The 480,821-nt window shown below is 42.0% G+C and overlaps 12 protein-coding genes and 2 long non-coding RNA genes across 78 annotated transcripts in view; 5 read left to right on the top strand and 9 right to left on the bottom strand.

Moving 5' to 3' along the window:
* The window catches only part of A4GALT (alpha 1,4-galactosyltransferase (P1PK blood group)), a 16,812-nt gene extending 8,294 nt beyond the window's left edge, over positions 1-8,518 (top strand). For 4 of the 7 annotated variants that reach the window (XM_068950635.1, XM_068950626.1, XM_068950642.1 and 1 more), the window contains exon 2: positions 4,409-8,518. In XM_068950635.1, the coding sequence (XP_068806736.1) occupies positions 4,454-5,533 (1,080 nt within the window). In that variant the 5' untranslated portion in view covers positions 4,409-4,453 and the 3' untranslated portion in view covers positions 5,534-8,518. The remainder of the gene's footprint in view (positions 1-4,408) is intronic. The other 3 variants (XR_011142233.1, XR_011142232.1, XM_068950671.1) reach the window with 2 other exon arrangements.
* An 8,239-nt stretch (positions 8,519-16,757) lies between these two features.
* Positions 16,758-40,193, top strand: LOC138067831 (uncharacterized). Its single transcript, XR_011142241.1, has 5 exons — positions 16,758-17,016; positions 17,310-20,418; positions 21,378-21,546; positions 31,219-31,317; positions 40,061-40,193. It is a non-coding gene; the product is annotated as an uncharacterized lncRNA (long non-coding RNA).
* LOC104146680 (poly(U)-specific endoribonuclease-B) lies at positions 32,371-44,306 on the bottom strand. Of its 2 annotated transcripts, none has more exons than XM_068950678.1 (7): positions 39,998-40,133; positions 39,232-39,331; positions 37,237-37,333; positions 36,487-36,608; positions 36,286-36,398; positions 34,450-34,603; positions 32,371-32,895 (listed from the first exon to the last, which is right to left on the bottom strand). In XM_068950678.1, the coding sequence occupies exons 1-7, from the start codon at positions 40,039-40,041 to the stop codon at positions 32,626-32,628; spliced, it is 900 nt and encodes a 299-aa protein (XP_068806779.1). In that variant the 5' UTR covers positions 40,042-40,133; the 3' UTR covers positions 32,371-32,625. The 2 variants fall into 2 exon arrangements, with proteins under 2 accessions (XP_068806779.1, XP_068806788.1); XM_068950687.1 differs by lacking the exon at positions 39,998-40,133 and adding an exon at positions 44,032-44,306 and having other exon boundaries at positions 32,372-32,895.
* Positions 44,307-47,935: 3,629 nt separating this feature from the next.
* CYB5R3 (cytochrome b5 reductase 3) lies at positions 47,936-68,083 on the top strand. Its single transcript, XM_068950607.1, has 9 exons — positions 47,936-48,145; positions 53,298-53,429; positions 56,117-56,189; positions 58,597-58,703; positions 60,128-60,257; positions 61,929-62,012; positions 62,142-62,227; positions 64,501-64,600; positions 66,248-68,083. Exons 1-9 carry the CDS (start codon positions 48,125-48,127, stop codon positions 66,418-66,420), a joined length of 906 nt encoding a protein of 301 aa, XP_068806708.1. The 5' UTR covers positions 47,936-48,124; the 3' UTR covers positions 66,421-68,083.
* REP15 (RAB15 effector protein) lies at positions 66,549-77,213 on the bottom strand. Its single transcript, XM_068950618.1, is given in 9 exon segments — positions 66,549-74,108; positions 74,111-74,170; positions 74,173-74,287; positions 74,290-74,351; positions 74,354-74,414; positions 74,416-74,502; positions 74,505-74,536; positions 74,539-74,605; positions 74,607-77,213. Coding segments are annotated over 9 exon segments (735 nt in total). The 5' UTR covers positions 74,670-77,213; the 3' UTR covers positions 66,549-73,920.
* Positions 77,214-77,366: 153 nt separating this feature from the next.
* On the bottom strand, positions 77,367-203,337 carry PPFIBP1 (PPFIA binding protein 1). 50 transcript variants are annotated; one of them, XM_068950188.1, is made up of 33 exons: positions 202,261-202,300; positions 201,114-201,253; positions 166,455-166,529; positions 135,617-135,778; positions 133,317-133,522; positions 121,303-121,389; positions 119,883-119,996; positions 119,147-119,278; positions 114,959-115,042; positions 110,799-110,891; positions 110,191-110,283; positions 108,281-108,395; positions 106,746-106,778; positions 105,304-105,365; positions 104,504-104,588; positions 100,966-101,123; positions 99,868-99,998; positions 98,417-98,470; positions 97,176-97,236; positions 95,946-95,975; positions 94,560-94,734; positions 92,976-93,008; positions 90,457-90,598; positions 89,779-89,907; positions 88,964-89,114; positions 87,634-87,745; positions 87,377-87,465; positions 84,509-84,631; positions 83,114-83,239; positions 82,072-82,260; positions 81,331-81,510; positions 80,944-81,009; positions 77,367-80,049 (listed from the first exon to the last, which is right to left on the bottom strand). In XM_068950188.1, the coding sequence occupies exons 4-33, from the start codon at positions 135,678-135,680 to the stop codon at positions 79,963-79,965; spliced, it is 3,204 nt and encodes a 1,067-aa protein (XP_068806289.1). In that variant the 5' UTR covers positions 135,681-135,778; positions 166,455-166,529; positions 201,114-201,253; positions 202,261-202,300; the 3' UTR covers positions 77,367-79,962. The 50 variants fall into 50 exon arrangements, with proteins under 50 accessions (XP_068806289.1, XP_068806281.1, XP_068806318.1 ...); XM_068950180.1 differs by lacking the exons at positions 201,114-201,253; positions 202,261-202,300 and adding an exon at positions 203,208-203,337; XM_068950217.1 differs by lacking the exons at positions 201,114-201,253; positions 202,261-202,300 and adding an exon at positions 203,208-203,337 and having other exon boundaries at positions 94,560-94,731.
* A 23,862-nt stretch (positions 203,338-227,199) lies between these two features.
* BMAL2 (basic helix-loop-helix ARNT like 2) lies at positions 227,200-262,206 on the bottom strand. 3 transcript variants are annotated; one of them, XM_068950142.1, is made up of 17 exons: positions 261,946-262,206; positions 253,027-253,174; positions 251,671-251,706; positions 249,229-249,267; positions 246,433-246,590; positions 244,170-244,249; positions 243,306-243,398; positions 241,217-241,334; positions 240,293-240,436; positions 238,376-238,616; positions 237,263-237,369; positions 236,520-236,670; positions 235,256-235,311; positions 234,333-234,441; positions 229,406-229,493; positions 228,639-228,747; positions 227,200-227,802 (listed from the first exon to the last, which is right to left on the bottom strand). In XM_068950142.1, the coding sequence occupies exons 1-17, from the start codon at positions 262,004-262,006 to the stop codon at positions 227,666-227,668; spliced, it is 1,875 nt and encodes a 624-aa protein (XP_068806243.1). In that variant the 5' UTR covers positions 262,007-262,206; the 3' UTR covers positions 227,200-227,665. The 3 variants fall into 3 exon arrangements, with proteins under 3 accessions (XP_068806243.1, XP_068806252.1, XP_068806263.1); XM_068950151.1 differs by having other exon boundaries at positions 251,671-251,740; positions 261,946-262,200; XM_068950162.1 differs by lacking the exon at positions 240,293-240,436 and having other exon boundaries at positions 261,946-262,194.
* LOC138067809 (uncharacterized) lies at positions 255,622-257,594 on the bottom strand. The gene is made up of 3 exons (XR_011142196.1): positions 257,461-257,594; positions 256,429-256,526; positions 255,622-255,858 (listed from the first exon to the last, which is right to left on the bottom strand). It is a non-coding gene; the product is annotated as an uncharacterized lncRNA (long non-coding RNA).
* A 9,713-nt stretch (positions 262,207-271,919) lies between the features above and the next one.
* STK38L (serine/threonine kinase 38 like) lies at positions 271,920-323,691 on the bottom strand. Of its 2 annotated transcripts, none has more exons than XM_068950128.1 (14): positions 323,527-323,691; positions 293,656-293,800; positions 292,033-292,084; positions 290,767-290,889; positions 290,064-290,147; positions 287,007-287,130; positions 286,262-286,416; positions 285,227-285,329; positions 284,405-284,466; positions 282,479-282,596; positions 281,922-282,045; positions 279,109-279,204; positions 277,397-277,488; positions 271,920-276,023 (listed from the first exon to the last, which is right to left on the bottom strand). In XM_068950128.1, the coding sequence occupies exons 2-14, from the start codon at positions 293,787-293,789 to the stop codon at positions 275,896-275,898; spliced, it is 1,395 nt and encodes a 464-aa protein (XP_068806229.1). In that variant the 5' UTR covers positions 293,790-293,800; positions 323,527-323,691; the 3' UTR covers positions 271,920-275,895. The 2 variants fall into 2 exon arrangements, with proteins under 2 accessions (XP_068806229.1, XP_068806237.1); XM_068950136.1 differs by lacking the exon at positions 323,527-323,691 and adding an exon at positions 299,503-299,833.
* A 66,070-nt stretch (positions 323,692-389,761) lies between these two features.
* Positions 389,762-396,707, bottom strand: MED21 (mediator complex subunit 21). The gene is made up of 4 exons (XM_068950114.1): positions 396,627-396,707; positions 396,192-396,306; positions 394,169-394,269; positions 389,762-391,521 (listed from the first exon to the last, which is right to left on the bottom strand). Exons 1-4 carry the CDS (start codon positions 396,666-396,668, stop codon positions 391,345-391,347), a joined length of 435 nt encoding a protein of 144 aa, XP_068806215.1. The 5' UTR covers positions 396,669-396,707; the 3' UTR covers positions 389,762-391,344.
* Positions 396,708-399,919: 3,212 nt separating this feature from the next.
* Positions 399,920-419,988, top strand: TM7SF3 (transmembrane 7 superfamily member 3). 4 transcript variants are annotated; one of them, XR_011142189.1, is made up of 13 exons: positions 399,949-400,248; positions 406,796-406,950; positions 408,691-408,841; positions 409,278-409,398; positions 410,229-410,400; positions 411,500-411,677; positions 412,993-413,079; positions 413,520-413,600; positions 414,402-414,554; positions 415,969-416,066; positions 416,505-416,667; positions 417,657-418,321; positions 418,853-419,988. XR_011142189.1 is itself a non-coding variant. In XM_068950072.1 (12 exons), the coding sequence occupies exons 1-12, from the start codon at positions 400,164-400,166 to the stop codon at positions 417,917-417,919; spliced, it is 1,707 nt and encodes a 568-aa protein (XP_068806173.1). In that variant the 5' UTR covers positions 399,920-400,163; the 3' UTR covers positions 417,920-419,988. The 4 variants fall into 4 exon arrangements, 3 of the variants coding, with proteins under 3 accessions (XP_068806173.1, XP_068806183.1, XP_068806191.1); XM_068950072.1 differs by having other exon boundaries at positions 399,920-400,248; positions 417,657-419,988; XM_068950090.1 differs by lacking the exon at positions 417,657-418,321.
* A 4,707-nt stretch (positions 419,989-424,695) lies between these two features.
* Positions 424,696-438,923, bottom strand: FGFR1OP2 (FGFR1 oncogene partner 2). 2 transcript variants are annotated; one of them, XM_068950105.1, is made up of 6 exons: positions 438,676-438,923; positions 434,868-435,004; positions 433,590-433,707; positions 432,437-432,579; positions 428,494-428,607; positions 424,696-427,489 (listed from the first exon to the last, which is right to left on the bottom strand). In XM_068950105.1, exons 1-6 carry the CDS (start codon positions 438,677-438,679, stop codon positions 427,352-427,354), a joined length of 654 nt encoding a protein of 217 aa, XP_068806206.1. In that variant the 5' UTR covers positions 438,680-438,923; the 3' UTR covers positions 424,696-427,351. The 2 variants fall into 2 exon arrangements, with proteins under 2 accessions (XP_068806206.1, XP_009677085.2); XM_009678790.2 differs by lacking the exon at positions 438,676-438,923 and adding an exon at positions 438,165-438,577.
* A 440-nt stretch (positions 438,924-439,363) lies between these two features.
* On the top strand, positions 439,364-462,937 carry INTS13 (integrator complex subunit 13). Its single transcript, XM_068950071.1, has 17 exons — positions 439,364-439,519; positions 440,857-441,088; positions 443,865-443,939; positions 444,571-444,773; positions 445,434-445,514; positions 446,705-446,795; positions 448,459-448,587; positions 450,299-450,383; positions 453,627-453,716; positions 454,678-454,767; positions 456,268-456,446; positions 457,223-457,393; positions 457,792-457,946; positions 458,938-459,168; positions 460,380-460,519; positions 461,155-461,290; positions 462,195-462,937. The coding sequence occupies exons 2-17, from the start codon at positions 440,864-440,866 to the stop codon at positions 462,232-462,234; spliced, it is 2,121 nt and encodes a 706-aa protein (XP_068806172.1). The 5' UTR covers positions 439,364-439,519; positions 440,857-440,863; the 3' UTR covers positions 462,235-462,937.
* Positions 462,384-478,005, bottom strand: DAG1 (dystroglycan 1). Of its 2 annotated transcripts, XR_011142154.1 has the most exons (7): positions 477,737-478,005; positions 477,206-477,545; positions 476,477-476,718; positions 473,534-475,338; positions 471,570-471,710; positions 467,042-468,719; positions 462,384-466,629 (listed from the first exon to the last, which is right to left on the bottom strand). XR_011142154.1 is itself a non-coding variant. In XM_068950055.1 (6 exons), the coding sequence occupies exons 2-6, from the start codon at positions 477,482-477,484 to the stop codon at positions 467,545-467,547; spliced, it is 3,642 nt and encodes a 1,213-aa protein (XP_068806156.1). In that variant the 5' UTR covers positions 477,485-477,545; positions 477,737-477,982; the 3' UTR covers positions 464,267-467,544. The 2 variants fall into 2 exon arrangements, 1 of the variants encoding a protein (XP_068806156.1); XM_068950055.1 differs by having other exon boundaries at positions 464,267-468,719; positions 477,737-477,982.
* Positions 478,006-480,821: the final 2,816 nt, after the last annotated feature.

Genomic DNA, 480,821 nt, shown 5'->3' with positions numbered 1-480,821 from the left:
TGCAGGGCTCTGGGAGGAGCCTGTGATTTCCCTGGTGCTTCGCTATTGCTGCTGGAACAGCTGTTGTAAGCTGCTGCATCTATTTACTGCCTGTGATATTACTCTTCTGTTCAGCTGCTGAGTATCGTTAATGGAAAACAAAATGGGGGAGCAACAGTGTTCTTTCCTAAATACCCTCTTTCAGTTGTCCAAAGATTTATGCTGCAGTTGAGCTGTTCTCTGGAAGCTAAACCAGCACAAAACTTCCTTTTTACTTCGTAGGGTGAATTTTCTGCCTTAGATTCCTGAATTCATTCCCGTTTTGCTGGAGATTTCTCCTTACTTTGGTTGCAACACAAAACCTTGCTCTCCAGCAAAGGGTGTACAAATGGGATGGCAGTGCTAGAAGGTCTCCTTACTCTCCTGCTTGCCTGCCAGAGGGTCAGATATTGATCTGGCATGTGCTAAGGATATATTTAGTGTATTCTGATGACAGGCTTGAGCAATTATTGAGTGAGTTCTCTGTAAAATGAAGCCCTCACTAAAGTGATAGAAAGCCTTTTGCGTTGCAAGCGTGTAAATGACAATGTATCACTTACGGTCTCTCATTTTCTCTGTTTGAAGACTTTCCATTGTACGGGGAGCATCTGGAAGCAGATGTTCCCACAAAGAGAAACAAATACACTTGGGAAGGAGCCTCTCAGGGGGTCAGTGACCTTGACCACCTAACATGTTTTCAAATATGGCTGTTTTTGTTTGCACTAGGTAGTGAAGGACTGTTCAACAGCTAAAAAGCTGAAATGCCTTAGTAGCGTATTTCTGCTGTGTAGAAAGAAAAACAATAAAGCTAGGGACTGGCCTGTATTTGAACATTACAAAGTGTGCTGCATTGGGCATAAAAGATAGGGTTTCAGTAGCAGGGTGCTGCAGAAGTGCCCTGCGTAGGAGGAGGCCATGAACTGCCAGTTCCAGCCAGCTCTGAAACAGATGGCAGCAACCCATTGTGTGCCAAAATTTCAGCCACTCGGAGAAGCGTATGGTACCTCTGCTCAAACATACTTAAGAAAGAGTGGTTGCCACTAGGGAGACAGGGGACACAAAAAGGAGACATATGAGAAGAGACACGAAAGGACATACATGAGGCTACATGGGAGGATGCACGTGAAGGCATTAAAAAAGGAGACACAAAAAGGTGACATGGGGCAGGCGGGACGTGAGAGGAGATGTGCGTGAGGAGGATGTGAGGAGATAATGCAAGGACATACAAAAGGAGACACGTGAGGAGATATGTGAAGAGAAGCGTCTGGAGAAAAGGAGGGAAGTGGAGGAGGCACGTGGCAGGGATGTTGTTGGAGACGCAGCTGGAGACACGCTCTTGCCGGGAGGCGCTCCATGCCAGGAGGTATACCTCTGAGGGACACCCTCACCAGGGTGGGGACATTCCCAAAGGACTACGACCGATGCTGGGACAAGGACACCCTTGAGGGGCTGTGTGGGCGACCCATGCTGGAGCAGGGACCCCTCCTGGGGGACTGCAGCCCATGGAGAGCCCACGCTGGAGCAGGTACAGCCCTGAAGAGCTGCAGCCCGTGGAGGAGCCCATGCTGGAGCAAAGGAGCAGTAAGAAGCAAGGAGCAGTGGAAGAAAAGTAAGAAGCAAGTGGCAGCAGAAAGAAACCATTACGCACCGATCCCAACCTCCTATGCCACCTGTCACCTCACCGAAGAAACTGGGAGGGACTGTGTGTAACACATGGCAAACATAGGGGTAGCTGAGCCTGGGAAGGGGGATGAGAGGCGTTGGACTGAGGTTGTACCTGGGGAAGGAGGAGGATGGGTGTTTTCCTGAGAGTTTGTTTAATTCTTTGTCTTCTTGTTTTCTCAATACCTATGTCAGTAATTAAAGGTTAATGGTAACTGGTAATAAATTAAGTGGGATTCCCTGAGCCGAGACTGTTCTGCCCCTTCCAGCGCACTCATTACGCTTTGATGTGAGTTTAGTTTTAGCTAGGACATGGCCAAACAGTACCAACCCCATGTGGGTATAGTCTTCTGGGTAGAATTTCGCTTCTCCGCATGTGCGGGCAGTAGCTGGCACACCCCCGAGGCGCTGTGCCTGCACTGTGGCGTTTCACAAAGCACAGCTTTCTGGAGGAGGGCCAGGCGCAGCTGGCTGCACGTACGAGGAGCTGGGATCTTTGAACAACCAGGTTGTGTGAGCAAAAGCTGCAGTATAGGTGCAGTCTTATTTGCGGACCCTCGTATTTGGGCTATTAACATTTCCTTGTGGGGCAGGACTGAAGTTAACTATTGCTGTTGAAGTGCTGGTTTTGGAAGATGGAGTTGTAGGTATAGCTGCCTCTTCCCCCAGTCCCAAGCTGTTTGCTGGTGCGGTGCTACCAGCCTAGCAGTAGCTATCCCGAGTGCCCCAGGTGTAATATGGTGAAAAATCTCCCTCCCTCTCTCGCTTGCTCCTCTTCCTTACAAGCATAAGTAGACTCATAGAAAAGAGCCAGAACCGGAGAGGAGAGGGAAGAGTCTTGCCGTTTCTTTCCACAACAGGGAAAGAAAGCCTGTTTTCCTTTGACAGTCTCACGGGAAGCAAAGGATACAGAGAGGAAGGGGAGCCAAGCTGGTCCCAAGCGCTCTGGTGCCTGGTGCTGTCAGGTGGATGGTGTGTCATTTCCTACAGGTAGCGGTCAAAAGATGTGTCGAAAGGTCACAGGATTACGGACATGGCTTTTGTTCAGATGGAGGAAGAACTGAGAGATGGACCACAAAAGTTTTTTTTTTTCCCCCCTCACTGAAATATGGTTAATCTAAAATGGAAAATTCTGTTCTGTTATTAAGCGGACCTGTAGCTCTCTGTAGCAGGCGTAATGTAGCTCTCTATTACGTTCTGTACATTTTTAGTTTGTCTCATAAAACTCTTCTAATTTTACTGTTGGATTATATTGATTTTATTTCTTTTAAAATCTCCAAATTGTACCACAAGGGAAACAGGGGTTAAGGCAAGGAAGACGTTAAAATGTTTTGCATCTCTCAGGCAATTTCATATCAATATTTTTTTTTCTTTAGAGAGCGTATTCTTTGTGAAACTTTACTGTTTTTCATTATTAAAAGCCTAGCGCCACTTAGACTGTGCAGGCTCTGAGGAAGGCATTGGTGCGTCAGGCACAGCTCCCTTCGATTAGACCGTGCGTTGCAGGAGCCTGACGCACCTTATTTCAGGCTGTTACAGAGCAGTTGGACTTTCTGGGAGCTAAATTCAGCTCTGCTCTTCCATCTGCTGCAACATATCTCTTTATGGTAAATCTACACTTTGGACTTGAGGGAACTAAACTTGGTGGCTGGCCAGAGCATTCACGCAAGGCTGGTAAGAGCAGAAATAGCACTGTGAATCCCAGGCTGACTGCCTGACAGGAGGGTATATAGGCGTCCTCCTACGCTTGAGCACGCTGCTGGAGAAGGCTGGCTCTGGGGGTGGGATGGGTGGGCAAGTGGGTGAAGGTGTCTCTTAAAGACCAAAGCACTGCTGTACTGAAGGATTAACAATGATAATGTCTGTTTCTCTTTCATAGAGTGTGGTTTCAAATGGTGAAAGAAGGAAAAATGGGCTTTTTCAGTGCAGGAAAGTGTTAAGTATTTTAAGCGTAGAGGCCTAAATATAAAATGAAGAGCACTGGCAAGAACTGAGGTGCAGTGTGAAGCAACATAGTAAACACTATCATGTTGTGGAGCTTTGTAGCAAGACATGGGACACAGATTAGTTATCGAGGAATAAATGGAAGGGAAAGAAGTACCAGTCCGTGTTTCTAGGAGCTGAGGCCTCTTGACAGGAAGAGATGGCAGCGCTGGGATTTTAGATGAGTGTTCAGTTTTGGGGAAGGATGGGTGGTTCTCCTTTTGGGACACAAACATCTCAAAAGCAGCTGTTCCGTGCATTGTCCGGTGCCAAAGATCTAAGACTGTTAGTGTGGCAGCAAACTGGAGGACAAAGAAGAATCCAAATTCATTGTCTCCAGGATTATTCTTGTATCTGTCTAATTTGAAAATAGTGGCCTGATGAAGGTAAAATGGGACAACCGCTGTATTTGCTTACCAGTGACAAGTAGAGTATACGTCCAGGGAAGCGAGGGTCAGTCTTGGTTTGTGCTAAACAGGAGAGGCTTGTCCTTGTTTTGCGTTGGAGGGAGAGCAATCTGAGCATGGGCTGTGGTTTCCGATGAGGGCCTGCCGGCCCTGTGACAAGACGGAGAAGCCAGGAGGCTGCTGTTGAAATGACCAAAGGGGACGACTGAAGCATGCTGGGATGGGGGGGAGTAAGGCGAGTTCAGCACGCGGGTACTGCCGTAGTCGGGTACTGTGGCTAGTGGTGCGTTGCCTTGCGTGTCAATGTCACTGTCTTTTTCTTCTCTCCTGCCCTTCAGATCACGACATTTGTCTTGGGAGAGCAGGCTCCGACGGGAGCGAGGATGCTCAGGATGCCCAGCTGCCTGCTAAAACTCACCAGAGTGATGCTGAACCACAGGCTGGGGGCCCTGTTTATCATCGCCTTTAAGTTCTTGTCCTTTGCCTCCATCCTGTTGTACTGGAGAATCACGGAGGACCCAAAGGGCAGGGGCCAGGTCTACAGCTTGCCTATTGAGATCCGCTGTGCTCGCTCTGTGCCGTCTCCTCCCCGTGCCACTGCTGGCCCCCCTCCTCCCCCAGGGGACGTGTTTTTTGTGGAAACCTCGGAGCGAACCAACCCAAATTACCTGTTCATGTGCTCCGTGGAATCGGCAGCCCGGACACACCCTGGGACGAGGGTTGTGGTGCTCATGAAAGGCTTGGCAAACAGAAACGCCTCTCTACCCAACCACTGGGGCTTCTCATTACTGAGCTGCTTCCCCAATGTGGAAATCCGTCCCCTGGACTTGCAGGAGCTTTTCTCTGGGACTCCCCTTGCAGAGTGGTATTTGCAGGCTCAGCAGCGCTGGGAGCCTTATTTCTTACCCATCCTGTCTGACGCCTGCAGAATTGCCATCATGTGGAAATTTGGTGGCATCTACCTGGACACGGACTTCATTGTGCTTAAGAACTTAAAGAACCTCACCAATGTGCTTGGCACCCAGTCCAAGTATGTGCTGAATGGGGCCTTCTTGTCCTTCAAGCCCAAGCACAAGTTCATGGAGCTTTGCATGCAGGACTTTGTGGAGAACTACAACAGCTGGATCTGGGGGCATCAGGGCCCACAGCTCCTAACACGTGTCTTCAAGAAGTGGTGCTCCATCAGGAGTCTTAGGAGCAGTAGGAGCTGCAAAGGGGTGAGTGCTCTGCCACGGGAGGCTTTTTATCCCATCCGGTGGCAGGACTGGAAAAAGTACTTTGAAGTGGTCAGCTCCTCAGAGCTTCAGCACCTCTTCAAGAACACCTATGCGGTTCATGTATGGAACAAGAAGAGCCAAGGGACGAGGCTAGAGATCACATCCAAGGCTTTGCTGGCTCAGCTACATTCTCACTTCTGCCCTGCCACGTATGACATCATGAAGAAGGATGCTGGACGGCAGTGACTCAGGGGTTCAGCTAAGGATCATCACCTTGGAGCCTCAACCTTCCAGCTGTTCCAGCACAAATGAACCTTCTTGTGAACTGAGGCGGTGTGAGTTGAGAATAAAAGCCATTTGCATGGGGCAGAGGTGGAGCCCATAGTTGCAACCGACATACGTGCCGCGCTCTGTCTCGACTTTAACTGCCTGGCGGCAGCATTTTATTTCTGTGCAGGACCTTTCTGCTGCTCTGCTTTGTCGGATAGAGGCGTCTCAAGAGGGTAGTGAGGCCTGGGCCACTTGTGGCAGCCTCTCTCAGCCTTTGGGCAGGATTAAAGCCCCTTTCTGTGGCTGTAAACCCGGAAGGAGCCTTTGCAGAAATGCTCATCTCAGCCTCTGTCACTGATCAACTCTCAGGACTTCTCAAGGGCAGGCTCAAAGCAATGAAGGGGTGGGAGAGCAGAGAACAGGCGCTACGGAGGGAGTTAAAGATGTGCTAGAGAAGGTGGACTGAGAAAAATGAGGGGGAAGATGAAGAAGAACAAAAGGGGATGTGGCTAAAGCAACTCTTTTTTTTGTTTCTCTTCAGTTCCCTTCCCTTCTGAAGACCGTTTGGCGGAGGGGAGTTCCTCGTGCCCAGTTTGAAGAGGGTGCAGGATGCCAGAGTCTCTGCCTAGCATTGCAGATCTAAAGACCTGCTTGAAAATTTGGAGTATGTCAGAACTTGAGGATTTGGCTCATCAATTTGCAGGAACTTATGGCAGCAGCGTTTTATTTTGTAGTGGTGGTGAATTAACACCCTGTAAGGAGCAGGAGAGTTCATCCGAATCACACCTTAAATTGCACCCAACTCAGGAAGAGTTGAACTGTCTTTTACACTGGGTTTGTCTGCGTGACCAAATGCCCGTAACTGTGTCTAAGCTGCACCAGAGCTTTCAGCACTTGGACTGACCCCAGAGGGATGAGATGATATTTCCAGGTATTTGCAAGGATAGAGAGAGCTTGGTAGGGACCCTGTGCTAGCTACATTCAAGTTCGGGCACTGAGTTATTTATGGAGGACCTCTTCAAGTAGCCTGGAGCACTCCTGCAATTCCTGCACTCTCCAGGAGTACAGATCTCTCCTGGGAGTTCTCAAGAAGGGCAATGGAAAGCTTTATTCTTTTTCCCCAAGTATATTCCTGAACCGTGATGGAGAAAGTTAACTTATCTCTCTTACAGTCCTCTTGTGCCTTTGGGGGTTCCCACCACAAAGGCAAGTCTGTTGTACAAACTGTGGGAGAAACTCTGTCCCTTCCTTTAGTGCCCAAAGGGACGTACTGGTGTTCTTACAGTTCTTTGTTTGAAAATGATGAAGAAAGAGAAGTGATAAGCGAGAGTAAGGCAGAGGCTAGCAGCCTTGGCCCATCTGTACCCCACCACAGTCTAAGGGGGGATTGCTGAGGAATGTGAGCTTGGCACTGCCATGAGGTTGACGTGGATGAGCAGAGCATCAGCCATCCCCTCTCCTACACTGCTCAGAGATGATAATCTCACTGCAAAATCTTTTCTGCCTTCAGAGTGTGAGTCTTCGTACCCCTAGGAACAGCTGTGGGATGGTCCAGTGGCCCCTTTGATGACCAGGCATTGGTCAGCTCTCCAGTGTCACCTGTTCCTGAAGCAAGAGCTCTTTCAGTGGTGCTTCCTGCAAGTCCTCCAAGTGTGACTCAGATGATTTCTAGGACTGCAGTTTTCTCAGGCTTGTTTCCCTCTCTGTTCTGTTTCCTATCACATAGAAGCAATGTGAGGTTTGCTCAGCTTAGCCAAGCCAACAGGCAAAAAAGTAGATGTCTGTGCATGCAAGGACAAAATCTCTCTGTGTGTCTCAGGTTTATTTCCCTCTTCTTAGATGACAAAAATAATAAAGCCAAATTGCCTGTCACTTTTAGAAAACAATTCCCTGTCCCGCAGGGGACAGGGCTGTGGGTGCTTAGGAGAGCTTGCACCACTTTTTTTTTTTTTTTTTGGTAAGTTGAGCTAGCTGGTATTGACCAAAGGCCAGTGCTGCTTGACTGGAAGTTATCCACCTGTGAGTTGTGCAGGGCGGACACTCGGTGCACAAGCAGCTACCCTGGAATAGGGAAGGTGCTGGGAACCACTGCCCCCACAACTCCTTTGCACCACATCTGTGCACGTGTGTAGTGCTTGTCCTTAGTTTTGCCCTGCTTTATGCTGTATCCTGGAGATAATTGGGATCTTGAACATCTGCAGCTCTCCCAACACTGAGCATTGTTAAGAACCAAGACTTTGTGGGGAAACAGCAAATCTTCCTGACCATCTAAGTGTGCTTCACCACACTATATGGTAAAAATGGATACTGTTTTCACTGTGTAGTCTTACTGTTGCTACTCTCTGTCTTTTTCACTGCTTTCTTTAGAAGCAGCTGCAAAACTGTCAGCCCTGACCTGGTGTGTAGTCAATGGGGCATGGTTTCTCTTTCTGCTGCTTCCTTCTGTTTTGGGACTTGTGCTGGCTAAACGACAGAAATCTCGGCAAGCTAGGAATCCCTGCCGGGGATGGTGAAGTGACGGTCGGTGATTGTAAAGGCATAATAACAGGAAATTTTATTGTGGCAATACCATGAACTGATTACAGAAGTGTTTGGGACCCACTTCAATGAATATCTGGCTTGATATACCACTGCTTATTCTAAGAAAGTGCCTTTTTGCATGTTTGTACTGTTTTTCTGTTGTTGTTGTTGTTGTTGTTTTTTTTCCCGGAGAGTCAGTATTCAGAGGTTTGATAAGGGGAGGATCAAACCAAAGCAGCCTGTGGCCTTTTTCCCTTTGCCTTGTGTGAGAAAAATAAATGCTGTTTTTTCCTATTTCTTCTTTCTACTAAGATATTCCATTTTGTTCTGCGAGGCGTTGGTGGCAGCTCTGAACAATCTGCTAGTTATTATGCAGAAAACTGTTGTGAAGTTGTGTCCTCAAGTGACTCAGTAAAATTAGGAGTGTGCAAAGAACTTGGGGTGAGTTTGACATAAGCACAGGTGGCTTTGGGGGCCCTGGGTACCCGGGACTTGGGGGGATGGTGCAAGGAAAAGCACAGTTCTGGTTCCTAGTCCAACCAGGTGTCACCCCATCCGTCGCAAGCAGCTGTCTATCTAAAGTGAGCCATTTTGGTCTCACTCGGAAGATTTGGATGTTGTGGAATAGGAAACTCCATGAGTGATTGTGTTGCTTTTTACTCTGGGCGATGGACTAGACCTCCCCCTGGGTAGTGACAGTGCCTGTGCTCCTGTAGACCTAAAAGTGGAAAACTTGTACTGCTGCTATCTTTTCTTCCGCCTCCTCTTCAGAGCTTGGTCTAAAAGCCCTGGAGCCCAGGGGAGCATTTTGAGAGGCCGTGAAAGAACCAGTAGGCTCTGGTGTACAGAGGAGTTTTCTTGTGACACCCCCCCCCCCCCCCCCCTTAGGACAAGAGGCAGGGAAGCAGCTTTCCCTTGAGGTATACAAATATTAAACCATTTGTACAACCACTAACTGCCTGTGCTTTCTTCATTGCCGACATGCACACAAGGATGATGGGAAGCAGTGAGAAGGTGCTAGCTGTTTCTTGCTCTGTCTCCTGTCCCCTTGAGCTCATGAAGGTGAGCTGGGGCCCAGGTGTGCAGTAGAGCAAGAAGAGAAGTTGGGGGTGGGGTTGGAGACACAGAGTAGGACAGTGCACAACAGAAGAGGAGTAAGGAAGGTTCAGTAATGTCATCCTGGACCTGGTCTCCTGGGAAGAGACTGAATGACAATCATGTTCCCCGTGCTGGCTGAGAGCGCTCCTGTGCCTTCATCACGTGAATGATGGGAGCTGAGGTTGGGCTGGGTCTGGTTTGTCCTCAGGAGAGAAAAGGAAAGACAAAGCTCTCCACATGCTCTGTTTGGAAATGCCATTTGTGAACAGCTGTACTCTGTTCTTTCATTTGTCCTTCAGGTCAATCTCTTTCTTAAGCATTTTTCGACTGTTCCTAACCTGCCCTGGGCTGTTGGTCTCTCTAGTGTCTTCTTTGCAGATGTACCTGAAACTCCAGATGAATAGACTTGGTCCCAAAGAGAAAACTACAGGATGAAGCTGCACCCGGCCATTACAGCTCAGGCTGAGAAGTCAACCTTTAACTTTCTGTATAATGTTGGAGCCAAACAGCAGCTGCCATGGCTAAGCACTCTGTTGGTAGATGTACGAGAAGCAAGAAAATACCTTTCATAAAGTGGAAACTTTTCCAGGGGGAAATTAGGCAGGCTCGTAAAATCTGGCAAGTTAAATATAAAAGTACCATAAGGCTGTTGAAAAAGTAGTTTGAAAAACAGTTTCCAAAAGCTACTAACAAATTTTCAAAAGGTGAAGCTGCTAACATTTTTCTTCTTTTTCCCAAACACAGAAAGAAATGGGACACCGGCCAGAGTGGTGGCAGTTCAGTAGGAGATGACGGATTGAGAAGGGAGTTCAGAGATCAAGCTGAAGCAGAACCAAAATAGATTTCTGTATCTGGTTATAAATGGGAGGAATTTGGGGTTTCTGTACATTGTAACCCCTCTTTGTTATGGATGTGTGCCGTAATCCCTTGCACATTACAGCGTTCATGGAACAGCTGTCAGGACTGCATGAATAGACAAATGATGGGACCTGATGGGAGGCGTGAGTGCTGAGGGAGCTGGCTGATGTCACTGGGAGGCCACTCTTTTTTATCTTTAAAGGTCATGGAGATCAGGGGAGGTGAAAGGAAGCAAGCGTCACCCCATCTTGCTGATCTTCAAGATGGGCAAGAAGGAAGATCCAGGGAATTACAGTGTCACTTTGATCCCTGGGAGGGTAATGTAGCAAATCCTCCTAGAAGCCATTTCCAAACATATTAAGGACAAGAAGGTGATTGGGAATAGTCAGCATGGATTTATGAAGGGGAAGTCATACTTGACCAACCTGATAGCCTTCAATGAGGAAATGACCAGCTTGGTGGATGAGGCGACAGCAGCGAATGTCATTTATCTCAACTTTAGCAAGACTTTTAACACTGTCTTCCATAAGATCCTCATAGACAAGCTGATGAAATGTGGTCTGGATACATGCACAGTGAGGTAGATCGAAAACTAACTGAACTTTTGGGCTCAAAGGATTGTGATCTGCAGCAAAAAGTCCAGTGGAGGCCAGTGGCGTCTCCCAGGGGTTGATAATGGGACCGATATTGTTTACCATCTTCATTAATGACCTGGATGATGGGACAGTGTGCACCCTCAGCAAGCTGGCAAATGATGCAAAACCGAGAAGAGTGGTAGATACACAGGATGATTGTGCCACCACTCAAAGGTCCCTCGACAAGGTGGAGAAATGGGCTGACAGGAATCTGATGAAGTTCAGTAAAGGGAAATGCAAAGTCCTGCATGTGGGGAGGAATAACCCCATGCGCCATTACATGCTGGGGGCCAACAGACTGGAAAGCAGCTTTGCAGGGAAGGACCTGGGCGTCCTGGAGGACAACAAATTGGACATGAGCCAGCAATGCACCCTCACAGCAAAGGCGGCCAACAGCCTCCTAGGCTGCATTAGGAAGAGTGTAGCCAGCAGGTCGAGGGAGGTGATCCTTCCCCTCTACTCAGCATGGCACTAGGTGGCATGGCCACCTCTGGAGTACTGGGCCCATGTCTAGGCTCCCCAGAACAAGAGAGACATGGACTTGCTGGAGTGAGCGCCATGAAAGGCCACAAAGATGGTTAAGGGACTGGAGGATCTGATATGTGAGGAGAGGCTGAGAGAGCTGGGACTGTTCAGCCTGGAGAAGGGCAGGCTCAGTGGGGATCTTATCAATGTGTATAATAAATGATGGGGTGAAGTGAAGAAGACAAACCAGACTCTTCTTAGTGGTGCCCAGTGACAGGATGAGCAGCAATGGGCACAAATTGAAACACATGAAATTTTACTTAAGCCTAAGAAAAAACATTTTTGGTGTTGAGGTGGTGAAACACTGGAACAGGTTGACCAAAGAGGCTGTGGAGACTCCCTCCTTGGAAACACTCAAAACCTGACAGCACAAAGCCCTGAGCAACCTGCTGTAGTTTAGTTTGTTTTGAGCAGGGCATTCAGACTAGATGATCTCCAGAGGTCCCTTCCAACCTCAACTCTTCTGTGATTCTCTGACTAGATGGTACTTGTCTCAAGGTCTGGAGAGCTCCAACGATGAAATAGCTGGGAACAGCTATAGGTCCTTTCATAAGAACTTCCCCATTGTTGGCATCTTATTAGTCAGTCTGTGGGGTTGCAGCGTTTAGAAGGATTTGCGGCAGGGGAGAATGAGTCTAGGAAGCTTCAGACCAGTAGGCCTGACATTTTTTGCAATTAGCTGAATGGAAACTGTAGTAAACCCTAAACTTCGCGGATGTATGCATAAAGGTGGTATTTTGTGAACGAGTCAACATGGCTTTTCTAAGAGAACATCAAGCATCCAGCACGCACAGGGACAAGAGGGTACTCTATAATTAAATAAAGGCCACCTGAATTTGGAGAAGTCATTCAATGAAGTATCTGGCATAAGAGGGAGGATTCCCAAATGGATGTATGATCGGTCAGAAGAAGCATGTGTTCAAAGGTGTATCCAGGACTGGGGTCTTGGCGTGAGAGTAAGGAGTTTCTCAGCTCAGTTCTTGTGAGAGCCTCCCAGACAGTGTGAACACTGGGAATTCTTAGCAAAGGAGTAGAAAACAAGACAGCCGCTGGTTTCCTGCCACAATATAAAACTTATCAATAGTGGACTGCCTGTCGCCTCTTCTTCTCCTCTCTTCTCAGCTCTGCTCTGCCCTGCTCTATTTGTAATTAGATGAGTTCTTCAGTTTGGTTCACACCACAGCTGCATAACCCATATATCAGCCACCATATTAGATGAACAGATGATATCAGATCCTCTTTGATTAGCTTATTTTCTCCATGATTTCAGACTGCCACCTTTCACCATTTCTTTTGACAAAAAGGAAGTGCAAGAGTACAGATATATAGGCACTCTCAGAGAGAGAGAGACCTCTTCAAAATCCTGTTCAGCCAAGCAGTGACCACTGTACCATCTCAGAAGCAGAAAAAGGTAAGTAGTATTTGCAGTTTCTGTGCAGCCGGACTTGTGTTTTCAGAGAAATGTAGAGCTAAACTTCTTGTGTATGTTATGTGACAGAAATGCACTGGCTCTAACATGTTCTTTTATCTCCTACAACTGTAGAAATTTATTTCTAGATATGTAGAAGTGTGACTATATCAGAAGTTCCTCCTCTTACTAAAAATCTGTGTGTAACCTTGAGGTTTGCTCACTCTTAGATCAGAGCTGTGCTTTTCTGCCTTCTCTACAGCAGAGGTTATCTCCCCTCAGGCCTGCTTTCTCTTCTATAGCTTACTAAGCTAAAAATGCTTTACAGGCTCCATCAGGATATAATGTGGAGAGAGAGAGAAATGGGTGTGTAAAAGGCAGAGTGCTTTTTCTGTCTGTAACACCCACAGTATGTGTTGGCGTTTTTCTGCAGGAGAAGCAAATGTTCTGGGAACCCAGGGATGATGCTTTGTGTATCAGCTGCCTCTCTGTCCCCAAAGTCCCGGTGCACATGGAGAGCGGTGGCTCCATGCTGTTGCATTTAGAAACCTGCCAACGGAGGCTACAGCTCATTTGCTGGCTGTGTGGAGGGTGTCCTAGTGAGCCAGTCCTAGTAACCAGAGGTGGATGACTGATGGGACAGTACGGGTTGGGTTTTCAATCTACTCCCCCTTCTCTTTGGTTACATAGTAAAGGTTTTTGTGTTTCCTGAAGCTCTCTCTTCTGGGACATGGATATGGTCCATCCCCCTTTGGATTCAGAGAAGGAGCAGAGGGAGGTGGGAAAAATGCCGCAGTCCTCCCTGCTGCTTCTGCCTCGTTTTCTGCATGTGCTTTGGGGCCCCAGTGGTGGGCCAGGATGTGCTGATACTGCTTTCCTTCAATTCGAGGGGATGCTAGGGTTGGCTAGCTAATGCTAATGCTGGGAGCATGGCTGAAATAATTACTTTTTTTTGTTGCTGCCTTGTTAACAAACTCCCTATCGCCCTTCAGGAGGAGAAAGAGAGGAGGTAAGGGTGGGGCGGAGGGGTAAATGCTTATCATCCTTGTCTTTCCCATCACTAGAAAATCCCACTGGCAGAACTGAGCAAGCCACAGACAGCATGGCCTTTGCACTTTTGGCTGGTGATGCTTGGATTAGCCAGCACCATCTACCAGACGAAGTAGAAGCGAGGACTTTTGGCAAGGGAACAGGTAGGAGAAGCAGCCTCGAACCTCTCCTTACCTAGTCAGTTCTTGCTGTCGGCACCTGCCTCCACAGCTGCCTTGTGTCATTCCCCTGTCATTAACCATCCATGCAGCTACACCACCACCCTGTGAAAAGTGGAACGGGCTCTCTATAAGGGTGTGCTTCACTTCTACAGGCAGAAAGTGCTGCTTTAACACCCTAGCAGCTAAGACCCCTTGATAGGACCAGATGAGAGCACTGGGGATTTAGATGAGTATTTGGTTTGGGGGAAGTATGGGTTGTGTATCAGGAGAAAAAAACTCAATGAGGCAGCTGTTTGACACAATGTCTGCTGCCAAAGCTCCAGGAGTATTAATAAACAGCGTTCCCATTTCATCATTCTTAGGGTTTTCCCCATATTTATCTCATGTCCGGAAAGACCTGAAATTACAGAAGATGTTAGATAAGATCTCTAATGCTATTTTCTGTGATTCTGTGATTTCCACTAATTGCTGTGCACCAACATCAGGGCCTGCCGTTTGTCTGGCAAATGCTGTATTTGCTTACCAGTGACAAGTAGAGTATACGTCCAGGGAAGCGAGGGTCAGTCTTGGTTTGTGCTAAACAGGAGAGGCTTGTCCTTGTTTTGCGTTGGAGGGAGAGCAATCTGAGCATGGGCTGTGGTTTCCGATGAGGGCCTGCCGGCCCTGTGACAAGACGGAGAAGCCAGGAGGCTGCTGTTGAAATGACCAAAGGGGACGACTGAAGCATGCTGGGATGGGGGGGAGTAAGGCGAGTTCAGCACGCGGGTACTGCCGTAGTCGGGTACTGTGGCTAGTGGTGCGTTGCCTTGCGTGTCAATGTCACTGTCTTTTTCTTCTCTCCTGCCCTTCAGATCACGACATTTGTCTTGGGAGAGCAGGCTCCGACGGGAGCGAGGATGCTCAGGATGCCCAGCTGCCTGCTAAAACTCACCAGAGTGATGCTGGACCACAGGCTGGGGGGGCTCTGGACAGTAATTTCGTATATTAGAAGTAAAGGCCAGCCAGTGCTGTAGGACACAGTTTAGGGAAGCCCAGGGCCAAATATCTGAGTAGTAAAAATACTTACAGCTCCTCAGGTTTTGGGAGAGATTGGGAGTATGTGAGCATTTCTTTAAGAAACCTAAAATATTTTAAATCTCTGCTCAGCTCACTGTAAAGTGTTTCTTGTTTTCCAAAGAATACTTTATTTCAAATAATTTTTTCTACTGTTTTACATTCCATAGCATCAACCTGAGTTTTCTGATCCTCTTTGGGAAAATAAATAGCCAAAAGCAGTTCTCCTATCAGTATGGGGAAAGGAGAACAATACTCTCCAGCTGAGTCAGTGCTCGGAAGTAGAAGTGTCATTATCTAAATTGCACATCTGATAACACCTGAATGGCAAGTGTTGCTGTGACATCTGAGATTGCATTTTGGCTGCAGAATACCATTTGTCCAGACTGCAGCTGATGTAGAACAGTTGGCAGACTGTCAGTGGTTCCCTGTGGTTTATTTGACTCTTATTATTAGATAATAAAATAATAAAAGAACAGGCACCCTAGAGTCATAGGGCCTGAATTTAATTTACAGCAAACCTTTTTCTCCCAGCTAGAATTGTAAATTTTATGGCTAATTCACTTACTCCTGTAAGTATTTGTATTTGAATTCTGAGACCTTGTGTTGCCATCTCTATCGAGGGCGGGGTTTGACACTGTACAGTTTTTCTTAATTTTATGTATTTGCTTGATTTTAGAGGCGTTCTTCAGTAGAAACCTTTCCATCAAATGCTAGGATTAGGCTTTGAAAGACCAGGTTAAGTGAAGATAGAGGGTGCTCAAATGTACAGCTTGTCACTCATTTCTTTAACTCTCATTTCAGCCTCGATTCCAGTTGCGTGCTGAAGTATTGACACCTCTATACAGTAACTTGCCATGATTGGGGTATGGAAAAATGGTCAGTCAGCAATAGTATGATTCTTTGTTGTATGTCTGAATTGCTTTTTCTCTGTCATGGCTCTGAAATCCCACTGCATTTGTGGTACTATTCATGTGGGCAACTCTTCAGCATAGCGGCAACCCTTTTAGGCGTTACATCAGTGCATACGCGTATGTGTCCCAGGGGTGAACGTGGCAGAACAGCTCCGTGATTTCTAGACTTGGATCTTTCTTCTTTTAACCTCCAGTGTTTTTTCTACAAAAAAACCTTTCCAAAAATCTGTTTGTACAATTGACAGAATCCTGGAGAGCACGATCAGTGGGTATATTCCTTGATTAAAAGCTTCACGTCAGAAGCACGTGAACATAACGAACGCGTTTTGGCAAGGCTAACCGATTTTGGCCAAGTGAGTTTCTTACTCATGTTCGCAGGAGAGCTGCATCACCCTGGTCCTCTCAGTGGACGTGGAGCCCCGACGCTAGGTGTTGCTTCCATCTGCTCACTTCTATCCTGCATTCATCAGCTCGCTGCCCATGCTGCTCCTTCAAAATAAGCTGGTGATACCAGCCTGCAACAGGATAAAACCTCTACTGGCTCCTGTCAAGCTGAACGCAGCACTGGGCATAGGAGAACCAAGAGGGTGGCGGGTCCTATTTGCGTTTGCTGTACATCAGAATTTGCATCCGAATACTGGTCTCAGACCCAGAAACTCACTTGCTTGTCATCTAACAAACAGAGCTATGGCAGCAGAAAGACCAGAAGCCTTTAAATTACTTTTGTATTAGTTTTTCATCTACAGAAAAACACTTGCTCCACCTTGGCTATATTAGGATGGCTGGATAGCGGGGGCGGGAGGTGGAGGTGCAGAAGACATGGGGCAGTAGAAGGCGTGGTGGCCGCACCTGAAGAGGAAAGCAGAGAAAAGGCAGCCTTACCCCCGAGCGAGCGGGCTCCAGGGGCTGCTCGGTCGCGCCTCCAGCACTGTGCTCCGGCGTCTAGAGCAGCACCAGCTACAGGTGCGCTAGAAAGAGCCATCCATGTGCATGACGTTAGCACTGCCGAAGCGTCTCCTTTGCAACTGTAGGGCATGCTGAAACTCGGGCAGGCTCCTGGGTATCGCTGAGGACTGAACATGGCGTGGCTGTTTTTCTGTTTCTGCAGGGGTTGTCCCCATGTTACGAGACTGAATAGCACCTGGGAAAAGAGTCTGGGATTTCTGACCTCTACATGCGTTACAGGGAAATGCTGTATATTTTAAAGGCAACCTTAAACTCCTGCGGTTCAGCTGTGGTAAATGATGGTTGAGTTATTGCTTCGTATTTGATTTTTTTTGTTTGTTTTTGTTGTCTTGTGTTTTAGTTGCATTTGATCTTTTTTTTCCAGACTGCTATTTTTTCTTGGAAGAGCATCAGTCTGAGGCAAAGATGGGATGCCTGTGTCTGTGTGATAAGTTAGATGCAGTCTCTCTGCCTTGCGTTAATCCTCATCTTCATAATGTCATGCAGGAGACCAAGGGAAGAACTGGTACTTTGGTTTGTCTTTGAATGTAAGCAAATTTTGCCCCTTTTTTTTTTTTCTTCCAGATGTTTTTGGCAGACTCCCACGGTCTTACCTCTTTCTAGGGGATGCTTTCTTCGTGGAGACTTCGCAGTGAAGCAACCCAAATTTCTTCTTCATGTGTCCCCTCAGAGTGGAGGCCTGCATTCGCCTTCACTCCAGAATAGTCAGCCCCGTGAAGTGACTGGCAATGGGGATCGTTTTCCATGCCAAAATGTTGTTGTTCCCCTCCCCTGAGCTGCTTCCCCAGAGATGAAATCTGGCTGACAGACCTGGATGACCTCCTCTTTGTCTGACTGGCATCCACGTCTGCAGCACAAGGCAAGAGCCGCATTTTGTAGCCACGCTGTCCAACATCCAGTGCAGTGCAATCAATTTGTGCAAGCCTGCAGGCTTTTAAGCGGACACCGGTGGCATCTTCCTGTGAATTTTAAAGAATGCCACCGCTGTGCTTGGTGTCCAGCTTGGAGATTACTGACTGGCCTCTTTCTTTTATTAAACCCGGCTTCACGTGCACGGAATTTTACGTGCTGGTTTTTGTATGGATTTATCAGGGCCTACATCATTCAACTTGCGTTTCAAGAAGATGCATCATCATGGGTCTCCAAATCCAGAAAAGCTACAAAGGACTCAGTGCTGTTCCCTAAGCAGCGTTTTATTCCACTTTTGCAGAACTGGAAGAAAATGCTTGAAGCAATTGACTCTTCTCAGTTCAGTGCACTCTTAAGAAAAGTATCTGCAACTTTCGACTGGCTAAGTTAGATCAAGGAGAGAGTGCTGTAGATCACTTGTAAAATTTTGTTGCATAGTCTCTGTTCCCAATATTGCCTTTGTATGTAATAATAAGAAAGAGTTCAACAGTTATGTAGGTAGATAAACTGGAGAACCTAAATCTTCAGTGAAAACGCCCACTAGAAAGTTCATTTAACTAAGGAAAATGCCTTTCCCAGGCAGCATGAAACAGTAGTAGGTAAGGTAAATGCCAGGTTGCCTGAATGAGCTTGCAGTAGTAACTGAGCAATAGCGAATCTACCATCCTGACTTTGTTTGCTTGTTCATATGGAATTGCCTTTGTGCTGCTGTGCTTTTGTAACAGGACTTGCAGAATAGAATAACTGTTACCCTACTCTGCTCGATATAGCCCAACAGTGAGAAGAGAAAAGCTCAGTTACATGTCATTACAATGATATAGAGATCTTAGGCTACGTTTTTACAGTAGCTTAAAGCCAGCTTAGGAACTCCCAGGGCCGAGAAAGTTTTGCCATGTTAAGTTTGTATGCGCAACAGGGATTTGGGGTAACAAAGTGTTATCCACACCAGAATATGTTTTGGATTCTTGTAGCTACGAGACATCTTTTCCTGCAGACCTTTTCATTGGTGCTTTCCTACCAAGTAAGTCACGTGCACATCATTTTTCACCGTTCAGTACTATGTAGTGTGATCTGAACTGGAGCTCGGGTAGTACCTTTGAGGTGGAGGAAACTGTGCAGCAGTCCCTTTCTTGGCAAGGTGCTCAGCGAAGCCATCCATTGGCATGTTGCTTCACGATCACTTCACCGTGGGATCCTAAGGATCTTGTAACAGTGCCAGACCAAGCAATGCTCCCTACTTCATCCGTCCGCCTTTCTCCATGATCTTTCTATCCATCCCTTCCTACATGATTTCTGAGTTAGCTCAGCAACATCCCACTTAGTCTGCTAACGGTCTCTGGCTGTTTCTGGCCCTGGGAATCGCTAGTTCCAGCCATTCCCCATAGGAACGGGATGGTGCAAAAAGCACCTGCTGTCACCAGAGGTGATCCAACCAGAGAACAGAAACAAGAGAGGGTAGATCTTACATACGCTATGGAAAGAGGACCTCTTCTGGCCAGCTGGAGAGAGAACAATGCCCGTAAGAGATTTGGCACCTGGAATAAAGACAGATCTCTGAGGACATGTCCATGAGCTGCAGTTGGGAGCATAATTAATCTACAGCAATGAAAACCTAGCAGCTGGGCAGAGACAATATCTGCGATGAGAGAGAAGTCTGTAAAGCAAGCTTAACTTGTGCTAGTGAATGCCTGAGCCTCCCTGTCTGCAACTACTAACGTATCTGTTGATCTTCAGACAGCAAGGTCCCCTCCTATTGTGCGTCCAAAAAGTCGTCATCATTGGCAAGTTGATAACAAGGTGACCAGCTAAGCCTGCATAAACTACATGGCCTCTTTCTACTGGGGAAGTGGGCAGCAGAGCTAGCTATGTACCAGGTTTGGCATCTAACAGGTTACATGTAAAGCTAGCAGCATGCTGGATACGGGGCATTCTGGGTTAGCTCTTGTGTCCTTTCAGGGCTGAGGCTGTTATAACTTCAGCCGGGCCATTACCCAAATGAGGGCTGGGAATGGTTCCAAAGAAATGTTTAAACCCAGGTGAAAGCTAATGCTTAGAACTAGAGATAAGACTTGAAGTCCATTGTTCTGGTACATTTCCAGTAACCCCAACCAGTCCTGCAAGTCCAGAAGGATACAAAAATAGCATGGGGCAGAAAGCTCAAGGGTGAACCTAAAACTGAGCTTTGACTTACTTGCTTATCCTCTTGCCTTGTGAGGCTGCTGCTTATAGCTAGTTCACCAGCTGCTGCCGACCTGTTTCTTGGACTCCTGCTGCAGGCTTACGTGCAGAGGTTTGTCTGAGCTGCAGGTGTTGGTGCGCCTGGCTCACCCCAACTCTCCCCTCGTGGCAGGGACTTGTTTACTCCATACCATGCAGCGCTTTGTCTCACTATATACTCATTAAGCTAAAGGTGCATTTGCTCTTACTGCAAAAGGAGCCAGCCAGATCTCTTCCCCTGTGGTACTTAGCCTTGTGATGACCACTGTCTTTTCTTTTCTAGAGCCCACCAATCTATATTATCTGTACCTGTTCAAAATAGAAGTCCATCTGGCATTTTTCCAGAGCAGCCAAACAATACAATATATGAGGTCCTAATAGTGTGTTTTCCAGGAAACAACTCTGTCATGTCTAAGAGCAGTGAAGGAGAGACTTCTAGCAAAGATGCTGAGAAAGTTCCAGTTCTTCGTAATTTCACGTGAGGGTGAACAAGTAATGAGCTACTTCCTCGTCCTGCACTTCAGTGGTGATATGATATGTACAGACTGTAAGTCTAATATTTGTTATTAGTCCTGGTAGGAGTCTGAATTCTTGAGTGAAGGAAGAGGTTCTTCCACTGTGATGCTGTAGTTTAAATGGGATCTCTAAAAGCATGAAAAAATATATCAAGTTGGTGTTTCCTCTGTGAACAGTTTTAGTGAGATCATCACTGTTTAGTTATCATATTCTCAATGGGTTTTTCATATACTAAAAGATTTTAGTTTAAAGTGTAAGAAGGAGCAACGAAGACGATAGCAGCCCTAGGAAAGCAGCTGTACTGCATTACTTACATGCTCATGTTTTACTGAAATGTTTAAAGATGGAAGACAGCAAAGATCAAACCAGGCTCCAACTAAGACTGCATAAGCTGATTTACAGCAATCAGGTCAGGTTCTCGTAGCTTTAAATGATATAGAGAATCATGAACATAAATTCAGCTATGAGGCTGCCACTGGAGCATGACCCTTCATTATCCTATGTGGAGAGAATTTTAGGAGGACTTTTTTTCACTGTGCCCTAGCCCTTCACTGCCCTTTGTCAAGTGGGACATCGTCTGACTAGTATAGGCCACAGATTCTGTAGGCTAGAAGGTTTTCATAAGTTTCTGGCTTTAGGCCTGGGTTAGAAGAGACGTGGCTTAGAGCGTAAAAAGTCCACGGGTTTCCTGTAAGGAAGCTCAAAGCGCGCGCTGCTTTGTTTTGCCGTTTCCTCCTTTACCGTTTTCTACTGGGATGAAATGCCCTCGAGTATATTTTGGTACTTTTGTTTGTTTGTTTCCTCATTTACAGTAAGGTTGTCCTGTCTAATGACAACTTCACCAGGAAGTTGTTGGGGTTTTTTTAGGAAACGCTTAAAGGTCACGCTCTCCCGCCATGATTTTGGAACGACGCGTGCTGATGAAAGGAAAAGAAGGTGCTTCTTTATCAAAACATAAGGAAATAGCCTGTGTTCTGCTTCATTTCTCAGGTTCTTTAACCTGCATTGTTGTTGTTACACGTTGTCAGAAACAAGGCAGCGGAGCTGCAGCTCTAGCTCAAATTACGTGTGTGGACCCTTGCCAGACTTGCTGCTCGAAAGAGTTGGGCTTCTTCCTCTGGAAGGCTCATCAGGAAGAAGCAAGCAGCGCGCTGCTGAGGTAAGAGGGTGAAAAAAACACTTTTCTTCAACGAGGTCTCTGCTTAAAGAGGGATTTGAACACGGCAGCTAAGTCTAAAATGTAATGCAAGCCTCCTTAGGTCCTGGCAGAACGTTCTGTCATTGACTGACTTGATTTTACCAGACCTGCTTTTGGCTGGCTGCAGAGCAGATTGCCTTCCAGGGAAGAGGGGAAAAAAAAAATCTCTCCATACCTACATTCCCCTCAGGTCAATTCTTCATAACAGTGTTCTCAGCGTTTGTTTAAATATTCAGGAGGCTTAATTGGCAGAGAATAGTGAAGTTACAACAGCTCTTGAGCTGCCTTGAACTAACAGCTTGCAGGCCTGAAAAACTGAAGCTACTTCTAGAGTCTGTCAAGGTGAAGGCTAATCATGAGCAATAACAACTCTTCTAGATTTAACTTAGGTTTGAGACTTAGGTTTGAGCATTGTTCCTCACACCCTGAAGCTGTGTGCTTTCTATAGAGAGGAATTCAAGGCACTGAGTGTTTTTTTTTTTTAAAGCAGGAGATCTCATGTCCTTGTCAGTGCCCTCAAGTGGCTGATAAAAGGCAGTTGGTCTGATAGCTTCTGCTGCTGCCCTCCTGTTGGAGCACATTTCCGTTGTGATGCACATCCTGGCTCCCTATTCCCCTGTCTGCGCCTCAGACGGGCCAGTGCTGAAATGCAGGGATGGATAATCAGGTCTTGTGAAATGATGTGATTTGTCAAGCGCTTTCTCCAGCTCTGCTGTTGTCTCTGTCTTTCATTTCTTTTGAGTCCAGGGGTTATGGTTTTTGGTTCTGTGATGCTGAAGTGGGAATGACTTAGTGAAGTTTGCCATCCACACGTAGCATCATCCAGACTGGTGGAGAGGGTTAGACTACTGTTTTCCCCAGCTGCTTCTTCTGTGGTTTTTACTTCTCTGCTGTCACAGGAGAGATGGCTCAGAGGGTGAACTGTACTGTACAGGATCTCTCTCACTCCAGCTCTGAGCATAGAAAAACACTCTTCTGTGACTTGTCCTTCGGTAGAATAGGGGTAGGGTTAGGGATAGCACAAGCTCGTGAGAATTGCATAGGAATTACATGTTAATTCCCATGGAAATTACATGACAATTACATTAATTCCTGTGGGAATTAATTCTCATGGGAATTACATCTTACGCTGCTGGGAACGTGTCACCTCCTCTGTGCTCGTTCTTTTCTGAGGCGCTTATCTAAAGGGAGGGAGCATAAAGTAAAGGAGACTGAGGTATTTAACAGGTTTTAATGCTCTGCCTTGGGATTGCCTGAATGACCCTACCTAGAACTTCTTTGCCCAAGAGATATTTGGAAGCTAAGGTATGTATGTTGACCATACCCTGTTTATGAGGAGAAGCTGAGGGAACTGGGCTTGTTCAGCCTGGAGAAGAGAAGGCTTTGGGGGACCTAATAGCAGCCTTCCCGTACCTGTGAGGAAGCTACCAAGAAGATGGAGCCAGCCTCCACTTCTCAGACTCCACCTCTCCAGGGTGCATGGTAGGAGGATGAGAGACAACAGACAGAAGAGATTCCGACTGGATATAAGGAAAACCTTTTTCACCATGAGGACAGTCAAGCAGTGCAACGGGTTGCACAGAGAAGTTGTGCAGACTGCATCTTTGGAAGTTTTCAGGATCGAGCTGGACAAAATCCTGAGCAGCCTGGTCTGATTTTACAGCTGACCTTGCTTCGAGCAGGGGGTTGGACTAGAGACCTCCTGAAGTCCTTTCCAGCCAGAATTAGCCTATGATCCTGTGTTGTCTTTTATTTAGCAGTCTGGGCTGGAATTCCAGGTAGGGGAAGCAACTTCTTCCTTTGGATGAGGAAAAGCTAGTTCTGAGTTTCCTCAGAGAAAAAACGGACCAAAGCCGTTGAAGTGTGGAATGGGGTAATTGCTTGATCACGTAACTGCTCCCGGAGCCTGCAAGCAGTGTAGGATGGTGCTAATGGAAGGGCTGCAGCTCTAAGAGCCAGCTAGTTCATCTGCTTCTACACCGGTTGTATTTTAGGACTCTGTCACCCACATTTTGGCATCCGCTGCTTGTTAGCTGCTCAGTTCTGTTTTAGATATTTTTCTAACGCTCTCTTGACTCTGTCACCCAGGGACTATAGCGTGAAAGGAGCAGCTTCTCAGTATAGCACTGTAATCCTCTGCTCTTCGGGTCACTTTTTTTGGACAGCTTTTGTTGTGCACTGAGGCTTGTAACCAGAATTATACACAGCACACAATTATTGGCTAATACATATAGTAAATACGCTACCAGGTCACCACGCTGGTGCAACAGCTGCTGAGTCTCCGCTGGCCAGACAGTTGCCAGCCAGATTGCAAAGTGTTGGCCTCCATTACTCCTTGGAATGGACCAATCCTCAGTCTTGCTGAGTTTCCATCTTCTGACTCTCTTTTTTCTCTCCTTTTTTTTTTTTTTTGGCTAGTTACTGATTCAGCAATTTCACCTCTGTCTTTGTTCCTGCTTCCCTTATCTTGCAGGCTGTAGTTTACATGTTCTCTCCCTGAAAGCTTAACAGTGATTTTTCTCATTAAAGCTGAGCGAAGATCACACATCCATGCATCACAAAACTGGCCTTTGGCTCACAGACAGCTGAGCCGCACAGCACTGGGCTCTGGTTTACAGTCTTCTCCTTGATGGCTGGATATCTTTTGTTACTGAGCCATTGTTATACTCAGTATAGGGTCCTAGCAGCCACCAGCAGGATTCAGTGTCTTAGTGGCAACACTTATATTTAAATTCTGTCTTGTCCTGCTACTAGGGTTTGTTCAGGGGGGGTAGTGCTTGCAGCAGCGCGCTCTTGGCTTTGCCCAGCAAGCAGCTTATATTGTGACTGCAGCTAATAGCTCATGTAACATGAGAAGAACTATGATGTGGTGAAACACAGTATTGAAAAAAACCGTGTTAACCTTTGTGGACTATCTAGAGTACCACTTGCCCCCCCAAACCCATCTCACCAGTGATGTGGGGTTGTAGGTTGAACTTCATTTTATGACTTTGACTATCTCATGGTCGGCATGTTGTGTGATGAGCAAAATTTCTCTTTTTGTCCTGCAGCTCCAGCTGCTTGAGATAGATATAAATATAGGTGCTGAAGTGCTACACAAAGGTGGCCAGGATCTATTGTTAGCTTAAGCTTATTAAACTTGACATTCTGTTGGAAAGTATTGCATTGCTAGCACTGTATTATAGTAACAACTTCACACATACGACAGGTTTTGTTAATGTGGAATATTTGTTCTTCGCTGACGGTAACATTTTTATACATATCTTCATCTCACATCAATAATTAGATTTGTTATACCATCTGGGTGAAATACCTATTGGCATGCATCACTATCACATGCTATGCAAACATCAGTGGTTTGTAGTAATAATCGTCATTACTGTAGTTGTAGTATAATTGTAGCTTAGGGACAGACCAGATATTTCCAGGGTTCACCATCTGGCAATATCCTGCTACAACTAGGGTCAGACTAATATACATACAAGTGTGATGTGACACTAATATAGATTCATTAATTGTAGTGCCAAGGACCATCAATGGGATAAGTGTATGACTTGCACAACTCTGTAAACAGTTGTAATTTTCATTTGGATTTGATTTTCTAGGACTGTAATGCTCAAAACTATGCAGCTGTTTGTCAGCTTTCAAAATCACTATCCTTAGCTAATTTTCCTCTGAGAGTGAAATTCTGTTATAAATTCACGTGCCACCATCCTTAAATACCATTTGCACTGGGAGCAGGCTAATACTATCAAAGTATGAGAAAATAACAGCAGTTTCTAGTATTTTTTGTATTTCGTGAAGCCATTAAGCAAGCGCACTTAATTGAAGTTGTGCATGCCTGGTTTTTTTGTAAGCTGTTATAGCTTACATCTCAATTAATTCAACAAATTTCCTACTCTGTCTAACTGTAATAGCATTACTGTTTTCACTAATCTTAAACTACTGCTTATTGTGTTTAAGGAGACTGAAGCTAAAATGATGATACCATGACTGATTTTGTGATTTTCTGAACCTGAGAAAAAACTTCTTCACTGTGAGGGTGACAGAGCATTGGAACAGGTTGCCCAGAGAGGTGGTGGAGTCTCCTTCGCTGGAGATATTCAAAAGCCGTCTGGATGTGATCCTGGGCAATATGCTCTAGGTGACCCTGCTTGAACAGGGAGGTTGGACGAGATGATCTCCAGAGGTCCCTTCCAACCTAAACGATTCTGTGACCGTTACTTGTGCACCTTCTCTCTTTTCCATGTAAGAGACAATCTTTACATTTTTTTCCTGTATAACTTAAGTGAGAGATGATCAAATCTGTGGTAACATTCCCTACAACGGTTTTGGGAACAACAGCTGTAAAAATTGTCATAAAATTTCTTCCCACAATCTCTTTGTGAGTTCCAGAAACTTGCTAACACCAGTCACAGAATCACAGAGTAGCTGAAGTTGGAAGATGGCACTCCTTGCTCAAGCAGGTTGCCCAGGACTGTGTCCAGTTGGGCTTTGAATATCTCCAAGGATAGAGACTCCACAGCCTCAGCCACTCCTCCCAGTTTTGCATAATTTGCAAACTTGCTGAGGATGCAGTCGGTCCCATCATGCGGGTCATTAATGAAGATGTTAAACAGTATTGACCGCTGTATTGATCCCTGAGGGACACCACTAGCAACTGGTCTGCAGCTGGGCTTCGTGCTGCTAATCACAACACTCAGTGTGCTAATCACACACCAGCAGTTCAGCCGGTTTTCCGTCCACCTCAATGACCATTTATCTAGCCCGTCCTTCCTCAGATTGTCTATGAGGATGTTATGAGAGACAGTGTCAGAAGTCTTGCTAAAGTCAAGATAAATGGCATCCACTGCCCTCCCCTCATCCTCCAAGTCAGTCATCTCATCATAGAAGGCTATGAGGTTGGCTAAGCACAATATCCCCTTTGTAAATCCATGCTGACTACTCCCAGTCATCATCTTGTCCTTCATGTATCTGTACTACAGGATTAGTTGCTCCATCACCTTCCCAGGGATCAAGGTGAGGCTGACCCAGCCTGTAATTCCCTAGATCGTCATTCTTGCCCTTCTTGAAGATAGGAGTGACATTTGCTTTTTTTCTAGACCTCAGGAATCTCTCCTGATCACTATGATCTTTCCAAGATAATCAAGAGTGGCCTTGCAATGACATCCACCAGGTCCCTCAGCACTCACAGGTGCATCCTGTTAGGTCCCATGGGCTTGTATATGTCCAATTTGTTTAAATGTTCCCTAACCTGATCCTCCTCCACCATGGGTGAGTTTTTCTTGCTCCAGACTTCCCCTCTGGTTTCAGGGGGCTGGAATTACTGAAGTCTGGTGTTAAGCATCAAGACTGACATGAAGAAAACGTTCAGTACCTTTGCCTTTTTGGTGCCATTTGTCACCAGGTCCCCTGCCCCATTCAGCAGTGGGCCCAGATTTTTCCTAGCCTTTCTTTGTCTGCTTATGTACTTGCAGAAGCCTTTCTTTTGGCTCTTCACATCTCTCACCAGATTCAGCTCCAGATTGGCTTTAGCTTTCGCAAACCCATCCCTGCACGTTTGAACAGCGTCTCTATATTCTTCCTGGGTCATCTGTCCTTACTTCTGCCTCTTGTACACTTTCTTTTTACGTTTGAGTTTAGTCAGGGACTCCTTGTTCCTCCAGGAAGGCCTCCTGCTGCCTTTGCTTGATTTCCTGCTTGTTGGGATGAACCATTCTTGAGCTTGGAAGAGGTGATCCTTGAGTATCAACCAGCTCTCTGGATGCCTCTTCTCTCCAGGGCTGTATCCCTTGGGATTTTCCCAAGCAGATCCCTGAACAGGATGAAGTCTGATCTCCTGAAGACCACGGCTGTGATTCTGCTTTTTGCCCTGCTTCCTGCTCACAGGAACCCGAGCACCACTGTTTCATGGTCATGCAGCCAAGGCTGCCTCTGGCCTTCACATCCCCAACCAGTCCTTCCTTGTCTGTAAGTATGAGGTCCAGCAGAGCACCTCTCCTCATTGGCTGCTGGATCACCTATGTTAGAAAAGCTACCTCCACTGAAGTCTTAAGCCGCACATATTAATGTATGTGTTCAGTCGGAGGTGTGCTATGTCACATGCATACTTCTGGGCTCCCTCCTGGTTTAATGAATCGTATGCTTATGCAGCTCTGAATGCTTCCAGAAGCATCATTCTTCACACAGCGATGCACATCAACCCGAGATGTAATCAGGCAGTGTTTCCAAAGCTATGAAACTCAGCTCAGGTGAACGGTAGGGTAATGTTCCTTCCATGACTACACCTGAATATTTACCATTATTTACTCTGATTCAAGGTGACCTTCCTTTCTCCTTCCCCACAGATATAAATCTAAGATCACAGGATCGCAGGGTTGCATTCCTTGACGATTTGCTGCGGTTTGCTTGAAATTTTTCTTACCGCATGGAGTGCCTATCCAATACTGTATTATGCTGTTGGACAAACTGTTTCTAACTATACTAGTGGGTATTTCTACTACTCTTACTTTTATTCTAGGAGAAAACTTATTTCTAAAAAGCACATAAAAAGTAAAATTGAATGTTACAGGGTTAATTCTGGAAACATAAAGGTGTAGCTAATTAAGAAAGATTTACTTATAGACAGGTGCCATAGCTGTCCTCTGTACATATTTGCAACATCTTATTTCCCTAACAGCTGCCTGAGTATGTAGCAGCACTTTGCTGGACCTTTTTCCTTCTGTTTTTATTACTGCATTTGTATGACTTTTACGCAGGCCTCTTGGATGCTCTTATACTCATATGTTCACATACTTACTTGACAGGACATCACTAAGGTCAACGGTACTTGGCTTATTCTCCTAAAGCTTTTACAGAGTCTGGTGAAATCACTCCTTCCAAGGCTGATCCGATCTATGTTGGTGTGTTTCTACTTGATCCACCATGAACCATATGTTTAGTGGCTCCACCATAAAGTTTAATAAACTAAGATATTTAAAATTAGACAAAGGAAACATGCAGTGATAAGAGAAAGAAAACAAGGGACTAATTAAAGAATCTCACTATAGTTTTACTTGGCCTGTAAAGCTAGATTTGGATTTGGGACATATTCTGGAGGATCTCTGTTGTAACAGATATCCCCAGCCCAGCCCCAGTCTCAATGCCTCTAGCTCTGGATCCCATGCTAAAGGCTGCAACCACCCTTTGCTTCCCCAGCAGTACCTCCCTTGATGGGCTCAAGGGATCACACTTGCTTTTGTATTTCAACTGCCCTTTTGGCTGCTTGGCCAAAACTGCTGCTCTCGCTCCTTCTGAGGCACTGGGTTTGTGCTCCACACAGGGCTTTCTGCCTGGATTTTTGGTATCACAGATGCTGCACACAGGCCATCTCAGCACACTGCTGGCTGGTCTTTCATCCATTTGTTCTCAGGTCTCAGTTCCTCACTTTGCTTTCGCAGAGTTCCAGTTTTCTTCCCGCATGTTTTATTTACTGTCCTGAATAGCCATGTCAAATTACTCAAGACCTTCCACAGAGAGGCTAGCAACAACTTCAACACTTGTCTGATATATGCCTTTGATTTAGTGCGCTGCAGGTGGGTTATAAATACCTTTCATTCTTCTGTCAGTTGCTTTTATCCACAAAAGTTCCCCATTTCCCCAAACAAAGTCTTACTTGGATAATCTATTCTCCTAAACTATCCCCTGTATGGAAAAAAAAGCCCTCATTTTTTTCTGGCTGGCAAAGGCCATTTCCATACCTAGCTCACAAGCCTTAATACGGAAAGAGCTAATGTAGTGTCTCTTGAACTCCCACTGTATGAACACATTTAGCTACTAGCATTGCCTTAAATGCCTATCAAGCTGCTTTTTTACAGGATTTCAGTCCAAAGCTGGAGACCTTTATTCTCCACATAAATGGGTATGCAGCTGGGACACAGAGAGCTGAAGCTCACAAAACTGTGCCCTGGGTTACAGCATTGCTTTGCTTTTCAGGAATACGGTATAGAGGAGACTTTTTTTAAGGCAGAGAACTGCAGGAATGGTGGTCGAATTGGCCACAAGAGGGCACGGCTGTTGCTTTAAAATGCTGGCTATTAGGGGCACCTTCCAGAGCATCTTGCCCAATTGAACAACCTCTCTAAGCCAGTCTCTCTTGTAACACCGCATTTAAGCATATTCTGAGGGATATCAAAGATTTACATTCTCAGTCCAATGCAGTTAGTAACAGAGGGGAGATATGCGTTACGTTTCTTTTAGAGGTTCCCCTCTTCAGGGACCAGTGTGAGAGCCACCCTCAGTTTTCTGCCACTGCTGGGTGCGGTTGAGCTGATGTAGGGGCCAAGAAGCTAACCCAAGGCACACACACACAAAGGAGGGGAGTGGAAAGGTTTCGAGGGCAGAGGATGTACACGGTCTTCTCCGAACACAGAGCTATGAGGCTTGAGTCTTCTTCCCAACCACCCCAGGGATATGCACTATGTGGAACACAGGATGGGCACTGGATATGTTTCTTTTAAGACTGGTTTGGACAGCTCACAAGACTAGAAGGGGGATTTTCCTTCCTCTGCCTGGGAATACGCCTGCTGCAATGCTGTTGGTGGCTGCAGTTCCTCTTTCCGTGCTGTGGGAGCACATGATCACATCTCTAGTTTTCCCAGCGGTCCTCCTATTCATAACTGTTGTAAACTGATAGAATATTTAAGTCCTAAATTGACTCTCATTTCTGCTTTCTATAGACTTAGCAGCTTCCTGCTCAGCGGTTCAGCTTCTCTCCCCCTCACGGTCTAGGAGCTGGGTTTGTTGCTTCCCTGTGCTCAGCTGGGAGCCTAGGTACAGCCTAGTCAGCTTAGGAGAGAGCAGCCTGCTTGTCAAGTCAAACAGTGCATTTAACAGCAAGCATGAGCTCTGGACAGCCAAAGTCACAGACACTCGGGTAACCACCCTTCCTGGTCATTTTGTGCAGGAAACCAGTGAGTGCCTGGGTAGTCTCTTTTGCGGTTTTCTGCTTGTAACATTTGATGCAAATCTGAATACTTAGTCTGTGCCTCTCTTTTTATTACTTGCCGCCCTCCCTCATCTCCCCTTTTGCTTAGCAAGTGCATTTGCTAATGGTTAGATAATCTACTTGCACCTTCTTTCCTGTAATTTTCTGCTTATATGCAGTTCTATCTAGCTTTATTTGTTAAATCTGCTAATAGCCTAAGCATAAGCTGTAACAATTAAATCACAGAAGGAAAAAAAAAAAAGGAAGCTCCTTATTCACATCCTTAATTTATGTTCTAGTTTGCAAACAACATTCACACTTCTCCAGTATACACAGTCACAATTTCCCTGTAAACATCTGATCCCCTCTGGCTAAGTCAGCTGCTTGTACTGATTATGTTAATGTTTAGGCCTGGAGGTTTAAGCCCTTCCATAGAAGACATAATGGCAGAATTATACAGTTCTAATGTAATTATGTAAAAACAACTCTAATTGCTTTCAGTATAAACTGAAAATGTAACCTTTCATTCTCTGACATCACCAAATGTGTGCCCTTGAAGAATTTGTACAGTTTATTTCTTGCCATTTCTTATTGCTACTTGAACTGTCACTAAGATCTGATAATGTCTCGTAACAGTATCACTCAACAGTGTATATTTTTTCTATTAGGATGGATTTGCCAGGTTTCAGGGACTTCTTATGAGTGTCTGCGGTTGCAGTTTGAAAAATAGAGGAGTCTAGAAACTGTCAATGCATGTTTGGCTTCATGTAAGTTTGTTTTACCTGAATTTCAGTGACATCATCCAGTTTTGGTTATTTCCTTTTTTTGCTGCTCATGGTTTTGCTTCTAAAGGAGTATCAGTGAAGCACATCCCTTAGTCTAGGAACCTCTTTGCTCACTCACTGCAGGGCACTCCAGTACCCTTTTAGGGACACCCTGGGTAGATATGAGTATGTGGTGATCTGACAGCAGCAGAATGGTTGAAGTCCTTGGATGAGGGGGTTGGTTACAAGATATTCCTTGGTAACAGGCCTTAGGTCCTTTTCCTTTATACCATGTTTTAGCCTTTCTGTGCTTGGAGCAAGGGAAACTTGCCGTCACTTATATGTCAGCCTTTACCTTATGCAATAATGTATGTCGATAGGCTTTGTAATTTTTGTTTTGTGCTTTTTCCTTTGTGTATTACCATCACTGATTACATTAGTAAGGCTCTTTAGTGTGCAAGTTGATGAAAATTATATGCAGTATTTTGCGAAGGATATGCTGTCAGCAAATCTTCACCAGCAGGTTCCTTGCTTTGTTGAAGAAACTATTGTAGCATGTGAGTCACTAATCCTTGTCACACTCGCTGAGGGTCACAGCATTTGCCTGTTTCTGAGTGGGCATGAGAAGGAAAAGAATTACATTCCTTTCATTGGGGTATTGAATACATTTTGGAAGAGCAGGGGCAGACATGTTGACATCAAAGGAAAGACACTGACTCTGATGAGAACATAGGTGCCTATACTACAGACTTCTAAAGTTAGGCGAGAAAAAAGCCTACTGTGGCTTCCACAAGTAGGCAAAAACCTGGCAGAGCCAATAGAGTGATAAACTTGCGGTTAATCTTAATGATAATAATCACATCTGGATGTTTTTCCTGCATGTCCAGGGCATTGCAGTAGTGAAAACATGAGAAGGAAAAAAACCTAAAGTGATTCCCCTTGTGCCAAATCAAAGTTCCTGTCCTGAAGGAAAGGTATACCAAATGTATAATTAATGCTCTCTCAGACATGCAGTAGTTAACAAAAAAATAAAAGTGTGTCTATTCATTTTAATATGGCCTTTTAAAAATTTCCATTATCTGCTGAAGAAGTATAGAATTATAATGCATGAAGGAAAGCTGATACAAATGTAATTGAGCCTTTAATATGAGGAGAAGCATATTTCAAGGTGGGTCACACAGAACCATGGCACGCTATTCATTGAACACTTTATTGAAGACCAAAAATGTGTGATTTATAAAGTGTTACTAGAAATAAATTGCATGAAACAACATACTAACTTACTCCTTCAAAAAAAAAAATGTTTCCTGATCACTGTCGGTGCAAGTCTTCACGATCGGTGCCAAGGAGTACTGGATAGGCTGTTCCAATGTGCTGCCCATGGTGACAAACAACTATCTGTAGCTCATATTCCTCTATCTTCACTGTTTCACGTGTGACGTTTTCTTCAGACAGCAGAAAAACGATGGTGTAAAGGGCGAATTCAAACTCAGGGCTGACACCAATAAAGGTGCTTCCAATTGGCTTTACCGAGCCCTTCCAAGTGAACTGGAGGCTCAGAACTTGGTCATCTTTGTCAGGCTGAAAGCAGAAACAAAACAATGGAATAATCTCCAACAGAGTTGTGACTAGACAGATAAAATTTTAGATTCCGGATTTTAGAAGGCATTGCAGGATTCAGTCACTCTACCATCAGGGGTTTGTGTCAAGAGTGAGCACTGGGAATGAGGGATGTAAAAGAACTGTTCCAGATGTGACCTCACAGTTCAGACTCCTTTTAAATTTTAGTGGATGTAAGTGGTTCCTGTTATGGTTCCAGACCTTGAGAATTGTTTTATCTTTCCCATCAAAAGTATTCTTACACCTCTGATGACAATAGATAAAAAGCAGTTTAGGCCACTGCCCTTGTTTTTTCATCTATTCCTGTTCCCCAAAAGATACCAAAATAGAATAAACTCCTTTATATTGAATGCCATTTGAAATGAGTTATATTTGGTGTTTTTATAGAAGGCCAAGAAATAACAGTCATCCAGCTCATAGCAATACTCATTGAGAAATAAGTGTTATCAATGAGTGTCCAACTCCATTGAGCAACTTTGCTTGTCCCAGTCTGGATCTCTCTCTAGCTCATTGCCAGCTGCCTCAATGGCAGCTGATCTGTAATTAGAAAGTCTGAAACCTATGCTCTGGAGAGACGAAGATATAGAACAGGCTTCTTTGAGCTTCTGTGATAGATTCAAGGACAATATTCCAGGTTCCTATAGCTGGAGCAGAGCCTTTTCCCTGTCCTCTGGAGCATAGAGGTTCATTGGTATCCTTTTAAGCTTCAGCAGTGTTACAATTCTCTAAACACCAGCACTGCTGTTCGAAATAGTTTCTGCACAAAAGGATCTGGGCTTTCTGTTTTTCCTCACAAGTTTGAATGCAAACAGCTAAACAGCTGTTAAAACAGCTTTTAAGAATCACTTTTTGGTACTCTAGTTGCAAGTTGTCAGTGCCTCATAATTTTCAGAGCTGAGATTTACAGGCCTTAGGCTGGAAGAAGGAAGCAACAGCACAGAATAAGTCTAATTCCAAAATCACTGAAGCTGAAGAAGTCTTTTCAACAGCTTCAGCTTCCAAAGGCTGAGCTCCTAGATCTCCCAGCAATAAGAATCTAACACTGCATATTATTTGAACACCAGAATAGCTTGCCTCTTCAGGAAAGCACCTTTTCTAGCCTGGGTTTAGTCATTCCCAGCTTGGGACCTTTTGCCACTTACTACACTGGGGCTTAAAAGGCATGTAGACTAACAGGTTTCTGTCTAGTTTCACTTAAAGGTAGGGGAACTGCAAAGGAATTTTGTTTGAAGGACTAGTTTTGCTCTGAGCTTTTTAGCATTAGGATGTCTTGAAGGAGTCCAAAACTGTAGACACCAGCTGCACGTGCAATAGCCACAAATGACAGTGGGAAGAGGAGGAGTGGGAGAAGTCAGTGACTGAGGAAATTTAGGAATCCTATAGGGAGTTAAAAATGAGGTGAGTACAAGGAAAAACTCAACCCTGGCTCTGTGTCATGGTGCCTTGATTCATTATTACAGCTATTCTCTGTGAATCTATTTGTTTCCCCTGTAAAAGCACCCGACTCATTCTTACCCTGTTTTTATTCTTACGGGCAACATAGCCCTTGTAGTCAATTTGATTACGCTTTTCCTGAAGGTAAAATTGCACCCAATTGTGCAAACCTAAGATCTGTTTACCACGCCTTGTTTCTCCAACAAAAACATGTTCAAAACCACAGGAATCAGGTCTGCAATAAATCAAAAGAATAATAATTAGGTTTTTCATTGTTTAAATAGTTCAGATTGGCTGAGGTAAAAGGCCACAATGTACACAATTTTGCTTAGGTTAATCTACAAACAATTTTTTTTTTATTTGTCAGGTTTTGTTTGGGATTTCTTCAGTTTTCTTTCTTACTTTGCACAAAATTTGCAATGAAATCTAGCCATGAAGTCTAAATTTCTATTTGATGATTAAGGTTCTTAGTTAAAACCACATGCATATTGTTATTTATCTTGATTTTAGCAAGGCTTTCAACACTGTCTCCCATAACATTCCTATAGACAAGCTGATGAAATATGGACTAGATAAATGCACAGTGAGGTGGACTGAAAACTGGTTCAACTTTTGGACTCAACGGATTGTGATGAGTGATACAAAGTCCAGCTGGAAGCCAGTCACTAGGGATGTATTCCAGGGGCAGCTAATGGGGCCAATATTGTTTTAATATCTTCATTACTGACTTGGATCATGGGACAGAGCACACCCTCAGCCTGCTGCAGAGCATAGACTGTTGCACTGCCATTCAGAGGGGCACCCTGCCCCTCAACAGGGTGGAGAAGTGGGCTGACAGGAATCTGATGAAGTTCAGTAAAGGGAAATGCAAAGTCCTGCATGTGGGGAGGAATAACCCCATGCGCCATTACATGCTGGGGGCCAACAGACTGGAAAGCAGCTTTGCAGGGAAGGACCTGGGCGTCCTGGAGGACAACAAATTGGACATGAGCCAGCAATGCACCCTCACAGCAAAGGCGGCCAACAGCCTCCTAGGCTGCATTAGGAAGAGTGTAGCCAGCAGGTCGAGGGAGGTGATCCTTCCCCTCTACTCAGCATGGCACTAGGTGGCATGGCCACCTCTGGAGTACTGGGCCCATGTCTAGGCTCCCCAGAACAAGAGAGACATGGACTTGCTGGAGTGAGCGCCATGAAAGGCCACAAAGATGGTTAAGGGACTGGAGGATCTGATATGTGAGGAGAGGCTGAGAGAGCTGGGACTGTTCAGCCTGGAGAAGGGCAGGCTCAGTGGGGATCTTATCAATGTGTAAAAATATCTAATAGAGGAGAGTAAAGAAGACAAACCAGACTCTTCTTAGTGGTGCCCAGTGACAGGATGAGCAGCAGTGGGCAAAAATTGAAATATAGGAAGTTCCACTGAAATATAAGAAAAAACTTTTTTACTAGAATAGATTGTCCAGAGAAGTTGTGGAGTCTCCATCCTTGGACATACTCAGAACCTGACTGGACAAGGCCCTGACCTGCTCTATCTCATCCTGCTTTGAGCAGGAGGTTTGGACTAGAGACATCCAGAAGTCCCTTCCAACTCTTCTGTGATTCTCTGACTGCTTATAAACAATTACTAGCAATTTTTTTTAATTCCTACCATCTTTTTGCACAGAAAGAATTATACACCTAATGGGCATAGTGCTATAAGGAAACCAGAGGAGGTCTTTGACACAAAAGTACTGCATATCAGTACTAGCTGAATCATCAGTAAGTCTTTAAACATGGTCTGTGCAGGACCAACGAACACCTAATTTTGGCCATATTCTGAGACTGCCTTCCATTTCTGTATGTAACACACAGAACTCAATCCTATATTTACATAAATCAGAAGAGTGGGAGGATTACCGGGGACTTATTAAGCAAACATACCTGTTTCCTTCTTTTCTGGCATAGAGCTGAAACCAGATGTCATAGAGCTGAGATTTGAAATCAGTAAGGTTTGGCTCTGCCAGGTTTTTTTTAACCAGATACTGATGAGCTCGCTGGAGGTTGGAAAACAAAAACATATACACAGTTTGCTTTTCAATTCAGCGTTTTCAGTGACTAAAAAATAAGATCTGCGTTACTCACTTTCATTACTTCAGTTTCTAAGATAGCATCAAGAAACCGATTGTTTTCAGCTATTTCTTCTGGAGTCACTACTTCTGCTACACCAGTTGATGACTCATAGTTGTCCAGTAAGGAAATAAAGGCTACAGAAAAAGAGAAACTTTCAGCATGTTCATCCTGTTGAATAGGACTTATGTATAATGACACCATTATGTCCAGCCATTAGAGAGTACTATCATATAAAAAGAGGCCATGTAATATGGCAATTCCTTGACTGACCCTAGAGAATGTAGCTTGGGAAAATAAAAAACAGGGAAGGAAACATACATTCATAGACATGCTGGAAGTACAGCGCTGACAGAAATGCAATCAGTAGCTGTGGACTCAGGGCTCTCTGAAAGGGGCTAGGAGCTGTGAGCAAATGAGGAAGGTGGAATTTGGCTTCTTTTTCAAAACACAGAATTACATTGAAGCAATAACAGAGTCTCTCATCCATTTCATTTTGTATTGGAAGAACCTCAGAGGAATCCAGATTTTGGCTAAGGCACAAATGGATATTCTTCCTGAGGCTGAGGCTACAGGTAATCTCCATGACTCATTGCAAATGCTGGGGAAATTACCTTCAAATGACAGGCATCCTCAAGATCCTCACCTCGTTCTCATCTCACCATCCAAATGATACACAATGTTATATTTTAAGAATGCGCATAAAAAAAAAAAGAGACAGATTCTCCATGTCATTTCCACCCTTAACGAAACAACAGATCTCACTTGCAAAAGTTTTTATGCTCTTCATGCGTTCTTCATTTACAGAGTGAAACAGATGTCTGGCGGCACTGTCTTGGGTAGCGCTGTCACCTGCTTTTCCCTAGGAGAAACACCAGAATAAAACAATGACAGAGCAAAATGTACTTAAGGGATAGAATGGTTGTCTTCATAATAATCAAAAGAAGAAGCATAATACTATCAAAATTCTTTGCTATGAATGATCATCTCAGGAACAAGAAAAGATATTATAGAACAGCCACCATCAAGAAAAAAGATAATCTCTGGCATTACAAGAGTTTGAAATTCCGTTTTTTGACTCTTTTTTCAGAGATGACTGTGATTACCCATGTGATGGCACACATTTTAAAAAGGAGATCTGGGCACCTAGCTGCTCTGTTCCCTTGTAATCCACAGACCCACTGCATAAAGTTTATGGGGCCGTAGAGGGGGCAGTAGAGGTATTGTTTCTCTCCTGAGTGCCAAGCCTGCTCCCCAAGCTAACCAGTCTAATCCTCCTCTCCTCCCTGATATTGCTTAACCCATCCAACTCCTGAGTAGGTTCCCTCAGGCTCAGCCCTTGTTTTCTCTTTTTGGCTTCATGACCACAGCCCCAGCCATCGCCTCAGTGCCAGGGAGGAGCCGAGACAGCTCTGGGCAGCTCCAGCATCTTTGGACAGGCAGACGTTCATTTGGCTGAGGTTTTCAAAGACTTATAGTTGGCTCATGATTAAGGGCATTTTAATCAAGGTTACAAATAAGCATATCCCAAACAGAAAGGAGACTTTTTCTGACAGTTTTCAAGTTCTGGCTCCAAAGAGGGCATTCTCAAGGAGAGGAAAAAAAAAGTGAGTAGCAGTTTGTTAACATGGGCAAGGGGTAACTAGAGCCTTGTTTTGAGAAACAGAGAAGCCATACGGAAGAAGTTTTGCAGCACACGCGTTCTGGTCTGCGGTGGGTACCCCTCTCTCAAGTTTATCAGCAATAGAAAATTATAATACATTGTAGTAAAGTGTGTGAGCACCTGTCTGAGTACACAATTGGATATTGACTATTCAGTGACCTGCTGCAATTTGTGGCCACAGCGCATGATCATGTTTGCACTACGCTGAGCCAGCAGGGAGTGAAATGGACGCTTGTCAAATCTGATACCTGCTCCTCCCTCACAGGTCCCTGGGAGTGACGGCAGCTACCCCAAAACCCTCCTCACCCACATCTCTGTGCTACTCCACAGTCTCCAGGAGAGACCCAGGGATCCTCTTCCCTCTGGGTCCTCCCCCAGCCCCCCAAGAATGACTTGGGACCTGTCTCATCTTTTCTCTCAGTGCAAGTTCCTCAGACCATACATGCAGTCATACACACATGCAAACACACAGTCATACAGTCACAGAAACATCTAGAGTGGAGGGGACCTCAGGATGTCTCTAGTCCAGCCTTCTGCTCCAAGCATGGTCAATGCTGAATTCAGACCATGTTGCTCAGGATGTTGTCCTGTTGGGGCTTGAAAACTTGCGGGGATGGAGATTTCACAACTTCTTTGGCACCCTGTCTCATTTGCATTTGTTCTTGTTAAATTTCATGAGGTTCCTTCAGCCCATTCCTCCAGCCTGTTTCGGTCTATCTGAATAGCAGCCCTGCCCTTGAGCATATTGACTGCTTCCCCCCAGTTTGCTGGCAGCTACAAACTTGGAAAGGTTGCACTCCGTCTCCTACTTCAGGTCACTGATAAAGATATTAAACATTACAGGATGAAGAACAGACCCCTGAGGGACTCCACTTGTAACCAGCTTCCAGGCAGAGTGTGAACCGTTAACACGTTGGGCCTCCTGCCTTCTCTGTACTGTTCCCTCCCCTAAGCGACTCTTCCCCATTAGAAAGTCCTGGCTGTGCCATTAATGAAAATTATGAAGCACAGGCAGCTCTTATCAAAAGGCAGTTTCACCCATGCCTTTTCCTACAACACTGTCCTGCCCTTAATCCTCATGCTACTTAGTTCCTTACCTGCAGTTCAATTGTGTAGTCTTTCCCAGGCATAAAGCGGTTAACATCCATATCCCACATCTCATTGAAAAGTTTAGAAAGTTCATGGTTTAAGGCCTTCCTGCCATGAAATACAGTGAAACACACGTGTTGAAAAAGACACATACTGTTAGGTCTTTATGAAAGTCACTTCTAGAGTCTTTTACTGTCACTCTAAATATGTTCTGGATACTAATTTGTCATCAGGAGAGCTTTCTCTTCTCCCAACACCTTGCTGTCTGTGTTGCTGTGAAAACCATATAGCATACAGTTGACGTTAATACCTAAAGAATGCAAGTAATCTGTAAGGGAATTTGAGCCTCTTCCCTGAAGTTGTTTTAGAATATATTTTAACAAAGTTCCTGTGAGGGAGCTTCCCTACTGTCTTCCATGCGCTGAAATAAAAATGAAGATGATGGTGTTTCATTCAGAAGGATTCTATATACAAATCACAGGCAAGCAGGAGATTGTTATCAGCAGGCAGCACACAGCAACGCTACTCAACAAAGCCTAAAGCGAAAAATTCTCTCTATGATTGCTTTTCTAGCAGCAATCTTATACACACTCTTTCTACTGATTTCCTGCATCTCAGCACTGCAGGACCCCACGTCAGAGATGCTCTCCTTTGCCCATGTGCACGGTTACACTAGCACAAAGCTAAAGTAATGAAGGGTCACTAAGACTCTAAGCACAGAGGCTCCATACAATAAAATTCTCTTGTGCACTGATCCCAAATGCTCATACAAACCTAGGCTGGTCTTTTCCTCCTTTTAATGGACTTTTATCCCACATAATTGTGTATCGTTTTCAGAAATCTATCCATCCATTCATCAGCAAGATCTAGGAAGACTTGTTATTGCGATGAACTGCCCAAGAGTAGCTCCAGTTCCAGGACACCATGTCCACACTGACACACAAGGTCAAGACGGATTACAGTGGAGAAGAAAGAGGAGTGGATTAGTCTTAAAATAACTGACAGTTGAATTAATCAGTTACAAACCAGCACATGCATAGAAGCCCCGTAGAGAACCCCTGAACTTCTGCTCCATGCAAGAAGAAAAGTGCAGAAATTTGTCAATTTGGGCATTTTTTCCCCCCAAATAGCCATGTGAGCAGCTTGCCATGATTTTAACAACTGGTTCTCCCAAACTGGACCAAGGTACTTTCAGCCCAGCTCTGAACCTCCTGACTGATAATTGTTATGTCCTCTCTTTCTATTCTGGCGAGGCTGGAGATACTCTCTGCATCCCCCAGCCAGTGACAGATTCCAGACTGTCCAGGAGAAAGAGCAAACAAATATTACGGTAAGTTCACCAAGAGTCTCCTGATGTGGCAGCCTAGATGTGACGGCACAGAGAAAGCTGTATAACAGGCAGCCAGAGAGCAAGGAAGAGTGAAAAGGGGGCCAGACAGGCGCAGCCTGTTGTTAGCAGGCAGAGCACAGAAGTCATAGCAGAAAAGAGGGCATTAGTCAAGTGGTGGTAGATTGCTTCGGAAGCGCTACAGCAAGATTTTACATGCCTTCTCCTGTACTGGACTGTGCTTTGTGGCTGGCTCAGAAACTGCTGTTCTACGTGCTATGTTAATGGAAAAAAAAAAGTAGCAAACTGTGCCTGGAGAACTGGAACGTGTTTTTGCCTTATTGAGCAATACTTTTTCTCTAGAATTGCCTGATCGACTGTGGGGTGTAGCCCTTACAACGTACGATTGAAGTCCCGAAAAAGTCCTTGAGGACTTACTGCATAAAGAAATTCACACTCCTGAGTTAAGAGCCAAAACCAGCTTCTTTACCTTAATGCACCAGAGGATAAATTGCAGCAGCTCACGAGGGTGAAGAACATCTGATATTCAGTGTGGGGAAAGCAACCTCCTACAGAAGGGCAGGGCAGGCAACTGTAACCACTTCAGCTGCCACACCTAAGTCTCCTGCAACTGGGAATCTGAGCCATCATGTACCTGAACTATGCTGGAGGCACTGATGGTCCATTTTCACACTGCCTCTGCGATACTTTGAGATTATTGTTGATGGGAAAATCTACAAAATCACTTGAGTTTTGAACTAGGCTTGAATAGGTATGAAATAACTGAAAGAAGGAGCAGGACTAAAAGTTCAGTATATAGGAGCCAAAGGATACGTTTATTGCCTAGGTTAAACGTGACTATGAAGGAAGGTTTTTGCATGGAACAAGTACTTGCACAGGTTTTACACTGGAGTAGAAGGAGGCTGTCACAGAGCAGATATATTTAGCCTCTGCCCAACCCCACGCTCTGCATCTAAAGTAGAAGTGTGGCTTGTGGCATCACATCAGCAATATCGACTGCACAGCCGATACAAGATACATGCTCAACTTCAGAGGGAATTAGCTGCCCAACATACCACAGAAGCAAGCAAGAGCAGAATTTTTATTTATTTTCAATCCTACCTCCACAATCTTTCCTGAGTCTTGAGGATAGCAATTCCTCCTCTGAAGAGCTTACAGACCAGCACTAAACAGAAAATTGCTCATCTCATTGGCTCAGCTGAAGTACCAAGAACCAGATCTGCAAGTTCACAGAAGACTACCAGAGTTGTTCTTCAAACTGCAAATGCTGTCTACATTCATATTGCTGTGGACTGACGCAATTTTACTGGGTCACTTTTCTCCTGGTTTCTGGATGCTCCTGCCGTCTACTCCACTGCATCGACTGATGTTACCTACTTGAATACGTCCATGCTAGTTTAATGGAGCTTTTACCTTGTTACCTTTGCCTAAGTTACTACTTGTGGTGGAGAGGTGCTATCTATTGAACATTCAAGGTATGTGAAATATTAGGGGGGAGAGTTAGCTTTTTTTTGGCATTTTGTACTATATGTATAATATTTTGTATAGATTACTTTAGTAGATATGTATTTCGGTAAAAATTGTCTTTTCCATATGGGAAATCTGTCATTCCTGCAATACCTCCAGCTTGTTCTTGGCAGATTTGTGCTGTTTATGAAGGGCAGCTGGAGTCTTTCCTCTTCCGGAAATTTTACGGAATATTCCATGCACTCATAGAGACAAACTCTAAGTGTCTTTACTCGGAAGAGGGTTACAGCAAGAGCATACCTACAGATGTCAGTCCTCATATTTATTTAATAAACATACTCCTGCTAAGCATATTCCTGTATTCGGAAAATGTGCCCCAAGACTTTAAAATCACTTAATTTTATAAAATAAATTCCTTTTCTCTCCTTTTTCTCGGTGCTACCACAGTATCATCAGGGACTCTTCATCTCCTTTTTGGTGTCCCTTTCATTTTCAAAAACTGTACACATTATACCTGAAGGTTAGAATAAAGAGAAATATATTGCTGCCAAAGCAAAGAACTTGTTTAACAACTTACATAGTCACCTTGTAAAAACTGTTTCGACAGTATTTCTTACAAAAGGCCTATAATTTAACTTACACATATGAGGTGAGACAACTTCAAAGCGAAGAAGCCCAACACCTTTATGTAAATCCATGACACATAGCATTTAGGTAAAGTTTTCCTGAAAAAAAGAGTATTGTGTATTTACCTTCTGATTTTCAATATGATTGCATGTATGACTCAGCTCAGGGATCTTTATCATTAGTTTTTAATCCCCTCTCTATAGTGAAATCCCTCAGCTGTTAGATTTGTGCTTTGGAATAAATCATTTCTACACATGAAGTCTGGCCAGTTGGATTTTGTGCAGTTGCAGTCTTGCTCAAACCTGCTTAAGTGCACAAGACACCAGCCCAATAACAAAAAAGCACTTACTCAGAGCTGAGAAGACTTTGGGGAGGGTCTTTGCAACAGTAACTCTAAGGTAATAGCAGTACAGCTAGAGCAAAAGGATCTCCATTGCTGTCATTGCTTTCAAATGAAACATTCACACGATATGCCAGTTTTTCCCAGTGATTTTCTTGTATGAAACTGTCACTCTGTTGGGGAAACAATTCCCCAACAAGAAATCTTTTATTGTGATAAATCAGAAATGACTCAAGAGATGAAGAGAATTAATGGGTCAGCAGCGAATCAGGTCAGCAAGTCAAATCAAGAAAAACATAGATTGCAAATGGGTCACACAGAGCCCTGCGGAGAAGGTTTGATTTAACACCTTTTCTAAAGGAAATTTATCTTCACAGGTCCTTTGAACAACGTCCACTTTCTTAAAATCCTTTAATCTTAGCCGAGGGTGCAGAAGCATTTGGAAAGTTTGATGAGCAACCTTTTACAAGTCTTCAGTCATTTAAAAAAATTGGGTTCTAATGTTGTGGAATACATTCACCATCTCATAGGGTCAATTCAAGATATAAGCAATTATCTTGATTTTCCTCTTTCTTATACCAGTATATATATTTTTTACTTGACTCCAATAGTGGTTTTTTTTAGTTTAAACTAGATATTTGAAAGACAAAAGAATTAATAAGACAGGTTTTGTAGGTGGAAATGAAAACTGATTGTCAAGCGATAAAAGTACAAAGTTATGCAGTAACACTGACAAAGTCCTGGGCAAGGCAAATGATGATTGGAGAAACAATTATACATTATCAGCTATGTGCAAGTAAAATACAATTTTAGCTTCACTCTACTTTAGCTATGGTTCAGTTGTCTTTTTAGTCCTCACCAACTTTTTACATTGAAGTGGGTTACTAAAGCAGAACAGAAATGAGAAGCAGGATTATTGCAATGCTGCATTTCACCCAAGTCCGTTTTACACATATTTCCCAAACAAATATACCCCGTTCCCACTGTCCTTGGTGTTAAAAAAGAATTAACATGATTTCCTCTTACCCGTTAGCCATGCCAGGAAGAAATTTTTCTCTTAGCAAATACACTAAGCAGGGAAAACCCAACCTGAAGCTCAGAAATCCTTCCGGTAGTCCAACAAATGGAGTTGTCTCTGCCTCACACTCCACTTGGCTGCTGAGGACTGTCACTCTGTTGACAGGCAGGGCAGAAAGGCAAGGAAGAAGCAGGAGGTGCTAAACTCCACAATAAAACGTGGCAGGTAACGACAGTACCAGGTCTCGTGCCTCTGTCAGCAGAGACAGGCTCAGACCAGGAAGTCAGAGCTTCCTCCGCCAGTCTCTGCATCTTATCTCTGAGGCTGAATATAGAAGGATATGGTAGGGAGAAACACTACAACTGCCTGCGTTTCCCACCTGGGTTTTATATGTGAATTTGAGATCCTTGTGCCAACTTTAGACTCATGTCGTTACTCATGTCGTTACTTCTGGATTTATGTTGGATTATTTATTAATAGAGTTTAGATGCCTACGTGAATGTTAGGCCCCGAAGCGAAGCACTTCACATCTGAAAGCCTTGCTTGAAACGGACAGGTTCTTCCAGTGTTACTGTTTTATGTACCGTTTTATACGGCAATAGAAGGGAAGCTGATAATAAATCAGGGATCTAGGAAATTATAGGCAGGGAAGAAAAAACAAAAACCTTGTGCTTCTCTACTTACAGCTGAAATTGCTAGTTGGGATCTTGAAAATATTAGGGGGCATTGCAACCTGGCAGTGTTGTGCAAACGCAGCACTGTAGGCCTCACTAGAAGCAAGTGGTGGCAGCTGCTCGTAAGTACAGGTACTCCCTCCAGTACCTTTCCTGGGAAGCATGCGTTCATTTTTTGGCTAAATTAAAGCTTCAGGTTTAAAAGCTGATTTTTGTTTGATGGATTGATTTTTTTGTTTGGAATTTCCTTCAGCATATTAATTAATTCCTGAAGACACAGCTGTAGGTTTTAGGCTCTATATGCACAGAAGCCAAAGCGTTTTGACGTTAGGCTTCCATTTATACAAATGGTTTCCCTTCAAAGTGTAGACATGTACCCCTTCAAAGAAACGTATTAGAGATAAAAGCAAAGCTCCAGGTAATGAAGATGTCTGCCACGTGGAATTGCATGTGGGACTGGACATGTAGTTAGCTTACTTAACACACTGAAAAATGAAGCTTTATTTTAACACTGGCAAGGGAAATTAATGTGTCTCAAAATTCAATATCTTTAATTTGAACAGAAGTTTTTCTTCACAGTTTTTTATTGCCCTTTATTGCAGTTCTGGGCAAGCAAGATAAACCAAAAAAATACAGTGCCTGTGTTTATCATCTGAATGTAAGAAGTGTTTTCCTAGGCTTTAATTTAAAATACATAAGCCAGCGGGCATATTCCTCGTATAACAAAGTTGTAACTCCTTTAATCTCATGAGTGGAAAGAGAGCCTAGGGAATTTTCTTTTACAAGCAGCACCTCCACTGGAGTTAGCAGATTTAAATTATTCTTTGATAAAATTACACCCCAGTAAATCGAGTAATGCCAGGGATCAATCTGATCCTATAGGTCAGATCAGTAGCATCGCTAGTGATTTCATAACCAACCTTGCACTCAGATCTGTCACAGAACTTCTGCCCTATGATTTAACTGTTGAGCTAAGAAAATCTTAAGGAGCCCAAAGAATGCAAAAAAGGTCCTTTTGCCAGCAGAAACAAAGAGCTGATCAAAGGCTAATGAAAACAACGCAGAATCCGTGTCATTCCCAGGGCTAGCAGAGACAGGGCCACGTGAGGAAAACGTGAGTGTTCAGAGAACGATTTTGCTAGCAGCATTTGTTGAGTTCTGGGCAGAAACATCGAGGGGGATCGGGAGACTGGTTTTATGTTTGTTGTGCACAAACTGAGGTTTGCCCCCCCCTGCTTCTCGTTCTGCTTTGCTGGGACAGGGGAAGGGGGAGAAGATTTGCACGCATCTCACTCGCCTTTGAATGGCACTGCCAAAAGGCATGGGGCGATAGACTTTCAGGAGGGGCTCCACCTAACAAAATTGCCTCCTCAACCACCAGGCGCTAAGCTTTGTTTGCCGTGGTCGAGGATCAGGGGAAACTCGTGAATAAAACCTGTTTTTAAAGAATGTAAGCAGGTCTGTGCGGCTTCTGAGGGTGAGTTTCTGACCCTAAGTATTTTGCTTTTCTAACCAAGGTGATCAATAGCTGAATGCTGGTTTGTTTTAGAGAAACTCTCTTCTTTTGTCAGTCGCCTAAGCTTCCCTGGAAAAGGAAGGTGCTCATTCAGGTGGTGGATCCACAGAGGGTGAGCAAGGACGCTGCGATTTACTGGCTCCTTGAACCAAAGCAGCCAGGGCTCACACGGGCCCAGAGGGCCCCAACGGGCTGGCTGGACAGGGCTAACTGGGGAGACCGAGACTGGCATCGAGCACAAACACCATGCACGTCCGCAGCAGGCTCAGTCCTTTCCCCGGAGAAGCTCAAGCAGGCCCTTGGTTCACCTTCAGTGTGCACATATAGGGAAGAGGAAAGTTTCTGAGAAATGGAGCAGGCTGGAAATTTCCCCCAGGGGCTTTGGCTTTGGCCTGCCAGTCTCTCCAAGCTGTTCTCCTGAGCGTGCCCAAAAATCAGCAACTTCATCCCTGCAGCTAAATGTCCTTACCTAGGGCCTTCCCGTGTCCCTGCAGGGACGTGACCTGTTTACCTTCGGTTTGGTCTGTTGACGTGCTTTCATTTACCAGTGCTAACTCCCAGACTGGATGGGGAAGTCGGGGTCGGACGTATGACTGTTCTCACGGCCGGATTAGCCGCCCGCGCAGATGGCAAACCCGGAGAGAAACCAAACCCTGGGAGAAGGCAGGTGCTTGGGCACGCAGGTGGCTCAGTACCCCGGCATGAGGCCGGGGGGCGAAGGTGCCTCTTTTTATTGTTTGTTAATCTTAGTATTAGGACTATCAAGTATGGGCTTTTTTGGTTAGGAGAAACTGCGTCTAAGGACCATCGACGCGTGTTTTCTGTACGTTTTGACACATTAATTAAAGAGCTTGGGGTGTTTTACCTTTAGCACGGATAGAAAGATGCGTTTGCTTACTAGTCATTAATTTGTATACGTCAGTGTAAACCAAAGTTTTCGTAAGCCCGGTTGAAACATCCTCTTATTGCAAAGCTCAGTTTTTGTTCTCTTCAGATATACATCATCAGTAATGACTTGCTCTGAATTACACGCAGGTGCTGATTTTGCAGGTGTATAAGCAGGGGGAGCTAAGGCCTAAGAAGTCTGCGTGATATATATGGTTTCGTTGCAATGTTGACAGACGGTAGCTATCCTCTGCTATATCCTGACAGGATATGGGGACTTTGTTTGTTAAAAAATAAAGATATTATGGTTTTATCAAGCAGAACGCTTGTTTCCGCCATTACTTTTTTGTTATTATTAGAGGGCAAGAGAGTTGTATTAATACACGATGATAGTAGGATAAGGACAAAGCTGCTCGGTTTAACCCGTGAGAACCGCACCTTTAATTTGTTCATTTTTTGGTAAAGGCAGGCGTAGCAGGCACACATGCCAAGCAGACAGATGAAGCCATGCCTAGAGAGCGGGGGCTTATTTCGCGGGGTGTTTGTCCTGTTGTTATTTCCACATAGCCCCGCACGACCGCTCAGACACCACGACCCGCTGCTTCCCCCAACCCGCGTTAAAGTCACTAGATGAAGCGGTCGCCAAACGCGGCCCGGGCCGCGCGGGGCTCGGGCGCCCTCTGGCGGGCACCCCCGGCCCCAAAGGCAGGGGGAAGGGAGCCCTCCGGACGGGGCGGGGGGGGGAGGGGGGGGCACGACGCGGACAAGAAAGGCGGCCCCGCTGCGGCCGGTAACGCCTCTAACGGCCGGGCCCGCCCCGCACAGGCAGGCGGCCGCCCCTCCCCCCCGGCCAGGCCGCACCCAACCGCGCCTCAGGGCGCCGCCGCGCGGCAACGGCCGCCACCCGCCGCTGGGGGGCGGGGGGGAAAGGAGGGCACCGCCCGGCGCTGATTGGCGCGGCGCGCACCGTCACGTGACGTGGCCTGCGGGTGGGCGGGGCCCTTCTGCTTCTCGCTTGGGACCGATATGGGGGCGCAGCTCAGCACGGTGAGGGCACCGGGGCTGGGACCGGGCTGGGGATGTGGGCCGGGATCGGGACCGCGTCGGGCTATCCGACCGGCCGACTTCTCTGGTCTTCGCCTTGCCCGGGCAGCCGGCAGGAGGAAAGGGCGGGGTTGTTGGGCGGCGGGATACGCGGCTCGGCGGCCGCCGCGGGCCAGGCCGCGGGCAACGCTTGGCGTCGTCTAACGGTCGGCGCGGTAACGGTCGGCCGCGGTACGTGGTGCCAGTGGGATCAGCACTCGGGAAGGGCAGCTGCTGTAACCCTGCCCGCCGAGGGTGTGGGAGCCGCGACCTGTGGGGTTTTGCGTTTAAAGGCGGCAGGCATCGCGGTGGGCGCGGCTGCAGCCGTGCTGTCATGGACTCCTTGGGAGCATTGATCGCCGACCCCTTCTGCTTTTAGGTTCCCGGTCGTGGTCAATTTAAGCAACGTATTGTGTCAGAAGCTGGGTCCGGAGGCTGCCTGCAGTGAAGCTAACGCTTGATGCAGCCTTTTGGCAGCAGGTGTTTAAGATCCCATCTGCCATGAATTTGTTCTCTTGCTGCTGTTCATGTTGCCCAGACTCACTCCAGCAAGAAATTTGGGCTTTAAGTCTTGATATTAAGAAGTCATGTTCCAGCTTCTCCCATAAAGGCTGCTTTGAGCATAGCTAAGGCCCTTAGCTCATTCAGTGGGGCCTAAATGTGGATGGGAAGAGAACCATGGTGTTTTGCAGTGACTTATGTATATGTATGTATCTATAACTGCTGTGAATCCCAAAAGTAGACACGAGTGCCTGTGGATTTTCTTTTACTAGCATCTCTGAATTACTGTGCTCTTACAGCTGGTAAGGTTTTTCTGTAAAGTAAAGGTCTTTCAAATGTGTTGCAGAGATCACTAAGATTTCTGGTATATTTGATGCTTATATACTGATAATCTATGAAGAAAAAAGATATTTGTTTTAATAGCTCCTTAAATACTGTAATGACAGGGTGGTTCTGGGACATTCTCGTTGTTGCCAACTCCCATAGACCTTGATATCTGTGCTAATATGAACACTGAATGCTCCGATGTGTAGAATAACCATGTTTGTATTGGTCACTGTGAAGTGTATGTTTGGAGATTTTTTTTTTTCCTTTTTAGTCTCTCAATTCTCTTAACACTTTTTTCAGTGTCCAGAATGAAGGCTTTAAAAATACTAGCTTTGCAGCTGCTGTTGCGGTGGAGGTCTCTGTCAGAATCATGTTTGCTGAGAGATGGCTTTGTGATTCTGTTATCTTTAGCATGCATCATTACCCTTTTCTGGCAGCTGCCTCACGTATCATTTATTTCCTCTGATGCACCTGCTTAAACATTTCTGGCTGTAGGTTCATGAGAGGAACAGGATGGAGGTGGGTGTAAGATGTATTAGTGTGGGTACAGCTGCTTATTAAATCACTTCTGTAGCCTCCTCCTTTTCTAAGTAAAGAAAAGCCTGGCCCTTAATTCTTTCATAGTCCTCAAAAACAAATGAGAAGAATATTTAATCAGTTACTTAAAAATTGGATCTGGGTGAAGAAGTAGGAGAGGGGGGGATTGGAGCTGAGGGTACAAGCTTTTCTTTCCAAAGAAGCATACGTTTTGTCCGTTTACAGAGCAGTTCCATGGTGGAATGTCCTGCCATAAGCTTACACAATTTACAGTGGTTTCTGATCGATATGTTGCCCTTTCTTCAGATATCCTTGGATCTCAGTTAATACTGGCTGTAAAATGCACTTCCCAAGGGATATAATTCCAAACATTTAACTATGTTTTACTCACCACGCCTTAGTGGAAAAGACTGGCAATCTCAATGCAGTGGTTTCTCTTCTTGTGGCCTTTTTGTTTTCCCACAGCGGTCAGTTTCCATTAATAAGAATTCCAGTTCTGTTGTTAACTTTGTTAGCAAAGCTTTGTGCCGCTGGAAACTATGAATCACCAGATTTTCTTTTAGTGACTGCTAGCCTTATCAGGAGCCAGTCGCTCACTCTGCTGCTGTAAATTGATGCAGCTTCCATGACTGCAGTGCAATTATTTTCATGGTTATTTTGATATACCCTGTGGTAAGAGTATACAGAACATTCTTAACCCTGAGAGCATATTTCTTAGCAAAGACAAATTTTTTTTTTTTAATCTTTCAACCTGAAATTCTTCTTTTTCCATCTACTAGCTGACAAACAGCTCTTCTAGTTTCTTATTCAGAATGTATCTGTATTAGTGGGTGGGTAGTTCCTTTCCAGGCTAAATCCCATGGGGCTCTTGCATTAACTGATTGTGAATAACAAATTGCCTTCCTCTAGGCTGATGCTGTGTTAAAAGAATATATGAAAGTTCCAACAGAATGAAGTTTGACAGATTTTGTGGTTGGTGAAGTGCTTTGAAAAGTGATGGTTATGCACCCACCTTTGGGGAAGAAGGAGAGAGTTGTTTACTAAATGAGACATAATAATGGTAGTTGTCACCTGACCTCTGGTGACCCAAAAGTTATTTGCAAAGGTGGGAGAAAAGATTTCTCTCTACTTACAGGTGGAGAAGCTGATTTACAGAGATGGTATTTCCAGCTCCACTTTCCTGCCTTCCTTGGGCTCTATACCAACTCCAGGATGAATGTGCTTGCTGACACAGAGGACAAGTTTCCTAAGTCCCTATATCAGCTGCTAGATCACAGCTGCTTTTTTGCTCATTTAGGATGGCCACATCTTTAAATAAAACTATTTTAACATATTAATATCATATTTGAAACATCTGTTGCAGATTCAGTGTACAGTCTCCACCAGGTCTTAGTCACCTCTTGCAATTCTCATTAAGTAACTTATTTGCTGTTCTGTCACTTTCTTTTACTTGTTTTTCTTAACCATACTGTGAGGTACCTCTCACTTGCACTCTTTTTCCCCTTCAGAAGTTCTTCCCACAGCTGCTTTAATCTGATGGTTTTGCAGGAATTACAGAATAACATTCATGTAAACTTAAGCTTTTTCAGAAACAAGTTGTGTGTTGCTGTGGCAGTACCTGCAAATAAAGGAAAAAAGTGCTGTATGTGCGTATGACACAGTGTGCTTTCAAGCTATGCTTAGCGTTTATATCTTTCGTATCTGTAGAACTGCTTTTTGAGAAGAAAGAATTTTTCCTCTCCCATTTTTTTCTATTTAAAAAAAAAAAATACTTGCCAGAATTCTGATGATGATAATGCAGGATATTTTTTCATAGCTTCCTGACAGGCTGATGCATTGTTTAACAGCTGTATCACACTTACAGAAATATGATTCTAAAATACTGGTCAGGTCACTTTAAAATAAAATGAAAGTGAAAGCAGACTCTTTCCAAAAATCAGTAAATGCATTGTATGCAATTTAAGTAGTTTGCTAATTTTGAATTTTCTATTCAGTCTCCTCTTTCTCTCCATCTATATTGTGGAAAAATGATACAGTAATGCTACTTTTCCACTCTCCTATGTGAGAGTAAAGGATTGATTACAGAGTTGGAGAGGATTTTTTTTCGAGAAGTGGTAGTTCAGTTTATTCTCCTGTCCTAAAATAGGATCAAGTCTACCTAAACCATTTTTGACAAGCGCTCTTCCAGCTTGTTATTCAGAACCGCTAACAAAGGTGATTTTTTTTTATGGGCTGTTATAGTGCTTAGCTAACTTTGCAAGAAAAGCATCCCTGGGAGCAGGCACTAGAGACCAAGGTGCCAACCTTTAGCAAAGCACTGGTCTGCTAGCGTCTGCACTTGTAGCCTGCAGGTGAGGGATCTTCAGCTCACTGGACCCACTGAAGGCCTGAGCTAAGTGCATATGGGCCATGTTTAGAAGGCCAGGTGGGTGATGTATGCCCTGCACCTGGGTAGGAATAACGCCATGCACCATTACACGCTGGGCGTGTCCAACTGGAAAACAGCTTTGCATGGAAGGACCTGGAGGTCTGGGTGGACAAGCTGACCATGAGTCAGCAATGCACTCTTGTGGCAAAAGCGGCCAGTGCTATGCTGGGCTGCATTAGGAAAAGTGTCGCCGACAGGTCGAGGGAGGTGATCCTTTGCCTCTACGCAGCACTGGTGAGGCCACTTCTGGAGTACTGGCTCCATGTCAAGGCTCCCCAGAAGAAGAAAGACATGGACTTAGTTGAGTAAGTCCCACAGAAGGTCTCAAAGATGATTAAGGGACTGGAGGATCTGATATGTGAGGAGAGGCTGAGAGAGCTGAGGCTGTTCAGCCTGGAGAAGGGCAGGCTTGGGGGGAATCTTATCAACGCATATAAATACCTGAAAGGCCAGGTGTAGAGGGGATGGGGCCAGACTCTCTTCACTCGTGCCTAGTGACAGGTCAAGAGGCAACGGGCACAAACTGAAACACAGGAAGTTCTGTCTGATTCTACAGAAGAAAACATTTTTACTGTGAGATTGACTGAGCACTGGAGCAAGTTGCTCAGAGAGGTTGTGGAGTCTCCATCCTTGGAGATATTCAGAATCCGACTGGACGTGCTCCTGCGCAACATGCTGCGGTTGACTTTGGTTTGAGCAGAGGGGTTGGACTAGATGATCTCCAGAGGCCCCTTCTAACCTCAACTATTTTGTGATTCTGTCTTTTTTTTCCTTCCATCTCTCCCCTCAGCTGTCATGAAGCAGCATGATATCTTCTGTGCTTTCTGGAGTGGATGAATCTTTCAGAACTAGGTAGCCCGTGTGTTAGGCCTTACTGCTGAATGGTAGTGTAGAGTTGGGGAGACTTTGGATGGCAAGAAAGGTACAGTATGTGGGTGGAACCTGCTCCTGTGCTGTGGGACTTGAACCTGGGCCTTCTAGATGCAAGGGATGAAGCCTACCCTGAAATGGCTATACAGAAGAAACAGGCTACCACGATGGCTCCATTCAGCAAGTGCTGTGATAGGACAGGTCACAAGCAATATGTGCTAAAAGTTACAATTCAGGAGTAACTCTGCCTGCCTATAAGACAAATTTAACGTATGTTACACTAGCTGGCATTTTTTTAGTACTTCTTCTCCTTGCTCATGTTGTTAGCACACAGAAACACAGTTATCTTTTGGGCTGTTAGACTTGCCATGTCATACTAGTTCTTTCCTCCTCATGAAAATAACTTTTCCTTTTTGTATGAACAGTGGTGATAACGTTCTTGTATTGCTGCAGTTGGGTCGGATTGTGACATACCCGTTATGGCTGATCTACAGCGCCTTCCTAAGGGTTTTTGGGAATCCCCGTCCTGCAATTACTCTGAAGGATCCTGAAGTGAAGTATGCATTGAGGCTGATTGATAAAGAGGTAAGTCCATGTACAGCACTGAGGGTGTAGACACCACTCCATGAATATTGTAAGATGTTTATAGCTTCCTAAATCTTGGATAATGTTGCAGCAGGTCTGTAACTTGTTGGGAATTGTAGATGTTTTGAAGGCTCTACTGAGTTTTCTTTCTAGCTAAATCATGCAGGTGTTAAATATTTTAAGTAAGTAAATTATTTATAAATGCTCCTTGCCTAATATAACTGAGGTCTGCAGTGCAGATTCCTGCAAGCCGGTTTGTTTCCAAATAAGTGAGAGTGGAGAACAGTGCTTTAGAAACGATCAAACTAGTTTCTGTCATATCCCGCTCATGCAGTAGAGTACCTCAGCAGGAACTGCTAAAATCTGTACTACTAGATTTGTTACAAGACAGAAATCACACTGTCAAGCAGAACAGGCAATTCTCATAATAAGTAGCATTCAGCATAGTAGCAGCCAGAAATATATTGATATTGATTCCTGTTATCAGATGTATGTACTCTGATGCATTGTAGGAAAAAAGATCTTTAAACAATGTAGTCCCAGCAGCAGCTGAGCTATTTTCCTCTAAGTGGAAGGTGTTTTGTATCGCCGGGGGATGCTCAACCCTGGATTCAGTTTTCAGAGCAAAGCCTCAGCCCTTTCATTGGTGAATCTCGCTATCAAAAGTTGAGGACTCAAGTGTGTGAAGGAGGCCAAGCCCCCAGGGACTGAAGACTTCAGATTTCCCTTCGATAAAGTGAAAATCAAAAGTATGAGATAGGAATCCTGGCTTCTGGGTTTGAAGTCATACCTGAGGATATCTGTAGTGTTGACTCTTTAGCCACATGGATTTTAAATGTTTGCCACAGGTAGGGCTAGCCAAAAAACTAGCAGAATGGTGTTGATAAAAAGGACTTCGGACTGGAAAAGAGCTTTCTTCAAAGTATACAGAAAGCATTGACAGTTTGGCTTTTCCTTTGTTCTGTCTGTCAAAGAAAACAATTATCTTGATTGTCAACTCTGGTTTCTTGGGAACTGAAAGCCTCCTTATGGCTTGGGCTGGGCTCTGTTACTGGTTTTAGTTCCCACACGTGCTGCAACAACCCTCTTACTATGTACTGCCCATGTCCTCCTGAAGCCTGTAGCGCACAGTGGTAGCAGATGCAATCTGCCTGACCTGCAGAAGGAAATGAAGCCTGAGGGTACTGCACATGCCTCTGAGAATCAAACTGCTTGAAGTTTTCTGATGTATCAATTTATAACAGAAAATAAATCACATTGAATTTGTTTTATAAATATTGGTTTTTCTCACTGTCCTCTGTTGTTATTTAATGAACACTTTTTATCTTGGGACAGAGGAATAGCTCTTCTGTAACCAGCTCAGATGCCGCTGCGCTTGATACCTTGATCAGCTGAGGATATTTGAATGATGAATGTATACCATTTTTTTGCATAAATGGGAAATGTATCCTGGAAACAGAAGTAGCTTTGGAAAAATGATAACTTGGTACAATAAGCGTTGTTTTTTCTGAGCCATAATTCAGTGTTTTCAGTAGTAGTTTCTAACATAGTGCCAGGAATCTGGTGCATACCCTCTGACCTCTGGTAATATACCTCTCAGCATTGCCATATCCACAGGTATGTGAAGGAGGTAATAAACCAGATAATTTTTGGATTGCTACAGTTTCTATTTTACAAGCTATTAAAAATTGATGTAGGTGAGAACTTTAAAAATACCTATAATTTATACAAAAACATTTTCAAGTCATTTGGGAAAAGAATCAGGCTTTCAGTGTGGAGGAGGAGCCTACTCAAGACATCTATGTGGTTGGCTAGGATTTACCTTCAAAGGCAAGAGGATTTCTGTTAAGCTGCCTCCACCTTGTACTGTTGCTGTCTGTTCTTGCTCAGCCTGACTGAAGACCCTGATGTTTTAAAAGTTCCTATTATTCTTGTTACTGTGCTGGTGTTCATCACTCTCTGCTGTTTGTGACTATGAAGCTGTTTGTAATGTCACACAATCAGCCAGATCACCAAAATTAATTGTGTTTAAAACAAAAAATGAAAAGTGTTTTTGGGAGTAGCTGAGCAAGGTAATTTTTAACTTGAAGCATTTTGATGATATCCTAATCTTCTTGCCATCCACTAGTGTTTTCTCAAGTCATGTTCTACACTGAAGTGATTAATTTGTCTGATTTTGAGACATCTGTGATAGTATTTTTGTCATTGAACTCCCTCATATTTAGACTTTACATGAGAAATGAAGAACTGATTAGTTTCTTGTCTTGTGGCAGCCTCGTAGAAGGCAACGTAAGTGTTCACACCATTTAGAAACTTACTGTAAATTTAGGCTTATCTGCAGGTGTCTTACCAAGTTTTGCTGTTAACATTTAAATATGCATCAAGAAATTCTTTCCATTTGTCTTGTACGTATTTTTTTATTTCTGTCGTTTCTAAATATTCTGAGGAAAAGTTAAGTTTTTAGGGAATTTAAATTAAAAGTTCACTCCTGATACAGGATTGCCACATTCAATGGAGTTCTTTACTTATTACCTACTTAAATTATACACAAGTTTCAGGTAGGATCCTCCTGTCCCCCAAATGTTTAACTCTACAGCAAGCCTGACTAGCCTATCAGTTTTAAAAATGAAATCACAAACATCAAATCCCAAGAACATAGCTGATTATTTTTTCTTTTCCTCTTCCAGGAGGTTAGTCACGACACAAGAAGATTTCGCTTTGCTCTTCCTTCTGTAGATCATGTTCTGGGTCTCCCTATAGGTATGTCCTGTTTTTCCTTGCCAAGAATCGCAGCATTGTTTATTACACTTGTTGCAGAAATCTGAAACATGATTTACAAGAGTGACTTGAATGTCTTAAAATTTATTACTGTTATAGTAATTTTCGTCATGATACCAAGGGTTTTTTTCTTCTAGTCTGTACTCTTGAATTTTAAATATTGTCCATGCGGCTTGAGCCATCTGCTAGTACTTAGGGCCTTGCAAAACTGTCCTCATGCTGTGAGTCGTCTGCAATGTCTGAAATCCTGTGTGCTTACAGAGAATGTACATTCAACTTGTTTCTTTCAACACAGTAGAAACAAACGTTTGTCTTTGGTTTATGTTTTCCGATCTTAACTTTCTACTGAATATTATTCCCAAGGTGCTTGGTCTTTCTGACCTGTTTCCGTCCCTTGAGGCAATACTCATAGCTGCTTCTCTCTCTCCTCTGATTTATGCGTTTTTACCAAGTGATCTGCTAACCTCTAAATTTGCAGCCAGTCTTATGGAACTTTTTAATTGCCATGGAGGAGATGTTTCCTTAGCACTTGCCATGTGCCCTGTTATCTTCTGTAATAGCGTAGTGCAACTGTTACATGCTCTTTGCATAAACGGTAAGTAATTGAGACTTGTGTTTAATAGGGACTTCTGCTTTAACCATCTCTTGGAATGGTCTGTGGAGCAGAGGTGGCTGATCGTAGTCCTTAGCACCTTTTCAGCATTACCCTGTATCCTGTTCAGGTTCCCTTTTATTTAGGGATCTTGTTAAGTAGTCATGAAGGGCAAAGCTAGTTTCCTTCGCTGCAGGGGGGACTTTGGAAGGAAGGGAAGTTGTGAACTGGAGAGGGTGGTAAAACCAGCTGGGAGTAGCAGACTTTGCAGCGTTGGGCCAAATAGTGGAGTGCACTCTGCATGTCTGATCCAGCACCAGCATTTCACTTTTACTAGCCAGCTAGAGCGCTGCAGAAAAAGTGTGATTAGCTCTAACAGCGAGCGGGATCCTATATGGCTTGCTTCATCCTTCTAGTTAACCTAGAGTAGAGTCAAGGAGATCCCTGTGCTCCCCAGCATCTGCTGTCCTGTTACTGACAGGGTGAAGCTCTAATGAGAAGGAGCATAAGGTATGTTTTCCCTTTGGGTGGAACACCTCTTTCCTGGGTTTGAACTAATTCTTGTATGGCTTACCCTGACAGTGGTCTTATTTGTCCAGATTCACATCCTGAAATATTAGCAATAGGTGTATTCCAGAAGGGGGGAAAAAGGCCGTGGCTTGCCTGGGAAGAAGGAACCAGAAGCTGCTGCTGCAGCTCCCTTCAGTTCTTACCCGACAGGAAGCGCGAATGCTATTGAACGTGCATACCACTACATAGGCCTCACTGATAGGATTGTTTGAGTAACCCTTGCATTATGCCTGTGTATAGCTTCAGGTCATTTATGGTTGCACAGTTTCATAGCCACTAGGTATTTCAGGAAGATATTAGTGTCAGTCTGCACACCATCATCCAGACTCTTCTGCCTCACAGACCTCCAGCTCGACAAACTAGCTCCCAGTAAAATCACCTCTTTGTATACCCATAAAAGGCAGAGGAGCAGTACAGTCTTTGAAGAGCTACACTGGTGTTAAGGCTGGTAGGTTGTTCTGGCTTAGTGGTGTTAAAATAAGGAAAAACATTTTTTCCCCCTAAATGTTCCTTAATTATAATGTCTCTTAAGGGCATTGGAATTTCATAGGAAAACCTTTTAAAGAAGTTAAATTCTAGGGTGTTTTCGTCAAAAACATATATGTTGACAAAAAACTACGGAGAGTTTTCGTGGAGAGTTCAACTAATATGCAACGGGTTGAAATGCGACTCATGCGTTCAGCTGTTAAGCTGGAAGAATAACAGGGTTAGAAAGCTGCTTTATGTCTAGGCAGCCTTAGCAATAGCAGCTAGAAGGTCTCTAGTCCTCCTGGTAGACATGAGCCATCCCTTGTGAAAGTAAGAACAGTTACTTGTAGCTAATATGTTAATAGAGTGTGAACCACACTTTCAAGTGGCAGTTGTCCTTGTACATGTTTTTTACATGTCTGTATATGAGAGGAGAGATCACGCTTTCTGGAACATTTCACTTGCAGTTAGGGCTTCGTTAAATATAAATACCCAAAAATCTCTAAACAGGCGTGATAGACATGTAAGGTTAGCAACCGAATCATTTGTCCTTCCAGGTAGAATCTGTGCAGAGCTGAGAACAACTCGGCAAGGTATTGTAATGTCAGGAAAATGACAGAGCTAAAAATGGTGCCCCAAAACAAGGTAGTTAAGACAGCTTTGAGATGCCATTTGTGGTTTATGCCAACTTGATATATCCAGTGAAAGAAAAATCTCTTTAAAGTAAACTCTTTTTTTTTTTTCCTCCCTCACGTGTAGGACAGCATATCTACTTGTCAGCACGGATAGATGGGGCTCTGGTTGTTAGACCATACACTCCTGTATCCAGTGATGATGACAAGGGCTTTGTGGATCTTGTTGTCAAGGTGAGAATATCACTGTGTTTTACTAGACTGGGCAGCTTCTGAGCCCAGTTTTATGCTTGCAGTGCCACGTGAAGTCTAATTCTACTGTGATGTGCCAAGCTCGGTTCAGTGATGTGCCATTATGGGTTTTCATTATTGTAATAAGTAACGTGTGTTTACCTGCAATCCACGTGGCATTTTGCAGGCGCTTCTTTAGTCAGTGTGTCTCGTGAGCAACTATGTAATTCTCTGGGTTTGCAGACTGCCATTTTCCAAAGTCTCTGTACACTTGCAGATGTTCCCACGCTTGCTTTTTTTTTTCCTTAATACTTCTGAAATAAGGAATTAACCTTGTCTGAACCATCCGCTCATTCTGTAGCTAATGCAATATGGTCATCATGATGATCACAGATTATTAAAAAGAGATAGAAACATTGCTGACCTAGATAGTGTGGATGTCTGATGCGTTTGGCCAGAGTGTGAGTTTAGGTCTCTTAGGTCTTGTGGTGATATGTGTTTTGTCTCTTGGTAGTTAGAGTAAGCGAATGTATATTTAAAGCTGATAGGAATTTAAAACCTGAATTCCTGCCCGAATATCTTGTCAGAATTTTATTCTTGAGTATCTTTCTTGTTTACAACTAATAACATTTTGTTTATTTACTGTTAAACTAAAAGTGAATTTGTCTTTTTTTCTACCGACTTACGTTCATGTAAACACCAGTGTGTTTTTGAACACTGAAGACATGGCAAAGAAAACTGTAAGTCTTTGACTTAAGGAACATTTCACAGACCTGTTACTCCCGGGATGGCTGTTCTTGTAAAAATGGAGTTTGTTTCGGCTTAAAGCTTTCACAGCTGTTTGAGATGAACCAAAAAAGCACACTTTCAGCAATGTAGCTACCCCCGCTGATACCTTTTGGTGAACAGCTGAATCTTCAGGTAGTTGGTGTCCATTCTTTGGTTACCCTAACTTTGAGATGCAAATTGTTGGCATCCCAAGAAATTGAGATGCAAATTGTTGGCATCGCAAGAACAAGTTTAGGGAATATTCTTTTGCACCTGAGCTGTCATATACTTTCACTCTTTTTTTCTGTTTGGATTCACAGTGACTGGTTTTTTTTGAACTTGGGTGTCAGTTGTGTTGCTCGCTTAGAGAGCTTTTCTGTGTTACCGTAATACAATGGAGAGTTTGCTAGTCTGTGCCCAATCTGATCAAAATCAGACCAAAAAATTAGACCAAGGTTGACACTTTAATTTTTATCAGAAATCTCACCTAAGTGGTTCTTTTTTTCATCAGTTGAATCTGCCTTGATAGTATTTATTCTTGTAGTAATTTTATCCTTTGAATGAGGAATATAAATACATAAATATTTGCCTGGCTGAGTTAAGGGCAAACGCTCATATTTAAGCTGTGAGATTAATTGTTTCATTGTTATTTTTACCAGATTTACTTCAAAGGTGTCCATCCAAAGTTCCCTGAAGGAGGGAAGATGTCTCAGTACTTAGACAGCCTGAAAATAGGGGATACTATTGACTTCAGAGGACCAAGTGGCCTGCTTGTCTACAAGGGAAAAGGCAAGGCTGACTCGGAAAATATTATTTATCCACAGTATTTATCCACCCAGGAAAGCATTATAAGATTTTGATGGGTGAATAGCAGTAGTACTGCTCGTGTTTTTTCCGTCAGGGTTCGAGTCTTTCTCTGCACGAAAGAAATTGTGAGTCTCTTGATTAAGTCAACAGCCATCCTTGGTGGGGCAAGGGTTACATGACTGTAAAAGTGCTTATTTAAAAGTGCTTATGCCCTTCGCAAAGAAGGGAATTTGCTCCCTACATATATGGACATAGTTTATAAGCTGGTTAAAACCCTTGGTATTTGTGCAGTCCAATGCTAATTTCCCAAGTGAAAATAATCTTTAGCAGGATTTTAGGAAGTATTTTTATGCCAGTATAAAGTGTGTCACATAGGTATAGTGCTGCCACAAATGAGTTGCAAAAACCTTCTAGCAGTCCTGTGAGCAGCAGAACTTAGAAACCTGTCTTTCCAGAGCTTTGTATTTTGTGTTCATGTTATCCTGTATGAAGGGATGCACAAAGACAGTGTTTCTGGGAGTTTCAGACCCACTGCCAGGTTTGGCTGAAACTGGCAAATCAGCCTAAAAAGGAAGGAGTAAATATACAAGCAGTATAACTACTTACAGCTCTTTTTTTGTGGAAAATTAGGCCAAAAAATCAGTGCTTTCCAAACAGTACAATTTTGTATCGACTGTCTGGCCTAAGATACAGTGCTATGAAGTATGCTTTACACTGGTTTAACAGATCACGGGCTGAGCTGTTTGCCAGAAGGGGCAAGGGGTGTTAGTCAGTAATACTGGCAGAGCTGGCGCAATAGATTTCTCCTCTTTTTCTGGGAAAAAGCTCTGTGCAATCTGCATTGCAAAATAATAAGGCTGAAGAACCTGGAGGAAGCTGTGTTTTAGTCAGGCCTTTTTGCCCATGTTGTATGATCCTGCTTTCTTCAAGGAAATGATCTTTATCCTAAACTGGAGTTAACAGCAGGGGTGAAGAACAAGGGCAGCTGAAGTCAGTTACGTGCAGTATGCACACAGGAACCGTTACAACATATTCCATACTTGAGGAAAGCAGTTAAGCGGTAGTGAACACGCTGCGTTAAAACAACAAAACCACAAAGACGAACTCATAGGCCGACTGCTTTCTCTCAAACTTGGCTGTGATGGTATGCAATCTTCCCTCCCCTGCAGCGCTCTGAGGGTGACGGACTGTCCATGTTGTGCTTTTACTAGATGGAGACTGGTTTGGTTGATAACTGGTTAGACACTCTTTGTGCTGCAAATTTTCCCTGCAAATTTGGGGTTTTCCCTTAAAATAATCTGCATAGGGAAAATCAGCTCTCTGAGCAGATTAGTTCCTTTATGTAGAACTGTGTCCAGAGGCCTGAGCTTCTGAACATCATTGAGGGTATGGGATTTGGGTGAACAGAAATACAAGTAGTGACAAATTGATGCTACATCCCAGAGTAATAACCCATGTCAGTGTCTGGTGTTATCACCACGTGCCTTAAAATCTCTGATAACCTTTCAGGGTCTATTTTTCTTCCCTTATTTTACGAAGGGGAAGGGTGACAGGGCTGAAACCAAGTCAGTGAGTTGTACGAAGTGAGAAGGTATCATAGGCCCAGTGTTTGCTGCTTTCTTCAATATTTACCACCTCTCTCTGTTTCTTCAGGCCAGTTTGCTATTCGACCTGAAAAGAAAGCTGAACCAGTTCTAAAAAAAGTGAAATATGTGGGGATGATCGCAGGTGGGACTGGTACGTATGTATAAAGAATCATACCTGGTTTCTGACATCTGATAGATGTATTCATTCATATTTTTGCTTGCTCATGCTTTCTCTTGTTCCTTCGCACTGTTGTATTGTTTAATTGTACTTCTCTTTCAGGGATAACACCTATGCTGCAGATCATTCGAGCGATCATGAAAGACAAAGATGACCACACCGTTTGTCAGCTGCTGTTTGCTAATCAGGTAATTCTGTCCTTATTATTGTTTATAAACTTTAACAAGCAGAACTCCACTCAGCAAATGCAACTCTTGCTGAGAAAGCACAGTGCAGAAATACCAACCCTGAGGGAAAAGTGAACTGATGTCAAAAACGTACCATATGTAAAAACACTGTTGTGAGTTCTCATGTTAGCATTACTGTCCAAATGCTGATGTTCTCCCAGCTAATGCTCACTTTCTTGTGTCTATCTGCCCTGTTTCTAATCCAGTTTATCAACATTTTAAGACTCAGACTTCCTTTATGCAAGTTGTTAATGTGTTTGAGCAGACTTTCAGAGCTGTCTTTCTTACGTGAAAGACGTAGACATCTGCCTCCTTCAGTAATTTTAACTCCTCAACTTCAGAGCAGGGTTTTCATGTGGAATCTTTGAGAGTACATTCGGTGAGATAAAATTAAAATTGGTCTCCAGAAGCTACCTTGAACTACAGCTGTGATTCTGTACAGCTATCTCCTTTCATTTCCATTCCCTCCTTTAGTCCTTCATGCGTTTCTTTTGCTCCCCAAGGTTTACCATGCCAGTGTGGGACAACGGGAAGATTCCCTCATCCAAGAGAGGGATGGAGGGGAATCTTGGCAAAAACTAGGCCATCCACATGGTGGTCTAGTGCTGAAGTGCACACCTCTCCGTTTTCTAACATTCTTCTAGTATCCACCTTTTTGCTTTTAAACTTCTCCCTCCTGATACCTGTTTCTGGATTTCGAGACATTCATGCCTGTGTTTTTAGCTTCTTTAGGCTCTCTATCGTTGCTCTATCCTCTGATACTCAGTGAATTCTCACTTCCTTTATACCATATGTGAATTAAAAGACAAAACCTTTTTTCTCCCCAGAAGTTACGATCCAAGTGACAGTGTAAGCATCCCTCTAGTGCTTTGCCACTGTAAGACCCCGTTAAGAGACCTAGCGGTGCCCTCTGGTGCTGGTTAGTGCAGCTGCAGCAGTTGATCTCTGCTGAGCAGTTGCAGTTGGCTGCCCTACCAGGACAGGAAGATTTGCTGTGAGCAGTTCAGATTGACTAATGTAGGGCTAGAGCGGCTTAATTAACCTGGAAAACCTTCTGCTTCTTGGGGAAAAGACTCAGGGAACAGTTGTCTATATATTAGCAAATATAAGCAAACATCAAGCCTTGGCTTTAAAGAGTTCCCGTGCCCAGTAACAGCAGAAATATAAAGCAACCTACTGACGAATGGACGGTCAGTGAAGCTGGCAGAATGGAGTTTTAATTTTTTTTATTATTATTATGTGTTTTGCTGATGTTTTATTTTGACCCTCCTGAAACAGCTGTGTTGGATTAATAGATGACCACGTATGCGGGCCAGTATTGTGCTTCTAACTAACCTGTGGCTTGCCTGCTTCTGGATCATCTTACATGTAGTCTTTTGGGGTCCTGCTTTGACTTGATCAAACCTAGTAATAGTCTTTTTGGAACACGTGCAATTGCAGATCCAGAAATAGGCACATTCTTGGCAATAGTTGCTGGTGCATTCCTCCTCACCCCTGCAGTTCCAGACGTTCTGGTGTCCATAGCGCAAAATTAGTAAGGCTGTGGAGGATGATGCCGCTTTTAGTCTCTACCCTTTCCCTCCCCTCCTGAACTTCAGCTGCTCTTACGGGAATAAGGCTTTCTTTTGGCCTTCAATGATATTGCATCAGGGAGGAGCAGAACTTGATACCTTGCAAAACATATGTTGTTCCAATCAGAACTTGATACCCTTTTGGGTATTTGTTGTTCCACATCCTGTTTAGAAGCTAAGCAATCTCCATATGGTGACACTAATGACATTTGAAGTGGTAAAGGTGAGAAACTTGACCTTTTCCTGATTGAATGGTACAGTATGGAGGAACAGTGAGATACTTGTGCAGTGATGATTAGTTTTTGATGAAGATTGCTTTTGTAATGGGGATGTTTAACGAGGGCTTCACTGTTACAGTGCCAAAGCTAAAACCCCTTCTGAGTGATGGTTCTGTGTTTCGATATAGGTATTGCTTTGTTTTGTTTTATTCTTTAGATGGAAGGCATTGCATGTTGGTCAGGGTTCGTGGAAGTTTTGAGCCTCTTAATTAACTCTGCCACTGGATAGTCATGGAAATAACTTGCATTTTCTCTCTTTAGCTTCAAAAATGGAGTGGAATAATCTGTTCAATCTCACAGGAATGCAGAGTAGCTAATGCTCAGTGGTCATTTGAGGGCTGCACTGAAATGCAGAATGTAATCATTGTTTTTCCTTATCCTGCAGACTGAGAAGGATATCCTGTTACGTTCCGAACTCGAGGAGATCCAGGTTCAGAATCCCAGTCGATTTAAGCTGTGGTATACGCTGGACAGGGCACCTGAAAGTAAGATATAACATGCTATCTCCACTGAAACCTTAAGTTATGAGTATTAATGCATGCGTTTGGTGGGAGGTGTGTTATGCCACGTGCATGCTTCTGGGCTCCTTTCTGGCTTAATGAATTGTGTGTTTATGCCTCTCTGAATGCATTCAGTAGCATCCTTCTTCACGTAGTGATGCACATCAACTCTAGACGTAATCGGGCAGTGTTTCCAAAGCTATGAAACTCAGCTCAGGTGAACAGTAGAGTAATGTTCCTCCCATGACTACAACTGAATATTTACCATTATTTACTCCGATCCAAGGTGACCTTCCTTTCTCCTTTCCCACGGATATAAATCTAAGATGTTACCTTATTGTCTCATGTTTAGAGCATGCATTAAGGCAGCTGCTGTGGGGTGTCTGAGGCACTGAATCTCACTGAGGTGCGGCCAAATGCAGGCTCTTACCTAGCTCTCATTGCAGGGAAGTTCACGATAGCTGATCTTTCAAGGGAGGAAAGGAAAGGAGTCAGGGTAGCACTTGTGCAGTTACTGTGCAGTGGTAGCTGCTTCCTAGGCAGTGGAATTGCTTTTGCATTAACAGTGTTTCTCAATGAATATATTGTTCTAACTCAGTGCAGTCCAGTTTTAAAGATTACATGGCATGTAGCTGGCTGACCTGTGTGCATACCACCCTCAGCCATGCAACTCTGATAAAGAGAAGGCTAAAAAGTACTGCCTAGGGCCCCCCTCTCTTCTCTAAGCTTGTCATGCCCGACCACATCAGTAGATTGACAGTCGTATTTACAGTGGTAATTTGGGGCAGAGAAGGAAGAGGTGTATCCCTTCACCTACCTTGTGGCCAAGAACACACCTCCCATAGGGTGGTGGGGAGGGGCCGCAGACCCCAAAGTCTATTGTTATCATGTCATCTTCTGCAGTTAGTTTTCTCCCTGACTCAGCCCCTGAATTTATGGGGCAGCTTGGATTCAAGTAACAGCAATGTTCTTTCTCTTTGATATTTGTGAATTGTGAATGGAACAGGATAGAGCTGATAAAAATTCCTCCTTAGTCTCTCTCAACACGGTTGTGCAGAGTTTCACTGCCTTACCTGAAAACAGATCGAAGCTGGAAATTTTGGATAGACTGGGGCAAGAAAAATCTGTCAGTCTCATTGTGCCAAAAGCTTTGGGCCAGCAGTTTTTTGCATCCAGGGCTGGGAATATGATAAGTAAACCTGTATTAACTGACTAGTTAACCTACTGTTAACTGGCTAGCCCAATGGGGGTGCCTGTGGGGAAGAACTTCATTGGCTAGAGTTCTTGTAATGAACATGTGAACAGTGGATTAAGGAGGATGGATGTTGTTATTTCATAAAACCAGAGCTGCAAAGATTCTTACTCTGTTCACAGCTGTGTCTGAGATTTCCTTGGGGCTTTTAGGAAGCTTGTTTAAAAGCCCTTGTTTTCTCCATACATCAGTTTTCCACCTTAAAAAACAGGATGGCAGTGCTTCCATGACATGTAGTTGTGCTGAAGATGCAGGAGTGGAGTGTGCAAGTACTACAGGCTAGAATGTCCCTTAAAAATCAGCTCAAACTGCATTGCTAAGTGACTTGCATCTTTCTTGTCCTGCCTTTGTCCTCTTTCCCCACTTTCATTTTTTAACAGATTGGGAATACAGCCAAGGATTTGTGAACCAAGAGATGATCAGAGATCACCTGCCCCCGCCTCAAGATGATGTTCTGATCCTTATGTGTGGCCCTCCTCCAATGATCCAGTATGCTTGCATTCCCAACTTGGACAAACTGGGGTACACCAAGGAGATGAGGTTCTCCTTCTAAAGAAGACTGATAATTCAGTGATCTTGTGCGTAAGGGAAGAAAAAACATTTTATGGGGAACAAGACAAAGTTATACAAGTGGTTGATGCGCAGTGCTGAGAAGCTACATTTAGGTTAAAATTGCTTCAGTTTTTCTAAATCTCTGGCAAGTAAGACACTCAAGCCTAACTGTTCTCAAATTGTACTCTGTTTTGCACAGAAACAACTGTATTGCAGAAAGGCAGTGATGCCTATTGCTCAGTTACATTGTACTTGCCATGGCTGTCCTATGGAAAGATTATATTCCATCTCAAGGAAGGGAGGTATGGCTTCTTAGGACGCTGAACACTGGTTTATACTTTATTAGCACTGTAGTCAAATGGCAGTGATATCCTGCTTCCCAACGCTGTGCATACCCAGTATTTTCCTTGGAATGAAGTATAAAATTATATGGAATGTGCTGGATTATTTATCTTGCTTATGCCAAACTTTAATCATTACAGAGCTTTTACACCATGAAGGCCAGGAGTGTTTGCCTTCTATGCATAATCTTTGCAACATCAGAAGCTTCAAAGATGACTATTCAGTTGGCAGATGGCGATTAACTGTTTATGACCGAAGTCATGCAATTTACCATGTTAATCAAAATAGAGAGGTAGACATCAATACAAAATTTGTTTCCTGTGTATTTTAGAATGGCCTCTCTTTGGTGCACTGTTCCAGCTGTCCACTTTGAGAAGCCATTCCCTTTCCCAGGCAATGAAAGGAACTATGGAAAGCAGAAGGCTTTATTCGCTGTTCCCCAAGTAGCTGGGAATCTTTGCTTGTACGTGTTTTGAATACTGCAAAAAATACTAACAACTTCGGTATTTACTTTTAAATAGCAGAAGGTGCTGTAGGAGTACAAAAGCAGTTCTACGTGTCCCGTGCAGGAAAAATGTCTGGGTGACAACGGGGTCTGTCCATTTGGTTTCCTGTTACCCATAGATTAGTTTGGAACAAGAGGAGCTCAGCACTCGTCGCTAGAGTGGGTTTCAGTAGGTAGTCCAACTTTGGATGTGGTGAGCAGGAGCCTGCATCTCACCTGCATCTGCATAACTTGCTCAGGCAAAACTCCAAATCATTTGCTTGAAAAGGATGCATGGGAAAAGCCTTAAGTCACCTAACTGACAGCAAACTCAAATGACTCATTGAATCTAAAACTGTTTCTTAGATGCTGTTTATTATAGCTCTCATTTATTTTTTTAATTTACTTTTTTTTTTTACAGCAGCTTTTTACCTAATCTGCAGTAAACTTAAAGCATCTTGACTGCAGAATTTTCTGCTTCCAAACAACAGAGATGCAACTGAGATTAAAGCTGTCCTGCAAGGAATCTGTGAAACTAAAAATCTTGTTCTGGTGATGGAAAACAGAGCGATTTGAAAGGATGTTTAGTGAAATGCAAAGTAATGTGGATGCTAGTTAGCTACAAGTATCAGTGTATAATATCATTTTTTTTGAAGATTCGGGTAGGTATTTTGAAGCTGTAACTTGCCATGTTTCCTTTTGGGCTTGTACAACAGATGGGTATTATGGATTAAACGGTTAATTTTCAGTGTGAATTAAATGGAGAAAGAGATATTATGGTTTATTTAAGGAACTTGGAATGGATAACGCTATTATTAAACTTATTTTATTAATTAGACTGCTGCCTCTGAGATCTTGAATTTTTGGTGTGTGCTTCTGAAACTTCTTTTTTAATACCATGCTCCAAAGTTTCAGTAAGACTCAAGTTTCAGTCTGTCTTGTTATAAGGCAAAACGTGGAAATTTGAGCATAGTTATCTTACTGTTGGTTTATATCAGTGTGGGATAAACATAGATTTTTTTTTTTTTTATGACTGCATTTAATGAAGTGTACTTGTCAAAAATAGCTAGCTGGTTAAGCATAAACTGTTTTTGTATTACTTATTCTACATATTCAATTACTGGCTTTTTTCACATCTGTTTAAGAAATAAAATATCTTGCAGGTGAATCACCTGTGTGTTATTTAGCACATCATCTTCATAGATGGCTCTTCAGCCTCTTAAGAGACACACTCCAATTGTAAAACACTCTCTAGAAAGTGAAAATTCAAAAAAAGTCTTTTTGCTTTCATTACCTAAGTGCTTATCTATCTGTTTTTTTTGCCTGAGTTTGGTGAAGACTGCTCTATTTGGATGCCCTCTTAGGGAGTAAACGTGCTTCTTCTGCTCCCCCCAGCCACTCCAGTCTATTCTTATTAATTAGCTTGATTTTGTACATCTTCCTTGTGAACATGTAGCTCTTTCTTTTATGAAAAAAAGGAGATTTTCATATAATCTACTGAAATAAAACTGAGTCCTAGTCCCTTTTGTTTTATGGTGAACAACAGCATTTACAACAGCATTTAAACAGATAAGTCATAAATGTCTTTTTTTTTTTTTGCTACTTTTATGATTCTTTGAGCCAATTCATCATCTATCTTACAGAAAATGTGAGCATTCCTCTAGTTTTCTGACAAGACGGGCCGAGTGCTTCCAACCTCTTTTACAATTTTACACAGCACCCGAAGAAACTTGAACTTCCTGCGTTTTGTGGAAAGTTGACCAAGAGAAATAGGATCAAAAGGCCTGCTGCTGTTGCTTTGCCTCCACCAGAGGTGGGTCCCCTTCGCTTACTGCTGTATAGAAGGAGATAGATAGGCCTCACTAACAGTGAAGGCACATACATTAGGATTTTTTCCCTGAGGTACTGTGTCCTATTTGCAGCAGAGGATCTGAGAGGAAGGAGGTAAGAAATGAGCAGTCCTTAATCTCACTCCTTCAGTTGAGTCATGGGCCTGTGCTGTTCCCTGTGGCACAGCAGACCCAGCTGTTTTTGCCTCCCAGCGCCAGCTCTGCAGCTGGCTTGGGTGGGGAGCGGGGGTCAGCCTGGGCCTGTGCCACTGCTGCAAGCAGCTCTCAGGTTTGGGGCCTGGCATAGGTGTGGGGCAGTAGCCATTTGTCCTCATTTGCCCTAGTTGCCCTGGCAGTAACCAGTTGCTCCTCATCTATCCTGGATTCCTGCTCCCCACCCCCCCACTCCCCCTGGCCTTGTTACTGCGGGGGGCTCTGTATGCTTTAATCTTTTAACGCAGAGTGTGACAGTTAAGTACCGGTGGTTTAATAGTGTGCTTATCCATGTTTTCTGGTAAAAATAACTGGGTTTATGGAGAGGAGCCTCATAGTGTTGCTGAACCTTTCTCCTCTCAAACCTGCCTTGGAGAGCAGGGAGGGAGGAATAGGAGGAGCGTGGCTTGGGCAGTTGGAAGAGCAGCCAGGCTTTCCCTTCGCAGGGAAGAAGTTTGTAACTTCTTACACGTGTGTGAGGTGGGAAGGGGAATGGAGTAGCAGGGATATGCAATTTTCCTTGCTCAAACAGCCTAATGGGGTAGGGGTAGTACTGCTCAGTACTGCAGTGCTTCTGGCGATCTTGCCCAGCTTGCCAACCCACCGTTTGAACTAACAGAATAGGGCACTGTTTTCAAACAAACATCTGCCTTGATCAGCATGTAGCACTCTTAATATTTTACTCACAAGTCAGTCTGCATCAGTCTTTTCCTCAGTCTGGCCTGCACTTGCCTCCCTGCCATGTGCTGTAAGAGCTTACATGTGCAGCTAGTTAAAGCGCTTCTAATGAAATCTGTTGCAAGTGTTCACATGTGGTAGACTTTATCCACCAGCTACTGCCCCAGCCCCTTGAGCAGGCCATTCCCAGAGCACTTCATCCAGTTCCCAAGAGGACTTGGGCAGCTCTTCCCCTCCCTTCCCAGCCCCATGTTTCCCATTCTCCAGGTCCGCTCTTGCCAGCAGGAACTGTAGGGACTGGAAAGAGGGAAAGAGCTGCCAGAACTATGCCCTCGAGAGGGGAGGGAAGAGGCAGAGTGGAAGCAGCAGCCGAAAGGCTCAGGGTGCTGAAACCGAGGGCTGGCTGCAGGCAGGCCCTGGGAGGAGAGGCTGAGGGACACCAGCGCTGGAGCTTAAGGACCCTGCTGCAGCATACAGCTGGGGTGTGTGGAGGGGAGGGCAGGGCTGTGGCAGAAGCCTTCCCTGGGTAACAAAGCATACACAACAAAGGGCCAGATCATCTCTGCTGAGTCAGAAACTCCTGGTTAATCCAGCCTGCTGCTGCATTGGTTAGATCTCTCTAGTTTGTACCTCCTGAAATATTCTATGCAGCAGCTGTGTTAACCCATCTGGTGGGTTTATTCCCTCCCTCTCCCACCTCTGTTGTATTGCCAGACTCACTACTCAGACATGAGATTGTGCCCCATCCCAAAAGAGACGAGCCCCTGCTTGCCCAGTTGTGATGGGCATTTACAAGAATGTGTTTTCATGTTACCTGGAAAACTCTGAAACGAGCTCCTGGAAACTTGTATGTAGGTTCCTGCTCCCCAGGCAGCAACTGCAGTGGTGTTGTATATACTATAGTTGCATGTACTAATGGTATTAGTACACCTATCGGTACAATACCATTATGTATATGGTGGCACAATTAAGTTGACTGATAGTCTCTGAGGGCAGGCAGCCAAACAACAGACGTTCTGTATGACATGAGGCATTTCGCTAACAATATGGTGTATTTGGTTGAACCAGTATTCTGTTTCAAAACCATGCTGGCCTTCTAACTCTGTGATTTGGGGCCTCGACCACTATGCAAACGTGTATTTCATGGTGTATTTTTCTTATCTTGCAAGCTGAAAACTCAATAAAGCCAAAACAACTCTAGCTGGTTTGTTTGGGAAGTCTGGTTTGGAGATAAAAATCAGAACTGCTCCAGCACAACAGAAGTAGTGTGAGTACTCAGTTCAGCTGGGGGAAAAAAAAACACATTTGTGTGTATAAATAGCTCAGTTATTGTTTCTTGGAGGAGAAATACTAAGCATGTATCTTAAGCATATTTCTTATATTAAAAAAGAGTGAGGTAGGGGAGTTTTGCTGCTATTATTTTCTTGATCTGAAGAATTACCCAGCTAAGCTAACTAGCCAATTGCAGCAGCTGCTGCAAGCTTCCTGTTTGGACAGAAACCTTTCTTCTCTGCTCTACCCTACATGAGCCTTCTCGCTCATCCTCAGCAGTTTCATGCATTAACCAAACCATTCATTAACAAATGCTGTCAAAGAAAGCAAAAAACAAAATTATCTTTGCTTTTACTAACACTATTTCATGAATTACCATTGGATTAAACAGCCTGCGGTCAGCCATTTACCTGGTAAAATGTATGTTCAGTTGCAAAAGGTATGGCTGTGAGTCACCTGACCTGAGAGTACAGTTCATCTTGGCTGAATAAATGAACAAAGTCAAATTTACATTGTAAATACTTTGTTGTGCATCTTCACCATTCTTATTAGTAGGACAGATTCTTGGCAAATTCCTACCGTCTCTGAGGGCCTGGGCTCCTGAGCTGAAACCTGCAAGGCAACCAGATGAAGACTGTGATGCACCCTGGGAAATGTAGACTGCTTCTCAAAATAAGGGCCAAACCAACACGGCTTATCTGAGGTATCAGAGTAACTTTGGGGATATGAACTGAATGGCCAGCTGCCCTCATGTGCAACTTTTAATCACTTTAGTAATTCAAATTCTATTTATTCACATCATTTTGATTTTCCCCTTTGCTTCCCAAACTCCAAAAAGTATGAACAAGTTTTCCAGAGACAGCATTCTTACAGAATTGAATAGATTAAGAGGCAATTCCTAACAAGCACCAGCTATAAATAGGATATCAATCTAATAGAAAATCACAGTTTTTCTGCTGGTCACTTATAAAACAATCAATGCCACCAGAATTCTGACAATGCTGTTTATTTGAACAGGCCAAAAAAAAAAACAAAAAACCTTCCTGAGTGGTCATATCCTCACTGTCTCATGTATCTCTATACCTCTATGTATGTGCTTTCTTTGTAAAATACCAGAATTATCCACTCTGTCCTACCAAACCCGTGCTACACGCACAAAAACACAGTGAAGCCAGAGCTGTAAAAGCAACTCTAGGTCAATGAACTATTTCAAGAATAGAAGGCCTCCCCTCACCCCACCACGTCACATTTGTGACTGGCCAAAAATTTCAGTTCCTTTCCTATTTGCTTCTATTCTCAGTTCACCTATTAGCTTCAGTTCAGACTTCATGGAAATACAAGACTGCTGGCATTGCTGCTGAGGCTTCCTTATGCCTTTTTTTCTTTATAAGCGTGTATGTAACACCCTTTATTTCTCAGTTGTCATAGGCTGACCATTTCATAAATAACTCAAATAGTAAAATACAAATGACATTTTGAAACTATTGTTGCTCTGTTAAATAAAAACAAATGAAATTATAAGAAAACTACATGCAATGGAATTTTGTGGCCACAGAAACTATTGCCACATACCAAACAAAGTTACTTCAGAATAAGCAGCTATGGTACCACAGTGGCCCATTAAAAAAAAAAAAAGTCTGAATTTACCAATTTGAAAATTGATTAGTTTTTTCCTTTTTCCGGTTAACAGCTTCTGAAACTCTTGTCAACTGAAACCAAAGGGAAATGGAATAACTTGCTACATAAAAACAATTAGCTGCTAAAATAAATACTGAAGCAAAGTCAAAGTGAAATAATTATGCCTCCGACAAACTTATGTTCAGCTACTGTAACTGGCCAGGTGCCTGCTTACGTTGATGTGAAAGGCAAAACTCCCACTGACTTCACCAGGGCCAGGTTTTTGTTCCAGTTTGTTAATTTCCCCAACTTTAATTTAACAACAACTAGCACTGCTTTTTGCTACATGTTGACCTGACACAGCCACTTAGAAAGAACAGGATTTGCAGCTGGGGCCAATGCTGCCCATGTGTTTCTGCAACACAGTCACAGCACTGAGAGTCTTCTGCAACAATCAGCCTAGCACTGATTTATTTTTACTAGGTAGGTACTAGTCTTGTCATACAGCCTATTTCTAGCTCAAGGAAGGGTTTTTTTTCCTCCTAATTATGAAACAGCTCACTCCTCCAGAACAGCATTATTAAGTCAAGGCCTGTATTGGCCTTTGCACTCATGCTGCATTTTATGATTAGTAGCGCTACATTTTCATTATTACGGACTCAACCTCCTATGGAAAAAAAAGCTGCCTTTTAATGCATACAGTAAATAAAGGCTGAGTCAAGCCTGGCAAGAACTCCCAAAGGCGTGGGGGGGTGCTAAAGCTTTCATTGAGTTCAGGAAAGACTTAATGTATGTCTGGCATACAAAACATTCTGGAAAAATTATGTGCCTTCTATAAACACATTTTCTGGCAGGTACATCCTGTTGTTTTAAAACCTGGAGCAACTGAATCATCTTGGCTTCTGCTGATCCCGAGGCATGATCTAAGGGAATGTGATCGGCGGAGGGGGAAGGTGGGAAACGAGGGTGGAGGGGATGGAGATAAGCCATCATAGGCGAGGAAGATATCAGCCCCAAGCGTCCTTTGGTAAGCAAGGACACAAAACCATTGCTGTTAACAAGCAGGTTAGAGAAAGTTTATATACACATCATTGTCTGCCTCATGCAGTCCATTTTTTTTTTTTTTTTTGCAGAGGCCATTTTCTAGCATGTCTCTTGTGGGCAGGAAGCTGTGAGTACTCGTGAAAAATTGCCTTAGAGCATTCTTGCCTGACAGGCACCACTTTTGCTTCTTGGCAGTGCTGTCTAGCATATGCTGTGGATGTCCTTAGGGTTTCCTGGCACACCAAACACGATGAACAAGCCCAGGCAGAACATCCCAACAGGTGGCAGAACTCAGCCAGCCTCTCAAATCTGCTTTTGTTTTGGAAAAGTTCATCTGCCAGCATGGCTTCCCTGCCGCCCTCATGAAACACGGCAACCAGTCCACTTTCATACGGAAAAGCTCAGCCGTCTGTAAGGGCAGCACAGCAAGCTGAAGTTTGATTTGCTTGTCAGAGTCCAGATCCAAACCACCCCAAACAGCGAGGCTTGCTGCTTGGTCATTTTGCTGGTTGTGACTGATATGCTCCTCCACTCCCTTTTCAACACAGAGGCTGATGAAGTTGATCAAAAAGATCTTGTTCTGTGTGTGTGTGTGTGTGTGTGTGTGGCAGATTGGACATTGCTCTGAGGATCTACAATCCAATACAGTTTTTCAGCCTTTGAGATGCATGGACCACACCTTGGCTGAACACTTCACAGATGATTGATTACTAGAATTTCAGACTTGTTCTCCTGCTTGTCTTCATGAGATACTTCCTGGCCTATTTTCATTTCAAATGAAGATCTTTCTGCGCCTCAGGGAAGTCCCTTCCTTTTCCAGGGAAGGCTCTGTAGTCACTGGGCACATGCATACCCAGTAAATATGCTCAGTGGTTATTACCTGTCACCTTCTAGATAAAAGTCATGCCAGTGGCAGAGCTGAGCAGTGTTGACAAGCTGCTGTTCTGGAGGGCAGACGCAGTTTCTTCTGGGTGTGCTCCTTTGCAGCTCACTGAACGAGGACCAGCCCAACAGGTGGAGGGGCTCTACCACCTACTGAACTCTTCTGTGTTTGTTTTCCTTAGTTGATTCCAGCACCATTTGTTTAACTGCTCTTATCTCATGCTACTTCTAGGACTGTTATAAAGAAACCATTTTATTGGCACTGGGTGGTTCCTAGGCATGAATCAATTAATTATTGTTATTTTAAGTCACTAGGAGACGTGTTGAGCATCGAAACCTGAAGCCATCTACAGAGTGCATGAAATAGTGTGGTTGGCTGTTTTGGCAGGCTGTTTGCATGTATTAACTAACTGACATGAATGTCAGTGGCATTAACTGCGCCGTGACAATGCACATGGACGCAGTTGGACTTTCTGGCTCCCTTAAGAAGCTTGTACTATTGCCACATTTAATTAGATGATCCCAGGGAACAATGGCTAGTCAATGCACCACCACACAAGACTATCAAATACATCTAAAAATAAACAAGCTTCCTAACCTTAAAAAAAAAAAAAATGCAGTCGTCCTCACTGCAAAAGCTGGCACATGGGTTACTGCTGCAGCACGCTGCAGGCAAGAGCCTTGTTCAGTTCTGGGTGCTGCTGGCGCCAAATTCTCCATTGCAGTGTCTTCATCTGCCCAAGATCTCACCAGCGTTCTTGAAGAACAGACTCTGTCCTGCTGCAGCTGAGCTCTTCCTCCTCCTCTTCATTTTGAATGAATGAATGAAAAAAAGCTATGAGGATCTCTCTCTTCTGCTCCCTTTCCCCCAATTGCTCAAAAACCTCCCATTTGATTTCTTCCCTTTTGCTTGCAGATGCCCTTGCGTTCCTACCACCACCAGAGAAACTCCTCAGGCGCACAGGCTTGTCGGTCACTCCTCTGCCGTAGCATCTGCCCGCTCCAGGAGACAGATTACATCCTACACTCTCGTGTTTTTTCTTCCAGAGTGAGTTCTTCAAATGTGTCACAGGGCCAGTCTCCACTCCAGAGCTCCTTTGTGATCTCCTCCCAGCTACAATTAAGGGACACACCACTTTTTCCCTATTCTGTTATCTTTGATCTTAACTCCAGTTTCTATTCCTTTCTTCTTATGGGTCCTCAGCACCTAATACTCTCTCCTTCCTGGTATATTGGCTCCAAATATATTAGCAACTCCAAAGGTTTTGCTTCTTTTCACAGCTGCCTCAAAGAGCACTATCTTCGGTTGGGAGGAAGAAGGTGAAGCAACTCAATAGGAAAAGCTCTTGCTGCAAATGAAAAATGCTAAAAATACTAAGGTGAAGCATGAAGTATGCACTAAACATTCACAATGACAAAGCAGGGCAAGGTATAGAAACATGCAGGAAACTTAAGTGCAACTTTTGTCCTAGAGGGAATACCAGGATGCAACAATACCTAACGGATGGAAATCAGAAGAGTTATTCCAGAGGTTATTCCAGATTTTCTTCTCCATTTCTAAATATGTATGTATTTTAAGGGAACAGAAAAATGCTGGGTTTTAGCTCCACAAGTTTTCTGTGGGTATGTATCTTCTCTCTGCTTTTACTCATCACTGTAAAAAGACAACGAATTATTTATTACATTCTAGCTTTCAAAGTGCTTATTTTGTGTGTACAGAGAAATGTTGATCTTGTGCCCAGGAACAAAGAACAGAAGGAAAGAAAGGAGTTCTGTATTTTCTGGTCTGTTATTTGGCCTACACTGGACAAAACATTTATCATCATTTGTGCTCGCGTCCTAGCAACAAAACAGAGTTTGGGGAAGCTTAATTCCTGTTGGGCTCCTCTGTAGAAAGACTAAATATAAAAACAGTTTTGGCAGCCGATGTCCGCTGCAGTACCGTGTTCAACAGACCGGGTGCCCACCTAAACGCAAAGAACGAGGGGCTGCCAGATGAGCTCCAATGAGCCCCTGACAGCGGGGTCGTCTGCGCAAGCACGCCCCGCAGCTGTGAGCGCCAGACGGGGTGCGCACTCCTCCATCCGTGCAAGGGAACCTGACGCAAGGCCGCTGCCGTCACGTGCCCACACACAGAGGCTGCAGCACAGCAGCCTTTCCGCTGACCGCTGCACGGGGCTGGGGGACGGACACTGGGGAGCGGAGACAGCCTCCCCTTTACGGCTGTGATGACCTGGGCTGGTCTCTTGGTTCCCGTGAGGACTCGCTGGGGAGCGGACAACGGGCAGCTGAGAAGCACTTTCTCATCACATGCTTTGTAACAGCCTAAGCTAATTCATATCTGGATCTCAGAAACAAGTAAAAAAGACTTGGGGGAGTCACCTCCTTAGCTGACAGCTGACTTTTTCTGCAGGCATCACACACAAACAAACAAAGGAATGCACAAAGCCTCTGCAATTTTGTCTGCCCTTCTCCCCTCTTTGTCTTTCAAAGAGAAAAAACAAACCAAAAAAACCCCAAAAGAGCTTCCTAGGAAATTAAGAAGAAAAAAAGGGATACAATTAAAAAATACTAGCTTCAGAAACATTTGGCACTTTCCAAAGATTTTATTGGATTTTACATGGCAATACACAGTAGTTATGCTGCCCTCTTCAAATACACACAAATTAAAATACCACAGCGGCACCAACTGTGTGCACACGTGCATGTTAACTTCCTGACTTTATCTCTTGCTTTCATATTACAACCCCATAAAAAAATATCCAAGTTCAGATGATAGGTAGCTTTGAAGGGATGACCTGTTTTCTAACCAGCAAATGCCGAGAAGGATTGTTCTGAATAGAGTTCTGTTCACATTGGACTTAAAAACAAATGTTCATATGCAATTGTTGATGTGCTTGTTAACAGCACTGGATTTAAATGACATCTTTCTGAGAATATTTCTCTGTGGCTATTTCAGAATGTAACACTGTGTCACTAACCTCTTTTTTTCCTGTGAATATCCAGTCGCCATGTTCACTAGCCAGAGAGTCTGCTAGAAGAGTGAATATACGGGAACGCTTTTGCTCAGAAGCCCACACCATGACTTCTGGTGCTTCTGCAGCATTTGGCAGAGCAGAGCCCTGAGCCCCAACCTACATGTAAATAACAACCATATTGCAGAGTATCCACAGAAAGCAAGCCGTGAATTTGTATCACAAGTATTTGCACCTGAAAGCTGTCACTAAGCATAGAATGGGAGATGTCTACCTAAAATAGCTCAAAGAGCACCTGCAAAACAGCAGAGGAATAAACAAATTACTTGCAGGTATTGTTTAGTCAGGAATTTTGAATAATGCCTCAGTTGCAGTCTTCTTGTAGACAACTCATAAGTGGCATAAACTATTTTCTGAACACATTATGGATTGTTTGCCTGGCTCCAGTTATGAAAGAGAAAATGGCAGCACTTGTTATTATATATAACACAACGGGTCCTCATCAAATTTTTCGTCTTTGTACATAAATAATAGCCTACACTGCACATCCTTCAAAGAACCAGACTGGTAATAGCTTATTAGCTCATAATGATATAATGGTAGTGTATGTCTCCAGTCCACCTCAACATCTAATGGGAGCGCTTCTGAAACGCCTGAAAGAATCTTTCCTCCTTTCCTAACTTTGGTAACAGTATTTCAGGAATACCAAAATCAGCAGAAATCTAACATCCTTTAAGCTATGTGTCAAACGCACTCTCCCTTCCAACAATAACAGCGATGAAACAAGTGACAAACTCTTGTTAAAGCAAAACAACACTGCAAGGAACAATTCTAGCTGTGCTTTCTTCCTGTACAAAGCAAAGCAGCTTCATGCCGTTGTGCTAAAATACATGCAACATTCAGCACCATACAAATGACCAGTTCAACAGAGTGACTTTTTTGTTTGCTTTTGGCTAGGACACCTTGTAATACGGAAAGCCTGACAAAAGATATCCACTGGCTAGTTAAGATTTTTGAAATCTGATCGTCAAAGCAGAAAAGACTTGTGCTTTAAGAAGGTAAAATGATGAGCAACATGTTTGATATTTGACTTTTTGAGGAAAAGCCCCACCTTAGGTTTAATATTATGAAATAATATATTTCCTATACATTTCTCTATATAACTTTATTTTTTTGCAACTATACCATCTTTACGTTAGTCACAGCACAGAAATATCCCTTCCATATGCAGGGAGTACTCTCAACTTCAAGAGGAAAATTCTCCAAAATATTTTTAAGTCATAGAAGTGTTAATAATCTTGTCTGAATGGTAGAACTGCTGCTGGGAACAAGAAATAAGATGCTTTTAAATCTGCAGTTACTGAAAGAGTCACTGCAAGAAGAAATGTACTTTTATAATTGCTTCACCCCAAATGGAAGATCATTTAACTGTGCACTTTGCAAAAAGGAAAGAGAGCAAACAGTTCCAAAGGTCAGCCTGCCTTTTCCAGTAACCAGCTGGTATGCAAACTGGCATATTCTTTTTACAACGTTTTCCCCTTCCCCCACACCTCAAACTTTCCATCACTCTACATCACAAAATTTAAATTTCTGCTTTTATATGTACTTCATATACTTTTTTTTTTTTTATAAAACAGTATAAAAATAAGAGCAACACTTAAGAGTTACCTGGGAGATTATGCACGAATAACTAAAATCCTATGTTGGATAGTGTGGGAAAGGCAGAACTGGTATTTGTGCTGGACAAATCCATTTGAAAAGGAGAGCAGTGACATCTTTTTCAGCTGAGACCCTAAAGAAAGCTGATGCATGACATCTACAGATGCAGTATTTCTACCTAACATCTTGTTTTATCTTGGAACAGGATGAAGGAATACCTCAGGAAATGAATAAGCAAAAGGAGCATTATGATACCATGTAAATTTAAATGCAACACTCTGAAACATATCACCAAGTTTGTACATTAAATATAGTAAAAACAAGTAGCATTCACCAGTGTCTGGGTGTTTCTCATGGCAACTTTAAAGTAGGCACCTTTTTTTTTTTCTTTTTTTTCTTTTTTTTCCTAAATTCTCCACCCCCAATATCACTTCTAACAAACAGAAGCAAGAGCAATGTAATGTACATGATCTGTTGCCCATCACATATAATGATGATGTTTCTTGCACATAGGAAAGTGAGCATTTATCAGTGCCCGGAGGTTACTGTCACACGTTGGAGTCCTCATCTGTTATACTGGTGCTAGGAGAGCGAGTCATAAAGTCTTTAAACATTTCATCTTCTTTTAACATGTGCTAGAAAGGAAATGAGGGAAGAATCAAGGTTCAGGCCCTCATAACTAAAATCAACCCAACTAGAAATTGCCTGGGCTTGTGCCTGGCAGCAAACGCTGCCGTGAGCCCTGCTGGCCATCACTTTGTTCTCTCCCTCCGGACTCGCCCTCTCTGCTTTTTATGGCTGCACTGTAACCTCCCTCAGTCAGGGGATCAAGCCAGCCACAAAATAATCCACCAACAAAACAAACAGTGGGAAGGAGGAGGAGATCTTTAACCCACATTGGTTCCCTGATCAATTTATGGCTCAATCCCAGGCCTGCTGGCACAAAGAGCTCGCAGAGCGCAGGCTGGGGAGTCCCTTCTGCTGAGAAAACGCGCAGGAGCCCTTAGTTGGCAACTCACCACCCACAGTGCACTATAGCCGTGTGCCGGCCCTCTGCTCTGCCAGGAACTCCTCGCCCCAGGAGCTGCAGGGTTAGGCACTACGAAGGGTTCGCTAGCACAGGGCAGTGGTCTCCAGCCCCCCAGGAGGATGTGCAGCCCCCCAGGAGGACCCTTTAATGTTTCTGTCCCTGTGAGAAAAAGGATCTCATCCGACCCCTTGTTTGATGAGGCTTCACTATACCCCTAATTTGCACAGTATTTTACATCCTGCAGTCCTCAAAGACCAGTGGTGTTTCACCTCGTCTAAACACTCAGCGAGTCCCACTGTGCACTGGAATCCATCAGAGCAATCACCCTCAGAACTACAAAATTCAGCTGCTTAACAGAGCCAACCCACCACTAACAGTGAAGAAAAGTGGCACTTAAATAGCAGTCCTGAGAAACACAATACCAGAGACTGCCAAGATTTTTGGACTAATCTTAGAAAAACAGATATCTTATTCCACAGACCCCACTTCTAAGGCTTACTGTCAAGTTGTTGATGCCTTCAGAAAATGCTCCTATTTGCCTCACTGTCCCTTCTGAATCTTCCATCTACAAGAAACAGAAAATGGGAGACATCAATTTTGTGCTACTACACAAAATGGTGTGCTTGATTACACCATGCATGGCCAGAGCAAAGGAGGAGCGTGTCCTGTCAGGAGGGAAGATGACTTTTATAGCAGAGTAGATCCTAAAGACGCTGCACTCACAGCTTGAACTTTCTTGTGTCAAGAGACACATTTGTTAGTGGTGCTGTGCAACTGCGAGAAGTCAGGGCTTTCATGGGCCAAATCAAAGGGCACTGAAAAAGGAAGGTTTTCTATCAAACCTGACAAAACAGACACGGACTCCAAACTGTTAGAAGTGGTTTACCTGTTCCAGCCTGTCCAAATCGTCGTCGTCATATACTCGGATATCCAAGCCAGACTTAAAACCCTTCTTCGACACACTTCCAGACGCCTGCCCCAGTTCCATAGGACACACATACTCTTCCACATCATCCTGCTTCTTCTTCCTCAGACTCCCAAAATTGCTGAAGGCAAGTTTCTTTGGCTTATAAATGAAGGAAAAGTTGACAGGAAGTTACACAGCTGGCAAAGAATTATCAGATCTCTTACTCTTGCATGTGGTGTTTCAATGCAAGCAGAAGAGGAGGGGTCAAAACCCACTGCTCTCCTAACAAAAGTCTTCTGTATAAGTCATATTTCACAACAGTTATATCTGAAAGAGCAAGATATGTAACCTCACTCTACCGTGTTAGAGAACAGCATTTAAAGGACCCCAAACGAGGTCAGAATGCTATTGCACTAAGCTACAAGCATATACATAGTAAGAGACAGTCTTTGTCCCAAACACCTTATAGTACGGAGAGAAGGACTACACACAAGAGCGCTACCTCTTGTTTGCACACGAGGAGCTGGGATGCAGCGTGTTCACGGCAGACACAGGAGTCAACCCCCGATCGACTGACTCCAGCTCTAATGCTTTCATTAGTAAACCAGCCCCTTTCTTAGATCTGACTGAATTGCACCCTAATTATGGATAAAACCAGCACACTGAAGAGCTTAATGTCTGCCTAGAAGCTCACGCACAGACCCAAAACAAGTGACCTACCTTTATTTTGGCAGTTGCTGTTAAGAGGACGTAGTCTGGGGACTCCATGGCTTCACGTTTCTGCTGCTGAGCCTCCTGACCAATAAGTAGGTTGAAATGAGTTGCCAAGTGCCGTCTCAGCAGCGTCTTGTTTGGTGGGATGTTCAGCAACTGTGCCATGGTTTCTACATTGAAGCGAGGCTCTAAAACCTATTAACCAGACCACAGAGAACCCAGCTGAAGTCTTTACTGTCTGATGAGGTCTCAAGTACATCAACAGGTATGCCTCTCTTCATTTGGTCACTTTAAGGTAGTTTTGGGGGTTGGTTTGTATTTTAGAGGAAATACACAACAAACGGACAAAAGAGCATTAACTAGTTACAGGATTCATAAAATGCTGCCTCCCGGATTTCTTTCTCGAGTTCTAAATAGGAACAAACTAGCAGGTAAGAAGAAAGGAACAGATAAAGCAATTAGCTCATGTGATATGTGAAGCTGTCACAGAATATTTACCCATCATCCTCTTTTAATTCTGGAAAACGTAGCTAGAGGAATGAGGGAAAACAAGCAGTCTTAAACATTTGGAGAAGGGATATAGTTCTCAAACACCACAATAAGCTTCTGTAAATATAAGTCTCTTGCCTGGAGCATCTGAGGCTAGAGCGATTAAAGACAATACTGGTCCGGCACTGAAATTACAAATTTTACAGAAGAATCGACTTCCTCACACATGAAAAGCACATCCAGGTCTAGGAAGGAAGATGGTGGCTATTTAACAGCTTGATAGCAGTGCACAGCATCATAGGGCAAGAGGTGGAAAATGCTGTACCTAAATTAAACTGTGAGGGGAATGCAGGTAGTCAAACCCACTGCTGCCCAAACTAATATTGGCCAAGACGTAATGTCTTTTAAACAACAGGGAAACACATTTTGACAGTGACTTATTAAGCAAAATGAGAAGATAAAACAAAGGTATGTGCAGCAAAGATGTCAGAACTTCGTTCTACTGATTCTCAGCCATAATTTTTTTCAATTAAATGGAAAACCCTGTCCGAAACCTTACCATCAGTCCCCCATGCACACCGCTCCCCCGCAGGTTAGGCGCATATTCTGCTAGATCAACAGAACGTAACCACTCCATCACGCGATGATTGGTCCACTGCGTAACCTCTGAAGGGGTGATGTTGTTCTGTGAACAGGAGGAATGTGCAGTCAAAGGGACCTCCTCCTAATTCAGCTGCCTCAGCCCCAATCTTTACTGAAACAAATCTTTCCTGTCCTTGATGAACATAGGCCCACTCTGCACTTGAGAAAAACTTCCACTTTCTGTATTGCTATCTTGTAGCAATTCCAAACTGGACAACGTGTCTTCACCAAACCCCAACCCTTCCCCAAACGCCAGATTTCAGAGCAGACCTAAACTGCACCTTCATTAGAAATATTGCATCTTTGCATTGCACAGGGTTCACAATAAGCTGAGCTCTCCTGAGTTTTCTAAGCTTCCTCTTCATCTCAGAGTGGTTCTCTTAAATCTTTACAATAGTGACACTAGTGAGACTCTGATAGGGAGCCACCTTTCTGGTGCTTTTGTGATCATTACAGGAAGAATCTCAACACTTTCAACTAGGTAGAGTATGGTTTGAATTGGCCAGTTTTAAGTGGCAATCAATTCACAACATGAAATACTTTATCTTTCTAATAATTCTGAGTCTAGAGCTGAGATGTGCGTAAGGCAGCTTGTGCTTATCCTACTGGGAAGTGATCTTCCTTCCTATCACGTTTACAGGAGCTTGAGACAAATAATACGAGCTGTGCCTGTGAACACAGTAGGCGGCAGGTCTGTACTATTCTTACTGCACGGTTTGCTTATCCTACTACGCACTGGGATTAGTTGTAATTTCCACCAGGACAACTGAAAATTAGCTAGCTAAATAAGCTGTTGTGAGTCTCTTGCAGATACACATCATGAATCTAAATCCAAGGCTCTGGTTTGCCTCATCATCCACTCATTGCTCTATCTAGCGTACACTGCTTCCAGTACAAACTGATGGCAGTTTCCCATCTGATAACAGGGCCAAACTCATCTTAGGCAGAAACTTTGGAGACAGCCACAGATTTTACAGAGTTACACAAGGACTCATGGTGACTGTGCACCAAGTCAAAGATGATTTACGTTACAGACAGCACATCAGAGGACTAGACCGAAACAGTTGACTGTTAACTAGAAAGGGGAAGGGGAGATTTGGCAAGAGGACATAACGGAGGAAAGAAAGTGGAGTTCCAGATAGAGAAGGCAGGACAGAAAAGTTGGAAAAACAGAATGAGGAAAAGGAAAACAAAAATGAAACAGGAAAACAGCCAATAAAGGAGGAAAGGGCAAAGCAGGAACAATCAGAAACACTAGGGAAAAAAAAAAAACTGGAAGATTCCTCTTCATAATTTAGTCTTAAAACAGTACCTCATCAGATGGCCTCCGGCGCAGACAGTTGGGCTCAAAGTTATTTATTCGCAGAACTTGAATGGCTCTTTTGATGCTAAGATGGTGGAGGACGCTAACAACTTTCAAGGACAGCAAGTCATCCTGTGTAAGAGTGAGGGGGAGTTAATAAACATACACACTTTTTAGTGGAACCAACACCTGCCTGGAGGAAACAGCTTGTGTTTCTAGCTTAAAATGACACATCTGACACATACTGGGATAAGTTTTTAATATTTAAGATATGTGGCTAATATTAAACTATCCCCTCCCAAAATACAAGCTTGTGTACTAGCTCCCAGGTAATGTTCTTCACATACGGTACAGAGCTTAGTGCAAAACTTTCGGGGCAACGACGAGGAAAGAGGGTGAGGATGCGTCCTCAGCAATCCGATTAGAGACAGAACAGCTTTCCAAACACGGCACGTCTAACTCAACTGACATTTTAATTTAATCCAGTCAAAAGTCTTAATATCACAAGCATTCAGGTAAAAGTTTAACTGAAAGCAATAAATTGACCATAAAAACCAAAGCATCCTGTGCGGTTTGAAAAAAAAAAGAGGAAGAAGGAAAAGAACAAGGTATGTCAGGTTGGTGCGCACGTGCCAGGGGACATCAGACACACAGACGATCTGGAGTTTGACTCCATGACAAGGCAACACAAAACAAACTGGCTGCAGATTTACACCACATCATTCTCAGCGAGGGGTGATATGCTTCTCATATATCACAGGGCAAGAGCACATGTGCCCCAGTTCCCAGAGGGAAGCCGCTGCCTCGTAAATCTACCCATCTCACACTGACGGGCTAACATGCCCAAGTCCGCTGTTGTGCGGCAACGTCCGCTTGGCCCTTGCACATGAGCAGCAAATTCACACTCTGTAAAATGCCTGTGATGGGAGCGCTGAGTAGGAAAAACATCACAGGCTTCTCATCTTTTTTTTACAAAATACAAAGACACGGCCATGCTCTTCCCTGCAAGGCATCAGCAATACTAACGAAAGCAGTTGGTTCCTTCTCCAAGAGCTTGATCCTCACAACGTTTTCTACTCAAACATCAATCTCGCCGAGGGACTCAGTTTATAGCTCACACAGATCAGCCAACTAGGCTCCCACCAGCGTCAATGGAAAGAGCCGCGCATCTCCTGAGGACAGTTCATCCCATGCCAAGAAATGAGCCACTGCCTCACAGTCCCCCCTCACTGCACTGACAAAAGGGCACAGACAACTGCCTTAGGCCAAGTAGTCCAATTTTAGATGTCAGGGGCTGGGGGAGATTAATTCCCTCTTTGTGACTACAGTAGCAAGCAGGAGTTTTGCTTTGGCTCCATGAAACCTCCCTGTTCTCCTCCTTGTCCTCAAGGTTCCCTCAAAGCTAGTTACCACCAAGGAAGGAAAAGACAGAGCTTTTTTTCTACTCGTGTGGGCTTAACACACAGAACACGTCTGGTGGACAAAGGCAAAAGGAGACAAGGTTTAGCTCAGGCTTACAGGTTAAAAAAGGCTGTTGGTGCCATTTGACATCCTGATCTACTGGACAGGTTTGGCGTTTATGCAGAGCGAAAGATGACACGTTTTGCCTACGGCTGGTTTCATTCCAACATCCAACCCCAAAAATTTAGCAACTCAAAACTGAAATAATTACACCCCTTCTCCTTCATACAGCCCAGACATTAAAAGCTTGTTGTAAGGAAGTGTCCATGATAGGCCTGGCTAGCTGTTACAGCTCATGCACAGCTGCTGCAGTTCTAAAGAAAATGAAAAAACTATCCTGCACTGCGATAGTGGTTACATATGGTGAGACTTGTACTCTTGCAAAGTTAGGCTCTTAAGCTGTAATTTGATCCAAACTATGCCATTAAGTGTCTCAAAGTCCAATCCTTTGCTGGAGCAAGTTGACTGACTTAGATGGACATATGCATACTTATGTCAGTGTTAATCTGGCTTAATATGTTCTAGTATTACTTATCTATAACACAAATATTTGTAACACGTGTATACACTTTTAAGCTCCTTTTTAAACTTTCCAAACAGGCCCAAAGAAATGCACAGATGTTCTGCTAGGCTCCAGACAGGTATGAACTTTCTTCTTTATGAAGCTACAAGGCAGACTGCTGTGATCCAACTAATAGGCTCCTCACTGAAAGTGGACCCTGTAAGACCCCAACCTGGTCCTGCTTTCCCCAGAGGAATCTGAGAATGGTTGTTTGAGAAGCGAGAGACACCCAAACAGCCAGACATCCCCTCCTACGCTTGCTTATAGCCTCACCCACACAGGATGCTCATGGGGCCATCCAGGATTTGGTCGGTGGCCACTTCCATTGGAGAGATAAGGGGAAGATGCTCAGTGGTGGCACCTGGGAGCCGTCCCTTCATCCCCAGCCAGCTGTCTCCTTGGGTCAGCTTCTGGCTGGCCCTCTCACTGATGCAGCTGCTGCCTGCCCTTACAGCAGGGGCAGGAGGACGAGTTTGGGGCTCCAGCTGCTGCTGGGGGAGGCTAATGCATGGAGGGAACGGCCGAGAGGAGGTGAACGCAGGAAGGAGAAAAGGCTGTTTGCGGAGGTGCGTGGTAGGGCAAGGCTGCTTGTGGTGTGGGTGAAAAAAAGGCTGCTGCCATGGAGGAATTGACTCAAGGGGAGCAGGAGGAAGATGGAGGTTGGGGTGGGGAGGGAGTGGAGTGTTAAACAAATTTAATTATCTGTGCAGTCACACTGATACACACTGAAAGCAGGTCTCTCTAGTCTCACCTGGTCTTCAGTGAGCTGTCTGGAAGTCTGCCAGCACGCAATAAAATGCAGCTGGAAGTAAGACAGGAAAAAGACGTCAGGAAAAGAAAAGCCATTTACTCACCACGCTCATGTAATGGAGCATTCGGCCGTCCACCTTTCCTTCATCAAACTGAGTCTTATACTGGGGGAGTCCAATGTCATCCAGCCATCCTAAGAGACAGACAGCCACCAGTGTCAGTGTGCCACAGCACTTCTGGGTTAAGGACAGCCATGCAGCTACCCACCACCAGTTAATATTATTCTCACTCTCTGAGCCCAAAAGCACCCATGAGTAACCCTTATCAAAAGCTGCTGCTTCACTATGTAATAAAGTCTTACTGGTAACCCAGTGGTAATCCAGTTTTCCATGATTGTTTTCCTCTTCAGACCCTAGTGCTTGAAGAGCAAGCTGAAGTTTCTTCCGATGCAACGGGTGCTTTATCCCAAGCTCCTGTGAAAGTAAGGAAAGCAGAAAAGCTAGAGACAGCACCATATTTTACTTCTCCCTTTGTTATGTATGAACTACATATGGGTTTCAGAGAGTCAAACAGCATACAGCACTCGCCGGTGACTTGGCAGCTGTATTTCCTATTTGCTGAGTACCAATATCATCTTAGCACATGTTCAGCACTGCTGAAAGGCCCATTCACTGTGATGGACTAATGGGTTTAGGTTTTTTAAAAGAGTTTGAAAATGCTGGCCATGGTATTCTCACACCAGGTTAAAAAATAAAATAAGTCAGTACTCAGAAAAATACTTTTCCCCATTTCCCTGGCACTCACGCCGATAAGGTGAATTACTTAGTTTAGAGCATACAGAAGTGCTATGAATTACTGAAATTTATGAAATGCTTCCAAACACGTAAGAGTTTTCTCAGTTTAGTTGCAAGTGCAGCTGTCCTAGGTTCTCTTCAATCACATATATATTTTTAACCAGCACTTGCTATTTAATATTATCTCTGAGTATTACAAGCCACTATGTCCATACTACACTTCCCTTATTTTGGTTATAGTATAACTACAACTTTGAATTCGCTCACTACCTAATTGAGAAAACAGGCTTACTTTTTGGTGAGAATAGTAATTTCTTAAAAGCTGAAAATTCAAACACTAGTGAATATTGTGCATTCAAAGTAAAAATGGAATCAACTTTTTGCTGTTTCTTATTTTAGAAAACAATATGTAAACAATTCTGTAATGATTTGAGACAGAGACCTCTGTGTCACAACTCAAACCCTCGTGCTTCTGCGTGTAAAACAGGCAGGAAACAGAACCAGACCACAACAGCAACTCTTATACCCACTCACATAGGTATACAATAACTGTATAGAGCACAAGCGCTAATGAATCAGGACTACAAACCCACGTGATAATGAGGTGTTCTCTTATTTGCATGTTTTCAAAAAGCGGCATGAATGACTCATGTGTCAACGTGTAGTGAAGTTAAAACACATATCTGTGATTATTACTTTCACTAAAATATATTGCATTTCTGTAAAATTTCAACTACAAAACTGATTTTGTATCACTACAGATGATCATATTTTAAAGACTCATCTTCAGGTACTTTTTTATACTTATTGACTGCACTTTACAGACATGATTTACATGCGTAGAAGCATCATTTTTTATACGTTTAATTGAAAACAGTGTTTCCACTTCCCTCTTACCTTTTCCAGATCCTGCTGAGAAGCCTGCAGAAGTGTTTGCCCAGATAGTATCCAGTGTTTGCCATTACTCATGTAAGAGCCCAACCCTTGGTCCTGGAGCCAGTTACAAACCTGCTCCTTTGTCCACTTTGCGAATGGCATGTCCAGCTCACTAGAGGGGATTTAATTTTAAAAAGACTGATAAACCCTGTGCCCCTAATCTTCTATTCTCATCCAGGATAATGCAAATAAAACATAAGCTATTAATTTCTGAGTATTTTTGTGGAAGCTTGGACCATCTGCAGGGGAGAACGTGAATCGCTGTTAGGGTGTCTCTGCTCCCGAATCCTTGGCACCATGGGAGCACTGTTCACCCCATACCACTATTAAAATAAACCTGGTTTATTAATACTACTGCAGCAACCACCTTTGTCTAGGGTGGCTAAAACTCTGAAATAAGAATGCAGTATTTTTACTGTAGCCTTTAAATCCCCCAAAGTGCACCAGGACTATCATGGAGGAACAGTGCTATCGCTACGAGAGGGCTCATTCCTGGTTACCCACAGCCGGACAGCTGCACTCCTGCAAAGCCATACATAAGAACAGCTTCACTCAGCAACAGGATCCCCTCCATGGACTCTCCAAACCAGCCTCACCCTGGGAAGACCACCCTCTTAAAGGAGGAAACAGCCTGGAGCTGCCTGTTTTATTTGCCAACAGTGGGGACACTTCATTCTGGCACCGTGCATTTCCACTTGACACAGCACATGACCCAGGGTGCTGGGGAAGGCAAGCAGACACACGGACTACAGGGCACCTTGCGCCGCTCGTCTTACTTGTGAGACTGCCCCAGGTCTCGCGACCAGCCCAGCCGTGGCCCCGCAGTTGCTCTTGTCCCTCCTCTTTTGAACTCCGTCTCGGACATGTCATCTGGGTTGAAGGTGGTAGACTGACTCCTTTTAAGTCTAAATTAAAGGAACAAAGCATACGCACATTTGGCTAAGGAACAGGCATACTTTTATTACTGCAACCAATATGGGCAAAATTTCCTGTAGTGTTTGTTTGTAGCCCTTCCTTCACCCCCTGCCGACCTGCCGTTAGCTCCCTCAAATGCTGTGCAGGCTCTTGCAACAGTTGCTCCAGTCCCCAAATATGCCTGCCACCAGCCCTGGAGTAAACCATGGAGCCACAAAACTCTTTGCACCCTCTATCAGCAATGACATTTATCCAGGATACAGAAATCACAGTAAGTGTCACAGCACGTTGGAGGCAGGAAAAGAGAGATGAGAAATGGGGACAGCCTTGAGAGAAAATACGCACAACAAAATGATGCAAGATACAGCAGTGCCTCTACTTACTAAGTCCATGAACTCCTTCCTTAGAGGCCACCCAGGAGCTTCCAAACGGGACCAGCTTAGACAGCCCCAGTTCTCAGTTGGATTTCTGGCAAACCAGACTGAAGAGCTCTGTAAATCCTAGCCCGGGAGAACGGTCGTTTCTCATCCTTTACTTACTTTCCAAATAACTTCTTGATTCCTCTTGCCTTTTTCTTGGAATCTGGAGAAGGTGGAGTCATCTGCAAACTCTCAGTTTCTTTTGGTCGCGGGGGCAAACCAGCCAGATCCAAGTGATCTGCAGATCCCTTCTCTGTTTCAGCTATTAGAAAACAAAGCCCAGTCAGGACCTCACTTCTGCAGGCCTTTGCAGACACCACTCCTGAATTCTGGAACAACTTTTGCCAGAATTATTGAGAACCACCGTGTTTTAACAAAACGGGGCAAGGAAGGATGGGAAAAATGCAGGAGGAACAAGACATGTTCCTCTTCCATGGGCCTAACTGGCAATACTCCAAAGTAATGCTCTGTATCGATTAAGCGCCTTGCACCAAAGGGAGGCAGAAAAACTGCTTAATCAATCAACTAACAAATTAAATCCCTAGTTCACTTTGTCTTCAGGGAGTGCTCCTACAATCATTTCCCAAATAGAGCCGAGGCACACAGAAGCCCAGGAACAAATCAGTGCTGGGGCAAGGGACAGAACCAAGAGACCCCAGAGCACAGAAAAATTATTCCCCTGAGGCATCTTTCCTAATAACCTGCAATATCTCTTAAGATCCCTACAGGAAGTTGCAGCAACAAACAATTCCTCCCACCGCAAATCCAGGAGGGCCCTTCCCCCTCGAGGGCCATCTATTGCAAATAGTGAAATATTTTGTTCCTGTGCAGAGAAATACCATGAAGTTTAGGCTCCGTCTGAACTAGAATACCACTAGTTTTCTCTTAAAAGTAGAGGGAGGCACAGAGCACCTCTGCTTAGAGATGCTACACGTTACCACCTTGTTTCCTGTGGCAATCAACCTGAGGGCCCCGTCCTCACGAGTGAAGTTGTCACAAGATTGTTTAGTAAAAGTTATACTAACAAAGAAGAAAACTATTTAAAGACTATTTAAAAAGAGAATATTTAAGAAGAAGACTAAACAAACTGCAACATCTATTAGTCTACGTAAGCAGAGATGCGCCAGCAAGTGCCAGACAGCTGAATAAAATCACCCCGGGGAGTTTCCACCACTTACTCGCTAAGCAATAGCGACCGCCCATCGACAGAAGCAGCAGCCGCGGCTGTAAGGCAGCCTGCAGCAGCCTGACAGTGAGGCCTGTGGCCACTTTTATGGCCTTGTAACACAGCTGTGCGATCAGATGACCATCATTTGTTTTTGAAACGGACTCTTAAGACTTCCAGGAGAAAACCAGGCAAGTTACATGAGTCAAAATAGAGCATATATCACTGGGACACGTGGTCTCGGGCCACAGAGCTAAGGCTGAGGCAGCCACGGTATGCCATTAATGCCGACAAACTGCAAACTTTATCAGCCTGTCATCCAGCTGGGCAAAGTTTCGATGCTCTAGCCAGAATACATCTGAACACGTCCCATTTCCCTCCATGCTTTAGATGTTAAACCTTGAGGTGAAGCAACAAGGTCACATAACAAGACGATTTCTGGGTGCTCTGGTTTGACTGCTGTTGAACAAGGGAATCCTGTCGGTGAGAGAGAGCACTAGCGTCGAACCTGGCTTTTGCCTTTGTGGTTTTTGCTTTATCTATTTAGAGAAAGAGTGCTAGCTTGAAAACAAAACAAAAAACAAAACACATGTAAACAGCATTCTAGAGAGAGAATACCAGAACAAGGCTGAATGAATTAGTAGCAGAGATGTGCGGGTATTGCAACGTTTGTTCCTCGTCCCTTGCTCCCCTTCGCGCACCGACAACATCCCATGGAACGGCCAACGTGTAAAAGGTGACTCGGGAAACCGAGGGCCGAGAGCGCTTGTGTCTCAGCAGCAAGGGCTGCATCTCACTGGCTTTACAGCTGCCCCGGCTGACACAAATACTCTTGCTTGCTAACGCAGGACACCGTCGGTCTTACCCACCCTTATCAGAACTGCCCAGGGAAAGCTCAAGTCATGTGACTAGTCTTTATTAGGTGAATGGCTCCATTCCAGTCTGTCCCAAATCTTGCTCATTCATTTATTAAACAATAACTATAACTACTTCTATAAGAGGAATTACATATCCTTTCCCTCAGAAACTCTTCTAAATGAGAATCTCACAAATATATCTAATGCCCTACTTAGCCACTCTTCCAGGGGCTCTGAGACAGACGACAGCACAAAGTCGTATGGACCTGAACTATCAGCACGCTATAGCGAGGAGAATGCAGCTGAGGCTTTACATATTTCTATACACCCCCAACACTCAGTTGCTAACTTGGTCTGTGGGTGACTTTGTGCTCAAAGGCACATGAGTCTCTGCAAATTAACCCGCACTCTCTTGCATTAGTAGCAGTTATCGAGAAATGGCGCAGCCGACTTTTAGTAGGGCAGGTGTTACATGAAAATTCCTTGTAGCGATGGATAAAAGCTTCAATGCAGAGTACTGGTGTCTAGCTCTGTTTTAAAAGTGTATGGCCATAACCAGCTGTTAGCAGCAATCACAACACAGCGCTGGTACAGGCAGACATGCAGGATTACTATACCTAAAGTAGGTGCACTCGCACTTCGACTGCGATCTTCAGATATCCAAACAACGCACATAACCATACGCAGCACAACGGGAGAGAACACGCAGAGGGACAAGGTAAAACATTTCAAAACTTATGTCAGCAAAATACAAGACAAAAGGAGGGAGGCACAAGAGACACATGCGCCACATACAACATTGAATTCACACAGAGATTAGGATTATCAATTTACTATTAATCCCTCTCTCATAAAAAAAAAGAAACGCCGCAGAGCTCTGTTGTGGAGGGGGTGAAACAACACCTCGGTCATTTCAGTGCAGGGAGGTAACTTGCTCCATGACGCATTGGGCACGGGACTCGCATGGGCTCCTGAGAGGTTGCAAGTATCGTGATACCGGCTTTACAGATGGAAGCACTGAAATCTGAGTAACACAAATCACTTTTTCGAATTCACACAGCACAGGACCACGATCTAGATGGCCCATCTTCCAGTCCCTTGCGACAGCCACTGCAACTTCATTTTCAGTTGGTCAAATGAACTTCAGGAAGAAACAAGTGATTACACAAAAGTACACATGAAATAAACCCAAAAGTCGACTCCTCAGAACAGACTAAACATCTGTTCCAAGTAAGCTAGCAAGTTTTTGTGTTATACGACACAGGAAGATATGGGCAGTGTATAACAAATCTGTGGGTATGGTATTTCTTTTGAACAAAGACCTGGAATTATCTTTGAGTAAGTAAGAGCAGGAGACTCTTCTGCTCAAGAGAGCAAAAGCTAATACCCTTTAGGCTTCTGAAAGATCTAATTTCCTAAATCTTGTGCAAGGGAAAGCTAAAAATTTAAGATGAATGGCTGCACATGTTCAGACTCGCTTCATGCTTGAATTGGAAGGGTGGAAAGACTACTTATTAGAGGAGAGCAGCTAATGCAGGAAGGATTTCATTTGGTGGTAACAGCTACCTCTGCATTACGCAGAACATATTGTTTATTTCTTTGTCATGTGCAAATGCCATCAAACAACAAGACCAAAATGAAAACACCTCCATCAGAAGTCTAGAAGTCAACATAAGCTTGAATAACTTGTCAATCCCGTTCCTGTTGTCACAATCTCTTTTGCAAGGCTGCTTAAAAACACACAAAAAATGAAGAGGAATAGAGAGTGCAGCTCCCTCATTTCTGTATATCTGAAAATCTTATGAAAGATAAACTCACAGTGGAGCCAGAAGAATCAAAAAAAAAAAAAAAAGCCAAACAAACAAACAAAAAATCCATGTGTGAACCACAGCCAGATAAACTAGCATTTGAAAACTGCAGCAATCCTATACAAGGTCCCCAGGAGAGATCGTAGCAGAAGTTGAACCAGATCCGATAAATACTTTAGTACATCAGCGGGTTTTTTTTCCCCTGTTTCTTTGTTAGATATTTTTTTCAACTGTTCTATTGAGAAAAGTGCCACCAAGTCACAGCGAGACCAAGGCTGGCCTTTCGGCGTCTTAGTACAGTTACAGCACTCGGAAAAATAAATCCACATTTCTCTGCTGTTAAGACTCTTGTTCAAAATACATGGAAGCTGCATTCAGGAGCACGATACCTACCCAGATTGGGAGCACTCGCAGTCCTCTTGTTATTTTTGATCTTGAAAAAGCCTCGTCCAAACGAAGATCTGGCTTTACGGGTACCAAAGCTATCCTCATCTCCTGTGCCACCATGAGAAGGAGATTTTGGAGGCAGGGTCCCAAATTTATTACTTTCCACAGGAGGTTTAACCTGCTGAGTTAGGGAAATGAAGCTTACATGAGGGTATGACAAAAAACCTTTCGAGAGAGACTGCAAAGTGACTGCTGACAGATAATCTGGAGAGTCACCCCACTTGTTAGTACAAGAAAACACAACACAAAAGCCATAAAGGATAAAATCAACAAGATCTTTGTTTAACCGCATGAAGGACCCAGAATTGCTATCACCACCTGCTAAGAGCGACGTGTCTTCCTTAAGGTGTTTCCTAGTTTCTGGAAGTTTGGCATAGAGGTATGGAAAAGGAAAAACAGAAGTATGATCCTGGGAGACTTTGAACTTTTTCAGCTTCCCAGGGTTTGTCTCCCCCACTGATACCTGCAGAGGCAGCGGGAAGCAAAGAGGGCAACGAGACCCCCACAGTAAATCAGTCCTCTGCCAAGTGCCAGACAGCCCCTTCAGTCTACCAGTGCTCTGCAGGGAGTAATTTCAGGACAAATGGATTACTTGACTGGGTCCATGGCCAAAGCTCACAGGAATGTAAGTAGCAAGCAAGGGGTATGTAGGACAGGACAGGAATCAAAACCATCAGTTAGCCAATTCAAAGTAGCAGTTTTAACCTTGCTGTTTGTTTCACTGTCTCTTTAAAGGAAGCAGGAAACAAACCCATTCGCAATCCAAATAGAATCCCTTAGCTTTTGCTGAATTGATACAGTACTAACCATAAAAGTGGTATCTTGAGGTATGTGTTCTCTACTAAATTCTTCACACAGGCAATAATTATTGCATGTGAACTATAGCAATAGGGGACCTGTGCGTAACTATTGTGTAATGACAGCCCTTTTAAGAACACAGTTGTTAGTCACAGAAAACAATTTGAAATCCAAAGGCTTTTAAAGAGATACTAATCAAAGGTAATTACAGAGTCAATAAAATAGTTAAGGGTTAGCTTTGCTAATTATATAGTGGCAGAACATGTGGGGGAAACAGTAGCTTAGAGGGCAATTTCATCCTCAACCTGACTGCAAGATAAGCCGTGTGTGAGAAGGCAAGAACGCGTGAGACACTATAAACCTGAGACAGAAACGATGGTGACAATCTTAATATATTCCTCCCTATCTTGTTTGCAGGTCTGCTATTCCCCATTTGCAACAGAATGCTGCAAGTTCACAGAAGCGAGGCTTTCAAAGCCCCCTCGCTGCCTGCGCTCCTCCGCACGCACACGCCTGCACCCACATACGCGTTACCTCTGCTGGCTTCTGCGCAGGCTCCTTGTCCTGTTTGGGAAGGATTAAGAAAAGCATTTTAAAAATTTATAGCTTAACAGCTTATAGTTCAATCATTTATAGCCAGTATTCAATACACCATGGCCACCCTGAGTTGAATTCTGAATGAAATACCCTTCTCTGCCTGTTTTCTCCACCCAAAAGAAATCTCTTCAGAGCTATATTTCACACAGATTAATTCTTGCTTTCTTTGAGGTCAGTGAGCTGACATGAAAATACGGTTGCTTTGGCTTACTTCGTAAAGGATTAGCCATGTACATAATTAGCTGCATGCAGTCTGATAAAAAGGAAATAATGGGTACAGTTGGCTAAGGGGACCCAAAGCAGGAACTAGGCAGGGTAGAAGCCCTGCAGATAAAACAGTCGCAACCTCCACGCCATGGCTGTGCAAATAAACAGAGAAATGAAAAAACCCTCAATCCACGAATTCTAGCTTTCGTCATCAAGTTGTGGTTATATTTGCACTCTTATCAGCGACCCTCCTGAGCAGTTAAGCACAGCTCAGCAGCTTGGGTATCAGGCAGGGAATTTAGGAGCTTTCAGGATTTCAGCTGGACAAAAAGGAGCGCAGGAATTACTCTGACTTGATGACACTGTTACAGGCAAACTGCTTTTGGTCACTTCCAAAGATATTTAGGCTGAAGCTATCACCAGAAATACAAAGGCTCACTATTTTGTTCCAAACACCTAAGGCACAGAGTCAACTCAGCCTATATTTTACAATGAACTGATTGCGCGGCCTTCCAACATTGTTAGTCTTAAACATAGACAGGAAGTGCTAGCAGTACTTATTTTCTTCTTGTCTTAAATCAGCAAATCATATCTACTCAAGTTAAAAAAATATGCCTCATTATCTGAGAAAAATGCAGTATGAGAGTTTCGGGGGAACACTTCATGCACAAAAAGTCTAATGAGGGACAGATATTCTCCTTTAATAATATCTGGACGATCTCACATGTCTGGGACCGTTGCTAACATGTGACATGAGGAGCCAAGCCCTGACTCAAAATTACTCAGAAGAAGGTGACAGGACAACTCTGGGAAAGCAGAGTCACGCTGTCACGCTACCTGAGGGACGGCTGGGGAGATGCCCATGCACTGCCCGTTCAGGAGCCCAACAGCTCAGTGCCACAGCAGAGAAAGTCACCCATGTTTTTAAGGGAAAGGAAAGAAGTAAGAGCCCAAACTAACCACTTCCGATGCCTCCTTCTTCAGACTGCTCAGACTGCTGGACTTGTGCAGGGAGGAACTTCTGAAATAACAACATAAAGAACAAACGGAGTGGACTGGAATTAGACTTGCTAAGACAAACACACTCTTAAGAATGAGCTTTACAAAAAGCATTACAATGCACGATGAGATGCACTCAAAAGCAAAGACATTTTGAGGTAAGGCAATCAGCGTGCTAATAAGAGCCCATACAATTTTATGAGATATTGTAAGAGGAACTTCCACATCATAATTACTGATGTTAATATTGCAGTGACATAATGTCTACCCTGGATATTTTTGGCTTCTTTCTTAAAGTTATATTTTTAGAAGGATAAGCAGAAATTATACATGCAAAAGGAAGTGGTTCCAAAAAAAAAAGTTATGAAAACCAGTATTTTTAGCAACAAGCTTCTGACTAATTTAATTCTTAAAGGAGCCAGGCTTAAGTCAAGCAGGCATATTTTAGTATTTTATCTTCAGTTCCATTTTCAGCAGCAAAGCAAACCCTTTGAAATCCCACTGACTTCTGGTGGGACTTAACAGTCTAAGCGCTTAAGTCTGTTGGAAAGGAAAGTGACCATTAGAGCCTTCCCTCCACCCAGGTATAAATTAAGAGTAACTTCACTGAATTTCACAAAGTTATATATCTTTATACCAGCACAAGGGGGAGCAGCATTTGGCTTCTGGCATATTCTCAGGGCACTAAGTCACTCAAAATAAAAGCAGCCGCTGGGTCTCACGCTGTGCATCAAACAAGCCCTGTTGACTTAGGTCCCTCATTAACATATCACTTTGACTCAACCTGAAGTTCATAAATAGCCCCACTGATTTCCCTGGGCAATAAGGCTATGTGGCACAGCTTAAAATTATTTTCTCCCTGTAGCCAGCTAATTACCCTTCCCCTAATATCAAAAGGACCGAAATAACTCACGTGCACGTACCACAGAAAACTGTAAATTTAAAAGTCTATTGACATTCCACACCTCAATTAGAGCTGCTCCATAACGTAAAAGAAATTAAGTGCTAATATACGTGCACAGATGAAGCACTGGAAAATAACAGCGATGAAACTATAGGACATTAGCAGAAAACTACCACCCCTAAGTACTGTCTTGGCTAAAATTACTTCACACGTTTACATGTGCCTGTAAAAGAAGGGAGGGGGGTTTCAACAGTCATGGAAGAATGTTTCCTGGACCTTACTTGATTATGATACTTACACTGGGCTGTCACTCAGCTGAGTTTCTGGGGAGGAGCCTGTTGACCTTCCTTCACTGCAAAAACAAATAAGGTGTCAAAAAAACAAGGCTCTTAGGGATCCCTTCCTTATATCTTGGTGATACGGCAATCCTATCATCTCGGCCTGCTTTAAATCTCATTTTCACTTCAGCTGCTACTGCACTAACACACATCAAATCTTCCTTTCCACACTGGCAAGTCTTGTAAAAGATAAAAGACAGAGGCGAGCCCAAGAGGCCCTGGAAAGACAACTCGCAGTATAAATTAATCACTAGTACTTCACTAGCGAGCTAAAATAAGCGAGGAGGTTACGGCGTAGGTAGGGTCTGAAGCAGCACCGCAGTAAGGGAGATCACCCCCCCGCTACGACTCAGCTGCAGTGCTGGGTGTTTTGTTGGGGTTTTTTTTTGTCGATGTCACACCAACACCGATGACAGTTTTAAACGAACGAGATTTCCTCGCGTTTGGATTCTTCATATTCGATACCCAAACGATTAAGGCCCTGGAAGCTGGGTTTCCTCACTGCTGAAAGGAAGGTGCTGCTGGGAACGACGATGGGTTGAGACACGCGGGAGGTGATTCGCTCTACCCGCAGCGCGGGCGCCGCGGCCAGGCTGTGTGCCTGCACCTGAGCGCTGGGCAGCCCTCGAGCACCCAGCTTGGCTCCTGCTGCCCTGGCCGGGAACCCTGCGGCCACGCGGTTCAACCGCCTTGGGAGGTCTCAGGCAGGCTCTTGCTAAGAGCCACCAAGCAACAACTTCGCATTTTGTTGCGTCAAAGGACAGCACCGAGGATACCTGTTTCTCCTACTTTAAGAAACATTCATTCAGCTTCCTTCTGGGGCTCCGTTAACAGCTCAAGGTTAGTGCTGGCCAGTCCTTTTTCTTTTCCCAGATTTGGTGGTACCTTACACCAGATTTCCACAATTCTTTAGTAACTGTGGAAAACCTCTGAATGCAAATTGTTAGAAACGTAGTTGCATTAGCACAGCCAGCACTATCCCAGCCAGACTATCCCTAGACGATGTTTGCCTAGGTACAAACAATAACTGTGTCTCCTTCATTATATTAGATCGGTTTTTCACTCCCTCTGTTCGTTTCTTGAGAAGCAGCTGGTGTAGAACATGAGCGCTGTACAAGCAACTACAATCAAACTAACACATACTTATTGAAAAATATATAGTTTAATATAAAAATAATATATAATACATATTTTAATCAATTGCATATTAAATAATGTATATATTAATATATACATATTTAATCCGTGCCTTTAATAAATACAGTTTAGTTCAATAAAACCACTCAAATTATGTTAGCCTTCATTAACTGACTTAATGACTGGACACTAGGTTAATTAACAGATCACTGCTTTCATTAAACTTCATAAATCTTTGGTTTTACAACTGAAAAATTCATGGAAACAATAATACCTCATTTCACTTGTAGCTTCTGGCCTAGGCTGTGCTTTTACTTTCTCTGCAAAAGTTTCTGAGCTCTTAGATGTTGGTGAAAAAGAAGGGATTGAAACCTGTAAAATACTGGTGTGGATCTGTAATGAATTCTAAAAAAAAGAAAAACAAAGAATATGTATTACACAGAAATGAGCTGAAATTAAGGAGTCATAAATGAAAGTAAGAATAGCAGATGCACTATGAAAAGAAGGGTCTGAATTAGGAAAAAAAAAGGATTTTTTTCTTTCTTTTGTGATGTAAAGCTGGTTTACTACTTGAAAGACGGCCAGACAGCACTGGAGATAAACCATGAATCGCTATACAAGTAAACTATAGCATAGACAAAAATCTCACAAACCTTCTGAGGCTGCCTACTAAATATATCTGCTAAATCCACCACAGACTCCACGAAGAGCAGTTAACTTTTCTGGTTTACTCCTATCCTTGGCCACTTAGAGAATTCAAAAAAATTTGCTAAATAATTATTTAATTTAATTTACTGTGTGCGCATGCTGTTTAGTTAAGTCAGTCAAGTCTCCACTTTGACTGAGAGCTCTAACAGAAGAGATCTATATTTTAATTATTGGAAAATGTTATTGTAAATCAGAGATTGGACCATAACACACTTATTACACTGAATGGATATAAAGATGATTGTGTCCTTTTAAATATTTTACAGGCTATATTAAACCAGTCCCAAGATGTTTACTTGAAATTCCTAAGAAATTTGGGAAAATATGCTAAATATGCAATCCAACATCCTAATATCCAATATTCATATCCTAAAGCAACTAAGATATGAAATAAAGTTTAGACCCCTTCTCACGACAAACACAGCTACTTATTGTCTCTTGATCCCATTTGATAATTAAGAAAAATACGTTCATCTGAATTCCAAAGAAACTCCTCAGCAGCTTTCACAAGAAATCTACATTCCTCCAAAGGATGTGGGAGTTTACTAAAACTGTGCAACCCAGAAGAAACCCTTTCAGAAACAGAGTTCTGGCTTCTGTAATGCAACTCTAGCATGAGTAACGCTTTCAAGGACTAACGGCATTAAGAGTTAAAAGAAGATACCTCTTCGTGAACATTCATGTTGAACTCTTCGTGGCTTGGAGACACTGTTTCTGGGGTTGGGGATGCACTTTTCTCTGGGTCAGTGAGACTTGGTGCGTCCAATAAAGCCGTGGAAATGGATCCTGAACTCAGGAACTCTTCACCATCACCTTCCTTGCCTAACAGGAGAGAAACCTGGCTTCATTTCTGCACGCACGGGGATCACCACTCCCATGGCAGGCACAGCCAGCATAGAGGAGGTAGGGGCTAAGCTGGGGAGAGGCTGAGATTACTTTCTTAAGGGAGAGCACAGTACGAGAAGGGGAGCCACCACGAAATGTCACTTCCCAATTCAACACAACAGGGCGGCAGCAGAAGGGACACATGCATCCAAGAGCAGAAACCCTGCCCCTCCTCAAGGGTGGTTAGTGGGATTGGTTTCAAAAAGCTGAATACACTGAAGTACTTATTTCCTATCCTCTGTTCTGGAATTCCATACTAAATATTTTTTTTACCCATATTCAAGAGGAAAAGTCCAGAGGTGCAAATCTGTCTGGAATTTAACATTAGGAAACAAAACTCCTTTTTGTGGTATCTTCCGAGTTAGCCATAGGGAAAATGCAGCTCACAGCACAGAGTATAACAATAGCTTTTAAGTGACTACATCAGGTTTGCACATTGTCACAAATTAAGTCTATCTCTTTCTGCGAATTCAGCAGCACACATCAGCATCTGGCATCGTCTCTCCAAGGAGAGAAAGGCCTGAATTTCCATGCGTGTGGTCAATACCAGGGTACTGACACTGACCAGAAACATTTCAAGGCAATCAGTACTTTCTTTAAAAAAAAAAAAAAAAAAAAACAGCACAAAGCGATCATTCATTGCCAAAGATCTGATGTGAAGAGAAGCCAAAATCTATTTATGCTGAAAATCTTCCTTGCCCATCTTTCACTAGCTGAAATCTCTGTCCACGTTCTATGATTTGGCCATAGAGCACAGTTCCTGGAGACCCGAGGTCTGTTTCAATACCTTCCTGTCTTTGAATGCATAGCATTGAAAACGTGAAAAAACAATCCTTATTTCAAAAATGCTACTCTCTTTCTCTAGTACTAAGGCACGCTGCTTTGCCCATAACCACCTTCCCTCTTCTCACATTGACTCAGTGCTTTCCCAGCCTTGGCAAATCGAAGATGGGCAAGCTGTGTCCTTAGTGCCACTGAGCACTGGTTTCCAGGATGGAAATGCTCCTGCATCTTGGGAGCCAAAGCCCACAGATGGGAAGGACTTCCTGATCTCAAACACTTTATAAAAAGGGGAGAGGGAGCAACTGGTGTCATTCTGCCACTTACCTAACAAGCAGGCAGCAAGAAGGCTTACCTGTACAGCTGGTGGTCAAGCTCAGCCAGACTGCAGCCCGGCACACTACCATGCACATAAACTCCAGTTTGGGTTTATGTTCATCAACCCAGACTGACAGCTCTGGTAGCTCCAAAGGTGGTTTCTGAGCAGATGGGCAGTGCCCACCTCGGAGGTGCAGGGCTCATTGGGGGATTGGGGTGGACAGCTGGAGATCGCAGCCGTGGGCTTCCCCACGGCCCTGCAAATCAGCCAGCACCTTCAGCCACACTAGTCAGTGCCTTCCCACCCTGATTGCTGCCTTTCCACCAGGGCCGACCTCCCAAAAGCCTGTGTCTAGGACTCTGTAGCCCCCCAGGAACTTGGCTTCTTCTGCTGAGGAAGTCCACGTGATTGTCTACGCAAGTTCACCTACTCGTTTCCTAACGGCTGGGGCTTTCCTCCGACAATGTGGGAGTGCACAGGCTCACAGCAGGCTCTGGAGCAAACAAAACTGAGCGGGGGGAGGAAAAGAAGGATGCAAAGACTCTCTCTTCTCTCCTGTGTCTCATTCCCAATCCTAGCAGCATGATCGGACGCGACTCTCCCCTCCGCTTTTGCTACCTTGGCCTAGTACAGCAGGACTCAAGAGCTCAAACATTTGAATCCCTCCCCACCAGAATAAATTAGTTATTTTGCCTCCTCACCAATTTCTGGCTATTGACAATCTTCACTCTTTGAAGGGATCCCTGGGGGCTCCCACATCCCCCTCCTAGCACTCTTGGGAAGGTCATCCCCTCTAACATTTGCACCACTAATAAAACCCACTAGCCCTTGTTGCCTACCCTAAGGAAGCTCATGCAATGAACTTAGGTTAATTCAAGGCCTGCGGAAGGCTGGGTTGGCCTTCTGAGGGTTCAGTGACAAAGGAGGTTTCCAAAACAAGCTAATACAACACTGTTCTGCACAGACCTCTACGTTGTGCATATTTTGTATCAGAAAAAGTGAGCTAGGCCCTCTCGCTAGCAGAACGCTAACGTCTGAAATTTCTTGAACACAGGTCTTTTAGAGGACAATGACCAAAAAAATGCAATTCAAGCATTTTGAGTTTTGCATCCTGCAAAAAGAGCAGGATGATGTGTGTGTGGGGGGGGGAAACAGCTTAGTAATGCATACAGGGCAGGAGGATGGATTATAGCTGTAAAGGTTGATGCTCATTTTCTAACGTGTGAATGTGTTTGTTTGGAAACCCAGAATCATTTTAGTGTGGTGCTCTACAAGTCTTTCTTTTGCTTTTCTTTTAAGGGAAAAAAGAGCAAGAGAAGGAAGGAACTCAATAAAATTACATCAAACTGATGACCGCCATCATCATCATCTATCATTTTCAGGGATCAAAAGTTCCTGGAACTGGAATGCTCCAATAGTCATCGAACACATGAAACATACCGTAATATGTTATGGTACGTATAATACGTACCATTTGAGCCACATGATTGAGTTCATTATCTAGTGGCAGAGAAGGCTTTTTTTGTATGAAGAGAGGCTGGCAGGTATGATCAGGAAAAGCTAGCTTGGCCTCCTGGTGCAGTAAGGAAAGAGAGCTTTGCCATAATTGCTGCGCATGGTGGTTTTTGATGGTTACGTTATGTGCCAGCGACAGACCAGACAGCACAGACACTTTGCTACAGACATTTCCGCAGCTTTCGGGCATTGCTCTTGCATGGTGCACAATTACTGGGGCAGTGCTGGTTCCGCTCATGGGAACGTGCACGCTCAGCAACTGTGTTGCCCAGTTACCGAACACTCCCGAGGAACACAAGTAAAAAAGGGAAATGGTGATTTTTAACATGTAAGGGAGCATTTAACCCAGAAAGGCATTTCAGATGACAGCGGAAAGGTGTTAAGACCTTATCATATGCAAAGTCATTTTACAAGAGGGATAAAAAAGCAATGTAACAACAGCAGTTACTACTTCCAGGTACTAAATGAGACAACGTCCAACTGAGATAAATCAACGCAACCGCCCTGGAGATTACAATTTACTAAGGAAAGGAAGTGTACCAGTTCATACCAGCTGAAGAACTGGCCTTAACTGTGCCTAAGAGATACCTCCAAAGGTACTAACTCTGAGAGTCAATAAGCTCTACCACCTGCACCGATAGAGTTACATGCACCTACAGTTTAAATGGGAGTAGAGTTTAAAATCTTTAAAATTCCACAATACCTTTTTTGCCTTGAGCCAATATCACCATGTCTTGAACTTTTTTGTACCGATTCAGAGATTGCCGAAGTTCTTCTATCTTCCGATCCTAAAATAAAGGGAAGCTGTGATTGTGTTTTTCCTGTGGTAAACCAAAAATAAGAAATACAAATACCAGATGTTCTTCAGTTTAACTGGCTGTTAAACTAAAAATAACAGAAATGGGGATAGGACAAGATCCAGAACTTTGAGAAGCTTTGAAATACTGAGAACTTGTATTTAGCAAAAACTATGACCAGTTTAATCATCAGAATTGTCCCAGAATTGAAAGTGGATTTCAACTGTCTAAAGTCCAAGCTACAGTGTAATAAATATTGCCACCTACAAAGAGAGAAGTAATCAAAGGATTAGGGATTTCGGTGATCAAAAGAAAACATCCTGCAAAATGCTCATGCATATGAATGCAGAAAACCACATGGGAAAACAACGCCTACTTTACAGAAAGCTCTGCTGGAAATGTGGCCTGTGGTATCTCGTGGGACTTGTGGGGAGCTCTTTACATTTTGAGAGTATACCGTAAGTCGCAGTTCCACTGAATTTAATGACACCGTTGTGTAAGGACTCTGCGTACACAAGACAGAGCTCATAAATGCCTAATTATATCCCTTTTAAAGGCACTGCAGTGCCTCTTTTGACTACAGTGCATCCTCGACTCTTACAAATTTGCTTTTGTAGTGAATTGTGACAAGTCCACCTTTGCAGATATTCTAAGAGATTAAACTCAATCTGATGAATGATTACTGAAAAAATACTGATTTTGCTACCTTCTCTTCATTTGCTGCCATTAGAGACTCGACCGCCTTCTTCATTTTCTGCACCTCTATATCTAAAAACACACAATACAGTTACTGCAGTCAATTTAAATGAGACGGTATAAGGAAGGAAGAAAAACAAAACCAAAAGTCAATAATTTCTGAAGGTAAATTTACAATTAAAAGACAAACCACAAACCACTTAATTTCTATTTTAGACTGAAATACAAAGAAGAAATGCCTTTTTCTGCAAAACCCTTTTTCTGGCGTTTTTATCAAGGAAATGACCACGTTTAGGAAATACCTCTCCCCAAACCACAGGAAAACTGAAAAGTCAAGAGTAAAACTCCTGCTTGACCTGCATTATCTCCATCTTTTAAATATCCACATAATTATAAAACAAGACCTCCAAAATATCAAATACTGTAACTGGAGTGCAATAAAACCTATTTTCAGTGCAACAGTCGCCAAGCACTCCGAACAGCATCTCAAAAACCCGCCATACAAAGCAACAGGATTAATGGACATGATGAAAAAGCGTTGTGTGGTGGTGCTTAGTCATAACTCAGAATGGATGCAGGAATGAGGACAGCACGATGGAATGATACAGGTATTTGCCGGGATGAGCAGTCATGCTAGAATACATGTCGTAATTCAGGTTTGAAAAAGGTCCCTAACACAGAGATGAGTGTTCTGTGCTTCATCTATAACCCTTACTCACGAAATAGTACAATACTTTGAACGCTTATATTCTAACTGTCTAAGAGGTTTGATTTTGGAGGTGGACTAGATAATTTTAAAGAGAATTGAAGTAAATCTTCATTTTTGCAAGAAGTCTACCTTGCATAAATGAACTAAACTTTAAATTCCATTGCAAACGTGGGGAGGTGGCCAAACCCTCAGGCAAGCAAGCACTTTACTTTGTTTTAATCTCCTAAAATTCCTCTGAAAAATCCCACAGTGGGGAGAACATTTTCCTCCTTAATGAAATGCAAGAACAAAACAAGCTGCCTGGCTGACTTTCTAGATAAATCACAGTTAGACATACTTGGCTAAAATCCCAACTGATACAGCTCCAATGATTTTGACTGAGTTATGCTAATGGAAAATCTGGCTTACTGGATTGTGACTACACTTCAGTGAAAGGCAACTGTTTTATTTGCATGCGCGTCTTAAGGAGAAAAATCTACGTACTCAGCTTTGAACAGAAACTTTGATAGTCTTCCTCAGACCAGATCTTTCTTCGTCTACTAGCTTTTTTCCAGAAACTTCTGTATTGCGAGTGTGGCATATCCACCCTTATTCTCAAATTTTACTGTGAGTGTAATTGAAGGTTATAGATGATGCAACCTAACAAGTGTTTGTTAAAGCAGTTTTATAAACACATGCAGAAAGCTGTACTGGAAAGCATTCCTGAAATACAAATGCTTGTGGAAAGACACCAGAAACCTTACTTTTATCTTTGAGCTTCTTTTTACAATTTTCATCTGTGCAGGAAAATCCATTGAATTTGACATTAGCATAAAGGTTATGGCATTAAACAACTTTTAACGTAATATTGCTACTTAAGGAGCAAACTATTTCTCACATATTATTGCAGAAGCAAGCAGTTCACAGTTTTAACCTGCACTCCCCTGTTGCTAAAGTTCCTAAGGAAACAAATAATGTCACTGTTCTCCTACACAATTACCTGTTTGGAGGATATTTTTTTGCCCATATGTTTTCACTTATAAGGTCTCAAAGATGCCTTATGCCAATAAATTAATCTAAAGCTAATAGTGGGCAAAAAACGGCTAGTTTATTATGTAAAAATATTTGTTCAGAAATCACAATTCAGCTAACGGGGCAGAGAATCTGTGCTATCTGCGCATAGCATTACTTAATATTGCTCCAAGGCAGCAAAATCATGGTTCACCATGGCAGAAGATCCTCTCCGAAGCTATACTGAAAACTAAACCAAAGCTGAGTACCAAGAGGCAGTAGCTCAGCATACTCTGCAGCCCCCAGGAAAGAAAGCCCAGAATAAGTAGCAACAAACACACCAAACCCAGACCTTGCTCACATTTACACATTCTAAAAAAGGAACCACAGTTCATTGTGATCACTTCTAGCGGTCTTACCTAGTGCTATTTAAAACAGGTACTTTTATTAAATAAAATCTGACAAACTACACACTGTGGTTTCTGCCCCAGGTCTGGGAAACAGACTAGTTAACCTCTTGGGGCTTTACATATCTAAAAAGCCAACTTCAAAAGCACCATCTAAAATCAGTGATAACTTCCAGTAGGACAGGTTCAGAAATGAAATTTCAGGTCAAAAAAAGTCTGTGACAAATTTCTGTGAGTCTTTAAAAAAAAATTATTTTCTTAAAAAAAGGTCCAAATCTAAGTTTCCTGTTTTGTCTCTTCTTTGCCAGCAAATAAAAAAACAGCTGACAAAATTTCTGTGCTCATTCAAAAGTTTAGTTAGGATTCAGACTCCTCTGGTGCGCAAATAAGAACCAATCCTCAATTTCACCTACTTAGGGTTGGTCCACGCTGAAGACTTGCTGGTATAGATCACACTAGTACACAACACGGTTTTCTCCTTCCATAACAGTGAGAAGTGTATAAGCAAAGCCCAGCACACATATCTACACAGCAAGTTTCTCTGTCAATATAATTTTTGGGGGGCACTGGTTTAAATTAGTTCAAAGACATCTTTGCCAGTATAAACTGCATCTTTTGAGGCATAAAAACCACAGAGGCTAACTAGGGATTACCAGCTAGCTTCCAGTGGATAAAAACCTACTCTAAGGGTAGGTTCAGCAGTTGCATTATGAATACTCACAAAATATTTTAGAAGTAAACATGAAGACAAAAAGTATATGGAAACTGAGATTTTAAATTTCCCATACAACAATTCATAGAAACATCAGATTCAGATTAGGTGACAGAGAACTACATGATGCCTCTAGGCAGCCCTAAAGGAGAGCCTCCCTTGTTCTTACCTCTGTCCAGTATCTCAATTCCTTCTCCTTTCATTTTGCAAACCAACTTTTCCTGTAACCTTTTCACCTCAGCTTCCTTCTGCTCCAGTTTCTCTTTCAAAGCTGCTAGTTCATCCTGTAACAGATACAGGATCAATTATGGACAGTCTCCACACGTGTATTTGAGATGTTTTCAAAATTCATTTCTCAGCGAGTCAGAAAGATCAAGGACCCTGACAACAGGGAACGATTTACGCTGGCTGAGGGTGCCCCCACCGGACTCGGCATCTCAACTGCACAACAGGCCACTGAGTCCGGAAGGGCCAAAACAGAGGGCCTACGGTCCCAAAGTTTCAGTCTCATGTATAATTGCAACAGAGATTTTATATCTAAATTAGAAAGAGTAAAGTCAAAAATCCAGTTTTCTTATTTCACCTTGCACAGACAGAAAAACTATGGGTGATGAGGCTGAATGCTAGAACTTATGAACACTGACATCTGTATGATGGTTTTACGAACTTTGACACCTGCAGAGCATTTTGCATGTTCACAGTTGGACAGTTATTGAACTGCACTTACAACAGGCTGAGGACAATTTCCAAAATAACCACTGCTTACTAGGAAAGAAAAATCAATTACGACACCGTCAAGCACAAAAACACACTCTGAAAAGCAATTCAGGTGAAAATGGGGCACCTCCGCGACAATTTGGGTTTACTGACCACACGTTAGGGAAGGAAGCTTAGCGCTGAGATTTGTGGGAGGAACACAGAAGGTGTTTGGGGGAGTTGGGGTATATCAGATAAATGCTGTCAGATTTTGACTTAGCTCTAACCATCTGCACCAGCAAGTTACTGGCACCGATTCATGCATTTAGCTTTTTAAAATTTCAGTCAAATCCTGTCCAGTTTAGTAACATGTTTTTTTGATGTCTGGGGAGATCTTGTGCAACAGCATCAGCAAGACGTGACCCTCAGTGCAAACGTACCCTATATCGAAATTTTAATGTGTTCAGTTTGTAAATGAAGTAAAGTAAAACTCCTAATTTTGGCATTTATAGCTTCTAACTGAAGTATTAAATCCTAAAAGAAATAAATCAAACTATAATACTGTGGCTTAAGTGTGTTCCTGAGCTTCCTTCAAAAGATGCATCACAAATATTCATGGAAGCGATATCTGTGATCCAAACTATGGCTCAAGCTACAGGATTTTCCTCTTTGCTCTACGGCATCTTAAAAAAAAGAAAATTTTTTTTAAATCTTGTAATTCTCAAGAAATCAAAACTTCTTCCAGGACAGAGGCTTTATAGTACAATCCTGCAGTGCTCCAAACTGGTACTGACTTTGATGGGATTTCTGACAGTGTAAGACCTCTTTTTCTCCAAAAAGAGACCCTCTCTCGGTCACTTGAAAAGCTATCAGTAAGTATACCCACGGACAACTGCAATTCCACGTGGTTGCTGACGTTGTGTATTTTCTGTCCTGAATTAAAAACATGTTATGTAAATGTATGCTTGGGGGGAGAGCGCTCTGCAAAGGAACCACTGTTTCCTAGTTACTTTTCAGGAATAAATTTTCTCTAGGACGGTTAGAAAAATTTAGTTTTGAAAAACAGACGTAAGCTAAAGAAGAGGCAGTGGAAGAGGAAAAATTTTAACCTAAGTCTAATTCAATTATGAGTAACCAACACAAAGTTCACAACACTAAAATCCTCTTCCATCCAGTGTGAAAGCTGTTTAGAAGGAATAACATGAAGAGTCTTCTACATCTAACGAGAAAGGGAGCACTGCATATCACCACAGATTAATACAGAGCACAGAATGACAATAATTATTAATACAGAGCACAGAATGACAGCAAGATGCAAGACACACTGGAAAATGGTGTGATGAACATGAAGGATTCAAAACAGGCCAAATTAAACTACTACACCTTTAGCATCTGGCATTTTTGCTCCATCCGCTGCTTTTCATACTGCATCTGACCCACTTTGATTTTCATGCTAGAAAGTTTGGCCATTAAAGACTGGGAACAGAGACAGAGGAGTGAGAGAAAACTAGAGATAGAAAAGAGTCAGGCTAAATGGCAAAGAGAAGTTAGACACTTACAGAAACAGAACACTATAATTTCTTAGGTGAATGCTTTTTCTTCAGAAAAGAGTGGCCGATTTTCAGCACATTTAGGAGAAAATAAATGTTCAGCTTTGGTCTCACCCATGGCACACACCTTACATACTGCAACTGGTGTTCACTGAAACGTAGGTGAGACAAAGACCTAAACAGGTGATATATTTACTGTTAATGGCTACTACCTGGTAGGTTGATCCCTCATAAAAACCAGTGTCTAGATCTGAAAACCATGACACAAAATCCGAAAACCACCCCTTTTTGGGATTTGTTGTTAAGTGAGCGCCATGAAATCCCTGGGCCTGAGGTTGCTCAGGGCTTTGCAGGGTATAGTAAGGACTGGGGAAAAGAGAATGAAATCCAAAAACCTACAACTCATACCTATCTCTGCTTCTTCCCCTCAGCCTCACTTACTTTGGTAGTTTTAAGTTTTTTCTCGTACTGGAGTCTTTCATTGTCCATTTCTCCCACTCTTAATCGCAATTCATTTATTTCCTGGATCAAATCCTGAGTGAAGGGAAGAACAAGACCAGAAACAGAGAAAATCAATAAACAAGGCAGAATGGTGGCTGACCAGGCATGCCTCAGTGGGAGAATAAAACCACAGCAATGAAAAGGGCTCTGTGCACCCAAACACACCACCCAAATTCAGAGTTAAGTCCAACAGCAACAAGCATCGGCATATGCGTTTAAGCATCAAAGGCCACAGTGAGTGTGACTACAACTGTGCTTTGGCAATTCACTCTGCTTTGGAAGAAACTCGGAGCCACCACCAGTGTGGACCTGACTTCTTCAGGAAAACAGCTCAACCCCTCAGATATCCTCCTACAGAGAGCTGCCATGTCATGAAGGTAGCTCTGCGCGCTGCCAGCCATACAGCCCCCTTTCTGCAGGGGTCAAGTGAACCCTGAGTTTGACTGTGCCTCACCAAGGCATTCTTCTTCCAAACATCCCCACTCACCAGATGGGGAAATGGGACGTTAAGTGGCAGCTCCAGACCTGTGGAAAGCCTGTGGGACAGAAACCATGCTCTGTGGTCCCATTCCAGACTTGCCCATAAAACTATCCATCCTTCCAGACAGGCATCCTAACTGAGCTGCCAAGCCTTGGTCCAGAACGCAGTATTAAAGTAGTAAAAGGGCACTTAATTCTCCTAGCATCATGGAAAAAGCAAGTTCCAAAACAGATACTAAATAAAACTATAAATATAGGGAAATAACAAAAGAAATAGATTGGTCTGGGAAAGAAGGGAAAACTGTATGTATTTGGAGTCTCTCACTATTCTATACCGCTGCAAAGCATATCCCTCCATACAAAAGATAATGAACCACACAGCTTTGGGAAACGATCTTCCTGCTTAGCAGCGGAATACACCAGCAGAAAGCAGTAGCCTTCTCACATGTCTGAAAGATGCTCCAGCAAGCTTCTCTGTCACATGTAGCTTGCTTATGTATGGACACCAGCTCAGCGTTACATTTGGGTGAAAAAATCCCATTCCTAAACATGTATTGTAATGCCGTGTCACTGGAAAACTCTTCAAAAGAGCAGATGAGCTCTTTGTGCACCCTGGAAAATAGAAGAGGATTCAAACTGCAGCATAACAGCTTTTACACTACTCACAGGGTACTACGGCACTTGGGTTTGCTGGCCTGCCTCTACGGTAGGGCAAACTGCACCCATGTCGGCCAACGCTGTCCATCAAGCTAACAGCAACGAGCGCTGGAACAAGCCATGAACTGGCATTTAAAGTGTGCTCGTGGATCCCTGGAAACACTGGCCTTCCAGCCCCACTCCATGTTTTCACACCTTGGAAACCTCTGATTATTGTTTTATGTGAGTAATAAATCTGATGACAACACAGCAATATCTGTATTTCTTTAGCGATAGATCCAAAGTGCTCAGACACCGGGTGGAAAGCTATCATGCCCTTTATGGGCACTGCAGCACAGTGCAAATCTTACCAAGAAGAAAGACGTGAGCATGACTGCTGGGTGGACAAGGACATAAGTGAAGGCTGCATAAGGTTTGCTATCTTTTATTATTCCATAACAGAATTGGTCCTAATTTAAGGACAGAATATTTCTGATACCAGCAATTAAATAAGGTCCATGATTGGGTTTAGTCTCAGGAGATACAGTCTTCTCTGCCTTGCTTCACCTGAACAAAGCTACCTTTCTGCTCAGTAGGAACTGAGCTCCTGATATCCAGAAGTTTTGCGGCTTCACAACTAGAGCACGAAACAGCACATCACTGCTAGGATCAGGGTCTTGGCAGGGAAGGGCTGGACTGAGCTTCCCTAAACAGAGCTGCAACAACAACAGGACCAACCTGTAGTTGTCAACCAAAACCAAGTAGCCTGCAGCCCTAGCAAGTCTCTGTCCTGCTGTCTCCATAACTTACTGCCTTCTACCTGAGACAAGCAGCCTGTAGCCCTCACTTCTGTTCTGCAGTGCAACAGATGAGTAGTATGCCGCTGAGAGAGCAGACCCCTTCAAAACACCAACTTAAAGCAAATGGTTTCTGTGAGTACAGACATAATGCAAGCAGGCAAAGGAGCTTCTGTGACGGCAATAACCAGTCGTTTAAGAAAGCTGCAGATCATTTTAAAAAGTGAATTTCAATAATGAATCACAAACAGTTCTGCAGTGGTTGCAGTCTAGGATTCCGACCCAAAGGAAGGCAGTAGGAAATGGCAGTTTTTGTTTTTAAATTGATTAAAGCAGCAAATGTGTGTCTGAGTGGCTGAAAAAAACTACCTGTGTATACTTCATCCAAGCTCAGTTACCACAAAGAGGATAACGAAAAGGTACAACATTTTAAGGCTAACTTAAAATGGCTAACTAGCTACTGCTAACGTACAACTTTCTGATTTGGATATACCTGCAATTGCTCACCGATTCTTCAAATATTTGATCCTTACAAAGCTCATCACTCTAAATACACAGATGACAGTCTGTATCATTATAGTAATTGAGCTTTCCTTTCCAACAAGGACTGTTACAGAATCACAGAATCACAGAATCGTTTAGGTTGGAAGGGACCTCTGGAGATCATCTAGTCCAACCTCCCTGCTCAAGCAGGGTCACCTAGAGCATATTGCCCAGGATCACATCCAGACGGCTTTTGAATATCTCCAGCGAAGGAGACTCCACCACCTCTCTGGGCAACCTGTTCCAATGCTCTGTCACCCTCACAGTGAAGAAGTTTTTTCTCAGGTTCAGATGGAACTTCCTGTGGTTTAGTTTCTGCCCATTGCCTCTTGTCCTGTTGCTGGGCACCACGGAGAAGAGGCTGGCCTCATCCTCTCGACACTCCCCCTTCAGATACTTATACAGGTTGATGAGATCCCCTCTCAATCTTCTCTTCTCCAGGCTGAACAGGCCCAGCTCTTGCAGTCTTTCTTCCTAGGAGAGATGCTCCAGCCCTCTAATCATCTTGGTAGCCCTCCGCTGGACTCTCTCCAGTAGTGCCATGTCTCTCTTGTCCTGGGGAGCCCAGAACTGGACACAGTACTCCAGGTGAGGCCTCCCCAGGGCTGAGTAGAGGGGCAGGATCACCTTCCTCGTCCTGCTGGCAACACTCTGCCTAATGCACCCCAGGAGACCATTGGCCTTCTTGGCCACAAGGGCACACTGCTGGCTCATGTTTAACTTGTTGTCCACCAGCACTCCCAGGTCCTTCTCGGCAGAGCTACTTTCCAGCAGGTCAACCCCCAGCCTGTACTGGTGCATGGGATTATTCCTCTCTAGGTGCAGGACCTTGCACTTGCCTTTGTTGAACTTCATGAGGTTCCTCTCCGCCCACCTCTCCAGCCTGTCCAGGTCCCTCGGAATGGCAGCACAGTCTTCTGGCATGTTAGCCTCTCCTCCCAGTTTAGTATCATCAGCAAACTTGCTGAGGGTGCACTCTGTCCCTTCCTCCAGGTCATTGATGAATATATTGAACAAGACTGGGCCCAGGACTGACCCCTGGGGGACACCACTAGCCACAGGCCTCCAACTTGACTCTGCGCCATTCACCACAACCCTCTGAGCTCGGCCATCCAGCCAGTTCTCAAGCCACCTCACTGTCCTCTCGTCTAGCCCACACTTCCTGAGCTTACCTAGGAGGATGTGATGGGAGACAGTGTCAAAAGCCTTGCAGAAGTCCAGAAAGACAACATCCACTGCTCTGCCCTCATCTACCCAGCCAGTCATTCCGTCATAGAAGGCTATCAGATTGGTCAAGCATGATTTCCCTTTGGTGAATCCATGCTGACTACTCCTGATCACCTTCTTGTCCTCCACATGCTTAGTGAGGACCTTCAGGAGGAGCTGTTCCATCACCTTTCCAGGGATGGAGGTGAGGCTGACAGGCCTGTAGTTTCCTGGCTCCTCCTTCTTGCCCTTTTTGAAGACTGGCGTGACATTGGCTTTCTTCCAGTCCTCAGGCACCTCTCCTGATCTCCAGGACCTTTCAAAGATGATGGAGAGTGGCCTAGCGATAACATCCGCCAGCTCCCTCAGCACTCGTGGATGCATCCCATCGGGGCCCATGGATTTGTGGATGTCAAGTTCGGACAAAAGATCTCTAACCTGATCCTCCTCAACCAAGGGAGAGTCTTCCTTTCTCCAGCCTTCCTCTCTTTTCTCCAAGGTCTGGAATTCCTCAGGACTGGCCTTAGCAGTGAAGACAGAAGCAAAGAAGGCATTCAATAACTCTGCCTTCTCTGTATCCTTTGTCACCAAAGGATATGTTAAAGATCTCTAACAAATCTATGTTTCCAGGGCTGATGGTTAGCTTTGACATTATGACGACTGATCTGTTTTGGGCTTTTCTCTCCTACCACCACCATCTTTGCTTTGGCATGATCCAATGTCAAAATAGTCTATGTAGCTATAACTGCTGAAGCTGTTGTCTATGATCTTAGAGCAGAAACTAAATTCTGTCTATTAAGAGCCTCATGCATAACTGGGTCATTTATCATTGCTAATTGGTCATCCAAAATACTGTACAGCCTGCTCAAGAGCTAAATAGAACTAAAGCAGAGTCCTTAGAGCATGCTTTAACATAAAAACATTTTCAATTACTCTCCTGCAAGTGCAACATTAGCTAGTGTCTTCAGTTATGTATAATACAATTACCGTAAATTACATTCTCACTTGTTCAAGGCAGAGGAGTACATTCATCAAGTTTCATATAGAGATCCTCATTAGTACAAAAGGGATGGTCAGACCTTGCATAAAGGAGCAGAGGAAAAAAAAAAAAAACCCAAAGCCTCGTCTTCCCTGCCACTGACTTGCTATTTAACTTTGGGCAAGCCGCCCGAGGCCGAGATTGTCAGAGGCACTGAGGTTCCCTAGGAAATCCTAGTCCTCCAAGTGCATTTCACTTCACTGCTTGTTGCTCTGAAGCATTTACCCCTTTCTCCCACTACTTCTCCAAGGGCTGTGCTTGCCTCTTCCTGCAGTAGCCAGAGCAAGGAGGCCACAACTTTTTTTGAAACGTGAAGGGGCCAATAATTATAACTGCTTATGATCTGAAATCTTTCGGGGACCAATATTATGTTTGAGGCACTTACGTCCCTGTGGCACTCAGGGCGTCATATGGTTAATCAGGATTTCTGGTCAGACCAAAAAGCCAATGACTACACTGGCTTTGAAAACAGCCACCCACATGGTGGTCCACTGCACGGCATCTGCTCTGCTTGCATTTAATACTTCCTCTTTAGACACCCCTAAATGGGTTAAAATACCTGCTGTGGGCGGCTTAGTGCATATTCCCTGTCCTAAAAACCTGCACAACAGGAAAGGACCATTAAATTGAACTCCTCTGAGCCTGTCTCAGGTCTCTCCATACAAATACCCAACAGCTCCTCTTTGCACTGGCCCTGACGGGGCTAAGTCACACAGATTCCTACTTCCCCAAAACCTTTTACTTCCCAGCTTGTTTTATGTGCACTATTCACTGCAGGGCCAGAGAGGCACAAAACAGCAATGATAACTTTAAGCTGGGGAGGGGGGAAACACAAATTACGTTCATGGTTTTGCTCCACTCAGAACTCCATCTGCCTAAAGGAGACTGGTGGTGTTTAAATTACAAAGAATTCCCCTTGAGCGAGCCAGTTTAACCTCTGGCTGCTATTTTAAAGACCATGTCTGGTTATGGACTCCTCCCTAAATAAACTGCCTAGTACGATATTTTCTTACATAAACACAGCCCAACTCAGACCACCCATGCTCCTTAAGGAAAATAATGGTGTTGTCTGCTGAGAAAGTGGCAAGACCGGAATGATTTAAAGAGCAGATCAACTATAAATCTCAATTAATTACGCAATTAATTTTGAAAAAGCTGTGTATTTGTGAATATCTAGACAAGAAAGTCCTGGAGCACAAAAGAAAAAAAGCTTACCGCTGAGGCATCCGTTCAGAGAAAGTGTGGTGAATGACAAACTTACCCAGCTGGAAGAGGGAGTGGTAGCAACATATCCTATCCTGGATAGTACAAAGGATTGAATCTGAATGATAATTCTGTAGGAGACAGTAGCCCCTGAATAAACGCTACCTCCAAAATACTGGACAGCGGTTTCACATGTAATCTCACACGGCCAAGAGCCTTACAGCTGATTAGCCATCCATTTGTCATTGGACAAAATAGAAATTAAGATCTATTATTCCTTTGAGTGTCTATGCCTACGCCTTTTACAACTATAAACTGTTTAAAGACAGAAGTAACAACATAATCATTTCTGTGACACTAAACTACACCATTTTGTTTTTTAAAGGAAGAGGAGGAACACATTTTAGCAACAGTTTGCTAGTTCTGGCATAATTTTCCAGCAAATAAATCTACGTGACCCCTAATTAAAATAATTACATTTAAACATAATTTAGATGATCTTATCTTTATCAAAGGCATTAGGCACCTTTCAAGGTCTTTCAAAGAGAATTCATAGCTACCATGCAGGAAAGCCTCTTGCACAGAGCCTACAGAGTTGCAGTGCATGTTGTGATTCCCATACCGTAACCTCTTTTCCTGAAACAGGGCCAGTTCCACATCCACTTTCTCTGTCTCCTGAGTTGTGCTATTACGTTATGGAGAGACTGCAGCACAGGGGGAAATGAAAGATGGGGGACTACAGAAAAGATAAGGAAAGAATCACATGGGAAAAAAAGGATAAAAGGAGATGAAGCAAATCACCTAAGGTTCAAATACTTTTGTTACCTGTTTTAGTGAGCAAAAAAACACCACAGGGTGTTTATAAATGAACATGCAGTAGAATTCATTTCTAAAAATACCAGTTCACTGCAGTCATTCAGACCAAATCTTGCTCCCTTCCCAGTGTCATTTACTGCAGGTGTCAATTCATTTATTTATCATTCAGACTGCTTACAGTGGGTGTCAGTACATAAGTGAAGAGATTTATCTGTTCTACATTAGAATTTATGAAAAACTAAGTTCTCTGTGGCAGTCAGACCTCATGGGAGTTCAGAAAGCAGCCAATTCTTAACCGACTTCCTATGGAACCAAAAAAATTTCAAGAATTCCCTCCCCGCCTTTCCCTCTGCCAATTTGTCCAGCATTGCTACGGAGAGCACTTGCCTGGACTGCAGTCAGATGCTGTTAGGGTAATTCTGTGATCTTTCATATGAAAACTGGTACCAAACTAGAAGAAAAGGTAATGGAACTCAACACAAATTCTACTTTCGGCTTCACAGTAGCCAGATGTCCTACATTATTAAAAAAAAAAAAAAAAAAAAGACACCCGAATCACTATGCAGATGATCGTCACCTTTCAAACCAGAACATGATTCAAGTCACTAGTTTTCAACCTGTGGACCTCCTTGGGTCTGTGGACTACGTGAAACAGGCCCCAGAAAAGCAATTCAGAAGCAAGCCTAATTTTTTCCACTTACACTTAACAATACAAGTGAAGGAACTTCACTTCATTGGAAAATATGTAGAAAAAAGTAAGGAATTTGAAAAGCCACTGATTAAAGTGAATGAGGTAAGAGTTGTTTTCTGTGATGACATTATGGTTTCTTCCCTTTCAGAAATGAAGGAACTCTGGAACATCCGCAATCTGAACATCAGACATTTCGGCTCACTGATGAAGTTGGAATTGGAAATTTTCCTCTGCTCCCTAGGCTGATGCCAAGACATTTCTGATATGAGGGTATGCCAACCCTTGCAACAAAGCATAATCTGGTTCTTGGGGTTTCCTGGCAAAACTAGGTTTGCCCACCTGCACTGCTGTGAGGCATTCTGGCTTCAAACATTTAAAAAAGGTTCTGCTGCAAAGAAAAATCCAACAAATTCGAGATGCAGAGAGCTCAAATGCTGTATGAGAGAGCTCAAATGTGTTGTATGGGATGGAGTTTGGAGTACGGCTTCAAAATGCCACCACACTGAATCACCTCATTCTCTCTCTTACTGAATCCAAAAGCCCTGTCTTTCGGTGCACCTGCAACGGGCTTCAAATTTACTTCAAACAGATGACCTTGCTCAGGAGTAGGTAGGTTTCAGGTTGGGACAGGAAAGTGCAACATATTCATGATTTTATTTAAGTGCTCCTGAAATCCGATGACAAGAATTAAAATTTCTTGTTGGAAACTTTTCTTCGTAAAACTAGCGTTTACCAAGGAAAAGACAACATTGTTTTCACTTCAAAAAATAAATGTCTCAACGTTAAAGATGAAAGAAATAAATTTCCGGGAAATTTTCATGTAATGTGAAGCTATTTATTTCTTCATATACAGCTATTCAGCTGTTTTTTCACTCACCTCTGTGTCCCTGAATCTATCCTCATAGTCCAGTCTGTCCTTCTCTACAGACGTAAGCTTTAACTTCAGATTGGAAATCTCTGCCATTAGATCCAGTTTCTGAGTTTCAAGGGACGTTCTGCTCAGAAGCTCCTGGTTTAAGATAAAGAGGAACAGAACAGAATTATTCATCCAAGGGAAAAGAATTCTACACTTAGCACTAAGATACATGCCCAGAAATAGGTAATGTATTTCTACAGCTAGAGGCCTCTTTGATGGAGCAAACCATTATACTCCTTCCGTGCTATGAAGCCCTGGGACACAGCAATTAGCCTATCTGACAGACTTGAGGCACCTAGGATGCATCTGAGATCGGAGGCCACGATCAGGGGTTTGCTGCCAAGGCTAGAATAAAACTCGTCTGTCATCACAGTTGCTCTGAGCAGCAAGGAGTTTTGAGAGGAATCCACCCATCCTGCCAGAGGCTTTAATCCAAATCTCTTTGAAGTTCAGTGGGGAAAGGCTCAAAGGACAGTAGGACTGGATTCCTGTAGCGTAAAGCAATGTTGAAATGACTACGTACAAAGACTTTCAAACAAATATAGCAGGAACAGAAGTAAGAGAATTACCACTTAGTTAAGTGACATCAAGGGATAAAACATCTTGAACTGAGGCACACTGCTCTCCCTGAAGCAAAATGCAATTCATTACGACAGAACAAGAGACACAGAGGGAGAGAAATGCTTCTTTGCAATACCTGCTGCAGCATCTCCTCCGTGGCATTCAGCTTCTCCCTGTGCTCCTCTAGGCAGAACTCCAAATCCCGAATCTTTTCTCCCTGGGCCTCTACCTGGTCAGTCAACACACTCACCTGTAAAGTGGAGATAAAGGAATGCCTATACTGTTTGTATCCTCTGAAGAATCATATATGAATAATAGCACCGGTTGGCCCCAGATGAAATACAACAACATAAGGATGGCGCACAGCAGGGTGCTGCAGCGGACACAGAGAAGTCAACTGTGAGGACAGAAAGCTTTCCCCTCACGCTTACTGGAATTTTGGCTGAACTTCTGGCAGACGCATTGCAATTTTGCATTCCTGACCTGTCCGGGGAGTTTTCACAAGGGAGTTGCTGTGGCATCTTACAGCCAACCTGTAAGCAGCAGACCTGCTACTGCCTCCTCACCAAAAGCAGGCCATGTCAGTATTTTGTAACACATTAAAACTAAAGATGTGACAGTGCCTTGACTAAAGACTATTAGCTTCTACTTTAAAATTGAATACTTAAACCTCACCAAATGCCAGTTATTCTTTCTGAGTGATTACATACAGTGTATCACACTGTACAGCTTCTCCTTTTCCAAGGATAAAAACAGAGGAGGTTAATGCACATCAACTGAGGCAAGGCGAGAACGACCAAGACAACACCTTTGAGACTGCAGACTGATTCCCATTTAGCCTTTTCTGAATAAAATTGTGTTTGTTTTAAATAGGCTCTTTGGAGGGAGTCTGCACTGCTGCTGGGAGTGAGGGTAAGTCAGCTGGAACAGAGCTCTGCACTGTCACGGGCAGCCCGTGGGCCAGGTCCACGTGAGGTGACATGCAGCTGCCGGCGCAGAGCTCATGGAGGGCTGCCAGGTGATCCAGACGCCTGACGGCAGGAGAAGCCAGCCAGCGAGGGCAGCTGGGGTGAGCTCCAGCACAGTCCAGTCTCAGAGCGGGAAACAGTCCCCTCCTGCCCATCAGCGGTCCCGCAGCTTTCATTGCCCTTGTTTCCCTCCAGAGTGTGGCGCTTGCCTGGTGGCTAGTGGCCACAGGGATATTCTGGTAGGCCTAAGGACAGGACGTGTGCCACCTCATGTGGACAGCAGGTGAACAATCAAGGAAGAAGATGGTTTTAAGGATATATAGGAATGCAGGAAGACGATGGCGTTGCAGACCAACTCGGCTAGCAAGATTCAAAAAGTTCAGACACAGAGAAGGCGGCGTTTTGATTATTACTGCAATCTAAATTCGCACTTATCCATAATCTGGGTTAACCCCCAGGCATCAGCAACACTTCAATCACTGCCTAAGATGGCACAGCTGCAAATAAATCCTCACAGGTTTAATCACATAATACAAAAAAGTCTTATTAATACAAGAATAGAAGAAAATAATTTAGGTGATGACTCACTTGCAGAACAAGAGATTCCTTATCATTTTCCAAACGTGCCAGCCTTTCTTGATACACATCGCCATTACCAGATATGTGTCCATTAGTCTGAAAGACATATCAAACATTGCATCTGTCAGTTACCATATGATAAGCATCATTCTTCAGTATAAATTTAAAATCATTCTACACCAGAAACTAGTCAAACGCAGTAAGATGAATCATTGCGATAAGGACATTTAAAATACAGTATTATGAGCCAGACATACCCTGATGGCAAGGTCAATCTAAGTCAAAAGGACTAGGCTGACTAACACCATCTAAGGATCTGAGATGCAAAGCTTTCCGTGTTGTAAAGTTCATCAGCTTCAAGTAACAGTCACAGGTAATTAGCTATGGCACGAATACTTACATTAACATTAATACAGCTGAGAATAATAATATTAAATAATTCTGTTGTAATAACCTCTTTTGATTTGTAGACCCATAACATTTTTAAGTGGAACACTACTGTATGGAGACTTTAAGCCTCCTGACAACAGGCTTGCTTTTCTTAGTCTGTGGACTGTCAAAGGTCTGCGAAACCACAGGCTGAAAACCACTGAGCAACACAAAAACGTCTCAGAAGCCCTAATGCTGATGTTTCTCATTTAACTTATTAATAAGACATTGTCATTTATCTACTTAAAACAGAATGGCAGTTTCCGTCAGTAAACTAGTATATAGAAACTAAATTAAAATTTTCTTCAAGACAGAATATAATTGGGAAAAACATACTCTGAAAACCTATCACAACATGTAAAAGAACATAAATGTACACAGATCTGACTTTCAACTCATAATGCTGCCACTAAGAACAATTTTTACATGTCTGTCAATGTTATGAACTCACAAGAGTATTACTAATCTGCACAGTTTAAGAATAGATTTATATTATTTTCCAGGCCCCTCCTCCTCCCCCCGCCAAGGGTTACAAACGAAAGAAACTGTCAATAAAGGATACAGGATCACAGTTCAGGACATGAATTGTTCAGGGGCTTAAAGATGAGAAGGGAAGAACCTTTTGGTGACCCAATTCTGCAAATTCTCTTACTGCGCATTCAGCATTTTGTTAACAAAATTTGTGCTCCATGCTGTACTATGCTAAGCCATACTTGCAAAGAGACAAATATCCTGAGACATTCAGCAACTGGAAAAAATCAACTTACAAGCTACATAACGTGCATTAGGCTTCTTGCAAGTCAATTTTTTTTTTTAATCGCACAGTAAGAGACATCCTTTTACATCGGGCACTTTTTACTACGTATGCATGAAAGTCTGCATTCTGAAGACATCTCTTTATTAAGCCGCTTTAGGCTAAAGAGAAACAAAAATACACGTTAATGCTATCCAAGAGTCCAGAGGAACTGGCAATTTTCCTTCTTCATACTAATTTCAATGCTCTGAAGCAGGGAGAAGAATTTTTACTCTATCCATACACGAAGCTGTCTCCAAGCGCTTTGTAAGGTAGAGTCACAGTCAAATCTCAGTTCAGAAAAAAAATCCTTGTTGCCATGATGGTAGAAATCAGAGAAGTTTGAGAATTCGGACTAAAATCCAGTGTACTGAGCACTGAGACGTCTCCTGACTTCGAGAGGCCTCGATTTCCCTCTGAGCACTTAATGGCAAGAAATTGGGCCACTGACTCTCATGCCCATGTGAGGCGGCAGAGTAACCTAGCCGTGAGAGGCCACCCTCACTCATGAGCTGGAAACCTCAGGTTTCTGCTTTAAATCTCCCTTTGAAGCAGGCTGTCTCCCCCGATTACCGAGGAGGCTTCAGACGAGCCTGCAAAAATACCTTTTTTACATTGCATGCCTGAGTTCAGGTGGCGTGAGAAACTCCTTTGTTTGAATTTGGGGGAGCGACAACCACAAACCACCCAGCGTTAGTTGAAGATTAGAGGCAAAGCAAACAGGAGAGGGTACAAAGCGTCTGACCTCACCTTAGCGCTCTCCTCAAGAAATGAGGCTGTACCCTGGTGGCTTTTAAGTCAGTGTGCAGTAGCAGAAGTATCTCCCAAGCATCTACATGCATAACTTCTCCATCTTTCCTCAAATCACCAGGAGCTACAGCAGGGCTAGGAAAGCATGCACCTAAGTAATTTGTATCAATATCTCATACCATAATAACACCCTGAATTCCAAATTTCAAAAGATACTCTGTATCCAAATTATTTAGCAGTAAATTACCAGGCCCTCTGACCATCTAGCATCTCAGCACCAAAGCAGAAGCACTCTCAACTTCTGAGTTTGCACTGTTTTTCCCAGCCTCTACCAGAACTTAGGCTCATGCCACTCGATTTTCATTCAAGGTCAATGACATCTTTAGTTTTATAACAGTTTTAATTTAGGTGAAAGAAGTCCAAGCGTTTCTGAAATAAACTCGTTAGCTGCTAAGCTTAACAGCTTATCCTTTAAATTATGTGACTTGATTTGCACAGATAATGCAAACTGCAGGTTTTTGCATACTTCCTGTTATTCTGTAGCTCCTTCCTCATTTACAGTCCTGTACATCTTAGGCACTTATTCGGTCCCCATTATTATAGCATCTGTATTTTGTAATATATAGCACATTTAGCACTACAGTGTGTGTCCCTGATGTAGGAAAGAGATATTTAGCCTCCACTACAAATAGGCAACTGAGGTGCAAAGACGCCCTCTCTCCTGCGGGCGCTCACACGGAAGTCCTTGCCAAAGCATAAACTCTATTCCCAGCCTCCTAAACAACACATCCGTGCCCTAACCACTGAACCTCTTGCTATCTCTAGTCAGTGTAACCAGGCACAAAACCGAAGACCGCACGAAAAAAATATGGGGCTGTAAGTATTTATTTTACACTACAACGAAAATGCCTTTCCAATGCTGTGAAAATTAACGAGGTGTTAAAGCAGAGTGTTAGTCATTGTGCATAACGTCTTGCTAAGGCACCTTAGTTGTTAAACTCTGTTCACATTCCTCAAAAAAAAATCCTGTTTTGCTCAGCAACTCATACTGGGTTTTAAACTAGAAGCATTTAGAGAGTGAGAGTTCATATCATACCTGCATATTACCATGAGAAACAGAGAGGAAATTATGAGAATCATAAGCAGAACTGGAGTAAAGACTATTCTCCCACAAAACCAAACAAAATCCAAACGTCTTTACTTTTACCAGCAGCAGCCAGAAACATTTTGTAAATCTGCATAAAAACAGACCTCCTGTAGTAGACTGAAAACAGCAGAACTTGGTGTACAGCTCAATAGCAGTTCACTTTCTGTCTGAAACGTTGCATCTTCTGCATAACACCTGGGATTAACTCTGCAATGTCAGAGCACATTTTAGGTATGAAAAGGCAGAAAGTCCTTGACTTTGGTTACAGAGGCCACGGCATCTACTACACAGAGCTGCAGCGCCAGCGTGTCCCACGGCAGTCCAGAGATGGGGACTGGTGGGTAGCAGCCATGCAACACCTTCCAGCAGGTCTCCTCTGCTCTGTCCTCTCCCCAAAAGAAAAAAAAAAGCTGATACCAGGCACATTTTTCCTTCCAAGAAAAAGGGAAAGGTATACCTGCATTGGGCAATGGGCAGCGGGAGCCCGAAACAGCACAGGAAAGGGCAGCAGGGAGGTTTGACAGACAGAGGAGCTGCGGTGCGTGCGAGGCCTGGGAGAGCAACGCCCAGCATGTCCTCTGGGAAGGCTTTCTCTGCGCTTGGAGGCTTGCAGCCTCCTCTGGGGCAGAGCCTGGCAGCTATTGCTCAGCGCAGAGCAAAGGCGTCGTTTAAAAAAAACAAACAAACAAAAAGTGAAAAATAAATATTTGATTCCACAGCAACCACAAGAGTATTTGGGGTATTTGGTAGATCTGGACCACATTTGCATCATACAAGTCTATACAGGATTAACGCAGTTTACTAGCTGTGAAATGCATGCTTTCCCATCTTCCAAAGAAGGCTCTTTTTCATCAGTAACTTAAAATTAATCTGGAACTAAGCTGTTAGACTTTGCATATGTTTTTAATTTAGGGATTAACTGCAGAACACTGGATGGGAAGAGAGAACGCAGATTTACCAAGGCTGATCTGAATCCTATAAACAAAAGAACAGTTGTCACGATGCCACTGAAGCGTCTCAGAAGTTTCAAGTTAAGCATTTGCTTAAAATGCCTTATAAGATCAGATCCAGTGCACTTAAAACTCTGCAAGATCAATCCATTACTAATCTGTTAAATATGTGTGTACGCTTTGTCTGCAGTCATGTAAATAAAAATCCATACTGCTCTAGTGGGAATTATTCCTGTAATAAGCAGATGCATCACAAAACCTTCACAGTTTGCCTGCCTTTTGCCTTTTAATCCATTTTCTCTAGAACTTATTTAACCTTCTAAACCACAGAAAAGTTTCTAATAGCTTCTGCTTTTTAACCTACCCAAAAAATATTTTATTGTTCCCCCTCAAGCACTGAAATTTCCTTTCAAAAATAAACCTCCTCTTTAACCTACTGCAGCCGATACCTTCATTATCCTTTGTTTTCTCTTCTGCTTTTGAGACAAAATCGGCAGAACAAACCACACTGTTCTTGCTGAAGACGTGAGCCGATTTATATAAAAGGTACTACCACTCCACAGCGTTATTTTTGGTCCATTCTTTCTGCGAGAGTTTGCACCGACTGTTAGGACCACTACAGCACCGTCAACAGTTAGGCAAGTGGGCTGTCCCGGACTACTTCTTCCTGACCATCTGGAGTGAAATGAGACCTCATTAACATGCTTAAGTCATTCAAATCATTCTAATACACATTACCTACACTTAGCTAAGCACAGCTATTGCTCACTCTGTTTTAAGGAGTCCCTTGCAAGGGGGCTTCTCGAGCCTCAGCTACCTCAAAATCACTTGGTGGGTCACAGGCACATCCGCGAGGTCCTCCAAACAAACTGCTCATCACCACTTTCCCTGTCACACAGAATGGTGATGGCTTTGCCCTTTGTGAGCATAATTACATCCCAAATTAATGCTGGCAGAATGACCCGGAGCAGGGTGTAGGCAGTTTGCGGGGAAGCCCATCGCTGCCCCCACGGCCCCGCATCTCCTGCCTTTCATGCTTCCCTACTCATCGCTCTGATGTTTCAGCCTGTTTCACAAGCTGTAACAGCAGGCACGCAGATCCACTGCCGAGCCTTTCTTTAAAGTTTACAAATTGTTCTTAAGGAATGAGCAGCAAAAAAAAAAAAAAAAGCACCCCATGTTACATCTTAAAGGCTTCACTAAAATACAAGTGAATTCCCGAAAGAAAATCGGCTCAAGACAGACCTTCACTCTGAGTTTACCCGAAACATTTTCTAAACATAAGTAACACAGCTCTTGAATAGGGAAGGTGAAACCATTTCAGAATACTCAGTTTCTTCCACTGCAGCCCAGCTGGTATCTGATACAATGGGAAGATGAAATGCTTATTCCTGAGCAGTGCTACCCAGCCACGGCTTGTCACACAGATGAATGCAAGAGCCAGACCGAGCACAGATATTCTTACCTTATTTAGCCAAACACAGTGGCCGTGAATGTCCCAGCTATACTCCATATCGGTCATATTTATCTTCACGCATTTAAGGACGCGAGCGACTATGGCACGTAGCTGAGGCTGAGCACGGCAGCCCCAGCAGCTCGGCGCCGTGCCGTCAGGGCTCCTCCGCACCAGCCGCAGCGCAGAGAAGTTAAGAGGAGGCAGATCTCCTCGTCCAACCAAAGACAGAGGAGAACGTGGCACCGGGCTGGGAGACGTGGGAAGCGAAGCTGTGAAGAGGCGCTCCTCACAGGCGGAAAGCAGCTCCTCCGGGGAATTAACACATCAAAGCCCGTGAGGAGCAACCTTTCCTCTAACCTGAGCCTGCAGAGCTCCACCACAAGGACAGCGATACGCCCAGCACAGAAATCTCGGACAACAAGATCCTTTCCCATACGCCCAGGTTCCTGTCTGCGATGCTCATTTATTCCCTTCGTTAGTTAATTTTCTCTCCAGGGGCTAATCTGTCAGACAAGGCAGACAGACCTGTTGACTTTGCATGTTTGCTGCTCACCACCCTCCACCTGAAGAGCAATGGCCACCAAAGTACAGCAGTGGACAGGAGTCCTCGCCCCAGTCCACCAGGGTCAAACATGCCCAAATGCACGCATCCAGGGGTGGCCCACGACCCAGACTCCTCCATCCAGCCCCCTGGGAATGCTCAATAATTCACAGGACAAAAATGAGTTGAAAATGCCGTTTTTGGCAAGGAAAGCGTGCAGGGAGGTGCAGAGCTGGGCTGGCTCAGGCAGGAACGAGTAGGTGAGTTGCGGTACCATGCAAACCTGACCCTGGCAAAAGCTGCCCCACGCGCACCGGAGCTGCCCATCTCCACAAATGCTTGTCTCATCCCTCTCTAAATAACGTCCCCGGTGAGAACAATTCCACGCCTCCCTCGTCCGTACAAATAATTCAGGAACACAAAAAGAGAGATTCTGACTCTACTGCCCGATTGCAAGACAAACAGGAGGCAATTTTCTTCTCTTGATAGGCTATTAATTTTAAAAGCTGGAGGAATACATTTAATTCTCCTGTAGGTGTCAAGAATAAGAGGGGGAAAAAAAGTTAACTGAACAACCTTAAATCTCATGTGTGGCTTGTCTCAGTTTATGTTATACTTGAGAATCATTTAATGCAACCATAACAACCAACTGCTTCGTCCTCATATTTAAGTTGCAATTTCTCCACTAACAGCAGCATTGTTACTAATTACTAATATTTTTTACCTCAATGCCTCATTCCTGGAGTCCTATGATTACCTGAAAAAGTACAGCTCTTATTAACAAAAACAAGATGTTTATAACTCATATTGATGGATAAAAAGTTTAAAATTTGAGCATTAAACCCAAAACAAAAAAAGTAGTGAAAGGGGAACAGAAGCAGTGTTCTTTAAGCCAGACTCGTATATTTCAGATTGCAAATCGTGATTTTTCAAATGCTCTGCCACCCTGCCTTTGGGGCTGCTCTATAACAAGAACATACGCTGCACGTTCCAGAACTGGAGTGCACAGATTTTTCTTACTACTGATGAACTCATCCAAGATGCATGAAGATGCCAAGCCAAGCAGCCAGCGTTAGAAACGAATCCCAATTATCTCCCAGTGTTAAAAACACCCCAATTCGGACAATCATCTTTAGTAAGAAACAGGGTCCTGAACAGGGTCAAGAAAACTTAGAGTTACATCTCTCATGAACAGAAAGTAGAGCTGGGAGACAGTTTATGATGACAGACTTAAACGGCATCCCAAGGCTCCTTTCAAATTACGACTTGAGGAGGGATCTGAAACAGGTGTTTGGTGGTAAACATCTACGTGCCACACATTTCCATAAAGACGTTTCACTGGCTAAGCTCAACATAAGTGCAAGCTGAGCCGAATAAAAGCACTGTACACCCACGCTACGACAATCAAACAACAAACTTTGGTTTGGAGACAAGATTTTTCCATGAATAAAAAATATGAAATGATTTCTGGCTAACCAAGCCGTTTCCACCACATGGGAATCGTTTTGTCTTCAAATTAGGCTAATATATCTCTAAGATTACAAGTTATGTTTACCCAGCCAGGAAAACTCTCTGAAAGCTAACAACTCCTCTTATTAACTCTCATTAGTCCCAGCCGCTCTCTGGAAGAATTAACGCACTGAAGAAACGTCAAAATCTGCAGTTGATTTGTGAGAGGACAGACCCATTATTCACAATAGCTATACTCTGGATTCGACCAGCCATTGCAGGTATCACAACTCAAATCAACTAGCAGCTTTAGACGAGCTGAAAACGTACTCCAAGTAACCTTTGGAGACCATTAGGTTTGCTGTGTTTTAAAGCTCTCACATTCAACATATAATGCTACACACAGGCACTTCTTAAGTGAAAACCACAGTTTCATTCATTGATCATGAACATTTTAAAGGAAAAGAATTATCCTGGCTATTTTGTTCATGAAACCACAACAATAACTCGACAAGGACCCACAGCTGAAAGTTCAGATCAGGAGCTTGGGGAAGCTGGCTGTGGATGGGAAAGGGGTTCGCAACCCGCTGTACCCTCCACCCTCCTCTTTAACAAGACACAGTTGGTTTCATCCTTCTGGGAAGGCTGCTGCAAAAGCTATATTAAAAAAAAAAAAAAACACTGTCAAGAAAACTAATAACTAGAAAGAAAACTGTGCCTTGTTTATCTCAACTGAAGAAAAACTGAAGCAACGTCCACAGTTAGGAGCAAGTTTTTCGAGAATTATTCTTCCACAGATGAATCTATCAGCTTCCAGCTGAACACAATGGGACTGTGTTGGTCTTGCAAAAGGCAGAAATTGATTAAAACGGTCTTGTTACTGGTGGTGACGTTACAGATCTCTCGCAAATTGTCTACATTCAAACCAGAAGCTTTACAGAGTACAGCACATACTTTACAAAAGAACACATGAGAAGACATTAAACATTTCTGTTGATCAGAAGGAAAACAGAAAAATGCGAATACTTTGGAATAGTTATGATCTGGCTATGGATTTCAGGGCTGATTCCCATTTCTGCTTCCTCACTGAAAGCACACAGTCCCAACACTTCTCAACTTAGCGAAGGCCTCAGTCCTCTTCCAGACTTTGATCACATGGCTTCATTTCTAATTTTAATCACAGCGTTCATCTGCCATCAGCTTGCACACGGAGGCATGTGCAGGGTTTTAGCTACACTGAGATCATTTTTCAGCTGTATGAAAATTAGGAAAAACATCAGAAAAAAGGTCAGAAATGATGTATTTTAGTTAAATTGACTTATTTGTGCAACAGAAAGCTCCATTTACAACTTCTCTGAGTTCCCCAGTGGGGACCACCTGGTCACTCCACTTGGAAGGGCTCTGCCAGATGTTCGGGCGCCCTGCATGCACGTTGGTGTCACGTGGCCATCTGGCATCCACCAGCTGAAACACCAGCATGAGATGCTTTAACTCTTTGGCCCTTTGTGAGCGCTTGTATATTCGTTTTAAACATCTGCCACCAAACGGAGAAGAGCAGAAAGGAAGTGGTCGCTAAGAACCAATGCAGTGACACACGACAGTCAATTCTGACATGGTAAAATTGAATACTCTGCCCCATTTTACAGAAGCGAGCAAGTTTGGGAGACTGCTGTCAAAACCTCTCCCTGATGAGGGCATCAGTGGTTTCCCTTCAGGGGCCAGGATGGATTTTTTTCATGTGACGCATTGTTTGGCAGCTGTGAACACTATTTTTGTTTTCCTCTGAGACGTCAGAGACTTGGTTAGAGCTTCAGATGAGATGTCATGAACCGGTTCTAGTGGTTTTGAATAGCCTGTTTTATGTAACTTGTTCACGAGTGGAAGATTAAACCTATTTCACAGGATAGGTGTTGTTACAGAAAGCCTTTCTTAGACTCACCTGGGCACTCCATCTAACACCGCCCCTGCTCAGATAGGGACCTGCAGTATTGGTAATTCCTTTAAATCTCATGATATTTGCTTGTAGCACACTATGAACTGTAACATTCGGTCTTTCATACTATGGGTTTTAAAGACACCACACATCACTGGGGAATAATTTGAGGCACAGGGAGGAGAAGTATAGATGGAATAGATATGCAGTCTTTTGTATTCAAAGCCTACATATTCTTTTCAGTGATCAGGAGTCACCAAAGTCAATGATACAGAGCAGTTCCTTTTCCAAATTCAGCCCCCAGCTGTAAGAAAAACCGTTACTGACTCACTGCCATTTGGTGATCTACGTCAAGTGACTCTGAAGGACTCTCTTCCATTTCCTAGCAGGCAGGTATCCCCAAATCACACATTCATCGCTACCAGGGGCAACAGTTGGCCATACACTGCAGCCTAAAGCAACAACCAAGCCACACCGCCAAGCCTCATCACTCCAGAGTAACACATACAGTAGATTGGCCTCACTAAGTGTGGACTACTGATGTCCATGCAACCCATGGGGATTATTTTATTTTCCAAGGCTATCTGGCATATGAACATTTATTTATTTTTAAAGCCCACACTTGCACAAAATCTGTTATGCCTCTTTGATTTCTGTTCCACACAGACCAGAGACTACTTACAGCGATGTTCAGTGCTGTATGTTACAGAGCAAGGAAATGCTGATGGCAGCAGGAACTCTGTGCTCTAAAGATCTGACCGTAACTTCACTCCCACCTCCTTCTCATGATCTTAACATTTTCTGCCATGCTTTGACTCCAAAACCCACTGGAGTGAATGGAAAAGCTCCCATTTGCTTCATTAAATATCAGGCATTTTCAGTTGAGTAGAATAAAGCAGCATTCTCCCCTCAAAACCTTTCTGCAAGAGGTATGCAAGCTAGGGCATCCCCTGCTAATTCAGGTCCCTGTCTCTTCTCACGGAGGTTGCACACAACCTGTGTGCCACTAGAGGGCACATCAGGTCAAAGAGAATCAGTGTTGGTTTGACATGAAGGGTGACATTCTTCAGCTGCAGGTTTTTCAAACATTGCCACTACTTCTGCCCCCATCCGACACCGCAGAGTGTCCGTGACAGAAGTGCGCTGTGGTGGGGTGTCATATGCTGCAAATGAGGATTGCCATCAGCAGGGGAGGCACTGCTTCTCCCCACCATCACCTCAACCTCCATGCATGTGATCTCGCGGTTGCTCTTGTGCTAGGTCTGGCAGACAAGGCAGCCACAAAGCCAGTCCAGATCAACCTGCTGATCTGGTAGAGAATCAACCTATACATCAGAAATAAAAAAGTTTTCTGCCAGATCAGCTACAGTCGCAAGATCCCTGAACCCTTTCTGAGGTCGGGTGCAACAGAAGACAACCGGTGACCTCCCCTTCTGACAGCAGCCTGCAGTAACAACGTATTCATTACATGTTACACAGACCCACCACAGTTGGACCTTTCCTGGATCAGACCCATGCTTCATCAGATCTGGTATCCCTACTTCACCAGCACGCTATTACCTTGGCCAATGCCAAGTGTGTCAGAGGAAGGCATGGGGACACACTGCTGTCGACAGACTTGGCAAGGTCTGAAGACATGCACACCCGCAGCTGTCACTCTGATTCTTGATAGTTACAAATTGACTTAAACCCTGAAGCATGATATCCCAAAATAAGTCTTAACTTCCACTGCTAGAGCTTCCCTGAAATTAGTGCACACCTATACCACCACAGGTACGCAAAGTCGGCCACAAATTACAAGCACAAGGACTCCCCTTTGGATCTGCTGGGAAGTTGCCAGTCATAGAGCACCTGGAGGCAAAAACAGAGGGTCTTTCAAAAATGAAGCTGTAACTTACCTTCTACGAAGCACAAAATTTTCTTTCTCAGTGTTCTTTTCAGAGAGACCCCACCCTTGAATAATAATTCATTTAGGGGAAAACCAAGGCTCAGAAAAAGAAGAGCCTTATCGGGTCTATTCTGGTGTATTTTTAAAGCAAGAATGACAAAAACTGAGACACTCACAAGCACAGAAAATAAAAATTTGCTTTGGTTTCCAGGTTAAAGGGATGCTGAGCTTATACCACTCATTTCTATTATAAGAAAGATAGGACGGCCAGAAACAACACTGGCACTTGTAGAAAATGTTCTGTCAAAAATCCTTTTCAAAGGAAAGTTCACATTAAAACAACTTTTTTCTATTCAAGTGTCAGATTCCTATAAAAATGTCCTCCTCCCACCCTCAGAGATGAAACTCCCAATACTGCACACTTTCTCCTCACCAAAATCAGGCACAGTGGCACATCAAAGAAAGCGTAGGCCAACGTCCTGCATGAGATATTTGAACTACACCTTTTCTGAGGCCCCACTGCAGCATCTCCACATCAAAATCTCTTCCCTTTGGTTCTTTGATACCTACTCTAAAATTCCAAATCGCCTGCATAAAATACGCCCCTCCTTGTCTGAGCCAACCTAGTTAACAGACAGATAAAACAGGAAGCCAGTGTTTTACGGATGAAACAAGGTGACACTGTACCATTTGACTCTGGAGCCACTCAATCAGAGCCTCTGCCGTCGAATCCGGGACCTGGCATCGCAGCCCTTCTCTTTCATCTGCCTCCATCATCTCCAGCAGGCCTCGCAGATCCTCTACCAGATGCAGCGCTCGCAGGCCCCCCATGAAGGGCGAGGTGGGGGACTGGCAGTCAAATATGCCATTGGAATACTCTAGTGCCTTCGAACCTGCATCGAACAAAGCCACATGGAATAAATCACAGAGTAAACGGATAAATGCACAGTAATATGAGCAAGTTTTAGACATCCTACGCATCTTTCCTACCAATACAGATTTATCCTAATCGAACTCAGAGCTAGTCCTGGATGTTGCCTCTTCTCCACCCCGGGTGGTTGTTATAAACCACACTGCAATTAAGGAAAAAGCAATCTTTTGCCAACACACATTTGGAGTTCCACTTCTGATAGCTTTAATGCACAGCAACTCCGGCAAGAAGAAGATGGGCTGATGTGACAGAGGAGTCACACGCCACAGCAGCGCACATGAGTTCAAGGCAAAGGCTGGCCTCCTGCTCCCAAGGATATCAGAGGCTGAAAATAATGTGGAGGAAACATGCTCTGCTGCTAATGCTTTGGGTCACCCCACAGCAATTTCATGACCTGAGTTAGATACTAACGGTTTCCAGAGGAAATTTTGCTCAGCATTTTTTTTGCAGAAATATATGACACTGCTCTAAGGCCTTGGAAAATTTTTGAAAGAATAAAGACATGTAAGATGATAAACAGACTGAATCACTTCTACAAGCACAAAATTAAAAAAGAAAAATGAGAGTTTGATACGGAAGTGCTGACGTTTGCATGCTAATATAGGAAAAAATTCTTATTTGCATAAACTTACAGTATATATGTTTGACCTACATTAAAACTTGCTTTATGTTAAGTAGGGAAGGAAACTGCAAATTCAGGATTAAGATTGATTTAAAGTAACCTAGGTAATTCCAGCTAGAATTTCAGTATGTTGATTTTGTGACCTTAATACTGTAATGCCTAGGCACAACGAAATGTGTTAATGACAGAGCATCAGCTTTTGTACTGTCAACTTTTGACAACTACATAGATATGCCATATATGCACTTCCATGAACCTTCATTCATCTCATCTGGCAAGCCAAAGAAAATGCAAGCATTCTACTACTTCCCTTTGGGGGAAAAAAAAAAAAAAAGGAGAAAAATCCCCAAAGAAGCAAAGGAGTTGATATCTCTCTGTTATATTACTTTATAGGTCTGTAAAGACACAGAAGAAATTAAGTCTGTGGTGACTTAAATATCGCAACATCACATTTTATTTTTATATTAAACCCCATACTGTCATAACCAAATTAGGCTCTCGAAAATATAGATACATGATCTGATCCAAATACTAATATCTACTTATGGAAATTTCTAAAGTCACAGCTTATATGTATTTTTAGAGATCATTATGATCCAACTGAATCTACTTTACATCTGTGCCTGCTGTGTGTCCTTAATATCTTTAGGAAAACTGCAGAGAAAAGTTATTGTCCAAGCAAAGCATGTACTGTTACGGGTTTTTTTATTTTTTTAAAGGAAATTATTTTAAGTGGAACTATTAAAGATTTTATAACCATGCTGCAACCCTTGCAACAGTTTGGATAGCTTTCTGCATAGCTCTGCTGAAATTAGATTAAACTATTAAGTTCTTGCTGCTTTGCTCCTCTGTGTACTTATGTTATTTTCCAGCTCACTAGACTCGATTTAAAAAGCAGAAGTTGTATACTTTGTGATCCTTCTCCTTAGTCCACTTAAAATTTGCAGGTCCTTATCAAGATACTAATATTAAAGGCAGGTTCAAACCAAATGTTTGGACCCAGAGCATTCCAGTTTTGAAAACAAGGAAAATTCAGTTCATGTTTTAACTTAAGAGTTGAGAAAAGTACAGAGTAGCCAGGATTAGACAACCTTTCTCTTCTGGCCCTGCTGCAGCTCTTTAAATGCACCCATCCCAGCTTGAAACCTGCCTAGTCCTCAGCTTTCATGATGCTGCATGCACCAGCTGAACTGCATCGTTCAGCCTTTTTGAGCAGCATTTTGATAGGAAGTGGGAGAAAAACTACAACCCATTTAGCCCTGCCTGTGGGTGAGAGCTTGTGCAATTCCTCCACTCCATTTGCTTGCAACCCCCAAGCTGTAAGGGGAGACACCAAACACAACCACACTCCCTCCTCAGGCTGTACTTCTGCCCTCCAGCCATGAAAAAGAAGGACTGAAGCTGTTAAACAAACAAACCGCCCCAAGCGTTTACCTGCTATAATGCCATCCATCTGCTCCAGAGCGGCAGCCAGCATGTCACTTGCATCACTCATCATCTTCTCTCTTCTCCAGGACGATCACCAGCTACACCATAAGGAGTAATAAAACACCAACAGTGGGAGGTGGATCCAGAGCCTCAGGTCTGCAAATCAGTCTGCAAGAGAGAATTTTATTTCACTGCGTGGTCTCTGAATTCAGGCACCGCTGTGGCTGGACCGGTAACAGACTGGGGCTGTTTGCTGACCACAAGCACGACTTGGAGATGTTCATCACCAGGCACAAACTGGCATTTTGAAGCACTATCTTAGGAAGCCAGTTCCTACTTTCGGTCAGCCTGTGGCCTGCTCTGCCTGCAAGTCCACGCACTGAAGGGGCATCCCATAGAGTGCTTCAGAGGTCCCAAACGGCACGCCTGAGAAGCTCACATAGAAGACACAAGGCCTCCTGTCACTAAAGGTAGCTGTAACTCCACAATAACCCAAGTGTCTTTCCTTTATATTTGTTCTCCCCAACAATCTCTTTGTACAGAAGGAGTCTGAATGTTTGTTCAAGATTCCTGGATGCCTGACAATCCAGAAGTCTGGCTATAAGGCCATTTGCCTACAGGCTGGGTATCTAAAAAGTCCTGGACTCACTGGACGCAGCATGCATGAACAGATTATCTCTCCCTCCTGAAGACTTTGCTCCCGGCTTACCAGAGTTACGCGCCATGATGATGGCACCTGATCTTACCCTCAAACTTTTGAAAACCACAACTGGTCCCCAGGGGAGTATTTCCTGTAGAGTCTGGAAAAGTTAACCTGCCTGACATGCTGTCTGAGCTGGTGAACTAGCAGTTTTTAAATCCCAACGGTCTATATAAAGAAAGCACGGTTACAAGTTAAGCACATGCTTAAGCACTTTGCTGAACTGGAGCCGCAGAGGTCAGAGGCGTACCCTCTCCTTCCACTCTGGCACAATGGACACACAAGTCACTGAAATAGTCCAGATTGTCATGGCTTTAATCTAGGACACACGAGACTGCTGTAAATATAGACACGGAACAAAGCGAAACAAAAAACAGGAAGGAAAACTGGCTTTAACCTTTCGCATACCCTGCCATTTGGTTGTGTATCAGCCCGCATGGCTGCTGACGTTTGCTCCAACAGAAGCAATTAAGAAAGTTGTTCACAGCATCTCTGGCGTAAGTCCTGGAATGGGGTCTACTAAAACCAAATCAAAACAACAAAAAACCCCCCAAATGTTATAAACTGAATTTTCCCTCCCACAGGTCACCTTTCTGGTCTGACCCAGCTGGCAGTAAGAGCTGATAGCTCTTACTGGAGGCTGCCAGCTAGCTGTGCTGAAATGCTATCCTTAAAAGGCCAGTGAGCATTTCATCTTCTGTATCTTACTACATGAAGTGGGTCCAAACCCTAAGGTAACTTTTGAATGATAGCACAAAGACTCCTGAACTTAATAGCACATGCCTTGTTTTATTTAGTTGCCAGAGTTAGACAAATCAAAAGAATTTTGAAAGACAAAAACATCTATATGTGAATGTGTCACAAATCCATAAAAAAGAAGTAGCACCACAATTAAAGACTTCCAACCTTCAAGGAGGCATCCTCAGATCTTAAACACAATCTAAACAATAAACTTCCATCAGCATAATACCTGCCATAATATGCAGGTGCCACGAGATATTTGGTCTGGTGCCTACGTGTCTGATAAAAATGAGCAGAAAACTCAGTTTTTGCAAACCCATTCACCTACTCAATTCTGAGGATAGTCTTGTCCTTTCCCTTCCAGATTTCCTGGCTCTGACAACCAGGTCCTGCTGAAGTCTAGTAAATACGGAAGCCTACGACCGCAGAGTGTAATGATCTACACCACATTTATCTCGGAAGGCAAAGAGCACAAACAGAAACCCCAGGACTGCTGCCGCCCCAGACAGAAGGCTGATTCCACACAGCTTTAAGTGGAAAAGGGCTAATAAAGCAAAGCACACCACCACCCAAATGTGCAACATCCAGTTAGCGAATGGGAACTGGCAGTGCCCATGATCTTACCAATGTGCATCAACACCTGACAGGAGGCAATAAAGAAAATGGAGCTAGGCTCTTCCCAGTGGCACCTAGTGACAAGGCAAGAGGCAAACTGAAACACAGCAAATTCCACTTAAACGTGAAAAAAGCTTTTTTACTGTGAGGGTGCTCAAGCACTGGAATGGGTTGCCGTTGCAGAGCCTTCACCCTTGGAGCTATTCAAAACCGAACTGACCATGATTCTGAGCCGCTTGTTGTAGGTGACCCTGTTTTGAGCAGGGGGCTGGATTGGAGACCTCCAGAGCTCCCATCCCACCTCAGCAATCCTGTGAGCTCAGCCCAGCTCATGACGAAGCCTTAACTAAGACACCATAGAGGCTGCCTAAGAACAGCCAACACGCAAGCTAAAAATATGATAAGGCACAGAGAGCTCTCTAACCACACCTGGTGCACCCCTTGTCTCTCACCTTGGGTTTAGGAAACATGTTATTTGGGGGTGAGGAAGCTCCAGCTTACGCTTGCACAATAAAACCATGGCTCGTTGGCACAGATAACTCACCATCACTATACTTTGTCCAGGCACAACAACCCCTCAATCTTCCATGAAAACTACTCCTCAACAAAGTTTTGTCCACGGTTATCAAAAATCCCTAGGGTGGCTGTACTGACCAGAGCAGCACGTCAGTGGTACTGACAGGATGCAAGAGATCTCTAGCATTTATCCCACCATTCCCAAGTCCTACCTCCAAGGAAAACTAGAGGGCAGCTCACATAGTATTTCCTCCACTGCTACTGCAAAAGGAGCCGCACTGCTGGGAGTAGCAGTGAGAAGTTTTAAGATCAAATTTAGTTAAGCAAGACCATGAAATCTGACTGATTCTTCAGAAACCCTTCCACAGCTCATGAAACTTCTGTCACCAGACTGACCAAGCCTACAGCTGAGAAACTTTGAGAGGTCAAAGAAAAATGAACAAAAAGCCCCTAACCAAATAGCTGGAGATGATGCAACAAGATCCTGTTTTTCCCCAGTAACTTGGCCCTAAAAAGTAGTCACCGAAAACTAGCCTGGAACAGCACATCCTTCTCTGGCCACCTTCCCAGCACACTGCTTCACGTCTAGCAGTCAGGAAGCAAAACTGCTGTGACAGAAAAATAATACTGGAGGCAATCTTCTCCGATAAAGGCTCAGAATCGCTTTATTCTTTACACACCATCACCAGCATGTATGGCACAGAGAGGCAGGGAGAAAATCAAAGCCCTCATACACCAATGAACCAAAGAACTAAACTGCGTAAAACAAGAAAAGACAACAAGCCCCAGGAGAAGGGATGTAGAACAGAGTAGGAAGGGGAGGTGCAGAGGAAGGCAAAGAAATACAGTTATTAGATAGAAGTCACAAATCGGCAGCCCTCTGTGTATTAAATTACTCACCTGAAGTTCGAGGTACTTCTAGGGCAAATAAAATGGCAAAGAGACCACTGAGACCACCTCTGATTTACGAGGTTTGAGAGGATCCTGGACTGATCACCAACACAACAGACCTCACCTGAGAAGCGCGTTCCTTCCCTTGCTTTGCTTGCCATGGCTTTGCTCGAACAGAAATAAAACCTAACAAAAAACTCGAGCCTGCGCTTTGTTTGCTGACAGTGACTAAGGATAACCACATAGTCAAAGAACACAAATGGAAAATCCATCCTGAAGCAGCACAATGGAGTTCCTTAACAAAATAAGGAATAACTAATATTGAAGACGATGTCAGATGGAATAAACTCCTCTCTATTCCAAAATAAAAAGAAAGGAAAAGGAAAACCATCACGTAAGCACAGACTGATCTGTGACACAGCAGATGAGCAAGAAACCAAGGTACACACAGAGACGAAAAGGTAGACACATGAAATCCATCCCTGACATAACACCACCAAGGAAACACCTGGACACCTGGGAGAAAGCCGTAACAATGAGCGAAGCGGTCCATCAGGCAGAGCACTGACAGCATTTAAAATACGTTTTCCCTTGCTTTCCAAGAAAATGACTTACCTTCCTTACTCCTTCAATGCACATACAACAAGCGTAGGATATTGTTAGGTTTTTTTTTTTTCAAATGAAGCAGATCTCTCTTCTAGAGCTCTCAGCTGAATACCTTGCTCATGCTGACAAGAACAAGCATTACTTCATCAAGGATATATTTACAAGCCACAATCCACAATTACAAAAAAAAAAAAAATACAAACACAACTATCTCCATTATCAGCTACAATTACTCTTATCACTAGCTGCCATTTCTACCATATCTCTCCCATTATAAAGAAGACATTATTTAGTCTTACTTGTTTAATGTCCTTTCCTCTGGTTCCGACGCACCAGTCTGGTTGCTAGGGCTATGCTGTTCACTTTTCAGTAGGTGGAGATTTTTTATTTTTGTTTTTGAATGACATACAAACCCTCTGGCTACAGTGCTAGTGAAGATATATTCCCATCGACTCCCAGAGAAAAACAAAACACTGCCCTGCAAATAAATCTAAGGAAAGCTATAAAAGCAGGGGGCTTTTGAGCTTGGTGAATGAGAACTGCAGTCTGCTGGATTCAAATAGGAAAGCTGCCTGAATATGGGTTTTAAAATTAGGTATTTAATGAAGATGGCAGATTAAAAAAGAAAAAAAAAAAAGGAAAAGCACTTGAACATGTTACATATGTTGGAAATTACAGTTTCCCCACCCAGAGGCTCTCTCTTTTCTGCATCAAATTACAAACCCAGAGGCAACATTTTCAAGCCTATTTTTTGTTTTGGGATGCTTTCATGCTGGATGTCCACTTAGAAAACACATCACCCTTTAAAACCCAGGCGTCTAAAGAAGGTAAGGAGAAGGGGCTGCCTCTCAACAGGTCCTGAGGCCATGAGGAAGCACAGTGTGCCCCAGCACAACCCCTCTGGGCAAGGACAGGGACCGGCCTTTTTGTCCAATTCACCTTACTCTTTGCGCATGTGCTCTGCAAATGTTCAAATTTGGAAAAAGGGGTCAGCTACAGATTATTTTTGTGGTATCATGCAGTAAGATGGATGACTTGAGTTTTCCATCTCTCCCATTCTCACATAATGCTCTTTAAAATAGGAAATTTTGATACATAGAAATGAAAAATTTGATTGAGAACTGTTTCTCAGAGCTGGAGAGAATAAAAAAGGAACCCTGCAGAGGAGGCTATTACCCTGGCAATCTACCTCAAAAATACCACCAAAAAAGCTAACAAATTACAGTCATATTTGAAGAGAGATGCAGGGTGAGGAAAAGCTATTCCACATCAAAAAATAAGATCCCAAATTTCACGCTGCTGTAAAAATTAATTTCACCGCGTTCCCAATCCTACTGCGTGAGAGGTCTGAAGCACCCTCTGGGTTTGTCTCATTCACTTCACACCTCTAAACTAAAACACCCTCGGCAATTAATCGTTACAAGGTGAAGCTGTAGTCTGTTCAGATAAAAGCCACTTCAGACACATAATTGCACCTATTTGTGCTCTTACCGGCTAGCCAGAAGAGAAAGGTGCACACACAGACTTATTTGTAAAACACATTTCCATTACAACTAAAAGCTGCTTCAAACAAAAGAAATCTAAATCACCAGAATAATTTCTCAGGTTTTGAAGACCCTGAACTACAGTGCTACCAGCCAGCAGCTTTTTAACGCTTAATCATGAATACATGCAACGAATTTACACTAGGGGTCATTAGCATTTCTTGTAACAAAAAGAAAAAAAAATTCACTTCATGGGTTTCAGGCCTAAAAAAGAAAAGGGATCCTTGCTGAATGTATTGCTCTGATGTTTTACAGGAGAAGAACAAATGAAATTTAAAAATTAACTTAGCTCCCAAATTCATCCCACAGCATGTTTGGAGCTGTGTTACAATCTGTGCCTCAAGCAAGAAACCAAGTAGGTGACAAAAATTATGATGGAAAACATTACTCTACAATATAGTTTAGACCAAACCGCTATTTTTAACACTCCCTCCCCTCAGCTTGCAAAGGAGAAAAAAATCCCATCTACCAGCCCCTGAGCAGGGTAACGAAAGACGAACACATCTACTTTTTCTGTAAGAGTGGGCGGGGGGGGGTACAGTATAGCTGGTAATTCAGAAATTGCCCCTGCTGAGGGGAGGCTCAGCTCATTGCAGGTAGGTAGGCAAACCTGCTGCGGCCGGTCTCCCGCCTGCATTTTCCCAAGGCAGCTCCACCACCTAGTTCCCTTTTTTTTTTAACTGACATCGGCCACTCGGCCGCCTTCCTCCTTGCGCCACGTTTCGGGAGTGTGTGCTCAGCCCCTACCATCTCGCCCTACAGGAGCTCGTCCTGTCATACCTGGATAGTCATCACACACGCGCCTAAGCAAAAGGGCCCAGTGAGAATATGCACGTCCTGTGACCAGACCTCCCATGCGTTAGGACACGGCACTGATTTGGGAGGAGGCTATAAGGAGTCCCCGATGCGGCAGCCCTGTGGGACCAGCCTCACGTCCCCTGCCAGCCCACGGGTGCAGCAAGGCCCAAGGGCTGAACTCTTAACTCCTCCAGACAGCAGGTAGTGACGGTGTCTTAACGAAGCACGATTTTAATCTTCTTTTAATGGCTCATCGCAGGAAAGCAGGAACTGCCATGCTGGATCCGACGCAAGATCCACCAGCACCCGGCGTCCTACCTCCACCAGCGCCCGGCACCAGCTGCTTCCAAACAAGACGAAGGACCTCCGAAGCAGACAGATGTCCGCCACATTTAATCTTCTCCTTTTGCTAAAGTTTAGAGCCCGGGATACAGATTTGTGTGCAAGCTGAACATCTGACCTCAAGCGAGAATAAAAGGTGTCTTTGAAATGGTCACAAGTAATTAATATTTTTTGCACAGCTGCGCAAAATGGATATACTGTAAACATTCTTAGGAACAAAAAAACAACCCAAACGTTGGCATAGACTATCAGACAATGTCTGTTTATTTTATACATACATAAATAAATTTCTTCTTGAATTTGCTAAACTATAGCCAACGACATTAAAGCAATACTGTCCTTTTATTAAGCAGGACTGCAAAAAAGTAACGAACGTCCCCTTGTTTCCCGGTTGTAGATCCTTTCTTTGTTCCCTGACTTTTCTTTATTACACAACAAATATTACTTATTTCCTTCAGCTGATATAAATGAACAGAAGCACTCTAAAGCGGAAAGCCTGTCCCACGGTGCATAAGATGTGTCTCAAGATAAAAGGTGTCAAGTCATAGAACAGATTTAAAGTGCACTTTAATAGCATAAAGCACAAAAGTCTTTCCAAGATACAGCTGCTTGTATTTGGGAAAAACAGCTTTCTACCTTACCTCAAATCTGCAGTAACTTTAATACCAGCCAGCTTAGCCCCATTATATATTTTTCTATGCTTTGCATTAAAATTTGTTAAACACATTGAAACTGATGCAAAAACTAAGCCTCAATATGATAAGCGTGCTTCAGATCCTTTGACAGAGAGACATACAGCAAACAGCCCTATACAAACACCTAAAGTGGCAGAGTCAAGGTTTATGGCTTAGGTTCATATCCTGTTACAAAACAAACTATTTAATTCGGTCTACAGTATGGAAATGCTCATCTCCGCTACCCTATCCTCCAGCAGCTCTTTTTTACTGCAGTTGGAAGGAATTTCAAAAATACAGCACATGACGGGTTATTTTGTTTTGTGATGGACAAGGCAGCTCTGCGCTCTCCGGGTTACACACAAGCCAGTCAGAACAGCAGCGTTTCAGCTGCAAAGCAGATGCGTGACGTAATGCAAATACTTGTCGGCAAACATTGTTTAGGCTCGGTTTCGCTATTTATACACAAGTAACCCAAGGTCCAAATAGAGCCTTACAAAAAGAGTACTAAGGTACTTCATTTTAAGCCGTTCATAGTTTACCAGCTGCTTCATAAATATTTTCAGCTAGTCGTATTACAGAGCCTGAAAAATCAATGCATTATTTTCTCACGTTTTGCTTGGGCCCACTGATTAGAAAAACAATCGCGATATTCATTTCGTGCTCGGTCACTGCTCCCGCCGGCACGGAAACGCCTCGCGTTCCCCATCAACATGTTAGTGACGTGCTGTGGCCACACAGGCTACGCAACAAAAGGGACGTTGTTCTTGAGAGCCCAAAAGCAGTTCTTCAAAATACCTTCAGAACCACCACATCCCAAGCATAAACCCAGGTTTCAGATGAGATTTCACAGCACGTGCCTCTTTTATTTTTTTTTTTCCCCTCTCCTTTTGGCTGAATCCAAATTCACAAACTCCCATATCCGAAAGAGTTCAGCTTTAGATATTAGACCTCCAAGTCCAGGAGTATCTATATTCACAGCTTCAGAGTTGGCACTGCGCAAAGCATTAGTTGAGCGCACTGAGGATCAAAAGCCCAGAAAGTAAATAAAACATATCTAGCTTGAACCAAGTTATCACATGCGTAACTACCACTTTTCTGTAAAAAAACAGTCCAAAAGACCCAGTCCTTTGCAATTCCACAGCACTGACATTTACATAGGGAAAGTCTTCCCATAAATCCTACCCTTACACCCCTCCCCCTTGGAACTGCCTCTGATTTTGTTATCTGAAGATTTGTTTTTCAGAAATAACATGCAAAACAAATGTGGCTCATCTGAAGTATATGTTTTATGCATGAAGACACTGCAATAACTCTTCAAAAGTCTCACAACTTCTGAGTACTGGAGGTTGGCAGTATGACCGCTATGCTACTGATGTGCCAAAACTCTCACCATACAGCATGCTTTGCAATGTCTCCTGCCTTGGTGATCTAAAAATTAAGCAGGGTAAAACCTGACATGGTTGAGGATTTTTTTTCTTCACTTGAAATGGGAATGGGAGAGAATTTTAAAGAGAAAAATAAGGAAAAAAAATACAATGGGCCAATTTTCAGTCTGATTTTGTCTTGCTCACCTCAAAAAGACAAGAACTCTTTTATTTTCGTTTTTCCTAGCTCATAGCTCATGATAGAGTTATGCCGGCAGATTATTTTTAGATGGTACTTTTAGGAATCCAAAAGACTCTAAATCAAGACAATCTGCTTTAGATAGCATACGACTGTAATTCCTATTTAAAAATGATATTTTACTTCTAAGATCATTAAAATGTCAGCTGTAGGTACCGTGCATTGCAAAACACGAGTCTTCAAATTTTGAATTAATTCCTAGCCTCAGAAAAGCCTGAGGAATTTACATGCTAAATGCATGTCCTAAGACTGGCATGTTTGCTTGCATCAGTTGGAAAGCAAAGTCGTCAGAATCACTTTCACGTTCTGATAACTGCTGCTCGCGTACTAGGACGTTGCCTACCAGCGCAGCCACAGCCCGGGACCCCATGGAGGAACGCCCTCCCCATTGCAGAACAAGGGGAAGTTTCTTGCTGGGGGAGCACAGACCTCCCGGGGTGCAAGCAACAACTCTCATAACTGGTGTGACTCATAACTTGGGACTCTGGTCCTCCTCTCTCCTGCGTCCTCCAGGACACAGCCTGCACACCCTGCCCCAGGTCCCGAGCTGCTCGTTCAAGCCTCACACGCATCCCAAGGAAGACCAGATAGAGGGGGAGGAGGCGGCCCCCGCAGCTGCTGCTTTTTCCCCAGGGCAGCCCCAAGTTGCTGCCGCTGGGGCTGGAGCTCAGCCAGCGCTGCTCCTACCCGCACCACCTCTCTGCAGGCTCCTGGCTCCCCACTTTCCTTCCAAGGACACAACCTCTGCTCCCCCAGGACAGCACTGCCTTGTGTCTGATAACCAGCGATTTTAGTGACAGCAAAGGGGTTTTATTTTTGTTTTTTTCCTCTCTCGCCTGGCAGAGGGACTGGGTGGTGCCGTTGGTGCTTTTGCCTTACTTTTTTTAGCACAAAAATTTAAAGTGTTATCTCAGTGCCAGGAATTAACAGGCAAAAAAGCTGATCTCTCTCCCCAAGGCAAGGGTCCCGAGGTCCTTGCAGGGAGTAATGCCAGCTGCCTTCAGCTCCTCACACGCCGGTCCAGCCATCAGGCTCCTGGAGGATTTTGCAGAGTCAAGGGGGATAAGGCGCCGAATACAGGGGAAGGCATCGCAGGTATCTGCTAAAGGAGCACAGCTGGAGATCAAGGTCAACAAGGCTGCAGGCTAGGCAGGCTGCTTCCTAAAGGACACTGCTCACTGAACTCGAGGCTGTTCGCAGTTTTGTAAAAGCTGAAAAATTCTAGTGCAGAACTAGCAGCAGTAAGTGACAACGCTGACCTTCATGTCGACGTTATTCCTGGTGAAATAGCTTTAGAGGTGAGGTTACAAAAAGGAAAGACACATTAGAAACCATTACTGCATATTTGATGCTGGATTCAATGAGCTGCTTTAGAAATGACGTTTGGAAGGAAGGCTCCGCTTCACCACAGTGTCCTGAGGCGAGAGGATGGGTACCCTGAAATGACTGGGCTGACCAGTAAGGGCTTTGCAGTATGATGGATGATAAAAACTTAAAGGACTTTGAAGTTTCTCATCTGAAGATCTTTAAGAATTACTCTATCTTCTTCATGTGAGTAAAAAAAAAAAAAAAAAAAAAAGTATAAGAGGCCAAAGTGAGTTTACTTGCTACACATGATTTGCTCTGTTTTATTAGATATAGCAGTAAACGGAAATGCTTGCTTCCTGCATTTTATTACAGACCCAACAGCAGGTTGCCTTTAGTAGACAGGGCTGTAAAACACTGCACATTAAAGTGGAGAATAAGGTAAGAGCGGTACAGGCAACTTCACATTCCAATTCCATCAGCGCAGAGCAAATATACCCACCAACTACTTGGTTCAGGTACCCAGAGCAGCCTAGCTTTTGCAGCGATAGGCTACAAAGCTGTCTCAAGAGCCAGGGCAAGAACTGGGTGAGTTAGTAGCCACTGCACCCTGTACCACCCTGGCTAGCGGTGCCATGGACCCACATTAGCAAATCTGAAACATATCATGCTCCGATACAGCAGGGTAGAAATACCTTCGCATGCAAAAGCCAAATTGCTCTTCTCCGTAACTATGCATCTGTGATGCACTTATTAAGCCTGTCTACAACTTTGACACGCCAGCCTGGTTTACAGATTCGGCTGCAAAGCCAGTTTTATCAGAAACCTTGCAATATCTGGTCTCTCCCAATACCTGACATCTTGCAGAGAAGTAATTCCACTCAGTTTTTATTATGGAAAAAAAAAAGTGTGTGTGTATATGTATGTATGTGTGTAAAAAATTTTTTTTGAGCCTCATGGTTGCTGAAGGAAGTTTAAAGTGATCTGAGAATTTCCTAAAATTTTGAACACAGGAAGCCCCTCATTTGAAGTGTAAGAGCTTAATGCATAGAAGGGATGGGGGAAAAACAGGATTACCTAAGGAAAAAAGTGTGCAATACAGAAAAAGAAAAAAGCAGCCTAGGATGCTTAGCTGTTTCTGTTCTTTCTCCCTTCCCCTAACATGCATATATAATTAAAATAAAACTTCAGAAATAGTACAAGAAACTATTTTAATTAAAATAGTCTTTCTATGTTATAAAAACAAGTAAAAGTCATCTCACTGCTATTTCACAGTTGTATTGGGAAAAAAGGGGTTTGTGTACAACTTCATATTTTTCCAATGTTTTGTACATGCATGTAAGCCATAACAGTAGATAAGTCACATAGCAAGGATGGGACAATATATCTAGCATTTGAAGTCCTACCTAGCCCATCGTTTGTATACATCTAATTAGCTCTTCACACACATGCATACATTTCCCCCCGCCCCAGCACACACACCCCTTGAGCTCCGGGAACTGCTAGTATAATCCATGCAATTAAAAAAGTTGATGCCAGAATCCCCGTTTGCCAAAAAGGAAAAATAACAACCCTCTGCTTCAGCAGAGTTGGGCGTGTTTTTACAAGTGTGAATGCCCAACTGTAGAAAGCTCACATCCAAGATCTGAACTCTCTCAAAGTTCAAGATATTTATTAGACGTTTCTGCTCCGCTATCTAACAGGAGTGCCACAAGCTCCATGTACATCTCAAGGACATATCTCCCAAGGACCATGATGCCTATGCTCCAGAAAAGCAACTAATGCAAATCAGAAGTTCTGAGAGCTTAAGGCACTGAAGTTTTATTTGGCTGATCTCTGTTGGCCATGAGGTAACAATGTTGAGTGAGTTTCACGCTGCAGCAATATCATGCTTTGGTTTCCCTGTCAGACTCTATGTTAACTTCTCAGTGTTGTCACAGACACTGCCAACACGGCCAGATGAACGAAGGACCACTCACCTACCGTGATGCAAAATCAAAACTAGCACAGAATAAGTCAATGCACACTGACTGGCAACTCTCATTATATTTCTGGGTGAATTAATCAGCCCTGGTATTTCCATACAAATTTTCTTCTGAATACACATTTTCAAGATAGAACTTCAAAAAAGTGTATCCGATCCCTGAAGGTTTAGTGTTGTATTTCTTTGAAGTACTCTTCCTTTGCATTTCAACAACACTTCAAAGTTGTCCTGCTTGCATACACATCAAATTAGATGCTAAAAGAAGCAGACATTAAAAGCATTTCGCTTTCCCAACCTTTTGGCAGGGGGTGGCCTCAGTCTTGTAGAAAGATTGCAGGTTTTCACTACACCACCTGGCCAAGATTTTCTTCACATATCAAAGGTCAAATGTAAACAGTTCCACTTGGGGCTGCAGATCCTGATCCCAATGAGCAGCAGAGATTTAACCTGCAGGATGCAAACAGTCTTGCAGATGTCAAGCGGGAGTTTTTAATTAATGAAAGTGCCTGGTTCATGAAGGCCATGGGAGGGAGGAGGCTATGCTGGGAACTAAGGTCCTCCCATGTCATCAAAGCCCTTGTGAAGTCTCACAGGGGCGAGCTGATCATCTTCAGTCGTTTCTTCAGAGGCAAGAGGGAGAATTCAGCAGGACTCTCAGAACACTGCCAAAGCTGCCAGGGAAAGGGGATGGGGGTGGCTGGCAATACGTACCAAAATAAAACCTGAACTTTGTGCCTTGGCCAAGGACCTCACTGGACCAGCTGAAAAAAGAGACAGTCCTCAAAGTTGTCCTCACTATCTATTACTAGGTCAAAAAGCCCCAGAAGTAAACAAATCCTGACTCTCTTGTTATCACCGTAAACACTAGTAGCTTCCTGAGCAACCACACGAACATCTGGGGTCAACCCCCCTGGTGATGTCTATGGAGGCCTGGGAGCTGCACACATACAAGTCTGGCCTGTTCTCCAGCACTAAAGCAGTTTTAAAAGCTTGATTCTTGCATCACGTATAATAGATCTATAAAAAGAACCATTTATTTTAGAACTTTTACCTCTGTGATTCCCTCTGTTGGGGCTCACTGCTTTCCATGTCCCTACCAAGCCATCACTAGAGGGACTGTTTCCAGGGCGGTTTCTATTTAGGTCTGAAGCACTGAAGATTCTGCTTCCACGGCTAAAGTTAGGACAAGATCGTCCCTTAGAGGTCTTGCCCGGTTGAATGGAAAGGAAGCGTTAATATATAGTCTAGTCTGGGCTTCCAGGAAACATGGATGAGGCCATGGCCCCAACTTTCATGATCCTGCTGTATTAAACAGGAAAAGTAAATCCAAAACTGATAAAAAATGTTTACTCTGTGTATACAATAAAACTACAATTTCAGCCTAGTTCAGAAAAAGAAATTTTGCTTATTTCAGAATATAAGTCATCATACATCTGCACGCAGAGGTCTCATCATAGTATGGAGCTCATCATTTACTTTTTGCTGTGTGGTTAAGAGCTATAGCAGAGACATTTAAACAGATATGTGAAGTCGCCTCTTCAAGTCACTGGATAGAAACAGGACCGCTCTAAATCACAGGTGGGCTGAATCACTTACAGGAGAGGTCTGTACCTCTTTACCCACCCTCCTCCAGCACTACCGAATCCCTATGACAAGTACTCTCCTTACAGCACTAAACTCCGCTGCTTAAAGTAGATGGAGTCATCCACTTCAGTTTTACTAATAAGATATAACTACCATGATATTTTACTTGGTACAAATTCAGGCTTTGTTGGTAACTGCTAACACTTTCGCAAGCAAATTATTATGCATCAGTATGAGCATACTTACTGTTGCTATGCCTTCATCTAGTCTACAGTTTTGCAAGTACTGAAATGCCCTGGAAATATTAGTATTACTAAAATAACACTGTTATTGGCAAGTTTCTAACATGAAGTCCAAAAAGTAAGACCACAGAAAAGCTCTAATGGTTTAAATGCAGTAACAGATGGAATTTGCTAGGACAAACTTACAAGACCATGCACTGCAGCTGTGCACGTAAGTTTGCATAAGCTTTGTGCTCCTGAAATTTACTATACACTTTATGCTTTTTACTATACACTTTATGCTTTTTTTTTTTACACTATACACTTTAATGCTTTATGCAGGTGTACAGTTTTACTTGATTACTGAAGATCAATACCATGTGCATGTAAACTAAGTCCAACAGGAAGCTCTGCTGAAGTTTATGGAAAGCCAGCACATAAGTACAAGCTCCTCGCATGCAACAAAGAGCAAAGTCACTGCTGTTAGAACTTTAAGAATACATTTCCATTACATTATATGCCATTAAGACTATATCCCCCCCCCCAACATGCCTTACCTGAAAACATTTATACTGAAGATTAAAAATTTAAAGGAAGGGCTTCTTTCTCACTTTGTAAGCATGAGATTTACTGCAATACAATCTGAGTGGAAAAAATAAATGGAAAATATAAAATTTGTTGACTTGAATGCAAGTTGATTAGCATCTCCAAAGCAGTGCTTTTTGAAATGGAACTGTAAAATGCTCTACACAAAGTATTTCTGCTTTTGTAGACCTTACCCAGCAAATTATCTTTTGAGCTCCCAACTGTGCAGATTCAGTTTTTCAAGTCATATTAAGGAGTCTTTGACAGAAGCCCAACTCCTCAGTGTTGGGAGGTGAGAGGGGGGAAACCATTCTGAAGAGGTCCCAACTCATCAAAAAAAAAAAAAAAAAAAGAAAGGCATTGTCTACATCACAGATCCTTGAAAAAGATGTGGTTTCCTCATTTTTAAACAATTCTTTATAAACTCTTATCTAAGAGTTCATTTGGCCATACATTTAACAATGAATAAGAAGGGCAACTGGTTGCTGGTTCAACACCTAACATTAAGCGTTCACATGTACATTCTGAAAAAGAAAAAAAGAAAAAAAAAAAGGAGGACAGGAACAGGTATCTCAGTAAGGTAACAACCAAAATTCTGGAGCTGCAGGTCACTGAATCATATAGTTGGCATCTGGGGGTCCCCCTCGCCCCCCCTCCCCCCCCCCTTTTTTTTTTTTTTTTTAAAAGAGCCTTTGACATTTCCAAAGAGCAAGCTTTTGTTTCCTGCAGAGGTCTCATGAATCATAAATGCATTCAGTCCTCAAATAGTATTTTAATGAAATACCAGTTATTGCTCCTCTATTCGACTTGCAGGCAAAATGTGCCACTTTAAGGAGATAATCTTAACTACTCTCTGAAAAAAAAAAAGAATAAAGAGCCTTTTCTGTGCTCTGGTTTGTTGGGTTTTTTCCTCCAGTATCCACTTTTTTAAAGACTATTTAAATTAAGTGTGGTGCTATTGAAGATGCCCGAAGTAGTGGGAAAAGGTGTGCAGTATTTTACAGATTGTAAAATCTGAATCAGTAATGTCAACTAAATAAAAATCTTCAAAAAGCAGAATTTTAATTGCCTGCATTGAATTATTTCACCCAAAAAGTTAGAAAAATAACAAATAAGACAACTACTTAAATGGCATTCCATTTTTTAAACCAAGGAATCAGTTAACCTTGGTTTACCAAGTTAATCAAGGATGGAGACCACAACCCCTCTGAGCAACCTGTTCCAGTGTTTCCCCACCCCCACAGTAGAGAAGTGTTTTCTTATGCTCAAAGTGGAGTTCCCTGGGTTCCAGTTTGTGCCTGTTGTCTCTTGTCCTGTCACTAGGCACCAGGAAAGATAGTCTGGTCCCATCCTCTTGACACCCTCCCATCATGTATTGATAAGATCCCCCCGAGCCTGCTCTTCTCCAGGCTGAACAGGCCCAGCTCTCACAGCCTTTCCTCTTAGGAGAGATGCTCCCACCCCTTCATCATCTTTGTGCTCCCTTGCTGGACTCACTCCCATAGCTCCATGTCTCTCTTGTACTGGGGAGCCTAGCACTAGACACAACACTCCAGGTATGGCCTCACCAGGGCTGAGGAGAGGGGAAGGATTACATCCCCTGATCTGCTGGGAAAACTCTTCCTAATGCCGCCCAGGAGGCCTTGGCCTTCTGTGTCACAAGGGCACCTTGCTGGCTCACGGTCAACTTGTTGTCCATCAGGACTCCAGGTCCTTCTCTGCAAAGCTACTCTTCAGCTGTTCAGCCCCCAGCCTGTACTGGTGCATGGGGTTACTCCTCCCCAGGTGCAGAACTCTTCACTTGCCTTTGTTGAGCTTCATGAGGTTCCTCTCTGCCCATTTCTCCAGCCTGTCCAGGTCCCTCTGAATGGCAGGACAACACTGGTGTATCAGCCACTTCTAGTTTTGTATTGTCTGCAAACTTGCTGAGGGTGCACTCAGTCCCATCATGCGGGTCATTGTTAAACATCTTCATTGGTATTGGACCCTGTACCAGTCCCTGGGGAACACCACTAGCAACTGGTCTCCAGCTGGACTTCATGTTGCCGATCATAACCCTCTGAGCCTGGCAGCTCAGCCAGTTTTCAGTCCACCTCACTGACCATTTATCTAGCCCATATTTCCTCAGATTGTCTATGAGGTTGTTGTGGGAGACAGCGTCAAAAGCCTTAAGAAAGTCAAGGTAGACAATATCCACTGTCCTCCCCTCATCCATCAAGTCAGTCACCTCATCATAGAAGGCTATAAGGTTGATTAAGCATGATTGCCTCTTCATAAATCCATGCTGACTACTCCCAATCATCTTATCCTTCATGTATCTGGAAACGATATCCAGGATCAGTTGCTGCATCACTTTCCTGGGGATCAAGGTGAGGCTGACTGGCCTGTAGTTCTTTGGGTCTTCTTTCCTGCCCTTCTTAAAGGCAGGAGTGACATTTGCTCTCTTCCATTCCTCAGAAACCTCTCCCGATCACCATGACCTTTCCAAGATAATCAACAGTGGCTTCCCAATGAGATCAGCCAGGTCTCTTTGCACTTGCAGGCGCACCCCCTCAGGGCCCAAGGACTTGTATATTCAATCTGATCCGAAAAAGTGCAAGATTGCTTGTAACAAATAGCTGGCTTGTTCATAACTAGGAGCAGCAGCAGTGCCTTCTCTTCTCCTACCTGAGGACACAGCAACCTTTCCTGTCCAGGCAACTTGGGAGGAAACACTTAACATTGACGTTACAGTGAGTGGCCAGAGACAGGACCTGTACTCAGAGCGCAGGACTCCAGCACCACAGGTCCTGCCCTGGGAGCCTGCAAAGGGGAAAGGAGAGGAGAACAACAGATCCTGGAATAGAAGACTTCAGGTCTGTAACCAATACTGAGAGACCGTGGCCAGACACCTGTGATATTCCTTCTAGCTACAGGAAAAAATTTCACACAGTTACAAGCAAGTTGCCATGCCACAGATACTCCTCGGGCTATATTCAGTGTTTCTGGGAGCATGCTGGAAGCTGCTCAGGGCCAAGACTGTCTGCTCTGTACACACACGAAACCTAGCACAATGGGACCCTGGCCCAAAACCAAGTTTCCTGATAATACAGTAGTAGCAGACTAAGGCAGGAAACTTCCAGCTTAGGTGAGAATAGTAATTTTGAACATTTACGCAGCAGTCCGCCAACACAAAGACAGGTCTACACTGTGACAAGTAAAATATTTTCCCAACTCTCACTGGCCAATTCAGGAGAGAGAACCTGACCGAAGTCAGGCATAAAGATGAAGTAAACTGGGTATTAAATCAAAAGAAACAGCTTAACTCAACCACAGTTGCCCCAAAGGGCTTAAATTAAAAGTTGCTTACCTGAGACTCCTGTTACCTTGTCTTCACTGCTATTTTAATGGGTTAGACTACTCGAGTAAAGCACACGTTCTTCTACCTGTGTAAATGCATCCCCAAAGTTTTTTTTTGTTGTTTTTTTGTTGTTTTTTTTTTAATGAGGGAACTGGCCCACGGAAGGGAACTTTTTGCAAATAGGGAGACAGTTGGTGCTTCGTAGTACCATGAAATAGCATCTGCGAATTTCGAGCACAGCTCTACACTGAACTGCTGCTTGAAATATTTGAGATTTGTGGGGGGTGCATGTGCGTGCATGTACACGTGTGCCAGTAAAGATCACTGTTACTAAGGCCATACTTAGCATGGATGGATATTCAGCTTGTGCCTAGCAACCGTTATCTGGTAAATAATCAATGCTGTACCTCTCTGCACATCTCAAGGAAATTCATCCTCACATCTTTTAGAACTGAGGACAGTGCTGGGAAAAAGAATGTCAGGTGCCATTTCACACCAACACCAGAAACTAATACAATGTTTTTCTGAAGCATGAAAATATCAATTAAAAATAAAAATAGAGAAACACACCCAGCAAACATACATACTGAAATATACATGCATGAATATACAATATATGTTGTCTCTGCACAACAGCCTGTACCTTGGAGGTTTCTCATCCAAGGACCGTGACCCAGCTTGATGCTACTTTGCTTGCAAGATCCAACAGGATCCCAGAAAGCTGATGTGGCTGCAGGCCAGCGACCATGTATTGTGCAGAGCTCTAAAGAGCCATAAGCAAATGCCTAATGGCAGTAACATGACTATACACGTTTCTCCTCCTATGGTAATGCAAGCAAGGCTCCAAACTTGTTCTAGATAATAAAAGGAGATAATAAGTCAGCCATATCTCAGTACTCCATGGTGTAGAACATTGCATTCACTACAGCTGTCATAATATATTGTAAGTTACATACAATGTGTACTTTTAATAATGCAAACTTCAGAACTGTCTACTTATTTTGTGGTAGCAGAAATTAACAGATGTTGACAACTAATCAGATACCAAGAACATTAAAAGAGACACCCGACTCCATTACTACTGCTTGTTGCATACATATATAGTTTCTTGCCATCATAACCATCCACACTAATGGTTTCTTCTGATGTAGCAGTGATGGTGGGCTTCTCTTTCCCACTCTCCCAACACGCAGCCAGCAAAAAGTTCAGCAGTGCAAATCTACTCCAAACAGTGATGGCCCTCCTTTTATTAAGGGGGGAAAATTACTGTCTGACAACACCCTCCTGAACACGGAGCCATAACCTTAATGCTGGACCGGGGCACCAAGGAACATCTTGGCATCAGACTTATCCTCCAGATGAGGACTGAACACTTGTGGGGACAGAACACCTGATACCATATTCATGCTGGTCTGTACCCAAGCACATCAGTTGTTCTACTTCTATGCCCAGGGCACTGCAGCACAGGTTGGAGCCCAGCAGTGCTCTTGCAAACAGGAGGAGAACTGCATACAGGATCCCTAAATGAAGACCCCTTTCTTTGTGCAACGTGCATCAGATAGACAAGACAGGCTGTACTGGCAGGAGATACAAACCATGCAAGTGTGGGCATGGCTAGCCACTCTAGATAATCACAGGATGCAAAGGTATTATTTGCTTTGAGTTGCCCAAATCCGCCAGCAAAGCAACAAACAGTAGCAAACTGTGGTACTAAGGATCAGAAGCAGAGAGAGGATAACAAAAGCAGCAATAATGGAAATCTGTGCCAAGTCCTTTGACAGAAAGGCACCTAAGCCACAAAGAGGCTCCTGAGACCATTTAGAAGTTGGCGATCCCACATAGCCTTTGCTAAGTTGCTAGATTATTTTGGGGCTGAAATGCTGATAGCTGACAAGGCTCCCCAGAGAGCAGCATCTCCTATTTGGGAGATTTTCATCCAGTGCTGCGAGCTGGGAGAAGACAGAAGGGCCCCAGAGCGGCCCTGAGTTCTCTCTGGTTTTTCCAGCAGTGCCGTGGCAGCTGATAGGATGCACAATCCTTTTTTCTGCTCTCACATCAACAGAAAATGGTTGTTTGGTGCACAGAGTGGTGGCCGTGGCAGAAGCATCATGGCTGCTTTACCACTGCCATCATCTGGTGGACCTCAGGAAGCACCACACCAAGGGCAAATCAAGGCCTGACCGCTCAGCGGCAAGCGAAGCGGGCAAACCAGCCAAAACACCCCTGGCACTGAGCCTTCTCAGCACAGTCAGGAGTGCTCACCCAACCCCAGAACAGCATTCAACTTTCAAAATATTATGAATAGCTCCTTATCAGCAGAGTGGCTTTACACCAGCTCAGCATTCCACAGCATTTCTAATCCAGCTGTCTTAAATTGGATTGACTGCCTGACAGAACCACAGCCTCAACTAGAGGCGATCTCTCTGTTGGCACACAGTGTTTTCAGTGAAACCCACCCAGACTGAGATCAGCGACTTGACAATAAGCATGCACCTAATCCTACTGAAGTCAATGGTATTTGTTACATGCTTAATGTTAGGTGCCTGTTTGACTGAAGGACCAAAGCAGGACCCCAAAATCCAGATCTTCCCAGCTTTGCACAATCTCGTGGGAGCTTTCAGTAGCATCACTATTCCCTGCTAAGGACCATAGTAAAATACTTGCTTTTCTCAGCTGAACTTTAGTGTTTTAGGTACCATATAAGCCCTCTGCCATGAACTGAACACGAGCAAGTCCCCATAAGCATACTGATAGTTACGGCTAAAAACCTTCCTTTCTATTCCACTCAGAAGCATTACCAGAGCACAGCTAAGGGGGTGTATGGGTTCAGACTCAAGGGAAGTGCTGCAGTTGCAAAACTCAACAACGACACATTGCGTTTCAATACCGATCCTGCTGCAGAGTGCTCTGGTTCAGTGTGACGCCATGGCTGCATACAAAAGCAGCTGGGCTTGGTTGGTTGGTTTTGTTACCTTTCAACTAAAAAGTTCTGCTGCCCCTACTTTATCGCAATGGCTTGGGTACCTCCTCCAGTTGGTAGGACTGTTGATTCACTTAAAGTGAGAAAGGTGTTTCAGACATCCAAGCTCTTGGATGATGTCCATCTGTCACAGCTCCCAAACGGCAGCTCACTGTAGGTCTCTCAGGAACAACTTCATCTCCCTCAAACCAGTGATTTTTTCTCCAGGGATAAGCCTCAATTCCTACCGCTTTATATTCCTCAAATCATTGTGCACTGATCCACTGGGCCGGGGGTGGGGGGGAACACGTTTCCCAACCCTCCCCCTCTTTACACACCTTAGTACAGGTTAACCCATAGATAAGACAGAGGAGAATCAGGCCTTCAGAAGACAACAAAAAGGAAAGGAAATATGGCGATTGCTGTGCTATTCTCATGAAACAGACTGAACTCTTTGGCCTTATCATTACATTAAACACTAAATGAGTCAATAGCATTTGATTTCCTCTCATGAGGCAGGGCTATTTTGCTTTCCTATTTTCTTACAGTAACTCAGATTTGTCTGTGTCCTATTTTTGGTATCTTAATTAGGAGTATTGCTTTAAGAATATTGCTCATAACCAGATTATATGGCATTTATTCTGAAGAGTAAGACATACCGATACAGCCAAAAATTCAATATAAACACCCTGTGGATGTAAGCCTTGACATTTATATACTGGATTAGAAAGTACTAAGAAGAATTTCTGATATAGGGCACACGATCCTCCCTTCAGTTCAAAGGCAATTATTTCAATATCAGTGTGACGTGTTCTTGAAAATGCTTGCAGATGGGCAGCTTTATTCAAAAAGCTTCCAAGTCTTGAAAGAGCAATTTCAGGTGAATCTTCAGTTTTGAGATAGCAGAGGATCTGGGAGTTTCTCTGTATCAAATCAGCACACGTGTACGGACTTACTAGGAGGTAAGTAGGCTTGAGACAAATGTCAATTTTATGCAACATGCATCTAAAGCCTCCCTTCAAAAAAATGGGAAAAATCACCACAGAGTTCCTGCTTAGGCCAATCTTTATTTTTAACCAGCATGATTTATGTTGCCACTGCTGCCAATGTCAGTAATGAGTTACACAGTCAGAGGAACACTACTCCTTAGCAAGTTCCTGTTCTGAACTGCAAATCCTCTTCCAACAGATTGCTGGAGTGGTCTTGCTGTTTAAAGCAGTTGTCGTCTTTCACCCCTTTTCACTTACACCTTGCATGTTCCAGCTATCTAAACCTGGAAGCTACTACCTTGTTGAATTCAAAGGGATGGCTTATAGTTCTAATAAAAAAAAACTGAAAACAATCAGGCTCCCTAGATATCCCTTGTCAGACCTGGTCAGCGTAAACTCAGCCTTTCAACAACAGCAGAAAGGGAGAACCAGCGAGTTTATTGTAAGGAGAGCTTAGAAGATGACAACAGCTGCTTTTACCATCAAGATCTTTAAAAGTTCAAAGTGCTGTCAAAAAGGCCCTGGGATGTCCCAGACAAAAAAGTCTCCAAGCCCACTCTTAGGCAACAGCAGCCTGCACGGCTGGGCCCGTGCCTCCCACCTGGGGAGGCACCAACCACTCCTATGGGAAGGGGAGCGCGTACTGGGAGCCTGCGCACCCCAGTGACGCAACGTGCCTCCCTCCAACGGCAGCTGATGTGATTTCTCATAAACGTCAATTCTTACTGCTGAATTTTGCAATCAAAGATCACATCTGTCACAGCAATTGTAGCCGTTTCCCAAACCTACCCTGAATCCTGCAGTTATGTTACGTTAGACAGCCTTTTCCAAGCAACACTGTAAAAAAGACGGTAACAAGAAGCAAAGCTATATTATAAGGCTTGCACATGAGGGTGTGGAGATACAGGCTGTTATACAAGCAGATTGAACAAGGAAGTGGCAAATTTAAGCTCTTCAAAGTTTAGAAATACTCCAAGTTCTCTTGTATTATTTTAGAATAGAATTTCTTAAGTTATGCAAATAAAACTGGGCAAAGGGCAATAATTCATATGGAGCTGTTCTGGCTCAAGTACCCACCCCCAGTACCTACCTACTTCCTATTTCCCTCAGGCCTTGTTTATCTCCTTCCTCCGTCAAGCAGCTTTCTGGCTGTTTTCTCCCACTTCTTCTTTCCTTCTGTTCAAACTGATGTCTCTTCTCCCACCCCCCTTTTCCCTCTCCTGTTTCTACTCCCTTGAGTGTCTGTGTTATTTCTGATCTGTGATCAGCCTGGGATAGCTGACAGCTTCTTCCTTCTCTTTGCTACTTGGGAACAGCTTGGAGGAAGCATGAAGAGTTCCTGCCCTCAATTCTCACGCCTGGCAAAACTGCAGTCAGAAACAGAAGACGGCACAAAAAGTCCTGTTCAGCCCTGTACCTTCTGCAACAGGGGCTGCCTGTTTGGTCTTGGAGCGATGGGACACCCAGGAGCTGATGCCATGCAGGACCATGCTCATGGGTGCAACACAGTCCCAGAAAACAAACTCTCAAGGCTCTACCTAATAACAGAAGGAAATGCAGTTCTCAAAGTTGAGCAGTTATCCAAGTTTTGGTGAATCTGTCTCTAGGGGAAAAGGAGAAGGAAGAAGTATCTGGGTAGCGAGGTAGCTCCCTCTTTTAATGTCAAAAGCCTAATTAACCCACAGAGATACTAGTGCATCCAAAAAAATTTCTTCTGTGTATATATCAGCATGATCCAAACAACTTGCCCTAAACACATTCCTGTAAGCATCTACCATCTTTGGCTGCAATACCTCAAAAAAAAAAAATCCCAAGACAAAGAAATCCAGCCTAAGGCAAACATACGAATCACCACACACACTGGGCTGCTGAAGTTTGCTTTAAGCAACAGAAATCAAAGTCTAGTGAGAGTCTGCAAAGTTCAGATTCCAACCCAACTCTGGGGACTCTCCAAGCACAGTGAGGGAAAACCACTCAGACTGCAGATAAAAGACATATTCAGTTCCAAGAAGAAAAAGAAAAAAACCACACTTGACAAGTAATCAGCAATTCAGGTATCATGACAACCACCAGATGAAAAGGCAAGCCTTTGAACATGCCATAGCATTGGAGAGCTGAACAGGACAGCTCCATTCAGCACTGGAAGGGAAGAAGGTAGGGCATACCAAAGAGGTATACCTACAGAAGGCTAAGGGCTAGATCCAGAGCTGTGATATGCCTATGTGACTAGTCAAGAACGTCTTTAGGAGAGATGCTGCAAGCACGCTTTATCACATACATGATTTTAGAAGCCTGAAACGTGGTGAAAAGAAATTCAAGTAGCTCTCCCTGCAAAGGAGAAGAAAAAAATAAATACTGGGAATTGCTATTATACCAGTGCTGCTGTCCGTCATTGAGGCTCTGATCTAAGGTATCAGGCTAAGGCTCACTGATGAGAAACAGAAAACTGAATATACTGTTAGAGTTAAGTCTTGAGCCCCAAAAAGGCTGGGCAAAATTTTGCATCCCCAGACAGGGTGTGTGGTTGAAGACAGCTGCCTTCTCCGCTACCTTCATTACCAGGGCATGCCTGGATAAAGTTGTTCTTGCAAGTCATGTAGGACTCCGGTTAGAAAGAGCTTATTGGCATCTGGAGCTGGACAGAAGGCAGACCGGGAACTTCTGCAAATTTGTGGAGAAGCAGCCAAGGAATTTTCAAAAGAAAGATAAAGAGATTCTTCCTGTAATTTCCACTCCTCTGCACCAAGCCACTTTTTGCAGGGCAGATTAGATATCCTCCCCAAGAGGACTAAACTGTTCTAGTGTAGCCCAGTTCTCCAAAACACAGCAAACTTTGTAAAAAGCCAAAATTCCCGAAGAAAGAAGACGTTTCAACTACATTCAAATCAATAGTCAGCAATATTGTTATCATGATTTGCACATCTGCTCTGTAACAGAGTTCATAATTCCACAAGGGACTACTGAACTGCAGTCACCTTTACTATGAGGGCACGCAACACATTCTGGGGGCCCATCAATTAATTAAGCAGCAGTAAGTCCACAGCATGCCCTATAGCCTAGTGCAGTTGTATACAATTATTCCTGCAAGTGAAGTTATCTCAGATAGCACTGAGAGGAAAAAAACCCACACACTGTAGAGTGCAGTGGGTGAAACAAGGAGAATTATTCTCTAAACATGCCACGTGTTAACACAGTGCCCATTTAGCATGCCTAACTTTTCCCATTTCAGTCTCAGCTGGAACACAAGATGAAAAAATATTTCCAAACACAACAGAAAAGGTTTCCACTGCTGCTGGTCAAAGAGGGAATTAGGAGGGAAGAACAGACCAAGTCACCAGCCAGCAATGAATGAGCCCTCCCCTCCTCAGTCACCCTAGTAATTCATATGCTGCTTTAGTTTTATAAGCTCCAGACAATTCCTCGTACACCTTCTCCAACCATACACTGAGATGCAATAGCCACGTCAGTACGTTAGACTACATATATATATATATATAGTCTATACACACACACACACATATAGTCTATATATTTTTTATATATAGTCTCTCTCTCATATATATATATATACACACACACACACACATATATATATAGAAAAAGCAAGCACATGCAGTCAGGGAGGTGCCAGGACACTGCTCCACCACCTGGCCAGGTCTCCCTCCCTGGAAGTGCCAGCCCTCACCCGGAGGCTCTCACTGTACACCCAGATTCCTGAGATCACATCAAAACAAGAAGGCCCTGCTGTAAACAGATAGGGCTGCAGGATGGGTGAGCCGAGCCACAGCTCCTTGGGCTGCAGAACCATCCTTGCCTAACTTACAGCAACAATAGTAAAAAAGTAACAAGGTTGGGCAAGATCATTACAGATAAACATCTTTCCTCAACATCTCTCTTTCCTTTTGTTGCTGATGAGAATCAAACTTTCTTTTTGTTTTTTTTTTTCTTCCCCTCTCCTTAGTTTAAACAAGAAAGAGGTGTGGTGCTGTGCTAGTACAAGGCAGCGAAGCCGGGATTTCCAGTTCTGATTTTGTTTCTCAAGTGGCCTAAGGTCACTTGACTTCTCTTGCTCATTTTCTCCATCTGTAAAATGGGGGAAATAACTAGAAACTACTTACCCACTGCTAAAGAAATTACTTAATTCATAGATGTACGGCTCTTTGAAGATACAAACAAAGTGCCAGCTATTATTACTAGATGATGATATGATATATTTTTCCCCCAAGCTTCTTAAGGGAAGAAAAAAAGCATGTAATCAGACAACCATATTTCTAATGAGATGCAATATTCAGGAAAGTAGGACATTTTAAAAACAGATTGGACAATCTTTTTCCAGCACAGAAAGATTATTCCCAATACATAAACCTCACAGGATTATAGATTCATGAAAAGAAAAATACCATTTGACTAGGTTTCTGCTGACAAAATAAGCTTGTCTAAATAAACAGGGAAAATATATACCCCCAGTCTTTAAGAAAGCAAAAAGAATTTCTCAAAGAAGCAAGGGCAAAAATAAAATTAGATTTGAAAGCTTTGTGGAGATGAATTTATATTCTCTGAATATGAAGCAACTGCCAGGACTGGAAAAGTCAATTAAATAAAAAAGACCAGATAAGGTGGAGGGGAGGGAATGCACTGTGCAAGAGAGGTCATATGCTAGATATATAGGGCAGTACACTAAACATTTATGGATAAATACAATTCCCTTTCTTTCCTTAGCCATAGATACATTAGAGAGCCACCATCAGTATTCTGCATGAACAAGCTGTTAAGTTACATTAACGTTACCCAAACTACATCGCTAAGCGTCTGAGCCAAAGTAGAAAAAACATACTGTTCTCTGCAAGCAGCAATATTCCCTCCTCAAAAGGGAGGAGGAAAAACATAAATAAATAAAATCCGAAAACTTAAATATCCTGCCTCCTTCCCCACCACCACAGACACCACTTGCCAGTTGTGTTGCGCTCCTTCCTCTTCCCTGCAAGACTGTGGTTACGTTCATTCCCAACTTGAAACCAATAGACCTGTGGTCTTACCCCTTGCTGAACCTAGCAGTGAGCCAAGTCAAAACTGACCTTCTCTGACCAGTCCGATCTCCCCTCACCTGCAGGGCAAGGGAGCCTCGGCACCACGGGTGCTCCCCAGGAGCATGGCCTTCACTGCAGGTGGTCCTTCCTCCACCAGGGACTCTGCTCCAGCCACGGGACCAGACCCTACGGGAGCAGGGAGCGAGGGGAAGAGACCACCCTGCCTCCCTCCTCCCCAACACTGGTCCAAAAGGCAGAACAGGATTTCCACGTTCAACAGCTTAATGCCATTGCAATCGCTAGTGAAAATGAAGCTCCCATATCAGGGGTTTGGACGCACTGCAGGCCTAGGGATGTGCGTGCATGCTACAAACATGCTATTTTTCTTTTAATATCACATCCAATCAGACAACATATCTGCAGTACAGGATTTTGAATGCTGGAATACAATATTCATATTTTAACAGTTCACAGAATTACTATTTTGAGCATATCTGACTTTAGCACAACTATTAAAAGCCCAAGAAAAGCTCAGTCTGGCTGGACCCTGGCAGACAAGTGTGAATAAATGCAATTACGAGAAGTATGCACAAGTGGCCTTGTATTTCTTTTCCTCCCATATTAAATGCAACACTATGAAAAAAAGACTAATTTTTGCCTTTTGCATATGGGTAACATAATAGTGCGGACTAAACACGGGGTGTTTTGCTAATGCATGTGCATGCTCTGTCTCCGTTTCAGGCATGAAGACAATCTGCTGAGTGCAGTGTTAAACTCAGAACAGTCCCAAGAACTGTCAGAGCAAGGAGAAAAGGTACTTAAGTAGCTGGAATTTGTGCTCAGTACAGCACTTCTATCTGCTATGGCTTATTTTAGAAGTGTTATTTAGCTTTTCCAGATTATTCATACGCACTTCCTTAACGTGGGCCACAATGCGGACTGCCAGCATTGTGTTTAACAAGATGCTTGCTAGGGAACAGGATGGAAATCCATGGTTTTAAGCTTAGACAGAGGCAACAGGCAGCAACACTGAAACTTCAGTCAAGACGCATCTGCATGTTTTATGTGGCGAGAACAGAGCATACATATCACAGCTGAACTTGGGGCAATACAGTAAGAAATTCCACTTTCTATCTTGTTGGGGAAAGTAGATAGTAGCTGGCAATGTAGTCCGCTGCTTCTGTCAACACTGAGTCAGAAACAGAGATTTCCTGCCATCTTGTCGGAAGAGGCTTTTATTTTTTTATTTAATGGGGAAAGCAAGTAGCAGCAGGAGAAATCAGTTCCAGCTTTCTGGACAGACTGCTGAGAGAAACAGATCTAACTAAAACAGAATGCCTCCCAACACCAGAAGTACTCTGGTATTCGAGCTACAGGCATGGAGAGAGCAGGACTGAGCACCAGCTATTACCGTCTGGGCTAGACACAGACGCACAACCCTCCCCAGAAGGGGCAGCACAAGTAACACGGGAAATAAAACAGATTTAGGCCCCTGTAATTCTGCTACCTGAGGGGAAGAAAAGGAGGTGGGGGGAGAGCACTGCAGCTGGAAACTGAGGATGCAGAGACTTCCAGCGAAGGTGAGACACGTGCATGGTGATGCCTGCAGACTGAAAATCTCCCAATACTTATCCAGCAGAAAGCGGCTGCCAGCCAACATCGGACTTCTAGCCATGTTTTTACAGCCCTGACCCATCCAAACGCAGCAGGAGGGCCGGGCCAGCTGCAGTATAATCCCACCAATGCTGATAAGCAGCAGTAAAACTGAAGAAACATGACCAGGATGGGAGACAATAGGTGATAAGCACTCCTGGAGCCAGCTGGCCTCTGATTAAACACCCAGGGAATAAAAGCTGTTAGCACTGGAGTTTAGGGTTCCTGACAAATGGAGAGCAACACCCACATCCTGCATGAGACCCAGGGCAGCCTGCAAATCCCAGAGAGAGCCAACACACGGTGATTTAGCACAGGAAGGGTCAAGATCCAAGAACAGGCACTTCAAAGGTTGCGGGGAGCAGGGGAGAAGGTGGGGAAAGGAGGGAAATAACATTTCAAATGAGAAAGCAGCCCTCATGCCCTGCACTCCTACAGTGCAGCCAGGGATGCAGTACAGTACAGAAGAGCAGCAATGACCAAAGCCAGAAAAGCCCAGAGCCCCTGGAAGAAAGACTCAGGTGAAAAAAGGAGGAGATGCTTGCTGCACTCTCCAAGGCAGAACGACTCTCCTAGCAAACTTTCAGGCACAAGGCAAGCATGCCCTTGGATCACAGGCTGTTAAAACGTTATGAGGAGCAGCGGCCACCACTGCTGGTTTCAGCTGGCTCCAAGGATGGTTAAGAGCAGATCAGGGCAGGCAGACAGCCAGCTAGCTATACACGGCGCGCAGGTGAGCAGGGACAGGATCCAGCCCATTGGCCGCACAGAGCAACGACACAAAGGCAGCAAGTCCCAGCTGAGCGGGGAGAGAGCCTTACAAAGAAGCCGTTCTAGCACCAAGATAGCTGTCAAGAGAAAGCCCAATACAATACGGGACAGAAGGTGGCAGAAGCCATAGGAAGACTTTTAGGGGCCCAGGGCAGGCTGAGGACCAGACGAACAAAGAAACGACCAGACCTATTACTTAGCCTTATGTAGAAGCGTCACAAGAAACAAAGTATGCTTACTTCTCTGGTTGGATAACACACATCTCGGAAAGAAAAACAAGCACACAAGCATACACTCTTTATCTGGTGATAAGGCAAGGAAGAGAGGTTCAGAGACGAGGGTATCTGAAGGGCTGTGAGCTAATGGTGAACGTTACAGCATAATAATAGATGTTGGTCTTGGAAAACATTTGTACAAAATATGAAACAAAGCAAAAGCCTGAGTTAAAAGGGGAGACCTAGCAACCAGCCAGGAAGTCAGCTGTGTTGTCACAGGGGTGAAAATACCAAGGAAGCTCCAGGCACATTCCAGTTGCGGGGCACATGGCTGAAACGCAAACACAGCAACTAGCTCCCTAAATAAAGGGCCAGCTGGAATTTAGGAACCTCAAGCCTTTCGCATGATAGATTATACTGTAACATACAAAACAAAACAGGCAAGGGATAACCATTCCCAAAACAAAACTGCTAGCTCTGACACGCACTAGGCTACTTGGATCACATCAGTCTAGACCAAACACAAAATGCTACACCTTGAAGTCACCTGAATGGGCCATTTCCAAGGGCTAACACAACAAATAGTCTATTTTGTCAAATGTTCTTCCACATAAACTTGCCACAGTAATTCCAAAGTTCTGGGCAGTTTCTCTGCATATTGCTATTGAACCGATGAGTCCAATTTACTGCACATGCACAGTGCAGCTGCATCATGCAGGCACAGTAATTCCCATGGGCTTCGTACTGAAGCATTTGCACTGGTGGTTGTACCCATGCCATGCAACAGAACTGTTGCAGTGGTTAATTCAGCTTATTTCTTGAATAACCAAAATATCTGCTACTGTGCCACAGTCCATATGTTAAGTTCAAAGCAACTGGCTTTAAAACGTGGAAAGCTTTTCTGAATCTAAATAGTGTTTTGACCTGCATAAGCAATGGCTGTTGTTTAAAAGATACCAAACAAATGGATATTTATGCAAACAAAAGCAGTATGATACTCATCTACAAATCCTGCTGGAAGTTGTAAGCAGCCTAATTCTGACAAATCTGGAAATAAAAGCCTAAAGGAGCTGTTGTGTAAAGTATCAAGCAGAAAGAGAACAGGTACATAGATATTAGAGACATCAACGGTGAGGAACAATTCAGTGGATTACTCACCCGGGGAGCAGACTTAATGCTGATCTCTACTGTCACTCTTGAGCCAGTACCACTAATCCACATAAACTACTGACACTAGAAAGGGAGAAAGAGAAATAATTTAATGAATCACCACAAAGTTAGAGGTGACTTAACAGTGAGATCTTATAAAAGTTGATTATAAAGTGACACGGGATAAGGAAGCACAATGCATGATGTACATAGCAGCATTAATAAAAAAAATCCAGTGCGAAGAGATTAAAGGATGAGAACAATGTACAAATGGGAAATGAGTTTGGTTATTCCTAATAATTCTCAGTAACATTAGCTCTCAGTATTTCTATATTACATGTTTGGTCTGTGCTTGCCGTCCACCCTCCCAAGTGAGCAGGAATAAATAAAAAACATGAATTCCATACCTAAGCAATTACACGAGCTCCCACTAAAAGAGACATAAGAATCAGTAATTTAAATACAAGTTCTCAGTGAAATATGGCTGCTAGGATTGAAACAATTTGGAACACTGCTGAAAAGCCACTGTATTAAGCTATTCTTCTAGTCATGACTCCAGTGTACCCACACCTAAGATACTGTGCTGGGATACTGAGATACTGCTCTTGGATCAAAAATGATGCCATCAGCAAGAAGGAATATTGCCAAATTGACAGAAGTTCAGGACAAGCAAGTAACATGATCAGAATGCAAAGAATCAACTTAAAAAAAATTAAGGACCCACACAAACTAACTAGTTGTCGACTTGGGGCAAAAAAGACAAACTGCAAATATTCAGCAGGTAGAAACACAGCGAAAGCAGAGGGAATTCAACTCACATAAGCGTACTGAGGAGACAGGTCCAAAAAAGATGCAATTTCAAGCCTGGATACTAATGCAGTATACTAAAGTCTCAAGGGACACAAATGATTCGGTGATCATTGCTTCTCAGAACAGTTTTTTAAATTAGATTGGACAAAAATACCAGCAAAAAAACCCAACCCCACACAGAGCACAAAGGACAGGGGCATACGAGTCTGTACAAGCAGACTCCTTCACAAGACTGGGGCTTCAGGCTATTGCAACAGAATAATTACGCACTGAACCCAGCGCAAGACAGGAAAAAACCATCTGTCAGATGGAAAAGAGGCAAAATCTCGTAGGCGAGGGGAAAAAAAGCAAAACAAAACAAAACAAAGTATTTGAGGTTTCTATAAAGGACACTGCAGAATGTCATGTACAGAACTAGGGGGAAAAAATGTTACTTAGCAGTGTTATTTTAAGAGTGCTTAAAATACTACCAAGGGCTCAAATGGAAAACCTATAATTAGACGGAGTTTCTCCTCTTCGTCCCAAACGCTAAACTCCAGCTGAGGCACGCGAGGCTCACAAATTGGGCAGATCTTTGGGATTCCCGCTGCCTGGGCTGGGCTGGGATTCCCACTGGCACCTGCAGGCAGCAGTCGTCAGGCAGAGGGGATGGAGACGTGAAGCGCAGCACCCAACCGCGGTATTTCGCTGCTGCACCCCACTGAGCGGGGCTGGCCAGATGGCCAGCTGCCCCCTGGCACAGCTGATCTGCTGCTCTCAACCCCAGCTTCAGAGGCAGCCCGGTCCCAAGTTCTTCGTCATCTTCTCCACCACAGAAAGGATCTCTAGCACAGGAAAGTCTCAGCAACTTTTCAGAAGGAAGCTCTGTCCCAGTTCTGCCCAGTCCATCTCCCTTCATTAACTCATTCTTTAAAGGAGGTAAAGTTAAACTCCCTGTGAGTTCAGGACTTGGATTAATTTGTTCTTCCCACAGGGGAGTGTCTGCAGTATTCATTTATAGGCACCAACAGCTACTCCTGAGTTTCTTTACCATGACTGTTTTGGTAAATCAAAGATGTTCTTTGTTACTGTGGTTTGACAGAAAGTTTTAGTCATTTCCTCTTCAGCAGACTCAGAGTTACACATCCAAAGCCCACACCTCTAGCAAACAGTATGGTCACTCACTACCCAATGAAAAAGGGAAAAATTGCATGCATTTCTCAAAAGTGAACTAAGTGAACTAACTAAAAATGAACTAACTTCTTATACTACCTTGTGAGCTGTTACCAGAAGATTCAAGGAGACATTTCACACAGCTTGTTTCGAAGGCTGCTAGGGGAGTCGCCCACATAATCTTTTTCTTCCTTTCTCAAACTCGGTTTAAATTTTTACTAATGAACCTGCCTAGAAATCTCAGATTCCCTCTAATCCTACAGCTAAGGAAACCTTTCTTACACCCTTTCTACTTTTGCAAGACTGTTTTCAAAATTAAGCATCCAAATTCAACACTTTGAACGCTATTCCTATAGGGCTGGCTACGATGTTCCCCTCTGCATTTCTCCTGACTGAACAGGGCACAGACACAGCGAGCCAGGAGGTTTTACCTTCTGACTTGCATTACCGCCCCGGGAAGGCTGACAGGCTCCCAAGCGAGTCTGTAGCTCAGGGACACCGGATGAAGATGAGGACTTGTTGCACTTCTGCGAAAGAGTGGAGTTTTTCTAGTTTAGCTAGAAGGCTAAATTATCATCCAAGAACGGCAAACAAGGGAAGAGCTGCTCTTGTGTCACACGCAATGAGCATGCCATCCCTGCACGAAAGACCGATCAGAGGGCACGCAGGTGAACATCAGGGCGATAGGAGACCTCTCGCCTCAATCATAAGTGCAACGCTCCCCACACATGCTGAATTCAATGCAAGTTCAGTTTCAGTATCAGAAAACAACCTCCCAGAAAAGCCACGCTCATAACCAAATGCCAATTTTTAGGACTGATCATTTAAGAAATGCAGGACTATGCAAGACAACAAGATAAAAGTTAAACGAGTTTTTTCTTTCCTGTAGGGAATAACGCAAAATATAGTTGTGCTGGAAGAACCCTTCCAATATCCCCAGGAAGAAACAGTACTGCAAGGCAAACAAAAATACAGAGAAAACAGGAGAGAGGTGCAAGACATGACATCACCTGTCCTTTTCAGATGTAATCTCCTAACCAGGAAGAAAACACAAGTCCTAATTCTGCAGTCTCGTATGCCTTAGCTCAGCAATACTACTTTACCTCGCCAAAAGTTGTGGACAATAGTCACCCATTTCTTTTTCAAATTAAGGAAGCACAACTGCATACAATTACACGCTGTACGAATTTAAAAAGGACACAATCCCATGCCTAAAGATCTGAGAGTCACATGTTGCCTGTATTTAGGGCTGCAGCTTAACAGTAAAGCAGCAGCTCCATTTCTTTTCTTTGTACCTGCTAAAAACTTTGTTTCAGAAACATCTTTTGGAAGAAGACAAATGAAAAGTGCTGCAACCAAATAATGTGGTTTACGTCTGTTCTTTACTAGATAAAAGCAAAGATCAGCTTTGCCTAATCCCTTCTGGTCAAGAAAAGGACTGAGTTACAAGATCTGAAAGATTTCCCCTCCTTTCTACTAAAAACATCTGTATAACATGTGACTCGAGGTCACAGCACAATTCAAATGACTGCTCCTTCCCACACACTTGCTTGATGTCTGCATGTCTGTGTTTAAATTAAAAAGCTACTACGATTCTCTTCCTACGTTCCTGGAGAAAACAGGGCAACACAATCCACAGGCAATAGAACTTATTTTTAAAAAAAACAAACTTGTATTCCAGCAGCTCCCACTGCCCAAAGCACTTCATTAGCTCAGGGTCCTACACACAGAGTAGGAAAGTAGCTGAATTAACTGCAAGGGCCAATTCTGCTCAAGATTACAAGACCTTGTGTTTGCTGGCCACTTGGGTGACTTGCACCTCGGTCAGACTGATGGCCTGGGTACGTTATCCAGCCACTTCAGCACCCAGACCTTGCACAAAAACGAGGACATGAGCAGAGCGGACATTCCTCTTGCACCTTGCACCTCTTCTGGGAAGCCTGCGTGCTCGACTGGCTCTCTGAAATGCCTGTATACCAATGCACGCAGCATGGGGAATAAGCAGGAAGAGTTAGAGATCTGTGTGCGGTCGCAGGGCCATGATCTCATTGCAGTGACAGAGACATGGTGGGATAGTTCACATGACTGGGATGCTGTCATGGATGGCTATGTGCTTTTTAGGAAAGACAGGCCAGGAAGGAAAGACAGGCCAGGAAGGCGAGGTGGTGGAGTTGCCCTTTATGTGAGGGAGCAACTAGAATGTATGGAGCTCTGCCTCGGGGTGGATGAAGAGCAAGTTGAGAGCCTATGGGTAAGGATTAAAGGGCAGGGTAACATGGGTGACACTGCTGTGGGGGTCTACTACAGGCCACCTGACCAGGAGGAAGTCATCGATGAGGCCTTCTACAGGCAGCTGGAAGTAGCCTCACGATCACAGGCCCTGGTTCTCATGGGAGACTTCAACCACCCTGACATCTGTTGGGAAGACAGCACAGCCCCTGTTGGCAAGACAGCACAGCTAGGCACAAACAGTCAAAGAGGTTCCTGCAAAGCATTGATGATAATTTCTTGACTCAGGTGGTGGAGACGCCAACGAGGAGAGGTGCAATGCTAGACCTTGTACTAACCAGTTGGTACAAGGCCCAGCTGGAATTAAATCTGGCAAGGGATGTCAAGGACAACAAGAAGGCCTTCTTCAAATACATCAATAGCAAAAGGAAGACTAGGGAAAACATGGGCCCGCTGCTGAATGGGGTGGGTGCCCTGGTGACAAAGGATACAGAGAAGGCAGAGTTCCTGAATGCCGCCTTTGCTTCATTCTTTCCTGCTAAGGCCAGTCCTCAGGAATTCCAGACCCTGGGGACAAGAGAGGAAGGCTGGAGAAAGGAAGACTCTCCCTTGGTTGAGGAGGATCAGGTTAGAGATCTTTTGTCCAGACTTGACATCCATAAATCCATGGGCCCCGATGGGATGCACCCACGAGTGCTGAGGGAGCTGGCGGATGTTATCGCTAGGCCACTCTCCATCATCTTTGAAAGGTCCTGGAGATCAGGAGAGGTGCCTGAGGACTGGAAGAAAGCCAATGTCACGCCAGTCTTCAAAAAGGGCAAGAAGGAGGAGCCAGGAAACTACAGGCCTGTCAGCCTCACCTCCATCCCTGGAAAGGTGATGGAACAGCTCCTCCTGAAGGTCCTCACTAAGCATCTGGAGGACAAGAAGGTGATCAGGAGTAGTCAGCATGGATTCACCAAAGGGAAATCATGCTTGACCAATCTGATAGCCTTCTATGACGGAATGAGTGGCTGGGTAGATGAGGGCAGAGCAGTGGATGTTGTCTTTCTGGACTTCAGCAAGGCTTTTGACGCTGTCTCCCATCACATCCTCCTAGGTAAGCTCAGGAAGTGAGGGTTAGACGAGAGGACAGTGAGGTGGCTTGAGAACTGGCTGGATGGCCGAGCTCAGAGGGTTGTGGTGAATGGCGCAGAGTCAAGTTGGAGGCCTGTGGCTAGTGGTGTCCCCCAGGGGTCAGTCCTGGGGCCAGTCTTGTTCAATATATTCATCAATGACCTGGAGGAAGGGACAGAGTGCACCCTCAGCAAGTTGGCTGATGATACTAAACTGGGGGGGAGAGGCTAACACACCAGAAGACTGTGCTGCCATTCAGAGGGACCTGGCCAGGCTGGAGAGGTGGGCGGAGAGGAACCTCATGAAGTTCAACAAAGGCAAGTGCAAGGTCCTGCACCTAGAGAGGAATAATCCCATGCACCAGTACAGGCTGGGGGCTGACCTGTTGGAAAGTAGCTCTGCCGAGAAGGACCTGGGAGTGCTGGTGGACAACAAGTTAAACATGAGGCAGCAGTGTGCCCTTGTGGCCAAGAAGGCCAATGGTCTCCTGGGGTGCATTAGGCAGAGTGTTGCCAGCAGGTCAAGGGAGGTGATCCTGCCCCTCTACTCAGCCCTGGTGAGGCCTCACCTGGAGTACTGTGTCCAGTTCTGGGCTCCCCAGTACAAGAGAGACATGGCACTCCTGGAGGGAGTCCAGCGGAGGGCTACCAAGATGATGAGGGGACTGGAGCATCTCTCCTATGAAGAAAGGCTGCAAGAGCTGGGCCTGTTCAGCCTGGAGAAGAGAAGATTGAGAGGGGATCTCATCAATGTGTACAAGTATCTGAAGGGGGAGTGTCAAGAGGATGAGGCCAGCCTCTTCTCCGTGGTGCCCAGCAACAGGACAAGAGGCAATGGGCACAAACTGAACCACAGGAAGTTCCATCTGAACCTGAGAAAAAACTTCTTCACTGTGAGGGTGACAGAGCATTGGAACAGGTTGCCCAGAGAGGTGGTGGAGTCTCCTTCGCTGGAGATATTCAAAAGCCGTCTGGATGTGATCCTGGGCAATATGCTCTAGGTGACCCTGCTTGAACAGGGAGGTTGGACTAGATGATCTCCAGAGGTCCCATCCAACCTAAACGATTCTGTGATTCTGTGATTTAGGACAGGATCAACCAGGCAGCAAAGCTGGGCAGGTTAGCTCAGCCTGTGGCAAAAGACAGTGCAAAATGAGGTGGCCAAAGTTTCGCAAAGTTAATCGGGAATATTCAGAGAAGCAACCCTGCCAACTGCGCTATGGGAGCATACAATGGATGGCAAACCGTATTAACAATTTGAAGCCGGCAGAGTTGCTTCTTCAGGAAGCATCAGCCAAGAAGCGCCACTTCCCAGCTCCAGGCAGCCATGCAGCTCCTGACCTCTTCTTCAAGAGCCACCTTGCGAAAGCTTCTGCTTCCTCAAAGCAATGGCATTGTTGGGTGCTCTCCTGAAAGCCAGCTCTTTCTGCAGCTTGCTTGCCAGGAGAAGAGGCGGCAGGATGCTCCTCTGGCAGGGCACCCCTGCCTCTCCCTTGACACCCTGGGGGTGACATGACTCGCTCCAGTGCTCGGCTTTTCCCAGGCACCGGGAAAAACCTGACCTTCCCCTGCGGCCCAAGTGCCTCCTCCCTGAAAGTCCAGCCACGCTCGTGGCAGCCTGGCCGTTCAAAGGGAAAGCTCCCTCTTGTCATGACCTGCACAAGCATTTCGGCAATCGGATTTCTCAGCTCCTGTCAGAGGTATATATTAGAAGTTGCTTTTCCAGAACTTTGCCGTACAATTTTAGCTTCTGCTATGATAATGCACCTAGCACGTACTGGGTATTACGCAGAGAGGACACAAAGAAGCATCAGTTCAAAGCTCAGACTGAAGAAATTTTTGCTTAAAAAGCATATTTGATGCTCGTGACCTCTAATTTGTGTTAATCAACAGTTTATCCTTTCCATTTGTTTTTACTTGAAAGAGTGAGTCAACAGCTACTAAATAAAACTTGATTCTAAATTTATGAAGGAAAATTCATAATATATATACACATTTATAAGAAAGTCACCAGTGCAAACTGCTTGGGTCCAGTTATCTCGCCTCAGAAAGGTGGGAGAGGAATTTCAAGCCGAGAAGCAAAGCACTGAAGAAACAGTGGTTTTAACATTTTGGGGATCTAAAAATTTTCCACGGAAAAAGTTTTTGATCCATATCTTTTATATTTGTACACTAATGGTACAATTTCTTGTAAAAGTCCTTTAGGCAAAGGCCAGTTTGAGCCTCAGTTGAAGTTACCAGGGTTATAGCTTGAATAACGATTTCACCATGTTTGTACGCATCACCTATCCACACCAAATATCACCCATAAACACCCAACGTCTCTCGCATTGAAATCACCCTGTCCCAGCATACAATTTTTCAGCTGCTGCAGATCATGTGAACAATCTCATGTTGCCACTGAAACAGCATAACCGTATTTAAGCAAACACGTAGAATGAGTGTTTTAGCCCTTACCTTTAGTTCTGGTTTCTAGAGCATTGCACATCTTTTGACACACGCAAAAGCTCACAGCATCCACATTAACAAACCAATATGGTTTCAAATATTACTGTACTCACACTGGAAACCTGGAACAGCACTTGACCGTTCTGCAAGCACCATCTTTGTGTTAAAAAAACAAAAACAAACAAAAAATATCAATTTTCCATCCAATATTTCGGGTTTCAGCGCTCACAGAAGCCTAGAATGGAAACTGAGGAGACCTGAACAAAACTAATCACATCACTGACCCCAGCAACCCAAGCAGCTGGTATTGCATACAGCAACAACTTCTACTACAAAAGGGTGAGTTTGAACAACACACAAACACGTATGTCACTGAATCAACGTGCCAGCATTGGAGGATATAGAATACCATAGCCAATTGCCACAGCAAACAAACACTTTCCAATGGCATATTAGGTAATATTTATTATTCTCCTCTGACTCAGAAGACTATATCAGACAGACCATTTAATAAACTACTTTGTAAAAACAGTAGCAAGAATGAAATTACCACTGCAGAAGGTTTAAATAAACTCTTTCAAATTGCTAGCTGATCAGAGCTTAAGTGAAACAAGACATGATCTGCGCAAGGAAAAATTTTAAGACTATGACTAATTTTATATTAATCACTGACTGAGCCAATCTTGGAATTGGAGATTGAGTTATTTCTTTCAGCTAACTCATTGTTTTAATTCTACAAACCAAAGTAGCAAGTTATGCAGTATATCTCCTGTAAAAATACATGACTCAACTGATGGAAGATGTAGAAGTAACCGGAAGACATGGAAGATTATTTTACAAAGTTAATTAAAAATCTCATGCCTGCAGTCCCTCTATGCTGTAGAAGTAGCATGGCAAGAAGTAGCATGGGGAGCAATCAGATAGGAGAGAATCCATCCCTTCTGTATGCAGAAAGATGTTCTCCACTAACACAAAGATACCAAAAAATATTGGTCTTGTCAGTATTCTGCCTCTTTTTTAGTTCTTCATGTCTGCTGACAGAAAGACAACTAAATCCGTTGATCTTGTTAAACACGTGGCAAGTGAGAGCACGCAGAGCGAATGGTGATCTTCAGAAGTCAGTTCTGTCCTTGCAGGAACACCAGTGACCTGTTGGGATCTCAAGCAGCCCTGATACTGGAAGCCAAGAGATAACATGAGTTTTCTTAGAGAAGATTGTTTTTTTAGGGTCAGGTGATCGCAGTGGGATGCAACACTGCGATCACTAAACCAATAGGAAGAGATTATCAAAGTTTTTTCTCTCTTACACATGGCACCAGTTCGGGCTTATTCCTCCATGCACGCTAAAGAGCCAAGAAAGCCTCCACGTGTCACTTTGTTGAAGGTTTACAGGACTGCTTAAATCTTGGTATGCTCCATCAAATGGCAAAAGGCTCTGCTGTATTAGTGTTATAATCTTCTTAATTTGACTGCTCTTGCCACATAGGCTTCCGGTTTTCCCACTCAGTATTAGAAATATATATAAAATGTTCCTGAATAAAAAGAGATGGGGGATACGGAAAATTGCTGTAACACTTTCCAGGAAAATGCCCAACCTTCAATTATCCTAAACTGTTACGGACATCCTTCACTTTGAAGTCCAGTCACAGCAATACTTTGCCATTTCTAGTAGGAACTTAAATAGTTCCAACACCATCAACTTACAAAATCCTGTTAATGATGCACATGCACCTAAACTCTGCGTTTCCATAGTGGAGAAGCGAACTGAAATCCTAGCTGTACAAATACCAAAAACTAAAAGCACTTATCAGGAAAAAGAACAAAATACATATTTTCTTCTGTTATCAGGAAAAGGAGGCCAAAGGATTTGAGGAACAAACCCTAGAAATTAAGATCAACATAACCCGATGCTTTCCCAGCTTCACAAATAAAAGTTTCATACATTTATTTTGATATTTCTCCACACAGACACTCAATTGTTTCAGCCCTTTTAAGCTTGTCACGTGCTAATATACATGCACAATAGGATTCAGATATTATGTTTTCATATGTGCTGCAAATAATCCTGAAAATACCTTCACTGCTAATCACATTGTTTCACATAGTTTTAAAGCACATGATTACAGACTGAACTCCTCACCACATGTTTTTGGCTTGGATTCTTAGGAAAATTAAGCTTAGGAAAGCTTATATGGTAGTGTCGTCTGTCAGTCCTCAACTTACTAAATTTTCGATCCACTAGTCAATTTTGACCACATTTGGCAGAAGAGAAAGAGATGATATAGGTGATAGAGTCTTACATCTTTGGGAGAAATTAATGTCTAGGTAGAGGACAGACATCCAACTTAGCCTCACACAAAGCTAAAAACCTGCAGCAAGAACTCAAGTAACTCCTGGCTTCGTTTGGGAATCCAGCGCAGGGGCTGTCTCCTGTCCAGGCAACGTTAGGAAGGCTGGAAAGAAACGCTGGATCAAGCCATAAGGGAGGGAGAGAGAGAGAGAGTTGAGAGAGACTTCATAAGGGGCAGGAGGAATAGCAAGAACAACAGGGTCCAAAGAGAAGAATTTCGGGTCACAGTGGTGTGACAGGCCACATGCAACACAGAGGAAACAAAGTCCTTAAGAACTAGCTTCATCAGCTCTGCTACTTGAGGAATAGCTGGTGGCAGTTGTCTGTCGTCTCCTTACCTAGAAGCAAGAGGATGTCCTCTCCCCACTCCGGCCTCCCAACATATCATGGGCTAGTTATTTATGAGCCAGGTTTCATCTCCAGATTCCCACAATGATTCTAGATGCTGTGGGGTCACCAAACTAACCATGCTTGCAGGTGGCAGATGGGACAGGAGCAGAACAGCAGCGATGAAGCTCGCGTTTGGGAAAGAGCCAGGGTAGACTGGAACAACACCAGGAGGTGCAGGACAAAGCAAGATCCCTCTCCAGAATTGTGACCTACAAATTATAAACCCCTTTTGTTCCGTCCAAGAAGAGAGAGAGACACACACACCACCCCATGCCACGTTTATAAGAGCTTTTGTTAGGGAATGGCAGCAACCCAGTGATACCATTGAAACAAGACAGAACAACACCATTTGTAAGCAGTTCGAAGGGAGCAAAAACTTCAACTGAGCTGAACTGAGATCACTTGTAACCTGTCATTTTTTTTGTCCGAGGAGCTCGGAGTATCACAAACCAGCCATTAGTGCCCTGGACAGCTACAGGGAACAGAAAAGTACTACCAAATTATCCCTATTTTTAGAACAAGGGGAAGGCTGAGGGCCAGAAACAGACGAGGACTAACCAGAGAGGTGCTGAGCACCTGGGATGGGCGAGGGGAGCACCCTGCAGAGCCAGGGTGGGCACCCGTCCGCAGCCAGAGGGGCGCCGACCCAGGCCCTGGGCGTTTCCCACGCCCACCCAGGGCAAAGCAGGCTGGCCCCACTCCCTCTCTACGCTTGGCCTCTAACGGGTAGACTGCGGGAGGTTTATTTGCATTAGATCTTAGAAACAAACATTTCCACACCATGAAAGCAGAATGCAAACGCCTCCGCCCCCGCGCCCCCCAAGCCTTTTTGGTCTGGTTCGAATACGTTCAAGAATCTTCCTCATAACCAACCTATTACAGCACTTTATTTAGGCAGTAAGGACACTGCCACCAGCATTAAAAACCCTACTTTTGCTGACAACTACAGTGCATTATCCTCGGAGAAAAAACTTCACTAGCTTTCAGTTTCTTTCCCTCTAAAGAGGCCAGTGTCTCATAACAGCAGAACAACAGTTTTTCTCTCAGGGAAAATACTAAGGAAGCAGTGTCTGTACCAACCGAGGGGGGGAAAAAAAAGGGAAAAAAAAAGTTACACCATTTAATTTTCATGTCTGAAGGAGACGTTGCCTATGATTAGATCACAAAGAACACGAATGTACTTTCAGGAGGAGATTTTCAAATCCCATAGTAGCAATCTCAAGACACAGTGCACATTTTCAACAGGCAGAAAAGATGCAAGCAGCGCAAAAGACTCAAGGGACAAGCAGTGGGATACAAAAAACATTTTTCCCCTCTAGGCCATCGCTTTCAGTCCAGTCTGATTACGTGGCAATTTTAAAAGTTACCAGCACTGGCTCCCCGTAACCCGCTCCACGGTCTTAATATGCAAACCATGTTTGTGGTGGTAGTCCATGGCATTTCACCCAGCACGCACACAGAAACCTCGCGACCACAGCTGGCAGCTCGGCGGGGGCCGAATGGACACAAGAGCCCAAACAGCTCCACCGCTACAGCAAACACACACCCCAGGTCAAGAGCAACGCACGTCCTTACAACAGCAGGGAGAAGATGCTCGGCCTGTCAGCAGCACCGTATCCATCCTGTGATTAGACGATCTTTCTCCAACAGCGCTAGTCTGGCTCCTTTCACTATCAGCAGGACACTGGCATCTAAAGGCCATGGCTCTGTGCCAAGCACTGCTGCGTGTAAACAGAAAGACTGCCAGGTTTTTGGAATAAAGCTATGAAGCTAGCAGGTGGGAACAAGGCAGAGCTTAAGCATAAAAGTAAAGATACTTAACAAATACAACGAGCCCCAACCCAACAAGCACAATGAACCACCACTGGTGAATGCATTGTAGCAGAGCTTGAAATGCAGCAGGTTGGGGTGACCTAGCCCCAGAAAGCAGCATGTCCCTCTGCCAGCTTTCCACTAAACCTGGTCCACTTAATACTCCCACCTTACCTACCCTGTTTTCACACCAATGGAAGTATAAGCAGCCCTAACCAAGATAGCAGCCAGTGAGAAACTTGTTTACTACAACAACATATACATTATATTTAGTGTGGGAGACAGCGTTTGGCTTTTTTTATTATTATCATTAAAGGAAAAAGGCAAACTTTACTTAGAATCCAAAATGAAAGCTTGGCATGAAAGAACCACTGACAAGATGCTAGGGCCAAACAAGTTCAGCGTTAAGTACATGTTGCATTGCCTCTTCATTTAGAAATCACCTTAACCACCACCTTTCCCCTTGGGGACAGTTAGTATTAGAAGCCACATATATCCTACTCAAGGATGTCTTTATTGAACTCACATATAAGGCTTTGGTCATACCAAAAACTTCAATGTCACTTTCCATCGTTTAAACTGGGGATTGTATGGGCAAGAACCGTCTTGCATAGGAGAGGCAGCAGAGCACGGGGAGTCCCCATTCCCGGTGCAAAGGGGCTACTGCTAATCATTTCACTCCAACAGTGCAGAGGCCATTTCCTCGAGTCGTACCTAAAAACATGCATCACTCCTATATGTCCCATGGAGCAGGCGGTGGAAGCAACGGAGACGGGAGAAGCAGACGGGGTTATCTTAGAGAAAGCAACCATGACATCCCTCACCATCTACAGCCCAACCACCCCCATTACAGTACAGAGCAATTCATTTGGCAGAGCACCCTCCATAGACATCAAGAGATTGCTTCAGTGATAGTGCCAGTCCTTATTTTTCAAAATACAGGAGGGCTTGCAGGCAAGAGCACGTTTCTACCTCAGTTCCTTTTGGTTTTTTCCCCACAGATTTGTAGGACAAACAAAAAAGTCCCTCCCACTTCACCAGATAATAAAAATATAGCCGCTGCTTTAACCCTAGGGCAAAATTTTACTGGCCAAAACACTGGCTTTAACAGGGTACAGTATAAATGAAGATATAAGAATACACAAGTTGTTCTGAATTTGTAGCCCAGTACCTTCCAGTGGCTATGTTAAGTGCTTTTGTGATCGTAAGCAGTCAGTTGTTAAGATCTTCATTAGCAACAGGGACAAAGCCTCAAAAAGAGGTGAAGGCCATTTTACTATCATCCTCCCCCCCTAAAAAGTTAGCTACTGAGCTCCAACACAACTTTCCTTCATTCTTCCTTGTTTACTACCTCGAGCACACTAAATAGAGTTAACCAGTCCATCACTGATTCATCAGCATCCTGGGGACCTGGCACAGGGAAAACATTTTACTCTAACAGCCATCAGCACAAGGGAATTGCCTCATTGCAAAGTCCAGAAGACAAGCAATAGTTTTACTTTTGTGTAACTAGTCAAGGTAGCCGCTTAGGTATAGCGCATCTTTAACCCCAGTTAAGATGAGCCCCAGCAGATGTCAAACTTGCAGAGCACTGTTTTCAAAAGAGGAAGCAAGTCGAGATGAGCATCAGCTAGGACACTCTAAAGGCAATGCTCTACAGTGGGTTATCTGGATGAACCAAATGAGCATGAGCATTGCAGTACACACGCAGAGAGACCAGAAAGAATTCCTATGAGTTGAGTGTGCCGCGCTGAAAAGCCAGCTAGTAATCTGCAGCACAAAACACGTCTCAAGCACATAGCTGCCAACATGTAAGACCACATCCTTTCTCCATCCAGGGTATTTCCCCCCACACACACTTCTTTATACAAGCAGGGAACCTGCTGGCAGAGAGATCACCTGCTGCAAGATGAAATTAGCTAGGTGTAACTTACCACAGATCCTACCAGGCCCATTAAACCACAATAATTCTCACATACACAACAGCAATGGAGCTTGCCATAATGCATTTCCCATTCCTGCTTGCATCACTGATTCTTAGTCACTAGGATATTTATTATAAACTTTATAGAGAATTCCTTTATTTAGTCTAATTTGCCAAAGAGTAATCACTCTCCTCTACCCTTGGTAACGCGAATGAGACAAAGTTGTAAGAAGTTATTTCATTTGCAGTTTATTCTATGGCTCTACTCTGTAACAGTTTATTTTAGACGTTTTTAGAAAGCCAGATATGTTGGGTCATTACAAAAGAACGCCTCATAAAAATACAACATTTTAAGAAGTTTTGTGTGGAAAAGATGAGTAGTTTAGGAAGCTTTAAATCCCTAAACTAACTTGGCACTTCTTGCCAAAAGAACCCATGAACTTCATCAAAACTTGAAAAACAGTGACGAATCCAACTCTGCACTCAGAGCAGGGTAAATTGAGTTTAACTAACACTCAAAAAGTCACGTCCGTGTGAAACGAGCACAAGGACGGACAGCATGACGGAGACACTCCTACAGATGGACACCAGGCACAGGAGAACAGCTATGCCGAGCTCGGTCTCCTCCAGCTCGCTCCATCTCAGGCAACGCTATCTGGTAATTACCCTGCAGTGTGATCTGGCAAACCGCAGACCTCTGGCTTCAAGGGTTGGGGCTCTGCTGCCAATTCATTCAGGGGCCGGGCAGGGGGAGGAAGCTGTGCACATCTCTTTACCACATTGTTTCAGATTTTCCTCAGTGAAAGCAAGAAATGACAACCTAACCTCAGAAATGTTTCTCTGTGCTAAGAATAGTCCTGTGTGTACAACACAAACTTCACCACTCTTCAAAAGCCAATGTCACTATAGCTTCTGAGATTTGTCAGTGAACACGCATGTACGTTGATCTCTCTAACTCTGGATGCTGAGAAGATCGCTATTGAGACAATCACTATCATACAGCGACTACCATTTCGTACAAGCGAGCTTAAAATAGGGAACACAGATCTGTACCCAGCCCTCCCTGTAGCTCAAAAGTGCTCACAACAGATTATTTTGATTCTAGTTGAGCCCTAGTCCTTGTACAGAGCCCTTAAAATTTCTGTAGACACTCACCAAGGCAGAGAAATTCAATCGTTTGCTTTCAGCACCTCACGATGTGCAAACCTCATAACTTCAGTTGTTCTACTACAGGTAGCAGTTACAGACTCTGAGCAGCACAGAATAATACTATTTAAATAAAAGGCGGAAGAGATTTGGTTTTCAAAGAGTAGAACTCAATTCAGAAAGTCCATACTTGCAAAGAAGTTCTTCTGCATACCTCTGTGGTTCTGTGTTTCCAGTCTTTCCATACTGCAGTGAATTTTGTATTATTACCAGCCAGGTACAGAGAAATATAATTGTTCTACGTTAAATATTAAGGATTTGACTTCCTATCCAAGGGCTTTACTACTTTTAATTAAAATTACATGTTACAACATTGTTAAGACTGAAAATCTGACACTGTGAAGTCAGCTCTAATAAACACATAATCTTAGAGCTTCCATACAAGGATGCTGAGACAGAATTAAAAATAAGTTTTGTTATTACAGGGAAGGAAAAAAAAAAGAAAAAAGAAAAACAATGAACTAAGTGAGGTACAGGAAATGTTTCAGAAGGCTGAATTTAGCAAAATCCAGCCTCAGTGTCTTTTCAAAGCCACTACAAGTCTCTTCAGTTCTTTACTTAAGTAAAGAGTTTTAGAGCAATGTATTCTACCAGACTGGCAGCAGTTGGAAGACTGGAGCCAGGATTTCCAATTCGGCAACCATGCAAATCAAGGAGCGGCAAAGTAAGGCAAGACCCCACGATGCTGCAAAGTCAAGAAAGTGAGAGGGTGTCAAACAAGATCAACAGGAGAGTCTGCTAACCCAGGCCAATACCAAGAATTTTCTCCATCTAAACACAAAGGATCCAGTTTTGATTCAAAGGGCCGTTTTCACATAGTTATAGCATTGACTTAATGGAACAATGTCTGAATATCCATTAGCTTGAGCCAACGCTGAATTAGTCCCGGAGATCCAAGTTCTGATGTTAATACTTGCACATCATGAAAGCAGAAAGAGAAAGTGCCTGGGCAGGGCTAACCAATTCCCAATCTTTTCTAAATCCTTTCATGTCAGTCACAGATCCTTTATGGTGAGAGTTGTGAAGACGTAGTCTAGTCATGAACCCCAAGGGAGAAGGAGCCAGACACACATATACCTGCTGAATCAGTAGCTGGAGCCACCAACACCCCCAGGCAGTGGTAATTAGCCTTGAGAAGGCAAGAAGGGGCAGGGTGGGGTGGGAAAGTCTTTCCAGGGCTGGTGGAAATGCTGGAAGAGCACAGAGGTGCTCAGTGACCATCTGAGAACCTCTGACGTAGATCAGAAGTCAAGGCTCTCTCTCCCTCCACCCTGCAGCTTTCATTGCGCTCCTGCACCACAGCCCCTCAGCTCCTCATGTACAAACCTGCCCGGAGAGGGGAGGAAGAAAAGCTGGAGCGCGTTGGGCTGGCAAACAGTCCCTGGGGGCTGCTGCCAGCTCACACAGGTTAAAATTCCTCAGAGATGGACTCAGAAACAGGGAGCTGTACTACACCCCCCTTGTCAGCTTCACTAGACGCAAACTTGATGGAGCCGATCATCTGGAGGAGTATCTAGATAAAAACAAACTTAAAGCTCCATCCAGTATTACAGCTACAACAGCCAAGAACCGTAATTTGGCAAAGTATAGGACATTTCGGGAAAGCAGAGCCAGGAAAAGACCAAATAAAAGGCCTCAAGTCAGAACAATTTGTCTCGCTAGTCGTCCCAGTAGCCTTTTCATTACATCACTATTTTCCTATCTAATAAAGGTCAAACCATAATTTTCTTTATTTCAGATTTATGGTTTCCCCTCAAATGAAAGGTATTTTTATGCCAGGAAAAAGCAAAAGGAGATTTATTTGTGCTACAAGATACTGCAGCAAACTCAATTCACAAAAAGAAACCATTGTTTTCCTAGTCTTTATAACAAGGAGAAAAAAGCGAACAAGAGGCCAAGATTTTTCGTAGACAGGACAGAAAACAAAGAAAAAGAGCATTGAGAGCCTGCATTCCCAAGAGCTCCTTTCAAATACTTTAGGAAGCACCAAGCAATGCAGTTGTACTTCCTCTGACCTGTAACATTAAGTTTGAAAAAAAAAAAATCCAAGAAGGTCATCAAGTTGGAATACTTTATTACACCCACACTGTGTGAGCAGAGCACTAAACTCTGAAACGTACTACACTGGGGCATACAGATCCACTGAAAGATACTGCAAGAAAGTCCTTTCTCATGGCACAGGACTGAAAAGATGCTGGTCTACAGCATAGTCTGCCTCTAAAAGGGCATATGCTCAAACCTTTCTATGGTAGCACAGATGCACGATTGCTTCATAGCCAAGAGTCTGGGACAGCAATAAGAGGGAGCGAAAAGCGCTATCACAACATACAGCTAACACTAAACCGGTAACATACACATGCCCATCTTCGCTCACAGCTTTAAACAGTAATGCTGGATATCTCCGACAGTGATATTACTATGTAGTAAATTCAATTCACAATAAACTACAGTGCATTAGCATGTTCTTCTATAGAAACATTTGGCCAAGATGCGGGAAGCTACGCACACAATGCATTTTACCATTCACACACAGCCTGAGGAACATCGCTTGGTGTATTATTAATAGGCAGCCACTTCTGAAACAAGCCAGACTGTTTGAACAGCATGCAGCAGAAGGGGAGAATTTAGGACAGAATAAAATGGTAAACTGCTGCAGGATTTAGATAAATAGACTAATTAGCAGAGAGCTTGTCTACATTGAAAAATTAACTCAACTGCTGCCCCTAACTTGACCTGCATGCAATAGATCTTTAATTCAAGCACGGTGCTTTTAACTTGAGCTGGCAGAGGACAGGGACTAAAGTCTGATCATGCACATTTCAGCAACACCTAAGCACTAGTGTCAGCAGGTAACGCTCAGGTATCGCCAGGTCCTCCAGTTTTTCCCCCCGCCATGTGCACAGACAGCACAGGAACAGCACTCTCATGCCCCATGGACAGATTCAGAAAGCAACCAAACTGTTGTTGTTTTGGTTTGTTTTTTTTTAATAGCATTCAAACCCCTAGGTATGTTGCAAGTGCAGATACAGCTATCCAGAGCGCTCTTTCAAAGCATGCCCAAGCTCGCTTGGGCTAGACTAATTTGAGAGGCGTCAACTCTACCAAGATATAAAGCTGGAGACCACCTCTCACCCCAAACTCTTCTCGTAGGCCCATCAACAGAGGGAAGGGTGGCAAGAGCACTCTTCAGTATTCCAGGCACATTAGCCCTTCATCACGTCTATATTAGCAGGAGCCAGTATCAAGCTTAATGTAAGCTGGCAAGATGGCTAAGAGTTTAACTGAGTCCTGAAGGGTGTTAGCAAGAGGAAAGAGGATGAAGTTGCTCCTCTCTAGGGAATAGGAGCAGGAGGCAATAGTTATACTTGTCAAGAGCAATCAGGCGTTTTGCCTGAATTTTGCCAAATAATCACCCTTATGATCATAAAGATACCACTGAATCTTTTCTGCTCACAAGTCTCCTGGAACAGTTTTAAACGCATTTAAAAGACTTAAAGAACCTCCCCTCCCCCTGTCACCCCGGTGAGATACTAAGTTGACACGTTCGCCATTCTTTGACTATTTTCCATTATTCAGTTCCCCATCGTCTAAATGCTTTCTAAAAAAATAGACCTTTTTTAAAAAATATATTTTTATACTTCCTCCCTGCACATGATGCCAGTGGAAACTTTTAAGTACATTTAAAGTATTGCATATGAATATATAAGGAAATTTTGTTCCTACCTGGATTAAGTGTCTGCATTGCTTCTTTGAGTCATCTAGCTTGTGCCTTTTAAAGAAAATTAAACTAACACAAAGCATCTTTTAATAATCATAAGAGCTCCCCAACAATTCAATTTGCAAAAGGATAGGCTAGCATTCTGCATCGTAATAGGTGGTTTATCAATGTGTTTTGAGGAAAGATCTTGTTCAAAGCCTTGTCCAGAAATATAACACCACCATTTACTATTCCAGCTACGCAGTCAATGAACAGCAAACAATTACACGAGCACAGCCAGGCAACTGCTCATTCTGTTCACAGGCTAAGTTGCTTCACAATCTTAAAATCTAGAAGTCTCGGTACCAGCTAACGTAATCCAGCTGAGCTGCAGCCAGGATCAACTCTGTGGAGGCAAGTTAATACTGATCTGCTTTGTTCTGTTTTTTCTAAAATGAAGCCAGCTCTGAACTGCCAGAGGCCCCAGTCTTGCAAAGGGGAGAACCTCCCGGTTCCCACTCCCGAAAAGTGGCATGGGGTCCTGGAAGAAACTCTACCATACAATTTCCCTCAAGAGGACTCGCTCAAGAGGGTAAAGGCGCAGAGAAACTAAGACTACGTCAGAGTACTGAGACAACTCAGTACAACAAAGAGGCCAAAGAAGAAAGGCTGCTACGTGCACTCAAGCAGATGCCCATACAGAAAACAAAAACAAAAACCAGCCAGGGGCTGCAGTCCAAGCCACAGGAAAGCACTGCATCTGGGAGCAACGCAGTCGGAGCCCTGACCTACCAACCTTGCTGTGACAATTTCTGCTGTGACGGCCCCAGCTCTCCGTTCTCTGCACGCCGCTCGGCTCCCCAGTGCTCCCCAGTGCCTCCCTGCAGAACATCACTCCCGCTCTCTGCACAGTTTGCCCTGGTGCACTGCGAGGTCTCTGGACGCTGCACAGTCAGATGCACAGTGCTTGAGGAGCATGGGAGCCAAAAGAGGAAAGACGGACAAAAGACCAGACAACAGGAAAGCAGAGAAAGTGAGTGAGGCAACATATCCAGGCCTTGGAGGAAAAGAGTGGTGGAATTACGAACAGACCTCAGGCTCTGGCATCGTCCAGCCACCCACAGTAGCATCTGAGTCATGAGTACGACCAGCTTTTCTGTAAAAACTCAAACAAAGAGTATATTCTGAACAAATATTCCTTAAGGGAAAAAAAGAAAAAGATGCATCAAATAAGATTTTTGGGACAACTACTTTTGCTCCCAAGTTCATGGATTATTTCTGTACGTTGCCGGATGCCAAAATAACAGCTCTCCTCCTCCGTACATACTCAGCTGGACAACATGAATCATCGCATATAGTACAGCCTGACAGGCAGTATTTGCATTCAGTATCACAGATGTGAATCGCAATAGGAAGTCTTGAGAGGAAGCCTCTTCTCTGGAAATCTAAACATAGGTAGTTAATATGCTCATATGCTAAACATATAGCAAAGGGGAGGAGAGACCCACAAGTACACAGGGTGGAGAACTAGGAAGTTCCTTCCTCCCCATCAGAAGCATTTCCTTGGTCCTTTATTCCTAAGTTGTCTGCTTGGAGAGAGGAAAAAAAAAAAAAAACCATGCATGATTCAAGCAATACAATACAAAAATTGTTCTTTCCCTCAAATACAAGCATCATTATCACACACGATCACAGCTAAGAATCAGCGTTTCACTCAGAAACTGCTTTTCCTCAGCCATCACCAATCTGCAGAGAGGCTGCAAATTTGTTTACATCCACCCAATCAAAACAATTTCCTTACATGAGGACGTGACTGTAAAGCACTGCTTTTATGCAGAAAACTTCTGTGTTCCCATGCTGACCTGCAGTTTGAGAGTCTTGCATGGCAGCCATCCCTTTTGCCTCCCGGGCCTCAGGGCTGCTCCTGCTAGTAGCAGATGGTGCTGTAAATCCTCCAGAACAACACGCTATCTGACTGTTTAAGCCCAGAGTAAACCAGGCTATAAAACTGCACTGGTCCATCTCTTGCTCCTACTGCTCTTTGCTCCCAACATACCTTTGAGAGTATACACGTCTTGTTTATATGCTTTCAGTTCTTCACGGGACCTAAAAACTTCCAGAGAAATTTGCCCACTCCAAAAGCGACAAGCAAAGGCCTGCACACCCAATGGGCTGGCTTGGCCTCGACGCAGGGAAAATAATAATGGTCTCTGAGGCTGTCTGAACCCCATCGTTTCTGGGGAGTCCAGCACACCCTCACCCGCTCCCCAGCGCTGGGGAAAAGGGATCTGCCCTACAACCAGCTTTCCCCAAGGCAAGTTTTCCTGCCTTTGTTGATATGGTCAAGTTCTCCGTTGGCTGTTCGGCCACCAACCAACCTTCAGTTTTCCCTGATCATCACAGGAGGTTCTGTAACCAGAACCTGGCTGTCTCCCGCCTGCTCCAAGTCTGACCCAATCACACTTTTTCCCCCTGGTTTCCGTATTCCTACCACATACTCTTATTGTCGAGCACGAGGAGAAAGTATACATACCAGAAGGACATGCAAAATCCTGTCACGTAGGCTGATCAGCTGCAATTTGGCCCATATTAGCCGGGAACAAAAACTGACCTCTCCCTCATTTGCAGGGAAGAGCGTGCAAGTCCATAACCACAAATGCATGCTGAGCAGGCCCACGTTTTGTTTAGCTACTCTGCTTAATCTTCAGCACTGCTCTGCCTCCCTATATCCATAGTCCTCTCCCATAAATCAGTTCAAAGAACCTCCTCTCTTACAAACGCCTACACAGAGAACTCTGAGTACTGGCTTGTCTCAAAACTTTGTCAAGACCAATATAGACACCGCCAAATTTTAGAGAAGGATTTGTGTTTCATTTTTCATAGCCTTTAAGCTATGCAACATGTTGAATCTGTGCTACAATCTCCTATTCATCATGGCACTTGTAACCCGGTTTGGATTCATTTCATGTATGGCTTCTATCAGAATTTGGAGAACCTCTGGCTGCCTGAGTGTTTCTGTATAAACATCAGTGCGATCCAAGCACCGGGCTTCAGATATGGAAGACAAAGTCTCTGCCTCAAAGTTTTACAGTGCAAGTTAGACAAGAAGGATTAAAGAAAGGACACTGTTTCAATTACAGTTCTCTTGTTTTCCTTGTGCCCCCACAGGAGACTGCATGCCGTGGTACACAAGGCAGAGGTGTACGCTCTCAGGATGGATCACTCAGCAGGCAACAGGTCACCTAACGAGGCACAACTGCAGTTATGGAGCATGACTTCCAGCAGACCTCATGTCTGTGTGGACACACATGAGCTTCCATCTCAGTCCCCTTATGATGTCAAGTTTTATAAAGGTATAGTAGTTCTCACATCCTTTCAGAAAACTATAAGGCATGGCAGGACTCTTCTTCCCACAAGTCACACATACAAAATACTACAAGACAGTATGTTGGATTGTGCTGTTATATCATCGACCTTCTGACTTCTAACTCCCTGAACCCTTGGGGCGGCCTGTTCTGCCACCTCTGGCTCTGAAGGAGCTCTCATAAGCCAGTTAGCCAGCCCCTACCCGACCTGCTCTGCCAAGTCCCCACTCCTACCCTCTGAGACCCTACCATGTCTTATCACTCTCAGGAGATCAGCTAATCCCTACAAAGAAGACAACAGCGAAGGTGTCATCACGGGGGCCATCACTTGGTCTCCACCTCTGTTTTCTTACAGCAATTCTGTGTTAATTCTCTCTTTCAAGAAAGAACGGCAACTTAGACAAAGTGATGTTCAGGTCCACTAGAACCAAAAGCAGGACTTTCATGGTCTTTATAGGTATTTTATCCACTGCGCCGTTATATCTCACCCTGCTGTTAAAAACTGGAGAACTAGGTTATATGCTTTACATTTATGGCGAGTAACATCTTGTCCAAAAACGGTCCCAATGTCTTTGGGCAAAAGGGACAGCAAACGCAACAAGGCTCAGAGGAAAGGTGGCAGGGCATCAGGACATGCTGGATACCTTTCTTCTTTTTAACACAAAAACTAACTCCTACAGTCACTCCATTTTGGTCCTAAACACACATTCTGTGAGGGATCATTAACAGAGCCAAATCTAAGAAACGGAAATGTTGTTCCTCAGCACATGCAACAGTAAAGCCAGGCCAGGCAGTCACAGAAAGATGATAAAGCACATTTTGTAAGAACAGGAATTAACTGCAATATCACAGCCAAATTCCAGTTCAGCATCAGCAGTCCAGCTGCATACACTATCCTAACTGACTGGATAGCTGATACTAAACTATTGTCCCATGTGTTGTAGTTTCCCTACCCATCCAGTCCCTCCCCTCCAAAGGGGGTAGCTGCAGTAAATCGGTATATCAACGCAAGTCCCTACAGAAACATTATCGTTTCAACGGTTTTTGCATTTACAGATGTCTGACAGTAAGACAGTCTTGCATAAATGTAGCAGGCTTAACTCTGCAGCCTGTTATTTTTATGCCATGCCCTGAAGCAAATGGAACAGCATAAGGTACAAATACACGCAAAGTACGTCCCCACATATGTTTTGACAACTGCGTTTTCATACCAGTACTGTATTTCACTTAGAGCAAAGTGACTTTTCAGGACAGTGCAGGACAGCACGTCCAACAGCTTTTCCTTCCAGAAACAAAACAGGTCCAAACATTTACTGTAAGAAGTTCAAGGATACCCTCATCCCAATTTTTGCTCATATCTCCAAGATATTTTCACTAATTAATGAATAAACTATCTCATCATTTATACTAAAGGCAAGATTTCCAGTTGGAAATTATTTAATCACCTCCCTCACAGCAGCTCTGACAGTCTAACTCAAGCTACAGATTATGTACAAATCAACCAGCAATGGCTCACACGCTGGGAACTGTTCAAACAGGAACAATTCAATCAGTTTGTAGTTTCACCCCAGCTAATTTGCACAAGCTCTCTCTTTGCAAATGTAACATAAAATATGAGATAAAATAAGCTAGATTAAGCTGGTAAATTTAGAATCAGTTCATCCACCACGAGTTCAGGTCAGTTAGTTCCCCATTTAAAACAATAGCTTTTTTCAGCTTCACAGGGTTACAGAAACAAAAATTTATTGCACCAACCAAACATTTCTCACTAGACAAGTTTGCAACAATTACTGAACTAATGCAAACAAATTCCAGTCCTCATGCAAGGAATGTATGGTATAATTGTAGGGCACTCTCTCTTCCACTGGCATTTTGCAAGTACTTTTTATGTAGCTATGGAGACATTAAAGCTTTTTTTTTTTCCTGCTGTCATAACTAGACAGCTAATGACTTATTGTAAAATTCCTTAAAGCAGCAGAAAAGGAAGGGGGAGTTTTAAGAATCACAAGGTCTGAGAGCAACAAGTTGAAGAACACTGCAATGGATTTCAGCTGGAAACAGCAGCACAAAGGTACTTCTACCAAATAAGAAATAAGAAGGTAAATAAACACCACTATATAACAAGGAGACAACAGACAGATAGCCTACCTACCATATCAAAAAGGAAAAATGTCTCTAGCTGCCACTACCATCACCCTGTACCCTGTGATCTCTAAGGGCCTCTCTTGAGCCATTGCGGGAGTCCACCCTTGCAACATTGCTATGAGCAGGGCAAAACAGGGGTCCAGCTTCCAACCTCACTTGGAATGTATTTTGTAAAGCCTGAAGACAGGCAGTACATGGAGGGAAAGAGGGTGGGGCTATTAAGTTTGGGAATATGCAGAATTTCTTTTATTATGGAAAGTCTTTGATCACTGAATCAATATGGGCAATCATCACTCAGGGCTCAACGACATCCCCTGCTCCCTCCAAACAGTTCATTTGGAGCAGTGGATGTTGTCAACCTGGACTTCAGCAAGGCTTCTGACACTGCCTCCCATCACATCCTCACAGGCAAGCTCAGGAAGTGTGGGCTGGATGAGTGGACGGTGAGGTGGATTGAGAACCGGCTGGATGGCAGAGCTCAGAGGGTTGTGGTCAGTGGCACAGTCTACTTGGAAGCCTGTAGCTAGCGGTGTCCCCCAGGGGTCAGTTCTGCATCCAGTCTTGTTCAATGTATTCATCGATGACCTGGATAAAGGGACAGAGTGCACTCTCAGCAAGTTTGCTGATGATACAAAACTGGGAGAAGTGGCTGATGCACCAGAAGGCTGTGCTGCCATTCAGAAGAACCTCAACAGGCTGGAGAGTTGGGCAGAGAGGAACCTCATGAAGTTCAACAAAGGCAAGTGCAGCGTCCTCATGGGGAGGAATAACCCCGTGCACCAGTACGGGCTGGGGGGCTGACCTGCTGGAAAGCAGCTCTGCAGAAAAGGACCTGGGGGTCCTGGTGGACAGCAAGTTAAGCATGAGCCAGCAATGTGCCCTTGTAGCCAAGAAGGCCAATGGTCTCCTGGGGTGCATTAGGAGGAGCACAGCCAGCAGGTGGAGGGAGGTGATCCTCCCCCTCTCCTCAGCCCTGGGGAGGCTGTGTCCAGTCCTGGGCTCCCCACGACAAGAGGGACGTGGCACTACTGGAGAGAGACCAGCGGAGGGCTACAAAGATGATGAGGGGACTGGAGCATCTCGCCTATGAGGAAAGGCTGAGAGAGCTGGGCCTGTTTAGCCTGCAGAAGAGAAGACTGAGAGGCGATCTCATCAATGTGTACAAGTACCTGAAGGGAGGGTGTCAAGGGGATGGGGCCAGACTCTTCTCACTAGTGCCCAGCGACAGGACAAGAGGCAATGGACACAAACTGAAACACAGGAAGTTCCGTCTGAACAGGAGGAAAAGCCTCTTTCCTGTGCAGGTGACTGAGCACTGGACCAGGTTGCCCAGAGAGGCTGTGGAGTCTCCTTCCCTGGAGATATTCACGTGATCCTGTGCAGTGTGCTCTAGAGGACCTTATTGGAGAAGCAGGGTTGGACTAGATGATCTTCAGAGGTCCCTTCCAACCTCAACCGTTCTGTGATTCTGTGAAATCTCATCCCCGGTGGGTATGGCAGGTCATCAGGTTCCTCCTCAGGTCTCTATCTAACCTGTGCATTACAACCCCCTGACAGATGACTAATTGAACAATTCGGCACTTAACCCTTCTTTCTAACAGCAGCTCAATAGTTAGTTTTATAAGACAAGCAAAATGCTGGCCTTCAGTGACCAATTCCATCATGACGTCCCAAATAACCCTGAGAAAAATCCCTTTCATCATATTGACATCTTTATAATCAAAAGCTTCTGTGTATGTGGATTTAAGATTGGACATTGTGACAAGCAATTCTGAAACCAAAGATACCGACCTGGAAAATATTGTGTCACATAGATAAGGACACACAAATAACTGCAGATCGAGATCCCATTCAGAAACTCTCTCAGTAATGAGAACAACATATCAGGCTGGTAGCAGATTTTTTCCTTTGGATAAAGCAGAGAGGAAAGCCTGTTCTACCAAAATATTTTTTTTTAATTCACCTTAGTCCCAGTCACAACAATGGAGCCAGAACCTGCAGAATTATCTCTGTGACCAAGCTACGGGAAGTTTACTAGCACCACCCTGAAAACAAATTACAGCACTCTTATCTCCAGGTTGCATTTTGTGTCTCACGGCTGTTCACTGAAAGGACCCTCTCTAGCAAAGCCAGCTAGACTACAGAGGGACATCAAGTAAGACGTTGCTGCAGAAGCGTTTGCACTGACAACTTGTTTATCACCGTTCTTTTTAGTAATATCCATCCATCTACAGAACTGTGCCATCTGTGCTATTTCATTAATTTGCATGAAGGCTGGGAAAGGAGAAAGGATTAATCCCTCCTGAGGACCTGGAAGCTGGAGGAGGAGTGTCACCAAAGCCTGCAGAGCATAGGGTGCCACCACCTGCTGGGGTGGCAGCCTTGGCCCTAGACAGCAGACAGACGCTTTCACTGCTGTCAGGAACAGCAGCATGGGCCCACATCACAACTGTCCTGGACGCAGTGCTACCCACTGCTGTGCAGACACGTCCTTCTGCAGCTGGTGTTACCAGCCTCCACTGAAACGGGCTCCAGCCCTCCCAAGCACAAGACGGTGGGAAGAGACATGTGCTCCATTACAACATCCAAATCCATGAGGGTATTGCACGACTTGAGGATACCCTGAAAAATGCATTTCTGTACCAGCACTGTCAGAGATGCCCATGGCTCTGCCCAGCGCTAGGCAGGATGAGTTATGAAATCTTCTAGAGGATACTTTCAGTTAAGATCTGTTAATTACAGGTTTCACCTCTAAGGAAGGTGCAGACCAAAGTAAGAAATTATATGCTCTTTTTGAAGGAAAGAAACCAAACATAGAAAAAAACGCCAGCCTAAGACATGAGACTCTCCTGTACTGAAATAAGGAAAGTAGGGTCTCAGAGCCAATCTAAGCTTAGCCAAGAAACACAAACATGCTTTTCTGAACTTTCCCTGATGTTTGCTTTGAAAATACAACAAACTAAAAGTGCATTGACAGGTTGAACGAACCTCAGTTAAGTGAAAAAGAAATACTGGAGGGCTCCAAAATTCAACTGACAAGCCTTTTCAGGTCTCTGCTCAGAACCAAAACTAATTTCCCACAGAGATTTAAATTAAGAGTATAATAAATTGTCCCTTTGTTTAACCCTGTTTTGACAGCAGGAAAGAGTATACTATAAAAAAACCTAGAATTCAAACGCATCAGGAGGCATCTAGCTCTCCTATGCCTTTCCTGAGATTAGCTGCTCAATACACCTCTTTGAAGTAGACCTTCTCCCCCACTGCTTGTACAGCAGTAGAGAGGAACCTCACACATTAGGTGCACTTCGGATGCTCCACCATATTCTTCTACCCCTCCTTTTGTATGCAAGCCAGTAACTTGCTGAAATTGTCTGTAACGCACAGTCCTCCCAAAAGATTTCTAGATTTTCAATCTACATATCTATCCCTTAACAGCCCAGTGGTCTGCCCCTTGAGTAAGAGGGGAACCTCACGACCCTGGAGAACAGCAGTTTGAACTTGCATCTTGAGAGAAGTCACCAAGGATGGCTATTTTGGCCTTCCAGCTGTGCCAGGAAGGCACGCCTCCCTTGCAGCACACAGAGGTCCCCAGAAGGTACATGACACAAAGCACTCGTCAACTCCAGTACAGAGTGCGTTGTATTTTCTGTGCGGCAGCATTTTGAGGAGGATGAATTTTTTGTCTTGTTCCTAAAAAAGGAACTCAATGTACCTTGCCCCTAGTTCCACATAACAAAAGCCTGTCAGAGATGCTTTTAGTACAGGGGGGAAAGTAAACAGCTCCGGCTAAGCACCAAAGGGAGCAGAGATACCAGACCACCACCCTCTCACTGTAATAGCATTTTTTCAGCCCAGACATTTGGATGAGGGAAATCAGTGAGGGTCCCAGAGGACATGAACACTGCCTGCTCCTGCACGGCATGCCAAACAACCACAGCCTGCTCCGTCCATGCCTCAGCCCCTTGCTTCCCTCCAAAGCCCTGTTCAGAGCAGCTCTCTGGGGCAACACGCTTCCTTCCAGCCTCACTCCCAACAAGCCTCTGGGATGGGTAAGGAGAAACCCACCCTACATCTTAGCACAGGTTTATAAACCTAAAGCTAGGGTTCAAATCTACAAGTTTCTAAAATTATGTAAATCAACATAACCTTGTACAAATGGCTGACATCTATGAGTATTCATCCACACTCAAACTGAGGAGATCGCAGTCGGCTATGTGCTTCCTTTCTCGGCAATACTTTTTCATGTGACTAGAATATCTGACTTGAGCCTAGAGGAAAGCAGAATTCTAGCAGTCCTGATATGGCAAAAACCATTTTCCCAAATCCACATCTCCTTTGCCCATATTTTAAACTCTACAGAACCTTAGACTACAAGTGCAAGTGCTACAACCACGCTGGATGTTAACTACTTTCAGAAATACAGCAGCAGTTCAGTGCTTTTTAACAGTCAAGATACTCCTTCCTCACTTGCTCTTCGAGGCAGATGTTAATTATTAGCATCACATCCCATAGAACCTTACATTGATCCTACAGATGTTTTCACGTGCCAATTCCATGACTTCTGAAAACACAGAGAGCAGCCCCCAAAGAGCCCGGATGATTTTCCGCTATCCCTTATATTCCCTATGATCTGGCCACTTTAAATACCTAAGCTCCTTCAGCAGTGCTTACAGGTTTTACAGGTCTTTCAAAGATTATATTTCTCCCTGGACCTCATATCTGGCTATAGCTAATGCGTATCTACGTATTAGAGAAAAGACATCAAGCTCAGAGTTCAGTAAAGCACCTATCTAGATTTTGTGGATTAGTCTGGATCCTTTGAATGGACTTGAAGTTCCCTGAACTTTAGAGGTAAAGTAATCAAATGAGATTCTGCTCCAGTCAAGACCCATGCTGCAGAAAGCCAATCAACTGCACATATCACATGGGCTAAGCATGTTTGGTAAATCCAGCACATCCTCAAAGTGACTGATTTACTCCACAAAGCTCAAATCAGCTTCTCCTACCCTCTATCTGAGGGGTCTCCAGGAAAGCAGGTAGCCAGCAGGAGGCCACAAGCCACAAAAACACTTCCAGGCTGAACAGAACAGAGCCTGCGAGGCATGGCTCCGTCACTCCTTTGAGCACAAACGTGTCCACAAATCTTAAACGTGCCTTACTGCTACAAAAACAGACAACAGCTGAATTCTGTTTTGAGACAGGCAAAAGCCAACAAAACACCTCCTGATTCACTCACCAAATGACTCCTCTTTACATCAAGAAAAGATATACTGGAAATAATTAAGGACCTCCTTTCTGAACTTTGGAACTTGGCCTGAAACGCCCTACTACTAGTACTGTGCTAGATTAAATCCCTCAGCCCAAGAACAGTCAAACCGTGTAACCAGGGGACATTGAGATTCCCATGACTACGGCCACCACATAGAGCAGACAGATAGCTGTGCACAAAGGTGTCAGGATCGACACAAGGTACCACCCATTCTCATACTCACTAACAGATCCTGCTGCTAACTTGGTTAGCACTGGTTGCATGTGTTTTCTTGATTCTGTTGTTCATAAGAGACTGCTGCAGGGGAAAGACTTGTGAACGAGGAGGCTGGGGGCTTGTTTGGGGGAGGTTGTTGTTTTTACTTGTTGGTTTTTTTTTTACAGTATTAAAGCTATCTTTCTGTTAATAATTTAAAAGCTGCATACCTTATAGCTCCCTTCAGAGTCACTGCAATATATATGAACTTTTGGGGTCCTAGTCTGCCTTCATATTTTAAAAAGAACCTGCGCTGTTTCTCTAGGTTTTTACTGCAGAATTGACTAGTCCAAGAAAACACATTTAAGACCAAACCATTAAATAGAGCCAAGCAAAATAAGCCTCCTAAAACCTCATCATCCATTTAATTGTTCCCAACTTGTTTCTCTCATAATTTCTCTTATTCTGCCACATCTGTTGCAGAGCAAGAAAATAAAGTTGTTCTGACAAATCAGCCACACTTGGTGCCATAAGAACTCTTTGAAAATATGATAACTACTACTCATAACTCAGCACATTTGAAAGCAAACTGAGACATAATTAGATTGCTGCCTTTGACAGTGCAAAGGTTCTCCAATTTAGAGTTCAGATGCGGCAATAGCTGGCTGAAGTCTCAGCCTCAAGCTCTCCACTAAGATTTAGCAAAAAGCCTTTAAAGATGAACGTCTAAATCTACTTTTGCATCTATGTACTTGCTCTTGAAGCCTCTGTTCACAGGTGGCATTCAGTGAAATCAATGGAATTTTATTCATGCAAGAGTTACAAGACTGTGCCTACTGGAAGCGTGATTACCGTCAGGTTGTGTGCAAAGGGCTGCTCAAAGTCACACTTTTTGTTATTTTTACCTTGCCTTGAACACCACGAGACAGAAGCTCCTTAAACGACTTCTGGCCCTGGCTCTTTGACTCAGCCAGTACTGCTCACATGATACACAATGACGGATGGTGAAGCAAGCATCCTTACTTTAACACAGCCTGGGACACCAATCTCCTGTCCAATGCCGGACAAATTATCAGCTAAATATTCTCACGTGATACAGGGAAGATCCATTTTTTGTACCTCCCAGTGATTTTAGCAAGGATTCCCACTTGCACTATGCTTTTGAAGAAGCAGAACATTTCTGGTCTTCAACAGGGACCATTCCCAGCGCTCCCGAGATGATTTGCAGGAAAAGATGGAGCAGGTAAGGAAGAAGGGGGAAGAAGATGAACAGCAGAAGGCCCCCCGCTACTTCTAATGAAGAGGGCCCTGATGAAGCACTAGGTCTCTCAGCCTAGAGGGGTCCAGCACTCTCTGACAAGACAGCAAAAGAGTCCCACCCCAGCAAACACCTGCTGGGGCTCTACAAAGGTTTGAGAGGTCACACTGCGCAGCCTAACCCTTCCCAAGTCCTCCTCCTTCTTCTCCCCCCTCCCCCATTACAGAAGAGGGCCAAGGGGGAGGCAGGGAGAAGAAAGGCTATAGCTACAACTGGTTTCAAGACCTGTATCTAAATATATTTCCACTGAGGAAAGAAATCAGCTTTTTTACAGAATTGGTTTATCTTGGCCTTTTGACAGAAACAGAAGCACAGCCACTGGAAAAAAACATAAAGCTTCTAACCCACCGCACTTTCCTCATGTACAACACAAGTCACAGAGGAACAAAACGCTCTAGAAGTTAAAGGTTTCAGGAAATCATATACGCCCATATCAAGGGCAATACACATCATGGGCAAGCAACCACAAATCCAGCGTGATGACTGAATTATTAATGGAAAAATCCAACCTTTATCAAAAATAAAGTACTATCCTGGCAGTGCACACTACAAGATAAATAACAGACAGCCACTCTCCTTGGCCTGAGCTGAGCCAAAACACAAGTTAATCTGTGTGAGAGGTGGAAACAAAAGAGGAAAAAACAGATGCATCATTCACTGCACCTAGAGGTGTGTTCACAGCTGGACACCCTTGCAAGGCATTTTTTTTTTCAGAACAAGGAGAGACCCAAAGGAAATATCCCACTGAGATAATTGTTATGATTTAGCATAATCCTCTTTGGAGCTCTCAGTTGTCTAAACTTAAGAGACAGGCAACAACTGCAGATAACCCAATGGCAAGAGAAACACTGTCCTCTGAAAGAAATAACAAGCTCTAACTCTGAATTGAATACTGACTTTTCCAAATGTTGGGCAGCAGATGTAATCGCTCAGAAATAACACGCAGCCTCTCCTATATTAGGTTGCAAAGATTAACGATGATAAATCTGTCATCTTCAAAGACCTATGCAAGCAGTAGACTTCATTGATTTCTGAAGTTGTCTTTAGGTGGCAATCTCCCTGTTTGCAGATCATCTGTTTAGCAGTGACTATTTCAGCAGCAATACCCATTTTCCTACCAAGACACAGGGAAGGCCAATCCCCTACTCCCACTGAAGCCAGAACATTTAACACGACTATAGAGACTGACTGAGGAGAACCAGACACAGTATTTGTATTATCGAGACGTTGCAACAGTCCAGTTAGGGCCTGGGCACACAAGCCAATTATAGCAGGGCAGAGAGGCTGAATTTATAGCAGATCAGCCATACTGTGCTAAATAGCCGAGTAACATGTCCTTACCACTAATAAACATGAGGCAACGCAGTGTAGTTTACTTCTCTCAGACTAGATCCACAAGCAAAGTCACTAATGAGATGGCTAATGGGATCTCGCAGTTACAAAAGGGGCAGCAGGGTCACCATTCAGTCTAAATATAGGAAGATACTCAGTGTTTTTATTTATGCTTAGTACACAATCAAGTCTGTGCACAAAAGCTCTGCACAGAAAGAGTGATCACAGCAAAATCAGTCTGAACCTTCTAATAAACTTATTCTCTGCATTTATAAAATTATAGATTTGGCTAGGTCAGATAGGAAGAGGTCAGACTGTAATTGCATAGCCTTAAAGAAGCAACATAGCTCAAGTTTTACTTCAAAGCCTGAAAATAACCAGGGAAGTACGAGAAGAAGCTGTCTCAGGTATACCAACTTGCTAACTTGCATACTACCATTTATGAGCTGAGGCACAGGTTGCAGGGACCTTCTTCACAAAAAGCAAGGAGATTCAACAGCACAACAGGGGCTTTGCCAACCAGGTCTGATGCCACAAGAATTTCTGGAATGCTCAGTTATCTCCCTATATCCTACCCAAAGTGTGGGCTATGACTATTTCTTCTGAAAACTACTCTACTAACAAAACTGTGGAATCCCTAGTCATAGGCAGTTATTTTCTTGCACTCCTCTTATCGCATCTCAAGAATGAGGGATTCATTTTTGGACCATCTCTACCAGATTTAGGGTCAAGCCACCTCTCACCGCTCCCCCATCTTCACAGATGACATATAGCACATAGCATGATGAAGGAAACCAGTCAGTTATTCAGATGGGTTTGCAGCAACGCTCTCTTGTCCTCAGTAAGCCAAAGGTATATTTTGATGCAATCACACAACTGTTAAGAAAGTGACTAAACCTTCTTTGGCCCAAATCTCTTACTTCAAGGAACTCAGGCGGTTTCCATGAATATTAAATCTTTCCCTTGAAGCTATGAACGACAGAAACCTTACAGAAGCCCTAGCTGGATGGATTCGAGAGACACAAGACCTCCTGAAGAATGCTGTATTACACATCTCATAGCACACTGTGTTTCATGTTCTCAGACCTGCCCCATCCAACCATTCAGACTTGACTTCAGACAATAGACTTCATAGTCTGTATCACAAGCGAGTGATGGGACCAGAAAGGCTTTCAGCACCACATGGGAACCTCAGTCTCCTGGGAATGGCCACAAGTTCAGGAACGTTAACACCTATCGTTACTTAGACGTGGGCTAAGTAATACTCCCCATTCCTCTCCACAGACCTTTTCATCAGGACCCACTGTTGCTTCCTGCCACGTGTCTTACACTGCCTTAGCAGTGCAACCCAGAGCAGAAACGGTCCGACACCTTGGCTCACTCGGCCCTAGCAGCAGCTGGAAACAGCAGACGCAAGGCCACGCACAGAGTGCGTCAGTTTTGCATCGAGTTAGGTGTCTCTTCTCAGAAGCTACTACTGTACAGCAGGGGCAAGCTGCCCAACGAGGCAACGAGCTGTCTCCACAGAAGAGCCTCTAGCACAGCACTGCACAGGAGTTAAAAGCCCCAGAAACAGCAGCTGCAGAAGCTCCCAGGAGAAGTAAAACAAGCACTTAAAAGCAAGAGTGTAAGAAACGTCCTACAGGCTCAGACCGAGGGTCCATCGAGCCCACTGTTCTCTAACAGTAGCAATAGACAATGCCATCCAAGGACAACCTGACTCTAAGCAGCCACAAAAAAGAAGGCATTTCCCACTGTATCTCTTCTTCTCATCACCTGCAGAACTGGATTTTTATTGTAAGAGAAAGCAAGAAAACAGAACAGTTTGGACCTAGGGTCTTCTACCAGAGAGCCACTCAGAAACTTGATGGTTCAGTAATAAAATAGAGGATTCTTGTCAGACCCTCTTACCTTTACCTACTCCAGCACAGAGCAGACCAGCTACTTGGCCATGCTCTTCTGCCCACAATCTGGATCCAAGTGGAAAAAAAGATCACATTCAACACAGTCTTCTGCCTCATGTGACATCCCTGACTTCAAGGTGCTCCACCCTGCATTTCAGGGACAAGCAGAAATGTTACTCATCCATATTTCAGGAGCACAGAGCTGCTGTAAACATACACAGAAAAGACAGACCAGCTTAAATATTTTTCACTAGAACTACTAAACCCAGATCTGAGGCAGCAAACAGCACAAAACCCAGGTCAAAACTCACCAAAGCTGAGGAAATGCTTGAATCCAGACCCATGCTTTTTGACTCAGGCTCTCGCCAGCATTGCATTTAAGAGGGTCAGCAGCTGTTGAACACTTAACAGCACCTCGTTCAAAGAGAGTATGCCTCAAAACTGGAGCAATGCTGCTTAAGATAGAGAATCAGCTGCTAAGGACCAAGCTCTACCGCTGGGCAAACATATGGAGCTTCTGCTGCCATCAGAGAGGACAGAAACATCAACTTCATACTCCAGGCACAGGGACACCAATCTTAAATTATGAGCAACGCAGCACCCGCTGACAGTCAGTCTCACTGGCAAACAGAAGAACTCCTTCTGCCTCTAGGAACCAATCTATGTGATACAGCTTTCTAGGAAATTATACTAAATCCTATTGTCAAATTCTCCTGGAATGGGATTGAAGCTAAACCACAGGACGCTACTTCTTGCAAGTAGGAAATTAAGAGCTGAAGAGACAAAAACGTTGGTTGCATTTAGAATCAAGAGTTTATACAGATTTCAGTTTTCCTGGTTTCTGGGATGCCTCTCTAACCTATCCGCCATACTGCCTCACTGAGCAGATGGGGTTTACTGATATCCGTATGCATGTTTTTTATTATAACCATAAGCCATTTTTGTCCTTCACAAACATAAATCCTTAAGCTACGACTGTTACCTTTAATAGAAGCAATACATCTGGATTTGAGCACACCAGAACATCTTACTGTCAGATGTTTGATCATGCAAGCAGGAAGAACATTCTCACTTTGAGTGACCCATTTTTGTTGTTTAGTTTTTGGAATTCAGACACTTGTATTGCTCAACCGTGCAGCCATTTCAATACGTACCAATGCTTACATGTTTTGCTGTTGATAGTGTGTTTCCTTGGGCTGAAATAAAAAGAACCAGCAAAGTCTCTCTCTGAATGCTTCAGACACAGCTGAGCTCGAGCCCTAAACACTTCATCTGTGCTTTTTGCACAGCATCAGCAGTGCTTCACTTCCACAGGAGAGCACATGCATGCTGTTACACTACTGTAAAGCATTCAAAAACACAGCTTGTTTCTTTTCCCACACGGAAATAACTACATAGGTATAAAGCACCTTTTTACTGCTACAGCTGCACCTCAGCCAGGGTGTGAGTTCACACAGCTATTTCAGTTTTTAGAAACATTACAGACCTAAAAGAAATAATTACAGGATGTGCAAAACCCAGGCCTTAAAGCAAAACACATCTGCTAGTTCCAAGGAACAACTCGCAACTTCAGTTTTACAGCGCTTGTAGCTGAAACGTCCTACTGAAGCTTGAAGACACTCAGCTGGAGCTTGCTCGCCTCTCCCCAAAATTCTGCAAAACGCTACGCCAGCTCCAGGCGCGCAAATAAGTTTCCCGAAAGTCACACGCTAACTACAGAGCCTCCCTGCGACCCGGCCCTGCTTTCTCCTTCCAGGGAGGATGCAGCGAAAGCAGCTCGGGAAAACTCAGCCTTTCTTCTCCAGCTCTCAACTTCAAGCCCACTACACGGCCAGGCGGCGATTCTGCCCTCACCTTCCCGGAAAAGGAACCACGGCTGAAGCTTCCCCGCGCGCCCCCGGGCACCCAAGCGCGGGCGCCCCCGCCATCCCGGCCACCCCCTCCCCACCGCCGGGCCCGCCCCGCAGCAGCGCCCGCGGGGGCGGCGCGGCGGGAGCCGTCGGGGCACGGCTCGGCCCGGCCCGCCGCCACCCAAAGTTACCGCAGTTTGGTTTTGTTCGCCGGGGCCCGACCCCCCTGCCCTCCCCGCAGCGCCCCTTACCTGCGCCTAACGCCCCGCGGGCTCCGCCGCGGCGCCTCCGCCTCCTCTATGGGCTCCGGGCGGCCGCCACCGCCCGCCCCGGCCCGGCCCGGCCCCGCCCGCGCCCTCGCACACGGCGGCCGGGACCCAGCGGGGCCGCGCCGCGCCGGGCGCCCGCTGGCGTCACTGCCCGCCCCGGGGCCGCGCCTCCCCGACGGGGCGGGGGGAGGCAGCGCCGGGCGGCAGCTCTGATTGGAGCCGGCGGCTGTCACTCCGCGGGGCCGCGGCCCTGCCCTCCCGCACCGGCTCCTCGCCCCCACCCCCCCCCCACCCCGGGGAGGGAGGGAGGCGCCTCCCGCGGCGGGCTTCGGCCGTCGCGGGTCCTCGTGGTGCCGCAGGGTTTGCGCCTGCGCGGCTCTTCCCGCCGCCCGCGCCGGCATGGGGGAGGCCCGGCCGGGTGGCGTCGGCGTTAGGTGACGCGGGGAAGGGGCAGCGTCGGAGCCTCGAGAAGATCCCCACCTTCTTTACGCACGTTGCCGACCGCTTAAATGAACGGGCGGCGGCCGGCGACGTCCCGCGTTCATCAGTTGCCTCACCTCTGACCCCTAAAATGAGCCTTTTCCTTCACGTTTCCCTCTGGCGTGGTGACGTGGTCAGCGAAGGCCGGCCAACGGTCGCTGCCAACGGTCGCCACCAAGCTCCTGTTCAGGAGGGGAGCCGCGTTAACTGACAGGCGCCGGGGGGTCCGGCCGGGCGGCTGCGCCTAGCCAGCTAACTGCTTTTAATTTTGTGTCGGGTTTTATTCTCACAGGGCAGCCTTCTTCCACCTGTCGGCTCCTCCAAAGGTTGGGTTGGACAAAACGCTTCATTTCATGGTTTTTTTTTAAGTGTGGGGAAAGAAGTTTTACTGGTACTTAGTTTTGAATCTTGATTTCTAAAGGAGTGAAAGGTTCCATTCAAGAACATGCTAAAAGGAAACGTGTCAAATTTTCGACAGAAATTGGAACGTACCACTTGCTGTTTAAGCGCTTTTCAGGCAAGTCTGCAGTGTTAGCCATACAGTTGTAGTATATCTCAGATTAAAGTGGAGTATAACGTTCTAGACTACAAGAAATGGAAAAAATGCAACCATAATGCAATCGTTCTTGGGTTTCTTTGATCCCTCTAATGTCTAGTTCTTCCATTTCAAAATTTAGGTGTCTAACTACAGTCTTGGAGGGGAGGAGACACTCTAGGGGCGGTTTCTACAGTTGGCCTTTCTGCCTGTTTTCTCAAATCTTCATTAAATCTCCAGCCAATTTTAACCCTTTGCTGTGCAGCTGTGCAAGTTCTCCGCTAATGAAAAAGCGTTAGTGCTGGCTGAAGCACAAGCCTCCCAGATCCAAGCTCCTCACTCCTCATCCTGCTTGGAAATGACTGAAGTTGGATTCGTACAGTAACAAGTGCTTAGGACAAATACTGATCCCTGTTGAGCCCCAATATTGATCAGTCTTTGCTTTCTGAATCAGCTATTCATTTCTGTTGATTTATCTTTTTTTCCCTTTCTTTCTTTTTTCTTTTCTTTTTTTCCCCACATTTTAATTACTTTTTTATCCAGAAAGTCAAAGAGTCTTATTAAAGAATCTAGTCCAAAAGGGCTTAGTCAGGACAGTGTATGAGCAAGTTTTGTCTGGAAACAAATCTGAGCTGACAGAACATTTCAAACAACTATTTGAATTCTTTCTTCAAAGAAAATACCTTTGCAAGTTAAAACAAATCTCTGATAAGGCTTTCTGGCTTGCTTATCTCTCATCTCCCAAAATAGCTTGGCCTTTTTTGCTCCAGGCTGGTTTGTAAGAAAAGGTTGATGTTCTCTACCTTTCTGAAAATGCAGTATCCGAGAATGCAAACATCTCACTAGTCCCTCCTGTGAAGGCTGCAAGAGATTATGACAAATAAGAGTGTTTTCCAACCTTTTTCACTGCTTGACGTGAAAAGAAAGACATCTTCCCTCACTTTGCAATAGTGACACTTATTGTCTCTGTAGTTACAAATCAATACATTGGCGTTAAACCTAAAAGTTCAAGAGCTGTCAGAGGCATTTTGAAGGTATAGCATACATGATCTTCCATTATCTTCTTCAGGCAATTTTTGAATCTTTTACACATTGAAGGCATTGCACAACCAGGGGCACGGTTTTGCCATCCTAGACTAACTTTGCCTACCACCCAGTTGGGTGCTCCTGTCTTTCCTCCATCTCCTGCTTTATGTTGCCAGCCCCTCCTTAGCATCAGTCTTTAGTGGTCTGTAGGTTCCTGACAGTGTCAGGTTGTTTTGAATAAGTGAAAAAATGACTGTTTTCTTTTGTGGAGTTCAGGGGGATGAGCAAGACACCCAAGATCACTGGCACAAAGAAGGTGCTTGGAGCGTGCAGCTGGGGCAGGGGCCCAAGCAAGACCATGCCTTCCAGTGGCAGCAGGCTCTGAGACCAGATTAAGCCTGTTGCAAAACAACAATTAATAACACTTATTAAATCTGCAGGGCATCTGTTTGGTGTTTTTGCCTGAGCATCATTCCTGAAGGATAAACGTACTTCATAGTTTTTAATGCAGTTATCCTTACAACACTCATATGGGCATTACTGTCTCACTTTACACAATTTAAGTGACTCACTTGGATTAACTGGGGGTGTTAATGACTTCTAGTGATCAAGACTTCCATTTTGCTCTCATCTGGAATTCATCTGGCTTTAGCAGCACAGTGGCCGTGAGCCCCACACCTCAGTATCGGTGCTTGCTCACAGGCAGGGCCTTTCAAATATGGTAACGAGCCAAGTACAATGCAGCCAGTTTCCTTCTTTTGATTTCAGCACCTCATCAAGCCCCAGAAGTTTTCATTCAGACCAAAACCACTCCCCAAAACACAACACCTGAAGGAGCTGAGAGATCTTGTTCCAAATGGGAAATGATTTCACACCCAGGCTGTGCACATGCTTTCCTTTCAGGTTAGATGAACGGTGGATTCTGCAAGTTGCCCTCTTTATTCCCAGTGGGGTGTGAACCCTGGAGCTGGGCCAGAGCATGTTCAGGTCAGTCTCCTGGCTACCAAGTCTCCTGGCACAGTTGTGTCAGCCAGAGCTGTAATGAGATAAGATCCTTTGATGGCAGAGCTGTGCCAGCAAAAGCACCTTGTGCAGCTGTAGGTATAAGCAGAGAAAACTGTGCTTTTGTCAGGATAGCTTATTTCGCTTGAGGAAGCTGGAATTAGCTCTCTCAGCAAAAGCTCCATTTTACTGGTATAAACAAAAACCTCCTACCTTGGAAATGTTTGCTAGTTACAATGTCAGCTATTGTAACTATGCTGTCAAAGCTGTCCCGGCTTTCAGCTACCTAAGTATCCTGACTATTAAATACTTAACTATTACAGAGCTAGTTGTTTTAGCCAAAACCACAAGCTTATCTATGCCATAGTGTTCAGTCCTGGGAGAAAGCACCACACAAACAGTTTCTAGCTGTCAAAGAAAGAATTTAGCCTTCCTCCTCATATTCAAATTCCCTTCCGATCCCTTCCGAAAAAGGAGAGGAGGAGAGGAGATTCAATTCAGTGCCAAAAGCATCAACTCACTCCATAGCAGCCTAAGCACAAAATGCCCCCAAAGTATACCCCCAGAACTGTCATACTTCTGCCCATAGCTATTCTATCCCTGCTTCTCCCAGCTAAGCTTTTACAAACATGGTAAGAAAAGCCTAGCACACTCAATCGACTCTTGGACTCTCCAAAGGGATGTTGTGTTGATTCTGCTGTGCTGGCCAGAAAGATCAGTCCAGTGCAGCAATGCTTCAGGCAGGGAGATGCGCCCTGGAGTTTCTTGTTTAAGTCTCTCAGAAGGAAGAATGCTATTTAACAAGTGACCCATCTACTTCTGTGTCCGGCATTGTTTTAAGCGCCCCTTATCCTCTGAGGCTAGATTACCCAGCAGGCCCAAAAGTCTTCAGCTGTAGTATTTGGCGAGATTGCAGCATGAGGAGGCAGAGCACATCACTTTTACACTTGAGAATCTGAGGTGGAGGGGTTAATAGTGAAATCGGTCTGTGAAGAGTCTTCCTGAGGGCTGGATAAAACTCAGCCTCCAGAGAGTGCTGGAGAAAAGATGCCATCTCACACTTGCATCATCTCTGCTGTCTTGGGCATGTTGCTCAGTGTGGCCAACTGCAGCCTACTGAGATGGCTAGTCTGGAGTATTTTGTCTTATCTGGGAACCTTGTGCAGCTAGTCCCTGAACTGAAGTGTCGCCAGGAAAAAGTAAGCTCAAGTTCTTTTCAAGTGGGCAAGAAAGCTTTCCATAAAACTTTGCAGTTGAAAAAGTAATTAGCTGCAGGAACTTCTCCAGCCTGAACACGGAGATGAACCTCAGAGAAGTTTCAGTGTGCAGCTGTGTGACTCACACAAAATACTACTACTAAGGAGAAGCAGCAGCAGCACTATTTACATAAAATGTGTAATAGGCAACCTCCTGGCATGAATAGGAAGTACAGCATAAATAGAGGAATACATACGCGTTTGGTAATAATGGTGTAACTGTTGGAAAGATTTGGTATTTCAGATGGGCTTTGTCTTCCCTTTACTATGGATGATTGCTATCATTAAAAAGAGGAAAGGGGAGATTGCAGTTTAAAAGTAAGTTCTGCATTCTTCAATTTCTGCAGAGCTACAAAACATTATTTTTCTTTCCCTTGAGGTCTCCCACTCACACATTTAGCTATAAGTGTACCTTAACAGGGATGCAATATTCATTAGGTTCATGCAAATGCAGTTTTCAGAGCATTCAGTCTGTATCAGAAGATAATTCTACTTATGTTCAGTAGTTGCTTTCTGGAATACTTGGTAAAGACTACTAGATTAAGAGCTAGTCAGAAACCCTTTAAGTATTCGGAGTGTTTAGATTTAGACCCAGAAAAAATATTCAGCAGCTTAGTAGTGTAACAGTAATCAGAAAAAGGTGTATAGGTAGTAGCTCTAACTTTTACTGATAGACCTCTCTGTGGAATGTACCAAATAAGCACAGCTCCACTTAAATACACACACACACACACACCACACACACACACACACACACACAGAGCTTGCACAATGATCAGCAAGGCAAATACCTGAGTCTATGAAGTACTGCAAAACATTATCAGAGAAAAGGAGGCCCAGTGGATACAGCGGGTTGCAACAAAATGTGCACGTTTCTCCTGGCGGCTACTAAAAACCGTTCTAAGAAATTCAGTTTGTAACATTGCTCCATTTTGCCTAGAACTGTTAACGTATAGACATGGCGTTAACATCCTCCAGTTCTCATCATCATCACCTTCGCATTTCCATGTGGGAAGGTGATTCCCACCGGGGAACTGTGTGAAGACTGCCACCTTAATTTTTTCCTCAGTTTCCCATACACTCACCCAGCACATCTTTTGGTCCAATTTGCTCTAACCGTCAGCTGCCAGATCGCACCAGAATAAAAAATTGCAGGTGCTACTGAATGTAGTCTTTTTATAGATCTGCTAAAAATTCCAAACCTTTCCAGGAGGGCTCTTCAGCTGGAAAAGCACTTGTACAGTGACAGAGTGTTTTTCTTAAGAGAATCTCAAAACATTGCATGCCTTTATGTCACACAAGGTTGAAACTAAAACATTCTCTCCATAGTGACAATGAAGAAAGCAAGGGGTAAAGAAGTAAATAATATATCTAAGGTGGAGTGTCACACCGTACAGAGACCCCTTTGAGCCAGGTGGTGCGTTCACACAACACAGAGTAGCCCAATAGTTGCATTCAAGCCGTCCTGTCCCTGGGCTAACTCACTCTGCCTCCTCGCTGGAAAAAGCCGCCAAGGTGCAGCGCCTGACCCAGTTCCCCAGTAGCAGATATCTCCGTCTGGCACACTGTAGACACAACTGTAGTGCCTTACTCAAGATCACGCATGACTCAGTGTCAAAGCTCAGGAACAATTAGCTCAATCAGCTGGCCCCTAGGCTCATGCTTTCACCGCAGAACTGGCCTTCAAAAGAGGAAAACAATGCAGGTTCAGACATTCCTTAAATGCTAGGGCCGTAAGGGCCTCCGGGGAAGGCAACAGTATCCTGCTCAGACGAGAACAGGAACTGCATTTGCTTCCCATTTCCAAGAGTTTGAGATACTTGCATTTCGTTTGTTCCTGGACTGACTTCTCTGGAATGTATTCTGCCTGTGACTCATTGACACGGGAAATAACGACACCCCTCCGAGGCTGATTCACCCTGACACATGCAGGGTAGGAAGGCATGCTTTAAGGTGTCAAGGATCAAGCAAGTTAATCTCTCAAAACTACTAAGATCTTCTGGTCCGGAGAAACAAGCGGTGGTAACCAAAATCTTAGGGGGCTGATTAGGATAGTGACCAAGTTATCTTACTGTATCAACCAATGTGACACCTGCCATGCCCCAGGCAAAGTGTCAGACAAGCATAACGTAGAGATTATCTTATTCTGAAAGAAAAAAAAGGGAGGAACATGGAAAATACAGGCCTGAAAGAACACAGGGAGTTTACACCTTAGGAACGAGGAGAATAAAGCTTTTATTTGTGGAAGATTACTGGGTTTTTCGGTTAGAAAAAGCATCAGAATGATCTTTATTCTCCACAGCACTTTTAAGCTCTGCCTTTGTTTATTAAGGATAAGTAAAGGAATAGGCAAAGGGATTTTGTTTAAGTGGGGAGTAAGTCATACCTGATTTAGTATGGCTGATAGGAATAGTTTATAAATAGGAATTCACTAACCTTATAGAATTAAAAATATTTACATTATTTGCTTAGAGGAAACTATTTAAGGACCATTCACAAGACAAACACGGACAACATTTTAATTAAAACCACTCTTCTGCATTATTGTCAAAAGGTACCTAGGATGAACGGAATCTCAGCTACCTACTGGTTAACAGCTCCCTCCCATTACAACGCCATCTGAATATCTTACTGAAGTTATTACAAAGATAATTTAAATCTAAAATGTCAGAATGCTTTTTCAGATTTCATTTACTCAGCAATGTATCCACTGAAGCTGGTTACATGTTTTAACTTCCATCTCAAACAAACTGCTGATTTTAACATTTTGAGATAAAAACAGCAATGAATTTGGGATGAAGAGATGAATGTTTAGAATTTTCATGAAAAAAAAGTATTCCAAGAACAGGAGCTCAGTAAATTAATATTGAAAAAGGGAATTTGAGTATTGAGCTATTTCACGAGAATACATTGATGCCTGTCCACCTTTAAATCTGGTCAAAGCAGTACTGAATAACAGAGGAAGTGAAGGCTGTGCTAGGGTGAATGCACATTGGCAAACAAATAGCACAGAAGTACTGCCAGGCTAGAGGGCCACTCTTTCTTGTTGAGCTGTACCTTCTTAATTCTTTTTAGATAGCCTGCTGCCGCTGCCTCCGTTTGTAAAGATGAGACGGACAGGCTGCATGGGGGTTGCAGAAGTAAGTGAATTTGAGAACAATGAAAGGTTAAACTCAGGTATAAAAGAAAATGTAAGGAATAGAAAACAGGCGAGCATAACAAAGCAAAATAGGGGTGGATAAACCAAGGTGCATCTCAGACGAAATTAAATATACTCTCACTCTAATTTTGCAGAAGGTGGAAGGCACACCTCCTCTGGCAGCTTGGCTTCACAGAAATACCTGCAGCTGTCACTTCTCGTTGGCTAAACACCATCATACAAAATGGTTTTACTAGCCCTGTCAGCTCATTAATGCACAATTTGCTAATGCACAGGCATCAGGGTTGCAATTCTGCATCAGCTGACCTGTTGTGTTCTTTTGTCTTTGTGCCGAAAACTTCTGAGAACATCTTTAAAGAAGCAGCTCTCCTTTATTTCAGGTAACAGACTGAGATGCACCATCCTTTTCACCAAATCTTTTCAACTCTTTTCAAAGAGTGGAAAGTACCTTTCAGTGAGGACAGCTGTGTTCATTTTCTATAGTACTGTCTTCCATTTGTAAAATAAATATTTATCTTAAAACCATTCTTAAAGAAACTTCAAAATGTAAGTGATGAGTTATTTCCTTTTCTTCTTAACGTCTGTGGATAATCCAAAGTAGTAGGAATAGTAAAGAACTACTTACGTATTTCCAAATAACTTATTCTCCAGTTCTCCATACTCAGATGGTTTCTTGTATAACATCATACAGCATTGCCATAAACCATCTTAAAATTCAACCAAAATGTCAGGAAGTTCAGATACGAGGTCTTAATTCATATACAAGACACATGCAAGGAACATTCAAAAGAAGTTCTAATCCGTCTTAGGCTGCTGAGGAGCAACATTTCCACATTTAAGCTAAAACATGAATCAGAAGTAACCAGTGTCTTTTGCCATGTGTTTTGCAAACATAAATCTCTGCTGTAATCTTAGGAAAATAAAGACTTTGGGTGTGATATTTAAAATTCTTGTTTTCTTTTAAAGTATCTATCTATCTATGTAAACACTTAAACTGGATTCATTAATAATTCAACACTCTGCATTAGACGTAAGCCTATTTAAAATAAAGCAGGAAATCCTTATACTGGGTATTAAAACTTAAGTTTAATATGTTTTTAAAAATGAATTAAATAAAATCCAGGGTGAAAACCATAAACGTTAGCTGTTAAAGGTTCAAAGAACATAAAATCGCTGAGCTCCTGGAGCTACCATCTGAGCAGCTGGAATAAGAATTGGCTGAACTGAGACAGCCTTTGATAACAGTGCATTTGTCTACATGTGCAGAAAGAATATTGGAGCTGAACATGCTGAATAATCTGAAAAAAAAATAGCCATAAGTTCCAAGCTGAGACACTAACAGGGAATTAAGAGCAAAAACCTCGTGTTTCTCTCTAAGCTGTGAATAAAAAAGAGGAATGAATGCATCACCTCTATTAGCGCTTAAGTTTTGGGGGACACGGTGACCAATTCACTAACTAGGAGTGATTCTCAGTTAGCTCATTTTGATGAAAAACATACCAGGATAAGTTTCCCCTTGTTTCTTCTGCATTCAGCACATTTGTAACTGCATGAGTGGTTAGTTGAAGGAGAAAATGTTTTCAAATGAAGCACGCGTACTGAGACCTGGGTCACGAATTGCAGCAAAAGAGTACATGGACACCCGCCAGGACTACCTGGGTGCGCTGGTCTTCCGCCCTTACCCAAGCCCTGCAAAGTCGACCAACGTCCAGCTCCACCCCACCAAACAAATTCTCAGTTTTCGCATTCTCGCATGAGAGGGGGAAACGCGTTTCTTTGCCCAGCTGGCCCTGCTTCAACACAAGCTCAGCCCGGGTCGCCTCTCGCAGGCTTAGGCAAGCCGGCTTGTGTTTCGCTCACCTCCTCACGCCCGCGTTTATTTTCAGTCGAAAGGATTCATGCGTGTGTAAGTAATGGCACCCTCGCTGGCGGAGAATGAGATACGTGAAATGAAAACAAGAGTACAGAAGCTCTGGCGCCTGAGGGACGCGCCGAACTCAGAGCCATGTGTTTTCTGCGGTGGCGCGTGACCCCTCCTGGAGACAGGGAAGGGGGCAGGTGGGAAGCTGGTCGTACGCCCTGCAGCCAGCACAACAGAGAACTTCAGTAAATTATTAAGTGCGTTATTATTATTATTATCAAGTAAATTAATACAACATACCGTCAGTGGCGTGTAGGGGCACCTCGCGGCTCAGCCTGCGGCACCCCGGGCAGCTGCGGGGTGCCAGCATGGCGCTGCCAGGGCCGGAGCCCCTCGCAGGGAGGGAGGGGGCTGATGGCGGCCGGGGGCCACCCGGGCGACGAGCCACGTGGCGGGCGCTGGCGGCCCGCGACAGGGAGCTGCCGCCGGGTTATGAGCCAGGGGACGAGGGAGCCCGCCGGGGTGCAGGGCCGGGGCGCTGATGGGGGGAGGTGAGGCGATGAGACGCCGTCGAGGGAGCCCAGTCGCAAAATGGTGGCCCCGGGCGGCGGGGGGGGGTGGGGGGGGGAGGCCTGCTGGTGGCCCCCTCTCCTGCTGGTGTGGGGGTGAGCCAGGTCCGTGTTAAAAATATCACCCCCTCCACCCCAAAACGTTCAAGCCTCCCCCCAGACCCGTTCCCCACCCTGGCTGCCACCGCCAGGAGTGGCACGGACTCAGCGGAGAGGTGTCGGGAAAAGCCAGGGCGGGCGCAAAGCCCTTCGCGCCGCCAAAGGCGCCCGTGAAATGGCGGCGGCCGGCTGCTGTGGGTCTGACCGCGCTCCCGGCCCCGCTTCCCTTCCGGCCCTTCACGTCTTGGCTGCTCCTCGGTGGGTGGCCGGGCTGGCTGGGGACGTGGCACAGCACCCGCGCACCTACCCCACCGGGTTAATACCAAGCAGCCACGGGTGTGGTGGAGGGACGTTTTGGCTGGTGGCCGTTTTGGGGGCCTATGTTCGACCTCAGTTCTGCCTAAGTGGCGCCTCACCCCGGTCACAGGGGACCACAGAGGACATTTTAGCCTCAGAGCAGGGTATGTGCTATATTTCTTAGGATAAAGTACATTTATGGTGAAAAAAGGACTTAAAAACGTATGCCTTTCATCGTTCAGCCCACCGAGTCCCTATAGGCAAGAGTGATCAGTTTGGGCTGTCAGCTACCAAAACTGCATTATGCATGTGGTGGTATTTTTGAATTAAACATGTCTTGTTTTACATATAGAAGAGCATTAAGGCAAGCCGTACTCCTGCTTTTCGTAAAAATTATGCAGCTGATTGCTCCTGCCTTGAGTGGGAGGCACACATCAAAGGAAGGCTGGGAGGCAGGCCCCCACCGGCATCCACCAAAACGAGTTTCAGGCAGTTTTGAAAAATGCATCTCATCCAGCCCTGAACCTAGCAATGGCATTTCCAAAAAAAAGGGGCAGTGGAAGTGAAGCCTCCTTCTGCTCAGTGTTGAGTTTCCACGTTTATTTACACTGGAATTTGCTTTTGGCGGGGAAGCAGCTAGCCTGATCACTGCGCAGGTCTGCCGAGAGCTTTTGGAATCTCACAGGCGGAAATAACCTCTGTTAATAATGATCTGAACTTCCAGCATCAATAAAATATTATTGCGAGAACAACTCAGTGGGATTGCACAACCTGTTGCTATGCGGATGCATGAGAGTGCGAGGAGTTAGCCTGGGAGGCGAAGAAGGGAGAACAAGGCTTAGTGCACTCTCAAAATGGGAGACGTCATGCTGACGTGCATCTCGGATGGACGTGCACCATTTCTAGTGACTCTCACAAACGCTATGGAAAACGTCTTCTTCTGGGCCCCAGAGAAAGCCATTGCCCCTCAACACCTGGGGCCAGAATGCAGCACCTATTCTGAATCCTCAGCCAGAAGCATTTCAAGACAAATGCAATAGCTATACTACTTTGAAAGATGGATTGGTGGGACATGAAAAGACCTAGGACAATCTTTAACAATTAAAGAGAAATCTGAACAAAACCACAAATGATGCCAATGACGGAAACAGTTTCAACAGATGTGGTGCAGAGGTGGCAGTGCACCTAGCCGGTGCTATTCCAACTGTGGTGCACGAGAGGAGCAGAGGTGGGTGGCAGGGCAAGCCTGCCGTGGCTCTCTGGGCTGCCAGGCAGGAGACCCAGGCTGAAGTCCCTGATGCTGCGTTCTCTCGCCAAAAGCTAGCGGAAACTGGGGAAACGGCAGAGGCCACTCAGCTAATGGCATCTTGAGCAGCAATCTCTACTGCCAGATGAAGACTCACACAAGAGACTTGCCAACTTCTTACTGGTTAATCTGAGGATGTGCAGCACTGGGGAAAGAGGGCATTCATTTTAGGACACTCACCTCTTACTGTGAGACTCTTAACATGTAAGAGGGCAATCTTTTGATAATGTGAGCAACAGCAGGTCCACTGTTTCATAATACGTTAATTTTTGACCAGAGAGAGGACTGGAGCTGGGGTTGCTCTGTGCCATATCCAACCATTGTGAAAGTCAGAAGAAGCCAGTACACGGAGCGTGAACAAGAAATATATTTAATCTAAAGAGGAAAAAAGGTGGGAAATGGGGGAAGAGGCTATGAGAAAGTGTGTTTCGTTTCAGGTTGCCTACTGCTGCACATCCTTTTCTGGTCCTGGAGCTGCTCTTGAACCTAGTGGGGTTCGTTCCTTCTACATTTCCTCCCTCTGTTACTCACACAAGTTGGTGAATGAAAACAGGGGATTTTGCATTAGCTCTGCCATTCCCATGTGCTTTCTACTAACTGGGACCAACATTTTGCAGAATTTCAGATAAACCTGAGCGCTTTTTGTGGCCAAGTCGGAGCGCTGTCTTTGTGCCATGACTAGTGTGGGTGACTGTTTCAGCTCCCAGCAATCCCACATGTAAACCTGGAATTCCCCAGAGGTGTGTTTTGGCCATGCAATTCTTGTCAGTAGGACACTAGTCTTACACTGATTTGAGAGAAACCTCTGTAGTCAATTAACGTGTGAGGATAGTGAATCTACAGCTGCCGTTGGCAGTGTGTTGCATTGCAGAATTATGTCTTCTGTGCATCATTATTTGGGATTTAATATTCAGCTATACAGAGTACAGCTGGGTGGACTATTGCGAAACAGGAAATACTATAGATAGCAGCACAGCACTGACTTTATTTTTAGCACAAAACTCATCTTCACATGCAATTTCCTCCAAAAGTTTAAAAAAGTCAAGTCACAGTTAGAACTCAGACTTACTGTCAATCTGGTGAAATTTCAATATAAACAGTGTTTGCAGTAACAGAAGCGTACGACTAATGCACTCACAAGTTCTCGTTTTCTTTAGGAAATCACAGATCAACTCCATCTGCTGGTTTCGTACTCAGCAGCTGTGTCCCAGCTATTGATTGGACTTTAATGAGTCAGGCTGAAAAACAGTGTTGCTACTTGCAAGTGCAGTTTCTCATAAGCATCTCAGGCTTGGCTAATCATGCTTATTTTCTGCTTTTCAAATAGACAGGTACCAAAAAAATCATTACTTTAAGGCTCCAACTCTCCCCATCAGGCAATGAGCCAAAAGCAGCAAACAACAGCACACAATATAATTTTTGAGTTCCTCACATCCTACCACTCCGGCATTCCCCAACGCTCTTCTGCAGAGACACCCTAGACTATGCACCCTAGACTCTTTCGCATTGTGCCTTCTGCAATAGTTTGGTTTTAATCCAACTGTATACTAATCCGTTAACATATTAGCAAGAACTTTCCAGCCCATCCCTGGGCTAGAGTACAAGCTACCACAATATTGATTTCCTTATACCGGTATGACGTTATCTATCTACTCTGTGCGTAGTTCGTAAATGTAGCCTCTAGCTTGGAAATAATTGCATTTGGCAATTATTAACTCTCCATATGTGCTGCTTTCCTGAGAAAACTAGCAGAGTATCACTAATGTCTGGTGTTCCTCCGTGGTGTGCACTTTATAATCCCCTTTCCCACAATGGTTGAGCATTCATTCTCACAAAAGGCCTTTGAAGTGTGGAAGTACTTTGAGCCCTGTTTCCACAGGTGAGAAACAGAGATAGCCGTATTAACCAAATTCCCCAAGGTCACACAGGTAGTTTGTAGCAAGGCAGTAAAATCGGACTGCGCCAGGCTAGTTGATGATTGTTCAACTTCGTATCCTTGTATGTACAATGTAACTTAAAATATAAATAGAGATGTAAGGGCTCCCTGTTAATTTCTTTCTCTTCCATGGGTTTCAAAAATTTCTACATCAATACATATGTTTCCGAATGCATCTTTAATGTAATTAAAGAGGCCTGCTCTAGCTCCTTGTGAGATCAAGAAGAATCTCCCACCAGCCACGGCAAGAGCAGATGAAGGTCTAGGCACTGGGGTTAAAGCACTGGAGTCCGTCCATCTGCCAAACCACTGCCAAGAAGCAGATCTACTGCAGTGAAGATGGTTCACTTGTGCCCACTTTCCAAAGGCACGAGATTTTATGGGAAATTTAGTTTCTTGGGGCCAATGTGCTCAGCCTTGTCACGCCACTGAAAGTATCAGGCAAGTATTTGAGTTTGGCCTTACCTCTGACTGATTTTGAACTAAAAATCTGAAGAAGAATCTTGATTCCAAAAGTTGTCCTAGTTTGTTTGTTCTCAGCTCAGCATTTTCTGTTTCCTGCCTGCTGGTAAAAGCTCCCCTGGTGGGGACCACTCATTACCTTGAGGTTCTCACAGACCTGAGCATTACAAACACCTCCTCCCATCTGCACAGTACCTTCAACTGCATGCTGCAAACATATAAATCTTACTGGGAGGGTCACCTCACAATCTATCTGAGCTGCAAGTACTTACATACTACAAAACAAACATGATCACAGCTGGTCCCATGTTATAGCCTGCGTTTGCAAACTTGGCAAAGAGTGGAGAAGAGAGCACAGCATGAAACAATCCATGGACTAGCAACTAAGACCTTTTAGCATGACCTTGGAACAGGGTCATTCAATGCCCACATCCAAGTTTCTGCTTCTGTAAGAAGACAAACATGTAGGTTCAGGAGGTAATGTTTGCAGATGTACAGAGTCTACAGGTACACATATACCTCTACCTAAAATTACCTAAACTAAGTCTTATTTTTATTGTGTGCTGTGGTAGACTTTCGAGCATAGAAATTCCATTGGCAATATTATTAATCCAGATTAGTTTAACATTAGTAAAAGATAAAAAAAAAAAAAAATTCCCTCCCACAGCTGCAGTTAACAAAAAAGACCCCACAGCAATACAAGTTGGTTAGCTCCAACAGCAGTAACACCCGTGCTATCCTAGCAGATTTTCAGATTGGATGATCTAATTACTCTTCCTAGTCTTAAATTCAATTAACTGGTATCTCAGATGTACTTGTACAGAGTAGTCCCATGAATATCCTCAAATTAAAAGCCAGATAATGAGATTTTGTAGGTCAAGTCAGTCTCACTCCCGTTTTCTTATTACGGAGACTGGGTAAAAACCCATTTGAATCCTCCTTATTCAGAAGAAGATGAGGTGAGACACAGCTCCGAATCACCTGTTATGACTTTGGGGGCTGTCTCATAAATCTGGAACATGAAAAATGTCGGTTTTGTTGAGTCCAACTGTGCTTTAATCTTCACTTGTCTTGACACTGAGACTTGTTATATGTAGGTTATGCGCGAGTGACTGAAGAGCTGATATTTTCAAAGCAGCAGAAAAGGGCAAGGCCTTCACTTCTCATGGAAATGCAATAAGAGATGGCACCTAACTCCCTTTCACACTTTGGAAATACAAGCCAAACAAGGGTGCTAAACTCATTCTTTTTTCACGTAAAGGCTTAAGGAGAGAAGCGTACATACTGAAATAAACTGGGGGACTCAAATCCCAACCAATAATTACTCTTCTGTTTCATCACAATTTAGTGCGTGGAATGATCACAGCTATTTGAAAAGGGCAGCTTCAGGATTGAATGATCAATATTCATTTTGAGCTAGATCACAAGTAACACGGTCATTTCCAGAGACCCTCGTTCGTGCTAGTCAACCAAACTGGGCTCCCTTGCTCGTTCTCCTTCTGACCCCGTGAATCTTTCCATTTTTTCCTGTACAGTGGTGCAAGTTTCAACGGCAGATTGGAAATAGTTTCCATTTCAGTTTATGGGCCTGTAGAAAGTAAGTTAATTGCTAAAGATACACAGTGACAATAAGGAGAGAACGCTGAGAACTGATAGGCAGAGCTTAAAAAGCTGGAAGCGGTATCCTGAGTTTTCAAAAGTCACATCTGTTTAGTAAAGTTTGCAGCTGTTTGCGTATGGCTTTGCTTAAGCTAAGTGATTGCTGAATTCATATGTTTATCCTGGCTTTGCTCTTCAGCCAAGTTTCCTATTGCCATGGCAGGAGCTCTGCTCAGCCAGTCATTACTGTTTGTATTTGTTACGAAATTTCAGCATATGCCCTTTGCACTGCAGTGTCGTCTGCGAGGTAAAAAGAAGTTGGTGCTTCTTTAGTGTTTATTGAAATATGTACACAAGAAAATGCTATTAATACCTTTTCTACCGTTAATAATCTCATGCATTTCTTTAAGAAATATTTTGACTAAGATTGTTGCACTAAATATGTGATGGATTTAAAATTGAGGTGCAGATCCCTTCTATGTGATTTTTTAACTACAAATCTGCAAAATATCTCAGTACAATTTTGATGCTGGAAACTTTTGCTAAAAACTGAAATCTTTGCCTGTGGCTCCATCTGTTTGTCTGTTGTCTCTCAAATGTTCTGCTTCCAGTGCAGAACTCTTGTGCTGACACAAGCTGTTAAAACTTTCATTTAACCATTAATCAAAGAAGCACTTTAATCTGCGGAGCATAGTCCTACCTTGTAGACTCTGAGTGCAAATACTCACTTAGACACAAGACTAATTCTAAATAGAGCTAGTTGAGTGAATAAAGCTCCTTAGGCTAAAAGTTGTTGAGAGTAAGCTTTTAGGCTTTGTTTACCCCATGCTGAGCAGTGCTGAGTGGAGATGCCAGAGCTGGACCTGGAGCTAGAAGCTGGAAGAAAAGCCAATTAGGTCAGTCCTGCCAGCTTTGCTATCTTATTTAGATGATTTCTAGGATTCCCTTTGCCTGGTGCTGGACTGTGCCACACACAAAACAGCCTGCTCAGAAGTAGCTCTGGGATCTCTCAACACAGCACTGCCCAGTGTTATCGCAGAATTAGTGATGTCTGTAAAGCCTGGATCCTTCCTCAGGCAAGATGCTACATAGTTAAAAAAATTATAACAGCACCTATTCATACACTGCAGGAATTTTTAAAACATTTGGTTAAAAGCAATATTTGGTTATACTTTTTCCAATTGAAAAATCAAACATATATAATCAAATTTAGACCACTATTTCAAAATCTAAGTTCATAAAATGAACCCCTTTGATTATGCAAAATTCCTTTTGAACAGCTACCAAGAACTGCAGTTTTTTAACTGATGGTTAAATTTAACCACCATGAAAGAGAGTAATGATAAGAAACGTCATTAGGAATCTACAACACTCTATGCCTGAGATTTTCAAAATCATTAATATTATTCTTAAAATATAAAGTGACTATCCATATCTCTTAGCTAAAATAGGTAAATAGGTCTTGTATTTCCATCAAGATGCTGAAAAGCAATTTAAAAACTATTCGATCAAAAAAAAAATTGTTTTAACATAAGCATCTTGCCAAAATGCTGTTTTTAGATATAACTTGTTCTCCATGTGATTAACTACGGCACAATCCTTGAATGCAAGACATCAGCAATGCTGTATTTTTTATTTTTCTTCCCTCTTAGCTATGAACAGCTGTACATGCCTTAAATTTTTAATTCCAAAAAAGCAGCAACCTTTAGAAAGTTTGCTCTTATTAAAAGAGCGATTACTATATCCACAAGTGGCAAAAAATGTTACGGTACGATTATCTCATCTGCAGTCTATAGCTCTAGTGGATGAAGTATACATGCACACACCCGTATACATACATCTCCATATATCTATGCAATGTTAACTGAAGAGAAAGACACAAAATAAAACAAAAAAAAGCCTAGCTGGAGAGAGAGAGGATGTCTGTGTATGCCTGGCCCATTTTTATACTTTGAATTTCAATTTTAAGAGTCACGTGCCTATTATTCTTAATATTGATCTTGGCCACACTGAGGCCGGAGGCAAAGAATCTTACTGATTCCTCTGGCGTCAGGTCGGCACTCAATAATATAGTATAGCATAGTATATTATAATTAATGACAGTGTTAATGTCCACTTGGGACATACCAAAAGTCCTACAAATTCTGGTCTTGCTGCTCAGTGAAACTCGACTTTCAGAAGAAATAAAATTGCAAAGAGCTAAAAAGTCATTCTCCATTATAACTGTTTTAAGGATTGGGAAAAGTTTAGCATGTTGCTTAACAGCAAGGAATGGCTTAATGATCCAGTGACATACACAAGATTACTGTGGGCAGTTCAGTGAATTACAAATGGAAGTTGCCCATATATTTCCCCGCACATCAGTGACCAAATTAAAAATACCTACTAAAGTGTGATCACTTGGGCAGAGAAAAACAGTCCAGGCATCCCATGCAGCGTGTGCCTAACTCCCATATCAGCAACTGGAATTATTTCTTGACACGCAAAGATGCTCCATTAGGACTCCTGGAACTGGTTAGAAGTTCTGTCCTATAAAAAGCTTCCTGCTATAAAAATGTAAAGCTGATTGCTAGACTTTTTTAGATTAAATTACATCTTCCAAATGTCTTGCTCCAAAAATACTTGAACTCAAGTTTGCCTCTGTATTTGTTTGGGTGGGACAGTCAGCAGGACTGCAAATGTCTTCAACAAATTCAATTTTTGAAAGCCTTACTCACTATTACCCTGTCCTAAGCCCTTAGCTCGATTACAGCAAGATATTAAAAGCAGACTAGAAACAGCAAGATGAGGAGTCAAAAATGATCACTTTCCAGTCCCTCTAAAAAGGCATATGCTTACTAATAGAAATGAACTCTTGCCGCAGTACAAGTTCCACCTAGTGTGCCCATCTCCTTTCAGATTAAGGTGAAATTTCAAATTCTGTTTCTAGGTAACCTGTGGAAACCTAAAACCAATACTTACAGAAGTGCAAGAGAGGGTGGATTAGCCCAACAGGTTTGATTATTCAGTGGAAATGACTGCATGAATAGGTAGCAGTTGTATTCTAGCCTAAGTAGGAAAATAATGCAGCCTAGTATGTTTAACATATTTTCCCCTCAGACTGCTATCGGTAGTCCTCTTCACCATTTTTAAAGTTACTAGCCCTCATGCTTATCACCAAAAGCTGAAACACCATTAAAGTGATTGTGACACGAAAGCTTACTGGAATCTGCAAATATTTGCAGGTGTAAATATGATAAATACGGAGATGGAAAACAAACAGCAATCCACTCTCCTTTGCTTTAGCATAAAGCAATTGAGCTGAATACCATTCCACAATCCCAGCCATACAAGTATTTTGCTTGCAGCATGGTATAGAATTGCACTTTAGATCACTTACGTAAGTAGTTTTCTTGACTGTCCTCTTTTGTGGAAAACTTTAATTTTTTCTGCAACTGTATCTAGTGTTTCATTTCATTTGATCTTTTTGTTTATCTGCAAACTCCCACAACTTTGGACTGTTTCCCATGGCTTTCTACCAAAGCAACTGTAAGAACTTCAAAATAGTGACCTCTCATTTCTGAGATACACAACACATGTTTTTATACTGGAAACTTAAATGTTCCTTACAGAACTTGGACACAAAAATGCCCCAAGAGTTAAAACATATCACAACAAGCTAAATAAATGTTTTCTTTTGAAAAGACGATCTAGGAGCATGCTGCAAATTACTGTAATAAACCGCAAGCAACACAGTTCTGAAGAGCTGTTATGATTTACAAAGTTTTGAAGCTGTGGGTCCATAAAGGGGGACTGTCATAAAAATCTGAAAAGTCACAAGTAGCACAGAGACAGAAGATAAAATACAACCGTTCACTGTCTTTGCCAGTACAGGAAGCAGCAATTGCCAAATGAAGCCGGTAGGATCCAGGTTCAAAGCAGACCAAAGCGGCTCTTCATGCAGCAGAGGTGAGAACTGTGGCACTCCAGATTAAAGGTAGTTTACATGGGCTCAAGGAAGGTGCTTGGCTAGACACACTTGGAATACACCTCCTTTATGGTTTACTGAATAGACAGACCCAATCAAGCTCAGGAAATTCCCCAAGCTGAACACAGTTGCTATGATTATCCTGTTCTTTTTTCTCCTTATGTCCATTGTTGGCCACAGAACAAGGGGCAGTCTGAAACACCACACCTGCTCTTCCAGTTCACGCAGCCTGAACTGGCCACCAGCCCTGCAGCACTCTGAGCTCACTTCAGAGCAAGTGTTTAGCAGCTGGTTATATCTTGCCAAAGTCCCCTAAATGCTGTAGGACAGATTGTTGATGTCAGGGCACGTACGCTCTGGATCTGCAAACGCTGGGGAAGAAAACATTAACCTCCAGATGGGGCCAGCACTGTGAAAGCAAAGAACAACAAAGGAGACTCTTCCCACACAGCTTTTCATGTTTTCCAAAGATCTTATGTTTATTTCTAGAGTTTGACATGTAAACAACTTACTCTAGGATAAAAAGTTATATGCACTTTAACCCTCTTGTAATTGCCCATACACATGCATTTATCCTTCAGTAGATCAGACAGATTTACAGTGCTTTATTCCCCTTTCTTTCCCATTTACCATAATGGGAAAGCACTTCACAGAAGCTGCCATGTCATAATATATGCACCTCTCAGAGTCCTTAAATATGCTTTACTTAATGCAACAGGCTGGCATAGCTCGGCAGTAGTATCCCCAGTAGTTCCCCACTCTTCTCTGAATAAGAGTGAAACTGCTCTTGGCTACTTCCAAGGGACATCAGAAGTTATAACATGTCTCAGGAAGTCTGCCACTTTCACACAAGTATGATATGAAGTGTCTGAAAGCAACTAAGCCAAGAACAACCCAGCATATTTAGCCATGACAGCATCCTGACAAAGCAGAGAGGGCCTATCTAGAGGCATCTTCTGGAAACGAGGTACATGCAGAAAGTGCTACAACAGCAGCAGAAGCATGCTTTCATGCTTGTATTGCAGCAGCTCATCTACCACTTCACTTACCTTTATCCGGATTCTCTGAATCGGCTATTCTGAAACCCAGTTCTAGATCTTGTAACCTGCAGGAACCTATAGCCCCAGTTATCTTTTTGACTTGCATATTTGTGTAGAATAAAACAATTCTCATCAGGGATAGGGAATAAAATTGTCTTCAGAGAAGTCCTAGTCCTATGTAGCACACAGCTTTCTAGCTGAGGATTACTTCCTGGAATTCCAGAACATTTTATGAACTCATATGATGTATGTAAACATGCAAAAAGGCAGCAAAAGACTAAGTGAAAGAAGCCAGGTTTGGGCAGAAGTAGCATTGCTTATGCAGGAAGAAATCCCTCACTTCAGTTCAAGACCATGCATAGGAACACAGACCTGCCAGGGACCACCAAATGACTCAACTCAGTCTTCTGCACTTAGGATTAAATAAAATCTAACATGCGTTAAGATCCACAGAAAAACTCCAAACTACAACGTGCCACAGAAAAGGAGGGACAGGAAACGAAGCCCTATTTTAGATCCATGCAATCGCAGTGTGCTTGCCTAAGAACTCCAAGGGGGTCCAAGAAACAATTACCTCCCGCAGTGCAGAGAAAGGATTTTTCCCCTCTCCTCAGCAACTATTGTCAATTACTGTTACAGGAAATGCAAAAATTAAGGTTTAATATTGAGCTCTTTTCATGATTTCGCACGGTAAGCCACGGTGGTATTCCAAAACACTGTTAATCCTCTGTACCAAATGCCGCTCTAGGCCTGGCTGCAGTCTACTTCTTCTCTTGACTCAGCCTGTTGGTGGCCAACAGCTTATTACTTTTCACCCAGTCAGAATATTTTCTCATTCAAACCATACCCCAGATTGTTGATCTGTTCCACATCTTCATTCCCTTCTCCTGATTCTGAAAGAGCTCTCATGTTTTCCCTGTTTCCCAGATGATCTGTTTCTTATATCGGAACTTCTCTCCCATCAAGCTATTCTGATCACTAACTGCGTATGGTCTCTCAGTAACAAATTCCTTGACCCATCTCTAGTTATAGCCATGATAACTAACTAAGCTTTTAAGAGCTTGTTAACACTTGCTTTATCACTCACCATGCCTACTTGTGCAAAGACTTTCTTTGTAAGAACTGTATTCACATGCTGTTTGCCTCTCTTGCTGATTTAGCAGTCTCCTTCAGGTACAGGCTATGGGCCTCTCCTTTCCAGCCTCATTAGGCTGCAACATTGTCTTTTACTAGGCCCTAGAAAATACATTTTAGTCTTGATTACAAAGTTATCCTGGCTAGCGAATATTGCCCTGAGCTACCAAAACCCACAGTAGTTCAACCTCCCTGTTTATGTTTGTAGGGAATGAGCCCGGGATCTGAAAGCTTGAGTACTTAATGTTTAAATTCAACAACTAGGTAGACTTATTGGTAGACTCTCAAAACAGTGCATCAAAGGTAATATTGCACCACTGATTACTGGTAATATTGGAATTTTGATTACAATAAAATAATATTAATTTAACCACATCCTCTGATAAAAAACATCCATATCTTGAGTTAACAGAATTGTGTTGTTATAATATATGAACATGTTGGCTTCAAATTAGCACGAGTACCTTAACTGTATTCAGAATTGATATTAATTTCATCTCTTCCTTCATCACAAATATTTACAAAGGACGCTTTTTGTGTAGGACAATTTTCAATCAGAAAATTTTGCAAATGGCAAAGAGAGGATAAATGAATTGAGAGCCACAACACTGATCACTGATTGCAGAAGACTCAAGGTTACTTTCTTCTTTTCATTTTGTATGGAAATCCAAGATGAATCCAAAAAATAGTGGTTTGATTCTGAATGGTTATATAAGTCTTGTGAAAGAATTAATATACTCCTTCAGTAACAAAATCTGAACCATTTCCAAACTAATTCAGTTAAAGAAATTTTGTGTCTGGAAAGTCTGTACAGTATAAAGTTATTTCTCTGTGTTAACTACAGTATTTCTTGTTTTATTTAGAATTTATGTTTAGCTTCATGCTCAATCAAAAGCAGAGAAAAGAAATTGCATTTCACAATGGCAAAATTGATAAAATTCTATTTGTGTAATTGAAAACTGAAAATTTCATTTCTTAAGAAAGCATCTGTTTATTTTTCTCAATTTGCTCCACAATATTGCTTAACATTTTCATTTTGTGTGGAAAAACCAGAACAATTTACTCCAGTAAAGCTAGACAACAGATCATTTTGGCCCCAGGCTTAAAAAAAAAAAAAATCTAGAAAACTTGGATCAGATGTCACCAAAAATTAATAAATTCCAAAATGTTTCATATCTATAAGATATATAGCTGCTCCATTAGAGCATAGCAGTCAAAGTGTGACAAAATCGTGTATCCATTCATGAAAGGGTAGATATCCAACAGTAGAAGTAAGACATCTAGTGGCTTCCTACAGAAGTTACCTATTTGTTCTTTGAATGTTATAACACGCTTCAGTCTGTAAAAAAAAGAGATCTGAAAGAGGCTGCCTATCACTCATGATGAGTGACTTGTTAAACAAACGCGATAGTGCTTATGATTGTACCTGTGTTTAAGCTTTAATGCTCGTAGTAAAGAAAAATATCCACCCATCTGAAATCTTCCAATATTCTCCTTCCATTATCTGAATAATAAAAAAGGTACGTTTTTATGGTATAGTCCATTGATGAAAAAATTTTATCTACATCTACAATACCAGAGAGAAAAGATTCACTCTGGATACTAATGCTTTACTGTTTTAATATGACCTATTAAGTGTCATGTTCTAGGGTGGTCTGCTCTAACTGGGATATAGGCCTTGCAAACTCTGTCCCCCAAAAATTTCACCATACACAGCTTTTACTTACAGAGCACTATATTACAGAAAAATATTTTTTAAAAAGTCACAAACTCAAGAAATAGAAAACCACCTTAATCCTTCCAAAACACAGATACTGTAAAAGATACTATATAATTGAAACATTTTTCACTAACAGACACTGGTATCCTCACTTGGGGACCAAGACAATCTATCCACGTTTCTCCAATTAGCAAATAACCTGTAGTGAGACCAAAGTGCTTTATTACGGTTACAGTATTACTTTTCTTTGGTTATATGCTCTGTCCCTCTAATAATACACTATAAACAGTAGTGTAATACTTAAGATTTTCCCCTCACTTTTCTTATACGCTTGTTATGTTTGTCCACTGGGGAAATTTTTATTTTTCCAAAATCTTTTCTTCTGATTTTTATGATGATCTAATTCAAATACTTGCTCCCAGAATTGTATGCTCTATTTTTACTTCTGACTATAAAAGTTGCCCTTCCAAAAAGGGCAAGGAATCACTGCAATGTTTAGGAATTAAATACCGTATCTTACAACTGTAGAGTGCGCAAACCATCATCTCAGTGAAATTTAATAGTTACAAATATTCTTAAATTATGTAAGTACAGTACATTCTACAGAAGTAACACGGATAATCAATACTTCCATTTGAAACAAAAAATAATTACAAGCTTTTTTAAAGTACTATAATTGAGAAAAAAATCTGTACAATGTACAGTATCTTTTGGTTAAAGTTTCTTAGCAAAAATATAATAATGTGTTTTAAGCATTCCAGTTACAGACAGTTCAATATTAAAATTTCAAGGTTCCCCATCAGGAAAAAAATATTGTATTTTTCCATAGGTGCAGCAGAAATTGTCTCTTTGTGAACAAGCATTTAAAAATATATAGAGAGTAGTAAGTATGAATTCAGATGAAACGTTAAAAATTATAGTACAGTACTGAGGATGTATGGTTGTTGTGCATTAAGAACTTTACGTTCCTTCTTTTCATGAGAAAGCAACACTACAGAGCCCACTGTATATCACTTAGTTCAGCTGGATCCCCAAGTCCTCCGTCAGCTTCCAAGTAACTCATGAGAGCAGTCATTGCAGAGTCATCATTTTCACATATTGCATCAAAGTCCAGTTGAGAATTACCACCTATAAAATTATTAAAACATTTATTGTTGCAGTACAAAGTATGAAGAATATGCTAACTTTCAAAATGTATTTGTTTTTAAACAGCACCTTCCTTTGAAGTCAAGAGAAAATGTTTACATCCAAGTGTTGATAAAGATCAAATAATGGCTGTCAGACTGTCATAAACATAACTTGCTTTTAAGACTCAGCCCTTGCCAATTCATTGGACTACCTCAGCCTGCTAGCTAATAAAACTCGTATCCATTCAGTGAAGCTCATGTCACTGAAGTAGAAAACTGCTTTCCAGTTCATGCCACTTTAGTGGGAAACATAAGCACGTGCCTGAATGCTTGTCTGATGTACTATGCCAGATGAATTCCTGAAACCTTACAAGCTACTATGCGCTGGCTCCAGAAATCAACTCCGTACTCTTAGCCTTTAACAAGGGTAAGGTAAGATGCTTTAGCTTAAACGTCAGTGAAAAATGTTTCCTTGCTTATCTTGGATAAACGATTTATCAAACCCTTACTTGAGGATCAGCATTAGTATAAAGGGCTTACAGCTCAACTGGAAGAGAGCTACAGGTTTAAATAAATAAATAAACAAACCTCTAGTAACCAATCAATAAAAGAGGGAGACGGGAAAGCTTCTAAAAACGGAAATAGAGGCATAAAAAATGCTTCATTAGCACTTTGTTTGTCATATTAAAAATAACACAATGGTATTTTCAAATCTCTTAAAACTTTACAATCTTGAGTGCACCACTTTGCAACCATGTATAAAATCGCACCGTTTGTGAGAACCATCTTGCCCTGCACCCTCCAAAATACCCACAAGAGAAATAAGATAAATCTTACTGAGGAGAGGTTCATTACTGGGAAATGAAATAGCACCCTGGTTTTGTTCTGAAGTCTCCAGAACTTCTGTTTCTGAAGGACATAACCGAATCAACTCTTTATCTGGCACCTGGAAGAAGAAAAATAGTAAAAGGGACAGAGTTAATACCTAAATTTTATTACAATTATTACATTATAGAAACATTATAAGTGGCTGTCAAAGCGTTAAGAACAGAGTAAATAAAAAGATGCACTGAAAGGCAAATCTACTGCATTTACAAATCCATTTTTTGAAAGTTCACATAGCACTGGATTTGGTTTAAATACAGGTGATACTTGCACATCTGTCAAAGCTACTTCACAGTGACGACATCTGGTTTCTCAAGGGTCTAATTCACTATCCAGCAAATAAATCCAGTGCAACAAAGTGTCCTGGCACATGCTTTCCATGTCCACTAGCATAATCTACAAATTCCCAGTCACATCACCTATGCCAATGTCAATACATTCTAGCTTAAAGATAAAGCAAAAAAACCTCATACCTCCCATTCTGTTGTTGCTAAACTAGTGCTTCCAAAGTGCAAAAGTTCATTTAAAATTACTTAAACTCATACTGTGCTGATAACAAGATGCACAATAATATAAATTATACATTCATAGTTCGTGCATTTTGATGCACATAGAACCTGGAAGCATGAGGTATATCATACTGGACATTGAAAATGTGTAGCTTTGAGCTGACAGTAACCTTTTACTTTTAGATTTTTATATGCAGTGATAATACTCACATTGCTGCAGTTTACAGCTAAAACAGGAGAAGGTGACTTCCTCAAGAGATGTGATGGACTTAATTCCCCAGACGGTGAAGAATGCAATCTACAATTATAAACATATAGCAGATTTACCAAATCACATTGATCATAAAATGAAAAATAGTCTGTGTGCTGCAGAACCCACCAACACCCTCCTCCCCCAGTGAGGAAGTATGAGTAGGCTAATGCCAGGCAACGTTGCCTTAAATTCTCCTGAAGACTCTAAATTCTCCTGCTCCGGGTTTTGATAAAACAAAAAGCAGAGGTGATCAATAAAGACTGTGGGTCATATTTTCCTGAGCATGCTTTTATTTTTCTTTTGAACGATCAGCACAGATCAAAGAGTAGCAGGTTTCACAACCAAGCACACTGGGACACAAAGATGCATTTCAAAAAACAGAAAACAGACAACAAAAGGAAGTTTTGCTAAATGGTGGAGGGAAAACTAAGAATATCTCCTCATAGTCCCTCTATTACTACTGTTACACCTGTCTTTCCATGTTTTTATTAAATTCCAACTATTCTGTTACCAGACTTCTCAGAGCTCCTGCCTGATCTGTCTCACTGAACATAGCAGATATGGAACTCGCAATGAAAGCGTCATACCTGTGCCCTTTGGACAGCTCATTCATTTCCCCTCGCTCCTTCTGACTCTCCAAGAGCAAGACTATAAAAGAAGCAGGGCATTCTGGATGCTTTGGTAACTATCACTTGCTCAGATCCAAAACAGGGTAAGGAATTGGAGGAAATATTAAAAGAAAAAAAGGTGGGGGAAGTAAGCAGTATATCTTAAATAAGTCTAGTTAGTTGTGTGGAACATTTATTAGTTCTCTGCCTTCCAATATCCAATGCACAATTTCGTAAGCAGCCTGCCACCTCTAAAAACTGGGACAAGGACTCTAGCTTGAACAAGGATTTTCGGACTGCCTTACTTAAACAATCATTTATCAGATGCTAAACCAACTCAGATGTGTTCATAAGCAGAGTTGCAGGCATAGTCCTGAAATCTTTTAAAACTTGATGAGGCTTGAAGCTCAGCTTGAACACCATCTCTGTCTTAGCAACACTAAAAAGTGCAGAAAGCAGATTCAAGTAGTGAGTGCACTCATTCTTTATTGGGTTAAATTTGTGGTCACAAAGGAAAAAAAGAATAGTATTTGATGAAAAAGAGCTAGCATTATCTTGTTTTGACCATTCCTTTGTCTAATTTTGATTCCCCCAGTGTGCACAAGATAGTAACTTGATTCCATACAAGATACGGAGAAAAAGCATGAAGTCGTACGCTGCAGCTGAAAAGAAATACAGCACTGTTCCCTGCAATGGTTTCTGAAAAGTGATATATATCCGGGTGCAGGCAACTATGTTCAGACATCTCCAGAAAAATTAATTACTGATGAGGCCTTCACTGGCCATTCGTACTTGTGAACGTCTCTGCCTCTTACGGAGATAAAAACATTTATTTTCCCCTGAGAAATAGGGCTATAGGATAAATAGGATGCCAGAGATTCCACTTTTAAAATGCTACTGCTCCTTTCCATAACTGGATGGAGCGCCTCCCTTGGGGTCACACAGTTTACTTATCCTGGATGATTTTCTTCTTAACCCTTTTCTTTCATCTGCATAGCGACTTCTTGGGCTAGTTTCTTTCTCAAAATTTTCACTGCCCATAGACACTGAAGATCACTGAAACAAACGTGTCTGCTCAAGACTGAAATGGCTCAGATCGCTGTGGCTGATGGAGCTGGCAAGTCAACGTTTCTCCTTTCAAACTATTGTGACGTTAAACCCGTTAGTTGTGAAATAAGATGACTGTTGCCAAAGAAAGTAATACATTGTTGTTTCATTTGCTAGTCAGTATTCAAGGTGTGAACACACATGAGAAAAATACTTCAACTACTTGAAGAATGAGACTAACCTGATGCAGCTTCTTGAGGCAAGTGTTCATCACTGCCAGCATTTTCACAAATATTTGTCCTGAAAAGTGGGATTACTCAATTCTTTGAATCCTAAACTTGCCCAGAAATGGGAACTTCTGTGATTTTTATTTCTTCTAGCATCCCACTTTTTCAATGAGAAGCAAGTATGAACTGTCACTGTGATCAGATCTTCCTGAACAGATGCTTTTTAAGTCGAACTGGCGTAAGCGTCCTGTTGCCTTTAACTGCTGCTCCATAAACCAGCAAAGTCATGCTTTACTTATACAAGGAAATCAAGACATCTGCAACATGAATCTCAGACAGAGATATGGAGGTATGCATCATCAAGAGCTTCCAGCTTATGACAGGCAGAAAAAAAGATAGTGTTAACAGCTTCAAAGTTGAATTTCCTGATTAAATTTCTATAAGGTCTGTAGTGCACTAGAAACTTCTGATCTTTTCCTGGGACCTGGAAGAATCTGAAATAACAAAGATTCCCCTGAAGAGGCCTAGCAATCCTGCCTCCACACTATAAAGAGAAAGATTATTACTTAAAAACGCGAACAACAGAACTTCATGGGGTAGCTTCTAAGAACTTTCCCACGCACGCATCCGTTCCTCCATCATCCAGTAAATTTATTATGCATGTAAATAATAGACTGGCTCCTTTTAGTTGATGACATGGACTGCCACATGGATGAGCATTTTCAGTGAAGACCAGGTGATCTTAACCATGAACATCACCTTGCTGAGCTGAATGAAGCCTCTAGAACGAGAGTCAAAATTAAGCTGTTGGGGCATGCCTGGATATTAGTCAGAGATGAGAACTTCTGCCAACTTAGTCTGGTCTTCAGAAAGATTTGTTAAAAGCAACCATCCTTCCTGTAAGGCAGTACTGATGAAAAGACGTTAAGGATAGTATTACCAAAAATGTAACATCCCATCCTTCTTGCTGAGGGCATCTGTCTTTTTTTCCCCCCCCTCTGTTGTTGCTGGTGCTTTTCCTCCTTCCAACTTCATTGTTGGAATGTGATTCCAAAATACTGAAAACTGGGTAAGAAGCATCATACTGTTAGGCTTATGCTATTCTTTCTACTGGTTCAGAACATTAAATAGCATTTTCTGATGAAGAGACAGCTGAGAAGACAACTGTGTTATCAGGAGATGATCCATAATCCTGGATTTCATAGAGATCTTCTAATATAATTTCTAATAACTTGTTAGATACTAGTAAGGGAAGCCTTTCTGAACGGAAATACAGCCTAATCTGGACTAATCGAATCCACCCTCAAGTTTTATCCTGTCCTCTTTCAAAAGGTGGGATCATGCAAGAACATGATTGGTCAGTATCCTGGTGTATTGGTATGAATTACATTTGATCATATTCATCATTTCATACTTGCATTATTCCGTAGGACAAGTCTTGCGTTTCTTCTGTAACTATGGCTACAGTATGTTTGCACAGTGTTTTTTTACTTACTTAGAAAGGGTCCTCCTTGGCATATGTGGGAAATGAATAGACTAGAGTTATCAACCTACTAAGGTCTCAAAGTTTGGAACAGGTTATACTGACCTTGGTAAATATGGAATACAAAACTCCTATTGGTGCACATGGGGAACTTATGTGCCCCAAAGGAAACAGGAAGAAAAAAAAAAAAAAAGGCTTTGCTCTTCTGTCTCAAAGAGAAAGAGGTTCACCCAACCTGGTTCTGACTATGTATTTCCTTTGTGAATCTCTCAAAAGCACTTTAGCGACTACTGAAATAGCAGAGGCTGAATATGCCATGCCATGACTATTCCTGACACCTCTACAAGTGTTTCCAAAACTAGTGCATTCCTTACTGGAAGATTTAATATTACTATGGTCTTTCAGGTGCAGTTGAAAAGTGGCACTGGAAAGATTTCCATGGGACCTTGGAACATATTGCTAGGCAGACGTAAAGAACTTCTTGGCACTTCTTCACCTGAAATTGGAAGTACAAGAGCTAAGGCTTCTCTAGCCAAAGCTGACACTCAAATATCTGCCTTGTCCTGATGAGATGATAGTACCGTTATATTTGACCTTAACAAAAGAGGCTGGAACTTTTGACGAAGCCTTCATACCTGAAAGAGTTGTGACAGAAAACAGACTTTTTCTGTACATGGGAATCCCAAAGTCTTGGAATCAGCAGGCTCAGAGCCTTTTAAAAAATGTTCTTAAACAATTAAATGTTGATATGGTGCAAAGTGCTGAAGAGCAATCTCTCCCTCCGTAAGTAAGCCAGGCACCGCTATGGGGGCACAAAACAAGAAATGCAGAAGGAAAAGCCACGGATATCAAAATTACCTTTCTTCCTTTGGATTTACATGGCTATGCTGACATACATATTATGCTGGAAACCTGCTAACACTAATTTACAAAAGGGTTAATCTTTGACTAACAGTTTAAAGCTTGAATCGGTTTAATTGATTTGGAATAATGAAGTGAGGTTTCCTAATCTACAGCTGGGTATTAGGAAGGAATTGTGTTATCACTTTATTCCATTTCAGGACAGTCTGGGAACGGACAAGAGAGGTTATGAAAGTGTTCCACTGGGCACTGTTTCAAGCAAAGTTCTGCTAGCAGAGCAGCGCTGTCAGAAAAATACAAACTCTGTTCACAGACAACTAATTCTCCAGTCCCTAAGGGTTTTATCTAACCATTTCAACCTCAAGGGAAGAAGCTGCATCAGAATAAGAATTTTGAAATCATGCTTAAATAGTTCTTTCATTAAGAAGGGAAATTACCAGAATGAAACCATTTATCAAGGCCAGTGATTCGTATGGCCCTGTAGAAGACTTATGTTAGGTTGTTATAACTGGTATCTCATAAATGCCAGTGTAGAACCAAAAAATATTTTCAGATGTAAAATAATGAAAATGGAACTTGGACAACCCCCATATAATCACTTATATTTCTTTTCCATGTTTACTTAAAAGCCTAACGTAAGATGTTAAAATTTCATTACCTTTGTAATTTTAATACTTCATTTGCAATTTCAGTTCCTATACTTCCAGCACCAAGAACTGTTCCAGAGGACATTCCAGGTACACTTACTAATGACTGTTTTGTGGTATCTACAGTTAAAAAACAAAATACAACCTTAAGTTTACAGAAGTTTTATTATACAACAAGAAACAATCACCTCAAGGAGTCACTTTAAAGCAGTTTTTGTTCTACATCTCTTATTCTTAGAAATTAAATTACTTAAGATGCTAATCTTACAGATGGTGGACCTCTTACAGAGATGTTATAACTCTCACTTGAAATAAAGATAAGTGAATAATGTAATTGTGAAAACTGCTGATCTTCAATGAAATTACTAGTTTTAAGCACTACCACCTCTAATCTCTCTCACAGACAATGCAAAAAGCATGAGAAGAATACTTGGATTTCCACAAACAGAAAACAGTTACTAAAAAGAACAACTTCAAAAGTGAAAATAAACAACTTTCCAGTGAGATGAAAAAGGAAATAGCACGTACAGACCAGACTCTATGCACAGCAAATAAATGTTAAAAAATATGCATCAATATCACCCTACATTCTGTGGTTAAACTCAGAAAGTACAATCGCATAAACCTCGTTTCCTTGGAAAAACAGGCAAAACACGAACAGACTCCGTGACAGAAGCGTAATATCCTATCAACCAAAAAACCTAGCTACAGTAGAACCTGCTAGAGGGAAAAGAGACAGAAGCCTTTTTGATGACAATTATGTGAATTACGATGCTGTGAGTAACCATAAATTGTCACTAGAATTGGCTTTGAAAGAGAGAAATCCTCTCTCACAAAACAACCTAGAATAAAAATTTCCTGGATTGGGTAAATCTAAAATTGTAACGATCAATCAGGAAATGCACCTATGATAATTGTGAGAAGCGACACTTGCCTTCTGCGGGCTGGGAACCACTGGGGACCAGTTCTTCAGCTGACTCATTGTGACCTCTGAGATTTAAATAAAACAAACAAACAGCAAATTTTTCAAGGGCAAAACCCAGCATAGTTGTGTTTGGTTTGAATCATTACCTCAAACAGAGTTAAACCCAACTCCCTCACCCTAGTAATAAAATAAGATGTTCCTCGCATATTTTAATGTTTAATCCTTTGCACTATTGTTTCTGAAGCACTGGGTGAACTGTTTATTTCCACTTACTCTCCAAATAAAACAGGCCAATATAGTTGTCTGTGTTCCCTGACAAGAGAATGAGGCTGCCACTTTGCCTCTGAGGAGGGAGAGCGGTTAACCAGAAACAACCACACCTAGAACAACTGCTCCTTCTGCCCATCTTCCCCTCAAGACAGCTGCAGATGCCTAGATCTCCAGAGCAGGCAAAGGTGGCATTTGGCTGTTGGGGCAGAACTGACTGCTTTAACTGCTCTGTTCCATCTTCTCAGGAAGAAAGGTCACGGGCAAAACAGGTGGGCCACGCTGACGTCAACTACGTACAGAAGGGGTGAAAGACCTCCTTGACAACTTGATTTAATGGAAACAAAATATATCCGTCCTCCTCGCCAAAAAAGCCCCAGTCATTGGCCAAGATCCACAGTATCTTTGGGATAATTTAAATTTTATCTCCATTGCAGGGCACAGACAATGAAAAGATAACAGAAGAATAAAATATACGCTCCAACAGTTCGTTTACTGTCTTACGGACTCCTCCCTTGCAACCAGTTTGGAGAATCTCTCCTTTTTGTTCTGCCTTGCATTCCTATGAGCTATCAATTATGCTTCCTCATATTCTGACACACGGTAGGTAGGGCAGCACTTAAAATGAGGTCAAAGAAACACGTAGTCTTTTAAAGCTTAGACGGGAAAATATTACAGTAACTCACTTCCTATTTGCATTTATTCCTGTCTACGTTCTCAAAAGATACTTCTTTTCTTTCTCTAATAAGAGCTCTTCTTAACTCTTCCTTAACTCTTTCCTGTCATTTCTCTACTGGGAAATAGGACAGTTTTCGGAGTTAAATTTATGACCTAAGCCTAAAATCAGAATCAACCGGTAAACAGAAAACATTCTTCCAGCTTAGTCAACCACTTTGCGCACTTTCCTAGTCTTGTTCTGCTTTTTAAAACAGGCTGCTTTCTCTTAACGCTCATTGGAATTAAGATAAAAAAATTAACATGGAGATTCGTATCACAAATTACTTACAATACCACAGTGTTGTTGGATACAATATACTCCAGTTCTTTGGTCCACGGATTCATGAAACTAAACCACTGACTCTTTAAAGTAAGAAAAGTTCCATCTTTTGCTCTAAATTTGTAGGAATTTGTAAATACTTTTTCTTTATTCTGTAACACTAGATAAGAAAGAAAAGTTATAACCACAGCATTTATTCTTAGGAGGATAGAGTTAAGTCTTAAAAACTGTTTTATAACATCAAAAAATAAAATGTTTCTGGTGGCTAGAAATATAAGTCAAACAACAAAAGAACAAAGATAGGACCCCTACTGAAATCAAACTACAGTTTCAACAATATCATTAATCTTAAACTAGAGCCTGTGTACTGAGTTTCTGCAAACTACCAGTAGGCAGACTCCCGATTTGGTGAACCTTTATAATCGGTGTCTTTAATTACACGATTAGGCACATTTGCTCTTCAGGACTCCATCCTCATTCTTATAAAGCAGAATTGAAGCAGAGGGTTGAAAGAAGCATTAATGATATTCCTTTGTGACTAAAGCACTGCACCAAGATCCAAGACAACAGAAGCTTCTCACTGGTTCAATTAGAGGCTTTAGTGGGCACGTCTTAATGTAGAAGCAGAAAGGGGCAATATTAAGATTGTTTACTTCTATTAATTCCCAGCTTCTGAGTTTTTGATTTGTACTGTTTTCACACAGTAGTTACATGTAGTTGTATCTAGTCTGTGAGGACCAATCATTTTGTACCTTCTTTATGTTTTTCAGCTAGATGATTGTGATCATCTTGATGGCAGTACTCGTAACAAGAAGTTCCTAGAAGCTCTTGTGGCAGATACCCTAAAATTGCTGTTGCACTGTTAGAAATAAAAACATGAACTACAGCGGATTCAAACAACTGCAAAGCTCGTTTTCTTCAGTAACAGATAAAGCAGAAAATGAGTATTTAAAAGAAACAGATGTTGTGTTCATGTTTGGGAAAAGATACAGCATTAGCACAGCTCTAAAACAAGATACATTTACTGCAGTTTACCCTGGATCCATTTGCAATGGATAGTACAGGATATCAGAAATTTTAAATAAATGGCAATTCAAAGACAGAGTAACACTGTTTAATCATGCACACCACTCGTATACCCAATTTAAACGCCTACAAAGTCCACAGGGTTACTAGCTCTTTCAGCTAACTAATAAGGGAACTGACCACAAGTAATGACACAGCAAAAAAAAAAAAAGTTGAATTTTGCTCTGCTACTTTAAGGAATAGATTTAAACTGATACTTTTAAATGAAAGAAAAATTATTAGAAGTAATGAAAACCTTCCAGTGACAACAATCAAATTCAGAGGAAGAAGTGGCAATACAATCCATACCACAGATAAGAGTCTGTTTTAGAGAAGTTCAGAAAATATTAACTGTGCTTTCACTTCTAATGAAATAATTTGGTACCTCATTTAGACGTAATGCATTTGTTCCAAATAGTAAGATTTTAAGAAGCAATAATTTTTGATTAAGCGTTAATTACTTGCATGCAGATACAAATCATACATATAGCTATGAAACTCTAACATGAGATGTTTCTTCAATGAATAAATATCACAGAATGCACAGAATATGAGTGCATTTTATGACTTATTTTTTAATCTTGGTAGCCTGTCCTTTCCTATAGGACAATACATCTATTCTACACCATGTTTTATGCATGACAAGAAAAAAACAAGTTTCAGGAGACACCTCTGGATGCACAGAGCACCTAGAAATGCTATTCTGTTTGAAAAAAATCACAGTTCTTTGCGACAGAAAATACTAGCAAACCAGCTAATGATGTCATTTTCACTTCTCTATTAAGGAATAAAATGCTTACCGCTGATCTACATAAACAAATTTTCCATCCATGGCAAACCGTGTAACAAATTCTGTTGCTTTGACTTTTATCTCTCCACTCTTTTGTGGAACAACATAAGGGTGTAACCTCCCAATTGCAACAAGACAGTTAAAGTTACTACTGTCTTTTTCTACATCATTTTCTTCTTCCACTCCCACCTCACTAGGAGACCAGTTCTTCATATATCCAGTACAGTGAATGGTACAGTACTTTCTGTGATCTAATAAAAGATGAAATAAGCAATTATGGCTCAAGATGAAAATTATATTTTTGGACTACTTTCGTCATAAGACCAGCAATTAGATTTTACGTTTACCTACAACAACGTGCAACTGTACAAGCCTATAAATAACTGTAATTTATACAGTATTTAATTAATTAATTTTGTACTACTTAATTTCGGCTTACCTGGAGAGAGTACTTCTGTATAGGTAAAGACGCTGGCAGTTCAAACACATTCTCACAGAAGAAAAAACCAACAGTCTAGTAACACACAGATCACTTTCTCTTTATATGGTTTCCTAAGTACTACGAACTAAAACTAACCAGAGAGGCCCTCCTCATAGCCTCCAATTCAACTTTTTATCCTGCGAACACTACGCCCATAACGCATTCTTACCGCAGCCGCTAAAAGAAACTTCTGGGGAGAATGGGGGAAGGGCAACCCAAAACCAACCAAGCTTACTTTCTGTTTATCTCAGGCTTCTGGATTTCTCAATTTTCTGGGAATACAAATATGAAAAAAGACTCTGAACTGTAACACACGCTGTCACTCATTCCTGCAGCTGGCAGACTCTTAGCTACCTTTACACCACACAAATACCCTCATATATATCAAGGAGTAGAAATGACATAGCGTGTCTTACAGTCCTCTTTCCAAAAATTAACAAAAGATTCTTGATATCCATATTTTGAACAAACTACGCTTTCCATAAATTTAACTGCATCTACTCAAGCAACTATGGAAACATTGATCAACTCTGAGTAATCCTACTGCGACTTTGTCACAACCACTCAGACTGGCAAGATGACTCTTTCATCAATTCTGCTTTCCTGAAACACATTTATAAAAGTTAAATTCTTGTCTCACCAAGTTGGTTGGCACATCAAGGGAGCCAGAATTCTATTTACTGACAACGACAGATCTATTTCAAAAATTATTCTTGTACGGTATATATCAGTAACAACATGTTAGATTAAAAAAAAAAGTAGCAAGATTTTTTTCAAGGTCAATTTCAGCACTTTTGCAAAAATCAGTATTAAGGTGTTAAACAAGAGCTAGTAATTAAGTTTAAACAGGAAAATCTATCCACTGAAAACTCAACAAGAATTTACTGCTGTACAGGCACATCAAAATATGAACTAAATTAAAATTACTGGAAAAATAAATGAAATAACACTGATTAATTAACTTTACCATTATAAGCAAAAGAGGAAAATTCATACTTGGTAAGTATATACAACAGAAAAAGTAGCTCAGGAAAAAATAATTTTTTTTTTTTACTTGCTTTTTTTCCCTTCAAAATAGTTGCTTTTGCAGGCCTTATTCACAGAGTTATCTTCAAGACACAAGTTAATCTCATCCTTCTGATCTGCTCCAGCGCTTTCAAAAATTTCCCTGAGATTTCTAAAATTTGACTGGAACAGACTATGCACTCCTAAACACAGTCACTGTGCCTCGGGTTCCTCCCCCCAACTTTTCAAGAGTGAATAAGGAAGAGAAAGAGTACAATTAGGCTCTGTTTTTCAATATGCGTCTCCAGTACGTACTTACACTCTCTACAACTGTTTTGTGAAGTCACTGATAACTACAAGGACCACACTACTCGCTCAGAACTCAAATACACAGAACTTCACGACAGAAGGGCCCCCACTGCATTTACACTGTTTCAATACCTTTCTTCTTTGGGTTGGGCAAGCATTCCTTTTCTTCTTTGACTGTGGTCTTACTACATTTTATTCGACAGAAGAACGAACGTCGAGCACCAGAATTCAGTCGAGCTGGTCCAGCTTGAAAATCTGTGTGTACTTGCAAGCCAGCTTACAAAAATTTAGTCAAAGTAGTTAAAAAAAAAACCCAAAAACAAAACCTTTGGACTAATACTCTCTCCTTACTGCTTACTCGTTACTAAATTCCGTACTTACAATTAACTACGAAATATAGGGAAAGAAAATGCAACGGTCACAGAGATTCCAAAATTATAAAGAACTACCAAATTATTTTAATGCCCTATTTGATAATACAAATTTTATTTTGATAAATATGCTTTATAAACTTTCAACTCCTATTTGGTACAGGGAAGAACTGCAAAGATGTTTATAAAAAACAGCTATAAAATAGTGATTAGCTGCACAGTACATAATACTTTCCATATTAGTAATAACTGTAAACAAAATAAAATTTGGTTAAATTAGGATTGACACTTAGCATTTTCAGAGAAGACAGTGATTCTTGATATTGAAGTATTTTATCCCATGTTCGACTACATCAGGTCTTTTGTATTGACAAGACCTATCAAATACAAGAAAGAAAAGTAGTATGCCTGGTAGGAAAAACATCAGACCACATCTTGGTAAATGTTTAACATTGCAAGTTTCTACCGTTCTTATGATGTAAAATAAATTCTTTACTGGGCTAGCTTCTAAGCTGTAAGCACACTCTAAGCAGCAGATAAGCATTTAAGTATGTTCGGTTCATAGAAATTATATCTCAAGTTTGTACATACATGCACATATGAATACATGAATATGCCCTCCATAATAACTGAATTTATTAACATCTCTTAAAAAAATCTCAGTCCATTCATAACTATGACTTACTTTTGCCATCTACGAGCTTTTCTCTTGGAGAGACATCTGAAGAGGAAAGTTGCTCCTTAACTTTGGCTACATCTTTTGGATGCAAGTAATCAAACAAACTTTGTCCAATTAAACTGGCCTATTTAAAAAAAAAAAGAGAGAGAGAGAGAGAGAGAGACTAAAATCCACACTGTTCTAGAACAGAACACCAAACATATTATTCATCTCAGAAACACAATTTTCTGTGCTATTTTTAAAAGAAACCTTTCAAATACAATAGTTACTCTAAATTTCAATAATTTGATCTGCGCTTAATTTGCCACTGTTTAATACTCTTTTCAGAAAAACACGGTAGTAAAAATGTAACTGATAACTTCCCTTTGAAAAATACTGGATTTAGCTGGTTATTAGAAAAGCGTCAGTACTATAAAATACAAAATACCCACTAAGTATGTATGTTTTATTATTTACTTAATGTGACTCTTAATCACCAAATGTGATTCTGGAACCAAAGGTTAAGTGCAAAACATGCTCCCTCACAGATTTTGTTTTGGGAGTAAGAAGTATTCGCAGCTGCTGAATGAGTCAGGCTCTCATTTGGTGGGACAAAATGGCATCACTGTGCCGGGAGCTGTTTGAAGCTGCCCAGGGGTCAGCTCACTTCAGCACTCCTTAGTAGGGGACATTTACAGGGATTTCTCTGTCTAGGATCCTTTCAACCTGCTGACCTTCAACTTCAACAGCCTCTGCTGATCCAGTCAAAATAGAGTCTGCTGCACTATTCCAGGCACCATTACCTTCTTTTGAAACAGGAAGAAATTCTCACAGAAGTGGGTTAGTTTTGTTTTTTTGATATTGCTTACCTTCACCATAGCAGGTCAGATCACTGGGCAGAAGGGAGCTGCGTTGATAAGTAGTATTCTAGATTCAAGCTACACCTCATCTTGGACCCTTGCCACTTGCTACGTGATCCCTGCATAAAGGGAGCACCTCTCCAATAAACTGGAGTCAGAAACAGGCTAAGGGAACAGCTTCTAAGAAAGCAGGATAAACGTATAGCCTCTTCCATTTGCCCAGTCCCCATCTAACCCTAATGCAAAGGCAAAATGTTGAGCGCCACTGAGAAAGCCTAGTAGCAACCTTGTCAAAATATATAGGAAACAAGGGGATTTATAGCTAGGAATGATTTCCAGATAAGCTAATAAGTCCATGGCTTAAGTCAGTCATGTCCCCTGAATCTAGTCCTTTTTGCCTCTTTGGCTGGAATAACAATGATCTTATGGGTCTGGAAGCAGATATGACTGATGGGAGAGACTCCAAAACGTATTTTTTAGTCCCTGAGCAAGTTTTGAGATTCTCAGCAAAAATTGCTCAATGCTTCTTCCCGTATAAGATGATTCATTCCACTTTTTTATTAAAAAATAAAAAATAGAAAAAAAGATTAAAATGTGTAGCACATAGGTTCTAACTTCTAGAAGTGGAAGCATGCAACTTTTAGTCTTTGCTTTTGGAACGGGAGTCTCAGATACACAAACAAGTTATCATGCCTTTATTATTTGTGGTAATTGTCCACGATGTTAAGCGTGACCTAGTGCAAGGTAATTATACTACCTCTCTTACTTTTCAGGTTAAGCTATCTCATTTCCCTCAAGTTAAGAGTATATACATGGATAGTTACTGTGGATCAGGTGATACTGGGAGAATCTGAGCATAAAGCCATTGCCAAGGTGAGTTTTAATTAACTTGCATAGCTGAAATACCATTTCTCCTGAATAAAGAAATAAATAAAATCACCATTCAAAAGAAAATCTCTTGTAGGTAGAAACTGGGACAGCTTCAAAATACTCCTTCCCCTCAGACTAACACTTTCCTTAAGGATGATCAATTGCAATCTGGCACTGTCACTCTGGTCAGGAACACTGACTCTACTTGTGAATGCCTCATTCCAGGAAATACAGCCTTGCTCTTAAGAGAAGGTTAAATCAAAGGGATTCAAAGAAATGATGCACAAGGATTGTTTTTTAATAAAATGCAATAAAATTTTAAAAAATTTAACAGCTTCTAAGTAAAAGAAAATGCAAAATAACACCAAATACTCAATTATAGCCACCTGATCATAATTCAGTATTTTGCAAACTGATTCCGAAACAAACAGAATTTTTCCTCTGTTGCATCCGACCACAAACAGGAATCCATCTGCAGCCTGAAAATACAAAAGATACTGTCTTTATAAACATACAACTAAAATATAGAGAGTTTTTATAAATAATGATTACTGCAAAGGGGTACACTTGCACCCCTCAGTATTTTTATTAAGTTATAAATGACACAAACAAGCAATTAAAAAGATTGCAAGAACCAAATCAGACTGCAGACAGGTAAAGTTTCCTAAGCATAGCTTTGGGAAAGAGAAGACTAGCTGCAAAACAGCTTAGCTCAGAGTCATTTTACAGATCTTGCAAAATTGTGTTATTGCAGCAAAGAAAAAAGAAAAGAGTTGCAAATGAGAAAGCATAAAGGAGCGTGTGTGTGAGTATGTGCGAAAACAGGAAGAAAGATTTTCTTTCAGATATTATTTCCGTGTCTATTTCAAAATATATCTTTAAAAATCAGAACAAAGTACAGCAAATAACAGCTGGTATATTTACACATAATTAAAAGCACTCTCAATACATGCAGGCAGACTTCAATATCAGCATACAAATATTTTATGTATTGATTATGCAGCTTATATACAGATTCACTGTCCTCAAGGGCTGCTGTCTACCCTACTGATGCATTATCTTTCACATTTCTTTATGAAAAAAATCACATATAGTGGTCAGAGTTTATCGACCAATACTCACCAAGCACATCTGGGTACTTACTTGAAGAAAAAAAAAAAAAATGTAAAAAGGTCTCTCAGTTTAAAAACTTAAGTCAGTGGCTGGCTTTAATAAGGACATCTTTTGACTGAGTGTGTTCTTCTACTTACCCTAAGGATTAACTGTCTGAGCTCATCATCCTTTAAAAATGAAGGTTTATATCGCACTTCTGAATAGGAGCTAGTGGAACCTGGAAAACAGCTTATTTATAGACACACACACAATATCAAAAGTTGCATTTTAAATTTAAGAGGGTTATAATTAGTTCATATTTTAGAAATTTTCATTGCAACCAACAGCTGAATAAAACAAGTAAAAAAGCTCTTAAACATATATACAAGAATAAGTTAGTAACTTCAAAAAAATGTTGATACTGAACTAACCAGGTATTTCCATGCCCTTCTTCATTTAGCAGAAATCAAGGAAGCTTCTGTTCAGGTATCTTTAGTGCACTGCTAGAGAAATGAAAGCTATGAAAGCTGGATTATGTAGAAACATTTTTGTAGGCCTGTTTCAGAATCTTTAACATTTGCTGAATCTGAATAACTTTTATGCTGTTAGTTTTCTTTTGGGCATGAACAAGGCTTCATTGGCAGTATCTATCCAGTGATCCAAAAATCAGTCTATGTGGTTAAATCGCGTAACTATTGTGTGGTTGGCTTGCTGGGTTTATTGTTTAGCTCCCAAGGCAAATATTCAAGAATTACTCTTAAACGCTCCAAGTATTTCCACAGCCTTTTCCAGATATTTTTTTTTAGGTAAGTAGGAGTTGAACTTTCCACCAAACTTCAGGGTGCATTGTAATTCCACATAATACCTAGTATTTTCTTAAAAGCATTCGTTCTGAAGATACATATGCTAACTTCACGTTTTTCAGATGCAAATCCTTGTTTAAATTGCAAATTCAATTAACTCATGGCATTATTTCTTTATATAAAATTTTCAGCCTGCTCGGACCAGCTAACCTCCAGAGGTCATTTCCAACCTAACCTATTTATGATTCCGTTATTTTTAAGTTCGTAACATAATTCACTTCTTACATTTGACTGAAGAATGATGTTTTTTTAAAATCAGATGTGTTTATTTATAACCAAGTTTTTTCCAACGCAGTCTTTTCTTACACTTGACCAAACTACTCTCTTGAAGCACAATATTGCCAGAAAACCCTGAAATCATCTTGTGTGCTGCTGTTACACAATATGATACCCAATTTGTATTTGGCTATGACTTTTTTGGAAAAACAGAAAAACTAAACCCAGCAATGATAGCAAGAGGAGATGAAAGAGTGTACCCTGGTTTGACCCTTGCATCTACAGTAAACCATTCACTGAAATCTATGATTACTTTAACTTTGCTAACTCTGTGAGGATAAACTTTTGGTAACTGCTTTTGTTGGCACTCTAACATTTCATGGGCTTCACAACTTCAGTGTGGTGAAAGTCATCATCTATTCTTGTAAAGTATCTGAAGCTTTGTTTCGTAATGTTCCTTTTGATTATTTTTGCAGGCAGGAAAAAAAATAGTTGAAAGATGACCGTCTGTGTCCAAAATTAACTCTTTCTTTAGTTCTACGTGAATGGTTTTGATTTCATGAAGTTATACCACACAAAAGTTAACCGACCACTTAAGTGAGTTCTCTGTGCTCCCTACCAGGGAAATTACTTAGATTAGTTCTCTTAGGTAAGCATTAAAATTGTTTCTCATTGTTGAGGAGGCTTTTTTCTGATTTCATGCTTGACAAATAACTTGCCAGAAGTATTCAATATTTAATGAATGAGTTGGCCTTCAACTTAAAGGTTTCCCAGACTTTAGGTAGTTTTTTCTTTCTTAAAACGTTTCCCGCTTCTTGTTTCACGATGTGGCATATTAGAAAGTCAACCCCTAAACACAAAATTCCAATGCAGGGACAAAGGGTTGAGCACCATGGGTACTGCTGTTACAGAAAACAGGAGGGAAAGTGGAGAGACTGCAGAACACACATTGACTTCTGACTTAATTACAAAGCACACCCTTAGCGGACATAAAACATCAGACTCTGAAGGGCTGTTTTTAATACAGCAGAAAAAAGATAAAACAAGAAAGGAAATGTGGAAGATCTAAATACGTAAATGTAAATAAAGAACAGAAAACTTACAGAAAAAAAGCTTTACATACAGGCACTATACAAAATCGCATACTGCTGCTAACAAACAAGAGGTACAGATGTACCTACAAGTAATTATGTGTGGAAGTATACACTCAGAATTGAATTCAGTGAGTAAACATAGTAAACATGTAAAATAGATGACCTTAGAGTTATTTAATCATTAAAGAAAACATATAGTATAATTCTTGTTAGAAAAATGGCTTTTAGGATCTTTTTTTATAACCTACCTTTTAAAGATTTTAAGTGTTGCACAGCCATCCGTAACACTGTAAGCTTGTCTAGTTTTCGTGCCATGGGATTGCACTGAGGTATCATAGCAGACAATTCTTCTATCAAATTATTCATTTTATCTCTTCTTCGTTTCTCTGTCTGACTGTGCGCCTCTCTAAGAAGAAGAATTATTTTAAGATACAGAACACAAAATCTTCCCCCCCACACCAATACATCAATTTAATTTGGGGAGTAGAAAACACCACAAGAAATTCCACTGTGCTGAAACAGTTTTTCCTTACACTTTGTGTACTTGACAGTTGAACTGGTATAACTTAAACAAAGCAGTAACAGTCACAACAATGATGTTAACTGTTGAGAGAAAAAGCTGTCAAGTAACAACTTGATTATGAATGAAGACTTCTACAAAGTTGTGAAATTCTCCTCGTGACCCTTGAGGTTCATGAATACTTACTGTACAGCAGCTTACTGTACACCCAAGATTATTCCATGTCATTAGTAATCACTGGAAGACATTTCTGCTTCCTGGCCCTTCTGAGGCTATTTCTACCTGGCCTGTGCAGCTAAGACGGGGAACACGTTCTACTAGCTTTGTTATAATGCAGAATGGTCTAAGAAGCACTTGCTGAAGTGCCTTTGAACTCCAGTTTATGAAAACTCACTGTACTCTTAGGGGAGCAATGCCTTCTTGTTATTTAGTTACCTTGAAAGTCACTCAGGTTGAAGAAAGACACAAAAACAAGCATTTATTCATAGTACAGCATAAGCAACAGACAGCACATTTACATATGCTTATAAGAGATACCATGGAAACCGAAAGAAAAAGCTATGCCTCATCTATTTTCACTAGCGGTACCTCAGAAAGCTGCTTTCATTCGCAAGATAAGGTAGTAGAAAGGGTTTCAGGCTCTGTACATACCTTATGTCCAAGTTTTACCTCTTTGTAAGCCTCCATCAAAGAACTCAAACACAGGAAAAGGTTTCCCTTAGAGAGTTTTCACCAGAAAAACCCTCCTATTGTACATGACAATACACATCACAAATCTAGTTACATCTCAGGTCATCTCTTCTTTAATTCTTTCCAATATGTCAGCTTTTCTAGCTCATCTCCCTCCAACATCCTCTAGCAGGTCAAAAGAAGTTTAATTCATTCCATTCCTCCTCAGACAGAAGCAAACTGGCCCCTCAATTAAAATGAAGATCATTTTCTTCCTGATTGAGATCACACACAACAGTAGTTAACCAAATTGAGAGATAATGTTTTGTGCAACTGATCTCTGAAACTCTTCCTCCTAGACATACTATAACAGAAGTTATTAAAGGTAATTAAGTTAACTAAATCTGGCCTGATGAGAAAGAACAAAGTATAATTTTAAAGACATAATCTTCTACTACTTCTATTAGTTTTCTTTAGAAGCACAAAAAAAGAAATTCTCCGCACAAATAAATGTGGGTCATTCACCTAAACAATTTGCTTTTCTCTCTCCTCTAAAGCTTTATTAAAAATTTACTTTCATCAATTGATTCTCGGCTCTACAGACTGAGCTAACCTTCTTTTTGTGTCAGGCAGCAACAGTAATATACTGCATATACTCCTTGAAATCTGGCTCTCTGGAAGACAGATACAAACATTTGGGGAAATAAATCCATCTTCCACATCTGGAAGATTCAATAAGAACTTAAGGAACCTAGAACAAGTGGATACAGAAATTCCAGTGATGACTGGATGATTCAAAAAACTCTGCTGCGATATTCCCCAGTTACAAAGGAGAGGGCAGCAAAGTTCCTCTATAAGTTTGTACCAAGAAACGCTGGAGGGAGATATGTGCTGAGCAAACCTTCAAAACGTCTTCCAATTTTTTCAACTAAGGAACCAATACATGAGAGAAACGACAACAATGCAACACGAATGTTGTCAAAGCACTATACAAAACAGAATCTTGCACAGTGATTGGGATACTCATTAAAGAAAAATGAACTTTGGAGTTAAATAAGAAAGCCTGTAGAGATAATATAGTTTGGAACAAATTTTGTCATTTATTTCTTCTGTTTAAGTTAAACTACAAGAACATTTCATAATTATTAGTTAACATACTGTAAACATAATGCCTTTGACAGCAGAGCGGATTGTAGATTTCTGCCATTACATCTTTGCTAACATGACAGAAAAGAAAGATGTTTTTATTCTAAAACAACTCTAGTTTTACTAAGTGGCTTGTCTACAGTTTAAAATAATTGCCTGGATGAATCACAATTGCATTCAGTCACATTGTGTTTCAATAAATTTTAATTTGGATTAAGGTAAGATGTGACTTGAAAGTGCAGCGGCAACCCCTAAACAATTCCCTATATGAATATTGTTCAAGAATAAGAATTTTTTGACATGCTTTAGCTGAATCCACTCTCATGTAGAATAATTCTCAAATAACTCCACATGTAGACAAACCTAAAAGAAGCAATCCCCAAACTCATATAGTCTCCCTTAAGATCCATCAGCTCCCTTTATATGCAGCTTGAGTGACTGCATTTAATTCTTACCTTGAAAATTTTAAGCCTCAGGTTTTTGCTAATGTCTGAGGTATTTTGCAATACAACTTTAATGAAAATCAGTAGAAACTAAAATCCCCAAGGAGGCTCTAACAAATAATATACAAGTAGGGGAAAATAAAGGAAAAGGTGCTAAAACTGTTAAATATTTGACAGTTTTAATGAAAGTAACCCACAACCTCAAGTTTTTTTAGTGTCAATCCTCGTATTTAGTAGCAAAACGTACTGTTCTTGTAAATAAGTACCTGAAATCTTTTATTTTAAGATGTTCGTCATCTTCACTCCTAGAGAAAACAAGATATAGAGTTTTAAATTGCAGATTTAGTACTAGACACTTCTTCCTTCCCATGAATTCAAGAAGATACAAGAAATTCTACAAATTTACTATCACTCCAACAAAATTAAAAACCACATAAATTCCTAATATGAGAATTATCTGGCAAGTGATGTATAATACACAGAGAGAGTAAAACAGAACTTTGAATGTTCGCATAATTATGTGAACACATTATGGGGATATTCCATGCTTTTAGGTCCATTTATATTCCTGAGAAAATAAAATTAATGCAACATCAACTAGCTGAAGCCCAGGCTCCATTTTTTTTTTTAATTTTGCAAGAGATGTCCTCTATCGTGTGATTATTTCCAAACTCTCCTTGCCAAAAGATAAAAACAGCCCTCTTAGCTTAGAGTGGGACTCAAATATCCTAAAATTGATCATGGACAGACAAAGAAGTAAAAATTAAGTATTTTCCCTTACTATACAGTAATGACTAGAAAGAGTCTATATAATAAAATTGTAAATGAAAAAAAAATCAATTGCCTGTATCACGAAAAATACTTGGCAGCACAAAAATATATATGATAATTCAAATGAGTTCAATGATCTTTTCTTCCCCTCCAAAATCACTGTGTTCTTCACCAATAGCTTTTAAAAATGTCATAAAGTAGCTTAATCGCTATCTTGCAAATTCAGTATAAGCAGTTTTGTACTGGCAGAGGGAATTCAGAGCAGTTCCCATATTAACATTGGCTACCGTTTGCTTTAGAGGGAAGGAAAATGAATACAAATATTTTTGAATATATTTGCAGCAGTACTTCAGATTTTTAAATTTAGTAGTGGAGCCATCTCGCACTGTACTCTAAGCTCCATTCCAGAGGAGACTCACTAGCCTCAGGATTGTCCCAGAAGAAGCATATGTTCTACCAGAAGGGTAGCAACGAGACAGGACAACCAGTCAGCTGCTGCTTCCTATGAGAAAACAGGAGCAGGAAGTAGAAGAGCAGTTGAAGAGCAGAAGAGCAGAGATTTATGAAAGATCTCAAAAGCTGCTTCCAGCTGTTCCACCTGTAACTAAACACTGACCCCTGTGAGAATACAGCAGCCAGAGCCAAATTAATGCAAGATTCAGAGATCCAACTCTTCAGCCTGGGATTTCACTAGAACATAGGCTTCTTCTAGACAGTCTGACAAGCAAAACACAGGAGTAGGTCAGGCTCATAGGACCCTATGACTTTACTTCAGTGAAACTGCTTCAGATTCAGAGGAGTTACCTACAACTGATATGTGTACATTTATATATACACATACACACACACGCACATACATATATATATAAAACTTTTACCAGAGTTGTATATATAGTATGAACTTTCACAGAAGTTACTGGACTACTGTCTGACTGCAAGGTGAAAAGAGATAAAGGAAGCCAGACCAGCTGCAATGCAGCACATGGACTACGGACTAACTCTCCTCCCCTCAGGAGCACCGCTGAGGCAAGAAACTAGAACAATCTTGCTGCTCAAGGAATCAGTCCCAGTCTTCAATGGACTTGTACAGCCTCCGTCACAACAGCTGTGCTGTTACTGGTATAAATAGCTAGGTTAAAACTACCTTGACTACATGAACATAGGGTGAAATACTACCTCATGACTGCAATGTAGGTGTACTTAATTTGTACAAGCAAGAACAGGATCTGGATTATTCAGAAAAAATTAAAGAATACCATCTTTTCGTTCATTTTTTAATCTATTAAACATACTGCCCTACTAAAGAGGGAAGCAGAGGTCTTAAACGCAAAAAGGAGCATCTTTTTTCACACTTTTCCATCACGAGTACCATGGAAAAGTCCACAAAGAAATAAACAAATCTATCTCCAGACAAAGATTTCAACAAAATCCAATAAGCCATGCACCAAACACTGACTAGAAGGATAAAACAGAACACTGGATGGCTGCACAAACATATTTTCTAAGATAGGTAGCGGGGTACAGAAAAAGAAATTACCCAAAAAAGTAATCATGTAATTAAGAATTGTCCTGTAGCATATATTTTCTATGTTTTTTTATGCTGTGTAGCCGATTTTAATTCGGGCTTGTCACCTTGTAATAGAATTCTTTTAGCTGAGGTTTGCGAGGTAAATTTTTAAAAGTGCACTGACAAGGCTGAAAAAATTAAACAAAAAAAGTGTACATGGAACAGTCATAGACATGTATGAGACCTGTCTATCCCACTCATTAGGTACATGTTTATCATCTCGTGCTGTACAAATCTGCACCCTGCAAATTTGTGCCCTTAGTCTAGCACTCCTTAAGGCAAGCGAACACACAGCTTATCTAGCCAAATAGGAGGAGAACGTGACGTTTATAGCACTGAAAACAGTAACGGTTCATTTATAAAAACGTACCTTTTCTGAGGATCACCATCAACTTCAACTGTGTCCCTGAAGGAACAGGTAATGAAGTAAGCAGAATGTACTTGAGGCACGGAAAGATGATTTGATATACCCAATGAAAAAAAGTTACAGAATAGCGTTACAGAACAATTTCAGTGGAAACCCCACACTTGAGCAATTATTCTTCAGCAAGAAGATTTGCTTTTAGAGACTAATTATTAGTTTTTATAAAACCATACTGTTTTGACTGAATATTCCATTTTGAACATGAACAATTTTTCTGACAGATGTTTCACGATATTCAGACTTCAGGGAAACACTACTGATGAATCAACATTTTTACTCAACAGGTAAAACTAACAAGTGCTACTGAAAAACACCACAGATATTTTTACAGAAACTAACGTGGATCACTGAAAACTCCAGAAATACAAGATACAATTGAAATTGTGAGTTGGACAACTTTATGAGCATCCACAGTGTGGATATACTCTGTACATCAATGGACTGTATAGAAGAAGCATGGATTCAAGAGAACTGCTTTCATAATCACAAACACAAGTAAGTTTTCCCCTGACTGCCCTCCCCCGCCTTTTTTAAAGGCGCAGCCTTCACATGGGTTTAGAGATAGTTGTAAAGCACTGATCTACATGCTGACTTGTCCTTATTTAACTGGCAAATGATGTTGAAAATACAGCTTAGAATAGGTCACTTTTTAAAAAGAATTCTTGTCTGTAAACAATTTTATGTGTAACTAGCACCTGTTTGGCAGTTATTAAAGAGGACAAAACAGTTGACAGTGTCATCTCAGGAGTAAAATGTGACCCACTTAAAGAGGCTGAGTACTAGTCCAGTAAGGTCCTCATTTTTAGGTCACATTCTGTCTAGATATTTGAGTAAAGGGCTGCCCTGGTCACTGAAGGAGCAGTTCTGATTCTGCAGTTCTAGATCAAAGGGCTTAGCTAGTAATCTCATTTCACACTTTAAGATGATATTCTTGCGAGCACTTGTGAGACTTTAGGCAACCTGGTAACAATTTGCTGCAAACAGAACTTGCCTTTAGCAGGTGGAAAAGAAAAAAAAAAGCTAGGATGAAATTTCAGCATTAGAGATGCCTTACCCAAATATTTCAGGCCAGGAATCAGCAGTATAGAACCCTGCATATATCTCTTGGATTTAAAAAGTTTTTTTTTTCTACAGTTTGAATCACTCAGAACTGCTGAAGAATGTATTCGGAAGAAATCATCATAAATAATTGTAGCATATAGAGCATTTCAGGAAAGAGGATTAGAAAGTTACCACGCCATTGAAATAACAGGTGAATGCTTCATCTTTACGTTGAGGCACAAACAGAATCAATTCACTTACTGGTTATCAGAATCACTTCCTTTGCGCTTCCTCGGAATCTCGGCCACAGAAGTGTTGAAAGAAGTGGAGGCAGCAGCCTTAGTTTTTGAATTCGTGAGGCTGGGGACTCCAGAAGCAGCGCATGGGTTTCCATCTACCAAGCAATTATCTGTGAACAAGAGGAGGAAAAAAAAAAAAAAAAAGTGTCCAACAAGAGCTATAATATCATGCATCCATTCTGATTTTCATTTGGAAAAAAAAATACAATTGGTGACTTCCAGGCTTCTGACACAGAAACCATAAAAGCTGCACTGGTACAATTTAAGTATAAAAACAGCACGTCGTCTCCCCACCGTCATATAATGGTCTCAACAACCCAATCAACATACCAATAAAATATAACGTATACCCTTCCTTCTCCTCACATAATCTCAGCAGACTACACTTAAATCCTCCAAAACCTCAAACATCTTGCTGCAAAATCATAAGAAGATGGAGCATTACCTACACATCAAATACTGAGACTGACTCTAATTTCAACTCAAAAAATACACAGACAACTATACTTTTTAAACAAGCTGGACATTCAAAACCGTAGACTTGCTGTAACTCTTTCTGAAATAATATCTACAATTACACATAATACCAGTTACTTCACTTAAAGTAGTACTAGAAACTTGTCAAGCTCTATCTCAGACTTCCCTTTAAAATTCTCCCCTCAATCAAAATGGCTGCAATTCTGGGAGGGGATAGAAGAGCAGTCACAAGCCAAAGAAGTCCTACCAGTCTACTGGGAAGGGAAATCAGTCTCAGAGAATCTAACCACTATTGCACTTTTCCCGTCACATTCTCTTCTCTTATTTTACAGATGATCTGCTAACACTAGTCACCCATCCTATCTCAATGCAAAGCTTTCACAAAGAATTACCCAGCTGATGTTTAGGTACAGAAAGAATTAATTCTGCTTCAAATAAAGGCAATCATACACACTTCCTGTGCTAGTGAGGAAAGTATTATACATCTAAGAAGAACAAAAAAAATAATTCAATGAAGAGAAAGATGAGGGTTTAATAAAGGACATTTAATACAGTGAGAATCTCCTACTTTTAACAGGAGGCAAAACCCAAGATGGGCACTTTCAAAATCCAGCAGAAAGGAAAATTGCATACTTTTTTTCTGAGCATTGTTAGCATCTGCGATGTCAGTTAGCCATAGGTAAAAATGTGAAAAGAACAATACACTGTATATTTTTTTTTCCTCTTAGCTGTAAGCATATCTTACACCAGAAATTGTACCTCCTCAGTTCTCATTTTTTGTTAGGACATTACTCTGGAGAGTTAAAAGAAAAGAGGCTAATACTGGAACAACAGCTTGCCTAGTCTTCCACTAATCTTCTCTCTACCAAGTCAGACTACACAGTGTTAGCCCTTTTATTTTAAAAAATCTCTTCGACTCATTAAATCACACAGGAAGTTCCAAAAAAAGTAGGTGGAAAAGCAAAGAATCAATAAATACTTGACAAATAAGTAACGGTCTTCAGGCAACTGCAACAGAATGAAAATTTCGTCACTCTACATACACAACATATTCACATTAGCAGTATTAAAAATACATTAAAAGAAATGACACCATAAATACAAGGACACACATGACAGATGTTTCAAATATTTTTTCTGATTAATCATCACTTCGTAACAGTCCGATTTTATATTTCCCCTATAAATCCTTGCACTTACAAAACAAAAAAACAATTCCAAAGGAATTCTGTTTGTAAAGAGTAGCTTTAATTCACACTTACATAAATAGCAGCCTATAATTACTAGATTAAGCTACTGAAGTATAATCACACTTTATACATATTTATGAAAGAGCACTGACTAAACAGAAGCCTAAATCAAAGACGAGAATACTTTCAGCACAGCAGATCCTTTCATCCTGTAATAAAGCGGGACAGAACAGACCCACTGACCTAAATACTCTTTTGCACACAGATGGCCAGTCTGCTTTCTAAACCACTTCCCTTTAAAGAAACAAAATGAAAGTAACCGATGTATCATTTACAGCTTTTCCAAATTATCCTTCATATGACCAAAACAACTACCATTTTTCTCAAGCCCAACCAATATATTCTTAACACTGCATCTACTCCTTCTCCATTTCCTAGTAACATCCTTTTCACTTTTTCTTAATTAAGAAAAACACAAGTTTTTAGATTACGAGCAACAACATTCCATTAAGAACTCGTACACTAAAAATTTTAGGTGGTATGATGAATTCTTAAATAATTGATATGTTGAATTCTCAAACAGTATCAAGATGACATCTTAAACTAAATGTCATGTTGAACGCCATCTAACTAAAACTTCAGTAAGATATTTGTAGCTAGCTGATATTAGATAAAAAGATTAGGTAAGGAGGTGATATTGATTCCTGCCATGTAGAGCATACAGCATTGACATACTCTTTTAAGATTATCAAAACAAACCATATTAAAACAAAAACAATAACAAATAAAGAAATAAATCTAAAGTCTCAGGACTAATACACTTAGTAGAAAAGTAGTTATTCAGAACTGAACAGACGAGAGCAAATTTTTTTCATACCTAATACTCACTGAACAAGAAGCATACAGAAGGAGTCCACAAAGCTAAGTCAGTTTTGAGAAGTCAATAAAAGAGCTTTAAATTAATCTCTTACAGCTTTCCATAATAGCTATCATTATGATGCCAGGTGATTCCAAGGTGCTCACCCTCTCCTTGAAATGTGTCTTAACCTCCTATACTCTGTGATGAAAGATTCCTTTACTTCTCTGGCTATACCATTTTGGGAGGGATGGATAAAAGATTTAAAGATCTGTTGGGTCAGAAACAGAATGAGTTAAAATGTAATCCAAAAGCTAGAGGGTGCATCTTTGCTAAGAAAAAGCTAGATTCTGACCTTATTTGTGCATCTGACTGAATTTTTTATATTTTTAATTTTTACAAAGATTTTCATATCACTAATATTAAAAACAAACACCCCCCCCCCCCTTACAACACATGAAGCAAAACTAAACATTTCCCATCGCCATAGCGGGCTTGATGACCAATAGTTTTCAGATGCACTGTGCCTTATTGCAAGTTAATTTTTCTGGAAGATTTAAATCATTTGCCAAGTTTTAAGATACTGAAAATAGTTTCATATAGCTATAGAAATTTTGTTTTACCATCCCAAATGCCATTATTTAAACCAGGCTGATTAGCAAGTCAAATAAAATTCCAAATGAGAAATCACACTGTTTTTATTATTAATATTCACTTCAAAGTTTTGCTACTATACTGGCATACTGATGACCGAATTTTACGGGTAAACAAATAGTTCCTAGAATACACATGCCTATTTCTGATCTAGGTTTGACTCTCAGTATTAAGCACATGTGCTTACCTATATGAAGTATCAAAAATATTTAAAAAGCATGAGACATGCATCAAGACAGATTAAAGTAATATTGAAAAAAGAAGTCACTGTAATCATTCTCTCTCCTAAAAAACAAAGCATATCAGAACATTACAAATACGTCATGTGGAAAGCAGCTCTTCTCAGTAAATGCATCATAAATAAAAACTATTAATGCTCTAGTATACTTCATAATCGGACAAAACACAGTATTTATGGAATAGTTATCAATTTTTACAGTTTTCACGACAGACTATTCTACCGAACTACAACTTTTCTCATGCCCTTCTACAAAAAAAGGTTACAGTCCCCAAGGGGGCTGATGAGGAAACAAATATTTTCAGATGAGCTACATGAAACAATCCTTTGAGCGTGGGATGGGAAGTAAAGACATATGAAACTAACTGTATCCCTGAGTTGAGCAAACGTTCTGTGTAAATCACACGTGCTGCATTCATAAACGAGACTTTAGGGACTTTGTTTCCACGTTTTTCTAACATACCTCGTACCACTTCTGTTACTGACAAAAATAATTTCAAAACGCATGCCTTATTTCTGAGGTGTTGTCATCACTATCTGTTTTGAAGTTTTCAGTTTCTAAACAAACACATTCTATCAGAAAAGGCTTATGGTGAAACTCCACCAGTCACTAAAGGCAAGATTCATCCAAGCAAACACAGATGTCCACATCTGAACGAGCCATTCTAGGCTTCCTTTACATTCAATGGAGAAGAGAACACATTCCCAGGGTGATTAATCTCAACCTAAAATAGATTCCTACAGTTGGTTAGATGAAATGCAACATTTCTAAGGTGATTCATCTCAATCTAAAATAGACTCCTACAGTTGAGTAGATGAAATACAATCAGTGTCGACTTTTTGTCACTAATTATACAAAGACCTAAGTAACTAGCTCAGATGTTGATATACTCTGCAGACATCTAAGTTAGGCAAGATGAATCCCACCTAGGGTGGCTATAAAACTATCATGCAATTGTTAAAATATAACATAGACAGCACCTGGTGGGTGACATGCAGCAAGTCCAAGACCAATCTTTCAAACCTACAGCCTTAAACATGCACTACCATTTCACAACCCGTCCAGCAAAAGTTAGCTTTTGGCTAGGCACAAGGTTACTCCTCATAGTCTTCTTTCCTAAAATATTAATACTGTATTAAAACATTTATTTTGACTTTTTTAAATTATCAAAAGGAAATTAAACAAGAGAAACATAAGCACTTCTAAATTAAACAAAAAGAGAGTCATGCAAATATTAAATTTAATGACAAAAAGCTGTCAATCAGCCCTCATTCCGCCAGTTTAAAAAAGAATGACTAAATCCATCTACCAGGATATTACTGTGAAATATACTTAAAATAAATGTTACAGAGTAAATAGATTTTAAAAACTCATGGGTGGCATTCTTCACATTTTGAGGAGAGATGTACACACTAGACACTTTTCATGCTTGTAGAATAACTTTCCATGTTGCATCTCTGCAGCTATTTAAGTTATCAACGTGGTAACACTGGCACAACCTTTCTAAGAGCGAGAAGGCATTTTCATTCCAGCTTCCTATTTTAAAACACTTTGTGGCAGGAGAAGAGGGGAAGAAAGAAATTGCTTTGCATTGAAATTTCTAAGTTTACAGATGCATTCCTCCTAACATTTGAAGAGACTTCTATGAGAAGTTCTGAATTACCAGAGTATTAAAATATTTACTTTTCCACGCTGGAATGTATGCTTCCCTGGCATGTACATTAACCACTAGCAAGAAATTCAAGTTCTGATAAATTTAAAGAAAATAGAATCGTGCTAGAAATGAACACGGTTAGGTAGCACACAAGTTTTCCTTCTTTCTAACCAGATAAATAGCTTATTGAAATATAAATCTTCTCCTATGAGCTATTAGGCTATGTCTACATTAGTTAAATACTCTGGCACATTGACAACAGGTCTGTTGACTGAAGCAGATGGGATAGAAGCCCCTATTTCTAATTCATGTGTAGTTCAGGGGGCTTCTGTTAAGTCACATTTAGTCTGGTTCACTAGACCAAAAATCCCTACAACGCACATGCTTTAAAGCTGTCCAAGAACCAAGCATGGGTTGCGTCCCTTATGTTTGGGGTACGTCTGATGTGCGCCTGGAGTTACACTCACCTTCCTACACTAAAATTCTGGTGTAGTCTCTTCTGAAAGCAATCCAGTTCATTCATACCAAAACTGCTCTGCAAACCAAACCATTGCACAGTAAACGGGGATGACTGAGGATTTACTTCAGATAATGCTACTGCTCTGAACCAAACGCTAACTTTGATTAATGCTCTGAGTACTTATGCAATTTCAGGGTCTCAGTTTAAAGTCCTTATGACTGCAGTCAACAGAGAAGAAGAGACACACACATACACAAACCTAGACGCATTAGCAACGAAAATCTTCTAAGTTGAGGTATTATTCAAGATGTCCGATTGGATTCTTAAGGTTTGTAGCACTTGACGTGCTTTTTTTTTTTTTTTGGAAGATCTAAGATGTCCTTGATTACCTAAGCAATTAGAAATATATCTATCTGTACACACACACATACACAGAGGACAGCTGCTGAGTCAAATAATTTCAAATAATTGCATCATATTAATTGTTTTATTTTACTAAGGAGTTGTTTTTCTACAATTATTTTAATGAATTCTTACCACAGATGTCCATTAAATAATGGGAAAACCATACCTATATCCTCCACACACATTTGCATGTAAGCAAAATGCCACAACAGTATCATACAAAGAGGCAATGCCATGATATGTATCACTTCACAGGTCCTGCAAATTTGAACACATATAAAACAAACAACTCTATTTTATAAGCAGGAGGGAGAGTTGTTTTCAAGATACTTTTTTTAGAGGTTTAAGAGAAGCCACGGAGAGCACCTTCCAGCTACTTTACAGTGAGTCTAGCATTCTAATCATAGCCCACTTGTGTACTTTCATTTAAAGCTGGAGTTACCATTTGCGTAACAGTCCAGTTTTGAAACAGTAGAAGTGCACTTGTCTAAAAAAGATTTTCTTCCACATTTTATCAGCTTGCATAAAGCAGGAGAAAGACACTGAGAACGTAGTAATGAAGTCATCTCATGCTCAATACCATACTGAGAACAATCTATTTATAGGGTAACTTAAAAACAGAACACTGGATTTGTTTTTAATACCATGAAACAGTGAAAAGAAAAATTATTATTTCCTGAATTACAGAAAAGATTTTAAACTAAACATATTAATACAGGCTACTGAATATTTTATACATCTATTTTTACTTAGTTACTTTAACCATTCACTCACAAAAAAGGTAGTCAAGAATCATAACTTACCAACTAAATAATACATCTACTTAATAAATCTCAAACACTAAGTATTTGGCCAAACCTATTAGTGTATTAAAAACCTTGACTGTAACCAGCTAGTGAAGAGATACCACACAAGCCCTTGAAAGGTCACCCTGCTTCCCCAGACACTTCCAGGGTCAAATCAGGTCACTGATAGAAATCTAGAGTCTCATGTATCTTAGTTCATTACTAAAAAAAAAAAAAATCTCTCCGATCATATATTGCTAAAGAAATTGAGGCTAGCAGCTCTCTTGTAAGTTTTAGAACCAAATTTTTTTTTTTTTTTGAGTAAAATGATAACTTTGTCAAGTTTGCAGTAGAACTTCCGTGGTTTAACGGGCCCAGTTGTCAAAGAAGGGAATTTTCAGAGTATTGATATTGATTCACTTCCCACAATCACCCACAAAGTGATTTTCTTCTTACAGTGAATTAGACTCTTTAGCTGATGTGAACTGCCCAGTCCGGAGTTTGCTTTTCCTAATATGCAATAGTAAGAAAAAGATGTTGTTAAAATGAAAAACTGCTAAGCTGACCTATTCCAATCTTTAGGTCCTTTATACAAGTTAAAAAATTTACACCTTTTAAAATGTTAATTGATTAACAGAAAGAGACTCTGTTTCTTCAAAATATGTTAGAAGAATTAGTAGAAGCATAAATAACAAAAGAAATCAGAGCAGGCGGAATTCTTTCACAATATAACATAAAAACCTACTGTTCATTGCTTTCCCATGGATACTTTCACATGGAAAAGTCCACATATTTTGATTTTTCTTCATTTAGATTATTTCCTTTTCTTACAATATGTGTATGATACAGAAACAAATTCTTAACACAATTTCATAGACAGCAAAAAGAAAAAACCCCTACAAAAAAACCTTTACTTTCAAAAACTAGATTACTTATTACAAAATTATACCAGTATTTAAACAACCAAGCAACAACTAATCTTCATAATTCAGAAACACAGAGATGGAAAAAATACCAACTACTGAGACAACCAGAACCCCCACATATATATAAAAAAAAAAAAACCACATACATACGAATCCCCCAAATACACATTAAAAAGACAACAACAAACCCAGAAGAACTGGTGCTAACTAAACAGAACAGCAATGATGACTTATGAACGATTTGCTCACTTCTGTAGCTCAAAACTCCGTGCAAAACATCTTTTTTTTTCCTCCTCAGATCAACATTTTGAAAGGAGGAAGCAACATACTCATTCCTGCAGCAGGAGGAGCACAAACAGCTGCTGCTGGCTTAACACTAGCCCCGTTTTAGCACCAGAAACTTATGAAGGAGGAGGAATGTCAAACCTCTGCCTCTATACAAGTGCACACACACACACTCACACAGAGAAGCCAAATTCACTACACTCAAAAGTCTGAATTACATCCGCCTGCAGGAAAAAAAAATACTAACACATTAGGGACACATAAAACAATTAGTTGTATATCAGAAAGTGTGTATTACATACTAAGTTAAATACACAGAAAGAAAAATATTTTTAGTGCAGATCACTGAGGTATGATGACACATCTGTAACAGTAATAACAAACCTAAGCAGAGTGTAAACGTTTCTTTGGGAGCCCACAACCTAACACCACTGTGTACCTTAACTAGACTTAAACTAACTGTACCCTAACTGAACTAAACGGGAGAAATCGTTACTCGAGTCCAGGTCAACACGCTGGGGGCCAGAGTATGAACAGCCCCAATTCAGAATACACAGCCCCATGCTGGAAGCATAACCGCTGCGCTGAGGGAAAACAGCGGCCTAAGGGGGCTCCTACCCACGCGGGAAGGTTACACCCCCACCACCACCAACAACGGCCACGCACGGACTGCAGACACGCGCCCTTACCTCCCCGCCCCCCCCCGGCACCAAGGGGCACACAAGCCCCCTCCTCCCCTACCACACCCCACACACCCCCACCCCGCACCACTCACGCACCCACGGACACCCCGACACCCGCGCGCGAGTCCCGCCCGTTACAACACCTCCCCCCCCTTCTTTCGCCCCCCACAGCCGTTACCCCGCCGCCGGGGGCACCCCGCCCCCCGCCTCCAACGGCTGCTCCCCCCGCCGCGGCGCGCGCGCCCCCGTCGCTCCCCCCCCCCCCACCTTCCGTCGCCCGCCGCTCCTCCTCGGCCCCCTCGGCGTTTCCCGCTCCTGCCTCGGCCATGGCGGGCTGCCCGTGCCCCGCTCCACAGCGCCCCCGCCACCATGCAGGAGGTAAACTAAGGTGAGCAGAAACCGCCCGTCCTGCCCCCCTGCTCGGCGCGGGGTTGGGGTTGGGGGGGAAAGGGGGAGGGGAGGAGAAGGTCCGCAAGCGCCTCCACAGGCTCCCTCCCCTCCTCCCGTCACCGGCGCCGCCTCAGCAGCGCCCCCGCCGGCGCCATACCCTCCCCCCGCCCCGCCCCGCCCCGCCCCAGCCCTGCCCTGCCCGGCAGGACACTTCTCGCGAGACTTCCGGCCGGGCGGAGGCGGGAGGGGGAGGTGCTGCCGCCCGGCGCGCGCAGGGTGCGGGGGGAGGGGACCAACGGCCGCTGGGGCCTCCCCCCCGCCACAGGAGGGGCCGGGAAGGAACAACGGGTGAAGGCGGTTGGCCGCCTGCGGCCTTCTGGGCGTGCGGCTGCCCCTCAGAGCGGGGCACAGAACAGGCAGGCGCACGAGTACGCGCTGACACACAAAAATAGAGTTAGCTTTGACTAACAGGTGAAACTGGGTGAATGGACCTGGGTTCCAGTAGATGCTCGGGGTGTAGTTGTGTGTTCAGCTTATCGGGAGCGCGCTTTTGAAGCGAATCTGCCCGTCGTCCTCGCCGTGGTTTGGTTCACATCCTGGAGTGGTCTGGGAGCACGCGAACCATATTCTTTTTGCGTGAAACCTAAAGAAGCGCTGTTAAGAGCTCACTTAACGTGGCCCAACTGCTAACGGGCTCTCGCTCCCTGGGACCTCACTGGAGCTAGTCTGAAATACAGCCTCTAGGACACCTGCAGCGCGGACGTTGGGACCTCAGCAACACGGGGATTCACTTGACAGAACCGCTCTTACTGAGGAGCCCAACGTGTTGATGTTGATGTAGCCTCTACCCGCCCAGTTCCAGGTCTGTGTGCGGCAGAACAGACTGTTGCCAAGGCCTCAGACTTCCTCGCCTGAGCCATCTGAATGGGCTGAGCACGTGCCTGCTGCTACCTGTTGAACTCCCATGTGAGGGAATTTGCATGTACAGTGCAGCTGGTGTTGCTCATCAGCAGTAAGGCCGGAACCAGATGATCGGGGACCTATGTGAAGGAAGCTGCTTCTCCAGGTGTACTGTACAGTGGACTTGCAGAGCTCGCGCCTATTATTAGTCGTAGGGGTTCTTTTCGACTTAACAAGATGTGCTAATAAAGATGGAACAGCAGGCTCACTGACTTCATGCCTAAATAAAGGGTGCACGTAGATTACCCTGCAGATGCATGTGTTAACCTAGGACTTAGTCACTGAAGGCTAGTTCCATTGAATGCTTCTCTTTTACAATTCAGTATCTCAAGGGTTGCAAAGAATATGGCATTCTTTCATCATCTGTCCTATTGGTTAATATCTAAACTGTTGAAGTTTATATCTTTCAGCTACAGAGCAAGTGGTTGGTTTATTCGGGTCTGGAAACAACAAAATTACTCTTACTATAAGAAGAAAAACATCCTTTCCTGAAAGTGAAAAGAAAAATGTGCAAAGTACACCAAAAAGGTTGGATTACTTTTAATCAAAGGAAGACTATTATTTACATAAGGATTTTCATAATTGACTATATTAATCCCATATGTTGTGGGAAAATACATGTACGTCAATGACATACTTGTCCATGTCAGTGAAAACTGCAAGCCTGCAAAGAGTTAAGACAACCCATGAGTAATAAAACTGCTCTTGCAGAAATCAATTGCTTGGAAGATAAGTTGTCTGAAAGGCGATTTTCTTCAAAAGGGTAGTCACACACAGCAAAGCAGTGAGTCTGGAGCTGTACAAACAGTCCAGAGGGACTCCTGTAGTAATGTTTGTAAGCACCTTACCACTGCTGATAAGACTACAGGTGTTTTGCAGTTACATATAAAATCACAGGAGACTATTTACTACTGACTGTCTTAAAAGGCTCCTTTTTTTCAATTAGGGAAATTGGGCAGTTCTTCTAAAGATTCTTACTACAGTTTGATCTATCTGTCTACAAAAAAGCCGTATATGTGAAAAATAGTATTTTCTATGTATATTTTCTCTGTGGAGCTTTGTTAAGATTTTGTTTCAGGAACGCCAGTATGCTGAAACAGAAGTCCCATCAAATCTTTGCTTCTCTGCTCCCATCATCCCTTTAACAGTCTCTTCTAAGACAACCGTTTAGAATTGTCTTAATTTTCCTTATGTATAAAAGTGTATTGCTGTCAAATCACTTTTTAAAACATAAGGAAGTAAATCCTCACAAAATGATGCAGATAAAATTCATTTGACCGCCCACACATTTTAATGTAATATGGTGGAGGATGAATAACTTTCCCAGTTAATGTTAGAGCTGGGGAAAAACAAAAGCCAAAGCTGTCTTTCCCTTTCTTAGCCTTCTGAAATTTAAACAGCATTTAGTTGCCTAAACTCCAAACTATAATCCTGAAAACCACTAGTCAGATGCAGTCCATAGCTCTGTTTGTGCCATCTTTTTTACTTTGAGGCTCCCAAGACATTTCAAGTTCTGCTTTAGCACGTGACAGAAGCACTTTGTCCATATGAGAGTGGGCAGCTCAGCATATTACCCATAGCTAAGCCCAAGGATGCATTAGAAATGGGTTTTCCTCTGTCATAGCCTCCTGAAGGTCTTAGATTTCAAGTTCATTGATAAGAATGCTTTGTGCACTCTTAGGCCTGACAATACACATTTAATCAGAATTGAACACAAAATATGTGATTGCCCTTCTGTCACATCAGCCAGCACCTGCAGCACGGTGCTTATCAGCTTACTGTTTTATGCCAGCTTCAAAATGGCTGCAGGAGAATGTATGGTATCTAATCCAGTGTAGAGTTAGAGTGGGATGACTGGTCAACCTTTTCTGGCATAACATTGACCAGGAAACAGTTTCTGTAGTGTTTGTTGTAAGCATACTCCTGCCAAAAGGAGTTTGTCATGTTTCATTGTACTGCACAAACACAGCATTCTGTATCTTGCACGAGATGTTCTAAAACAGAATTTCCTGGTTTTTGGAGCCATGGTTTTAATATTGTTGGTGTTCTCAGACCCTGCTTAGATGAGGTGTATGGAAAGGCAGAGTGGGTGAGTGGCTCTAGCAGAATACTCTTGTCTGGCTGGGGAATCTGGGACCCAGCCAGCAATGCTGCTGAACTGATGCAATTGCAGTACTATGATATTCTCAATGCACACTTTTGCATAAGCTGCTTTTTAATTCCCCTGCAAATTCAACTGTCCACCATCTCAGAATGTTAAGCTACGCATAATCCTATAGCTACTATTTCACTGATACGTATACTTCACCGTGCTGGTTCAGTTGCGTCTAAGGAATTTGTATTGGAGAACAGCAATTAAAAACCACTTCTGTCCTAAATGAAATAAAAAGCAGTAGGAAGGGCTAACAAACAGTTGTTATACAGCGTTGCTGTCTTTGAGAAAATCATTACTATTGATACACATTGATTCACATAGTACAACTGGTGTTGAAATAAATTTCCAAGAAATTGCTCATAGGCTGCTAAAATTTCATGTTAGGCCCTACTAAAATACTTTTTTACCCCAATTTTGAAGCTGGGAGCACCTCCTTCCAAGTTTGCATTATCAGCAGGCACCCAAATGCTAAGGAGAATTCAGAGAGGAGGTAAACTGCAGCCACTCAGCCACATTGGCTGAAAACAGTTCAGATGGTAACCACGGAAAGTTGAAGATGGCTACTCTTATCAAGTTCAATGAATTAAAGGTATAAATAGTTCCAAAAATATATGTGTTAAGCTATGAAATACAAACTCTCTCCGTATGAGAACATTCAGTGAGGACATTCAAAATTCAGGATGTCAAATGCAATCGGTTTTTGATAAAAACTGTCTCACTAGAAATGGTGCAAGTTTATCTTATTTACTTTTCATTTAGTATTTTAAGGACAACACCAGAAGCACTTGTAATGCGGTGAACGCAAAAGTTTTTGTCACTTTATCATTTGGTTGGGCCAGAAAAATCCCTTGGCAATATTTCTGCGTGTCACGCTTTCTTTATTACCTTCAGAACCTGTGCATTTCTCTTGCTTGCTCGATGTCACTTCTCTTGGCCCGTAAGTGCTTATGAGCGTAATGCACTGCCAGTTCATTAGCACAGATCTGAACCGTTTATGATACTTGTTTCTTGATTCAAAGGTAAAGGTTGGTCTTTTCATTGAGCATTTCATATATGACAGTAAGTAGTGTTCGAAGCATATAGCAAGCCTAGCTTCTTGGCAGAGTAGGATCTCAATTTTCTGAAAGTGCTGATTTTGAGCAGGCCGTACTTGATGTTTTCGTCCTGTTCTTAGGTGAGCGCTTTCGCTTGCGTAGCTTTTAGCAGTAAAAAGAGAACAAAATGCTTTGTGTAAGCAAGGGATAACCTCTTTTTTCTAAACAACTTACACAACGACTTGCCGAAGGGAGAAAAAATAACAGTCAAACCTCAGAGCAGTTAAATAATAGTCTGTCACTGAGCAGTAAAAGAAGCAAAAAAGTGTCTGTATTATTGCTCCTTTTTCTGTTCTATAGATGGTTAATGGAATCTGAGGCCTAGTGTGCCTCAGCTGCTACACAGGACACACAGAGCGGATATCCAAACAGCTTTTCTCTGACCTATCCTCCTGAAGAGGTTGCTCGTTGCTTTGTGTATGTACCGAGGCCAACCTAGATTCATGCACGCTTCTCTTAAGAGACCTAGTTAAGAAGAAGAGAACGACTGGAAAAAAGCATTGCAGCCTCCCTCTCCTCTCTGAAGGAGCGCTGAGAGCTCTGACTGTGTCAGCAATGGGCTGACTTATATTGCCTCACATAAAAGATATTTTGGTGACTGCTTAGGGCTAGCTAGCTTTTCCTGCTGGAACGTAATACCAGTAAACTTAAGTTGTTCAGTACTCCTGTAAATGCAAACGCAGATTTTTCACAGACTTTCTTCCATAACACAAGCGCCTATGGTTTCCCCTGAGACCAAGGTCCTACGTGGCTGAAACTAATAAAAAGAACACCTGTGTCCTGAATCAAGTACTTTTTATAAAGCATGTATGAACAGGCTAATAACTTGAGGAATATGAACGAATACAGTTTTTAAAAAAATCTCAATCTGTTTTAGGCTCTTTTGTGCTTTCCTGGAGCTCAGTGGATTTTTTAAGGGCATGGCAAGCCATTTCTTGAGATTGCTATAAATTCTCTGCCTAGAAGTCTGTAGCTCAGTGATTTTTTTCAAGGCATTCACAAACTGAGTCGAAAATCTGTGCAAACCCTCAGACAAACTACAATCTGTTTCATATTGCTGGAAAAGACAACTAAACAAGAGAGTCAAAATATACCTACCGGCTAATACATTCATTTTTTTAATGCACTATATCCATTAGAAAAATATACCATCATTTTAAAGCAAAAGTTCTTCCCAAAATCACGAGAGTCTTCTGCTTTAAAACTTATATAAATGGCATAATCCTACTGTAACCAGCCTGTATCAAAATAAGCGTTTTAAAATTATTTCCACTCAATAACTAGTACAGAAGCCCTTCAAAGAAGTGAAAATCCAGCACAAAATTCAGGCTTTGACGGCAACAAGCTGCACTATATTAGCACAATACAGAAACTACCGAGTAAAGTTATATGACTTACGTTACCCAGTGTGTCAGACTGGATTGCGATAGCGATATCTTCTGGCTTTAAAGATCTATGAATCACTGACAAATTCCTTGCATGAGGAGACAAGTTTAACTTGAGCTTTCAACTCCTACTCGCTCTCTCTCTAATCTAAGTATTGGGGCAAGTAGGTGGATCGATTTGCTTTGTGATTTTTGTAACAAAATTTAAAAAGTCAAAAAGATAAACGTTTTCAAAAGTGCCCAAGTTATTTTGGAGTCCTAGTTGATGAGGTTTGTGCTGTGAAGTAATTGAATTGCTTGTAAATCTCTTACCTAAAAGTCTCTCAGTTTGATGGTGCCACTTGTGATTATAAAAAAGCAAAAATAATCTCACTTTTTAAACAGCCTTTTCATTCCCGGAAGAAACAGGTGTTTTCTGAATGCCTAGCAAGAGCCTAATGCCTAATGCTTTCGCAAAACAGCATTTCTGTTACAAATCTCTACACAGGTATAAATAAAACTGCTGGGGGGGGGGGGAGGGGTTATGCTTAGGCAATTGAAATGTGCCCATGATGTGCAGCCCACAAGCTGGATCCTAGCTCACTGGATGATCCCATCCAGCCCAGTGCGCTTTCTGCTAGGGCTAGAAGAGATTGAGGGCAGCTATAAGGGCAGCATGAAGCCTAAGGACAAAAACGTATTTTCTTGGGCTTGCACTCAACCAGTATTTAAACCTCTGAGCTGCAATTGTCTCATCCATCTTACCTGCAATATTTTACATCACTGTCAGATACTCTCTTGGCCAAAGCAGACCTGTCACCCATAGTACACAGATTCCAGGTCCCTTCAAGTGTTAACATCCTGAGCCTAAACACGTGGCGTAGGAATAATGCAGAGATAAAGAAATGTAAGCCACCTTAAATATGTATCAGTAAATCATGATAGAATTCATTGAAAATAGAAAGCCAAAGACTCTTGCACACAGTGGGCTAGTAACTATATCCAGCAGAATAATGCTAATTGAATGCAAGGCGTTCATTGTTCACTGACTGTGAACGTCGCAGGTCAAGGAGTCATGCTGAAAAGTTTACTACCTGCAATATCATTCAAATTCCATACTGTGGACCAGTCCCACAAATCCCACCATGTCGTACTATGCTGCTTCAGAAAAATGCATTTAGATACAGCAATAAAACTTTTACATGGCAATAAGGCAAAGGAAATTTGATCTGTAACACCTGCGCTTTAGAAAAAAATGTACGCTTTGTGAAGTGGCCTCGATGCGTTAGTTTAATTTTGTTGATCAAACAAAATAGGCAGTATTTCTTCTTTGATACCAGCGGTACCATGCAAGTTTTTCATCTTTGTGTTTCAGGACAAAGTGAACCCTTCAGCAGTACTGCTTTTCAACCAGCGGAGTTCTATGTATAGCATAATCTTTAGGTTCATAAAGAACCTAAAAGCATCGCATCAGCAAACTGCTTGCTTTTGAGACCATACTTGTTCACAGGTTTGTTTGGGCTGTAGAGAGAAATCTTTTGTCAACATCAGTGAGAGCTGGATGAGACCAAAGACCTGGAGACACGTGTTTCAATGTCTAGCTTAGCAGTAATTCATTACATCACGATCAAAAAGTCATTAAGGCTCCTATCTAGTCATTTGTTATTATTAAATAGATGCATTAAAGTCATAGGTAGACTTTACAGGGAAATTAAGTGTCCAGGACCAGCAGAGCCATTGCAATTTTTCACCCTAGAGATATCCATGTTTGAATTAGTGTCTCGGTGTTGACCCCCTCGAGTTCTGCAGATGGCCACCTGCACAGACGTGCACGAGGGATGCAGCCAGGGCAGGGATGCTCCAGGGCAGCATCCAGCACCAGCTCCCTGTTTGCATTACACTCTGTTCGCTCATACTCTGCATCCATGTGGAGGTGCAGATTCTGCTCAAATCCCTAGAAGGAAGCAGTGTATTTTATGCACTTGGAGCGTACGTAACACTTGCTATCTGCAGCTGCCGTCTCTCTTTCAAAACAGGGAGCAGGGGTGGTGGTAACACCCAGCTTTTGCACAACCGCTTCAAGGTTACAACACTTACTCTGCTGATGTCATCATTTAGTTTCAGAGTCAGAGCCAGGAAATGCAGAGACAACAGAAAGATTTGGTCTTTGGATGGGGGAGCACAGACTCCTGGAGCAGGTGGAAAGTAGATGGAGAGAAACTGCTAACAGCTGAAGGTGGGGGGCAGCATATATAGGGAGCAAGTGTTTCCAGAGGAGAGAGAAGCAGCAGCAGAAAGTGGCTCCCTAGAAACAGATTTAAAGCAGTTGGTGTGGAAACAAGATGTGGTATCAAGAGTCAGTTCAAAGCAGAAACAGACTATCCCTAGCAGGGCTCTGACTTGCTCGGGAAATGAGAAACCTGCGTTCATTTTTCTCCTCAGCACGAGAAGGTTCAGACCCACATGTCCCATTTCCCCAGAGTACGCAGACCTCCACGCTATCGAATAACCTGGAGAGAGGTGTGGGAGGAGCACGAGCTGGTGAGATGAACTCTCTCTGCGCCCTCAAAGATTCGGTTCCCCTCGCACTCACTGAAGTAGCATCCCTGTGCAACCAGGTATCCAAATCGCAGGGCCAAGACAAGCAGCAAGCACGAAGGAGCGTGACTGTTTTGCTTTATGTTTGAGGTACTCAATTCAGAGTGCGATCCTGTGTTCCAGTCCCTTCCCCCTGGAATAGTTCTGTGCTTTAGTCATTGCTGATTTAGTGACTGTCTAATGTAAAATAACTTTCACCAAAATATTCTTAAAAAACAAAAGGAAGAAGAAAAAAAAATAACACTATTACTGATGCATAGGGCAGAAGAAAATTGAAGCGATAACTTAAAGTAAGATGAATTCTCTAAAACCCACTTTTTGGGCCATTAATATTGACAAAGGACATATTCCTCCTATTATATATATGTTAACCTGCCTTCCCCAACATCAAACTGTCTCAATAGTGTACGAACCTGGTATCCTCCAGACGGCAAGTTCTTTTAGACAGAGGATCTCATCTGGTGTGCCAAAGCCTAGCACTACCGACCCCAGTGTGGTTGAGGGGTTACAGTGTACTGGTATGAACATTTAAAACCAACTTCATCCACTTTTCATCTTTGAACTGCAGCTCTTGGGTAGGCATTTTAGAACCTCTGTGATACTTGACATTTATATACATGATAAATAAAATTACCATAAAGAAGTATGTTAAGCATTAAATCAACTGCAAATACATCCTTGTCCGGTCCAGAGCTTGGAACCACCGTTGTCATCACTGCCAATAGCGAGCCAAACACAGTTTTGAATATGCCTCCCTTCCCTCCTTAGAGGAAGATTGTCAGAAAAACACTTTATTGTTCAAAGCATAAATATTTTGCTTATGTACAAGGAATACTTTGTGCAAGAAGAAATAAAGAAAATGAAAAATGCACACCAGGTATTTGCAGTATGTTTTATAAACACAGAACTATAATATTTTTAACAGTCATTGATTTCAAAAAACACTTTGAACCTACTAGAGGCATAGCCTCTATATTCATCTTTAAAGTGCCTTATTTTTGAGGAATATTGGATTTGGTAATTCAAGGAAATCAAGAACTAAGCCTGCATTTCCTTATGATATGTAACTCAGTGTGAGGTAATATCTGCTAACTAGAAAAGTGCAATCCCCTTAAACAGAATTGGTAAACTTCTGTTCAAATTGTATCAAACTACTGAGAGCAGTGCTTCTCAAACAGAGGGCTATTATTCACTGGAGGGCTACAGAGAATGCCAGTCCCCAGCTCCTAGCTCCTCTTTGCTTTCAGCTGCACGACCCTGTAATAGTGCTTTATATGTCTGTGTTACTGCTGCATCTGCTGCCACTGCTGTAGGCTCGGTAAGGAATTAGGAACTGTAGGACAAAATTATTTCTCTAGTGAACTGAAGGACATGCTGCCCATGGAAGCCTTACTTGACTAAATTACGGTCTATAGGGAAGAAGAAAGGGAATCTCTTCTGAAGAGCAATAATCCCTTTAGACCTAGCCTCATGTGACTGCAGCTGGTATAGTCAGGGCAATTCTTACCCTCTAAATATTCTGCTGGAGAGCAGCGGACCCTGTCAGCGGAGTTCAAGGTGAGAATACACAAAACATAGTGTCTCAGTTCTTTAAACACCTACCACTCTGGAAGAGAAACAAATCCAGGCCCTTCAAATAATAAAGTACACTGGCATAACAAATAAAATAAAAACTGCAAGTTTACAAAAAGAATGCTATGTTTATTTTCAAATGCTGTAAAAAGCCTCATATAAATTTTTTATAATGCTTCTATGTAACTTTCCCAACCACAACTAATGAAACAGTCTAGGAAAAAATATAGCAGTTGCCATTTAGACTCCAAGAATGAGCTGCTGTAATATATCAACATTAAAAGGACAAGGTACAGTATGTTACAACGCTTGTAATTGCTCATATTATTGAAAAAGTGAGAGCACTTCCTAAGCATTAAGAGTATAACCGGGCTAAACTGCAGTATTCCCTGCTTGCTGTTGCAGAGGAGGAAAGTCACCCCGCTATAAGGAGCCCACACAACACCCTTTGTACTGCTTATGCCCATCTATCTTAGTAGTGTGGAAAGCTTTCAGCAAGCCCCTTTGCACTTAGGTGCATTCACCTATAGCAGATGCTATTATCCCATACTGTATCCAACGACTCAGGTGTTTTAACAATTGACCTATAAAAATAACACTTATATAACTCTCCAGCAAGGCAAATTAACAGTGCAAATGCAGTATCAACAATATGTGATTTCTGAATGCTGGCAAATTATTTTCTTAACTCGATTCGCACAGGAAACAACCTCCGCTGATGTCCTGGACCTCAGGCCACTCACTCGCGCTGATTAGAGATGGAACCAAGTGCAAAAGCTCAGTTGTGTTTTGCAGTCCAAACTTCTTTCCCCATTTCACGGTATTCAGATCCACAATTTGGGTTCAGGCTCACCACTTCCACTGATGCACTCAAGACTTCCCTGCTGGAGTAGGTTAACTTCCGAGAACAATTTGCATACACAATTCCACGTTTTAACAGAAGTTAACAAAACATACTTCCAGAAAATAAATTTTCACATGTTTGCAATCATCAAGCCATTTCAGGATCTTTGGTACTCCAAGAATAAGAAAAAATAATGGCACGGTGACAAACATCACCAAAGGAAAAAACAGCCATTCAAAAGAATAAGACAAAAACAATGAAGCAAAAGATATGTTACACCTTTTTTTTGGAAAGCCAGTGTAGATTAACCTTCTGTTCTCTTCAATCCATTACAGTGTCACAGTTTTACTTTTAAAAAAATTCTATCATTCTAAAAGCAGCAGTTAATATTGTCTTTAACTTAACTTACTGGTTAAAATAATGCCATATTTTCAAAAAAAGAAAAAATCAACTATTGCAATACAGAAGTGTTTGCTATATAGGCTGCAGGCTGTTTCCATAAAGATGTTAATTCCTATGTGAGCACTGATATGATTAATCATTCGCAACTTTATATGCACATTATCTTTAGTGTTATGAATATAAGGGTTGAGCTTTTTTCCAAGGTTGTAAACCAGTGAATATGTACAGATATAGCTGTTTAATAGATAGCTTTAAGTTAAAGGTATATTTTTCTCCCCTTCCCTAAACCCCACTGGGGGAAAAAAAAAATCACCAATATTACTGAGCATTTGCAGTTTCCATGAAACTTATCATGTCTTGGCAAGTTCAAGCAAAGACTTCTTTTTCTATTACACAAATAGGGTAACTGTGGTCTTTCGAAATGTGTTGTTCACAGGAATTCCACTTCCAGTGCACATAAGCCCCACAAACAAGATTGGGAATTAAAACTAAATTTAAAAAATCTTTTTCAAATAGCAGTATCCATTGGGGCCAGGCTTACATCTTGGATCATCCCTCGGGCAGGGAGACAAGAAAATAGTACCCTACGAGTGCTAGGCCACTGGTAGAAAGAAGTCGTAGAGTATAAACATTGATTTGAGCGAGTTACAGTTTTTGGACGGTCTTTGGATGGTTTTAGGTGACTTTCACTTTGTCGACGAGGCTAAAAGCCTGGGGAGAATTTCAGAAGGATCCTGCCCTGTCCTGTCCTGTCAGCCATCAAGGGTGTAAATTAGTGTAAGTTTAGGGAAGAAAAAAAACAGGAGATAATAAGCTGTTCCCATATAAGTCAAGTCTTTAGGCAAAAATTTAGCTTAGCCATATTCTGACATAACAGCGAATAAACTGGGTGGGCCTTGAGGCACTGGATATTCCTCTTTGATGAACTGAAGACTGACATTTTTCACAGAAAAGTGGTATAAACAGATGCTAGATGTTTGAAGGGAGACAAAACATTGAGGAAAGACATAACCGAGGCCCTTGAACTTAGCAAGTTTCGGATCAGGGAAAACAACACACACATCAGTAAACCACCAACGCACAGAAATCTCTCTGCTAAATGGACTTCTGTGCAACAGGTGAACACCTCAGCGTGTTTGAAAGCATACAGACAATTCAGAACAGCTCATGTCATGGTGCCTAACAGTAATAAATATTTCTGTAATGGTTTTATAAATAATTGGTTCAATTTTGCTGAGGGAGAGGAGGAAAAAAAAAAAAAAGAGACAAGTCTAATGTAGTCTTTCCTACTACACACCAAAAGCTGCTGTGCTTCCTGGGGGGCCCTGGAGTGCCTTTCACTAGCCTTCAAGGCTAACTGCAGGATGGAGGAAGACAGCAATAGTGACTTTGCTTGTTCAGTTACAGGAGCGTTGTTCAATTACTGTAAATCTCCTTTCTAACCAGAAAAGGACATCACAGATCTCCACTGTACGGTGACAGATTCTACGCACTGCAAATAACGCGCTAGTACAGCCAGAGCTACAGATAAATTTGCCAGCAACCACATGATGGCAAGCTGCTGGTGCACCTAGCAGAAGGAGCCCCGTACCTACTGTCAGCTTGTCCCCACCCTACACGCTGGACAACACAGCGTTTAGAGGCTCCACCGAGTTCATTCGTGGTTGTTTGTGGTTTCTGGTGGCTGGTCTCCAGACTCAGCTGATCCCTTCCAACCCTGTGGGCCAAATTCGAGAGGCGCTGGAAGAATGTGGAGCCTGCAGGACAGCAAGTCTAGTGGGGCGCTCCGTTTGCTCTGGCTTGGAGGCAGCTGCTATGGGATATGCTGAAAAGAAAAGGCTGGGACAGGATCCCTTCTGCATGGAACATCTTGGGGGGGGGGGAGTAAAAGCAGCAATTTAATCACTTTTCTAGAATAGATGTTTCACAGAGACAGAAAAAGCTATTTGAATTCTCAATAGCAATAAGTCTATCTGACTTACAACAGAGGCAGGAATGCAGTCTTGGAGACTCTGCCATCTCCTCAGGAAAAAATTTCCTTTCTGTTAAAAAAAAATCTTTATCATTTTTATTCAGATTCCATTTTTTCTTCTGAATTTGCTAAGAGGTATAAAGCTCCATCATCTTAAACAGAAATACCTGTAACTACACTTTGAAGCAGAAATGCTACTAAGCAGGTCACAGAGATTGTCTCAGTGTCACACACAGGGGAAAAAGGAAAAAAGAGAAGATTAGGGATCATCTGCTACTAAAGGCCTCTAGTGGGGAGGAACGAGGCAGGGTACAAGTAGGCCCCACAGGACACTGCTATTTGCAATAATCACATGTTGCCATGCTCATGGGGTATCTGTAGACCACAACTGGAACGCCCTTGAACAACCGCTCGGAGAATTTTGCAAATATGGGCAATGGTTTTCTATACTGCATATCTAAAAACCACCAGGTAAGCAGTATAATAACAATGCTGCATAAAATGATATGTTTTTACTCCTGGGTGGATTAGATGGTTTACAGTACAAACAAAGCCACAGTACAGGGAGGCATAATTAACCGTTATACACACATAGGCAGTGCAGTTACAAAGGGATACACGTTCCTTTTATTCCAGTACCTTTGTATAATAAAGTTAACAAAAATATTCAAATATTAAAAAAAAAAAGCCAGCTGGCACTGCCAACTAATTCCTGTAGTAGTCTTAGAAATCCTAATCCTGTAGAATTTCCGTGTGAAACTGATGCGCACCAGAGTCAATGTATTGATAACTAACGCCAAGCGGGTCTGGTGATGCAGCTACCTGAGGTTTGTATTTTTATTTCTTTTGTGGGTTCGTGTTTCGTTTCACAACTTCCCAGCTTTCATGTAGGAAGGGATCGAGCCACGCTGTGTGAGCCCTTCAAACCTCTTGTAGGTGTAATTGAGGAAAACCCAGTCTTTGGATTTGTAGTCAGGTTCCGTTGTGTTTGGCACTGGAATTCAGAAATAGAAGCAAACAAGCAAACAAAGCAATTAAGAGCAGTACTACTTATGAGAGGGCTTTTCACGTGCCACTGAAATAAATGTGAACTCCATTTCCCGAGTCATCAAGAATCCCATGAAGAAATCCTGTTTCTATTAAGATCAGTGGGGTGTTTTGCCACTGGTCTGATCAGAGTTATAAGTTCAGCATATCTCTCTGAAGCAGAAAAAGTGTCATTTTTTAGTATGTGTGCACACCATAACAAGCTCCCATTCCCTGACAGGAACCTCTACTACTACCATGAGATGCATAATCGCTAAAAACATAACATTTGGGATGCTTCATGCACAACAAATGCATATATACATACAAAGTTATCTTTAGCATAAAGAGAAGAAAAAATGACAACCGTCCCAAGAGAACTACATATATCACGCACATTTCGCTCTTCTAGGACTTCCTCCCTGCTTACAGCTTCTGCAAGGCTCATACAGCAAGCGGGAGACCTAGACACCTTTTATTTATGAACGAGCATCACGGCTGGCATGCTCAACACTGGCATTTGTTACAGCGGGCTTCTAAATTTAGCGTTCAGGTGGTTGTTTTTAGAGTTCTGTAACAATATTTTCAACTCAAGGTGCCAAAAATATAGGTGTACAAGTTCATATTAGGTATCTAGATGTACAGTAACATTTTCAGTGATGCAGCGTGTCTGAAATGCCAAAACCAATACAATATACTTCACATTACATAAATATAGACTTATATACCTAACCTTAGGCACTGGAGATTGACTGCTTTTGCCTTAAAAAGACAAACTTCATTGTTAATTAAAATCCATTTCGGGGTCAGGGCAGGGATAGGGACACTTAAATGACTTGTGGAGCCACTGAAGCTCATAAATCACTATGTTAAATAACTTACAGTTGGCTCTTATTCATCTGCTTTAAAATTTACGCCCACAAATATGCTAAAATTCATGTCTGGCTCAAAACTCAAAAGTTATTATGTACTGATTTGCTTTCGATTTTTAATGTTTTAAGAGAATTTGGTTAGGCAGGTTATATGGTAGAAAACTGTACTGTTTTCTGTGTTCACTGTGTGAAAATAAATGTAAACCCTTTTTACTAATTAACTTAGCAGTTAAAATCTATTGGGTTCCCTCCCACCCCCACCCCAAGCTCTATGGAAGCAGAAGCTACAGGAGTTCATAGGTTATATATATAGGAGTTCATAGCTTATATTTGAAAGAAAATCTCTAGATCAAGCCTATACATTGCCTGGATTTGGATATCAGAAAAATGGATACCAACAAAAAAATAATCCATAGAGTATTTTAGCACATCATAGATAGAAATATGAAATTCAAAATGCCGTTCTCACCTGGCTGTAAAATATCAGATTCAGGAAATTCATCAAAGTTGGAAGTATCATCAATGCTTTTGATTTCTATAGGAATTGCAGCTGGTCTTTCCCTACACATGGAAATAAATCCAAGAAGAGTGAATATTAGGAAAAGACACATTAAGTTCCAGTTTTGTTTAACTTAGCTTTTTATAGTTACAACACCCCTTTTATTTAAAACACGAGGTTCCACTGAGTCCATCAGAATCTGACTGGTGTGTTTTCCAACATCATGGAGAGATTCATTGGTTTCCTAGCATTAGTATTTTTCTTGGCAACCTTGGGGAAAAGCATGCTTTTCTACTAGCTAAAACTGCATTCCACAGTAATTCACCATAGAGCTATCGCTATGATCTTTGTTGTTACCAAGAACCACTGTGGTTACCCTCATTTCACAGATCCAGCCTATCCAGCCGAGCAGGATTTTGCTTGCATTTGGAGTCATTAGACATTTTGCTTTACAAATCCAGCACCCATCAGCCTGCAACTCCTCCAAGTACTTCTCCACTATGTAGCTCCCGTTTCCAGCTCTCGGTTGCCGGTAACTCTTATCCAAAATGAGTCGACTCTGACACAGTACTGCTGTGTTACTTGAACAATCAGGCAGTTCTCTAAAAAGCTTGAAGGTGGGCTTTTAAAAGTTGCTTAAGTGATCTGCTCCACGAAAGCATTTTAAACTGGAACACGGCACTGTGGGAAAGTTATTAATTTACAACTAAGTTTATTACAGCTGTAATTACTACAGTTACAATTAAATCTGCTGCTGGGCCGAGTTGGGGAAGCCTCTTTGCCAGGTTGTCAAGTGTGGTATGAGCAGGTATGTTACTGCTCTTGCTGCTAATTAGTGTCTCCCACACCAAGAAAAGTTACATGAGGCTTCCTGCACCAGAGGAAGTGAGAAGTACACGGGCTGGACGAGGTAATAGCAAGTCCACAGTATGGATTTTCACGTACAAAAGAGCTGTAGTACTGCAAACGGAGGATTACCTCACAACCTTAAATAGTAGGCAGAATAGTAGTTATTATTTCAACCGAAAATGTTGGGGGCTCAAGAGTACTTTAAAGGCGTCATCTGGCACGCGCAAGTTCATGCTAGAACTGGTGCAGCTGCCTCGGCAGGGCCCTCTGACGGGGCTGAGCCCAGCAGGATCAGGCCACCGAGGTTGCTGCTCTGAGGTGACTCAGTGCCTCTGCCCCACGCTCTGCAGACACACCAGCTCACTCGGGTGCAGTATCTGCAGCACGCTGTACAGACATGCCCGGCGCTTTACTCCTGCTTGCTGCCTTTCCTTTTCATTCATCCATTTCCCCTGTATTTTGAGAATACAGTTTGCTTTTCTCTTGCCCCTATTATAATAAAGTCTGTTATAGAAGTAGCTGCAAAGCCTATTCCCACTGGAAGAGCAGCTGTCTGATGATACCAGAGTGTAAGTCGGGAATAACATAGCCACCCTACCACAATTTCTTTCCATCCCAGGCACTCTGGGCCAATCTGAGGCATTTCGAGATAGTGAAACTCTGATCAGATCTATGGACGTCAGCAAGGCCTACAAACCCTGGCTCCTACCCACTAATTGGCAGTAACTGCCTTTCAAAATAAGAGATAAATTGGGAAGAATTATTCTTGCCATCATAGCGCAGGAAACCCTTGCTTTCATGGCTTTTATTCTTTATGTAAAATGGATATATACCTGATATGTCCCCAGTCCACTCCTTCAAAGAATGGATGACTCTTTATTTCCTCTACTCCATTACTACCAATTCTATTTTCTGAGTCAGTACAAAATCTGAAAAGAGAGGAAAAAATAAAGAAAATATTACAATAAAGGCAGATAGAAGCAACCGCAAATACAACTGCCACAGTATCCTATATCAGGAATTTGAGGAGTTTTTTAAAATTTGTTCCATCACTTGCGTAACGATGCAAAAAGTATTGCATCGAAGAGAGGAGGGAAATATTGGGAAAAGAGTATTATCAGCGTCGCAAAACAGAAGGCCATGATGACAGCAACTTATACTCTATCTAAGTTGTTTCATTCTCGTCTTGAAGTTTTGTGAAAAGTTGCCTCTAGCGCTAGTCTTGTAGGATTAGTTGAGATTAGTTTCAGTCTCTACCACTGAAAACTCCTCCCCACGTTCTCAGCCATTTAACAGGAACATACACACTAAGCGAAATAGGACTACTTTCTGCTTTGACCTTTTGGAACTACAGCGAGCCAACAGAAAACTTCAAAACACATTTGTGTCCATACCATACCCTATTCTCTCTTCACCCCCTCCACCCCTCCCTCAGAGGTCCAGCTGCTGGCGTTACAAGGATCCAAGGCCTAGCTCTGATACGGCCCAGCTGCGTAACCTCGGCTCAGACTCCTGAAGAAATTGCTAAGCTGTGAGAAAGTCTGCCGAGCAGAGCCAAGCGAGATAAGGTAGGTAGGACCGTTGAGGTGGGGATTGTTGCTGGCTCAAGGAGTCACCAGGAGGAAAAGGAAAGGTATGAAATCCTAAGAAACAAAAAAAACAGGGAGGTGGAAGCTCTCCAACAGCAAAACAGCAACATGGAGGATTCGTTCGAGGGAGCTGCAGAGGCTGACCTTTCTCCTCTGGACTGAGGTGTACCTGCCTAGAAAAGGCTCTCGAGTATCTCTTCGAGGAGATGGTGAGTGTACTAATGCTTAGCCTAGGAACTCATTAAATCTTAGCTATCTTTTGTACGTGTTAGCGAAGAAATAATTGCTTTGTATTTTTACACTGTGCCTGCAGAGTCTCTTTGAGCATGGCAGGAGGTGCCTGAAGTGACACAAAGAGGGAGGTTTACAATAACGGAGGAAAAATGCAAGGCCCACGTCAAACAAACAGCTTGGTCTTGCCAAGCGTGGAGACACTTGTCAGGCTACTGGGAGCAGAGAGCACTTAGTAATGCGGGGACGCAGGCCTCCTGTTGCTCTGCAAGTCACCTGGGCTTTGTCAAACGAAATACATTTTTTTGCCCAAATGAGCAAAAGCCTCTGATTGTTTATTTAGTCATCCCGAACCTATATAACCTCTCCACATGAGCACATCATCCGTATTCACAAGTCACTTTTCTTTTCACATCAGATACAACCCAATACAAACAAAGGTCAGCATCTTGCCAGCCAGCAGAATTTCCAGCAGGTATTTCAGTAACGTAGCAAGTTAAGTTATAAACTGTGTCCAGCTACGAGCTGCAATGTTCTCTCATTGTAGTTGAGTGGCACTTGGGAAATAACTGCTCCTATTTCTATTGCAGCCCAGGCAATTGGCTGCTGCCTGGCGCTAATAATAGACTTTAGACTTTGTAATAAGTTAGCCAGACCAGGTCTCAGGACTTTTCAGGCCTCGTCTGAACTTGAACTTATTTTAGTTTGGTTTTATCCACACCCACAGAAACAAAGATACTTTTGCTTTATCTGCAACTTGCTTTAGGTTCAGACAACCTTTGTCCAACTTGTCCTAGCCATAAGGCAAAAGTACCCCATGGCCAGATGTTTGTTGTCTAACCTGCAGTTTTGGCCTTGCTTTAGTAAATTGTCTGACTACAGAAGTTTTTAACTTTTTTGCTTAGCTTTGTGCAATTGTACGGTTTTATCCTATATGAAATCATTTAAGCAATCATCGTATAACTAAATTCACAAGGCAATCAGCAAGATATGTTAACAAATAAACTGTCTGAAATATATAAAAATGCCTCAAGCAGACCCAAGACTGAGGAAGAAGAAATCCTCAGCAGCAACACTGTACTCCTCCCAGTGACGAGCTCAGGGTGCAGACAACACACAGAAAAGGTGAGCAAAAAGCTAGAGATACAGATCCTAAAAACTTTGTGTGTAAATTTTATTATGTTATTAATCAGAATTGGCAATAATTAAGTAACTTGGCCTGTAAAGCGTTAGTATCACTGTAACTGTTTGTTACAAGTGTTGCATTTGTTGCACACTACTGGAGCACTGCCTGGACTAACAATATATTCTAGTTCTTAGCTCTGCGCATCAAGCACATTTGCAAAATATCAAAGTCAAAACCCATCACCCCGAAAACCTCCCATGGCAAGAGAGCATTTCTGCCTGACCTTTGACACCAGATACCCTCAGGAAACTTGACTGAAGACAAAAGAATGGATTAAAAACTGGTGGTTTTGAAAATGTGACTGTACCCAATACATCCAAAAATGTGTTTGGTGTATTAAGTAGTAGTGAACGGCTGTCTTTTAATTCCCTCTCCGAGAACTGAAAAAACCTGTGCTTTAATTGCTATTTTCTTTCTAGTCTGCTCCATTTTTCCTGATACAGTGGTACAAAGCAAGATTTTTAGAACTTACTCCCTTATGCTAAACAAAAGGCAAAAGGAGGATTGAAAAATTCATCAAGGATGGCGAGACAAAAGCAGCAGCCAACTCTTCCTCCTGGTCTAAAGCTACCTTTGTGCAGAACGGAAAGTTATCCTAATGGATGATGAGTATGTCTCTGTGTGGGCTTTTGTTACTGACCTTAGAATTAAGTCCTTTGATTTCTCTGAAATGGGCACCTCTGGAGGAAATACCAAAGTTTCTTTCCAGTTCATAACTTTCCTGTAAGTTTCTTGTGGTGTTTCTGAGCAGAAAGGTGGATACCCTGCACAAACAGCAAGAAAAATTAACAAGTTTTTTCCACAGTAGGAAAGTGATCTGGGCCTCTGCTTTTGCCACCACGGCTCCCAAATCTAAAAAGCAGTACTAGCCAGAAGTTTTCTCTTTTATAATGCAACATTAAAGGTTATTTTGTTATTTCCAGGCAATGAGACTGAACCTCAAAACATTTAATTGTTCCAGTTAATAAGTGTTCACTATTAACTGAAGCATATGCTAGATTCCTCATCTCTTGCTGTCTTCTGGGAAAGATGGGAGGACTTTAAAGTTTTCTGGAAACGGAGTTTGGGGCTCAGTTCAGGAAAAAGAGAAGGAAATTCTATTGCCGGCATTATGGAGGAGATCAGATTAGATGATCTAACAGACCTTGCTACCCCTGAACCCTCTGAACGATTCTTAGGTTGTGGTTTTTAACATACCTATTAGCATTTCATACATAATCACTCCCAAAGACCACCAGTCACATAGCTTGTTGTACCCAGTCTGCATAAATACTTCTGGTGCAATGTAATCTGGAGTGCCAACAGTAGAATATGCCTGGAAAAAAAAAAAAGAGTAAACTCTTTAAAAAAAAATATTTTATTTTTACATTTTGGAAAGCTGGGGATTCATATACAGTATCTTGTTATTTGGATGGACAAGAATGCTTAATTTGATTGTTCACAATATCTAAAAACCCAAGAACATTATTCTGTTCTGAAGGTTCTGAACCTTGGAAGTGAATAGAACCCATTCTCCTAAATGTCAAGAAATCATAGAATATCCTGCTTGTAATATCAGAAAGTCATTTCAGCTAATGTTTCAGGGATGTAGTAATACCAGTAGCTGTATTACCAAAATACCCAAGAAGTTTTTTGTTTGTTTGTTTAAAAAAAAAAAAAAAAGACTATATCAAGTGGTAGATTCCCATGTGTGATACTCTTAATATATTAACTGTTCCATGTATTACCTTTTCTCCACTGCAAGATTAATTTGGGCTCTTATTGGACCTCTGCTTCATCCCTTATAAACCAAAAAAACCCTTTACATAAACAGGCCATGTGGTTGTGGGCTAAAGACCCACAACCCTGAGGTAACTAGGAATTTCTGTTTACTGATGGAAAATCCCTTCCCTCCTCCCAAAAATAAACAAACCAGAACAACTCCCTCCAAAAAAGACAGTTTTGCCAAAAAATTCTGACTTTTACTTTGGAAATGGAATATTCTGCTTTCATTTGTTTGATCAGCAACAAAATTATTTATTTGGCTGAATAGAGCTGAGACATTTAGTTTTGAACCAGTTAAAAACCAACAGTGTGTTTCTTTTTTGAATACTTTTGATATAGGTTGCCATTTTGACCTTTTCTTCTCTTTGTTGGACTGTATGATGATCCATCTAGCTTCACCATACAGTTCTGCCAGGTCAGTCTTTACTAAATTTTGAGACTTAATCTTTCCAGGCATGTAACTCCAAGAAGGAGAAAGGGCCTGAACTATGAGACAACATGACTGCAGCGTAATCCCAGTCTAGTTCATATGAAGCCAGGAACAACTCAAAAGCATTTCAGAAACACTGCAGCATATCACTTCTTAAATAGAGAGATCAAAATAAAAAAATCCAAAATTTGCAGATTTAGAGTTTTGGAACTGCTGCTCAGAGAAAATTATCAGCATGGCTGAAATTCTGAAATGTCCAGGGCGACAGACTGTCTTAATTTTACTTCTATTCACTTAATGCCAGAGTGCCCATTATAACTTTTACGCTCTGCACTATGGACCCAGGCTGGGCCACTCCACTGCCAATATCCTCCACTGCCTTTCCATAATATTCCCATTCAGCAGAAGGGCAAACAAATTTTCCCATGATTCTCTGAAAAAAAAAAAAAAACCAGACAGCTACTCATCTTGCTGCAGCACTGCAAACTGCAGGAATTAAATGCAGGAGTTTGCAAACAAACATAGGGTCAATATGAAGTCAATTGAGCACACCGACTCAAGATACGGCTTTGCTAAGTGGCTCCTGACGCTTGAGATTAGTTTGTCCAGATGCTTGCAAAGGGAAATAAAGGTAAAAAGAAGTGCAGGGACTTAACTAGTCACAGCTCTGAAAATAAATACAATAACACAGCTGATGGTCATCCTACCCTCTTCCCCAAAGCTCCTGAGCTATTCCACAGCTGTAATCACCAGACCACCTTGTTTTCAGTGAACTGGAATTTCAGAAGCCTGAAGAGAGCTGCATCTGTAAGTGATGAGGGCCTTTCAGATTTTAAAAACCAGCAGCATTAACGTCCAGTCTTTATGTTTTTCTGTGTATAGTTTCAGAGAGGAAAAAAAAAAGATTATATTTAACTTTATTAACTCACCAACTGTCGCCTGTTCTTCTTCCATGTTTCTGCTTTTCTCTTTGAGTTCATATTCTGAAATGCTAATTCACAAAATAATGTAGACGTTAAATTCATTTGTGGGAAGTAAGAGACAGCAGAGATTGATAGCATGCTGTTTTCAAAGAATGACTATTTTGTCTCTTTAAAATGCTTTGTTCTAGAAACAAATACCTGACTATAGCTGGAGGAGGGAAAAGGACAATGTATAACTACTGTCCGATTTGAAGCTGAGAATCACACAAGTAGGATACTTGATCAGCGATTCTAAGTCAGAACTTTCTGAGAGTTTTACAGATTGATCTAAGATCAGCAGCCCTTGTTGTTGAGGCTGGTAGTGTAAATTCAGGTATGATACAGAACATGGCAAGTGTAGAATCCAAGCAGAACTGCAGAGGAAGTTTACGTTTGTAGAATAAAATACTAACACGGAAGTGACAGCGAAGCATAGAGATGAACACCTTTACTCTTAGGAAAGATTCATAAGATCATCACTGACTGCAGTCAGTCAGCATATGAAACCTTTTTTCTATCTGAAAGAGTATTTTGGCAACGTCAGTAACATTGTTATGTAATATGCATTACACATGCATAGGCATTAAAACACAGATGTAAAAGGGGAAAGAAAACTATTGAAATCATAATATCTTTCCTGTGAAATACTTCCATGTTCCGGGAACAGGTTTTCCAACTAAATGCAATCAGCCTGACCAATGTTGCTTAATCCAGCTGAAATAAGTTATGATGTGGCAGAGCTGGAGCTCAAAACTATTTAAACATTTAATTAGGACATCTTATACTTACAGAAGTCACTTGGCGGGTTGTGTGTAAGGTTCCTGTAAAACTCAGTTCTGTGAGCTTTTTTTAAACCTGTGCATAGCCCAAAATCAGAGAGTTTTACATGACCCTAAAAAAAAAAAAAAATCAGAGAAAATAAAAATATAGCAGTGCTCAAAAAAGAAAGTTGTTTTAATAATTGCACTTGCCTTCTCTGGCCATGCGTGAACAATGGACTTGCACCGGACTGTCTAGTCCAAGACAGGCAGGCAAATAATGATTGACTCTTGACGCACTAGGAGAGCGTGTTTTCTTTCAAAGGTGCTTCAGTCAGTGCTTACTGGGAATGATTACAACCAACAGCTCCACAACAGCTGAGGGCAGCTACTTTGCCTGGGTTTGTTTTGAGCTGGAGACCGTTGAGACTAAGAAAGCCTCCAGCAGAAACTGCTTTTGTTTTGATGGTAACCTGGTTTTAACCACATTTCCAGATGTCAGCACCAGATATGTATATGATGTATATGATGTTTACTGGGCCCATTTATATGATGGGCCCATTTATTTACTGGGCCCATTTATTTACTGGGCCCATTGTATATGATGTTTACTGGGCCCATTTCAGGGCTCGCAATAGTCAGTCTAACAGGCAGACTGTTCCCACTAGCGAGCAGATAAAACAAATGAGCTAACTGCAGGAATTGAAATGATCATTTACAAAGCAGCATTATCTGAATGTTTCATGCTTTCGCTCTTCTTGAATTAAGTGAATGCATCAATTTGTATTGTGTATGAATACAAGCATCTAGACACTCTTTAAGTGGGCCTTTTCACACTCAAAAGGCTTTCCAACAACAACAAAAAATAGCTTTGCTTTGTTAAGCATACAGATATGCTACAAGAAAGAGGTAGTGACCATTTTCTGCCTTTACATCAGCTAGCTTAAAATCGTTGGTGTGACACTACCGCTTCCATGGAATTACTCCTGATTCACACCACTATAAATGACATTATTTGCAGACTGAGATGTTTGAAACATAGGCAGTTTTCATGCACATCACATGCCTTAGCATCCAGCAAAAGGTTATCCGGTTTAATATCTCTGTGGATGAATCCCAGCTGGTGAATAGCATCTATGGCCAGCACAGTTTCAGAAATGTAAAACTGTGTCTCCTCTTCTGATAATGTGTCTTTCTTCATTAGTAAGGTCATCATATCACCTAATCAAAGAGAAGAAAATACAGCACAGAAATCAGACCATTTTAATCACAAGGCTAATTCTATGAGAAACCTCAAGAGATTCCAAATCTCACCTTGTAACTGACCTTCTAGCTCCTAATTATAAAACTACTACTGCAAGGACCTACAAACCCAACATACTTTTTAGCAAACTGCATATAGCCCTGTTGAAAATTCTAAACAGGAATTTTAATTGGATAGCTCAGCAAGATATAGGGGTTTTTTTCCCCTCCCCTCAGAATTTTACACACATACTACATCTGTTGCACAAATAGGCTGTTTCAGCAACAATCCTCTTTTACTGCTACTAGCTTCAGAGGAAAAAAGTGGAACATTGGACTAGAAGTATTATTTAATCCAAGTCTGCAATTATATTAACACCCTCCTTATCCTTCCCTCTTCCCCCAAACTCAGGAACAGTTACATTACTGACACTACATTTAAAACAGTATTAAAGATTTGTATTATCACAAATTTCATAGCGTGCTTGTTTCTAACATTTTTGTAAAGTTGACAACAAAAGCTAAGGAAGAGGTACTTTTATCATCTAGCAACACAGTATACAACTTACCTCCAGGTAAGAACTCCATGATCAAGTAGAGATTTCTTTTATCCTGAAAACTGTAAAACATTTTCACTACCCAGGCTCCATCTGCTTCAACCAAAATATCTCTTTCTGCTCGGATATGGGCCACCTAAAATATAGATTTAAAAAAAATGCTGTTATTAAAGGGCAATTTAAGCACTCAGATACTGAGTGTCATATTATACTCCTAGTCCTACAATATATTTATATATTTTCATGAGCTTTGACACAGAAACTGTTTTTCATACAGAGACTAGATCCTACAAAGTCCTCAAAAAAAAAAAAATCCTCAACAGAAACCCAAGGATTTCAACTGAATGTTGAGAATAACTTTTATGTAACTTTTCAGAAGCAATCTCTACCAATTACAAAGCATAACTTGTGAAGCTGTTTCTGTTTGTTTGTAAGAACTGAAAAAGTTGGTGGGAAAGCGCAATTCCCCTTTTTTACCATATCCTAAAATGAAATAAGGGCATGAAAAAAAAAAGGATTATAAAGCTCTGTAGGGGTCAGCTTGGCAATGTAGCATCCCTACTGCAAATTCACAGATAATCACACAAATAGCAAAAATCCAGTGTGCAACTCAATGGGCAAATCGTGATATAATTATTGGAGAAAGCAAGACCTTGTCTTAAATAATGCAGGACTTAAGAGGTGAAGTGGCAGATGCGTCATGATTATTGTCAGAAGTTATCAAATTTCACATATAAGTATATGAAGAAATGAACTGAAGAATGGCAAGAAATGAGAAGTGTTTTGAGTGGGAGGCAGGGCAAAGGAGGGAGAAGAGCAAATGCAGCTATTCCTCCAAGTGATGAGCAGGAAGCTGGCCCAGCGTCGATACAGCTGCCACCGCTGCTGATGTTGGTCTTGGTCTGGGAACCTCTGTCCTTGCTCAGGATATGCAAGTCCCAGCTGCATCTTTGAAAACTATCAACAAACTTGCACCAAAAATGCATTAAGGAACGTCCTGGGATTTGAAAACAGGTATCGAAATAGCACTGGTCACAAGAGATGTTGACACGCTACTGCGTTCTGCCACAGGTAAGCACGTCAATCACATGTTTTTAAAATCAAGTTTTTTATTTTAGGGGAGGAGGAAAGGAGGGACTTTGTCCTCTGCTAATGCTTCTTTTGCTACTTTCTCCTGCAAGTATTGGTATTACCACTATCACCAGGAGCAGCAAGCACACAGCCAAAGAGGCTGGAACGTGGGCACTAAGTGGGAAGTCTGTGGGTTCTTGTCTAGAGGAGGAGATCCTCCATCACAAAGATATGTGATGCTCTTGAAATGATCATGTGAAAAAAATCACTGCAGATCATTATAGGTCATATGTAAATCACATGTAATCTTTCTGGTGCTTTTGGAGTGGTAGTTTTAAAATTGTAACAGCATTTCTAATCAGCAACTTTTCCAGCCAGGAGTATTTTAAAGGAGAAGAGGAGGCTAAGATACACTTAAGGTTGGATCTCTACAGAGAAACCAAAAGATACAAGCCTACCAATGCTCACTTCAGTGTTGCTGGCAGACAAAATGGGATGGCTTTGAAATCCTATGGCAACTTTGCTTGCACATGCTGAAGATAATATTATTTTACTTTCCGCAGTATTGTTACTTGAACTAGCCAGATTCAAATTCTTCTGGTCAAGACTTCCCTGGGCTACATGGACGTTTTGCTTTGTAGTCAGAGCCACAGTGGAGAAGTTTATGCTTAAGAGCTACTACCCCATGTATTCACTGGAAACTAAGAATAAAGTGTGTTGGAATAACGCACACCTCCAGAGTGTTTTACTAGAATTTTGGAGGAAAATGAAAAACACAAGCATGGAAAAAGTATTTCTTGGCAGTTCCAATTATCTCACATTTCAGATACGAGAAAGCAACTTCTCGAAAGGAAATATGTACCACTCTTCCAGCTTTCCGGGCTATTTCCAACAAGCAGCAAATGAAGAGTCTCCTTCATTTTCTCCCCAGTTCTACTGGCCAGGAGTAGCTCCATGATAAGTGGGTCCACTTCATATTGTCATGAGTTCCCTCCCTGTAGTAGGTACTCCCAGCTCATTGGATTTATTAATCTAGCTCTATCTATTCTATATATTCTCATTAGAAACTATTTCTTTCCACTCCTCTGTTTTCTACATGTAGCTACACCGTATAAAGTTAAAACCTTGCTTAAAGACCAACCAGGATATCTCCCAGTGCCACCCCACTTGAAAGTCTTAATTTTTTGTATTTGTGTCCGTGCAAACCCCGGCTGCTATGCAGAACACGCTGCTTCTCTCTCATTCTCTACATCCAGTGCATGGGGTTGTGGAGCCAAATAGTCTGCACCAGGAAAAAAAAAAAAAAAAAAAAAAAAAGAGAGGTGCTGGCACCACTGCAGGATAATGTCATAAAAAAAGCTAATGATGGGGTTTGGACAAGGAGTGAAGATAGAAGTCCTCTTGCTACCCTTTCCTTGGGATATCTGCACTTGATTGCTTTGCTTTGCAGTGCTAAAGTATTTACCTCATCCTATGGGGAATTTGCAGTGAATTGTTGACTGAAAAGCAGAACAAAAGAGATACAAAGCCTGACTAAAAAGCAAAACAAAAGCAAAGCAAAGCCAAACAATGAACAACATGACATCTGTTGGTATCTGACCATCAAAAGAAAACTTCAAATACTCTCAATTTTTACTTTAGCATGGTATTATTTTTCAAGACGCATTTTTCTTGAAATGCAGAATTAGGGAATAAGTACTAAAGGTCTGCAATGACAAAGGAGGAGAGAAAAAAAATCCTTTGTTATCGTTCCAAATTGGCTGTAAATAAAACATTTTCACAAATGCTGTTACATGACCTTATTTCCTAACTTCTACTCTCTCTTTTGTACTGTGGTAGCACCTCCACAGAGGCCTTGGACTGCAGTAGCATTATTAGGGCTACACAGAGTAGCAGTGGACAGTACAACCAAATAGTATCTGCCACAAAGAACTTTAGCATCTGGCAATTTTCTAGCCAAAATAACTTTGAAATCTAGGAGCCTTACATAACACAAACCTGCTCTTTCTCCAGCATATCTGCTTTTCTTAGTATCTTCATTGCATAAATATGGCCTGTATCCTTCTTCTGAACAAGGCGTACCTATAATGAGAAATATAACCCAATCAATCCTGTACACCTCATAAATTAGACCCTAGCGAGCTATCTACTGGAAGGCTCGGATTTGCAGGTCATAGAAAGGTTCTTTTGTTGCACGTTTAAAAACACATGGATAAAGAAATACGTAATACCACATATTTCTACATCATATACAATGGTGCCATTCTAATACTAGCTATCAGTAAATGGTCTGAGGTGGTTATTGCTTCAAAAAGTTACTCGTCACTCAGTTCCAGATGGCTGTGAGACTGAATAGGCTAAAACGCAGGAGTAGATAAAAGCACGATGTGACACGGAGCAGGGAGGATGTTTGTGGAGAGGAGCTGTGCAACCACAAATGCATCACTTCACGGGGCAGCATGGGACAACATCAGCTGGGACTAATAGAAAGCTGCGGGAAACTAAGGCCCTTTGATGGCCCTTGATAAATTCATGCACGTAATCCAGTAATGGTCTTAGCCACACTTGCAGACTTACTAAAATAGCTATTCTTCTGCAATATAACTGCCAAATTGGAACTTCTCATTCTATAATTAGCGTGTTTAATTTTAACATTCGATCCGATTTCAATAATCCAATTTCAAGCAAGAAACCCACAAACCTCCCCAAATGCTCCTCTTCCTATAACTTTCAAAGATTCAAAGTCATCCAAGCCGAGTCTAGTCCTCTTCAGTCGCAGAAACTCTGTTTCTTTGCGGGCGTGTTGTGACCTGCGCAGCTTTTTCTAAAGAAACACATTACATGGGAACTTATAAGTCATTTGATAGTAGAAAGTCAAGACATATAGTCTCCCTTCCTGTGAAGTATTCTCCCAACCATTAGGATTACAGAGCAAATGTAAAAGAGAAGTCTTTCTGAAATTCTCCAAGTATGAGCCAGGAACACAGTATTTTACATAAAAGCCTAGTCCTAGTTTCAGCTTTCTTTTTCTTTTTCTTTCTTTTTTTTTTTTAATTACTGTCTCCTTGTATCTGAGTAATAAAAATCAATGAAAAAGCTTACTGGTTCAAACAAACTGCATCAGTCATTGGCCAAGGCAAGGGCTCTACTTTTGGACAGCGTGAGGGAGGAACATCAATAAAAGCTAAGGCTTGCACGTGGCCAAAACCAGTGATGGCAGGCAACAACGAGCCTAAAAGGCAGCAGAGCCATATTTTGTTATCTGCAGCAAAATCCATTTGGTTTAGGGAAGGAAAATATACCTGTATTTTATAAAGTTCTTTCCAAAGCCTATCATATATTTTGCCCTATAAAAGTGTCAGTGAGATTCACTCCGAGAGAAGATAAGCACCCACCTATGCTCCCAAAGATGCCAAGGAGATGGCAGAGACTGCGAACGAGGCCCATGTCTCAGGCCTGCCGGATTTTGTACTAGCATGATAATGTCTTTTAAAACCACAAGGTGGCATTATACACCCACATTTCGCCTTTCACTCGTCCCAGAAGTTATGTCAAACTTGAGAATTGACTGAGACACTGTTAGTGCTTCTTTCAGTGCCTATGTTGAAGGCAGTACAGGCAGCAGTGATGTGATAGACTTCAGAAAAGTAATTAATCGACCAAAATTTTGAGACACGCCAACTGGATAGAGCTCCCTTCAAGTCCATATCCAAGTGGAGCAAGGGTACACCAGCTTTATTGTTTAAATGAGAAAAAACTGATTCAGCATTTTGTTTTCTACCCACTTCTTCCATGCGCATCTCACCCTTTTCTTGCCTCTATGCCAAATCAAATGTTGAGCAATTTTAAACTTCATTTACAAAATAAAACTTAATGTCATGCTAGGTAATGTTACTGTAAACTCCTCAAATGCCAATTTGAACAACTGTTAGCAAAGCAATCTGTCGAAACATTACATTAATGTTACCTCCTCATCTGCTAGGCCTTCCTCTTCCATAGCTACTTCTAGCTTCTTCTGCCTGCAAAGGAGAGACACGGTAGTTTTGTTTTGTTTTTTTTTTAAAAACTTGAAAACAAATTTAGGATTATAGCAAGACAACACAGACACCAGATTCCAGATACCAAAGAGCTTGCCTCAAATGGCACATGTGAAAACCCATTATTCACACATCTGAAAACATTATTCACTTTCTGCCTTTACTTATTTGTGATCAAGTCTGTTGAAAAAGTATAAGCAAATGTAAGTACGCTTTTTGGACATGTTTAAGCACATGTGCTTGCAGATTTAGGCATTAAAGGCCCAATCATACAGTTATCACCGCTCTAGGAATTTATATTTCTTTAAATATTCTTGCCAAAGGAAGGTTATTTTGTCCAATTTGTAATCCTAACTGATAAAAGAACAGATATAGTGGGGGGAAAAGTTAATCTCAGCTTTCGGAAAGCCACTTGTCTGCAAACAGCAGCTAGGAGTTTGAGCACCACGTATCAGGCTGTTTGCGTCTTTCCGCACTTCAGGAAGTGCGGGAGGATACCCTAAATTAAGGCCCCCATTAGACAGCCTATTCTCGTAACTACAAGCAGCTCAATTACATGGCATAATGACTGAATACGATGAAGAGATGGAAACCCTGCTGCTCAGCTGAAAACCCCTCAATTAAAAACATATTACCAGGGGAACGATAATTTCACATGCTGATGACTCTTTGAAACATAACATTCATTATAATCAAATGCTTGGCACTTTGGCATTTAATTCAGTAGCACTTCACCACAGCGGAGGCAGAACGGGGCACTGACGACGGAAATTAAAACGACAACGACCGATCTGCACCCCAACGCAAAGAGTACCAGCCAATACAGCACCAGAGAAACGTAGAGGTGGGTACTACATCGCCCCAAAAATTCTTCCAGCCCACCCGAGAACCTACCAAGCCCACCATCACTGACCCCACTCTTTCTCCTGCCCCCTGTTTCCACCTCAGACCACCCTCTCTCTCCTTACCCCGTCATCCTATCAAATCCCCCAATGTCGATCCTCTTCCCCACTTCTTATATGCTCCCGTCTGCAGAGCGAACGGGTCTCGGCAGGAGCTCAGTGCTGCAGGGCGTGGGGAGACACCACAAGCCATTGCCTTGCGCAGAAGCAGGTTACCACACCTACAGCTTTGCAGTATCGACCCCTCTACAGGCGCTTATTCCCTGTGGGACACGCGACGGGGTCAGTGCTAACCCCACCACAGAAGCAGAAACCTCCCACGTGCTATAAAACAAGACCCTGCGCAGAGTGGCTTCCACAAAACAGTGATAATTTGGTGAAGAGGAAAATTGTAAGGGAACTTCAGAAGCACAGGCTCAGCTGCTCAGTGACTGCTTTGCACAGCGCCAGGGGATGCTCCCGGGTTTATTGGCACAGACGACAGCTTAAAGGCAGGCTGCACCCTTAGATGATTAGCTCTTTGCTTCTGACTAAAGAAGAACTTCTAAGAAATGCTCTGCGCCCGAGGATTAAAGCGCAGTGCTTGTACAAACGCCACCGAAGGCCTACAGCGAAAAGCTGCAGAGAGGCGAGAGCATGCCGAGCCGGTACCTGGTTTCTCGCTCTTCGTGCTGGATAATGAGGTTGCTGTAGAAGTTCTCCAGCGTGAGTTTGGCCACCGTCACTCTCTCCCGGGTGTGGTTACTCATGGGAAAGGATGTTGTAGTCCCTGCAGTCATCGCCATGGTAACATGTACTGAAACAGAGCGCGGCAAGTCATTACTCACTTGAAAAAATAGATATATTTCTCTTCCCTGCTCTCCATCCCCAAATTCTTAGGCACTATGAAATTCACGCGACAGGCTTTCTCTATATGTAAGAAACTCATACTATAATTGTATTACACATTTATCCTGAGAGAGGAGAAGGACTTGCTGCCCACTCTCGCTCTCTCAAAAGAAAAAACAACAAACAGCACCACCACCACACACATGTTGGCAAAACAAGGGGTGAATCATTGCAAGAATTATGCAGACTCTGGGCAACCCACCCGGAGCAGCATTTGTCCGCAAATTAAAAAAAACGTACCTCTGGCCAACTCGAGCCCAGTCTGGGGGAGAGAAGAGGCAGTGGAGCAGAGAGAGCAGGAGGAAGCAAGAGGAGAAGCAGGCTGCTCCCACGACTGGGCACGCAGAGTGGTATTATGACATTTTTAGACTGAAGAAATGCTAGGGTGCAACTGAGGGGACAGGATAAAACGAAAAAGTAAATGAACTGAAATTCTAATACTATCTGAAAGAGAAGCTATGCCCGGCATAAAAATTAGCCGTCATTCAACAGAACTGCACATGGACAGCTGAGGGATTTCTAAAAATCATCCCGTCTAAAAACGTTATGGCCATATTTTAACTTGAAAACTTCTGTTGCTTTAAAAACAACAACAACTCAACAAAAATAGAAAATTCTTCCGCACCCCAAGTGCTTTAGGCAACCAGCTATTTCCTTTAGGACCATCTCTATGCCATGCGGATAATGAAACGAGCGTTTTCTAGAGCGGCCTGTTCTTCAGAGAGCTCCCTCTACCGGGATTCTCGGTTTTTAGGAGAAATCTTAGAACAGCACACTCCAAATCCAGCCGTAGAAACACTATCTAAGCAGATAAAGTACTTATGGGTCAGGGCATGTCGTCACTGAGCACTTAAACTGGAAAGAAGGAGGAAAGGAGAAGAGACAGAAAGACTGCTCTCTCGATTAGATTTAAACCTGGCATGCAAAGACGTGCTAGAACAACCCTCTTAATGCTGGACAAAGACACCTTAAGGCCGTCCTGGCTGAAGGTCTCATTCCAGGCACAGCTGATCCAGGGAAGCAGAAGGCCTTAAAAAAAGGTACAGTTTGTCCTAGAACTGCTGCCCGACCTTGAAAGGGGTTAAGGCATGTTGGGAAAGGGCCGTTGCACCCAGGAGGACAGCCTGGCAGAGCAGCACCTCATCCTGGTTGGTTGGTTGGTTTCTGGGAAGCCACGCAGAAGTAGATCCACTTCTTTTTGCTCATTTCTGTAATCCTTCCATTTCACCAGGGGATTTTTGAGGAAGACAAATCTTGAATTAGTTTTACGACCTTCGAGCCAGTCCTAACGCCTTTGTGGGTGAATTGATTGGAAGTTTCGTACTGAAGTAAATTTTCATTTTACACCTCCCACAAGGCGGCTGTTGAATTCTGTTTGGGGTTTTTGGCTTTGGACTTGCCTGCTCCTCTCCCTCTGTGAGGGCAACGTTTCAGCTTGCAGACTTTTAATTGAATTTGGTGTGACAATAAAGTATTTGTTGCCAGAAATGCAGCTGCTGTCTCACAAATAAAGGCGTCTTATAACATTATGTGGATATTATTATTTTCGCTGTGTATTTTGGAGTGCGCAAGATGCCAGAGTTCTGAGAATAAAAAATGTATTCATCTATACATACGTAGAGGGGCTGCAATAGCACTACAGCTGCTTTACGATGCTGCAGCTCCTTCTATTTTTTAAATCAATATTTTTACCCCCTTCCATTTCCTACTAAAGAAACATGAGAGCTGTCATCTGTTAGCAGTCTCTACTAAAAATCAAGGCATTATGTTCTTCACACAAACCCATGCTCCGTAACAGACTTTTTCCCCAAAGTTAGAAAATTTCACTATACTCGCTCTGTTCAGTCTGCTAGACAACGTTACACTCTCACTCCCATGATAGGTGGGAAAAGGTAAGTACAAAACAGGTATGACAGCATGGCAACACACCCAAATCAAAGAAAACAACTGCTGAACACACACTGGCATCAGTGATCAGATTATTTGAAGAAATGATCTAACGTGGCAAAAAACCCGCCTTCTGATTATTTAGGAATGTCAGGATAGCGTAGCATTAACCCTGCCTTGCAACGGATTAACCTTTACCTAAGGTATAAGGAGCACACTCTAGCGCCAGCATGCAACTGGATATTTGTCATTTGCACATCTTGTATTCCTGGTAGGATAAACCACCACTGCAATTTTGTTTCCCGTTAATTTGTTTTCCCTACACTCACTAATGCAGACACTACCAAATAGCAAATCTAAGTCACTTGATTTTATTATTAAGCCTGTAGAAAGGAGATAACAATTTTGGCACTAACACCGCAAGCTATAAATAGCAGGGCTGAGCCTAACCGTAGGTCTATAGTCTATAGTAGGAAAATGCAGAAGGGAGCCCAAGTGGTAAATTAGCAAGCTCAGGGAAAGCTACTGAACAGATAAGAAACTTGCATCGACATCACTGCCGTACCAAGGAAGGAGGGATACAGCACCGTAAGTGTTTGCTTTCCGCCTCCCATATACCCTCCTCACTCCCCATCAGCCAGACCTCTGTACCAAAGCGTAAAATCTCCTCCAGGAAAAATTTAGTTTACATTTGCTTGCTTTGCAGTTGGGGTCCTCAGCCAGCCAGTTAGTTAGTTCTGGTACCTGTGAACAAAACTCTGCAAAACTGCTAGGTGCCTAGAGTTCTCCAGATTCCTCCCCCCAGGAAACGCACAAGAGCGCGGACCTGGCAGGAGACACCTGGTAGCCTGCAAAGTCATGCACCAACTTGCGGCAGAGAAAACCTCTTCATCCCTTTTTCTGCTACCTCTCTGCTTCCACCAACAAACCAACCCAAACAAACAAAGCACAAATCCACATCCCAAACAAAATATTCAGTTGGGAGTAATTAAGTGAAATGCTAAAGTATGACCTTTATAAACAAATGATGCCAGAGGGGATGGGGCGGAAGGAAGAAGCTTCAAAATGGGGCCTTTTATTGACAGAGCACTGCATTTACTGACCTCACCATGTTAACGGGAATGTTTTGAAAAGGCACCACCCAGAGTTCTTGGAAATGCCCTCAAAAACCTACTAATCCACCCAAATTCGTGCTATTTGCATAATGGAACCATTCTATTTCTGTCGCACCCCCAGCGTTGCATTCGTCTTGCTGGCCTACGAAGAAGGTCACATTAACCAAGCAGCCCTATTTGGCAGAAACTCCTCTGGCTGAGAAAGACCTAAGACCTTTCTTTCCAAAGTGCCTGGTACTTTGGAAAAAATGATACACTGCAGGCTCTGAATGACAGAGACATCAAAACTATCTAATCAACCCAAGACGCGAAGCAGCCTATCACCTGCAGGACAGCGCTTGGGAACTGCCAGAAGCAGAGAAGCCATATGTGCTGCTTGGCCCTGAAAAGGAGCTGGTGCCTCCTGGACGGACGGCTGAACTCAGAGAGCGAGCGTGTCGCCTGCTGCCCCTGCAGCTAACAGGCCAGCACCTGCACAGTGGGCGCAGAGGAGAGGAGCTGCAGATACACCTTGTTTGACGTGGGATGGTTTACAGCGAGAGGCCCGTGGGACATCAGTGCAGAGGCAGGAGTTGAAGGATGCTACTCAAGGAGGAGGAGGAGATGGGTACAGCAGTAGGGAGGGCATAGCAGGCCCAATACTAACAAGCTCGATTTTTCAAGAGCCTCTCCTGAGCGAGTCTCTCTCCTGACCCACATCTCCTTTCTGGAAGGAAATGTTGACTGATCCAAGCATGTTTCTTCTTTTTATTCTCAGGCCTTTGCAAACTGGAAAGTAAAAGGAAGACCAAGCAGTGTTCCCTACAGTTTCAGCCTTTGCTCAAGACTACCCTGTAAGCTTTAAGTCAAAGCCTTGACTGATTTACCTGAAAGCGTTTCCACTATTGACAACTCGTAACCCAGCTTCTGCTGCACAAACAATAATTGCAAACTCACATCCTCTCCAAAGCTCTTTTTGGCAACTCTCACAGTCCATCATTAATGTTTTCATATTAGATCAAGGCTCTGGTTAATCAAAGCAAAATACTGAAGCACCCAATCCCACTCCCTGTAACAACTCAGAAGAGGAAAGATGGAAGAGCTCAAGGCACCTGGAGAACAAGTCTCCCCTAAAAGAAACACTTGTCCCTTAGGATCATTTTCTGCTCCAGAGGGAAGGAGAGGATGAAGCCCGAACCTCTCATACCCCGTCTCTAGCCTTCAGCACTCCAGCTCTGCACAGAGATCCAGAGCATACGGCGGCGAGGGAGTGCCTGGCCCTTAGCCCCTGGTCACAGCTCCCACTCAGCAGGAAGTACGGAGGTTCAGCACCCTCACTCATTTTGGAGCCTATTGCTAATCAGCCAGGTAGCTCCCAACTTTAAAGAGAAAAGGACAATGATGAGGGAAATGGGACGCTGGCACAGATGTGCTATAAGTCCTCAAGAAATTTGCTTTCTGCTACACACTCTACGCTACGGTTTCCAGCCTGTAAAGTGGGATAACATGACAAGGATGTGGAGCAGATTGCCTTAATGGTAAAACTGGTAAAATATTGCCAAACATTTGAACTGTAGCAACGGTGAACTGTACTCTATCGAATGCTTCGATTGGGGGGGGGGGCGGGGGGGGAAGTCCGCCCCTTCAGATCCTTCTAACATGTTCTTCTGGCCCTTCATGCTTACCTGCTTAATGATTTCTCATTTCAACGTTTTAATGAAAAGATAAATACATAGAGCGTGTTACTAGCAGTGAGAACTGAGGCCAATCTCTTGCCATACAGAATGCCACCTTCCCTTTCAGAGGGTTTCAGGATACCACAGTAACGAATATAAGCAATTCTTGCTTTCTCTTACACAGATCGCCAGTGAAAGCGCAAGTTTGTGCAAGTCAGACGATAGCAGATACCATGGCTGGACTTGATTTCCGTAAGAATTGGTCTAAAGATGCCGCTCGCTTTACAGATAAGTCTCCTGCACAACTATGTTGCATCATATAGCTTGTTTTTACTCTCAAATGAATCCGGATCTAAATCTCACAATGAAAATACGCTTATTTTGGAAACCAGAAATGTCATATAATTATACAGCAGCCCTTGAGTGAATTTACTCAGTACTAGTTACTAAATGCATACTTAAGTCAGGGAGCAAACGACACACATCATTCTTTCAGAGATAAAAACATGTTTTTCTGCAAGTTACAGAACTACAGTACCTTCCTCATGCTACCGGGTCTCTGACTCGGATTTGAAACACAGCGTTACATAGGTAGGTGCTCACGAGGACAGGCAATGCCAGTCCTTCCTCTCAAAGCAGCTATGCCATTGCACGGAAAGGCCGATATAACGATTCTCATTTATACACCCGAGCATGCTCCTAAGTCCCAGCAACTATGAAGCCAGTTCCCTTCAGCAAAAACCTCTGCGCAAGGAAGATATGGAAACACATTTCTGCCTCTCAAAGTTCTCACGTTCCTCTCGGCACAGCGCATTTTGTCGCTGAAGTTTCTCTTGAAATCAAGCATACAGAGGGCATTTTCAAGAATCAGAAGTTAAAAGACAAAGGAGAGAGACGGTTTTGGTGCCAGAACTGTTCCAAAGTAAAAGCACATAGCTCAATAAAGTGATTACCTTTAGAAAAAGCCAGTTACCACCACCGTGCGTAGAACCGGAGCTCTTCCGTCTAAGAAGCTACAGCGTATGTGGTAAAGCTGCTTGGCTGTTTACACACAACACAGCAAAGCAACCAGCAAAAGTGGGCACTCAAAAAATAATGGTGGCTAGGACTATATTTAAAAAATAAAGTGCTATCTAGGAAAGCAGTATGGATACAGCAAGGCTGGAAGCACAATTGCCAGCCCTGCTGCCTCCAAATTGTTTGGATGCTTTTAAGGAGAGACAGGATATATATGTGTACATATAAAAAACACCACCGTACACAAATAACTGCATGATTCACACCAAAAGGCAGTGGGCAGGACCGATAAGTGAAGCAACCAAAGGCTCGGCGGGACGAGGTGGGGTGACACGCCAGCAGCAGAAAAGGGGAGGAGCAGCAGCTGGAGCAGCAGCTGCCCAGGCCCCGGGGGGCAACTTCGGAAACGTGCCTGTCTAGGTAGTAGGAACTGATGCGCCAGCATAAAGCACAGAGAAAAATGTGGTAGAACATCTGACAGCTCCGGTGGCGAAACAGAAGCAGAAATAGAAGCAGAAAGTGGCCATACTGCGTTAGCATCCCTGAAGGGAAACGTCTTTTTGTACGACGGTTCCTGCTAGCACAAATTTGGCAATCGCATCGTGCATGTTTTCACCATCCAATTGTTTATACTGAACCTCCTCCAGGAGAGGTTCCCTGTCTTCTTTTTCTATAGGCCGTTTAAAATCCACTTCCGAAACTTGTGAGAAACCTCCAGAAACAAGCAAAACACAAACCTACAACATCTTGAAGTCTCAGACCAGGAAGTAAACAAGAAAAAAAACACCCCACGCTATTCCAACCTATGTCAAATGCGGGGCCCATATTTTTCAACGCTTTGCGTTATTACTAAATACAGATTTCTATGTTCAAAATGGAGCCTTGCCCAAAGTCCATTAACGTCAATGAAAGAAACTTCAGTTCAATAGATTTTTATTTAATATTCTTGTTCTGGCATCTGGATGATGTTAGCTGTGCCACTGTTGTTCCTGAAATTCATAGTTATCAGATCAGCATATCTTCCAAGCACTGCTCTGGGATATGAATCAGAAAGAAAAATAAATATTATATTTCTACATAATTCATGTTTTCAGGAGTGCCACCGTTCACAAGCCTCTATTACATTTAATATTCTACCTGAAGGAAGCAACGTTCTCTGCCAAATGCAGCAAATCAGATACTTCACACTCGGATTTTTCTTCTTCAACGTTATTGCCAAAACAGATCCATCTGACATCTAGTTTTTACTATAGTCCCTTCGAGAAGGGAAAATGAAAAACAACATTGTGACGAGCAGCCACTAACACTTCCTTTAGCAAATCATTTACCTTATTTATATACTTCATTTCCTCTAGTTTGCTACTAGCTTCCCAATATGCGTTATGCGCTAATAAATTTTGCTACTTTAAAGTTGCAGAACAAATTACGCTTGTTCTATTTAAAGTAGCACTAAAGAAACAGAGTAAAATTAGTCCTGTCAGAACAGGCTTTGCTATTCAAAAGCAAAAGATGTTCAAATGTTTTAGCCATTTTAAGTCATTCTTCCTTTCCCTGTGGAACGTCCATGATGAGTCGCCCGTCACAGTCGCAGCTAAAAGCGGATAGAGCTCCACAACTTGCCTGGCCCCAGCTAACGAACCGACGAGAGGAGACACTCCCAATGTCCGACGTCCACAACTGTGAGAAAATCTCGCGGAGATGGTGGCCGACAGGGAGAATTCGGGGACAGAAACCGAATCACACAGCCTCCACAACTGCTGCCCCTCTGGTTGCAAAGACACCAGGTATACCTAGAGCGCTGCAAGGCCAGGAGAGCAGCTTGGGGCGTCAGTGACTGTCTCCAAAACGCCTGCCACATTCAGCATCCCTAGACACCAAAAAAGATTTTAATCTCATGGGGCCTAAGTAAGAGCTGTTTTTTAAATGAAGTTACTTCCTTATCTTTGGGTAGGCTCCTAAATCTATAAATCCCATCTACCCCAAAGTAGAAGAGAAGGGCTCTGAGTAGATTAGGCATAAAAAAGATAATAAAAAAAAAAAGCAAGCAGCAAAGACCCCGGTTGTACGTGCCGGCTAAGTTGGCACTAGGCAGTACTGTTTCTGAAAGAAGCCGTCCCACTTTCCATGAAACCATCTGTTTGTTTCTTTCCCACTGCCATTCACTCCTCTGTGCCAGCGCTGGGCACTGCGTAACCTAGACTGGGGAACAGAGCTGATTCGAAACTACTCCTTTTAAAATGTTTCTGCTGCCTTTACCTGCGTTAATTGAAAGGGACCACGTTTTTCCACAGGCTCCCCCCCAGCTCGAGATCAATTCATTCCAGCAGGGTTTGTCTCATGGTAAGGAGCACTAAGCAAACGGGACTTCATGCATCCTTTTAGTTTGGCTCACAGAAATTAATCTCACAAATCATCACAACACACCCGCAGTAATGATAAGGAAATATTTCCAAATATGGAATAAAAACTGAATATTAGAGTTCTGCTGCACTTAAGGATTTCCTGCTATTCAACTAAGTAGAGCAGCAAGAGTCTCCCATGAACAACAGCCTGTGATTCAGTTCTCTCCTGCTTTCAATAGGCAGCAAGCGCGAGTGACACATGCAAATTCATTTCCCTGACAGGAAAAGATACTGGGTGGGTAAAACTGTGTGTATACACACACACACACACACACACGTGTGTATATACATATGTATATATATACACACACACACACACATCTCATTTTCTAAAAAGTTAATTTTTCATCCACTTCAAATAGCAAAGAAACTTTTGACCCAAACATTTTAACATTTGTTTTGACTAACAGAGGGAGACGGTAATTACCTCAAGTTTAGAATTACAAAACCACTGATAAGGTCACTTTTCATCTCAGCTATACTTGATTCAACCTTGGACGATACAATTACATTCTTTATATTCTACTATCAATAGCTCTGTTCCAAAGTTAACAGCACAATTCTGAGACATCCTGTACTCAGAGCATTCACTCAGCGTTGAATGACTTGCAACGACATATCAAAATGTTCGTGACCTCAGTCCTTTCAAATAACTCATTTTATTTTCTTTACCAAAGTGCTCTTTGAGAAAACAATCCAGTCATTTGGGTCTTAGCAGTGCCCTCTCAAATTACTTTACCGTGCGTGAGTGTGGTTGCAAGTCAGGCACACGCAATTAACCTCATGCAGAGAGAAAGGTAAATAGAGAGTTTGTACTTCTGCTCCATCATTAAGAGGAGGGCTAGAACCGAGACAGGAAAGGATCGGAGGAGTTTGTGTCCCTCTATGCCACTCGGCCCTCCCGGGGGGCTCCAACTGCAAGGTCAGCTCAGTACAACACACGCAGGGGATAAAGCAAATGCAATGCGTGATGGGGAACCTGCAGTCCCATGCAGCCCTCTCTCTCCCTCAGGGTTTAGCACGGTGCCTGAATTGATGTTTTAGCTTATTGGCAACAAGGGAATTCAGTAGCGCTTGCTAAAAGACAAACAACAGTGCTGTGCAGCAAAATGACATTTCATACCTTGCTTTAGCTCACTTGCCTCTTTCCTTTCCCTTGGCTCTCCCCAAGATTCATAGTATCACAACTCCTTATCCTCTTAGAAGTGACTACAACAGGAAGCTCTTCTGTCTACTAAAATAAATGCATCCATGTGCACTTAAGCTTTTTCTCAGCTTTTAGTAGGTACTTGCATCCAGCTGTATTCACCAAAACATTGTTTTAAGAGTTGCTAAAGTAACCACGCTTAACATTTTGCTGCGATGACTTGGACCACGGAATAATTAGGAACAAAACAAGGTCAATATTTCAGAGGTCACTGATGAAAAATCTGCTTCCTCCTTAGTTTTATTCAAAAAAAAAAAAAAAAAAAACTATACCATATATAACCGAAGACATGTTCCACTTCCAAATATGGACAACTATCTGAAAGTAAAATTCAGTCAAGTGGATTGCTCTGGGTCTGACTCTGTCATGGCCAAGAGGCAGAACTTTGGACAGCAGTAAAGAATAAGAGGAGCAGCTTCTGAGGGGATAGCTGCCTTAAGGTTCCTTAAAATTGTAATACATTTTCAGCTTTGGTCCAAGAAACTCAACTCAGCTGAATTTTAGGGATGCTGCAAAGCCTTTCTATTTTCTAAGAAGCCCAGGGAGGCAGGAACACGGCGGGGCTGGCCCTTGGAAACTAGGAGGGATATCCATATTGGATAGCACTGAAGGAGAAGAGGGCATTAGGCTTGTTTTTCTTTTTATTGATGTATGTTCAAATCCCTGACTCTTGCTAGGCTCTTTTTAGATCACATCAATCAAATTAAACATAGTAATTACACATGATAAGTCTGTGCCAGCAAAGGAGCTGACTGCTAAATGAGACACAGAACATCAATGACCGCTATGGCCTGTGCAATGCCTGTAGTCAGGGTTAATGAGCACAACGGATCCCTGTGGCCTTAAAAAGCTACAAACGCAGGTAGCGAATCTTGTTAGTACATGCACCATTGGAGAGCAGACATTTGCCCATTCAAATCCCGCTGCAACAGTTCATCTCAAAAAAAATCATAGTTAAAGAAATAGAGACAGCTGTTGGTACATAAAGCAGGCTACTGTGAAGCAGGCCTGAGATACAGAGAGCTAAACAGATGCTCTTGACCTAAAAGAGGAATACATGGCACTGTCTTTCTAGTGCCCGAAGCTGGGAAGCAGATTTGCCCTACTCCTACCACCGAACCATCAGGAGCTCTGGGCATCAGTACCAAAGGTGGAGAGAGAAACATTACTTCATGAAGGCTTGCCACCATGACAGCAAGATCACAGTCCCTACAATAATAACAAGGACAACTGAAAAGTGTGACTACTACCATTCTGCCTTATTATCAGACAAATTTAGGGTAGAAGAGTTGGGGGGTCCATACCATCATATTTTTGCATTCCAGCAGCAGCTATACATTACCTTGAAAGCAAAAATACTGCTCAACAAACTACTGTCAGCAGCAGAGAAAGGTGAAAAAACCCAAACCATATTTTCTTATTTATTTCACCGATCTGCTTGACACTGCAAGCAGGTAGTTGGAGTTTTTATCTCTCTGAGATTTAGATGCTTAGCTGTAGGGAAAAGCAACTCTTTCAGATGCACTCAGACTCTCAGAGCCTTGTCTTCATGAAATCTGAGTCATCCAGCAGCCAATTGGTTAATCTGTCACAACTCTCCCCATCTCCTTCAGGGCTGAAGTGTGACCACTGGAGGGTTTTGTTATAGATGTCTGTGTATATATGCAACCCCTCCTACACAATCACATATCCACACTTCTAGAGAGGTCAGAGAAAGACACGAAACAAAAGAAAGATCTGCACTTAAGTGAAACTTCATGAGGTTTGTCGTGGTCGTTAGTTCTTGTGGAAGTTCATTCTCCAGTCTCGGCCTGAGAAAGCTCACTCAAAATGGGTGGTGTTTTCCTTTAAATTAATCTCAGACATTTGATTCAATTATCTGGTTTCCTAGTTAAAGGACAAGAGAAGCAAAAGCAGGGTGTGGGCAAAAGCTCTCGCCACAGCCAGCTACACGAGAAGATGAGAGGGAAAAGGAACAGATGACATCTGCTCATCTACTTAAGTTTCTAGAAGGTACTAAAGCTGCAGTGTAGCTGCTATGCTACGGTTAAACATGCAAGAAGTATCAGATTTCCAAATATATCCTAAAGAATCCAGTTTCATATGCTTTCAAGATGAAAACGATTATGGCAAAAATAAGAGAATGACAAAGACAACCTCTCCAGGAGCAAAACTCTCCTACCAAGAAAGCCTTCAGAACAACCAGTCCTGCAACTTGTCCTGAGGGCTAAATATGCTCTGAACAGCTGAGAAAAGGATCAAGACTTATCAGAAAGAAGCACTCTTCGTGGAACATGGGTCACTTCATACAAAGGTTTAGGCTTTATAGCAAAGTAGAAGTGAAACCTATACCTCTGCTCCCACGGAACGGCCCTCACTGCTCCTTTTCAATGTATAAGTCTCTATAGCCCTATAACGCGAGGAAACGTCATTATGCCTCCACTTTATCCATCAAGCAGAGATGAAAACAAGTGGAGTTACCTGCAGGAAATCTGAAAGGAAACACCAGTTCAGCACCAACAAAGGTTAAAGATGGAGATGGATGGAGTGGCAAATAAAAAAGTCTTCCAGGCAGTGATCTGGAATGCATGACAAGTTGGATCTAACCCGCTACTTCCCATAAATAGCAATCAGAGAAAAACCCAAATAAGCTGTAGAAAGAATGAGATCATTTCCACTTCTGAAATACTATTTAACATTAACGTTTCTTATGGAGACGGGCCCCAGGCACAAAGCCCTTGCACAGTAAGGATGGAAACTGCTGCCAAGTCCTGTTTCAAGGAGCGTCAATGCAGGTCCTTGAATTGCTTTCTGGAGGGTGAGATCTCGCCCTCTCTGCGTTGATTCTTCAGATCCTGGCCACGAACTCCTACTGTTTTCCTGATATTGCAGTTTGCTGCAACACAGCCACAAGAGGAGCTGATCAGCTCACCAATCTGACAAAACTAAGCTACAAGCCTCCCCCACCCCTGTAAAAACATGATCATTTTCCATAAGATCAGTGAGTTAGCTTGTTCCACCCCACAACCACACAACTGCTAAATCCAGTCAAGGGGAGTGCTGAAACATATGGATGGGCCCGGGGCCAAGGGAACGGGACTGTCCCTTTTGCAGGCACCTCAATTTAGACTATGCACAACCCAAAGGCAGGGTTCAGATATGCTTGTGGCGACAAGAGGGCAGGAGAGTTATGACTGTCCCTTTTTCACAGGGGCCAGTTAGATCGCATTAGGCATAACATAAAAACACAGCCTAACCGTGAGAAATGTTTGACAAACGTTAACTCTCACCAAAGAGTTACATTCTTCTTACACTGACTTCTGCTGGCTCCACTTGGAAGTGGGCTGAAGGAGTGGGGAGCTCTGCTAGGCCAGGACTACTACTTCACGTCCCTTTTACTTTAAGCTGCATCAATACAGAAGACAAGTCATTTGCTTTTGATGAAAATGGTTATGCTGAGATTGATCAGAATGAAAAACTAGACACCCATAACCTTGACGGTGCACACATCAGTCTTGCTACACAGGAGCTGATATACATCACTGACAAATAACCCTGGCTAGATTTACAAAGACTGGAAAGGGTTTGTGCTACGCTTAACGCTCGCTCTGGAAGCCAAAACCAAATGCTCCTCCTGGAGCACTGCTTGGTTCTTGTTTGTTGAACAAAGCCAACACAGGCATGAAAGCGCAAACAGCAATGCTGACACACTTTATGTTCAAATTGGAGTAGTTTTATGATCACCCAAGGAAGGCTGAGAGTAGAGACTGAGAGCAAAGTCAGGTACCTGGTCTACAGTAAAACACCAGGAACACCCACCTTCAGGCCCTCTCTAGTTTCTCACTTGTTTGGCAGTGTGTCTCCTCTCATTTTACCCTACTTGACTCTACCAGATGCATTACCAGCAAAGGAATCCCTAATGCATCCCCTAGTAGCATCCCTAAGAGTGACTTGAGATGGACAATCCTTTCTGCAGAATAACAAATACACTAAATTCCTGGTATTTGCCAATGAGCCAAACATTTAAATCATGAACAATTTATGTTTTTGGTTTTGGTTTTTGTTTTTTTAAGTTGTGAATGATGTCTGTAATAGAGGAAGGATGCTCTTGCGGTTAACAGCACAGGAAACAGCATTAAGTAACAGATGATCAGGGTTCTACTCCATTTCCCACGTGACTTGGGGTAGAATCAAAACCCTACATACACACAAAAAAATTCTACTTAGCGTGTGCCTCAGTTACCTTAAGTGAAAACAGACATATCAGTCCTGGATCTAGCAGGTAATGTTAGGAGTCTTAATGAGTTCACGCATACAAGGACCCTGCAGTCTTAAGAAAGATACTAAAGACGTAGTAACAAAAATTTAGTAATACATACTCTGAAAACACACTATTCAAACTGACCCCAAAATTATCAGGCATGTGGCCCCTTTCTTGTAACTGGACTTCTATGAGCCACTCCATTTTATCAGAGTGGAGAAATGGTTAAGTACTCTGGCAACTCCAGAAGAGACATTAATCTGTCTAATCATGCACTTGGAAGGGTGTGTGGCAAGATAAGTTTTTTTTTGCTTCCAAAGATGGGGTTGAAATTTCATTCTAATCTCAGAAATCGGAGGAAAAAATATCGAAAAAATACATTAAAAAGTATGGGAAAGGACAACTAAATATTCATATACTGCAAGTGGCCAAGTTTGGTGATAACATTTCCAGGTTGTGCTACGTTCACCCTTGGCTAAATGTTGCTATTGTGAAATACTCATTTGAATGACTCCCTAATCAACGTTTACACGTTCCGTTGCTCATACGCAAATAACACTAACCAGCTGTCTTTAGAAGTATTGATAAATGGATGACATTTGGAAAGTTTTACGAGTTTCCCAGTACAGCCGTATGTAACAACAGGAATGTAGTTTGTCCCACTGAAATAACACAGGGTAAAAAAAAGAGTACTTAATTTCATAAGTCACTAGAAAGCAGGTGCTATCTTCTTTTTACTTCTTCTGAAGATATAAAGAATATTAAAAAAAGGAAGAGAAGTGAGTCTAATAGTGTAGCATTAGTACAGAATCAAAAACATTTACATTTGTGATTCCTCAGATGATTAACTGTAGCTTCAGTTGAGCCTTAAAAACACATTTCACTTCCACTCATCTCAGAAAGAAAACCCCATAAAATCACCCCTGGCAGTCAGAGAAAGTCTGTGCTAAAACTAGCTTTTTATTCCACAGAGCCTGCCCCAATCAATAGCGAGCCCTACCTCCTTAGCCTAGCTGCACAATTAAAGTTTCATTACTCTCCTCAGGTCTAAGACCATAGCATAGGCATGGGAGCAAGATCTGGAGGCTAGTCTCTCTCTTTTTTTTTTTTTCTTGCATCCCAGGAACAAATTCTTGCGTGGGGCCCTGCAAGCCCAGGGCAGCTGCTGGGCCGGCAGCCTCCAGGAGAGCAGGGTGCGCCCTCCCGCTTCCACCTTGCCCAAAGCTGCAAAGGTCTCTTGGGGTTATTACCAAGCCTCAAGCTGCTTTTCTCTCCTTTGGGATATTCCTCACAGTAACGCTCGAAAGTCTCTTCCAGTGAACGAGAGCTGCAGACGTTATTCCACTCCCCTGCGTGATGTCTCTGCCTCCCAGCCTTCATCAAGCAAATAAGGGCTTTGCCTCACTTGAAAGTATTTTCTATCCAAATCTCAAGGTATTTTGCAAAACGGAAACGTAAAACACAACATCTTTGTAAAGCCGGTCAGCGGTAGTATCGCCGTTAACTACGAAGGGAAGCAAACGAACCCGGGCTCAATGCTCGGAGGATTTAAAAGAGGGGGAAGGCAGAACTCGAGCAGCAAACCCTGCCTTGTAACAGCAGGTCTGCAGTGGACAGGTCTGGGGAACAGATCCATCCCCACTCCCCTCTTTTACTAGTAGTAAAAATATTAGCATAGCCGAGGTGACATATGGGCTGACATAACACTCGCCACATGTTGTTCTTAAAATATGAGGACAGCTTTAATCTGATTTTAGAAATGAGGAAACTGAGGCACAAGTAATCAGACTAGCCAAAAAACGCCAGGGCAACTCCAGCATTCCTGAACCCCCATCGCATTCACTCTCCGTGTCAAGAGTGCACAGAGCTGCAGTAACAGTGCCCCTAATTCCCAAGGCTTTTCTCACATACAGCATCCTCACTTCATAAAAACACCACCGAGCTTTACATGCTGTGTGGGGAGAGGAAAATACCTCTATTTGAGAAGCATTAAAAAAAAGAAATCCACTATGCAACACCACACCACCATGTGAAACACAAAGTGTAATTTGTATAAGCTGCCAGAAACCTGAAAGAACAGCTGAGAAACAAAATCACTGCAGCAGTCCTGACTCTTACCTTTAGTTTAGTATTACGGAGTCAGATCAGGTCAGCAGTTGAGCACTAGGGAAAGGCAAGCTATTTCTCTGGCAAGACTTCATACAGATACGCATGTTTGAAAAATAAGATCTGCGCACTTAAAAATAGGGTTTCATAAAACATTTTTTTCTGAACGTTAAATGGCACAACGAACTATGGGAAAACTATATTTACACGATGAGACAGGAAAAAGATCAGAGTTCAGCTAAGCTGAGCACTGGGTTTCTCAAAAGTACAACTGCTGAGGAGCCATACCTACTTACACCAATATTTACACTGGGCCCTGGGGCTTTCACAGCTGCTATTGAGGAAGCACATTCTCATGTTCTTTTGGAGGAAATTAAACCTATTCTGACTACACTGTTTGCCAAACAAAAGGAGTCTGTGAATTCCCAAGTTTTTTGCATGCACCTGCAGAGAGATTTTACCAAGGTGAGGCCAGCTAATTTTATCCTTGCTGAACTACCCACTGCCATAGGAAACAGTACTCTGAAGTCACATTCATGGGGCAGTAAGAGCACATACATGCATGCAAGGCAGCACAACAGGCAGGACACTGGGGCCTTGCTTGCACCTGTCTTTTTTTTTTTTCCTGAAATATATGTTAATCTTTGTTTTACGAGCTATTGAGGCAGAGTGCAAAAATAATTAAGTAAAATAGTTACCTTCATAGAAGGAAGAAGCAGATGCCTCCTCCTAAGGCAGTTTAGAGGAATCCCCTTCTGAAAGTGCTTTTTCACCTCCACTGAGTACACGGCAAGTTAGGATGCCTAGCTTAGGCTTGGATATGCAACTTTTAAGCACCTACGTGAAGGTAGATGAATCCCACCTGGCAACTGATACAATGTCAGCCCTCACTACAATGAGGGTACCAGGCACCAACCTTAGGATTTAGCAATTTGCTTCTCCTGATCATCTCAAAAGTCTGCAACTGTTGGTTGTGTCTATAATAGATTCCTCAAGCACTTTCAGAAACCCAGCCTCATCAAAAAGTAGCCCTACAGCAAATGGATACAACTTAGAGTTAAAATATGTTCTAAGGGCTAAATAAAGCAACCAAATTAGGTGGCATCCCTCCCCTGTCCCCATCTCCACAACAGAGCACTGGACTCTTCAGCAAAGCAGGACTGGGCAACTGTCTCTTTAACGTGGATACGCTCAGCTTCCGCCAGAGTTAAGAGAATTTGAATCCAACTGTGGTTTGAGCATCTTGTCATTTTTACATCCTTTAACTTTGGGCACCTCACAGGCAGTAAAAATATTCTCCACAAAAAGATGAAGATCTGAAGCTCTAAATATAGCGTTTGCTAAAAATAGCTCTCTGCAGATATCCTTTGCCAAATAAGTGCCAAAACTTCAAAGGCTGAATTATAACGTTGAAATATTTGTAATGTAAGCTCGTCTCTCTCGTGTTTCTTGTGAGGCATGGCTGGCAGTCGGATATGGCGTCTTCCAGCTTGAAGACCTGGTCCAGGCAATAACTGGAAGTAGCTCTTTTGTGGCTTACGTGAAATGAGTCAATGGATCTCAGTCCAGCTCTCAATAAATTAGGAACCACATCACAAAGCATCTGTAAGAGTTACTTCCTGTGTTGATACCATGTGAAAGGCCAAGGACTGAAGGAGGTGGAGAGAACGAATTACCCTCCCTCAAAATAGTACATTCCTTCAAAACATGAATTGCTTTTCCCTAGCATCTTTTGTGAAAGCCTCCCGGGGTGTTTTACAAACTGTGAACTAAGCTAAGTATTTCTTAAAGACATATATGCAACCCCATACTTTTGGGGCAGGAAAAACCAAGACCTCCTGACTCTCAGCATGTTGCAGTCATGCAAAAGGAGGGCAGCCCAGAGCAATAGTTCAGCCCCGCATGCAAGCTGCCACCAGCCTTCCTTCCAGCGTACCTGCTTGGCCATGCTGACAGCTGGCGAGGGGAAGCTCGCTGGAGCTCCCCGTGCAGTTCAGCTCTGCAGCCAAAACTAAAGGGTTTCTGGTTTCTGGAGTTAACAGTTTAACTCCCATGTATTTTCCTTGAAGAAAGTTCAGCATACAAATATACAGTTGTCTTGAATAAACTACTCTGTTTCAAGGACTCATGTCATCAGCAATCTTGGTATAGTCTTCTTGCCAGTTAAGGGACATGAAGCAAGTAATCCAAACTTAAAGCAAAAACCGAAACAAAACACAAAACCCCCACTTCTTGAAACTCTGCTTTAAGAACACAGGGTCATGTTAAAAGGACACAGATAATATAAGATCAAAAGCTTTGATCATGAACATCAATTTTCATTTCTCATAATAAATCCCCACATCCACTGGAAAGCATTACATAAATCCCAGTTAATTAAGTTTGCTAGAAAGCTAAACTGTAAACATCACAAATACAATCCAGAACAGTATTTTTGAAAAATCAATCAATGGTATAAACTAATCTGAACTCTTGTGCTCAAATGACACAAGGTAATTGAGTATTAACACAGCAATGCACTATTAGGAGTGTGGTGCTGCTCAGCAAATTCAGAGGTACGTTCTTTTCTCTCAATGCTGCGTGTCATTTGAAGACAAAGGCTTTCTGAATTTTGGTGCTCTGTAAACAGCTTCTAACTTGACTGACTGAATCATGCCTGTGAATTATGCAGTGTCAAGCGTGGTCAGTATCCCACAAAGCATCAAAACCACCTGTAAAGATATCTTGGTACATGCGCGTATTGTCTCTCTGCCTGTCACCTCAAAATATCTTCTGGGTATTTAGAAGAGAGATTGGAGTTTCCTTCGGTCCCTTCTGCCTCTAAGTTGATGAGAACAAAAGAGGGTTCTTGCGTAGAAGTAGCATTGAGTATGGTACCAAAGGAAGTCAAAAATTACAAAGACCTTTCTAAGTGTTTTTTATTTTATGAATATATTCTTCACTGGCAAATATTAATTTAGATACCATTAATTCAGAAAACCATTAGAATGCATTCAGTGCAGCTTTCTTATCAAAGCATTGGTCCACTAAACTTTATTTCCCTTAAAAGCGCTACGTTCTTGATCAAGCACAAACTATATTCCTGATCTATCCTCACAACAAAAGAGCAAAGAAGAGGAAAAAGCACAAACAGGTGCAGCACTTACTATTTCACATGCAAAAGAGCCCTTGCTTCCCTCCCTGGATATCCACACATGATGGGAGCCTACTTCTGCAAGTGACTTCATCTTGTAAATCAGATGCTTTGTTGACAAGATGATCACCACCCTTGAATACAAGGAAGCTGCACCCTAAGTGCAGATTCAAACGTTCCAGACAGAAGTCTGGCCTTCCATCCAAGACAAATATGGAATTTAAATCTGCACTGCACTTACTGTGCTTTATTAGTTTGCGATATCTGGAGAGGATTTACCTTACAATTCAAAGAGAAGCAGGGAGAAACCTTACTTAACCAACATCTTTGCAGTGAAATCCAGCCCTGCCCCGGCAGCAAAGTGAAGGAGGGAAAGCACAAAGATTTCACAATGACAGAGGAAAATCTCATCGTGCAGCTACATTCTTCAACTGTACACAAGGCAGACGCAGGCTCACTATAGGTCTCCTATGTCCTACGCAAGAATACAGAAATTTACTCTTACTCTGCATAGCAGGTTCTTTAAAGATGAAAAGACTGCTTTAAAAGCACTTGCACAAAAGAACCAAGAAAATGCATTTATGTTGTGTTTCTCAGACTGAGGGAACTACAGTCAAGTAGAAATAAGGAGGATCCTGTCAAGTATGACTAGTCTCAAAAGTGAGCTTCTACATGGAAAAAAACCACAAACGCTAACAGGTTCCGTTACTTCTTTTTAAAGAGGCAAATAGTCTAATGGAAACTGTTGTATTCAACAATCATTCCTAAGTTTCTACTTCTTAAACAAAACAGGCTCATCCAGCATCACAGTCTGAAACTGACCGAGACCGAAACAAAATTGAAACGGGCTGTTTGAATTTTACTGCTGGCTTGATAAAAAGGGCAGGAGGGAGCTAAACTTACCCGATTTTTATTAGAGTATAACTATTTTTTGCTCAGGTTACCTTATAACTACTTACTTCCTTTTCCATTTTTGACTGTCCCCTGTTCTTTCAATACTTTCAAATGCTGTGATCTATAGCAAGCATGAAAAAAAGGCATGTGTATCTACGCATGTTTTTTCTAAAAAGTGCTTTTGATTGTAAAGATTATTTTACAAAGCAGGGTGGTATTTTGCTTATTTAAACAGATAACATGTAAGCCTGTTTCCTCTTTATACCCTCACTGTGGCCAGAATCTTGCATCGTACTGAAGAGTGAAAATGAAGGCGGCAGCATTTTTGGCAGGCTTCAAGGAACCACTTTGCTAGTTCCAGCAAAGGTGTTCCAGGTTGTTAGCAGCAAGGCTGCAGCAGAAGCCGTGAGCAGCTGCTGAAATCAGTGGTGTAGGTCATAGTCAATTCATACAAGTGAAGTGCTTTCATCTCCGATTTGGGCAACGCAACATTCACCTTTTGTGCCTAGCACAAAAATGGTTTTGCCCTTTTTTTTTTTCCATTTGCCACCACACAATTGGCTTAGATGCCTGTGAAAAACAGCAAAGAATTAACATGAATATGGTGCCCCTCAGGATTAAATGGGACTTAATGCCATTCCAACGAGAGCCTGGGACTTTGGAGAGATGAAGGAACCATAGCCGTCAGAGACAACACTTGCAGTGGGAACACAGGGCATGCAGTACTGTTATAGCAGGGACCATGCAACTGTAGTCAGATGAGTTCTGAAAAATCAAGTAGAAAGTTCTTTCAAGTCACCTCACAGTAAAGCACCACTGATACTGATGGAAAGAGTTGTGGTTAGAGTTACGTATCCATGATTGAACTCAAATCTCCACATGTTGGTAAACCCACTAACATGCCCACAGTCTGATACTCACAGCACTATCAGTAGGATTGATGATATCAGTACAATAATCACATTGCACTCCTCATCATGACTAAGCAGCAGAAGAGTAAATCTTGGAAGACAGGAGGATGCTTCACTGTTCCTGTCACAGGAAACTTTGAAGAAGTTCACCCAGGTCTAAATTACAACCCAAGTATAACAATCCTCTGGAAATGCAAGGATTTATACACTCAAATTAGCTGGTAAACATACAAAATCCTCACCTGGACAATTCCATCCTTCCACATATTACTACCGTGACAGAACAGCTGAAATCCAGATTTTAATCCTACACATGTGTTCTCCTATAACACTTAGCTACACGGTCTCAAGTCTTTGGAGACGACTCTGCATTTCCTTGTGCACCTGGAGCACACAGTGACTTCAGCGTGTTCCTTCCTGTGTAAGGAACGTAGCATGTACACACTACTAAATACTGAGAATTAGAGCTGGTCTATAAGTGGTGCATGCTACAATGTATGAAATAAGTTAAAAATTTGTCCAAATTCTTTGAAGGTGTACCAGGAAAATGTGAAAATCTAAAGCATTCCACTTTGTTCTTCTCCCCCCAGCTTTATCGTTGGCTCATGAGAAAAGGAAGGAAAGGGAGGAAAAAGAAGATGTAATGGGGAGAGGAAGGAATCATGCGTTCTCCACTCCCTTCATCTTCCAAACCAAAATAAATATGTTTTTCCAGGTCTTTTTTTTCCTCTTTGAAATGAAAAAGCTGTCACTCTCAAATGAAATCATTTATTATAAAAAAAAAAAAAAAAGTATTCCAGAATTCAACTATTTCCAACTATAATGCTGTCAGTTAGCATGAAGTACTTCTCTTAAAGTACATGTTCTGTATGTGCTGATAGGAATATAAGGATATAAAGAATGCAGAATAGGCATATTCCTCAAGCTCAATCTGCCAAGAAAGATAAGATTGCTTACAATGACCTTATAGAGAGGGAAGAATAAATAATCTATAATTCATTTTCTTACCTGAAACAACTTCTAATGATAACTGTACCTAATACCATAGCTTAGTGGCTTCCAAAATGTGGTCCACAAAACAGCCAACAGCACGCAGCTTGGTCAATGGAACAGCCTTTTCTGTGTTTTGCTTGTTTGTTTGTTTTTTTAATCAAAGAGGCATGATAGTTCAGGGAGCATGTTGCGGGTTGACGAGAGTTTGTGGTTCAGTGAACTTGAGAACCACGGCTTAACTTTTGCTGCTGACTAACCACTCCATGGTTTGTATAACTCAACTTCAACGACAGTTGTAACACTCAGATTCAGCTGTGGAATATGAGGAGCTTTATTTGACTTCTTGTGTATATCCCTCCTAAGCAGATACTACTCTTCAGGTCAGTCATATTCACGTTATGCTATATCCTCATGTTTTTATTTTCTCCTCTGGAGAGCTGCTAAACTTTGATTACTAAATCTGTTTGATATAGTGTCCATATTCTGTACTTTTGTGTTTTTCAAATACTTCCAAGAAACCGTCCTGGCTCTATAGATTTTTATTCATCTTAATGTAATTTTGTCTGACTTTAAGTTCACTCAATTACTATTCAATAACTATGATTCAAAGGGTGATAGTGAACATAATGCTTTTCTATAGAGAAAAAACACTGAAAAGTTTTTAATCATTACTTACGCATCTGAGCAGTGAGCTCACCACATCCAACTTCACTGTATAGAGTACAAGCGGGCCAAGATGCTCACATAATAAATATTTTATATGAATTCTCCTTTTCTGTTAAATAAAACTCCCTGGGAAGATGTACACAGCGAAGCAGAGAAAGAATCCTCCATACAGAGATTAACCACACAAGAGAACACATCTAATTACATTTGCTATACAAGATTTGAGAGGTGAAGTCGTAGCAAATTCCTACTTTAATAAATCTTGCTTCTCTGTCCTTAATCATTACTTCATAATTAATAAGATGCTAATTATGCCTATTAGGACTGTGGCAGAACTAAACAATAAGACTTCACTATAAATGGTTTTTTATATATATATATAGTATATATGTATATAAAATATTTTCCCTCCATATTTTGAAAGCAGGCTTCATCACGCATTTCCTACAGTGTTAGCAGAAACCAAGATCTACGCTGTAACTAACTTCAAGAAGTGAAGGAAATTAAGCCGTCTCCTTATGGTTTAAAATGATTAATTTGAGAGAAGTTTTCTTTAGGCACAAGAAAACTTACAATTTACACAAGTGAAATATGGCAAGTCAGTCATGAAAAACATCAACCCAGCTGCTCAGCCGGAGTATTTTACACTTTAGCAGGCTAACCAAACACAAACAAAACCAACAAAACCCAGGGACAAAGATGCACTTGCACTACGTTGCACATTACCACTGCTGGTATCACTAACCCCTTTCATTCTCCTGATCTTGAAAGTCAGAATTCCCTCTGATACACATACTACTTTCCAAGCCATGCCACTACTTTGAGCCTCACCATAAAAACACCTTACTTGGTAAATAAGTCTCACCAAGTGTATTTACTACACAAATATCTGTTAGGCAAAAGCCATTACTCCACTAAACAGGATCGTGTCTCAATAGCTGGCTGTCACCTCTTTGTAACAGCCATGTCTTTCATCGTCTCTCATTGCTGTATGACTGTCTACTATCCCACAGAGAAGCTCATATTCTGAAAACAGAGTTTCCTTACGGTTCAAGATGTTTGTGCTTAGTAAAGCATATCTTAAATTATTCTCAAACACAGACTTCATTCTCAGTCTTCAATTTCTAGTTTTTAGAAACAGGTTCTCCCATTCAATCCTTACTTTTTGACCAAATTTCTTCTCCTTTTTTTGCTCTGCCAAGCTCTAAATACCACAAAACAGAAGAATCTAGTTATCTTTAACTTCAAGAAACAACAACTGCCTTAAAACAACACCACACAATGCTTTTATCTGTGGAACTACCAACGTGAGCTATCCCCTTTATACAGGGCACAGCATGCTAAAAATTAGTGACATTTTAAGTGGAACAATTCTTTCATCATCAGGCTGATATTTGGCTGGCATTCTGGTTACCTCCCTTATAAGGCTCCAGTGAGAGGGAGGGGCTGGGAACACATTATGCAACTACTCATTGTAAAAAATAATTAAAACAAATTTTAAGAAGTGTCTGTGATAAACTCTATCCAAGTATACACAGGCAAGACAAAAGGAACCTGACGCTGCTGGACTAAGGTCTGCTATTTCTACCTGGCTACTTTGGCAAAAATGGATTTTTTCTAAAAGGCAACATTTTTCTCAGTTCTTATGGGAAGAAGGGGGAACGCTTGGGGCTAAGAGCTTCTCCTACCTTCTCCCCATTTTTGTTCAGATCTAGCTAATTAGCCAAGGAGGTAGTCATTCACTGGGAAATAAAGTGAACGTACCAGGCCATGCCTGTGTCCTGTCATCTTCTCCGCTTGCTCTGTTGTGATATATGAAAACCTAAGATGGCTAACGTTAATAAGTGTAACTTGAAAATACGGTAAAGGGTTTCTGAGGCTGGGTAATCTGCATATGGGCTAACTTGTAGAAAATACCTTTCCTGAAGATTATGAAATACCTTTTAGAACTTTTCTACCAGTTCAGCTATAAGCAGGATCTTATAACTGTACTTAAAAGCAGCACTAGGGCTTTATAAAGAGAGAAGCTATTGCTGTTGTGGTGGTGGTACATGGCAGTTGACTCAGACCTTCCTCAGTATTAGACTCAGCTCTACTTATTCTCTAAAAGGCAGGTGTCAATTCATACAGCATGCTGGAAAAGCTGAAGTAGAAAATGGCAATCTGTGAGAGAGACCAGCTTTAAAAAACAATCCCCTACAAACGAATGGACCCTTTTCCACAGAGAGCAGACTCAGAGTTCCCAAACTGGCTGCCGTCTGCAGGAAGAGGACATGCCTATCTGCTGCAGGGGTTCTCAGCAATGGTACCAGAAGTTCGAGGTGGAGCACGGGCGTGCTGAATGCGCTGCCTCTCTGCTGCATCAGGGACAGGGAGACGGTTCATAAACACCGTAATATAATTGTAAACACTGGAGAACCCACCTATGCACACCTCATCTCCCCACTTTTGGCAAGACGCGTCTTCTGCTCAGCCCTCGAGTCCTCCTTAGCAGGAAGTTTCAGGGTAGTCATGGGTCTTATAGAAGTATGACTTTTTTTTTCCTCCCTATCTAACCTTCTGCATATAAAAGCTGACTGTATTTGTATCGCCTATGGCTTGCCATAACCCTAGCAGCTTCCTTTTAACTGTGCCCAGCTTAAGCAGAACTGGATCCTGAATAAGCATTATTCTTCTACATAATAAGCTCATACAAAGAGCCCTAAAACAAGTACTTCTTTCTAGCAAGGTAGGCACTTGACTAAAGCTTTCTAATTGTTTGTCTCGGTAGTTTGTTTACTGGTTTTTGTTTTCCTACAAAGAGATTTAATATCTAAATTTTCTTGGCACATTTTAGCAATGCAGTAGTAGTGCCTTACAACTTAATGTGACATTACACACAGCACTCTCAAAGAATTGTAAACTAGTATCTTTATTATACACTGTAGAGAAAGGTCTTTTTTTTTTTTTTTAGATGGGTCTCACAACCTTTCATCTGCTCAAAAGATAACAAAAACTTATTTGTTTCCACTCTGTGGAAGGAAATTTAATGAATTCCAATATGCCAAGATCTTTGCTAAGTTTGCAGCTCCTCTACAGCATGCCAGCGACCACAGGCTCAAACTCTGGAACATAAGAGACATAGCTAATGTAAGTTGCAATACAATAAACACTCTTCCTCTTACACAGTTCCTCTCCCCATACATATCTGAGTTAGCCTCTTACTTCCTCCCTCTCATTCACTCCCAGCTTTCATGAACTCAATCTGTGCAGCCTGTTTGCACCAAACTAGTACTTAATACTGTCTGTGCTTAGTTACTAAAAGGCAAATAGTCTTCTCTGGTTTTACTGCTTCAGGACATGATTGCTGCTGTGTGTTGCACATACACCCAGAACTACTATTTTAATCAATCACTCTACATTTTAACTAGTAAAAGGAAAGAAGTCAGCTGCTGCTTTGACAATGAAGCAGGCTTCTAAAGCAAGTTTATTACATTAAAATTCTAGGTATCCATTTTCTTCATCATATAGTACTCAGCTGTAACTCATATAAAATCATATTTCACCTAAAAATTGCACGTTTAATTGTTTGTAAGTATAAATATTACAAACTGTACATCAACTACATTCTAAATTTACAGTTCAAAAGAGATGTCAAAATTAGTGAGAAATTAGAAGAGCAAGTACTATGATCAGTGAAGATACCTGAAGCATAAAGATTAATATACTTTCCCAATCTGCTGTTTTATTTTGCTTTTTCAGTCTCTAGGGAATATTAGGAGAGGCATTAATGCAAGCCTCACAACATGACGTGATTTCACAAGTAAAAGACAATATTAAGTATGACAACTGCCCATTTTAATGCTTCCCATGCTGATCAAATGATTTATGACAAGGAAAGTGAATTCTTCCTGATTAATTCATTCATCTCCCCGGTCCCTGTTTGGTTTTTACTGTTGTGAAAGAAAAATGTTCTATTGTTCCCTCATGTAGATGCAGGAGCAATGGGACTGCCAAAAGTTATTCTGTAGTTTTAGATTATAGAGCTGCAGGATTTTTCGTACTAATCAAACGGTCAAGTGCACTCTTCTGTTTTTGACAGTGACTTAACTTCTGAACCTTCAAGGAAATGATCCCTCATCTTATACCCAATTTACCATGTAAATTCACACCATGCATAAAATAACTGTTAGTTCATACCTCGTAATAGCTCCCACTTCATACCTCATAGCATGAGATTTGGTTACCCTCACTGTTATTTCTGCCTGCACAACAAAAGAGGTTCTCAACAGTTATTTAGTCATCAGACTTTAAAAATTATATTATATATGCATCAACCCATCCTGAAGAATTAAACTTCATCCATTTATTTACCAAACCCACATTTTCATGCTACAGTAACGCAGCTACTATGGACGGCAGGTCTCCTCTAAGTGTGGTTATACGCTGAAGTGAGCTGGGAACAAGAGAAGATTAAGTGATTTTTGTGGACAATAGTATGTTTGATTTATGTCAACTGTCATTACCCTAAGACATACAAAGCCTCTTTCTAGGGGACCAACAGCAAACCATTTACCATATAATATCCGCTTACTCTATTGTGCTGATGAATACCGTATTCAGAGAGGTAATTTTTTTAATCGTAATAAACACATCTACCCTGTATTTCTTCTTAGAATAGATAAACAAAGTTTATCTTTACATCTTTATCTTTATAAAGTTCAGCTTTACATTTTAACCCCCTGCTTATACTTGCTGAGAAAAGAACGTGTCTATTGGAATAAATGTGGACTAAGTGGAAACTGAATTTATGGGGGGGAAGGATTTGTTTTTAAAAACAAAACAACTTCACAAACTAATCAGGTACAGCGGACAAAAATAGTCACAGTTTGAGGAGCACTAAGCTCCTTGCAGTCACCAACAGACTCAAAAAAAAAAAAAAAAAGAGAGAGAGAGAGAGAGAGAGAGAGAGAGAGAGAGAGAGAGAGAGAGAAACAACAAGGTAGACAAACCTCACTCATGTGCATAAGAAGTTATAAATTCTATTCTACTACTGTCAGTGCGCAATCCCCTATCACTTCCATCAATGAGAGGTCCACCATGGACTCCACTAAGCACAGGGTCAGACCTTCAAAGATCAGCAACAGCAGGTTTGCACAATTAGGCTCACAATGGCTCGCTTGACAGAAGTCCAAAATGTATGCTCTCCTGGGGATAGTCTCTCATTGTGCACTGAGAGCATAGCAGGCTGAGCCAATCACTGCAAGTTAATAGGGCTTGAGGTTTTTTAAAGATTAACTTTCTGCAGATTAGGCTCAAGAAATAAAGCATAATACCTGTCTGCTATAAATATTTGCTTCTGAATTCTGTTTAGTTAGACGTTTATGGTTTTATTTTTCCTCTGAAATGGAAGTGACATAGAAGATTTACTTTTAGAATTGTTTAAGCCTGTTAATCAATATTTTAAAGTGAACATACACCATGCTGTGTATGCAGTGAAAAACAGCTAAATTTCAATTCCACAGAACAAAGCTGACTTTTCCTAATTCAAAATACCCTTTTTATAGGAGCAGGAAAGCATGAATGCGTGTATCACAGAAAACCGCGTCAATTCCATTAGCTACAGTAACAGATTCCTCACATAGAGTGAACATGACCATTGCTTATCATCTCTCAGATTAGCGGCACGTCAGAGCATCTACAAGCATTTCTGCTAGCGTTCTGAGTAAAGTTAAGACTGATACTGTTTCACCCCTAAGTTTCTAAGCGATAAGGAAGGAAAACTGCTTTTAAGATTTCTGTGTATGTTTAGGCATGTTTTATAGAACATGCACAGCAGCTGAGTGAGATTATCAGTGCTATATACACTCACAAGGTTCCTCTACTTGAAATGACTTTTTTTTTCCCTCCAAACTGCTATCAGAACACAGAATCAGTATATGTGACAAAACCCAATATCTGCGGTCTCAAAAATTAATTTTACTGCTCCTGAATAAAAAGCAAGTAAAAAGCAAAATCACATGAACACATCCTAACAAAAATCTGAGAAGAGACTCTTATCAGGTTGGGGCTGGAGAGAGGGGTGTTTTGGTTTTTTAGGTCTTAAACTTCAACATTGCTGTTCATTCAGAGACTATTCCAAGGGTCATTTATTCCTATTCCGGATTTTGCAACAGGAAGACAGGTATATAACATCAGTGGAGGCAGGCTTCCAGCACGCACGTGAAAAGTCCGTTCCTGTAATCCACGCTGTTTGAATTTTGTTTTGTTGTTGTTTTTTTAACAGACATCTCGTACTTCTCAGCATTTAACTTTGATGCCCACCTAAGTTACTGTAAGTCGGCTAACGCAAGCAGAGCAAAAGCTGAACTGTCAAACTATAGGCCAAATCCAAAACTCCTTTGAGTCTGGGGAAACGTTACAAGAGCAGTTTTCGATTTGTTCATCTGAGAGAATAGAAACGGCGGGGGGGGGGGCGGGGGGCAGGTCATTTTAAGTATAGTACAGAGATTAGTTTGTGCCTCTACTTATTTACTTATTTATTTAAGAGCGCACCCTCACGCTAGAAAGCTGCGCTGAGCGCCGCTCGTACACCCCGCAGCACCTCCCGCCTCCCAGGCGCAGCCGAGCCCGACCTCTCCCGCGCACCGCGCCGTGTCCCCACGCCTCCGACCTCGTCTCCCACCCCGCGAAATGCCGAGCCTGCCGCCCCGGAGAGCCCCGCAAGCCCAACGGCCGCGGCGGCTCCTCGGCCCGCGCGCCCACCGCCCCCGCAGCCCGCCGTGCCCAACGGCCAACGGCCGCCCGCCCGGGGGCGCGCGGACCACGCGCCCGCCCAGCGGCAGCCGGGGCTCTCCTAACCGTCCCCTGTCCCCCTCCACTCCCACCCCAAGGGGGATAGAGGGGTGGCACCCACCGGGGGACGTGAGCTCGGGCGGTCTGTGCCCCCGCAGGGCGCGGCAGCCCCCTCCGCTGCCGCTCCACAGCCGCTGCCCGCCCGCCCGCCCGGCGGCTCGGCCACGGGGCGGGGGGGAAGGGGCAGAAGTAACCTGAAGGGGAGCGCGCCGAAGTCTGGCGGGCAAACAGCCCTTGCGTCTCCAAAGGAGGGAGTCACCTCTCACCCTCCTTCCCCAGGAGGAGTTCAAACAGGGCAGCAGTCACGGCTAACACTACCCTCTCCCAGACTCTACGGCTATGGCTGCTCCTGCTGCCTCATGGTGGGGGGGGGGGGAAGAGAGGGAAGACAGAGAGGAGATTTCCAGTCTCCAATGACAGGGTCTCCCTCCGCACCACGCCGGGAGAAGGCTCCTTCCCCGCCTCCAGCCCCCGTCGGGAGAGAAGGCTGGACTGTGCTGGGCTGAGGGGCGCCCCGGGGCGGAAGGCTGCGCCGGCTGCCCGCGGCACTCACCTCTGCGCGCCGCCCTCCCGCCGGCTCCTCGCTCGCTGCCTGCAGCCGGCGCCTCTGCGAGCACGGCCCCCTCCTCCGCCGCTAATGGCAGGAGGAGGAGGGCGGCGGGAGGGCCCTCAGCGCAGCGCTGTTTACCGGGCAGCTCTCGCGAGAGCGCCACGCGCCGCCATTGGCGGCGGCGGCCGCCGCCGGCGGGCGGGAGGGTGGCCGTTGGGGCGCGAGCCCGGCCGTTGGGGTGCCGCCGCCGCGCGCACGCCGCCGCCCAACGGCTGGGCGAGCCGGACCACCGGGGCTGCGGTGCCTCCTCCTCTGCCGGGAAGGGCGAGACTTCCTCCGAAATAGCGGTTTTCCCGGAGCGCAAGCAGCGAGGAGTTGCCGGTGGATTGCCTGAGCCGCGTCCCGGGCCGGGCAGGCGGGGCAAGCAAGGCCTCCCCCCCCGGAGACCTGCCGGTTTGCGGCCTGAAGGGACTGTGTTTCTCTTCAGCTTAAGCAGCCAGCGTAAAACTTTGTTTTCTAGTGACTTTGGCGGTAGGCATTCCCCAGAGGGCTTGCAAATGCGAATAGGTGGCACAGTCGGAAAGGTGCTACTGAAGTGGCACACACAGATGCCCAGATTCCCGGACAGAAAACAGAAGGATGGCCTGACAGAACAATGTGTTTACTTTGCTCTTTGTTGCTTTTGTATCATTCTAGTTCCGTCAGTGAACTATAAGGTTAAGGATGTTACCTCAGGTGGAAGATAGCTAAAAGCCTGCTTTGGTTATGTCGCTACTAGGTAATAAAAAAGAAGCAGCAGCACAGCAGCTGCGTTTACAAGGAAACTTATCTCAAGCGTACAGTGACGCAGATGTCTTGGCTTTGACAAAGCCAGCTATGCAGAAGGCAAATCTCAGAACTCAAACTGGCAGAGTGTCAATCGAGATACTACTGGTTTCTCCTTCTGTCACAAATACACAACACATGGAAGCTAGCGAAGGTTTGTCATAGGGTCATCTCTTGACTTGAGGATGGTTGCTGATGAAGAAGACTTATTTAGATGCAACGTTTAATTAATTTAACCTCATTAGTCTTTATATAGAAACAGCAGAGTCTTAGGAACTTTATACACTAGGAAACAAACTTCCTGCCCAGAGATTGTACAATCCGAGGACCTTGCTCCTGCAAGTGTATCTACGTGTCCCCTTGGCCTTCAAGCAGAGCCAGGAAATACACTGTGAACCCACCTGAGTAAAGTGGTCTGCCTGCAGAGATCGTTTTGAGCAGCATGAGATTTGGTAGGTTTGAAATAACAGAAGCCTAAAATTAGCATATTTTAACTTGAATGAGATGCAGGAGTACTTTCTGGAATGACTGTCCTTTGTGATAGCAGAGCGACATTTCCACATCTAGCACCTGGGGTAGTGACGTTGTGCACGCCCATTTACCATGTTGGCAGTGTTGAAAGCATAGACATTTAATTCAGGCAAAGAATTAGCAAGAGTGGAAAAGACTATAAGTAAATTCAAAGTAAACTGGTCATGGATCTAGAAAAGCAGTATTTCACTAAATACTCTTCCTGGAGCAAAAATCTTTAAAAATCTTTACAAATAACAGTGGTAAGGAGGAGTGAATGGAAACCCCCCAGCAGGTGTGGGTACTGATTTTGATTAGGGTTTTTTGTTGTTTGGGAGTTTTGATTTCAGCATCTTACTTCTATCTGTTCCCCCTCTCTAAAGCCCTCAAAGGGAAATTGGGGGAGGCAAGGTCAGTCTCAGGCATGAAGAGGACCAGCTGTGACAATGAAAATTGAATGAATATTCACAACACGATGTTACAGTTCTGACTTGCTGCTGCTGCTCCTCTTGTGGGTCCTGCCAGCATAGCAGATGGCAGACACTGAAAGGTTGCTTTTGCCAGTGGAAAATTACTGAGTTTTGTGTTGGTCTTGTGTATGTGTGTGTGTGAGTGTGTGAGGGGGGAAGTGGGGCAAACATTTATTTATTTATTTATTTATAATTTTTCACAAGAGGAAAGGAAAGCAAACGGTTCATAAGACTACAAAAATTACTGGTATCTAAAGAACCGGTCTATCCCTTTAGACAAATGATACATGCTCTTTTACATTATAAAATTCTGCGTTTTCCTGAATGGTAGTTCTGACTAAAAAAAGAAACAACGTGGTAACAATGCAAGTCTATGTTCCTTAAGAGACTGGTGGAAAAAATTAAGTATTTCATGTTTCTATTTTTACCTGTCTATAAAAGTATTTATGTTAGTGGATTTTCCATTGCAAAATAGACTTTTAAAAAATTTCTTAATTTTGCGTTTGCATAGCTATACACACAGAAGGTCAACTTACTTGATCTTGCAATGGAATCACCTCCGTTGCAGTTGAAGGCAATGGGCTACCTAGCATGAATAAAGTTAAACACATCCATAGCTTTTGAAGGTCTGCGTTCATTCTTAAGTGAACCATGGCAGAACCAAACTTGCAAATGATTTCTGGGCAGGCAGATATAGTGGGGAGGGTTGACAGAAATACATAATGTTTTAGCGAAGGCTCTGATGATTCAGTGGTGCGACTTAACAGTTATAAACAGCAGTGTTTGCTTAATAACTTTTATTTGTGTATATTTGTGGACTTAGCTCTTAATTTACAGGTATGAGAACGTATTCACGATGCAGAAGAACAACATCTGTTTTCAGTTGCCAGGCATAGGATTTAAAAAAATAGTTTAGAACAAAATATTTTCTCTAAATGTACGTACTCCTGCACAACTAAATAATGTTCTATTCCTGCAAGTTGCAACATGCAGTGAAAGGTTCTGTGCCCTCTGCACCAACGGTTCAGGCTGCAGGATCAGGATACACCCTGGTGCACAGCCATTAAAGGCAACACAAAAGCTTAAATAATACTTGTCAAATTCCACAGAACCCCTGAAGCCTCCAAAAAGCTTAGGGGAAAGTCTGTAGCAAACCAAAACAGTATTGCCCTCATTATTGTAATTCAAAAGAGGGATCGCTTGTCTGTGAAAGGACATGCATGTGAGGTTTTGACATAAATTTCCCTCTCCTGCAGTCAGTCGATGTTAACAGATACAAATTGCCCTATCAGAGCCATGCTGGAGGTGTCTCTTGGAAAGATTCTGCTTTTTTAACCATTAAATGTCCTTTTCGGCATCAGAAATAACGTGTAAATTTTTATTAGAGACATTACTAGTAGTTTGCAGCTATCTACTTAATGTAGCATTAGGAATCAATTCTGATTTTCTGTACTTGCTTTCTTACTATTTTTCTATGCCATATAAACCGGCTGTATTTCTTCAAAATAAGCCAAACACTTCTAAAACTTGTAAGACAGGTCAAGGAATATGGAGAGCTAGGTAAGGATAATGCAAACTACGCAGAAACATTCATCTAGATTTTCCAATGTCTTCTTATGACTTTCTTAGCTACTGCTGTTACTATTTTTAGTTCAAATTTTATTCTATTTATAACTCCCTGATCTGCCTCAATAATAGAAGTATGTGTTTTTGTCATTTAATACCTAGAAGACCAGGAAAAACTGCAAATCCTTTAATCTATTTTATGGCATTTAGCATAATATACTATAATTCTGACAAGATTTTGCGCCTCCTGAATGTGCTCTGGATCTTTAGTTGCTTGATTCCTGTGGGACATAGTAGTGAATCAAATACTTTGAAAATGCTGGGGCATAGAAGAAAATATTATTTCTTAATAGGCAGAATGCAAAGTTAGAAGAAAGCAACACACGGTTGCACTTCATATGCAATGTTTCGTAGTTGAATTAAACAATTAAGAAGATCTTGAACCTGCAGACTCTTGAAGAATTAGGTACCTGATTGAAATGGATTGTCCTGAGTACTTCTGTGAGACCAATCACATAAGTAACATTACTCACATAGCTGTTTTTGCTAGGTCGGGCTCCTTATTTAGGAAACTGTCATCAGTATTTAAAAAGATCTAACAACATAGGAATGTCCGCACTGGTTTAGTCCCAGGCATTGTCTCAGTCACAGTTCTGTCTTCCCAGTGATCATGGGCAGACACCTAGGGAAAAGGAAAAGAAGAACAAATGTTTGATGAATTCTTTTAAGACCCTCCCACCTCCAGCTATCCTCAGCTTGATGGGGTGTGTCTAAATAGTAACTTCCAATGGATCACTCTTCCAAGTGCTTGTGTAGTCCCTCTTAAAACCCTGTAAACCTCTTGCAGGTACAGCACACTTCAGTGAGGAGTTCCACAGTCAGTTGCGTGAAAATCACTTTCTTTTGTTTATCCTGAACCTCGCTCCTGAGAGCATATTGTTAGGGCTCCTAGTTCTGGTATCAGAATAGACAGTGAACTGTTGATCCATGTCCATCCTGTGTGCGCTACCAATTTTTTGTTTATATCCTGTACCTGCTCAGTTTTCTTTATTCCAGGCTAAAGAGTCCTACCCCAGAAGCCATTCCGTATTGTTCATCATCTTTGATGCCCTTCTCTGAACCTTTCCAATTCTGTTCTATATTTTTGGAAGTAAAGAGTATTCAAGGTGTGGGTAAACCAGGAGTTTATGCAGGAGTGTATACTTCTTGCCCCTCCTCTTAATTTGAAAACGGAATACATCATTTGCTGCCTCTTAAAATTAGTAACAAACTTATTTTTTTAGGAGGTGCCTTTGAGAGGCATTTGCAATGATCCAGCTCTGTTCAGTACAGTATACTACAGACTGTTGCTAACTCTACAGCCCTTCTTAGAAAGTTCTAGTTTATACTTTCCTGAAAGTCCAGGTGCTTTGCTTTGTATTAACAACTTCCATGTCACAGGGAAACCATTTGCGTTTCCATATGTCTAGTCTAAGGAACAAAGGAACCCATTCAACAGAACAAACTCAAGGAAATTACTATAGTCATCTTACAGATTGTCAACTCATATCCTGTGAGTGTCTTAGCAATTCACAACTATACTTGCAAAACCAGTGTTTTGCCAATTTTTGACACAGTCTAAAAGAGTTTTTTCCTATGTATATAAGTATAATTATTTTTTTAGCGTGAACTTCTGGCTTGGCTTTGACTTTTGCAGGAGGTTTGGAACCCACAGCATGGTTCTTCCTGGCACAGAGATAGCAAATTCCTCAGGCAGGAGTTAAAGAAGTGACAAATTTGATTCATTTTGGAAGCAATTAAAATATTTATAGCTGAGTTCACTTAAACAACGTCATCTCTTAAAATATTATTATTATTCCTGGATTCTCTTTGGAGAAAATCCTTCAAGGACTTGCTAGAGACATATTTAATACATGATCTTTTTTCCATAAACAAAGAAACACTGAAAGTCTGGAACAAAAAAGTTACCCAAAACACTAATAATAGCAATTTTTAATTATTAAGGAAGCTATTCTTCCTCAGTTAGCACAGTCATCATGTCCTTTCTTTAAAATACTGAAGTGAAGTTAACAATCTTTCCAGACTCCTGAATAAACAATAATATATTTAACAAAAATATTTCTATTTGTCAGACACTTTATTCTTAGTGAAAATATTTAATCTCTTCTTACACTGTTTCAGGACTGAACATTTGCTTTTTCCTCTTAGCAAAGATTCTGTTTAGATTCTTTGCTAGTTCCGTGGTTATTTTTGCACAATGCATGGAAGATCATGTGTATATTGCAAGCTTACCACACATTCTGTCTTCTTTCTTACATATGCTTTCTGCTTGCCTTGCTATACAGCTATCTAGTTCAGCTTTTGTGTCTGACATAAAGCTCTTAAAATAAATTAAGAGAAAAAGAAACTGGAACAAGATGTAAATGAAGGGATGCAACTTGCTGTTACATTCTGTTCCTTGCTTTTCAACCATAATGCATCTGTTTTAGTGCCTGATACCAATGTCTCTGTACTCACAGGAGCTATTGAACTCAGGGGCTCCTACGTTCTTGCTTGGCAGGGAAGGCTTGGCACCACAGCGCGGAGCCGTGTCTTAGGAGAAGGAGGAGAACAAAACAAAACAGACCCAGGAGGCGTGGAGACTAGCCTGGCTGGAGTTGGATCTGTCCTGTTTTTTCTCCTGTAACTTGAAACCCCACACCTCGGGTGACAGGACAGGGTCGTGTATCTGGTATTGCAGAATGGGGATGAAGTTTGCCTGCTCAAGGTGACAGGCTTCCTGCCTTAAGGCTATGGGGCCTACTGACCTCTTTCCCTCTTGACTTCCTTGTGTATGGATGGATGGCAGGGGAGTCAAAGTCTGTAGATAGTTTTAGAGTCTGTAGCTCAAAGTGTGGAGTTGGTATGGAATAAAAGGACAAACTGCGAGGAAGCAGGAATAAAACGTAACTAGGCTTGTGAAGAAAGATTTCTAAGACCATGAAAAATTTGTCCCAAAATGGCTAGTATAAGCTCGGAATATGTTTGCATTAATGTTCAGGCACCCTGTTTCTAAGATGCCTGGTACAGCTATAGCCATCTCAGTGGAGCTGCATTGAAGGGAGGCAGGATTGGTGAGGGAAGAGGGTACAGCTAGATCAAGGGTGGCAGATAGTCATAGGAAACCACAGTCCCAGAGACCAAGGATTCTCAAGAACAGACCATCTGCTTGTCTCCATCATGGAACAAATAATGGGACAGCGTAAGCAGATGATCAGAGAAGAAGTCTTGGAGATATTTCCTCCCCAAAGCTAAGTTAATGCAAGGTTAATGCAGTGCTGCGAACTCTTAGTTCAAAAATTTTAAGTCAACTCTCCCCTCCCAAACATGCACCAAAGCATGAGTTGAAAAAAGGAGGAGGAGGAGCTGATGCTGGTGACCAAATTATAGGGTTTGTCAAGTGCTTTGATTCTTTAACTTCCTCTTTCTTGGTCTCCCGCCTCCCATTTCCCCCTCCATCCTCCACGTCAGTAGAACAATTAGAGCTGGACAATTCTGTCCTAAAGGTGCACAAAGACACAAGCCTCCGTTCTTGCTTTGCGTTTCCGGTCCCTGACCTCACCACCTTCCAGCTCCATTCCTTAAATCCCTTCCAACTCCTTCAGTCCCCTGAGCAGGACCTGACTGTCCTTGCACATTTCCTACTGTGTTATTTCCCCAACCCACTGTCAGCACAGCTTCTCCTTTGTTTCCAGCACATGGAGGATGTCCTGATAATGTCTTTCACTACTGACTCTTCCTCGCTGAACAGTATAGGAGGTGTATTCTGTATTGCTGTTTAATAACGTGAGAAGTCTTTTCCAAGTTTGTAAAACCAATCTGGTTGTACAATCATCCTGTGAAGATATGTGCAGTAGTTAGTATGACATTTTGGTTTCTCACCTGTCTTGCAGGCAGAGCTTGCAGAGATACTACCCTCTTCCCAATTTAGCCCTTCCATGCAGAGATTTAATTATGCAGCTCTTTTAAAATACATCTGTAGTAAAAAGTATGTAAACATACTGTCATTTCCTTCCTTTTTTACTGGTGGTCTTTTTGAAATTTACCTCTCTTGTCCATTTTTTTCCTGTACCGAGGCGACTGAAAACATAAATTACATAACTAGCCTTTTCACTTTTACTATCCCAAAACCCCATGCTGGAATATAATGATCTAAGCGTAATCTCCATCTGCAGGAGAGAAAGAAAAGTGATTACTAGCTAACAAAATAGTTACAAACTTTGTGCAGTCTCACACTTGCTTAGACTACTAATGAGGGAGAACAGAGAAAGGAAAACAATTCAGTTCCATTCCAGTTATCTTGTGGGCTTGGATCTTCAAGTGAAAATAATCCAATTAATTGTCACAGCATGAGGAAAATAGCTGGATCTAATAAAGACAAGCCACAACCCTAAAGGTTAAAGTCTTAATTTAAGCTAACAGAAGGTCTCATGGTTTCCATGCTCTTATTACGGAGCCTCCTCTGCCTTGTCTCTGAATAACTTTGGTTCTTATACGGTGTCATGGAGGGTAGAGCAGTCAACCCAGCCACATTTAGCAGGACCCGTTATATAATGCCAAATCTCTGTGACTGACATTACATCCAATCAAATTCTTCTGGCGTCCAGAGGAGCACAGAGCCCTGTACAGAGGCCGCTGTGCATGAATGGAAACAGAGCAAGTAATTAAGCCTGCAGTGCTCAAGTCTGCTATGGAGAAGGGCCACAGGGGGCCCGGTGAAGAAAAGCTTTTTAAAGTGGCATCAAACGGTGAATCCCCAGAACTCTGTTCTCATCCTCCCAGTCAACAGTCAAGCATCAGCCCTATTTCTCAAAAATGATTGCAATTCAGACAACACTAGCAATAAGCTGCCAGCAGGGTGTCAATAAGTCTAGAGCTGCTAAAGTCATTTCCTAGTTTCTCCAAAGGGAGCAGAATGTTAATCAAAGTCCGTCTTTTCTCCTTCCACCATAATTAGCCGTGCATGCCCATAGCTTGGCCACCTGCGTTCACTCAAAACTCATGAAAAAAACAGTACAACCAAAAGGATTATTGACCTATGAGAATAGGTTTAGAAGGACAACAAAAAGTTAGATAGCCCAGCTTTGTGACGGGCTGTTAGAGCAAGCAGTTGGTGGTAGGGAGGGTAAGCAAAAAGAATAAGCATGGATGAAAGTCCTCTTAGATTAATTTCTTATGATTTAAACTAATATCTCCTGTCTTACAGGGACAGCAGCATTTATTAGTAATAACAATAGCTCTAAGGCTGTTTCCAAGACACCTGCATACATTAGGGTTGGATTTGCTAGCAGGAATATTTTCATCTGCTGAAATAACTAGGAATCCCCACACTTCATGGAGAATCCTGCCTTTTTGCATACAGAGGCTGTGGAGCAACTGTGAAATCAGGACTAAAACCTTTGGTTCTGCACTCTGAATGTTATATGCTTGGAGAACATCATGGCAGTGAACATGGAAAGGAGAGGTGTGAAAAAGGCAGACACCAGCCAGATCCTTCAGAGAAGCTTGAAAACAGTTCTTACTGGAAGAAAATATTTCCCACATGAACAGCTATCCAGCTATGTTGGAGGGCAATAAGAATGTATACACTAACTTTTTGTGTTTGTTGCAATAAGAACCAGAAACATAAAAGGCAGTGTACTGAGTCATTTCATTTATGTTAGGAGATGAAGATGTGAAGTGGTGATATTAGGTGGTACCTTCCAGGTGGTATCTTGTTGATATTAAGAAGTGTCAGGGAGCAACGAGCAGGGCTGCTCAGTGAGGGGGGACAAACTGGGAGCTGAGGGTGACCACAGTGCAGGCAGTGAGAGCCCTTGCTGACCAGGGTGCAGTCCTATAGTATGTGAAGTGAGTGGGCAGAACAGGGTGCTGATAACAGGGCCCATCAGCAGTTGCAGACCAGGTGAGATGGTGGTGAGGTCCAGGGTGCATCCAGGGAGGCCAGTCAGGAGCAACAGAAGACAAAACTGGAGACAAGACCGTGACATAGATGTGAGGTCTATCTAGGAGACAGGGTTGGAGACGAGCTACCTACAACATAGGTCTGAGGTCCATCCAGGAAATAGGGCCAGAGACATCCAGAAATAGGGGCATAGGTACATATACAACATAGCTTAAGCAAGGACTGAAGGCCCTGGCAGAAAGAGCGCTCCACATATTCCCCTACTGATGCCGAGAAAAAACACGTCAGGTCCCTCCTGACCGTGGAAGCATCTCAGATGCTAGTATGGCGGAAACAGCAGGTTTAGTTTCCTTCTCCAAACTGCAGAGATGAAGCACAGGGCTGTTGACAGGTACCTCCGGTCAGACCCATTTACATCGTTTGCTTTCCCGTATATCGCCTTTTTCCCCCCTCGCAGTTTGTTCCTCTTTCCTACCTTCATGCCATCCCAAAAAAGCAACCCATACCAGTCAACTGTTCTGCTGTCCCTTTAGCTCTACCTTGGTCAGCAATTCTGTTTTGTGAGAACCCCCCTCTTGTTACATTGATATACGTACGTACGTATGTATGTATGTATGTATGTATGTATGTATGTATGTATGTATGTTTCTCATTTCTGAAAGTTTTCATGTTATTACCTTAGTGTCACCAGAGGTCAGGGATGGCCAGCTACATATACATCACTCTCCCTTTGCTATCTGTAACTTCTTGTAGTTTTTCATGTTGTTACCTTACTCAGGGATGCTCTTCTGCATGTTTCAACAGTTTATATCAGCTAATAAAGTGGGAGCATTTAACTTGCAGCATCAGTAGCCAAAGACACGATTTCTTCAGTTGTGAGAATTAGACAATTCATTGGAGTTTAACTTCCAGTTGAGGACATACAAACACATGTAAGAAGTTTTTGTTCATGGCTTCTTTCCCTTTCCCACTTGTCATTCTTACTGTCTGTTACAGAGAAGTTACGAAATAAAGATCTATGATTACAAGGAACCCTTTTTATCTTTCTGGGTCCTTTGGAAGATGTATGTGAGAAGCAAACCATTCGTTTGGTTTTTAAACTTTTCTCAGGAAAACTGGGAAGAGGAGCTAAATGAAGCCAGAAAGGATGATTTCTTCTCTTTATTACCTCCATTCAGGCAGTACTGCTCAGTACTGAGTACCCCTCCCCACCCCCCCCCACAACATCCTTCCCTTAAACCAAAGGTCTTCAGGGAATGAGATCCTTACTGAGCTCATATTCTTACTATATCTGTCTTTCTGCATTTTTAATCCTTGTCTCTCTTGTCTCCTGGCATGTAGGTTCTGTGACTTTACTAATTTAAGACCTGTGAGACTTCCATCCTATAAAATCTTGTGATATTCAGAGGTAAACCATGACATCATGCTCTACTGCAATCACTCTGTTTTGCTCCTTTCTTCAGGAAGTGCCAGAGAGAAACAACACATGCCTTTTGCAAATTCACTTCTTTTCCCCGCGCCCCCCCCCCCCCAAGTAACTGTAGTTTAGGAAATGCAATCAGACCAAAGTTTAAAACAGTTGGTATCTCATAAAGAATAAGTAGCCTGCAAATTCCGGAGAGGTTAATACTCAAAGATGCTCATGTCATGTCTGTTTTTTTCAAGATTCTTTCCCCTACCTGACCTACTCAATATTCTGTCGTTCCAGTTCTGAGTCAGAGCCCACAGACAACAGTGTTGGGTGGCAGTAAGAGACGAGATGGAGATGTTTCCTTATCATGACCTGTCTCTGTCCCAGCTCCTTCTGTTGGTTAGAGTTGAACATACGATATTTATTCTTAAAAACTGAAGAGACCCCAAACTCCAACTTTATTCATTCATTGAGGTCTTTCCAAGCTTACTTGCTAGTGAAAATACGAGTTATCTGAGTCTTAAAAGATACAAAATCCCTAAGTGAAAATATTTTTGAATGGCTGCTTGCTTTTTCATTAAGCTATGTCCTGTTTGTATGTTTATTTTTTCCCCTATTTAGGGGACATAAAAATACCATTTGTTAGTTTGACCCATCATAAATCATTTCATTCACTTTTCAGAATAAATCTGTACTGCTGTCCTGTGCACAGTTCTGTCACTGGAGTTCAGTGCAGATCGCCAGGAGCAAGCTTAAAACTATCCAGCCTGGAAGCTGGTAAGAGTAGAGTTGTCTCAAGGCACCCCAGCTGCAGAGGTAAAATTATTTTTCAGTTGCTCCAAAGAGGAGGGGCTGGAATTTACTAGGTGCTGCCCACATCTTCCAGGAGGTGGGTCGGTAGGGGAAAGTGGCAGATACAGGGTGAGAGAGACCTGGGCTTGCTGCTCCTCTGCTACCAGAGAGAAGGACCCGGCTCCCTACTACACTAGCTTGGACCCCACATGCTCTCTGCTGAGGTACCCAGCCTGACTCTCAAAGGTGAACTGCAGCAGCAGGACAGCATGAGGAGGAGACTTTGATGATAGGAAGCAGTCCAGGCACAGCAGCACAGAGATCAGTGCGGATAAGGAGAGCAAGCGCAGAGGTGATTAGTAGGATGGTTTGACAACTGCTGCTAGTACACTGCTGGCAGTGCCAAGGTAGACAGTTAAAAATTAGGTCAGGTACACACAGGGAACTTGCAGTCAGAGCCACATCTCCAGTGTCAGTATGCACACACCCATGCTATACAAGCTATTACAGTTTATAGACCAATTGCTGTCTGGAAGTCACAATGTAAAGTTTTAGCCTCTGCAGGCTGGGGTGTTATTGGCTCACATGTACACAGCATGAAGACAAAATCTTGAAAGATGTTTCCAGAAAAAAGAGGAATTCATGAGAGACTTGCTGAAAGAACGTACCTTTCAAAGAAAATGCTGTGTCTCTTCAAGCCTTCTGTTTTTTGATACGACAGGTCCCCAGTTTTGAGCATTTTCCCCTCCCCCAACATTTACAAGTGTATTATGTACATAACATCCTAACTTGCTGATATGAGCAGTGATGGCAAAACAGCTGCTATTAAAACAACTCCATAAATTGCTAATGGAGGACGGGACCTAGTCAGCTGGGGCCAGCTCTGAATGCTCTAGGAACTTCCCCCCAGGCACATGTTCCTATTTAGCTTCTTATAGTTTGGTCCCGCTCCCTCCAAGATATGCAATCATGTCAGACAAAGCTGCTTTTCTTACTTTTAGAGCTAAGAAGACTTGTGCAGCTCCCTGTTTGCCTGACCAGCTATCCAGACAGGGTTTCCTCAGTAGGCAACACTATGTGTGCAGCCAGTTCTTCCAGTTTTGTCAGTGCCCACTGAGGACCAGCTGCTTAATCAGGGACAAGGAGCTGAGCATGATACCACAGCCAAGGCCTCACCAGCCAGGGCCCCATCCCACAGCCTCTGAGTGAGGTGAGCAGGACAGCCCTGGGGCTGACAGCCAGGACCAATCGAGACTTTAGATCATCTGGCAAGTCCATGGTGATGAGGAAAGTCCAAGGACTGGGTGGGAAGACGAGTTAGCAAGGCAGGGTCAGGATCAGGTCCAAGGACAGTAACCAGCATCACACACAGCCAAGTGATCGCCGTGCAAATCTGTGGTGACAAGGCAAGTCTGAGGTCAGGCAGGGAATTCAGTCCACAGGTCAGGGTCTGGATCAACAGGGTCATGGCCAGGTACAGCTAAAGCTAAAGGCAGACACATCTACAACTTAACTCAGGCAGGGGGTGAATGCCCAGGCCTGAGCTTAAAAGGAGGCCGTAGGCAGTAGGAAAGGGTGGGTGAGGGTGGTGGTGGTGGTGGTGGTGGTGGTGGTGGTGGTGGTGGTAGTAGTAGTAGTAGTAGTAGTAGTAGTAGTAGTAGTAGTAGTAGTAGTAGTAGTAGTAGTAATGTAGGAGCTTCAGGTGAGGCTAGTCAGGGCAATTAAGACCTATTAGTGCCATCAAAGCACCGACAAGCTATACCTCCTCCATCAGAGTTCTCTCTGGGTGAACAGTGACCTCGGAGACAAAGAAAAGCACATTAATTTTTCAGGGACTGAGAAACTGGAGAGACATGGGCTGGCTCATAGAGAAGATAATTTGCTAACTTTTTTCTCTTTGCATCCCCATTTTTTGCACTGCTTTAATTTCTGTCTCCCATCCTCTGTGCCCATTCAGTCTGTTCAGTATCTGTCCTCCTCTTCCTCTGCCTTCACCTTGTCTGCATGTGCTTTGGAACAGCCATGTATGGTTGCCACTTCTTTACAGCTGTTTTGTGCTGGCTAGGAGTCATTATTGGTGATCAGTTCCAGCAACAGAGGCAACTTGGATGACTGTGGTGTTTTCTCTGCCAGTGGCTCCTAGTGCCAGGAACTGAAACTGTGGGAAATCCTTGGCTCTTGTGATCCAAGTATCTCAAGAAGGGAATGCAGGAGCGTGACAGGACTGCTACGTCCATGGAAGTTGTCGTACAAGTTTTGGGAGATGCTGCTCTACTCCAGGTGAAGTTGACATAGCCATTCCCCTGAACGACTCTTCTCACCTATCTAACAAATCACTCATTAGTTTTCACTAGTTTCCCAGTTCATGGATTTAAATGTGCAAGCTGACAAAGTTGGAAGTCATGGAATTTATGGCCTTGCTAATGGCAAGCATGGCAAAAAAATTGTCCCAGCAAATAGCAAATAAACTAGGAAAATAAATGGTGCTGCCTGTCCCCACTACATGTTTCTCCATAAGTAAGGAGAAATCAGATCAAATGTCTAAACATTTACCCTAAGCAGTCATTCCAACCTGTTGGCCGTGCAAAGTCAAGGGGAAGGTTGGTTTGGCTGGTTCATTGATTCTGCTAGATGGACTGGTTTGTTTAAAGAAAAAAGATGAATGTTTTTACCAAAGAAATGACTGAAATTTTGCAGAATTTTCTTTTGTCTCCTGCCAAGCAGAAACAGGGAAGCAAAAGATCCTTGGCAGGACAAGACTGCCTAAAGGCACTTTTTGACCCCATGCCCAAATTGCCAGCATTCTCCAGCCTAAAAGCAGAGCTGAAAGAGGGTGTCATTTTTCGTTTGGAGACGTATAGGATAGTTCTTATTTCCATGCTCTCTGGCTTTATGTAGCACCTACCACACCTGAAAAAGGATTAGAATAGACTTTACTATGGGGGCTAAAGAGGATGCAACACCCTTTACAGTGTTGTACAGCACAGTGCGAACCATTACTGCAGTCTTTTCCTTTTATTTTACTGTGTCCCTAAGGACATATGGGTGTTCATTTTCATGTCAGTCCCAGAGACAGAGAGATTACAGAAGCAGCAGTCTCTTCTCTTCCTATAGGGAAGTCAGCATAGGCCAACCTCATTACAATGTTACATGCCCCTGTTTCTACTGATTTGGAAAAAAAAAACCCCACATTCAGAAGCTGTGGTGCTGGGAACGGACATGCTGTTAGCTTCCCATTACAGTGTAGCAGAGGATTCACTTTAATGAAAAAAAAATGTATTCTGAAAAGATGTGGAACATAAATTAGAGAAACACAAATATCTCCATATGGACAGCCCATACTCTGTATGAATATGAGTGAAGCCAATGTGCGTGAGGAATTGTCAAGGTGCGTGCATCAAGATGCCCATGCTTCCAGGTCCAGAAGCAAAATGCAAATACAGCAGGCTTTACTAGCCTGAACTCTGTGATCCTTAAAAGTGGTTAAACTGAGTTCATCCTGGAAAAACATAGCCTCATCCACACAGAAGTGCATCTTAGGTATTACATTTTTTGTCCCACTCTGGCTTTCTACTGAGCCAATCCATGTGTCTCTGAGTGTGTGTCATGGTAAAGCCTCAACCCAAATAATGTACTGTATGAACAGTTAAGAGTTAACCACACATTGCAGTCATATCAAGGGACATACTCCTGACACAACAAAAGCTGTATTACTCAGAATCATAGAGTGGTTGAGGTTGGAAGGGAACTTTGGTGATCCTCTAGTCCAACAGCCCTGCTAAAGCTGGGTCAGCTAGAACAGGTTGGTCAGGACCATGTCCAGTTGCGTTTTGCATATTTCCAAAGATGAGGACTCTTCAACCTCTCTGGGCAACCTGTTGCAAGCGTTTGACCTCCTTCACAGTGAAAAAGGGTTTTTTATGTTTAAATGGAATTTCTTGTATTTCAGTTTGTGCTCCTTGCATCTTGTCAGTTCACCAAATACCAGTGAGAAGAGGCTATCTCTATCTTCTTTACACCCTCCCATCAGGTATGGATATACAATTGATAAGATCCCCCTAAGCCTGCTCTTCTCCAGGCTAAGCAGTCCCAGCTCTCTTAGCCTCTCCTCATATGAGAGATGCTCCAGTCCCTTAATCATCTTGATGGCCCTTTGCTGGACTTGCTCAAATATGTCCGTGTCTCTCTTGTACCCAGCACTCCAGACGTGGCCTCTGCAGTGCTGAGTAGAGCAGAAGGACCACCTCCTTTGACCTGCTGGTGACACTCTTCCTAATGCAGCCCAGGAGGCTGTTGACCTTCTTTGCTGCAAGGGCATATTGCTGGGTCATGTTCAACCTGGCATCCACCAAGACCTTTGGGTCCTTTCCAGCCAGTCGGTCCCGAGCCTATATTGGTGCAAAGATACTCATAGATACTCAGTCATCTATATCTGTAATACTGTATCATAACAGTGCTAGCTGGGAGGAACCTCTGTAGGTCATGAAGTCCAAACTCCCACTTAAAGCAAGGGTATCACCAATGCTAGATCAGGTCATCTTGCCTTTCAAGGTCTTGAAAACCTCAAAGGATGGTGATTGCACAATCCCTCTGGGCCCTTGTTTCAGTGTTTCACCACCCTGCTACCAGAGACATACTATAATGTCCAGTCTGGACTTCCTAGGCACAGTCTGTGGCTTCCACCTCCTCTTATACCATCTGCCATTGCTGAGGAGGCTCTCTACTCTGCGTAACACCCCTCCAAGTAGATGTCGGCTGCTGTTAGACTGCCCTTTAGACTGCTCTCTGCTAGGCTAGAGAAGTCCAACTCCGTCCATTTCTCCTCATGGTTTATGGACTTAAGGCCATAAGCATCCGAGTAGCCATCCATTGGACTGTCTCCAGTGTCTCAGTTTCTCCCTTGAACTTAGGGTTGCAAAACTGAACACAGTATGCCATGTGTGGCCTCACCAGTGCTGAGTAGAGGGGAATAATAACTTCCCTCTCTCTGCTGTCCACACTCCTAATGCAGCTCAGTGTGGCCTTAGCCATGATGTGAGTATACTGCTGGCTCATCCAGCTGGGCCTCCACTGTGACCCCCCCCCATACCTGACTGCTACTCAGCCGGTCAGTTCCCAGCCTGCACTAATGCATGGTGTTATTCAGTCCACCAGTGCAGAAATTTGCACTTTGCCTTACTGAAATACATGAGGTTTCTTTTGGCCCAGCCTTCAAGTTTCTAAAGACCTCTCTGGATTGAAGTTCTAGGGTCCCGAGTGCAAGCTCCCCCTCCCAAATTAGTGTCATCTGCAAGATTGCTAAAGCTTGCCCTTTATGCCTGCAAGAATGACTACCAAGACACATTCTTGAGTTGTCATTTTTGAGGTTATCTACAGCTGGCTACCAGTTTGTTTTTTGTTTTTGTTTTTAACTTATCTTTTCAAACAGTTATGCTACTGGTAGTAAGTAGCCACTTTACAGGATGCCAAAAATGCTGTGTTCCTTCTTGTAATTGACTCTAGGGAATGGCTCTCTATGCAAGCAGTGTTTGCTTATCATGTGACTGTCTGCATGTGAGTAGCGTACCCAGTGAAGTCAAAGAATTTATCAGCCATAGGATAGGAGGCTAAGGAGTTAGCCTGATAGGCCCAATGACATTTATTTTTCTTTAGGTTCAAATCCATTCCTCACATTTTGAAAGCACTTGTGTTTTATGTTCCTAAACAATTAATCTACTGGTAACTGTTTAAATCTCATAGTTAGTAATGTGAGTTGCTTCTGCAGCTGATAACTGTTGGGAATAAGCGAGACCCTCTTCTGTAATGGCAAACGAAATGCTTTCTTCTTTATTAATCCCTGCACAAGGTGGTAGCAGCAATCTCTAAGGCCCTGAACATGTCTAAAAAACACCTCTTCCCATATATTTCTATGAACGCTACAAAGTTCAGCTCCAGCACACTGGAAGCTTTCTGGAAAACTCTAAGACCAGTAGCAGTGTACTCTCTATTAAGGCATCTAGCTAAGGGACCTTTTTTTTCCCTAGGAGATACACCGAGGCCTGAGTTCAGTGCTCTGCAATGCACGCTGCATAGTGCATTTATTTAGACAGGCCTTTTATTGACCACTGAAGATTTTCTGGCAACTGCATGCAAGTATTAAGCTATTGTCAGTGTGTTTCTTAGGCTTCCCATAAGGTTGGTTTTGGTCTGATCTGGAACCATACTTTTGGGTTTTTTTAATATGATTTTTGTTAGATACCAGTTGCTGCCAGACAAGACTAAGAACATACTTTAAAATAAACAGGTATTTAGATAAAACGTTCAGTAAAATCCCTTAAGTATTTATCTGAAGGCTTCTATTCACAGTGGCAAACAATGGGTTGGGGTGCTCAGACCAAAATCTGAAGCTGTGACCCTCCACATTAACTTTGGGTGTACAGAGGTCTAAGTTTCATCACAAGAGGTCCTAATCAGGTCCTGCTTGTTCCTCCCCATTCTGGCAAGCCCTGTCTATATATTTTATCACAATAGATGTTAAAAAGATTCCTGACAGTCCTCTACAAAAGCCTGTATTGAGGTAACTGAAACTCAGTAACCACTTCTACTTCCTCCTCACTCAAGAAAAAATCTATGTTAACCAGAGTTTTATCCTACTACCATTCTGGCTTGTCAGACTATGTCACACCATTAATTTTAGTCCAAGTGATCACTAAATCTGTGCTTTTTTGAACTTGCTTTTGTAAATCCATTCTTCATCTGATTTCAAGTTCCCATGCTAGCTTTTAAGCCTATGAAATGCATTTTCTACCAGCTACGTGAACAGAGCTAATCTTGTCAAAGAACAAACTGTCACTACTTTACAAATAATCATATCCAACTAGTGCAGAGTGTCTGTATTACTCCTGGTTGCATGAAAAGAAGATGAAAAATTACTTCTGTTGCAAGTAAAAATCATAAGGACATTGAAAATTGTATTGAGGAAGCACATTGGAATCCAGGAAAGCAGAACTTATGTCATTGTACTATTATCCAGTCAAAGAGCTATTTTGAATTGAACAGAATGGCAAAAGACCACTTAAGAACTCCATTAAAAAAAAAGAACGTTCACCAAGGAATAATTCCTAAGTAACCTATTAGTAAAGCTACTTATGGTTCAAGTGTTACAACATCTGGTCCAGCAATGTTGACCTACCTAATGCTAGAACTTTGTGATTTTGTTTTAAATTGTCCTAATTTCCTCCCCTCCTGTCGAAAGCGCAATGCAATGCCTTATTTAGGCCAGAGCAAGTAGCCAAATATACTGCTTTGTTACAGAACAGTGATAAATCACCTTTTATTAAAGCCACTTGGTAGTGACCGCATCCACTCTGGGTATAGATTTACCTTGTAAAGCAGATGGATACAAGCACTGATAAAGGCCCAATAGTCTGAATTCTGCAAGATCAGTATGCTGTTTATAAAATACATCAGCTCTAAGCAAGCTAGGTTCCTGGGTACTGAGTGGCTGCCCGGGTATGATAGCATGAAGAAGCTGAAAAATTTCCACAGCTCTTGCCAATAATAATATTCCTAGGTGTGCAGTAATATCAGTGAGGCAATCAGAAATAAAAGCAACAAAAGTATCTCCGTTAGGTATATTGTAAGTCACATAAGACTACACTCCTTTGTTTGGGGAATTTTCATCACACCTTTCTTAAAGTGACACCTCTGAACTAGTTCTGAGATCTGCCAAGAAAGGCTCATTAGAGAGACAATTCCTGGAATGTAAAAGTGATTAAGAGTTCAAGCTATTGTAGTATCTAAAGATAAGATAAGATCTAAGATTTACGCTAAGGCTCTCAATTCATTTTCTTAAGTTCTCTTAAAAATATTCAGAAACACTTCTCGCTACTGCCAAAATAAGGGGTTTTTTTAGGCAATGTATTAAGGGGAGTGGGCACCAACCATTTCATTGTTAATGAAGGAACATAACAACACTTGCCTATTTACAATTTACAGTTTACAATTGAAGTTAGATCCTACATTGTTAAAGTCAAGGGATATTCCTATAATCAGCTGTCATGTCCACCTTCTTATTCCTGCTTTATGGCTGTTCACTTCTGAAATTAAATTTGTGATGAAGATTTTGTGACTGTTATGCGCATGTGAGGTTATAGCTTTAGTGATAGTCCTGAGGGCAGCTGTGCATCGTGTACATGTTGATTCTTCTTTCTTGTTATTTTATCACCACAATGTCAATTATTTGAAGTTATTATTTGGAGGGGAAAGGTCTCTTTATACACCTTTCAAGTCTCTTGGCCTGTATACATTTCAATGATAATGTTTTAATTAAGAATACAGAGGAGTATGTTGTAAAGAAAATGACTAGTACAACTTCCGTAAAAAGGTGAAAGAGCAAGCTACGCTGCAGGTCTTGTTGAGCTAAGAGACTTGAAATTAAAGAGAATTAAAAATGCAATAGGTTGTCATTATTTTTTACTTTCAATGAAGTTGCATAATGAAAGCTTAAAGCAACACTGGTTATGCAAGCCTATGCCGGATGTCAGGCCAAGATTTAGTTAAAGTTAAGAGAATTTCTTTTCAGCAGTGTGTCCTAAATATAGGGCAAAACATTAACAATGGGTTGAACTATCTGAGAAACCTTGTCTGTTTATGTGAAGTGTTAAGGAGACCAATTAGGTGAAGAATTTATTCATTCCATTTTCCCTAATTAGTCTAGTTTTGGAACATCTTCCAGAATCCATTTGCTTTCAGGCTGTGAGTCCTCATTGGGATGAACACCTTGCTGCAGACCCCTACTGCTCATGGAGAGAGCAAGTCAGCTGGTACTGCGCAGTGGCACAGCGCACACACACAAACACACAGTTCACCCCATGTTGCAACAGGTCCCACATGTTTGTCAGCTGAGAAAGAAAAGCTTATATCTCTCTATCATTCTAGATGTCCATCATCTAACATCAATTATGTCAGTGTAAATCAAGCAATAATACATCCGCATCTAAGCTGCATCTAAGAATTAGGATTTTTATTGCAGGGCAGGGAGAAGAATCTTTGACCTGAATATTCAGTGCATAATTCCTGTGGTCTAAGAAAGGTCTGCTCTAAAGAATGCTGCCTTTCTTAGATTTTCTTCATACTTTCCTAACAGAACTTTTGGCTTCGATGCAGCTTTTTTTTTCGAAGGAAGGCATGGAGCAGTGTGCCTCCTGCAGCAGTAACTGACAGAATGAGGAGGGCAACTCAGTAATAAACAGTACTGACCACATTGTCATTAGTCATGCCCTCCTCCATGTCCATCTCTTTAAAGGGAACACGATGTAGGCACTGGCTTGAATTACTCATTTTTATTTATAGTTCTGCCTATGAAGACAGCCTTTTTCCAGATATTGAAGATGGGTTTTTCGTGTCTAGAGAAGCTCGAACTGTAGGACAGATATTAAATAGAGGGGAACAAGAGTGGGCAATTTCTGTAGTAATCAGAGCCAGTCCTATAAACGTCCCCACAAATGGAGCTCTTTAAAATGTACCTAACCTTGGGAAGAAGCATGACCAGCACCAAGGAAATTAGCATGTATCTTCACAAGATACCCTAAAGGACAGTCTCCTTGTTGAAGAGCAATAGAGTAAACTGCTTTCCTCTGAGCATATGGGTTCCCCTATTGTGGTATATGTTTCTCTGGTATGCTGAGGCAGCATCTATCCGACTCTCTGTAGATGCTGACATGTAGCTGTGGTTGGTACCATCATTTGCACTGGCAGTTACCTGCAGAGGTGATGGGGAGGGTGCAGTGGAGTGAAGGTATGGACTAGTTCCTCATTGGGGAAGTACAGAGTGCAATATTGGATTTCCAGTTTGGGTGGCATAAACTTCCTCTTCTTCACCTTTCTAGGGATGGAGGTGAGGCTGACAGGCCTGTAATTTCCTGGCTCCTCCTTCTTGCCCTTTTTGAAGACTGGAGTGACATTTGTTTTATTCCAGTCCTCGGGCACCTCTCCTGATCTCCAGGACCTTTCCAAGATGATGGAGAGTGGCCTAGCAGTAACATCCTCCAGCTCCCTCAGCATTCGTGGGTGCATCCCATCAAGGCCCATGGATTTGTGGATGTCAGGTTTGCCCAAATGACCTTTGACCCGATCCTCCTCGACCAAGGGAGAGTCTTCCTTTCTCCAGACTTCCTCTCTTGTCCCCAGGGTCTGGAATTCCTGAGGGCTGACCTTAACAGTAAAGACTGAAGCAAAGAAGGCATTCAGCAACTCTGCCTTCTCTGTATCCTTTGTCACCGGGGCACCCCGGTCTATATGTTAGTTAGTCTATGTGTTAGTCTGTATGCGCTCAATGAAACTCACTCCTTTCCATCTCCATGACCCCTTACCACATTAATCATAGAAAAAAAGCGTAAAGTTAATCACTGCTGAAGTTCCCAGAAGTGTTCTCATGTTGACCCACAACAAGAAGAAAGTTGTCATGAAAAATTGTATATAAATTCTTCCCACTGCATTTGGATCAAGCGTCCTTGAAGGACTATTTAACATTTTGAGTGGTCTCTAAATGGGCACAAATAGTTAAATTTTGGTCAAGCTGAAGGAGATTTGCCAAGACTTAGGAACTGCCATTGTTGTTCAGTCGAGCAAAAGGTGACCTGATCTCTGGAAGGAAGCATCCTACATGTATTTTGGGGGGTGCAAAGGGTAGACACTGCTTTTCAGCTAATCCTGTCACTGTCATTTCATATGATTTTATAAAAATCAGCAAGCAAGAAATGCAAGACTCCAGTAAAGTTGATTTGCACAGGGAAATAGGGATCATTTTGTTGAACTATGAACTTCCTACTGTAATCCATCACAGAGTATTGTATTGATGCCTGACTTTCAACAATGTGTTCATGTAATTCACTCAGCTGGGTCAGCTAGACATAGGCAGCAGAGGAAGGGGAAGGAGATGAAATGAAACGTGTATTCTTCTCTCTACATCATTTTTTCCTAATAGCAAAATGCAGTGCCCTGCCGAACAGGTAATTTTCCTAGATGATCTACATAGTTTTACTTTGTTTCTTGCAGCAAGGCTTTTACATGTAAACAGAATAGTTCAGCTAACTTGGCTGTTGTCTCGACAATGTGATGCAGAGGCCATCTGCTCAGTTTACTTCTCAAACTACAAAGAAGTATGAGTCACCAAGCACAGAGACAGAATTCAGACATCTCTATCCCTAAAGTTCAGGGAGTTCAGCTCTGTTGTTTCTGTTCAAGCTTATCTCTGAAATGACAAAGCAATGAGCACTGAAGAAGAGGAAGCTAGTGTGAGCGTTTATTAGTACAGTCTTAGTAGGGATGATGGAAATGTGAAAAAGACAAGACAGTCAAGACACTCCTTAGTTCCTGGCCAGGCAGAGCTGCAAGGCAGTTAATGCAGAAAGCTTGAAATTGAGGCTGGAGGAATCTACTTCTGACTCTGCTCCTGATTCATTGAGTAACATCAGGCAACACTGACCTTTGTTAAAATCGAGATACTGCTTTTCAGGATTACTGCATTCAAACTAAAGCTTTGTATCAACCAAGTATTAAGCAGGTATCCCTTTGGCAGGTCTCCTGAATTAGAAGAATCGGTCACAGAGGTGCACATACACAGAAGAAAATTATGGAATAAGTGCATATGTGTATATTTGAAGGAATCAGACTTGACCACAAAAAATCTCTCTAGCAAAACCCCACTACTAGTGAGAATGAAGTTTACCTCAAAGTCCTTCATAAGGGTGGAGTATGTGGATTCAGATCTGGCCTTTTGATTTATGTCTTTGTCCAGTGGATGTTTTGCATGAGTCAGAAAGGTACTTAAAAATTCACAGATGGAAAAAGTTGAGAAATTGCCCATACCTTTTTATGACCATCTGGACCAAGTAAAGGGATGCATTTACCATCCCAGCTAGGACAAGGCAGTTAAAAAAATCTAACCTCTTTCTCAAATTGATTCATGGTAAGGAAAAATAGTCTATATATTTCCTCATTCAGTTAGAAAGAGTGACCTCTTCTAAGAATCACCAAAAAAAGTAAGTCTTTTGTAGAAAGCTCAGATTATTACATCCTCTGTCTGGATAGAGATTTATTACTGCCAAAATTCTGTCCTGCAGAAACACAGCACCAATAAATCATCATTTCACCTTGCCAATAGCTTTAATAGGAGAGGGAACAGGCTGGCAATTTTTCTAGCCACAATGGTAGTCCAAAAGAAGTTTTGAGATAGGATTGCTATTTCCATTAGGAATGACAATATTTACTTGTCACTTAGAGGGGAACTCAGGAGCATATCTGCATTGCAAAGAGCACTTGCATATACTGCTTCATTTCATCCCTTGTGGGTGTTACCATCCTTTTAAAGGAAGTCACTACCCTTAAAACATCTAACAAATAGATCATGAGAGTATAGATGAGTGTCACTCATCCACTTCAGCGAAAGTAATTGTGTTGACCCCTCTGACTTTACACTGAAATGGATAAGGAGCATTGGCACAGCTCGTTGTGAGGCTAATAACCTCCAACTTGTGGCAACAAGCAATGGAAACATTTTTCATGCCCTGAGTTCTGTAATATTTGTGAAGCATTTGCAAATAAAAGTGCTGTATAAATGCTAAACACTGTTTTTTAGCTTGGTTGAGCTCCTTTCATGATTGATCAACTGCATTTTGTAATATGGACTATGTTTACTAGGAGGGTTTTTAAATGGTTTTATCTCTCATTCTCCAACTTGTGCAAATATTCTGTGTTTAAGGCAGTTACTGTATAAGACTGCAAAACAAAAGGACTCAGATTTCAGGGTTGCTGGGAAGGGAGATTATAGGTCTGAGGCAGTCGTAATTTATCTATGGTCTCATACATATTTTTCATTTCTCACTTTAGCACTATCATCTGTTGACTTCCTTCATAGTACTCTTTTGTATTCCCTTACTGATTGAGGATTTTGCTCCACAAATTGTGTAATTTTAAAGAAGACTGGATAACTAATACTGGTTGTTTTTCCTTTAGTGATACTTCTGCTTTCCATCCTACTTATTAGAAAGTATCCTACTTTCATCTTACATTTACCTTTACTTAAATTTTTCCTATGACTCTTCCTTCTACACTCTCCCTTCACTATAGTTTACATCTCTCCTGTTCTTTATCCTTTGAACGTTCAGAAACTACAGTCAAATTTCCCTTAGCTTCATCCCAAGAAGTGTTAAAACCCCCTTCAAAAACAGCAGAATGTACTCCAAAAGAAATCTCCAGTAAGGAAATGAAAACAAGACTTGATATTTCTGAAGTAAAGTCAAGTTATTTCACATCTGCTTTTACATTAGAAGAGAAACTGAAAAGAAAGCGCCCAGCGTTTTTTCCCTTTGCAGGTTCTCTTTGAGTAAGAGCTTAAAGCTGGAACACATAGAGTGGCTTTAGATTTATTAGTCTCATTTCAGTTGCCACCTATCACCTATCAAAGCTCTTAATGTATCAAAGTGAAATGCTCCAAATGCAACACAGTGGAATTTTACAGCAAGAAGAGGGTTTTAACTGAACCACAGGAATTGCATCATTAAGTGTCAGTTCCAACCAGAGGTCACAGTAAAAAGCTATTAGTTCCCTGTATTTTCTGCTACATCAGTGCTGAGGGCTGGAAGCTGCATGACTAAGGATATATAACAACAACAGAAACCCTGTGGTTTCTGAAATATTTAAGCTGAAGAAGGAATTTACACTAATTTACAGTGTAAATTAGTGTAATAAAAAGTGAAGGCATGAACTTGGGATTGATCAACTTTTTCCGTCAGCCTTATTAAGTCTGCGGGACAGGAATCTACAGGGCTTATGCATTGCGCTATGTAACCCTCTGATGCCGTGTCATCTAGTGTAGTTGGCTCCAAGTTAGATACCAGGTGCCCTGTACCGTTCTTGTAAAGTAGTGGGTGCTGCAAAATGAGATTCAGAGAAACTAGCAAGTTGAGCAGTCAAGCCCCTAAACCAGGCAGAAAGAAAAGCTGAGGAGAAGGCCCAAGGTTAACCCTCAAAGTCAGTGAAGAGCTACCTCAGAACTAGGAGTAGGTGATTCTCTTTGTGCTTCTCTTTCCACATGAACTCATTCTTTGAGTCTGATGCTTAATCCAAGTGAGCCACTGCCATGTTAAGAAAAAAAGTCCAGAAACAAAGAGAAACTGCACCTTATTTCAGCTAAATGTTAAGATAATTGTCTAGAATACTTACTCTGAAAACCTATGTTTACTGGCTTGCACTGAGGCTATGAAAATAAGTCCCCTAATGCCAGGCTTGTATGTAATTTGGTCTGAACCTCTCTCTGCTTCCCTTGTTGATGTTGCTCCTATTTGTACCCTTCATGAAAAAACAGTGGAGTGAGGAATTGTCAGGTAAAGGAAGAGTAGCAGAACGAAGAGCAGGCATGCTAAGATTTGGAACCTAGAGTCCAGATTTTCGTATGTGACTGATTTTTGGTGATCAAATATTTATTGAAGGCAGGTAAAGCACATCTTTCATCATCTTGTGGATGGTTTAGAATTCCATTTGATTGCTTTTCCAGAATCAGAACTGAACAAGCTAGAACCAGTTTTGTCTTGCAGATACCTTGGAGCTAATGTACAGCTTGACCACTCCTATTTTTCTTTACTGTAACAGGTAAATACAGGAGTCTCAGGAGTTTACCCATGCAGAAACAAGTAGCCCTGGCCCATGTAAGTACCCTTGATAAAGCTTTGCTCTTATTGAGTAACTCTATTCAAAGTTCATTTATAGTTCAAAAAGCATTTAATGGGAGGTTGTTTCATGGGTGGGCACTAGTTTCAATTCTGATTCCAGCAGATTGGCAAATGCCATGTGGACCAGTGTGAACCTGCTGCATGTGATCTTTCCCTGGGGCTTCACAGTGAGATATATCCAGAAGAAAAACAGATTTGTTTGAAGCCTGCACTTTTTAGACTTAGAGGTTCCTGAGAAACAAAATTCAAGCAGACAGAAGAGACCCTTCAGAGAAGTGGGAGAGCCTGCATTGGCTTAGTAGGTAAAGCTTGAAAAGGCTGATCAGCCATCCAAACGTAGTACTTCTGGACTGCATGAAGGCTGCTTCTTAACAACAGTTTCCAAATTGGGAAAAAACAAAAGATTATATGGATCTCATGGGCCCTTCTGATCTTTATAAAAATGTGTAGTCTCTGGAGAATCTCTGTCAAAAAGGTTTGTGATGCCATGGTTAATGGGAGGATGCATGTTCACTAAGCTAACTAGTGTTATGGGAGTGTTATGGGTCTTCCGTAACACACGGGTCTTCCACACAGCTGAATTTTCAAGATGAGTCAGTATTCCACACTGAGATTCGGTATTCCAATGATCTCAACATATAAAAAGTGCTGATTAGCTGAAAATCTGGCAGTAAGTATTATGAGAAGCACTGCTGGATGATGGACTTTTGAAAGCTGGGTCCCAGCTATAGGGGCCTGAGCTCTTGACAGTCTCTGTTTGTCAGGGACCAGAAGCATCCCAGCCCAAAATGGAAGCTCAATGTGTGCAGTGCATAATTAAAACATGCCAATACCTCCTCATCTGTACTACACATCAAGGTTTTCTTCATGCTCTTCCCCTGGCCTTCCTAACCTATTGCTGATACAGCAATTGTTGCTGCTATTTGTCACATCATCCTGGCTTTCTGTACCTGTCCGGTTGTCCACTTGTTTTATATGGCTCATTTCCAATGCATGTGATTAATGAGAAGAGCTGTGCACAGGTAAGAAATCTTCAATCTATCTCAAGAGGAAGGGAAGACTTTCAAACAAAACTGAGGCTGGGGATAGCATGCTCCTGTTTCTTGAAGATGTCTTGAATTCTGTTGACAGCAGTGAAACCAGCACTGTCCTTGACGACACAATATGCCTCAAGCAACAGATACAGACCCTCCAGGTGTTAAAGAGGTGAAAAATCACCTGAAATATAAGAAATGGCAGGCAATCAAAATACCACTGAGATGTAAAGAGAGTAGCTGCTGACAGATGTTCAGTGAGAAGTGGAACAACCTCTTCTTTGCCATGTGGTCTTGGCTTCAGATGTCTCTATTATCAAAGGCAGGCTATTGAGGACCTGGGAGCTCAGGAAAGCTGAGCTCCCGAGCTGCCTGCCAGGACAGCTGCAAAAGTGCCAAGCAGACAAGCTAACAGGGAACAGGCTGGCTTCCAATGTAAATCAGCCTGGCAGGCATGTTTCCCTCAGAAACCAGCCTGTGCTCCATCAGGATTTCATTGACACTGACACATTCCTGCAGAGCGCTGCAGACCACCAGTCAGGATCTCCCCATGCGCTGCCTGAAAATGTGATCAGCTCTCACAGTAGTGGGATGACTGGAATAGGAGCACCTTGTGGGCTATTTCAACCTCATGATTTGAGCAGCAACACAAAAAAGCAGATAAGAAAAGGTGAAGGTTTGCTATGGTGGAAGGGTCAGCTGTTCAGCCTTGTGAATGCTGAGGTAGATTTATTTTGTTTACACTCTTGATAATTAGTGCTGTTTGCCTAATTGTCTCACTAGACTGATTATTAGTTTTACCCTGCCTGTAAAGAAGACAATCTGTGGTTACAGTAGAGCAGAATCCCTTACTGTGAGTTTGTCAAATAAATGGAAATTGTGAAATACAAACATCTATTCTGTGCTGTGAGCAAAAGCTTGCATTGTAATACTGCAGAAGGTGGTGTGGCTGAGCAGTAAACCTCCTGTGAAGCACACTAGCTCCAGAAACAACAGACAGTGAATATGAAATAAATAGGTAATTTCAGACTTTACTAGACTGAGCTGGACTGTGTCACTGAAAGCATCAGTGCTTTCACATCACAGGAAGGAAGGGCAGAGTTACATTAACAGTTATTAACAGTTGCATGTAATCACCAAATAAGTGTCAAGTGAGGTTTCTGATGAGAAGACAGCAGCTAGTGGATGCTGCAGACTGATACATTTCATGCTGTAGGGATGACATTGGGCAAATTTGACTTTGCAGTGAGAATTAGGATGGTAATGTACTAGCTTATATTTTATGATGACACACCGCCTATATTAGTTACTTAATGCTTAGGAGAACTCCATATATGCAAGGTTCTGTGGCTCTGATTCTCAGTGGATGCAAATACATATGAGCTGAGGATCTGGCTCTTGCACTTCAAATAGATCTGTAAATGCTAAGCATTTTCCAGCACTGATGAAGCAGTGTCTCTCCAGAGATGTATTGTTGTGCTCTTCTTCTGATGCATGTGCAGTTCTTGCCAGCCTGCATGACTACAAAAGCACTGGAGGGTTTCATCTTGCCTGGCGTCGACCATTCTTAAGATAGGCACGTGGTCTGTCTCGCTCTCCCCCATTGACTTAAAAGGCAGCCTACAGAGGTAGCCTAGACACTTAAGTTTTAGACAGCTAAATTAGATGAGATAAAACTCATCCTGGTATGACAACAGGCCAGGGTTGCAAGTGAGAGATGTGTGTAAAATGGCCAGTCACTTAGTCATCGTGTGTTCAAAGGACACTTCAAAGAGCTCATGAACAGGACTGCATTTTGCTATGGGCTTTTTCTGGTCTGCTCATCTGTGCCAGATATATTGCAGTGTGGAGCACAGTTAATATCTGATTGCTACCTGCTATCTTGCACAACATCCTTAGTGAGCAAAAATACAAGAATGAGACAACACATTAAATTTCTAATGTGAATGAGTATCTCACAGACGTTTTTAATCAGTGAGAAAAGTAAGCTGAAAGATGTGTCAGTATGCTCACAACAGCATCACTTGGCATGACCATGCATGTAATTAAACAAAAACCTTTCAAGGAAGTGATTCATTGTTTTGAGTTTGCTTTTTTATTGTTATTGCATTATGCATAATAAGCTTAGAAATGTACTTTTGTTTATACATGGCTCTGGGATAAAAATATACACTATGTGCATCATCAGTTAAGTAATCCATGTCTGCCCTTATCCTAGGGTACAGGCAGCAGAAAAGCACAGCTGAAAGATGACCGTAATGTAATAATTATACCCCAGTGTCCCCTCATATTGAATCAGTTCCTTTTGCTGGAGGACAGCTTCAGTGAAATTGTCCTCACTGAAGATCTCTTAGAAGTTGTGAGACTTGGGATGGCTTGCCTGACTGAATCTGTTCGGAAGCACTTGGACCTATCTTATCCTGTTTTTCTGGTTAATTCGTTAATGATTGATTTAATAGGAGAGGGTAGATTCCTGTTTATAGTCAGCTTTACTGTACTACCTACCTGGATATGTAGTGTGCCAAGATACTGGCTCCCAGGATCATATTTCTGATCTTCCAACTGCTCTTAGCACGTATCTGATGTCCTGGCTTACCATGTATCCTAGTCAACAATTGGAACTAACCAAATTAATACTGAGTTGATGTCCCAGGATACAGATTATCATCTCAGCTATACTGGGTTCTGGGATGTTTGTGCTTTTTGGATACAGTGTTAGAGCCAATCTCTGTATATGAGGAGCAAGTAAACTCTAGGGGAAGAAAGTTGGTTTAGTCGCTCTTTGGTTGTTCTTTTCCCCCCCACTAGCTGGGATTTAGGGACTGTGAATTTAATGCGGTGTTTCACAAGAGACTTCCTGTGTGGTCTTGGACAAGTCATCAGTTGAAAGTCCTGTTGCTTGTAAAGAAGTAATGCCTCACTGCCATTTGTGCCCTTGAAAATCAGCCTTTTAGTTTTGTTGGGCCTCTATAATGATTTGCAAATTGTTTCAATTTACAGGCATAGGACTAGTCTTAGAAATCCTCTCTACTTGGAAACAGGAAGCATTTCAGTACTCATAAAAGATAGTGAATGCTGAGCAAAGGTAATTTGAAAATTACTGCTGTGATTTTCAAACTGCAGTACCAGTAAATAATGTAGTATAATAAATGTAGTAAATAATTTCATCCAATTTCCACATTTTATTACAGTGTCTGGAATTTGAAATGCTGCATCCCAGCCCATTTCTGTAACTTGCTCTGGGGAAAGACCAAGGCTTGCTGTTTAGCTTTAGCTCCAGAAAGGAAAAATCCAAGAGGGCAATCACATCAACTTCCTACCATTGAGGGGGTAAAAGGGGCTTCAGTGTCAAATTCAAATCCTCCTTGAACCCTAGAACGGAATCTAATTTGAACATTAGATCTATTTTAGCTCTGATAACCAACCCTCCTAAGACTTCAGAGAAAATACCGTATCTGGAAAACAAGAGCTGTGGGCTGTAACCAGCTATGGCAGAGTGACTCAGACAAGCACAGCAAGCAGGACCCTGCTATCTTAAATGATGCCAGATGACTCACCTGCACAGTTAGGTCAATGGCACAGTGAACTATTTTCCTACTTGCCTTAGCGGCAAGCGTACCTTCATAATAGCACAGACATGGGACGTGCAGACTTCTTTCATACAGAGAAGTGAAGCAAAATCTATGGTGTGCTAACATGGCCTCATGCTCACATTATTTGAAGAAGCTCATTGTGGGGACGTAGATTAATGGTCCCCTACCTCATTTGCCATATGGCTGACAGCTTGGCAAAGCCCCGGACCTCCAGCTGTCACACACAATGGTGCAGCTGGCAGCAGTGTGCAGCTCACTGTTCTTTTGCCCCCAATCAAGCTGTTTTGAGGCTGACTGAATTTATGTCACTCTATGTCATAAATTTACCACTTGGTTTGCCTAAAACGCTGTCGCAGCTGCTTGTGGTTGACATTTTCCAGTTACTGATGTGAAATAGTCTCTGAGGACCCACTGCTGAGTTCTGTGTCTATCCACAGGCGGTTTCATGGGAATGAGCAGACAAGATTGCTGTTTTCCCATTGTGCTCATGATTATTCCTCAAAGGCTTGGGCTGCTTGCCTGAGTTTATAAGAATCTGAACGTAACATGGCTCTCCAGGCCATCAGTGAGTGTTCACTCAAGTATGAGCCCAGAGAGTTAATATTTACCCTAGAACAGTGGTATTGCTTTAGGATCAGTCTGCAGCTATGTTGTTTAACATTGTTCCCTAATCACTACGGTTGCCCTCTGCTGTAATTCCCTCTGTCCCAGACTGACTAGGATTTACCTCTCCTCATCACCATCAGCATGCCCAATGTAGTGTAACTCAGTTGGTTTCTCTCTCTGTCTTTCCTGCGGCTAATGCCCTTGTAGGGTAGAGCCCAGCTGCAGGAGAAAGTTCAGATTCCTCCCTCCAAATTCTTTCTCCCAGGTTCTCCTCATGCCCTGTGTTGAGAACAGAAATTGTTCTGTGATCTATTCCAAGTGAATGCATAACCAGCTGTTGTCAGGAGGGGCCCATATTACCTCTCGGCTAGCTATGGCCACACCGAATTCGCTGCTGGCAGCTGGTGTATTCTGCACAGCTTCAAGACCATCATCACAGGTCAGATCTTTCACGTGCTTTAGCCTGGGCTCTCTGATGAATGTCCTTGCTCCTTGCCTCTGACCAGTTCCTGGAGTTCCTGGCCTGCTACCCTAAAAGATCATGTACATTTTTTTAATAGACAAAACAATCTACTTCTCTGAATACAGTGGCTTCTGTCTTTAAAAGGCTCCTTTAAAGGACGCAGTATCCTCTTCAGTGGATTACTGGTATATGATGAGAGCACAAATATTTATTGATTGATGGGCAGTCGTTATGGCAGGTTTGCACAGTGATGGTTTGTTTAGATGGTAGGCCTTAACTGGCTGCCATAATCAACTGATAGAAGTAATTCAGTCTTTATTTAGCTTTATGCAGGTTCGGAGCAGGGGGTCACATCCACACCATAGATGCCCTACGGATCTCCTTTAGAACTTCTATGATTTTAGGACCAGGACCTGGTTGTAGGTACACTTTTAGCTGTTGAAGGTCGTGTACTTGTGAATTGATAACAGTAGCAGGATACTACAGAGTCATAAGACCCTACTGTAAAAGTTTAGTGCACTAGCAGTGGCCTTGGAATAATGTTATTACAGTCAGAGCAGGTATGAGGCAATACCGATGCCAGAGTTGATAGGTGAGTGGCTTTCTGTATTCTTACCACTGTGTCTGCAGCTTTGTGTTCAATTGATTACCTTCTTCACTGAACGAGCCAATGGTATTGTGGACGCAGCTACTTACATCAACAAAAAGACATCCTTCTTTTGCCTGTGTCCTGCACGTTGAATATGGTGAGCCCCTATGGCTTCTGTGGTGTATTTCAGTTTAGATGCAAATCTATCTGGGTTGAACTAGGCTTTGCAGAGTGATCTAGATGTGCCTAAATCCCTCTGGCACTGTGTGCTTTCTTTTCTTCCTGGTACACAAAGGCTCTTTTTATGATCCTAGGCTGAGCCACTAGTTCCTCTTCTCCAACACTTTCTTTATGCTTTTCCTCATATAAAGAATCCTTCTTACCTGAAAATGCATGTTTTTTGCTCTGTGCATGTATTATTTTTCACCTTGTCTTGCCTTATTTGGGTTTTAGCCATGCTGTGCAGGCCTCTGTTATCAGCCTTGCTTCATCCTTCAGCAGCACCCACACAGTTTTATCCTGTTGGGCAACAAGCTCTTCATGCTGTCTCTTTCCAGTTTCATTCTAGCACCTGGCTCTACCTTTTGGAATATTTTGTGGCAACAGAAAGGTTTCGTGCTTGGATTTTATGCCTGGAGAGCTGAGCTCTGTTAGCTCTTTGTTCCAGCTGCAGAGAGAACCTCTTTTCCGCATCAGACCTAGATGTGGCCAGTGTTCTTAGTTTCCAGCTTCCATCCTTCATCCGTTTTAGCTACAAAGGAACAAAACAAAAGGCTTTTTGTTCTCAGGTGGTTTCAGAATAAGGTGAAGTACTGTCTTTCTTGCAGTCACATCCCAATCGCAGCATGTTTGCAGAGCCCTATCTACCACTTGAACACCTTGGCATATTCTCATTTAGCAAATAACTGAATCTCTGTGACTCTGCTTCACCTCCACCTAGCCTTTCTTGTCTTTTCCTGGTGTAAGTTCATAAGGGCAGCAACTATGTCCCTTTTGGTACATCAGTGCCTTCATCTCAGCCACAGCCTCTAGACACTGCATAGTTAACTGCACTGCAGAAGCATCATTTCCTTCAGGCCACTGTTAGAGCATGGAAACACATCTGACATCTGATTCTCCAGTTAATCCATAGACCCCATGCTAATTACCTTTACACAGTAGGCTGCACAGCTTAAGTGCAGAAAAACAGCTTGTGTAAATCCAGAGAACAACTAATGAGAATAAGCAGCCATTAACACATCAAATCAGATAATAAATGCCGGAGAGCACATCTGATGGCTCTGAGTCTCTTATAATACTGTGGGTATTTTTCAGCTTCTCGGTGTAATAGCAGCCACTTCTGTGCAGCTTAGCTTCATAGGAAGTGGCTTTTATTATGGTTATAGATCAAATTAAAGTATATCTTGAGTTTTAGTAGCTGGGATTAAAACTCTAGACTTAGCAATTAAAATTTTCTTCTGCCAAGGCAATGTTTCACTCTGCTGGTGAAAGACCTTAGGGCCAAATGGAGGATTTCTGGGGAGAGCGGAGCTCTCCAAATCCAGGTAGTTTTATCAACAGAATCTGGTGTAGGGACAGCTTGGGTGAAAAGGGCAGAAAACACTCTAGTAGATTGTGCCAGAAAGGCCATTCATGTGTTTTTCTTACCAGCCCTAATTCAGATCAGCGCCAGGATTTCTGTATGTAGAGGTTGTTTGGTACTATCACTTACTATGGCAAGCATAGGAACAAAAGAAATACATTTGTAATTTTGCTACCTAGGATTAAAACTTTGGGACTAGCAATCAGAGGAGTTTTCTGAACTTCTGTCAGATACTCCACTCGAGTTTCTTAAATCTCTTCCCAAGCAATTAATACATTTCTCTGACACCTGTCTACAGTAGAAATTAGCAGCTGCTGAAAAGCAGTTCTCTTTGGTGTGGGAAATAGCAGAAAATTAGCAGCATGTGTCAATGCTGTACTTGGAGAGTTTAAATGCGGAAAATGAGGACTGCTGAATGCTTTTGAAACTTGGCAGAGTGGGGAGAAGGGAATCTATATAGGCAGTGCAGTCGTCAGCTGGAATTAAACATTTCTCATCCAGTTAAAGTTACCATGGGATCTTTCATAACCAGTTCCCATCACCAGTGCTCTTACTCGAGTGGATCAGGATCTTTCAGCTTCTAGCTTCATCCAGAGAATGAGTACCGCAGCAACAGAGAGCTGCAGGACACTCTGCTGGGCTTTTTATTCTTTTACAGCCTTGGAAGGGAAGAGAGCCAGCTGCTGAATCATCCAGCCACTTAATGGAGCACAGAGCTTTATTTCTTGCAGTGTCTCCTAAACAGCTGATTCCCTCCTGCACCATATTTTCCTCAGGTAAACTACCGGGATCCTGACCACTACCCTGCCTCAGGGTTTTTGAGGATGAAGCTTCTTCCAGTATGGTATTGCAGAGAAAGACACTGGGTCATTTTGCCATTTCTTTTGTATGCAGTCACTGTCTAAGGTAGAAGACACCTAGGAACAGACCAGTATAATAGAGCTGGACTATTTCCATACCAAGCCATCTTCTAAATAATTATTCTTCTTTGCGGTATACTCATTCAGCAATATTGCTTTAATAATTCACTTGGACATCAGGATGCTGCTGATGGCACCACTGTGATAGATTGTCAAGCAAGGTTCGCTGCTAAATCTGCAGCTAGCTGAGAGCACAGATTTGCTATGGAATCAGTTTAATTGTATTCCAGGTCACGTGCTTGTGCCAGGATGTTATTCCCTGCCAGTTTTTGATGCTGCTCAAAAGGAGCACATACCTGCAGCTTGATTTCCTTACCTATTTAACGGCCTTATTAGCTTGGCTTAGTCAAGAAGTTGTGACAGCAGCTGCCTCATTGCGTTTCACTGGTTGAGCGGCAGAGGTTTAAAATCCTGATGCTAATTTACTTCCATTATACAGCCTGCATAGGTTTATCTTTGGTGAACTTGATGGAAAGCCAGTTCCATTGTTTTGGAGACTCTGTGTTACCTTCAGTGTGTTTGGATCTAGGCCTGTAGGAACATTCATTCCTTGTTGCTGGAAAAAGATACATCAGTCTTTGTTCCCTTCAGTAGAGATAAAAGCTGTATTGGAGAAGACCAATTGCTGGGAAGGGAGAGGAAGAAAATGTTTTCTGTCCCACAACAAGACATATTCTGTAATAATGGTGCATTTATGAAGCCTGCTTCACTGCATGGAAAGCCAGCAAGGATCACGTTTGGGGGCTAGCTATTTAGGGCTGTTGTGGATGAAAAACCTGCTGACAAGAGTTTCAGTCACCGCTAAGCGAAAATGTGTCACATATCTTATAAGAGCTGGCCCTGCTTTTGCCAAGCTCTGATCCCAAAGTGAAAAATAACAGAGTAAGAAAAACTCCTTAGGAAAATTACAGGAAAACAGTGTTCCATTAAATCTGAGACCTTCAATTAGTCCACATCAGGTCTACAAGGAGCAGAGATTATCAATGTACAAGGAGAACATTTTCTTTTTCTATGGCTCTGTCTTCTAAATTATGTTTTTAAATCACTTTGGGCCATGTCCAGCCAGCCTAAATTCCACCTAAATGTGTGTGCTTTTAGAGGGTTTGAGACCTCTGGAGACCAACCGAGAGAGCCTGCAGAAAGTGCTGAGTGAGAGTGCCTTGAATCAGCCAACAGAAAACACTAGATAAAGACTCTTGGTGGTATTTAAGCAAGCAGCATATGCCTATTTTCTTCTGCTTTTTTATTTTTTGTAATAGTGATATCAGCTGGTGTGTTTAAGCTTTTATTTCTATCCCTTCTTTTTTTAAGAGATGGGCTCTGCAGGAGAAGAGAATCTTGTTGCTTGTTTTTATATTGCTTGAGTGGTTCTCAAAGGATAGTATTGGATTCTCATACACAGTGGTGAGGGTCCCAATACCAAAACCAAACTGTTAACTATATTTGAATAGCTCCATATATTTGAAAACGTACCTTCATATTAACATATCACAATGTGTGTACCTAATTCTCCATCTCTGCAGAGGTGTTTGGCTAGTTTTCCTGAGAAGTGGGAAAGAGAAGTTATAAGAGAATGAAGTGTGCACTCCTTTGGAGAGACTAGCACCATACCTGTTTGACTGTCTGGATTACAGTACCTCCTAGGAGCACTGCATGAAGAACAACAAAGTATAAACCAGGCTCTTTCCAGTGGGTACTCTAGGTTCCTTTCAGAAAGGAGGTCTCGTGCCTGTTGTCCATGAAGCTTGCGGTTTCACGCTGCACCTCACAAGGAAGCGGCACTTCTTGTAAGATACTACAATAACAGCAATTCAGCAACGATCATCCATTCGAGCTGCACGCTTTAAGTATTAATCAATATTTGTACAGCAATTAGAAACTCAAATAAAACAAAAACAGATATACAGAGTTCCCAGTCAGAAGGGAAGTAGGCAGTGTTTTATTTGAGTAACCCCTTTTTGGCTTGGTTTCTGCGCCCTCCTTTTTGTGGTGCTGAGGTTATTAGTGTGCTGGCAGACTGAGTGGTTGCTTGGCTTTTCAGAAGGGTGATGCAGTGGTTGGTGCAGGTGCGGCACCCTGCCAAGTCTCACACCTCCCTTCCTCAGCAGAAAAACAATAGGAAGAACTCATGTAAAACAAATGGTTAGTAAAGTCAGTGCAAATCCCCCATCAGAAATATTCTCTTTTAGTCCGTAAGAAAGTTCTGGCAGAGTTACTGTGGTTCTGGAAACCTAGCAGAATCACAGAACGGTTGAGGTTGGAAGGGACCTCTGAAGATCATCTAGTCCAACCCTGCTGCTCCAATAAGGTCCTCTAGAGCACACTGCACAGGATCACGTCCAGGCAGGTTTTGAATATCTCCAGGGAAGGAGACTCCACAGCCTCTCTGGGCAACCTGGTCCAGTGCTCAGTCACCTGCACAGGAAAGAGGCTTTTCCTCCTGTTCAGACGGAACTTCCTGTGTTTCAGTTTGTGTCCATTGCCTCTTGTCCTGTCGCTGGGCACTAGTGAGAAGAGTCTGGCCCCATCCCCTTGACACCCTCCCTTCAGGTACTTGTACACATTGATGAGATCGCCTCTCAGTCTTCTCTTCTGCAGGCTAAACAGGCCCAGCTCTCTCAGCCTTTCTTCACAGGTGAGATGCTCCAGTCCCCTCATCATCTTTGTAGCCCTCCGCTGGTCTCTCTCCAGTAGTGCCACGTCCCTCTTGTCGTGGGGAGCCCAGGACTGGACACAGCCTCCCCAGGGCTGAGGAGAGGGGGAGGATCACCTCCCTCCACCTGCTGGCTGTGCTCCTCCTAATGCACCCCAGGAGACCATTGGCCTTCTTGGCTACAAGGGCACATTGCTGGCTCATGCTTAACTTGCTGTCCACCAGGACCCCCAGGTCCTTTTCTGCAGAGCTGCTTTCCAGCAGGTCAGCCCCCCAGCCCGTACTGGTGCACGGGGTTATTCCTCCCCATGAGGACGCTGCACTTGCCTTTGTTGAACTTCATGAGGTTCCTCTCTGCCCAACTCTCCAGCCTGTTGAGGTTCTTCTGAATGGCAGCACAGCCTTCTGGTGCATCAGCCACTTCTCCCAGTTTTGTATCATCAGCAAACTTGCTGAGAGTGCACTCTGTCCCTTTATCCAGGTCATCGATGAATACATTGAACAAGACTGGATGCAGAACTGACCCCTGGGGGACACCGCTAGCTACAGGCTTCCAAGTAGACTGTGCCACTGACCACAACCCTCTGAGCTCTGCCATCCAGCCGGTTCTCAATCCACCTCACCGTCCACTCATCCAGCCCACACTTCCTGAGCTTGCCTGTGAGGATGTGATGGGAGGCAGTGTCAGAAGCCTTGCTGAAGTCCAGGTAGACAACATCCACTGCTCTCCCCTCATCTACCCAGCCAGTCACTCCGTCATAGAAAGCTATCAGATTGGTCAAGCATGATTTCCCCTTTGGTGAATCCGTGCTGTCTACTCCTGATCACCTTCTTGTCCTCCATATGCTTAGTGATGACCTCCAGGATGAGCTTGTTCCATCACCTTTCCAGGGATGGAGGTGAGGCTGACAGGCCTGTAGTTTCCTGGCTCTTCCTTCTTGCCCTTTTTGAAGAGTGGAGTGACATTTGTTTTATTCCAGTCCTCGGGCACCTAAGGACCTTAATATTTTTGAAAACCCCTTTTCTAGTCATTTAGACAGTAGCAGCTGCTTTCAGTTCTCCAGGGAAATAGAAATGAGGCACCCAGTGATGTCAGGCTGTCGCATCTCCTTCCCTGGGGACTGTGGCCTTCCAGGACACTTGTGGGAACAGGGAAAGAAAAGCAGAGAAAAGTGAAGTGATTTGTTCAGTGGGGACAAAACCTACCTTCTTCTGACTCCTCCTCACCTCTTAGGGTATAATGCCAGAAGTGTACTAGGTGATTACAACTGTGATCACAGGGTGCATACCTCAGATGGAATTATTAAATAAAGTCCAGAAACACCCCTCCACTCCAAACCTTCCCAGGCAAAGCCATCAAAGCACATCTGCGCATGACCTTCACATGGAGAAAAGCATTTTTTTTTCCTACCAAAGGTTTTTTGGAGGATCTTATCTTGTCCACAGAATGGACCCAGTCATCCTCCACTTGCCAAATGAGATGGATACTTTGCTGTCATCTTTTGAACTAAGTACCTCTTATTGCCCTATGGGGATGGGCCTGCACTCTTCACTCCTCTTTCTTTCTTAACTCCAGCTCCTGCATCTGCTCCACACCTCCAGTCAGGACCGCTGGAAGGCATTAGAAATTGAGGGTCATTTCTTTCCGTCTTTGTTACTTACATGGCCCTTTTCACTGCAGCATCTAAATAATGTATTTAATGTATTTATCTTCCTAATACCACGGTAAAATGGGGAAGTACTGTTGTCCTCAATGTACAGATGAGTAACCGAGGCACAGAAAGACTAAGCTGTAGATCCACAATAGCATTTAATGCACGTATCCATTTGCAGAGCTATTCCTAAGTCACCCTTGTTAGGTCACACAGCAGGTGTGTGAGAGTATGAGAAACTAAATAGTATGAGAAACTAAGCCAACATCTCCCAGAAATCAAACCAACATTTAGGCTAGTGCTTTTCCTCTGTCTCTGACTTCATCTCAACCTATATCATCCTGGCCCTGCATCTTTGGGTCTGTTATTTCTAGTTTTTGCTTATTACAGTACTTACCAAGAACCAGTTAAAATGGGCTTCATTTCTACCCTAGAGAATTTACAGATTGCAATATGTCATCAGAAGAAATATGAACGTGATTGCCATACCTTGTCAAACGCTCACCATATAGCATTCTGGACTTCGGGAAACCTGTGCCAAAATGCCTGAATAAATTAACCCTGGGGAAAAGAAGGGGAAAAAGAAATGAGTTTTTGAAGATGTAGGAGATCAGTTCTCCAATTTTGATTTTAGGAAAGGGGATCTGAGCTTTCCAGACTTTTTGGACTATCACATGTTAATTTTTCAAGCCTGTAGCTAGATTAACTGGTAGAAGCTAGTATCCAGTTTGAAGAGCAGGTTTTTCCTGGTTTTATGATTATAAACACACCACAACCTTTAGCCAGAAAGAATATTACAACACACAATTATATGGGGGAAGGAAGTGGGGGGAGGAGAAGAGAAGAAAAGCCTTGCCACTTCACAGATAATTTGCTGTTGCTTTTATATTCCCCAGCCTTGCAGAGAGCCTTTGTGAGTTGGTTTCTTGCCTGATGCTGCTACAGTAGCCCTCCACTGAATTTCTCAGCTGTCAGCTGAAGCTTTTTTAGATAAGGTTTATTCCATACACCTGACTTTTTAAGCACCTGCTTGTTATAGAGCATGCAAGTCTGTGAATGAAAGAGTGGCAACTGCAACTCATTTCAGATGCACCCCTATAAGTACCTTATTTTATTCTCTTTTCTATATGGACAGAATGCCTTTTCAGTAGTTATATGGGGAGAATGGTACTTTCAGTGTATTTTTCCAGAGCATATTTATCTACACAACAATCTTTGCAGTCGTAGATTCCAAAATGTGAAATGCATCTTCATTGATCCTTGCCTTAGCAATTCCTCTTTCTCTTTTGAGTGAAGTAAGAAAATATATGTGTTTACTGATCAGCCTATGACTGGTTTGTAGACAGAGAAATGTAGGTACTTCTTTTGCTGTTCTGACATCTTTCAGAGCATGTGTATAAATATATTCTCCTTCAGTCCCCGCAGGGGCTTTTTCCATGCTTTCTTCTGGAGTGTCCACCTGTAGTCCTTTGAAGTGAGAATATCAGCCAGTTCAAGGGCCTAATGCCTGCGTCGAGCAATGGGAACTTGTCTGAGGGAGATCTGAATCTCTATTCAGGCTCCAGCACGAGGGACACGCTCTGAGAATCTGAATAAGGCAGAATCACCATCAGCTCAGGCTTGCTACAATTCTGATTTTTCTTCCCTCTTGTTTTACATTAAAAAAAAAAAAAAAAGCTGGGCACCTTCACATCATAGGTAGTTCTGTAGGGGATATCCATATTCAAAAAAGATATTTTTGGAAGAAAACATGTCCTGTAGGACAGTTAACGTCAGTAAGTGCTCATTATTCACAGCATACCCCCTAACATTTCTGTCAAGCGTTATAAATCAACAGAGTATAAAGCAACATGGTTCTCCAGTGAGAAAGTTCTCTCTTTTTCTTTTCTTTGACCTTCACCACTATTTCAACTATAGACCTCAGTGGAGCCTCCTCTGGCTTGGAGTTAAGGATAATAAACCACAAGCAGGTGGGAAAGGGAAAAAAGGAGAGGATAGTCTTAGTTATCAAAGCATGAGATTGGCTTGATTCTAACCTGAGCTTTCTGCTGATTCACTACAGCCTTGTACAAGGCCTCTTTATGTTTTCCCGACTGCTGGAGGGGGAATAACATTTTCTGCTTCCTGGAAAGTGATATGAGCATAGCTCAATGCTTCTGTGCACTCATATGTAAGATACAGTGAGGGTACAAAGTCCTTATTCCACATCAGATAACCAGGAAGAACTGTTGCAATATTCATAACTTTGCAAGCTCCCGTTGTTCAGGATGTAGAATTCCATTGCCTTTTTCTCCCCCCGTATTTGCATTTTTTGTTGAAAGTCTCAATTAAACAACTCAGCAATTCCAAGTCTGGAGCTAGGAAAGAAAAACATATAATTTGTGCACTGACAAATATTTTGGAGACTTTGTTCAGAAATGTTCTGGCATTGCCCTCTGATTTGGGGCAGGATCTAGTCACCTGGTGTAGATCCTGCTGAGCATAAATCAGGGTCAGTCATAAAGCTCTGAGAATCACATGTGGCAAATGCTCAGCGGAGCTTAACAACGAACATCTCTGGAAACGTCACTCTTGTCAAGTTTGAGCCTCTCACAAGGTTACTGATTTGATGGTGGAAATTGAAGTTCTGGACAAACAGTAGCCGTTTCAGATGTAAAATGAGACCTGTATTCTGATATGAGGATTTCAGAAACTGAGCGGACAAGCATTGTGTCTGTGGTTTTAGACTGGGGAAAACAGTGCTCTAGAAAATTATGAACTTGTCAGTGTAACTTTAATTCCTGAGAAGGTTCTGGAATATATGGTTTAAAAAAAATCAGCATATAAGTACCCACATGATTATAAGCCAATAAAAGAAAAGACCAACAAAGATTATTGAGAATAGGTCATGTCAAGCCTATTTAATTTCCACCTTTGGCAGGGTGAGTGGCCTAGTGGATAAAATGGAAATAACTTATGTGACATTTCTGACACTTCTGCATGACACTTCACATTCCCACAAGAAAACTAATCAAATGTAGTCTAGATGTGATCACCAGAAGAAGGGTGTGCAATGGTTTAAAAGTTGTTCTAAAACAGTAGTTATCAGCTATTTACTGTCAAATTTAAATTGAAGTTTAGCAGGGCTCTGTTTTAGACCTGGTTCTGTTCTATATTTCTGTTAACAGCTTGGAGGATCAACAAGCGACTATGGTTATAATATTAGTGAATGGGACTGGCATAGGTCAGGGTTGCAAGTACTGTGGATTCCAGCATCAGAATTCAACACATGCTTGAGAAATTAGAGAGGATTGGAAATTATGGAGCTGAAATTCAGCAAAGACAAATACAAAATGCTACACTTTTTAGAAATTGAAGAGACAAGCACAAAATTGGAAATTATTGGCTAGGCAGCAACATAGCAGAAGGTTTTTCTGATTGAGCCCTACAGTATGATTTAGGACAGCATTTCTGTCTCCTAACATCTAAGTGTAAAGATAGTGAAATACTGGAACAGATTGTCTAAAATGATCAGGCAGTCTTCACTGTTGGAGGTTTTTAAAGAGCAAGTGAGGCAAACATCTTTTAAGATTTTTAGGTAGAATTGACTATGAAGTAGACAGCCTCTCTAAGTCCCTCGCAACTCCATTATTCTATGATCTGTGCTGCAGAGATCAAACTAGGTATATGTCAATAATCTGATACTGCTGAGGAAGAGATGAGCCTTATTCTGACAAAAATTGACAAAACTATCTTTATGTAGACAGCAGTGGCAATTCTGTAGTGATGAAATCCCAGCTGTTTTCCCTTGTCTCGGTTGGCAATAAGCAGACGCAGTAGAGAGTCCACAGAAATGCAACAAGCATGATAAGAGGTTTAGAAAATGGGACCTGTAAAAAGAAGTTGAAGCCACTGGGTTGAAAAGAGATGACAGAAAAGGCACTGTAGCTTGGACAACAACTATAAATTACTTTGCATGTCCATTTAAGGAAGGGCAAGAAAGAATCAATTTCACTTGTAGTTTAAAAGATTAACATAGGACATTAGGTAACTCTTTCTGTCTGCAAGGGTGGTAAAGTGTTAGGGCATACTGCCCAGGTGTATCAATTTCTTAAAGTAAGGAAGATAAAAGTGTCAGGGATGGTGTCCAGATACTTTTAGCCTGTCTCTCTGCAGAAAGTTGGACAGGATGATCTGCTGAGACTAGTCCTAGCTTGCCAGTTCTGTGAATTTTTCTTTGGCAAATATTTATTTTGGCTTCTGAATAATATATGGAGAAATGGAACCAAATTAAGAATCTGGAAAAATCACTAACTTTGGTAATGGATATATGCCTGTTCTGAAAAAACAACTGTGTTGCAACATGCCACTGTCAAATAGATTTTTAGACACCATTCCTTTTGTGTTGTTTTTGCATCTTATACTCTTCCAGGCTCCTATTAAGGTCTGCATTTGCTGACAAGGACCAGGCCATCACATTAACTTGTAGTGTTTGTATCCTGCTCTTGTTTATACTTTGGGATATCTCTTGAATTTTGGAGAGCATCTCTTCTGAAGCACTGTGTGGGTCAAAATATGCTATGCTTTCAGAAAGAGGACACGAATCATGCACAGGTTGCTTTTAATCTGCCAGTATGGTAAAAGGTCTATTGGATGTTGAGTTCTTTGACTGGTAAGGACTAGTAAGGACTAAGATTGCTGCCAGAACACACTTCATCATCTAACGTCCTTTCTTCTTCCATCGTTGTCTGCTTAATTGAGGCTGTAGATATAGTGTCTGTTGCTTTCCCTCTGTTTAGTGCTGAAAGGAAACTGCCTTTACCTTTGATATACTAGAAAAAGTTGAAATATTTGACTCTTAAGTGGCAGATCATCTAGAGAATGCAAATCCAATGATGACACTGTGTTTCATGATGTGTTTCTACATAAAAATCCAAGTGAAGTAAATAAATGCTGTGCTGTTCAAAAGCCAAAAAAATTGACTTCGTTTCTTGTTAGTTGTGTTACTGTTTAGTTCCCGAGAGGAAAACTTAATAGTGATGTTTCATTTTATCATAATACCTGCAAAGATCATTTTACTGAATGAAACCTGGTTTTGTGCTGAATTATTGGACCTGTTGGCAGGCAGAAAGAGTGAGCTTTATCTTCCTTTTTCTTAGCGGAGAATTTGTCAAGAAAACTGCCCTTATTGCTATGCAGTTGCAGTGATGTTAAAAGAGACGTAATGACTCTGGGATACGTATTATGGATGCTGTTAACTATGAAGTTAAATGTCAAAAAGATGAAAAGCTTATTAACAAACATTTTAGCAAAAATATCCATCATTTTGTAAGATAATGAGGGCATCTTAGAGCCAGGAATTTTTCTGTTAATTGGCCTTACAACAACTCATTTCAAAGTAGGAATCCAGCAGCTGCCATTTCTCTATAGGTACTAGTTTTTCATCGCCGCAGACCCTGAAACAGTATGCTCTGCCCATGCTGACCTAAGAGCAACCCTTTAATGTTCCTGTTCATTGACTCCCTGCGCTATGGTGTTGCTCCAGTACATCTGAGAGAGGGTAGCAGCTTTCAAACAGTTTTGTGTCTAGTCCTGTCAGGCTATCTTCTGTGTCCCACCCCGTGCTTTCTACCTTTGGCATGAGGACTGCTCACCCAGCTAAGCCGTGCGAATGGGGCTGTGTGGAGCAAAGACACGTTGTGACAGGAGAGGCGCTAGGGCAGGGTGAGGGCAGCAGTGGTGGCAGGTCACTCAGGAGGCCCTGTGGGGTAGGGACATGGGTACGAACACATTTACCCTTGTCATGCTCCTCTGTGTTGCTGGGCAAAGCTGTCCCGAGCCCTCCTGACCCAGCAAGGTGGGATAGCTGCCTCAGCCACTTCAATAGCTCCAGCCGAGCAAGAGCATCTTCCTACTTCTATAATCGTATCTTGATAGACACAACTGTAAGTAACAGAAGGATAAGCTCATCCTTCAATTTGATAGAGAAAGGCATAAACCAGACCAACAGCTGGCACTTAAAGCCAGAAAAAATACAATATGTCTATGAGCATGATTATGCATTGGAACAGGCTAACAAGGGAAACGGAAGCTTTCTCCTCAGGAAGTTTTAAAATTAAGGCTAGATGCTCTTCTGAAAATAGGCTTTAATCAAAAAATGCTTTATCGGAGGAAGGTGGATGAAGTTCAGTTGCCTGTGTTGTAGATAGTTTCAGATAAGTTGATACAAATGGCCTTTTCCAGCTTGAGAATTGCTGAATATGTTGTTGAACTAGGAAGAGAGGGAATTTTAGTACTCAAATATTTTCAATGGAAGCTCCCTTGCATAAGTGGCAATGTATTTTCTCCTGTAGTACCTCATGAAATTGCTCCTTCCCAGAGATTAATAAGGAAGTATGTCAGTTTTCCACAGGTTCTTCAAAATAAATAAACCACCACCTGAGGGGTCTTTTGCCTGTTTATTCTTGCCACAAAAACGATCAGCACCTTTCAAGGTATTTTTAGAAAAATCTCATTTTGTAAAATACGCATTATTTTATGGCAGCAGGTTTGAAGGCTAATTACTTGGCATGTATGTATTTCACCAACACTTTGGAAGAGGGAGAAAAGTAACATAAGATTAACCTTATACTTCAGTGAAGAAGCAAGTATTTAAAAGCCTGTGGGGGACAGATGACACAGTCGCAGATATAGCTGTAAAACATTTCAAAGGTTCATTTCAGATGCCTAATTACACCTTTGAAATAACCTAAATAAGGATTTCATACGAGACCTATTCATATGGGACAGGGGCGGGACAGGGAAGCTGAGAATTGTATTGGATTGTTATGCCCCTCAAAATGCAAAGTGCATGGAGGACCCTGACCATTGCTAAAGTAGTCAGGGAATGAACATGTCAAATCTTTGCACTCCTCACTGTCTGTGTCTCTGGGGCTATACTCTGACCAGAGTAACAAAAATAGCTTTCCCTTTACAAGTGTGAATAACTTCCCAGTGTGAATAACTGCTGCACAGTGGCCTCAGCTACCTGTGAGCAGTTCCCTGAGTAATCTACCAAGTAGGACAAAAACCAAGAATCTATATAGGAGACCACATGTACCAGCTATTGCAAAATCAGTACTTTTAAATGCGTCATAGGCATCTGTGGCCTCCAACCCTTCCTCACAACCATGTGAGATTTCTCTCTCTTGCCTGTGGTCCCAACTACAACAGTGAGCTCATGTTAGAGAAGGCAGATGAAGAAGTGAATAATTCCTGACTTCTGTTTCAAATGCTGACTATGGATTTGCTGCCATGCTCTTCTACACGCTAACACTTAGATTAGTCCCCTCTACTAGGAAATTCATGTAGCAGCACACCCTTTTGCCAAAGTTCATAAGACCAAATGACATAATGGGGGTGGGGGCATTTACAAAAAAGAGACTGACTTATCAAAAAGAGGAAAAATTTGCTTACCAAAATAAAGTTTCATTGCACGAAGCAGTTGTTGGTCTGCTTAGGTTTGACATGAGTTTTGAAATGGAAAATCCACTAAGCTCTGCTTTTTGTGGAAGATGCCTTCAGAAGTACTGCTTTAATACCCAGAGCCTTAGCTGCTCCTAGAGACTCTCCAGCAAGTTTCCTGCTTTTGGTGTATTTAAAAAATAGATTTATTATTAGTTTGGATTATTTTTGCAATCTGTTCTTCAAAGTCACTTTTGACCCTCCTTATTGCATTTTTATATTTAATATGCCAGAGTTTATGATTCCTTCTATTTTCTCCCTTTGGACATGCCTTCAACTTTTTGAGGAACAGCTTCTTCCTTCTATTACTTTCCTTGCTCGGCTGCATAACAAAGCTGGCTACCTTTTGCCCCTTTTTCAAGCCTTTCTGAAAAGGTGGTATGTACTGGCAATTCACTGCCAAGACAGCATCATTTAGCAACCTCCATGCTTCTTGTAGGGACTTAATTCTGTTAGCTGCCCCTTTTCATTCCTTTTAACACACTTCCTTATTTTTATACAGTTCCCCTTTTCAAAGCTTTCAAAGCTCTGTAGATAACTGTTCAGGTCCCAGTCAAGCACTGCATCTTCTCTTATAAGCTCCCTATCCAGCTCTTCTATGAAATGAATAGTGTAAAAATTTGGCCTCCGTATTACATCCCAGGGTGATCTCCAGCAAGCTGGAGTAGACGAAGCTACACAGGGGTAACTGAAGGCTCCTACTACTGTCGAATTTCTAAGCTTTATGCCCTCCATTATCTCCCTCAACGTGGCAAAGTAGTGTTACTGCTCTGCTTGAGCAGTTAAGGAGCGTACCCTTCTCCTTAGGCCTAGAATTTCCTGCTATGAAGATTTTTTTCTTACTTAGCGAGCTGCTTGGTTTGTTGATGTGATTTGAGACTAGCAGCTGCACTCTCAGAAGTGTGTGCTGCGTGTGTCAGGTGAGGGAGTGGAGGCAAGCAAAGTGTTGTTATTACTGAGGAACGTGTGGCAACATGCCAACCTTCCAGGATCAACACTTGCGTGCTGCAAAACTGCAAACTATACAATCAGCTTGCACATCTGAACTTCCAACAGACCATGAGAATTGGAGTAGTCATCCCTCTACATAAGCAGCATTTTCTGTATTACACATTTAAAAGGGGAATTCAGGTTATAGACCAGAGGTGAGGCTTTTATTCTGATATAGGGATCTAGCTAGCCTGCATTTAGTAAACGGTATTGAGCCAATGTCTGAGAAATTATAGGCAGGTGACTAAGAACTCTGTTTGTCCTTGCATATATGAGGTCATCATTTGTGCACTACAAACAAGGAAATAGAGGAGAGTAATCAGGCTGAAATATATTGGGCTAGACAAGCTTCCTTGAGGGAATGAAGTCGTTAAGTGGCTGATGTTTTCCTGAAAGTTAGGGACAAACCCTCCTTACTGGTACAATCGCAACTCAGAGGGCAGCAGGAATAACAGAGATGTAAGAAAGCCAGTTGAGGAGTGTTATCACCTGCAAATGAAAATGACCTTTGTGATATTTTTATACAGTTTCCGTGAAGCATAGGAGCACTTTACAAAGTGATGGGAAGGGTGCAGTTCCTATCAGAAAGGGTGACCATGTATTTATGTGTGTTACAAATGTGTGGCCAGCTAATGGCACACCTAAATCCACTGCTTCCTTTACCTAAGGATAGAAATAAACCCTAAGATGCAGGCTTACCTGCAGACCCATATTAAGATAACAGAAGACTATCATGTTAGATCTCAATCTTCCTCTTCACACAATGAAGAAGTCTTATGCAAAATTCCTAACTAATTCAGAAAAGCATTTGCATAGCAATGACTTTGGGGGTATTTGTGCAAATACAGGAAAGGCAGCAACACATAATGATGAAGAACAATGCAGCGTTTACTTGAACAGGCTAATTCTGAAGGCAGATAGCCAGGCTATAAAATGGCACACAAAAATGTAAACTGAAAGGACAGATATCGTTTGCTTAAATGTCTGCTTTAGCAGCAAAAGAGTCAAATTTTCTAGTGTTTCAAATCTATGTGAGTGAATGTCAGCATCAATATTCTTTTCTCATCCCTATGGAGCTGCCTCTGCAGTTGAGCAGCTATCACGTATCCTCTCTGAAGGGGTGAATATAGATAGAACCTTTTGCCCACTAAACCTGAAATGAGATCTCATAGTTACGAACTTAAGAGAAGACCATTTAAGTCAAATCAGGTATTTCCTTTGACCCTGGGGGCTTTGTATCACTTTTAAGCATTCTGCAAAACCTCACAAGTTTCCATATAAAGCTAGGAAGGATTCCCTGTGGCATCGCTCTGATGTGAACAGATGTCCAGGTTTTCTTAGTTCCAACTTTGGATAAACAAATTTGGCAAACAAGAGTTAATCAAAAGAAAAACAAACTGAACTGCAGCAAGCCAGCATTTGTTAGACAAGAAAACATCTGGCTGAGGTGATTGCACTGCCCTTTAACTAACCACTTATGCACTGACTTCCTCACTTCAAGAAAGTAATTGCGTAGATGTCAGGACCCAGATAGATCCAGTGTGCGGTAACAGGAGACGTGAGCCAGCACAGCAATACAAGATACTTCCTCCTGGCAAGCACTCTCCCCCAGCACTGCAGCAGCAGTACAAAGTTTCGTTTACGCTTCTGGCAATGCCCTCATGACTTCAATGGATTTTTTCACTGGATAGCGGTAAACATGCTTCTTCAGTAATAGCCATAATGTTAACTAATTCCCTCCAAGGCTGGAAAATCCAGACCACTAGCTGAACCAGCATGGGAAGACTCAAAGCATGGGAAGGGGATGAGTGGAAGAGATCAGTTTATGGATGCTTGTTCAGGGAATATAAATAACTCTTATGAGAGCTTGATACTGACTTTAAAAACAGAGACTGAAAATAGATTTTAAATTATAATCAGGGAAGAAAGTATTTAAAACACGGATAGGGTTTTACTCACATCACTAGTCTTAGACAAGAACACCAAGAAGCAAACGCGTGAGGTCAAGTAGCAGCTCGACCCCACTTTATCTCCCAGACAGTGACAAATGGTGGGCTGGAAGGAAAATCACTTTAGACACGTGCAAACATTTCCACAGTTAATCTGAAATTTTGCATTTATCTGGTCTTGCAGCATGTGAGATGAAATGATGTAGAGAATAATAACATATGCTCCAATGACTTTCCCATAACACTAGAAAAACAAATCAGCAATAAAAGTTACACAGACATTGACAAAATACAGACTATCCTCTTCCTTTGTTGTGTTTTTGTCCCTAAATATAACTAAATACTCTGGCCATGCGCTGTACTTAATGGTGACCTTCAAGCTTAAAAACAAATTGGGCTTGTGACTTTATACATATACACATGCACACACATATACAGGCACTCTACTTTCTGACAGAGAAAACATAGCAGAGGTGAAAAACAATTTTTAACACAGGCTTTCTTCTTCAGAAATAGTAAAAATGTTAAATCAGACGTTTTGGCTTTACTGATACATTTGTGAGAAGAGTCAGACATACTGTTTTTCTAGCTTCTCCCTGAAGGAGTTAGGGAATCACATCTTTAACGCAGACCTCCCAAATATTTCTCCACGAATTTGCACTGTTTTTTCTCAGTCACTGCTTTTTCTTTTTTCAATGTAAACCATAGTATATAACTTGTATTGAGCAGTCCTTGCCCTTTTCATATAACCTATCTAGTTAGTCAACCTGTGGCAGAAACAGAATTATTAGAATTCAGGAATTCTTGGATCCTCAAAATGTGTCGTCTCTCTCTGATCCTTTTAATTCCTTTGCCTGCCACTCCCTTTGTCCCTACCAGGCTCCTTCTCTTTATTTTAAACCATTTCAAGATGCACTTTGATGAACAGTGCCATGAAGCAAAGAAAAGTTTTAAGTGCTTTGACTATGAATAATATTGAAGAGGTTTTTATTTCAAATGTTTGAAACATTGTAAAAATTAAGGCAAAGAAAAAATGCTTTTAGAATGGAAAAAACAATTAGGCTTTGCCAACAGGGTGGCTGTTCTTCCTCCTACAGGAAAAAAAAAAAACCTGCAGTGACTTTTCCAAGATTTTATTTTGAATATGATTTTGTACCAGGAAAAGAACTAGTCTGATCAACCTCTAAAAAGTCAGATTAAATTCTTAAGGAGCCTTTGCTTTGGGGAAAACAATGGTTGTCCGTGTAGGTCCATCTAGAAAAGTACTAGGAAGATACACTTGTGGAGGGCTGATGGTATTTTAGCCTCTGACTTCATCGAGCGCTGGGATTTAGCCCTGAAAAAAAGGGAGGAGATGCGACAACCTTCTCCCGTGGTGCCATCCTGCCGGTGCTTCTCAGCTCTGATCTTCTGAAGACGCAACTCTTCCACTGTTCAGGACTAGGCAAAGGTTGGCTCCAGTTGCCTGCCCATTTAATTCTTTGCTTCCACTGGTATCTATGGCAGAGATTGTGGTAGCCCGACAGGCATGCAGTAGAAGCTGAAACGAAGCTTTCATTATCATTCACACCAGCTACTATTTCAAAATGTGAATTCACTGCATGAGCGAATAGATGACAGAAAAAGAGAAGTTCCATACACCTTTCCTGCTTTGGCAGAAATCCCCAAACACAAGCCTGACTGCAGCATTTGCATGTATTGCTCTGAGATGACAGTGAACCCCCCTCCCCCGGACAACTACTTGGCGTCTTTGCTGAAACTGCAGGTGAACAGCAGGTACAGCCTTTCTGCAATTTCTTTCCCTCCTCTCCCAGCCAGAAGGGTCATTAATTCCAGCTGGATCTGCAGGATTCCTCAAGATTTCACCAGCAGAGCAACCTCACAGAGCATAAAACTTCTTACGAATATCTAGAGTTTCTGACCGCGGTATCAGAATCTCATCTTTTTTTGTGAAGCCAAGAATAAAAGAGAACTATCTTTGTGTTATGAAGAGTTTCTTCCATATGGCATGCTTTTAAGTGACTCCTGCTCTATTTCATTTTTGTGTTCTTATCCTGTACATTACAGTTACGGGGATTTACCTCTGGCTTCAACAAGTGCAGATATAGGCCTTATCTGAATGACAAGTTGCATATATTTCTGTGAAGTAACTTTCATGCTACTTCTTTTTCCCCGGGCCCACAAATGACCATACTGGTTTTCTTATGGTGCTGTGTAGGTATAAAGGCAACATCCTTCTTTGTGTCTGAGCCCTTATACCCAAGTCATCGTTCATGTGATTCCACTCAGAGTGGGGTTGAAGTTCACTTTCTTATTCAGAGGCCTCTCAACAGTTGCTGACATTCTGAGACTCAGCCCAGAATATTCTGAACAGCAAACAAACACTGCCGAAGCACAGAAAGAAATTAAAATGAAAGATGAGAGGGAGAAAGGTAGCTTGAAGTAAAGGCTGCTCAGCTGAAGGCAGTACGCTTAGCTGCAGGAGTACAAAACTGTACTCTGCAGCCTGGCAGAAAGATCCTTGTTCTGTAGAACTGAAGGTCATTTTTTTCATCCTCACAGTTCAGCATATTGGTCAAGTGATACTAAGAGTGGACGTTTTTGATTGTCATGCCCACTTCTTTTCATGGTGTCTGGTTTAGCTTTGAAAACATAACTGCAAATACTACTACAGGCTTAAAAGTTATATCGTCTGCAGGACCTGGCCAAAAGGGAGTTCACCACGTAAGGAAACCATCATGAGAAGTTGTCTGTCTCAACTCTAGCCTTCACCCAAGGCCTAGGGTTAAAGAGTTATTTGAAGTCCTACTGCAAGCACACACAAGTATGAGGCAGCATTATCTTCAAATGGCCCCTCTCATGACCATCAGCTAGATTTTCAGGCTGTTCCCAGAAGACACAGCAGGATTAACAGTAAGCAGTACCTGTTACTTCATATCAGTTCTGTATGCCATGAGCAAGTTGTGAGTAAATATCTAAAGATACAATTAGTTTGTTTAAAGGGCAAAGTTCTCTATACCTGGGCTTTATGTTTTTCTCTATATTGACACAATAGACAATCAAGTTCAAATGAGTACTTGGGTAAATTCCTAAACAAGCTCTAAACACCGTGAAAGAATGGGGCTATTCAGTTCTGACAGTCTGGTTTAACCGTATCTGTAACTTTGATTATAGATTTTTTTGTAAATACAGAACTTTGTGACTGGCTGAGCTCCAACAAAATTCTTTGTCTTTAGCTAGTAGCAAACCAGTCTCCTGGACAAAGCAACGTAGGTGTAACAAGAACTGAAAAGAGACCTCAAAGTAAATACATGATTTTACTTCTTTTTCCAAACCACATCATTTATCTAATAATGTCAGTTTTTTCAAGGCTTCTGTATGACTGTGTGACTCCAGACACAAAATATACCTCATGAAGCAGCATTTCAGTGTTTTCTCCCACCTGATTCAACACATGAAATACTAGAAACCTTACAAGGTTGTTCTCCTAGAGCTCTTTCCCACTCCAAGATATGCATGCAAATATTTGCGTGATTCCTCAGAATGTATACTTGAGGGATCCGAGTTCCCTTATGGAGGAAGTGAGTAACTCAGTTTGACTGCAGTGGCAGTTACTCATATCCTGTGAGGAGACAAGTGGGAAGGGGAGAGGAAAAAAAAACAGGAGAAGGATCCAAGAAAAGAAGTACAAGGCAGGGGGAAAGAAAATGAACAGACAAATAATGAAATATCAGTGGTAAGTGAAGCTCACTTATCACTCTTGTTTGCTGGCACAGTCCACAAAGAAATTTGTAGTAATTGTGAGCACACAAGTATTACAGCAGTAATATCCCTGATCATTATAATTTCCTTATATATCTTTTAGCATATTATCTTTCACAGTAAGGCATAGAATAGTATGAAAACATTAAATACTTTAAATTCATGTTTACAGACAAATGTAGTATGTATGTATATATTTAGCTCTGTACGTATTTATATGCAGAGCTATATGGAGGGATAAGCAGAGCTATAAGAGAAGACTGGGATATTTAGGGATAAAGCTGAAAAATGTGCTTAGGAGTTAGGTCGTTACTTCATAACTTCAAGTTTAAATCCTGAGTTGCCTACTGCTTTCTGGATCAAAGCCAGTAAAAATTGTGTGCAACAGTCTACAAGAAGAGCCTATTACTATATGCAAAAATGTGTCACTTGGGAATGTAGAAAGGGCTTCACCAACTACGTTCAGGCTTGCAGATGCACGTGCAGAAATTTTAAATCATGGACATAATGAACAGCCTTAGACCAATGTTGACAACAACGTGGCAGCTTCTTCTGGGGGTAAGGGAGGGAGGAACCATTTGAGTTTTTACAGTGCTCCTAATACAGCTTTCCCTGTCTCTCCAGTAGCCAGGGGAGTGACGAAGGGGCTCAGCCTGTGCTGAGAGAAAGCATATTCCATTAAAAGTAGGCTTGGATCCAACCTTCCCTGGTGTTTTGGGCCATTAGGGTCTGGCATTTTAGTTCAAGCTTGTGTCACTGCTTCTGCCCCTAATAAGCATAATACTGCATAGCATATATTGGCTGGTGAACTGAGCTGGCTGACACTAGCATTCTCTAAAGAAGTCTGTAGCTTGGATTCAATTGATTTAGTCCTCTGCTTGGATCATTAATTTCTTCTGTCCAGGGCAGACAGAGAGCAGGATGAGAACGCTGATCCATTGCTTCCCAGCAGAGGCATTTCAGACCACGCATAACTTGAAGCAAATGGCATTGCTCTAACACATCAAGTTGTGCCTGTACCTAAGTGCTGAATCAGGACCATAAAGAAGGCTAAGTCTAATGCACTGTACTTAAGATACTTCCTGAAAGGTTTTAGAAACTTCAAACCAGCTAAGATTGTATTCTTAAGAAGTGAGTTCAAAATAGGTCAAGATGGGTACATTTTTATATCATGAAAAAGCCAGAGGTACTTTAAAATGTTCAGCAAAGTGCTTGCCTGGTGTCATTTAAGGATGAAGGACACCAGCAATGCCACCTGGAAAATGCTGTGCCTAAAATCACAGCTAAGAGGAAGCTTCACAAACATATTTTAGAGCGGTTTTAAACCCCTGTCTTCCCATAACAGCATCTATCCTGGCTGGGAGGGACCTACAAGCTCACAGAAACTTGGGCCTCCAAAGCAAAAAGCAGTATTTATAACGTGAGGAGAAAAAATGAGGAAGTGTGTAGGGCGAGGGATTAGGGTCAGTATTCAGAATGATTTTGTTATTCCTTTCTTTCTTTTTCCAGACTCCCTTGGCAAAGAATCCTCTTCCCCTAAATCTTGACACTAGGCATGATAAAAGCCCATGGCTAACATGTTTCTGATTTCCTCATGAAGCTTCTGTTGGCAGATTCTTTCTCCTCAGATGGCAGCTCAGTGTTTCTGGAGAGATTGTTGCTTGTGCAGCACCATGAAGGGGTTTTGAGCAATGGAGCCAATAGTGAGGCTGATGGGTTTTGGGAGAACAGCTATGCCAGGTCCCTGAAGGCAGACAGCCTTTGAGGGAGTGCAGGGAGGTGACTGGGACGAGGGTGTCGTTGAAGGTTGGCAGACACAGGCAATAGCTGGCAGACACAATCACAGCCTGATAAAAATATATTGAAGCCAGGCAAAAAAGAGATATAAAGTAGAAAAGCTTTGCAGAGTAGATGTAGGAAAAGTGAGGGGTGAGGGGAGCGCTCAAGGGTTTTCTGACCTCTCTGCCTAGGGATCAAGGTTGTGAATCCAGCTGCCTTAGCATAAACTCAGTTTAAAGGTAGAAGGGATGATGGGTCAAGGAGACAAGATACAAAAGATTAGAGGAAGCTGTAGTCTAACAAGCAGTTGTATAAATGTCTGCAGTGTTTTATTATGTTTGTCATCTATCAGCAAATTCCTCTTCTCCCTCTTTTTACTTCCCATCTTCTGACACTCAGAATAATTTCGCTCTAATTACATACCACAGAAGAGAACGATCATTTTCTTTTTCACAGTTGTTGGAGGCCATTTAGAAATATTTGAGTCTGTATTTCTAATAAGTCTGTAAATATCCTTAACGCTTCAGGGTATGATCCTAGGAGGTGTAGAACAAGCATACCATTCGCTGACTAAATAAAGTGGAGGGTGCTTCATTCTCTTCAGCATAGACCCTCTCAATTCCTAGGCTGAATACAGCCAGCAACAATCTTAGATGAAAAAAAAAGTTTTTAAAGGATGATATGGTGACCTTAGTACTTAATAACAAAACACTACACACAAATGGATAGTGTTTTCCTTTTGTTTTCTATTAACTCTCTCTTTTATTTATTTATTTAAATTAGCTACCAAATCTAGCTAGCTGTTTTTAATAGCTTGCATCCTGGTTAAACTCTGTTTTCCTAGTATTTACAAACCATCCTACCCTTAAGAAACAGAAAAGAAGAACTCTAGCTATCTAAAATGTCTGTGCCTGTGGAGTGAGTCTTGAGAGCTCCCTGAAGTCTTTCAAATGTGATTATTCATCTCCCTACTTAGCACCTAAAGCTATTTTTAAAACTGATCTGTCAAAGGAGGTATTTTACAAAACTATGTGGTAGGTAAACATAGCAGACTTGGGAATGACATAAGTCCCACAACCGCCTGTCCCACTGCCTCTCCAAGAAAGACACTAATGAGAATGTTGTGTTTAGGGACAAATGTCTGGTCAGCTTAACCATTAACACAGACTGAACTATTCAACTTACTTAATAAGGGCAAACTTTATGGGCCATTCTTGTGGGATGACATTTTCCTTGGGTGACATCATTCTATAATAACTTCTTGAAAACACTGTGATGAAACATGCAGTAAGACAACGCTTCTGGCCTTTCCAGACACCTGTGAGTCAGCCTGGACTGCTTTTTCTTCCTCAAAACAAAGACAGTTTCAGAGCTAGTTTTCTGAAAGCTGTAGCCAGTGACAAGGGGACTAGTATAAAGAGTAATTAAATAGTAATTAAAGCATACTGTTGACCTATTCTGGTTCTCTCAATCTTTTGATCATTCAAGCTTTTTTGTTTAAACAAGATATTTGTTTATTATAAATCTCAATTCACTTGCAACATCAAGACATGCAAGCTTTAAAAGCCTGATTGAATTTCTTCACTGTCTTAGAAGTATTATTGTTCTGTCCATGAGCTGAAAGCACCTGTCTGACTGAGGAAAAAAAATACCAGCATCACACAAGGAACTCTTTCAAGCCCTCATCAAAAAATACATACTTCATACAACTACTTCAGTGCCTGAAGCAGTCTGCAGCGTTGGTCATCTATCCTCAGTGGGAAATGGACACAACTGCCTCTTTAAACTCCTGTTGAATTATGGTAGCCCGTAGTCCTTCCCTGGTCCTTTCATCCTGTCACTGCAAAGAAAGTTGGCATGTGGTGGAGCTTCCAACCCTTTCTCCGTTGGAGAACTCGGTCAACAGATTTTTCACTTGATTGACTTGCACCATCCTTCACCATGACAAATGCTTTTGCTAACCTTCCCAGGAACAAAAGACAATTTTGACCAAAGCTAACATCATTTCATGTATATGTAACAGCCAGCGTGAAACGAAGTGGTAACATGGTTCACTGGAAAGGTCCGCTTAAAACAACTGAAATGAAGGACAGAGGGGGAATCCTTTCTTAGTGCTCTGAGGAAAAATGCTAGGTCTGAACAGACAAAGAATAACACCTGTCCCTCCAAATGGGGTATCAGTGCTAGAAGAATGCTTACATTCATCCTACTTTGTGGATAATGAGAGCAGTTTGTTTTCAGACCTATCGTTCCAGCAACTATTCCAAAAACTAAGTCAACCTATAAATTACCAAAAGAAGGTAATACTAAAGTATACCTTTTTCATCAGGGTAAACAATATGCATCTATTAAACAAAGGCAAACTAATCTCACCCCAAGATCTGTATAGGACCCATGATATTTATTCCATCATTGCTTACCCAGTTGCTTAATATTTAATTGCACTATTGTGATTTGTCAAAGAATCAGGAGATCAAACTGACAGGTCATTTTCTTGTATTAAAACCTCATTTCAGAGAGAAAGCAGATAAAAGAAGGGCAAGGCAAATAGCAAAGGTAGTCACAGCCATATTCAGCTGGTGCATCTGAGCCACGAAAAATAATTCTCTGTTCCTTTATTCCAGTTCAGAATAAATGTTTCTCCTGTCACAAGATGCTATGTAGAAGTTTCACTTTTTGGAATACACAGCTCAAGTAAATGGGTTGTTTGAGAGTTTGATTATCAGCAAGGGACTACTACATCCCCATTTTCTTGCTGCAATACTCTTTTTTTGGTCTCCTTTCCTCCCCACACAGCAATCCTTTCCTTGTACATTCCAACCCTCCATCTGACCCCAAAGTTTAGTATATATTACATTTGACATAAGGAGATTCATGTTGACTGAGGGGATTTGAACTTAGACTACTCACCTTCCTGTACAGAGCCCTAACTTCAGGGACACAGGCTGTTCTGGACTGGTGAATCTTTGCATCCCTCTTCTTGTTGGAGCACTTTCACTCTGAGTATCCATTTGTGCAAGGACTAGAATCTGTGTCTTCCCTCTTCTCCATGGATATATGGAATTCTAGGGTATAAACTACTTCTAATCTTTCTTCTAGTCTTTCATGCAAGGTGGAACATCTTTGAGAGCAAACCCTAGCGTAGGACCTCAAGGATGTCTTATAGGGTAGTGCTTAGGGTATCCTCTGAAAATTGTAAGCATAGGTGACCCAAAAGGATTTCAACTCAGTCTTCTACCACAGAGTCAGTTATTTCAGAATGCTGCTCTTATAGGTTAAAGGACTGACCTGAATATGTGTTCTGAAAGGGCAGGCCTGACGATTTTGAAAGAAAGAAACCCAACTCTAGAAGACAGGCCAGGGCGGTCACAACCAAGGGGGGTGCCTTCCTTGCAACCAATTTTGACACATGCCTGTCCTCAGCATATCTTTAAGAAGAGGTAAGATACCAGAACAGCACATTTCTGGCAAGTGCAACAATCAACTCCATTGTGTCTCATATAAGAATTTTTGAGAGCATCAGGGTTATGAATCACAAGTAAAGAGTTATCTAAAGGTTCTACATTTCAATATCTCCTTGCAAGCACTTCATTGCAGTCTTACACTCCTGTTTTCAGGAAAGAACGTTCACTTGACCTCAGTAGAGTATTCTAATAAACGTCTGCAACAGACCGTTAACACCAACACAAAGAAGTCAGGTTTTATGTGTAGGTTAGATCAGAAGTGCCATAACTGTGTCTAAACATAGGGTGAAAATGAAAGGGACTGAAAGGGTGAGCTCGTCCAATTGCATACAACCACATGGTAAGTGTTTAGTTCAGAAGCATCCAGTCATGCATTCCCAAACACTGAAACCACAGAATAGCAGCTCACCCTACAAGGCTACAGTACTAAAGGTCAAGAGCCACACACACTACAGAGTACCACAGGAAGCAAGCATGGGAGATCAAAGGCACTATCAAGGTACCAATTCCCTACAAGTAGTAAGAAACTTCTTAGATGAAATGCTTAGATAATCCTAAGAAATGATCCAGTCCTAGGCCACAAAAAGGATGAAAATAATTTTAACAATATCATTGTTGGGGAAAATGTCTTCCCAAACTCAGGCTTCACAATCAGTTTAACCCTGAACCATGGTTCAGAAATACCACCGCAGCACCAGAGAGAGCTTTCAAAACAAGCCACAACATTCATGTACCCCACCCAGCTCTAGCTGTGTTCATGGTTAGTTCAGATAAACCATCACTCTTCAAAAATCCATAAATCTTAGCATGATTTGCTGCTGAAGATGATGGAAAATGTACAGTTAACTGTTGAAATTCAGTTGCCACACCTCAGTATCAGATGTTATCAAAAGAAATCAACCACAAGTTCCCTTTACAAAGCAAAGACTACAACTGGTTTACCCTTTTTTCTCTTTTTTTTGCTCTTAGAAAAAGAGAAGTTATGCTATTGCAACTTTATTCTGGTAGCAGTCAAGCCTAAAGAGCTGTGCAATGTATAAGTATAATCCTTCTTACCATAGTAAGAGTTACCACTTATTATCCTAAACGGTTGGGTTCATTTCTGATACTGCTTCCTGGGGCAGTGTCACTGGAGTAAGTTTGGCTCACTCTGGCTGCTTTTCTGACATTTTAACCTACCAATTTATGGTCTGTTCCAAAGCACATCAAAGGCAAGGACTTCATATGAGATCTGTATGCATTATCACACAACACATGATTAAATATGACCTAGTCATAACTAACAAGTAAGACAGTTAAGAGATACTGGTATCTACAAATGCCTAGTGATTTTCCTAACTCATAAATGTAAGTTAGTGATACAACTTTTGCATAAAGAAAATTGATCCCTTACTCCCCAGCCTTTAACTACATGCTAAAGTCCAAATAATGCCTTCTAACATGCCTAACTACCTGATTACACTTTCCTGTTAGAGAGGATTAATTGGGTGTTACTTTTAACCGGTCAATTAAAGACTCAGGTAGAATTAACCACACAGGTGAATGGGGCTCTACACTCATTCACCTGCTGCTGCTACAAAATACCTTTAGAGGAAGCAAGATAGGGAAGCAGTCAAACACAGTTGTTCTCAGATGAGAAATGCTAATGCTCCAAGTAGAATTGCACTTTGCATGCTTGAGCACACCGAAAAAAAGTCAGAGCTTCTCATTCTGCCTCATTAGAGGCCTTCACTCCATCTAAGCCCACAAGGGGCCTCCTGCACAGCTTGGTTGGCATAAGCAAGGGCAAGTCCCACTCTGTGCTCCTGTAACATGGAGAAATTGTGGTCGTATGTCTGCCTGACACACTGAGAATCACACTACTGCTTCGATACTGCCTAGGAATTTCAGCTCTCCTTTGCTAGAAGTCATTTCTAAAATCAGTGCAGTTTAGGTTCTTGGATGCCTAAAGCAAGTTGGAACACATCACCTAGATCAGCCCTAGGCACCTGTTGAATTACACAGCTGGTTCCCAAAGTATAAATTAAAACCATGTAATTTTAACAAGTTGCATAATTTTACATTCAAACGCCATGACTTTTGGGGAAGGAGAACCATATTGTGTCTCCTCTAGGTATCCAGTTCAGTTGCACCTCAGCGTCTACGTTCATGAGCCTAAAGGCATCTCCTGGATATGCCCCAACCCTGACTACAACACTTAAGAGAGAGCCATGTAATAGGAGCCACATGAGGAAGAGAGAGATGGTGCAGGAAGAGAGAGGGAGATACCTCACCAGCACGTCCAAGGCTAGCTGGACATATAAATATCCACTTGCTGCACTTGAAGTGGTCTAAAATGTTTTTTCTTGTGCACTGCAGTGCTACCCTTCCATCATTTTATGATGTGCCTCTGTCTTTGTAAATCACATGGTAAATGTTCAGAGAGGAATATGCCGCACTCCGAGGAGCCTAGGAAGTAGGATACTTGGTTAGCTTTACACACACTGCATAGTCCCATTGAAATAAAGGGTTTGATTCCTCTCCATCAAATGCCATTTTACAATAGCTAGGTGATTCTGCTGTTTTTTTACAGCGGAAGTTGGATGAATTACTGCACTCTTATTGCATCACTCTACCAGAGAAACCTTTCTGGCAGCAGCTTATTGCAGTTTTTGAAACAATGCCAAGTGAAAAGGATGCACTGAAAACCTCCCTTGCCAAAGCTCTCCTATCAATCCCAGGATTGTTAAACACACAAAATGCTCTGTGTCGCATGAGGAGAGGAGGATCTGAAAACTGCCTCATTATCAAAATTATGCTTGCTTATGCTGAGTGTTTGTTGCTATGAACATTCAAAATAAAATAGCAGAACAACTGTAAACAAAACGTATCCTTTTTCTGATACCTTCTGAAACAGAAGCAAAGAGAGGCAGCTGTTCTCTTTCAGGAGGAGACACTTTGATATGTTGTGTGCAATTGTACAACATCCATCCTGATAGTTTTCCTTTAAAATCCCTCTTCTTCAGCACTGAAGTAAAATTTGCCTTCTCCTGTTTTTCCTGACTGAAAGCAATTCCCCAGCCACCGAGCTGGCACACTATTACCTCCTTCATCATTCTACCTGAAGACGATGCCAGAGAGACACCTGCTGAAGCCCCTTCTTCACAATCTTAGTAGGGCCTTGGTACAAGAGCCCTCTTCTTCTGAGCTCTTAGCTTCTAGGGTGTTCTTTGTTTTATGAATGTAGCCTCCCTCCCTTGGACTGTGACTTGGGAAAACAATTATGATTTTCCTCTAGCGCTTGTGGAAAGTTAATGTGTAGTCAATTGCTCTCCCACACAGCCATAGAATGAAGTACATTGTTTCCTGAAAGAGGGCTTCTGTTTCAATCTTCTCTTTATATGTAGGCAGGCTGGAGAAAGGATGTTTTGCAGCCAAATTGCACAGTCCCTACTCTGCTACAAATTTCCACTTCTCAAGCTTAATTCATTTAGGCCTTCAGTGAAGTGTGTAAGTTTAAGGAGGCTAAGTCTGGGAGCCTTCTCAATACTGGTAATATTTATAGTAAGTAAATATCAAATTAACAGAGTCGGGGGAAGGTCTGTTTGTACTATTGTGCTACACTACATGAATGTCAGCTATAAACAGAAATTCAGAAGAAACATGGTGACAGCCCAAACAGTCATAAAATAGCCCTTTTGTGCTCCAAGCAGGAGCTGGATGTGCTTAGCTACTTGTCTATGCTGGTGAGTACAGCAGCACCAAGATTATAAAATTCCTGTATTGCTTGTTTAACCTGCCATGAAGAAGCAAAGTTTCCTACGAAGCTTTCCAAGAAGCAAAAATAAACATAAAAACTGTGTATGCAAACACTGTATAATAACTGTGAAGCTATACTCATGCAAACTACGCTACACTAACTATAGCTGGCTATGCTAAGATAGACAAAAACACCCTAAAGATCATTTCCACTTTGTGGAGGGCACTCATTGTAAGTGCATAAAATACAGTGGCTGACATATTTGGGGCATGAAGTAACACCTTGCTTGCAAACTTGTATTCTTATTCCCTTTGTTGCTAGCCCTAGGAGTTAGAGGTAAAAAGGTCCTGTCAGTCACAATTTGTTCCTAAGTTAATAAAAGTCATTCAAACTTTCTTCCATAGCTTTGAAAGAAAAACCTAGAAAAAACCTTTGCTCTCTTCCCAGGTTAGGTAGCTGAAAATAGGGCTTTAATTATTTCTTACGTAAGACTACATAACAAGCTATATAACACAAATACAACTTCTTTCTTTAGAGAAGCCTGCCTTTGTCTAATAATGAGTCAGCATCATCTGACAGATCAATTTTCTGAAAGTGTAGGATGTGGATTTTGCATATCACGCTCTCCAAGGGCACCTGTTGGAAACTTGGGTCACTACAGCATGGAATTTCACACTGCACATAAGATCAACTCAGTGGCCTTCCAGGGCAGACCTACATCACAAGATCTCATCAATAAAAATGAGGCTGACACTAGATACTTTTAAGTTTCCTGTCCTCCAGATCTGCCTTTTCAGAAAGGAGAAAGACAGCAAGAACAGCATTCTGAATACGTCTTTGTTCTTTGTGAAACCATTAATATGCATAGTAGCCACAGGAGCACAGGATCATTCAGGTTGGAAGAAACTTCAGGAGGTCTTGAGTCCAGCCTCCTGCTCAAAGGTGGGTCAGCTATGAAGTCAAACCAGGTTGCCCAGGGCTTAATCCAGTCAGATCTTGAAAAACCCCACAGGTTTCCAGCTTCTCTGTTCTAATAATTAACCGTTCTACTGGTGAAAAAGTTCTTCCTTGTGTCCATTCCGAACCTCTCTTTTCAATTTATGCCCCTTGTCTCTCATCCACCAAGCACCACGGTGAAGAGCTTGGCTCCATCTTCTCCATAACCTTGCTGTAGGTACAGGCAGACTGCTTTTAGGTCCCCCTGAAGCCATCTCTTCTCTACGCTGAAAAAGCCCAGCTCCCTTAACCTCTCCTCACAGGGCAAGTGCTCCAGCCCCCGGCCATCTTGGTGGCCTTCTGCTGAATTTGCTCCAGTTTATTAACAACTTTTTCATATAGGGGCCCAAAACTGGACACAGTGTTTCAGATGGGGCTAATAAGTGCTGAGCAGAAGGGGATAATCACTTCCCTCAACCTACTAGCTGTGCTCCTGTCAATATAGCCCAGGAGGCTGTTGGCCTTTTTTGCTGCCAGGCCCCGCTGCTGGCTTAGGTTGAGCTTGCTGTCTGTCAGGACCCTGAGGTCCATTTCAGCAGAGCTGCTTCTCAGCAAGGCAGTCTCCAGCCCGTGTCACTGCAAACTCCCAGCCTCTTGCTGTCAATTCCCCAGGGGTGGCCAGAACCCCCCCCCCCTTCCCTTCCCTTCCTCTCCCCATGCCACACATGGCAGAAGCACCCAGATCATCTGCGATAATGAGTTAGAATTAACGTTATAAAGACAAAAAGCTAAAATATCGTTAATGCACTTTTCCCAGTATCTTTAAAAACAAGCGTACACATTTCTCCATATTCTAGTTTCCGAAAATGAGAACAGCTGCTGTGAGGTGTTCCTTTCCTCTGAGCATGGTTGTTGATAGTAAAGAATACTAGACTTTGATCAGCCACTTATATTTACTAAATTGATTCCAACAGCTTTGCCAGTGGGCTGTATGGATTCTCAGCATGAAATGCTCTTGCTCATTCAAAGTGGTTGAGATTGTTTTTCAATGGAATTTTCCATTATGCTCTGTGCTATCTTTCTTCAAAGCAGAATTTGTTCACTGGGCAGTACTTCTTGTCCAACATAAAATGGCTTTGCATATTATATCTTTTTCAGCATTTTTGTTTCCTTCCCATGATACTTTACCTCCACTTACTCTCTTGTCTCAACAGAAGTTTTTTGTTTTTTACAGCTCTCTCGCATGTAATCTGATACTTTTGTTAGTAGCTGTTACATAGGGGTTTGGGGGTCTTTTTTGTTTTGTTGTTTTCTTTGTTTGTTGTACAGTGAGTATTAAAACAGCTCAGAGTCAGCCATGACATTTCAGGGAAGATACAATGCCTTCTTCCAAAAGCCTTTGGCTTATTTTATTTGTACTTCCTCCCCAATTCAACCCTCTCCCTGCCACACACACAACTTTTTTTTTTTAAAAAAACAAAACAAAACAAAACTGAAAGTCAGGTTACTAAAAAGATACAGACATAATACTGCAAGACCTACAAGTCATGCATGAATCAACCAAATGTACCCCCTACGGAGATCACTACCATTACTATCACTGCCATCTGTTTTGAAACAGATAAGGGGCTGAACAAATCAGCACATATGTGATAGAGGGGAAAAAAAGAATCTGTATCTCCAAGTTCCAGTCTAAGGCTATAGGCATAATGTAATGCATATGTAATACATTAGGCAACTGTAGCTAATTGTTTTCCCCCTTCTTCACACTGACACCCAGCAAAAGATATACGACCTTATACACTGAGCTGCAAACTAAAAGAGAAGGCAAGGATTTACAGTAGCTAGTCCAGCAACGCCATGTACAGGAACTAGTTGGGGAGGGAGGGGGGTCACACAGATCTGATAATACTACTTGCTAACCAAATCATTGTATTTTTTCCCAAGGGGAAAAAAGAAAGGTTTTTGGCTTTCTTTTCTTTATTGCATTACTTGCTTTCACTATATCACAAACTGCATCTCTATTAAATTGGCAAAATTTGCGAAGCTGCACAGAGGCAAGGTACTGAGAAACCACATGTACATACTAGTGAGCTTACACCTCTGTTAAGGTTTACTTCTGCATGTGATCAACTGTTTTATGCCAGTACACACTTTTATATAAAAATGGGCTGGTATATTCAAATAAAGTAAACAGCAAGTATAAGAAAATTTTTACAGCAAAGCAATACCAGGCAGCAGTAATACATCAGTTTCCAAGTACTGAAAGACAAAAGATAAGAAACTGAAAGAAGTGTAATGTTACTGATGATGTACGCCATCGCCCATAGTGAAAGTTTCCAAGTTAACAAAATGCATTTGATGTTATGCAGGCATTAAGCTTTACCTGGGAATCTACTGTGACAAGCTAGTGCCTTTTCCAGCAACGTACAAGCCTCAAATTAAAAGGTTTCAATTTCCAATAAAAACCCACAAACAAAACCCAAAGTTTTCAAAGTTTTTTGTGTCCACTAGTTCTGGACATATCAATCAGTGATGCACTGGATGCATTTTTTTTTCCTCCTGAAAATAAAAGACCCCAAGACTTACTTTAAATGAAAATTTGGGTCTTCAAGCCTCACCAGAACATGGGGATATTTACATGGCTTAGTAAATCTCCACAGCTTTTTTTTTTTTTTTTTAAATAAAGATCCCATTTACAGAACCAGGGCTGAGGTGTAGCCTGCTCACTGCCCCAGCTGCTTTTCCTTCTGTGGAATCTGGATAGTATGAGAACCTCACGATAGCAGACTAACTTCATGACTACAGAGATATAATTGTGATTAAATAACATTAAATATTTAATCAGATATTGTTTAATTAAATACTTAGATGTTAGCATTTGTTACATGCAGGAACAGCTTTGTATTTTTTAATCCTTAAAACAGACTGTCTACAAGATATATCCTGTGCGATGTTATACTCTTCCTTTTATTGGCATAGTGTAGGAAGTGGCCAGATCCAAATCCCTAAGGATCACGTTGCTTAAGACATATTTGAATTGCTCTTACCTGCCTATATGCCGTAGCAAAACATATGTAACTTTTATTCTAATGACAGTATGTCCAATGTATAGAAATAGGTAGTTTTGATCAGGAAATGAGCAGATACATTATGTGGAAATAAACACCATCCTACAACAATGCAAGACAGCTAACTCAAAAATATAGAAGATGATTAGCAGTAAAAGATTCAACTCCAAGCTCATGTACCAAAGCCCAAAATATCTGGTTTATTTTTCATGCAGAAGAAAAAAGAGGCTGGTACTTCTGAAGTCCTAGTATGAGGGACACAAATGTATTCAGTGTGTGAAAAAAACAAAAAACCTCTCACGATGGAGACTACGCCTCTTGCTTACATGAATGCTGTGATTATAAGCAGCAACTGCTTACACTGGAAAGAGATACTATAAGCAACTGCTTACATTGAAAAGCAGTATTATATAAGAAATTATTTTTAGTTTTCTCATTGCTAGTTGCTCTTCCAGATACTTTTTGGGTCTTTTCAGACTCCTCCAAAGCTTCTTCAGTACTGTGTGCTTTAGAGGCACTCACCAGTTGCCATGAGAATGCAGACCATCAGCAGGAGCAGAGAAATAGCATGAGCATGTGACAGTAAGTGTGTCAGCAGCAATAACGGAGTCAAAGAACCACTTGTGAATTATAAACAATAAGAAATATCAAGATCAGGTACCTGCACGTTTAACTTTTTCAGTGAGATGCCACTAGCAAGAACACTTACCCTGCAAGCTCTGGAGTTTACTTATCCCTTTACTTACTCTGTAAGGGATAAGATGGCCAAGAAGAAATACAAACTGTTTAATTATCATTTCTGTTAATTAAAATAGATGGCCAGCACTGTGCTCACCTCAGATTGTCTAGCATTTTCTCCATTAACTCAGGCAGTCTATCTAAACAGTGTTTCTGTGCTTAAGCCTTACAAAAAAAAAACAAAAACAACAACGAAGAACAAAGTTTGAAAGCAGAAGTGGGTGAATTACACAATACTCTTAAAAACACTTTCCCTATGAATTCCCTTTAGGGACTAGGACCTGTATTATGAAGATGACAAACCAGATTAAATTTAGACATATTGTTGAACAAAAAAGAAATGTAAGCAATTAAGTCAGTACATTAAGATGTGTAATTCTAGAACTGAAACACCAGTTCTACAATAGAAGTGACTCTCATACAAAACCTGTAGTTTGAGCTTTGATAAAAGACGTTGTTACTAGTGATCAAAGCACTTCAGAATCCCACAAAAGTAAGGCTCAGTGCTACAGTCCCTAGGAGATACAGAGCTGTGTTTTCAACAAGACTTTCTGCAGTTCAGTTTTGCAGCTGAGCGCTGCCCCCTGGTGCTATGAGTCTGGAACAGGCTGGCTATGCGTACCACTTCTTGTCTTCAGCTGGGACTGAGCAATATCTGCGAGAGCACTCTGTATCTTTTCCAGTAGCATATCCCCACGATAAACTACCTCTTCCAGACGGGCAGCTGCTTCATGGTTTTCTTCTTCTAATCGATACAGACTAGCAGCCTTTAAAATAAAAGGGAAAAAATAAGGCCCTTAAAACATAACACAGAATTGACTTCACTACCAAAGGAAGTTGATGCACTCCCTAAAGTAAAGATTCTCTCTTTAACCCCTGAATTAAATATTACTGATTTGACAGCAATTCATTAGAGGTTGCAGTCTAAAAGAGAGTACATTTCTGCATGGAGTAAACACCAAAACCCACCAAATACAGATGTTAATTTCTGTCAGATTACAACTCTTAGTTTGGTGCAGCTTTCCTGATAAGTGAAAACTGAGCACCCCCCCAATCCTTTACTGAAAGGGGATGATTAAGATCTTCCTATGAAGTAACACATTTCACATGAAACTGTCCTATTTAACCATGCATTTTTTCCTTGTCATATGTTGTTTCAGAACCAGATAGTTTTTAAACTAGACAAATTTTAGTTGTGAAATAAAAATTTGAGCTTCAAAATTCAGATAAAACATTTACCAAATTTAAAACTACTCAAACTTGTTTAACTCAATAGCAAAGACGACAAAGCACAGAACTGTTTCAAGTTGATAAGGCTTTTAAAAATTATTCAGGTCTATATACAGGCTTTTCAAAAGCCACGCTTAAAACTGGCAAATTCTGTCAACATAGTCATCTTCCGCTCTGCAAGGCTTATGTCTTCGCTGAAGGTTATTTAACATATGCATGAAGGAAGACAACAAAGGTCTTGTTGACCCTTAGAGCAAGGGTCAGAGGAGGAGGAAGACAACAAGAGTAGAAGTCTGAGAATTAGAATCCAGCTCAATTACTTCAGTCTCAGCTGTTAAACAGTTGACTGCAGGTAAGCCACAGATCTGCACGGAATACATATGACCAATCCGAACATCAGAGTAAAAGAGGGACTGAGAAACTGTGTTGAGAATTAACATGGCAGCCCCTCTTACCATTTAAAACAAACCTCAGATTTGAAACATGTACTAAAAAGCATTAGCATCAAAAATAGATTGGCCTAAGCGCAGCTCTAACTAGCCATGTATCTACAGCTTCTCAGCAAAACCTATATTGAGTATTTTAGAGTATTTCAAGCATCTCTAAAACAGTCTTTTTAATGGAAGTCACACTGCTCTTTAATATTGTACCAATTTAAACAACAGAAACTTAAAATCAAAACTAGAACAAGTAAATGGTGAAAAAGCAGGCTAAATTTTCTCTAGATTCAAAACCAAGCAAAAACATCAGAAATTCTGGTGAAACCAAGCTCTGCATTAAGAGTAGAGCAAGAAACTGTAAGAATATCAACTCAGAGGAAAGCATGCCCCAGTCAGATAACCAAATCCTCTTCCTGGAGCACTCTTGTCATAGTGACAGCTGACACAAGGAAACAAAACCCAGTTCATCACAAGAGAAGCCTGTAATTTCTTGTCTGCAACAAGAAAACTATCTTCAACTATTAAATACAGAGCTACATGGTATTATGCTGGTGATAACATACCCAATTAGTATGTTCAGCAATTATTATGACTAGCAAAGTTTCCAAATTTAACCTCCTCTGTCTGACACCAAATGCAATGTAGCTGCCAAGCTATTTGTGCTTGGCCCAGTTAGGCATCTCTAAAGCCTTTTTAAAGTGCCTTTGAATAGTCACAGATTATCAACCCAGGCGTAAAACCTTCATATGATCTTAAAACAGCTCTGGTGTTCTCAGAGGCACAGAACTCTTTGCATCTTCATTGCATACAAGAAAGGAAATACTTTTTGTAAATTTAGAAGTTAAATATCTGCAAATCACGGCAACTCTGTGAAAAGACAAAAAAGGATGCTTTTTAAAAAGGGAAGATCTGTAGAAAGAACAGCGAAGAAGTACAATGGTGTTCTTTAAATTATGGCTAAAAGGCATCCTTCGGAAGTGAGAAACAGGCGAGTGTTGCAAAAGGGCTCACAAGCTGTTTGCAGCAGTTCGATTCTTTTGAGGCAAGGAATGGAGGTTGTGATATTGTCCACAGTTTTTGATAGCTGCCTGGCCTGTGACTGCTTTCTTTTCCCAAGCACTTCCTAGAGCAAGTCTGAGACTTCCTCTGGTCTGAAGAAAGAAGGAGCAAAAACAGCATGTCTGGCTGGCTGGTCTAAGAAAGGACATCCTAATAGAGAAAAGTGAAAAAGAACCATTCTCTGACAGAGCTGGAGAATTTAAAGCATACTGCAAACCCTTTAACAGTTAGTAACGTTGTAGGAGAACATAAGGCTTCAATAAAACATTGACTCTGCAGATACAAAACAAAACATCTAATGGGCAGAAGAATATGAAAGGTTATCCAAGAAAAAAAGCCAATGTTGCATCTGCTGTATTAGTATTTGAAAAGCTGGAAAAAAACACATAGCTGCTTAGAATACTGTGATGTTATCAAAAAGCAGATTTTTTTTTGAAACCCTTCTAAGAGAAAAATAAGTTTAAAATATTCACACTGCGTAGAATTTAATTAAGAACTAGATGCAAGAAGCAGGATTTCCAGTGAGCCTACACAGAATTCATCGTCTAACCTCATGAAAAATTCAGGCTTACATTGAAGCCATTTTTCAAAATTACATGGTCTGAAGAGTAAGAAAGTGTGCTGAAAGAAAGCAAGTAAGCTGTCTTCAGTTATGTTTTGATAGTTTAATTAAGAATGCTCTTACCTGCAAAGCAGCTGTCGATTCCTCGCTAGGCAAGGAATCTATTAGAACATCGATATCCTTTGCAGTTCGTGCAATCAGTGCTGCAAACAGTTGGGCGTATTCTTAAAAATAAATAAATAAATATCAGCCTACTCGATACATTATTAGAAATAAGCACAATTCTGCATATGGAGTACAGAATATTAAAAAGATCTGAAGCATTCAAGTGTTAACATTTCTCCTTGCACTGCTTCTTTTAAGAAATGAGAAAATAGCTAGAACTCCATCATGGTTAGCCACTTCAGAAATTACTAGTGAAAGGTATCAAGTGTCCTAGTCGCTACATTAAGTATTCAGAAATAGCTAGCAACTCATTTAACCTTTCAATCTTTGCCTTCAAATCTGCCACTATATATAAGAACACTAGAAATTACATGAAAATAGTAATAGAGATTCAAATGCACAGAGTAAGTTATTATGTCAAGGAACAGACCATTAGTGAAAGAATCTGAGAAGATTTTTTGAAGAAGAAAAAAGATCAGCCAGAGGAAAAGTTAATTGTCACGGAGAAAGGAAAAAGAGACAAGTTTGTAATAGATCTTATTTTGGCTACAAAAATCATATTAAAAGTGCATACAGTTCTTCCAAAGAAGCCCTATAAGGCAGAAAATCACCTTGAGTTTGACTTGGAAGTTCATAACTCTAGCTAAAATATTCAGACATCCCTCCTTAGCTTATAGCTTAAGATCTTACACATTTTATGTTGATTGCTTCCAAAGATCTTTCATGCAGCAAGACAAAATATTTTCTAATGGTAAGATCTATAGCAGAGATTGACATTCTCAGAGGTAGACTTGACTTTAATTAAAAAACAAAACAAAACACATATCATTAAAGCTTGCTCAGTGTCATCCCATATATACTCTTGGCCTGTAAACAAGTGTTCTATATGCTTTTAAGGCCTTCTTATCAAGACTTTAGCTATCTGAAGACATGCAACTAGTAGTTTAGTCTGGTCTGATCAGCATCGCTAACTTGGCTGTACGATTTTACTGAATTCACTTTATTCAGAGCTTCAGGACAAGACAAAACAAAAGATGATCATGGACTATGATTTTAAGACCTTAACAAACCTCTGAGCTCCAAAGTCGTCATGTTGATACTTAGTACCTGGGACAGCAGCTAGTGACGTGAGGAAGCGAGCCAACCTTTCGGCTACCTTCTCCAACTAATTCCCACACCAGAGAGCAAACCAATGAAGGATGAGACAACAGCTGTCCTGAAAAGAGCATCACTGTGCTCCAAACCAGTCTCCCCTGATATCCCAATAGTCAAATCTAATCTGATACAAGATACATGCAAATTTTCTCAGGAAAATACACAGCAGCCAAAAAAGAAATCATCATTTAGCAAAATGCTTTGACCAGAACATCCACAGAAGCATTGAAAGGTACCCAGGATTAGAATAACATGCTTATTTGATTACTAACTTTAAATTCTCAGATTGAGGAGAGAACTGTCTTTTAGTCTGCTTTCCAGTTGCAATGCCATAGATTAGATCCTTTTCTCTCAGCACCACCCCCAACCCCAAATGCCAAGAGGGCGATTTAACAAGGTAGTATTATTTAATCAATTAGATAAGCAGACAACGCCTGAAGAAACACAGGAAAAGTTAAAACTGTAAACGGAAAGTTTTAAACTCATGCATTATTTGATAAAAATTACACTCATTCTCAAAAACAAATTTTCAAAATAACGGACAAGTCAGTAAAAGCATCTCACAGCTGTCCTATTAAAGTCCTATTATATCTGAAGGCTTACTGTATCTGCACAAGAAATGCTTTTCAACACTCAGTTAACACACAAAATTCTTATACAGCACGTGCAGCTGACATCAATTTATGATTTGACCTGAATCACTCCTCCAGTTACTGCTGGAATAATGCTTGCTAAGCACAAAATAGAATACAAATCTTGAATTACTGTGCATACTGTACCAGAGCGTGTTCACCCTGAGCGGGCAGACCCAGAAATAAAGACTTGCCTTCTGTTGGATTAGCAGGCTGATCTTTGTTTATTGCTGTCTGAATGTTGCTGAAAGAGGCAGGGGGGCCACACTGCTGCAACACGCCGATGGCGTTACAGAACTGGTCTGCGAGCTACAGGCAGTAAAGAGAGGGTTAAATTACTTCAGTCTAAAGACATTTCAGGCTTATTTTTCATCCCAGCGGCCCTCAGGCAGCACAGCTGCCCCCCGGGGTTAGGCGGGAGCGCACCCGCAGCCCACGACCGCCAGGGCGAGCGGGGCCGCCGGGGCTCGGGGCCGCCGCCGGCTGTTGCGCCCTGACGGGGGCGGGGGGGGGGAAGCGGGAGGCGCCCCGCTCGCGCCCCCAACGGCCAACAACGGCTGGGCGCGGCGGCGGACAGCAAGGAGGGGGGTGGAGAAGGAAGAAAGCGGCGCCCCCGGCGCGGCACTCACCGAGTTCACCGCGTCCTGCAGCTGCGTTAACCGATCCGCCATAGCGCCGCCGCCGCCGCCGCCACCCCCCCGCCCCCACCTCCCGACAAGGCGCCTGGCAGCCGGCGCAGCCAATGGGACGCCTCGATGTTAGAAGGTGGGCGGGGGAGGGGGCGCCGCCTGGCGCGCCCCCTGCAGGCCGGGAGGAGCCCGGCGCTGCGGCGGGGCAGGGGCCGGGCTGGGGGCGCTGCGGTAAGAACCGGGGCAGCCCGCCTTTCAAAACGGCAGGAAACCACTTTCTTAGGCTTTTTGCTTCCTTGCCTTTGGTGCAGTTTGCAGCTGTTGACCCGCTTGTGCGGAGGCAGGCAGCGCACGCACGCCTGGGCTGTACAGAGACAACGCAGGCGCTTCTGCGGGGCTGCGGCCACAGCCCCAACGTCAAGTAATTACGTTTAGAAAGGTAGGCTCGGACCTTAGCCTGGGCCTTTCCTGCCCGCGGACCCTCGTGCCCGTCCACAGTCCTGCCAGCTTTGTTAGCTTCTGGATAACCACAAGTCTCTTTCTCTTCTGCCCACAATCAGGGTCATAGTTAGGTTAGTCTGAGTTAGTAACTTGAAAGCAAAAATTGGAGTGAATTTTTGTTAAGCTGCCTTCATGGTAAGAATGAGAAGCAGCTCTGCACATATCAGTAATATATCATAACACAAGTGTTACCTATGATGAATGCTTCAGAACAGATGTCTCTAATCTCATGGGATAGCAGCAGCTATAGGGGCATCCAGAGGCTGACTACAACCTTCTAGATAATTTGCATTCAGTTACAAGGGCCTTAGAAAGAACAGGTTCCCAAGGGCAAATCCAGGTATCATTAAGAGTCATGGTGAGCAATATCATTTTATTTTAATGGGACAAGAACTCGGCCCAGAATGTATTATGAGTAGTTCAACAGGGGCAAGTACTGAGACAGAAGAGGAAAAAGCACTATAAAATGTGCTATTCGGTATAGAACTGGCATTTCAAGTCAATTTATTTCTCTCCGAGACACAAGTACATACTCACGTGATATTGTAGTTCGGTAAAAAACTGAATTCTTGTATTATTGACAATAGAAGGCTGGTGAGCCACAAAGTGTACAGCTTTTGCTGTACAACAATCTTTCTGCCTCTGGATAAAGACAGAAGTAGCACTCTGATGGTCCACTCCAGCACTTGAGCTGAGTAGGTGATAATGTCGAGTGACCAGGAGCGGTAAAAAGCCAGGAGTGGTAATATCTTCAACAGTCCAGCTTACATTCAGCAGGAGTTTGCTATACCTGCAGGTTACCAAATAGGAAATACCAATTTGTGCAAGTCAGTACGCTGATATTTAGCTTTGGTCATTGAACAGCTAAAGATAAACTTACAGGATAATGATCCTGTCTGTGATACAAAATCTTCTGATATAGGTATTCCCACAGCATTCTCACTGGGAAGTTCAGGGAGTACGGACTGGATGAGATGGCTGTTAGATGGATTGAAAATCAGCTGGACCGTTGGGCTTCCAAGCTTGTAATCAATGGTTTGATGTCCAGTTGGTGGCTGATAACCAGCGTAGCACCCAGAGGGCCTGAAAGAGTTGGCTGATACTTTTGCTGTGGGAGACGACATCAAAAGCCTTACTGAAGTCTAAGTATTTTTACATTGCTAATCTTTGCTTGTCCACACCCCAGTCATTTAACTGCAGAAGGCAATCAGGTTGTTCAAGAATGTTTGGCCCTTGGTAAATCTTCACTGTCTGTTCCTGATTATCTTGGTGCCCGTCACCCGACTGGAAATGGATCCCAAGGGAAGGAATGTGCTCCTGGAGGTGAGGCTGACTGGCTGGTCTGTAGTTCTTCCTTCTCACCTATCTGAAAGATGGGTATAACGTTAGCTTTTCCCCAGTCAGGGACCTCTGCTGATGACCACGGTTATGGCCTTGGGAGGGCCCAGGTGAACATTAGGAAATCTATTCAGCACGAGGAGGGCAATGCGGCACTGGGACAGGTCCCGCAGAGAGGCTGTGTGCTCTCAGGCCTTCAAGGTCTGTATGACTTGGCTAGATGAAGCCATGGCTGATCTGATCTGGTGTCAGCCATAGTCTAGCTTCAAGTGAGCGGTTTAGCTAGAGACCTCCAGAGGTCTCTTCTGACTAACTTTTCTGAGAAGCTGCGAGTGCAGCCACCCAGCAGCAATGTGTCTGTGGAGGAATCTTCTTGAGGCTCCCCCAGCTACCCTCTTTGCCCCCATATTAACTACTCTGACAAAAGTGTGTTTCTAATAATATGGTCGGGCTTACACCCTTGATTTTGCTGGCCTGCATGCATAAACTAGGATGCGTGTTTTCTTCGCACTCCTTGGTTAAAAAGCCAAGTCACCAAAGCGCTATGTTGTATAGCAAAAAGTACTGCTCATTTTTAAGGGAGTTCCAGCTGTTTTGGAAATGAACGGGCTTTTTTTGGACTTCCACAATTTGAACGGATGCTGGCGTGAGCCTGGAATAAATGAGGCGCGCGGCATGAGACAAGCCTCTCTCAGGCTCTGTTCCTCTGCGACACGGGCAAGTAGTGTGCACGTGGAGCCGTGAACAAAGAACAGCCGAGGTCTCACCGCCGACTCTGACGGACAGTGGCTCAGAGCAAAGCGCTAAACCTAACAGTCTTTCAACGTTACTTATTTTGACCTAAGGAACCTTGTTGGGCAGAAGGAAAAAAAAATCAGTAAACTAGATATCCTTACTGAGACAGGCTGCCTTCCGAAGGACCTTAGGCAAAGGTAGGCAGAAGAGAGTTCACCCATTTGACTGAAATAACTATAGTCTTAAACATGAACCAGTATGCATCTCTTTGTTTGTTGGATGTCAGAATGAGAGCTTTATTTTACATTCTGTTAACTGAAAAATGGATTAAAGCTGGGGAGGGGAGGGGAGGGGAGGGAGGGTGATGGCGCACGGCTTACGCTTGCTCAAGGTTTAGGTTATTGCCTGAATTCATAAACGAGGCGCAGATATTCACGAGAGCAGCTTCGCATTGGCAAGAACTCCAAAGAGCAAGGGCGAGAAGCGGGAAGACTTTGAGTTTGCCTCCCGCTTCCCCTGTCCCGTGCGCATGAATCACGGCCGCAAGCGGAGGCGCCTGGGCCGGCTGCGAGAGCGCTTCCCGTGTGCGGGAGCGCTCCGCAGCACTTGACAAGAGCGCTGCGAAACAAACCGCGGGGACGTTAAGAAAAGAGAGAGGAAAAAAAAAAAGGAGGCTTTAAGAAAAACAGATTCCCCTCCCTCCCCCTCTCCCCAGCCTGGAAGCCTGGCCAAGCAGCAGCGGGCCGGAGGCGGCGGTTGGGCCGGGCAAGATAAAGAGCCGTGGGGGCGGCGGTTAGGACCGTTACCGCGGCCCCCGCGCGCTGGTCCGTGCCGTGCCGCCCCTCCCCCCGCGGCGTCTCCTCACGGCGGGCTCGGGGGCGGGCCGGGCGCCGCGGTGCCTCCCGCCGCCGCCTCCGCCTCTCGCCCGCTCTGAGCCGCCTCTCCGCTTCCCTCCGCAGCGCCATGCGACTGCCGCCTTGCGCCGTGGTGCTCCTGGGGCTCCTGGGGGCCCTGCGCGGCGTTGCTGCTGCGGCCGCCGCCGCCACAGGTGAGGGGGCGCGGCGGGCCACCTCATGGCGGCCGCGGGGGTCCTCTGCGGAGGCGGGTGGGCAGGAGCGGTCGGTGCGCGCCGGGCAGCGGGCGCAGCGCAGCGCAGCGCCGGTGCGAGCGCGGCCGACATGGCGGGGCCGTTGGCCGGGAGGGGAGAGGCCCGGCCCGGCCCTGCCCGGAACTCCTCGCAGCGGCGCCGGGCGCGCTGAGGCAGCGGGGACCTGGCGCTCAGGGTTTGAGCCTAAGCTAAGATCAAAGCAAAGATAGAGCTGCTTGAAGAGCTGAGGGGGGCAGGAGGGGAAAAAGAAAGGTTATCTTAGTCTTTGCTGATGTTGGCATAAAGAGTAGGTAGGGGAGAACTCATTCGACCCTCCCCCCCCTTCCCTTTTTAAGCAAGGAGGAGGGTTGAACAGCTCCACAGTCTCAATTGCTACAAACGCCATCATTTTAACTCTTAAGTAGGTTTGCTTGACTAATTTGTTGCGGTGGGCACCAGGGATGCGGTGGTGCTGATGAGTTTGGAGTATTATGCTCTCTGAAATGAGATAGGGTAGTATTCACTACCTGCAAGTTTATATCTGAAGGAGAGAGAGCTAATTGCTTTTTGTGGACCAGGTACAAGTGGTCCTGGGTTCTGTGCTAACCATGTCTTGAAGAATGTCATCCCTTAAACTTAAGAAAGGCCAAAGCCCCCAGATTCTGGAGCTTGCTTCCTAGGGTTACTTGTTGGTCGTGCTGATGTAGCCTGACTTTATTCAGCATGGTTTTTCTTGTAGTTCCTCTGCGCTTCCGTATGAGACCCAAAATAAGCATCTAGAACTAAGTGCCCTATAGTAATTATAGCTTGTGAAGATCTAACCACTGTTCACCCCCCCGCCCCCCAGTTAAACTCTTGTCTCTTTTCCTGTTCAAATAAAGGAAAAGAACCCGTTTCCTTTCAGAGATAAGGCAAGCAGTCCCTTAGGTTAAGGTTGATGCAAGCTTCCTCCTCTTAGTTTTTCTCTATTTTTTTTAACTTACTTCTAATAAAGCTTAATTCTCTGAAAAGAGAAATCTACCCTTGAGATGCTTAGCAATACTGCAGGACAGCATTTGGAATCCATCTTGGGTATGGAGGATTAGCCACCTTCCCCCCAAGTTTCATGCCCAAGATCTTAGTGGACAGCTAAGCATTTACTGCTTCTCATAGGCTCTAAAAACTTAAGGTAGGTGCTTGGTGAGCTCTGAGAACGAAGGCTCAGAGTTCTTAGATTCTTGTGTTAGAAGATGTTGGCAAGCAATTTTATCTCTCAGACTTGAGTTAAAAGTGGGTCATAAGTTTAGTCTTGTTTGTTTACAGTATGTATAAAGGCAGAATGAAAGTGAGACTAATCTAATTGCTTTGCTTTGAAGGAGGCTGTTGCTGATATTTCATTATAGCGCTGAGGGTTGAGGGGAAGAAAAGCGTTTTCCTCACAAAAAGCTAATAAGCCGTATAATTTGTATGTAAATGTCTAGCTGATCATTAGGCCCTCTAATGAAGGATGCTTATTTAATGGCTTGAAATTGTGGCTATTTGGTCTTGGACAGCCAGGTTTGCAGGGAAGGGTCCAGCTTTCTCCTAACGCTAGAAGATGCCACGTAATCTTAAATGTTCATATAAGTAAAATCCATGCACGATGAGCTATATTACACAAACACATACACAGACACCCCTGCCCAGGAATCTGATGGGCTGCAGCTCTTTCAAATACTTGTACATACGTACAAAGTTGATGCATCATGTCTGCTGCCTCCCAGGGAGCTCCACTTTCATGACGTAAGAATGCAGCTGGCCTCATTTGCTCTGTTCTGGTTTGTCTCTAAACCAGGTTATTAGTGATGAAAAACTAAACCAAGCTTATAGTGTAGTCAGGATCCAGTAGTTCACTCCTGATACGTTTTTGCCTGGATCAAGACCACCCTCTATATCAGGAATTTATTTAGGCTAATAATAATGCAAAATACAAGCCAACTGAATGGTATCTGTTTCCTTCCCTCCGCCTCTCCCCCAGCTTATTTGGATAAACTTAGTCTTGTGCTAGTCATTTAGTCAATATGGAGACACCACTTTAAAATAAGAAGTTCACGCAAAGCTGTTCTGCTGTGTGAATATGTCAGACAGCTGGTCACTTGCATCTCCTGGCAGAGCAAAATAGGGAGGCATTATTACCTAGATGTGCAAATGACATCTTACTCAACAGTGCCTGCAAGGTGACTCAGGCCTGGTCTTGCATATTCTGGCTGGTAAAGTAGATTAACAAATCTCTAAGCAGGTGCCATAGGTGCTTCTCATGCTCTTCCTTCAGAGGGTGAAAGACCTAATAACTTCTGCAGCCTGCTAGAAAGCAGCCCTTCTGGGATGAGAGTGGTGCAGTTGGTGACAAACAAGTTCTGTGCCCCTGTCCCCTGTAAGCATCAAATCGTGTTATGAGTACAGGTTGCAGTAAAGATATGAGATTAAAGTTTAGAAGCTTTCATAAATCTTGCTGCTCCTTTAGTGGATCTTTATTTGGGTTTATGCTTGCATGTCCTGCCCCATAGCAGCTCTCTGCTGTGTATCCATCTGTGCATGGCCATATAGATCTGACTATAATATAGTTTGTCTCTTGTTTAATAAATATGTACTCAAGTTGTCCCTGTTCAAACCAGTTTTCAATCTGTTGAGCTTGCATTTCATCTCCATTAAATGTCTTCGTGTACTTGTTGGCATCCTCTGCACTGGAGGGTTCTCGCCTCTTAAAACTTGTGTAAGCATTTTCTATGCATCTACCGTGAGTAGGTTGGCATAAAGTAGAAATGCATTTTCTGTGACTCTAGAGAACTTCCTTGTCTAAGGCAGGCATGTTGATGGAGCACATATCTGTGGGTAAATACCCTTTCTGCATGCGCAGCAACGGCACTTCTTCAGATACATTTCTTAATGGAGAATGGGCCATTAGGTGCTACTAAGAACCTATGTGGTTACCTGTTTATTGGTAATGGGAAGCAACACTTGACTCCTGAAGCTGGGTATGTGGTTTACTTAAAGCATCAAATGAACTGACAACATGGCACTGAATCAGCGGGATGGAAATGGTTCAGGCTGGCTATTGCTTGTTGGGGAAGCTGCATGTGACAGGGAAAGGGTAATAAATATAAAGCATCTGTAGAGATGACTACCTCATTTCTTAGAATTGCCATTAAGGGCTTTTGATCTCTTCAGTGCTCTGTGATAGGTTGAATTTCTTTGTCTTTCCTGGTGGGGGTGTGTGTGTGTGTTTTTTTTTTTTTTTTTTTTTTGGCCTTGCTCTCTTGGGAAAAGAGATACAATATGAGATGATGGTGGATTTTTTGCCTACCTCTGCTTATCAGTCTCTACTATATAATGAAACACCTGTGCTCCTATTCTAGTATTGATAGTACTAGTGTATTGAATAATATGCACTAAATACTCCATCTCTGCCAAGCTCTTGCTATGTTTCAGTAACACTAGCTTCTTTTGAGCATATATTTTTCAGCTGATAACCTTTGTAATATAGAGGGTTCCTCTCTTGTACCTTATTCTAAGCCACTCTCGCGTGCAGTGACCTTCAGACTTGTCTCTCCTCCTTGTGGAGAGAAGATAGCTTGGTATTTTGTCAGGAGTTTCCAAATCCTCACTGCTTCAAGTGAAGCAATAAAGCCTGGACTTTGCTTCTGGCTCTGCTGACCTCCTGGGTGAACTGCCTCATTTCTGTGATAGTGTCATCTGTGCTGCATGTGCTGCCGAGCTTGCAGTCGTATTTGGTGCACTCTCATGAGTGAGATCAGCCTGGACTGAAGAGGAAGCTTGAATGCAGTAGCCAGTATTGTGTGTTCATGGAGGTCTCCAGTACCCAGTATCTGTCCCTCAAAGCAACTTTACCGACACTGAACTCCATATGGCTCAGGTAGTCTAATGCCTGTCTGACGGCGTTATCAAATTGTGATGGTGGTGAGACTGATGGACTGTGAGTAGGTTGGCTTGTCTTGCTCTTCATGCCCCTTTGAGCATAGGGACACATCGAATGACTAGCCCAAATAATAGAAATAGGAAAGGCAGGAAAGTTTAGGTGCTGTAGTCTGTTGCCATGGAGCAATTGGTCTTTCGGGTTCTGCTGCTGTGCAGAGGATGTTAACTCATAGTTGCCTTTCAAGCCTGGCTAGAGGTGTGGTTCCAGGGCTTTTAAACCACAAACTGAAAAACACTGATCTAATGGATGTAGTGCCTGCCATCCTCCCCTTCCCCCAATGCATGTTCTTCAGCTCAAACTTGGTCTGAAATATGTCACATGTGCTCTTTTAGGAGTAATTATGCAAACGCTAAAGCAATCTAGAATACCATGCTTTAATTTACCACACACTTTAATTAAAACTTGAGAGTGCCTGTGACATTTAGAGTCTCATGATCATGTTTAAGTAGTGGCTGCATGCCTTACTGAAGAATCTGCTCTTATTTTTGCAGAGGCCTCTGGATAATGGAGATGGTGGGGGGGGGGGGGGGAGGAAATTCCTTACTTTCTCGTGTTCCTCCATTTTGTAGAGCATGGAGAGGATGTATATGATTTCAGTTACTTGTTTTCACTTTTTTCCATAGAAGAACATGAATATACGAGTGACTTGTAGTTCAGGAACTATGCAGAAGTTCTTAAAGCTCAGAAAAGTGTTGCTTTTATTTCTGTGTTCTAGCTTTCACTCCAGATCTCTGAATGCGTAGATGTATAGTCTGTTTTCTTTAGCATTTATGCTCTGCAGTTACGTTTCTGGTAGAACATGTATAGAAATAAGAGCTTAGGAGGAGAGAGGTTTTAAAGCAGAGGGCATCTGAATGCTGCTCAGGAGACTCTATGAAGAACTGGAAAGCACTCAAAGCTTTTGTCATCTTTGGTAGCGTTAATCTTACATTAGCAGTTGCTGTCTGAAAACGGCAGTAGAAACTTCTTATCGTAAACTGAAAAATGGAGGCTCTTTTTTTCTCCTAGATAGTTCATGATTCCCATACTTCAGCTGAGGTTTTGTTGGTGATGCAGTGCCAATACCCCTCAAATTGGTTTTCGGCAGAGCTTTGTCCAGTAACCAAAGTCCTCACAGCCTTGGTCTCTTGGTTGAGCGTGTAAGGATTGAAGTTAGCAAGATGGTATGAGTTAAACTGTTCTGCCTTTGTTCTCCTCACAGCAGAGGAACAGAGGAGTTAGGGGTTCATCTCTGTTTAAGTCCCACTGAGAGGCAAAGAAAGCTGGCCGAAGATGCTTGGCTTGGGGGAGAGAGTGGAAAGTAATGGGAAAGGAGCCCAAAGACCTGGGTATAGAGTTTGGGATGGAAGGACTGTATCCTTTCCCTTTTTGGAAAGGAGAGCTTCATAATCCTCAGCAGCAGAATACTGGAGGGTGCTGTTTGTTACTCTCCTTCTATCAGAGTATAGCACAACATCAGCCCTTGCACTAGAAGAGGCAACTTTGAGGAAGTACTGTGCATGTGTCTGATAAGTTTAGGTCTGTTGGGCTACTGCATGTCTGTGTGTGCACAGGGGAATTTTTAGGAAGCATCAGAAGGCAAAATGGGAGGGCACCTTGCATGCTCTGAGAGCACCTACTGTTAACTGATCAATGGAGGAATCTCATGGCTTCTGTACAGCTGCTTCTCTTCCCTCCCTTGACAAACCGTGTCCCCGAAGAGCCTAGTGGAGGGAGAAAGCAGGCTTTCTTGAAGGACTTGAACAATAAGCCCAAGCTGGTTCTCATTTAGAAAACAAACAAACAAAAAAAACTTATATCCTAGGTCACGTGGTTCTCCTTAAAATGTCAGTGGGTAATGGGATTATGCTTGTCCTTAGAAGAAATGGTCTTGGTTGTATCTTGGTGAAAGTAGGCAGGTCTGTTAGATCCAGAAATCAAAGTTCTGCAGTATTAATAATTAGGAATTGTATGGGAGTAAAAGAGGTGAAATAACTGGAAGTGTATAAGTATACATAGTCAAACTACAGGTTTGACTCTGTGCCATGGAAGCTGACTGAACTGTCCTAACTCCCATGGGGCTGGGAATTCACCTAGGAAGCTGGCAGATGTTGTACAAAGTAGCTGGCTAATGTAAGCGTGCTCTGCCATATCAGCAGAAGAGCAAATAGCCCTCAGTGTCCTTTCTTTCATTTACCGCGTGCCAAATGTTACTTGCCCTTGACTGGACTATCTGGTCGTCTGCAGCCGGTGCCTATTGCTAATGCACTTCAGCTGTACTAAATGCAGAGCCTCCTGGCAGGAGGTCCTGCCTCTTGTGCTTAGGTAAGTGTCAGACTGCACGGAGGAATCTCTTACTGAACCTGTTGTGGTCAGCACAGCTCTGTATAGCAGTCTCTGAAGCCCGAATACAACTTTCAGGGTGAGAGTAGGATAAGACGACATCTTGCTCTGTTCCCAGCTGATTAATGTCAGGCTCCCTGAAGCGTCCAGGCTCCCCTTGACACCAGCTTTCCATTTGGGGAAAAGAAACATGTGATTCTTTATTTTATATATATATTTTTTTTAATGCAGGTCTTCTTGAACTCTCCTTGGGAAAATTCAGAAATGTGCTACTTAACCAGACCAATTCAGTGGAAGCTGTAATCAGGAATGTTGCAAGCAATGTGACTGTTGTTGTTTTTCAAGCACATGCCCAGCAAAACAATGTGGTAATATCCTTTGATAAGGTATGGTAAGGGTGTCAGTTCTGATCTTAACTGTTATTCCCCCCCCCCCACTCCCTAAGTGAGAAGCAGTAGCTGGTTCTGGTACATATAGGTATGTATATAGAACTGAAGCTGTAGAAACATAAAGCGTATGTTACCTGCATGACTTTCTGGATTTCTCAAGATAGAATAATACCACCTTTCTCATATTTGTATATTGTTGCTGCTATTTTGGAGGCTAGAATACTAAGAGGAACCTCAGAACTGGGTTGAAAGTGTTTCAAGACTCTTTGTTCTTGATGGAGTGGTGCTTTTGACAGGTGACTGCTGGCAGATACCCATCTGCTTTTATTTGATAAACAGATTCATGATAAGCATTTGCCAGTTATCTCTTTATGCTAAGTATGATCACTTTGGGATATGTAGGCATTTGTGTGTCTTGGGTCTGGCTACTACAGATAGTGTTTTGTTATCCCATTGCTTCCCCTGAATTTAGTTCTTGTTTGGTGGCATGTAGAGAACTTCCTTCACAGTACTACAGTGAAGGCTCCTACTTCTGGCTAACAACTTAAGCATTCCTACTGCTTATACGTTAGGCTCAGTTTGCCCTGTAATCACTGGGATATGATCTGAAGTACTGACTTTCTGCCGCTGTGCGGATCTAAGTCTTATTTGAACAGGATGTAGACTAGGTTGAAGGTGCTAGGTGGAGATCTAACAGCTATTGATTTCTCTCCCCTTCAATATATCCCAAATTAAGATATGCTGGGTGGCAATGACTACACTGGGAAGTTGAGATGAGTAACCTGTCCCACAAGTCGCCCACCTCAACCCTCTTTGGATTGCTGAAATGCCCAGGATTACAGGTTTCAGGGACTATTGTTAGACCTATTCAGGTCTTGATTATCTGTAGCATAATTATTTCTGCTGTGGATTCAGGCACTGTCTGCATCCACAGGGTTTCCCAGACCAAGGATAGTGCCGCATAAATGCCTGTACTACTTCCAGGGCTGGCCTACCTCTGGAAATCCAGAGGTGAGCCAGACCTTAAAGCTTGCCAGTGGCTCCATATGGAGCTGCCTCAGATTACTGTGTGATCTTGGAAAAGAGCATGCTTTTGATGCTGGAAAACAGATTTGAGTGCAGGTTAATTGTTTGTTCCAGCCATATGAGTGTGGCACTGCTGTTGCTGCCCTGGTTTTTCCTCAGGACCCCTGGTTTTGAAAGGAGGTTGTACTGGGTAGGGAGGAGATTGGGTCAATGCCCAACTCGACCCCAGGCACTTGTATTATGTGCAAGCCAATATTCCCCAGGTGGGTATATGGTGCGTGTATACAGGCGTCTTAATAGCTTTCCAGGAACAAAGCACAGGTCTGGTATGGCTAGTGTTAAGCCAGCTGTCATACAATCAGCACCATTCTGGTGGAGAGAGCAAGGTGTCTCCACATTCCAGTTCTCAGAATGCGTGTAGTACCATCTGCAATTTGCTTGTGGTATTAACTCTTTGATGGTTTCCAGTTTTATCAGTTGGTTTTGGAGCTTAAGCTAGGCAGCAGGTGGTGTTAGGCCTCTTCCTTTTTTCCTAGCTCTGAGCCAGCAGCTAGGTCTCAGGGCTTGAGTGCCTCACTTGTGGCAGCTGGTACTGCAATATGTGCCCTGGGATCTTGTGACTTCAGGAATATGATTCGTATGCAATATGTCAAGTTGTGATGAAATGTACTCGGGAAGGACTCTGTGCTTACATAATCTATTTCTATCCAGAATCCCTCTGTGAACAGCTCAGGAACTGGAGTAGACAAAGGATTGGTTTCCATCCTTCGGCCTCAGCAGAGTATATGTACGTGGTATCTTCGGTCACTGGATGCTAACCAGGTGTTAAGCACAGCTATCTCCATACCTTATATGGAGAAAGGTATGTTCTTATTACTTGTTGAGGGATACCAGCTCTGCCTATAACAAGCTAACCATGAGAACTGAGGTGTTGATCTTCTAGAGGTGATGTTCTTAAATGGTGCAAATGTAGGATGGAGATGTCAGAAACCCTCTTGCAATGGGCTGTCAAAGCTTGGGATCGATGCTGAATTAAAAAGTTGCAAGTATCAGATGTATTGTATGATCTTGTTATGATTTCAGCCTTAGAGTAGTGAACTGCTGTGCATGTGTAATGGGACCTATCTTAGTGATTATAGTGAAAACACCTGTGTTGTCTACACGACTGAAACACGATGATTTTTAGATCCTCAACAAACAGACTGTGCCTACAAGTATGTGTTTGCAGTCTTAATGAAACTTTTCCTATCGTGTAAAGGGGGAGTAAAAACTACTACAGCTAACTATCTGTATTTCAGATCCTATTCCTGGAGGCTGCAATTTAGAATTTGACTTGGAAGTGGATCCCAATATTTACCTAGACTATAGCTTGGTTGATATACACATCAAGTTTGCTCCCGCAAACTTGGGATATGCCAGGTGCGTGAAAAACTTCAGTATGCTGATGGTCAGACCTTTCTAATCCTGTATTTGACCAGGGCCATAAAACAAGATTCTGCTGGAAAGGCTGTGTGTTCAACTCCTGGCAGAAATCTTGTTTGCTGCAACAAGCAAACTAAAAGGTAAAGGAGGAGGAGGAGAGAAGGGTAACATGGGAGAGATAAGAATTGAAAGCTGCAGCTTGTGGGAGACATTTACCCAGTTTACGACTTCAGATGTGCAAGCAGTCAGCAAATACTAGATCTTCCTGTTCCTGATGGTGATTTACTCCATTTGAGGAGAATTTGTGCATCATAGCCCATTTCATTACTTTACTGCTATGAAAGTGTTGTAATGACCTAGAGTTTTGCCAAACATTAACACTTGAGGTCATAAGCTGTTATCTCCTGGGTAGTGTGTGGTGTCCCAGATAGCCTTCCCCATTCCCTGACCACTGTCTTCATGCCTCTTGACAGAGCTTTTTATATATTGCATATATGGAAAAACAAACACTGAAGCTGTAATGCTCTGGCTGTTGTGACATCTTTGAATTCATGTGCCGGTTCCTTATGACAACTTACAAGAAGCCTCTGTAAATTTAAAGGCAAATGCCCGAACAGACCCTCTAGCTGCATCAGGGTTCTGCTGTGTAATCCTGGCGGTAATCCATTTGCACAAGCATTTACAGCCTACAAGTTAAGGCCACCAACTGATTCAAAACTGAAGAGCAGAAGCCAAGTAATGCCAGTTCAGACAGGAAACTTCTGAAAGCTAATATTAATGTCTGAGGGCTTATACTGGGGATGTAGCTGATCTCTCTTTAATTATAGAGGAGCAAATCCACCATCCTGTGATTCAGGAACTGGTCAGAACTCCAGATGGCGACTGCGTTATGATGTCTATCAATACTTTTTACCAGAGAATGATCTCTCTGAGATGGTACTCATGAACCACATCCGGAAGATGTCTGAGGTGCACAGTATTAAAGCTAATGGCATTAAAGTAAGTCTGAAGCATTAGTGCGCCAAGTGTTTGACAGTGGCACTGACTTAACTTTTCACTTTCCCCTGTGGTGTGGTGTGTGTGTGTTTGGTCTTTTTTTTTTTTTTTTTCCTCCTTTGCGTGGTGGCAAAGGCAAGCTGCTTATGCTTCTTACTTTTATCTGAGATTCCTAGCTAGGAAGTGCGTGATGCCTACAAAATGCCAACCACTGGCTTGGGATAGAGCTGGCTAACGAGCCTATCCCAGTGATGTGGCAGGGTTGAGACTTCCAGTAATGGACTCTGATATTAGGAAGATGGTAGTGATTGGTCTGTGAGGTGTTTTTGTATATCTTGCACACTCTTCTCCATTAAACAAGTTCTTAGCACGGTGTCTTCCTGCTAAATATTGCTTTAGCCATAATGCTGCTTCAGTGGTGTTGAGGCCAGTTTGGCTGGAACAGTGCTGCCGCTGAGTGCCTATAAACCCAATGTGGAAGAAGAGCTGCTTTTGAAAAGGGATGACTGCAGGCTCCTACAGTGCCTGGCAGGTGCTAAGGACTGGACAGGGAATGCAAGGAACAGAGGAGGTGGGAAAGCGTGGTGGAATGGACTAGAAAGCAGATCCAATTTGGAGGGGCATAAAGAGATCTCATAGGGGAGAGTGAACGTTCACTGTATGCTCTCTGCTCCCCAGAAAGGTGTTCCAGGAGGAACAGGGACAGGGGTGGGGGAATGTCAACAGTTGTGACTAGCCCAGCCTTGCTGGAGGTAGAACAACAGCCTTGCCTGCTTCAGAGGCTAGACCTGCATTAGTAGGCTGATGGGGAATTTGACTTTGTCCTCAAATAGAGAGAAGCAAACACGTGGCAGCTTGGAGAATCTTAACCTGTCAAAGATGTAGGTAACGTGGGAGGAAGCGGAATGCATCCTGTGAGCCCATAATGCTTGGACTGGTAATACTGAGAGGGCTCAGAATAGGAGAGCTTTCACTTGGACTTTTTGCTTGTCTTTTTCCTTGAGTTGCTGAGTACTGCCTCAGCTGCTGCAATTGCACATGAACATGCCATCAGTAGTAGTGAAAAGCAGGTCTTTGCAATTAACGCACTTTATTTTCTCAGATGCTTACACTGACAACTGATGACAAGACCAATGTCTACTTTTCCTCACTCCCCGGGCAAGGTGTGATCTACAATGTCATAGTATGGGATCCTCTTTGGAATACTTCTGCTGCATACATACCTGTGCATACATATGCCTGCAGCTTTGCCGACCTAGTGGATAACTGCTCTTCTGTCAGTAAGTTGAGACATGCTGGCAAGGACATACAAGTCCCAAAAGCTTGATATGCTCTGATATGCTGAGCGAAGCTGTTGAGACTTCAGCACGTATGAAGGAGCTGTTTGTTCTACACTGGATATATTCTGTTCTTTTATGTCTCTGTCTACCTCTTGATTGAGCAAAACTCTTGGGATGGTAAAATAAGACCGAGAGGAACTGTTTGTGATTGAAGATTAAACTAAGCAGAGATTTAATTTGTGGTTTGCAAATACAAACTGGCAACTCTGTAGTGCCACACAAGATTACATACTCAATCTAAAGGGAAAAAGCTAAAGTCACTTACTATAGATGCTGTATGTGAAACTAGGCTAATAAAACATAAAACTGAATTAGAATCCAGCCTGATCTCTAACTGTACCAGTGCTAACAACAACCAACAAATATTTTGAAAGGAGACAGTCGTACAAAAATAAGTGTGAACCTAATTTGATAAACAAATGCCAGTAATAGAAAAATGACTACAAAGTCATGTTACTCACTGTGTGAAGTTATAATGATAGAACTGGAGAAGAAGAGTAAAGCTACTGTTGCTATTATGACTGCAGAAGGGATAGGACAGTAGAGAGAATAGGGTTCATAATGCAAGATTCGTTCTGGTTTGTTTTCCTGTATGCCATAACATAAGTAACTGTTGACAAATTTGATGCTGTCTTATGGGCAAGAGACTATTTATCCAGGCTAAAAGTCTCCTCTCTAATTCAGAGAGACTTCAGAGTTTACTCATCTCAAGTAGCTTAGATACTAGTAAGAATTTTGTCTAGAAGACAGAGGTGAACAAAACTGGGATGCTGACAGTCCTTTCTGTTGCATGAAAAAGTATATTAAAGGGACATTGTGATAAACGCTGCAGTGACAAAGACTGCAATTGCAACCTCAGTCGCTAATCCTGTAGCATTGTGGTGGTTTGTCCCATCCCTCTCTCCCTGGTTCTCTATAGATGGTTGAATTGCCCCATTTTAAAGCTGAGCAAAGAAATTTCCAGGTAAAGCTGAAATGGTAACAAAAACAGCAAGTTAAAACTGCTTGAGTAGTAGAGTTGCAGGAACTTGAGTCTTTTGAGCAAGAAGAAAGCTTTTTCCTAATCAGACTGGGATTGCTTAAATATTCTGTTGGAGATTCTTTTAAGATAAGCTTTAGATCAGGCACATCTGTTCACATTGTGCTTCTGAAGGAGTAGCAGCTGTTATACTGACTGGATGACAGCAACCTTACCTTATCTCAGTCTCATCATTGCAGGGAATATTCTAGTTACCCTTTTTCTTTCTCCTTGTAGGCAAACTCTCTACCAAAATATTCTTCACTGTTCTTGCTGTTCTTGGTCTCTTCACTTGCTTTTTTGGACACAGGTTCTGGAAAACAGGTACTGAATGCTTTTGCTTCTTGCCATAAGCGTGGTTGGAATTTCATAGATGTTACTTGATGTAACTTAGAAGCGTAGTTAAGGGTCACTTGGTAGTGATTTCACGTCAGCTGTGTCTGCTGCTTTGCTCGATGGGATCAGAGCTCTTGCGTGCAGAGCAAGAAGCTTCTGGTATTCGGAGAACAGACACTAGGTGTGCTTGCTGGCTAGCACAGAAATAAATATTTAACTTTTTTGATTATTTGAATTTGAAGTACCTAAGAGCTTTTCCAGAATAAGACAGCGTTGTGTGGTTCTCCTTTTGTGATTCTCAGTCACTGAACTGAAACTTCCTGTTCGCTGTTATGAAATGAAGGTGTCTGAGGGTGTAAAATAGGCGTAGTATGAAGTGATAGGACAGCATGCTAAATCTTTTTTTTTTTCCTCTCCCTTTTCTCTAGGCTTATTCTTCATGGGCTTCATATTCACAGGATTCTTCTTCTTTGTATTCATTACTAGGGTAACTGGCCTTGGCTATGATGGTGAGTAGATTTGTCAGGATACGTAGTTCTCTTCCCAAAGCAATATTATTGTGGATCCCTTAACTTTGATTGTGCTTGTGGCTGGCTAGCCTTAAGAAGGATAGGAGCCTGATACATGGGTGACTGAACTGGGCTGACTACCCCAGCAGCACCAACGCATGCAGAATAAGTGTTGCTTCTGACCTCAAACAGTAGTGACACAGAATTAATAGCTGCAACTGTAAAAGACAAATTTGAATATCTATCCAAGGAAGATCAAAATTTTGGAAGCCAGCTGGCAATTTACAACATGCTGTTTCCTTCCCACCTCCCTTTCGTAGCGGAGGGGACACCTCAGTTTCAGTTCAAATGCATTTTTCCTCTGTAAGCTGACAGCATAAATGGTCTGCACCCTGTTTGTTAGGCTGGCAAGAATTAGAGTTCTTTTGTCTTTTCGTAGATCATATCTCACACAGTTACTTTTCATGATACGTACACGTTATTTGTCACAACCATAACTACCCTGGCAGCTCAAGTAGTGACACTTTTGATTGCAGTCCTACACTGGTCTTTCAGTACCATACCCTCAGTTGCTGACTAGAGGCTTTAAGTGAAACGTGTGAAGGAGAACTGAGAGATAGCTATTACTGTGAATGCTGATACAGTTGTTTGGAACTAATAGTAAGGCCTTTCACAGAAAGGCTTCATTACGTAATGAAATCAAGCATGCAAGTAAAACTGCTATATGTGCTACTGCAGGAATTGAAGCTTTCAGTGTTTTGCCACAGTTCTTAGTTTGGAATTTCCTCTTTTCTTTTTCAGTACGTCTCATTTTGACAGCAGTAGCTGGAATTATCGGAGGGCTTCTCCTAGTTGCTAACTGGTGGAGATTCGGCTCTGTCCTACTTTGTATGTTGATTATTGGACTCGTGCTGGGATTTCTCTTCTCATCAGTCATCTTCTTCACTCCACTAGGTATGCACTGAAATAATCTGTTGCAGAGTGCTTAGATGCTGCTTAGATGCTTTACTGCTGTATTACAGGGATCTAGTTTCTGAATGTAGCTTCTGATATCCCTCCAGGACACTGCAAGGCTCCAAGATGAATGCTACTAACTGGCTTATCTTAATGTGATGCTTAATTTTCCCTTTCCAGTGTTGAGAGGAATAGAGCTGTCCCTGAAGCTTTCTTTCAGGTGTGCTGCAGTTGAAGTTACTTAGGGAATCAGCCCTGGTGGGAAAAGGAAACTGCTTACTCTGCAAATGACTTGTTGAGGCTCTCCCCACCCAAGCTGCTTGCTGTCTCAGCAGTCTGATACCAGCTCTGCTTCAGGCATGCATTTGCTGTCTATCTTGTTCTCTCTGATCCTAAGCAAGTTACAGTAGAGAGTCTACAGACTAACTCAGAGGCTTCATGAGTGAAGGCACCATAGATCAAGAGTTCTTGCTGTTACCTTTCACCATGTCACAGTGCAAACAGCCTTGTTGGCAGTATTGCTCTACAAGTCAAGTATTTGCAGATGAATCAACGTCATCAGGGTCTCTAGAATGACCTGGGGAGAGAAACAATAGGAGAAGACAGATCCACTTAAAAGCAAGCCTGGCTGCAGAGCTGCAGCCCCTCAGGGGCATCAGAGCATTAGCCACACTGCTGCTTCTGCTGTAACTTTACATCTCAAAACTGCGCTTCTTTTGAGTCTTCTTAATCAAGATCCCTTGTTGCGGCAATTTTTCATTCTCAAGTCATCTGTGTTTGACTTGAGCCTAGATTCTACGATAGTCCACGCGGTCTGTGGTTGCTCTTTATTACAGTAAAACAGTGGATCTTCTTGGGGTCAGCTTGTCCTCTGTGCTTAACTGACAGGCCTTAGAAAGCAGGGAGGGCAAAACAGTGTTTACTCAAATGACTTAATTACTCTTCCTAAAGCCAAGAGAGTGTGGTGCCCCATGTTATGTGTATAGGCTGCACTTCTTGCACCAGACTCTAGAGCCAAACCTACCTAGATGTAGGCTTGTAGATTATAAACTTGCACAGGTAGTAAATGGCCTCTTACTGAACAGAAGTACTCCGATGCTCCTATTAGATGAGTAGCAAATATTTCAAAAAGATCTGCTGTCCCTGCTTAGGGTACGAGACCTGTACTGAAACAAGGCTTTCTTTTTCTACCCTCGTATAGGGTAACACTGCTAAAATGCATTTTTAAAGAAATGGCAGTTGAGCGCAGAAGCTGTGCTTTTCCATGCGCTACTCCATGTAATTTCTGAATATGCAGTGTATGTGGAGGAGTTCATTCCAAACCACTTAAAAAAAAAAAAAAAAAAAAAAAAGCAAGCATGTTTTATAAACACTAGTAAAAAGAAACTACTTGTGGAATGTGGTATCTCTGCAGGAGATTACAGAGTCTTCCGTGATGATGTTGTGTTCTGGGTGACCTTTTCTTGCGTGGCCTTGATGATTCCAGTGCTTTTTTTTGGCTGTCCAAGAATTGTAAGTAATCTGCGTGGTTATCTCGGGGAGAAGGGAGGAAGGGGGGTGTCAAACACTTTCACGTAAAACGCAGTTCTGTGGGATGTGTACAGAAAACTTAACATGGCCTCATGTAGCTCAGCACAGGAGTGGCTCTAGACAGTTCCTGTTCAGTCCCACTTGTGTTGAAAGGTCCATAAGCAAAGGATTGGTTTTTATTCTGATGTTGCACATAGACTAAAGACAATTGTTAGTGGACACCACTACTACTGTTTTAATAGGGTGGTTGGATAACTTGTGTGAGCAGCTCACTAGTACTCAGATATCTTGTAAGAGTGTTGAACCAATACAAAATGCTGCCTTAAGGAGGTGGGGAACAAAGAGGATGTTTATCAGTCTCCCAAAACTGCTTTCTATTTTTATTTATTTTTTTCTTCTCTTTTCCCTCCTCTCCTCTAGCTGAACATATTGGCTTGTGGAATAGTAGGCTCCTACTCAGTGGTCTTAGCTATTGCTTGTTATGTCTACACAAGTCTTGCATACATCACCTTAGACCTACTCAGAAGGATCCTCAATGATTACTTCAGCAGAGCTTACACCAATGTGCCTTTTCAAACAAATGGTGAGTGCTGCTCTTCAGACTTGATTCTTTAAGGAACCAAGTGATTACAAGCGTGTTTTTGTCTTTTTGTTTTTGGTTTTTTTGGGGTTTTTTTCTCCCCCCTTTGGATCTCTGAGATAGTCAGGCATCCTGCAAAGCAGGTTGGTACTGCACATGAAAAATAAATGCAAAGGTATTCAGTGGCTAGAAATGGAAAGGACAGTTTCTGGGAGGAGGCAGGGGAACCTTCTAGTTCATTTTACTTTTATAGCTTTTGAAACTCCATTTTGGACTTCATGCTATTCTTCCAGTACAAGACTAGGCTGAAGTATGTTAACTCTACCTGTTAAAGTTTTAGACTTGATCCCTCTCCAAACATTGTACCTGCATAAGCAAAGTCAGAAGGTCTGGAAAGGAACTGTACTGCTTAGCAGTCTCTACTTTTTCAATAGATGGTGTCCTGGTGGTTGAGAATATGGCCTCTTAACTGCTAACACAAACACGAGCATAAAATGCTTGTCTGACAAACTACTGTGTCTGTGCTTCCGTTGTAAACGGTGCACGTTGGGAGGAAGGAGGGAATGAGCAGAGAACGTAGCAAGTGTATTGTGAGGCTTAACATCCAAATTAAAAATTCTAGTCCTTCAAGAGAAATACTGAGTCAATTTAGTCAGACACCAGCCTTCTAGCAGCTGCATGCTGGGGTTATGTGACAGACACTTGTGGCAGTCCAAGCCTGAGGAGCATCTTCCAAGTTGCTGCTGATGGATTTTCGGAGTGGGCAGTCACGAGGCCTAATTCTGTGCCTAATAGGCTGCATCAGCTCCATGTATCTTCTCACCTCTTAAGCGTGTCCATGTGAGTGCAAGTTTAGGAGTGCAGGGGTGCAGAGACAGTACTTCATTGCTATCTGTCTCTAAACTTGTCAGCATTGTGCTTAGGAGGAGAGGGAGACTTCTGTTTTGTCAAAGGAATCTTTTTTTTTTTTTTTTTTTTTTTCCTTCCTTCAGACTTTATCATCCTGGCAGTGTGGGCAATGGTGGCCCTCAGTGGAATAACTGTGCAGCTTCGTCGAGAGAGAAGTGAGGTGCCCTTTCCACCGCACCCCTATCTCCTCTGGAAGAGGGAAAGGGAGCGCAGAAGCACAAATGTGTTAGACCCTAGCCATCACATCCCTCCTCTGAGAGAGAGGATCCATAACAAGCTATTGCAGATCAAAGAGGTCTTTCAGAAAGAGCAGCCAGCTGGGGAAAGAACTCCATTGCTTCTGTAATCGGCCAAATAACTGGTGGACGCAGAGGAAGAGTCCAGGAATGGTGTGAGATGGGTGATCGTCAGCAAACAATGAGCCAGTGGTACAGGCTTTTACCGCCCTGCCTAATGAGAGGATGGTGTTTGCACAACTTGGAAGAAAAGCATTGATCTGTCAATACACTACATGCTGCTATGTGACTTGTTTTTCTTCAATGGTCTGCTCAGCCTGCTGTAACATGCATGTGTCTAGCTGCAGAGAGCTTGTACTATGGGTCAAGTACAGCTATTTGTCTTGTGGTGATCTGGCTGGATGTTTAGATATGGGAAGTATAAAACGGCCCTTAAGGTAAACTGTACAACGTCGGTTCTTCCCTCAGTGTGAAAAATCACTGCTGAAATACTGCCTGACTCGCTCCCAAAGGTGAGCAATCTGTCAACTTGCAAGGGAAGATGATGAGGACCATAAACATAAGCAGTTCTTTTAGCAGCAACTGAAGTATCATCTTCAAATAGGTATAAAATGTATGGGTGCAGACAGTTGTTTCCAAGAAGTATTACTGATTCTTGTAAGCTGAACTAAGTGACTTGAATTTAGACTGCACTGGATTGACTGTTGTATGTGTGCACATCGGGGCTCAGACAGTGAACCTCATCTAAGACGAGAAGGCTTTTTCTCTTGCTTTCAGTTGGTTCTGTAGCAAGCTGGTTCTCTGCTCTCTGTACCAAGATGACTGCTAAGAGAACATGAGATCTGCCTCCTTGTTTGCTTTCAGAACAGCCTGTGTCTTGTTTCAACTCTGGTATCACCTCTCCTCTTTTGATGAGGTGCTGTCTTATAAAAGAGTAACTGAAATAAGCACTTCATAGCCAATGGCAGTTTTTTCCTGAACTTGGTTGAAACACTAGCTATTTTTATTTTTTATCAATGTATCTTTTTAATTTTGCCTCTAAGGGATGGAAGTGGCACACTGCAGGCAAAATACAGACCAGGATCCTTGCTGACTGAATGCATTCCCTACCAGTTTGGACTGAATCTGCCCAAAGGATAATGCAGAGTGAAAAGGAGAGAACGCACCATCCTTGTATTTGGTGGAGAACTACTATCTTGTACGGTGTCTTTATTCACTTCCTTCAAAACAAAGCCTAGCATTTTTTTCCAAAATGCAAACTAGAGCATTGTGGGTTTTGCTCACAGAAATGCACAAGCAGTCCCAAGGCTTCTTCCCTCCTCCCCCCCACCCTTTTTCCCCCTTCTCCACTCCCAACTCTGGTCTTCACCTTCAATGTTTACATGGTGACCTGTCATGCATTAAACTATGGCTGAAGTCTCATATCCCATATCTTGCTACAGTTTCTGGTGGCTCTTTCTGATTCTTCTTCCTATCTTTGCATCTTGAATGTGGGCAGCAACATGGGTAGTCCTTCCTGTTTGAAGCTGAATAGCTGTTTTGGCACTTGAATGGAACCACAACTAGTGAATAACCTAAGCAAACTTAAGGTTTCAGCCACCACTTTGAATTCTTGGCATTAAGTGCAGGCAAAACAACTTTTTGCACTAAAAGTGCCAAAAGAACTCTTTCTGAGAACCTTCTTATTTGAAGGCTGAAACATCCTAGTAGCAGAAAGGAATTAAAATGACTTTAAAATGACTTGACTTGTAGCCCATTTCTCCTTACAGAGTGAAGGCTTATAACAAGGCACCTGAGGTAGCGGAGCTGCTCTAACTGAGAAGGATTCCTGGGATGGCTTAGAGCTGGAATGTCTGCCTCAGTTGAGCTAGGGTAAAATCCTGCAATTAGATCTTGCTCCACTGTGCTGCCCTGCAATGGCAAACAGGGGTAGCAGAGAGCGGTGCTCTTTCCCTGGCCTCTAGCAGACTGATGCTCACTGACTGCCTTTACAGCACTGATACTAAGCATATCTTTGCCATGTCTGATGGCTAAGTAGCAAACACTTATTTCGTCTACAAATGCTCTTAAACATGTTTACCTTGTGTTTTTTATAACTGCTGTGATTAACATTGTGAAATAAGTTTAACGCTAATATTTTCTATATCTTTTATAATAAAGATGTCTTTTTGAAAGAGTGCTGGAACTCTGTACTGAATTTAGTGGTGCTTACAGTTCAAAAGGCTGCAGCAAGCTGAAGGAGTAGTTCGTTCTGAAAAATTTTCTAGCCCCTCAAGGGATGAGGTAGGGGGAACTTAGCTTTCCTGTGGTAAGGACTTAGCTTTTCCTGTTTTTCTGTGTTTACGGGGACATAGGGCGATTTCCGCCCCCTCCCCTCCCCCCCCCCCCCAAATAAAACAAATGAGGAGAAATGCATGGCCCAAAGAGGTATGTTTATAGTGTCATTAACCGGGGTTCAGGAGAACAAAAGCATGATTGTTATCCAGTCTTTACTGGAAACTAATCTACAAAAAGATCAGGTAGGAAATCTGTGACAGAACTAGACATGGAGCCTTTCCTGAGAGCCTGACTTGGAGACTTCTAGTGCAATTAAAAAAGGTGGTTTGAGGATGGGAATTCTTCCCTGTTCCATAAGCTGTGTAGAGATTATACCAACAGATCCATAGGGGCGTTGAAAGGTTTTTTAATTTGTGTGTGCAGTTTGAGGCAGTTAAGAAGGGAAAAACTAGATCCTTGCCTACTCTGCCTCATATCAAAATGCTGATTGCAGAATCTCTCATTGGAAGCATCTATTGCCTTGCTGTATTACCCCCTAGTTGTGCTATCTGCTTTCAGGGAACCTCTGTTGACACTAGAGTCTTGAAGGTGGCAATTCCCCTGTAAAATAAAACATTTTGGAACTTACTTAAGCTGAAGCCCTCTGGGCTATGATGAAGAACTACCTCCTGCAGAGAGCTCCATTGCCATAACTGCTTTAGCGTACTTCCTTTACTCTTTCAAGTTTTTGTAGTCTTCCCTACGCTGTACTAACAATACTGGAATCATCTTATGATATTTATTAGTCATACCTTGATTTTCTGGGTCTGTATGTGTTCCAGTCCTCCCTTGAGCCTACAGGAGAGATTCCTTCTCTCCTCTTCCCTCCCTCACTTTCCCACATGTTAACTTCTACAGTTTGTTCTTAAGCAAGTTGTGGCCCAAATAGAGTCAGAGACACTGATCTTTTTCAGAGAAACGGGTCTTCCCCTTCCTCGTCCTGAAAACACAAATCCAGCCTGATCATGCTTCGTGGAGCATGATGATTGTAAGGCAGAGATCCATCGGCACCCTGTGCGCTTTCTGCAGCACGCTTAAGCAAACGTAGCTTGAAATATAAGCAAACTATGCTTTTTGTAGGGGTACTGTGGAAGGGAGGAAGACGAACTCTCCCCTTCTCCAAGATCTGCCTTTTGATTTTGGGCAGATTATGGGAGATTATAGAAAGGGCCTGTGAAGTAAATGATCCTTTGTATTTTCTGCAGTGATAACTTGTACGAGTGGGTTTCTGAAGATAATACGTCCTAGTAAAGCATTCCTCATTGGCAAAGAATGGCATGGTTTATATCTTCCAGTCTAATACTCCTTGTTGCTAGTGCTTGGTAAAGAGAAAATATATTGGTCATCATTCTCAATCAGCTGATTGTAAAGCACTGAAGACCTGTTTGTATGCCAGCTGTTAAGAAGTACATGAAACCCATATTAGAGACTTCTGAGGAAATTTTGGCTTTCTTTAATGTTTTGCCATACATGAAATACTAGAGTAAGGTGTCAGACAGTTAATGTATTGCTCTCAGAGAGACAGAGCCTAACATATGCTGACTTGCTTGGTGAGTGTTACTTTGAGGCTGCTTTGTTTCCCTATCTCCAAGGCATTTAGGCATTGCCAAAACTGTATGTATTTTACTCAGCTACTGAGATTTATTGATAAATCCCTGCCTGTTTGCTTTGGGTCTTGTCAATACTCTGCTGGCTAGGTTAGGTTGTCCCCTCCCACATCTTTGATTAGCAGGTTTTGATGTTTCAGTCTTCATTAGAAACAATAGCTCAAATTAACATTTGTTGTTTCAAGTGGATGCTTGTTGATCATCAATATTTATTGATCTCAGACCTTGTCTGATAGCGCATAGCTATAGGCAGATAGCTGTCCCCATGTTTGAGCTTGCAAAGCATTGTACTTCCATGCATACTGGGATAAGTCAGCTTCAAAATAGAGCAATAAGTTAGCTAATTTTGGGAGTGAGAAGAGGTAACAATTGCGTGCAACTTGCCAGCCTGCCTCAAAACTGGGACCTCACAAGTCTACCTGTCAAAAAAGCACCTTTTTGCATTTTTCCAAGTTATAACTTAGTGTCTTCTGGTGTAATACCCAAATACCTAATGTGCTCAAAGAGCTGGATTAATTTTTTATCCTGAACTCTCTGGAATAAAAGAAGTCAAATACGTGGAGCAAAAAAGCACAGATAGTACATGTCATAGTAGGTACCTGCTGTTTGCCTAGCTAGTAATTTAAGGAGGTGCATACTATGATTCATTAAAAAAAAATGTTTTTCTCACTATGTTCCTGAGCCTATGCTATCAGAAAACTGTAACATCATCCTGCATTCATGACTATTTTGTATTGTTTAAGCTTCCAACAACTGAATTTTCAAAAACTTATGTTTTTTCACTGGTGAAATAGCCATCCTCAAGCATGTTTGTTATGATATCTTTAGTGGTGGGAACCTCATAGAGAAATTGCTCTTCCTTCTCCCATTCTTTAAAAAAAAAAAAAATCTTTAAAACTTCACCTTAACACAATGGAAATTTATTGCAGTGGTAGTTCTGTTCATGTCCCTTGCTTTGGTGTTCTCTACCTTATGGTTGAGGAGTATTGCTAACGTGCTTTTTCAGGACTAGAATTACAAAACGTTTCCCTCTTTCGTCAGGTTGAACAGTTGTTTAAGGTTTGCTTCTTCTAGATATCAGTTGATTTTTTTTTTCCTGAACTTCAGAAATAATGATGTTCTGTAACACAAGCGTGTGTCCATATTGGCTCCCACTAGGTAAGCTACAGCCTCAGAGCAAGCTTGGGGAATGGAGATGGCGACAGGAAGCATGAACATCAGTACCATTTCTCACACAAGCATTGAAATAGGCTTTGCAGCCCATTTTAGTGTATGGCAACTAAACAATTTTGTTTAAATTAGTACATGCTTCAGTCTTTAGTGTGAATTTTAACTGTGCTGGAAACAAGAGAAGAAATAAGTGTGACAGGCCGAAGGTGAGGCTGGATGTGAACTACATCTTTACCAGGTATGTGCTCATGATAAATCACAGTTCTGAGGTGCACATGGTTCTCCCAGTACAACTTACTCTTCCAGAATGCTAAGTTCAGCAAATGCTGACATGTTATATAGCATCTAGTTTTCTGCTCCTTACAAATAACAACATGTTAGTTTGTTGTGTGGTGCTGGTTTGGGGATGTATGCAGGAGAGAGTACATATATTCATCTAGGACAGTAAGAGATGATTTTGTTTGCATGCCAAGTTAAAGGGAATCTCTCTGAGAAAGTACTTTCCATTATAATCATGCAGCCTGCTGGCCAGCTTTTTGACACCTAATGACTAAAAATTATTTCCACTTCAGCTTGTTGCTTTTTCCTCTTGTGGGAGTATGTAGCTCGATGTTGCTTCCAGAGCTTGTTTTACAAACAGCACGATGTTGAAAAGGCTGGTAAAGAAGTCACCTATGCTTAAAATTTATTGCTGTACTACATTCCTTTACTTCTGTCTTCTTATGATTTCTTTAGCTCTTCTGACTTATCCCCCTCACTGTGCACAGCTTGTCATGCTGTGACTGATACTGTTTCCTGGTAATGAATTTAACAATCTCTTATCACAAGATGCCCCAGATACTCAGACGTCAATATCTGCAGAAAGAACAAATGCATGTTTTGCACATACATGCAAGATAAAGCAATTGATTTTTTTTTCTTAAATCAGCAAAAGTTCTTTTAAAATGTCACATTTACCAACTAAAAGTGAAGGCTCCCTAAGCCAATGTCTTATTTTGGATCGCTACAAAGTGATACCAGTAAACATAATTCTGCATGAAAACAGTGACACTAGCCCTGCATTTTAACGTAATCTTATAATCCAATGTGTATGTTAGAAAGGCCAAAGCTATTTAAAACTTCAATTGTACAAAATGGCCCAATTTAATTTAGATTCAAGCTGGCCTTCAGTTTTACCTTAGCTGGGTAGCTGCAGCCTGCTTTTTGATGACTGGACATTTATTACCTATTCGTAAACAAGCAAGCGATGACTTTGAAAGCAAGTTTCTCTTGTAAGAAATCATGGAGAAGAGGATAAAGTATTACCTTTTCAGTTTATAAATCTAAGCCACTGACATTCTCATTTACACATCACAGAGTGAAGAACCCAGAGCTTGAACCAAGTCAAAGTGACTTTTTTAGTCTTGAAGAAAAAAAACCCCTAACTGTCGTATCCTATCTGCATGAAAACATCTTTTGACTCTAAAACTCAAAACCCAGTGGGCTGTTTTTGTTTATTCATGCTGCTCCGCTGTATTAGCAAATAATTCCAGTGGTTCATTTGAAAGATGAATAACTACTTGCAAGATGTGATTAATTTGGTAGTTTTCCAAGAGCAAGTGAAAACTTAACAGAAGACTTTTTTTTTCCTTTTCATACAGAGCAACATAGAGAAAAGCACTAGAAATAGGCCTGTCTGCCTTAAAGTATAAAGAGAAGCTGAGTGAAAGGCAGAGACAAAACGGTGTCTTTATTTCCCTATATGTTACTAACAAGGCTCATTTCCGAACCAGTACTTGGATCATGAAGACATCCAAATTTTCAGTCAACTTTATTGATAAAATAAGTTTACTGTACAGTACACAATTGTAGACATAAATTCTTTTCAAGCCATCAGCATTACAAAAATAACAGGTATGCAATGAAAAATAGTCACTCCACACAATGTGAAGGTTTTTTAAAATCCTAAAGCAATCAGGGTCGGGGAATGAAAGGAGAGACGTATCAAACGTGAAGACTAGGAGTAGATAAATTAAGTCACATTTTTTAAATTTACAAAAATAAACACTAATCAAGCATTATTTCATAATAGAGCCACCTTAAAGAACTGCCACAGACTAACAACCCTTCTCTGCTATACAACTCTGGAGATTGCATTTGAAAGACAAACCAGAAAGTCAGTCATAAAACTGCATTCAGCACAGAACGGATATGTCTTTGATACCACTCAATGGCTGAAAGGACACTTAAAACAAACAAACTAGAAAAACCCTTAAATTGAAAACAAAATTTCACTTAGGTTTGCAAGAACAAAACACATTCCTCTAGAAAAAGATGTCACTTCTGATAAATCACCAGCTTGCAGGCTGGAGTAGAAATGCAAAATCTAAATTATATCAGCGTTAGGAAAGTTTTACAGGTAGTAATAGCAGACAAGTAGATTTTGTGCTTAAGCTAGAATGTTCCCCAAAAATTTTCCCAAGATGTTTTAGCAAGTTTGGAAAGGGTTAAAGGACAAGGTTTAAGGCAAGGTTTTTTCATGTGCATGAATGGCCTCAATATATTCTTAAACCTAGAAACAAGCCAAGATTCTTTGGAAGAAGTAGCAGTCTCTCTAATTGTAAAAATTGCTGGAAAAATTTGGAGAGCTTGATTTACAGCTGTCCTTTCTGAGGTCTTATTACAATGTGATGCATTTCCTGACACATGCATCAGTTCATCAAAAAACTCGCATTTACTACCTCCATTAAATACTCCTCTTTCCCCCTCCCCTTCGCTTGTTTCTCTTAAAAGCACTATAGGAAGAGGGGGGAGGGGGCAATTAACAGCACCAGAACAAAACTGTTAACGCTCCCTCTGAATTAGTTCACGGGAGCTTAAAATTCAGTCTTTCTTAGACCTTGTGGTATATTTATCTTGAACCTAAGGAAGTTATACTGAGTCAAAGGAAGTTATATTTAAAACTGACACACTTAAAAATTGCTTGATGCTTAATCCGTCTCTGTATTGTTGCAACTGAAAATCAAATTTGATTAAATGAAAATTAATTTCAGAGAAAGATTCCAACTCATTTTGCTAAGTGAGTCATTAAACAGCCAAAATGTTTACCTATGGATGTCACTCGCGCATCTACAATTTTACGTTGTTGAAAGCTTTCACTACCCTTCTTGGCAAATACATTCCTAGTTGAATAACATGCTGGAGGAAAAGTGATGATATACATCAGTTTTAGTTAGGAATGTTCTTGCTGCCTTGAACAAGGAACAGAAGTAGCCTGACAAACAAAAGCCAAATATAAACAATTTCAGCATCTCTTTACTGTAAACCTGTCTCGTGTAGCACTTTTTAGTATTTGCACATGATAAAAGCTACGACTTTATCAATGGTGCCAACTCCTTTTCTCTTCCGCAGGTATTTCAAGATTAAAAACGAGCAGTCTACTGTCACTATAGCATATTGAAACTTCTCCTAGTGAAAACATAATATGCACCTGAAACTTACCAAATAGTCTTCAAGAAGATTTTTAGGTACTTATTCAAGAGAAATTAATAGTATTGATGATGGTGGGCACCCAGGAGCTTCTGCTTCCTTCCCCCAAATACCTTTCTGCTGCTGCACTTTGGGTGTTTTGAAATTGCTGTTTCCAAGTTAGGAAGTTTGGGCAGACAATTGGAGATGAAACTGATGGAACTAATGTGATTCTTTACCTACAGAGAACTGAGCTTGGTTTTCTCTGAAAGGGAACAGTTAGGGCAGAATTATACTATACTACCTGTGTTCCAGAAAGCAATAAAGAACAGAATGGGAGCAGCTCTTCTGATGTTTTGAAAATAGTTAAGTATAGGTATTCTAAAGAATCCCATTCAATGTTTTTAAAAATATACTGAATAATGGCAAAAGCATTGCTTATGTCTCTGCATTTGAATAGGATACCTTGTGGCTAACTAAACAGGAATCCTTACGTTTTGTGTTGCAATGCATACTCTTTCCATTAAAGAAGTTTAGTCGCAAAATGCCAATTCAAAAAAATACTTATTAAAAAAAGAAAATGTAATGTGGATAGTGCACAAAGCATGCTAATTGTTACGACGTGAGCCAGAGAGATCTGACTTTAAGTCTCGCCTTTGTAATATCATAGCTGCATTGAAATTTTGTATGAGCAGAAGTTTATATAAACTAAGTCAAATTTTGGCATTTTTCTGTTAAATGACTTCATATAAAAATAATTCCCAATTCAGTAAGTGCATTAATCCATTTCCTATTGAAGTTAGATCTATGACAATTAATCTATCACTAGGTTTTTTGTAGAATACCGATTTCAATTTATTTCACATAGTATAAAATCCACTAAGCTGAAGTTTAAGACGCATTAGCTTGCTGGTGCCCTATTCAGTAACAAGTGCTTGACAAGTGACCCCTGATACTCCATTTGTAAAGTGTGCAATTGAAGCTTTCTGGCTTTCGTAGTCTTTAGCTTTTCCTCAGGCTCAAATCACTGCTTGTTACTAATCCTGACAGAGATGTACTCTCTGATGCATCTTCTTTCTTGAGGTTCAGGAATGATTCTCTAGTTATCTGAAGAATTTCTCTCAAGCCTTTGTTTTCTTGCTATAACCAGAGAAAGAAAAGGCATTTAAAAGAACTACAAAAAGAAGATAACTGCATTAGTAATCTCCCTTCCACTCCATGCCTGTACATGAGGAATAAAATTGGGATTTGCAGACAGGTAGCTTTATGTTATATTTTAGAATTAAGCACATAGATTTCTGAATCTCTTGCTCTATTGAATGGGCGTTAAGCATCAAAAAAAAAAAAAAAGACAGTTATACAAGGATGGATAAGGACAGGTTAAATGACTTCACATACTGCATTTAAAACAAAACAACTTCTTTCTATACACATTGTCCCATAATGAACTGCTTTTATAGCATTTGATGAAAAAGCAATAGCATTGACCCTGCAGTGTTAAATAACTGAGTCAAATTGCCTAAAAATCACAAAAGTATAGAAGTGATTTTAAAAGCCGAGGATATGGACATATTTATTTGCATCCTAATTTCTTAGTCATTAGGATGAATTTGTATAATTTTCTTGCTTTTTGCTACACTCAGACTTCAACAAAGAGAAAGCTTAATCTATATAATCACTGATTTCTAGGGAAGAAGTGTAACCTATGCACAACTTTGATAGAATAGGCTACAATGAGAAAGTAAAACTTAATAGTCCACTCAACAAGGGAAGCGTAACAAAATAGCAACGTGAGCGAATGATACAGTAACTCCAAGAAGACATAGTAGCTCCCTATGACTAATTTTGATAATATTTGCTCCCTCGCTAAGAGATAAACAAAATCTTTGAGAGATCTAAAGTAAGCTTTAAAGCTTTTGTGAACATTTGCATTTAGTGGTAACCTGTTCCTCCAAACGCCAAAACAAAAAACAGACCAAAAGCTTCCCTGCTTTGAGGGCTGTATCCTAAATTGTATGTTACCATACTGTTTTCCTTTAAAATACGACAGTAGTCACTTCTCAGCATTTAATATTTGGAGAAGGCGAGGGGAATGGGAAGGTGGATCACTACGTGTGCCACTGCTGTTTTGATTTCATACTTACTTCAAGCTGAATGATACGTTCCTGCTCTTTACAGCCATGCTTTTCATCAATTTCAATGGCTTTTCTCATTACTGCTGCCATTTCTGTAATTTGGTCCACATGCACTTGCAGTTCCTAAGCCATAAAAAAAAAAAAGACAGCTTTAGTAATATATTTTCTGCACTATTTATTAAAAGTAAGTGAAGCATTAAATGTGCATTCTAACACTGTGCCACTTAATAAAAATAGGAAGACAGATCTAAACTTGTGAAATAAAACAAGCTCTCTGTAACTTTATAGCATGAGCAACCACTGTGGTTCTTTTTATCCAAACAAAATCTCTTTCGTCACATAAGGTTTCCTTTCGAGAAGTTTTTTTTTTGAAGCTTACATGTCTGTCTTTAGTTTATGACTTTGAGTCTGTTCAAAATATGCTGTAACATTACCCACATCAGTGATGACTTCTGCAAAGGTAAGCGTGTGCTTGCTCTGGCAAGAACTTCCTGTATTGCAGGAGCTGATTTCTATCATTTTGTATATGCAGAAAGAATAAATTAATCTAAGAACAGCAGTGTATTGTTCTTTCCATCTGAGAGCTGATCCCAAGGCTGGTACAGTAGCCAGTGCCAGCCCGCAGGTAAGCATTTCTCTCTTGAAAGTAAGCTAAAAGACCAGGTAAAGTGATCATCCCTCCTATGCCGTATATTAGGAAACTCAGTTTCCACTTTCTTTTTGGATATGTACTTCCACTTAAATCCACTTCTAATTCCAGCTTATCTAGGATCTGCACTCCAGAGATCCTTGTCCTTGCTGAACTGCACGAATGACCCTTGTCTCCTGACTGCCTATTAGTTAATGGTGGAAGGGTACTTTCCTATTATAACTAAGTAACTACCACATCTCACTGATAGATTCAGGAAGGAAGAAAAAAGCAGAGTATTTTGGTTTGCTCTTGTCCTGTTCCACTGCCAGGAGTAGGATGATAGGAACTATTAGCATAGGCATAATAGCCTTAGGAAGGAAGATAGTTTTACGTGATCTTCCCTGCTTACAGTGAACTGATCTCTTACCTGGACCTTGTTGGCTCAGGTGATACCTTCTTTTCACACTGGCCAACCTACCAATAGGAAATGCTGAAAGGATCTCTACTTCTTTTCCCTTAAAGTTCTAGATAAAGAGCGTGTACCTTTGGGACTCCCTGCTGTTCTGTTGAGCAATTTTAATGGTATTTCCAGAAACTTTTAATTTTCCTTCCCTTAACTTGTTTTTTATTCCAATTCTGCTATCATGCTAGCCTGACCGTGTCTGATCTGACCTTTGGACCAAATTCACAGCAGTTACTAACTAATATCAGGAAGAGTAGAAGAGTAGGACAGAAATCTGCTATTTCTACTGAAGAGCAGTATAGATTAAAGTTAAATCCCACCTTTAAGTTACGAGTCTGACTGGACATCCATACCTCTAGCAGATGATCAACTTGCCTTTAAACTACAAGAAACTATTAAACTATCATCAAAAACTACCTCACTTGGAATCATAAACAGTGACTGACCAAAAAAAACCCGTCATTAAAAATGAATGTCCCCCCCCTTTCCGCCTTTCCTCTCTGCCGCTTCAACGGCTGATGCTATGGTTTAGCTGTTGAAGTATCTTACTCTCCACTGAGAGCATGGCAAAAAGTAACTTGCATAAATCTCATTATTTTCTTCTCAAAGTTTCCAGTGAAGGCGATTACATAAAACATTTTTTCAATGAAAGATAATTTTTGGCAGGATTTTAAAGGGATATATTTGGCACTTAAATAAACAATCAACAGCGGTAAGAGAACAAGCTGCAAGGAAGTATCTAAGTTGTGAAAGAGTTATGGTTTCTAGATATACTGCGGTCTTCACTACTTTCTGTTTGGTACCCTATGAGGCCTTTTGATCGATACGATCTTCCAGAGGCTGTTCCAATGTCGTTAATGAGAGAACAGGTGCTAACACAAAACTGTGGCTTCTACTCTGGAAGCTAGACGTGTAAAAATTACATGCTGTGACATGAAACACTGCAGTGAAGGCATTTCTTTACGAATACGGCCTCAATGTCTGCAAACACTTTTTATGTATCTCTCCTTTTTATTTGCCATATATTGGTTGTTTTCTGAAGAAAAAAAAATCCATGCTTTTAGGCCTTATTTCAGTTGAGCAGACTCAAACAGTGCACTTAGCTCAAGGTCATTACTACTAACCCAAACACTTTCGGATACAGACAACACTGCTAAAAAAATTGTTGTTCTGTTTAAAGGAGGAGACTGTTGATTTGCAGAAATCAATGTGTTAAATAATCTTTTGTAAACAGGCACCCAAGCTGATAGCTGCCACTTGAGAAAACAGTGATTTTTTGTAACAGCGAGATTAATTTTTTAGGTGTCATGGATTTTTTTAGGTAACATGAGAAATGTTTAAAGAGTGCTTCAAGGCTGCCTAATATTACTGAATGTGAAGACTGATCAAAAGTATAAATAATGAAATTCCAGAAATTCTGAGTGTCAGGATAAGAATTTAAATCCTCTTCATCAGGCATTCTTGTGGAATCGGGTTTAACCAAAATGTTGAAGCTTAGATCTCCTGATTTAAATAATATTGTTCAGCGTACCTTTTATCCCAAGTTTTTATCCACAAAAGTGTTCCTAATTGCAATTTCTAAGTCCATTTCAGGATTAAATACCATTTTACTCTCTTGTCTTGGTACCAAAGCTCCTCCTGAGGCTGCACGGTGTGTTATTCTATGTGCAAAGGTAACTTCTTTAGAAAGGGGTATTATGAATTTTTAGGAGCTTATGTTGAAAATATAGTTCTAATCCTGTAAATTCTTTCATGTTAATCTGAGTGGTTCCATTTATTTCAGTAGCACTAATTACGTGCATATGAATTTGTAAGGAAATAAGAAAGTATGCATTGCATGAAAAATCTTAAGCTTTGTTTACCTAGTGTCCAGATCCTAACGCTGCTTTGCAGACCTGATTTTGCTGAGGATAAATATGATTAAACACTTAGAACTACAGTTTGTCTACACAGTTACACTGCTTTCTGAAAACTGCAAATCATTTAAAATGTAATAATAATACCTTGTTAGAAAGCGCAAACTTAAATCTGTTAATGACCTGTAAACATCAAAATTATTTTTATGACAATATAAGTAGAAAGTTGAAGCTATTTATCAAGGCTATAAAAATATAGGCTAACCTTCTCTGCAGCTGTTGAATACTCATATACACCTGACTCATGATAGGTTAGGAAAACATTACTTAATAGCAATTTCCTTTTCTAGTTTTCAAAAGCCATAAGAACGTCACCTAATCCCAGCAACTTTCCCACCATTCAAGCATTTCAAGCTGATCTGGATGCTACTTAGCAACTTTGATCAGCACTGAAGCAAGAATCATGGGTGGAAGCAGGAAAGAAGAGCAATGTACATCCAGTTAGTTATTCAATATTCAAAAGGGTTTTAAAGATGTTTTTTTTTTAAAGTTAAGATATTTAGGGAAAAAACATTGAATATTGACTTTAAAAACCTTGCCGTCCCACTCTTTCTCATAAGCACAGGTTCACTAGTTATTTATTGGTATCAAAGGCGAAAGTTAAAGACAGTCCAAACGTATGAGTATTACTAAAATCTATAGTATCTGGAAGTATAATAGAGCAGAGTTGCTTTAAAGACTTACACAAAAGAAAAGCAAATTAAGGTATAGTAATGAATTACTCATTGACAGATGCTTAAATAGATCAGCAGCTAGTAAGGTTAACTTACTAGACTGATTAAGCTTCCTGTTCATGCTTCACAGACTACATTGTAAAAATTAGAACTTGTTAGTACAATGATATAAAAACTGAGACAAAATAAGCATTGTATTGATCCATTACAAACTAATTTAAGTCTTAACTAAAAAAAAAAAAAACAGGAAACCAAAATAATTTATTACCTTGGAATGTTGCTCTTTTAACTTCATTATTATACTTGGATCATCCTTCTTGCTCGCCATAAGCAACCTGAACATCTGTTCTCTGTACTTGCTCATGATGAGTTCCAAAGCAGACTGATGTTCTTCAAGAGATGTGCGTAGTTCTACCAACATAATTTTAAATTCATAAATGTTTAACTGGAACAAAATGCAAAAATCCTTCAGCCTGAGAAAACTGAAATAAGCCATTAATTGAGTGCCCCAACTTCTTGCACCATAAAATCTACATAGTCTCTGTAAATGTCTTCAGTGATGACTGCACTGGGAAAATTCTTGTTTGGTCAGAAACAGAGGCTCTTTTGTTAATATGACTTCAGCTGTTTCAGCTGGAGTAAGCCATTTTGACAATCAGCTGAGGAGCTTTACTCTGGACACTTCAAGCAACACTGTATGTAAGCTGGAAAGAAGCTTACAGATCTGTTTTAATCTGCAACTTTGTGAAATAAAAATTGATAAAATGCCTGTGTTCAAAACATACCAAGTCTTGCTTAGGACTTATTAAAGGACTAAAATACTCTTGAGTCTTCATCAGTTAAAATTTTCCAAAGCAGAGCCTTCCATGCAGCAAACTCAAAAGACAAAGAAAAAAAGAAGAATAGAAAACAGCTCTTTAAGCCTGCTCTTTGGATTTGTTCATGCTTCACAAAAGGACAAAATTCCTGAGATGAGACAAGATTCATATGAATCAAGATCATCGACTCCTTTGCTGAATATTACTGTTAGAATGCCCAGTGAATTCTAGGAGGAGAGTCTTATACTGCAGCTAGACTGCTCCTAAATTAGTTACTTTTTAGCAATGGGAAAACATGTTTCCAAACAGATACCTATATTGAAGAAGTAAATTTATTTATCTCGAGACTGGTACTGAACTTCAGGATAGGGACCAAAAAACTCATCTTCCAAAACTCTGATCTTTTTTCCATTAATCATAGTCCTAGTGGTTGTCATTAAGACTCTATTACAATTAAATTACATAAAGACCAGTTAAACTAACAAAGATTAGAAGAAAAAACAAATCTCGTAGAGAAGCACTCTACAATCAATGGTACAACTCTCGCTGATTCCAACGGTGCAGGTTGGGAGCTTGAAAATTGACAGAATATTCAAGCTTTACCTTTATTCTCCTGTTGCAATTCCCTAATCTGTCTGTTTTCCTGCTGGATACCCATCACTAACGTAGACCGAGGACGATGTCTTGCTACTTCATTAAGCTCTTGAATTTCTTCTTGGTACTAGTCATTAAAAACAAAAAGTACATCAGTTGATGAAGGCAAGCATTACTCAGCAAGTCAGCAAGAATCCGTTCTAATGTCAGTCAAAGTTTGTAACCAGCAAGATGATGCTTATTTTTAAATGATTCCTTTTTAAAAATAAACCATATTCTTATGCCTGAAGGTTTTGCTAACTTACCACCTTTTACAGATACAAAAGTATTACCTTTGTTTTAAAACAAGCTGAATACTTCAGATTTACAATGTGTGCATGATTCAATCTTCAATGACTTGATGGTGAATTTGGCCTGCATTAAGTCATTAAAACTGATACATATACAGCAAAAAGAAACCATGAGGCATTAAATTCTAGATATTTATTACGATGGCTTTCCAATACCTTAAACCACAAGGCTGTATGGGACCAAGTCACATGGACGCATTCATGTGCCACTGTACCTGAATGAATGAATCCTTCCTCTCCTCAAGAGGATAAATTTGACACCCTCTGTTTAAAGCCATGAGGACTGTGCATGACTAATTTTACAGGCATATTAACATGTCCCAGGCTGTATTAAAATGACGAGATGAACTTCCAGATGGAAAGATAGTAGAGAGCTTTGTGTTCTTCCAGAAGTTCTCTAGTGAAAATCAAACTCAACCTAACAATTATCCCTTGGATAGTTTTAACACCAGAACAGAAATAATCACCCTGCTCACAAATAGGCTATTCTGAAACAACAGATGACAGTGAAAAGGTAAAATATTCTGAACAGAAGAAAGCATGACAGGACGTCTATATGATTAATTCTGCATGTCTACATGCATGCATGTAGAATAAAACAAGTAGTAATTCACAGAGAGCAGAACACAAGACACTGCGCATGGGTTTGTAGAATAGTCTATCAACCCCATTTCTAGCAGTGTTCTTCAGATAAATACTAGTTTTCAAAAGTCAAGCTAGTCACAAACAAGTAACTTGTTCACAGGATCAAACTAAATATATAAACAACCTATTTTGAGATCATAGTCACACCTGCAATGAGAATATTTAGTACAGTTTAAAAGGATGTATCAAATAACAGACTGATTCTACATTGTGTTGTAGCACACAAGAATGATTTTAAATGATGTGTTTCGAGGTTGTTTTTAATAGAGTAAACAAACATTGAAAAACAAACCTGTTTCATTGCTTCCACCCGCTTGTTAAGAGCTGTAGTCTGTTCAATAAGAGCTTCTGCAGCGTTGTCATGTTCCCTTAGCCGTTCCACCAGCGCTTTCGCATCTGCTAGGGCTTTCTCAATTGTGCAACTCATTTCTAAAGATCAGAAATGTATTATTTTTCATAAAAGCACCTGTTTGTTATATAGTAGAACTACTATTTAGTGGTGTGTGTGTGTGTGTGTGTGTGTGTAAAAATTTATCTTTTATTCTGAAGCAGCTGAACGCATCCTTTCCCTCTTCCCTGTATAAACAGAAATATCCAAACATTTTAGAATTTTGTCTTTTAGGAGCAGGAAAACCTATTCCCAAACCTAAGGCTTGCCTACTTTTAAATTGCTGTTAAGGCCATATATTAGAGCAAGAAAATGAAAGTAAACTTTGTGATGTGAGAACAGTACTGATCAACATATTATGAAGAATAAACATGGGACTACTGGACAGATAAAACCGAGTAGTATATGGAGTCTTTCTGTAACTAGCAGAAAGAAAAATGTGTTACTGAATAATGAAGTAGTTAATGTGCCCTCCTACCTGTCAGACACGCTTCTTAAGGTGGCATCAAGATATTTTAGAAGTGTAGATCCAGCATAAAGGAGAATGCTAATAGACTAGAATGGGCTGCAAGATTCTGAGGAATTAAAGCAGCACAGAGGGAAAAACTAAAACTGACAGAGTAGAAAAAAATTACACAGGAAATGTTTAGCGAGTCAAAAGCCTATGTTCTATTTATAGCTAAAACTGAACACAAACATCACTCCATGGGATGAATTTTTAAAATATGTAAAGTTTTCAACAGTATAGAGCAAGCCAACAGCTTAGTTAAAGAACAAACAAACAAAAAAACCAGACTTAAAATACCAGTCTTCTAATTGCAGTAGGTGTTAGCAGAAATCATCTATAGCTAAAATTGCAAAATGTTTGTACATACTAGCATTTTCAAAATGCTGGCCTTGACATTTAGATGTTCTCATATTCATTCTTGGTAGGTTAAGTTTCAAGGCCAAGATTCTTAAAGGGAAAAGACAAATTTGAAGACTGAAAAAAACTCACATTTTTTTCTACTGAAATGGAAATCTGCTGATACTCTTTAGAACAGTTCTTTAACAGTAAGATAGCAATGCTAGAGGCCTATCAGAATCACAGGTCTTATTAAAAGTAAGGCTGGATAGTTGTTTCTAGAAAATTTCTAAGCTACTGCAAGAATCACCTAAATCCCTTTCTTAGCCTGGACATTTGCTAAAGGATTTCTGTAAGCATAAGAGGTCAGTGAGCCACTGAACTACAGGAAAAAAATTCACTCTGAGTTGGTTTTCTAACTTCCTCAGGCACCTTTACAAACCATAGCCTAGTATCTTTAAGCCAAGCTTAATGAAATCTCCACATTTTCCCCAGCTGACGTTCTCCCACTGCCTCAGGTAAGTAGTGAAAATAAGGATATTTCAAATGAAGGAAATTTCACCACTCCACTGACAGATTAAGGGACATACCAAGACCATCCTACCTTCATGCATTAACGTGTGTGTGGAAACTAAGACAGATGGCAAGAGAGGTTGGCATGTTCTTCCTCACGAGCGTTTGTGCATCCCAGAACATTCTTCAAGATCTAAACTTTTCAGATCAAATTATCAACCAAAGCATTTTAATTTCATCAATGGGGTTAGATGCTCCCTCTGCTTTAATACAAAAGCATTCAGTTTACTTTTTCTAAGTAGAATTGTCTTTTAGGGACCCTACCATCACAGAGAGTATGAGCCTTGTTTACTCACAAAGAAGCTTCAGTAAGTGAGCTTCCTTTATAAATGGAGCACAACTGTTTAAAATTGTTTTGTGTGATTCATGTATTACTGAAAGTATCAGCATTTTGACACATACAGTTAATTCACAGAGTTAATTCCTTCCTATTATAAAATAAAGTTTTCATTGTGACTTCCCTATGATGTATTTATGCATGTGAGGTATCAATCAAGTTCTTCAGCAGACTGGTGTATTATCACAGGTAGTTGATTTACTGACTATGGTTTAGCAGTTTGAGCTCTTTTTAATATTATGAAGAAAGGACTCATACTGCACAGTTTCTAAGGATCTGCTTTTTTTGCTTCTCATTTCTCATTCCAAATTTGGGCTCATGTTCTTTCCGGACTACAAAAATAAGGTATCGCAGATAATGACCCAGCCATGGTAGCTGTCCAAGCTGTTAGAGAAATTGATTTAATCAGATCCATAATTCAGGAGAATTTGGAGAACAGTCTTTAACTCGATTCACTGGTCATGAATTCTCCAGCTAGTCTAAACAAAGCCCCTCAGACCTCCCCATGAACTCAGAATAATTTTTGCACTCAGTCTACACTGGAGTTAATACCTCTGGTAATTTGTATGCATCAATAGCATTTTTAAATGCAGTAGATATTCACCCTTCTCTGCACTTAATCATTTTGACCAACATACACAAGATCACAAGAGGCCTGTTTGTAGCAAAGCCACTTGGGTTCGTTTTCACAGAGAAGGAGTTAGGGAAGATACATATGCACCTTGGGTGAAATGCAGCCACGCAAATTCACCATTACAGTGCGTGCAGAAGCTTTAACAGGCCAGATACCATTTCCTGTTCTCATGTAGGATTTGTACCTCAAAAAGGGGAATCATTATTTGTAACAGAATAATTTATAGTGGTTCCAAATCTTGAGTAGGATGCCACTGGCCCTAATCCCTGGAATTTAAAATTCTAATTGCTCATTTGTCTGCTATTAAGAACAAAATGCTTTCTTATCCTAAAATAGATGTGACTCTGTAATTTAATCTGAACATCTGGAAACAAACCAAGGTATCAGTTGCATTTGAGCCAAACAAATCCTCATAGTATATTGATTTGTTTATAAGCATGAGGACTACAGTAGGTAAGGTTTATGACTCCTGCACCCCGCCCAAGAAGAGGTGTCTAGCTGCAAGTATATTTGTTAGTCTGCAATCTTATAAATACAGCTGTGTCAACAGGTAGCAAGAGCAACAGCTCAAAACAGCACAGCAATACTGCAACCTACATACTCATTTCCTGTCGCTTCCTGCCATTTACTAATTGCTTTCGTTATCTAATTTGGCTGCCTTAAAAAAAAAAAACACACAAAAACCCCCAAAATAAAGACTGTATACAGCTATAACCTTCCTCTATTTTTCTGTATCTTCTTCCTTTTACATCATCATTGAAAACTCCCCTTTTCCCCATGGCTTAAATTTTCAGTTGTTCTCTCTTCTGTTACCAGTTTTGTAACGCTGCACGACCCTGCAGTTTGTAACAGTCTCACGCAGGATGCAGACGGCCATGACTGCCATCTACGCGAGAGGAGAGCCCCACGAGCCGAGCGGGCACCATCACCGCTGCCAGCACCCTACAGTAAAACAGCTCCAGCCCTTGAACGATGCCGTGGCTGCAGCGCGGTGATATAAACGGCAGCTCCGCGCATCGCGTCGCGTCGCGTCCCGGCCCGCTCGGGGAGGCACCGGCGCGGCGCGGCGCGACGCGGCCGCCTCCTCCCGCCCCAGCGCCGCCAGGACGGATGCCGAGGCGCGCTGAGTCAGGACTGTCGCGACGCCCGCGCGTATCGTGGCACCGTGTGGGGAAGGAAGGCGACGAGACGGCGCCCCGCGCGCGCACCACTGCCCCCCCTCCCCTGACCCTTGGGCTCGCCCCTCCCCCCCCCCGCCCTCCGCCCGGCAACGGCCGCAACGGCCGCCCGCCCAACTGCCGCCTCCTCGCCGCGCGCCACTCACTCATGACCGGCGGCTCCGGCAGCGCCCGGCGCCGGGGTGAAACCCCGACGGGCCGCCGCGCTCTCCAACGGCGGCGGGAAGCGGCGGGCGAGAGCCGGGGCCAAGCGCGATCCCCGCCAGGGGGCGGGGCGACGGCCGCCCCGGCTACCTGTCAGCGGCACCGGGCGAGCGCCGCCGCCGCCGCCGCCGCCGGCTCTCGCGAGAGGACGCGGCGCCTCTCGCGAGAACCCCACCGCCCGCGGCACCTCCCGCCGGGCGGTGACACTTCTCATTGGCTACCGGCGCGGCGGCGGCGGCGCCGCTGCTGCTGAAGCCCCGCCCGCTCGGCGCAGGTCTCGCGAGAGCTGTCAGCGTCGCGCGGCGCCGCAGTCTGGCGGCGGGCGGGGGAGGGGGTCATGGCGGGTGCGTGAGCCCGGCGCGGCGCCGGGGCGGCCGGGCCGGGCCGGGCTGGGCTGAGCGGGGGCCCGCAGGGAGGGGGCGCTCCCCCCGCCAGCGCTGGGGGAGCCGTTAGGCCAGCGGCGTAAGTGGCCGCGCGGGGGGCTCGGGGCCTCCGGGGTGGGCGGAGCGGGGGGGGCTGCGGCCGCTTCTCCCACCCCCGCGGGCGGCGGGCGCGCAGGCAGGAGCTGGGCCCCGCGCTCGCCGCGGAGCCGGCGGCGGAGGGAGGCGAGGCCGAGGCGGCGGGCGGAGGGGCATGGAGGCCGCCCGGCCGCAGGCGGCCGCGCCAGGCCCCGTCTAGAGCGGCCCGCGGGGGCCCTCCCTCCTCCCCGGAGCGAGCCCGCGGCAGGGCCCGGGCGCGGCGCGGAGCAGGCCCGGCACCGCCGCACCACCGGAGGAGCCGGCCCAGGTAAGAGACCTCCCGCCGCCCGGGCTCCGCTCTGTGCTGGCGTGTCCCTGCCGCCTGGGGGCGCTTGGCGACTCCTCGCGGGCCCCGGGGCGAGGGGCCTGGCGCCTGCCGGGACGCAGCTGTGTCCCCCGGCCGAGCCGAGGGGGGCAGGCACCGGGGAGGGGGTGCGGAGCAGGGTGCTGCCGCCGTCGGCTCGAGTTGGGGGCAGCCCGGCTATTTTCTCAATTTTTTTTTTCAAGGAGTCTGATATCTTGTTTTTGCATAGTCCGTTGTCACTCAGCAGTAATAAATAATAATAAATAATAAAAAAATTTTTGTCTTTAAATACTAAAAACGATACAGCCAAACCCAAAGGCGAGGTGAACTTGAAAGAAAGACACCTACAAACGCTGCGCTAAGATCTATTTTCATATGTAGTGTGTGTCCCCAAATAATAATGTCTGTCCAGAACATGGCGCCCAGATTCTTTAGTGACCTCAGAAGTATTTCTTCCTGTGATGTGATGTGAAAGGAAAACCCAGTCTGTAGGTGTGAAGCAGGAAAACACACCACACTTTGCTGCAGAGTTCTCGGGGTTCACAGTTGGAAAGCATACAAGGGGTGTTTCTGTGAGTCTTGTTAGACAAGAAGTATTGGTGCTATAGTAATTTAAGATCTGGTCTTTGTATCAATGAGAGGTTAACATAGGAATGCAAATACTCATTTTTTAAAAAAGGATAACTAGTGTTATCTAGCAAAGTGAAGTCTAAATTCTAAGTAAAAATCTACCAAAAAGCATGTTGCTTTGGCATCTATATAGGCTAATCCACGAAGGATTTCTTTTTCTGTGCCTTGTTTTAAGAAATAAGTTTTAAATAGCAAGCAGGTTCTGTACTTTTGTATTCTTAAATGTTTCATTTAATTAGGGAAGGGGGAAAGGGTAACATTGTTCATCGTTATTGGCTTTTCAACAGTTTACATTCATATTTTATTTTCTGTTTTTTTTTTTTTTTTTTCTCCTGAGGAAAACTAGTGTCTTCCTGGGTAGAAATCTCGTATATTAAATATAAGGACTGAAGAGAGCTCTAGGGAATATTTTTGTCTCCATGCAAATAAATAGGTTCTTTCAGTGAATATATTTCCTTTTTTTTTTTTTAGAGGCTTTACACATAGTTTTATAGTAGTTAATGAATGTAATATGATCTAAATAATGTAAGAGAAACCTCTTTAAAAGCTTGTGTATTCTACTGTTCTATTAAGATACTTTTATGCAATGTAAATTGTGTAGTGAGCTTTACTGTGTTTTTTTTTTTTGCCTTATACATTTTCTTACTAATTTTAACATCTATTTATTTCAGGAAGAAAATGAAAATCTTTTCTGAGTCTCATAAAACTGTTTTTGTTGTGGATCACTGCCCATATATGGCAGAATCCTGTAGACAACATGTTGAATTTGATATGTTAGTAAAGAATCGGACCCAAGGAATTATACCTCTAGCACCCATATCAAAATCACTATGGACCTGTTCAGTGGAATCATCCATGGAGTACTGTAGAATAATGTATGATATTTTTCCTTTCAAAAAACTGGTAAGTTCTAGCAATACTTTGCAGGTAATACTTCATAGTACAGGGATGTTTTCCCATTTTAATGAGCTGTTTTATTATCTTTAGCTGTTGTATTAAGAGGTGAAATATAATTTATTATATAAAAATATCTTTGAGCTGTTGATTAAGTTTATAGCTTTTATAAAGAGTTTGAATAGTAAATGAATCCTTTTACATATTTGTTTTTGGGACATTTAATCATCTTAGTATCACGCAGTGCTTGGTTGCAAAATATGGGGAGAGGAGCTTTAAGGTAGTGTATAAATTGATTATTGTGTTCTCATGCTCTTTAAATTTACAAAAGCTTGAGTGAGGTATTGTTTTAAATCAAATTTTGGTTCTAAACACACCTGGTAGTGCTACCTGTGTTTTTCATTGCTAACTTTGAAGGAATGCGGGGCTGTAGGAAGTGGTAGGAACTGTCTGAAACTACCAGTTTGAAAAAGCGGGAGAGCTTCCTGGCACCCAGTTTCTTCTATAAAAGAATATTTCTTTCCCTCCTGTAGGCATCTACATGACTTCTTGTTGATCTGTGTTAGACAAGAATCACTTAATGAGTAACAAGCTAACTTAAAAAGCAAAACTGATGGAATGATTAAGGATACTGATATTTGTTGAGGGATACTTGACTGACATAGACTGGAGCAGTGCATTAGTTTGCATCCCAATGTAGGGCTGATGGGGATTGTAGACAACAATGTCTTAAGACTTGATGTGGAAAACTGCCTTGTGTTAGATGATCTTTCTTCCTTTTGAGTCAGAAAAAATGCTATATCGGAAGGATGAATTTTGCTAGGCATATAGTTTTACTTACAGCAAAACTGTTGTTGTAAGCGTTTTCTTGGAAGAAAGTGGGAAGAGTTACAGCTTAAACTAGGAAGCGTTTCCAGAGTAGTATCATTTCCCTCTAAGTGTAAACTGACACAACTGCAATACCAAGGAAAGAAAATGTTTTTGATCTCTATAAATCATATGTACGCAAAACATAGCATTGGAAGAGCTTTCTTTGTTCTAAGTCCTCTCGCTCCTTTTTGGAGTTACGTTAGTATAATTTGGACCAAGCTACAAGGAACAAAACATATCATTTAGCCCCCTTATTTCTCTCGAAGATAAATGCCTGTTATGTGTGAGATCAGTTACTTCTGTGATGTGCGTGGAGAAACCTCCATCAACTTAGTGTTTAAACTCTAATCAGAACTTGTGCTTGGCATCCCATCAAGTTGTCGTGATCTGCTGTAGCAAACAGAACTTCTTACTTTTAGTAGTAGCTAAGCAGCAGCTCCTGAGTCTCTCTCTTTAATATATGTTTTTTTTGTGATGTACATACTTTAGCACATGGATGAGAGGGGAGACCTGTTTCTTTGGAACTTTGTAAGGGCTGTTATGGACTATGTTAGGTATCGTAAAATTCCTGGAGCGTAGAACATAGGAAAAGAAAGCCAATATAAATGATGTGATGCGCTGTTTTTACTGTTTCTCTAAGCTTCTCGCCTCTGAACAGGTACTTCACCGTTAACTGTCAAGTTACTGTTCTAGTTATGAAATAAGATGTCAAGTTTAAACAGACCAAAATTTATATTTCTCCAAGGAAAACAGTAATATAATAAGGGAGTACTGAAACAGGGAAACAGAGTAAGAATTGATTGATCACTTCTGGTTTTCTGATGCTCCAAACTTAGGGGAATCCTGGAATTAAAAAATTGCACCAGATCAGACTACTGATATAATTACTCTGATATTCAGTCTGTGGTGGCTGGCAGTGCTATTCCAGCATGCCTAGTCTGTTCTGTAACATTGCATTGTGAATTAGGCAACTAATCCTTGGTTCTCTAAGTCAGTCAGTCTTTCCTGATTACTGAGTAAATCGTTGTGCAATGTCCTAACTTTGGTTACCCTTAAAAAACATAGATGTTAAACCTGTGACAGTGCTACTGCTACAAACTAGTGATAATGGAATAGCAGCTGCGTCAGAGCAGCTGGGGAATAGGCACAGCACTAACAAGCAGCTCTGGTAGTTAGCAATTTGGTGCACATCAGCTGCACTGCCTTGATGGATTGCATGTCCCAGTCCTAAGACAGTATATGTTTAGCTTAAACTCCAGTTTAGAAGAATATCTAATCATATGATGGAGTCCCGTGATGGCATATATTAAGTGTATGCTTAACTGAATCAAATCATTTGGCTGAAGTGAAGTCTCTGTGATATGAAAAACTGAAATTGAAAGGGAAGGCATGTCTCCTTCCAACTCACTTTGGTAACTTGAGAACATATTCTGGTATCTGATGTTTATGATACCTAGCTAGATAGTTACCCCTGAGTTACCCTCTGAGATCTCCTGTGACAGAGTTTGCAAAATGAATTGCTGTATTGCAGCACTGGAATTTACTTTGCTTGGTAGATACTTTACTACCAGAAGTGTTACCAGACTATTGAAATCGATCCATAATATCTTGTAGCGCTAACTTGGTATAGAGGCGTGACTTAGTAACAGTTTACAAGCTTTAGAGTGAGTTGTTAAGCATGACTTTACTATGAAGGTACCTGAATATAGCAGGAGTAATGTCTTTGTATTTTTGTTATTGTCTTATTTGTTTTAGTTTGCCTTGTGAATATCAGTTAATTATAGCTGAATAAGGTGTAATTTATGTTAGTTTGGATTTAGGAAAGTAGCTGTAATTCGTGGCTATGATTGGCTGCTGTTATTCATTAATTTTTTTTCTTTTTTCTTTTCTTTTTTTTTTTGTTTGAACCTTTTAGGTGAATTTCATTGTGAGTGATTCTGGGGCTCATGTCTTGAATTCTTGGACCCAAGAAGATCAGAACTTGCAGGAGGTATGCTCTGTAGCTGTTCTTTTGTTTTGCAAGTCTAGTTTAATTTAATTATAGGATAAATAGTGACTTCTTATTATATTCAGTATGAAATTATTTTAGTGAATTAAAATGTCAGTAGATCTGGTCTGGAATGATTACGTTATTGGATTTTTAAAAATGCCCTATTGGGTTGCCCAAATAAGTTGGAGGCTTGATAATAGTTTACAAACTTTTTAAGCAGTAAATAAACAGTGTTTGTACCCTGTTTACTCTTGTCTTGTGTCAAAGCGGACAGTCATTTTCTGAAAAACTTAATGTGGGAAGGAACTGAATTTCCAAGTTTTCAGAAAACAAAAGCATCTGGCAATTAATAGTGTTAGTATTTCTGCTATAGTACATGTGCATATTATTTGTCAGTGAGCACTGAAAGTATAGTAAATGACTTGCAAAAGGAGAATTTAGAGTTGAATATTTTCCAAAAGGCTGGAAACTATCAACTTTTTTTTTTATTGCTCCGTTTGCTTTTCTGCCAGCAGTATTAATTTGTATATTGAATAAGTTACAGCTGTAAGTTTTCTCTTAACGGATCACTTTAACAAATGACTGATATTTTATTTTTGAAAGTTATTTTTATTTCTTTCTTTTTAACTAGCTGATGGCAGCATTAGCAGCTGTTGGGCCACCTAATCCTAGGGCAGATCCAGAATGCTGCAGCATACTTCATGGTCTGGTTGCAGCAGTAGAAGCACTCTGCAAAATTACAGAATACCAACATGAGGCTCGAACTATGCTCATGGAGAATGCGGAACGTGTTGGAAACAGAGGAAGAATAATCTGTATTACTAATGCAAAAAGGTGTGTATGAGAATGTGCTTGTACCATTAAAAAAATCAGAATTTCGTATTTTTTTTAGAAGCCTTAGTATTTCAGTGTTTATTATGAATTAGTGCCTTCAATAACTAGCTTTTATGCATTTCTTTTTGTAGATCATTTCTTGACTTATTAAGGATTTCATTTGAGGTCTGTTATAGTAGTCAACCAAAAATTTCTCACTTTAAATAAGAGAGCGTTTAGTAGCATGTTGCTTTGAATAAAACAGTTGATTTTACTGCATTGGTGGTGGGCTAAATAGCACAATTTAACTGGAATGAATGAATGAATGAAAGAAGCTTTGCCACTGAATTAGAAAATAAGCGTAACTTTTCAGTCCATGAACGCACAGAATTTGCAGGATATAGAGGCTATTTTGCAAGACTTATAATTTACAGCTGGCACATATCTCCCTATCCATTCGTCTAGAGTTGTGCCTGGGTCAAAGCAGAATTTTATTAAAATATTGAGAAGTTATCACAGTTTATCAAAATTTCACATGGAATTTATCACAGTTATGAAAGCTGAACCTTTGTACGTGCCAAAATGGTGAGACCCTTGTCGTAAGGGAACAAGCATAAACAGCAAAACCAAATTTCAACCTATAAAAAGAGGTTTTTTTTCTTTCTTTCTTGGTCCTTTTAGTGACAGTCATGTTCGGATGCTTGAGGACTGTGTTCAGGAAACCATTCATGAGCACAACAAGCTTGCAGCTAATTCAGATCAGTGAGTATACTTTTCACAAACATAGTTTCTCTTGTGTTGCATGTGCCTGTTATATGCCCTCTAAGAAATATGGGTGTATTTTTGTCACTTAAGACATACTGAAACTTACCTTGAACTGTTTGAGTGTCCATATGAAACGTAAGATGCTAGATCACGAGGTGCATAATCATTGGCTTTTCAGTATTGTCCTTCATCACAGGGTGATACTACTTTAGGTTGTTACCTTTTACATCTTGCTCCAAAATGTAAAAGGCACATAGTTGTTCCTTGTTGCATACTTTTAATGCATCTGATGTATTCTTCCTTGGCAATGATATTTCCCCATGAAATAGAGGGAACTACAGGAAGCATCTCCTCCTCTAAGTGTGGGTTTGTTGTTGTTGTTTGTTTTTTTTTTTTTTTTTAACTCCCATACATATTTTATTTTGTCTAATTAAACAGTGAACCCTTTGGCCTAGGGACTGCGTGTTGCCTTGCACAGTGTGTAGCGGGTTGAGATCCCGCTCTTGATTGCTCCAGAGGCACTTAAATAGCACAAGTTAAGTGTCTATATCTACCTGCAGCAATTGCAATTTCACAGATGTAGAAAAGATATAGAGAATCAAGCTTTAAGTCCAGTGAAGAGAAGGAAAAGTGATCTCATAACATGGTTTTTTTCATATGTTCCTGTAGCTGGGGATGTGGAACAATGTCCTCTTCTCTCTGAATTTCCAGCCACATTATCTCTTTGAAATTGCAGCCACATTAGTGTGTAAGCATGTTATTTGGATAGTTATTTTCAAGTTCACAGGAATTTCCTTATTAACATCTGCACAACACTTGGAGACACAAGTCCCTTGTAATGTCAATTGCCGTTTGAATGAAGCTGAACAATTTACGTCGGTTGAGGATCTGCTCTGTTGATTTGTCCAAAAAGAAATATAGTGCAGTTGTGTCTGAAGAGATAGAAAGGTTATATATGTTTTTTTTTATTCTGATAAGAATTCATTCTGAAGTGCATGCTTTTGAAAAGCATCAATATAACCTAGTTTCTACAAAATACTTTCAGAAACAGAACATCATAATATATTTCTGTGTGGTTCTGTGTTCTGAAAATCAGATGCATCTTGGGAGAAGAGAATTGATCTGATTTGTGTGATAATTTCTGCCGTGCTGTGGGCTTACTGAAATAGAACGTTTTTGTTTTTAAGTCTAATGCAGATTCAGAAATGTGAACTGGTCTTAATCCACACTTACCCAGTTGGTGAAGACAGCCTTGTTTCAGATCGTCCTAAGAAAGAGGTAAGGAGTTTAAAATGAGGAAAACTTATCCAAGTGTTAGGAACCACATGAAACTCAAAATAAACAATGCAAGTTGAGTTTTCAGCAGTAAGGTTTTGAGCCTTTGGTCTCTGGTATGGTTTAAGAAGTAGTATAGGTGACTATTCTTTGGAAAGCTGACAACTTACAGGTTGCTAAATGAAGTGCATCTTTTGTAATAATTGTTTCCTTGTTTTGTAGTCTGCATGTGTATGTGGTATCCCTTTTTCCACTTCATTACTTAAATTTCTTGCAGTAATAATTCATGTTTCAGTTTCTTGTGAAGCGAGTGTATTAATGCCCTAGATAAAACTGTGGGGCTTTTGAGAAGGAAGTACATGTTTAAGAATCGAATGGAAAAACTAACTACTACTTGGCTTACTGAATCTGTTAGTTCAATAACTCTTCTGCCGTTCAAACATACGGTGCTAGGTAGCTAAAGCCTCTGTTTTCCCAAATATCTGTTACTGAATGATGTGGATGTTGTTCAGCACTGCATGTTCCATGTTATCCCAGCTAATGTGTTAGCATTTTTAACTACTTGGTTGATAAGTTTTCTCATGAAACTAAAATGAGTTTCTATACGAATTCTGTTGTTCCAGTGTTAACCGTCAGAATATCTTCTCAATGAAAAACACTGGAAAGTTTATCTGCTTCCAAAGGCAAGGGTAATATTGTAGGGAAGTAGAATGTGTTTGAAGTTCATAGACTCATTTAAGTACTATATCGATACCTCCTCTTAAAATAATGTTAGAGAGTAAAAGTAAGAACATATATGTAAGTATTCTGTATACATTCCAAGTGTCTAATAATAAGAGCAAGTAAATAACTTGTATGCTTAGTAGTTGTTTAAAACCAAGTACAAGCAAAATATGCGCTGATAGATTCCACTGTTCTTCAGCCTGCTCTCTTTCAGTATTTTAATATGCTGAAGAAAAAAGGTTAAAAATGAGACATTTTTCTTGTATTATGATAGACATCTAATTCCGCATCTTGTTTCATAAGTAAAATTGAATATAATTGTCGTCTTCCCAAGATACTGTTCTAAAGAGCTGTCTCATAGTTGCATGCTAAAACAAAAAATTATGAACAGAGGAGAATAAATTGACTACCTTTATTCTCTATAAGACAGTCATTTTTATCACATTTTTTTCAAATGCCTAAAGCCAACAGTGCTACTTGCTGGCAAAACAAAATCAAATATAGCTTATAGCTTGTGTTTTTCTCTTGCGTGTATATACAACACGGACAGGTAGAGAAAAATGACTATGTTCCAGTTAATCAGCTGATGAAAGAGATGGAAAGACTTGGACCCAGAGCTGCTATTAAGAACATCAACTCTTGGATTCCTGCCCAGTGCCCTGATACTAATTTTTCCTATTAACAATTAATGGCTCAAATTTTTAGTACAGTTCTAATTTTGTGACAGCTTGTAACAACTGCGACTATGATAACTGGCATAACCTGGAGAATTCTGTATGAGAAATATTTTTTATTTCTTCCTTCTTAACTTCTTTTTTTTGTTTTAATTTTTTTTCCTGCTTTTTCCCATGCTTAGTTTAGACTTTCAGAGGATTTGTATTCTGCTACATGATATTGGAGCTTAATCCATTAATACTGTATGTTCTATGTCAATTTGTTCCAGCTTTCACCTGTTTTAACCAGTGAAGTACATAGTGTCCGTGCTGGGCGTCATCTGGCTACAAAACTGAATGTTTTAGTACAGCAGCACTTTGATCTGGCTTCAACCACAATAACCAATATCCCTATGAAGGTAATAATGTGTATATAGCTTTATGTTAACTAGGTGCATCACTTATAAATTTGTTTGAAAACTTTTAATGTTTATTTAATGGAATCTTTACGTTGCTTTTCTCTCCATATCATATTATCTGTTTTTTTGTTTTATTTTTTGTTTTTTTCTTAGCCCACATTCAATGTCTGTGACCAGGTTAGTAAAATTGAAGAAGGGGGGAGGGGGAAAGGATCACAGAACAAAATGTTGTATTGCTGAGTTTCAATTTTTAACTTAGCAATACAAGTATTATTTCAGTTCTATTTTTATTATTTTATAAAAATACAGTCTTTACCTCAAATAACTTTGTCTGTGATTCTTTTCTTTTTCTAGTTGTGTTCATTAGATATTCTTGACCCTTCTGCATTTTAGTGTCATAGTGAGTCTCTTTTTCCTCTGTTTCATTATCATGCTCACCCAACATAAAGGTGTTTGTAACTGATAGCTTATTTTTTTTACTGAAGGTTTTCCAGTAGGTTTTCCACTCTGAAGATCCATAAGCCAGAAGCAGATGGACAGGAGGGTCCATAATCTAGTTATGAAAGATATTAAATTTAACTACTTCTATTCAAAGTTTATGTCCCTATTTACTTAAGTATCTATTTCAATCACTATTAGGATGGAAGTAATTTTTAAACTAAGAATTTTAAGTATTGTTAAGTTTACAGTAATTTTCTGTTTTAATTGTGTCTTGCTGCCTGATCAGAAGCATCAGTTTTCAAACAAACAGAAAGGGCAGGGCAGATGAACTTTTTGGATTTAAAAAAAAAATTTCTAATATTATCAATCAGTGCTTCCTTACTTCTTTGAAAAATAGCAATATTGTATGGATTTCATAGGTTAAAACATGAAATTAAGCATTAATGTACCTTGACAGTGCTAATGAAACTTTGACATTGGTCATGGCATAAATGTGACTTTTAGATTTGCAAATACCTTGTCTGTAACTTTCCGACCTGTGTGCTGCTAGTATGCCTCTCCCTTCTGCCTTTGTCCTTACAGTGATAGACTATGTTGGGTTCTCTGTATTTTCTTTTTTACTTTTTTCCCCCCCTCTCACTTGAAATAAATTACCAAGATCACTGTTCTGTTTTTGCTAATCTGCTGCAGCTGTTTAAAGATGCAATATCCTCCTTCCAAACATTCTGTTTCTGAGTATAAGCTTGCAATGGAAGGTACATTTTTGCACATCTTAAATACAATAAAATGATACTCTCAGTCCTTCTTTTTTTTTTTAAGTTCAGATTCATGAAATTCTTAGTTATGAAAAGTAATTGCCAGTTTATTAGGCGGTGGCTACTTGTTGCTGCTCAGTGAGTTGTAACTGGATATCAGTGATATTAAATATATGTCATAGCCTTGCTGAACTTCAGATTTGAACAAAAGCAAGGAAAAATGTAGTTGAACCTATTTTTTATCTCTATTTTGCATTATACACACTGCCATGACATTTATGTAAAGAGGAAACCACAGTGTTTCAAAAAGGAAAAAAAGAGAAAAAGCAAATGGCTGCATCTTTAAATAGGTCAGAGAGCGTACAGTTTCCTCAACACTGCAATCCTATTGTTGTCTGATGCACTCTGGAGACTGTGTTTTCTTCTGGAGTGAAAGGTAAATGTAGACTCATTCATCTATGAAAGCAGTAACTTCTGGTTAAAATAACTATTATTTTTGCCTTTCTCTTTTAAAGGAAGAACAACATGCCAACACATCAGCCAACTATGATGTGGAGCTTCTTCATCACAAAGAGGCACACGTTGACTTTTTAAAGAGTGGTAAGTAGAAATAATTTTTTAAAGGTGGTTTCTGTGGCTTTTTTTAATTGGGATACTGGAAGTACTCTCAAAGGTAGGTTATGAGCTTTAAACTGATGTAAATTTCAGGCATGATTAGTTAAGTAGAAATCTATATGAAAACAGGTTATTTTCAGTTGTTGTTTACAACTCAACAACTTGACTGGTAGCATTGGTTTTTGGAGTATTCCTAATTACTGGCATATTTTAAAAATAGTAATAGTGACATAACAGTGGGGAAAAAAGCAGGTCAGAGGCATCAGACCAAGCTTCATATGCTCACAGGATTTCTATGTGTATGGTTTATAAGGAGGCATTTCAGCTTATTACTGAGATGTGCGAAACAGATTGTCTGAGACACCAGTGATTTTTGCAAAAGAGAGAACTCCGTGGGTATTTATGGAAAAATTATTCCTGTCATTTTGTTGGAAGCATGACTGGCAGAAGCTGAGCCCAAAATTAAGGGACAGCAACTATGCTAATAGGTAATGACAAAGAAATTGCTTAGCTGTAAGGGCTATTTAAAGTGTCTGAACGTTATCTCGGACAAAATTATCAACAAAAAATCCGTCTTTTAAGAAGCAGACAATTAACAACATTTAATGAGCTGAAAGGTAATATTCTAAACCAGCGTATCTTAAAATAATTATTCTAAGTAATGTCCCTGTTCAAAGATTTGTTGTAAACTTCCATTTCTGCATGGCTCTGCTTCAATTTATGTGGAGACAGTAGCTGCTCTCCAGTATGTGAGGATGACTGAGTTTTTAATCAGGCTGGTAGGTAGTAATAATTAACATCAGTTACATCCCTTAGACCTATTTATGACAGTAATTGCTTTGAGAAAGATGAGTTATTTGGCTTTAGAACTTTCTCACGGTATTTGGAGTACCTAGTATCCTTTTGTACTTTGGAATTATTACCTAATGATCTTCTCAGGGGTGAACTTTTGAATGACTTCACTTAATTGAGGTTAGAAAAACACAGTGATAATAAGCCTTATGCAAAACTATTTTGTTCAGGAGACATTATTTGATAGGAGATTTTGTTAGTAAGGAAGGTGAGGCTAAAAATTCTTACATTGGTGGTATTTAAAAACAAAACCAACCAGCTGAAAAAAAAGCCTCAACCTGCCTGTGTGTTGTTGAATACTGAAACTATATGCGTTTTCAGAAGTGCTGAAGTCTCATTTGAAGCTTCTAAAGGCTTGTATGTGTTTTGTTTTTTTCTTACAGCACAGCTTGTAGCTTCTCTTATGTGATTCAGTACCGCTGCAGTACTGTTAAGAATTTAGTGTGATTTCCTCTTTGTGTAGAAAACATGTATTTAGATACAGGCTATAGATACTTGCTTTACTATGCAAAAACTAGATTATGAAACTTTACAACGTATTCGAAAGTTGATACTGGTTTAACTTACAAGAAGTGAAGAATAATATTTTAACATACACATTACCTATGCCAAAGTTATTTAACGAAGTCGAGTGGGTATTTCTTTCCTGAAATTTGAAATCGTTTGGTCCATTAAGTAGACATTCCATTGGTTTTGTGCATTATTTTTTGATAAAGGGAATATCACTGCTTAGGGAGAAGATAACTCCTCGTTATCGTCTACAATTAATATCTTCCATGTTTTAGTGGCATATATGATTAAAGATTGAGGGGGCGGAAAAAAGAATGGAATAATTAAAATAATGCATTCAGACTGACATGAACTTTTTTATTCATTCCAATTATTCAAGTTGAAAGCGTGAAGCTTTATTGGAAGGACTCTGAAATAGTTACATAATACCTATTGGCTCAAAGACTCAAGTTTCTTAGTAAAAGTCAAAACCAAACACCTGCTAAAATGCTGCTTCAGAATTTTTCCATTGGAAATTTAAGGGAGTAAACAGTATTTTTAATTCCTGTAAATTTTAGTTCTTTGGTTTTTTTTTTTTTTTTTAATGCATCTCTTTCAGCTACAATAAATCTGGTACCAGGAAAGTGGGAATTCAATTAGTTGGATCTTATTTGTGTGAAATGGCTTGCTAGGGAATTTTTAGATAAATAGATTTGTCCTTTAGATATTCTGAGAAAGATTTTCTAAAATGATTCCAGTTGTTTTAAAACAACTGCAAGCTTTCAGCAAGGATAAAAATACAACTTCTGCATGTTACCTGCATGAATGATGAGCAAATCGCACAAATCATGTATAAGTAAATATGCCTTTGTGTTCTGAAATCAAAGGAAACTTCTTACTTGGAGCATTAGATTAAACTTTTAACATAATAGTGTTGTCTGTTGATGTATGTGTCTAATTCCTCACAGATTACTGTGCAATTGAATATATTATTTTGTAAGTGACTGTGCTACTGTAATTCCAAGGCTTCATGTAAAACTCTGTTAACCTTTCCTTGCATAATAGGTTTGCTAAAGAAGAATAGCAGACAACTCACTATCAGGGATGTAACTGAATGTCTTATGAAGTATTGATGCCTTTTTTTTTTTTTAATGCCTTTATGTGGTTTCTGCCAGGCCAGTTATCAATGAGATGTTACATGAAAGTATTTTAATGTTGAAACGTCTATTGCCAGTAAAACATGTTGAGAAACATTCAATTTGATTCTGAAATAGCAAAGATGCTGGATGATAAGAAAAAATACTTTTTTCCCCTCAAAAGGCCAAATAGTCAAATGTTCCTTTAGATCAGTTTCAGTTTTGACTTTGGGATATAATACATAATCATTTCTTACAAGAATATTTTAATTTTAAACAAGGGCCCTAACATTTGTTAAGGGTTCATACTTCCTACGTAGAAAGTTAAAGACTGCTCTGCCTTTTAAAGAAAACAATAACTCATTTTACAGATAGAAAGTTGTAGATACTTTTTGTTTTAATTGTTAGATCGAGCATATGGGACATATCCTGGAGTTGTAGTGTTTTATGTTTGCTTATTTGATTTCTAAACTATGTACAGCTGCCCATTTAAAACATTATTTTTTTTCAAAATGCTACTGCTAAATAACCTAAAGTTTTTTTCATTTATGTTAGATAATTAAGTTTTTTAAAACTACATTATGTGTTGTGTATGGTCATGCTATAATTAGTTTGTATTTTAAGCCTTTTTTTTTTTTTTCAGTAACACTTCGTGCTTATGTAGGAATTATTTGCTAGGTTTTTTTTTTCTGTGTAACAATAAATATGGTTGATCAAGTTATGACACAGTTTTTCTGACTTTATATTGCAGGTGATAATCATACAGGTGGCAATAGCAGAGAAGGCACATTTAAAGAAACTGTAACATTAAAATGGTGTACTCCTCGAACAAATAGTGTTGGTAGGTAGCATGGTAACTCAAGGAGATAATTCCCTGGTGGTTAATGCTGTTTTACCTGTTGCTCTGTATACCTTGCTGCTGATTACACCCTGCTTTACTAGTGGTCTTCTGATTTTGGCTAACTAATGATTTGTGTAAGAGATGAGAGGGTATATACACATATGTATTTTTTCCTCTGAAGTGTCATTAAGTTATTCCTTGACTATGACGATGTTCAGTAGTTATTTGCCCCTCTCCCATATGCTCTTTCTTTTAGTTTACCTTTCAGTTCCAGAGTAGTAGTGTTTAACATAGCAGCTTTGAGACCTTGACTACCTTCCTGCTCTCCCCTCCCCCCTTAATTCTTGTTTCAATAAAAATAATTAAATCGAAGTACTCTAATGAAAGTATTAGAGTGATAAGGAAAAAGTTTTGCAAGAAAATGAGAAGTTTCATTTTTTTTGTTTGTTTATGATATTGTCAGACTTGTCCATCCCCTCTGCAGTAACTTTTGAGTCTGAGTAAAAGCGAGATCTCTACTTTCTCTCCTACTGAGAGGAAGGCAGGAAAGATTTGGGCTAACATAAGAACGACTTGAGTAGTCAGCCCATGCATTGTGTAGATTATCAACAACATATGCTGACTTTTTACAAGCCAGCAGGTCAAGAGCGTAGGTGAGAGAAGTAAGAGGAGATTGAACCCATATTGAAATGATTTAGGGGATACAGGAAAGAACTAGAGGTACAGCTGGAAATAGGGCTTAGGAATGTATGAGTTTTGGGAACAGATCCAACTGGGATGACTTCAAGGAGAGGTTGAAAGAGGCACATCTGTGAATCTGTAGGCAGCAAGGCTTTTTTGTTCTGCTGTTTGTGGAGTAGCCTCCTCCCCTTTGCTCTTTTTTTTTTTTTTTTTTTTTGTAGTATGCTTTTTCTTCTGTTTGGAACTAGCCTCTCAAACTTTCTATTCATTTATTTTTCAGAGTTACACTATTGCACTGGAGCGTACAGAATTTCCCCTGTAGATGTAAATAGCAGACCTTCTTCATGCCTTACTAACTTTCTCCTTAATGGTAAATTTATGTTCTTGGCTAGCTATTTTAAAGTTTTGGTAGTTAATATTGTAAGTAGAGCATTTATCATACTGTTGTTATACCACTCAAAACATATATCTACACACTGTTTAAAAAAGAAAAGTTGGATGTATTTGTCATATGTAAATAAAAGAAGAAAGTTGTTAAGTGTACTTAAAAGCAAATAGAATATGTTTTGAAACTAAAATGAGAGCGAAGTTGGAAAGTAAAGAAGGAGCAAGTACTGAATTCTGGTAGTTTTTCTTCTGACTCCAAATGTGGAATACTTCTCACTTTATCCGATTTAGTAGGAAACATTGCTTCCAGTAGGTGATCACAGTGCTTACTCTGTTTGCCTACTGCAAAATATTAGTAGCTTAACTCCGTGCCTGATTTTAGCTGGTGATAGGCAGCCCCCGAGCTCTCTTTTAATTGGGTAGGACAGTATGTTACTTGATTGAAACAGACATGCTTACATGTCTTAGCGTCAGTCAAAAGGCAGGTTAGATCAATTTAGTTATCGTTTGCTTACCTGCAAGATTTTAACTGTTGCCATGAATTACCTTGCTATAAGAGGCTGTCGTTTAAGTACATGTTAAAAAGGTAAGCCAAAGCTGCTACTTTCAAACATGTAGCATATATCAATGTTAATTACATACAGGGTTTTTTTGCAGTTTTCAAGAAAGGTTGCATTACAAACATCCTTTTAATGGGATGTTTTCTTCAGTCAGGTTAGTTGTGTGTCTAAATGAATGTGCAGTGTTTTTTCTTAAACACTATATTTTTATTGACTTTTCTCTAAAAATTCTATACTGGAAAAGTACCGTGGTTGATAAAAATGGCTAGAACCAAAATGAATAGTGATTTCAAGTAACCTCTCTCTTCTTATCTTCTATTTTTGTTTCTTCGTAACAAACAAAACTTACTTGGAGATTGCACTTTTGAGTTGAATTGAGTTGAGTGTACTTATTGGACAGTAGACAAAGCCAGTTTTATTTCTGTGTGTCTGAAAAATTGTATCATTTTAAGTACAAAAATAGCATAAATTGATATCTTTGTCCCTGAACAAGCTGTAACTTTTTGAAATTGCCTTTAATGAGAAAGTTTCTGTAGAAAGGCCAGATAACAATTTCGTATACAGCATCACCTTTAATGCTTAAAAATACTAAGCTGCCTATACACAGTGTAGCATTTTAAATGTATATTTCCCTAAAAGGCATGTCCTGTTCAGAAAACTATTGGGATGTCACAGGAAGGAGGTTTTTGATTCCTCTCTCTGTAAAACTTAAGAATACTTGATGCTGTATCCTGTTTAAGGATAGGGACTAAATACTCGAAGGAAATAGCTGTTTCTCATTCAAACTAGGTGAAAACACATGTATTAAAAGACTTGATGGTCAGGTACAAACCTGCATTATGTGGATATATATATATATATATATATTTTAATTTAAAATCGCAGCATGCGGTAACTAACCAAACTGATCTTGCTTACGATAGGTCGTTCTGTTTTATTGGAACAACCACGGAAATCTGGCTCTAAAGTAATTAGTCACATGCTCAGCAGCCATGGAGGAGAAATTTTTCTGCATGTCTTAAGCAGCTCACGATCAATTCTAGAAGATCCCCCATCAATTAGTGAAGGGTGTGGTGGAAGAGTCACAGACTACAGGATTACAGTAAGATTCTCTTTGCTTTTAATTTGTCATTTATCTCAGATGACAAATAGGTGTCCCGTATAGGAAGTGTTATGTTTTCTGGAGTGCTGGGTGGATTATATGACACAATCAGCTGATTTTCTTTGTACTATTGGTAGGTATTAGTACAAAGTAGTATGTCTGCTTATTGTAATGTCTGCTTTATAGAATCCGTTCCATATGAAGTAATACTTGCTGCCTTTATGCACTATGAACACTTAAAATTCTTTCTGATTCTGCAATACCATTTTCTTGGGTGCAGATAAGACTATGTTCTGCTCATTGTCAGAAAGACAGATTATGCGTGAATGGCTTGTAGAATAAATCGAAAAGGTGAAGTTGTCAGCTTTGAACCCTGCATATGCAGCAAACAATCTGCTGGTATTCAGGTTTTTTTTTCCTTTGATATTTTAACCAATGTCCTTTGCATTTGTTGTATACTATCAGAGGTGGTTTCCAGAAGTACATAATAAAATTCTTACTATACATGAGCTATCTTGCAGATCCAGAATGCCTCCTCATGAAAAACCTTGCAACACTTTTTAACCGATATTTTCATAGAATTAGTTATGTGTTCATCTCAGTTAGTTGTACGTTAGTTGTACATCTGAAAGCTGGAAACAGGTCTCTGGTTGTTAGGGTAGAGTTTAGTGCGTGGGGGTGGTACACGCAATGATAAGACTATGCTGTTTGACCCATTCAGTGAAAGTTACTTTATTAGAGAAATTCCTAATTTTATCTTGTTTGGTTATCATTAGGATTTTGGTGAATTTATGAGGGAAAACCGATTAACTCCTTTTCTAGAGCCCAGATATAAGATCGATGGAAGTCTTGAAATTCCATTGGAACGTGCAAAAGATCAGTTAGAGAAACATACTCGCTACTGGCCTATGATTATTTCTCAGACTACCATATTCAACATGCAAGCTGTAAGTAACCTGGGGGTTTGTAACCTTTTATTCTGTTCTAGAGTAAGTTTCAACTTATTACGTGATGAAATAAGAACAATAAATCACTTGCAACAAAATCGGTTTATTTTAGGTTCTCTTTTCATTTAAATACTCTAGAATATTCTAGAGTAACTCAAGTATTAGAATGTAATCGAAATAGGGTGGAATATTTGGAACTGATTTAATTGCAGAGCCACTGGATTGCAGTGGGTGTGAGAAAATGCATATGCTTATACCTGCTGACAGTTATTACTAAACTCAGGGGGAAAAAGTGTTGTTTTTGTGGGGTGTGGTTCTAGGTCTTTGATTTCTTTTTCTCTTGTTTCTTTCCTGCAGCGTATACAGATTTCCCTGTTCACTTTTGTTTTGTATTGCAGGTAGTGCCATTAGCCAGTGTGATTGTAAAAGATGCAATGACAGATGAGGATGTTCTGAACTGTCAAAAAACAATATACAATTTAGTAGATATGGAGAGGAAAAATGATCCGCTGCCGATTTCAACAGTTGGCACCAGGGGAAAGGGTCCAAAAAGGTTAAATACTTTTTGTTGTTGTTGTTGCTGAACTTCTTTCAGAAACTTTCCATTTACGTTGTTTTCATGTAAATTTTCATAGTTTTGTCAATAGTAATATGGAGCATACTAAATAATATACATATGCAAAATAAGTGCTGTGAGTCCTTTGCTTACATCATTTCAGAGCTGTCATGGTATTGATATTGTATGTTAGAAGACAAGCATTTCATTATGAAAAATTGTGAGGATGATTCTCTTTGCTTTTTTTAACATAAAGGTAAGAGTCTGATGCAAGCTAGGACAGAGGAAGTGGAATAATTTCAAATCGATACAAAAGGAAATTTAAGCATGTTGTAAATTAAATATATTTAATTGTGTTATATTAAATCATTTTGAAAGAGTTATTTGAAATATGGAATACTCCTTTAAAGCAAACGGAGAATGTCCTGTTATATCCCTAACACATTCTAATAGTGATGTGTATGTTGTATTTCCAACAATTAGCCAAAAAGAAGATTCAGCTGGAAAAGATGCCAGTGTGACTTGAAGTTCTTTACTGTAACCTGATATAATTCTAATTTTCTTTAGTCAAAGAATTAAATAATTCATTTGCATGTCAGTACGTGAGTGGCCTTCTGCATATTCTAACATTGCTTGATTCCCCAGTTACCGGACAACTTGCACACTTCAGAAATGCCTTTTGGCTGTGTGATCTTGCAAAAGTTAAGAATTTGATTCCAGTGGAAGTAGTATATTTCAATCAAGACTTAACTCTTCGGCTGTAAATTGAGGAGTGCTACCTGTAACGTGGTTCCGAAAGTTTCAAGGCTAGAGTAATCCAATGTGAACAGACCTCTAGTACAAGAGAAGGAGAAAGAACCTATCTGAGGTTACTTTTGTGGGTTTTTTGATGTCTTGTATTCTACTTTAAACCGTGATTTATTCAGTGTATTAATGATCTCGGTCATCCTGTGTGTAATGGCCTTTTTTTTTTAATGCCCCGACTTAGAGACGAACAGTACCGGATTATGTGGAATGAATTGGAGACCCTTGTGCGAGCACACATAAACAACTCTGATAAACATCAGCGAGTCTTAGAATGTTTGATGGCTTGCAGAAGCAAACCCCCAGAAGAAGAAGAGCGCAAGAAAAGAGGTAGAAAGAGAGAAGAAAAAGAGGACAAGTCAGAAAAGTCAGGAAAAGACTATGAACCAGATAAGCCATGGCAAGAATCAGAAAGGTAAATTTTCTGACATAAAGTAAGATTTTAGCATAACAACTTTTGTTCTGCTCTACCTCAAAGGGAAGAGGAATTACTGTGAAACAGTTACAGATTGCCATTTGATTTGTTCATACTTGCAACCGTGGCTTACGATGATGATTGTGAATCCCAAGGTTTTTTTGTTCAGTCACTATTAAAAAGCTTGAAAACGTGCATCTTATTACTGTGCTTGCTTATCAGGCTTTTCAAATAAAACATTGTAAGAGGAGTATGACTCTTAGATGAGTTGCTGAACACTTAGTATGGCTTTGCAGTTTGGGGAGCTACTCTTGAGTTTTATTGTAACCTCAGCATGTATTCAACTAACGTTTCAGTTGTACGTCTTTTAGAAGCATCTTAGTCTTACAAGCGTGACTGAAAATTGTGGATAAACACCCATTAATTTGGCCTGAACTGCAGGTACTTTAATGTTCAGGTAGATAGACAACCCTGATTTATTTGCCCAGTCTCTTTAGCTGAACATCAAGACTTTTTGTTCATGTATCTGCTGTCTGTAATTTACATCACTGTTGCAGCTCCTATAACTGATAAGTGTCTGTGAATCTCTTCTGTTTTCCCTCTTTCAAACTACTATTTTTAAAGAGATCAAAAAATGGTCATGGTAGTAGGCTCAATTTGCTTGTATGGTTTTGTGCATGCTGGGGTCATATGCGGGGGAGACAGTTTCACCTACTTTAACGTCACTGTGTTGTTGACCTTCATGCCTTTCTGCATATGATCAAATCCTTTGCTACAGTTTATTTTACTTTCACATGTGAAACAAAAGCAGGGATTGAGAACGAAAGTAATTTGATATAAATTAAATTTGGGTAACATAGGAAAAAATAGTAAGCCATTGTCAGATTATGGTATTTTTTTCCATGTTGATTGTTACTCAGTTTTTCCTTTAAAACTCAGAATGATCAGCTAGTATCAATGAGCACCGTATAAATATTGATGACTGAGTTAAGTGAAATTATATTTTAAGATCCTTCCTATTACTTTAGGCTTTATCCAGATGATTATTTGGCTAGAGTCTTCCTTATTGTTTTCACCCATCACATAGGTCCTAAGAGAATGTCTTTTGACCTGAGTTGTGTGTAACTTTGAAAGGTACAGAATGGCATTAGGAATCAAATATGCTGCTCTAGCGTATCTTGCTTTCTTGTTTTTCTTCCCACCTTAAAAAGACTAAAAAGTCTTTTGGATCGTGAAAAGGAAGAACTGGCAGAAGCTGAAGTTATAAAAGATTCCCCTGATTCTCCTGAACCACCCAACAAAAAGCCTCTTATTACAATGGATGAAATGCCCACAGTGGAAAAGGCAAAAGGTAAGTCGAAAAAACAGTATTTTCTTTTTGAAAACTTAAGTTCTTGTCTCAGTCTGTACTTTCTGAAGTAATGAAGTGAATCTTCTTGGAGTTAATGCTAAATCCGTAAGAATTTTTAATTAAGACATTGAGTGTTGAGATATACTGGTAAATACATATGTCAACACCTGATAGAGCTATACAGAAAGACAGAGAGATAACAATGTATTGTGTGGGCCTAATAATAGACATTTGGTTTTTTAAAGAGGGCTTTGGACAAATTCCTACCTGTGCTAGATGAGCTAGTATACATCTGAAATAGTATTTAAGGATAGGTATCAAAATAGATTTCTTCTGCTAATAATAATGAATGTGCCTAGGCGATATAGTAGTTGGAAGGGGCAGTGCTTGCTGACTTCTCTTCCTTGAACTCATGATGGCTGAGCTGTGATTAAGAGTCTGCATTTGGAGCCAAGTCAATCTCATACAAAACAATTGCTCATCTTCTATATATTTGCATATATCATATTTACTTAGCCTACATCATAAGGTTTTTTTAATGTTTGTGTTTTTAACGTACTGCCGTAATCTGTAATGTTTAAGAATTCAGTAATTAAATCACATGGGCGCTTTTTTAATTTCACATCCAATTTTAGGGCCAATGTCCTTGCTGTCTTTGTGGAGCAACAGGATTAATACTGCCAATTCTAGGAAACATCAAGAATTTATTGGTCGTTTGAACTCTGTCAACAACAAAGCTGAGTTGTATCAACATCTGAAAGAAGAAAATGGGTTTGTATCACTAAATGCATTACTACAAATATTTTATTGGTAGCCAATATGCAGTATGAAAGAATACTTTTGTTACAGCTTTAAAAAAAAAAAAAAAAGCTCCTTAGTCTTTATAGATTAAATTATACAAATATATTCCTTTGTCTTTTTACTGACAGGGACCATCAGTAGTGTTTCTCCTTAGTTGTTAGGACCTCTTTCACTGAAGTCTGCCTCCCTGTCAAGCAAGGGTAAATGCTGATCAATGACTTTTCCTGTGGAATAATGATTAACCTTGCAGCAAAATTCTTAAACTTCCAGGGCTTAAATGGTAACCAAAGTCAGATTCATTTTAAGTCAGTCTATTATTTGGTTTAGCTTCCAAAATAATATTTAATATAAGAATATTGTAGATAATAAATCTTATAGCATGCTGCAGTGAAGTTGATAAAGTAGTGTATGTTCTACCAAAAAGACCCAAACAAGTGACCCCCCCCCCCAAAAAAACAAAACAAAACAACCATCCTGTTAAGTAAGTAAAATGGGTAGCAGTCAGTGATTAGGGTAAAAGGGGTGAAAATGAAGGCCTTGACACAAACTGCTAAAGCTCAAACTTTAAAAAAACAGATTCTCTGCAATCACATGAATCGAGGCTTTTGTCTTTTGATGAGGCTGATAATGGATAGTGGTTGTTGCTGGAAAGTTTATTGGCAGAAAACTTTCCTTTATCTGCAGCTCACTTACTAAGATGAGATAAGGTTGTGTATGTGCGGGCAAGGAGAGACAGGATGGTTAATAAAGTAAACAGAATATGTGTATAGAAGAAAAAGTAGAGATAGGTATTTGATTTTTCCTTTTTAATTTGTTGATTGTATTTCCAGTAAACTGTATGACCATCCTTACCAGGCATCTTCTTGCATTTCAGAATGGAAACGACGGAAAATGGAAAAGCAGGCCGGCAGTGATTTTTTTTTTCTTCTTTTTCCTTTTTTTTTCCAGCAAACTTGGCCAAATTGCAAGAATATTTCATGTTTTAATTGATATTGGTAACATTTCAGTAAGGTTGTATAGTTCTGTTTTGATTAGTTTTACATTTTTCTATTCTTATTTTTTTCTATGAAATACAAAATCTGCATATCACATTAAATGGTGTGCAAATGGGATCTGTCCTAAAATATTCTGCAGTCATATTTTTAGGAGGAAGAAAACGTTTTCTCCAGTGCCACACACTAAATCAGATTGTTGAACTGTTAGTCTGAGTTTAAAGTCTATTCCCATGCGCGTTCTTTAATATTTCAAAACAGGTGATGACTTTTTGAAGAACTTTAATTTCAGTTAATTGATAATTAACTGATAATATTGTTAATACCAGTTCATTAACACTTTTATTTATGGGAAACTTCTCAGGAGTCCAGAATTACGGGAAAGACCGCACACTGAGTACATAGTCACTGAGCTGAGAATGTGTCAGTCTCAATTTTCATTTAAGTGATGGAGGATGGGGAAATAAGTGTTTTTAAGGATAAAAATTGTTGGTTTAAGAACTTTAAAAATCAATTAGAAATGATGTTTAGAAAGCAAAGCCTTTCAGGTTGTTATGCTGTCTTTGTTTTTAAACAGTCTTTGTTTTTAAACAAAATTAAAATAAAATTTTTAATAATCGTTAAATGAATTTTTTGATGAAACATGCCTATTAGACCAATAAGCTTTTTGAATATCAAGGGGAAGCTTATTCTGAACACAGAGGGCGATGGAATGACAAAATTAGATGATCCCTTCCTAAAATTGTTGTTTTTTTTTTTAGTAGAACCTCTTTTTCTATTGATGAAGAATAATCTGATCTCTTGTAAGGTATTTGGGCTGGCTTCCAAATCGGGCAACATGAGTGGGTTAAGGAAAGATGAATAGCCAATCTTTCCAAGTAGCTAGTCCCTCCAATATGCCAGCTGTGGAAGAGAGCAGAAAGAGGCTATGAGATACAGAAATAAAACCTAGTTCAGAAAGTCTCAGATTTACTAATTACGCTTTCATTTGGATTCGGCGGAGTTATGTAAGCCTGCCTCTGGTCTGCTTCCATTATTTCAGTCCAGCTTGTATGAGCAACTGCGGGTCCCACAGCTCTGACAGGTTGTACTTTAAGATAGTATAAGATGCATCCTACTGCGAGCTTTTCTAAAACTAAATTAGTATGCTTGATAGTCATGTGTCATGCAAATATTCTTTGCTTACATTGGCAACTGAGTCTTTTAGCTGTGTGAAAGTAGAAGTGTTTTATAACATTTCAAAGTAATTATTTAGCTACCGTGACACAGTTAAAAGGTAAATGTGGTTTCTGTTAAATGATTTGAGAACCATTTTCTCTTAAGATCATATAATTGCATACTGAGTAAAGAGTACTTGCATGATACTTTGTCTTTTGGTCAAATTTTTAAATTTATGTGGCATTTATAGAAGCAATATGTAGTCTTTGTAGTTCCTAAATGTGAAGACCTTTACTTTTCCTACTTATTTGAAAGTAGGATGTCCTGCATCTCTACATCTGCTGACATCATACCTGAAATGTTCTGGAGGGGAACATTACAATTGAACTATTATTTCTTACATCATTAGTTTTTTTGTTTGGGGGGAGTAATGAGGTTTTACTGCGTATCAGTTTAGATTTTTCTCTTTTATTTACTAACAGAGATTTAAAGTCTGGAATTTAGGAGTATTTAAATGTCAGCTTTCAGTAATTTGTTTCTAGTCTAGATAGAGACGTGTGACTGAAGAGCTTATTCTGTGCCTTTGGGAATTTTGTCTTGCATATATATTTGTCTCATAAATATGCAGCTGCAATCATTAAATATGCACAAGAATTAAATACTTTTTACAAGAGAAGAAAGATTCTGCACCTGCTATTATAACATGTATTTAGCTTGTTTACCAATTATATTTTGCACTTTTGGAGTGCCTACCAGGTAGGAATGTTAAGTGCTAAATGAAAGGAGCCCAGTTCTCTAAGATACTTAAATGTGTGCCTGTATTTTAGGTACTTGAAGAATCTTAGTGAAATATGGGATAGGAAATGTTGAACTTTCCTGCAATTCAAGCTTTATAATAGTCCTCTAAATTAGGTAAACTCTTTAAACCTATTCTTCCACATTTTCTTTTTAAAGCCCTATGGTTACTTGTATGAAGTGCTTGCTCAGTTCTTACGAACTGTTTTTTTGTTTTGTTTTGTGTTTTTTCCCCCCAAGTTTTCAAAAGTGGAAACAAATTACAAATTGAAAAAGGACTATTTTCTTTATAAATTCTCCAGCAACTGGGCTTGCAGTGGAAAGCAAAAGTGTTTCTTCCTTATAAATTGAAAAGACAAATTGTTTAGGGAGTTCATAAAATAAAGATGGCGGGTCTGCTCCATGGGTTTAAAATGTTTCGGGGCGGGGAGGGGGAGGAAATCCGGCATAATGCTGGTACATTGCATCATACCTGTTGTGCTACATCTCAACACTGTCGTCACCCTAAAGAGTTAATTTACCAACCTTATTTCTAGACTATTAGCTACAGCAAATTACTATTGCTTTCTTGGCTTTTACATCAGACTTTAGAACTGGTTCCTGGTTGGGTGACTTCTGGAAGGTATTGAAATAATCATCCAGAGGAATTTCTATTCATCAAAGAAATGACTCAATGCTGTAAACCCAGACAAACGTTGCTGGTTCAGGCATGAAAATGTAAATCCAATTGTTAACTGTCACGTTCACAAAGCAACTGCTCTCATCAAAAAAAAACCAACAACATCTTAGCTACGTTTTCATACCAACAGCTATTGTTGTTCACCTGTTCCCACAAATATTGCAGCTGGAGGTGCATTAAATACATATACATGCAAGTACAGTTTATTTTGTTCAAACTCTGATTCTGTAGCCACATGTGGCTAGTGAGCTGTTCAAGTTTCCTTTCTATGCCGTGACTACTGGTGGCACTACACTGTTGTGGTCTGCGGGGTGGTGTGAATCTTAACTCTGGAGGGAAGGCAAGCCAGCAGAGGCTGCAGAGGCCAGCGTTGTCATGTCCCACTGGCACCCGCTTGTCTGTATAAAGGTAATCTGTCCGATAATGTAAAAGTGGACTATGGGAAGGCTGTTCTCACCTCTCAGCTGTGGATCGTTCCCGAAGATCCTCTTTTCCCTACCCTGTCTTTTCTGTCCTTTCACTCCCTTTCCATGCTTGCTATCTGATGTATGTTGCAAGTATGTGGTTTAGTTTCAAGAAACAGATGATGTGTATTCATGTAATACTTTGTTTATGGCAGCAAATATTTCTTTGGTCATGAAGCTGTTATTTTAACTTCTGTTTTAATCTAGCATAGCAGTGTTGTTTGCCATGGCTTCTTTGTGAGATTTTTATTATACCTTCAAGTGCAAAATATTCTAGGTTGACTTCTTTTATAGCTTTTGAGGCATTTAAATATATAGTTCTGTGAGTAGCAGAAGTATAAAGCTTAGTTTCCTTTAGATGAGTGTTCTGTTTTCCCTTTAAATACACCAAGATCCCCCTCTCTTCTGTGTAATGAATTTGGTTCTCCTCTGTGTTCCCCTTGACCTCCAGTGGGCATGAGATGATCTGATCTGGATTGGATTCCCTTTCTGTTTTGCTGGCTGTGGTGCACGCACTAATTGTCAAACTGGATCCAGCCCTGCTCACTGGCCTTATGGGGGAGTGCTCATTTGCATCTGTCTTCCGGCCTGCAAAAGCTGTTGGGTGAAGTTGCTGCTCTCCTGAGTGTTGTGCTAGAGGACAAGGTGGCCTTTATACATACTGCTCAACCACAGAGCTCATCAGAACGATAGGTTGTCTCTGTATGTGATGTCAGCGAGAGCACACCATGGTATGATAGTTATCCTATTATTTTTTTGTTCCTAGACAGCTTAGATTCTTTAAATAAAAGCAGCCTCTAGGAGCCTCTGTCGTGTCTTGAGATTGTCATGGACTTTATTAGAGTTCATGCTTTGGTTTCTCATCAAAAGGAGCTATATGACTTGTAGCACAGCAGAGCTAAGCTGCAGTATAAACAGTCGTGAATTTGGGACTTAGAACAGAGACAAAGCAAGCTGACAGCATGAACGTGCCTTTTGAAACATTTACTTTGTTGTTGAGTTTGGGTGCCTCAAAACTTATTTTGAGGATGAGAAGGAGAGGCGCTTGATCTATATGCCATGTTTGCATACCCCTGATGCCTTTAGGAAGCCAAGTTAATGCTAGATTTTTCTTCTTCAGAGTTGTGATGTAAGTGGTGTGATGTTCCTTTGCGATCACCCTGAAAAGCAGGCGTTCTGTACACGCTTCCTTTCCTTTCTGTGTGGTGGTGCTGCTGACACCTTGAAAGCACAATGTGAAAAGAGAAGATTCAAGGAAAATTTTTTTGCAGTTCTAAAACGGCATTTGCAAGTTATAGATTAAAATTGGTACATGTTAGTCTATTAAATTGAGAGAATCTCAAAACCTCTGGAAAGTTATCTTTTACGTTCTTTCTACCATGGTCCTTTAACTGTCATGGATGGAAGCAGAGCAGAGAGCTAGTTTTACTAAAAGGATACAAGCCTGTAACTTTAAAATGCTATTCAAAAAGTGCATTAGACGTATTGTTTCTAAGAACACAAATTGCCTAACAGGAAGAGAAGAGTTTTGTGTTAAGTAGTTAATGTTCCCTTTATAAATGCTACTTATAACGTATTTAATTCAAATGTTTAAAAAAAAGTTCTGAAAATATTGAGGACAGAAAATTCTCACCTGCATAAGAGGATCCATTACTGGATGCATTTTTGGAAAGTACTCGTCTAATTTTCCAGGGTAACATAAAGATTCGAAGGTGTTAGTGCCTTTGCATTTCACTGGGACATTGGCTTTTATGATGATCTGTCTGACAGTTCTGCCTCTTAAACGTAAAAGTGTGTGATGTATTTAGACTCGGGGAGTCATAATGGAGGTTTTTTAACTCAGTTCTGTACTCAGCCCCTCGTTCTTACCAACATTGGCTTAGTGCACAAATCAGAGCCAGAAAATACATAGGTATGTTTTCACAAAATCTGTGTTTATCTGTTTTGCTTGGTATTTTGTTCTAATTCTCAGTTTCAGAATTCTGTATTTTGATATTGCCTCGTCTCATTAGGTGTAACTTAAGCAATTTGTGTTCTATTTTAAATTGAAGAATGGTAAAATTGTTAAATCACTTTTTCTCCTGAGTAATAAGTACAGTACTACTCAGTGTAACTTGTCTTTATGTAGATTTGCTCTTAATATGATTTAAAAGACGTTATCTTAAATCCATGGGCGTTGCCTTGGTCGTCCTGGCTAGTCATACCATCTTGATAATGGAGTGGGATTTGATATTTTGGTGGTTGGAAAGATGATATGATGGGAGACAGTCTTACTGAGCGTTGCTCTTGGGTAGAAAGTGATGCAACAGGTGGTATCCATAACTGAGGTGAGGGTGGCCCCCCACACTCGTGTACAGGTGCTTTGCGAGGTTTCAGGGCATCAATTTCCACATCAGCATGGCTCACTGGGGGGTTCCTCTGAAATGTCATAAACTGTGATCCAAGCACCTTCCTGTGATGTTTGCAAGAACAGCAAACAACAATTATCAGAGCTAGCACAGCAGTGACGCAAAGACTGATTGGTAGGGCAGGTGTGGTCTTTCTAATCCTGGAATCGTTCCCATCTTGAAACATAGGCACAGTACTGTTGAAAGACCCGTTGAATGGCTTTGTAGTGGGAAAGCAGATTTCGCTATATGAAACACTGACAATTACATCAATTTTGTATTCTGGTAACATTGCTTGAACAAAATATGGGCTAACGTTTCCATCAGGCGCTCTTAACTTCTTTAGTGCTTCCTGGATTTCATCTTTTGCACACCGACTGGAAGATCTGTTGGCGCTTGTGCACAGTGAACTGTTGTACCAGGAGATTAGTGTGGACCCAGGTTTGAGAGTGGTCACTGTGAGGTCTTTGGGAGTGCTGGAGTTCAAATACAGGGAGAGCTTCTCTAGAAATAAACTAATCCTTTTCCTCTCTCTCAGGAAAGAGTAGTAGCTGTTTTTTGTTCTGATAGTATAAAGATGGCACGGTATGCTTGTGGGCCTCAGAAGCTCGATGGTGAAGGAGTCCCAGGCTGTCAGTCCTCCTGAATCTGTGGCATACAGAATGAACTTCTGAGGTGAATACTGGAAATCAGTGTCGAGGGGGTAACCATGCATGGTTTGCTGAGACGCATTAAATTGCAGCCAGCTTTCTGATCCCAGTGGAGAGCCGTCAACTGGGATTATTTTCAGAGATAACTGAGTTGAGTTGCCATCTTCCTCGTCATAAAATGTGTTGGCAGGTATGGGAAAAAAGAACAGGCATCCAATAGTTGCTGTTATGAGTTTAATTGAACGAACAACCTTTGGGAAAGTGTTTGCTTGTCCTTTAAAGGAAAAAAAGGAAAGAAAAAAGAGTTACAAGGGAAAAACGGCTGCCTGATATTGAACGATAGCAAAGAAATCTTGTCAGCCTCACAGGGTCGTGGACACGTTGGTTAGAGTGTGCCTCTGGAAATCATCTAGTCAGCCACCCACTCGAGGCAGAGCTGTTGCCAGCACTAAATGGAGTCTGGTGAATAACTTTACCAGGCTGAGTCTTAAAACTGTCCGAGGATGACAGTTCCCCAGGCTCTCTGGGTGACTTGTTTCATTGCTGCATCACCCCCACTGAAAAGGTCTTCCAATTGAGATGCGGTTTATGGCCATTGCTCTTTGTTTTATCATCTGCGCTACTCAGAAGAGTGTGGCTCTGTCAGCTTTGTAGTAGTTGTAAGTAGTTAACTACTTATGGTACCTTTTAAGTACTTACAAGCTATGGTGACATTGCCCTTTAAGGCTCCTATTCAACAGACAATACCTCTCCTAGATTTTATTCAGAGTAAACAGAATTATTCCTTCTACCTACTACTTTTCTTACATTATTTTGTGATGATATATATCACAAATCATTCTTTCCTGTGAAGTGAATAACTGACCACAACCAAAATGACACTGTAACTAGGTGAAAGATGATTTAAAGACTCTATTTTTCATGAAAATGTGTCAGTAATCTAGACTTTCTGTAGCGTCCTTAAATGGGGATCACGTAACAGTACCTTGTGGGACTTGAACTGAAATACATGGGTGATAACTATCTAAAATCCAATAAAGCACTCTATTTTTTGAAAGATAATCTAGCTTTTTGTTTGTTTTCTATATTTTAGCTTTGAATTTATTTGTTTCTAGAATATCTAGGACTAAAACTTCACTCGTTTCAGTTGCTTTTGAGATTCTCCTCTGATTATATGTTTTGTTGCTGTTGGATTTGGAAAAATACAGATATGCTTTACGTGATTTGATAACTAATTTCCAATGTCTGGTTAAGTCAGGAGCAAGTCACTTCCAACTGTTGTCTTTTTTCTAACCTGAAGTCAACTGAATGGGTGACACTTGTTTTCAAAATGTGTGTGACAATCACCTCACAAAGCCTTTGACTTGCTAATGAGAACGGGAGATGTTGAGAATTGGTAAGGGAAATTCTGGACTTCTCACTTCTACTGAAACTTTAGCTTACATTGGTATTGTAAAGCATTGTCCTTCATTAGGTTGCAGTTACAGTTTTAGTTGCCTTTTTTCTGTATGTACCTTTAAAATTCTTTCTCCAATTAAACAGAAGTATATTCAGATGTGATTTTTTTAACCACATGTAAATGTACATAACTGTTCTTTCTAGTCTAATATATTGGTCAGGCCTAATATAGTGGCTTCCTATACAATAAATTTTGATCTAATAACTTTTGCAACTTCTCAGGTTATATATCTGCTTCATGGTGGCGGTCTAGAATGTCTCATTTCTAATGCTGTAGATATAGAAGAATGTGTAGTGTTCCATTTTGTTACTGTAAGGTTCTTAAAATTCTTTGGTTTTGAATTCTGGATTATGGAAAGTTTACGTAAACTTGAAGGCCTTACCTACCATGGCTGGATGGTCCACTGAAAATCAGTTTGGGTACTGTCTAAAGCTGCCCAGCAGAAGACTGCATGATACTTTGCTACTTCACGTATCAAAGACTCTAACGCGGATATTTCATTAGCAGGGCTGTCGTCAGATGTCACCTTGACTTGCATTCTTTCCCAACATTAGGTTTACAGGGACCTCAGGGAGTATGTTTGCACAATCTGCGATCTCCAGGAAGTACAGCAAGTTGGTACTTGCTGTACTCCAAACTTTCTGATCTCCAGAAAGTTTGTGATTTCCAAAGAAAGAATCTTTTTAGAAGCAGGTACAATTCCTGGAGAAACAATACCTGGAATTAGTAAGACCAGTTCTCACTGGTGTAAAGAATTGGTCCCAGCTCTGGTGGTTGAACGCTCAGTCATCAGATTGTGAAACTGAGGTAATTATTAAAGCCTGCTACTGTTTTGTCTTGTTCTGTTTCCCATACACTAAAAGTGGATTTTTTGCTTGGGGATTTTATGATAAAAGGTTTATTTTTATTTTACCATTGAGCTGTGTCTAGCATTAATAATAGTTTCAGATTAATCAGGCAAACACTGGATATCTCAGCATGACCCCACTTGTGGAGGTGGCAGGTATACCACGTAGGACAGGGTTACCTTGGGTGCTGCACGCTTTGCCCTGTTTTTGAAGAGTTCTTAAGAATACATGAGCGCGCACCAAGTAAGCTGTAAGATGGTAAAATGTGGTGCCAGATTTGGGGAAAACACAAAACCCCCCAGAACTTCTCTCTGTGACTGCTAGTTGAAGCCTGCTGACAGGCTCAAGGAATTAGGGAGAAGATGAGGACGCTGGGAGTTCATGCAACCGGTGACAAATGTTCCCTTCTTCCTGCCGTTTTGCTATCTCATTCAATTATATTTTTGTGATGGGGCCTGACTTGCAAGATCTAGGGAAAGGAGTCCTAATCTTATCCTCTTTTTAGATACTACCTAATGCCGAAATAAAGCTAACTCCCCTAATAGGTAGGGATTAATTCAGAATGGCATGAATCTTTAGATCATAATAGTTTGAAGACTATGTAGGCTCTTGTATAGGAGGTCGGAGATATCTTACAAAATGAGTAAAAAGGATGATGTATGTCAGCTACATTCAGAAGAACATAGGAGCAATGAGCTAGCCTTCTTTTAGGAAGACCAAAGTTTTCAGTCTTGTCCTTTTTCAACAAACTGGCATCTGGGGCTTGGGGGTGTGTGGGTGTGTTGGGGAGGCGGTTCTGGGGTTTTGTTTGTTTTACCTGTGGTTATGTTCTGAAGCTCTTGTGAAACAGAAGGTGGAGGATGACTCCAAGCGGTTTCTGTGGACTGTAATGTTTCATATGTGGGTAATAGCAAGGTGCTTGTATCCTGGTGCGATGGCAGTAGTGTCTGAACCGGTTCTGTGAAAATGAAAAGATTGTTTGTTACAGTGTTAGGTAAAAGATGGCTTAGGTTTATGCAAAAGAGCTATGATTTTAATAATTTGCTAAGAGTTGGGAATGTAGTTTAAAAGCCCTTATGGCACGTAATTAAAAATTCCTTGCCAGCATGGCAAAGACCATGAGAAGGAAGCTAGAGAAGAAGGGGATGTGTATCTGAGTTTCTAGTGCTATAAAGTCTTATCTCATGTCTGGCAGTAAGGTGAGCTGGCTCCTGATCCCAGCTCTGCCACTGATTTGCTTTGTAGGCTTTGAATAAACGGTCGTGTCTCTTCATGCATTGACTGCATTGTCCTTCAGTGGGCTTTGACAATTACTTAATTTCTGTGTCTTAATTTCCTAGCCATTACGGTAGGGAATATTGTACTGAAAAATGATTTAATAATACTGTAAAATATGTTGAGTGTCTAAGGTATTGTAAATGTTAAGCATTTATTTTGTTAATAGCTTGTAAATTGATTTTAAAGATCACTTTAGTCATTAGGTGAAAATGTAGCCAGGATGAATGCAGTGTTGAAGAAGGTAACAGGGTTATTTTTCCTGGCTGGTAATGTTCAGACTGTGCCTTAGAAAATGGTTGAATCCTTTGCCCAAGTGGCTTCTCTCACCTAGTAGAAAGGTACTTCTGAAAAATCTCTAAATGGCCTGTGTTCACAAGAGTTTTAATGGCAATATCATGCTAAGATTGTGTTGTCTGTCTGTGGGCTTTGACAAATGTTTGCTTGGACACCTGATTTCAAACATAAGTATTTCAGATCACACTCTTGCATTATAGATGTAGACTTAATATTAGTTCTAGTGCACGCTTTAGAAAACAACAGTTCTGGAGGGCCATTATGAGGGCAATGCATGAAAAATAGGGACAGTCAGTTCACTTCAGAATGAAGAAACTGTCTACGCTTATTCTCAAGTATTTAAGATATACCAAGTATACCTTTTTACAGATGCCTATCCATAATATACATTGATTAAGCTATGGTCCTGTAAACTTACTCAATTGGTCCTACCAACATACCATCTCTGTAGTCTAGCATATACTTAAGCCTGAGCCATAGATTCATGGAGTTGGAGGAGGAGGGCTGTCAAGGATGTCTAGCTTATTCCTTTTCTCCATAGGATACTCAAATATTTCTGTCTCTTTTCTGATAAATATTCGTTATCCTGTTCTTAAAAACCTCCACAATGTTCCCTGAGCAATCTCATCTCATGTTTTAATATCCCTACTGTCAGAAAGTTTTTTTTTCTTATGTCTGAATTAAATCATCTTAACTGTAACTGAAGATCATTAGCACTGATTCAATTCTCAGTGGATATTGAGACAGATTTTTTTTTTTGTTTTTCAGTGAACTTTTACATAAATGTTCATCTTTCTTCAGTCTTCTAGACTGAATATTTCAGTTTATTTCATATGTCATCTTTTCTAGACCTCTGATCATCCTCCTGTTCCTTTGGAGCTCTTTCAACAGGCCCACATCTTTCTTTAGATGGGATGGCCAAAGCCAGGTCTAATAGTGCAGCTGTGTTCTTGTCTGTGTCAAGATGAGTGAAAAAAATTATTTTCCCTTATGTGGAACACTCTTGTGGCTCCATCCCTAGTGCAATGAAGTCATGCAGTTGCAGAAGAAATAGTATTGATCTATTCTGTCAGGACTGTTGTGGCAAGGTTGGTAGTGTTTTGGCTGTGTGTATAAGCCCACGGGAATCAGAACAGAACTCATCCTTCTTTTTATATTAACCAATATTTCAGAAACAAACACAAACGTAGAGTCAGATCTTAAACATACCCGGTATACTGCTGAACAGATGAGAAGTGGCATTAAATAAAGTCACCAAAGGTACCTCAGCAGCATTGCAGATGACTTTTGATGTTCTATTTGACTCCAGGGTAAACTCGGTGACACTTGGCAAAATCACTCTTGTTCCGAGACCTCTATCTGAATGTAAATCCCTTGTGCCACTGGATAAAGCACTTGCAGACTGAATCTGTGTTCTGAGGACGCTGCTGTCGTAGGAAGTAAGTATATTTGTTGGTCTGGATGGTTCAGAGATGTCAAAGCTCGGGAAGTCTATGGGAAGAGTATAAACTGGAGCGTTATCAGGACGAGACAGAATTATCAGGCTTGGTTCATAAGACGTTTCAGCTTCATTAGGGAAAGTGTTACGTAAAATGTTAGGAAAATACACTGAGGACACAGGACTGACATTCAATTTGGGATGGAGAGTCTCTGTTTCTGTTTCAATTTGGGAGGGAACTGTGCTTTTTCCTTGAGTAAATGGAAACCTGCCAGGCTGTGGGATAGTCATAAAAGACCTAGATAACTGTTCATAGATATTAATTAACTCTTGGCTCAGACTACTACTTCTTGGCAAAGGCAGGAACATGTAATCCATGGGAAATGTGAAATCAGATGAAGTTGTTGCTCTTACTGAACTATTTGGGAACACTGATGGTAGTGTTTCTGGAGAGAGAGATGCAGTAGAAAGCATTTCAAATTCTGGAAAGTGGCTTTTCTCCCGATCACTGTAATTTGGCACTTCTGATGTTGACGTTGCTTCTGGCAAAGGTACGTGAAGCGTTGTCTTGGAAAGCATCACCTTGGCTGGGCTATAAGGCCAGTCATAAAACGTGGTTATTGTCAAAGTGTACACAGGTCTGGGAAACTGGGCTGTATTTGAAGTGATGTCCTGTAGGAGAACAAATCTGGATATTTCTGATTTACCAGGCAGGAAATACGAGTTTGTCTCAGGCATGTGAGGTGCTGGCTGCTCTAACAGCAAGGACATGCCAGAAGCCCTAGTAGGCAGCCCTTCCAGTTCAGTGGAGGGAAATGGTGTTTTAATAATCAAGGAAGGTGAAAGATCTGGAGAGTCTCCAAAAATAGAAGATACTGGTGAGTTAGTCATCCAATCCCATGATGAGTCTATTTCTAAGGTCGCTAAATTTTCTTGACTTCTGAGATGGATATTATTCTGCATCTTGTAACTTGCAATTGTTATACTCTCTTCATGTAAAGATGCTAAACTCTGAACGGGTGATACCACAAGCCGTGTGAGTAAGCTGCTGAGCACATCAGAGGCCACAGGACTGTGAGCATCTCCCCCAGTTGGTCTCTGTGTAGTTCTAATTGGCTCCAGTGTAGGTGTTGGTGTGATCATTAGCTGCCTACGTTGCCGTCTTGGAGATTTTTTTTCATAGCCACCTCTCTGAAGTATTCTCCAGCCTACAATTTCATATCCTAGCAGCTGTGAGAGATGATGTGACTCAACGTTATGTCGTAGAACTTGAATGAGTTCGTGGAGCACAACAAATCCTCCACACTTAACAGGCCAGGAGAGTCCTACGTATTGGTTCACCGTGGACTTGATACGTCTGGTGTCTTTAGCCAGTATTGTTTGGTTCTGCAAGCCTCCATGTACCAGATTCTTGTATTGCAACAGGGTTATGAAGGAAGAATCCAGATGAAGATATTCTGCCATCGTGTGCACAATATTGAGACGTTCCTGTACCTGCAGGGCTTCCATTGCAGTATAGAGGACGATTTCAGCAGAAGTGACGGGAGCTTCCTTCCCGCACCTGTCAGGACTGATGCTGAAAGTCCAAAAATGGCATCAGTTAAATGACATCTACCTGCCTCCCTGTTTTTGAAGATAAATGTTCAAATTTAGTCTATCATCTTGTGTACGTACAGGACACAAGGAGAATTTCGCCTCTTAGTCCAAAACTTCCTCTTATTGCATGTGCTACGGTTCCCCGTTCCATTCTGGTAAGGGTTGCTGGATCATGATAACAATTTAGTTTTATAGTGAGAATTAGCTGCCTACTTCTTATCTTTTTTTCTTTTCTTTTTTTTTCTTTTTACTTTTCCCTGTAGTTGTAAAAATAATGGCATTGCTCTGACTCCATAATGTTGCTGTATTTATTCTGTAATTGCTCTTTCCTATCTTTCAAAGACCTGCAACATATTTTTCAGTTAACTTCCTTGTTTTTGGGGCATGAAAATTGGAAGGATAGTTCTCCTTTCTCTACTCGTTCCCTGCTACTACAATACTTCTTGAAGAACCTTCCTCTCCTCTGTTTTTTCCTACATCTCAACTTCCTTAATGAACGTTGCCAAATCCATTGCTCACCAAAGTCAATGAGAAGACACCATTACGTTCTGAGAGGATAGGTTTGATCTCATTGCTTTTCTAGGGTGCAGCAGCGTGGTGTGAGTTTACACAATACTATCATCACTCTGCAAACTTAGAAATAATTCAGTTAGGAGACATTCCCAGTCTGCTAGACATCAAATGTAGGTAACTGCATTGAGAGGATCCCTGGCACCATCAGTGGAATTGAGTAGTGTCTCACAGAGGGCAGCTCAGACCTTAGCTAGGAGCTGACCTCTCTCCACCAACAAAAGCACTTCAGTTGCTAACGTGGGTAGGGGGGCTGGATGCCTCCCTAAGAGAGGCCAGCTTGAGAGTCAGGGCACTAGCGCTGCTTCACTTGTAATGTTCACATCCGCACTCCCTGCGTGCTACTGCTCCTGGGCAGAAAAGCCTAGTGCCTCCTGCCTTTCTATTCAACACATGCTCATTTGACTGTCCTTCACCCTGCCTGCCTCCCCCCCCCCCCCCCATTACATTTTTGTAATAGGAAAAAAAAAATCCCATGTCAGATAGGGAGCTCCCATCTCTTTTCACTGATTTGGGCAGTGAAGCCTTTGGAAGCTAATGGTACTCACCGAGAGCTGTTTGGCATGCGGTTCCAGGTCTCCCCCTCTTCGGGGAATGGGATGCTTTCCTGAACATGAACGGTGAATCTGATAATGGCTCTTGATGTTTTCTGAGCACGAGTCCTCCCAGAGGCAGCTATGTGCAGAAGGTATTCTCCACTCTCCCCTGGCATTGGCAGCCCTTGCAGCATGTTTGTATTGGGGTTGAATTCCAACCATTTTGGCAAATCTGCACCGCTGGCCAAAGTGACCTATTCCATAAAAGGACAGAAGATGAGCCGAATTAGAGAGACAGGAAACGGGTATTACTACTCCGGTTTTATATATTGAAATTTCTACGTAAAGAAGACAATTCCAGAAACAGCCACAAATGTTCTATTTAAAAAGTCTTGAAACTAGCACAGCAGTGCTTGTTTTTTGTGTAGTTCTTCTCTTGTGGCTCTTTTTCTTTAAATTTAATGGCAACATTTACTATGTTTTTAAGATCCTGCTTTCTTCAGACTGCAGGCAGATAAAATATATGCAGTGTCGGCATTTTATTTATTTGCTTAGTATATAACTGTTACATTGGCAAAACTGAAGTGAATGGTGCTAGAGTTTTGCCATAATTTCTAATTATTTATAATAAAATTCTGAGGTACTTCCCCAGAGGGAGATTTTTAATGAGTTCATTTTAAAACTAAAGCCAATGCCTACTTACTGCAGGACTGTACTGAGAAGTGTATTTAATAGCTTTACCTTGTACTCGGTTCTCGTTCCCTGAAAGGCACATGCTGACACTGGGTAATAGAATATTTTTCCCATCAGGATTGTTACGTCTGGGATTCCTTGGAGGATCTTTGTTTCTTTGCATGTGTTATTTGATTCCTTGACAACCGCAGCAGGTGTGTTTACACAGAGAGATACCAGTGCAAAGAGAAGAGGGCGTGTGGGTAAGATCTGCATCCCCAGGAGCAAAGAGGACGCCAAGGTATGAAACCTGTTGTTGGTGCCCACGGGGTTCCCGCAAGCATCCATCCTCCCGTAGGGTGTGGGTGCCCTTAGGAGCCAGGTGTTGCTACTTCATTGCTGTTCGGCCCTGTAGGGAAAGGAAAAAACACATGTATGTGTACTTTATTTCAATCAACTTCATCTTATGGGTAAGCAGGAAGATGTTGACCTCTGCAAGGCGTCACACCGCATTCATTAGAGCCCCTTGTTCTGTTTTTCTTATGAGCCACCACTAAAACTATGGTGGGTTATAGACCTTTGAAAAGCTGCAGTACTTACCATCGCTGCTCCGTTCAGTTTGCCTGAGGATTTTTTCCCTCTGCAAAACACCATGTAGCACAAAGCAGGTAGTTCATAATGCTTTTTAAGGTCCTTTCCTTCAGATTTGCAGCTGCTCCCATTTCTGCTTCTGTCGTGGTAAAAGACCATTTGGTCTCTAGGAGATGAAATGCTACACTAGGGCCTCCTGAGGGGGGCCCTCAACGTATGGCTTAGGGAAGTGCCAGGTGAAAACAGCAGTAACCTGACCCGGCAGGATTTTGCGCTATACTGGTAGCAAAGGAAAAGGCAAGTATGGCACGTGACAAACACGAGAGGAGGGCAAAGACAGGCTGAGAGTCGATATCCTTTGCCTTGCGGCTTCAAGGGCTGGATTCTGCTTCATTTGAGATGTTACACTTGATGCTCCTTTTTTCACAGGAAACAAAACATTAACAAATAGTCAAATAGTTCCTGTGGATGTGGGGCTCACATAAGACATCTGAGCGGCTTTCAAGCCTTTTAGGTAAGAAGAATATGCAATCTCCTTAGGATAACTATATTTAAAAGCACACCAGAAAGTTGGGTTTGTAGGCAGCTGTAGCAGTGTTTACTACATCGATCGATACAGCTGGAAAAAAAATCTTTTGGACCCATAAGACTGAAGAAGTGATGCAGTAAATGCTACTTTATTGTTGTACCTCTCACAGCAGACGGTCCTGAAAACCAAAGCCCTCTTTGCATTGGCTCTAAAAGCTCAATGGCAGTGTATCTGGGAGCAAGGTTTTGCTCTGCTAGCTTTTAACCAATGTAGGTGTGTGTGTGTGTGTTTGCAGGGGCCTTTGCAGCAGTTGCCAGCCTTTCTGTCATGCCCGGTTGCCCAGATCACTTGCATTTTAGCAGAGTGGAGCATTCGTTCTTCTAGAGCAACCGATAGAAATGTAAATCAATGCTCCTAGGCATTCATACGTAAAGATACAAAAATCTTGTGACAGTCCTGAAATGGGAAGCAGTTTGCTAGAGCCTGCAGTATATAATACTCTGAAAAAACAGAAAACTAATTACCCTTCTGAGAGGTATGCAGAGCTCAGTGAACCTCCTTGAGGTTATTGGCTCCTTTTGGACAGAGATGAATCTAGTATCCAGCTGAATCTGTTTTCATTAAAACTGTGATGGACTCTGAATAAGGGAAAAGTTCTGTTTCTTTGATTATGCTCTGTTACATTGAGAAAGAAGTTGCTACCCCCAAATCTCTGTTTTTTGTTTTGCTGGTGCCTGTTGCTTTTTTCTACAATCTCTAAAAACGTAATGGAATGTCCTAAATCACTGATTATGAAATTGTGAAAATAATGAGTAGGTGGTGGGGTGGAAGCATAAGTTGGAGATGAGAACTCTTATTTAGAGAACATAATCCTTATGCAAGGGAATGGGTGCTTGGCAGCTGACTAATCTCTCCTGATGCATTTGCCTCCTGAGAGCTTAGTAAATATTGCCGTGTAACCATGTATGAATCATCAGCGTGCTCTAAAACGATGGGAACACTCTGAGATCCCTTGTTGCTGTGAGCTGGCTGTGAGCCCAATAGAGAGGCTACCTCCAGAAGTGTAACATCTGCCCCGCTTCAGTGATCCACAGCCCCTCCTGAAGTTCAGGGGAGGGGAAATACCAGTGGGTGTTTCCCCTGTTTGAATCCCTTCTTAATAACTTTTAGCATTGACTGTAGCAAATACTGTGTATTTGATTTGCAGTGTCAGGTGCAGCAGAGTATTCTCATGTTGTATGCTATCTTGATGCTCCAGATACACACTTACCAAAACTTTGTATGAATGTGTTAGGAAAGCTTAAAATAATTAGATTTAAAAACAAAAAAAAAACTTTCTCCAGTGTTTTCCTATAATTCTCAATATAGTACAATTACTGAGCTCGTTTTTTTTTTTCTAGCTAAACTGTAACAGAGGCATGTGGTCATCTATTCACTCAATGCCATTTGATAAAACAAATTATATGAAGTGTCATTCAATGGCTAAATGCAGCAACATGTGTAAGTAAACTTAGCCAGAAGTGAGGACTCCTAGCTTAAAATAAAATATTTCTGTCCCAACCAGAAGCAGGAAACATCAAAAGTCTGATGGAATAGCTTCATTCTCATGTGATTTCCTGACCAATCTGGCAGACTCCGTTGAATCAGGTACTTATCAAAGTATAATCCAAAGCTCATCTGAATCAAACAGGGTCTTCCTAGGGTACCCATAAATACCTGTAAAGACAAAAATGACTATATGATTCTGAAACTGAAGGGAGGAAAAAAAAAACCAAAAAAACCAAATCCTCATCCATGACACCAAGGAACACAACTGAAGAATGAATTTTTTTTGTTTTAAATGAGAGACTTAATGATCAAACAAATCTTACTTTTACCAACTTATAAAGTAGAAATCGTGATGGTCTCATCTCTTTATGATGTCCCTGCCTACAGCTCTCTGTTGTCACCCATGTTTAGAAGAAATGGGGTGTAAGTGTCTGGTATTTCTTTGTAGGATGCTTAGCAGGCCTACCGGGGGGCTTTTAGGGTCTCCCACAACACCCAAAATAGCCTAGTGCTATTGTATGGTCTTGACTGCACAACTGGTCAAATGATTCTGGTGTGGATATTTAATTTTTGTTTCTGTTAAAGCCCCAGCCCCTAGAATCAAGTAATTGCCTGGTAACTTTAACTTTCTTGAGGTGCATTGAGCACATTAGTCTCTTGCAAAATATGGGAGATGTTTTTGTTTGGATTATTGCAAAAAAAATTAGTGGCTGGTGTCTGATGCAAACCTGGTACCTGGATGTTCGGAAAGACACGTCGCATCTGATGGCAGAAAGGGGCCTGTGCAATATATAGCTTTTCCTGTGTGTTTAAACTGATGCCATTTCTTGGGTGACAGGTGAACCAGAACTAGCATAGTCATGGTACCTCACCTTCTACGTTCAGGGATGAAAGTCTTGGAGCACAAGACCTACTAATTTCTCAGAAACGTTCATTTTACCTGATTCTCGTTACAGGAGGTCACTTTCAGCAGTTCTTACCATATACCTCTCACCAAAGACAGGATGGTGTTAAGGT

The sequence above is a fragment of the Struthio camelus genome, chromosome 1 (assembly GCF_040807025.1).
Source record: "Struthio camelus isolate bStrCam1 chromosome 1, bStrCam1.hap1, whole genome shotgun sequence".
In the NCBI taxonomy this organism is placed as follows: Eukaryota; Metazoa; Chordata; class Aves; order Struthioniformes; family Struthionidae; genus Struthio; species Struthio camelus.
Note: the sequence above shows the minus strand (reverse complement) of the source record. Positions and strands in the feature narration are given on the sequence as shown.

Bases quoted from the DNA above. Each gene is read 5' to 3' on its own strand.
- INTS13 (XM_068950071.1), top strand. From the start codon at position 440,864: ATGAAAATCTTTTCTGAGTCTCATAAAACTGTTTTTGTTGTGGATCAC. The intron at 450,384-453,626 runs GTAAGTAGAAAT...TTTATATTGCAG, and splicing joins CGTTGACTTTTTAAAGAGTG to GTGATAATCATACAGGTGGC. The intron at 461,291-462,194 runs GTTTGTATCACT...CTTGCATTTCAG, and splicing joins CATCTGAAAGAAGAAAATGG to AATGGAAACGACGGAAAATG.
- TM7SF3 (XM_068950072.1), top strand. From the start codon at position 400,164: ATGCGACTGCCGCCTTGCGCCGTGGTGCTCCTGGGGCTCCTGGGGGCC. The intron at 400,249-406,795 runs GTGAGGGGGCGC...TTTTTAATGCAG, and splicing joins TGCGGCCGCCGCCGCCACAG to GTCTTCTTGAACTCTCCTTG. The intron at 414,555-415,968 runs GTATGCACTGAA...GTATCTCTGCAG, and splicing joins CATCTTCTTCACTCCACTAG to GAGATTACAGAGTCTTCCGT.
- MED21 (XM_068950114.1), bottom strand. From the start codon at position 396,668: ATGGCGGATCGGTTAACGCAGCTGCAGGACGCGGTGAACTCG. The intron at 396,307-396,626 runs GTGAGTGCCGCG...TACTGCCTGTAG, and splicing joins TGCAGGACGCGGTGAACTCG to CTCGCAGACCAGTTCTGTAA. The intron at 394,270-396,191 runs GCAAGTCTTTAT...TTTATTTTTAAG, and splicing joins GCCTGCTAATCCAACAGAAG to AATACGCCCAACTGTTTGCA.
- BMAL2 (XM_068950142.1), bottom strand. From the start codon at position 262,006: ATGGCCGAGGCAGGAGCGGGAAACGCCGAGGGGGCCGAGGAGGAGCGG. The intron at 238,617-240,292 runs GTATTGAAACAG...ATCTTTTATTAG, and splicing joins GCCCAACCCAAAGAAGAAAG to ATCACAGAAAGTACTGTACC. The intron at 228,748-229,405 runs GTGAGTATTATC...TTCTTCTTCCAG, and splicing joins TAGCTGTAAACTGCAGCAAT to GTGCCAGATAAAGAGTTGAT.
- STK38L (XM_068950128.1), bottom strand. From the start codon at position 293,789: ATGGCGATGACTGCAGGGACTACAACATCCTTTCCCATGAGTAACCAC. The intron at 290,148-290,766 runs GTTTGTGGGTTT...TTCTCATTATAG, and splicing joins GAAGAGGAGCATTTGGGGAG to GTACGCCTTGTTCAGAAGAA. The intron at 279,205-281,921 runs GTCAGTAACAAA...CTCTCTTTTCAG, and splicing joins TCAAAGGACTTAATTCTAAG to ATTTTGTACTGACTCAGAAA.
- DAG1 (XM_068950055.1), bottom strand. From the start codon at position 477,484: ATGGATGCTTGCGGGAACCCCGTGGGCACCAACAACAGGTTTCATACC. The intron at 476,719-477,205 runs GTAAAGCTATTA...TTTATGGAATAG, and splicing joins GAACGAGAACCGAGTACAAG to GTCACTTTGGCCAGCGGTGC. The intron at 468,720-471,569 runs GTAAAACAAACA...TTTCCTTTAAAG, and splicing joins GCTTCAGAACATAACCACAG to GACAAGCAAACACTTTCCCA.
- CYB5R3 (XM_068950607.1), top strand. From the start codon at position 48,125: ATGGGGGCGCAGCTCAGCACG. The intron at 53,430-56,116 runs GTAAGTCCATGT...TTCCTCTTCCAG, and splicing joins TGAGGCTGATTGATAAAGAG to GAGGTTAGTCACGACACAAG. The intron at 62,013-62,141 runs GTACGTATGTAT...CTTCTCTTTCAG, and splicing joins GATGATCGCAGGTGGGACTG to GGATAACACCTATGCTGCAG.
- PPFIBP1 (XM_068950180.1), bottom strand. From the start codon at position 135,680: ATGATGAGTGATGCAAGTGACATGCTGGCTGCCGCTCTGGAGCAGATG. The intron at 110,284-110,798 runs GTAAGTGAGGCT...CTCTGTTCCCAG, and splicing joins AAAAACTTAAAACTACCAAA to TCTTTAATGGCCAAACTTTC. The intron at 108,396-110,190 runs GTGTAGTAGTTT...TATCTGTTACAG, and splicing joins AAAAATGCCAGATGCTAAAG to GATGAACTAGCAGCTTTGAA.
- LOC104146680 (XM_068950678.1), bottom strand. From the start codon at position 40,041: ATGTGGGATAAAAGTCCATTAAAAGGAGGAAAAGACCAGCCTAG. The intron at 37,334-39,231 runs GTAAGGAACTAA...TGTTTCTCCTAG, and splicing joins ACTACACAATTGAACTGCAG to GGAAAAGCAGGTGACAGCGC. The intron at 32,896-34,449 runs GTAAGAATGAGT...TTCTGCTTTCAG, and splicing joins CCCGTAAGAATAAAAACAGG to CCTGACAAAGATGACCAAGT.
- FGFR1OP2 (XM_009678790.2), bottom strand. From the start codon at position 438,237: ATGGCAGTCATGGCCGTCTGCATCCTGCGTGAGACTGTTACAAACTGC. The intron at 435,005-438,164 runs GTAACAGAAGAG...TCTGATCTTTAG, and splicing joins CGTGCAGCGTTACAAAACTG to AAATGAGTTGCACAATTGAG. The intron at 428,608-432,436 runs GTAATAAATTAT...TTTATGGCTTAG, and splicing joins TAAAAGAGCAACATTCCAAG to GAACTGCAAGTGCATGTGGA.